Source organism: Callospermophilus lateralis, chromosome 17, assembly GCF_048772815.1.
Source record: "Callospermophilus lateralis isolate mCalLat2 chromosome 17, mCalLat2.hap1, whole genome shotgun sequence".
In the NCBI taxonomy this organism is placed as follows: domain Eukaryota; kingdom Metazoa; phylum Chordata; class Mammalia; order Rodentia; family Sciuridae; genus Callospermophilus; species Callospermophilus lateralis.
In genome coordinates this window covers 64,109,538-64,586,229 of record NC_135321.1, presented here as the reverse complement: position 1 = coordinate 64,586,229, position 476,692 = coordinate 64,109,538, and the positions used below count along the sequence as shown (strand labels likewise).

The following is a 476,692-nucleotide window of genomic DNA, read 5'->3' as shown; positions in this document are numbered from 1 at the left end:
ACCTATTATACATGCATGGAGTGTATATGTAGCTTCCCATTCTTGTTGAACATGAGGTAGAGTTTCACTGGTCATGTATTTATATATGAATATAGAAAAGTTATGTCCGATTCATTCCACTGTCTTTCTTATTCCCAGCCCCTATCCCTTTGCTTCATTTCCCTTGACTAATCCAGTGAACTTCTATTTTTCTGTCTCCACCTTATTGTGTGTTAGCATTGTTATATGAGAGAACATGTGGCCTTTGGTTTTTTTGGGGATTAGCTTATTTCACTTAACATGATAGTCTCCAGTTCCATCCATTTACCAACAAATGCCATAATTTCATTCTTCTTTAATGGCTAAATAATATTCCATTGTGTATATACAATTGTATATACAATGTACCATAATTTCTTTATCCACTAATCTGTTGAAGGATACCTAAGCTGGTTCCTTAGCTTAGCTATTGTAAATTGAGCTGCTGTACACATTGATGTGGCTGCATCACTATAGTATGCTGTTGTTAAATCCTTTGGGTGTATGCCAAGGAGTGGGATAGCTGGGTCAAATGGTGGTTCCATTCCAAGTTTTATCCCCAGCATTTTTTTATTTTTTGAGACAGGTATCACTAAATTGCCCGGACTGTCCTGGAACTTGTGATCCTCCTGCCTCAGCCTACCCAGTTGCTGGGATAAGAGAAGTATGCCACTGTACCCAGCACTTCTAGTATAGACTTAATCCCAGGGTGAATTGTAAATGTTAAAGTCAGTAATGTCCACCTCACAGACAGAACTGGGAGGTGGGAACAGGACTGTGCACAAGGTGTTTTAGCAGAAGTGCCATGTCGCAGGTGAGGGCCTTTGGACACAGTTACAGAGATGGAGCTGGACCTTTAGGCCCCACACTTGGGAACGACGGGGAGGGAGAAGGGTCAGCAGAAGGAGGAGTCAACCACTTGTAGGCCAAGACAGCAGGGGTCTTAGGTCAAAGGTGAGAGTGGGAAGGTCCCTTGGCTGACAGGTGGAACTCAGTCACAGGTGTGGCCCAGGTGGTGCAACTCTCAGGCCAGGCACCTCTCTGCCCCTGAGCAGGACCTGAGTCCACCACAACCAGAGGCATTCAGGGGCACGTTGGCGAGGACCCCAGAGCACACACAGCTCAGGCTGCAGCTTATAGATAGTGTAGATGTTATGAGTCAAAAGTGAACCCACCGTCACCATGTCACCCTTTGTAGATGGTAAAAGCAACAATAAGTATTTAAGGATTATCTATTGATTGACTCACTATAAATCTTAAAGTTTATTAAGGTCTTTGGAAATCATATGTCAAACAACATACCACAGAGAATGATTACTATTGGTATTACAAAATTTGTTAGAATTCTTCAATTTAGTTGAGCACGATGTTACATTGTTTTAAATTTAAAACTTTACATCAAAGTAATATTAGCTTATTTGCTTAGAAAATCAACATAAGAAGTTAAGGAAGACCAGATTTTCTAGATTAGCCAAGATAAAGCAAACTCAGGTACAAGTTGAGAATAAGAATAGTGATGGCCAGAAACTGGGGGGAAGGGGAGGGTGGGAGAAGGGGCAGAGTCGTTGGATACACTGTTATTGATTGTTTGGGAGGAGGAGGAGGATCTTTTGGTCCATGGTAGAGCAGGGTGAATATAGTTTTCAATAGAGCATTGCATGTCCCAAAATAGGAGAGAAATCTGAACAAACACATCATAAACAAGTGATAAAAGTCTAAGGTGATGGGAACACTGTACCCTGTTGATCACATGACTGATCAAAACATAACATTGTAGCTTGTAAATAGTGTGAGTATTATGAGTCAATCAAAAATTGAAAAGTAAAAATATATAGTTACATTATATTTCACATAAATAAAATCAAGAAAAAGCTTATTAGCTGTTTTAAACCAAACTTCTCTAATTAAGCACTTTGTGTTAACTTAGTTTCTTATAGAAAAAAAATGCTAAGAAGTAGTAGTTTTTTCTTTAAAAAGCCTGAGATTGAAAATATGAGTTCAGTTGTGAATCTTCTGGCAGTTCTGAGGGTGCCAAACTCACCAGGCACGTGTCGCCTTCTATGTGCCAGGGAGACAGAGGCTCCTTTTCTGCAATGAAATAACTGAAGTTATTAGTAGGCTCCACATAAGAAAATACCTCAGACAGACACACGAGAGCCGAGGCTCTTCTCAGTCAGGCACTCGCGGACCACAGCACCTCGACCCTCACTCCACCACCTCAGCCACAGGCCAGTGCAGAGGCCCAGCCCCTCACCATCCAGGTCCTAAAACCCGTTCTCCTTCCATGAGGTCCTTGGATGGGGCACAACTCACAGACGGAAGGAAAAGAGCAAGCCAGGTTTTCTGTCCTCTGTGACCCAGCATAGACGGAGCCCTCCTGGCCCATGGATGGAAACCCAGTGAGTGAATGGAAAGGCCTGCCCACGGTCATTCATGGTGGATGGAAAGGCCTGCCCATGGTCATGGTGGATAGAAAGGCCTTCCCATGGTCAGTCATGGAGGATGGAAAGGCCTGGCCACGGTCAGTCATGGTGGCTGCCACAGTGAGTCATGTATGGTCCCAAACTAGAACCAGACCAGTGCTGGCCCAAACCAGAAGCCAACCTGGATTCACAGCCAGGAGTCAGAGGGGAAAGCTGTTGAGATCTGGGAATCCAGGATTTCAAAAAAGACAGCAGCATTTGAATGTTGTCACCACAAAGAAATGACAAATGCTGAGGTCAAGGGTGGGTAAAAGCCCTGACTTGTTTACCACGCCATGTGTACGTCTCGCTGCTTGTAAGTTTGTAACACTGTTCTGTGTCAATTAAAAACAGGAGTCCCCTGAGGCTGGGGCTGGGGCTGAGTGGCAGAGCACTTGCCTAGCAGGGATGAGGCCCTGGGCTCGATCCTCAGTACCACATAAAAATAAATAAACAAAACACAGATGTTGTATCCATTTACAACTAAAAAACAATTTTTTTTTTTAAAAGAGTCCCTGTCTCTGTGCCCACTAGGCACACTCTGGGCAAATGGAATCCATTGGCTCTGCAGTGGGGAGCTCCAAAACTATCCAACTAATCTGCAAATAGATAAAACATAACTTTCCTCCAAATATAGAGTAAAGATGTCACCAGCTTATTGAAAGGTTAACAAGAGAGCCAGAGCAGACGGAAGCTGGTCACTTTCGAGACACCTTTCTGGTGAGCCAAGCCGTAAGAGAAAGTCATCCCAGTCTCCTCCAGGTGGGACACGGCTGAGGTCCTTGGCTATAGCCCTCTGCAGGGGACTGATGATATCCCTGACCACAGACAGAACCAGGAGGCCCACACAGTCCCTCTGGGCAGCCAGCTGCTAACCAGTCCTGGTCCTCGGAAGCCCGTGGGCATTCTGAGGTTGGAATCTGATGTGTGCAGAGCCATCAGCCCAGGGAGCCTGTGGCCATCACATCAGGGACGCTGGCCCGGTTAGCCTCTGTCAGCGGGTCCACGGAGGTCTTCCCTCCTTTCCTTCAATGTTATGTAGGAAAAAGAATTCCATTTTTCTTCCCCAGAGATCATTGTTTTCAACCAGGGCAGAGGGTTTTGCTTTGTTTGCATAGCAAAATGTTACTGAAATGTTCACTCTAAATTAAAAGCGACCGTGTAATTTCTACAAACAACCAGTTTCCCTCAGCTTGGTTTATTTCACCACAAGCAGCATCACAATATCATGATGTCCTGATGTGATTCTCAAAACTCCTGTGACGTGGCTGATGACGGGTTTCCGCCTGCTCTCCGCCCAGCTGGAGTCCCCACCCCATCAGCCTGGGTCACCACAGAATCCAAGGCCCCTCTCTAGGTGCCCTCCTCCTGGGATTTCTAGGCTGCTCGCTTTCTATTCTTTGGTTCTTCAAGGCAACAGAGTTGCAGGTTTTCTGTCTGAGTTCTTGCCACCTCCACTTCGCCTGGACGGGGCCCCGGGGAGGGACCCTGGGATCTGAAGCATTCCCCTTCTCCCTGTGAAGAGGGACATCTCACCAAAACCTCTGAGGATAGAATTCCTTCTACTTTTAAAAATCTTTTTTTTTTTTTTTTTTTTTTTTAGTTACTTTCTTCTCTGTGTGTATGACCCGTGCCACCTTCTCAGTTTATTATGGCGACCCTTCCTTGCTCGGTTCTCCCTGTCCCCCTTACCCTCTCCGCCAACATCAGCCTTGGGGGAGGGGCACTTACATCTCACAAGGACTTGGACTCAAAGGTCTTTATTTGGTTGGTTTGTGAAACGGCAGAGCCGACCTCATTGTGACTTTTTATAGAGAAAGGGGCAGAACCTCTGAGAAGCTGAGCCACCAGCCTGGGGTGACGGGGTGGAACTGAGAGCACCGGAGTTCAGACAGTTCTCAGTCTGTATTCGAGGTGTCACTACACGTACCAGAATACAGGGACTTTCAGAAACCTGTCAATTGGGCTTTGACAAGGCATTTTTCCAAGTCCCTGTTGGTCCCTGGTGCTGGGGATGGAACCCAGGGCCTGGCACAGGCCGGGCAAGCACCCCACCCCTGAGCCCCATCTGCAGCTCTTTTTAGTTTTCATTTTGAGACTGGCTCCCACTAAGTTGCTGAGGCTGCCTTCGAATTTGCCATCCTCCTGCTCAGCCTCCCGAATGGCTGGGATCACAGACGTGTGCCACCATGCCTGGCCGCCTGCGTCTCTTAACACGGGGACACAATTTGAGAAACACGTTGCTAGATGATTTCACCACTGTGCCAGCACTTGGGTAAACTCAGACGGTTCTGTTCTCCTTTGTTTGGAGTATAATGATTACCTCCCGGACTGGACTATGTAAAAGGACACTGATTTTAATGCCAGCTCTAAATTTTAGCATCTGTTAATTAGAGTTTGTTAACTGTCACAGATGAGGCTGTCGGACAAGCCACATAGAAGGACACAGACATGATGTTACAAAAACTCATACTTTTTAATAAATGTTAGAGACAGATATTTTTCCTCAGGTTTAGATAATTTGGTATCTGTCCCTGAAACTGTGGGGTGGATTCACAAGTAAAGAGCTTAGCCTTGGACCTGCTCCAGGGCCCAGGGTTGGTGGCCCATAGCACAGGGCCACTCCAAGTCCCCACTGGCTCAGTGGGCACAACAAAGAGCCTGTGCGTTGGGCACTTTGCACCCCTCCCTGTTAGCAGGTGCCCCACCCTCTCTGAGATCCACCCCCCTATTCTGCTCTGGCATGAGGCCTGTTGCCAACAAAATATTTGATACACTTTATTTTGTTAAGACACATAGGCAAAGGGGCTCTCTTAGAGAGTCCAGCTACACTTTAGGAAAAACGGGATATCATTATTCTGGGACCTGACACGGGGTCATTATTACTGATTTCTTTTTAGCATTTTTTGTTTGTTAGCTTTGACAGCTTTATTAACATATAACTGGTATTCAATCAGAGAATACGGACTGACTCTGTCCAGCCCCAGTGGAGAACCTTCCAAACAGCAGGAGAGTGCAGAGAGGTTTCCAACTCCATTCAGGGTGACAGGGGAGTGTCAACTGCTAAAGTGTTTTACATATGAAACTGATAATCTGCCAGGCGTGGAGCTCACCTGTCATCCCAGAAGCTCTGGAGGCTGAGGCAGGAGGATCCTAAGTTCAAAGTCAGCCTCAGCAGTTTGTTGAGGTCCTAAGCAATTTAGTGAGACCCTGTCTCAAAAAATTAAAAAATAAATGTCTATGGATGTGGCTTTGTGGTTAAACCTCTCAGGGTTCAATCCCTGGCACCAAAACAAAACCTGGATAAATTATTTTATGTATAAAATATTATAAATGCATATTACATATATATGGTTATTAAACTTCTTTTTAAATTTCTGCATGTACCAGAGTGAAGTAAATAAGTAATGAGGTTAAGATCGTTGCAATCAAGATTCTTTTGGGGACGGAGGAGATTGAACCCAGAGTTTCACACATGCTTAGTACATGCTCTGCTACTAAGGTGCAGATCCTGTAACCAAACATGGTCTGTTTTGTTTGGTGTCCTTGGGTGGGCACAAAGCAACCAAGATTGTATTTTTAATTTTTTTGATACTGGAGATTGAACCCAGGGCTGCTTTACTAGTGAACCAAATCCCCAGACCGTTTTAATTTTTACTTTGAGATAGGGTCTTGCTAAGTTACTTAGGGCCACACTAAATTGCTGAGGCTGGCCTCTAACTTGCTATCCTCCTATCTCAGCCTCTTGAGTGGCAAGTGCCACCGTGCCCAGCAGCAACCAAGACTTGAGAAGATAAAATGTTATGATAAAAGATAAAATCAAGATATTAAGTCTCTTTGAAGTTAAATTTATATTAGAGCTATTGACTTACACTCATGACTTAAAGAAATCCACATTTCTAGCTCTTTCCCCTGAAAATGCTCACAAGCAAATGTGACTCATGAACGATGGTATCTCTAGAAAACATAGGCCTGCACACAGTCCTGGCTGCTGTGTGTCTCCAATTATATGAAACAATGTAATTCAGAAAATAAAGACATGAAGCTGATGTTCACGAGTTGTCATATGGCGTCTACACTGCACAGATACTCCTGGATGCCTGTGATCACGACACATCAGTCAACATGAAGGAGCTTCAGCTCGCGTTTTGTTCCAGTGTTCATATGACTGACTAATGCCAGGTTCCCACTCCATTCTAGTTTACATGGGGGAACATGAACACGCCAATCTCTAATTACTAAGTAAAAATAAAAGCAGGAAGGTGAGTAATGGGAATAAAAGAGAAACATAAATATGGAATCATCACGTCAACAGCTGGAAACCCATTTGCTTTGGAGTCCACAACATATTCAAAAGTAAATTCCAGGGTTGGGCATCTGGCTCAGCGGTAGAGCACTCACCTAGCACAAGTGAGGCCCTGGGTTCGATCCTCAGCACCACATAAAAATAAATAAAGAAAGGTATTGTGTCCAACTACAAAATAAAATATTTTTTAAAAAAGTAAATTCCAAACTGGCTGAAAACTTTAGTGTAAAAACTTAAACCATAACATTAGAAGAAATTTTATTTTTATTTATTTTAATTTTTATTTGTTCTTTTTATTTATATGTAATAGTAGAATGTATTTTGGCATATTATACATACAAGGAGCATAATTTTCTATTCTTATGGTTGCATGTGTTATGGAATTATACTAGTCATGTAAGAAGAAAATTTAAAACCATTTCTCTTAGTTTGAATGTTTGCATAGGCGAGAACTTCTTAAACAGGAAAGTAAATCCAGAAGCCATAAAGAAAAAAAAATGTGTGTGTGTGTGTATATGTGTGTGCACATATACACACTTATACACACACATATATTTTGGTACCAGGGACTGAACTCAGGGGTGCTTAATAGCTAAGCCACAACCCCAGCCCTTTTTACTTATTTATTTTTAGTTGTAGATGAACACAATATCTTTATTTTTGTTTGTTTATTTTTATATGGTGCTGAAGATTGAACACAGGACCTCACGGGTGCGAAGCAAGTGCTCTACCTCTGAGCCACAACCCCAGCCTCCTTTCTAATTTTTATTTTGAGACAGAGTCTTGCTAAGTTGCTTAGAGTCTTGCTAAGTGGATGAGGCTGGCCTTGAACTTGTGATCCTCCTGCCTCAGTTTCCCAAGTTGCTGGAATTATAGGTGTGTACCACCACACCCAGCCAATAGGAATATATTTGTGTGTGTGTGTGTGTGTGTGTGAATGCACGTGCATGTGTGTGTATACTTATGCTGTACTAAATATGCATAAAATGTATCATTTTTATTCACTGTTAAGTTTAGCGCTGAGGAGCACTAGGTACCTTCGTAATGCTGCACAACCGTCACCACCATCTGACTCCAGAACTTTCCCATCTTCCTAGCAGGCCCAGTTTAACACCTAATGTTCACATTTGCACAGCCAAGATATCGTAAGCAAAGGCAAGAGATGAGAGAGTTGTTAAGAACTTTGGAGCACTTACTATTTCTACCCACAAAGCTCTGCTGTAAATCGACAGGAGAGACAGTGCAGTGGAGGAGGGGATGGTGTTCACACAATCTGAAGGTCAGGGGGCCTACTGCAAGGTGACGTCACAGTGAAGTGCCATTTTTTTGACCCATCCGACTGACAGAAGCCAAATTGAGTCACATCCCGCTGCTGCTGCAGTGTGAATTGCGATTTCAGGTGTGGGGAAGGCAGAGAGGCAAGAGGGAGATATTTTTCTTACTCATCAAATCAACAGAGATTAAAATGAGGCAGAGATCCTTACGTTGCTTGTAGGACTATGAGCCACTAAACTTTTGGGGAATATGATCTAAAAGTACTTGTTAACTATGAAAATCCTCTGAGCTAGCCATCATATTTAGGACTCTGTCCTATACAAGAGCATTCCTAGGTAGACATAACTATATGTAAGGAGGGCCACCTTATTGTCACAGCAAAAGTCCGACCGATGTCTACCATCCGGGCTGTACACATCAGGATGTGCCAGCTTATCCAGAGGAAACAGACAAAGAGCTCCAAAAAAACCAATGACTTAAAATGGCAAGCTTATTTTCTGCTCACACAATAGGAGCAAATGCAAGATTGTTGGGTCGCTGTGGTCATCAAACGCGCTCAGGAAGGTGGGGCTGAGAGGAACCCCTTAGATGGACCTTGATGCTCACCGCAATGGGGGAGCAGACATCCTGACCTGCACTTAACAAGGAAAGGCTTCACCTGGAATGGAAGCCCCTGATTGTGCCCCAGAGGGTAGCAGGAAAATCCATCCAGCTGTGTCATATTGAGTAGTCCTCATCAGCCGACAGCCTTCTGCACACAGAATTGCTTCTGCACCCAGAACTGTGTGGAAGGACGCATTGCTTCCATCAGGGTGACTGAGGACTGGGAGAGATTTTATGTAGTGGAAGATTGTGTCTTTGGGTAGTTACACTTGTAAACAGCCTATTGGCTTTTCTAATTTTAAATGGAAGTTATATAAAGACAATAATGTAAAAGTTAATAAAGGAAAATCCTTGACATTTCTAGATGAGGATCTTTTGGCCCTAAGGCCATATGAATTAATAAAATGGAATACTTAACTTCACAATGTGGTTGAAGGTTTTTTTTTCTAAAATTGGCTGCACCAGATCTGCCATCTCTTGTCCTGGTTTTCAGTGTAAACTCCACCCCCCGGCAAAGCAAAAGTGGGATGGATTTCTCCACACCTAGCTATGGCAAAGCAGGCCTATGCCAAGTATAGGAGTAGCCCTCAGCCTGCCTCAGCTCTGCCTCTATCCTTCCTTCCAGAAGCTGGGCACCAGGGGAAAGGAATGCAAATACCCTGAAACACCTGCCGAGACCCCCAGGCTGCTGCTGGAGAAGCCCCAGTGCCCTGGAGCCCACAGAGAACTGAGTGAGCTGGATGCTGGCCCCAGACACCCTGGCTGATGATCGGTGGGCAGAGGCTGCCACGCCGTTCAGACTTCCCCAAATTCCTGACCCACAAATATGGATGCAAAATAAAGTGGTCACTTGATGTCATCAAGTCTTAGGGCAGTTTGTTACGCAGCAATCATAAGCAAACTACACGTTGGCAGCCTTGGTTTCAAAAAAAGTCTCATCTGCTATTGTCTTACATGATTTATTTCCTTTTTATATAAAATGTTAATGTATTTTGCTTTTTTTTTAAAGCAAGTCTATCTCCATTTGTTGACAGACTTCAAATAAGCAATTTAAAATAGGATCCAAAAGATAGTTAAGTTTTATAATATTGATATTTATTTGGGGGGAAAAAACTATAACCACAGGCAACAATCTCCTTTTTTTTTTGCAAAATAAGCTGCAATGTCTCTTATTTTAGTAGGTAGTACCTTGTAATTGCTGGTCTTTATTATCCTTTTACATGTTTTAAACTTGGCCAGCAAAGCCTTCCTAACACTGCTGAAGAGACAATTTTCCTGCTTAGTTGGCAAAGTTTGCTCTCTGAATTAAAAAAAAAAAAAAAAATAGTGAGGGTTGTGTTCATTCTTGTCTCTCTCTCTCTCTCCCTCCTCTTTATCCTTACTCCTTCTTCTTTCCGCTTCCCCTCTACTCTCTTCTGTTTTCCCCCACAACCTGTCAATCATAGGTGTTTTGGGTAAGCAACAGGATTTGACTCTTGCTCTCTTGGGGAGGAAGGGAACTCCAGAGGCAGACACTGCACACTTCTTCTGGCTCAGCCCTCCCTTTTGATGAATTTGTCTTTCAGTACTTGTCACTTCCTTAAGCCCCTCACTTGAGCCCTGCTGAGCACCTTGGGTTCTGTGTTCTCCTGTTGAATGAGCAGAAGGGAACATTATAGGGAAGGAGATGGGGTTGATGAGCAGAAGGGAACATTATAGGAAAGGTTCGGGTGTTGCCCATAAATGGCCACCACAAATTCAATTTCATCAGGATTCTGTGTAGAAAAGAAGTCATTAAAAACTGACGATTGAACATACCCTAAAGCCAAGAAATCTCATTCTGATACAGACACTTAAGAAAGACTCTCACATTTGCGTACAAAGAGACATGAATAAGGATGTTCACTGCCTTAATGTTGTAAAACTGGGGGAAAAAAATGGAAATACCATAACATCTGGAAGGGGAGGACAGGTAAGTACATTGTGAGGTACTCGCACAGTGGGGCACTATTGCTAGTTAAATTAAAACTGAAACTACAGGTGTCAACTTGAGTGAGCTCTGATGAAGTCAAGGAGGGCAGAAAAGGTCGAATGCATACCTTGACAACCTTCAGGCAAAGTTGAGAAACATACAAAGCAATACCATATATATGGCTCAGGAGCATGTTCTGTGTTCTATGGCTCAGGAACATGTTCTATGCAGCGTAACTACAAGACTTGAGCAGCAAGAAATATGTTACTGTTGGGAGATGATTCTCCTTTGGTCTTTGCCGGCAGCATGTAGGGCTGCGCATCATGTGTCAGCACGTCTTACAAATGACTGATGCCCTTTGTTCTGGGCCATCTTTTGAAGGACGTGTGTATATACAGCAGACTTGGAAGATACAGATGGTGTCCCTTTGGGGAAAAGCCCAGCCATGCTGATTGTCCAGCATAAAAGACTTGAGTCCCAGAACTTTGGGCTGCTTTCCTGCAGCGCAGTCCCCTGTGCAGGTAGGTGTCCGCTGGAACCTCTTCACATCACCATGGGAATCGGAGCTCAGGATACTGGTGCAGAAATGCTGAGGCTGCTGTTGCTGTGGAAGAATTGTCTTTTGTCTCTGACCCAGGAATCGCGTGTCTTCTGCCAGCATCTAAGGAACAGCAACAGGCCAGCTTATTAGTTTAAAAGTGAGGTAAAAGTTCAGATTCTTTATTGCTCTTGGGAATTTCCTTCAAGGTAAGAGTTTTCTATAGCACTCTTTTCTACCTTGCCGCAGTCTGGCTGGGCACAAAATCACGAGCCACTCACAGCCTTGTAGATTCAAACAGCAATTCTTTATTCCCGATCTCACACCGACACTCTACAATCACGTTCTGGGGAAATCCACGTTCTCTGCCCAAATCCACTTCCTCTGCCTCCCAAAATACTCTCTGAATCCTGGGAGAACTCAAGGGGAACTCAGGCAGCAGGATACGCCCTATACCCAGCAGGAATAATCTTAAACCTGGAACCGCCCTAAACCCGGATCCGCCCTGGTCCTTGAGCAAGGTCACCTTACATGCAATATTACTGCAAAATGTCCTATTTTCACGAGTCCTTCCACTAAGCAACATGGGGTACGCTGGCAAGGAAATTGTCATACCTACTTGGCTAATGGCTCCCAGCATACCTCCATTTCCGTGATTCTGGAAGCTGCTTGCATTTCTCAGCTAGTCAGTCACGTCACACCTTCAGATCTCTCCTCTACCCCTCTCTTTCTCCACCATCACCTCTCCTCATAGGACTCTGAATCCTCTGCTTTTTCCTTAACAGGACACTTGTGATTACGTTGGACTCACCCAGATAATCCAGGATAATCTCATCTCAAACTCCCAAATTTGATCACAGCTGCAAAATTTCTTTTCCTATATAAAATAGCATATTCACAGATTGTGGGGATTGGGGCGTGGATGTCTTTGGGGGTCATTAATTGGCTCGCCAAACCAAGCAGGTGCTCATCCTACCACTCAGCAATCTCATGGTTGTCAGCCTTAGACTCTGATATTTATACAAAAATATATGTTCAAGGATGCTAACTGCAACACTCTGTATAGTAGTGGAAATTGGAAATAACTTGTTTTTGGCATAGTGTACTTGCTAACAGATAACTCTGAAGTCAAACATCTATTGAAATTCCAGCTCGGGCGTTTTCCAGCCGCGTGCCTTGAGAAGTTCACTGAAGTTCTCTGGTTTTCTCACCCCCTAAAGCACCGTCACAGTAATGCGCACATCATGCATTATTTTGTGGATTAAAGGACTTCAAGTGCTCACATAGTACATGGTGCACTGAAAGTGCTATGGGAGTGACTATTTTTATTACAGCACAGGAATATCTAAAAAATGAGATTTGTTCATTTAATGCCATTCTCTCCAGCAGTTAAAATGAACATCCTCACTCTCATCTGTGGAGACATCTCAAATATATTAAACTGAGTGAGTATAGAAAGATGCAATGATATATACTGTAGGATATTCTTTATGTAACTTTAAAAACACAAAGCAATAGTTCTGATTGTTTACGGATGTAATAATGGGCAATAAAAACGTAAGTGGGTTTAATACAATCTTCACAGTAATGTTTACTGTGAGGAAAGAAAAGAACTTCTGTTGCAGATATATCTATATCATATATATATATAATATATATTATATATATTATACATATATCATTCATATATATTCTTTTTGCAAATCTATCAATCCATCTATCTATTTCTATCTATTTGAGACAGAATCTTGCTCAGTTGCTTAGCACCTCATTTTTGCTGGGGCTGGCTTTGAACTCACGATCCTCCTGCCTCAGCCTCCCGAGTTGCTGGGATCATAGGCGTGCACCACCGTGCCCGGGAGCTGTATATTTTTTATCTCAGTTAGTTTATCCATTCATCCTGGCAGAACGCTTCCGACCCAATCCTTTTTAAGGATCCCTCCTCTCAACACTCATGCTTTGGGGATTAAGTTTGCAGCACACCAAATTCCTGGGACACATTCAAGCCATGGTAGAATCCAATCCCAGGTTCTCACCATGACCTTCAGACCCTAAAGGATCAGGTCCCCATCTGCCTCTCCACGTCATCCCTCTGTCCCCCCAGATCCTGTATGCCTGGCGCCCCCTGTGCCCGGGTGATCCTGCCTCAGCCTCTGTAGTCCCCTGCCAGAGTCCTTGTCCCTGAGTCCTGGCAGGGCCCGTCCTCCACCCAGTCTCTGCTTCCTGCCACCTGCTCTGCAGTGCTGCCACTGACCCCTCTCTAAAGCAGAAGTCCTGGTCTCTGCCCCACTGGCACTTCCGTTTTCTTCCAGCTCTACCTGAACGCATACATACGTGCTTATTTCCTGTTTGCCTGCTGGGACACATGTTCCATGAGGTCAAGGGTTTTGTCTGGTTTTGTTTGTTTTGGTTTGGTTTTTGCAGTGCCAGAAATTGAACCCAAGGACTGGTGCAGGCAAGACAAGTGCTCTACCACTGATTCACTGTGAATCCCCTAAAAAAGTTATCTGATACAAAATCACACTCAATTAATCTTTGTGGAAGAAATGCCTGAAGGCAAAGCAGAGAGTTCTCAGCCTTTCTGCCTTGAGCCTCCTGCTTACTTTTGTGTTCCTCATCTTCAACCTCTGGGAGGGGGTAAATCACCAGACCAGTCTCTACACATGCTTTATTCCCAGATGTGCACCTTTCCCGTGTTAGTCAGTTTTCTATTACTGTAACAAAATAACCTGAGATAATCAACTTAAAAAGTGGAAAGGTTTATTTTGGCTCACAGTTTTGGATGTTCAGTCCATGGTCAGTTGGTCCCATTCATTTTGGACCTATAGCAAGGCAATACATCAGTAGGGGAATGTAGAGGAGGAAGCCTGTTCATCTCATGACCAGAAATCAAAAGCAGAAAGAAAGAGACCAACATTCCATAATCTGTTTCCAGGGCAGGTCCCCAAGCTCTTAGTGGTTCTACCACCTCCCAGCAGTGCCATGCTGAGGCCCAGGCCTTGAACCCTGTGACTTTAGGGGACGTCTCAGATCCACACCATAGTCCCCCTTCTGCCACTCCAGATGTCCCCAGGGTTGGGGCATCTTGACACCTTGGCCTATGTATTCATGCACCCCTGGGTGCTTCTCTAAGTGACCCCCGTCCTTTTCCCACTCTTCAAGGATGCTCAAATCCTTGGGTCTTTGATGTGGGTGTGCGTTTTGCACTTTGTCTCTCCTCTCACCATTGAAGCAGGAGTTTTGAAAGGGAACATTGATCACAGGAGGCTAATCTGACCGCTCGACTGAAGGCCCAAGACCATTCTTGTCCCACAAAGTACTTTTTAAGAACCACGTATCATTGTCAAATTTGATTATTGAGGCAACAAATACGGCATGATAAATTGTGCGCCCAACAGAATAGCAGAATCACCAGGACCAACGTTGACATCACTGGACACACGCCTGGGTTTGGTAGAGATTGCTGAAGACCGTCCCTTGATTCATCACACCTGTGAGGCATAGATAAATACCTTGTTATTGGACTGCTCTTAAGTTGGCATTACATCTGTAACAGAAGCACTGGCTTCATCCCATGTCAGTCCATTTTCGGAGGTGGATAGATAAGAAATTAACAGTTTTATTTTAATGAATAAACTTTATTTTTTGAGCACTTTTGGGTTTGCAGAAAGATTCAGTGATAAGCACAGAGGATTCCCATAGGTCCTCTCACGGTCCCTCACCACACCTGGTCTCCTTGCGTTGGTGTGAGATGCTAAAGTTAGTAGACAGGCCAGCGCTGATACGGTATTACTAACTACCGACCGCAGTTGAGACTAGGTTCACTCGAGGTGTTGGCTATTCAATGGGTTTGGACAAGTGTATAACACCAAGTGTCCACCATTACAGTATTATGCAGGGCATTCCACCACCCCAAAGACCCTCTGCGCACTGCCAATTTGTCTGTCTTTCCCCAGCTCCTGGAAACCACTGTCTCCCTCCCTCCCTCCCTCCCTCCTTCCTTCCTTCCTTCTTCCTTCCATCCTTCCTTCCTTCCTTCCTTCCCTTCCTATCTCTACCATCCTCTATTTCCAGAATGTCATACAGCTGGAATAACACAGTATGTAGGGTTTTTGAGGCTGTCTCCTTCATTCAGTAACATGACTCAAGTTGCTCCCATCGCGGGTCACCATCATTTCTTTTTGTGGCTGAAGACCACTCCATTATTGGGGTGTGTTGTAGTTACTTTACCCCAGTCACCTACTGAAGGGCACCTTGGTTGCTTCCCGTTTGAGGCAATTATGAATAGAGCTACTGCAAACATTCACATGCATCGAGTGAATACCAAAGAGCATGACTGTTGGACCCTGTGGTTAACGTGGTCTTGGTTTTTTAAAATTGTTTTTTTAAGTTTCGTTTACTACTATTTTATACTTGTCCCCACCTTAGTTTTCAGGTCACTTCATCTCTACATTCTCCATATATTAAATAATACATTTTATCTTTTTATCTTAATATTTAAAAAAGGACATAAACACTGATTTTTTTTCAAGCTTACTCCAATTATATCTTTCTTTTTTTTTTTTTTGAGAAAAAGGAAAAGATGGTTTATTGCTTTGCTAGCAAAGAAGAAACACAGAGGACTCTTGTCCCCAAAGCTGTGAGTCTTCCAATTATATCTTTATGTTCTTGAGACTGTTACCAGGTCTGGGGGCTGAGATTGCAGTTCCTTTCCTTCAACCTCCTTTGGCCTCGTGATTTCCCGTAGATGAGTGTGTTCCGGGGACTGCAGTGTGTCCTTTCTTTTTGATAAGAACAGTTGGGCATATAGTTTCCACATAGTTTGGAAAACATTCTCTGGTACTCAGATATGCTGAGCTTGGAGTTTTATCACACCATCTGAACAGGAGTGTTGGGGACCAAAGTCTAGGCCCTGGGTTCTCTGTGAGTGCAGCCTATAGACAGGTGTGGTGAGCCCTGTGCTCCTGGGAGTGACAGAACTGGAAACCCTTTTAAAACACGAGTTCATATTGATATTTCTCATTGAACTTGAACTTTGCCAAGGTTTTCTTTATTTTGATGAGTACTAACATATTTTTAAGTTAAAATTAATCCCCTTTGAACACATATAGATTTTTTTTAAAAATCACCTCTCCAAGGTGAATTTTGAGAAGCCTCGTGTTGGTTAAGTAGCTTAGATCACCTTCTTAGAAGGTGCCTTTTTTTTTTCTCCAAGTCAACAGCCATTTATTTCCAAGACTGAGATCTTCAAAGCCAGTTTTTAAAGCTCAGTTAATTACAATGCATTTTCACAAATCACACAGTTCCAGCCACCGCTCATCGGCCAGAAGATTCCCGCCTGCGAAAGCAGAGGGTTTGGTTCACACGTGTTAAAACAGAACTGCTCACAGCCCGTGGCCATGATGGTCAACCAGAGTGGCCGTTCCAGTGAAGTCTCCCTGTCATTGGCCTCTCTTGGGGTCCATGGGAAGGACTTCATCTACAGGCACAGAAAGCCTTTTCATCTCTCTTCCTCCCGACTGAGGGCTGTCATCACTATGCCAGGCTGTGGGCAAGTCCCTGGCTGATGGGAAACCTTAGCTTCTTTGGAGGTGGAATGGGGCCCACTGTCACCCATGCTGTGACTTCCCCTGTCGCGAGGTCATGTTTCTCAGGATTGTGAGCCTCTGTTTAACTCTCATTTTCAATCTCTTTGTACATCTAGATCAAAAAACATTCGGGGAACATCTTTCTACTTCCACTGTGCAAAACTTTCTAGAAGCCCCTAAGGTTCCTGGTCAGCCCGATGGCAATGCCCCTGACATCTGGGGACCTCCTTCTTCTCTCTTTCACCTTCTGAATTGTATCACACCATCTAAACAGGAGGGTTCTGAATTGGTTTCCTCAGAAAAGCCAAGCCCCGGATGTTCAAGAAGCAAATCTTCACTTTTTGAAGGGGGTGGTTATCCTATTGTTGCTGAATTGACACCACCAGCCCCTTGGAGCCCCCCACTGCCCAGGGTGCAGGCTCCGTTGAACACAAGAGGTGGCTCTTGTTAGCGCACTTCTCTAGATGGAACCTCCTATTCAACGGCCAACGTTCAAACCTGAACTCAAGGTCTCCACTGCTGTCTATTCTTCCCTGGTAGCTCCAGGGAGTGAAATGCAGGGCAAGTCAGAGGCCTGGAGGGCATCCCGATGCCCCCTCTTGCCCATCTCATGCCGCCCCCCACCGCAGGGTGTTGGCCCTTCTCCCTACACGGCTCCCAGGTCTTCTTCCTGGATCCACCTCAGCTCTGCTCCCTTGGCCAGGACCCCAGACTCGGTGCCTGGCCCAGCACGACAGCTCCCTGTGGCGCTCTCAGGCACTCACTCTGCAAGCAGTCACCCTGCAGTCCAGGGTACTGGGGACTTGGAGTTGAGGCCACAGCAGCACAACTCAGGGCTCTGGTTTGCGGAGGGCAGAGATTGACAACAAGCATGTCCTTCTATGTCAGGCGGCCCTGGTGCTGGGCAGTGGACAGAGTAAAGGGCGGGGTGACGGGTTAAGACAGAGCCTTGTGCGTCCTGCTTATCTACGTTGGTCAGGGGGCCAAGGTGACGTCTGAGCACAGACCTGAGGCAGTGGAGGGTGGGGCAACACCGAGGCCTGTCAGGAAAGAGAACAGGACGGGAGCCCAGATGTCCACGTCCTCCCAAATTCAAATCTCAGAACCTAACTCCCAGTGTGGGTGCATGAGAGGTGGGCCCCTTGGGAAGCAATGAAGTCAGGAGGGCTCTGTCCTCACAATGCCATCAGACCCTCTTGAGAGGTTGTGGGGAGTGCTCTCGCCCTCCTGCCTGCTGAGGACACCTTGTTTGTCCCTTTGTCCTGTGAAGATGAGGCCAGAGGGCGCCATCCTGAGGCAGAGCAGCCTCATCAGACACTGTGTTTGCTGGTGCCTTGATCTTGGACTTTGCAGTCTCTAGAGCTGTGAGCAATACGTCTCTGTTTCTATAAATTATCCCATCTAAGGCATTTTGTCATGCCGCCCAAAGGAACCGAGACACTGCGGCCCATGCAAACTTTCCTACTAGGCCATTTTGACCTGGGTGGTCTTACAGGAGAAACTCCTTGCTCACCATGCTCTAAACTGGAATCTGGAAATGGCCAGTCAATACCTGTGGGCTTACCTGTACCTTGCAACTCAGTCTCCAAGGTCGCTAAGGTCTTACTTATACATGGCTGGGGCGGGTGGGAACAATCTTTCTGAACAAGCATTTGGTAATATGTATCAAGGACTCTGAAATATCCTTTGACACATTTATTCAACTTGTAGGAACCTCTTCCAAGGAAATAATTAGAGATTTTGATAAAAGATTTGAAAATTGTTTACACTGGTAAATAACATAATGCCTAACTATAGAGACGGAGCACGTAGGCAAATTATGCTATATCATGAAATACAGCACTATTTAGTATTTAAAATGTGTCAAAGAATTATTGATGATGTTAGCTAAAAACATATATCACATATGTGAAATTTTATTCCATATAAAGTCATCTCTGTTGAGGGGACTGTTATACAGTCATGGCCAGTGCTGGGTGTTACCCCTGTCCAAGAGGGTACCTGGGGAGGCCAAACATGCTGGACACGACTGGAGGGGGTGCTTACTGTCCCTGCCTGAGTACTCTTCCTTTCTGGTTGTAAAGACACTCTTTCCTCTGGGAGGCCCTATGTGGGATGGGATTGGGACTTGGTCTGGATGCATTAGACTACCCCGTCTCCTGCCCTGGTGACTGGATCTTGGGGAAGCGTGAGTCCTCTAAGGACCTTCCCACCAGGTTTCTTGGGAAGGAGGTGCTCTTTCATTGGGGTGCTAACCTTTCTGCAGAACAGGAGGCTGGAGCAACTGGAGGCCATTTGTGCCCCATAGAGAAGTGTCCACTGAGAATGAGCTCCTCCAATGGAGGACTTGGAGCAGGAATGCAGAGGAGGAGACAAAGGATGGAAACCTTCATTAAAAACCTGGCTCTGCCTACACGGTGGAGTGTTGACCCTGTTTTCTCCTGGCAGTGGCAAGGTTTGTGGTCTAGTTCCCAAGGCTTTGATACATTTTGATTTGACTTTTTTGCAGAGTGAAGTTGTACACCCTGCATAGGGGGTGGAATTCTTCCACATGTGGATATCCAGTGTCCCCAGCACTATTTGTTAAAAGGCTGTCTTTTCTTCAACGTGTATTTTTGGCACCTTTGTCAAGTATCTGATGGCTGTAAGTATGTGGGTTTGTCTCTGTGTCTTCCTTCTCTTCCACGGATCTTCATGTCTGTTTTGATGCCCATTACATGCTGGTTTGGCTCCTGTAGCTCTGTGGGATAATTTGAGACCAGGTATGGGATGCCTCCTGCACCACTTTTCGTGTTCAGAATTGCTTTGGCTATTCTGGGTCTCTTATTTTTTCTAGTCCTATGAAGAATATGGTATATACACAATGGAATCTTACTCAGCCATGAAGAAGAACGAAACAGTGGTGTTCGCCAGGTAATGGATGGAAATGGAGGAAAATCATGCTAGTGAAATAAGCCTGACACAGAAAGTTAAGGGTCAGTATTTTCTGTTATAATGTGGAAGCAGGAGCGAAATAAGGAAAAGAAGTTAGTGGAGTAGGGGATGGGATCTCAGAGAGATAAAAGGAGGATCAGTGGGGTCCAAGAAGGAGGGAGGAAAGAAGGAAGGGAGGGAAAGGGGAAGAAATGTGAACTTAGGACTGTGTTGTATGCATAGGTAAATGTACCAAAGGGAATGTCACTATATATATATATATATATATATATATATATATATATATATATATATGCCAATCAAAAATAAAGGAGAGGAAGGAAGATCAGTAGAGAAAAAAGTGGGAGGGAGCGGGGGGAGGGAAGGAGATTGAAATCAAATTCCTTGCATATATAATTTTGTCAGAAGGCATCCAAATACCATGTTGATTATAATGCTCTAATCAAAACCAACAAAAACACCTGCCTAAAGCCACACCCCAGCCTTGGAATTCACAAGCAGAGTGAGACAAGAAATTCCCTTTGCAGAGCCAGCTGGAGTTGCACTTTATCACGTGCAATAAAAAGCACCTGCTGAAAGGCTTGGGCTGCAGATGGTGGCCGTGGGCTCCCTGAGATTGGCGGCTGAAGTGGAGGAAGACAGGACGGGCTTGCGTGCACTGACTGCGTGTCCAGGAGGGTGACTGGCCTGATCTACACACTCCTGAGAGGGATCTGGTCAGCTGGAAGTGTCCAGGGAAGAGTGGCCAGAGTGACCAGAGGACTGAAGGAGACAGCTTATGGTGGGAAAAGGCTTGGCTGTCTGCTCAGAGAAGAGCGTATGTGTGCATTTGTGTGTATGTGTGTGCGTATGTGTATGTGTATCTGTATGTGTGCATGTGTATGTATATGTGAGTGTTTGTGTGTATGTGTATATGCATGTGTGTGTGTGTGTGTGTGTGCATTTGTGTGTATGTGTGTGTGTGAAGGGAAAGAGAGGAATGAGAGACGGGCCATCGAGAAGTGCAGGAGGAGCCCAGGCAGAGATCCACAGAGCTTATGTGTCAGAGCTGACGAATAAGGGCCATCTCTCCATAGACGGAGGGGGCAACACAGATTGGGTCCTGGGACCTTTAAGGAGCAGGCTTGGAAAGGCCTGAGTGTGGAAGGTGAGGGGTGGGGTTGGTAGGAGCGAGTGGTGGGCCCTTCTCAGAAAGGCCCTGGGGCGGGAAAGCAAACTCTTCTTAAAATGGCGGCTGTCACTTAGGATGGCCATCCAGGCGCGAAGCAAGGACTTTACGACTGGCTCTACTTCTCAGTGGGTTCTCTCTCCTTCCGTGGCCACGTGGACTGGAGGGAGGGTTGTGCTCAGAAGGCCACAGTAGAACGGGCCTTGGAACTTGGAACACACGTGGCTGTCTGGCTTTCCTGCGCCTGTCGTGGGTGAGGACTCTGTGATGCAGGAGAGGTGGGCCTCGACCTGAGACTTCACCCAGAGGAGTCAGGAGGCAGCCAGCAGGAACCGGGCCCTGCAGCACCCCCGCTTTCCTCGTCCACTCCATGGGAAACATAAGCCCAGGGCACTGGGACTTGGTCTGATTGGCAGCTGCATCCCCCAGGCCTGGCCTATTGAGGACCTCAGTAGTTATCCACCAGAGTGAAGAGTGGCCCTCTAAGAAGGGGCCATGGGAGCATCTGGTCTGCCTTCTCTCCATGAGGCCTCGGGGCTCAGAGAGGTGAACTGACCTGCCCAGGTTTGCACAGCTGCCTGATGGCAGAATTGAGAGTCCTGACTTGGTTTTCTCCTTTTTATTACTTTTATTAATTAGAACCTGCAGTGTCCAGGAGCCCAGTGTTGAAGGTGTGGTCCTCAGCTTGGTGCTGTTGGGAGGCAGTGGAAGCTCTCAAAGGCACCACCTAGTGGGAGATTTTAGGGCATTGGGAATTTGCTCTGGAAGGGGATTAGGGGACACCAGTCTCCTCCTCTCTCTGTTTCCTGGCTGCCATGAAACGAGAGTTTACTCTGCCATTTCCTCCCATCGTGATGCATTGCCTCACAATTGGCCCAGAAGAAATGGGGCCAACCAACCAATGATACCTCCAAAACTGTGTGGAAGTAAACCTTTCCTCTTTTTAAGTTGATTATCTCAGGCATTTTACTGCAGCAATGAAAAACTGAGCAACAGGGTCTTAAAAAGAATGAACAAGTTTTTAAAATGTTGTCTTCTGCATCTGATGTCTATTCATCAACACATCTGAATCTGGATCTTTCCCTTAGGAGAGACATTTTGGGGCTCTGGGAGTCAACAGACGTTGGTTTAAGAGCCTCCTGAATGTCTTTACACCCTGACCCTGGGGGGCTACTAGCTTGGGCCTTCAGACCATCTTCTTTTCCTTTGGGAAATGATGGAGGACAAAAAGGGAGGCCACACAGAATCGAACTATACCAGGCAAGATGAAGCACATTTGGCTGGGCCATGTTTTTGTCAGCTGACTTACTGTCCTGGCTTTCCAGCCCTGAGTAACAGATTACCACAGACCCACTGACCAGGGGTGACACCCCTGCTGGGCTCCTCTCTGTCCTGTAGGGCAGACGGCCCGTGTGCCGGGATCTGCACTGGCTCTTCCTGAGGCTGCAGTCGGGGTGTGTCCTGGGGCCGGAGTCTTGTCAGAAACTTGAGCCTTCTTCCAAGCTCACCTAAAGTCATGCCGTGTCACCTGGTCAACTTAATCAACTTAATCAACTTAAAAAGAGGAAAGTGGCAGCCGGGCACAGCTGCCTCTCACGCAGAGGGAGGGCAGGGCGGTACAGGTGCCAACCCAGAATCCTGCCACCACACGCATCTCACAAACACGTTTGGAGTTTCTTTCTCTCCCTCTCCTTTGCTCCCATGGGGGACTTGCTTGGTACTTCGATATGTGTACCCGTGAGGCTTGTGGAGTGACAGGACCCAGAAATGGCCTATGGGTCTCTCTGGCTTCTGATTGGTGACAATCCTGGGCCTGGAGGACTGCTCGGGGGGGGGGTGCCTGGGAGAAGCTAGGAGGGGAAGGGACTCATGGACATGCATCAATGGTCAGGAGCAGGAAAGGCTCTGCCCGAGAACACTGAACTTGCTGTCCCGCCCTGCCTCCTGGCAGAGCCTCCCCGTTGGTGGCAGATCCTGAGAAAAGGCCAAGCCAGTGGCATTACAAGTGGCCGCGTGGGATGCTTCTGGACCAAGAGACAGGTGGTGGCAAGCTGCTACATCTTGGGTGGCCGCATGGACAGTGACAAATGACATCACAGTGAAAGAGTGTGGGTCCACCCTGACATTCCCACATCCCAGGGGAGCCCCAAACTTGGGGAAGTGGCAGCCCCAAGACCGAGGTTAAGTTGCCCAGAGCTCTGCAGAATGGAAATTTAGGGTCAGAGATTACACCGACTTACAGAAAATACGGTTCTGTTTATATCTGGTTTGTGGGCCGGGGTTCATATTCCCCAAGTAAGAAGAATGTTCTAGCGTTCCAGGAAAAATGTGCTAATAAAGTGGAGTGGCAGGAAACCAAAGAGACCTGTGAGATGTATTCTCTGGCTTCTGAATCCTAGGCTTCCAGGAGAACTGTATATATAATACACACATGTATTCAGACATGTGTGTGCATATGTGTGCACGTGTTATGGGTCTGGTCTTAATAAACGCAATACTAAAACACACATATATATCAATGTTCTGGTTGAAAGTTTGTGTCTCTTCAAAATTCAGGTGAAAACTCAAGGCACGATGTGATGGTATTAAGAAGTGGTAGCTTTTAACCAAAGGTGATGGTGCACATCTATTATCCCAGATGTTTGGGAGGCTGAGGCAGGACGATCTCAAGTCTGAGGCCAGCCTGGGGAACTTAGTGAGACCCTGACTCAAAATAAAAAGTAAAATGACAGGCGATGTGGTTCAGTGGTAGAGCGCTTGCCTAGCATGAGTGAGGCACTGGGTTCCATCCCTGGCACCACATAAAAATAGAAACAAATAAAATAAAGGCATTGTGTCCATCTATAACTAAAAAATTAAAAAAAAATAGTTCTTGAGTCTTGTGATCAGAACTTGGACACAGAACTGGATGGACCTGGAAACACCTGGAGGTGGGTTGAGGCGAGAGGCTCACCTAGGACATGAGCTTTTCCAGAAAGTGAAGGGAGCTTCACCTTTTGTGTGTGAGGGGGAAGACTTGCAAAGTATTGGGTATATGGCAGAGTGGCTGTGTTAGCTCTCCATGACTTTGATAAATACCTTTGATGATCAGTTTAAAAGAAGGAAGGGTTTGTTTTGACTCATGGTTTCAGAGGTTCTGATCCCTGGTTGCACATCCAATGACCTAAATTCCTCCCCTAGGCCCCGCCTCCCCTAGGCCCCGCCTCCCCGGCCCCGCCTCCACCTCCAACAGCACCTTGGGCTGGGAACCTCGTTCCTGGGCCTTAGGGGATTTCAGGTCTCCACTATAGCACTGGATGCAGTTCCTCTTTGCTAGTCCCCTGAGACAGGTGGCCCTAGTGCAGAGTGACCTTGCCTTACTGTCTTCCTACTTGCAACGAATTCTCCTTGTACACACACACGCACACACTAGACATATAGAGTTCACTGATTTTAGGTGTGCAACTATTGCGTTTTCTATATGTACATACCCCTGCAACCACACCCAGACCAAAATACACCCCCAGTATTCTCCTTTGCCCTTTCTGTTTACTGTCCAGAGGATACCAGTGTCCTGACTTCTGTCACCATCAGTTGGCTTCCTCTGCTTTGGAACATCATACCGATATAACCACACGTAACTCTTCTTTTGCGCCTGTCTTCTGCCACTCAAGTTTCTGGGACATTGATCCATGTTGTGTATGCCAGCAGTTTAAAAATTTTAGAATAGTGGCATGGTCATCCCTTGAGTGAATGAACCAAAATCTGTTTATCCTTTATCCACAGATGGACACTGGGGTTGTTTCCAATTTTTCCTTCAGAATTTCAATGAACAAACTGGACACACACACCTTCCTCCTCGCAGTCGAGGGCCTCCTGCCCCCACTTCTCATTGCCCTCTGAAGAGTAGAATTGCTGCCTGTGGGAGTCCCGTAGCTCCCCCTCCTTGTTGATGCTTAGAATTGTCAGTCTTTTCCATTTTAGCCAGTGGGAGTGTTTTTCTGTGAGTTCTGTAATTTAGGGGTTTTGTTAAGTACCTTATTAAGTAGTTCTTTTTTTTTTTTTTTTTTTGGTACCAGGGATTGAACCCAGTGCTTAACCACTGAGCCACATCCCCAGCCCTTTTAATATTTTATTTAGAGGCAGGGTCTCACTGAATTGCTTAGGGCATTGCTAAGTTACTAAGCTGGCTTTGAACTCGTGATCCTCCTGCCTCAGCCTCCTGAGCTGCTGGGATTCCAGGCATGTGCCACCGTGCCTGGCTTCTATTTCGCTCATGTTTGATGGAACACTGTGGGAGATTGAGGGTGACATACTCTCTACAGATGACCAGTCTCCAGCCAAGACGGACATGCACAGGTGTGTGATCCTGTCAGGATTTGGTCAGAAAAATAGAACCTTGGTAAGACTGTATGGGCAGTTGTGGGCTGGCGAGTCATCTGTGGAAAGCCAAGGAAGGTTCTGGGACTGGCAAGTCTCAGCCATGGGAAGAAAGCCTGGTTGTGGCATGGGGAGAGGGCAGGGCAAACTGCACACCAAGGGCAAGCCGCAGGGACTCACCAAGCTGGACTGCTTTCTGCCCTTGGAATTCAATAAGCCAGGACCCACAGAGGGGCTGGGGACCTTCACACCCTGACCAGGATGCGGGGACACTGATGAGGTCGGCCTCGTGGGGACAAAGGGATCTCAAGCCAAGGAGAAGGGAGGGTTTCCTGGAGCCTGGAGCCCCACACGTCCGTCCCTGTAGAGCAGGATGGCTCCCGCTTGACTTTCCTCTCCCAAATTTCACAAATTTCTCTTGTGGTCACCCATGCTTCCTGGGACCCTACAGGAAAAGACTCCTGGGAAACAGGGATCCAGTCTGGCCAGCTGGGCACATCACAAAGTCCCCAGAGAACCTTCCTTGCTTGTAAGGAAGTGAAAAGAACGGAAACGTAGGGGGCATTTATTTGGGGTCAGATACTATGCTGATGCTTGTTGACTCACCGGCAATCTACGGGCTCGGAGAGGCCCAGAAAGAAAGGGCCCACAGGGAGGCCCGAGTGGTCACTGCAGAGGGAATGAACCCCGAGAGGCTCTGTCAGGATGTGGGTTAACTTGCGGGCAACCAGGTACCAGAGGAGGCAGAAGCTAGAACAGGACAGACGGATGAGACACGGGTGTCCAAGGGCCACTGGTGACCTTTTGAATGTTTATAAGTCATTTGAAAAGATATGTGTCATTGCTCTGGAGTTTTTCATCACTGATGTACAGTTAATAAATGTTACTGGGTTTAGATGATAATGTTTGAGGTAATAATTTGTCTTTTCTTTTTCCTTTACCCTTGTTCCTTCAAGAGAGAGCAGGTAACTATGTTTTTGGTTTTTGCCCAACGAAGAGTTTTGTAGCAAGGCAAAGAAGTTGTTCCAAACATTCCTCTTTCTGCCTTCTTTAATTTTTCTTTTTCTGGTACTGGGTACTGAGCCCAGGAGTTCTCTACCCTGCGTTGCATCCCCAGTTCTTTTCATTTTTTTTTTTTTTTCAAGAGAGGCTCATGGTAAATTGCTGAGGCTGATTTCAAACTTGCCATCCTCCTGCCTCAGCCTCCTGAGTAGCTGGGATCACAGGCACGTGCCAGTGCTTCTGGATGACTTTAGTCCTCATCCCAAAGAAGGAGGAATGCAGTTTGTGGGTCCTAGAGCATGAGAAGTAGCAGAATCCTGGGGAGTATATATATGGGCAGATGGCCAATGTTACAAAAGATCCCAGGAGACAGGAATTAGTGTTGTCTCCACTTTACAGATGAACACTGAGGCAAAATGGTGCCGGGAACAGGATGAGACGTACCCGTGGCATTGTGGAGGCACATCTCCTGGAGATGCTCATCCTTGGATTCTGATCCTGGGTATCTATCTAGACTGGAGGTCTCACTTTTCCAAGAACCAGAATTACTCACGATGTAAGTTTCTCCATCTTGTTTCCTCCTCTGATTCTTATTTAAATTAAAGGGTACAAAGAGTAGGATGGATCATTCTGGAAAGCTTAAGTTTCATCTAAATGTTATGTGTGTGATCCAAGTAGAGGAATTATGTCCTCTGACTCACATTTATCTTGTGGTCACTTTGGGCCCTCAGATTCATTTTTTTTTTTTCAACAACTGCTCATGTTTGCCTTTTTTATTTTTGTTTCCTTAGATGACTGGCTAGTAACCTTCCATGGACCAAGCATGGGCGGGGCATACCTGACATGAAATAAACCAATACATTTACGGTGAAAAAAACCCTTCACTTCCTATTCCTTGAAGCCAATTTTAGCTGATTTCTAACCAGTGAAGTAATATTTTACTTCAAAATATTGTTTACTCGTGTATCTCAATACCAGGCTCCACTCACTCAAAAAAAATCCTTGGAGCCTTTAGTGGGCTTTGGACTCTGTTCTTGTGTACTGGGGGTAGAGATTCGCTTCTAGACTGAGCAAAAGAAAGCTCTTGCTCTCCCGAGGTTCAGTCTGGGTTTGCGGATTGAATACCACAGGTTGCTAAAGGTCAGGAGAAAGTGGACATATAATTGTGGTGAATTTCACAGACAGAAAATGTATATCTCAAAAACTCTTCCACTGTCATTGTCTGTGCACGTGTGTGTGTGTGTGTGTCTGTGTGTGTGTGTATGAGAGAGAGAGAGAGTGTTTAGAAGAGCATGGGAGGGAACAGCTGAAATGCAAAACAAATACAGGGGTCCCAGAGTGGAAAATCCAGGGACCTTCCTCCCTTAGCTGTTCTAGAAATAGAAATAGAGGTCTGTGTTCTCAGTTAAAAACATGGAAGACAAGAAAAGGCAATTCGAGACTAAGATTCCTCTCAAATGGTAAAAGAGGTTATGATTTTAAAACGCAGCCTTCAATTTAAAGGAGTTAAATTATATACACTGAAATAGAAGAACAAGCTGTCTTGAGGATTTGGAAAAGCATTTTCTTCTTCCGTGTGTGTGGGGGGTGTATTTAGAAAGAAAGGCCTTTTTTCCTTCCACCCAAACAGGGCAAGAGCACAGTACCTCCAGCCCCATAGCATGAGAGCGACTGTCAGTGTAGTGTGCACTTGTGTACATAACATACAAACAAAGTATATGCTTACCAGGCTCAGATAATTAAGCACTTACCAACTCACTGCTCATTTTTTAAAAGTTTGCCCTAGCAGCCAGATCCACAGTTCCCCCACTAGTCTACATGCTTCTCCATTAGTTGGGGACCAGGGCATTCCCAAGGGGACCCGCGCAGTGCCTGGCAAAGAGCAGAAGCTGTCAGTTGCTTCGGGCTTTGCTCCACAGAACTGGATGTCAAAACTGCTGTAGGTAGGTGGCAGTGTGGTATGCTGGTTCAAAACCCAGCTTTAAATGTACCCAGTTAGCACTGTTAACCATCTCTTTGTGGTCTGGGAGCAAACCGTGAAATGGTTCATAGTCTCAACTTCTCATCTGTAAAACAGAGAATAGCTTCCACAGTTCTTTCAAAGATTAAAATAACCAGTGAAAAGAGCCTAGTACATGTTCTTAATCATGGTAGTTTTTATTACCTTACATATGAGCACTGACCAAATGAGAGTGATTATCACCACGGCTGATTAGACTAGCTGAAGACTGAGAGGAAATTGAACAAAGCCAACATTCCACTAACTGAAAGGTTACTGGTTCACTCATTTGTCATGGAACACTGAGGTAAACCTAGATTGAGGGTGGCATGCTCAGATTTCCAAAGACCCATTCCTCTTGTATTATGGAAGTATGCGCTGGTCAACTTTCTGGAGGGGGCCGGGGAAAGACTTGAAGATCCTTATCCCTTTAATGAGCTGCATCTTTGTTAAACCCAGCCTGAAAATCCAGGTAGTGTAGTACAACTGAGGGGGCTTTTGCTTTGGCACAGGGACTTCCTAATTTTGGCATAAGGGACTTCCTAATTTGTTCAAACACCAGTGTACCAGCGCGGTCATCTATCTCCATGAAACATGGTTGGGGTGGTCAGTGTCAATGCTTATACATCTGGAGAACAAAACGACGTGTTATCTGCACCCAAGTGGAGGTCAAATCCTGGCCTTCAAGGAGAAAGGGTCACAGCTTCAAGAGGAAAAATCCATCCGACCTCCAGTCCGAAGCCATTTCCCTTCAAGAGGGCGGGATCCTAAGAGGGCCCCCGAGTGGAGTCCAGCCCCGCGGGCTCACCGAGTATTGGCCTCATACTAGGTGTCCTGCGGTCCCTCTGCGTGTCTCCGAGCTGGTGCCCAAGTCCCGGGGCCGGTAGTAGGTGCACTGAACAGGCCAGCACCCCCTCCCGAGACTGTCCCCGCTCTGCAGACCGCCAGCCCGCTCCTCGGCGCCCCTGCCCACCTCCTCTCCGCGCCGCCTGGAGTTCCCGGTCCGGCCGGCGGTGGGCGCGCGCCCCGCGAGCCGGAGCCCTGCGCCGGAGGGCGGCCGGCCACCCCTCCGAGCCGGGGGTCCCGCGGCCTGGGCGCCCGCTCGCCTCCCCGCACGCAGCCGGCAGAGGTCGGTGCGGGCTGCGCGCCGCGGGGTCTGGGCGGGGACCCCTCCCCCGCCCCCGCGGCCTGGCCGCGCGCCGGGTCCCCGCCGCAGCGCGGGGAGGAGGAGGGCGCAGAGGCTGGCGGAGTTGGAGACAGACAGCCTCGGCGCGCACAGTTACGGCTGGAGGCCGGCGGCGGCGGGAGGCGGGCCTCTCCCCCGGCGACTGGAGGCGGGACACCTCCCCAGCGGCCCGGGCTCCGGCTCCCCTGCGCCCCCCGCCCGAGGCTGCACACCCGGCCCGGCGCGATCGGCTGGCCCTGCCCGCCCCGCGCGCCGCCGCGGCCGGCCGGGGATCCTCGGCGAGCCGGGGAGGAGCTGCCGCCGCCGCCGCCAGACAGGCTGCGAGTCCCTGGGAAAGTGAAAGGGGGGCGGGGAGCGCGGGGGCGGCCCGGGTGGAAGGTCCCCGGCTCTTAAAGAGACCCGGCGCGCCGCGCCGCGCTCCCCGCCGGCCCGCTGCGCACCCCCGCCGCGGCGGCCCGGCGCCCCTCCCCCGCAGCCCGCAGGCCCGGGTGGCCCCGCGAGCCGCACTGCGGGCGGTCTCCCGCCTCCGCTCCCGAGGGCCGGCCGCAGGTGAGTGCCGACCCGGGGTGGCCGCTGTGGTCGCTGCGGCTGGCTGAAGTTCACCGCCGCGTTGGGGCGGGAGGAGGGCGGCCGAGGGTGGCCGGGACTCCGGACAGGACGCTCCTGGACCGAGACGTCCGCAAGCCTGTGCCGTCTGCGGGGCCCGAGGGAGCGGCCCGCCGCCGCGATCCCTCCCTGCGGGGCGCGTCCCCCCGAGACCTGCGCGAGGTCCGTGAGGCTGTGTCACGGGTGGGCACCAGGGCGTCCCAGGCGCTGGCTGGGGGGCCAGTGTGCTCGGCTGCAAGAACCTCGTCCACCACACCCCGTGTCCCGCTGTTGCAGGACTCGGGTCCGCCCCGCCCGGAGGCCGGGATGGGCGCGGGGGTGGCTGCCCAAAGTGTCTGCACTCTTAGGCCTCTCTGTGAACCGCTGCAGGCAGGGGGACTGGAGGTCAGCAGGAAGCGGGAAGACCCGGCAGGACCTTGCCAGGGAGTTTGCGGGAAGGAAGTGGGGCGGGGGCGGGGGCGGGCCGCACCCCTCCCCGGGCTCCTGCACCCCGCGTCCCAGCACCCCGCGCTCCCGGCTCCCCAGCCCCTCGGACCCGCCTCAGCGGCGTCTCCCCGGGTCCCCCCGCGCGCGTTGACGTCGTCGCGGGGCCGCCCGGAGCTCCAGGCATTGGCTGGGAAGTCGATTGTCTTGGGCGGCTGCTTTACCCTTCGGCGGGGTCTCGAGTCCCGGAGGAAGCAGGCGTGTGTGGAATTCTCTCCGACCCTCGCGGCGGAATAAACAGGAAGCGAAGAGCACCCAGCCCGGCCCACACTCGCCTTTGTTGAGGGGTCTGCCCTGCACAGCCCTGAGGAGGCTGCCCCGGACCCCCGCCCGATGCGCCGCCTCGGGTGGGGCTGGGGGCGCGCCCTGTGAGCAGGTTGGTGGGAGTCGGTGGGCTCTGTTTAGGTCAGTCGCTAAGGTGGCGGGAAGACGTTGGCTTGTTTCGTAAACTTTTTTTTTTTTTTTTTTAATTGGTAAAGGAATGGGCTTCCCGGTGAAGGAGAGATTTCGGGACTGCAGGGACCCGTGGTGGGTGGGCGGCACCTGGAGAAGGCGCCTCCTTGAGCCCCTGGGCTCCCGGTCACCTGGAGAGCCACTGCCCTGGCGGTCAGGATGGCGAGAAACTCCCTGAAGCGAGTGGGGCTTCCTAGCTTCCTGCAGAGCGGAAGAATGATTGCTGAGCGGCACTGGCCACATAAACTAGCGTAATATTTTTGTTTTCCCCAAAGAATCTTTTAATTAGCTAGAATTGGATCATTTTGCTTTGCTTTGCTTTTCCTCTGTGTCTACTCCCTTCTTTTTCCCCTCTTCTAATTATTTTGGCATCTTCCCATCCCTGGACTCCTGAGTTAAGATTCAGTGCTGCTTTCTTGGGGTTGAATTGTGATACATACTTGTTGGTGGCCTACTATGTGCTAGGCATTGTCGGATGTGAGCTGAGATGGTGATCCCTAGAGCTACACTTCGTAAGTTATTTTAGGTAGAGGTGGATGGAGATGGTGAGTAGCATTGTCTTCTAAAAATAGGGGGCTGGGGGTGTAGCTCAGTGGTAGAAGCCTAGCTCATCCCCAGCGACACACACACACACACACACAAACACACCACAACATAGGGAACTATGGCTGGCATGGGGATGGATGCCTTCCCCCAGGAAAGGGGCTGGGAAACTCCCTTTCAAAACAGCCTTATGCACAAGTTTGACTGCTGGCCTGTCCCTCCCCTGGAGCTCCAGGACTGTGTATTGAATTCCCGGAAGGTTCTGTCAAGTGTGTGGATAATCTGCCAGTGCATCAGGTCACGCCTGCAGTTAGTCTTTTTCTAGTATTTAAATCGAGCTTCCTGTCATCTGTGAATCTGCCTTTGCACTCTGCACGGTTCTCTTCTTTGTGTTCAATAAAGGATCCTAGTATCAAATTTGAGTCATTACATACACAATGAGTAGACCCGAATGTGACCCACATGCACTTATTGGATGATAATATTTGGTTCCTGTCATCCCCATGAAATGGTATTTGATGGACCTTGCAAAGCAGTGCTTTTTAGAACATGGGGGTAAATTCCTCATGATTTTTGAAAGCTTAATTCTTTTAGGAGCTTCGCTTTGCTATTGACATTGAACATACTGTTAGGCATCAGGGCTGAAGCTGTAAATGCCAGTAAGGGGTTTGCTGTAACGGCATCATAGCTACCTTCCTCTCTTGTTTGAAAAGACTTCTCTAATTTCTCAACATTCTGCTGTTACCCTTGGAAGAGTTTGCTGTCCTTGGCCATGGTTCTAGTTCATGTAGATTTGTATTTATGTTGGAGAAGTCTCCTGCCAGCAGGTTTTTAGGGCTGTCTCTTGAATCCTCTTGGGGGCTTGGTTTGCATGACCACAATCCTGCAGTGGAACCCAGCCAGTGCCAGCTGCTTATTAAGGGATTTTGTGCCAATTTGTTGGCACATCATTTGAGATTCAACAGTCCTCTCCTCACCCTCCCCCACCAGAATATATACATACACATACAAATATTTATTTCCCCCCAACTGCTGACAGTGTTCTAAGAATAGTTTTCTTGCCTGGCACAGGGAGAGCGAGGACCCGTCTGCAGAGGTGTTTACAGTTTGGGGCTGTGCAGTAGGCTGGGTTGACTTAGCAGCCTGGCAGAGCAGACTTGTGGCTCATGGGGCACAGTCTGGTTTTTCTCTGGGCTGCTGGAGGGGTAACTGCCCAGCCTGACAAGGCATGAAAGAAAGGGGAGAGTGACTTTTGCTCTTGTGAGTAGTTTCTGGCTAGCCAGAAATAGAGCCCCCTCCGGATCCCTGTGCGTTTACCTTGCGAGAAGTCACCTGTGGTGGTGTATAGGAGGCACTCTCTGTGCCATCATGTAAAACCAAAGCCTCTTTGGGGCTCTGGGCAGGAGTGCAGATTGCCCAGATGTTCCCGGAAGCCCTTGGCTTGTTTCTTCTCTTCTTTCTTCTGCAGCTGGGCCTACGGAGTCTCCGTGCGGTGTCCATCCTTCATGGCAAGAATTAATACAAAAAAATTCATAGCTGTAAAAGAAGAGCAGACCCTTTTAAAAAAATATTTCTTTTTTTGATTGTAGGTGGACACAATATCTCCATTTCATTTTTATGCGGTGCCATTATTTTTTTGATGTCAAAATGGCCCTCCACTAACATGGGCTGTGTTAGTGGCAATTGTATCTTGATCTATATTATGATGTCCATGTAAAGTGAATCTTAAGTTTTAAAATAGGAATGTAAAAGTTCTGCCTACTTTGAAAATGTAGGCCACGAGACCTGCCACTTTTGGGGGGAAGATTTTTTTTTTTTTTGTGGCCATCGTTTGTTTCTTGTTAGGAAACTCAGAGCAAAAAAGCAAGCACCTGTACTCTTAATTGCTATAGAAATATTGGGTTTAGATTCCTAATTAATATCATTTTTCCCACTCTGACACAGGAAGACTTGAAAACAATGTCTGTGTTGTCGCATCTCTGTGTGATTTAAGTATGGATTGGTTCTTTGAATTCCCACTAAAAATGGTACTTTGGCCTTTTAAGCTGTTTTTCTGAGGACTTTTCTTTCCACCAAGCTGTTTTCCAGCTAGGTCTTGGAAATTACGAAGAACATAGCTATAATTTCTCCCTTGATTGGCAGCTGAGAGCTTTCCCGGACAAAAATAAGGCTGTACTGTGCCAAATGGTTGACTTTTCTAGAATAAAAACTCTAAAGGGTATGCAAAAAGTCCTCTGGTTAATATATTGGCATTCCCAGAACCCACTAAAACTCCGGCAGCCTGCCAGACTGCACTTAATGAGGACGCAGAGTCTGGCTCAAGTCCCCATGAGCAGAAGGGGGTGGGCGCTGGATGTCCACACCCTTTATTAATTTTTAATGACTGTACTTTTGTTTTGCAAATTTTGCTTAGTGCTCCCCTCACCACTGACCCCTGCTACAACAGACCCCCTCCCTATCTATTTAGATGTTCAAGGTTAAGAATCCTGCTGAGAGATCTCTTCTGTTTTCTTGGTTCTTTTGTTTTCTATTCCCCCACCTTTATTTTTGGAAAAGGAAGACAGGAAGGGAACACAGAGGATGGCAACTTTTTTTTTTTTTTTTTTTTTTTTTTTTTAATGATGCTTTATTGTCTGCTGGAAAAAGAGAAGCATTTATGAAACTTTAAGTTTGGCAGACAGTTTATATGACAGTGCAAGTTGGTGCTTGCCAAGCTCCAGACAGATTGTTAATGTTACATGACAGGGATAAATAAATTACTGCTGTCTGCAACAGCTAGCACTGCAAGTGCTCTGCAGCCCTGGCTGGCGGGCGCTGCTCCCGGGGCCTGGTGGCTGTGCAGCTGCAGGCAAGGTCTCTGCCTGCTGCCTAGAACGCTGGGACTTGGTTCGGAAATGAAAAGGGTGTGTCTCCTGCTTTTATTTTTGGCTGTGCTGCAGGGCTACAGAATCCACGTAGCAACTCCGAGTCCTTTTATTTGCTAGGCTGCTCCCAGGCCCCAGATCTTGTCCACACCCACATTCCTCCCATACACCAGGGAATATGGTACCTAGTCTTCTTCCCAGACCTACACTTTGTTCTGAGCTGCTCAGAGCCTGAGGTCCCACAGCCAAGTTCCAAACTGTTGACAGTTGTGTTCCTTCTGCAGGTGTACACACTGGGAACAAATTGTCTGCACCAGATAAGTGTGTGCTGCCCTGGGAGGAGGCTGGGTGGCACTCCTTGGGCATAATGTACTTTCATCGTGGGCAATTTGGAGACTCAGCTGGCAGAGTGACAGGTGTAATGAACTTAATGGTCGTGCTCCAGTTGTTAGTGGACACGCTGCTCATGTTACAAAGCCACCTCATATGTGGGGCCCCTGCCAAATGACTCGCTTTTCTCTTTGCAGACAGGACTCCGGGGCTGGCCTCTTGGAGTGGTACTAAGGTCAGGAATTGGGTGTTGTGAGCAACGTGTGTGTGACTTCTTTCCCCGGGTCCTAAAGGGACTGGAGATTGTCTGAGTGAGACTTCGGTGGGGAAAGACCCGAGCCATCCACCCTGGCCAGTCCTTCCTCCACACTGGGTGTGGCAGGGACTCTCTGGGTGTGCGTGGACTTCCTGCCTTGGGGTTTGCAGATGGAGGCTTGTGGTTCCTGTGTGCTGGCTGGCCACTGTTCTCCAGAAATGGGCTGGGCCTGCAGCTGGCAGGGGCACAACTAGGCATTGTTCCCATGGTCTGTGGCCCCAGGGCTGGCAACCTGTGCTGGCAACCGGGATTTCCATGGTTCAGGCTCATTGGTCTGTCCTAAGGAAAGAGCAGGAGAGCCCACAGAAGGAGGCCAGGCTGCTTTCTTCTGGCTCCTTGACCTCTGGCCAGACCTGCCTTAACCCAGGGCCCTTCATCAGCTCATAGCAACAGCGGTTCCCAACACAGAGGGCTGTTCACTGTGTGCCAGGCTGTGGCCTTAGTGCTGTACATCTAGTACAAATTTCATCCTCATAGCAGTTCTGTGACATAGATGGGCCTGCTGTCCCCATTGCACAGATACTAGGAAAGAAGTTGTCCCATGTCACACAGTGGCCTGTGACCACCCCCAGTAGTCTGGCTCCAGAGACTGGAGCTGCCTGAGGCTGGGCCCACGTCTGAAATTCTTCACCAGGACCACTCAGGAGCTAGTGAAGGAGGACAGTGACATTCCTCTCCCTGCCTCTGTACAGGACCCTGAGGGACTCTGGCCAGCCACACCCCAAGCTTGGCCTCTCGGCCCTGTGGTACACTTGCTCTGACCTCCTCTCTGCTCTCAGTTCTGCTCTCTGCTCTCTGCTCTCTGCCTGTCTTGCCCATGGCAGTTCTGCCACACAGGCCCTTGAAAGCCCCTCTGCTCTGTGTCCTGCAGGGTCTCTGGGTGGGTCTGCCAGAGTGTACGCCCATCTCCTAGGGGTGAAGCCGAGGCCTGCAGCAGCAGCTGTCTGCGTGGGGCTGAGGGGAGGCTGGGAAGTCCTCTCCTCAGGTGTCCCTTCATGCAGCAGGGTCCAGGTCATCCAGAGAACAAGACTGTGACTCGGTTGTTTGGAAAAAAAAAAATTGCATTTGATCTTGAAGATTCTCTCTTTGGCTTCATGACATAGAATCATTAGCCACACTTTGACATATACTTCCTGTGACACTGTCCATGGGGACTAAAGAGAGTTCCCAGGAGACACAAATGTAATTGTGCCTGGCAGGACAGACCTTCTGTTCCTTGAGAACCTTCCATGGCAACAGGGCAGAGAAAGAGCCCGTCACAGTCCTGAGCCCCAGCCCCAGCCCCAGCAGGAGTTTCCTTGGAATTGGTGGCTGGGATATGTGCTGTCTCCTGTATAAATACCCTCCATGGCAGGACGCTTTGGAACCTTTATGGCATTTGAGGCACACACCAGCTGGGAAGGGGGTGGGTGAGTTGTGGAGGAGATGGAGGCCACTCCTGTGACTGGCCTGGCCTGGGCTCTGTCTTTCCCGTCCATCTCCAAGCACAGTTGGCATCCAGGACTGGGGCCTGGCTTGGAGGGGCCACTCCCATTGGCACCTGCAGAAGAAATAGTTTTCTTTTCCTGATTATGTGCTTCCTGAAGATAATTAGGAAATACAAAGAGAAACAAAGAGGAGCCAGGCATGGTGGCCCTACCCACTTGTAATCCCAGCAGCTTGGGAGGCTGAGGCAGGAGGATCTTGAGCTCAAAGCCAGCCTTAGCAATGGCAAGGCACTAAGCAACTCAGTGAGGCCTAAATAACATACAAAATAGGACTGGGAGACGTGGCTCAGTGGTTGAAGTGCCCCTGAGTTCAATCCCTGGTACTCCTCCCAAAAAAGGGCTGGGGATATAGCTAGGTGGTAGAGCATCCCGGACTCAATTCCCAGTAACTAACTAACACACACACACACACACACACACACACACAGAGAGAGAGAGAAGAAAATAAAAGACTGAAATTACTACATTCTACTACCTCTATGGATGATCAGTGTAAACATTAAATTCTTTCCAGACTTATTGATTGATTAATTACAAAATCATATGTAGAATTTTATTGATTAATTTTGAATCATATATAGAATCTATATACTTTTTCTTTTTAAGTATTCTATCATGAACATTTTTCATGTGATTTCAATATTGTACCCAAATACTACTTCTGATCACTGTAGAATATCCTACTCTGGCTATATTGTGATTTTTTTTTTTTAAAAAGCAATTTCAGGACATTGAGACTACTGCTAGTTTTCTCTATTGTCAATAATACTACATTGAACTTTTAATAAATCATATTCTATTTGATTCCTAAAGGGAAGTTTGGTGTGAGAATTTTCCCCCGCCTTTTTTAAAAAAATATTTTTTTAGCTGTAGTCAGACACAATACCTTTGTTTTACTTATTTATTTTTATGTGGTGCTGAGGATCGAACCCAGAGCCTCACATGTGCTAGGCGAGTGCTCTACTGCTGAGCCACAACCCCAGCCCTTTCCCTACCTTTTTTAATTGGTGCATTATAGTCGTACACAATGGTGGAACTCATTGTTACGTATTTGCACATGTACATGATATACCAACATAATTTGGCCAATATGGGTGTGAGAACATTTTAGGGTCCTCCAAAAGTATTGCCATATTATTGGTTTTTGGGGCCCCGGGGATGGAGGCTACTTCCCCTCCCACAGACAGTGGGACGAATGTTATGGTGAAAATGCCTTGTGAACTTGGCATTGAAATGGTATGGTGCTTTCATTTCCCTTCCCATCCTTTTATTCTAAAAATCTGGGTTTGCATCATCTTGATCCTAGGTGGCGAGAGTTGCTGTTTGCTACAGTGTCGTTCAGGGCAAAGGCAGCTACGTTAATGGACCGTCATCAGGAGGTATAGGACCTTTGTGTTATTTTACATAGGAATTAAATTCTACTTAATAGATTAAGGGCAATAAACAGTCTGATGATAAACACACACACACACACACACACACACACACACAGAGTTTTATTTTCATTCTTTGGTGCTGAGTATTGAACCCAGAACCTCTCGAGTGCTACCATGGAGCTACTCCCAGCCCTATCTATATATATATTTGAAATTTCAGGATTTATGACTACAGATTGCTCTTGGTCTCTCCCCCACTGTCCTGACCTCCTGCCTGGGGCACACTTGGAGTCACAGTGGAGGAATGAGGGCCAGGACAGGGAACAGCTGGCTGCTGCCATATCCATGTGCTCCCTGACTCTGTCCCTTCTGAATGACCACTCTATGAGGCCGATAGGTCTGGTCTGCTTGTGGTCCCGCGCCCGAGCATGCAGATGGAAGATTGGGAGATGTGCCCATGGTTCACCCGACAGTGGACGCTCCTGCTGTAGGCCTGTGCCCTGGAGGGAGGCCCTGCCCTTTCTCTGCACATGCCCTCAAGTCTTCCCCTTGTAGCCAGGGCCTTGGCCCTTCCAGGGTTCAGGCCACTGTCAGCACCGCCTGGCCTCCTAAGTGATTGCCCCTAAAGCTGTAGAGATGACAACCAGTTTAGTAGGTGGCGATCAGCTAATCAAAGGCAGCCTTTCACGGAGAGGTTGGAAACAACTGGAGTGGAGACTGGAAACAACTGGAGCAGGATGCACCAGTGCCCCTCCGCCTGGTGGCACTTAGTGTGGTCATGTCCACAGGCACCTGCATCCTCTGGGTGGGGAGCCAAGTATGGTGTGGGGTGCTCATCTCAGCGTGGTGTGTGCTGTGTGGCACTCCCCTGCCCTGTGGGTGCGTGCTTGGGTGCTCCTCAGGCTGGCGTTGCCTGGTAGATATGAGCAGGGTTCATGACATGGGTGGACACGGTTCTCTGTCTGTGCACAGCCTTCACGGAGGTGCCCAGGGGAGTGAGTGCAGACATGCAGGGCAGAGGGCAGCTCAGCCGGTGGTGGTTTGCTCATGGAGATGTCATGCCCCGTCTCCCTGGCTCTGGGTGTCTGGTGTCTGGGTGTCTGGGTTCTTGCCATCTGCCTGGCCGCTTAGTCACCGCCTCGCCCTGTTCCAGGGACACACCTTCTCTCACCTGTGCCAGGCAGTGGGGATAGTGCCAAGGCCGTGCTGTTGGAGGCTGCTGGGGACCACTATGGGGTGGTGGCCTCCAGCTGGGTCCCTCCGTGTCTTCTAAAGGAGAGCACACTTATGCTGTGGTCCTTAGCAGGGTTCTGTTTCTGAAGCGAGGCAGTCGTATGGAGGGGCGGTACCTTCGGGAGCTGTGTGTGGTAGTGTGGAGGGTGCTGGAACGTTCACGAGTTTGAGTGTCTAGAAAATGCACCTTGTGTGTCTCCCCCTGTTATTGGTGGGCACATGTGACACTGCCAGGTTTTCACTTGGTTTGCCCTTTGCCAGGTGTCTTGCTCCCATACAGTGTCCCTGTGCTTCCCTTTGGACATTGCGCATGCAGAATCTACAGGGTGCAGGTGACATTGACAGTTGACTTGGTTGAGAGTTTGTTTTTGTTCTTCTCTGGCTATTCAGATAAATAGTGCACTTTTGTTGTTGTTGCTGGAGATTGAACCCAGGTGTACTCTACCACTAAGCTCCTTTCCCAGCCCTATCTTTTTAAAAAAAATTTTTTTTCTTTGTTAATTTTAACTTGTTATGTATGGCAACAGAATGCATTACAATTCATAGTACATACAGAGCACAATTTTTCATGTCTCTGGTTGTACACAAGTAGAGTCACACCATTCGTGTCTTCATACATGTACTTTGGGTAATGATGTCCACCTCATTCCCCTGTCTTTCCTACCCCGCCTTCCCTCCCTCCCCTTTTCTCTTTTGATGTATCTAAACACAAAAAAAACAACAAATAACCAAATCAATAAATGGGCCTAGGAACTGAACAGACATTTCTCAGAAGAGGATATAGAATCAATTAACAAATATATGAAAAAATGTTCATCATCTCTAGCAATTAAAGAAATGCAAATCAAAACTACTCTAAGATACCATCTCACTCCAGTCAGAATGGCAGCTATTAAGAATACAAATAACAATAAGTGTTGGCGAGGATGTGGGGGAAAAGGTACACTCATACATTGCTGGTGGGACTGCAAATTGGTGCAGCCAATATGGAAAGCAGTATGGAGGTTCCTTGGAAAACAGCATACTATAGGGATATAGCCACGTTAATGTTTATAGCAGCACAGTTCACAATAGCTAAACTGTGGAACCAACCTAGATGCCCTTCAGTAGATGAATGGATAAAGAAAATGTGGTATATATATATACACAATGAAATATTACTCAGCAATAAAGAGAATAAAATCATGGCATTTGCAGGAGTTGTAGAATATAATGCTAAGTGAAATTAGCCAAAAAACCAAATGCTGAATGTTTTCTCTGATTTAAGGCTGCTGATTCATAATGTGGTGGTTGGGGGCATGAGGATTAGATGAACTCCCAGCCCTATCTTATTTTGTAAGACAAGGCCTCACTAAGTTGCTGAGGCTGGTCTTGAACTTTCGATCCTCCTGCCTCAACCTCCTGAGTTGCTGGGATTACAGGTGTGTACCACCATGCAGGGCAGATGTTACATTTTTTTAAACCCTTAAAATCCTATTGAAATATAAGATTCGAATTTTTTACTTCTAAACTAGATAGAAGTAGACTGAGGTCTGGGGATTAAATTTTTAATTTTTTCTTGTAGTTGTAGATGGACAGAATGCCTTTATTTTATTTGTCTATTTTTATGTGGTGCTGAGGATGGAACCCAGTGCCTCACGCGTGCTAGACAAGTGCTTTGCCGCTGAGCTACAGCCCCAGCCCTAAAAATATTTTTTATATATCTGAAGAGGAATAAAAAAATAAAAAGCTCACATAGATTCACAACTGGCTATGCACAGTCAATTAGTCCAGGAAGATCATGGCATTTGTGTTCTGATAAAGTTGAACGTTAAATGGAGATGGAGTTTCATAATGGATCTCTTAGGGCACAGCTCAGGAGTGTGAGTCATGCCCTTTGATTGGGGTAACATGGTTTATTTGTTGGGCTTCTAAAATCTGGGCTCCAGGGAAAGGCCCTCTTCTGCTGACTGCATGGAGGAGGCTGCCCCCCGCCCAGTGACCCCCTGGGGAGGCCCCTTTGGGGCAGAGATGCGGCCTCTGTGGGCTCCTTTGCCCGGGCTGGTCCGTCTGTGTTTGGAAGGATTTTAGATGTGTTGCCTCCTGGTTGTCAGGAAGTCTTTGCCCTTGGGGACTGCTTTGATCTGCCACTCCTCGATGTCTCTCCTGGGCTCCTGGGCTCCGGTCCAGCTCTGTGAGGCTGAGTGACCTCGGGGAGATCCTGACTCTCTGCACCTTGGCTTGCTCTTTTCTAGAGTTAACTCTTTGCTCACCTCTTAGGATTATGAAGGATCAGGTAAGGTCACATGGATGCTCACCAGCTGGGAGGGGGCCAGCGCCATAGTCAGCGCTCAGTAGACGGAAGCTGTTATGTCAATGTATGTACTGCCAAGCTGGGTGCTGGGCAGGCGTGGTCGGAGACCCAGTGCCTGCCGTTGGGCATTTGGGGACTAAGGAGAAGATGGAAGGTGTGTATGAGAGGCAAGTAGCAAAGGACAGCACATGGAGAGCAGGTTTGCCATCAAGTCTTGGGCTGCGCGGTTGGTTCTAGAAAGCTTTGACAAGGAGGTCAGTGGGCCCGAAGGGTGGTGAGCTGCCCTGCCCTCGTCCCTCCCTGCCTCCTTTCTCTCCTCCTGGAACTCCCCAGATATCCAGCACTTGGCCCTGGGGCACAGAGATCAAAAGACTCAGCTCTCTCCCGACACTGGGTGAGGACGGTCGTGCCAGTTGCTCACTGGGGGGACGGACCCCAGCGAGGAGACGGAGGCAGAGCTCAGACTACTTTGGTCACAGAGGGAGATTTCAGGGAGAGGCTGCATGCTGTGGCCCACCCCCCAATTTGTGCATTGAAGTTTCATCCCCTCTTTGGTAGTACTAAGAGGTGGGGTCTTCAGGCCGTCCTTGGGTAGTGAGTGGGATTAGTGTCCTTAGAAAAGATGCCTGAGGGGTTGTTCACCTCTCCTGTCGGGGGACACAGAAGAGCCACCTGAGAGGAGAGGAAAGGGCTCCACCAGAGGCCCAGGTGGTTCTGGAGGAAGGAGGTCTTCCTGGGTGAGCGGCTGGGCACGGGAGGTCTGCACAGGACTTGTGAAAGGAGCAGCAGCAGGTAGATGTCTCAGAGGCAGGAAGGCTGGCTTCCCAGAGGGGACGACGGGATGAGGAGGTCTTGCTGGAAGGGCTGAGTAAGGACGGGGCACGTGTCTGGTGAACACTGGTTGTGACTAGCCTTTGTTTGATCATTGCTGTTCTCGTGCATCATGGATTGGACTGAAGTGGTAATTCTCCTGGACTTTCTTCCCCTCTTTGCTGAAAACCACATCAAGCTGTGAAGAAAATGGTGAAGAAAAGCAATCCTGTTAGAACACCTACAGCGTTAGCTTTCTGTTACTGTAACAAAGACCTGAGATAATCAACTTACAAAGAGAAAAGGTTTCTTCTTTTTCTTTTCTTTTTTTTCTCTCTCTCTCTCTCTTTTTTATTCATGTTTTTGGAAGTTTCCATCCAGGATGGATTAGTTCTGCTTTTTGGCCTGTGACGAGGCAGCATGTCCTAATGGGAGCGGGTGGCCAAGCAAAGTAGCTCACCTCATGGACAGGAAGCAAAAGAGGAAGAAGAAGGGGCTTGGGTTTTGCTGCCCCCTTCAGGGGCACATCCCAGTGACCCAGAGACCTCACGCTGGGTCCCACCTCCTAACGTTTCTGCCACTTCCAATGGTGACACCGAGGGTACCCAGCCTTTCACACACGGGTCTTTGGGGGACAGTTGAGCCTAACACCTTGGATCTGTTTTGAATCTCCCAGTTTGTCCTTGGAGATGCTCTTTAACACTTGCTTTCTGTTTCCGTTCCATAAAATGCGAAGGTTTCATACTCCTCGAAGTTCCCACCAGGAGCGGGGGTTATCCCTTTCACGTGGGGATAATAACGCCTTCTATTTGCAAAACATTCGTAACTTTTTAAAGCTTTTCACAGACAACGTCTAATTTCATGTTCCTTGGCTTTAAGGAACAAATAATTAATGAAAAGTACATAGAACTATAATTAATGGATTTATTTCTTCTCCTCCTCTCACGTGCCTGTTAGCTGAAGGTGGAATTCAGTTTGGAGTTTGTTATTTCAATGTGCAAAACCAAACTGGAAAGCCAAGTCCAATCCCTGACCAAGCCAGGCTGGGTTATTTTCAGAGAGCCACCAGGTCCAAGGCACAGCAGCTGGGTGGACAGGCAGGTATTCAGTTGGTGGAACTTTTGAGAGGTTAGGGTGAAGCACTAGAAGTTACCTTTGAAAGTATACACAGTTGAGACTAAAGAGGACAAACTGTGAAGTGCTCTCCTGGGGGCTAGGGAGAGGGAGATGCCCCTGCAGGGAGCTCGCACAGCCTCTTCCCTGATGCAGGAGGCTTCGCTAGGGAACCCTTCATGGCTTAGAAGGATGTTGGAAGGTTCTGCAGACATGAAGATCTGGTGGCCAGGGGACAGCCGTGACACCGCCCCTCTGTCTGGGTCCCCGACCCCAGGCCACATCCTTTCTTCTTACCATGGTTTTGGCTCTCCCCTGGTCCAGTTTGTTCAGCTGTGGGCGCAGGAGGACTTAAGTTCCTGGCCGTCCGGCCCCTCCTCCTGATGCCCGCGGGGCTTAATACTGGGTCCAGCGCCGCCTGAGCGCTGCTCCCTTCCTGCTGGACGCTGCACCCCCTGTTCCTGCTCAGCTGTTTACCGGTCGTGCGCGGCTCTGCCTCTTCCGCTTGGGTTGCCAAGTGTTTGGATCCCGTCTGGTGTTCCCAGGGAAGCGCTCCTGCCGCCGTTTTCTGCCCTCCGTCCTCCGCCGCCTTCCCAAGCGCGGCCTCAACGCACTCTCCCGACCTGCGCCCGTGGGAGCTGCGCACGCGCGAAGTGCGGCCGGAGCCCCAGGTCCTCAGGGGTTGGCACAGACCCTCCCCGTCCAGGCCCACCGCAAGGAGCACCGAGGCTGCAGCGTGCGCCCCTGTCCCTGCGGGGGCCCCTCGCAGCTCGTCCTCCAGGTCGTGGCTCCAGGGTTAGGTGGCAAATGAAGTGCTTTCTGAGCTCTGCCACTAATTACTTTGTGTGATCAATAAGTTCTAAGGGACGGCAGTGGAGGGGGTCTGCTTGCAGGGACACGCAGCGCTACTGGGTGTCCAGGGGGACACAGAAGTCTCCGTCTCTCTCAAACGGGTCTGCCCCAAAGAAACGGAGAGTGAAACGTGCCCCTGACCTTGGCCGGCGGCGAGGAGCTGAGATGTTCTCCACTGTGGGCTGGTCCCCTGGTACTCTGACCTGTAAGTTTGCTTGCTTCCTGTTAGTGGGGTATGGCGACACTTCAAGGGGTGCTGGGGGCGTGCTCCTGGGGTCCTCAGAGGGGACTGCCTGGCAGAGCCCTGGAGAGGGAGCAGGAGTGCTTGGAAAACTGTCTGGAGAGCAAGCACCATCCTGGCTGAGCTGTCCACTCTGGGACCTGTGTGTCATCGTCTGGTGTTGGCTTAGGACAGCATTTTCCAGGCAAAGATATCCTTGGGTATTTGGTCTCCGCTGTCTGTGAAATGGCTGGCCAAAGAAGGACTGGCCATGAGGTGAGCCGCAGAGCCAGGGGGAAGTGGGTCTCTCATGGAGGGTGGAGAGAGAGTTCTGCTGAGGACTGTGGACCCATCTGGAGAGCGTGGGGTGGAAGTATTTTGCAGGTGTAAAGACTGGCCAGGTGCTTCTGTTAGGGGTCTTGCCCTGGACTCTGTGTTCCAGGCTCTTACACCTCGCTGCCTGCTGGGCACTGTCACCCCAAGCCAGCATGTGTGAACAGAGCCCTCAGGCTGGGGGTGTATCTCAGGAGGAGCACTTGCCTAGAGATGCAAGGTCCTGGGATATGTCCCCAGCAACACACACACACACACACACACACTTACTCCCAACCAAAACCTTTATTAAAAAATTTTTTTATTCGTTCTTTTTAGCTATATGTGATAGTAGAATGTATTTTTTTTGGGGGGGGCTACTGGGGATTGAACTCAGGGGCACTCAACTACTGAGCCACATCCCCAGCCCTGTTTTGTATTTTATTTAGAGACAGGGTCTCACTGAGTTGCTTAGCATCTTGCTTTCGCCGAGGCTGGCTTTGAACTTAGAGTTGTCCTGTCTCAGCCTCCTAGAATGTATTCTGACATGTTATTCGTGGGTAGACTTCAACTTCCCATTCTTGTGGTTGTACATGAGGTGAAGTTACAATGGTAGTGTTTTCATTTATGAACCTCAAACCTTCTTGATGTCTCCTTGATCCACTGTCCCCTTAATTCCCCCATCTGCCCCTGATGTCCTTTGACCCCCTACCTGCCCTCTTCTGGCCCCTTGGTCCCTTCCCTCCTGTCCTTTACTCTCTCACTGTCCCACTGGTAGTCAGCTTTCCTGTCTGCCCAGATTCAGGTCACACATCTTGGACCTTCTTTAATTTCCACTCCCCACCCTCCACCACCCCCATGGAGTCTGTGAACAAATTCCATTGTTCTAGCCTTCAAAGTTCATCCCAAGTCCTGTCCTTTTTCCTGGTCACCACCCGTAGTGCTCCGTGTGTCTCTCTCCCTGAGTTTCCCTAGGCACCCCCTGGACCTCCTTCCTCTGCATCTCTGTGGTCCCAGCTGGACACAGCAGCAAGTGACCGTGGGAGCCCATGCTCCTGTGGATCCTGCACCCTGTGCCCCCTGGGTTTCAGGTCTGGCTGCCTCCCTCTGAGCTGCTCACCTGACTAGTCCCTGCTCACCCGACTAGTCCCTGCTCACTCTTGTGATTTCCCTGGGAGCTTGCAGGGGTGAGATCCTGGCTTCGTTCAGGCCCTGCTTAGGGGTCCCTCCTGGGGAGTCTTGGCCACACCTGTGCTGTTGTCCTTTGTTGTGTCCCATTGCAAGTGTTGGTAGTTGTCTTCCCTAGGAAGTGAGCTCTGAGGTCACCCTCTTGTCCCGGTTCTGCCCACCCCAGGAGCAGCCCAGACCGTTAGTTGAAATGCATGAATGACCATGGAAGCTGGGGCAGCCCTGCTGGGCAGGAGGATGGGCAGGTCTGCAGGACTGCCCTGGGCGCTCAGGGCAGAGCAGTCTGTGGGCTCCTCCCTTCTGCTGATTCTGGGTGCCTGCCAGCGCTGGGTGCAGGGCTCTCAGCAGAGCTGCTGGTGGGTCAGGTTAGGCCTCAGTGCAAACAGAAAGTCCTGCTGAAAGGGCTAAAGTACAGCTGCACAAGTGAAGCGGACGAGCCAGGGGAGGCCAGCCCTTCTCCGTGTCCCTCAGCTCTCACTACCCCACTTGTCCTCCATGTAGGTTTCTGTTCGCTTATATTAAATTCTTTTTTCTCCATAGCTCTGGGGATTGAACCCAGGGCCTTGTGCATGCTGTGCAGGCGCTCTACCACGGAGCCCCAGCCCCAGCCCTCCATGGAATTCTTATTTTACTATTTACCCCACAAAGAGAACTGCCTTCCAGAAGTCAGGAGAAGCCACTGTTTTCCAGACCGACTCTTGCTCTCTCTCAAATTTAACTTGCTGGCTAAATAAATCACAATGAATTGGATATTATTTACATGTTTAAGGCAAATTCATCAAGCTGGGAACGGCCATCAGGTTTATTAACGTTAGTAAAACCCTTGCTTGTAGACAAGAGGCATCTGCTGTGAACCTTAGCTTTCCTTCGCTCTTCTCTGTTCCCAGGATCAGGAAAAGCTCAAAGCAGAGGAAGTTATGGTCTTTGGGTCTTTTTTCCTGAGTTTTCAAAGTAGACTAAGTGAGCAGCAGTTACCCAGGAGTCTGGCTCCTTTTCCTCACATCTGAGCAGCCTTATATTCTGGAATTTCTTCTTTTCGAGTTTAGTTTTCTCGCCTTGCATTTAAAATCCATAAGGACTGTGAAACCAGCTACCTAGGAGAATGGGGGGCTGGGGAGGGGGATCCCCAGAAAGACAGATTCCCAAAGAGCAGCAGTTCATTTCCCCCGACGGTGTCGTCAGGCCACCAGCCACACTCACCCGGGGAGGTGAGCCTCAGACACAGGGACTTCTCCTCTGTCCATACAGAGGGCACAGCAGCCAGCCTGTCCCCAGGGGGGCCTGGGCAGCACTCCTCCCAGCTGAGCTGTGCTCCTTCTCTCTGCCAGGAACCTCTGCTTTGGACGACACAGACACACAGACCTCTACCTGGAAAAACAGACGAAGAAAACACATCCCAGCGAAATAGGTGTCTTGGGGTGCAGAGTTAGGGGCCATCTAAAAAAAGCCCGCCTTTTCACCTGTCCTATCATGGCCAAGGGTTTCTGTTTTCATGAGAAAATTCCTAGTGAACTGTATTAATGAAGGGTGTGGAATCAAAAGTTTCTGAAAAATTGTGCAAGACGATTAGATGTGTGTCTTTTTTGGCACTTTGGAAACAGAGAGGAAGTTGCCATGGGGACAGCAAGGCTGACTCTCCAGAGGGTGGTTCCATCTGGCCCGGCAGCGCTGCCCGAGCCCAGGCGGCGGACTGCACGGAGCACAATTTCTGATTCGTGGTGGAAACAGTTACATGCACAATCCTGACTCCGTCTTTCCCCCTTAAATCACCGTTCAGCATTGATGAAACCCCAGAACAACGGCCAACTCCTCTCTGCAGCCATGCTTGCTCCTCCACGAGCCGTGTGTGGCTTGGCACCCCATCTTGGTGTAATGGGGTCTGTCCTAAACCGTGTGTTCCGCGTCACACGCTCTGACAGTTGCAGGTGATCGTGGAAGTGCTGACACCTCTTGGAGGTGATGTTTCATGTGCCTCGGCCCCTTGAAGCCGTGGTCTCCCTTCATATGCTGGCTTGGAAGCGCATTATCAACTTAGAGACAGGGTTGTGACGTTCCATCCTAGGGGCCTGGTGGGGGATATGCTACAGGCCCATGACATTCAGCCCAATGTTTAAGAGAAGGAGAGAGAGAAAAAGCAGTGGACTTTCTCTTGCATCTCAGGTTATCTGTGGGGACTCTCTCTGGGACTAATGAGGTGGAGATATGACTTAGGGGTCCCTGAAGGCTGTTTCAGAATTGGGGAGCCTCCACTGAGGGAACTAGAAGAGCTGTGAGGGCCCACGTGTGGCCACTAGGCTCTGTGTAGCCTTAGGCCGGTCTGAGTCCTGGCGCCTCATCTCTGGGAAATGGCAGCGATGGTACTTGCCTGGCTTGAGGGTTACGTGACCGTGGCCATCAGGACGGTGCTGGAGTCTGCTTTGAAATAGGGGGACTGAGTGCATCTCCTTGTCCTGGCCTCTGGTAGGATCAGTAGGGTCCTGCTGTGTTCTGCCCATTTCCTCCATGGTTTGATTGGATGAGGCTCTACAAGCCACCACAGATGTGCTCTTGGCACCGTAGCTTCTAGCTCACGCACTTGGTGTCAAGTTTGCCTTGACCTGTGGGCCGGTGGACAGTGACCGTCATTCCTTCTGGCCTTGGACATGGGAGTGATGAGTTTGATCCTGGCTCCATGGCGATTCTTTTTAAAGGAAAAAGCAGTTGGTGGACATTCAGGGAACAGGGACTCTCCTTTCCTGCTCTGTCTCCAAGTCAGTATGTCCCCAGAACAACTCCAGGTCCATTCCCTCAGGGTGCACGATTGCATGACTGGTCTGTCCCAGGGGCCATAGTCACTCAGTATCTTCAGCTTCAGGTTCTCTTCCAGAAACTTCCTCATATGCTGCGACTCTTTTGCACTTCCCACGTGGTGTTACAATTCTTATGCCAGTGACTTTGCATTAGAATACAGCAGTCTTCTCAGCGACCACATTTAGGATTGTTTTCCTCATTAGATGAGCTTAGCATCATTATTTGCCTTCACTGTCTGGAAGTTACCATAATGTTTTATCACTCCTTGCTTTGATCACTTTCGCCTATACTTAGAATTCTTTCAAATATTTTAGAAACTTACTTACTACTCAGGAATCAACCTTGAAATGCTACTTTTGATATTTCTTTTCCATTTCTAAAGGATAGTTTTGCTGGATACTTCATGTGTTATTTCGTTGATCCATTCAACTCCTTTATGGGTTGGGAGATGTTACGGTCACTCTCATTTTACAGATAAGGAACTGAAGACCAGAGAATTTTAGCGACTTGTCTGAGGTCAAATGCTGTTAAAATTTTGTCTCTAGAATGGGTAGGGCCTGGTGCCCTCCGGGGTTTTCTGGGTCAGTGGCTCTCCTTCCCAGGGAGTCTCCACTCTGTGGGGCTGGTTGTAGAAGGAATCAGAAAGTGGAGCAAGGCTGCGCTCAGCCCATCCATACCCACCAAGCACGTGCTCTGGAAAGTCACCTCAAACCCCAGGAACTACTGGAAACTGCAAACTCTAAGAATAATGCCCCAAAGGTCTGCCCTTCCCAAGTCTAGGGGACACCACATCAACCTAGAGAGATGCAGGATCGATCTCTCTCTCTCTCTCTCTCTCTCTCTCCTTTTCTTTTCTTTTTTTAAAAATATGTTTTAAAGGTATACTGTATTAGAGATGTACATTTTTAAATACCAGGGCAACAGTTAAAAATAAAGTGCCATCGACACAAAAACGAATGGTGGGTGTCAAATAAAATACAAGAACACTCTCTATGAAAAGATAAGAAAAAGCACACAAATAAAGGAAATAGAAGACAAAGAGCAAAATGATTCATTTAACTTGGTTGTATCAATAATCCCATTAGACGCAAATAAAGTCTTTTCACTGAAATAGAAAAAAGACAACTAGCACAAAATTCGGCATGGATTGGGGATATAGCTTAGAGGTAAAGCACGTGCTTAGCACATGTGAGGCCCAAGGTTCAATCCTCAGCATCAAAAAAGGAAAATTGGCCAAAGGATTGAAATAGAGGTTTTTTCCAAAGCGGATGTACAAATGGTCAATAAGCCCATGAAAAGGTGCTCAACGGAATGAGCCTTCAGGGAACTGTGAAGCAAACGCATAACAGTGTATCACTTCACATCCACCAGGACAACTGTGATCTAAAAGACAGACGATGACAAGTGTCAGAATGTGGAGGCCCCTCAGGAGGCTGAGGCAGGAGGGTCCTGAGTTCAGAGCCAGGCTTAGCAATGGCAAGGCACTAAGCAACTCAGTGAGACCCTGTCTCTAAATAAAATACAAAATAGGCTGGGGATGTGGTTCAGTGGTTGAGTGTTCCTGAGTTCAATCTCTGGTACCAAAAAAACAAAAACAAAAACACCATGTGGAGGGATTGGAACCCTCATGTACTACTTGAAGAATTGTTTTTGTGGGGAGGGAGTTGTACTGGGAATTGAACCCAGAAGCACTTAACCATGACCTATATCACCAGCCCTCTTTATTTTTTAAGACCGGGTCTTGCTAAGTTGCTGAGGGTCTTGCTAAGGTGCTGAGGCTGGCCTTGAACTTGTTATCCTCCTTCCTCAACCTCCCAAGTCATTGGGATTACAGTTGTGCACCACTGAAGCCAGAACATTACTGATAGAATTATGAAGGCACTTTGGAAAACAATTTGGTAGGTCTTCCAAATGATGAACACGGAGCGCCGTGACCCAACAAGCCACTATTAGACATGTCAAAAACACATGTACACACAAAAACTCGTAGCTAATATTCACGGCAGCATTATTCTTAATAGCCAAAAAGCAGAAACAACCCAAATGTCTGTCAGCTGACGAATGGATAAACAAAATGTGACCTATCCACAAAATAGAATATCCTTCAGTAATAGAGAGGAGTGAAGTACTGATGCACCTACAATGTGAACCTCGAAAACATGAGGCTATGTGAAGGAGAACTGTCACCACCCAATGTCGCATTTGGTGTGATTCTGTTTATAGGAAGAGTTCAGAATAGGCAAATCCAGAGACAGAAAGTAGAATAATGGTTGCCAGAGGCTGGAAAGAGGCAGGAATGAAGAGTGTTGGCCAGTGGGCAAGGAGTTTCTTTTATATTGAACTACTACAAATACCTTTATTTTATTCATTTATTTTATTTATTTGATGCTGAGGATCGAACCAGCGCCTCTCGCATGCTAGGTGAGCCCTCTGCCACTGAGCCCCAGCCCCAACCCCAGCCCCAGCCCCAGCCCCAGCCCCAGGGGTTTCTTTTTGTCTCCTGTTTTTTGGGACAGGAACTGGAGACAGAACTTCCAGTGATTGGGCGTAGCTTAGTGTCAATAGAGGTAGAGCCACCTCTCAAAAGCATATATCACTGTGGGCTTGTCCATTCTGTATGACGGTGGTTCCTTTGCTCCACTGGAAGGATTTTAGACTAGCAGCATGTTTTTCGATTCCCAAACACCAGGCTCTCCTGGATGGAACCAAAGCTGCCTTTGTCTGGGCTGTCTGTTCACCCCAAAAGGAAGCCTTCTCTATCTTACTTTGCTTGCTGAATTTCTGCGATTAGCTCAATTTCTTTAGAGCAAATCATGAGTGAGGGAGAAGGTGTGCCAATGTGGCACTGTACATCCAACCCAGAGAGGCCAGTGTTGAGGAAGGGAGAGTGTGGGCTCCGGAGCCACCTGGGTTCACATATCTGTGGCCTGTGCATTCCTCAAGAGACTCCCTTAGATAATGCCGTAGTGGGTACTACTTGGATGGTAACCGTGCCTGTGTTTTAGGTGTGCAAATGCATGTTTATGGAGTGGATTCCTGGGCCAGTGTCACCCAGAAGCATCCTGCCCGCTCTCCGTCAGCCCTGGCCTCTGAGCTGGCTCGTGAAGGCTGCAGTTTCAGCTCAGAGCGTTGGCATGAAGATCGGGCTTGTAACTGGATTTGATGGAACATTTGTGTCCTTGGACCTCGATTGCTGGTGGGAGGGCTGGTCCTAGGGGAGAGGATACTGGAAATGTTAATGCAACTAATCCAATGAGATTAGCCTCCTGAGCTCAGGGATTTGAGGGAACAAAGGGTATTGAAGGGACCACTTAGAAGTTTACACAGACTTGCTCTCCCTTTTCACCTACGCCTTGTGGGGGATTTCAGTAGCTCCCAAATGAGCTTGCCTGAATGGCAGTGGCACCCTTTTAAATTCTAATTAGCTCGTGAATTAACTAGTATGAATTTTGATCAGTCAGAATGAATGACAGGTGCTAACAGTCTTCAAACTCCTGACAGCAGCGGTTGTCCCTGGGCCTGGAGAGACTTCAGATGGGCTCCGAAGGCTTCCCTGGATACGGGGTGCTCTGGGGCAGGAGGCAGGCGACCAGCTGTCCTAGGTGACCCTGGGAGGAGCAGGGCCTGAAGTCAGGGCTGGCTGGCCTCCAGCTGGGGCATCCGGTCGCAGGTACCCCTGGGATGTGCCCCAGCTGTTACCCCATGGAGCCAAGGCTGTGATGGTGGCTGTGCCTGTCAGACCTGTCTCACCTGGCTCCTGGGACAGCGTGTCTGGGTGCTTCTGGGAACGTCCTGCTGCTGAACTGGCCAGGGTAAACTTCCTCACACCACTTGTAGGGGGTCCTGAAGGGACTTCATAAGTATATGAGTGTTTCTTTGGCTTTGCGTTCATGGCCTTGGACATAGAAAATCACTGACAACTTAACAAATAGGCTAGACTTTGAAAAGATCCATCCCGGACCTGTTTCAATGCTGGAGTTAGGCACACGCAAGGCTGAGGTTCTTCGAGAAGAGTCTCAGGTTTCTATAGACAGAACATCCCAGGGTGTCCCCTGCCCTGCGTGGTCCTGCTGGCTGAACGACCAGCACCCTGTCCGGAAGGTGCTGTGCATCTGCAGGCCCAGTGCCCCTGGGGCCCCACGGATCTGGCCGTGGGAGTGACTTTCACAATGTCCTTCCCTCCTGTGTGCCTGTGCCCTGCCCAGGCCCTTCCTGGCTGCTGCCTCAGTTGTCCTGGGGGTGCTCTGGACTGGGAGCAGCTGCTACACCTCCCCCCGCCCTCCAGGCACTGCAGGACAGGGCAGTGCCTGTGTCCCGGGTGCTTCCTCAGAGTTTAGTCATGGCACACGTGTGTGTATGTGTGTGTGTGTGTGTGTGTGTGTGTGTCTGTCCCATTCCTTTCTGACTCTGAGTCTGTCTTCGCCCAGTGCGAGAACTGGGATGGGCCAGAGGTCCTGCCCATGGACACCAAAGCCTCAGCTGAAGTGACTTGAGTCTCATGGGACAGGTGTATCTGAGGGACCAACATGCCAGGCAGTCTTGGACTGTACCCACCTGCATATCGCAGGTGCCCAGTATGGCGCACACAGTCAGTCTTCAGTTTGCCAGGCAAGTGGGCAGATGAGGGGAGAAGGACAGATTGGGATATGGTCTCATGAGTTTTGCCTGAGGAACAATTGCCCCACTTCCGGCCACTAGAGTCTGTCGGGCACCTCACGTGTCACCTCCTGGCACCATCGTTGATGAGGTTCCAGAGCATGCCACGTTCATCCCTATTCCTAACGCCTGCCATGTGCGTCCCCAGCATGGTTTGTGTGCATCCAAAGATTCACCCAGAGAGACTGGCAGGGGTGGCTTTAGCGATTTTAATGTCTATCATTGCACTGAAAAATAACTGCTTTGAACCTTGGAGAACTGGGATGGGTCAGAGGTCCTGCCCACGGACATCAAAGCCTCGGCTGAAGTGGCTTGAGTCTCGTGGGACAGGTGTATTTGAGGGACCAACAGGAGCAGTGGGGGCAGCAGGTAAAGGCCCGAGGTCTTTGTGCCAAAAGCTGCTGTGGTAGCCTTGGTGGGCAGCCCTCGTCCTGATGGTGGGCTGGTGTCAGGGTGACCATTCCTACTTGGGCACTGCAGGGTCCCCCTTGGAGCAGAGCCCTGGGTGGCACCCATCCAGGATTCTCACCCCTCTTGCTCGAGGCCCGGGTTACAAAATGATGGTCACATCGTCTAGTGCCTCCAACAACTTTTTCTGTAATTAAAAATAAATGCTTTAGCGTTCATGTCTAGAGACTGTGAGGTGCTGCTGAGGTCACAGCAGGGTGGGTTCCTGGAGAAGTGGCCATCTGCAGGAGGCAGGACCGACTGTTGGAGTGGCCCCTGGCGTCTGGGCGGGTCACCTCTGGTGGGGAGTAGGGCTCAGGCTCTGGAGTTTGGAGTCTGCAGGTGTGAGATGAGCTCACACCAGTGTTGGAGCAGAGAAGGGTTCTGTGGGCTTCCCCGCTCCTTGGACTGCCTTGGTCCTGTTTATTTCTTTATGCCTCTCCATCCTCCTTCCAGAAGTGACTGGGAGACAGCTGTGAATGTGAATATATACATATATGAGTGCCAAGATAGTAATAGAACACTGAAGGTCTTAGGAAGAAGATAACACAGGCATCTCTCAGGGCTCGTTAAGCCAAGGAAGTGCGTGGATACGTCGACTTCTAGAATCCTGTATTTTCACAAGCTTGGCCTTCAGCATTTCAAGTTTCACCCAGAAGATTTCAGATAACCTCCAAACCAGTCTCCCGACTTCTTGCTTTGATATTTCACATTTCCTCCAGGGTTCAGGGGTAGAAATTTTAGGAAGCTGTGGAAGAGTGATTTCATTCCTCCTGGTGTTTGGTTTTAGGCCTGGGGCTGTGTGGGGGTGATTAGTGACATCTAATTAAGGTAAGGCAGGCAAGAGCTTTCTAGAATTTATTCCTCTTCAGAAAATATACCTTCAAGCACTTACTAATGATTTTCATTAAGAAATGGAATTTTGAGAACAATAATACAGAGTAATAATGTTTTACCCTTTAGTATACCATGGAGTCTGTAGAGTGAGTGGAAAAAGAGAAGAGAACCGAGTGCAGAAGTTGCACTGTCTGACTGAACCCTGGTGGATGTGGTCTCCAGTCGTCTATTAAGTGCCTCGGACAGCTTGGCCTCCTGCACAGCTCTGACCTCAGGTGGCCCACCTTCATCCCAGCTGCTGAGCAGTCAGACCTGGTCAGCTCTGCTGGTGGGGAGCTCCCTGGCCTGGCCCCTCCCCTGGACAGCTTGCTCTGATCTCCAGGGCTCCTGCCCTTGCCCCTGCCCTGTACCTTTGTCCCTGTGTCCCTTAGTTTGAGTGTCTCTGGGCTCTTTTATGGGAGAGCTCTGACTGGCTTTGTGTCTGAGCCTCCCAGCCAGCCCCCCCCCCCGCTTTCCTGGAGGGCACTTATGAGGTCACCTCCTCCAGGAACAGCAGGGTATGGGGGCAGGACCCCAGGAGACAGGAGGAGGGAAATGGAGCTGACCCTAGCCTCTGCAGCTTCTGGCTGTGAACCTTGGACACACTACTGACTTGTGTAGAGTGGACGCAACAACAGCTCTCAAGAATGTGGAGACAGCACTGGCGGCTTGGCCTCAGCACGCGGCCATCCCACCTCCCTGTCTCCTTCCCTCCCACCACTTTCTCCCTTCCCGTTACCTGTCTGCCACTTATTAAGTGCTTGTTAGACAGCTTTCCATCGCTGACAACATACCTGAGAAAGTCGACTAAAGGAGGAAGGGCCATTTTGGCTCACGGTTTCAATCCATGGTTACTGCCCAGTTGTTTTTCAGCCTGAGGCAAGGTAGAACATTGTGGTGGACAACCCTGGCTCAGGTGACCTAGAAAAAGTGACAATGAGACAGGCAACTAGGCCCCACCTCCCAGTTCCCCGTAGCCCTTTAAGGTACAAGTTCATCAGCGGGTTAATCCATCCAGGAGGTTGGAGCCCTTAGGTTCTGGCGGACTTCTAGAGGCCCTACCTCTGAACACCCTGCACTAGAAACGGAGGCTTTGACACAGGAGCCTTTGGGGACATTTCAGATCCAAACCGCAACAGTTGCTAAATATACGTTAATGTTAAGGCCTTTGCCTTTTGCTAGGACCTCAGTTTTTTTTTTTTCTTTCTATTTACCCAGGCCTTTCTTTTTGTTATTATAATGACTAATTAACCTTTAAACCTTCCTGTATTTATCTGTCTTTGGGGAGTGCCCTCCTGTTCCTGTCATAGCCATTTGTATTCACACCTGCAATGTTGCCACCAAGAGCTTTGGGCTTTCCTTCTCCCTTCCCCTAACACACACACACACACACACACACACACACACACACACACAGCAGGTCTTCTGAATGTGTCCATGTGACACTTGGGTGGAGCTTGTGGATTAATGGATCCCATGGTTGGGATTTTCTGTCTTTATGGTCAGGTGGGAACATTTGTTTAGATTAAATATTCGGGCAGTGTGTATCAAATGCCTCATCAGGAACTTGGTTTGACCCTCTGGGGAAATGGATGGGGCTCCTGGGTACCCGTGTCACCTGTTCTCTGCTGTTCCTTGGGCTGGTGCGTTCGCAGTCCTTTTCAAGGGCGCGTTGAGGGCCTCACTTCCGTGTCCCTCCCCCTCAAATGGAAGCAGTGAGTCCCCCTACGTGTGCCCCCGTCAGTGCTCTGGAGGAAACTTGGAGAAATGACGTGGGACGCGGGTATGTGTGACACGCATGAGCAGAGGAGGTCCTCATCTTCGGGACCCACGTGCTCCTGGACCTGGAAGAGCCCCAGGTGGGAGTGCCTGGCTCCTGGGGATGCGCTGGGGAGATTCAGGGTGAGTCAGGCCAGTGAGGGAGATGTTTTTATCCATGCATTGAATTTAAGTGATGCCGATTTGAGGAGTGGCCTAAAGTTTGTGTGAAGTTTATTCCGGCAGAAAATACCACTCCACCTAATTAATATTCATTCGGGTCTTGGCCAGCTTCCTATACTGGCTATTATGGTGATTGTCACTTTCCAAATGTAAACTAAGGCCAGTGATTAAGTGACATGCCCAAGTCAGTTGAGTACTGGGGCTTCCTCGGGTCCGTAGCTTTACATCTGACTCTTATTTTGCTGTGGCCCACATGTCCCTAAGGAATAAGAATGGCAAAGTTTCTCCAGCAGCGGGGAAATTAGACAACATCATCATTTCTGCTTCAGTGTGGATGCAGACAGGCGACGTTTCCCAGGTCACCCAGCACAGGGTGGCAGCTTCAGCTCCTGCAGTAAGCGAGGGGCAAAGGCTCTGCATGTGGCCTCTGTGACAGGCTGTTCTTCAGCCTCTCTTCCTCTTGCTCCAGGGTGATGACGCTTGCCTGTGGCTTGGAGGTTATGGGAAACCGGCGTGCCAAGTACCCGTGTGTGTCTCCGTGGAGTGGGGCTCAGGCTCAGAACACTGCGCCTCTTATTCCTCCTCTCTCCAGAGTCAGTCTCTGCCTGGAATTTGAAGGCAGGCACTGACAGATGTATAAGTAGATGCTCAAGAGCAAATTAAAAATGCATTGTTAAAAATGGATCCGATGTGTGAACAAAGATTGGCATGAAGGTTGGGTCCTTGTATTTTTAGAGGCTAATTAAAGTGCATGAACAATGATAAATTCAGATAACCCATATCATCTGAAATCACCATAAAGCATTACTGAGGAGCTAACTGCAGCCTGCAGACATTCGGGTGGTCTGCAGCCGGCCGTCCCTGTCTCCAGGCTCTACAGGCTTCTGACTATGTGGAGATGGCGCGTGCCCTCAGGACCTGGTGTGGCTGGGGGTCCTCAGCTGCCCTGGCACCTGGGAATGGGCATTTGGGTGCATTTTTGCAGTCCTGAGTTTGGACAGGCCCAAACCCATCAGGTTACCACTTACCAGTCACCCTGTGCCCCTTGGCTGTCTCCCATGGGAATCCATGGTCGGGTTTCCGTGCAGTGTTGGCTGCAGCTGAGGTGAGGGACAGTGGCCGATGGCGTGCTTGCTCCGAGACTGTGGATGGGTGTTCTCGGAGCTCAGGGCTGCCGGCATTTCCATCTCTCGGCCTGGCCATTGTGTGAAATGTGCCCTGGAGGGTGACTGGCCAGCTGCGAATGGACTGCAGCAGACTACAGAGTAGACAGTACACTATAACGAGAAGGTGATCTGTAGACATAGAATTCCCTGATTTTGTCAGTCCCTTGGAAAAGTGGCATCCAGAGATCAGAGTTCAAAACAGCACAGTATCTCCTGAATTCGTATTGCTTTTGCACCATCGTAAAGTTGAAAAATCACAGGTTGAACTGCAATAAGTCCGGGGCCAGCTGTAGTCGGGCAGGTAGATCCCAAAAGCAATAACAAGGGGTCTTTAAATGCTAGATTAATTTTATATCGGGTACTCTGTAATGCCTTTTCATCTACGACTTTTTTAAAAAAAATTTCCTAACAGAAAATGAATATTCATCATATTCAGATATAGTGATGGTGTGTTAAGAACAAAAATGATCCTGGGTAAACTGGAGGCCTCTGCGAGTCATAATTAGAAACATATTCAGTCTTACCAGACACTCTCTTGCATCCAAGCCGGCTAGCTTTTTAGGTGCCAGGAGGAGTAGGTATTTTGGGTTATATTTTCAACATGGCTGCAGGATTTTAAATCTGCATTCTTTCCCCCTTCTATCGCTAAGCCACTGCTTTTTAAATTTTTTTTTTTTTTTGAAATGACTGTAGAAGAGCTGCAAAGATGGTGCAGAGAGCCCCGTGCACCCTGCCCCGCCTTCCCTGACGCGAGTGACCCCGTGACCGTGGCACTCTCATAGTTGAGTGAGCTCCGGCACAGATTGCTGACCCCAGCCACAGACCTGATCTGGGTTTCACTCGTTTCTCTACTGATGTCCTCTTCCTGGTCTCAGGGCCAGTCTGGTCTACACGGTTGCATTTAAGTTGTCACTTTAAAAAAATTCTTTGTTAACTTTATATCGTAGTAAGACTTCAAACTCCATAAAAATAGTGACCACTCCAGTGAGTCCCAGTTGATCACCCACCCGTGACCGTGACCGTGGTCAACAAGCAGCTGATCTCACTTCTCGGTCCTCGCACGTGCAACCCCCAGCAGTGCCCTCTGTGCGCCTGTGTAGACCTGCAGCTGTAACTGCTCACATGCTTCCCTGTGTTTCTGGCCGCATCGTCTCTTCCTGGTAATGCTCTTAGGTTGTTGTCGTGAGCCCCTTTAAGTAATAGGATCTGATCTTTTCCTTGCTTTCTAGGAAAAATGCTCCGGTTGGTGCAGGGTGTGTGCCATTGGGTTCGTTGGAAAACTCACTCTGGATCCTCTGTTTATCTCCTGACCTAGTTCCTATTCAGCGGGACCCAATGTTTTAGAAAACCCTTCCAATTCCTTAGAGCTCCACTGCTCTGGAGATACGAGATTGGAAGGGCCAGACTACAGCCACGTCTTTCAGGAGGAAGACGGCCTTCTCTCCACATTCTGCTTTTCCAAGGGTCAGGGTCCCCGTCACCTCCTGGATGTCAACTGGGAGTCACTCACTGTCCTCCTTTCCCACACCAGAGCTTTCTGCCTTTGTGTCTCTGCTGGTTTCTGGCCGGTGCTGGCAAAGAGTTACCCCTGCAGATGTTGTTGGGAAGAAAGCATTGAATGAGTGAGGGAGTGGACGGGGGGATGGACAGATGGACTCTGGGTTCTGCGTTGAACGCCAGGGTGGACGGCTCCTCCTGGCATCCAGCGTTAAGCCCTTGGAATTATTTACATTTTAAGGAGCTGGTATCTTGAAGAACAATTGCTTACCCTGAATGTAGAATTCAATTTCTTGGTTGCTTCTGGTACTGGTCTTCAAAACTAGCGAGCGCTTCCGTGACAACTCAACCCCAGTGGCTAAAAGAAACAAATGGAAAAGAATGCCACTTGTGTGGCTCTGTGAAATAAGACTGTTAGCAGGGCAGTGGGTCCTCCTGTCAGTACCGGAATGGCCCCTTGCTGTACAAGAGGTTCTGAATGAAAGCTCGACGCTCCTTCCACTGCGCATGCTCTGCACAGGGCAGGCCCCAGCCCCCGTCCATCAGGTGGCCGACTACAGGTGGCACTAATGCACAAGGGTGGGCTGCTGGTGGCCGTTGGTTAGTATTCCTATAATTACAAGTAGAAGCAGTGAGAGGGACCATGGGGCAGCCCTGCAGCCGTGATGTTAGTGTGGGTAGGTCCCCAGTGCAGGGTCGGGCTTGGTGGGACTGCTGTGGGTATGGAGGACGAGGGGTCCGACCCTTGCAAGTGGAAGCCAGTGTGAGAGACTAAGATGCCACTGGTTTCTATGACAGCTGAGACCTCCTTGTGCAAAGCTTTGGAGACGGCTGCGTTTGCCATCGTCCCACCACACCCACAGCAGTTTCTGCACCGGATGTCTGGCTCTAAGGTCCCGTGCACATGCTCTTCCTCTCTTTATACTGCATCTTGGTGTTTGCTAGTTTTCCAAACCACTGGCTGCACTACGAGGCTTAGTGAGCAGATGGCATGAGATAGGCGCATGCTCGCCGAGAAGACGGGCCTGAGGGTCCAAGGTGCAGGCCTGCCTCCCTTCTCTCGCTCCTCCTCCCTAGTCTGAAGGGTTTTCTCTGCCAGCCTGGGCTGCAGATGCGTGACCAAGTTGTCTGGCCCTGGTCTCCAAGGATCCTGCTGTGGTGGACGCCTTCAGTCCTGCTGCACTGTCAGAAGCTGTGAGGCGACAGCAGAAGGGAGGGGACGGGCCGGGCCGAGTGTCAGACATCACACCTGCCCACAGGCTGCCAGCAGCTGTATGCTGGGAAAACGGGCAGCAGGAGCCTGACTGGGGCTCTCGCCTGGAGCCTACACGTGACAGGCAGTTGTCATGGGGGACGCCAGACACAGTTGGCTGTGCTCTGCCACGCAGGGCGCGAACAGGCTTAGGCTGCTTAGGAAAATGTGCCATGTACTCTCTCTCTTTTTTAGAGGCGTGATAGCAATCTAGGAAGAGTGGTATTTTAGGAGTTCCGTTTTCCTTCCCCTCTGACCCTCTGGCGGGACTTCCTGAGCCTGTTTGGTGGACGAACTCCAGGGGGGCTGGATGCTCTGTCCTGTGCCTGGTCGCACACCAGCAGCCAAGGCTGCCTGGATGGATGGGGTGCAGCTGTGAACTGGGGTTCATTTGTCACGGAGGCACAGGGTGTGCTCCCCTTTGAGTTCTGCACATGGGCAGCAGTGGGTGGGGGGACAGAAATGTGTTCAAAGAAAACAGGAGAGTTTGGAATTTGGAATCATCTTTTTCGTGTTCTCTTAAAGGCCTGATGGTCAGAACCGACCGTGCTTTGCTTTCTTTTGCTTCGAGGTGAGCACAAGCTCTCTCAAGAGATCAGGGCCTCGCTGAGCCCAGGGCTGCCCTCGCCCCTGTGCTCTCAGGTGTCACTGAACAGGAAACTCACTGGGGGGAGTTTCTGACAGCAAATCTCCATTAGGAGGACCGAGAGGCCTCTGGCAGCTTGCTTGCTGGGCATGGAGTGCGTGCTTGGCCCTGGAGACAAGGCCCTATCCTCGGGCTGGCTGTGAAGAGGTGGAAGGCTGTGGGGGGTTCCTAGGAGTCAGAGCTCTGATGGACCCAGGGAGACCTGCTGCTGGAGGGAGCTATGGAGCATAAGCCCGAGGCCCCAGGGAGGTGCAGGCGTGGGCGATGTCATGGCTTGGGGTCACCTGCGGAGGAAGGTGGTGGGGCTGCCACCTGACAGGAAACAGATGTCCCACAATGAAGATGGAGAGCCCTTCCTGGGCAGAGGGAGCTGCCCAAGCAGCTGGACAGGAGGGAGCATGTTGGGCCAGGGCTGCTGGGGTGAGGAGCCAGGGTCCTGTGGACAGTTAAAGGTTTTCTTTTCTGAAACCATGCTATGATTTGGATCCAGAGTGTCACCCAGAGGCCCCTGGGTCCCCCAGATGCCCCTATGTCAAAGGGTTGGTCCCCAGCTTGTGGCGCTATTGGAGATGGTGGAGCCCAGTGGAAGGAAGTTAGGTCGTTGGTGATAGCCCTTGACGGGGATGTGGGGACCCAGCTGCCTCCTGTCTCTCTCTCTTTGCTCCCCGGTCACCACAAGGGGAACAGTGCTCCTCTACCTTGTGCTCCCACATGATGTACTGTGCTGCCACAGGTCCAAAGCAACAGGGCCAAGTGAAGATAGACTGAGACCTCTGAAATCACAAGCCAAACGGACCTTCCTCCTTGTAGGTTGATCATCTCAGGCATTTTGTCAGTGACGGGAAGCTGCCTAGCACAGATCAAGTGGGACCCTATACGCCTTGAGAAGCCATTGGATTGTTTTAAGCAGGGGATGACAGGGTGGCTTTTCACTTGGCTGCTGTATGGAGACTGGGTGGGGTGGGTGTAGAAAAGGGCTGCCACTTCAGGTGCAGAGAGGATGGGTTCCCAGCTTATCTGGGGCACAGCTGAGCTTACAGCTCCAGTGAGCCGTAATTTTTGCCCTTGTAGGTAAATCCCATACATCTTCCCATTCATGACTGCTGTAGAACTGAGTGTGTTCCTGCTCTGACTAGGGTGAGCCTTAAGACACAGAAATGCCCACAGGTAAGAAGCATTAAAAAAAGAGAAACATTAAAAACACCCAGTTCTTTCCATTTACTAGAGCATCGAGACTGAAAAGCAATCATAAGATAAAATGATAGTAGTAGGAAATATTGAAAATTTGTTCCTGGTCCACGTGTAATAATGGGTTCTGTGAAACTAGGCTAGATTCATCCATCTTTGTCTCCTGATGCCCCGGGGACGGGCCTGGCGCTCCAAGTTGGTGTGGGATATTCACTGAATAGGTCCGTGAGCGATGGCTGAACCCGTGAGCAGTGAAGGAAGGGCAGACTACACCAGGCAGATGTGCCAGGCGCTGAGGCTGCAGGATGCAGATTTCAGTCTGCCTCTAGTTGCTCACACACCTGAGAAGTGCAGCTAGATGGCCGGTGCCGAGTTCTTCCCAGGTAATAAGGTTTGTTTTTGAGAGGCAGAAGGAGATGAGAAAAAACTCAACTCCAAATGGGGTTTGCTGGATAAGGGTCAGGGAGCGCTTCATTGAGAAGGCAGCATTTGAGCAGGAAGCCACCCACGTGGGTCCTTGGGGAGATTTCTAGGCTGGAGAAACTCTGCAAAGACTCTGAGCCAGAGCTCCCCTGGGGTGCTTGAGGTCAAGAGGCTAGAGAGGAACAGGGGACCAGAGGCCAGGTGTGGACGTGTGTGCATGCGTGAGTGTGTGCAGGTGTGTGAGGTCCTGTAGGGCCCAGCAGGGCTCAGAGTGGAATGGGAGGCCCTCCAGGCTTGGAGCAGAGCCGTGTCTTGCCTGAGGTTTCAGGAGGGGAAGGGTCTCTGGGGAACAGCCCACAGGGTAGGGGTGTGGGGAGGAGTGGGGGATGCCGTGGGGCTGCTGCGGTGTTAGTTCAGGGTGCTAAAGCTGGAAGGAGGAGCGGGAGGGTGAGGTGGGCCCTGGAAGATGAGGATGTGTTCAGGTTTCTGCCCCAGCACCTGGTGCTGTTGGATTTTATCAGAATGGGGAAGGTTAGGGGGGCAGCAGCTTTGATCATTGTCTTTGTTGTAAGGAGAGAATTTCTTCCTAGTGTCAGTATTATTCTGGCCTTTCTTCCATCATTGTCATCTTGTTCCTGTCTCACCCTTGTGCCTGCTAACCTTTTAGAAAACAATGTATCACTTATTTAGGACATCGGAAGTATTAATGGTTGTCCAGAAATCACATGAATTCCTTTTCAAGAAAGATTGTATCTAAAGCACTTTGATTCCCCAAGGGAAAGGGTGCTGTGTACATAAAAGATTTCTTTCTTTCTTTGGTTTTTTTTTTTTTTTTTTGTCCTGAGGATTGAACACAGGTGCACCTTACCACGGAACTGCATCCATAGCCCATTTTTATTTTGAGCCAGGGTCTTATTAAATTGCCAAGGCTGATTTTGAATTTGGGATCCTCCTGCCTCAGTTCTCCCAAAACACTGGGATTACAAGCATGCATCACTGTGTCCAGCTCACACAAGGTTTGAACGCACTATCGTTCTACTGAAAGTTAGAACAGAGATTATATATGTTGATAGAACACAGATCCATGAACTGCCCTGGATGCAGTGGGAAGTTTGCATGGATCCAAATCTGGTTCCCTTCTCTAAAAACATCCTCTTGATATTTGAGATGGCTCCTCTCCATGTTGGGAGTAGAAGTTGCTTTTCTTTTAAGTTAGGGTCCCTAAGCTGGGCATAGTCCCAACTGCTCTGGAGGCTGTGCTGGGAAAATCTCCTGAGCCTAGGAGTGTGGGCCAGCCTGCGCAACATAGTAAGTCCTTCTATCTTTAAAAAAAAATTAGGGTTCCTTTCCCAGCTGTATTATCCAAGTGCCCCTCCTGGGATCACAGATCAGCTGGAGCACAGATTGGAAATGTAGTCTAAGCCCAGGTCTGACCCCTGATCAAAACCCGCCTTTTAACAAGATCACCAGGGGATTTGAGTGCATTTTAGAGTTTGAGAAATAGTGGGTCAGTACGGTTTAAAGGGGTTCTGAAGATTTCTTGCCTTGGGTTCAGCATTTTACTAGGGCAGCTGGGTTTAAATCCATTGAACGTCAGCAGGTGTGAACAGCGCTGGATGCTTGGGTCGAGTTACAAGTCAACCTGTGGCATCTCCCGTGGTGTGGCACCCCATCCATGCTTTTTCAGAGAGCCCTTTGAAAATAAGACCTCATGCAAGCGGGTGTGTGTGCTGTTATGGAATCAGAGCCTCCCCCCTTCTCTGGGAGGGTCCCAAGCAGGGGTGAGGTGAGTGGAGGGGAAGCCCAGGTGGCTGGGCTCCGAGGAGCAGAGGAGCAGGTGCACGTGCAAGGGAGGGAGACTCACGTTGCGGAGACAGAGTGGCTGTTTGATGGAAGCGTGCACTTATTTGGAAAACATTGCCCAAAGATCTCAGAACTGTTTGTTGCCTTTTCCTTAAACATTTCTCTTGTCAGAGTGATGAGAAAATTGCCTGTGTGGGAACCGGAGAAGTGCAAATTTGTTAATACCTCCTTTGACAATGGTTTGCATCCAGGGCTGTTTATGAGCTGTCACAAATCATTTCCAGTTAGAATGTGCTGCCGCTCGGCGTCTGGGAGGGGGGTGTGTGTGTGTGCACGGCCTCGTGCTGCGGCTGGAGGGTCCTGGCCCACGTGCTGCCTGCCTGATTGTTAAAGAGTGAAAACGGCCTGCTTCCTGTGGGAAAGCTGTGGTTTGGAAGTCATCTCCCTTTTAATGAGCTTCATTTTGAGGCGCAAGTTTGATATTTCACCGTTCCTGGGATGGCACAAGAGAGGACTGCAGTGCCAGTCCTTTTGTTCTTTTATGATGTCTGCAGCCTCAGGGGGACGCTGTGAGTGGACCCGAGCTGTGGGTCGCCCCCCCCCACCCCCTCCAGCTGCCCGGTCCCCTTGCTGTGTGCTCCTGGCAGACCTGTGCCCTGTGGTCATCATATCTGGGGTTGGACGTGCAGCCTGTGGACTTGGACTGTGAAAAATTAATGGTCACAGATTGTTCAGGCTGCTTTGCGGCAGCAATTCTCAAGGAGGGGCGGTTTTACCTCTCAGGGGACATCGCTGGAGGTCTGGGGGCACTTTTGGTCGTCACGACTGGAAGGCAGGAGCTGCCCCTGGTGTCTAGGTCCAGGATGCTGCCAGACACCCTGCTGTGCCCAGCGCAGCCACAGCCAAGGCTCACCTAGTCCTGAATGTCCACTTGGCCGCGTTGAGAAGCCCCGGGCTGCAATAGCGGCAGTGGTGGTAGGTGGACGACGATGGGTAAAGGTCAGGGAACAGACAGCGGCCAGACGGAGGTTGAGAGGTGTCTCATTCCCAGCCTCAGCTTCTGTTCCTTTTTACCTACGGTTCAGAAAAGAAACTTCCTTCTCCCAAATCTATTTTTTTCCCCCAACTAAGACAAATGGCTGAAGATTGCTGAGTTCCACAACAGACAGGGACCTCTTCCCGCCAGCAGCCCTGCTACCCGCTCTGCTCCCAGATTGTTTGCTTGACAATGAACAAGCACGTGGCTAAGGGATGGTTGGAGTTTTTTTTTTTAAACTCCTGATCAGTCTTAATCAGTGAAGTTTATGAATTTTTTTTTTTTTTTTTGGTTAGCATTTAAGCAGAATCTGCTGATAAGGAGCAGTGGTTGGAAGTGCCCACAACCAGGTGTCATTTCATTGAAGATTTTTTCATCGTCACCAAATTGGCTACTTACTTACGTTTTGCTCTCATGATTTTAAAAATTCAAATTTCCTTGAACAAATGTATAGAAATGACTAGAGGGAGGTTCAGGGAGTGGTATAAGCTATCAAGTGTGAGCTGGAGAGTCCCTTAAGGAACTGCCTTCTGTTCTTTCACCAGGTCCCTTCAAGATTTTGAGATGTGACTGTGACGTACAGGCATTTGCAGTTGGTCAGTTTGTTCCTCGGTGTCTGGGCTGCTAATGTTTCTTGCTAGCTCAGCATTCGGGCAGTGGTGATCTCCCGTGGCATAGATTCACTTTTCCTAAGCTAGATAAGTGATGACGTTCCACTGAGGCAGAGAAAAAAGGAGGCTGAGACAGCTATCCTTCACCCTCTATGAAAGTTTCCCAGAAAACGACCTCTAGAGGGGCCTCATGGTTTTCATCAGGAAGGGTCAGGTGCTGTCCCTGCCCAGGGTGGTGGAAGACCCGGGTCAGAGGTGTAGCTGGCCATCTTGTGCACAGGTTGGATGCCAGGATGTTCCTGGAACATGCTGGTGCTGGCCATGCTTGCCCTCCTGGCCAGCCTCAAAGCACTTCTGAGAGAAGGGGACAGTACAGTTCTTGGTACCTCCTTATCTCTCACTGACTTTTGGTCATTGGCTTTTAAACACTGAGCCATGTCCCCAGCCCTTTTTATATTTTATTTAGAGACAAGGTCTCATTGAGTTTTTCAGTACCTCACTAAGTTGCTGAGGCTGGCTTTGCACTCGCCATCCTCCTGCCTCAGCCTCCCAAGTCACTGGGGTTACAGGTGTGTGCCACTGTGCCTGGCAAGGTGAAATGAACGTTAACACTAAGACATCCTACATTTGCACTAAGTGGGACAATGTCGTATGTCACTGTATGGTTTCGATTCATTTTTCCAGTTGTTTCTTTAGCCCGTTTCCAGATTTTTCTCTGACCTGTTTCCTTCTATGTATCTATCTGTCCTATGCACACGACTCACGGTCACTCTCTTGACAGTGTCCTTTTTCACAGCCACCCTGTGGCTTCCTTGAGAAGGGACAGACCGCCATGCTTCGCTGGATGTTTGATGGGGAGCCTCGCTTGGTGTGTGGTGGGCAGACCTGGTGTTCACTGGCCCCTGGAAGCCACCAGGAGGGAGGCAGGAGCCCGTGTAGGTTTGGAGAAGCCTCTTCTTGGCACAGTGGCTCTCTTGCACTCTGACTTTCTCCTCAGTCTGTACATTTGGGTTTTAGTCCCCTCTCCTTAGAGTGGATGGAACAGAATCCCTCAAGATTTCTTGGGAGGCATTGAGTGGAAATTTCACAGGGTAGGAGCTGGGGATGTGGCTCAGCGGTTGAGTGCGTGCCTAGCCTGCGAGAGGCCCTGGGTTCCATCCCCAGCACCATCAAATAGATGCATATATATATATATATATATTTAGTGTAGTAGGCAGTCATCACAGTTCAGTCACTTCCAATAGAGATGACTCTTATTTATTTTTTGAGCATTTCCTGAGAGCTCGTGGGGGATTTTTACTGAAGGTCACTGCTGTGAACTCTGCATTTTCATGGTAGGCAAGCAGCCCACGCGCCAAGGCGTTGGGAATGCCCTCTTGGTGCCGCGTGCTTCTTTCCGCCCACCCCGAGTGCCATCTCCTGGACGTGGGTGACCCTGCCCCTTCTCGGCTTTGCAGCAGCTCTGTTGAGGTCCCTCAGGTCTCTCTGTCTGAGAACCTGACTGGAAGATTTTCTTTCATGTACTGTCATAAATAACTTATGTGTATGAGAGAGCTTTGCAAATCTTTCTCTAATCTGTTTTGACAAATAGCTGAGTGGTAGTGATTTTACATGAACTTGGCAAAATTTGCTTGTATTTGGGGTGAATGGGGGCTCAGAACCACTGGTAGGAAATGACAGGATTCTAAAATGTAACATTTCTCTGATTCAGCCAATTATTTCCTTTTTCATGTTGCTTTATTTTCTGATGTTGCTATTTTTCTCCTACCGTTCCTTTCTTCCTTGCAGATGTGTGTCTTTCTAGAACCTTCCTTGTTTATTTTGACCTTCTGTCTGGTAGACATTCATATCAGTCCATTCTCGACTGTCTGGAACCCTGCAGCCCTGGACGGCACCCCCTGGGGGAGGAGGAGCTTGTCGCTGCCGAAGTCAGCCCATCCTGAGAGCAGAGAAGCTGCTAGAAACCTCGCTTGACACAGCTGAAAAGTGCCTCCCTAGGACCGTCCCTGGCCACGATTTAGCTGGGTAGACAGATACTTGATGCCCTGGTGCAGTCCTGGGTACTCAGGAGGGCTTTATACATGGCCATCCGAACCCCTCCTTCCACGTTGAGGGGTCCAGGTGGCTTCCCCCACTCCTCCCCTGGCACAGGACAGCCTCTCTCGTCCCTGTGTTCGTATAGTGGCAGGAGGTACCTCCAGAACTCAGCAACCAGGACCGACTCCCGGCGCAATGGGTGTTAACAAGAGATGAGCGCTGGCAGGCTAGCAACCGCGGCACCCCAGCTTGGCTCTGTGAGGAGCAGAACCCCCCCCCCCCCCACCCCGACATTCCATTTAGTGGTGGAAAAATAGACTACGGGGTTCTCGCTGTTCTCCTTGCTAGATGATGGATTTTCTTCATCTTGTTTACCAAGAAAGAATGTGGTTTCTGAGCCAAAGACCTTGATTCCTGGTTCCTGATGAACCATTTTTCACGTGCTCCAAGTCTCTTTCGTCGTCAGAAAGATAATTCTGAGGGACTGCTCTGCATGGTACCTGCCTGGGATGGAGCCACTTTCAACAAATGTCCGCACAGACCCCAGTTCAGTTCAAGTGGTGGGCTAAGCGTCTTTGCTGTTGCGTTTTGTATATCCAACCCCAGAAGTTCAGAGATTCCGGCAGCCCTGCCTCTGCCCCTCTGCTGTCTGGGGTGGACACCATATATTCATGTTGGGCAATGTCCCCACGAGCCCTCTGTCAGGTAGAAATAGTGTGAGTTGAAAACGCATTGAACACAACGCCTTAGCAGCACAGGGCAGAGGGTGCTGGTTGCTTCCTTTGTGATTCTGGGGCACCCTGGGGGTGGCGGAAGGGATCAGATCATGTGTTCCTAGTCTGGGAAAAGATCAGAATTCAAAATTTGAATACATATGGCTTTTGCACCACCGTCAAGTTTAAAGTTCTTAAGTGGAAACATCGTTAGTCTTCAATAGGTGAGGTCCTCTTAAACCCCAAAGCCAGGGCTCATCTGTGCTGATTAGATCCACTGAACTGCTGATGAGCCCACTTAGCCACTCAGCCTCATGGTGAGAAAGAGCCACTGTTGTTGGAAGGGGCAGAACTTCTATCCTGGAGAAGCTCCAAGGTTTATAGAGACATCTATGTTGAAGATTGCCCAACAGGCAGGGCTTGCCTGGCCACAGGTGTCACTCCAGGCCTGGACTAGTAGCTGCAACATGCCCAAGAGGGCGAGAGTAGTGGTTGGTTGCAGGGCCTGTGAGCAGAGACAGTGTGAGGAGATGGGACCCGGGGCATGGCAGGGCCCTTGTACACCGGGCTGAGTGTGCATGCCAGCCTTCTGAGTGCTGATGAGAACAGCCAGGGCTGCAGATAGAGACCAAGCCCCACCAGGCCACATCTCTCTGGAGGAGAGCAGTAGGAGAGCCTTCGCCGCTGAGCTGCTGTGTCCAAGGCCAAGTCCCAGTTCTGCCCCTTACCAGCTGTGTGATCTTGGATGCTTCGTCAAACACCCTGGGCCTTATTTCCACACCTGTAAAAGGAAGATGTTGGTCATAGTATCACCACCTCACACACCTCTTATAAAGATGGAAAGAACCAATAACACCACACGTTTGAAACACAGCCTGCCAACCTAAGAGTTTGTTATGGTCACAAGTTGGGGGTCAGTTCTTGGACCCAGGACTGTCTAGCTACATCACCCGGCTGAGTGCAGGTCCTTATTGGGCAATAGCCACACTTCAGCTTCCCATGTGCTAATTTCCTTTAATGAGGTACAGTCAGCCTGACTTTAGAATTTGGGGGGAAATTGTAGTGGAACCCCAGAGTCTGTATAAGGACAAATGCAGGTGCAGACAGGCTCAGGGAAGCATGTGTGCTGCCCCCTGCCCCCTGCTGCAGTCAGGTCCTGCTCTTCCTCTCCAGAACCTGGGTTGCTGTGGGCTGCTTGATGTGATTTCAAAGGCAGGAGGGATGAAGATGATTGTTAATGCTCCTGCATGGCCTAGCGGGGGACCTTCCAGGATGCAGCCCTGCTGGGCAGAGCTCCATGTTACTGGCCATCAAAACATGAGCTGGACAGGCGGTGCTTCCCAGTTCCCCTGAGTCACATCCTCAGAGTGGGCTGCTTGTTCAGAACGTCAGACACACCCGTAGTTAATGATAAGTTCGAAAACAGAGCCAGAGTGCATGCTTTGTGAAGAATCTGCCATGGTTCAGTGTACAGCATCCCTTTGTGAGTACAGCTAATTAAGTATTGGCCTTTTTTCCATAGATATCCTGAGCCCGGTAACCCTGGTAAACAGCATTGTTGGGCAGCACAGCCATCAACATGTGTTTTACATTAGTCGCTGTACTGTGCTTCCTTTCCTTTTGGAATCCTTCTGAGTGCTGAAGCATTGTTTATACTTTCCCCAGCAAATGGCTGTGCTTTGGATCATGAGAAGTCATTTTTTTTAACCTTCCTATTCTTCCCAGATTTTGAATCCCGATTGATTTCTGTTCATAAAGCTTTCCGAGATGCACTGCCGAGAAGAGTGGTTGAGGACTGTGTCTGAGAAGGCGCATGGGTGTATCTCACAGCCGTGATGTTTCATAAAAGCATTTAAAATGCAATCTTTTGAATCTGGAAGGTTTGGAGTTGGCTTAGGAACAGACTGAGTGTTTTAAGGTTGAGGCAGGCACTGGCGAATCGATCTGCGACTTACGTAAGAGCTCTTAGTTCTTTTACCTAATTTAAGGGCAAGTTGCCCAAGTCATGAAGCTGGACCCATTTGGACCCCGCCCGGCTCTCAGATCTCCACTTCACCAACTCCTGGGGTTTTACCTGCTGTGTATTTTTTCACACCACTCCTTTCCCCGTCCCCACAGCTGCTGCCTGAGATTCTTTACATTCTTTGCTTGGACGTTCTCGGCCATCTCTCTGCCTTGACTGCTTTTTCTCTTCCCTCTTGCAGGTCTGTCCCCCTTTCCCTGTGCAAACCTGAGTGTGGGTCAGGATGGCCCACGCACGAACTGCTTCACAGGCTGCTGCTCTGATGGGCAGGTGTGGAGCTAAGCCTGTTTGCATGTTCCTCAAGATCACAGAGGATGCTCATGCTCCTGGTCCAGGACCCACCCTGAGAACCGCCTTAGCGCCCTCACCTGCAAGGCTGGCCCATCCCTCTGGCTTTAGAAAGTGAAGGCTGGGCCTGTCTATGTGGCCCGGCCAGCCTCCCTGTCTCCTGTCCCCTCTCCCTCTGGCCCCCCATTTTTCTCCGTTTTTCTGACCCCCAGTGATCTGCAGCTTCCCGGTGACCTCCTACTGTCGGGTCCCCTGCCTGGAGCATGGCCTCCTTGGATGGGTGGCAAACCCCCGCTGGCTGAGATGGACACTTTCTGGGCTCCTTATCCTTTGTTGAAGTGTGTCACGGAAATGAAATCTTCCATGGCACCAGGAGCCTGCATGCACATCCCTTCATTTTTCTAGAGCAATTAAATAAATTTCATCTGCACTGACTCACAGAGAGGGGAGGTGGCTTCTTCTCCCCTGTGGGTGTGTGCCTAAGGACTCGCCACTCACTCGCTGCTGGCTTGGCGACTGGTCAGGGCTGCTGAAGTCATCTCCTGCAGGGGTGGCCCGCCAGCTTCAGCTCGGTTGTCCAGAACTTAGGCCTTGTGGAACCTCCTTCCTGTCTCTGGGGGAATCTTCGCTGTCTCTTGAATGGGGCCCCTTTTCTCCTCCAGCTCTGAAAACCGTCTCTGCTTCCCACATAGGTCTGTCTGAGCCAGGTTTGGAGCTCCAGTTGGTGTGTTTTAGGAATTATTCCAGGAGTTGGTTCTGATGCAGAGACCTGACCCCTCCGGAAGATTCTGACACAGAGGAGCAAAGATGGTGCTGGGCTGCCTAGCGGGATGAGCGTGACCAAGAGCAGTGCTGGGTCCTTGGACTTAGTTACCCCTAGCTGAGACAGAGAGTAGCACTTGCCTGGACTTTTCAAACAAAGACTTATTTGGGTCTCCTCCCTACTTTTCCCTTTGGACCCAGAAACACAGAAGGCCATTTTGCTGCAATTAGTTTTCATAGATCTCTGCTTCCCAGCTGTCAGGGTGTCCGGGGTGCCCGGAGCTCCTCCAGGTCAGGGAGTGTGCTCCTTGTCCTGCACACACAGCCTGGAGCCCAGCTTCACATGACGTGAGCCCATCAGCCTTGGGGACAAATGCATGCGACAGACAGGAAGGTGACAGACAGACTGGGGGCTTTTCTTTTCTTTCTGGCTTGATACTCCTGTGTCCAGAGGTGGGAGGATTCCAACAGTCTCTGGGGGCTGCTTTCTGAAGTTCTGGGCTCAGAGTGGGTGTGGCTGAAAGTGTCATTTTTTTTTTTTTAAATTGATGAACTGATCATCTTAGATTGAAGGACAGCTGCCAAAATGGCTTTCATATTTGACAGCAGCTTGTAATAGGTTTCACCTGGAGGAGAGGGAAACTGCTTCAGAGTGAGCCCAGCATCGCTGGCCCTGCCTGGCCCAGCCCTGAGGTCCTGCAGTCCAGGCCAAGCTCCTGGCAGACCCCTGGAGCCCTGCCCCCACCCTAGCTTTGGTGGCAAATCACTGACCCATAGACCGAAATGGATAGGATTGTGAGTGATACTAAGTGTTGCATTTTTCATGTTCTATTGAGATTAGAAATCATTTTTTAAAAAATTTTTTAGTTATAGATGGACACAACATCTTTATCCTGTTTATTTATTTTTGTGTGGTGCTGAGGATCGAACCCAGTGCCTCACACGTGTGAGGCAAGCTCTCTGCTACTGAACCACCACCCCAGCCTGAGATTAGAAACCTTTTATGTGAACTGAACCATAGGTCCGATTTCACATGGCATCTCTTGTGGTAATAACATTTTCTGAGTTCTGGCCTGGGTTTTGGTAAGGTGGTGGTGGCAAGGGGGAGGCTGGCATAAAATATTCTCATGCTGTCATTCTGAAAAATTAGCAGGCATGTTTGCAAAATGTGTTTTTGCTTGCAAGGACCAAATAATTAATTCCACTAGAAACATTTTCTCTAGGCAGCCATGCGTCAACTTTATATTTTTGCCATGCTCTTTTAACTTATAAGAGAAATGTTTGGGATGTCTGAAAACTCTGTTAAGATCTCCAGGATTGCTTGTGTGTGTGTGTGTGTGTGTGCACACACACATCCAGGCCTTTAGTGTTAGCGGTCACTGGAAGGGTGGTCCATCCTATTTATTTTAAACCCCACCTGCACCAGATTCACCTGTCACATGCTGTGGTGGAATTTGAAAAGGAGGATAGTTTTATCAGCACTGTGAAGTTTTCCAGGGGCATAGCCTGTTTGCTGATTTGCTTTCCAGTAACCTGTGCAGCGTTTGCAGGCCCGAGACTGGCTGTCTGTTTTTGCTCAGCCCCAGGCTTTTGGCCCCTGAACTCCGAGATGGACAAGGTTCTCTGTGGATGGCACGCGTAGCTCAGCTACGCTGGTTCATTCGCATCTTCTGCTTTTCTGGAAGGTTTAAGCCACAGATAGAAGCTTCATTCAGGTGGATTGATCAGGAACCAGCTTTGTCCAGCAGCTTTCCTGAGGATCTTTGGTAGAAACTTCCATGTGATGAGAACGGATGAAGTTGCATCACCCACTGTCCCTTCTGAGTGTTGGTTTACGATCATGTGGCAGACCAATGCATTCTTGTACCATTTTTTTTTTTAAAAATATTTATTTCTTTGAGTTGTACATAATACTTTTGTTTTTATTTATTTATTTTTATATGGTGCCGAGGACTGAACCCAGGGCCTTGAACGCGCTAGGTGAGCGTTCTACCGCTGAGCCACAACCCAGCCCTTACCTTTTTTGTATTTAAAAATTGTACTCTTGCGCTTTTGAGCAGGGCCCTTGTCTTTAGGGAGCTGGCCAGTCACCTTATGTGGTTGTAGTTTTGCTTCTCACAAAAATGCCAGTTGTTTGAATTTCTCAGCTGCTTGGATTCTGGCTCATGGAGGGCTGAATTTATCTCAGGATCTGAAATCACGGTGCTTATTGGTGTTTGAGTGCATCCCTGAGCTGACTCCTGAAGGCACGTAGAAAGGGAGCTATTTTAATGAGTCAGCAGATGCAAGATGTTTTGTGCTTTCCAGATAATTCTTCCACCTAGTGCTCAGCAGCTGACGCCTCCTCTCTTGCCTGGAGCTTGGTTTCCTGTTAGTGGAGTGTTGCTCTCCTGAGTCACTCCAGTGTCTCCCCCTTCGCCTTCCCTGTCCCTCACCTCTGCCACTGACTTCAGATTGAACTGCTCTCTTAAAAGCCACAGCAATGCACAAAATAGAACCCTCAAACGTCTGGAAGCATGCGGTATTATATTGTCAACCCATAAAAATTCTTAACAAAGTTAGTGGTTTGGATGGATTTTCATGAGAACTCTTTCAGCTAAAAGATAGTAAAACTATTACCTTAAAATAATCAAACTTTGGCTTTTAACAAGGCCATTGTTTGGCAGTGTCTACCTTTAAAAAAAAAAAAAAAACACAACTTTCCAGAAGTTGGAAGAGGAAGTGATTCTGAGACAAATAGTCACTTGAAAACTAAAGGCAGTAGATTTACCTTGACATTATTTGCCCACAATTGATTTCTTGCCTTCCAACTTTTTACCCCAAGTTCTGAATAAATTGCACCATGTGGAGAGCTAGAAGATTAGCTTCTCTCTCTCTCTGTCTCTCTCTCTCTCTTTCTCTCGAATTGGTTTTGCAGAAATGGAAATTTGGCAGCAAGTATGGAAACTAGCAAATCCGTTTACAGTGTCCTGGGCTTCCTGGTTTAATGAAACCCACAAGAATGAGGAAAGGAGGAGTGGTTTTGAGTAAGAGAAAGCTATCTTGGAGCAGGGCCTGTCTTTCCTGGGAGTTTGGTTTTACCCTTAGGAGCCCCCAGTACGTTGAGCAGCTCTCCAGGCCATAGCTGGTTAACGCTGGCCTCTGAGACGGGCAGGGCTTCCAAGAGTTATTTTTCTGATGGCCTCATGGAGAAGATGCTGGGGAGTCTGGTAAGAGGGGGCAGAATGAAGAGGGGCTTAATAATTTTTTAAAAAAAACCTATGACCCAGCCGTCCACTTGTGCAGAAGTGACAGTCTGTACGTGGATGTCGCACCCTGCACTTGGGCCCTAACGAGGCGGTTAGTGACAGTTTCTGAGACCTTGTTGTGTCCCACCCACACCCTGTGCGTATAACATGCCTGCTTTTTCATCCATCTGAATCGTTGGTGTCGGAGTTTCTCCAAAGGGCCAGGCTGTTGGCGGTTCACGCTTGCTCAGGTTTGGTTCCTGCACCAGGCCTGCTGCTTTCAAAGTTGGTGGCCTCTCCGTATTCTTCTTCTCCCTCCTCTTAGTGTCCCCTTGGGTGTTTTGCATGCCACTCTTCCCAGGTGGCTGGTTCTGTCTATGAACATCTCCATTAACATCTGACGGATGTTACCTTGATCAGATTTGAACACACTTGTAGGGGAGTTGGGCAGGTGCCTTGGTCTGCAGAGGAGTCAGGGCTGCCTAGCGCTTTGTTGTGGGATGCTGCAGGGCCCCCCATTTCCTGGGAGCCTGTGAGCTCAGGGCTCACGGCTGACCTGCAGAATGCAGCCAGCCTACTTTGGAGTGCAAAGCCATGCTTGTGCCAGGCCTGTTGGAATGACCGTTTACAAGTGTATCGAAGCAATGAAAGCCAAGGCAAAGACACTTTAGCAGTAGAATGTGTTTTCATTAAGTTATTTCAGAATATTGGATTCCAGGCTTTATTTGCAAAGTCCATGCACAGATAGTACAGACGGGGCGGGCTCTGTTTGGCTCCAGCAGAGAACACTGAGCTCCTCTGTGCTTTCCGGTTGGTTCCTGAGTCCTGCAGGCTGTGCTGGAAAGGATCACCCTTTAGGACATCCGGGAAGTTTTATTGGTAGCTGGAGCTTGCTCTTCTATGCAGGTCCAAACTCACTAGTTCCAAAATCATCTTTGTAGGTCAAAACCAACATTAGAAAAGTCATTTGCAATAAAAGATGGGATGTATTTCAGACAGTAAGGCTGAGTATTGTTTTCAGAGTCTTAAAAAGTTATACCTGGGATCTCTCTATGTGTGTATTTAAATACCATAACCCTATGTGTACGATGGATCTATATTTGTTTATTTATAATACGCATGTGTATGTTGTACAAAAGATGTTTGAAAGTACAAAGGGTCCAGGAGGACTTACAGAGTCTAGCTGGGTGTGGTGGTACATACCCGTAAACCCAGCAACTCAGGAGGCTGAGGCAGGAGGATGACAAGTTCAAGACCAGCCTCAGTAACTTATGGAGACCCTGTCTCAAAATAAAAAGGGATGGGGATGTGGCTCAGTTATTAAGTGCCCTTAGGTTCAATTCTCATTAGCAAACCCAAACCCAAACCAAAACCAAACAAAAAACCAAAACATGCCACAGTCCACATAATTCAGTGGAGAATGACCAAGTATCATGGATCTAGGGAATTCAGCACATGGAAACGGCTCTCTGTCGAAAGCTGGGCCTATATTCAATGCAAAATTTTAAGAGGTCAATAGAATAATAATGATAATAATTCCCAAGAACTAAGCACATTCATATTTGCTATCTCATTTATGCTTTACTTATTATAACTATTTGTTTTGATTGCTGTGCAGATCTGACTATAGGGTGGAACAGGGTTCAAGTCCCAGCCATGCCTCTTAATAGCCGTGTGACCTGGGCAAGCTACCTAAATTCTCTGGACTCTGGTTTTCTCGTTTGTAAGCTGAGGATAACAACATCCCCACAGGGCTGCTGTGAGCATCAGCTGAGCTGATATGTAAAGTGCCAGGGTGGGCCTTTGCTAAATGAGTGTTACCTTATTATTATAATTGTTTACATTATTATTATCTCCTGGGCATGAGGCAGAGGCCAATGTCTTGACCCATCTGTGTGACTAAGCCATGACCCTTCACCTCTGACTTCCCCGTGTCTTCCTTTCTCAGCCCAGTGGATGGGACTTGAGCTGGGTGTCTGAAGATGAGAGGTGATAAGGTGTGAAAGCTGGGGTCTTGAGCCTTGAGTTTTCTTCTGAAGCTGCTCTTCTGGGAACCCCTGCTATGGCAATGTCAAGGGTGATGCCCAGAATATTTTTAAAAACCCAGAAAACAGGAGACCTATGAAGTGCTCAAGCCAAATGCGCAGGAGGGCAGGAGGCCATTTGGCTTTAGGCAGATGCACGGCCTTTCCCTGATTGACAGACCTTGGTTGGAGGCTGCTGGAGCCTCCATTTCTGCCTCCATCCCATGCTGTCAGTCCAGCTCTGTGGACTAGGAAGTGTGTGGGAGCCAGGCGGAGTCTGTGCTTCCTGAGCTGGGCCAGAAGCCCCTGGAAGATGCCAGGTCTTGGGAGAGTCCAGCCTCTTCCCTGTCTGCTGGCAAAGGCCTAGCGCCAGGCCTCTGAGCTGAGGAAATGCTTTGCCAGAGCGGCCGCCCTGCTGTGTTCCCTCCCAGTGGGCACCACGGGAGGTTTCGCCCTTGCGTCTGCTTTGAAGAGGCCCTTTATTTCTATTTTGGGACAAGAAAACTTGATCTAAGCCAGACAGCTGACAGGCGGCGTCTGGCCCTGTGTCCTCTGGTTCCTCCTGGCTGGGCTGCATCTGCCAGGTGTGTCCCTTGAGCCCCAGGTGCCTGGATAGAGTGGCCGCCAAGGTTGGCTGGGAAACAGGTGACCAGACTCGAGGCCGTGGTGGGCTGGGCAGCTGGAGCTGTGGCCTCCTTGGTCCCTGGGTTGAGGTGGCCTTGCAGAGCAGGCCTGGGCTCTGCAGGAGGCCACCAGTCTACTTCCTGTTGTCAGGTGGCTCTGGCCACCTTGGCCGCTGGCACTCCACTGAGGTTGGACTCTGTGCACATGACAGAGCTTGTTGCTGGGACCTTGAGCCCCAGAGAAGACGCCCCATGATCAGTATCAGTTGGTTCTGAAGCCACGTGGCCAGTGAGAGAAGACGTCATGCGGGAGTGCTGGCCACCAGGATGCGACCAGCGCATCAGAACAAAGCCTGTGGCTCTGCAGGGGGAGTGACTATATAATGCACCTGTGCCTCTCCTGAGCGCAGGTGCAATGTCCCTGACGGGAACAGCAGGTGTTGCTGTGTCTGAGGGGGACGCAGGCCCACCTCCAGCCATCCTGAAATAATACCATTGAGCGAGAATGGTTTCTCCTTGGAAATCTCCTTCTGTAACACTAAACGTTCTGGAAACGGCCAGTTTTTTCCTGTCCCAAGTTACAATTTCCACGGAGCTGCCTCGGGTCCTGTCCCTAGGGCTGGCTGTGTTTTACATGGCCCTGCTTCACAGGGCCCATCCCCAGCTGGAGAGCGTCCCCATGCAGAGAAAGGAAGGAAGTCTGCAGCCAGCTTCCTCTTAACCCTTCTCAGGAACAAATTCTTCATTTACCCTCAAGAGGAAGTGAGAACGTTGTGAGGATGAAGAATAACAGCTCAGTGGCAGAGCACTTGCCTGGCACCGCTGAATAAGTGACATATGTGGCTCCCGTCCCTTTGGTGCCTGTGACCTCTGCCGTCACGCACCCATGGCCTGCTCACGTTCAGGAGTACCCCCACCCCCTCAGGTTGCCCTGCTTCACACGAGCTCACGGGTCCCAGCACGCCAGGGAGGTGTCATTCAGAGATGGTTGGGTTGGTGACCTGGTCCGAACCTGGAGGCTGCCCTTATCACTTTGGAAGGCACTTGTAGATCCTGAGATGCTTGCAGCAGCAGCAGGGTATGGCAGGAGGACGCAGCCAGCACTCTCTGTGAGCGGCTGTGCTGACCTGGTCCTCCACTGTCTCCAAGTGAACAGTTCTGCTGCCCTCATGTCCCAAGTGAAGGTGTGACATTCACACCCAGGCTGTGGTTTGAAGCCCTTGCTGGACTTTGCTTTGAGCTGTGTTATGTGAGACTGTGGAGAAGACTCACTGTCCGTAGAACAGGGGGAAAGAAGCTGTGGGGTGTCGGGTGGCGCTGTGACCTAGGGCTGATTCTCTGCCTGGGCTGGCTTCTTCTGCTGCGTGGGCTCCGGTTCCCTGCCTCACCCCGTCCAGGAGGATTCTGAGCTGTGGGCCACTGGCTGTTTTTCACAGTTAGAGATGGGCCTGAAGGAGTGCAGGTTATGCCGGGAGGAAGAGGTGAGTTTGTTGAAGTTCTCTGCCTCGAATTCCGGGACTGGTGTTTATAGTTTTTCTTGGCTTGGGTGTGAGAATCCTTCTGTCTGAGAAGCTGAGGATAAGGGGATAAACCTTGGAAATAATGTTCATGTTTATTAAGTGATTGGTGAAGGAATGGGCATGTAGAATAAGTTCCTGAATATGGATTTTGGGGGAATATAACAAAGTTTCCATAATGAATGAAGTTTTTATTTTGTACCTTCTAAGTAATTTAACTAATTTGAATATTTAAAAATATGCCTGTTATTAAAATCAGCCTTTTCAAAATCTAACACACAACTTTAGTCACAGTATTCTTTGTAATAAAAGCAATAATTTATCTCTTGAGGGTAGCAGAAACTGACTTTATTTAGACATTCTGCTTTTCTTTGATTATTATTTTTTTTTAACACATGGTATCAATATGTTGCTAAGGCTGGTCTCGAAATTGTTGGTTCAGGGGATCTTCCTGCCTCAGCCTTAGGAAAAGCTGGGACTACAGGTGTGCACCACCACACCTGGCTTCCAACTTTTATTTTAAACAGAGCTTAGATAAAAGTTTTAATTCAGAGAATTAAAAATCACCAATTTAATCATAAAAAACAAAATAAAATAAAGAATTTTTTAAAAAGATTGTCAGGAGGGCTGGGGTTGTAGCTCAGTGGTAGAGCATTTTCCTAGCATGTATAAGGCACTGGGTTTGATTCTCAGCACCACATAAAAATAAACAAACAAAACAAAGGTCTGTTGACAAATAAAATATATTAAAAAAAAAAAAAGATTGCCAGGAAGTCGCTTCAGAATTAGTGTCAGAATTAGAACCCGTTTGTTTGACCCACTCAGGACTTTTTCATTTTGGTTGAGAATGAAAGACTTATTGATACAAATGAAAAATTAAGAAGGAATCACAAATTCTTGCTCTGTAGATTTTTTAGGGAAGTTTTTGTTTTTAACCTTGAGCTGTTACATAGCTAAAATGCCAGAGAAGCAGCAAGGATATTTGGCCAAAGTTGTAACTACTGAGTGACATTTCTAAGCACAGACTGAGGCTCCCAGGTAGAATGAAGAGATGGGACCAGGGGGAGCTGTGCCTTCAGCCTCTGGGCTCGAGCAGGAGCTAAACATCTGTCAGTTTTTTTGAAATTTTCTTTGAAGGTACAAACTTGGCTAGAAGGACGGACCAATTCAGTTGCTGTGGCCTTATCATAGTGTATGGAGATCTGCAGATCATAATGCTTTCAGTTTGGCTCATTAAAAAAAAAAAAAAGGTAAAGGCTTCTCAGTGGTTCGCTTAGCAAAGTCTTGGGATGCCAGGATGAGGTGATGGGTTCTTGCTCACCAGGAGTGGGAAAAATGAAGTTGTACCTTTGATGCCTCAGGCAGCGAGGGCTGTTCTGATGTGCCGGTTATGTTTGCACTTAAGAGATACATATTTTACGTATCTCTCTATTACTAAACTAGATTTAGTGATTTTACATTGCTACATAGCAAATTGTCATGAGCCTAGAGGCCAAGTACAAGGATCATTCTTGCACAGTGTCCGTAGCTCAGGGGCTGTGTTCTCATCTGGAGGTTTGGGTGGGGAAGGATCCATTCCCAAGCTTATTCATGTTATTGGCAGAGTCAGCTTGCTTGTCTCTGTGGGGCTGAGATCCCTGTTTCCTTGCTGGCTGTCAGCTGGTGACTGCTGTCAGCTCTCAGAGATCCCTGCTCTCCTTGCCTCGTGGCCCCTTCACAGACAGGACCCTGTCTTGTTAGCTCCCTTCTTCAGAACCAGCAAGGGCACCTCACTGTAGTTACTGAGATGGATTCCTACACAGGGGAACCTGATCAAGGGAGTGGCACCTGTGCCATTTGTTGGTGAGAAACAAGTGACAAGTTACTCCTGTGCTCAAGGGAAGGGAATTATACAAGGGCACCATCCACTGTGGAGTCACATGGGATTCTGCCCTAACCAGGACGCTTGTGTCATTTCACTGACTTCTGTTCCCAAGAGATCACAGCGTTTGAGTCCCAGAAAGCTTTGGGAGAGGGATCCCTGTTCCTAAGTTTTGGAGAATCAGAAGTGCATGTTTTCTTCTCTCAGTGGAGAGAAGAAAGGAGGGGAGAAAGAAATGTCCAACTCCTCAAAGGAAGAAATACAAATGGCCAACAAATATACGAAAAAGTGTTCAACATCATTAGCAACTTGGCAAATGCAAATCAAAACTACCCTGAGATTTCATCTCACACCAGTCAGAATGGCAGCCATCAAGAACACAGATAATAACATGTGCTGGAGAGGATGTGGAGAAAGGGACACTTTGACACTCACTGTTGGTGGGACTAGGACATGGTAGATTAGGACAACCACCATGGAAATCAGTATGGAGGTTCTTCAGAAGGCCACCATATGGCCCAGCTGGACCACTCCTCAGTCTGTATCTTAAAGTATTAGAGTCAGCTTACTCCAGGGATACCTGCATACCCATGCTTATAGCAGCCCAACTCACAGTAGCCAAACTGTGGAACCCACTCAGGTGTCCATCAGAGAGGAATGGATAAAGAAACTGTGGTATGTATATACAATGGAGTTTTATTCAGTCATAAAGAAAAATGAAATTATGTCATTTGCAGGAAAATAGATGGAACTGGGGACCATTATGATAAAGGAAGTAAGTCAAACTCAGAAGGTCAAGGAGTCAAGTTTTCTTTCATACGTGGAAGTCAGAGAGGAGAAAGCAATGGGGGTAAAAATGGGAGTTCATAACCCACTTGAATCAAAGTGTGAAATATGATATTTCAAGAACTATGTAATGTTTTGAACAACCAACAATAAAAATTTAAAAAAAAATTGAAAGCTGGAAAAAAAAAAGAGAAAGCAAAAGAAGGTTGGGAGTGGGTCTTATGGGAATCAAAGAGAGATCAGTAGAGGAAAGGGATCAAGGGGTGGAAGGGGGCAAGGAGGGGGAAGTGCTGGGGAGTGATCATGGCCCAATTATGTTGTTACAGTGTATGCAGGTACGAATATGTAACCACAGATCACCTCAGTTACATACAACCAAAACGCATCAATAAAAAAAAGTGGGAAAAAAAAAGAGATGTCCCCACAGTAGTGACAGGGGGAGTTGTACAGACACAGGGAGGCACTGGCTCAGGTGTTGGGGTGGGCCTCTGTGGGACTCTCACGGGGCCCTTGAGCTAGGTGCAGTCATTTTTTTTATCTAGATGCCTTAGCATTGGCGGATCACTCGGGAGTGACATATGGCAGCACTGTGCTTTGAGGGACAAGCCTCCTGGAGGGGGCACGGCACATAAGCTAGACAGATGGCGGCTCATTCAGCCTTGGACAGGAGCATCCGACCCACTGGCAGGCCGGGTGCTGAGAGGCACTTGTGGTATCTGAGGCAGAGCTTTACCGAGTTTTCCTGAAGCTGCTTTGAAAGGTGCGTGGAGGTCTCCTGAGGAGGCACCGTGCTCAGCCTCCGAGGCCCTGTGTGCGTGGAGTCAGCTCACCATCTTGGGGCGAGGGGGCTGGCGACGGGTTGTATAGCCTGGACAAAATCTGCAGCACCCAGTGGAGGATGTATCAGAGGATGGGACAGAGGGCGGGCAGAGAGGCCAGAGCTTCAGGAGGGCATAGAAGCAGGCCGGGATTTCAGGGAGGAACCGACCGGAGCAGCTGGTCTTGCTCCCTGCAGGTCGGAGGTGGGGCGGGCCGGTTCCTGTTCCGTGTTCCCTGTTCCAGAGGTTCTGCTGAAATCCCCTCTTCCTTCCCTTTAATACTTGCTGCTTATCTTCACATTTTTATTTGCTTTATTTTGATATTTGTGCCTCTTGTTTTGACAGCCCTCAGACATTTTCTGGAAGTTGGTGTGTCTGGGGGTGGGTGTTCCAAGGGAAAGGAAGGACTGTGCCCTGACGGCCCTTCTTTTCCTTTCTGTAGTGCAAGCTCTGCACCTGCCAGCTCACGCCGCCGCCTCCAAGGACTGATACCTGTCTGCTCCTAGTGGTAAAGGTGAGTGGGGCTTCCAGCTCTTCTTTGTCTCAAAGACTGTCAACACCAGCCATTCTGAGATGGTCCCTTCCTGAGTTACTGCATTTGGTTTTATGTTGGTGTGCCTGTGTGTGTGTATATGCTGCTTTGTGTGTGTCGAGGGGGCTAAGTGGCTGGGACTTGGGGTGTCTTCAGCAGAGGCTTAGATGACACATATGTGTTTGAGTCACCTCTGATATCTTCAGGCCCAAACCCCATTCAGAGCCAGCCCCCTTGGGGGACAGCCAGGGGAGGTGCTGGAGGCTGCCAGGAGTGTCCCCGCCCTCTAGCCTGCCCACCTGCCCACCGTCCGCTTTTCCCCTTAGGCATGCCCCCCTCCCTTCCCTGTGCCTCTATTTTGTCAACTCTGAAGTGGCTTTAGTGAGTCTTGTCCTGCCTGATTGTCAGGCTTCACCTGATAGCAGGGAACATCAGTTGGGGACGCACTTGAGAATCTTGAGGAAGGGAGGAAGTTCTATGAAATACAAGGTGTAATTTTTTTCCCTAAATTTTTAATGTGCCAGGTGGTGTGCTCATTGCTTGTAACAAATTCCTTGCTAGAATGGAAAGTTTCTAAGGGCCAGTGGACCCCCAGCCCCGTCCCCTGTCCTCGCACCCACTGCATTGTGCTGAAGGACAGTGCCCACAGCAGGGAGCTCCAGGGAACTCGTCAAATGAAGGACATGGATGGAGGTGTGTTTGGAGGGGCTCAGCACACCCAGACCTTTGTATCTATGGCTGCTATTGGCAATAGATGACGGGGACTGGGGAGGGGTTTTAGGGTGCTTCTTCACCGAGGCACACAGGTGCTTGAATTTAAAGGGGCTTTTCACAACTTGGACCCTTCCTAGCATGGCAGGTGCTTAAGAGCGGGAGTCGCACAGTGGGCCATTGGCTGATTGAGTGCAGTGGGTTCCTGTCTACTGCTGCCTTGAGGGTTCCTGTGAGTTTCACTATCAGAGGTCTGAAAATATGGAGTGCAAGGCACCGGGACTCACGGGGCGTGATAAGCCTTCATTCATCTCCTGGGTGTTCAGGGACTGAAGAATGGTTCATCTGGCCCCTGAGATCCTAAAGGAGCAGCATGAGGCTTGAGAATTCCCATCTTTGCTGCCCTGTGAGAGCTGGTGAGCTGCACTAGGTTTCTTCTGTAACTTGGCACCTACCACCAGCTTTGAGTGGGAGGTGACTGCTCGACCCCACCAGGGCCTACAAACTGGGGGTGCAGCTCTGTTTGCATCCTTCATCCCAAATACAGCCCCCTTGAATTTACCCACCCCAAGCTGAAGCTGCCCCAAGTCGATGTTCACCAACCCTCCTAATGCACCCACTGGCCTATGCCCCGAAGGGCTGCCCAACTTGATTTGCAAAACTTTGGCAAAAGTAGAAATAATTCTTGAAAATTACATAAGTATCTGATTTTCCTCCTTATATGGGATTACCTCATTCTGTCAGCTATTTTAAGCAACTTTCAAAACTGGTAATGGAAAACTTTTTCTCAACTTGCAGTTGCTGAGTGTGGCTTTCAGGTTCGATTGAAAGCTGCGTTGCCCCACCCCCACCCCCACACCCAGAGAGGTCCGAGAGGGGAGGCTGTCTCTGCAGACCCGCATGCTGCTTCACGCATCACGGGTAATTTTCAAGCACAGACTTAGATTCCGAGGTGTCGTAAGAACTTTCACACCTCTAAAATAGGTCCTTACAGTTGACTGTCCTGGAATTTATATTCACTCTGTTACTTGTAAAGCTTGGTCCCTTAAGCAGCTCACAGCTGGGCCGTGAGACATTCCTAAGGGCTGAGGCAGTGGACAGGTGGCATTACGGCTCAGTGCTCTGCCTGTCTGGGAAGCCCTCGGAGGTCTGCGTTTTGCACAGACCCTCTTTCTCTACATGGATTCGTTTGAACTTGGCTTTGAACTGGGGGTGGGTCTGCATGTGTAGGGCGCTGTTAATGCGCTTCATCACTTGGGCCTCCTGGATGAGCTCAAGGCTTGCCCCTTGGCATGTGGCATTTGTAAAGTAGAGTCACAAGCCGCAGAATTTGGGTTGAATTCTCGCCTCGTGGATTTTATTCACTTTGTGACGCACACCAGGTTCTAGCTCTGAGTCTCAACTTTTTTGACTTTTAATGGGATGTTATTTATCTTGAAGAATTATTTAGTAGATGCCTGATTCAGCATTTTGGTACACAGTAGGTGGGAGGATTAGAGGAAAAGAGACAGAGGTGGCAATCCCTGTCCTCGATCAGCACAGGGAGAATTCCTGAAGAACTTCACAGGTGTCTTCCAAGTGCTGGGCGTGCTGGGGTGTAGCCTCTGGGATGCAGGCCAGGGAGTTGCTCCTGACCTCTCTTCACCCATTTCTCCTCTTGAGAGAATGGAACCTCAGCCTTGGATCTGCTTGGCTCTCAGCAGACGAGAGGATGCAGTTGGGGAGAATCCCACCTGTCTTGGTTCCCTTCAACGTCCTTGATAGACTGTGGGACATGGAGTCGTTGTGCGATTTGTGGTCCCAGTAGGGTGACCCTCGGCAGTTAACAGACAACCCTCTCCACTGCCATGTAGCCCTAGGACCCGACCTTCCTGTTCTTGCCTTAAATTTAAAACCTTTAGGGTAGAATCAAAGAAGAACAGTAGAACTGAGATAAGCGCTCATCACCTTTAAACGTGGGTTCCTGTTTTCTACTCTGGTAAATAAATTAATGCTTATTTTCACCAGATGTCGGTACAGAGTCATCTTTGGCATTGAAACCGACTAAACTGTGAAAAACGTGACCCAACAGAAATGGCTGGGTGTGGCACAGGGGCCTGGCTCCCAACTCTGGGAGTGAACTCTGCCTTCAGGTTAGGTTCCTCCAGAGCTGCACCAGGATGTCCTGTCTGCATGAGCAGCTGGACCGCAGCGGGTTGGAGCCTCTGCTGTCCTTCCAGGTTGTCATCAGAGAGGTGACCCCATGGCTGCCAGTGCCAGGAGTCCTGGTTCAAGGGTCTCTCTTAGCTTCTGGAAGTTTCTGGGTCCTGCAATCCTCATTCATCTCCAGTGCCTTCCTACCCCTTCCCGACCCTGCCTGAGTCCTTCATCTGTGCAGCACCAGGGAGTCAGGTCTGGAGCCCCAGCTCACCCTTCAGATTCAGGTTCAGAGTAGCATTGAGAAAAACAGAAGCCCAGCAAGGGCGTCACGAGCGCGGGTCGCCTCTATCTATGGGCTGGACTAGGAAAACGGGCATTGCAGGGAGGAGGGCCAGCAAGCGGGGACAGGCTTTCGGAAGAGGAGCTTCTTCCTTTTGTTGCTTCCCCCGTGGTCTGGGACCTGGGGGATTTTCTCTGTCTGTTTGGTGGTTTCTGTCTTCCTATTATTAGATTATATTATTTTCTCAAGTAGGTGTGCAGAGTCCTATCAGAAAAGCACCTTGAACATTCTGCTTTCAATTCCAGCGTGCTGGCAACTTCTTCAGTTGATACCTAGCACAGTATTGTTAAGCTGCTAAAAAGCTAGCAAATTTTCCACCTAAATTTTTGTGGGGGAGGTTGGGGTGGGGGCGTGGGGAAAAGAGTATAAAAATAAACCTTTCAGAGATTCTGGGTTGCTTGGTGGCGGGTGTATTTTTCCATGGTGCGGGAGGTTAGAAATAGCATTGCTTTTTATGGGATTCTCAGCAGCAGCTCGAGAATTTGGCTTCGTGGGTTGGGTCTATGTGTGTGGGTGAGGTGGCTTGTGCAGTGCTGTGGGGTGGGCAGTGCCAGGCAGCACACTCCAGCACCTTCTCCCTCTTCCTGCCTCCCTGCGCCCCGCTGGGTGTCACCCAGTGAATTGTGCTCAAGTGTAAAATGTGCTTTGCCAAGGTCAGGTTCTTCTGATGACTTGCCCGTGGCAGCCGATGCCAGTTGTAACAGACTGAGTCTCAGCAGTCCCTGCAAGTCATGTTGGTACATCTGCGTGGCAGTCGCCGGGAGGGCGTGTCCTTCGGGGATGCTGCAAGTCCGACTGGCCAGAGCTCTTGAGATGAGGGACGTGACCTTCTCCTGCAGACTTTATGTCATGGCTAGTCTTCTGGAAGGAGTCCTTATGGATTCTTGACATTTGTTGGAGTTATATAATTCTTCCAAATGGAGGCTGGTTACTGAGCTTTTCTCAAATTCAGTGCAGGAGGGAAATGGGAGGAGATGGGCATGGGGACGGCCACCGAGGCTTGTAACCCCAGGCAGCTCAGGGCATCTGTGAGTTCCCTGCAATCACGCTTGCTCCTGGGGAGAATGTCAGGGCTTTGATGGGATTCTCAGTAAGGTTTTGACCTCCCCAAAGGTCAAGAGCATTTGCAGTAGAGCATGAGATGCGAGGTTCGTTTGACTGGGAGAAATCTTCTTAGTGATGGTCAACTTGGAAGGGTAATGAGTGGAGCTCAGGGCCACATGGGCGGGATTGAAGAGGACAGGCCAGGGGAGGGGAGGGATTTGGTCACAGAGTGTGTGACCTGCAACACAAAGGGGACCGTTGGAAGTGTCAACTGGGCTTTTTCTGCCCAGGCTGTCTACTTCAACTTTATATAATATTTGTTTTTGTGTTGGCTGCGACTCCTGCCAAAGGCTGTTTGGTGATGCTTGGTTAACTTCGCAAGCTGAGTGGTTGGGAGAGGGCCTGCTGTGCTCGGGGCGTCTGGGGTCTGTCTGGGCTCAGCCTGACGTGTAATCAACAACTTCCTCCTTCTTTCCTGTGGTCTGGTTTGCAGTGGCTCTCCTTATTTTTTGCCTGTCTTTCTGGCACCTGGGGCTGTGCTAGAGCAATCGAGCTGTGCATGGGTTGGGGGACAGTGCAGAAGACCTCAGGCCAGTGCCTGTTGGCCTTCCTGCACACCCAGGCTCGGGGCTGCTTGGGTACCTTCTGTCTGAGTTGGCCAGTCACGCTCCAGAGGGGGATTTGCTGAGTGAGTGGACAGACAGGTCACAAGTACGAAGCATCCCAGCTGCCAGGTGCCCTGTCGGGGGACTGCCCTGGCTAAGAGTGGTGGTCCCTCTTTCTGGGCCACATAATCCACTTAGGAACAGAATAATTCTGTTGAATCCACAAATGTAGGTGGAAGAACAAGGAAGCCATGGCCACTTCTGTTGGTTTTCCAGAGCAGAATGTAAAGGGTACCTGTGGAGATGGGGCTTTGGGTAAGGAGGCTTTGTCCTAAAAGCTCTGTGGACCTGAGTCTGCATTGCCTATATATTTTTTTCCCTGCAGTGCTGTGGATGGAACCCAGGGCCTCGTGCATGCTAGGCAGGCGCTCTATCACGGAGCCACGCCCCCAGCCCCCTACTTTGGAAAAGTTCCAGAGCGGCTGCCTGTATTGCAGGTTCTGTGGTGTTGTGCTCACTTTCTTCCCGTGCCGTCGTGTGCTAGAATGAGGCTGCTTCCGGGTCTCATCTTTCTGGGCCTGGGCATAGGCATTTTCCCAGTGTGGTGCCTCTGCTAGCCTGGCCACAGGGTCACGTGCCCCATCACCTCCTGTCTGTGTAGCCCCACTGAGTTTAGAAAATTAAGAAGATGTGCTGATTCTTGAGTCATTTCAGAAAGAGTCATGCCACAGGCTCAGGTGCATTTGCCAAGTGGATTTTGGTACTTTCAAGGATGCGAGGGTGCTTTTGAGTCGCCCTTAAATGAGCTTATTACCACTTGGTATTGTGATATTTAAGTCGGTTACATCCATTTTCATCTTTAGTAGTTTTCAGGATTTCCCCCTACTTTTTTAGGGGATACTGGGGGTTGAGCTCAGGGGCACTCAACCACTGACCCACATCCCCAGCCCTATTCTGTATTTTATTTAGAGACAGGGTCTCACTGAGTTGCTTAGCTCCTTGAAGTTTCGGAGGCTGGCTTTGAACTCGCTATCCTCCTGCCTCAGCCTCCTGAACTGCTGGGGTTGCAGGCGTGTGCCACCGTGTCCGGCTCTGCCCTACCTTTTAAAAAGAGTTGTGGTAAAATATACCTAGCATGGTGGAACCTTGGCGCATCGCTGGTGGCAGTGGAATGATTCCGTGCGGTGGAAGACCACCTCGCTGCCATCCTTCATGGTAGAGTTCTGTGGCATTAGGAACAATCACACTGTGGTACAACGTGCCTGCCCCATGCAGAGCCTTCGGAGCACAGGGAGAGTCTCACACAGGTGAAAGTCAGCAGTGTGCTGGAGAAATAGCAAAGGGACCTGCAACCTTGGGAAGGAAGATGAGGTAGAAAGTTGAAAAAGCAGTGCCAAGCCGGGAAGTGTTTGAAGGCCCCCGCAGATCATCCTGTGGGGCGTGGAGCGCCTTGGGGGGCTCTTCAGGGCAGATGAGGTCATTATGTAATGTGTTCAGGGACCTGAGTCTGGTGGCTAAGGGTGGAGCTAGTGGAGGGGACCCTCAGGAGCGGGAAGGCCAGCCAGGAAGAAGAGCAAGGAGCTCGTTCCAGACCCCAGTGATTGGGCTCCAAATGAGCCGTCTCTACAGAGAAGAGGGCCTGCAGCGGAGTGGTGTCGGGTAGGCTGGCTGACCCGATGTGGAGCGTGAGGAGAGGCCGGGGTGGAGGAGCAGAGGCGGGCTCTGAAATGACTCTCTGGCCTCCGTCTTGGGTGAACGGGGAGCTGGCGTGAGCAGAGACAGCAGCGGAGAGACGGGGCTCGCAGTGTGTGAACGAGGGGTCTGGGCTGGAGGTGCCTTGGCTCAGCACATCTGAGGACACTGTGGGGAAGTGGCTGGGAATCCATTCGACAGCACTCTGAGCTAGAGAGGTCATGACTGAAAACGGAGATGTGGGGGTGTTATGGTGTAGATGAGGTGTCCCCCAAAAGCTCACGTGTGAGGCAAAGCAAGAAGGTTCTGGGAGAACTGATTGGGGTAGAGCCTTAACCTAATCAGTGTATTGATCTCTGATGGGATGAACTGGGTGGGGGCTGGAGGCAGGTGGGGTGTGGCTGCAGGAGGTGGGCATTGGGGCCTGGCCATGGGGTGTCTATTCTGTATCTGGAGAGTGGAGTCTCTCCACTTTCTGATCACCTTGTGAGCTGCTGTCCTCTGCCACCCTCTTCCTCCGTGATGTTCAGCCTCACATTGAGCCCCGAGGAGGGGAGTCTGCTGTCTATGGATGGAGGCTTCTGAAACCCTGAGCCCTCTGATAAATTTTCCTCCCCTAAAATTTTTCTGGTAGGATCTTTTAGTTCTAGTAGTGAAAAAGCTGATTGAAATGGGGGCAGTAATTAGCATAGGGCAAGATCACCCCAAGAATACAAAGCAAGTGTGAGAACAGGCAAAGGGGTGAAGTCTTGGTGTGCCTTGCTACATCGCATGTTCAGTAGGACACACTGGTGTGCGTGTGTGTGTGCGCGTGCATGCGCTACTAGAGATTGAACCCAGGGCATCCCCCTTGCTAGACGAGCGGCATCTCCAGTCCTTGTTATTCTTTGAGGCAGGGTCTTGCTAAGTTGCCCAGGCTGGCCTTGGATTTTTGATCCTCCTGCCTTGCCCTCCCTGGTAGCTGGATTACAGGGGTGTGCCACACACCTGAGCAGGTGTTTTTGCCTTAGTCCAGTCCTCTTTATTTTAGCATCACGATTATCTGTTGTGTTCAAGTTTCTCAGCTCAATGGTCAGCCCTAGAGCTTTGCCAAACTCTGGGGTGTCCCTTGCCCAGACCGTTTTCCATCTGTACCTGGAGGCCCTGGGACTGCTGCAGCCCACACTCACTCTTGGATGTGTCATTCAAAAAATAGTGACCTAATTGATGCACGCTGTGGTCCCCTTCAGTGTGTGCATGTGGCCAGTGCGCCCATCTGGTCCCCCCACCCAGCGTCTTGTTCTCTTCCCATAGCCACTTGCATTTTTAAGGAGACCTCGTGCAGTTGGAAGGGTTGCCCTGGTTGTTTTTAGGCCCTGGGGACACGCAGAGCCTCTACCGTCTTCCCAAGTGTGCTGGTAGGAGTGGGTGTCCACCTGTGTCTAGCGGGTGGGACCCCATATGGAGACATGCAGGGCGACTCCACACTTCACTTTAGAAGGGAGCGGGGCCTTCTGTGTGGGATCATCAACTCTTGGCTCAGGCACACTTGACACGTTCCCGCCTGGTGTCCTGACCACGATGCTGGGGCCCAGTGGCTCACAGCCTCTCCACCATTAGCCTCCCATCACGGGGGTCTAATTCTATTGCCATACAATACCGACCTCACATGGAGCCATGGGGTGAGTGCAGAGGGGAGCACTCCCTCCAGGACCCATTTGGTCATTAAGTGTTTATTTCAGGGGAAATGCTGGTAATTAATGGAAACTCCTTGCAGCTGGGAGTAATTAATGGAAGACCAATTACAGAAATATGACGAAATGGTTCTATACAGGGAAAAATGTTATAATCCTGTATCAAAGGAGGCAAAGAGATTAAGGCAAAATCTACCTAGTTACTGTGTAACTAGGTTCAGTACAATCATTTGGGTTTTTGGAAATTTCACATGGACATAGTAGTCATCAGAGAAGCACTGTCATTATCTCCCAAGCCTCTCTCTGGACCACAGGAAGAATCCTAACGATCACTCTCCGTTGCTGAAGATTTCCTTTGCAGCAGTTCTTGTGGTGATTTGTGAGGTTTTTAAGGTAATCAAACATAGAGCAGTTTTATACTTGTCCAGTTGAAAATAAGTAGAATGTCACCCAGAATAAAACGGGAAAATGCTGCATTCTCAATTCCAGATTAATAAAGTCATCTCTTTCTGGTCTTCTTCCATCAGTTTAGCCAAAATGACACTGATAAAGGTCTGTGCCGTATCTCTTTAAAGGAAAAGGGGTTATTGAAATTGAATTATTTATTTCACATCCAGTTGTTGATACTAACACTATCTCGGGTTTACAGCAAAGGAACATTTAGTTGATGATAGGGCCAGATACATAGCCTGGCTATTTCTGGATAGAAATATTGCTGAAATAATACAATTTTAATAACCAAAGCCAAAAAGGAAGTGTCCTGACAGGAGTCAGCACCGTATTGTGAAGGTAGGTGAACAGGGAGTTCCCTAGGAGCCACGGGCTACAGGGTGAGTCAGGGGCTGTGATACCACTCCCAGGAGCCTTGGAGATAGAGCACATCTCTTGCACTTTGGTAACACCCACAGTGGTTAGGACCTACTGATATGACTGCCCTACTTAGAAGCATTTAAAACACAACTTAAAAAAAAAAAAAGTGAACAAGTGCGAGCTTTGGCAGAGGCATTAAAACACCAGGGAGATAGCAGCCTCCACATCTTGGGGCATTTGGCAGCTGGGGTTCTGGAAGCACCGGTTAGGCCTCCCTAGGAACTGGGGCTCAGTTCTACTTAGCAGCGATTCAGGGACCCCGTTGCTTGGTATTTCCCACTTCTCTGTAGGGTCCCTGCACTAGACCTGTTTGTTAGCAATTATTTTCAATGTGCTCCGAGCGTGTATTGTGGTTTTCTGAATTCTAAAAATAAAGTAGTTCAGTTCTGGGGTGCACAGTGGTTGGCTTTTTAGGGACTTAAATCACATTGTAGTCATTTTCTCCTGTCTCCCTCTTATGAGGTGGATAATCTGAGGGAATGGAAGATTATATGAAGCTTGTCACATTACTTCTGATGACCTTTATGGCATTAGGGGTTAAAAGCCTTTTGTAGATTGCAGGGCCTAGACTTGTTTAAGGATTTGCAAATGTGTTAATGTAAGTAGAAGTTAGTATATATGGCTAGTTAGTTGTCTAATCACTTAACTTTAAACCTTCTTCGGGAGTGTCATCGGTCTTTAATTTACAGTTGAACAAAAAACGCTGAATCTGTCTTTTGGTCACTGTAGTAGAAAAAGCATGAATAAAACTATGATTAAGAATTGCTAGTTGGTACCAGGCACAGTGGGGCACACCTGTAATCCCAGCAGCTCTGAAGGCTGAGGCAGGAGGATTATGAATTTGAAGCCAGCCTCAGTAATTCACTGAGTCAATTAGTGACTCAATGAGACCCTGTCTCTAAATAAAATATAAAAAAGGATTGGGGATGAGGCTCAGAGGTTAAATTACCTCTGGGTTCAATCCTAATACCAAAAAAAAAAAAAAAAAAAAGCTAGTTTTAATTCTTTGCAAAGTGAAAGACATGGGTCACTGGTGACGTCACTTGGGGTCCATCTGTTCCTGTCTTAGAGATCTCTGCTCAACTGCAACCCCTGCTGTGCCCGGTGCTGAGCCTCTGGGACTGTCATGGAGAGGTGGAGTGTTGTGGAGAAGGATGGCTGACTTACAACTACCAGGTGTGATTCCTTTCTTGCCAGAGTCGGGTGCTTTAGCTTCTGGGGTGAAAGCTCACGTTCAAGGACAGGCTTTCAGGTAGCTGAAGAAGAATCACTGTATCTTGGCCTTCGGGGGATCATGGGCGAGGCATTCTGGATGTTCAGTGCAGGACAGCTGACTCTGCCTTCCCGTAGGGAGTGGGCTGTGCAGACCCATTGCCCGTTGTGTTATCTCACACCCTGATTGTGAGCCCAAGTGAAACTGAGCCCCAGGTGCTTAGGGGGCCTGATGGGTGCTTCCGAAAGCCCCCAGCTGCCAAGATGCTCAATTTCCACAGTGTTTCCGTTCTTCTACATGGGCAGACAGGGCTGGCTCAGGAGCTGGGTGATGTGGCATGGCCGCAGAAAGGCAGACCCTGGTGGTTGGTGCCTCCCTTCACTGGTGGACGTCCATTCTCTCCATGTTTCCATCAGACTGCATGACTTTGTTTCCCAGAGAGCTCCTGGGCCTGAGGTCTTGGTTTCCTGGTCCTTAAAATCAGGGTCTAGAGATTCCTTCTGGTTCATGGTTCTCCACAGAAAAGTGTTAACACTTTGGGTACCTTAAAAGTTTAGCTCGCAGTGAGCTAGCTTGCTTGCTTCCTTCCTTCCTTCCTTCTTTCTTTCTCCAAGGATTGAACCTCTGAGCCACATCCCAGCCTTTTTTTAAATTTTTTTACTTAGAGACAGGGTCTCACTGAGTTGCTGAGGCTGGCTTTGAAGTCATGATCCTCCTGCCTCAGCCTCCCGAGCTGCTGGGATTACAGGCATGCAGCACTGTGCCTGGCTTGTAGTAGGTTTAAAATTTGAAGCAACCTTCTCTACATTAATCTTTGTTTATATCCTGAGCATTCTCCAGCTATCTTAGCGCGTCTTAACTTTTTCAAGGCACAACAATCCTGAAACCATTCTAGCACTAAATTGTTCAATGTTTGCTCAGCCAGAAGAATTGATAGCTATTTAAGGTTTCCATTTATTTGTTTTCTTTGGTTGCCTGTTTTTCTTTTTTCATTTTCCAGACAAGTATTCTTTAAAAAATAATCTGGATGTGTTTCAGGAATTTTTTGGTATCTTAAATCCTGTGGTGAGAATGTGCACAGTTTCTTTTTTGTTAAGAAGCAACAGCAGGATATCTTGAAAGAATTTTGTTTTCCCCTTTCAGATGTGTGACCAACTCCTTAACTGTGGGCAGTAGCAAAACATTTGGTGAGATATAAAACTATACAACTCTCTAACATATTAATGAGACATAATCACTCTAAGAAGTTAGTATAGCAGAAAAATGGAAAGGCCTTTTATCTGTTAGTTAAAGTTCATCTAAACCAAACCTTTACCTCAGGGTGCAGACCACCTGGGGACTGTCCTTGCCAGCCCCATCGAGCAGATCTGGAGACCTTGCTTGCTTGGCACCTTGGCCTCCTGAGACAGCCGACCCACAGGCCTATTCACCATGTGTCACCCTTCTGTGGTGACACATGGGATTTTAATTTCCTGAGGCTAACTTAACTAGGAGAAAATTTCTGTTTACAGGCAATTAAAAAAAAAAAAAAAAGAAAAGAAACGAAACTGAAATAGACTGTCTATCAGGCTGGATGGAGTTTGGTCTGTGAGTCACAGCAGGGCAGCCCCTCGGAGGGCGTGGCCACGTCCTCTCCCCCGCCCGTGCCCCAGCCTGCTGGGTCCACTGATGTCTCTACACCCCTCCAATGGAGGCCCCATCTGTTGCGCTCCAGGAAACCAGATGATGAAGAATACGATCAGAACTCGGCTCCCTGTTGCCGAGAGGGTAGAAGGCCCCTCAGAAGGCCAACTGTTTTGTTTTTTTTTTTGCTTTTGTATATTAATCCACTCACTCATTCACTCATTCATTCAGGAAATAATAATTGAGTAATCATTGATTGAAACCATAAAATATGGTCCTGCTAGGCATAGTGGTACACACCTGTAAATCCAGTGACTCAGGGGGCTGAGGCAGGAGGATCGTGAGTTCAAAGCCAGACTCAGCAACTTAGTGAGGCCCCAAGCAACTCAGGGAGACCCTGTCTCAAAACAAAACATAAATTGGGCTGGGGATGTGACTCCGTGGTTAGGTGCCCCTGGGTCACAGGTTGGCTTCTATAGTTGGGGAAACGGAGTTGCTGGCGACAAGGATCATCTGTGAGCACAGAGCAGTGTTGACAGAGCTGAGAGGACTGGGCTGGGGGTGCCCTGTGCTGGCTGTCTCAGTGCAGGCTCAGCCCGCTGTCGCCCCCCACTGTGAAGCGCTGTGCAGTCTGGCCCTCTGAAGACTGGCCCTCTGCAGACAGGCCAGGTGAAAGCTCACCCCTCCAGAGTTTAGCAACTGTGTCTTTAACACTCAGGAGCAGTAAGGGTCTCGATGGAGGTAAAGGTGATTTATCTTTAAGTCCCCTGAATTTAACAAAGCAATGATTTTGAGGATTAAAATGTGTGCATTTGATTTTAATTGTGCTTTTTCTGCTTGAGACGGACTGGGTGTCCCAGCAGAGGCCACGGCACGGGAAATTTCCCATTCACTAGGGAGATATGGCCCCTAAATCTATTGGACCAACAGATGAGGTTTGAATCAATCAGATGAAATTTTGAAAAACACCTCAGTGAAACAAAAAATTCCCCTGAAGGCTACCAAAAAGAGGCAGTAGGCATTGCTTTTAGTGTATTCAGCCCTCAAACATTTGTTGGGTATCATTTGAGGACTGGGCTGGGTATCGAGGAAGCAATAGGGGAGTCAGAGACATTACCAGCTACTGGAATGGTGGAGTGGATGAGATATTGATAAAGTGTTTCCAAGGACCTGGTTTTTCTCTGGGCTGTTTGTCTGAGATGTTTTATTATTTTATTTATTTTTATGTGGTGCTGAGGATCGAACACAGGGCCTCACACGTGCTAGGCAAGCGTTCTACCACTGAGCCACAAGCCCAGCTCCTGTCTGGGATGTTTTTAAAGCATGTGACAGATAGCAGTGACACTGGGGTGCACCTTGATGTGAACATCTGTGCTAACCTGTGGGTCACGGGCTGACGATATTTCTGGATGTGCTTTGTACATTTTGTGAATTTGTGACCCACCCTCTGTTCCCCAAATGTTCTCCCACTAACTCAGATGACTATAGGTCAGAAACATTTGAGTTGTAAAATGTTTTCAGTGTTTAAAAGAATCTGGCCCTTCTCCCATCTTCAGGCTTTGGCCACCTGGACAGCAGCACATGAGATGTGACATCTCCAGTGCGTTGTGAGAGGAGAGAGGATGCCCTTGGTGTAAGGTTCCTCACGCCCAGTTTGCTCCAGAATTTCCAATGCAGATGTTGGAGCCTTTGCAGCTGGTGTCTCTTGGTGAAGAGGTGGAAGCATGTGGCAACTAAGGAGTGACTGAGTTTTGTGAGACATGGAGCCGGGGCTTCCTTGGTTTCTGCCATCTGCGTTGGAGTTAGCAGGACATTGGTTTTTGGTGGTCACCTGGAGGATTTGTTGTGCAGTTCACGAGGCAGGAGTAAGTGGCCTTCTGCCTGGTGGATGATTGACAGTTTTGAGAGCAGGACTGAGCTCCTGACTCCCATCTGTATTTCTGGGGAAGATCTAGGACTTTTCCATTGCATGGGGTGCTTGGGAAGGGAAGGATGACTGAGGCAGTTCAGGGCTGGCTCTGGTGAGGATGCTCCCGAGGCAGACTCTCTTTGGGTCTGGGACTTGGACACTGTGTCAGAGGAGTGCTGTGACCTTCATGTTGGCGTCTTAACTTTCGAGGTGGACATGTGATGAAAACGTAAACTGGAGCTGAGGGGTTCAGATCTTGGCCAAGTTACAGCTCTTTTGAGTCTCTACAGCACTGGAGCATGGGTTGGCATTCTTTGTAATCAGTTCTACGTCCCTCCTGTGGCCTCTGGGGCTGCACAGGTTAATTCAGTGTGTGCTGGGATGACGGTCCAGGAGATTAGACATCACTTCTAGGCTGCTATTGGGAAGCTTCTGCCACATGGACAGTCTAGCTGGTCTCCTGTGTTTGTGCTGCCTCTAAATCAGCAGTATCTGAGGTGAGGACTTCATGGTTTGTTTCCTCTCTACCGTCTCTGAACAGATACTGATACTAATTAATCAGGTTTAGATGCATGGAGCAGACACCTCTTTGTGTAGTCATGCAAATCTATGCAGACTATAAAGAAACAAGCAGGCTCTGCTGGCCTTGGAGCTGGACTAGAATGTTCTACCACACTGGCCCTTGCTGCTGTCACAGGAGGAGGGTGATGGGGAGAATGGCCGTCTATGGTTGACTTTTAGACTAAAGCATAACTTCAGTATACTTTTTCTTCTAAAAATGTCTGACTGCCTCCCTTGAAGTCTTAGATCAGCGTCACTTTCCCTCTCCATTTTTTCACTTCGCACGTGAATTTTCAGGTGGCGGTATTACCTCGTTAGTCATTGTCACTTCCACTGACACTCTTTGAAGCTACTTGCAAAATATATCTTTAAAGTTTTATTTTAAATTTAAATTTTGCCTTTCACCTTGCATCAAGTTCAAGAAAAACCACTGGTCGATAGCACTGTTTGAAGCCAGGAGTATCCCTTGTGACTCGGGAAACCTCAAAGTGGATTCCTTTGGGGCTGGGGTTGTGGCTCAGCGATAGAGCACTCATCTAGCACGTGCGAGGCCCTGACTTCGATCCTCAGCACCACATATAAATAAATAAATAAATAAAGATATTGTATCCAACTACAACTAAAAAATAAATATTAAAAAAATGGATTCCTCCCACCAACCCTTAAAACCCACCAACCAGTTGACTGGCGTGGCTACCAGTGCGGTTCTGCAGCGGATCAGGCACCTGGTTTACATCTCAGAGAATAAGAGAGGCCACAGGTGGAAGCTCAAGTTCTCTCACACTGACTACCACCACCATCCTGAACCCAGAGTCTCAAGCTAGGAATAGACAACACCATCAACTGGAAGAAAAGAAAACAGAGTTCTGAGAGACATTTTTTTTCTTTTTTTCTTTCTTTTTCTCTCTTCTCTCTCTCTTTTCAGCCATTCACCCAGTCTCCTCTACCCTTCCCCCTCGGGACTTTGCAACCTCAACATACGTGAAACCAAAAATTGTGCACGAAAAAGAGCTTTAACAACTGAATCACCAGAATAATATACTATAGAGGAATTGCATATGCCCCACCTCCCTTCCCACTTTTTATTCCTTTTCTTTTTTCTTGTATTTTCTTTTTCCCACTCTCTTTTTTTCTCTTCCTTTCCTTGTTATCTGTTTTCCTCCCTCTTACTCCCTCTATCCCCCTTGCAACCCCCTAAATTTTACTATTCATAAGTAGGGTAATCTTATAAATACAGATAGGAATTTGAATCTATACATTCTTCCATAAATTACCCATCTATTGGTTAGAGCTCTTCAAAGTTACTAAGTTAGATTAACCCCATGCCCTCACTCCTTTCCCCATAAACATAACATCCTACACCTGAAACCCAGTTTTCTTCAAGCTACCAGAAATGGTATGCCTTTCATGAAACTAATGACTATATTTGTAAACGATAATCGTAACCAACATTTGTAGACATAGAGTCTAGCTATAAATGTAGTAATAAGGAAAACGTGTGCTTAGAAGATGTACTATTGATATTGAGAACTGTTAATATTGTCTTTCTCCACAAAAGGGAGACTTTGCAACTATACAAGAGCAATATAAATATATAGGGGGAAAATTCAATAACACAACAGTTTCACCAAGCAGAAAGAAACGCGAGCAGTATGAAAAGACAAGGAAAGGAAGGACCACAAGCAATGCAGGTCAACTCAACTTTAGAAGAGGTAATATCTGCAGCAGATGGAATGTCAGATAAAGAATTCAGGATATATATGCTTCAGATGATCTGGAGTCTCAAGGAAGACATTAGACAGCAAAATCTTTAGACAATGAAAGATCACTTCGACAATGAATTACAAAAACAAATACAAAAACAAAAGATCAACTATACAGGGAGATAGAGGTTATAAAAAACAAACAAATAGAAATCCTAGAAATGCAGGAAGCAATAAACCAAATTAAAAACTCAAAGGAGAATACTACCAGCAGAGTAGAACACTTAGAAGGTAGAACATCAGACAATGAAGACAAAGTATTTCAACTTGAAAAGAACATAAACAGCTCAGAGAGACTCTTAAGAAACCATGAGCAGAACATCCAAGAAATATGGGATAACATAAAGAGACCAAACTTAAGAGTCATTGGGATACAGGAAAGTATAGAGGTCCAAACCAAAGGAATGAGCAATCTGTTCAATGAAATAATACGAGAAAACTTCCCAGACTTGAAGAATGAGACAGAATCCCAAATCCTAGAAGCCTACAGGACGCCGAATGTGCAAAATCATAAGAGATCCACACCTAGACACATTATAATGAAGATGCCCAACATACAGAATAAGGAGAGAATTTTAAAAGCTACAAGAGAAAGGAAGCAGATTTCATTTAGGGGTAAACCAATCAGGATAACAGCTGATCTTTCAACACAGACTCTGAAAGCTAGAAGATCCTGGAACAACATATTTCAAATGCTGAAAGAAAATGGGTTCCAACCAAGAATTGTGTATCCAGCGAAATTAAGCTTCAGGATGGAAGATGAAATTAAAACCTTCCACGATAAACAAAAGTTAAAAGAATTTGCAGCTAGAAAACCATCTCTTCAAAACATCCTCGGCAAAACATTACAGGAAGAGGAAATGGAAAATAACAATGAAAACCAACAGTGGGAGGTAGTACAGTAAAGGGAAAAAATAATCAAAGAGGAAAAACAAACCATGTTAAGTAACATAAATAAACAAATATGACCGGAAGAACAATCCATATCTCAATAATAACCCTAAATGTTAATGGCTTAAACTCACCAATTAAGAAACACAGGCTAGTAGAATGGATCAAAAAAAAAAAAAAAAGATCCAACAATATGCTGCCTACAAGGGATGCATTTGATAGAAAAAGACATACATAGACTGAAGGTGAAAGGTTGGGAAAAATCGTATCACTCATATGGACTTCGGAAACAAGCAGGAGTGTCCATACTCATATCAAATAAAATAGATTTCAAGCCAAAGTTAATCAAAAGGGATAAAGAGGGACACTACATACTGCTCAAGGGAGCCATACACCAACAAGACATAACAATCATAAATATATATGCCCCAAACAATGGTGCAGCTATGTTCATCAAACAAACTCTTCTCAAGTTCAAGAGTCTAATAGACCACCATACAATAATTATGGGAGACTTCAACACACCTCTCTCACCACTGGACAGATCTTCCAAACAAAAGTTGAATAAAGAAACTATAGAACTCAATAATACAATTAATAACCTAGACTTAATTGACATATATAGAATATACCACCCAACATCAAGCAGTTACACTTTTTTCTCAGCAGCACATGGGTCCTTCTCAAAAATAGATCATATATTATGTCACAGGGCAACTCTTAGACATTATAAAGGAGTAGAGATAATACCATGCATCTTGTCTGATCATAATGGAATGAAACTGGAAATCAACGATAAAAGAAGGAAGGAAAAATCATGCATCACTTGGAGAATGAACAATAGGTTACTGAATGATCAATGGGTTATAGAAGACTTCAAGGAGGAAATTTAAAAATTCTTAGAGATAAATGAAAACACAGACACAACATATCGGAATCTATGGGACACAATGAAAGCAGTTCTAAGAGGAAAATTCATTGCCTGGAGTTCATGCCTTAAAAAAAGAAAAAACCAACAAATAAATGATCTCACACTTCATCTCAAAATCCTAGAAAAAGAAGAGCAAAACAACAATGAAAACTACAGAACCCTAAAGAGAGAAATAGAAGAAGATCTTAGAAGATGGAAAAATATACCCTGTTCATGGATAGGCAGAACTAACATCATCAAAATGGCGATATTACCAAAAGTTCTCTATAGGTTTAATGCAATGCCAATCAAAATCCCAACGGCATTTCTTGTAGAAATAGATAAAGCAATCATGAAATTCATATGAAAAAAATAAAAGACCCAGAATAGCAAAAACAACTCTAAGCAGGAAGTGTGTATCAGGCAGTATAGCGATACCAGACTTCAAACTATATTACGGAGCAATAGTAACAAAAACAGCATGGTACTGGTACGAAAACAGGCGGGTGGACCAATGGTACAGAATAGAGGACACAGAGACCAATCCACAAAATTACAACTATCTTATATTTGATAAAGGGGCTAAAAGCATGCAATGGAGGAAGGATAGCATCTTCAACAAATGGTGCTGGGAAAACTGGAAATCCATATGCAACAAAATGAAACTGAATCCCTTTCTCTCGCCATGCACAAAAGTTAACTCAAAATGGATCAAGGAGCTTGATATCAAATCAGAGACACGGTGTCTGATAGAAGAAAAAGTTGGCTACGATTTACCTACTGTGGGGTTGGGCTCCAAATTCCTCAATAGGACACCCATAGCACAAGAGTTAATAACTAGAATCAACAAATGGGACTTACTTAAACTAAAAAGTTTTTTTCTCAGCAAGAGAAACAATAAGAGAGGTAAATAGGGAGCCTACATCCTGGGAACAAATCTTTACTCCTCACACTTCAGATAGAGCCCTAATATCCAGAGTATACAAAGAACTCAAAAAATTAAACTATAAGAAAACAAATCACCCAATCAACAAATGGGCCAAGGACCTGAACAGACACTTCTCAGAGGAGGACATACAATCAATCAATAAGTACATGAGAGAAATGCACAGCGGATGTGCACAGTCAGAGAAATGCAAATCAAAACCACCCTAAGATACCATCTCACTCCAGTAAGATTGGCAGCCATTATGAAGTCAAACAACAACAAGTGCTGGCGAGGATGTGGGGAAAAGGGTACACTTGTACATTGCTGGTGGGACTGCAAATGGGTGCAGCCAATTTGGAAAGCAGTATGGAGATTTCTTGGAAAGCTGGGAATGGAACCACCATTTGACCCAGCTATTCCCCTTCTCAGTCTATTCCCTAAAGACCTAAAAAGAGCATACTACAGGGACAGTGCTACATCGATGTTCATAGCAGCACAATTCACAATAGCAAGACTGTGGAACCAACCTAGATGCCCTTTAATAGATGAATGGATAAAAACAATGTGGCATTTATACACAATGGAGTATTACTCTGCATTAAAAAATGACAAAATCATGGAATTTGCAGGGAAATGGATGGCATTAGAGCAGATTATGGTAAGTGAAGCTAGCCAATCCCTAAAAAAACAAATGCCAAATGTCTTCTTTGATAGAAGGAGAGTAACTTAGAACAGAGTAGGGAGGAAGAGCATGAGAAGAAGATTAACATTAAACAGGGATGAGAGGTGGGAGGGAAAGGGAGAGAGAAGGGAAATTGCATGGAAATGGAAGGAGACCCTCAGGGGTATACAAAATTACATACAAGAGGAAGTGAGGGGAAAGGGAAAAAAAAACAAGGGGGAGAAATGAATTACAGTAGATGGGGTAGAGAGAGAAGAAGGGAGGGGGGATAGTAGAGGATAGGAAAGGCAGCAGAATACAACAGACACTAGTATGGCAATATGTAAGTCAGTGGATGTGTAACCAATGTGATTCTGCAATCTGAATACGGGGTAAAAATGGGAGTTCATAACCCACTTGAATCATAGTGTGAAATATGATATGTCAAGAGCTATGTAATGTTTTGAACAACCAACAATAAAAATTAAAAAAAAAAAAAGAAAAAAAATGGATTCCTTTGTACAGGCTCAGTCTCATGTGGGCCGGCCGAGTCCTGTCGTCCAAGCTCCGGGATAGGTAGCACTCTCCAAACTCATGCTAGAGCACTTCTGAGGTTGGAGTGAGAGGTTTGTCCCAGTGATGAACCTTCAGCCTCTGACCATTTCAGTGTAATTCTGTAACTAAGCCAAGGAATGTCATCTGTAGTTTGTGCCACAATGAAAGGGCTGGTGGCAGGCAAGGTGATGTCACTTTGCAACACCTGTAGGCTGGAAACACATGAGAAAGCAGACATAATGATGATAAACAGCCTGTTCTGAAAAGGGCTTCAAACCTGAATACGTTGCAAGAGATTTAGCCACCAGAAGGTTGAGTTCTTGAAACAGAGCTGTTATTCTAGAAGAGCAAGTTATATTTTCTTTAGAATCTGAAGGGACCAAAGCTGTCAAATGTAATCAAAACCCTTCAGTACAGGTGAGGGAGTAGAAGCCAGAGTGGTTAGTGAGCTACCTACAGTTTCCCTCTGGTAAGTTCAGTGGGCTGTGACGTGAGGACTCTCCCTTGCCACCTGGTGACCCTTCCCAAGCCCGTTCTGCACAGCGGATGTGCACAGGGGCTTGTAAGGCCAGTTGGCAGTGAGAGTCTTAAGGGTTGCTTGGGAAATCCTGTTTGCACACCTCTTGCTTCATAAGTGACGGTAGGGCAGCCTACCTGCTGGTTTGTAGAATGGTGAAAATGGTGGTTATCTTTGGAGTTTGTCTTGTGTGGCTAGTTGAGATTGTTAGTGGTGAAGCTGAGAGGTTGTCAACACTCGAGATGGACACAAAACTGAACTCCAGAATTAGAACGGGCTCAGGACGTGGCGTGGGAGTCGGCTGATCAAACTTTCAGGGACGTGTATAAATATTTTGTTTTTGCCCTGAAGGAAATTAATTGTGGAATCTTTGTTTGCAAACTTGAGAAATTTTAGCCGACAGATTTCCTAAGGGAAGTTGCTTAAACACAAATATCGACAGTACTGAGACCCCTGTTGGCATCTGGACTTTGTAGAAACTCTGGATATTTTCTCTTCTGCTTGGAATTTCCCGTGGCACCAAGTTTGCCTTTGACAGGCCAGCAGAGGCATATCCTTGCCTACTGTGCCCCATCCTGGGGGGCCACGCCACCCCTTGTGACTCGGGAAACCTCAAAGCGGATTCCTTTGTCCAGTTTCTGCTGTGGACTCACTGCCCCAGGGAGCCATGTGTGTGGAGGTCACACTGAGCCTGAACCCAGGGATGCCAGTGGCTCCGTGTGTGATAGCCCGGCTATGGACACAGGGCCTGGTGCCATCTTGTCACAGCTCGCCTGCACTGTGTGCGTCACCTGTGGTTACTAGTAACCCTTGACAGCCTCGCACATGCTGATGGCTTGTACGCGTAGGCTGAAGTAAAATGGATTTTAGGGTCAACAGAAAGACAGATACCTTGGTACACTTAGCAAGAAGTGCTCCCAAATCAAAGCGTGACTTTGAAACACAGGTTTGGTAAGATTTTGGCATCCTCGGTGTGTCAGGAGAGGCTTGGGTGTATTTTATACACAGACTGGGTGGCTTCAACAATAGCATTTTATTTTCTCATAGACTGGAGGGTCAAAGTCCAATGGAGGTGCTGTCAGGGCTGGCTGCTGGTGAGGCTGGTGGATGGCCACCTTCTCAGCTTGTCCTCCTGTGGCCTCCTTTGTGTGCACTTGTGGGGCTAGGACAACTCTGCGTTGGTATCTCTCCCTTTTCTTGTGAGGACCCCGGCCCTATTGGGTAGGGCCTTTTATGGTTTGGATATGAGGCATCCAGCTCCTGTGTTGATGCAGGATTGTTCAGAGGTGAAGTGACTGGGTTGTGACAGTTGGGACCTAAGCAGTGGGCCCTGTCTGAATGGACTGCCGGTGGTAACCGTGGGCAGGTGGGACGGAGCTGGAGGAGCTGGGTCACTGTGGGAGCCATTGAAGGGTGCGTCTTCCCTGTGACCTTCACCCCACTTCTCTCTATTTCCTGGCCCCACCATGAACTGAACAGCTTTCCTCCCCTGGACCCCTCTGCTATGATGTCCTGCCTCATGTCAGGCCCAGAGCAGGGGACTTAGCCCACCAGGGACTGAACCTCTGCTACCAGGAGCCCAAATAAACCATTTACTCCTAAGTTGTTCTGCCAGGTTATTTTGGTCACGGTGGTGAAAAACTGGCTAAGCAGGGCCCTACCTTGTGACTTCATGTCACCATAGTCACCTCCCTAGAGGGTTTTTCTCCAAATACAGTCCCACTGGAGCTTAGGATTTCAACGTCTGAGTTTTGGGGGGCACACTTCAGCTTATCCCAGGAGGCAGGGTGCAGAAGAAGGTAGCCCAACACCCGAGAGGCTCACCACATGAGGGTTCTCAGTCCTGCCACACATGCAGGCTGGTGCGGCTGTTCTGCCCTGGTTGTCACTCTGGGACCCTGGCAGGGAGGCTACCTCTCAGCGCGTGCCTCCAGGGTTTCTAAGAGAACACTGGAAAGCCTTGACCCAGCAGTTCAAGGGCCTGCCCAGACGTGAAGGGGGCTCTGCTCTCTGTGAGAGAGTGCTGGCCTTCCTTTCGTGGGGTGCCGGCCACTACTTAAAGTTCTCACCTGTGTGTTTGTTTTTCGTTGGCTTCATGGCGGGAAAGGAAATCACCACCCTCTTTTACAAGGGAGGTCCTGGATACCTGCTGGCTGTGGGACGCTGTTCACAGAAGGGTCTGCGTTGGAACTGAGGACCTTCCATGTGAAGGGGCTTCTGCATCTTGGAGGGGACCCTGCCCTCTGGTTCCTGAGGGTGTAGAGGAGGGCACTATGCCTTTGGGTGTTTTCTGGCCCCTTGGAGTGACACAGCCTTCTGTCTAGTGCCCTGTGTTACCTCTGAGAGGGCTGAGACAATTTAACCTCTTTACTGAGCTTCCAGGTGACACAGGGACCGGGTGGAAGAGACATGCCTGTTTGTTATCCAAACACCCTTTCCTGAGCTCCAGAGCCCTGAGGTTGGTGCCCACACTTGAAGTTCAATGTTGAAGTCTGCACTGGCCTATCTGTCATATCTAGGACAAGGAACAGGCCTTTCTTTGACTGTTCAGACAATAATGCATGTGGGGTAGGGCCAGGGTTTGGGCCACAGCTCCAAGTAGAGGTTGGAACTTGTCGTCATGAGCTGACTGGGGTGTAGTGGGTCTCTGGCCATACGGAGATGCCTCACCTCAGGGTGACAGGCCCGGCGCAGGGGGGAGGCCAGGAGGCTGTTTAGGGTGGTGTCCCTGGCCCTGTTCAGGGGCAGGACTGGTCTCAGGTGGGATGGTGCCAGGGGGAGGGGTCAGCTTTTAGAGGCAAGGGAGGCCTCGACATCTGTCCCTAGGAGACTGGCATTCTGCTCACGATAGAAACCCAGCGGCCCGTGGAGCCTGGGAACTCGGACGAAAATGCACTTAGACCAGAACAGCTCTAGGCTGTGGCTCCTGGATCAGGTCAGCCTTGGTGGGGACATGCCTCTGAGCCCGTGGGGTGCTGCACCTGGTTTAAGTCTGTCCTTCCTTAGTGAGGGATTATGGGAGGCCTGAACAGGTGGGAACGATGGTGAGGCCAGGTGTCACACTTTGGGAAGGCAGCCATTGGTAAGTCCTGGGTGGTCTGAACATGAGGGCTTCCAAATCCTCTATTCTTGAAATTCTGGGGGAACCTTTCATTGTATCATGCTCTGTGACTAGGCAGGAAAGCTAAACTGAGACTTGTGATTTTGTGTAGCTCGTGGGCATTTTATGTGACATTTGTAGTTTGGTTGAAGAGGGCTGGAGATTTGATTTCCTTTGGAATTGAGCATCATTTTTATAAATCGGCCCCTGGATAGTGGGGAGCTGCCACCTGCCCCTCAGCTGTACTCATCCCAGTTTTGGGGGTGACCGTGAATGGTGAATGTGAGGGAAGACCCTCTTTCTGCAACTGTCCTCTGTGTCTGTGAGTCCGAGTTGGGTACCACTGAGCCGGCAGCAGGAGTCCCTCCACTGCCCCAGGTCAGAGTGCTGATGCTGGTGGAGGAGACGGATTCTCTAGATTTCTTTAGTGACCTGGGGCCGTCTCACCTGGTCACCGCTGGCCCCAGCACTGGATGTCCCTGTCCGCCCTCTTCTCTCCCAAAAGAGCACCTAAATGTGCTCATGGATAGAAGCTGAAGCATTTGAATGAATCGGAGGCTTTAGTTCAACCCTAGAATAAAGGCTGTCATTATTTTAACAGCAACCCAAACCCCGCCGTCTTCAGCTACTCCGGGATGTGGACTGGCAATTAGTGCGCCATTGTGATTCCCTGCTGTCCCCGGTGTGGGCTCCTGGTTCCCTTGCAGCCCAGTTTGGGGTCTGGGCTGACTTCATTCGGAAATGTGATTTTTGTGGTGGCCTCCAAGACGCCATCAAGCGAGTCAGGGTTTTCTGTGGCCAGTTTGTCGAGCCTGGTGCTTGAAGCTCAGTGTTTTTGTTTCCGGCAGCTCCTGGGGGACAGAAGCAGCTTGTTAGGAGACAAACCGTGAAAAAAACTGTGTCAGGGAGGCAGGATGCTACCCGGGGAGCGGGACGTGTCAGGAGGACAGATGGACTTGGGGCAGGTTGAAGGAGACCCGGGGTTTTGCCGGGCTCAGTGTCATGGGTGGTAGGTGTGTCACCCAGGTGCTTGGCAGCCAAAGGCAGCCGAGTGCCTTTCATGGGTCTGTGCCTCCCCTGGGTTTGTGGAGGGCTGGTGAGGGGGTCCCGGGGCCCCTGCTCCCTCTGTGAGGCCCCCAGCTCACTCTCCAGCTGCAGAGGGACAAGAGGAGGATGTGCAGTCCCCGTTCTGTCTTGGAGGGCAGCGACCTGCCGCTGACGGTGACGTGGCAACTTGGCTGTGGTCCAGAAGGACAGGTTCTGGGTCCGTCCCTTTTGGAAGGTTTATTGGGCAGCCTTCCATGAGGAGACGGATCCTCTAGGTCTCTTCAGCGACCTGGGGCCATCTCACCCTGGCTGCTCAGTTGACCATACAGTGGCCAACAGGAGGGCATGAGTGCAGCTGAAGTCGGCTCGTGCCGGACTGCACGCCATCCAGGGGTCCCTGCCGGGCTGGCCCCTTGTCACCAGGTTCCCCTAGTGTCCTCTCATAGCCCCTGAGGGCAAGTGCGCTACCTTTGCCCCATGGAGACCTTGCTTTTAGTGAGTGAAGAGGGAGTTATTTTATGAGTGAGGTGAATCTTAAAGTAATCCTTCTGCCTCTTGCACCCCAAGAAGAGATAAGAAGCTGAAAATCCCCAAACAAACAAAAGACAACTCTTTTGAACAGGAAGTGCCTGTATCGTTGTAGGGGTCTCTTGAGAAAAGGAGTTAGAGAGAAACCATAGGTTCTGGTGGTAAAAGAAGCTGTCTGTGAGATACGACGAGAAGAAAGTGGCTAAGTGGCCTCTGCAGAGGCCAGGGAGCTGTGCTAAAACCTCGGCCTGAAGCTCCGTTAGTGCAGCATGGAGAGTCCTTTCTGGAAGTTTCCAGGCCCAGTGAGCAGCTGGAAGCTTTGGGCACCGTCTTGACCTGCACCAGTCTGACCCCATGCAGTGGTGGAGCGGGGTCCTTTGGGTCCGTGTTTGGGGGAAGTGGGTGGCCCTCTCTTTGTCCTGTGCTCCAGCATAGAGGCTCGTGCCAGGGTCTGTGAGTGCTTTTTAAAATTTTATTTATTCTAATTTGTTATATGTGATAGCAGAATACAATTCAATACCTATTACACAAAGAGAGTATAATTTTTCATGTCTCTGGTTGAACACAAAGTAGAGTCACATCATTTGTGTTTTAATACATGTGCTTTAATGATGTCCATCTCATTCCACTGTCCATCCTACCCCCATGTCCCTTCCCTTCCCCTCCCTCCCCTTTGTCTTATCTAGAGTTTTTTCCATGGGTGTTTTGAGGGTTTCACGCTCAGGACCAATCTTGGTCACTGTCATGGTTTGAATCTGGAATGTCCCCTAAGGACTCTTGTACTGAAACTCTTGGCCTCTAGGGCAGCAGTGTCCAGAGAAACGACCGAATCAGCAGGGCTTCGGCCTCCTCAGTGGGTTCTCTGTTGATGGCTGAACTAACTCCTGGGAGGTGGGACCTGGTTGGAGGAAGTGGGTCACCAGGGGAGTGCCCTGGAAGGGTTTATCTTGTCCCTGGACCCTTCCTCTCTCTCTCTCTCCTTCCCAGCCGCCATGACCCGGGACCCTTCTTCTCTCTCTCTCTCTCTCTCCTTCCTGCTGCCATGACCTGACAGCTTTCTTCTGCCATGATGTTCAGCCTCACTAAGGCCCAGAGCAATGGTGCTGGCCAACTATGACCTGAGACCTCTGAAACCAGGAGCCCAAATCCACCTGTGCCCTCCAGTGGTTTGTGTCAGGTGTATCTGTCGCGGTGGAGACAGGCACAGACCTCTGACCACCTGGAGGCCTGGCTCCTCTGGTCTCCTTGCATGATAGTTGGAGGTACGTGGTGGGTGAGGCGGGAAGAGGAGGAGGAGGAATTAGCGTTCAGGGAAGATCTCGGCAGCTCAGTTGGTGGGAACGGCCAGGGACCCGGGTGCTGAGTGCACATGGTGGATCTCCTGGTGCCGGGCCTGGCTTGGTCAGAGGGGCCTTGTGCTCAGGGCCAGGGCATAGGACTGGCTGACCACATGGAGTCCCACCTGTTTGTTCAGCACAGGCTACAGATGAGACCACCCGGAAAGGTGCCAGTGCAGAGGCCAGGAGCGGCGGATGACCCTGAGCCAGCCATCTGGCCTGATTAGACCCAGAGGCTCAGTCCCCCACCTCCACATCAGCACTTGCAGATTGTATCCAGCCCACTGAGGTCTAGGAAAAGGGTTTTTTTTGTTTCAGTTTCAAATTATATTCAAGAATAATTTCCATTTTCTGAACCACTTGGTCATGAAGTCGGACCTGAGGGGAGAGGACCGCTAGACCCAGTGTTGTGGGTGGGTACTAAGGACCTCGTAGGGACAGAGAAGGCTAGTGATCTGGGAGACAAAAGAACTGTCAGCTTGCTGACGTAGAGATGGGTAAGAAAGACAGATATCAGATTGTAGTTAGGAACTGTTAAGATTATTTTAATTGTACTGTCACATGGTTCGAAAGTGAAATCCATTATCCAAAGATGGTCATTCAAAAATCTGCTGTGCAGTCTCTCCTTTCAGTTATGTTATTTTCTGTGCCTTTCTAGAATTTCTTCATGTATTTTATAAACAAATTTGAAAATAGGTTACTAACTGTGACTGCCTTCCATTTACTAAAAACATCATATCCATTTTCCTGCGCCATGTTGTAAGTATTTAATAGGTCTTGACAGTCCTTCCACATGGGCACTAGAAGGTTCCTTACCTTTCACTCCCCCTCCCCCCTTCTTCCTTGTTCATAATTGTCTGGTGTCCCATTTAATTTATGTTCCATAGTTGATTTAAACAGTCTTCTATTGATGAACATTTGATTTATTTGCATATTTGGCTTTTATAAGCAGAATACTATGAATCACATATTGCATTTCACATAATTTCAATTCATAAACATGCAAAAGCACCTTTAGATAAATTCCCAGAACCCGGAGTTATCAAGTCCAGAGTACGTGCTGCTACAGCTCAGGTTGATGTTACCAAGCGGCCCCTCCCTGGGCTCAGCACCACCAGGGTGCGCTGGTGTGAGTGTGGGGCCTGTTCCTTTTTCCTATCCTCTCCCATGGACGTTGTGACTCCATCTTGGAGTCTTATCAGCCAGACGGGTGGAATGTGGTATCTGAGTGTGGCTTTAATCTGCAGGCCTCTGCTTATGAAGGAGGTGGTGCACCTTTTGTGTGATAAGGGCTATTTGAGTTTGTGGATTGTTGAACTTTTTCCCTACGGACTTCCAGAAACACTCTATCAGGGAAATAGACTTTTGATAAAACTTGCAAATACTGTTTCAAGGTCTTAGTTTCTGTTTTGGGGATCTTTTAATTTGTTTTCCCATTTGCCTTTTAACTTTGATTTTTGCCAGTCGAACGTCAATCTTTGCTTTGTGGCCTCTGAATTTTGAGTCATAGGAGGGAATTTCCAACACGGCTGTAGAATCAAACTGTTGCTTAAGATTCAGTTGGATTTCTGTTTCCTAGATTTTGGATACAGCTGGAAAAGGAAAACCAATCCAGATTATTCAAATTACACTAGATTATCATTTTCATGTACGTTTCTTTGGTCCTTTCTTCTTTGCTTGAAACAACAAGATGCACTTACTACTTTTTCCACGTTCCATAACTGAAAGAGGCTTGCCATCACCACCTAAAGGAGGAACTGAGTGCGTGTTCTCAGTGGGCTATGAGTCTACTCGGAGGCCTGGGAGTGGCGTTGTGGCCCTGCTCCCTCATGCGCATCCTGGTGTGGACTGTGGACTGTCCTGGGAGAGATCTTCAGTTTCCTGGGACGTGCACAGTTCTCAGAGTGCCCCTGAGTGCGTCAGAATGCGGGTAGTGAATGCCCATCCAGTGACCGTGGGAGGTCATGACTCAGATGAGGATGACTTGGTCACTGAAAGTCAAATCACAAACAGATGCTCTTCTGTGCTTCTGGTTCCAATTTCTCTGGCAAGTAGTTATTAGAGGTGCCGAGCCTCGTGCTCATTACTCACAGAATCGTTTTGCTCTGTGTGTTTTTCCAAGGGCTCGGGCACTGGTCTGAGGGGAGAGGTTCTGCGGAGCTGGTCCCCTGTGGGCTCTACAGCACTCTGTGTTTATTTATTTTCCAGCCACGCAGTGCAGATGAGCACGCCAGGGCTTTACCCTGCTCCCTCTTACTCCCTCTCCCCCACTGTTTCTTCCCTTATCACTTCTTCAAGGTGAAGCTGATAAAGCTCAGGATGGACAGCTTTGCTCAGGACGGTGCCCAGGAAGCAACAAATTCTGGGAGCTCAGTGGAGCAAGAGATGCTAGTGACCATATGGGGCCCAGTGGTCAGAGGGAGGCTCCAGAGCGAGGTCCTGGTGTTATGGTTTGGACCTGAAATGTCCCCCAGAGTCTTGTGTGTCAAGAGGTGGGGCTTTGGGGACATGACCTGCTCACAAGGGCTCTGACATTCCCAGTGGATTGGTCCACAGGTGACTGGATGAACTGCGGGAAGGGGGCCTGGTTGGGGGAAGCTGGTCACTGGCCGCGTGTGGTTATCTTCTCTCTGGCCCCTTGTCTCTCTGTCCTTCCCAGCTCCCATGAGTGAGCATCTTTCCTTGATGTTTCTGCCCTGGAGCAGCTGTGGGCCATGCGCTGACTCCTCCAAAGCCGAGCCCAGATGAGTCTTTCCTTCTCCAAGTTGTTCTTGTCAGGTATTTGGTCACAGCTATAATAAGCTGAGATATACCTGGTAACCGCGAAGAGGATGGGCGGGTTTGCCAGTGGGCCAGATGCTTTGGAAAGGCCACGTAGGCTGGAGACCAAGGGATGCTCATTGGATGAGGAACTCCAGAGGGTGTTGGAGAGTCTGCCAGGGCCATTTCAGATGCCTGGCTGTGGGCTGAGAGGGGAGCATTTTGCTCGGTTTCGAGAGGCAGCATTGATTGGAGCGGCTGAGCCACGGGGAACCACTGTTCATTCAAAGGCTGTGTGCCCATGGATGTCCTAGTAAGCTAAGACAAAGTTGTCCTTGTATCTGCTAGTGTGGCATTCAATTCCCTTGTGGAATTACCTCAGCCAGTTGTAACACGTGGACTTTCAAGACAGTACTTTCTGGTTGACAGCTACCAGGACAGCCAGGAGTGGCCTGGTGGTGGCGGTGGTGGTGGATGGAGTGTACTGAGGCCACGTGACCTCCATCTGCAGGGTCCTTCTCCAGAGAACCCATGGCTGCACCTAAGGCTGTTGATAGAATCCTTCAATCCCTCAACGCATCAGGACAAATGACAGACCTCGATGGGTGGTCAGCAGAAGGTTAGTGCTGGTAATCGGGGGCCTGGGGTTCCCTGCTTCTTTAATATCAGAACCCCAAGGGGAGCCGTTGGTAGGCCTGCTTGGGCTTGTCGTCTGATAACTGCCCTTGGAGTAGCGATAGACAGAATTGTGGTTGAGACAAAGCCAGCACACATCCTCGTCCCCAGAGACTTTGCAGTATGACCTGCACAGAGAGGCCAGTGGCACTGGTGTGTGGTGGCTGAGGAAGTTGGGTGGCCTTGTTGTTGCCAGAGGGAGGACGGCGTGGAGGAGGTGGCCGACTGGCAGCTCCTCTCCCCTGCGCAAGCCCTTTTCTTCATCTGGCCTTGACCTCTGTTCCCTCCTTGATTGAGCTCCAGGTTTCTGAACGTTATGTGCTGTTTCCACCTGGAGTAACAGCTTCCAGGTGGGCTGGGGTCTTCCGTTCGGTTTTATGTTTGGTCACGTTTTGGTTTGACCATTTGCAGTGGGATAGCCTGAGAAGTATTTATTTTTACCCATAAATTAACATATTTACTTTTCCTTATTTTGAAATTTTATTTTGGAAGATTTTGCAGCGTCCAGACGTTGATTAAGGGCATGATTTAGTATGTTGGCAAATTATGGGTTCTAGAACCAGAGCATTCCTGTGGCTGTAGGCGAGTTTTTCTTTTCCTTTTTTTCTTTAACTCATGGAGCCCAATTATGAACCTTTTTTGAGCGGTGGGGAGGACAATACCTGTGTCCTTCAAAGGGCTGTGCTGGAGATAAGGTTGAATTAAAAGCTCCGACTGTTACTGGGGAGGACAGAGCTATTTGATATGAAAATCAGTCCACCCACCCATTCAGCTGTTGTCAACCCGAGTTTACTGGGGGCTTCCTGAATGCCAGGGCATGTAACAGGTGGGACACACATATGCAGATTCCATGCCACCCTCACAGAGCCACCAGGGAGACTTCAGCCTTTGTGAGGAGCAACACAGGCACACAGGCTTCTGCACCCTGCCCACAGCTCCGTCCAGCATGAGAGAGAGAGCTTCATGGGTCCTGATGACAGCCCTGGTGGCTTTCATCAGTCTTTCGGGGACCGTTGCTCTTTCTGGCTGTAGGTGGCATTGCGCACTGGAACCCAGCAGAGGAAACTTTCACTCCAGTGCAGCCTTAGCGTGCCAGCCGCTGGGTGATGCTTCCTCCTGGTTGGTCATTACAGGTGTTCTCGAGAGATTTCAAAATGGAATTTCTAGAAGTCTTCAGAGGTTGACAATGTTGGGGACAGGAAGAACTGGCAGTGCTTCTCATTTCCCTGCTGTCCTCTGCAGGGGACGGGGTACATGAGCCTGGTATGAGGAAATGAGGCTCCTAGGTCTGACTGCTGGAAGGGGCCTGTGTTCTCATGTCACTTTAGAAAAATCCCTTGGGTCTTCATGCAGGCTCCCTGTTGGCTCATCTGGAAAATAAAAATCCATAGGAATAGTTATGGACTTAATCAAAGGAAAGCATCATTCAAACAAAACAAAAAGCACATCAGTTTAAGCTGGGCCTGATGGCACACTCCTGTAGCCCCAGCAACTCGGGAGGCTGAGGCAGGAGGATCACTTAGATCCACAAGTTCAAGACCAGCCTAGGCAATGTAGCAAAACCCCTGTCTCAAAAAACACCAAGTTTTTTGAGTTTAAGGTTAAAGATAATACTGCACAATTTTCCTCATAGAATTTTATGAATGACATCCTTAAGAATCATCGTTGTAAAATCACTTGGGAAAACTCTTCCTCGGTTGCATTATACATCTTTTCTGATGTTTACTGACCCCATCCTGACTTTAAAAAGATGGCAGTAAGCCCCTGCAGTAGCACACGCCTGTAATCGCAGCTGCTTAGGAGGCTGAGACAGGAGGATGGCAAATTCAAAGCCAGCCTCAGCAATTTGGCAAGGCCCTGAGCAACTCAGTGAGACCCTCTCTCAAAATAAAAAAAACAAAACACGCTGGGATGTGGCTCAGTAGTTAAGCACCGCTGGGTTCAATCCTAATAATAATAATAATAATAATAATACCACCACCAACAACAACAATAACAACAGATGGCAATGAACTGCTTGGATTAGCACCTGGTCTAGCTCCTTCCCACAGCAGGGACAGTGGATTCCCCAGCTCTGCCTGTGTGACCAACAGGTCCCTGCTGCAGAGTCTGCTGGCATGCTGCATCCTGGGTGCTCCTGTTCCTTAGCCAGGTATGACGAGCAGAGCCACAGCTTCAGGAGCCTTCAGACTGCCCTTGGACAGGCCTTCCAAGCTGGGGCTGCTTTCATCTCCACTGCGAACCTGGTTTCCCTGAGGGAAAGAGTTATTCAAAGCCAGCCTCCCCCCACCAGGACGGGCACATGAGTCTCTTTGGCACTTGGGTGTGCCTTGCATTTGATCAGGAACACTTTGCCCCTGTCGATGGACTGCGTCTTAATTATTCTCAGCTGTTTTCTTTGCTGGTGGTTTTCCTCCGGTAAGTTTCGAGGACTTTGAGGACAGTGACCATCTGTGCCTTTGCTCCCCTTTCCCACAGAACCTGTGCCACGTGCAAATCCAGCACAGCCTCCCTTGCAAGCCCACATGCTCAGTGGGTGGCCTGCTGGTCTCCTTGACTAAGTGACATTTTAGTGTTTGGATGAAGGAGAATGTTTTCTTTTTTGCAGTTTATGCATTTTGAAGTTGGAATGTGAGAGAAATGGGAGAAAGCGTCATTATGCTACTGTGAAGTAGGTGCCACCCAAATACATTTTGCCACCAGTCTCAGCACATGCTTTGATGACAGCACTTGAGAGATTGAGCACAAAGTCACTACTTAAGTGTCTTTTTTTTCCTTCTTCTTCCATCTTTTTAGGACTAGGTGAAGAAGTAACATCTTTAAATCCTTCTGGTAATGAATTTGGGAATCAGTGGGCTTGAGGGGATATGTCTTTACCCAATTTGTGGTGGTTTTGGCGTATTTCTCTTCTGCTAAGAGATAGACTAGAAAGGAAACTTTGGGCTTGGGATGTAGCTCTGTGGGAGAGCATGTTCTTAGCATGTGCAAGGCCCTGGGTTCCATCCTAGACACCCACCCACCCACACACACACACACACACACACATATAGGAGACTTTCAAACAGACTATTTTGACCTCAGTAGGATATTTTAAAATTATAGGTAGCAGTGTGCTGTTTCCCGGAAACGTTTTAATGAATATTTTTATATTGTTAAACTGTGATCAAATGATTTGTTTAAAAAGTGATTTAATTTTTTAACTTTTTAAATGACACAGCTGCTACTCTTAATTATATATATATGTGTGTGTGTGTGTGTGTGTGTGTGTGTGTGTATGTGTGTGTAAGGAATAAAAACGACAACTATATTTTGAAAATTAATATTATGTAAAAATCACATGTTGATTGAACAGGTCATCAGCTAGAACGAGGCACTGGTCCTCATTGGCTGGGTGTGCTCTGTCCCTCAGCTCTCTGCCTCTTGTAACTGCTTTGGCCCTGGAAGGACCTCTCCCATGGCCTCCGAGAACCTCTCCCTCTCTCTGGCAATGCCGTGGGCACACTGGTGTGCAGGTGGAGTCACAACCTTGCATGTCTGTATGGCAGGCTGAGGTCCACCTCCTGGGTGAGCAGGAATCCCAGCTGGTATGGAGGTCTCCCTCGGGAAACACCCGGCCAAGAGCTTACTGGATTCCAGATCCTTTTAACTAACGCTACCCTGCTGTAGGGCACCTCTGTCGGCCTTGCCCAAGATCCCACCTTGCCATCAGGTCTCTGTCCCTGTGGGCCCTGGTGGAAACCTGGATTGAGCCTGACATTTCTTGGGTCCCAGTGAAGCCTTCTCGGTGCAGCCAGCAGGACAGAGGGATGCAGATGGGCCAGTGGTGACAGTGTGCTCCCAGTGTCATAGGAAGGTGGCAGCAGCCACATAACTCTTGGGAGGCCCTCTGACGAAGGAGAGCCTCTGTCCCAGACAGCTGTGTGGCACTGAGCACATGAAGCCGGTTGGAACCTTGGGCTGGAGGGATGAACATCAGTCCTTCAAATGGCTCCCCACGGTGTGAGGGTGCTTCTGGGGCAGGAGAGGGAGCAGTGCCCAGCAGGCCTGGTCACTAGTGGAACTTTCTCTGCCATCTGTGCAGCCTCTGCTTTTGAGAAGACTCCGGTGGAACATGCTGGAAAAGCCCAGGCTTGAAAACCAGAGGAAACAGGCTTAAGTTTGTGTGTTTGCTAGAAAATGTCCTAATCTGCCCATTAATAGTAGAAAGGGTAAATTTGGCAAATCTTAGAACACAGTTGTTACGTACCTCATGGGTTAAGGCATTTTTGTTAAATGCAATAGTACTAAAGCCAGTTGCCATATAATATGCATCGACTACTCAGTATGTTATGTACAGTATGAAGGACATATTGTCTGGGGTCAAAAATACCCTATTTTTTAGAAGAATATATGTTTGTTTTTATGTTACAAGTAAGAGAGGATAATATAAAGTTATTTTATTTGATCTGGGATCCATTCTGATTGTTTTTTTGAGGGAAAGATTTAGTGTTTTTAATATTGTTTATAGTTATAATTAAAATTATGTGAATCTCTCTTGTACCCCAGTTGTTTGAGCGTTCCTCTTTCTTTCTTCCTCCCCCCTTCCCTCCTTCTTTTTTGATACCAGGGATTGAACCTGGAGTTGTTTAACCACTGAGCCACACCCCCAGCCCTTTTTATATTTTATTTTGGGACAGGGTTATTACTAAGTTGCTCAGGGCCTTGTTAAGTTGCTGAGCCTGGCTTTGAACCTGTGATCCTCCTGCTTCAGCCTCCCAAGCCACTGAATTACAGGTGTGCACCACCACACCCAGCAAGGGTTCCTTCTTGTTGGTGAGTGAGTGATAGAGAGTGGGAGGCAGGGTGACCCTAAATCCTGAAAAAAGGGCACAGAGGGGCTTCTTTATCAGGTGAGCATTTCAATGTGGACCACCTGAAAGGCAACAGATGGTCACACAGGTAACTGCGTGTACATTGCTATACTGTCCTGAAGGGGTAGATAGTTAGCTGCTCGAGAAGCTGGGTTTACTTTGGGAATCAGCTTGAATGCCTGGGGTCTCTCCCCTGAAGCTGAAGTCACACCTGCTATCAGAATCACAGGTGGGGCTTGGAGGGGGGTTCTTCAAGCTTGGGGCAGAAACACTGCCCTGTGCTTGACTTGGGCTGGTGCATCGGTCATCAGGGTGGGTGACAGTAAGTTGTCTGGGTCTGGTTGCATGGCTAGTGACTGGGAATGTGAGCAGCCTGGCTCAGAAGGAAGACTTTCCCATGAGACCAAACAGGTTGGGCCCACTGTGGGCAATCATGCATAGAGAGGCACTGAGAAGTGGGAGTTGGCAGAGACAAGCCGGTCTGAGCCCAGGAAATGTTTGCCATCACCACAGGAGCAGAGGAGTGTATGTTGTGTATGGGCAAAATTCTGATGGATATTTGGGGGGTGGGACTGGATGTTGCTTATCTGGGCTGTTAAATCAGCTGCTATTTAATGAAGTGTCTTTAAGGACTTTTTGAGCAGCTTCTAACAAAATAGAGAAGTTAGTTGGATAGCACAGAGGCTCCAGAGATAAAAGCAAGAGGCTAACTTACCTTAAAGGGATTCTGCTGTTTGTGAAAGTGGAGTAGCTTGAGAACAATTTTTTTTTTCACAAAAGAGATCTATCAAAGCTGAATTTGTAAATTGCCAAGCAGGTTGGCACTTACTTGTAATCCCAGGAATTCAGGAGGCTGAGACAGGAGGATTGCAGGTTCAAGACCAGCTTCAGCAACTTAGCAAGAATCTGTCTTAAAATAAAAAGGGCTGGGGAAGGAGCTCAGATTGAAGCCCTGACTTCAATCCCCAGTACAAAAAGCAAAAACAAAACAAAACAAAACAAAAAACTAAAAACAAACAAACAAACAAACAAAAAAAGCTGGACCAAGAAAAAAAAAAATTGGTGGCAGGGGTTGGGGGACAATGGACCAGGATCTTGAAGGAGAAGGGAAACCTACTGGTCAAACCTGATGTTCAATGCTTTTCCTTTTGGGGAATTTGCTGGTTCACAAGAGACTTGGGGTGGATAGGCAAAGAAACCCTGCAGAAATGGCATCCCCAAACCTGGGGCCGTGAGTGGAGCTTGTCACATCTTGTGGAGCAGGGAGACAGGGCTTGAGGTGACAGCTGTGAAGGCAGAGTGGGCATGGGAGACCAAGACCCTGAGGAGGGGGCAAGACTGTTAAGGGGAGCCCCGTGACCACTCTGTTACTGCCTCCAAGGTACTCGCTGAAGAAAAGAGAACATTATCCTTCAGGCTGAGAACTGGCAGTGTGGGGGATCAGCAGTAGCCAAAATAGGAATTCAAGGCCTGGTAAGCATCTCAGGTTTTCTGTTAGGGCCTGGTCCCAAACTGAGATAAGAGTACATTTGAAATAGGGCAGCCTTCGTGAAGGACTGAAACTCAGCCTTGAACCAGTTTAATTCAAAGCAGATTACATTAATCTGTCCTTGCTCCAACTGCTTGCCAAAACCAAAAATAAACCTTGTGTGGGATGATAACATCAGCCAGAGCCTCAAATTGTTTTGTTAATTTTTGATACACCATGTCTGGCATTCCATAAAAAATTAACAGGTATGCAAGGAAATGGGGTTTAATGATTGAAAGAAGAAGAAAGCGAGTAAAAACCAATCAAGGGACCAGGAACAGGTGATCTAGATGTTGGAATAACTAGATACAGATTTAAAAAGCCCCAGTCATTAATAAATTCAAGAAAGTCGATGAAGAATGGGAAATTTGAACAAGTAAAATGGAATGGATTTTAAAAAAAAGGATTTCTTGGGCTGGGGATATGGCTCAAGCAGTAGCGCTCTTGCCTGGCGTGCGTGTGACCCGGGTTCGATCCTCAGCACCACATACAAACAAAGATGTTGTGTCCGCCGAAAACTAAAATAAATATAAAAAAATTTCTCTCTCTCTCTTTAAAAAAAAAGGATTTATGAGAATGAAAAATAAAAGAAATGAAGAATGTGAAGTAGGTGATTTTGATAGCAGATTGGAAAATAGATGATTATTGAACTCTTCAGTGTAGGTCCATAGGAAACATCAGAGTGAGGCACACAGAGAAAAAAAAATGTTACTGTAAGTAACAACCGAGGAACTCGGAGAGACTGGGACAGAAGCATTTTTTGAAGGGGCATTGGCGAAGAATGGTCCAAGTTAAGACTTTAATTCAGAGTTTCAGACTTTACAAACTCGCGAAACATGACAAATGCAAATAAAACCACACCTGCCGCCACACTGTAAAGCCAGAGCAGAAAGAGAAAAATGTTAAAAAGCAGCCGGAGGAAAAAACGGTGGTCAAGCAGCAACTCCATGGCCGACAGCTGATTTTTTAACAAAATAATAGAAATCGGAAGATGATGAAATGACAATTTTAAAACAACAGAAGATAGTGACTGTCTATCTAGAATTCTCTACAGTCTCTTCTCAGTGGAAAGATGTTGAAAAATGAAGGTGACTGAAGGCCATTTTCAGACAAAGAAAAGCAGAGAGAACTTGTCACCAAAAAGGAAAAACTTAGTATTCTTTAGACAGTCGGAAAAAATGGTCCTAGGTGGGAGCATGGAAATGTAGGAGGGAGTGAAGGTAGCAGGACAGTAGAGATGTGGATGATCCTAAGGGGATGTTGGCAGCATGACAATCAGAACATCTTGTAGGATTCTACCTAGACAGAATCACACTGTCGTAAGAAGAGCATTGCAGGGAGGCCCGGGTGCAGGTCCTTCCATTGTTAGAGAAGTTGTCAGAGCAATAATTTGTTGGAATATACACTGTCATCTCCAGAGTAACCCCTAAGTAATAGTAATGTGTAATTCATGTGGCAACGAAGGGGAGATTGAAATGACAAGGAGTATTTGACGAATCCACAAGAAAGTAAGAAAGGAGAGGGAACAAAACAGGTGGATTGAATAGAAAGAAAATAGCGACATGGCCAGTTTCCACTGCAACATGACGTCCATAAAACACAACCAGCCTGTTCCATTTCATGGACAAGGATCGGCAAACTGGATGGTTAGAGCAGGCTTCTTAGGGTTGTCGTGGTTTGGATATGAGGTGTCCCTCAAAAGCTCCTGTGAACTCATTCCTTAGAGGAAGGAATACAGACACAGAGGGCTGGAAGTGAAGGAATGGGAGAGAGACACACGCAGACCTGCCAAGCTCGAGGAGGCCGGGATAGTGCTCTGCCAGCATCAGGTACAGTAGGCTCAAGGCAGAGAGCATCACTGCAGACAGACTCTTCACAGGGGCCAAGGAGCCGTTCCTGGGGAAGGCAGGTCCTAGGAAGGCAGCCATGAAGGGATGGGGCTGCCTCTTCACACCCCTGAAATGCTCAGGGAGTTTCATAAGTGGACTCCCAACTTCCTCCACCCCTAGGCATGGCGCACACCTCCCCAGAAGCTTGGATGAAAGCTGTTTGGCTGCTCAGCTACTTGGATGGTTTTCCTTTTTTAAAAAAGAACGACTGTTTTGCATTTGTCTGAATTCATTTTGATGGATTTGCAAATAGCATTTATACTAAGAGGCATCTGTCACTTAAAAAATTAACAGTTGAAGTCGGGTGTGGTGGCTCAAACCTGTAGTCCTCCCTGCGCAGGAGGGTGGGGCAGGAGGACCACTTGAGCCCAAGCTGCAGACCATCCTGGGCAACACAGGGAGACTCCGTCTCAAAAAAAAAATTAGCAGTTGTAATTGGTCATCTTCCATCTTTTCAACAAATTGCACAACAATGAGGAGTGTGTTGTATAATTGGTGGTGTGCCTGTGTGTTTCTGTGGTGCCACCGTTAGACCTCACGATGTGTCGAAGTGTATTCATTGAATATGGACAATGTTCAAGAAAGGCGGTTGAGTTAAGAAAGTTACGGAACAGCTTGTACCCTGTGATCCCACTTGAGTTAAAAATGTACAGACTTACATTCATGCAGAAAGACGTTTGGAAGAATACACCAAAATATATGTAATGTTGTTGGAGCGATGGGATAATGGGTGATTTTATCCTATGGGTATTTTTTTTTTCTTCAATGAACATTTATTGCTTATATAATACAAATAAAAGCTATTTAAGAGGCAAAAAAAAAAAAATTCTCATCATATGATACTAGCTATTTCTACCAGAGGAATCTGTGCCTTCTTTTAATCTTGATCCATATCCAATTGAATTTCACATGGCGTTTAATATCCTTCTCTGAATGTCATTTCGAGTAGAATTTTCTATATTCCTGGGTAGCGGAGTGTCTGCTATTTTGAGTGATTTGGCCCATTTCTGTGTCGTTCCTGGCTTTTCCTGTGTCCATTTAAATGAGGTGTTGTTCCTTCAGCGTGGTCGTCAGTGCTGGGAAGGTTGTGTGCTGTGGGAGCCGTCCCTCAGATGGGCACAGCTCACCTGGGGCACCCCCATTTTGCAGATACCATTCCCTGGAGCTTTAGTTCATGGTGATTTTTTCTTTTTTTACTGGGGATTGAACCAGGGGCACTTTGTCACTGAGCCACAACCCCAGTCCTTTCCATTTTTTGTTTGAGACAGAGTCTCGCTAAGTTGTCCAGGCTGGCCTCCACCTTGTTATCCTCCTGCCTCAGCCTCCTGAGTCACTGGGCTTACAGGCATGCACCACTGTACCTGGCTAATTCACGATGAATCCTGGCTGAATGCTGCCCGTGTAGTCTACACTTTCCTGTCCTTTTTCTTCATCTGGGTTTAAAATGGTGCTGGATGATGGTGGGAACCTTCATGGTGGCTTTAGTACAGCATTAGATATTCCAGGGATTCCAAAGACGGCGTCTGGAGGGAAGGGGCATCTTCAGGTGTCTGTCTGGGCTGCCCGCATGCTGCAGAGGTGGAGCTCATTCTGAATGCAAATGATGGAGAGCACTGGCAAGTCACTTCCTTTGCATTTAATAGTTTTATTGATTAACAACAGTCTGCCCTGGCCTGGAGTTCACCTACCCTGGCTTGGAACTGCGGGAGGCTCTCGTGTTCCACTTGGCCTTCAAGCTGAAAGTGAGGAAGGCTAAGGATTAATAGGGAACAATCAATACTTGCACTATGAACTCACACCTGTTGCGTCTTGGTGAACTCGGAGCTCGCGGATCTGTAATGTAGAGGCTGTTCAGAGTGAGAGGTCATTCGCTGGGTAAGGCATTGTTTAACGATGCCACTGCCGTTCTTACTCTTTATAAACCCTTTATCCTGGTTAAACACTTTATAGGTATTGATTAATTTACTCCTCCTCTCAGTGACACCAGCTTTCGTTGTGTTTACAAACGAAAACACTGTTGTCTGCAGTTTATAAAGCATGGATTGATTGGTTCTCATCACGCACAGCAGTTCTGTGCAGTAGCCACGGGGGGTCCTGTCACCCTGGTTTATTGACAAGAAGCAGGTGTGCAGAGGTGGATGGCTGGCCCTCGGTCGCCAGCTGCTGGGCAGGAGGTGGAGGCAGCCCCTGAGCTTTTTTTTTTTTTTTTTTTTTTGGTTTGTGGGTCCCTTCTTCACATTTCCCACCTGCTGCTTGGGCTTTGGCAGCTTTACAAGTCAACGGAAGCGGGATTTGAACTCTCTCCCTGCAGGGAAGCCAAGTTCACGTTCATCAGTCTTTTTTTTGTTGTTGTTGTTGGTTTTCTTGTATTGAGGATTGAAGCCCTGGCATCACACATGCCAGGCAAGCACTGAACTACATTCCTGGCCCTTTTAAACAGTTATTTTGCAGTAGAGCTTTGCTCAGTCGCCCAGGCTAGCCTCCACCTGTGATCCCCCGGCCTCGGCCTCCTCAGTAGCTGGGATTACAGGTGTGCCGGCTTCATTAGTCATTTGAGGCACTTGTTAAATTCAATTTGTTTCTCTCTAAATGTTCTTGTTTCCCCTCCTCCTCTATGTTTCTTTACCTTTAATTTATAACCACTGATACTGGTTTTCTATTTTAGTGACAGATATTCTCCTTTTTTTTTTTGTCTTATGGTACTTGAGATTGGACCCAGGGGTGCTCTATAACTGTCACATCCTCAGTCCTTTTTATTTTTCTTTTGAGGCAGGGTCTTGCTAGGTTGCTGAGGCTGGCCTCCCAAGTTGCCATCCTCTTGCCTCAGCCTCCAGACTCACTGGGATTACAGGTGTAGCCACCATGCCTGACAGAAATTCTTTTAACTAAACTTATTTTGTATTATTTAACTGACAGAAAAAAAAATGATAAGCAAATAATACAGATAGACTGTGGTTGTGGCAAAAATGCAGAGGGCATTGAAGTGACTGAAATTTTGGAAACCTCACGTCATCGTATGCATTTTAGATATGATTGTCTTCTAGGTCTGAGAACTGCAGGGTTTAATGCTTGGGTCCTGAGACATTGCCTCAGGGTCACTGTGTCTAATTTTTATAATGATTTTACTTATAATAGAAGAGTTCTTGATGGAGACCCTCAAATGGAAGAAGGTTGAAGCCCTAGGGCAGATTCGCAGACCACAAACATCTTGACTTTGAGTTGGGAACTGTGGCACCTACAGAAACCATAATTACTCCTGATGCTGTCCTGAGATTTCAGCCTTAGGGTGCGGTGACATTTATTGCGTATCTTTCTAGAAATCCGACTGCAGTCCTGCATGTTGCTGTTTACAAGAGGGGATGCCGGGACTTTGATGGCAAAAGAGTCATCCCCAGCCCCTTGGCTGCCCCTCTGACGGTCACCTCTGCCTTCTGTTGGTGTAATTAGGTGGGATGTCTAGGAAGCCCTGTGCCCACGCCGTCTCCTGCCTCTTCTTTACTTCCGCTTTCCTGCTGCCTCTGGCCTAGGGGGAGCCTTGTGGGAGGACTGCAGAGCCCTTCTGCATTCTAGGTAGGAGCTTGCTTTCCCTCCTGCCTCAGCCTCAGAACTGCTGCAGGACCAGGGCTCCTGACAGCTTGGGGCAGTTCCCTAGGATGGGTGAGGTCCATCAGACAGGTGGTGGTGCCCCTGACTCTGCTGGATTCTTCCAGTAACAGAGAACTTAAGAAAGCAGCAGAATCCTGTTTCTGGGCAGCCTCCATGTTGGATACCTTTATGTGGAGGTGACAGATATCTGCATGGGGGGGAGTGGGTATCGGGGATTGAACCGAGGGGGGCACTTAACCACTTTAACCACTGAGCCACGTGCCCAGCCCCTTTTTATTTTGAGATAAGAAAATGGGTCTTGCAAAGTTGCTTAGGGCCGTGCTAAGGTGCTGAGGCTGGCTTTGAACTCACGATCCTCCTGCCTCAGCCTCCTGAGTCACTGGGATGACAGGCGTGCGCGCCACACTCAGCTAAGTGTCTGCATTTGGCTCCAGATGAGCTCAGAGCCAGCTCCAGGAGTTCTGCTGCTGTAGGTGACGGGGCCTGAGGAGGCTAAGCAACGGGGAGAAGCAGGGGGACTCTGGGCTTGAGGAGGCTCTTCCTTGACCTCAGGATTTCCGTCGACATGGTATGAGTGCCCAGGACATCAAGCAGACCTCGTTCAAGTTCAACTCAGGAATTGAAGCCTACCAGGAATGTGGCGGGCTCCCTCCCAGATGGGCACCTCCAGGAAGGAGCTCCTCTGGTCCTGGACACACCCAGCCTTGCCTGTGTCCTCGAGTGACCTGGTTTCTATGAATCAGTGGGGGAGGTGCCCTGCAGCTGGTGAGGTCACGGACTGAGTGAGCCGGCCAGAGCTCAGGGTGGAGAGCACGACTTGAGACACGTGGCTTTGCAACGTCTTTCTCATAGTGAACTTTCGTCCCCTGCCTTCCCTACCTGTTCCAAAGGTGAGCGAGCAGTGGCTAGTTAAATACCATCCAGGGCATCCTGCAGGCCCTGAGAGATGGAGCCCCATTTTCTCACCTGGCCCAGGAGACTGTTCACTGAGGACAGGGTTTGTTTTCTACCCTGCACCTGAGGATTTGCTGCTGCCCATGAAGCCCTTCATCATTTGGTTTCTGAGTCATTACCTGTGACTTCAGATGCAGCAGCAGCCATTTTCAAAACCTATTTCTAGGCTTATAGCCATGTGATGTCTTAAAATCGTGGTTTATTTGAGTTTTTGTGACTATTTAATTGTTCTCTTTTGTAACCTGTTAATTTCCCCCAAATTTTAACTGGTGGTTTATAGCTCTGAGTTAGTTTCTTTGTGTCCCCCCTTTTCCATACAATTTTACAACTGTCAGATGTGGGTCATTATAATGGCAATGTTCTTCTAAAAATAATATTAAGGATCAACACAAAAACTTAAAATCATTGTGAAGATAACAGTAGAAAACCAGTGTTGTTATATTTCAAAGTTTTTTAAAAAAAGTCTGGCTGTGCTTGTTCTTTTAGTAAAAGTCAGAAAATATTAATTCACAAGATAGAAAACTTTATCTGGAAATTGCTGTGTTCTTTGGCACTAACCTCAGTTTCCTCATCTGCAAAAGGAGAGAGCGTCCATGTGTTTTACAAGGCCATATGTGGTTGAATGACAGTAGGTGCTTACAGAGAATGCGGCAGACAGGTGCTAAGGGAAAGGTAGGTTTTATTATTACTGCCATTAACGTACCACTTCCTTCACCTCTGGTTCTCCTTTATCAGGGATCCTCCTCATGGGCTGTCTAGAAAGTTGTTGCTTTCTATGACTGCCATCTCTTGGGCCGGTCATTCCATGCACAGCTGTATTTCCAGGACTCCTGAGTAGCTGGCCCCTGGTCTTCTGAGCAAACATCAGTGACAGTAGCAGTGACGGTGATGGAAGCCTGTCCTTAGCCTCCTGCAAGGTTGGACCTGTCAACTCTCAGCATGGCTGTGTGAGCCTGGTCTCTGCGGTGCAGCAGCTGACCCTTCATTGGTAACAGGGGTTTGTGCCACTGAAGGACAGGGTGCCATGGACATTAGGGAAGGAACCTCAAGCCATGGCCAGGCAGCAGCATCACCCTGTGGAACCAAGAACACTGGACAAGGACTGTTGAGAAAACTCACTGAGAGTCCTGCTCGGGGCAGGTCTGCAAAACCAGAATCAGATTCAAGGAAATTGGAAGGCAGGGGTAGAGACGACGTGGGGATTTTAGAGAGGTGCCTGCATTTGTTCCCAAAGATAGAGGGACATGAGCTCATATTTTTAAAATAAGGGAGTGGCCACTGAATTATGAGAAACTGCAGGTGGGGGGCACCAGGTCTCCTGAGAGGGTTCAGGGGCCCCAGGAACAGAGCATGGAGAGAGGGGGGTGTTCTGGGGCTCTCTGGGTTCCAGTGTGAGGATGGGACATCACTGTGCTTTCTAGTGTTGTCCTTACTCATTTAGAAGTGGGGAATGGACATTTATTGAACATCTACTTGGTATTAGGCATGAATTAGGATGGTCTTATATGAGCTGCACGAGAATTGTGAAATGTATTGCGCATTTTTTTTTTTCCTCTGGGGATCAAAACTGGAGCCTTGTGTATGCTAGGCAAGCTCTCCACCGCTGAGCTTCACCCCAGGTCTTTATATTTCATTTCGAGGCAGGATCTCAGTAACTTTTCCAGGGTGGCCTAAAGCCTGCAATCCTTCTGCTTCAGCCTCCTGAGTCGCTGGGATCAAACACAGGTTTCACCACTGAACCTGGCTTACCTTCAATTTCCAAAATATGCCTTTTGGGCAGGTGGCTTAAAGCATATGAAAAGGTTTATTGAAAAATTTTCCTACTATCTGTGGTCCTCATTTATACAGTTTTCCCACTCTCCAATATTCAATCACTTTTATTATTTTCTTATATACACTTTCCAAAGTTTTAAGCATGTATGATCACATATGAAAATATATTATTATTTACTATTTATGCCCAGGCTGTAGATTCTGGGTACATTATCTTACATCTTGCTTTGTTTCCTTCATAGTTTGTCTTGGGAATTCCCCAGTGTCAGTTTTCAGGGAGTGGGCTAGTGTTTTTTTTTCTTGTTGTTGTTGTTTTGTTTTTGTTTTTTAAGCTGTATAGCTTGACTGGACTGAACAGATCTACCAGGTATTTTCTTCAATGTCAATAAATAGATATTTGTGTTGTTTCCCGTCACTTTGTATGACTGATCCAGGGATAAATATCCTTATATGTGCCTATTTTACACATATGATCATACATTTGTAGGATGAATTCCCAGAAATGAAGCTGCTGGGTTAAGGGGTTTGCATTTGCAATTCTGAGTGGTTATTGCCAGTGTTCCTCCTGGCGATGGGGCCAATGAATACACCCATCAGCATATACCAGGGTCCTGTTTCGCTGCAACTTGACCAACAGAGTATATTGTCAACATTTTTCTAGATTTCTGCCAATTTACTAGGTAAGAAAATATCCTATAGTCATTTTAATTTGCATTTCTTTTATTATTGGTGAAACCGAATATGTTCTCCCATATTGTATCTGAGTTGTTTGTATTCATTTCTTTGTATCTCTTCATTCTCCTCTCCTACTTTCCTGTCGGATCATCTTTTGGATCATGCTGTTAAATCTATCAACCTTTCCTTTTGCAATTTCTGGATTTATAGTTATAGTTAGGAGGCTATTCCAAAGTTAAAAAGGAATTCTCCTCTATGTTTCTATTGTTACTTTTAGGACTTAAAAATAAAAACCAGGGTATTTTGATTTGCATTTCCCTAATTGCTATCAGTGATGAACATTTTTTCATATATTTGTTAATTGATTGTATGTCACCTTCTGAGAAGTGTCTGTTCAGGTCCTTGGCCCATTTATTGATTGGGTTATTTATTTATTTATTTATTTGGTGCTTAGCTTTTTGAGTTCTCTATATACTCTAGAGATTAGTGCTCTATCTGAAATGTGAGGGGTAAAGATTTGCTCCCAAGATGCAGGCTCTCTATTCACCTTACAGATTGTTTCTTTTGCTGAGAAGAAACTTTTTAGTTTGAATCCATTCCATTTATTGATTCTTGAATTTAATTCTTGCACCATAGGAGTCTTATTAAGGAAGCTGGGGCCTAATTCCACATGATGGAGACTAGGGCTTACTTTTTCTTCTATTAGACACAGGGTCTTAATTCCTAGGTTCTTGATCCACTTTGAGTTTTGTGCATGGATTTAATGGGATTTAAGAGATAGGGATTTAATTTCATTTTGTTGTATATGGATTTCCAGTTTTCCCAGCACCATTTGTTGAAGAGGCTAACTTTTCTGCAATGCATATTTTTGGCACCTTTGTCTAATATAAGATAACTGTAATTTTGTGGATTAGTCTCTGTATCCTCTATTCTGTACCATTGGTTTACCAGTCTGTTTGGTGCCAATACCATGCTGTTATTGTTGCTATTGCTCTGTAGTATAGTTTAAGGTCTGGTCTAGTGATGCCACCTGCTTCACTCTTCCTGCTAAGGATTGCTTTAGCTATTCTGGGTCTCTTATTTTTCCAGATGAATTTCATGACTGCTTTTTCTATTTCTATGAGGAATCTCACTCGAGTCAGAATGGCAGCTATTATGAAGACAAAACAATAATAAGTGTTGGCGAGGATGTGGGGGGAAAGGCACACCAACTGTAAATTGGTGCAGCCAATATGGAAAGCAGTATGGAGATTCCTTGGAAAATTGGGAATGGAACCACCATTTGACCCAGCTGTCCCTCTCCTCCGTCTATACTCAAAGGACTCAAAAACAGCATACCACAGGGACACAGCCACATCAATGTTTACAGCAGCACAGTTCACAATAGCTAAGTAGTAGAACCAACCTAGATGCCCTTCAGTAGATGAATGGATAAAAATATGTGGCATATATACACAATGGAATATTACTCAGCAATAAAAGAGAATAAAATCATGGTGTTTGCAGGTAAATAGATGGAGTTGGAGGAGATAATGCTAAGTGAAGTTAGCCAATCCCCCCCCCCAAAAAAAAAACAAATGCCAAATGTTTTCTCTGATATAAGGAGGCTGATTCATAGTAGGGTAGGAAAGAGGAGCATGGGAGGGTTAGACAAACTCTAGATAGGGAAGAGGGGTGGGAGGGGAAAGGAGGGGGCATGGGGTTAGAAATGATGGTGGAATGTGATGGACATCATTATCCAAAGTACTTGTATGAAGACACGAATTGCTGTGAACATACTTTATATAGAAACAGAGATATGAAAAATTTGTGCTCTGTATGTGTAATATGAATTATAATGCATTCTGCTGTCATATATAAATAAAAAAATTAATAAAAACCAGGATTGGGGCTGTAGCTCCGTGGTAGAGTGCTTGCCTAGCATGTGTGAGGCACTGGGTTAGGAATCTTAGCACCACTTATAAATAAATAAATGTCCATTAACAACTAAAAAAAATATTAAGAAAAAAATAAAAACCAAACACAATGTTTGCATCCTTTATCCAGGTGGAATTTATCCTCTGATGTGTTGTTGATCTAGCTGTGTTTTCCCAGAGACTTACCCAGTTCTGACATCACTTGTTGCCTGATCTTTTACCCCTGATTGGAAGTGCCACTCTTATCCTGCACTAGTTCCCCATTTGCATTTGGGCCCCTTGTTGGACTCCACTGTCCTATCTTCCTATTCTTTCAATTATTATTCTTTTAAATGATTTATTAATTATTAATGCTTTTTATATTCATTTATATCTAATATGATTTTTCATTCTTCTCCATGATTTTTTTTTGGTTTTACTTCTTTTGTTAATTTTTCCATTTTAGTTATAGAATTAAGCTTCTCTAGTTTTAAAAAATGTGGTATTTTTATTCAGAGCATGAAAAGTGTGTACCTTTGGGAGACTCAACATCCTCCTGGTGTTGAATCTTCCTGTCTCCGATCATGATACATCTTCCCACTGGTTAAGTGTTCCTTGGTGTCCAGCCTGGTTTTAAAGTTTTCTGCAGAAAACTTTACAAATTGCATTAGCATTTATTCCTGGAAACTTGATCTTTTTTTTAGGAGCTACTGTAACTAGCTCTCATTTACATTGTGCAATAACATTATTTGCAGAGAGCCATTATTGTACCCCTCTTTTCCATTATGAGGAAGTCTCCAGTCTTTTCTGAATCTGTTATCTGGCTACGCCGGCTAGTACCTCCAGTGGAGTTGAAGCAAGGGTCTCTCCGTGTCTTTTCGGGCCTTTCATCTGGTGCTTCTCTATGAAGCCTGGTCAGGATAATTAATGACAATGAATTTCTGATCTTGAGCTGTATTTACGCTTCCTAATTAAAGCGCCCGATCCCGCTGCTCTCTTGTTGATGCTGGGCTTGCCTGCGCTGCGATTGGATTCTGTACTGAATGTCCTGAGCACACAGCTGACCTTTTTCTTCCCCTCTCTCAGGCTTCAGTATCAGTGTTACATTGCTGCTTCTAAAGAATCACATATTTTTGTTTTCCGCTCTTCTGGGAAAGCATAAAAATGGCTTTGGGATTTCTGGCCACAGTTGATGACCTCCGTGGAACCGGCTCGGTGCTCCTTGAGGGGTGACTCTTTGAAGATTTTTTTTTTCTGTGAAATTCTGTCAGTTCAGGTAGCTTTGATAGGATGTTTTGGTGCTGTAAATTGTATTTTCCTAGAAACTTTTCATCTCATCCAGAATTTAAAATGTATTTGTATGAAGTGGAACAAAATAGTCCTTTATGGATTGAATTGAAAGAAAAAAAAATGACTTTATTTTTTGGAACAGTTTTAAGTTTTCAGCAAAATTCCCCAGAGGCTACAGAGATTTCCCCAGGTGCCCCCTGCCCAGGTCCCCCTCCCCTGCCCTTTGCGCCACAGTGGGACACTGTTTAAAATAGACGAGCCTGCACTGAAATCATGACCCAAAGTGCACAGTTTACTTTGGGGTTCACTTTGGGTGCTGTGCAGTCTATGGGTCTGGACAAGTGTGTAAGGACGTGTCTTCAGCAGTATAGTGTCACACAGAGTCATTTCACTACCCTAAACCCCTCTGTCCCTCCTGTTGATCTCTCCATCTCCTCAACCTCCACCAGTAACTGACTATTTTACAGTCTTCAGAACTTCCTTTTTTCCAGAATATCATCTGTCTGGAGGCGTTGAGGCCTGGGGTCTTATCAGATTGGCTTCTTCGAACTAGTGACATGCATTTAAAGTTCCTCCAGGTCCGGCTCGAAAGCTCATTTCTTTTTAATGCTGAATACTATTCCCTTGTCCAGACACAGGACAGTTCCATCTCTTCATTCTCTACCAAAGTGCATCTTGGTTGCTCCCAAGTATTTTGGTAAATGTGAATAAAGCCGCCCTAGGTGTCCAGGTGCAGGGCTTTTTGGGGGCATAGTTTTTCAGTTCTTTTTGGTACATGCCAAGACGTCTGACTGCTGGGTCATAGGGTGAGTGTGTGGTTGGTCTTTTAAGACACTGTCCAACCGCCTTCCAGAGTGTATGTTCATCTCCTATGCCCCAGCAGGCAGGAGAGTGCCTCACCAGAGTGTCATGTTCTGGATTGTGGCTGTGCTAATAAGTGCCTGGTGGTATCTCTTTGTTATTTTAATTTGCATTTTCCCCATGACAGTGCTCTGGGGTGTATCTTTTCACTTGCGTATTTGCCACCTATGTATCTCCTTTGATGAGGTATCTTTTAAGAACTTTGGATTATTTTTCAATTGGTTTGTTTCCTTATTGTTGAGTTTTCAGGGTTCTTCCCGTGTTCTGGGTACAGTGTTTTAGCACAGTCTCTTGATGGGGCCTGCCTTCTCGTTCTCTTGGGTTTGTCTTTTGCATAAGTCTTCAATTTTAATGAAGTTCAGCTTATCAGTTGTTTCTTTCATGGGTTATTTTTAAAAATTTATTTATTTATTCTGATTAGGTCTATATGACAGCTGAATGCATTTTGATTCATTGTGCACAATTGCAGCACAACTTTTCACTTCTCTGGTTGTACACGATGTAGCGTCACACCATCTGTGCAGTCACACATGTACCTAGGGTAATGATGTCCGTCTCATTCCACCATCTTTCCTGACCTCGTGTCTCCTCCGCACCCTCCCTTCCCTTTGCCCAATCACAGTTCCTCCATTTTCCCATGGGTTATGTTTTTGGTGTTGAATCCACACAGCCGTTGCCATGCCTAGGGGTCATCTAGATGTTTTTCTAGGAGTTTTATTGTGTTTTACATCCAGGCCTGTGATCCATTTGGAGTTCAGTTTTGTAAAGAGTGTAACACCGGTGTCTGGATTTATTTATTTATCGTGTGTGTGTGTGTGTGTGTGTGTGTGTGTGTGTGTATCCAGCTGTTCCAGCACCACCTGTTGGAAAGTCTTCGTCTCCTCCGTTGTGTTGCCCGTGTCCCCGGTAGGTGAAGTTGGCCTCTGGTGCTGTTCTGTTTTTGTATTCTTTTGTCAACGTGGCACTGTCTGGAAGTTAGGCGGTGTGCCAACCCTCTTACTTTGTTCTCCTTCAACAAAGGACTCTTTTGAATATTTTTCCTCTAAGTGTAAACTTTAGAATCAATTTGTTGATATCCACAAAGTAACTTGCTGGGGTCTTGATTGGAATTCTTGTTTTTTCAAAGAATTTTTTTTGGGGGGGGGGGCGGTGCTGGGGATTTAACCCAGGGCCTGGCATGTGCTGGGTGAGTGCTCTGCTCTCTCACTGAGCTGCACACCCAAACTTCCCCTTTGATTTCTTTCTTTCTTTTTTTTAATATTTATTTTTTAGTTGTAGTTGCACATAATACTTTTATTTTATTTATTTTTATGTGGTGCTGAGGATTGCACCCAGGGCCTGGCATGTGCTAGGTGTGTGCTCTATCCCTGAGCCCCCAGCCCCAGTCCTCCCCCTTTGATTTCTTTAATCAGCATTTTGTGTTTTTCTTTGAAAAGGTTTGTACATGTTTTGTTACATTTACATCAGAGTGTTTCAGTTTTTGGAGGTGCTACTGTAAATGAGTTGTGTTTAAATTTTCCCACTGCTCTTATTTATTGCTAGTAGGTAGGAAAGACTGACTTTTGTGTATGGATTTTGTATCCTGCAACCTTGCTATATTAGTTCCAGCATTCTGTTGATTCTTCTGGATTTTCTGTAATCTTGTTATCTGCAAACAAAGTCAGTTTTATTTCTTCCTAATCAGTACACTTTTATTTCCTTTTCTTGTCTTATTGCATTAGCTAGGATTTACAGTATGTTGAAAATAAGTGGTGAGAGGGACATTTTTGCCTATTTTTTTTTTTTATCTTAGCAGGAAATATTCTAGTTTTTCATCACTAAGTATAATGTTTACTACAGTTTTTTTGTAGATGTTCTTTACTGAGTTGAGAATGTTCCCCTCTATTCCTAGTCTGCTGAGACTGGGTTGAATTTCGCTTCATGGCTTCATCTGAAATTTTTTAAATTGGTGAATTTAACTTATTTACATTATTGCTATGACAGTCTTGTTTTGTCACGTTTTATGTTTTTATTAAGTCTTTTTCATTATGCATCTTATAAGTTACTTACACTTAAATGTTTTATGCAGGTTTTGTCCATGCTATCTGATATTATTTTACTTATTTGTTCTTTTTAGTTACAGATTACAGCAGAATCCATTTTGATATACTTATACAAGCATGGAATACATCTTATTCTAGTTAGAGTCCCATTCTTAGGGACGTACATGATGGTGGGATTTACTGTGCTGTTTTTATATACATATGTGGGGAAATTATGACAGATTCATTGCACTGTCTTTCCTATTCCTCTTTCCCTCAAACTCTTAGTATGGAACCTATTTTTAGTTTATGTTTGGTTTGTGATGTTTGTGAATACATTTTTTTTCTAGCAAACTTTCTCATGATAACTTTATGAATTACCTTGACTTCTCCAGTTTGTTGGTGGAAGCTGCTGGCACAATTGGTGATGGCTGGCACACGTCTCTTCCTCGTCCCTCTCCTGCATGAGGGGGAGCAGCTTGCGGTAGCTTGCGGCATTTCCTTCACACTGTCAGATATGTCTCTACATAGGCTACTTTTCCCATTCACCTTTGAATAATGATGAGGTGGTGCTGGGGATTGAACCCAGGGCCTCACTTGCCAAGCACACGTTCCACCACTGCGCCGCCCCCAAGACTGGCTGGCTGCATTGTGGGTTTGCAGCCTCTAGGGACGAGGTGTCAGGAATGTTACTCTGTCTCCCCGTCTTTGGTCCCTGTCTCTCATTGCCCTGATTTTTGCTGGTTGTTTAGTTTCTATATTGATGTGCACTATTACACTTAGACTTGGTTTATTACTTTGATCATTTCATTGGCTTTCATCTTAGTTTTACAGTTACATGAATTCAATTTCTAGTTCTTTTGCCTTCATCTCCCTGTCTCTTGAAGTCATTGAGACCAGAGTCTCTGACAATAGTCCTGTGTTAGTCTGTGGCTTTTGTACATGAAAGAGTGCCTGTGGGATACGAAATCTTCGACTTATGCTTTATTTGTTTAGTATTTTAAGTATTTTGAGGACGTGCTCCAATGATTCATGGTATGCTGTGTTACTGTGAAGAAGTACGGGTTCTGCTTACTGTAGTTCCCTCTATCAGAGGCCTGGATTTCGTTTTTCCACTTGTTAAGGTGTCCAAGGAGCTGTTCCTTAGTTTTTTTTTAAATTTTTTTTTTTAAAGAGAGAGAGAGAGAGAATTTTAATATTTATTTATTTATTTATTTATTTAGTTTTCGGCGGACACAACATCTTTGTATGTGGTGCTGAGGATCGAACTCGGGCCGCATGCATGCCAGGCGAGCTCGCTACTACTTGAGCCACATCCCCAGCCCCTGTTCCTTATTTTTAAAGGCAGACTTTTATGAGTCTGGTTTTACCAGGATAGTTCTGGTTGTGGACTGTTTGGGTCAGTTCTCTTTGTCACTGAGGTAATGCCTTAATACAGGGCTCCAGTGTGCCCTATTGAAAGATTTAGGGCTTCTTTTATTATGGAACTTTTTCTTGAATAATGTCTCTCTATATTTGTTTCTTGCCATTGTTTTTACTTTTTAGGGGTTCCAAATATGCATTTTTATTTTGAATCTCATTGCTCTTCTTCAAAATCTGTCATTTTTCTTCCTGATCCTTTCTAATCCTTTAGTTCTTCCCCCGCCCCCAATCCACATCACCACCTCTTCTTTGGTTTCCTGCAATATCTCTTCTAACTTGTGCTCATTTCAAACTTACCTTCTTTTCTGTAATATTTTTTCCCCCTCAAAATAGTTTTTTTTTTTTCTGATTTCTTCTGGCTCCTGTTCTACTTTTCCCCTTTTCTCACTGTGTCTTCTGGTGTTCCTTATATTTGTGCTTTATTTCTTCTTCCTCCCTTCTCTTTTCCATCCTTCCCTGTGACTGCCTCTTCAAGTTTAAAAGTTTTAATGGCAAATTACTGGTTCATTTTCTTGCTAGTAACGTTTTAGGGAGTCTTCTTTGTCTATGGGTATATTTTATGGCGTTCTCCCACTTTCTTTTTTTCCATAGGAGAGCTTTTTATGGCTTTTCCCATTCCCTTCTTATTACTCACTTGGATGGAGTTGGATTTTCCAAGGCCAGCTCTCCTCGAGGTGGTGCGGTGTGGAGCTTTCCCGAGAGCTTTCCGGCCTTACAACCCAGAGCCTCTCTCTGTGCTCCATCAGAGATGTGCTGTTTCCCACAAACGTGGCTCATTGGGGAGGATTTTTGGGGTATCGTTTTACCTCTTTGGATTCTCTGAATGTGCAGGGCCTGCAGGACCTCTGCCCTGGCTCTGCTCAGACCAGGGCTCACAGCGGTTGTGGCAGACTCCGGATGCCACTGGTGTCCTTCAGCACGCGAGCCCCTTCCCTCCTCGGTGCCTCTCTTCTCTGCCCCTCCGTGCGGCTTCTGCCCGAGCACAGCTACCTCTGGCCGTCCATCCAGGTAGTTGGAATTCTCTCAATTCTATCCATCTTCCAGTTTCATGGAAAATCAAGTTTGAAAATTCAATGAGACCTTTTCGTCGTCAGTTTGCTTTTTTTTTTTTTTTTTTTTTATATATGGAGGAGAAGGAAAAAGCCGTTCGTCCATCTTTACAGATGAGCAAAGTAGTTTTACAAAGATCCAATTTTGTGATCCTGCCATCCACCAAGAGACAGAGCGGGACTTCAAAACTGAGTGCAAAGCTCCATCACTGTACCATGGTCTTTTTTCAGTACTGGGCACAGTAGTTCCGTTATACAACCAAAGCGACCCCAGTCTTGTTGGGCATTTGGGGACTTCATCATCCTCCAAAGCCTTGTCTCTGCTCGATCTCCTTCCTTCTCTCTGCCCCTCTCTCCCTCCTCCGCGCTTTATTCCTTCTGTGACCAGAAAAGGGATCTGTGGGTGGGACGAGACTCTCTATTCTCATCTCTTGTCCTTCTTGCAACTTCTGTGACTGTGATTGGCATTTCGCGTCCTCTGCCATCTTTCCTTTCTGCCCCCCCTTGGGTTTTCGTTTTTAGACTGGCACCTGCTGACGTGTGTCCTCCCTTTGTTTTATTTAAGGGGTCCTCACGACAGACATCCTAGGGAGGTGAGAGGAGAGTGGGGAGAACCGGATCTCTTCCCCCTTCCGCTCTGGTTTCACACATTGATAGCAGTTGCGCTTCCAGAAACAGATCTAAAAACAGCACCTGCCGCTCTGGACTGTGACAGCGGATCCCAGCCCCGAGCCGAGCTGTGCCCTTCCTCAGTGCCGCGTTGGTGGATTTGTTTGTGAATGTTTCTGAGAGTGTAAAGGTTACTGTCACGCATATGTTTACTCTGTGGAGATAAGGTTCTGGTGAAAATAGAATTGAACTGGGCCGTGTTCTCCATCTTTGCATTTCTGTGAAGAACACAGTGCAGTTTCCAAGAATTGTTGGTGGATGTTCCTCTGAACGTAAAAAACAAGGCTCAGTGGCCAACACTTGGCATTGCTGGAGGGCGCACCTGGGAGCCTGGTTTGTGCGTCTGTGATGGTTTCAGCTGAGGGACAGGCCGGGAGGAGGGAGATGTCGGTGTTTTAGCATGATGCTCTCCTGCCAAGAGGACAGCCGTGAGTCGGGGGCGTGTTTTGTTTTAGGTTTGCCCTCTTGGGGTAGAGGAGGGAGGAGGTTACCTCTTTGCTGAAATTCATGAAACAGTTTACATTTCTCTTTTTGCTTCATTTGTGATATCTGTGATGTGCAATTTGAGCAAAGTGGTAGACTATTTGGGTAGGAAAGGGCAAAGTGTTGGTAATTTTACTTCCCACAATTTAGGGACTGCCTTTTCTTGTGGTTTGAGAAGGGTATTCACTTATTAAAAAGATTGGCTTTGCAAAAAGTAATGTGTTGTGTGGTGAACACATTATCTCTTAGGTCTTTTTTTCCTTCTGTATGTGTATTAAGCTTTGTGTTCTTTTCAGAGGTAAAAGTAAAATCTTAGTGTAAATACATGAATGAAACCAAAATAGGAACAGTCTGATGGGGCAATGGTAATGTCCTCTTTTTTAAAGTTATAGATAAAATGATCTTTTTATTTGAAATGGTAATAAAAGATCATGAAGAACATTTTGAAAAGAGAAAATCAACAGTTTTAAAAAGGAAATAAAAATCACTCAGTCTTACTTCCCAGTACTTTTGTTTTTGGTGGGGGGTTGTGCCAGGAATTGAACCCAGAGGTGCTTTACCACTGAGCAAGCCCCCATTTCCTACTGAACCCAGAGGTCTTTGCCACTGAGCTTCACCCCAATTTTTTTTTTTTTTAGCAGGGTCTTGCTAAAGTTGCTGAGGCTGGCCTTGAACTTGTGATCGTCGTGCTTCAGCCTCCTAAAAGTAGCTGGGATCACGGGCATGTGCCACCGTGCCTGGGAGTAGCTTTTCACTTTTTTGATAATGTCTTTGTATATTCAAAAGTTCTTGATTTTGATGAAGTACAAATTTCCTGTTTTTTTTTTTTTTTTTTTGGTGGTCTCTGCTTTTGGTGTCATATCCAAGAATTCATTGCCATGTCATTGTTGAGAAGCTTTTCTTCTTAGAGTTTTTATAGTTTTAGCCCTTATGTTTAGATTTTTATCCATTTTGAGTTATTTTTGTATAAGATGCAAGCGTCCAGCTTGATTGTTTTGCATGTGGGTGTCCAGTTTTCTCAACTTATATGTTGAATAGACTGTTTTTCACTCATTGAAGGGTCTTGGTACCCTTGTAAAAAACCATCTGATCATATGTGCAGGGTTTCATTTCCAGGTCCCTGTTTTACTCCATTGTATGTCTGTCTGTCCTTATTAGTATCGTGCTGCTTTGATTATTATAGACGTGAAGCAAGTTTAGAAATTGGAAAATTGAGTCTTCCAACTTTGTTCTTCCTTTCAAGTTTTTTGTTTTGTTTTGTTTAAGGATCTCTTGATGTTCCATATGAATTTGAAAATGGATTTATCAGAGTTTTGATAGGGAATATATTGAATTTGTAGGTCATATTTTATTGTATTGACATCTTAGCCATCTTCAGTATTCCAGTCCATGAGTCAATAGAATGTCTTTCCATTTATTGAAACAGATTATTAATTTTTAAAGCATTGAAGCAATGTTTTTGGTTTCCAGTATACCGGTCTTTTTAACGTTTTATGTAAAGCATAATATTAAATATATTTGAATCACCATGTGATATTTCAATATGTGTATACATTATGTAATGTTCAAATCATTAAACCTTTGTGTAATGTTTAAGTTCAACACTTATTAGTTTTTATGGTAAAAACATTTAAAATATTTTCTTCTAGACTTTTGAAACATATGGTACATTATCTTATCTGTAGTTACCCTACTTACTGTGTAATGGCTCTGAAGAGCTCTGGCCCAGTACCAATGATTGACTTTTCACCATTCTTCCTTGTGCATTTGTCTGTCCAGCCTCTGGTAACCACAGCTCACGTGTGAGTGAGATCATGCAGTATGTACTGTCCTGTGTCTGGCTTACTTCAGTTCACATAAAGATCCTCAGTTCCATTCATGTTGTTGTGAATAATAAGGTTTCACTTTCGTAGCTGATTAAGATTCTACCATGCATGATTCTTCTGCACACTCCTTAATTAAGTTTATCTGTAACTATTTTATTCTTTCTTATGCTATCATAAATGGAATTGTTCTCTGAATTTCTTTCTGGGTTGCTCATTGTTAGTTCATACCAGTACATGGATGTTTATATGTTGATTTTGTTCCTTGCAACTTTGGTGAACTTATTAGTTCTAATAGTTTTGGTGTGCATGCATCTGTGTGTGTAAAACGTTTATGATTTTCTACATTTAATATTATGTCAGATGTGAACAGAAATAGTTTTACCTCTTCCTTTCCTATTTGTATTCTTTTTATCTGTCTTTCTTGCCTGATTGCCCTCTGTAGGATTTCCAGTATTATGTTGAGTAGAAGTGGCAAAAATGGGCTTTCTTGTTCTGCTCTTCATCTTAGAGAAGTAGTTCTCAGTCCTTCACCTTTGAGTGTGATGTTACTTGTAGGGTTTTTATAGATAATCTTTAGAACGTTGAGGCAATTTCCTTCTGTTTTTGGTTTGTTGAATGGGTGTTGAATTTTGCCAGGTAATTTTCCTGCATCAATTGAGACAATCGTGGTTTTTTCCCTCACATTTGTTCTGTTAATAGGATATATTTATTGATTCTATGTGTTGAACCTCCTTTAATTCCAGCAATGAATCCCCCTTGTTCATGTTGTATAATCCTTTTAACATGCTGCTGAATTTGATGTACTATTACAGTCAAGTTCTACTTAACGATGTTTTGGTCAGGGATGGGCTGCAAATACGATGGTGTTGGCTTAAGATTCTATTGCTTATGACATCGTACTATCTTAGTTTGTGAAAGAACATTCTATGGTTTGCACCAAAATTACCTAATAGTGCATTCTGAGAACACATCCCCATCATAAATGGCACGCGACTGTATTTTGATGGAGGTTTTGTATCAACTATTCATAAGGTCATTTGTTTTTAATTTATAGTTTTCTTATAATGTATTCTTTTGACTTTGGCATCAGATGATACTATTTTTTTTAAGAGTTTGAGAAGAATTGGTGTTGATCTTTTTAAAAAGGCTTGGTGAGATTCACCAATGAAAACACTTGGTCCTTGGTTTCCTTTTGTGAGAGGTTTTGCATGCTGATTCGGCCTTCTTCCTACTTATAGGTCTACTCAGATTTTCTGTTTCTTCATGATTCAGCCTTAGTAGGTTGTGTGTCTCTAGGAATTTGTCCTTTTCATCGAGGTGGAAAATTTGTTGGCATAAAATTGTTTCTGATACTTTTAATTCAAGTAAAATGAGTAGTAATGTCTCCACATTCAATTCTGATTTTCTTACTCTAGCTAAATGCTTAACAACTTTTCGGATCTTTTAAAAAATTATTTTTTCTCTCATTTTTCTAGACTGTTTTATTTTTGTTCTATTCCAATTTTTGTTCTTTTCTTTCTTCTTCTAGTCTTGAGTTTCATTTGTTCTTTCTCTAGCTCCTTGGGATACACAGTTAGGGTGTTAATTTGAGATCCTTCTCTTTCTTTTTCTTCTTCATCTATCTCTTTGTCCTCTTCTGCTTCCTCTCCTACTTCTCCCCTTCCCCTCCTTCAGCTTAAGAGATAACGGTCTCACTGTGTTGCCCACACTGGCCTCAAGCTCCTGGGGTCAAGCGGTCCTCCTGCCTTGGTCTCAGCCACCAGCTGCTGCGCTGCACCTAGTGCTGATCCACCCCGTGCCCCTACCACATGCCACTGCTCTCCATACACTGTAAACTATGAAAGCAAGCTCACACCTAATTGTGTGGCTGTGAGAGTCCACGAGAGAAGTCTCTATATTTTAAATATCACAGCAAGGAGAAAACAGAATCTTTCTATGATTTAGGTGGCAATATTTCTTTTCTGTAAAGTATTTGTTGGTTATATCTTTCCTCATTAAAAGTTTTCTCATGATTACATATATTTTTTATGAATTCTTCCAATTTATTGTTTTTAAAATTTTTTTTCTCATTCCTTTCCTCTTCTGTTCTTTCTTTCTTTCCTCATTTTTCTTCTGTCTCCCTTCCCTCACACATTTTTTCCTTTCTCTTTCTTCTTCTCATATATGTTAGTATTAAGTTATTGTCATTGATGTTTAACTTTTCAACCTACTATATTATTTCTCACCCACTTTTTTCATTATTTAGAAGAATGGTATAAATTATTAGCAATAAATTTTTAAATGTCCATATTATGATTTGTTCTGAAATTACCACTATCCCTGGTGTTACTGTCTCCTCTCAAAGTGGTGCTGATGATTGAACTTAAGCACCTCAGTTATGCTGACAATAAGACATGACCCCAGACCAGGGCTTACAGTAAGAGATAAGTGCTCATTAAAAGACCCTCCCAGAATAGAAGAAGAGGAATCCATTGTAACAGATGGACAAACAACATAGGATATCAGAAAATGTGAGGAAATAAACCAATAAGATGTCTTCAAAAGTTTTTAATCCCCCAATAACTGAACCCACAGACTTTGAAATGGATGAAATGCCAGACAAGCAATTACAAAAGTTGGTTATTAAAATGATCAACAAATTAAAAGGAGAGCTAAGGAATGAACGAAGGAAGGAAATGCAAGATATAAAAGAGCATTTCCATAAAGAGATAGAAATGGTGAAAAAGAACCAAACATAAATGTTGGAAGCAAAAGACACAATAAATCAAATATGAAACTCAGTTGAATGCCTCTCCAATAGATTAGATCAAGTAGAAGACAAAGTTTCAGAGCTTGAAGTGAGGTGGATACCTTTGAACATTCAGACGGTATTAAAGAAAAAAATGAGAAACTATGATCAGGATATAGAAAAACTCTGGGACAACTATTAGAGATCAAACTTAAGGTTCATAGGTGTTGGGGACAGAGCAGAGATACAGGCTAATGACATTGATAGCCTATTCAGTGAAATAATAGAGGCAAATACCCAAGCCCTGGGAATAAGATGGACATCTAGTTATTGGATACATTTAAAATCCCAAGTAGACAAGACCTGAGAAGAACCTCTCTGTGACACATTATAATTAAAATGCCAAAAATTCATAATAAAAAAATTAAAAGTTGTAATAGAGAAATGCTGGTCACATTCAAAGGAAAACCAGTTAGAATAACAGCAGCTTGATTACAAGAAACCCAGAAGGAGGACTTGGTCTGTCAAGCCCTGAAAGAAAATAGTGACAACCAAGGTTGTTGTATCTAGCAAAACCATCCTTCACAATCAAAGAAGAAGTTAAAACCTTCCACAATAAGCCAATTTAAAGGAATTCATGACTACTAAGCCAGCATTGCAGAAAATACTTAAAGGAATCCCACACAGAGAAGAAGAGAAGAGCAACCAAGAGCTTGGGAAGGAATAAATCTTAATTCTTCAATTAAACGACATAGACCTGACAGGTTAGATTTAAAAATAAGACCCAACTATATATTCCCTGCAAAAACCACATCTCACAGGTAAAGAAATTCACAGGTTGCAAATAAATGGGTGGAAAATGATACTTCATACAAATGGAACCCATAAGCAAGCAGGAGTAGCTGTTCTTATATCTGCCAAACAAATTTTAAGCCAAAATTAGAAGATCCAAACAATTTCAGTACACATTGGTAAAGGGGACAATCCAAAGAGAATATATAATTATAGTAAATGTTTATGCCTGAAAGATTGGTACAATGAGTTGTACCAAGCAAATACTACTCCACATAAAGATGCAGACAGGCCCCAGTACTATAATACTGAGTGATTTTAATGCCTCTCTCGCTAATAGATAAGTCATCCAGACATAAAACCAGCAAAGGTACCACAAAGTTAAAACATACTATACGTTAATTGAACTTAATGAGTATATACAGATTATTTCACCCAACAACAGCTGAATGCACTTTCTTTTCAGCTGCTCATTGAACTTTCTCCAAAATAGATTATATATTAGGCCACAAAGCAGGTCTTAACAAATGTAGAAAATTTGAAATAATTTCTTGGAATCTTATCATATCATAATGGAATGAAATTAGAAATCGACAGCAAGAAAAACTAGAGAAATGATGTAAATACATGGAGAATGACCATTAAACTTTTGAATCACAAGTGGCTCATCAAAGAAATGAGAGGAGAAACTTTAAAATGTTTAGAATCAAGTGAGAATGGAAATACAAGATGCCAAAATATCTCGGAGACAGTGAAGGCAGTTTTAAGAGGAAAGATTATAGCTCTGAGCTCCTATATAAAAAGGTTAGTTCTTTCAGCATAAAAGACTCCTCAAGTAGTACTCCTCTAGTACATCCAACGCCTGTGCTTCTTTAGCGACAGTGTCCACCACTTTATTTTTTCCCTTAGGTTCCTGTTTTCCTGTGTTTTGTTTTGTTTTTGTGTTTGTTTTGAGGGTTCTTTTTATTTTTATTTTGTTGTTGTTGTTGTTGTTATGGCGTGTGCTTTTGTAATGAACATTTTAGGTATTTGAAAAAAAAAAAATAGCTACCTTCCCTTGTATTTCTGGAGTGGCTCTGTGCTGGGGAAGACCCCACTGCTTGGCTGGGCTTTGAAATCAGTCCCTGGGGAGGATCAGGTCCTTCTACTCCTGATTTTGGTGATGTGCCTTGCCGGGCCTGTGTGCATGATTTTCAATTCCCCTGTACACCTGCCGTTTTAAAATCTTCCTGAGTCTCTCTCTGGCAGACAGGCCAAATATTCCATTGTGTTCCTCTGCCCATGACCTCCTGCCCCTGGTGTCTGGGGGTCTGTAGTTTTGCTGTGGTTGTCAGTGCTGTTTCCTGTGGTTTTTCCTAGCCTGGGATCTGAGCTGGGCTGCTGACTGAGACTCCAGCAGCCCTCAGACATGTTAATGTTGCAAATTAGGTCCGGTCTGCTTCCTGCTGAGGGAGGGAGGCTGGACTGCTGACCAGGAAGGGGATGGGGCAGAGGTAAATGGAGAGGCCACAACATCACCTCAGCCCGCACCAGTGCGTGTCATTGCTCCATGGAATCCCGCACGGTCAGGCCGTCCCCCTGCTCAGGTTCATGTTTGATACCCCAGAGATGGGTCAGAGGTAGGGACTCCAGTGGCCAGGAGTCTTAGCATTAAGTCACCAGGAGAAACTCAGGGATAGAGAGGACTCCATCCTGTAGACAAAGGCCCTCAAGTGAGTGGAGAGGCTCTCTCAGGAGGAGGAGAGTGCGGCTGTGCACTGTTGGAGATGATCCCCTGGGAGCCTGTGGGCGAAGGTACAGGGGGTCAAGGTCCCCTGCAGTCGGTGGCAGGTAGTTTCTGAAGGTTGAAGTTGTCCAGCGATGAGATGGTCTGCTTTTTGAGTCAGGACTTTCCCTGTTTGCTTAAGGGAAAGCCAAGCTGTTTTGTGAGCTGCCAGGTCCAGTACTCTGCTGATCCACTTGCTGGGTAACCACTGCAAAAATGGAACCAACATTTTTTTTTAATGACAGATAAACATGATTTTGAACTCAGTTTGGGGAAATTTAACAGGTGATGACTGATATGAAGGCTGGTTTTTGCTCACTTGGCAGTGACAGCTGCCTCAGGCCCACCGTGATACAGGCCCACTGCGTCGACCAGAAAGGGTCCCAATTCCTCACCCTGCTTTGCCCTCAGGTGACACTGGCCTTGGCTTGTGTGTTTCAGAGGGTTCCCTCCAACCCACAGGTCTGTGGCCAGGCACGGCTGGAAGCTGATTATTGTTATTCCTGGCTATCTTTGGCTTTTGAAATAAGTAAAGTTTTCTCAACTTTTGGTGGAGCAGAGGATGGGAGCTCTAAGTGGGCCCTGGAAGGGAGAGATGTTAAGCCTCAAGTTGCACTAGGTCTTGGGGAACAGTCCCTCTCCAGTGATGGTCAGGTTCTACCACTTCAGGGCTCAGCCAAACTCCTGGCCACCCAGGACCCAGGCCCTTAGCTTCTTGCTGGTTGTCTCTTGTTATCAGTGGAGGAAAAAAAAATCACACCTCTAAGGCACTTTGGAGGCACGTTTATTTTAGGGTCAGACTGAGAATAGGGTCCTGTGGAGGGTCTCTTCTGCCCTTGGGAAGTGGTAACCCAACGGGGGTATAGCAAGGTAACACCAGTGAGGACACGCACGTGCTGCATTGTATCCAGTGAGGACATCAACAGTGTCCACCAGTGATGATCCTGCCTAGGTTCCCTTCTCAGTGCTGCCTTGGGCCTTGCCTGGTAGGTCTCGTCCTTCCATTGTGGTGTCAGTACTGAAGAGCGTCAGTGTGACAAAACGTCCCTGAGATTTGGGGGTTGAGCCATTTCCAGGTTATCCATGAATGGTCACATTGGTGAGTGTGGGTTTTCCCATTTCAGTCTTCAAATGCATTGGCCGTTGTCATTTATTTGCTTTAAAAATCTCCAATATTTTTCAACAAGGTAAAATGTGAGATGCAGGCGTGCTGGGCTTTCTTACATAAGGCCTCTCGCCTGGGGGAACTGAGTCAAGGCAGGTGGACGCACACGGCTCCTTCACCAGGCAAGCCTGAGTGACGGGAAGGTCCCTTCCTGGCCCCGGGAGAATTTCTGTATTTTTATGTCCCACTTTTCCCCCTTGGATCTCCATTGATCTCCCCAGTGTCCTGTTTTTCCTCAGAGGAGGGGACGTGGGGATAGGAGCATAAAAACCCCACCATGTTTTACATTGAGAATGGCCTTTGAGGTTTGCACCAAGTACTTGTGAGTTGAAGGCTCATATAAGCATCAGCTTGCAGCGGAGGGAGTGGAGTTAGCGGCACACATTTAGTGTCCTGAGCACCAAAGCAGCACCCTCTGCAAGAGCCTGTGGCTCGCTGAGAAGTCCCCCCATGTGGTCACAGGATCCTCACTCTGTCATTTACTCCAAGTACGCTTCAGAATGCCTGTCCCCATTTTTCTGTCACCTATACGTGTATGATATACTGAAGTTTGGGGTGGTGATGATTTCGAGGAAAGGGGAGACGTCAGGTTTGGAGAGCAGTAGACGCAGGTTTCCTTACAGAGACCCCAGGAACTTGTTGCACCTCCCTCTGGGTGGTGGTTGCGTGGCTTGACCCCACCCCCACCCCAGCCGAGACGGCCAGTTCCACTGCAGCCCTGAGCCAGGTTTGCGCTGTCCCATCTGCTGGAAGGTCAGAACGTCACCCTGCTGGGTCTGTCCGTGCAGGTTCCCTGGCAGTTGAGTGAGGTCATCTGAGGAGGTCCAGATGCCTCCCTGTGGACCTCATCCCTGTCAGGTGTCGTGGTCACAGGTGAGGCTGCCTGGTCCATGCAGGGCTTTGCGGCAGGATGAGGGCTGTGGGCTGCGTGGTGGCTCCCCTCCAGGGCCTGTGTTCCTCTCCTGGGTGCTGTCTGCTGGGCTCTGCCCGCAGCCAGTCTGAGCAGGTTCCCCGCAGACTCAGGCTCAGATATGGACAGATAGCTGGTGGAGCTAATGACCTGGAGCGGCCACTGAGGATGGGGCTGGGCTGGGGCTGGGGCTCAGGGGCAGAGCACTTGCCTAGCACGTGTGAGGCACTGGGTTCTATTCTCAGCACCACATAAAAATATGAAAAATAAAGGTCCACGGACAACTAAAAAATATTAAAAAAAAAAAAAATGAAAGCTCCTGGGTGCCGCTGTCTGGCTGTGAAACCTCTGAGCCCCCAGGCTGCAGCTGGGTGACCTTTCCATGGAGGTCTCCTTGCTCCAGGTGTGATCCCGATGTTTCTAGCTGGATCTTCACAGAAACAGACACACATTTTTGAAGCCAAGTTGAATAAAACAGGTAGAAAATTAGAAGGGTTACAACAGCCGAAGATAGTTTGCTGGATCTAAGAGTATGGAAAGCAGTTTACCAGGAGTAAGGAGGGAAGGCCAAGGTGACACATCCAGTTGTCCTTGAGCGTGGCTTGTATGTACTTGGATTATGGGCAGGAAGGTTCCTTCGGACTCTGATTATGCAGATTGCAAGAGAGGGAGGTGGATCCTAGCTGTGAGCTTGGTGGGCACTTCAGGCCTCTGTGGAAGAGCTTAAGTGGAAAACTACTTTTTTTTCTTCTTTGCTTAAGGTACGAGAGCCTGACTCGTCTTTTGCTAATCATGTGTCTAACCAGCGCTGTGTGATGTAGTTATCAGGTTACTCATCAAAATGCCAACTGGCAGCCAGGGCTGGAGAATAATAGGAATGGGGGCAGGAGGGCGTTTGCTGACAGCTGCACTCTGCTTCCCTTAATGAAAATCTCCAGGACCGCACCCGAGGAAAAGGAGACTGGGAATTAACATGCAGGTTTCTCAAGTGCATGTGTGTATGTTTTAATTATCCCAGCGCCCAAAAGAGCTTTGTCTAAACAGAGCGGAGCCTGTCATGCACCGTGTCAGGCTGAGTCTGGGAGTCAGCTCTGAGAACAGCTTTGCATTCTTAACTACTGCACGTTGTCTTTGAATTAGTGATGGCTTATGACCTTGGCGTTCAGGAACTGTTTTGACAGCTGACGATGATAATGCTAGTTCTCATTTCCATGATAAAATATGTAGTGTCAGGAGCAGTACTGTAATAAAAATAAAATAAATATTGGTTGTGGTCTCAGAGGTGCCTTAAGTCTTTATACTTAGTCTCATTTTAAAAAATGTGAAACATTTTAATTGCCAAATTACCAGGCGCTCCTCGGTGGAGTGGTAATACAGCGCAACCCTTGGTATCTTGCAATGCCTTGTCCTTGTCACAAGTCTACAGACAATTCCAGATACTGTGCACAGTCTTTGCTGCCATCTCTACTAGACTTGGTCTTGACATCAGAGATTCTACATTAGCAGACATGACTGCTATTGTGAACTTTAAAGATTGGTCTCAAGTATACTGTGGATATGTAGATGTTTTGTTCCAAAGGAAAAGTGTCATTAGCATAGAATGAGTTTTAATATATATTGAATGAAAACTTTTTATAACAGTATCTGTAATATGATTTTTTTCCCCAGTTTTTTACAAAAACATGCCTAATCATCTGATCTGCAAGATACTTGCCACTAATATTGGGTAACTTTGGCAGTGAGGGTTATAATGTTGGTTAGTTCATTTATCTCTATTTCCATTCTTTTTCACAGTTATCATAACTGCCTCTTAAAAATGTTCTCTAGTGACAGATATTATTTGAGTTCTTGAGTAGGGGCACATGTCATGCAAGTAGAAAGTGACTTTTAAAATCCTCTGTGGGAGCACTTTATTCTGTTTCCTGCACATGTGAAGATGGTAGAGATGAACTCGGTGATGCTTCGAGTAGTGTATGCCCGGGAGTCTTTCAGTCCTTCCTTATGAGAGAAAGAAGGAAGGCAGGAAGGGAGGGGCAACCAGCCCAGCAGGCAGAAGTGATAAACTAAGGGTTGACAGTGTTGCTGGGGTCGGGCTGGAGCACCGGTGTGGATCTGAGCCCAAGGCCTATGTGCTCCAGGTTTGGTCCTCCGCGTGGTGCTGTTGCAAGGTGGTGGAACCTTTAAGAGATGGGACCTAATAGTAAGTTTTAGGTCACTGGGTCACGACCTTGAAGGGGATTGTGGGAAGCTGGTCTTCTCCCCTCTCCATCTCTGTTTTCTGGCCGCCATGAGTGGAGCAGTTTGCTGTACCTCGCACTCTTCACCACGTTGCGCGGCCCTCACCACAGGCCCAACGCATGGAGCTCATCAGTCATGCACTGACACCTCTGAAACCATGAGGCACCATAAACCTGCCTTTTGTAAAAGTTGATTATCTCAGGTATCTTGTCACAGTCGTGAGAGCTGACTACACTGGGTGTGCAAAGTGCTATGAGGGCGTGGAGCAAGGAGCCCACAGGACAGTGTCCTTGTCCATAAGCAACTTAACAGCTTAGCTGAGAGATAGGAAAGGATCCTGAGGACCAAACAGTGGCCTGCTGCTGAATTGTCCAGTCCGTGGAGAGCTGTGCAGTTTGTGTGAAGCAACCTTGCCCACCCCGCACTCCTACGAGCATTGGCCAGCATCATGTAGCCTGTGCGTGAGTTCCCTCCGTGACATTTGCCTTTTCTGATAGTACCTACTTGTGTCCCCATGTGGAGAAATGTCCTAAGAGTAAATGATCTTGATACTGAACGTCAATCCTGTAAAAGCCCATTAGAGCGATGTCATTTCAGTCAGAGGGGTGCTGTCTCAAAGTCACCAGGATTTTCTAGTTGGGTCTGACCTTTTTTTTTTTTTTTTTTTTCAAATGAGCATCCTATAGACATAATTTGAAACTTAAAGTAAATATTTGTTTCTGTAAGTCTTGAACTCACAACATTGTGTGCACATCCCACCGTCAGCAGACGTTCTGGAATAGGCCCTGATTGCTTCTCAACTCATCTGGAGCCTGGTTTCTTCCCGGCATTGTTTTCTATTAATGGCACGACTCAGAGTCATGTCGAAAATTCGGCTAAAACGAAGTATTTGATCCTTTGAAGATTTGTATTTCTTTACCCCTGGCTTGACCAGGGTAGGATATAAGCTCTTATTAAAGATCAGGATCTGGAATATATTTGTTTGATGTTGAAAACTTCAACAGAAAAAAAAATCCTTCTGAATAAATATGAGAGTGGTCTGATCTTTATCTTCTGAATTCGTTCACTTAATGTCTCTCATAGTGAAGCAAAGCACACACACACACACACACACACAAAAAAAAAAAAAAAAAAAAAAAAAAAACCCAACAAAATTTGTAACTTCCTGCTTCCTGTAGCAAAAATCTGTGGGGTTCAAGTTCCATTTTTAAGGCAGAATCAATGGCCGTTGCTCCTAGTTCCTGACGCTCTGAAAAGGCTTTGGGGGCATGTGGGTCATGGCTGATCTTCATGACCGGCATCAGGGTGGTCTTTGTAGGGTGTGTCCCTGAGGCTGCCATGGCAACAGGACTCTGAGTGAGGAGCAGAGTGGCTTAGCCGGATGTGGTCTCTGTGTCTGTCAAATTATCTCAGAGGCGGAAAGAGTTTCTTGCTTACCAGCTGCAGTCCTGTCTGATGGCTGAATTCCTCCCCAGCACCTGACAGCAGCCGTGGTGGTGGGTGCTTACCGTGTCACGAGGCAGCCCATTTCAGATTTGCCTGATTTTTAATTATTGAAGAGCCCAGGAGTTCCTGCACGTGAGTGAAAACCCACGTGCCCACACTTCACGCTCGGGTCCTAGCCGTGGCCATTGGAGCCACCAAGAGTGAGAATACTCCGGCTCTGCCCACGCAGGTCCTCCAGGAACGAGAAGGCAGCATCATGACCCCCAGTCCCCACCAACCTGGGGAAATGGGAATCTTAGATAAGCTGCTCAGAAGCGGGCAGGAGCTCTGTGGGTTTGGGAAATGGCTGTCGTAGGGACCTGAGTCGAGGTCAACCATCAGGCTGGACGGTCATGTTGTAAAGGGCTCTGGTGTTCATGCCCAGGAATTGCCCCCCGCCCCACAGGTGCAGGGACCCCAGTCCTGGCCAGAGGTGTTTTAGGGACTCGTGGGTTGAAGGATGTGGGGGATGGGAGTGCAGGGACTGGGGTGGCCACGCCTGTTTGAGTCCAAGAGTACAAGAAGAGGAGGTGCTGGTCTGGGAGGAAGGATCCCTTTATGGTGTAGTAAAATTGGGTGTATTGGGGGGCTCTGCACTTAAGACTGTAGACCGTGGCTAGAAATTAAGGATTTGGAGCTCAGGGAAGGGATCCTGCCCAAAGTTATAGGTTTGGGGTCATTAGGACATAGGTGGCTGTCAAGATGGGTCTGTAGACAGAGACGATGGCAGGCCTGACTGTGGGACTTTGGGACATGAGTGCTCGGGGCCAGGCTCAGAAGGAAGAGGGAACAAAAGAGAGGAAGAGCAGACCTGTCAGGCGGCCACCTGGAGAGGGTGAGGGCCCTGCTGGGTGCCAGGTCTCTTCTGGATGTCTGCACGGTGCTTGCCTGCTTTCTTGTCATCTGTCCTGCTTCTCCACGCCCTTGCTCCTGGGCCTGGACACCAGGTTCTTTGGGAACACCTGCAGCTGCAGAAGGTGCCCCTGGACAAGGCCTGTTTGAACTTTGTGTGGACAGTAGGTCCCCAGCGTCGTCTCATCTTGCTTCTCTTCCATCCACTTTGGAGCTAGACGCTACTTTGCGAGATGATCAGCTCTGACTCTCTCACTACCCGAGGAAACTGGACACTGGAAAAGCCAATTAGGCCCAGGGAGGGCAGCGGGAGCCCAGGCCTTGAAGAACTCAGTGCCCGCCGCTCCGACTAGCCAGGCGTCACCTCTTCTTACCACTTTTTTTTTCTTATTATTATTTATTTTATTTTGTTTTCTATGGTGCTGGGGATGGAACCCAGAGCCTTCAGCTTACCAGGAATCCACTCTGCCACTGAGATGTCTCTTCACCCTTTCTGACCAGAGTCTGTTCACCTGGCAGAGCTGGGACTTCCTGTGGGTGGTGGTCATTTATTCTATAAACAAGGTCCTGTTGGTTGTTGGTTACTGTAGTGCTGGGTCCAGCTGCCCAGCTGCTGCGTGGACACAGTGGCCAGGCCCAGGCAGGGAAGGGTCCTTTCCCTCATTCGTCTATGATGGGGAGGTCTCGAGGATGCGCAGCCCTGGCCCTGCCCCCCTGGCTTTCAGGTGAGCAGGGCTACTCCAAGTTGCATTTTGTCTCCATCTAACCTGGCAGCCATCGCAGAGCCTCTCTGACTCTGGGCTTACCTGTCTGTGAAGGAGAGAATTACCTGACCCTGGGAAAAGACCAGCTTCATAGCTGGGTGTGGTGGTGCACATCTCTCATCCCAGCAGTTTGGGAGGCTGAGGCAGGGGAATCACAAGTTCAAAACCAGCTTCAGCAACTTAACGAGGCCCTAAGCAACTCAGTGAAACTCTGTCTCAAAAGAAAATGTAAAAAGGGCAGGGATGTAGCTAAGTGGCTAAGTGCCCCTGGGTTCCACCCCTGGTATCAAAACCAAACAAACAAAAGACACCCAGCCTCATAATAGATGTGAATCAGTATTATATAGAGAAATGCATACCCGTGACATGTGTCCACCCTGATATGGTAGTGTGCAAAAAAATCGGGTAAAGGGCTTGGGTTGTGGCTCAGCAATATAGTGCTCGCCTAGCATGTGTGAGGCCCTGGGTTCGATCCTCAGCACCACATAAAAATAAATAAACAAAATAAAGGTATTGTATACAGCTAAAAAATAAATATTAAAAAAAAGAAAAAATCAGGTACATAGCCACGCTCCTTGAAAAACTCTGTCTCTTTAAGCCTGAAGTGCTACGATTGGGAAATGCTAAGAGGGGCTAATAAGATTTCCAGAGTGCTTCAGACCTCTGTGGGCAAAGCCACTACAGAATGCATTGTTTCCTGACTTGGACAAATTTATGCATTGAGTTAGAAATGATAATATGTGTATGTATATGTATGTATGTATACACACACACAAATATATGTATGTAAATAATGTATCCTATATGTGTACAATTATATATAATATAATGCACACAGATGTGTGATATATACCATATACAGTACACATTATTTGTGTATAATGTATATCTCAGAGATAAGCTCACCTGTTATTTGTAATAGTCCTCATGAAGCAAATCCCTCTCTCAGCTGACTGCGGCCCCTGGAGCTGTCTGCTGTCCTTTCTGTCCACCAGCCTGGCTAGTGTTGTGATTTCTGCCTAGAGGGCAGCGGGTGGTGGAGAAGGAGGGACATGTTTTCTTTCTTTCTTTTTTTTTTTGCCTGAGGAAGTTCAGTTGGCGTGCATGCTTATCAACTGAGTGGACATCGAGGTGAAGAACGAGAGGACCATGGCTGTCTACAGGATGAGGAGGCCCAGCCCTCCTAGGCAGAGGGCAGTGACCTCAGGAGCGGTGGACGCTGTTCTCCTTCCATCTTTGCTCTTTCAGGGACTGCTTCTGGTGTACTTGTTTCTGGTGTTGGGGGCGCAGGAACCCCATGCACTCCCTGCCCTTGGAGAGCTCCCCAGCCTGGTGCAGATGGATAAGGGAATGATGCTAAGAGACAGGTGTCCCAAGGCTGTGCCAGCGGAGCCTGCGGGGCCCGTGGCCCAGGCTGGCTGTGGGTGGGCAGTTGCTACTTTGGGCACTGCAGACCTCCTGGGCACTCTCAGATGGCTGCAGCGTGAGGTTTGCACTGGGAGTGGAGGGGGGCACTGGACCATGGGAGGCCACAAGTGCTTGAGCCGCATCCTAGCTGCAGTGGGGGCCATGGAAGAAGCCAGACAGAGCAGCAGCTGTCTCGGATCTGCATTTTTGAGAGTGCCTCTGTGCCACCACACCTAGATAAATGCTGATCACCTCTTAGGACATAGTGAAAATGAACGTCAGGCTCTTTAGGTAAATATTCTTTCCTCAAGTGCCCTCTCTTTTGATGACAGACTTCTGGTAGACACTGCTTGGGCTTACTCTGTCCCACGGGCCCCCTCCCCTGTCTTCCACTTCATCTCCAAATCCGAGGTCACCGGATTTGGTCAGCCCACCTGACCGCTGCCCCGCCACACCTGCCAGCTGGAGTGGGTTCTGGGGAGGTTTGAGCACCAGTCGCTGGAGTACATCTCCATTAGTGTGGAGTGGTTGGTGTATCTTTAATACTCAGCCAATGCACTAATTAAATTCCTGGTTGCAAATGGCCCTTCACGCAGGGAGCTGTGCTGATGGCATAGCATTTCTCAGTAAGAAGTGGATTTTATATCCTGACCATAATTCACAGTAAGAAATAAACGTTGCATTGTGACCAGGTTCATAGGCGCTGCTACACGTGTGTATGTCACTCTAGGGAGGTCTCCCAAGGAGTTTGGTTTTGGCTCGCTTTGTTAATTTTGCAGCTTAGTAATGAGTTACCATTCCAAAGTTTGAAAACCCTTGTCCTGTGGGATCTCATGGCCCTGGGTACAAGCGACGTGGCTCGTGGTCTCCACTCCTGCGCTGGGTGGGCACACAGGGAGACGGCCAGGGATGTACGTGGGAGCTGGGCCTCGTGTGATGCTGTGGTTTCAGAGTCGCTCTCCCTTTGTCTGTGTTTGAGCCGACTCTGCTGCCGTCCTCAGTGGTTCCAGTGTGACCCCCGCTCTGAGAAGGGCGACGCTCTGAGAGCCTGCCCGTGTGGCCTCAGGTGAATCTCCGTAGCTGAGAGACCCACCCGAGAGAGGCAGGTTTTATCATCACAGCTTTAGACGTGCATTACACTGTGCTCCTTCCACTTCCCGCTCTGCCAGAGGGGCCACAAGCCTTTCCCGACATCAGGCCTTTCACGCCAGGCAATGCTGCCTTCCCGTTTCTCCATCTCTACCTTTTCTCTCCAGAAAATGCAACCGAGATTTTCAGACTAAGCCATTGGATCCAGGAAGGTTTCCTCCTTGGTAAGGAGTTCAGTAGGCAGGAAGGCTCAGGGAGGCCGCGAGGCAATGGGAGGTAGGACCTCACAGTGGCTGCAGAGAAGCGCCCTTCCTGCAGAGGTAGCTCCAGAGATGGCTGCTCATCTCATCTCACATTGATGTGCCAGTGACCCAGAGAGCCAGGTCACAGAAAGCAGCTGTGACCTCCCACGGGAGCTGCCGTGCTCACATCCAGTTGCCGCCACACCCCTAGTCACAGATGTGACTCACCTCTGCCGTGGCACTCCGAGCTGTCATGCTCTCCTACATAAGCACTGTGTGTGGTCCCAGGCACACCTTCCACCACGAAGGCTGCACTTATCCAAACCCGGAGTCAGGGAACGGCTAAATGATGGGCAGGCATCTTTTTACCAGTGCATGTTTTTATCAGCGAGGAAAGATTCATTATAGGATTTCTTTAAAGTGCAAAAATTTCTCTATCATTAGATTTATCCCAGTTTTATGCTCTGAGTTTGAGGCCCAGATGTGCATAACTACTGGAGATATCTGAGCCGGGATTTCTTCTTATGGAGGATAGTACGTTGAAGTGGATAATACCTAAAGAGCATTTCCTGTTTCCAAATTCTGTAATTCTATTCAAATATGAACAATTTATTTGTTCACCATGTAGTTCATTGCACTTTTACGTATTGCTGAATTCAGTGCGTATCGCCATGTGCATTTGCTGGGGGCACTTACCTCAGGAATTCTAGCGAGCACACTCATTTATATGCTTGGCCTTCATAGCGTAGACCTGGAGAATTTCTTCTTTGCCATAATCTCATTGGGATAGACATCAGGGATGGTGTTTTTCTTTTTTCTTTTTTCTTTTTTTTTTTTTTTTATCTACCTCTCAGGAAGAAGGGGGAACTGGTTGGTCAGCAGAATCCTTGATATCTTTGTGTTAGTGCTGAATACTAAGCTCAATTCTAAAGGGAAATGCAAATCAAGTCTTGCCCTTGGAACTATTAGAATGAAGTGAAAGAGACAAGATGTTTGTAAAAAAACACAGAGAACACATAAGAAATGATTACAGTGCGTTAATTTGTTGCAGCTGAGCAGAGCTGGTAGGTAGGTGTTGGGAAATGTTGAGCATTTGGGGTGTTGTGAGTCCAGGGGTTCCTCAGGCGCAACTGAAAACAGAATGAGACTGAATTGAAGAGGGTTTTTCCTGCCTTTCTCTGGAGTCCTGGAGTCGAAGTTGAATAAGACATTTCCCCCAAATAAGGAAATCCTTGTGTGCTCAAGTCGACTGGCGGGCAGACTATGGCCTGTGGTCCACCTGCTGGCCAGGGCTTGTTTGTATTGATAAAGTTTTATTGAACATGGCCGCACCTGTGGGCTTACGTGCTGTTTGTCATGGCTGCTTTGAGGCCATCCTGACAACATAGGGGAGCAGGGACGGAGACTGCATGGCCTTGTGCAAAGCCACCCGCCATCTGGCTCACCGTGGGAAGCTGGCCGACTCAGCTGTGGTTGCTCCTCGTGTTACACAAAGTACACACGTGCACGCCGTAAATACCAACAATGGATTTTTCTGCCTGGAGTCTCATAGACTAGCAGATTTTAGTGGTCTGGGTGTGAGCAGGCCTCTGCATTTATTCCCAATCATTTTTATCATTTTTGATGGAGCACTTAACAGCTCCCCTCCTTTACCATCATCTGCCACAGCCATTTACTTCATCATTGTTTGTGTGGGTGTGTGTGTGTGTGCGCGCGCGTGCATGCATATGTCTTTCACTCACTCTGGCTTGTGTGCTTTGGGAACCTCAAAATAACAGAATCGCAATATTTTAAACAAAGTTTGTGTGTGATGTTTTCCATGCATGTTTAAATATCTGTCTGTGTATTTTTGCTTCAGTGCAATGAAGAGGGTGAGACCCAGGCTCAGTGCTTCCTTTAGCTGCCCGTGGTACAGCGCTGTGCAGACACACTCAGCTCGCTCTGCTTCTTGTGTGCTGACTAATCAAATAATTGATTTTTTTCTCCTTCCACATTTTTAGAATCAGATTTTTTTTTTCAAGAAAGCTTATGACATGGCTTCGTGATTTATAGTTGAAATCTTTGTTCTTACTGTAACTTTCAAAGATTCATGTGCTTTTTGAATGAGGTATACAGTGTATTTAGTGAAACAAACTGAAATAGCTTGCCTTTTCTATATCCGCAAAATGGAGATTTCTTAAAATAGCAAATCAGTAACTTGTTTTTGAATAAAATGCCAGCATTTAACGTGGTTTAAAATCATTTTATGGTTCACTATGGAAATAAATATTACCTTTCTATTACCCTGCATATTTTTAACTAAAACATGGAAATCATGTTGATACTTTACAATTTTTTCTTTCTTTTTTTTTTTTTTTAGAATTTTAGAATTTTCTTTTAGAATTTCTTTTGGGGATTTTAAGACTACCTAAATTATTATTTTTTTTTTGTCATAAATACCCAAGATTCCTCCAAAGTGTCTCTATTTTCTTTAAAATGACACGTGGACAGTGGCATTCTTCTATGTCCATAGTTGTGGATATTTTCTACACGTTTTGCACATTTCCCATCACTAGTTTGATCCTCAGATGAGTGGAATTTGCTGTTACTTTTCTCAGAGAGATCAGCTTTGGAGGAAGTAATCACATCTACCTGTTGATTACACATGGATTTTGAACATTGTTAGCTTTTGAACCTCCTGGATATCTTACCTCACGAAGGTGGAGGAAACACTTAAAGGAGGGTCATCTGAAGCATTATGTGAATGCCCTTACGCCAAACCAGTCTTCTTCAGAGCCTGTCATGGGTAGTGGACTAGCAATTGGAGGTAGGAACTAGCTGCTACTGCAGAGATGACTATCATCCTCATCTTTGGTTTCTAAAGAAGGTGCAAGACTCAAATCACTGGACTCTAGAATCTTGCTACTTGAATGTGGTCCATGGACCAGCAGAATCAGCATCCCTGGGTGCTGGTTAGAATGCAGAACCTCAGGCCCTGCTCCAGACCTGCTGGACCCCAATCTGCAGTTCACCAAAATCCCCACAGAATTTTGCTCAGATGCTAAACTTTGAGAAGCTTCTGTCTAGATCATCAGGTTCCCAGAATGGTCCTGCCTGAGAGTCACTTTTGGAGCTCATGAAACACTACTCAGTTCTGGTCCCAGCCCTCAGAAATATTGATTCCGAAGGTCTGGGGTGATTCTGTCTCCCAGCCAGGTGTGGGACCAGCTGGTCTGAAGTGGATCCTCTCAACTTGGCTGAAAGGACATTCAAGAAATGAATTGCTGGGTGAGAGGTCCACAGCTGGCTTCGAGCACTTGGTCCAGCCTGCTGTGAGCCTTGCTTTCCCTGAGACTCCATCCCAGGGTGGACTTTTCATTCCTCAAGAGCCCACAGAGGCCCGTGGGCTGCTGGGACCGGTGTGCTGCCCGCCACTCCAGCTGGGGAGGACGGAGGTTTTCAGCAGTCTGGCTACGCAGCCTCCCTTCCTTTCTTTTCCGGTTCCCATGGAAACAGATGGTGGGGAAAACTGGGCATGGTGCTATCTTTACCCTGTTTTTGGCGATCGGAGGTCTGTTTCCATGGGAACTGCAAGGGGAAGGGATGGTCGTGGAGTAGCTAGACTGCTTCTAGATCTCAATGGCAGCCTCCATCTTCACGACAAACCCTCTTCGCCCAAGCTTACCCCGGGCCAGGGGTCCTTGCAGCTGGGGCTGTGGCCATGACTCATGCATCCGGGGAGGTGGGCCGAGGAGGAGGAGAAAAGAGGGAGCTCTGAAAGTATCTCTGTAGATGCCAATGATTCCCTTTCCCTCCAGGAAGCCATTTTTAGGTGTTGGTAGAAGTTACTTAAGTGCCATCTTTAGCTATTATTTCTTGTATGGTTTTATTGAACATAATAACATGTTTTCACTCAAAGGAAGGGTGGAGATGAGTCACTTGACTGGGAGTGTGTTCTCGGTGGGGAATCCCTCACAGTGAGTCACCCCGCCTGGATCAGTGCGTGGCTCTGTGCGCCGGGTGGGAGGAGGCCTCCTGGGGGAAGTGGAGGCCTGGTCAGCATGAGCAGGGGGAGGCTCGACGGAGGTGGGGGGGCTTGGGTCAGTGGTCAGGGAAAAGCAGAGCCCACCCGGTGCTGACCTACGTAAGCGATTATTTGAAGAGGAAAAAATTAAATTCTGCTCTAAATGGACCTAAGATCTAACTCCTTGGGGTTTTGGCCATGGAGTGGAGTTCACTAGGATGGGTCATGAAGTCCTTTTTTCCCTTGACTGCCCCTAACTTGTCCCTTTTAGCGTGGCTAGCCAACAGCAAGCCCGGTGCTCCTCCTCAGGGTCTGACAATGGCAGGCAGTGGCTCCTTGGCCGTTCCCGTATTCCCCTCACTGCCTCAGCCACTTACGCAGGGGGCCATTAGGTGTCGGAGCCACACGTGTGCCTTGGGTCCTGTCTTGTCACCAGGGCCTTCCCCATTTTAGGGAGGACGGGTGTGAGGCTCAGACAGTCGCTGGCACATGCCTGAGAAGGGCGAGGTGAGCAGCTCAGAGCTGGCCATCTGGCCCCGTGCTCCTCCCCAAGGCTGTGGGGTCACCCCAGTGCCAAGGGGACCTGAAGGGCCCCTCTGTCTGATGGAGCCCCTCTGGCAGGGGCTGCCCCCGTGTCCCCACCACCATCTCCTCCAGCCAGCCCCTTGCTCTCGGTGCTAGTCTTGTGTGTTTAAATATGTGTTCTCTCCTGTTTCCCATGTTTTCATGGATATGTATTTTTTTTTAAGATCAAACGGATGCCGGTGGTGTTGGTGATTCTGGGGGGATGTTTGGGATGTTTGGGGACACGGGGAGAGCATTGGTGACAAGCAGCAATGGTCCACTTCCCCATGGGGACGGAAGTCAGGGGCTCATCTCTGTCACTCCAGGGACTGCATTTGCTTTGCCAGCCAGTGAGAAGGAGGTGGTGGGAGGAGGGTGGTGTCCATGGGCGTAGGGTCTCCTTGCTGCTCCTGCCCCTCCATCCTGGCCTCTCCCTGAAGGCCTCTGCTGAGGTCAGCACTGTGGGGTGGGAATAAGGTAGGTCTGCTCCTACTTGTGGACTCCACAGGGAAAGGGAATAAATAAGGCCGATTAGAAAGGGAAAAGGGAAGCTTTAAAGAAGAAATGGCTTCAACATGGGGGAAGTGGGCTTCAGGTTGGATGGTGAGCTCTGACCCTGGGAGGCGGCATGAGTGGTGCTTGCAGGTCAGATCTGGTGGTCCTCGTTAGCTCTCGCTGCGAGAGCCTGTGCTTTTCCTTAGCCGGGTCTCGGGAATCCTTTCACCTCCGTCTGACGATGGACGATGAAACGGACCCTCACTGCGGTATATGCCGATCCCTTTTGCTGGTTGGGTCCATGATTCACAATGGGGTTGCTCCTGTAGCTGCTGCAGCTCAGCGACGCAGCCAGCCCCGGCCTCGCTCTGACCACCAGGCTCTGCATCCAAGGAGGGCCTGTCTCTCCATCCCTGCCTGGGCTGCTGTGGGGACTCTCCATGGACAACCCTCATTGGCTTTTGCGGTGTAAGAGCACATACCGAGGCCTTTGTTACCGAGGCAGCAGAAATGAGCTCTTTCTGCTTGGCTGGAGGCCTCCAGAACACCTGGGACGGGGTCTTTGTGGCCCCTGCAGTTGAATGCCAGTAGCCATCCATGCCCCTGAGTTCTCTGCCCCTCCACAGCTGCTCTGCAGGACAGATGCACTTTCCAAGCCCCGCCCCGTCTAGCCTTCCAGAAGAGCCAGACTGTCTCGTTTCCTTCTGTGTATGTGGAGTCAGGGCTGTGTGTCCGGTGGCCCTGTGTGCCGGGGCCACTCACGGATGCTGCCTCCTCGTCATGCATAGCTGCCACCAAGGGCTCGTTTGTCATGCAGTTGCAGCTGGTGGCCTCAGCTGGGGGGCCAGCCTCACACAGGACCATCATTTCGTGTCATGTCCTTCAGACATCAGCTGAGATGGTCACTTCTTTGGATTTCCGTGGTCAGATTGAGTTGCTTCTCCAGCTCTGACTGCCTGGACCCAGTGACTTGATCCCAGCACTCACTGTGCCTCAGAGGGCAGCTTTGCCCATGGACTTCCAAGCTGTTCTGGGAAGGCTGCTGCGGAGGTTGTCATTTGATTCTTCAAGTCCGCGTCTCTCACTGATGGTTGCAGAAAGCCTGATCTTCTGAGGATGGTGCATAATTAATCACAGGTCACTTCTGGTTCCAGTCAGTGAGACAACACTGTGCAGAGAGGTCGAGCAGAGACAGCAGTTTCAAGAGGACCCGGACTGGGACTGGGGCTACTCCTCAGGCAGTGGGAAGCTCCTCTTGTCTCCAGAGGGGGGCACAACCTCGCCCAGCTTTGTCTTTGTGGGCATCGGGCAGCGAGGAGTGTGCCCGAGGGCATGTTAGTGAACACCCAAGATCTGCGAGTGGGTGTATGGGAGTGGCCTCCAGCTGTACCCACACTGGACTGAGCAGTGGCCTCTGTCGACCACTGGTCAGAGCCGGTCAGGCCCAGAGTCAGGAGGCATCCATCAGGGCTCACTGCTGCTGCCCATGGCCCTTCTCCCACCTGCCCCAGACAGCGTGGACTTGTCCTTTGGAAATACCTGAGATGAATATTATCGGACTATTTCTATCCATCACCCACCGCAGACCGGATGTTGAGTGGTGAAAATTATAAAGTGGAAAGTTACTTTTTTTTTTTTTTCCTGAAGGAATATATTTCTCAAAAAACGAGTGTGAGCAAACAAGGACAGTTGAGGTGTTCCCTGACGTTTGGATGAAGAGGCGGATGTGGAGCTGGTCGGGAGCTTTATAAACAAGGAGCACCTAGGAAACCCTTGCTCAGGCCAGCTGCTCAAATCGGGCACTTGCTCCTTCCCACAGGGAGCCTTGGCTGTGGTTCTGTTGGCCAGTTATTATTAGCGTTCAAGGGCTGCCTGTTCCGCTCCGGCACCTCTTGGAGTGTGGAGGAGCGCGGCACCCACCCGCTCAGGGCTTGGCACTGAGTCACCCTGGGGAAGTGCATCCAAAGGTCACCCGACTGGTCTGGCCCATCGCTGACACCTGATGGGGCTGGGACTTGCGCAGAGGTGGCTTCAGGAGAGATGGGCACCTCCGCCTGGAGGTGCCAGCCTGATGGGAGGTGGCAGCTTAGAGCCCTGAAACGCCCTGCGTCCTGGCCACGCGAAGCCCGTGCTTGGCCACCTTGGAGTTTCCCTCTGGAGCTTCATGAAGGCTTGAGACTCGCCAGCACTTCACAAAGGTGACAGACCAACAGACGAGGCGGGAGCAAGGCAGCCCGGACCTGCACACGGGCTCCCCGACCAGGAGGTGAACGCCGGTCACCTGTCCCTGTTCCTCTCTGTCGCTGCCTTTAAAAGTTGGTATTTCAGTTTGAAAACATGAAAAAAGATCGGATACCAAGGGATATCAGAGGCTCTCATTTCCTTTTAAGGGCAAATTTCTTTTTTGTCGTTTTTTCCTTCTACCACATTTTGTACCAAATACCACACCCACGCGTTTCCTCTAATTCTGTATTCTTTACCCTGTTTCTCCCTGTTGTTAATTTTAGCTGACATGGAATGATTCTGAGCTTTGATTTTTATCTATGGAGAACTTTTTTTATTTTTGAAAATCAAGACAAATCAACTGGGGACCCATGAGATAAATACCATGCTTCTATCCAGTTAGGTCACAGAGGACCTGGAGGCGGGGAGCGGTTTAGGGCGGATTCTCAGACGTGACTAGAGGTCTCTGCTGGGGTGAGCTGTCATGACCAGCAGCTGTGGCCTCCTTCGCACTTCCCAGGGTTTTTATGTGTTCTTCCCTAAATGCACAAGAGCTCCATGGGCCTCCAGGTGTCCTGGTTACTTCTGTTCTATAGCAGAGGACACCAAGGCTCAGAGAGCATCAGTAACCACGAAACTCACACACAGCCCTGAAGGGGGCAAGGGAGAGGGGACCGACTTGGGCCTGGACTCTGGTTGCCTGGCCCCTTGGTGTGGGAAGCGCTCACTGGAGTGTGTTTTGAGTGGTGTAGGGATGGGCGCTGCCTGTCCCCAGACCCCGTGGGGGGGAGCTTCCTGGGGAGTTTGAGTGCCCCATGGCCACTGGCCTCCTTGTGTCAGTGCCCTGGTACTTGGTGCAGCTGATGCAGGATAGAGGCAGTAGATGGAGGAGGGGACCCCGTTGAGGTCATCTACGGTTCAGTTCATGGGCTCCTCTGTCCTCCAGTCCCATGGTCAGGGCCAAGGAGACTCAGGGAAAGGTGGAAACTCCTCCACAGATAGATGAGGCACAAGAATCCAGGTAACGGGTAACGAGAGGACAGAGGTTAGTTTGCTTACTGCTGTCCCCGGCTCCTCAGATAACGTGGGCTGTCCCACATATTCCTGCCGAAGTGCAGAACGAGAAGATGAAGCTGGTGTCCTGCAGGCCACCGGGCAGGGAGTGCTGTGGGAGGCACGGGTGTCCCCAGGAAGCCCACTGCGAGCTGACAGCAAGGAGTGGCTTGGCAAACTGGGCGGAACTTGTCTCCCAGAACAGCTCCCTGGTCCCTCTTCTCTTCCCCTCCACTGAGGAATGCCACAGTGCTCCCTGCCCTTCCTGGCTGCACACCCTCAGCCCCGGGGGACTCCGCCCTGCGGGACTCCCTTCTCTTCCACCTGTCATGCCCATTTTAAGCCAATTTTATCTGAAGAGAAGTAGGTGGGGGGAGCCCCTCACCATGTTGGTCTGGCCAGGGGTGGAACTGAAAGGGGGCGGGGTGACTGGGTCCTGAGCAGCCACCTTGGCCCAGCGGACACCCACGACCGAGGTATCTGGGGTGCTCGGGCCAGGCGTGGTGGATGCACTTCCACCTGAGGTGATGGTCTGCCTGCAAGGCTTGGCCCTTTTCCTTTCTTGTGTCCACTTGGGATTGTGGGACGGCCCCGATTGGGACTTGGGCAGTGAGGATCATTTCATTGTGTTCATCAGCTTTATGTTGCCGTGACCAACATACTGGACAAGAACACTGTGGAGGTGGAGAGTTTATTTTGAGCTTACAGTCCCAGTTGAAGAGATGTAGTCCATGACCGACTGACGCCATTGCTTTGGGCCCAAGGTGGGCAGACCATCCTGGCAGAAGGGCATGGCAGAGGGAAGCTACCCTGCTCTTGGCATCAAGGAAGCAGAGAGAGGGGAAGGGGCTGCAGGGAAGGTGCACCCTGCCAGAGCAGTGTCCAGTGACCCCCTCCTCAGCCTGCCCACCTGCCCACAGTTACCACATTAGTGCATTCAGGCTAGGATGGTCCCATAGGTTGTAGCTCCATGTGGAATCATTTCACCTCCAATGTCAACATAGAAGCTGTTGGGGGACACCTCATATCCAGAGCATAACGTCAGTGCTCCCCGATTCCCAGTGAATCAGGAGGTGTGCGCTGTGCCCCTCTCCAGCCCAGCGGGCCCCTCCCTCACTGAGCCAGCTTCTTCCTTTGGCTGATTCAGTCTGGATCCAGATGCCTGGCTCTGGTCCTGGCTCTGGACCACACCACTTACCTTTGTTGTGTTTCCTCTCCTCCCGATATCTCCTCCTCCTGGAATGAAAGGATTGGGTAGATGACCCTCTGGACTTCCTTCCCTCCTGGATCCTTAGGGATGCCCTCAGAACAGTGATCCTGTTTGTTTTGGGGAGACTCTTTTCCACCTTGGATGTGAGCTGAGCACCACAGTCGGTCCTTTATCAAGATTGGGTTTGCCAAGGTGATGCTCTGATATAATTGCTGCTCTCCCTGTTTGCATCCATCTGGGTCTTTGAGTCACATGCTGTGGGATTTGCTCTAGGTCTCTGAACTGCGGACCTAAAGCAGGGGCTTCCTTATGCTGAAAAGTTAGCCCAAGCCCATCGACTAGCTGGGATGGCTTTGAGAGCGGACCACAGAAGCTACCTGTTGTTTGTACCCCCAGATCCAAGAATGGAGAAGTAGCAGGAAGTGCCAGCACTCCCAACTCAGTGTCCCCTGGGGCAGGCAGCCCATGCCTCGGGACAAATCTGAGTCTGTGTCCAGGCAGCTCTGCTGTGTACCGTCCTCCTCAGGCATGACTGTCCTGCCTCCCATGGCCAGGCTCACAGCATGGGAATGTGCAGATTGGAAGGACCTGGTGGTTTCACTTCCTCCAGTTACAAATAAGGAAATGAGATCCTGAGCAGGTCAGCCTGGACAGGTCAAGTGGCTCCCACCTCCCATACGTGGGGTGGGAGGCCGGCAGGTCTCTCTGCCCATGGCTGCCTTGAGGGCAGGGGTCTTGGTTCTTGTTTTTTTGGTTTGCTTTTTTTTTTTTTTCTGTTAGGAAATCTTGGGGCAGACTGGCTCAGCTGTGTGTCCAACAGGGCAGAAGAACAGGGCATTGTGGAGAGGGTGCTGATTCTCCACCAGGGCGCCCCTGATTCCAGCAAGTGGGAAGCCGATCCTTGGGCCGCTTTCCCCCACTTTCTCCCATCTCACTGAAAGCCCTTTGCCCCTTGGAACTGCACCGAGCCAGCAGTGGGTGGAGATGGCACAGTAGGTCGGGCAGCTCGGATCTCCGACGGGCTTCTTTTCAAGTCCTGCAAGAGTTTGTCAAGGTTCGGAGCCACCTCTTCATTTCTCGGTGCTTCTTTCTCCCTGGCACTTTCCTGGTGGGTAGAGGAGAGGAGATCGGCAGGCGCAGGCCGGGGCCTGGGCTCTCAGTCCCTGTGGCCTGGAGCCGGCTGGCAGTCTAGCCGTCACCTAGGTGACAGACACTCTGCCTGCCAAACAGTCTGTCCCCAGTGAGAGGAAATAAAATACGAAACTGCAGTGTTGGTTCTCGGTGCGCTACAGTTCTTTTTTTAATGTTATGTGATTTTAAAAAAAGGTGTTTCACTTCTCCTTGGGGCTTTGGCCTCTGGGCCCGGGTGCCCCTCGCACAGGGCTGTTTTGACAGGGTGGCTTTGATGAACTGTGATGTGAACACTGCCAAGTGTTTGTTCCTGAACGATTCCTGGGGGGGACTGCATTTCCTATAAGTTTTCACAAACAACTAGTAACACCAACATATCCTACAACTTCTCTGCTCGGGTTTTGGGAGGGTTGGTGTTTTTAGGAAGGTCCCTTCCTGTGGGGGCGTTTTTCTGTGTGATGTGCTCTATTTCCTTAGTAACTGTTGCTCTGTTATGGGAGGGACTTAATGACATTTTTCGAGTGCAATATTGAATTAATTTATTTCCTGGTTGGTCCTGCCCATCTTCCCAGTATAAATGGGACATCTGTGCGTGTGTGTGGGTGGGTGTGTGAGTGAGTGTGAGTGTGTGGAGGGGACAGAGTGATGGCAGGGGCCCTGCTGTAGAGGGAGGGCCCTTGACTGCGTGGCTCAGGCTGCCTTTGACCTGGGTAAGTCACCTCCCTCTCCCTTTTTCTTTTTTTCTTCTTTTCCTGATTTGAGCATCCTCGGCCATTGGGGTCTGAGACTCGGAAGTCTGGGGGACAGTGGTGAGAGGGCCAGAGGCCCGGCATGGGTCCCGCTTCTCCTGCACACTAGCTGCTGGGCTTTCCTATTTAACCTGGCTGGGTAGAGCCTGCTCTCTGCTGTTTGGGGAGATTTACATGGATGGCCTCTAACAGCCCTCCCTGGACAGAGGGGACCTCCAGTGAAATGTGAGCCCATGGGGTCATGGCTCAGTCCCTGTCTCATCTCAACTATCAGGGGGAGCGGGATCAGAGCCACCCGGAGCTGAGGAGCAGCCTCTGGCCCTGGGGAGCACCACTTGCTGGCTCAGGGCTCGGGTGGGTTTACCTTGTGTGTTGGCTGAGCCTCGCTCTGTACCTGCTTCTGCCCTTCTTCAGGGCACACTGAGCAGGACATGAGACCTGTCTTCATGAGCACTCCAGGTACCAGGCAGCTGGGTCCTGGCTCCAGACCTAGGACCTTGTCCTGGTGGCACTTATGGTCCAAGGGAGAGGGGGTGAGGGTGACCCAGACACCCGTAGGGACCTACACCTGTGGAAAGTAGTGGGAAGCCGAACAGACTGCAGGCTGGGGGACCATCAGGGACCCTCTCTTGGGAGGGCCTTTGGAGCACTTGAGTGGCAAGTCACAAGCAGGAGGCACATGGAGCAGAGCCGAGGAGACACAGGGGCGTCAGCATGCCGGGTCCCACCTTTCCGCCTTTTCCATTTCTAGCACGTGCTCCCAGGATGCCTCGCCTGGCTGTGGTGATGGTCAGTTGGCTCCTGAGCTGTGGAAGCAGATGCGCTGTGACAACAGGGCCTGCCACCTCTGCTGACGGGGCCGCCTGGTGGAGCTGTCTCTGGGTCCCCGTCACCCCCATCTCTGCCCAGCCTGTGGGTCACACTCACTGGACATGCCGGTCTCCGTCCCTCCTGGATGGTTGGGGTTGGGGGTCTTGTCACTGAGAAGCAGTTCCAGGTCCCAAACCTCCTGTGGGCTGTCTTGGTTGTTTCGATGAGATAACTGATTGTTAAAGAAACGAGGCAGTTTAAATTCTTCAGTGGAACAAAATAAATAAAAGTCCCGTAATAAAACAACCACAACCAAAACCTCCCCAGAGTGCCATTTTCTTTCTGGAGTTTGGAAAAAGAAAACAAAGTTTGGTATTTGGAGCACCAAAAGAATTATATAGAAAAGGACAGAGAAAAAACAAGACTTTTTAGGTAAGGGGGCCTTTGTTTTAATCTGACAGGATAAATTCTGTTTTCTAAAATTAATGACTATAGTGTACTACATTAGTGTACTTAAAAAGTTGGTGTAGGCAGGAGTGGTGGTGCACACAGGTAATCCCAGCTACTCGGGAGGCTGAGGCATGAGATTGCAAGTTAGAGGCCAGCCTCAGCAACTTAGCAAGACCCTGTCTCAAAATGAAAAATAAAAAGGGGAGTGTAGTAGGGGTAGAGAGCCCCTTGGTTCAATCCCCAGTCCAAAACAAACGAATAAAAAAATTGGTGGGGGACTTGGGGCTGCCGGTGCCTGGCTTATTTCACTTAGCATGTGTCCTCCAAATTCCTCTGTATTTAATAAATGACAGAATTTCTTTTTATGTGGCTGGATAATATTGCCTTGAGTATATATTCCACATTTTCTTTGCCCATCCATCCATCCATGGATTCTGTACCTTGGCTATTGTGCATAAATCCCCAAATGAACACGAGAGTACAGGTGTCTCGTTAACATATTGATTTAATTTCCTTTGGATACCTACCCAGAAGTGGGATTGCTGGATCCCGCTAGTTTTTTTTTTTTTTTTCAAGTTTGTTGAAGATTTCCTTAGTGTCTGTACTAACGGCCCTCCCCACCAACGGTGTATGACAGTTCCCTGTTCTCTGCCTCCTCAGCTGCTGTGCTTTATCCTTTGTTATTGGGGAGGGGGGAGGATATCTCATTGTGGTTTTGATTGGCATTTCCTTGATGATGAGTAACGTCGAGCATTTTCACATCTGCTTGGCTGTTTGTAAATCTCACTCTTAGAAAGGTCTGTTCATGCCATTTGCCCACTTCTCGGTCTGATTACTTGTGGGTTTTCTTTTCTTTTTTCTCTTTACTTGTTCTAATTCCTTGTGTATCCTGGGTGTCAATCCATCATCACAGGCACGGTTGACAGATACTTTCTCCCAGTCTCCAGGTGGCCTCTCCACTGTTGGTAGATTCCTTTGTGGGACAGATGCCTTCTAGTTTGATATAATCCTGTTGGTGAACTTTGGCTTTTGTTGACTATGCTTTTAGGATCATATTTAAAAATATTTTCCCAGACCAATGTCCTGAAGTGTTTCTCCTGTGTTTTCGTCTATGAGTTTCTTAGTTTTGGGTCTCATATTTAATCACTTGATCCATTTCAAATTTGTTTTGTTTATGGCCAGAGACGAGGGTCTAGTTTCGTTTTTCTGTGCCTGGCGATCCAGCTGCCCCAGTATTGTTTATGGAAGAGATTATGCTTTCTCTGATGTGTGTGGTTGGTGCTGTCATTGTAGATCTATTGCTCATGAATTCATGGATTTATTTCTGGGTTCTTTATTCTCTTGCCTTGTTCTGTGTGTCTATTTGTATGACACTACCATGCTGTTTGGCTCACTGTAGCTTTGTAGTATGTTTTGAGGTCAGGTACTGAGATGCCTCCATGTTTATTTGTTTGCTCATGATTGTTTTGCAGTTGGATTTGGCATCTTTTGTGATTCCATATGAATTTTAGGATTTTTTTTCTATTTCTGTGAAGATTCATGATGTTTTGATGGGAATCACATTGAATTGATAAATCACATTGGGTAATGCAGATCTTTTGATAATATTAGTTCTTCCAATCCATAAACACGGGATTTTTTTTTAGTGTACTCTTCAATATTTTTCATCAGGGCTTTTTAATTTTCATTGTAGAGATCATTCACCTTCTGTTTTTCATTTATCCATATATTATTTTTTTTGTAGCCACTGTGAATAGGAATATTCCTTTTCAGTAAGTTTGTTCTTGGTGTATAAAAATAGTGCTGGTTTTTACATGTTGATTTTATACACTGCAATTGTGCTAAATTTGTTTTTCAATTCTAATAGTTTTGAGTGGCATCTTTAGGTTTTTCTATATATATGAGAATCATTATGTGCAAACAGGGATGACTTGACTTTGTTTCCAATTTGGCCACCCCTTATTTCTTTCTCCTGTCCTACCTCTCTGGAAAAGACTTTCAACAACACCATGTTGAGTAAGAGTAGAGAAGGTGGACATCCTTGTATCATTTCTGATCTTAGAGGAAAAGTTTGCAGCTTTTCTCCATTCAGTGTGATGTTGTCTGTGGCCCTGTGTATCCTGTATGTGTTGAGGTATGTTCCTTCTATAATTTGTTGACAGTTTTTATCATGCAGGGATGTTGAATTTTATGCAAGGCCTTTTCTGTTGAGATTATTATGTGGTTTCTGTCCTTCATTCTGTCGATGTGGTGTATTGTGTTTATTGATTGGTGTATGGTGAATCATCCTTGTATCCCTGGGATAAATCCCACTTGATCATGGTGTAAGAGTCACTTGGAGAAACTGCTCAATCCAACTGCTGGGTTTCCCTTCCTGGAGCACTTATGCCAGTGGATATGAACCAAAGATCCCACCTCTTTTTAAAAAATTTTACAATTTGTTCTTTTTAGATATCCTTAACAGTATAGTGTATTTTGACATACACACATGGCCTATAACATTCTAATTAGAATTCCGTTCTTGAGGTTGTACACGATGTGGAGTTTTACTGTTGTGTAGTCACATGTGAACATAGAAAAGTTTTGTTCAACAAAAGTTTTGTTGCATTCTACTTACTGTCTTTCCTATTCCCATTTCCCCTCCCTTCCCTTTATTCCCCTTTGTCTAATCCACTGAATGTTTATTGTTCCCTCCCTACATTGTGTGTTAACATCTGCGTATCAGAGAGAACATCTTGCCTTTGGTTATTTGGGATTGGCTTATTTCACTTAGCATGATATTCTTCATATCCATTCACTTACTGGCAGATGCCATAATTCCATTCTTCTTTATAGCCAAGCAATATTCAATTGTGTATATATACCACCTTATCTTTACCCATTCTTCTGTTGAAGGGCACCTAGGTTGGTTCCATAGCTTAGATATAAACATTGATGTGGCTGCATCATTGTAGTATGTGATTTTAAGTCCTTTTGGTATAAACCAAGAAGTGGGATAACTGAGTCAAATGGAGGTTCCATTCCAAGTTTTCTGAGGAATCTTCATACTGCTTTCCAAAGTGGTTGTACCAATTTGTAGCCCATCAGCAATATATGACTAAACCAAAGATCTCACTTCTAAGACCTCAGGAACCAGCTTGGGAGATGAATTTCTTCTTATGGGTGCACATGAACTCTCAGTAACTTGGGAAGGATATTTGAGCATTGTGCTCTTCATAGCTGTGGAGGGGTGGAATCTGTAATATTCTGGTGGTAATGGGGAAGTCTTCTGTGTTAGTTGGCTTTCTGTCACTGTGACAAAATACTTGAGGAAAAACAACTTAAAGGATTGGCTCATAGTTTTAGAAGTTTTAGTCCCAAGTTGACTGGCTCTATTGCTTTGGTCCTGAGGTGAGGCAGAATATCATGGTGGTGGGAGCATGTGGCAGAGAAGGTGACACCTTACCTTGTGGTAACCAGGAAGCAAAAAGAGAAAGGCAGGGGCCAGGGTCAAGATATATCCCCTAGTGACCTACTTCCTCCAAGATGGCCCCACTTCCTGTTGTCCCCACCACCTCCCAGTAGTTTGATTATGAATCCATAATCCACTGGTGAGGTCAGAGCCTTCATGGCCCAATCACTTCCCAGGAGCCCCGCCTCTGAACACTGCTGTACTGGGGACCAAGCCCTGAGCACATGAGCCTTCAGGGGACATCCAGATCCAAACCATGACACCCCCCTCCAGTCCCTCACTGTCCCTGGGAAGCTCCCCAGTGCCCACAAGAGGACTGTGGGTGTGGCTCTGGGTGGCTTTTCCTTTGGTCTTCTGTGGGTCTGTTAACCCTAATGGTTTCCCAGGTGCCCTAGAAAGTGACCTCTTTCTTTTTACTTTCAGAAAGGACAGAGGTGAAGCCCAGGGAGCAGCAGATCAGGACAGGCCGGGCTCCCCTGGAGAGCTGAGCCTGTGGACGATGCTGGCCACGGCACAGCTGCGCAGGCCTTCGCTTTGAGGTGGGAGGCAGGCCTCCGCGGGACAGCTTCTCCACGCCGGTCACCATGGCTTCGACACTCTGGCTGGACGGCTGACAGTATCGTGCGCCCCGCACGCCGCTGGACTGCGTGCAGTCTGCACCGCCCGCTCGCAGGGCGTGGGAGCAGGGCTGGTGGGCATCAGATGCTCCCAAACGCTGGACCGGCGGAGCGATGGACTCGGACAGGCTAAGATGGAAGTGACCTGAGGCCTCGCCGGGCGGTTTCCTTGCGACAGGACAGCTTAAGAGTCAGAACACAGGCTTGTCTGGGGAGCAGTATGCAGGAAGCTGGTTTTCAGGCCACAAATGCTTTCACAGGTGAGAACCCTTCCCACGGAGTCAGCGGCTTCCTGGGGACTTTTACTTGGTAGCTGAGACCTTCCCAGCTGCATGAAGGCTGCTTGGGGACCGAGGGTGACGGAATGATAATTTGTTTGCTGTCTCTCACTCAGTAGGCACTTGGACAAAGCGTGGACATCTCTGAGTATGATTGTGTGGAATGCATGGCGGTCTTGTAGAGGTCCTCCATCCCCTTCTCCAAGAAAGTGTGTCACCTGCAGAGTGACGTATAGGGGATGGAGCTAGGAAAACTCTCCCAAGAGAAAAGCTAATTGGTGCTGAGCAGCCCCTCCCCCTGCACCTCCGGTTTCCTTCCTCTGGTGTGTTTGTGTGCTCATGGCCACCAAGGTGGTGGGGCGACTTGGCAGGGCTCAGCTGCCGTCTGCATCTCTCTCCTGTAAATGAGCTCGGGGAGGAGCTGGACATCACAATTGAATGTTGATTTGCCCCCTGGCTGCCAGTTTGCACATTTTGCAGGGAACCACTGGGTCTGGCTGGTGCCCAGAGCCATGGACTGAGACACAGAGGCCTTTGAATTTGGATCCTGGCTCTTTGTCTGATTCACTTAACATCCCAGGAAGCCACTTAATCCTTTGGGCCTCTGAGTCTGAATTTACACCCTGGGGACTGAGAAGTTAAGGGAGCCTCAAGGAATCCAAGGAGATTTTTTTTTCCCAGCTTTTATTTTTATTTAAAAGAAAAGATGCTAGGAAAAGACTACATTCTCCGTCATGAGACTCCTAAAAGATGTTAACTTTTCACATTTTGTAAAGAGAGCAGGCCAGGTTGTTGGGGTGCCTGGAGAGAAGGGCTGAGGCTCAGGCGTGGGGACCATGTGGATCTGGATTGGAACTGCTTTTCCACTGGCTTGATCTCTGCCCTAGCAGGTCCTCCAGCTCCTTCCATTTTCCTCTGATCGTTTGTGAGTGGATAGGCAGCCCTCTGGCTACACCGCTCCCAGGAGGGCTGGGCGTCCTCATGAGCGTCCAGCTCAGCTCCCCTGATGTGGAGTCTCGAAGCATGGAGTCCGGTTGCCTGGCCTGAGTCTGCTGCTCCGTGCCCTCACTGTGGGCATGTGGCTCAACTCTAGAGACTTCTCAGTATCCCCTCTGTGGCCTGGGGGCCTCACGGTTGCAGTGAGGACGATGTCCAAGGATGCGTGGCCCAGTGAAATTACGATCAGCAGCTGTTGTAAAGTAGAAACGGTACAGAGCAAACCTGAGGCCTCTAGATCCATCTTCGGACGTCCAGGCTAGACTCACTTAGCATGTACCCTTGAGCTGCCTTGGCCTCCTGAGCTGCTGCTGGGTGGACCCTCCTCCCCTGCAGGTGGAGCGCTGTGCCCTGCCGCACCTCTGTGAAATGGCCAGCTGTACCCCTCAACCTCTCCACTCCCAGGAGGTAGCCCAGAGGACAGGCCTCTAGAAGGTGCCTATAAGGAGGTTCTTGAAGGCAGTTCTGAGAAACAGAGGAAACAAGAAAAGGAAGAGCAGATGGGACGAGAAGAACCTGAGGAAGAGCAGCCCAGGCCCAGGAAGAGCCTCCCGCTGTCCTCACTGCCCTGAGGGTCCAAAGGCTCCTATCTGCCGTCTCTTTGCTGGCTCCTGAGGCTCTTGCCATGTGGTCCTCACCCTCTGGAGCCTGGCGCTGGGTTGCTGTAGCTCACAGTTGGCCACATGAGGTCCTCACCAGTCCTTGGGGTGCTTTCCGGCCCTCTGCCCCACAGGAAAGGAATCCCAGGCTAATATGAAGCTCTGTTTGAAATAATCAGAATCCTCAGGTTCTGCCTAGAGATAGGACAATGCCTCTCTCATAGGAAGGCCCGTGTGAGTGACAGCTGTCATTGTAATTATCACTGAGGCCAGCCTTGGAACCCCCCCATCTCTGCTCTGGGCCAACCTCTTGCCACCCCACCCAGCTCACACTTTTTTATTGCTTGGCCCAATAGGTCCTATCTTATCAGACGTGAGTCACCTACTGAAACTTAAACTGAGCAACGAATATACCATTTATGGGAACTTCTGAAATAGATGTTTTTAGAGTTTTATTCTTTTGAGAAAAGTAGTAAGTGAATTACTAGAGCATTTGAAAATATATGTATTTCCATATAGATATGTATGAACATACCTGTAAAGGATGTGTAAGTGTAGGTTATGATTTCCAACCTACTATGATGCCTGTTTGTCAGTTTCGTGGCAAGATTCACGGAGTTGAAATTTGGGACGTAGCAGGTGAACTCATAGTTTTCCCAAGAGCTCCACTTCCCATCGTTGAGTCTCTTCCTAGTGGTGTCCGCCTGCGTGAGTGACAATAACCGTAGCAAAGATCTCAGAGAGCCTGCAGCCTGCTGGGTAGCAGGCCTTGGCTGCGTGTCCTTGGTCATTCCTCATGACTCTGAGGATAGTGTGGCTGGGCTGTGGAGCGCACTGGTGTAGCCACAGTTTGGATGTTGCCAGTGGCCTTTCCAGCCCCAGCCCTGTGGGTGTCCTCATCTGGGCTCCCGGGGGAATTGTGCTGCTGCCTAGGCTTTACCCTCAGAGATTGGGATTTAATTAGTCTCAGCATCACCTGGACCTGCTGAGTCAGGGCCTTTATCCTAACAAGATCCCAGGTGCTTGGTGCACATTGAATTGGGGAAGCCCTGAGAGCCAGCGGCACCGCAGGACGAGGATCTGAGCTTCCCTGTCTCCTAGGATAAACCACCTGGCCTTTAGAGGCGGGTCCCTATGAGCTCGGCTCACTGGTTGAGCTCCTGTGTTCTCTGTTGTTCACGTAGTTTGCACAAGGGACCTGTGGTGCGGGATGACAGGGCTGTTCCTCCCTGCCTGAGCAGCAGAGTGAAGCTGTAGTCCCTGAAGACCAGCTGGTTTTCTCTTCTTATGTTTGTTGATTGAGGTCTTATCCCAGGACAACCGAGCATTCCAAATGTTTTGGGGATTGAAGAGATAGTGGTTTTGTTTATTTTCTGGGGGTAATGGGAAAGGAATCTTGCCTTAAATGTTCTGACCCCGGTTGAGGCATTTATTGTTGTCTTCATATCTTGTTTGGGGACATGGCCAAAGTTACTATGTAATTAACCATATCTCCACTAACAAGAAATTTGTCACGTGATGGTTTATGTACCGATTCTCTTTGGAGGTAGAGGCTCAGGAGGCTGCAATTTTAAACTTTTGCATAGGATCCTTTTATGTAGGTGCATTTTAAACTTGCATGCAGGAGCAAAACGGTCAGGTCTACAGATGGGAACTTCACTAACGCCATGATTGGACTTCCGACGGGATCAGTTCATCCTAACTTACAGGCTGCGCTGAAATCCATTTCTTTGTGTGTCCCTTTCACAGCAGGTGAGCTCAGAATCAATGCTTTGTCCCATGTGGCTGAGATGGAGCCACCTCGCCCGGCTTACAGTGCTCCCTGCAAAGCGCTCCTGTAGAGGCTGCCCAAGGACCTTGTGTCTCGCAGACCTTGCTAACATGCCTGACGGTGGAGCGACTGAGAGCTCAAGTGTCCAAGTTCAATTCTTATCCATCCAGGCCATCTTGCTGCCTGGCTGTGGTGACAGAGGTCTGCGTTAAAAAGCAAACTCCTGGTACCCCTGGGCCGTGGAAACGGGACCCCTCTCAGGCTGGTGCTGTCAGGTCTCCCTCTCAAACACCCACAGAGATTTGCCTGAGACTGCATGTGCTTCCCCGGGCCTGGGAAAGCGTCCCGCCCGGGCTGGCACTGCACGTGTTCCTGAGGTCGCTGGTTTGTGATCCTGGCTCCTCTCTGCCTCCATGCTGCCCTTGTATACCACAGAGGTTTGTCATAATTTTCTGAGGCTCTTTGAATCATTTCAATATTGGGGGAGCACAAAACAAAACAGGCAAATGGATCAAATGCCTATAGAATTGATCTGGGTCTTCCCCACGCAAAGGGCAGTCAGATCTGTTAATAAATGAAGGTACTCCATCATTAAGGGAGGAGAGCGTTGAATTCTTAGTCTTTAGTACCTGAGAGAGCTGTTTTGTGGATTCTGGTGATGAGATTTTCTTAGCCACGAAGGACCAAAGAGGAAGAACTATTGCACTGACTGGTTGGGTGTCTGGGTCCCCAGGAACCTCAGGTGGGTAGATGTGGTCTACTAGAGGTTGGCCAGCCCTCCATGAGTACAGGAGTGGATTGCTCCAGGCTTCTGGTCCTGCCTGCCACCCAGGCCTCAGGTTCTGACTCACCACTGTGGTCTTCAAGGTCACGCCTTGGGCTGACTCATGAATGACCCAACCCACATTTTCCCCAAAGCTGCCTGAACTATAGGAGAGATCAAAAGCCGGTTTGCAATAAAATGGGCAAAGGGTGGATTTGTGGCTGAATTAAACCTGTTTCTTTACTATAGAACTTTCCAGAGTATCTTGCATGGGGTTATGTAATGGGAAGGTCTCATGGGCAGCGTTTCCCCAATCACAAGACCTTAAATGCCTTTGGAAAGAGCACAGAGCATGGGCTCTCCATAGAAGCTTGCTCTCGAGGAGCTTCTGTCCCGCGGCCCCGGGCAGCCATCCCCAGCAGACCTGCTCCGAGTGGGCAATGCTTTACAGAGCTCGGGGAGAAGCCTGTGAGGAGATTGTCTTCCTTCCCCCTTCCTCTCAAGTCCCACCAACAGCTTTAAGGTGTGGCTTTTATTAGAACTTTCTCCTGTGCCCAAACCTGTGGATCCTTCCTGCTGCCTAAGAAAGGTCCAGACTCCTCTGCCTGGAGATCAGTGCCCACCTGTGGTGTTAATCACCCTTCCTTCTCTTGCTGTGACCAAAGTTCCAGACCAAGCAGACCCCCATCCATCCCAAAGCAGTCTCTGCGTCTTTCCATCTGCCTCTCCATCTTCAGGATTCATCGGGTTCGTGAGCTCCTTTGTACAGTGCATGGGAGAAAAATCTTCCCTCTTGCAACTTAGTGGATGCAGACACGGATCAGGGCTTTTTGTGAAATCTTGACTGCTCTTGCTAGACAGAGTTAGGACAGCCCTCAGAGCCTGCTGAGGTGGGTGCTTGGCTTCCAGGCTGCACTGGGTAGACAGGCTGTTTACAGGCCACCTGCCACCGGGGCCTCAGTTAGGAACCCGGGTTTAATCAATGATGTTGCTTCTGTGTGTAAATAATACATAATTTATGTCATTATTCCAAACGAGCTGAAAACTCCTCTCTGTTTTCTTCCTTGTAAACTATTCTGCTCTGTTCCCAGGTGTTTCCCGCTGTGCCTAATGTCATCTTCCTTTACAGAGGCACCGCAGAGGCCTCCTGTCAGGAGCCTACGCACCCATTTTAAATGATGACCAGAGTTAATTTCCATGTTCCTTGAAACTCTATTTATTTTAGGGTTACTTAAGTATGTACAACATAAAGATTGTTATAAATGCTTTGTTCTTATAGCGTTAAATAGCTAAGACATTATAATAAATTAAACATAAAAATCGCAAAGTAGGAAACATTCCATTTGGTATTGAATCCGACAGCTTGAGTTGGTTTTTCTGGAACCTTCCATCCCCAGCCCTTTCTGGGGGAGACTTAAAGTGAGAGAGGTTATGTGCTGTGGACATTTGGGTTTTGTACACAGTCCTGGATGTTGTGGGTGCTGGACTTACCATCAGGGTAGGTGTCGCTGTGGTTTAAGGTGAATCTCCTGTCACTGAACATCCAGGGTCCAAATGGCCTACAGGTCTCATGAGGTTCTTGGGAAAATGTCAGCTTTGTCCATCTTACTTCCGACACCTGGACATCACTGTCACCCCCGAAACGGAGCCATTTGGCTCTGAAGAAATCAGGTTCTGCGGAAGCAGGCAGCTGCTTCCCACATGTGGCTTCTGGTAGTTTCTCTCTGGCTCCCAGGCCATGCTCATGCGGGTATGCGGATGTTGCCAGAACCCTTCATCTTGGATCCCTTCCTGCCGGTTGTGGCAGGATCAGCCCAGAGACCAGAGGGGACATGGCCTCGGGAAGCAGCCAGTCCTGGCTGATCCCTTGCCCTGCAGTTCCTGCTCTGATGTCCACAACTAGCCGACCTCGATGAAGCGTGCTTTCAGGACACTACGATAGGTATAAGAGGAGGGTTTGTGTAAAGAATGAGGGAAACCATGGGTGAAGTGACAAGACAGAGCCTGGCATACAGCTAGTGCTCAATAAATGTTCTTGCCCTTCTTTCCTCACACCTTCAAGAGGTTGACGACATATAATGGCCTTGGAAAAATCAGGGGTTTCATCCCCTGCCTCTGAGGGACCGGGGGAGGGCAGTGATCTCTGTGTCACTAAGAGGCTTGTCTCACGAGTGTGCGCTCACTGTGACTGCGCCCGTAGCTGGGGTGGCTCCGATGGCCTTGTGTGCTGCCCGTGGGTGTCTCCAGCACATGGCTTCCTCTCTTGCTCACTGTCTCCTCTCTGAAAGGTCTCTGTCTCTGTGCTTGAGTCGTCCCTCCCACCTGTGCCGAGCTGGCCCTGGGACGACGGCTTCTTCTCTAGAATCCCGTGTGGCCAGCACAGATCTCGGGGGCTCAAGTTGGCACCAGGCCTCTGCTTATTTCAGGACACCATGTTTAAATGCAAAATCCCCCAAATGGGGTGCTGATAGAAACAAGAGAACATGTGGGTGGGGGTCGTGGTCCCAGGAAGCATCTTAAGCTACTCTAGTGAACAGGCCGACATGGACTCGTCCCTCTCTCAGCTAACTTGGGGGTTAGTAAAATATTTCAGGAGTGGTGTAAGAAAGACATCGCTTGGTTCAAGATTTGTAAGGGATGATGATAATAAAACAGTATATATCCTAACGGCAATGCCATGATACCGTAATTGGATCTTTGGTTCTCTATTGGTACAATTTTGAGACTGTACAGAAGAAAATACGTCAGTTCAAGTTTTGGGTGCAAAACTGCATTTCAGAAAATGTCTTCAAGAAGCCAGTGTAGGGGATGGCCTGCTAGCCCCAGGGAGAGGAGAGAGGAGGGGCCTGCACCCTCACACTGGGAGTCTCTTCCTCCCCAGGCTCCTCAGCCTCTGCCAGCCCTGGGGGAAGACCAGCCTCCGCTGCGGGTGGTTTGTCTGGCTTCCTAAGAATACCACACCAAGGTCAGTGCTTCAGAATCTCGCCATCTGTTTCCTGTTATCTAGTTGGCCCAGCCCGGAGGAACGGGATCCTGTGCTGGGGACTCACTGGAGAGCCCCAACACCCAGCCGCCCAGACGGTGTGCGGCCTCGAGGGGCCCCTTTCTCTCAGGAGCAGGAGGGAAGCCATGCCAGCCTTATCATCAACACATAGTTTTGGTTTTTTTTTTTTTTTTTGTGATAAACTTTCAGAGAACTCAAGGTGTTTCCCACACCCTTTTGGAATGAGGCCGCCATTGATCTCGGCTTAGACCATTTCACAGAGCTGCTGTCTGCTCTGCCAAGTGCCATCCTGGAACGGCCCTGGAGGTGAGGGCATCGTCCCAGGCTTGTGGGTCAGAATGACACAAGTCCAGAGAGGCCCGACTCTGGGCCCAGGTGACTCGCTGGTGGCAGCAGGGTCAGGATCCCAATGCAGTACAGTCTCTGATGGAGCACGGGTCTTGGCGTCTCCCACTGAGATGTGGGGTCAGGGAGAACAGCCATGGGCCATTTCCTTCCAGAATCTAGGACAGCGCATGAGGGTTGCAGGAAGTAGAAGCCCAAACTGAACTTGAACTTGAAGCTTTTGTCTGATAGTGTTGTACTCTGTATTCTAACCCGGAAAGCAGACTTTGCCCATCTGTCTCAGGCATTTTCCTCCTCCTGGTTTTAGAACACTGAGGCGTGGCAGCAACAAGGGGCACGCTGGTGTGAGCCTGCTCAGTGCCACAGAACTGGACGCCAGAGCTGGTTAACATGGTGCAATTTATGCTCGGTATATTTTGTGGCAATAAAAACAATTTTGCAAAAAAGAGAAGTGGACTAATACCATTGACTTCAGAATGCTCAGATTGGGCCGTAGTCTTGGTGGACAGAAGGGGGGCAGCAAGATGGTGGGTGGAGGGAAGTCTCGTTGTGCTGGGGAAGAGTAGAGCCCGGCCCTCGGGGCTGTTGGGAAGGCGGTGGGTGGCCCTCCACCAACAGCTTGACATGCTCGACTGGCACTCCGCTGTGTCGCTTGGTTGCTTGCATTGAGGAGAGGCCCCGTGTGCGTGGGCCGCTGTCAGCCCGCACAGCCCCTGCACTTCTGGTCTGGACATGTGTCCCACTCGGCAAGGCCAAAGCCCATGACCTTCCCGCCCTCCCCAGAGGCCACTGATCACTCATCTGCTATTCCTGGGGACTCACTTCCCTACAGAACATTGGTCAGTGTTGCTTCCGGCCTCAAATATGCTTGTGAAAAGAGATGGTAAACGTAGTTCCCCTGCTCTTGGTGTTTGTGAAGGTAAGTCTGGGGCCCTCTTGCTGTGTTGGTGAGTGGCGCAGACTGGCATCCCAGATGACTCTTAGCCAGCGTGGCCCAGAATTTGGTTGTCCTTCAGGAGCGGGTAGCAGTGGAGGTGGAGATGCTGGGGATGTGCGTGGAAGCCAGGAAGCCCCGGAAGCCCCCTCATGGGAAGCACAGGAGTGGGGCGGGGGCTGCACGGTTCTGGGGTCTCCTCTGGTCATTGTGGGTTCTGTTGTGATTTGGCAGATGCATTGCCTCCCTGGCTGTCCTGTGTGGCCTGTCGAGAAAGAGGAGACTGGCATAGAGAAGGTGCCCACGTAGCTGTGAGAGAGACGGCTGTGACCTCCCCAAGAGTGTCCAGCCTGATGGGGGCCGGAGCTGACATTCCAGAAACATCACAGACAAAGGACAGCTGCTGTTAAACTAACAAACAAAAAACCCAGACCCCAGGTGGTACAGGACTTTCCTTGCTGGCTCAGCAGACCCCCATTTCCTATACCTGGTACGTCTCTTGTGTAACGTCGTTGGAGTTCTTTCTTGTCCCTAAACGTGGTTCTAGCTGGACCCGCCTCTGCCCCACTGAATGGCTGCGGGTGCCCTGGATCTGTGGCTGAGGCCCCCTGAACTGCTCTCCGTCCTTGGACTCTTCGGCCCAGCTTCCTTGGGTGTGTGTTGAAGGCAGCTGTCCTGTGTCGGCCTGGCCCCGGGGGCTGCCTGGATGTGGGGTTTAGCAGTCGGTAGTGTGCGGGAGGGATCCCGCAGCAGACTTCTGGGAGCAGAGCCCTGCCTCATACCCTTCTGGCCACTTGGTGCACACTGAGACCTCTGGGTGCCTCCTGTCCTGTCCACCCTGAGCCTCCAACCCCGGGGGACTGCTCGCCCTCAGGAGTGTGCCATGGATGAGCTGTTCCTGAAGAGGGGAAGACCAGCCCCCATGGGTGTGTGAACCTGCGTTATCACTAGCACTAGACCCAGGCCAGCTCCCTGCAGGGTAGGGGAAGACTTTTAAAATGTACACTTGACATTTCAAATACGTCACTTTACAGATTCAAGAGGAGAGCAACACTTAAGGTCTCTATGGCAAGTCCTCAGATAGGACGTCTGTGCCATCTCTGCCTCTGCAGAAGGAACTCGGTCACGAGTCCTCCCTGTGGCCCTAGCTTCCTCCCTTCTGGGTTACCCTACTTCCTCCTCATATGTCCTACTGCGGGATCTAGCCCCTTCCTCCCAGAGCAGCCGAGGACGCATGAACCCCCTGGTCACGGGTCCGTCTGCGTGTGGGTCAAGGTGGGTGGGCTCCAGGGAGCTCTGCCCTTTGGGGTCTCTTAGCCAGTGTGATCCAAAGCTGTCCTGTGTTCTCCTGAGTCTCCTGTTCTCCCGGGGGTCCCTCATGCATACTTACCTACTCACTCGCCCCTGGGGGACCCACATATTTGGTTTCTTGGAGGCACTGAAGCCTGTCCAGGTACCCTGGCCCAAGATTCTGCTGCTGCCCATTATCATGGCCTCCTCTCATTCCTTCTGGCTTCCTGCCCAGGCCCAGAGCCCACCAGCACGTAAGGGTTGGAGCCTGTCACTGTGCCTTCCTGAGCAGGGGCCGTGTGCTCCAGGTAGGTGTACAGAGGCTGTAGGAGTGTCACAGGTAAACTTGGTTCTTTTAACCTGGGCCACAAAGTGGCTTTGTCTTTAGCCTCTCTGCATGGAAGCAGCTGGGATGTATTCTTTTGGATGATAATGGAAGCCAAGGGAGGGGTGTATTTACCCAAAGAGGGTGCACAGCCTGACCAGGAGGCTTGCGACAGTGCTGTATAGACAGTGTGTTGAAGGACAGGGTGGACACGTGCTCCGAGGCTGAAGTCTGGAGAGCTTTCCCAGCAGACAGGCAGACGGGGTGGAAGGGGACTCAGGGACCGGCATGGGTGCCCAGGCCCTAAAGTCAGGTGTGCCGTCATGGCTCCCCCAACCCTGCTGGCTGCCTCCTGGAGGGTCAGTGTTACCTCAGCGGAGGTCTGACTTCACTGACTCGAGCTGTGGGCTTTCCTGATTCTGCTGGGGTTTGGAGCAGATAAGGAGTGTGTCCCCGGTGGCTGTGTACGCTTGAGATAGTAGATGGCCCATTCGGGGAGGCTGGGTGGTGCTAATGCGGTTCTGGTCCCAAAGAGCCAGGTCTGGAGGGGGCTGGGGCTGGGTCAGCTGTGCTGCCACCCCCAACCCTCCATGCTGTAGATGGACGTCAAAGGGGCCACTCTGTGGGCAACCATATTAAAAGAGAAGACATTGTGGTAATTGTCACTAGTGGGAATTCAGGAACATGGCTGTGGTGTGGAGTGTGGTAGTGTAGGCGGCTAGCCTTTCCTCAAGTGCTTCTTGTCTAGCTGTCAGACTGGTCCTGTTGATTCTCATAAGACTACAACATGAAGCCATTGACAGGTGTGCCCACCCCTGGGCTGGGGCCTGGACTCTGCTAAGTGGCCTTGCTCCAAGAAATGGGCCTTGATATCCAAATCAGCTTTAAGGTGCTCTATACATTTTGCCTCCAGAGAGAGAGAGGACAGGTTTGCTTAAGTGCATGTGGCCTCTGATTTTGGACTGCCTGAGTTCACACCCCGGCTCTGCCCTATCAGCCTGTGTGGCGTGGAGTGAACAACTTCATCTCCCTGGACCCTGCTTTTATCTATAACAGGGTAAAAATGATAATAGAGTTTAGAAGGTTGTTGGGGGAAAAATACACAAATTCATGCCAATAAATCGCCCAGGACTGTGCCGACACGTGGTGAGCATTGACAAGCACCTGCTGTTGCTCCACAGATGCCTGCTGCTCGAAGCAGGACTATGGCCCCATGCTGTTTGTAGCCATCGACTACAAAGGATACAGTTGGCTCCAGGGGCACATTTGCTGCCTCTGAAGACCTCAATCCACGCCTGCAGGTCCATAGGAGGCATCCCCTTTGCTGATGGCCTCTGAGGCTGTTTCCAAGAGGACTTTCTTAAAGGTTTTCAGTGATGATGGTCTAAGTGGAATTCACGATCATATGCTCTCTGGCTCATTCGTCAATGTTCTACAACAGCAAACAAGCCTCTCGTTCTTGTGTGCACCTCCTAAGTGGACCCTGATGGTCCCACTGATGTGTGGTTCTGCAGGTATCAATCAAGCTTTTGGCTCAGGAGGCTGAGGCAGGAGGATCTCAAGTTCAAAGCCAGTCTCAGCAAAATAAAAGCAAGGTACTAAGCAACGCAGTAGACCCTGTCTCTAAATAAAATACAGAACAGGGCTGGGGATGTGGCTCAGTGGTCCAGTGCCCTTGAGTTCAATCCCTGGTATCCCCCTCAAAAAAGATTGACCTTATCCACAGCTAGTATCTTTATTACATACATGTCATTTAGATCCAGTTTCTTTTTTGATACACTGTGTAACAAAGCAGAAGTTGTTACACAGTGTAGCATACATGGTAGTAAACAGTTTGGATTTGTATCCTTCCTGCTCTTCTTCACCTGTGATGATTTTGCTTGGTGTAAAGAAAGAATATTCTAGCCCATCTGCACTGATGCTCTTTACTGACTTTTCTTTTTTCTTTTTGTTATTGGATTGAACTCAGGGGCACTTAACCATGGAGCCGCATCCCCAGCTTGTTTTATTTTTCATTTTGAGACAAGGTCTCAATAAGTTGCTGAGGCTGGCCTTGAACTTGTGATCCTCCCGCCTCAGGCTCCCAAGCTGCTGGGATCACAGGCCTGCACCATGGCGCCTAGCTGACTTTTGTTGATATTTTATGCAAGGCACTAAGCTAAGTGCAGTGAAATGACTTTCCAAACATTTCACTTAAAGGCAAGATGTAATTTACTTGGATGGAAAGCTTCTTCAGGGCCATGTCCTTGTCATATATGTTTGCATAATTATTATTTTAGCATAAGGGAAAATAGGGAAGCATGTGAGATGTGATTTTATTTCTGCCTATGAAATGTGCCACGGAGTTGCTTTTTAATCCTCCATGTGTCCCTTTAAGATCCTGGAGGCCTGAAGGGATTTCTGTTTCTAGTAGGAAGTCGGCTTGGGTCAGAGTCCAGGGGTGAAGGTCCTGGGATGGAGCCTCCACCTGAGCCTCTGTGTAGCTAGCCCCGTTCACAGGTAAGCGGGCAAGATTTTGGGAAGGTAACGGGAAAGAGACACCCCAGGATGGGGACAGACTTGATGGCCGCAGCCCATGGCTGGAAAGGAAACAGGCTTACCCAGCTCCAGCTGCACATGTGTGTTCAGTGAGCCCGCCAGGATGGGGAGCTGGTGTGGCCGCCCATGTCCCTGTGCTCGCTCCTCCTCTGGAAGCACGTGGACCAGGAGAAAGCCTTATTTTATGTAAGGATGAAGGAGGAGTGGACACGGTTTATTTATGGGTCTCTAGGTCCACTCCGAGACTCATTTCTTTGACAGCTGTTTATTGAACACTCACTGTATAGCAGGTGTAGTGGTGGTTTTGGGGACACAGGGATAAATAAGGGACAGCTTATGTCTGTGTCCATGAAATTTACACGAGGGCCGGGGAGGTGGATGATAAAGATGTAAACCTAGAGATCATGCTATTTCACACAGCAGTCGAGCCTCATTGAAGACAGAGGAGGGGACAGAGAGGAGGGAGGGCTGAGTGCCAGGTGGGGGAGAGCTTGGGGTTGAACAGGGCTGGGGTTTGACGTGTGGCAGGACATCAGTCCAAGTGGTCATGTGCTCAGCAGTGGGCTGGGCAGGGGGCAGTCACTCTGCTTTTGTTCTTTCCAAAGGGAGGGAGAATCTTGGTAAATAGCTATAAATGTTAGCTACTCCTGTTTGCTCTATATTATGTCTTTTTTTGAATGGTTGCTTTTCAAAACGTCGTCCACCAGAAGGGCTCCTCTATTCAAGGTCACTTGGATTTCTATATTTTCTGGCACTTGGCAATCACATGGTACCCACGTGTTGGTCTCTACGTGAGAGGAACAGCTGTGAGTGGCTGAGCAAGCTATCACTGTCACTGAGAACTGTGAGACACAGGGGCCTCTAAGGGGCTCCCTGCTGTCTTCCCCTGGCTCCCCATGATGGGCCCCCCAGGCCTGGGGGAGCCTTCGTTTCTCCTCAGCCCTTGAGGGATGTGGGGGAGATGAAGACATCTGCTCAGTCGTTGACGTGCAGGCTGCAGTTATGTGGGGCCAGACACCTGGAGCCTGGATCTGCTTTCAGGCCTGGGTCTCCTCACCTGGACCAACCTGGGTCTCCTCACCTGCACCAACCTGTTCCCCAGGATGCATGGCTTGTGCAGGTGTTCCCGAGTCTGTTGGTCACCCTGATGTGCTGTGTCTCTTCCCACTTGAGGACATCTGAGGCCCTTCACATTTTCAGCATTAATTACTGCCTTTGGAAATGATGTGAACCCCCAAACCTGCCTCTTCCCTTTTCCAACCTTCTCTCCAAGCTCCTGGCCCTGGGGTCCTGGTGGCTTATACCTTCCTGAACGTCTTGCGCTGAAGTCAGCTACAGCCTCTGGCCCCTTCTGCACCACCCAAGGTCCCCTGAGTTCCTGCTTCTGTACAAACATCCCGTGTGCAGAAACCTTCTGCTCAGCATGAGTCGTTGCCTGGTAGCTAAATCCTGAATGACAGGATTTTATCTCTCGTAACATGAATAATTTGTATAATCTAGATATGTTACGAAAACACATTTTTTGGCACTGCAGGATTTTTTTTTCATTAAAAAGAGATCTATGAAAAATGTAAAAGTCTAGATTTTTAGGTGAAAAACATTGCCACTTTTGGGATGCTAAATCTGAATCTATTCCTGTGACAAGAAGTCACAGAAGTTTCCAGTTATATAGCTATTCAGAATACTTTGCTTATTCCTCAGCAAAGAGCTAGAAAGGAAGTAGAACCCTCATTCCCAGCAAGTGCAAGGAACTGGGGTCTGCCTACAACTCAGTGACAGGCAGATGTAACTGCATCTCCAAATTCACAACCATGACATGTCTCACTGTGTATTTGGATCTCTTTTGTTTCCTTCATCATCATTATTTTGTCCTTTTGTGTATTAAAAATACTTTGCAGACAGTTTTTAGACAGTAATTAGAGGCGTAAATCGAGCACACAAGATGCCAAATGTTTGTGATGATCTGGGGACTCTTTCTTACCTTGGATTCTAACTCAGCCAACCCAGAGATTCTTGGCGAATGGATGAATGTGAACGAGGACGGAAACCGCTAATCATAGTGTCTTGGGCTTTTATCAGAATTTGGAAGAAGCGAGGAAATGCATGCTTATCTGATTTACAGATGACAGGAGGTTAGAGGGATTGCTCACTCGTTGGCTTGCGCAATGCACTGAGAAAGATAGCAGCATTCAAATAGGCAAACCAGTCCCCAGACGGCACGTGGCTGAAGGAGAATGGCACGTCCTGTGATGAAATTAAAATGATGTTTGAAAGAGTATTTCCTGCCTTCGAGAAATTCTTATAGTGTATTTTTAAGCTAAAAAAAAGTAGGTCATGGAATAATATGAAGATGATTCATATTCAAAGAACAGTCTGTATAGATGGATAGAATAATATTAAAGGTGGATTTTGCTTTCTTGTATTTGCTTATCTGTATCTTCCACATTTTCTTTTTTAAAGTAAAAATGAAAATGTTTTATTAAAATAATGGGTCCATAGTAACTGTTCTTTTGTGGTATAAAAAGAACCAGTGGCGTGCCGGTTCTGGCCTGGTGTGTCGGGACCAAGACTTCTTACTGCTTGTGAGGTCTCATGCTCTGCTTTGGCCTTGGAATGGAGAAAGGTGCGTGTTGGCAGTCTTTCTCGATGTGGCGGGGTGGCCTTGGGGCAGTTCCTTCGCCTCTCTGGGCCTCAGTTTCTCTTTGGAATCAGGGATTCAGGTGACCTCCAAGACCACCTTCTGAACTGTGTGATGTGATGTCTTTGTGTCCCTGGGCTGTGACCTTCTTTACTTGTCTTTCAGCAGCCGCCGTCTTAGTACCTTGCAGAACTTTCACAGGACCAGGAGTTTTGATAGGACCTCAGGTGTAAAGGAGAGCATTCAGCTCCGGCCTGATACGTTTTATCTTTTTTTTTTTTTTTTTTTTTTTGAGAGAGAGAGAGAGAGAGAGAGAAAGAGAGAGAGAGAGAATTTTAATATTTATTTTTTAGTTTTCGGCGGACACAACATCTTTGTTTGTATGTGGTGCTGAGGATCAAACCTGGGCCGCATGCATGCCAGGCGAGCGCGCTACTGCTTGAGCCACATCCCCAGCCCACGTTTTATCATTAACAAGGGGGACATGGAGGGACAGTGACCCTAGAGCAGGTTTTTTCCTGTCTGAGTTGCTGAGGATGACTTTGTGTGGCCAGAGGCAGGAGGAGGATGTTCCGGTGAAGCCGAGCAAGGGCATCTAGACACGCTCTGTCCAGGTGACGGCGATGCCTGGGTCAGAGGAGCTGGCCAGGGGCCGAGGGATGTGGAGGTGAAGAGCCTCACCCCATGGCTGCTGTGTCCGGGGAAATGACTGCTACCTCTCCTAAGTGTATTTTTAAAAAGGGCCAATTATTTCAAACACTGTTATTTCTAGTGTCCTATGGGGTCGAGGGGTGCGCTGGGGACAGGGGTCCTTCCAGAACATATTTGGTATGTACTTTAACACCCTGAACTTGACCCCGCGGGTCAGGGTGCATGCTGCCTCGCAGGCTGCTCTCCTTGTCACATCCTTCTGCATACCCAGTGCTCCTACTGCTTCCCAAGGCAGGTGGCCAGGTGTGTGCAGGATGCCATGGACAGGATGGTGTGCAGCCACACCCAGCTTGTAGCCCCATGACTCTGTGACCTGTGCTTCCACAGCAGGCTGAGATCACATGAGCACACTTGGTGACCCTCCCCATTAGCACAGCTGAGTTCCGGATGCTGTGCCTGGCCCAGATGTGGCTGCATGGAGCTGGGGAGGATTACAGAAAGGGAAAACTCCTAACTCTTTTCATGGGAACTGATGCCAAGGAAGATTTTCCTCCAAGCAAGTATGCCTTCGTGGTGATTTCAGATTTGTGTTAAGATGTTTTTAAAGTAATTGTACAGATTCAGGACTTATGTTAATGTCCATTTCTTTGTCTAGGATACTTCCAAAATCCACACAAAGAATCGAAATCACACGTCTAGCATGTTAGCTTTAAAGTAATAAAAGAAAACTTCATGTGATAGTACCTCATGAAGAGTTATTGATAGAAAAGCAGATGTGACCCAGTGACCTCCATGATTTTCTTTCACAGATGTACCATCTGTCCCTGGTACCTGGGAACCTCTGTGAAAGGTCATGGATGTCCTAACCAGGGTTGCAGATTTGTTTTTGATGTACAGGTGTAATAGTGATGAACAAATGCAGTGTTATTGGCTACCACTTAATTATTTATATGCCTTGAGTTGGTGCTGTGCTCAGCACTTCATAGAAAGTCTTTCTTTGTTTCTTTCTTTATTTTTGTACCAGGGATTGAACCCCGTAGTGCTCAACAACTGAGCCACATACCCAGCTCTTTATATATTATTTATACACAGTGTCTTGCTAAGTTGCTTAGAGCCTCACTAAGTTACTAAGGCTGGCTTTGAACTTGAGATCCTCCTGCCTCAGCCTCCAGAGCGGCTGGGATTATAGGCATGCACTACTGCTCCCAGCCATTGAAGCATCTTTTTAAAAGTTAAAAAAAAAATTAAGTATCTTATTTAGTCTTCACAGCACCTTTAAGAAAAAGGTATAAATCCATTTGATAATGCAAAAACCTAGGACTTAAAGAGACAGTTGTTTGATGGCAGATTTGGAATTTGTACCCAGGTTATTTGACACCAAACCTGCGCCGTTAACTAGACTGTGAGATCTCCTGGAACCCTAAGTTCACAAGGGAGGATGTAAACGGGCAAGTTCACTGCCAGTGTCTTTAAATATAACACTGGGCACGATGATTTGATGTCAGCCACAGCCGTTTTCTATATCCCATGTCAGAAAAGTGGGCGGGAAAGTCACTTGGAGCAAGAGAACCCGCGCGCAGGCCCACGAGCATTTTCATGATTGAAGCGTTTTCCCTGCTGACAAGTTCTAGAGCGCACAGTCCTGGCCTGCAGTGACCCAGGAGAGTGAGGAGGAGCTGTGGAGGGAGCAGCCCCAGGGCCCCGGCCCCTCCTGTCTCTGCCCTCCACACACACGGCCCTTCACTATGGGAGACGGTTCCTCCCTAGGTCTGCCTTGGACTGAGCAAAGAGTTCTTGGTGGTCTTGCTGTGTGACTTTTGAAGCATCAATTTCGCATTTCTTTGTGGTAGGTCAAGTCACCTTTCACCAGTGGATGTCAGTGTGTGGCCTAACAGAGCCACCTCCCCACACCAGCCTCGCCTCGCAGCCTCGGCTGGGCCTTTGTGTGGGACATCCCAGCTGCTCGCTTGGCGGATGACACCTGGTGGGCCACCCCCGGGCTTTGGCACCTTCCAGCTCCAGGCCTGGGTCTGGACGGGGAAGGGTGCTGAGGGACTCAGGGCTGGATTTTGAAGTCCTTTGGGTTTCTGGCAATGACGGTGTCCTGCAGAGGAGAGGCAGAGGATCTGTGTTTATTAAGAAGTGATGTGATGACGATGGTGTGTGCCGTGTCATGCAGAACCTCTGGGCGACGGTTCGGGGGGACAGGTCCTCTGCGCCCCGTGGCTGGCATGGAACGCACGATGGTTTTGCTTCCTGGGGAAGTGCTTCCCCGTCCTGCTGGACCCGCTTGCTCTGAAATTCCCCGACATGCTTCATCTTTCTCCTGCCTCTGAAGGGGCAGACGGGAGTGGGGCGGGCCGGGCCCTGGGAACCCCAACAAGGTGGGCCCAGCCGAGCTGAGGTCCTCCTGGCGCTGAGTGGGGGCCAGCCCCACCCAGCAGCACCCCGTGGCTCCTCACTGTAGGGTTTCCCTGTACTGGTCCTTACCTGCTCTGTGTGAGAGGAGGGAGCCGCCAGGGGCCCCCCAGGCCTATGGGATACAGTGCGCATCCTTGGAGGCCGTCTGTCCATGAGCAGAAGTAGGACAGCCAGGGTGTGGCAGTCTGGTGGTGTGGCAGGGGAAGGTGGATTTGAGTCCTTGACCTTTGGAGACCAGACACTGATTCAGCAATAAAATAAAATGACTGTTTATGAAGGCCGTTGGAGGCCAGGCCTGGTGGCCTCTGCTTCTTCATCTGTCCCCGTAAATCAGCAGAGTCTGATGCTAGGCAGGAGCATAATAATCAAGGCACCTGGTGACCAGGTGGTGGGGACCCCAAGACTCTTCTGATTTGTTTTCCTTTGTGGAGAGTTCTGGGTGACATGAGGTTACATTTGGAAGAGCACCGGCTGTCCCCGCCTTGTCTGGTCTGTGGGAACATCATCATGCCTTCTTGCTGGAGGCCACATGCTCAACCCAGAAAGGCCACCAGAATCGATGCATCAGATTCTCTGATCCACTTGCTATTAGAGGCAGATAAACAATCCAGCTGGTAGGAGAATGTGGCTTCCGCCTCACATAATAGTGGGTTAATTGGGAGCAGTGTGATATCTTGAATGAACTTTGCGCAGTGATGTGAATCACCTACAGTGCAGGAACCCTGTGTTCGCAGTGGATGCCGTCACCCCTCAAGTCACTTCCATGTGTTCACCACCATTTCTACTTCGTACCCAGAGTGCCAGGGCACTGACACCGTGTGGGAGCTAGACCATGCAAGGTTTTCACCTTTGGTGGAGAGGCCATTCGGAGCTCCAAGACCCTCTTCTGAGCTGAGTGGGAGGAACGCGGCTGGCTCTCCAGGAGGGATGACCTGTGAGTTGACGGGGCGGTGGCCGCCTCTCTGCGCCTCATAGAACTGATCTTCCCACTCCCTGCCATGGCTTCCAGTCATATATCTGTGTGCTTCTTACTAATGTCTGTCTCCACGAGTTTCTAAGGGCAGAGACAAGTCCCCCTGTACTGATGGTACCCCAAGAGCTCCAGCATCTCCCATGAAATGGGGCTCCAGAAATATTGACCAAATAAGTGAATGAGTGGACTTCTTTGGGGGTAATTGGGCAGTGCCTATAAAAACATGAAGGCATGAAACGTGATTCTGGGAAAGTATTTTTTTTAAGTATTTCTTTTAGTTGTAGATGGACACAATACCTTTATTTATTTATTATGTGGTGCTGAGGATTGAACCCAGTGCCCCACATGTGCTAGGCAGATGCTTTACCACTGAGCCCCAGCCCCAGTCCCGGTTTCCGCATCTTCAAAGCTGGAGTAGGACTCATTAGTGTTCAGCTCTTACTTGTGTTTTCTATTTCTTGTTGATACATAGAATAGCGTCTTATATCACCTTAAATTCAACTAAATATGGCATGTTCAGAGAACAGAGTCGGTGAGGTGTGACCCCATTGGAAAACGGTCGGGGAAAGGCACCTGACTGGCAGCAGCGTCTGCGTAGACTTGGGAGGGCCTTAGACGGCTGCTCCCGCTTTCCTCTTTCTTTTCTCTTCTGTTCTTCCTTCCTTCTTCAGATTTTAAAAGTTGATCTTGGTTTTCTGTTCTGTGAATATGAATTCCTTTTTTTAAGCAGAAGGTAGCTTATCATCCCTGGATGGAGTGGTTGTGGTGGGCAGAGGGAGCTCCGAGGTGTGGGGTTCACAGCCCCCCAGCCCCCACGCAGGTCTGCCTGTGATGAGCTGGGTTCCACCTGCCCTCCACTTTGCTTTTCCAACATGAGGGAATCACCCGCGGGGAGTGACTGGCCAGCAGCTCAGCCGGGACATGCCCCCTGGGCAAGGGCAGTGGGGAAGGCAAAGTCATGTGGGTCCCCTGGGATGCTGTGCTACACTCTGGATTGTCCTCAAGGGACCTCAACTCACTGTCCACAGTTCTTCACCCGATCGTTTGTGGTTACCCTGCTTATAGATTATTAAATAACCTGGCCTCTTAGTGATCGCTAATACACATAGGAAGACTTTAAGCTAGGATAGGTCAAGTTATTATTGTATTATATCTCAGAGGAAACTTGCTTTTTTGGGGGGGGGCACTGGAGAGTGAAATCAGGGGCACTTAATCACTGTGTCACATCCCCAGCCCTTTTTATGTTTTGTCTTGAGACAGGGTCCTGCAGAGTTGCTTAGGGCCTCACTAAATTGCTGAGGATGGGTTTGAATTTGCGGTCCTCCTACCTCAGCTTCCCAAGTTGCTGGGATTACAGGCATGCTCCACCATGCCCAGAGGAACTTGCAGACTTAATATCTGCAATCAGTATTGCATCATTTAATTCTAGAACATTCACAAGTTTTGCATTTTATATTATAGCATGAACACTGCTACACTAATTCTTTTTTATATTTATTTTTTAGTTTACTTGGACACAATTCTTTCATTTTATTTATTTATTTTTATGTGGTGCTGAGGATTGAACCCAGGGCCCAGCATGTGGTGCCAGGCGAGTGCTCTACTGCTGAGCCACAACCCCAGCCCCCTACACTAATTCTTAATGGACTGTTTCAGCCCTAGGTTTGGGACTGTGGGTCTTGCATCAGAATAAAGCATCGTGGTGCAGGAGAAGGAAAAGCTGTCTTGCAGAATGGTTCCAGTTAATCCATGTAGAGGAACTGGGGAAAATAGGAAATCACCATTAGAACACCCTGTAATTGCTGTAGGTAAGATCTGTTAGTCAGTGAAAGTCAGGAAGACACAGGATATTAGCATAGTCTAAATTATCTCCTCAAACATAAATCTTTATTAATTACAAAAAGAAGATGGTGAGCTAACAGTGAAGGAGACCTGGAGACACCAACCGTGCATGGTTCGTATCAGCTGTAATAAATGGGGCTGGGGATGTGGCTCAAGCAGTAGTGCGCTCGCCTGGCGTGCACGGTGCTCTGGGTTCCATCCTAAGCACCACATAAAGTTAAAAAAAAAAAAATGAAGATGTTGTGTCTACCGAAAACTGAAAAATAAATATTAAAAAATTCTCTCTCTCTCTTTAAAAATAAATAAATAAATAAATAAATAAATAAAATAGCTGTTGTTGCCCTGGATGTGACACCAGGAAGGGTCCCTGACCCCGGGGTATCCTTCCCAGGAATGTGTGGTCCTAGTCTGATCTGGATGAAACTGCACAGGCCCAAATTGAAGGGCATCCTACAAAATACCCGACTGGGGCTTTTCAAAAGTGTCAAGGCCTGAAACACACAGCACAGAGGATCCCAGGAGATGGAACCACCCAGTGCAATGTGGGCCCTAGATTGGGTTCCAGGACAGAGAAAGGACCTCAGTGAGAGAAACTGGTGGGCTCCAAACAATGCCAGGAGCTTGGGGGACAGCACCCTGCCAGGGTCAAACTCTTGTTTTGATCCTTGAGCCAGGGCTGGCAGAGGATGGCGCTGGGGTGGGGTGAAGGGTAGAGAGACTCTGGTATTTTTGCTGCTCTTCCCAAAGTCTAAAATTGTCTCAGAATGAGAAGTTAAAGAACACTCTGGGTATACATGGGTTAATATCATCAGTAATAAATAAAATCACCTTTTGCGATTTGGGGATATCATGCCCATTTTGCTACAGTTCATGGGTCACACTGAACCTCTGTCCACTCATAGGTGGCACGTAGTGCACAGGGACTGCTAACCACAGACGGTGGTTCACGTTGGGCTTGGAAGTACACTGTGTCTGGGTCACTTCCTCCCCTCAGTCAGGTCTGCTTTGTGATTACCTTAAACTCTCAAGCGAGACCAAACAGTCTGGGTGCCTGGACACAGTCACAAAACTCTGACAAACTGAAAGTTCTTCTTCCAAAAGACTAGGTTCTAGTGGGCTGCTTTTAGTTAGTGGGTTGTGGAGATTTGGCACAGAATGCAGAGAGACATGTTGGTAGAGTTCTGCGGCCACCCCTCTGGGTGGAGTTCGAGGAGCGCTTTCTGATGGCTATGGAAGATGGCAGGAGTTACCGTAGCAGCTCTCTATTGAGTCCTCAAAAGCAGAACCATCCATTTTAGTCCTCTGGTTCATAGATCTGCCATAAGAAGTGTTTAGTAAGAAAAAAAAAATTTGCTAAACCAACATGTTACTACTCCTAGATAAAGGGCAGATTTTTCTTGTGCTGTCATAAGCCAGCGAGGAGTGTGTTTTGGTTGAAATCTCCACATACTCTCAAGTTCACGTTGGCTCAGGGCAGTTCTGACCCTTGGCAGCAGCAGGTCAGTGATATGACTCTGCCTCCCCCACTGCCTGGTCTGCTGCTCCCCCCTGCAGACCCCCACTCTGGCCACGTCCCACTGCCCGCTGCTTCCAGACCATGGCATGACCTTTACACTCTCTGCTTTGTTATTTCCTGCCCTTAAATATCCTCATCTTCAGGACTCAGGTCAGAAATATTTCCTCTGATCATAAGGACTCCATATTTCTCCATTACATTGCAGGTTACGGTGGTGTTTCTGTCTGAATGAATGCAGTTCATATTCGCCGTCCCCTTCCTTCATGCACCATTGATTGGGCGCCTGCCATGGGTTGGGCACCTGAGGAACTGGAGAGACAGCCACAGGAGGAGAGGCAACGGCCCTGGCTCTGGGGTCTCCACCAAGTAGAACAGGCAGACTGACTTAGCTCTGTAGCCGTGGTTGAGATGAAGGACCTATTTACCTACTTCCATTTCTGGGTCTGGCTCTCTGAGGACGTGGGTTTTGTCTTTCTTATTTTTGTAGCCCTGGGTTATAGGAAAGCATCCAGCAGGTTGTAGGCACTTAGGGGACTGATTTGTGCCTATGGAGGATCACTTTGCTCCCAAAAGCTTCTCAAATGTTTTTTTTATTTTAATTTTTTTAGTTATGAGCTGAACTAATCAAGCCAAGCCTTGCTGATTTCCCACCTTTGTCTCTGGCACATGGAAAAGGTGGTACGGGGGCCAGGGCAGGACCATCCAGGACTGGGCATCACTCGGGACCTGCTGTACAAGCCACAGACACTGCCAAGGAGAGGGACCCCTCCTGGCCCTCACCATCTGGTGGTTTTAGCTCAGGTCAAGCCTTGGGCAGTGCATTGGGTCACCGGACTGTGCCCTGGCCACAGGGCCTCTCTGGTAGAGAAGGAAGGAGGTTTCGACGCTAGCTAAGCAAATAGAATTGTAAATGTCCGATACCCACTGAATGCAGTTGGCTGGTGATTCACAAATTCCAGCTGTTTTGTGTTCATGTTATAGCGAATTGGGATCCAGTTGATGAAGCTTCTACAGGAGTTTGTATCACTGTATATTTTAGATGTGCATCAAGTTCTTTGTAGACTGAATCACTCCTTTTAACTCTCTCTAGTGTGATCGATTGAGGCCTCAGGTCTGTGAAGAGACACTTGAAATAATTTTCCATGAACACTGTCCTTAACAGAAAATCACATGGTTACATGTAATTTGGGAAAAGGACTAGCGTTTTTGATTGAGTTACTTTTAAGAAAGTACTTTTTTCTAGATCTGGGAATTTCTGCTCAATCAATCAGCCAAAAAAAAATATCTCTAGACATCCAGTGTTTGCTGGGTCCTGAAGTGTAATGATTTGTATTATTTAGTAAGTATTTCCAAGAAATATTGTCTCTTAATATAAAAAAAATATAGTTGGCATGTGAAAAAAATCACTGTGAAAATAGTTTAAAAAGCCTTTCTAGCCTCATTCACAGTTTTCTCGTCTGTGGGAATCAGGTGGACGGTGTGGCCCTGGAGGTGGGTGGGGCGTTTCTCCTCGAAGCAGAGGCACAGCATGGTGGGCCTCTTTAGCTCTGCACCTCCCCCAGGAGGCCCCAGCCCAATCCCTGTTGTAGTGATGGATAGCTGACTACCACACTTGGCGCCATTGCTTTGGGCAAGTCGTGTGACCATCTTGCAGGACAGGGTTGTTGATACCCACCCCGTTTGATGGAGTGGGCATGCAGGTGGTTTAGTGTCCTGTGCCAAAGTGTATCACTACTGTCACCAAGAGGCCAGAGGACAAGCGGGATTCAGATCCTGAAGTGTGTTGGCTGTCTGCTGTGGAATTTGGATTTTACGGAGGGGGATCACGTTTCAATTTCCTGAGCACAGAGCATGATTTATGGGAGGATATGGTCAGCACCCCTTCTGAAGGTGGCTTTGTTATTTGCTGTGGAGGAAACTCCCTCAGACATCACACATCTCTTCTGTCCCCTCTTTGATTCTGAGATTGAACCCAGGGGTGTTCTGCCACTGAGCTATGTCCCCAGCCTTTTTTATTTTATTTTATTTTTTTGGTTTAAGGGATTGAACTCAGGGGCACTCAACCACTGAGCCACACCCCCAGCTCTGTGTTTTATTTTATTTAGACACAGGGTCTCATTGAGTTGCTTAGGGCCTCGCCATTGCTGAGGCTGGCTTTTGAACCTCATGATCCTCCTCCTGCCTCAGCCTCCTGAGCTGCTGAGATTGCAGGCAGGCACCACCATACCTGGACCTTTTTATTCTTATTTTGAGACTGGGCCTCACAAAGTTGCTGAGGTTGGCCTCCTTTGTGCCATCCTTCTGCCTCAGCCTCTCGAGTAGCTAGGGGTACAGGCGTGTGCCACTACACCTGGCCAGACACTCTTTACACAAAGGGAAGTACAAAAACTTGGCAAAACCTAGGAAAGAGCCTTTGGGGGATCACCTTTGCTCCTGTTTTCACCTGTGACCATGGATCACTGAAATTTGCCTTGTTTGAACCAGAGATGAGATAACGGGGGGCCTGCCTTGCATGGACCAGTACAGAGCTCTGCATTACCAGAAATGCCTGCCTACGCCTCTCCGATGCCACATCACATAATGTTGAATGATACAAATAGAGTGTGTCCAGGTTCCTGACCCCCCGAGAAATACCTGGCACTTGCATTTGCTCCTTAAGACACACAGTGGGCTCGAGGGGTGACCATTCTCAGGTCAGTTTGCCTCTCATCAGTTGCCTGTCCCAAGCTCTCTCTGTTCCCTGCCCACCGTGTTTCCTTCCAGGGACTGGGTTGCAGTCCTCCTGGGCTCTCCAGGGTTGAGGGTGAGTGGGCCGCCGTGCTTGCTCCTGTCTGTCTCTGGGCCGCTTTGTCCCCAGGGTGGGTGATCTCTGGCGTTGGACTCTGGATTGACCAACCAGGTCAGGCAGGTGAGGGGCGGGTGAAGAGATGGGGCTGATGGGGCTCTGATTCTTTGTGATGGAGGGGATCAGGGGAAAGATAAAGCAGGACCAGAAGCAGAGGGCACGGCCAGGAGGCAGGGCCAGGGGTCCTGTGGCTACCAGCGGGACCTGAGTGGGAAGTTGATAGCCAGTGCGCCAATGAATGCCGAGCGGAGTGCTGGGAAGATCTCCAGGGACCTTCTGGTTGAGCAGTCTCCAGCGTTCCTTCTGAGCAAGGACAGCAAGGTCCTGAGAATGTCCAGGGAACCGGAGGCCTGAGCCTGTGGGACTCTGGGCTCTGCCCCACAGGGCTGTCTGCGTGGTGGCCCGTCACCCCCAGCCTCCCCCTGCTGTGGTTTTTGAGCAGCTCCCAGGAAGCTGGGCCCCTCAGGCAGTTCTGTAGGTGACACTCGGGATTGTCCTGCATCCTCCGGCCAGAGCAGGATGTCCCTGGGCCTCTTCAGCTCTTTCTGGACTGTGTGGACAGGCTCTTCCCAGTGCTGTCACCTTTGGAAACCCTGGTTTTGTTTCCAGTTTCCCTTCCCAACAACCACAGTTGCTTGGTTTGTCAGTCTGCGGTTTCACCTGCACTCAGGGGTGAGGTCAGTGGGCTCATTATCATGTCCCTGCTGTGAAGACTGACCTCATCAAGGAACCGCTGTCTAATTCTAGGACAGATGCCTATGTCTCCTGGCACCACCCCGAGAAATACACTGGAGTATTTGAGCCTGTGTCTAGCAATACAGAATTCATTCACTCATTCATTCAACAAAATTTTATTGGCTTTTTGGAAAAATGTTCTTTACTATAGCAAAAAAGAAACAAAAGAAAGCTATGCTAGATACTATGGGGGAAAAGATATGAATAACATGAGGTTAATCCCTTAAAATTCTTAATAAAGGTAAAACCCAAATTTGTTATAATAGAAGGTGTTATTAATAATCATCATTTACCAGTACATAGTACTTTCTATGCCACACTATTTTTGTGCTATTTATATTATTTCAATGAATCCTCATAGCAGCTGTATGAGGTAGATAATTTCTATTTTCTTTTTGTAGCTAAGAGAATTGAAACTCGGAGAAGTTAAGTGACTTGTCCTAGGTTGCACAACCAGCAAGTAGTAGAGCCATGCTTCAAACTCTGGGGAGTCTTGCAATAATCTCCACTCTTAACACTGTGCTGCTGAAGTCAAATGTCATATTAGAAAATTAGGGAAGATGATTATTAATGGAGAATGGCTTGCATCTTGAAATTCCATAATTCATGTCTCAGCATAGAAAGGATCAACCAGGCCAAGATCTGAAAGTTAGAAAAATACATATTCTAAAAGACATTTTTGCATACATTGTTTCCTTATCTCTCAAGTTTACCCACTGTGATTCCCAAGATTTGCACAGAAATTCACTGCAAAAGTCAGGTGTCCAGGAAAACCAGTTGATTTGTTCTGCTTTGGTGTGGTGGCCTAAACCCACCTCTTCATTTATTTGCAAATAACGTGATGATTTGATGGCTTGATGCATTTCAAACCACATAATCATGCTGCTATTACAGTGACCTAGAGATGTTGGTATTCCTTGTTGCTCAAATAACTTATTGTTGGGAATTGTGTCTGTGTGTGTGTGTGTGTGTGTGTGTGTGTGTGTGAGAGAGAGAGAGAGAGAGAGAGAGAGAGAGAGAGAGAGAGAGAGATTCCTTTTATCTACTTTCTTGCTATGATTTTACCATATGTCAACTCCTGACAACCCCTGGTACAGGTCTGTGTTGGTAGATTGCAACCAGCCACTGAGGGAGAAGGGACCTGGGGACTAAAGGCATCCCAGTTCTGTGGCTCACCTCCTGTGAAGGTGTGGACGGTGTGGGAAGTGGGGCTTCCTGGTGTTCAGGAGTGCTGGCTCCATGTGGCCTGCTCCCTAGATGCGCTCTCAGCTGACAGCCTGACCCTGGCGTGGGGGAATCCCACATGCCTGAAGCAGGCTCCTTGGGGCTTCTCCCTCCTGGGCCCCTGGTCCACCATGCCCACCTGCCACTACCTCAAGGGCTCATCTGCTTTCCACACCAGCCCTGCCTGCACACTGGCCCTCAGGGGCGGACACTGTCTGTCTTTGTCACAGGCCTCACACAGTTCCGGGCCTGTGTCCCTGTCCGCCTTACCTCTGAGATCTGGAGAGGCATGCCCCTGGGTCTGGCTGAGCCAGCCTCTTCCGGAGCATTCTTTCTGCCTGAAGGGCCTTTATAACTGCTTCTCCCACCCCTTCCCTGGAGCCATCTCCTGCCCTACCTCTTCTGGCTTCTGGGTCTTTGTCCTGAGTGGGCACTCTCCTCAGGTCTTATGTGTCCAGCCTTCAAGCAATTGTACTTTAGTACATTGATGTTGAGATGCGTTGATCGCCGTGGGTGTGCCAAGGTTCAGGTTTTGTCATAGCTGATGAACAAACCCTGGAGCTCTGGGTTGCAGGCTCTGCTTGCAGCAGGCAGTTTGGTTTCAGAAGCACTCCTCTCTCCCGCCGACATTCATTCCTAAGTACCCACGGGGTGCTTCCAAGAGACCGAGTGCCAAGCCAGCACGCGCTCCTCCCACCCCAGGAAGCTCCAGCCCTGCCACTTTGAGATGTCCATCAGGGGTTCAAATCCAGCAAATAGAAATAAATGGTTGGATTCGATGGTGGCTTGATTCTAGATCCTGAAAAGCCTCTTCCTATTGCTCTTATCACCCATGATGAGGGTTGCAGGAAGTGCTTCAGCTGGAACGCATTTTGTGCCTTTGGAGACAACCTCGAGACTGTGTCTACACAATCATTAGGGTCTGGAGGGGTCCTTCATTTTCTTAATTGTACTTTGCTGCATTTTATTGGGAACACTATGTGCTGTAATGGCATTTGGGGATCCACTTGGGTGTTGGACAAGGACCTCTACATAGACACAGCACAAATGTATATTTATTAGGGTTGTCATTTTACAACATACCGTACAGTATAAATTATGACCCAAATAGGAAACAATTAGTTTGGAAATCATTCAGCCAAAGTTTGGGATCATGATTTGGCCAAAAGTTAGACGCAGGTGTTTTCGTTCTTCACGCGAATTACGTAGTTACCCTCCAAAGACTCCCGTGTGCGGATGCTGCTGCCTGCATCCTGAGGCGTGTGCACTGCGGCACGGAGAAGCTCAGTACTGGCCCCAGGTCGCACAGGCAGTATGTGGTCGCACTGGCACCTGGACCCGGCGGTCTCATTCTGGTGCCACAGTGTTCCAGCGTCTCCCTTCTTTAGACCTGACATCTCTCAACCCTGAACTGAGGGAGGTGGTGACGTAGCCTTTAGGGTCTCTTCCCACCAGGTGTCCTGGGATCTCTGAGCCATCCTCTGGTGGGAGACGGGACTCACTCTGTCCCCGTGCTCACAGAAGCCCCCCGGCAGCCATTGAGCTGGTCCGTTCCCTGCAGGGCGTGCGTATGCCTGGGTCGTGGGCAACATGCTGTGGATGGGGGACGCTGCACCGTTCTGCCTACACCTTGGAGGAGAAGCTGTGGGCCCCGGGTCAGCTGGTGAACCACCCTGAGTGATTTGTGATGAGAGAAAACGGCACCTGCAATCTTGAGGAGCTTTATCAAGGGGGGAACTTGGGACACAGCCTTGCAGAGCTCAGGACATCTGCTTGCCATCTGAGCAATTCACGGGCCTGAAGGACACAGGTCTGAGTCGAAGGTACACTCTGAGCAAGGGCACTTGAGGCTGGCGGTGGGTGGTGTGAACGTGCGGAGGCAGCGGCCGTTGCCTGTAAGAAAGAAGCAAACTGCAGCATATAAGATCCTTGGTTGCAGGGGAAACACTGCTCCTGCGCTTGGATAAAGGTCACCCTCGAGGTCCCTGCTACTGCCCTGAAACCTCACCCTAAGACACGCCAGCAGCCAGGGTGAGGTTTATAGGAAGGAAATCACAAGGATCATAGAAACTAAGATGCTGTCACCGCCAACACAAGGTGTCCTCACTAACAGCAGCTAGCGCCTACGGAGGCCTCCCTGTGTCCAGGCAAACCCTGGCTGTGTTGTCACCTTGTCTCCCCACATGGCCTCTGGGAGCCCCAGGTTTTCGTGTCCAGAGACACCCACAGTAAAACCTTGCCTTCCTGCCAGGCTATAGCCCCCGAGGCCCAGACTCCACTGCCTCCTAAGCATGGCTGAGGCTGAGGAATGCTGTGAACACTCTCGAGAGAGAGGCCTGGACCCTGTGGCCGACTTTTGTTATATCCACTGACGCCGGAAGGCACCTCAGTACCTGATGTCCCTGGTGCACCAGGAACTCACTGCAGCTGGGTGGGGTCCGCGGTCAGCAGGACACCCTCATCTGAGAAGCCACCCAGGTGCAGTGGTGAGATGGGGGACTTCCTCGGTGCCCTTCCCACTCGACAGAGAAAAGCACACCCCTGTTATTGAGTAAAAGAAGCCCAAACATTTCTGCGTCCAGCACCACAGACTGACCCTTAGGTCTCTGTGAGGGGAGGAGGAACCGCAGGATGGAATCCAGGTAACCAGGTTGGAACCTCGCTGTGCTGGGTGTTTGAGGGCTTGGGCTCCTGGGTGTCCACGCAGCTGAGGCTTCTCTTGACTCATTTCCAGATCCCTGGTGTCCTGGTGAGCCACGCAGCTTCTGTGATGGAAAGAGCGCGTGCTCTCCAGTAACCAGAGGCCAGAGGCGATGGAGAGGGCATGTGCTCTGGGGTGTGGGCTGTGCTGGTCAGTGATGGCCCATAGCCCTGGGGGCGTCCAGACCTTTTGCTTTATGTCATTAATATTGCCATCATCACAGTGAGTCACGGCTTCTATAGGATTCTGAGGTTGTTCAGCTTTGGTGGATGGCGGGGAGTTTCTGCTTCTAAAGAGACCTGGGAAAAGCCCCATTCATTGCCTCCCCGTTGGGCTGTGCTTTTAGCCTTTTCCACGAACCAGGAGGGCACGACTGTGAGCGTGGCCGCCACTCCTCTGTCTGCACTTGGACTTCCCACAAAGGTCCGAGGCGGCTGCTCCCCGTGCGTGCCCCGGAGACTCAGGGAAAGTCCAGTACACGCGGTTCCTGCTCAGGTGCCCTTCATTTCACCGAGAACACACATGCATTGACATCTGAGAATCCCTGGGTATAAACTGTGTGTAATTTTCACTTTGTGCAAAACACACGTATGCTTACGTTTTCTGTTAGTGTTTGGTTGGCTCCTAATTTGTCCCTGCAGGGGCAAGGGGAAGGATATTCTAGTTTGTACAACTTACGCAGCTTTTAGAGCCTCAATTAACAAAGGCAAACAGGCCGTCTGGTGCAAGATGGAACCAGCGGTGTGGACCACGTGTGGCATGGTCTTTAGCTTGTGCGTCTGTGTGGACCTCTGGGGTAAAGGCACAGATATCAGGTGCAAGCAAAAAGACAAAGCTCCATCCTGAAGTGCGTGGACTTCTCTCCCCGCCTAATGCTTTTGGTTCAATTTACATCAAAGCAGTTATTAATAAGCTACTCTGCTAGACAGTGAGGACGCGAAGATTATGACGTGTTCTGGGCTCAAGAGCCCTCACCACCCGACTCGACAGACAAATAAAGTAACGGTAGCCTGGTGATAGGCGGTACAGCGGGGGATGCTCGGGTTGCCATGGGAATAGAGAAGTGGTTGTACTGGATTCTGGCTGAAGATGGGAATGTGGGGAAGGCGTCATAGTGGCCGTGTAAAATTCCCCGTGTTCAGGACAACTTTCTTCCTGGTGATTAGAAACAGCAAACAAAAAAGAAGTTAATTGTATGATTTAGTGCCAGGTGGGAACTGCTACAGGAAGAAATAAAGTGAGGAACACAGACCTAGACGTGGAGGTGGAGAGGGTTACCTTTCTAAATAGAATATTTTGTTATACAAATATAGGGAAAAGTCACTTTGATTTGTATTTTTAATGAATCCTAATGTGCATTTTAGGTCTCAGATTCTATGCTACATTTGTCTCATTTATGCCATTTTTATTGATTTTTTTTCATGAATTTTTTTCACAGAAATGTTATTTACAAAGTTGTCCAGACGGCCATGAAATATGATTGAAACTCTGTCCATCAGGGCAGCCCCTCCCTCCAGTAAGCGTGGCAGGTTGGAGTTGGAGAGGAGGAAGCCAGAAACCTCAGAGCCCCATTCAAAGGTGTGACCGGACCAGTTCCTTCTCTCTTTATGGAGGACTGAGCAAGTTCGCATGGGCTGTTTGCAGGGTTGAGGCTGAAGTGAGGGTGGGCGTTCAGAACACTGAAGTGGTGTTCTGCTCAGGCACGGCTGACGTTGGCAGATGCACATCACCCTTGCCCTGGCCTCCAGTGGGGAGTCCCTGGCACTCCTGGATGGCTCCTGGGCTGTCCACTGCTGCTGGGCAGATGAGGCCTTACTGGAAGGTATCCGTGGAGTTTGGAGTCTGTCTGTCAGAGGCAGAGGGTGGGGGTAGAAGGGAAGGCCAGGGGACGGTCAGATTGCCCTCTAAGAGGGCCAGATGGTGGAGCACAGTGACCCAGTGGGAAGAGATCTGGCCGGTAAGACCAGAGTCACAGGACGAACAGAGCTCTGGTGCTGGTCTTTAGGTCACCCTGGACAATGGAGGGAGCTCCCAGCGGGATGTGCCGGGGTGGGAGGGGGTGGGGAATTGAGCTGACAGACAGGTCCACTGTCAGCTTGGGGAGGTAAGAGTTTTGTCAGTGTCCCATTATCACCAGCTGGCCGGGCTGGCCATGTGAGCTGGGTTCAAAGGCGCTGGCTGTATCAATAACTCAGAAAACCGAAGAAACCATGCAGCACTTGAATATAAGTTTCTAAGGCAGAATGGCTCGGCTCGGCTCAGTGATGCCAGGGGTCAGCTCCAGCTCTGGAAGGAGCAAGAGAGCGAGCACACCCGACATCTACTTATTGGGGGAAAGACATTTGAGAAAGTTCCACCCAAAAAAGGCAAGGATTGGGTTTCAGGGGGTTGCCCATCCCCATTGGATAATGCCCAGGTAGGGCTAGATGCAGGCTCTGTTGCCGAGCCAGGGTGAAGGCCACTTGCCCTGCACAGCTTTCGAATGCATGCCAGACCCCCCACCCCCACCCCCTGGCACGGCAAGGCTGGGGAGAGCAAGCTCAGCCCAGGGGTGACAGGTGCTCCCCACGTTCCATTGAGGAGATGGTTTTAAGACCCTGGTCCTGGCTGTTGGTAAAATCAGGTCTCTTTAGTCTGTTGAAATATTCCCTTTGGTTATTGGGGAAGTAGGCAAAGGAACTCAGGAAAGCCTGAAGTGGTCCTTGGTTCTGTGTAGAGGTTTTTTGTGCCTGAAAGGGGGATGAATGTTCAGGACAAAATATATTTTGTCTTTTTTAAAAAATATATTCTTTCAGTTGTAGATGGACACAGTACCTTTGTTTTATTTGTTTATTTTTTTTTATTTTTTTTTATTGGTTATTCAAAACATTACAAAGATTGCAGAATCACATCGGTTACACATCCACATTTTTACATAATACCATATTAGTAACTGTTGTATTCTGCTACCTTTCCTATCCTCTACTATCCCCCCTCCCCTCCCCTCCCATCTTCTCTCTCTACCCCATCTACTGTAATTCATTTCTCTCCTTATTTTTTTCCCATTTCCCTCACAACCTCTTATATGTAATTTTGAATAACAATGAGGGTCTCCTTCCATTTCCATGCAATTTCCCTTTTCTCTCTCTTTCCCTCCCACCTCATGACTCTGTTTAATGTTAATCTTTTCCTCCTGCTCTTCCTCCCTGCTCTGTTCTTAGTTGCTCTCATTATATCAAAGAAGACATTTGGCATTTGTTTTTTAGGGATTGGCTAGCTTCACTTAGCATAATCTGCTGTAATGCCATCCATTTCCCTGCAAATTCCATGATTTTGTCATTTCTTAGTGCTGCATAGTGCTCCATTGTGTATAAATGCCACATTTTTTTTATCCATTCATCTATTGAGGGGCATCGGGGTTGGTTCCACAGTCTAGCTATTGTGAATTGTGCTGCTATGAATATTTGTTTATTTTTTATGTGGTGCTGAGGATCGAACCCAGGGCCTCACATGTGCCAGGCAAGCGCTCTGCCACTGAGCCCCAGCCCCAGCCCTGTATTTTCTCTCTGTGAATCCTGGAATTCTAGCCCGACTTGGGTTGTTGGAAATAGGTGATTGGTCCCTAGAGCAGCTGGAACTGGAATACCAGGTTAGGGGTCCCCACATCTGTCCTGCCCAAGGCCACAGGGTTCTAGGTTGGTGTGGAGCTGGGCCTTCTGCGTGCCTCTCCCTCTGAAGTGGGGCATGGGACAGAAGGCATGGCTGTGGTTTCTCCCCCATGTGGGTCCCTGGCCTGGAAGTCGGTTGGTTGTGGAAACTGAAGACCATGCTGTGAGGTCCCCCGAGGGACAGTTCAGCTCACCAACAGGCTCTCCGTGTTTGGGGTGGGGGTGCTCCCCTGCAGCAGAACACCTGCTGTCCTCTTGAAGGGGGCAGAGATGCCCTTTTGGAGTCCCAGTGTGGTGGCCAGAGGACCCCGAGCACAGTGTTGATAGAGCTGGTGGGTGGCTCAGTGAGGCAGCATTTTGATTCTGTGGAGGTCTCAGAAGGAACGTGTTTTCAAAACAGGAAATCCCATCAAGGATGGGTGACAGGTAGGAAACGGGCAGGTGGGAGCTCAGGGCCCACCCCCCAGTTCCTGGTGCTGGCAGCTGGGGGGAGCTGCTGGCTGTCTGCTGAACTCTTGAGCAGCCCAGCGCTGCAGCCAGACAGCAGGTTCTCCCCACAGCACAGGGCCGCGGGCTATGAGGACAGAGCGCTGTGACTTAGGAACTCAGCCAGATATCTGGAAGGGACAGATGGAAAGGACTAAATATTTATGACACTGAGGACTAGAGAGGAAACAGTTCCGTATGAAGACCGCAGGCAATTAAGAAAAAAATAAAACACTATTTGTCCAATATTTTTAACTAGCTATTTGCCTTAAAAATCTTGTTTTGATTTGCTAATTGTTTATTTTTTGCTTTATTTCCTTCCTTAGTCTCCTTCCTACCTCATTTTCTGTAAGCATATTTATGTATGTATATATACATAGATAGGCCGACAGACAGAAAGACAGACCCCTAGTAAAGATATTTGTTCTTCTTGCAAAGGGACACCAGTAGCTAACTCCTATAATAACCTCATAATAGGCTTTTACTTTGTCATTGACTTATTTAACATGTATTAATCCAATGCTTATTATGTATCCCAGGCCAGAGTCTGGGAATTCATCATTAACACCAGGCAGACAAAACTCCGTACCCTCATGTGGTTTAAGTTCTAATGGAGAAAAAATGATAAGCAACATTAGGTGCGTGTTTAAAGTTAGGTGGAAATAAGAGAAATAGAGAAATACAGCAGGAACCGAGGCTAGGAAGGGCCACCTGCCTGGGTGTGTAAGGTCCCATCCACACTCGGTGTAGAATTCGGTGTGGAGGGGAGAGCTGATCTGGTTTCCATTTCAGTGGGAACATTCTGACCGCTATCTTGACCAGCCTCTGGTGGAAGGGAGAAGAAGGGCGACTAGTCAGAGACCCCTGAAATCAGATGGCTGGCTGTGGACTAGGATTCCTGTAGTGAAATGGTGAGAGGGGCTGGTTTCCAGATGCATTTGGAAGTTAGAGCCAACAGAATTTTTTTGGTGGTTTGGAGTGTAAGAGAAAGGGTTAAAAATGGCTCCAGTGATTTCTCTGTTCTCAGACGATGTTTCTGAGATAGAGAAGACTAATAGTGGAACAAATTTGGGTGGGGAAAATGCGATATTTGTATTTGGGTTTTTTTGGGTTGTTATTTTGGTTTTGGTACCTGGGACTGAACCCAGGGGCATTTAACCACTGAGCCACATTATCCCCTGCCCTTTTAAAAATATTCTATTTAGAGACAGGTTCTTGCTAAGTTGCTTAGGGCCTCACTAAATTGCTGAGGCTGGCTTTGAACTTGGGATCCTCCTGCCTTAGCCTCCCAAGCTGCTGGGATGACAGGGGTGCGCCACCTCACCCAGCTTGAGGTTTTGGTTTTGGATATGGAAGTCAAGCTGGCTGTTAGGTGTTCCCCGTGGAGGTTCTGAGCAGGTGTTTGGAAGACTCTGGTGCCTAGGAGAGCTAGAGAGGTCCAGTGTAAATGTGGAGGTGGGGGACAGCCTGCTGCTGGATCCCAGGAATGAGGACATGCAGACAAGACAAGAGGACCTAGGGTGAGCCTGGGCGCTCCCAAGGTGAGAAGGCAGGAGAGGAGAGGGACTAAGAGGGAGGGCACCCAGCAGAGAAGCTCAGACCAAGGGAGAGGTGGGGAGTGACGGCTGCGTCAACTGTAATCTGGGGAAAGAGGCCTTCATGGACCACAGCGTCGCAGAGGTGGTTGATGCAGTGATGGGGCCAGAGCCCCATTGGAGTTTGTTTAGTGGAGAATTAGAACTTAGAAACAGAGAGTAAAGATATCCTGTTTGAGGTTCTGAGCCGCAGGAATGGAGAAATGGGGGTCCGGGGCCACGGGCAGTTTTTTAGATGGGAAAACCATAGCATGTTTGTGTGCTGAAGAGGAGGACCCATGGAGATGGCATTGATATTGATATTGCTCATATGTGTCAAAATGCCCAGAGTTCAGGCATCAGTTTGTAAAAATCACTTGGAATTTGGATGACCTTTAGAGCAACTAAAAGCAGGCAACGGAGGCCGGGGAGGAACTCAGTGGCAGGGCTCTTGCCTAGCATGCTGGAGGCCCTGGGTTCAATTCCCAGGACTGCAAAAAGTGAAAACGAACACACAAACCTAAAAGCACTTAAAGAAAATGAAGCTATAAAAAGGCTTTCAGAGGTCTTTTTTTTTTTCAGCAGATGTCTTTTACTTCCCCTAGGAAGTATTAAAAACCGCTTATTTAATGCAAGCACCTCACTGTACCAGTAAGGATCTAGAGATTAGGATTCTTGCCTGAGGATAAGCCAAATATTTAACATACAGCTGGAAAGCAGCCCGTTTCCTGGGTCTGGGATGGCGGTCTGTCTTCTGTCCCTTGGTGCCTGAGGCCCAGAGCAGAGCAGGACTTGGTAATTGAGGGCTGCACCGAGACTAGGGAAAGAGCCCAAACTTTGCTGGATTGAAGAGCAATGCCCTTCCCCCCATGGTCCTTGCCTTGGGGTGCAGGTCTCTGCTGTAAACACCTGTGCGCCTCTGCATGGGTCCACCAGACGGTGTGGTGGTCCCCATACACACTGCCAATGCATGTGGAAAGGACATCTTTTAGGGGACAACTCAGAGCTCTCATTGGGCTTTCTCATTTATGCCGTGTCCTCTGCCGAGCAAACCGGTGAGGGGGTTATGCAAGGTTGACCTGGTGAATACGTACTCGGCGCTTTGCTTCCAGTTCCTGTTACATCCAAACACATTCATATGTGACCTGGAGATTGAGAGCACCAAAGGTCCTCAGTGGGCAGTGTCAGCCTGCAAGAATCCAAGGTAGCACACCCAGGAGACGGCTCCTGCCCTGTTTATTATACAGACCAGGGTGCTGGCTACATGGGTGGTTTTTTGTTTCACTTTTGCATCGTTGGAGATTGAACCCAGGGCCTCACACAGGGCAGGCGAGTCCTCCCTCTGAGGCACAGGCCGGCTACACGTGTGTTTGTCCTTTGCACACATGCACTGAGCTGTACTTTCCCATGCTCGTGCACACTCATGTGCTGGCTCAAGTTGTATGCTATTTGTTTAAATGTCAGGGTGTTTCCATCCTTGATCATGAAGTCTTTTAGTGCCTCTTGTCCAGCAGCTTGCAGGCCCCACAGGCCTGTCCTGGCTGCCTTGAGGCCCCCTTAGGCAATATCCTTGCAAGTTGGATCCCTAGTACTCCCCTCTGGCCTCAAATGAAGGAGAAGTAACTGTGGAACAGCCTTTATCCTCGCAGGACTCGAGTAAGGGGCTGGGGTAAGGGGCTCGCGTAAGGGGCTCGGGTAAGGGGCTGGGGTTTCTGTTTGGATGATGCCACAGGAAGTTAGGCACTTTATTAGTGTCTTTAAAATGATGGATTTAGAATTCTACAAACATCTGGTATTCACAGGAATTCCATTCCTTAAAGTGTTTTCCTCTTAATTTTTTGTAGTTATATAAGACCATACATAAAATTCATAAGATATTTCCAAGTTTTCAGGACCCCAGCACCCAGAGACAGCCACTGATTTCACGTTAGCCCCATGATTTCAGACCGTTTCCCGTGTGTCCTGTAGGTATCAACATGCCCTCTTGTTCCTCAAAGAGTCTTCAAGTTGATTCTTAGCTACTTTCTCTTGTGCTGTATACCGTTCAGAGTAAGAAGTTAATGAGAAAACCTCCTCAGATTTTATATACAGAAAACTGAACTCATTCATTCGTTGGGTTTTAAATATGGGGCGAAAATGGTGTTTCCTGCTGCTTTGAATCCTAAATGGACTTTTACTGGCTTTTAAAAAGACCAATGGCACTGGGCACAGTGGACCTGTGATCCTAGCAACTGGGGAGGCTGAGGCAGGAGGATTGCAAGTGTGAGGACATCTTCGGCGACTTAGCGAGACCCTAAAAATCACGGAGGGGTGTGGTAGGGATATCTCAGAGGTAGAATGCTCCTGGGTTCAATCCCCCACATCACAAAAAAAGGAAAAGAGAAAAGTTGAAATCTCTGATGGAGAGTTGGGCAAGTTTCTCAAGCTGCTCTGAAGGGCAACTGCAGGAGGAGAACCCCGAGGGCACTTTGACCTGTTGAGAGCACATTGTGCGTTTTTCACTTGCTTTTCTGAGATGTTTGAGAAGCATCAAGATAATCCTTTCGGGCCCAGAATGGGACTGACATTCTATATTATAAAATAGATTCAGTTTGAAAAAAATTCTCATTTCTGCCTTGGGTGGGAGGCTCTTCCGGGCATCCCATGCCCTTTCGTCCCATTAGGTCGTTCTTTCTGAGGGGCAGCGATGGTTCGACGTACACCACTCAATAGAAGATACACATTAAGTGCTTGTGAGGTAACTCAGTTGATTACACAGGATGTAAACCTTCAAATTAAATTCCCCTTGTTCCCAGTTGATGACCAGGAACGTCGGCCTTGTCTTTGAGTGAGGTCAGAGCATCCTTAGCCAAGAGGCTGCCTTCACGTAGCCTTGGCAGGGTGAGAAGGGAGGCTGGGTGATGCCCGGGGAGGTGTGAGGTTCCAGTTCCCAGACAATTGGTGCAGGCAGCGGGCTGGATGCGGGGTCCCCCAGGTCGCTCAGCATGTGCTCCTTGCATTCAAAAACGTGAAAGCAGAATGTGTTTATGATGCTCCCATACTGACCAAAGCTGACCCGGAGGAAGAATCACCTGAGCACCCATCCCTTCCTAGGTGATTAGCCGAATCCTGACTCCGTGCATGCTGTTCTTTTGTAGAAACCACTCCAGTATTCCAACAGCCCCGGAGGCTCATGCAGGGAGCACGGAGCGGGAGTCCTCTTCATCTGTGATGAATCAGCATCTGAGACAGCCTCCCCTTGTTGCACAGGGGGACAGGTCCTCCATGCTGTGGGCGCAGGAGAGGTCTGCTCCTGTTTAACTGGGATGCCCACTGCTCCGGGCCAGCAAGGGCTCCTGACCAGGCCTCGGGTTTTCATGTGGCAGCCAGGCCTGATTTGTAGGAGTACCGCTTAGTGACCAGTCACTAGAGCCATCTTCAGCCACAGTGTTTTTTTTCTTCCCTTTTCCCTGCATTTCTTGGTGTGTGTGTGTGTGTGTGTGTGTGTGTGTGTGTGTTTCCCTCATTGTTTTTCATCTTTATCGAACTTTATTTTTGCTATGGGAAATCGTGTACCTTGTAGAGCAGTGGGTGGTATGGATTTTTATATAAATCAATAACAATATTGTTGTCCTCTTTATACGTGGGTGATGACAGAATGAGGAATGCCAATTTTAGAACGAGGTTCTTTCCTCGCTTACCCCTACCCAGCGCCCCTGTGCTATTCACGGTGCCAGTGCTCTGGGAAGGCCCCCTTTGCAGAGAACGTCTCAGACTCAAATGTCAGACGCGACAGAGCCAGAATCACTGTCGGCTCCCAGGTTTAAGAATGGTAGAAGTGTGAACTAAATGAGTCACTGTTGCTGTATGAATTTTAGCAGAAATAACTAACATAGACTACTTTGCCAATTCACAAAAAAGGCTGACTTTACAGCTGAGATGTGATGCTGCGTATAGGTCCGTATTTTGTGACAGAGATTGTATCTGTGAAAGCTACGGCTTTAGAAGAGTTTAGGAAAAATGGAGCACAACTTTTTTGTTGTTTTGTTATTATTATTATTATTATTATTTGCCTTTGACTTCACAGAATGTTGACTCCACCAAGTGGATTAGATTTAGTCTCTATGAGGTGAATTTGTTCTGCAAGCCAAGATTAAACATTTATCTTCAAATCCTAAGATTAGGTTTAGAATATTCGGATTGTTCATCTACTGGTCCTCAGGAATTTCAAAAATAGAGCTTTTTTTGTTTATAAGTTTAGAATTCACAGAGAACACTAGGATATCCTACTTCTGTCCTGGTTTCAAGACTCATAAAATTCCTTGTTTCTTCAAGGGTAACACAATTTTAGGAAACCTTCTTAATTGTTCTTTCCTGTTCTCTTCTCTCCCAGGGCTTGCCTCACGTGGTTAATATTAGTTTGTGCATGACCAGAAGGACGTTCAGGACAAGCAGACTTTTCTCTCAATTTGATGGAAGTCTTGGGTTCTCTGTCCATGACAGGGAACCTGGTTTCCACGTGGGGTGGGTCAGGGGTTCTGAGATGTGCTTCTGCATCTGTGAGGTGGGGGGTGGACCAGCGGATCTCTGGGGCCCTCTCGGCTCTGATCCTGAGGCCCTCTGAGGTAGTTCCAAGACCCTGAAAGATTCTTCAGAAGCTGTGTGTCGAAATGTACAGAAGCTAAAGAAGACCCCAGATTTGGAGAGAATTCTGTTTTAACTAGGAGAACATGCAGTGATTCTCAAATCCGTTGTCGATTCTGGCAGTTTTTATAAGAAGTCAAATAGGAAATTATGGCAGAAAGCAATGTTGTTTTCTTCTTTCACTAATTCCTGGCTATTTTTTTTTTAAAAAAAGAAGGAGAACTTTTTAAACATTGCAAATGGTTTTAGTAAGCTTATGGCTTCTGAAGGAAACTTGGCTCCCGAGTTGCTCATTCTGTGTTCTGTTCCAATGCTATGCTTCTGATGTCACCCTAACTTTGTCCCCCAGGGTTTCTTGTGAGTAACAATCCTTAGTATCCCTCAATGTCTGGATCGGTGGAAGTATTCAGTAGGTTCCATAAGGAATGGACAAACTATTATAAAAATATCTTCTTTGTTTTCCTATCTTCTTTCTCTGACTTGCGTTTTACTCTGTTGAGGAGGGTTGCTGTTCTGGTGTGTCCAAATGTGGTGTAGGGGTCAAACTGCATTGGCACCAGCTTCTGAAGTATCTCGTTGACAGAACAGAGCCACAGCAACCAGGCCCTCTCCCCTCAATACCTGCCTATATTTTAAGAGGTTGGTTTTGAGTTTTACTTTTTATAAATTAGCAATATCATCTGATCATTCTATTAAAATATGCTTAGCTATAGAAGGGACTTTATAAATGAGTTGCCACCTTCTTGGTGGTCAGCGGTTCTCAGTCTTGGCTGCCCATAGGAACCCACCTCAGGAGTTGTAGAAAGCTCTGCTGCCCAGGCTGCCCCTGGGCCAGTGAGAACAGAGGCCTGGCTAGCACCGGGCATGGGTCGTATTAAAGGAGGCCCTGGAAATGCCCTGGCAGCTCAGGGAAGAGCCTTTCTTTGTAGGGTTATTGACTTGCTGGAAATATCACAATGACCTACTTATTAGAGGACCCACATGCACTGGGCTTTTCGGTAGCAAAGTATGGTGGAGATGGCCTTCATAAGTCAGGGTCCAACTGGAAACCTGCCTCTACCAACACCAGTTTTTTTTTTTAATTATTACGATTGATTCATAATAGTCATACATACCATTAGGATTTATTTTGTTAACACGTGTTTTGTTAATGTGGACAGCTGTTTTACCATGGTCTGCAATTTCAGTTCCATTCCAACTTTTGCATTCATCTTTAACACGTAATAGCCTCATCACGATTTCTAGTATTTTCTGTGTCAAATCAAGAAGTTTACTATATCCAGATTTCCAACCCAGTCAGTTTGATTCAGCTGGCCATGTGATGAAAAGACGTTTCAGTTTGACGTTGGGCTCATGACTCACCTTTGAGAAGATTTAGTTTTTGTGAATTTGAAAGTTAATGGGTTGATGTGGGTATTGCTGTTATCCAAGAAGGGAGAGTGAACGTGACTCAAGCCTTTCTCCTTAAGGAATCAGGCTGTCTGAGCCCGTCACTGTGTGCCGTGTCTGTGGCGAGTCTCCCGCATTTGTGAAATGTTGGGAAACTGAGGCAGCATGGTGGGGTGGGCAGAAGGGAGTAGGGTGGAAATAGCAATATCGGCCCTAAGTACTTCATGGGGTTCTTCTGAGACTCAGATAACTCACAAAGACATCGTTCACTGAGTCCCCATCTCAGGCTGGGTGGCAGATATGAAAGTGGCCTGGGAAGGAGCTAGCAGATGAATTAGTCCCTGTTCACATTTACAAACAGTGCACAGTGCAGACTCTTTCAACTCTGCATTTCCAGGTCTCAGGACCTAGCATATGACATAGAAGGGGCTAAGTATCGATTATGTGAATGAATCAATCACATAATTCATTTCCTCAGAAACATGTTGTTAGTCTAGACTTGTCTTCCTTGGAACAAGTTGAAATGAGTGTAGCGTGGAAACAGGTTCATTTCCCTATTGGTTTAAAATTCCACGTGACCTTGGTGATCTGGCCTCTGCTCCTTTCAGACCACAGAGATGGTCATTTAAAATTCCCCGTGACCTTGAACTTGGTGGTCTGGTCTCTGCTCCTTTCAGACCACAGAGATGGTCATTTAAAATTCCCCGTGACCTTGAACTTGGTGGTCTGGTCTCTGCTCCTTTCAGACCACAGAGATGGTCAACGTCTGAGTTAGAGTTTAATTCGTTCATGTTGGTATACCCCGTTTTCCCAGTCATCATTTAGCAATGCTGAGAGTATCTGTCTTGGGCTAATGTCCTCTTCATGTTTGGTATTAATCTGAAGTCCGGTATTTCTTTTGGAAAGGAAGATAAAATTCTTTCCTGGACATTCGTTTCTTCCCCCATTAAGTTAAAAAAGATCACTTCATCAGTGTGATTCTGAGCAGCCGGGTTGCACCTGTCTAGCTCATGGGGCAGCCGATTTGGCTTGAGCACACTTTCACCATGGGACCTGTCACTCAGCACTGTCCTCTGGCCTGGGTGGTACAGCCGGCCATGAGCCTGTGGATGGGCGTTTGGGCTGCATTCATCTGTTATTCTAAATGAGGTCGGAGCTCTGCATGGTCTCTTTTTATGCACTCTTTCAGAATGTGAGCAAATGGCAGGTTTTAATTCCCCCTCTCATGCATGTTCCCAGAAACACAGCAAAGACCTGAGTTCTGTCTCTTAGGACAGGCGAGGGGCTGTCCTCTTTGCTGGCTGCAGTTAGCCCCTTGGGGATAAATAGACTTGGCTGGCGCAGCCCCGCACGTGCTCAGCAGGGCTGGGAGAGGCCTAGCCATGCTGATACCCAGTCTTTTATTGGAATAATGGAATGTTAGAGTTGAAATGACCTTGGACTTGGTCCAGATTTGCTGCCCTTAAACCAGACAGAGAAAACCAAGGCCTGGGGAGCTGAAGTGGTTGTGACAGTTGGTGTCAGCGGGGGACCCAGGGCTCTTGCTGAGGTTCTTTCCATCAGCATCTATGGCGGGATGTCCTGTGTGATTCCCACCAACCTCTGTGGGTACTCCCAGGAGAAAATTCCCAGTCAGATGCAAGGTGATTTGCAGCACGGGATCCACGTGGATGTTTACGTGACCGATTGTATATCATGCTGTAATTTCCTCTGTTCTTAGTTGCTCTAGGTGACAGTAATGTGCTGGGCTTGCAAATTTATTTTAAAGTCCTGCTAACGTGAATTCCATCTTAAAATGTTGATTTGTACAGATTTCAGAGGTCTGAACCCCAAGCCTAGCACATGCTAGGAAAGAACCCTCCCACTAAGCTACATCCTCCACCTTTTTTGTTTTATTTTGAGTCAGGGTTTTGCTAAGTCCCCCAGGCTGACCTTGGACTGACCTCAGCCTCCCTAGTGGCTGGGATTACAGGTATATATCATCATACCTGCTTCATACTATTTTTATAATTCATCAACGTGGCCCTTGACACAGATGCTTCTGAGGTAGCAGAGAGCACATATAATTTGCCTGTGTTTCACATCATAAAACCAATGCTACCTCTGCTGCCAGTAAAGCTGATTTTGCTTGGCATGAGATGCATGTACACCAGAGAGGTTTCAATATTTTTTTCCAGACTTTCACCACAACAAAATGGCAGTTTGGAAATAAAATTCATGGGCCCCCTTTAGTCAAATAGGAACTCCTGAGTTCTGCTGGAGACCCTGCCACTGCTGGGGGGCTTCCCCTGTCCTTGAAGGTATGGAAAATTGATTGACAATGGTGTTTTCAGGTGGAACCACAGAACCCATTTGCAGGCAGAGCAGGTTGTGGAGAGGGAGGGCGTCCAGGGGCTGCTCAGGTTTGGGTAGTGCCAGGGCAGCTCAGAGCTCCTGTGCCATGCGGGGGGCCTGACCCTGTGTGTTTTACCTCCTTACTTGGAGGTGAGGTGCCTTCCCTAAGTTCAGTGTCCTGGGACATCCAGATGGAGAGCCCAATGGCAATAGCAGCTCCAGAGCACCCAGCTTGTACTGATTCTTCATGCTTTCTATTGTACTTTTTCAGACTGCAAATTCACCTGCACCAGCGGTAAATGCTTATATCTTGGTTCGCTGGTCTGTAACCAACAGAACGACTGTGGGGACAACAGTGATGAAGAAAACTGTCTGCTGGTGACCGAGCATCCACCTCCGGGCATCTTCAACTGTAAGTAACTCTACTCACCTTAGTGCCGTGGTGTCTGGTTGTGGTTTTGAAGTGGACAGGAGCTGGGGTCACTGGGGAATGAAAGGGATGCTGATTTTCTGGCTAAGGAAAGAGACTTGTGTTTTCCCAAAGGAAACGTGTTCTTTCTGTTAAGAGAGAGAGAGGGCTGAAGACCCAGCCTGTTCCCAGAAGTGGTTGGTGGCGCCGTGCTTTGGAACGGGTCTTGGTAGCTCCTGGGAGAAGGGCTGACCCATCCCTCGGAGTCACGTGTTGGCTGAGTGTTCTTCATGTTGGTGTCGAGAGATTTTTATTTAGAACGCATCACTTCAGAAGCAATTTTAAATAAGGCAAGAAGGCCACGCAGAGGGTCTATAACGAATCAAGAAAGTAGAAAAATGGACACGAGACTCTTCAAGGCTGCATTCACGTGTGTTTCTGTTGTGTGACGCCTTCGCATGGGAGAGGCCCAGAGGTGGAGGCTGTGAACATTTCTTGAGCTTGAAAAGGTGATATTGGCGTTCAAATTCATCGATTTCTGATCTCATGACTTTTAGGATGGGGAAGGGGCTAGAATTCAGTTAAACCCTACTGTTTCTCTCCGAGGAAAAGGAGCTTGGCTCCCTACGTGTCCTTGGGTTGTCTGAGAACCTCAGGTTGGGAGAACTGGCCCTCCTGTGCTTTGGATAAGTGTCCCCAGAGGCCCAGGCGTGGTCCCTGGTGTGGTGCTCCTGGGAGGCGGGGGACCTCTAAGAGGAGGGGCCTCGTGGGTGGACCTCCAGTCCTGGCAGTGGGGCTCTACCCTGTGGACCCACCATGATGCGCTGCCCCACTGCTGGCCCCAAAGCAAGGGCCCCAGCCAGCCATGGGCTGAACCTCTGAAGATGTGGGCACGCCCTTCCCTTCTTTGCAGGTGGCTCATGTCATGTATTTGTAACAGCAATGGCACGCGGACTAGCCCAGCCCCTTGGTGGGGTCTCACTGAGGTCATTTCAGGGTGCTTTCAGCTACTCACCCCAGTTCTACTGGCATTATTTGGAGGAGTTATATTTAAAATTTTGTGTTGGGGAAATTAGACTACATAAATATCAATGCTACAAATGTGAGAAGAGTGGGTGAGGATATAAGAAAAGAAACCAGTTACTCTCTTCCTACTGCCACCTTGTGTTGGGAGAAAGCTATGTGTACCCCAATATAAAAAGGTCTGTGCTAGTAGACTTTAAGTCTGCTGCTTATGCTTGCTCAGTTCAAGAGCTGGGGTGTACCATTGTCTCAAGAGCCTCCGCGGGTGTCCATTTGCCAGTTCTCACACCGAGTGCTCACCAAGTCCCCTCTGCACACCGCCAGGTCAGCTCTCCAAGCCCAGGATTGACTGTGTGCTTTCTTGGCATTGGGCTAGGTTCTCCTCAGGTTGTTTGGTTCCGAAGCCTTTGCATGACCCAGCTGGCCTCCCTCACGGGCCTGTGGCCTCGGGCTCTCTCCAGGTCTGGCTGGCCTTGGTGCACTTGTTGGGTGGTGTCCTGCTGAGAGAAGGGGAACCAACACAGGGAGGGACCTGGGAGGACTGTCACAGGGCATAGAAGTGGGGCTGAGAGCAGGGTGGGGTAGCCCCTGAGGGTGGGAAGGTGCTTGCAGGAAGGCCAAGGGCACGGGAGGACTTCTTCTTATCCTGGGAAGACATTCATGAGCCCACAACCCAACAGTACAGTTGGGGAGGTGCTTGCTCCAGGCTAGACCCCGGCCCCTCCCAGCAGTTAGACAGGTTATGCTGTCTCTTGTGCCCTGTCCCCTGCTCTGCACAGTGGGGCCACAAGCATGGTGGTTGTGGCACTGCATGGGACAAGGCACATGAAACACACAGAACAGGCCTTGAAGGGCTGAGCAGTTGAGGTGGGTCAGCTGGGCTCCACAGGCGTCTTACAGAAGAGCCACGTAGAAGTGCTTTCTTAATTTATTTTCTCCAGGCCTGAGTGACAAGGGTCATGAGCGTGATAATCTGTGAGGGGCATCACCGCCATGTGGGGCAGGCCTTCCTTCCATAGCCGAGGTTCTGTGTGAATGAAGGCAGAGGGTGGTGGGCTTGGCCTGGACCCTGGAGCTGCCCACCACCCCTGTCTCAGATGCTCTCCTTCACGTCCGGTCCTTCGACGAGGTCTTCCTGTCACTTTTAACCCTTTGCTCTTCTAGTTCCTTCTCTCCCCACGGGTTCCCTGCCTCCCTCTTCCCCTTTCTCGTCCGTATTCCTCTCTGGTTCTTTTCCATTCATTATACAAATGTGCACACTTCCATTCTAAGCGGCGGCCCCCTAAGTGGCTCCATCTGGCCCTAAGGGAGGGGTCTTAGATCCGGTTGGCAGTGGTAGCTCTACGCCTCAGAAACCACTGACCATGTCTTGTTAGCCAAGATGGGGGATTTCTTGCAGGGAAGGACCCTGGCTGTCTTCTGCTGACCGGGGGGAGGGACAAACCCCTTCAAAGCTGAGTGTTTGTATCTGTGGGATGGGATGATTCCTGCCAGGTAAGGCTGCCGTGAGGGTCTATGGGAAGCCCACGAGGGGGTGGTGGAACCTCATGTCATCATTGTGATGTGAGTCATCCAGTTTTGGGGACCTGGATCACTGTGACCTGTGTCACTGTCCTCGACGTCAGGGCCACTCTACACATGTACTGGGAGTTTCCAGGTTTCCTAGTGGGTGCTCCTCCGAGGCTCTGGGTGCTTCCCACCCATTCTGTTCCTAAGAAGTGTGCCAGCTGGCCGTGACCTGGCCAGCGGCTGCCCCACGCTTCTTTCCCAGAGCAAGGTGGACAGTTGCCACTTGGAAGGACACTTGCTCTGAGCTTAGTGTAGCTGGCCTGTCCTTTAGGTCAGGAACTTTTGGCGAGGTTGTCACTGCCCCATTCTTGCTGATGCTCCCTTTAGGTAGACACACAGTTCTGTCACCTGGAAAACCTGCAGGGTGGTCCAATCTGGAAGGGAGATGCACCCTCTCCCTGCACCCTGCCCAGAAGGAATCTAGTCTAACAAGGAGCACTGGGCTTCCCCTGAGTGGCTGGGAATGCATCTTGGAGGTGCTCCACTGAGTGAGTTTTACTAGATGACCCCTTTTTAACTGGACCATCTACCAATGCATTCTTTTAAATTGGACCCTCTATGGGTGCATTTCCTACACAGATGGACAGTGTCCCTTTCATGGAGCATAACTGTGCTAATAAGATTCTCCTGATCTTGTGTCCCCACGTGTGTGTGCCTAATCTCAGCTTGAGACCCACTAAGCGCCAGCCCTGTCCCCGCATGCGGCCCCACTTCCACTCTGACAAGGTGAAAGAAACTGTCACAAACCAGGAAAAAACAAACTGCAGGCACCGTGTGCATTGGTGGGAGAGGAACTGCTTGCTGAAAGAAGACGGTGGTTCGTAGAAGAGCTACCGCAGATGATAAAAAACTTCAATTCTGCTTAAAGAAGTTAGGAGTAAACAACATCTCTGGTGTTGAAGACGGGAATATGTTTACAGACCAAGGAACAGCGGTCCACCTTAACAACCCTCAAGCCCAGGCGTCTGTGGCAGCAAACACTTTCACCAGTACAGGCCACGCTGAGACAGAGCCACCGACCCAAGTGCTGCCCGATACCTTGAAGGAGCCGTGCAAGCTCTGACCAGTTTAAGGAGACTGGCTGAACCCTGCCCACACAATCTGTGGATGGAAAGGCACCACTTGCTACTGGAAAGGACCATAATGAACTTTTAGATCTTGTGGGAAATTTTGATGAGGCTTCTAAGGAATGGGGCAAACTGAAGTGACCAACTTCTGAAAACAATAAACTCATATTGGTCATGAGTCACATATACACATACAGTAACAATGTCTGTTTCATTCTACTCTCTTTCCTATCCCACATCCCCTCCCCTCCCTCCCTTCACTTCCCTCTACCTAATCTAAGGTAATGCTGTTCTTCTCTGGTGCCCTGCTCCCCTTATTGTGAATTAGCATCCGCATGTTAGAGAAGACATTCTGCCTTTGGTTTTTTGGGATTGACTTATTTAACTCAGCATGATATTCTCCAACTCCATCTAATTTACTGGCAAATGCCATAATTTCACTCATCTTTAAAGCTGAGTAATATTCCATTGAGTGTGTATATATATATATATATATATATATATATATATATATATATATATATATATACCACTTTTTTATCCATTTATCTATTGAAGGACACCTAGGTTAGTTCCATAGTTTAGCTATTGTGAATTGAGCTGCTATAAACATTGACATGGTTGCATTACTGTAGTATGCTGATTTTAAGTCCTTTGGATATAAACCAAGAAGTGGGATAGTTGGGTCAAATGGTGGTTCCAGTCCCAGTTCTTTAAGAACTCTCCACACTGCTTTCCACAGTGGTTGCACTAATTTGCAGTCCCACCAGCAATGTATGAGTGTGCCTTTCCCCCCACATCCTCACCAACATTTATTTTTGCCTGTAGTTTTGATTGCCATTCTGACAGGAGTGAGGTGAAATCTTAGAGTAGTTTTGATTTGCATTTCTTTAATTGATAGAGATGTTGAACACTTTTTCATATATTTGTTGATCGATTGTATTTCTTCTTTGGTGAAGTGTCTGTCTGTTCAGTTCCTTAGCCCATTTATTGATAGGGTTATTTGTTTTTTTGGTGTTAAGTTTTTTGAGTTCTTTATATATTCTAGAGATTAATGCTTTATCAGAGGTGCATGTGGTAAAGATTTCCTCCCACTCTGTAAGCGCTCTCCTCACGTTATTGACGGTTTCCTTTGCTGAGAGGAAACTTTTTAATTTGAATCTATCCCATTTATTGATTCTTGATTTTACTTCTTGTGCTTTAGAGGTCTTGCTAAGGAATTCAGATTCTAGACCAATGTGGTGAATATCTGGGTCTATTTTTTCTTCTATTAGGCACAGGGTCTCTGTTCTAGTGTCTAAGTCTTTGATCCACTTTGAGTTGAGTTTTGTGCAGGGTGAGAGATAGAGGTTTAATTTCATTTTGCTACATATGGATTTCCAGTTTTGCCAGCACCATTTGTTGAAGAGGCTGTCTTTTCTCCAGTGAATGTTTTTTTGGCACCCTTGTCTAGTATGAGATAACCGTATTTATGTGGGTTTGTCTATGTGTCCTCTATTCTGTACCATTGGTCTACAAATCTGTTTTGGTGCCAATACCATGCTGCTTTTTACTATTGCTCTGTAGTATAGTTTGAGGTCTGGTATTGTGATGCCTCCTGCTTCACTTTTCTTCCTAAGGTTGCTTTAACTATTCTGTGTCTCTTATTTTTCTAAATAAATTTAATGATTGCTTTTTCTATTTCTATGAAGAATGTCATTGGGATTTTAATAGGAATTGCATTGAATCTGAATAACGTTTTTGGTACTGTGGCCCTTTTGACAATATTAATTTTGCCTACCCAGGAGCATGGGAGATCTTTCCATCTTCTGAGGTTTTCTTCAATTTCTTTCTTTAGTATTTTGTAGTTTTCATTGTAGAGGACTTTCATCTCGTTTGTTAGATTGATTCCCAGGTATTTTATTTTTTGAGGCTATTGTGAATGGAGTAGTTTTTCTAATTTCTCTTTCAGTGAATTCATCACTAATATATAGGACTGTGTTTGATTTATGGGTGTTGATTTTTATATCCTGCTACTTTGCTGAATTCATTTATTAGTTCTAGAAGTTTTCAGGTGGAATTTTTTGGATCTTCTAGATACAGAATCATGTCATCAGCAAATAGTGATAGTTTGAATTCTTCTTTACCTATTTGTATCCCTTTAATTTCTTTCTTTTGTCTAATTGCTCTGGCTAGAGTTTCAAAGATGGTGTTGAATAGAAGTGGTGAAAGAGGACCCTTGTCTTGTTCCAGTTTTTAGAGGGAATGCTTTCAATTTTTCTCCATTTAGGATGATGTTGGCCTTGGGTTTGGCACATAGAGCTTTTATAATGTTGAGGTATGTTCCTACTATCCCTAGTTTTTCTAGAGTTTTGAACATGAAGGTGAGCTGTGTTTTGTTAGATGCTTTTTCTGCATCTATGAGATGGTCGTATGATTCTTGTTTTTAAGTCTATTAATATGATGAATTACGTTTATTGATTTCTGTATGTTGAATCAACCCTGCATCCCTGGGATGAACCCCACCTGATCATGGTGCACTATCTTTTTAATGTTTTCATATGTGATTTGCCAGAATTTTACTGAGAATTTTTGCATCTATGTTCATCAGGGATATTGGTCTGAAGTTTTCTTTCCTTGATGTGTCTTTGTCTGGTTTTGGTATCAGGGTGATATTAGCCTCATAGAATGAGTTTGGAAGGGTTCCCTCCTTTTCTATTTCATGGAATACTTTGAGGAATATTGGCATTAATTCTTCTTTGAAAGTCTTGTAGAACTCGGCTGAGAATCCATCTGGTCCTGGGCTTTTCTTGGTTGGTAGGCTTTTGATGGTGTTTTCTATTTTATTACTTGAAATTGATGTGTTTAAATCATGTATGACCTCCTCATTCTGTTTGTGTAGGTCACATGTCTCTGGAAATTTGTCAATGTCTTCGATATTTTCTATTTTATTGGAACATAAATTTTCAAAATAGTTTCTAATTATCCTCTGTTTTTCAGATGTGTCTGTTGTGATATTTCCTTCTTCATCTTGTAATTTAGTAATTTGAGTTTTCTCTCTTTTTCTCTTTTTTAGCATGGCCAGGGGTTTATCTATTTTATTTATTTTTTCAAAGAACCAACTTTTTTTAAAATTGTTGATTTAATTTTTTATTTTAATTTTTTGATTTTAATTGTTGATTTTAACTTTTTGGTTGCTGATAGATCTTTATTTTTTTATTTATATGTGGTGCTGAGAATCAAACCCAGGGCCTCACACTTGCTAGGCAAGTGCACTACCACTGAACCCCAGCCCCAGCTCCTAGAACCAATTTTTTGTTCTGTCAAATATTTTTTTCTTTTGTTTAGATTTCATTGATTTCAGCTCTGATTTTCATTATTTCCTGTCTTCTATTGCTTTTGATGTTGATTTGTTCTTCTTTTTCTAGGGCTTTTTTAGAAATTGTTTTGTTTGTGGATCTGATAAAATCTAGTTCTCTAATATTTTTAAGCCCAAGCCCCTTGGACACTGCAGCTCTTTTTAGTTTTTGCTTATACACAATTTATTTTTTGCAGCTAATTAAGCTGAAGAAGTCTGGGAATAAAGTTTGAAACCAAGGTTAATATAGTTCTAGTTAAAAAACAAAATCTCCTTCCTCTCCTCCTCAAAGAAGTACTGCAGTTCTTGTCTTAGAATGCTGTGCTCTGGAGGGACCAGCAGTGCCTCATTCTTGCTTAAGAACAGGGTCGCCCTGTTGACCTGCTCTCTGCCCACCTGAAGGAGATGTTTGCTGTTGACATTCGAGTGCACCCAGGTGGAAGCAAGGTGGAATCCTCTGGAGTCCCAGTGAGCTAGGGTCACTTTATGTCCCTGCCATTGTTTTTGGGTGAGCATCCAGGCTGAGGCTCTTGGTGGTCTCTGTCTTGTTTGATATTTGCTGAAGTTCGGCATGAATTCAGGTTAGAAATAAAACATTACTGCATTACCCCCAGTAACAGCTGAGGTCCTTGCAGTAGACGTCAGTCGCCTTTCCTGTTAGTTTCTGGACACTAGACGGAGGCGCGTCTGATTCCATCTGCCCCTCTCTGCCAGCTGTGGTCAGGTAGCCGCCGAGCGGGGCGGTTGTGTTTTGCTGCAAGACTCAAAGGGCCTTGCACAGTCGTGGAGGGCGAGGCTGGCTTTGATCTCCACAGGAAGAGCTTGGTGGTGTGCATCTTTCTGTGGAAGGGAGAATAAGCCATTAGGCTAAAATCCTGGCTTTTCTCACATCTTGTCTTATGTCTGCTTTATCAGAATATCGTTCTCCTGAGCCCTCAACAGCCTCATTATGGGGAATGATGGAAACAGAGGCTGCCGTCAGGGTGCCGGAGTCAAGTTGGGGATCTCAAACCTGCACCAGCAGAGATAACTTCGGGGGACCCATGGGAGAGGGTGTGTGTGGCTCTGGAGTGTAGGGTCACTTTGGTTGGACTCTCAATTGCCGCTGTGGTGGCTTCTGGGGAAGGTGTACCGGATGGTGAGAGGCGGGGTCTGTTGGGCAGGGACAGGATGGCAGCGCAGCTAGTGAGTGAGGTGTCCTGAGATAGGAGCAGGGCTTCCTGACGTCGCAGGTGGGGCTGCTGGGGCTGAGGAGCCTGAGGAAGAGCTGAAATGGGCGCAGAGAGGAGCCTGCGTGTGCCACAGCCTCTGCCTGTGCATCTGCCAAGCTGGGGAGACTGCTGTGGGCATGGCCCTGGGCTCTGCTCCGTGAGCCTAAAGTCCTCACTCTGCCCAGCTGGGAGTGTCCTGTTGTATTCTCTTCCACAGCTGGAGATAATTTTGCTGCTATGCCAGGGTGCACCCAGAGCCTTCTGCATGCTCTGCTGACCCTGGGTGACATCCTATCTCAGATCCCCTGGCCATATCATGGAGGGGGTGGTAGAGCAGGTTCCTTTGACTTCCCAGAGGCCAGGGTCTCTGCACTGTGGAAAGAGCTGTGTGCCCTGGAAGTCTTGGCAAGAGCAGCCCTTCCTCCACCAACTTCTGCAAAGGAATTGCTGCCACGGGACCTCGCAAGGAAGCCCCGGAGGTGACAGGAAGCCAGCTGTCGTTGGAATGGTTTCTCTTTCAGCTTCAGTGGAATTTTCAATTAGTGGAGAAGGTTCTATTGGGGGAAAGGGGGCTGGAGCGGCTCCCACCCCGCTGGAGGCTGCAGTCACTCCTTTCCCTCTAGGTGGCCTCATAAAGCTTAGTCTCTGAGCCAGATGAACTGGAGCTGGTGACGAGCTCCAACGGAGTCAGGAGTTGAGCTTCAGAACTTTTTCAGAAACTTTTTGTCTTTTGCCTCTGAGGCCATTTTGGGTCATAATAATTAAATAAGATCATTTAATCCAACATATGAAAATCTGAGCTGATTGCCTGTCCTCCCCAAACCAGCCCTTTCCATTTCCCTCAGTATTTCCCACCCCCCCCCCCGAAGGGACTGTGTTCAAATCACCAGCCACTTTTGAGCACCAAGCCATAACTACCCTCTATTCACCGCAGCCCCCACCTCCCCGAAAAGCTTGTTTGCAAACCCTGAGGCCAGGCTCCTAGCAGCCCAGCCAGGGCTCACCGCCTTCATTGTCCTCGGTCACTCTCTCAGGAAGCACGAACAGCGATTCCCTAACGCCACCCAGAACCTATTAGAGTGCCCGTCTCCCCAGCTGTCTCAGGAATGTGTCTTGATTTGTTCTGTTGGCAGCATCTGACGGATGGATCAGCTCTCTTTCCATGCCTGCCTCTCCCCATTTGTCCCCAACTCTTCTCCTCCTCTCCTCCGACCCTGGTGATCTTTGTGGGGAGGGTCTGGATTCATTCTGGAGACGTCCCATACTCTGGACTTGGCAGGCTGCTCACCCACAGAGTCCCTAAGCCTGCTCCTCTGGCCCCTGTGATTCCCGGGAGGGAGAACCCGAGGGCTGCGGAGGTTCAGGTGTGCCCTTGGGGAGCCTGTGGGGCCCCTTCTGTGGTGCCGTTGTCTTCTGCCAGTGGGCTCCTGGGGTCTGGTTGTCTTTCTGTGATGGGGTCATTCATTATGGGCTATGGAAATCATAACCTGACTCTCTCCTTTGTTTCCCGTTAAATAGTGGGGACACTTCTGTAAAGAGAAGCTCCCATCCACTCTTGGGCCACCCGGAAGCCAATATTATATGGGATGAGCTCATTTAGGAATGAGAAGTTCCTGGAATCCCAGTAGCTCAGGAGGCTGAGGCAGAGGGTCACGAGTTCAAAGCCACCTCAGCAACTTAGCGAGGCACTAAGCAACTCAGTGAGACCCTGTCTCAAAAAAATCTAAAGGGCTGGGATGTGGCTCAGTGGAGAAGTGCACCTGGATCCAATCTCCAGTGCAAAAAAATGTATGAGAAGTTCCCCTGTGGCCCTGTGGCTCTTCAGAGGTGACCCAGGAGATTTTATTTGTGTCACTTGGAAGAGCTGAGGTGACTTTGATGTGTGCTGAGAAGTCCCTCTGCTCCATGTGGAAACCCACCACAGGTTCCTTTCTAGGACTTGGGCAGAGGCTGAACTCTAGGGGAGCCCCATCTGTCCCCTCGGGAGCCCTGAGCCCTCCCCCCCTTCCCTCCCTCCCCCACTTCGCAGCCTCCCTTGAACCTCAGCTTGGCCCTGGCCCTCGTCCTACCTGCTGACCTGTAGCTTCCTAAGGAGCTGCCGCCCTCTGCAGAACCCACTTCTTGACCCTTTTGAGACTGTGCTCCCTTGGGAGGCAGGATCCTCACCTGATGGTCCCTCGCCCCCTCCACGCCCCCTTGGCCATACCTCCCACTCCCAGGCCTTGACCTCGGTGTCTCCAGACACCACACAGTGTCACAGCCACTAACAATTTCTGTCTCCAGCCCAGGCTGATGGATCCAACTTCTCAGAAGCCCCTAATGAGCCCCTCAAACTCCCAGCATCTGACATTTAACTGTTTTGCTATTTTCTGTCTCGCTGTTCTGACCATCTGCAGTGATGTGGTCTCCCCTCTGGACCCTACCTCATAACTAGAAATTCACTTCTGCTACCAGGAGCTCTGTAGCTGCTTGTGCCCCTGGAAAGACAGTGCCTGTCCTGCCTGGTATCACGTGGGGAGAGGCATAATTCCCGCGGGCATTGAGGCTGTCCTTGTGTGAGCGCTGACCACACATGGTGGACGCTTGGGAAGTGTCCTTCCTCTGCTGCTCCAGCCTCCTTGCCTGGCCTTCTCAGTGTCCTGTAAGGTGCTGCCGAGCCCCAGGGTCCTGCTGCCACATGTGGCTAATGCACTGTGAGGGGTGCGGTCCTGCCAGTATCTGCGGGGCATGACTACTGCTTTAGAACACTCAGACCTGAACAGAAGATGGAAGCCTTTGGTCTGCGTGGCCTCCTACCCGCTAATGGATGTGGGCGCTACAAGTATCTACATGATCCCGGCCAAAGAAAGAGAAGACATAAGGTCTCTCCCCCAAAGTGCCCTTTGAATGGGCACTTGGTAACCACGACACCCAAACTGACCAAAGTGTAATCCTGCTGCGTTGAAACTATTCCGGAACCAGCAATAGGGTAGGCTTTGTGCTTTGTAATGGGCTGAGGGTCCCTGGCCCAGCAACCCTAGAGGGACCAGCCTTGGCTTCTAGATACGCTCATGCTGACAAATGAAGGATGGTTCATGTCCAGCCAGGGTATGACGCTTCCTACTGAGCCCTGGAGAAGTGTGAGTGTGTGTGTGTGTGTGTGTGTGTATCTGCGTGGTGTGCACCTGAGTGTGTGGGTATGGGTATGCTGTGTACTTGAGTGTGTGTGGGTCTGTGTGTGTGCCTGCACAAAGTGTGTAGGTGTTGGAGAGTGTGGTGCACATGGGTGTGTGCAGGAATGTGCAGGAGTGTTTGTGCAGCCTCAGGTGCCAGTCGGTTCTGGCTGAATGGGTCCCCATTTCATGGCTTGCACCCTTGCTCGGTAGGTTTCATAGAGCTCTGGGAACGCATTTCCTGTACATGTGCTGTGACAGCGTAATGAATGCTGACTTTCCTGTGGACACATTGTGACGGTATCACATGATGACATTTCCTGTGGACACTGTGGCAGTGTCAGGAATGGTGACATTTCCTGTGGACACACTGTAACATAGTTTTTTGAGCAATGACATCTCCTGTAGATGCTGTAACAGCATCACAAATGGTGACATTCCCTGTGGACCTGTTGTGACAGACAGTATTATGAATGGCGATACTTCCTATGGATGCTGTGACAGTGTCACGAACAGTGACATTTCCTATGGATGCTGTGACAGATAGCATCAGGAATAGGATGTTCTGGTGGATGCTGTGACAGTGTCATGAATGGTGATGTTTCCTGTGTACACTGTGACAGTGTTGTGAACGGTGATGTTTCTTGTGGATGATGTGACAGACAGTGGCATAAACAATGATGATTCCTGTGGATGCTGTGACAGTGTCGTGAACAGTGATGATTCCTGTGGATGCAGTGACACAGTGTCGTGAAAAGTGATGTTTCCTGTGGACGCAGTGACAGACAGTGTTCATGAACAGTGATGTTTCCTGTGGACGCAGTGACAGATAGTGTCATAAACAATGATGATTCCTGTGGATGCTGTGACAGTGTTGTGAAGGGGGTTGTTTCCTGTGGATACAGCGACAGACAGTGTTGTGAACAGTGATGTTTCCTGTGGACGCAGTGACAGACAGTGTTCATGAACAGTGATGTTTCCTGTGGACGCAGTGACAGATAGTGTCATAAACAATGATGATTCCTGTGGATGCTGTGACAGTGTTGTGAAGGGGGTTGTTTCCTGTGGATACAGCGACAGACAGTGTTGTGAACAGTGATGTTTCCTGTGGACGCAGTGACAGACAGTGTCATGAACAGTGATGTTTCCTGTGGATGCTGTGACAGTGTTGTGAAGGGGGTTGTTTCCTGTGGATACAGTGACAGTGTTGTGAAGGGGGTTGTTTCCTGTGGATACAGTGACAGACAGTGTTGTGAACAGTGATGTTTCCTGTGGACACAGTGGACAGTGTTGTGAGGGTGATGTTTCCTATGGATGCTGTGACAGTGTTGTGAAGGGTGCTATTTCCTGTGGACACCGTGACAGATAGCGGCAGGAACGCTGACAAGGTGGGGTTGTGGTTCAAACCACACCCTAGACTGTCGTGCCCTGGGCTCTGCTGCTAGTCGTCAGTCACTGTGGCTGTAGGCAAGTTGCTCAACTCTTTGGACCTTGCCTTTCTCATTATAAACTGAGGGGGGTATAGTTATGGTGTCTCCCTCAAACAGTGGTTCTGAGGGCTTAATGAGATCTGCAGGTCAAGCAGCTAGACCAGCGCCTGGCACCCAGCAACTCCTCAGTACATCTGGGGGGGCCTGGCGCGGGCTTACCACTCAGCAGGTCTTGTCTATCTGACATCCGCAGACCCCAGTGAGGTGAGGTGAGGTGGGAGCTGCCTTTGCCTTCACACGCTTCACCTCCCGCGTCTCTCACACCAGCCTAGGCAGGTTTCATAGGCGTGTGGTGCTCAGAGAGGGCAGGATATTCACTCAGTCACACAGCGGAACATGCTGCTCCGAGGTCTTGAGCTCAGATGTGGTTTTGTTCCTCCTTTTGGATTTTTCCCCTGTCACAGTGTGTTTCTAGTAAGAAGGGGATCAACTTACCAGTTCTTGGAAGGTCATAGAATTGGGGAGTGGAAATCAAGCAGTCTCCTATTCTGAAGGGCCATAGACCTGGGTGCTCCAAGAACAATGATGTACGTGATAATTTTTAATCCCCCACGTGTAGATTATGAGAATCTTGGTTTCATGCTGGATTTTGAAATGGATTGGGAAAAATTAACCCAGGAGTCCCAGGTGTTTGGGGTCACTGTTTTCAGTGGGTTCCTTGGGGCTTCCCTGATGGACAAGGTGACCCTCCTTGGACCCTAGTTACATGCCTGGGGAGCCAGTGCCCTCCCTCATGGTGGGCGACTCAGCTGCCCCTGGTGGGCCAGCTCTGTCTGCCCTTCACCTGTGGGCACCCAGAGCCCACCTTGACCAGGCAAGAGCTTTCAGCCCTAGGCCCCTGACATCCCCTGGCCTGTGTAAGTCGTGGCCTGCCGGACTCTTGCAGCTGCACCAGTGGAGGGGTGGGCAGAGCCTCAGGATCCCCCCAGGGGGAGGGCAAGATCTTACAGCTTGTTACCCATTTCTCCTGGTGTGGTGGGGCTGGGGATGCTCCAAGCTCCCGTAGGCCTAATGCTTAATTCTGGCTTACCTTGATCAAGGCCAACAGCAGAGGCCACTTACAGTGCGTCCAGCTGTTCTGCAGAGCAGTGTGTATTGACAAAGCTGCTCCCCTGCCCCCTTTTCAACTTGAAAAAAGAAAAAAAACAAAAAACAAAAAACCATGATCCAAGATGGTATTTTAAACACGGTGAGGAGGAGGATGGGCATCCCTGGCCGGCCTGGGGACCCTGCGGGATCAGGTTGCAGCAGGTTGTCACTGGCAACAAGCTCCCACCTGGGGGAGTTTGTGGGGTGGGGGAGCCAGGAGGAGGGAGGGAGGTCTTTGGTCTGTGCCTTTGTTTCTCCAAGATGGTTTCTGATCAATTAAAATCTTGCAGGGTCTTGAGCAGTAATTCTGCCTTTTCAAATAAACAAAGGCAGAGAACAAATGGGAGGGAAAGTTTTAATAAACCGTAGGCCTCATTTCCTCCTGCTGTGACACTAAATTTACTCAGATAAAAACAACCTCTTTAGATTTACATTTTGATTCCGTGACTGCTTTCATGTGTGTGGGGCTGTCCCACTTTGGGTGAAATTTATCCACTTCTTTAAATATTTAGTAGTCTAGCGTGGATGTTAATGAAAGTCTGGTGGTGCTATTTTGAGAATTGCAACAATGATAGTAATTTTCAGTATCAGATTCCTGCTTCGCAAAGGGAAAGAGGGATGGGAGGAGGAGGAGGGAAAAATGGTTTCAGTTCTAATAGAGTTTGCCATCCGCTGGGCCGTGCCAGACAGATGGGTCATGAATACTGTCTAGACGCTCTCTGCCTGAGCGAAGCCCTGGTCTCTAAGGACACGCAATGAGACGCCGGCTTAAGTAACTGGGGAAAGTCAGGGCAAGCTCTCCTGTAATCAATGCCGCTCCTGCTTCCTGGGGGAGCGGGGGGCTGGCGGGGCTGGTGTGCATGCGGGGAGGGGTGTTAAGAGAAAGGGCCTCCGTTGCTGATCAATTTTAGTGCAAACTTGACAATTATTAGGCATTAGGGAGAACGGGAAGGGACAGTCGCGGTATGATAACGCTATTGATTTAAACTGTGCTCCTGCTCGGAATGCAGAATGATCTGACTCAGCCACCGTCCTCAAAGGCCAGGGGAGAGCTGTGGTGAAAAGCAGGACATCATTGGTGTCATGAAACCCAGAACGCAGGCTGTTGGGTGACCTGCGTTAACGGTGTGCATTGAAGAACCCAGGACGGCTCCCGTGGAAACCATCAGTCCTGACTGATCATTTCCTAGGGTTTAGTCTCGTAATTTGGAAGGGTTCAGAGTCTCGCTGGGCTGGATTTCTCTTCTTAGGAATCTCTGAGAACTTTCCAAAGCCGGGTCCCATGGTGGGCGGCTCTACCCTGGTGCTGGAGGACATTAAGTAAAAATCTCCTAAGCGCCCTGCTCGACTGTATGATCAGGACGGCTCTTCTGCTCTTGTCTCCTGGGGACCAGGAATGGGGTCACCTGGTGCCAGAAGCCAGCTTCCATTCACAGTGACTCTCAGTGTGGATGTGAAGGTGGCTGGGGAGGGGACATTGCAACCAGGATGAGGCTGGGCAAGGGTAGCGTGCCACCAAGGGTATGGATGTGACTCAGCTTGCCTGCCCCTACGTGGGAAGGCACCTCTTTGCTTGGCTTGGTGGTCCTGGGCCACACATTGGCTGTGAAAATGACCCAAAGGGGTATTCAGTCAAGCTCGGAAGGGATCACCTAGGGGTAGTCACCGAAACGAAGCGGAAGATCAAGGCCATCTTGTGATGTGTCGGGTTATGCAGAGGTGGAGCGACCCTGGGGGTGGGCGCTCTGTGGAACCCACCCAGGCTGGCAGCTGTGAGTCATGTCTCAGTGGGGATGCCAGCATAGGGTGTGGGATTATCTAAAATAGATAATTTTAAATAATATAGTAGATAGATAAAGTAGATGTATATGTGTGTCCTTCCAGCACACAGCAGGCAGCCAGTGTAGAGGAATCACGCCTGACGTTTCAGGAGCTCACCGTCATGCCAGCAAACACGCCTGTCCTCCTTCCAGATGGCCCTTCTCAGAAGTGCCCCTGTGGTTGTCCAGGGGGAATGGCTGCCCCTCAGAGAGACTTCTTTCCTTAAACCCTCCCTGTGGTCTCTGTTGGGCTCCACTGGGCTCTCAGCTCAAGGCATAAGCCACCCGCCCTTGAGATGACCTATCCAGTGGGAACGAACATGGCAGTGCAAGGGGTGTGGGGCCATGGCCACGCTTACCCTGCCTGGGTGCTAGGGGCCATGTCGGTGAGGACTGAGCACTTCTTGGCTCTGTCACTTGTGATAAGAGGAGCATCACATGCCTTTGCCCATTTCAGAGACCACAGAGGTTTACTCTGGTGACTCCTGGATCATTCCTGTGCCTACAAATTGGGAGAAAAAGGAACTTGAATTGAACCTCTGGCCCTTCATCCTTCTACCCTGGGCAAGGGCAGTGTGCCACCAAGGGTATGGATGTGACTCAGCTTGCCTGCTTCTACATGGGAAGGCACCCTTTGGAAGGGAGGGTGGCTCCCGATTGGGGTGAAAGTGTGGCGGGGGCCTCTGCTGGCAGGTTAGACGCCTGGGTTTGAAGCCGGTGGCAGGTTCAGGTTCAGTAGCAGCTCTGTTGTGGGCGCATGACCGGGTCTGTCAAGGAAGACTGCTCACCTGCCTGCGGTTGACCTGCACCTGTGTCTTTGACTTCATGCGTTTTCCCACAGAAGGGCAGCCAAGGAGGACGCACCCCTCAGAGAGACCCTCCCCCCTCCCCTTCCCTGTGGTTAGAAGACGGAAGTGTCCACTGTGGCTGTCCCAGAGAGAGAGGGCACATGGAACCCAAATTGTAAATGCCAGTCTGACCTCAGAGGACCAGGAGAGTCTCCACCTGTTGGACCTAATAGTGCATCCTGCCAGCCCTGTCGGGAGCAGTGGCCACCTGCCTTCCAGCCTCTTCCACCCCGCCCTAGGACACAGAACCTGAGAAGATCCAGTCTCTCGGTGCCCCTGTGTGGGACAGAGGGACATCTCCAGGAGCCTGGGTACCAAGGGAAGGCATCATCCTGGACGGTGCGGGTGTCTGGAGGATACTCTGCTCCTGGGCAGCCTGGCGGGAGTGTGGACGTGATGGGAGAACAGAACCCAGAGAGTTGAAATAACTTTTCCAAGTCCAGAAAACGTAGTCTTTGGTGGAGACCCCAACATGTGTGCTTCTTAGTCTGTCCAGCAAAGTGCCACAAGCCGGGTGGCTTAAGGACCTTAGAAATTTAATGCTCACAGATCTGGGGGCTGGAGTTCTGAGGTCCAGGTGCTGCCAGAGTTAGTGTCTGGTGAGGGCACACTTTCTGGCTCACGGTCCACACCCCTTGATTGTCCTCATGTGGCTGCAGAATCAACGAAGCTCTGTGGTGTCCCTTTTATGGGGACATTATCTCATTCATGAGGGCTTTGCTCTGATGACCTGGGGTTAGGATCGTAACATATGAATTTGGAGGGGCACAGAGGCCAGTTCTCTTTCCCTGACACTATCTTGTCAGGTCAGGTGGTGACAGAGAGAGACAAGAAGTAGAGAAGGGGGTCACCTGGAGGTCAGGTGACCTCTAGTAAGAGTGGCATGTCCCCCCCAGGGCAGAGACAGGGACATAGCTGGAAGGTTATCTGAGGTTGCAGCCCAGCACGTTGGGCAGGGTGGCGCCTGTTCCATAGGGTTTGAAATTAGTCCTGTGGCCACATTGGAAGATGAATCAGTTAGAGTGTGCCCTGGCTTGGAGGTGTCCCCTGTGTGGGGCCCACTGTGACATCGGGTGTCATGTTGAAGGCTCTGGGTGTGTGATGGGAGGGAGGGAGGGAGGGACTAATGGAGGAAGGGAGGGTGGGTTTGCGGTTATTCCAGGGGGGTGACGTCTCAGGGTGGTGGCTGCCACTAGAGGAGGAAGACCCCCCTCGAAGGGCTGAATTGGATGAGCTCAGCACAGAGGGGGAGAAGCCTCCTCCTCAGGGCTTAGGCAGAGCACAGAGGTGGGCAGGTGGGGACACTGGGCTGAGATGGCCTCCTGATGGGAAGGTAGTTGACATCTTCTGCCGGGAGCCGGCCTGTGCTGCGGCGTGAGGAAGCAATGCCCGTTGGCGGAGTCCAGTCACAGCAGTCGACATTGTGTATTCTGCAACCTGCAAGAGCTTCTCACAGGTCTGAGCTTGTGCCTCAGCAGCTCCGCTGGGTTGAGGGTGAGCTAAGCGCTTTGCTGGAATCATCTCATTTAACGGTCGGGACAGCTGGATGTGATGGGAACACACAGCATCCCTCCTTACCTTTACGGAAATCGGCAGCAGTCTGGGCTGTGGCTGTGAGTGAAGGCTGCCCACCACCTCCTGGGACAGCCAGAGGCAGAGGAGACCCCAGGGCTCATTAGGGACACCAAGCCCTCGACCCTGCCAGGAATGTCCGTCCTAAGGTGCAGATTTCCAGGGGGAGGGAAGGGGATGGAGATAAGCTGTTTCCCAGGTCTGCTTTCTGGCCAGAGGGGTGCACTGAGGGGCTGGGCATGCCGGGAGCAGGCAGGCCCTGGGATGCTTCCCCAGTGCAGATGCAACTGCTGCGGCACAGCCAGAGTCAGACGCGAAGAAAGGGGCAGGGTTCAGCTCTCTTGCCTTTTGAGAAGACATGACGGGAAGCTTTGCTTTGCTTTGCTTCTGTCTGTGGGCCCATTTGCACCCACATGCACAGTGGAAATCAGGAGGCTGTGAGTCACCTTAGTGCCCTTCGTGAACTTGGGATGTGCGGTTCAGAAGGGGTGGGATCCGCAACAATGCTTTTCTTGGAATTGGAGCACTGAGATTTATTTGCATCCTAGGTCACATTGGATGTATGGGTTCCTCGTTTCACAAGAATGAGCTAAAATAAAGATTCAGCATCTCTGTTCTCTCTGCGGTGACCTTGGTTCATTAACACCTCGGGCCGAGGTTTTCTCAGTCTGCTGGCAAGGAAGGCAGTTTTGATCCCTATGTTCCCATGTGCCTCAAAAAAGCTCTCTGAACCAGTGACTTGACTTCTGTTAATAACTTTAATGAGATAAATATTGAATGCAACACTTAGCCAAGAGAGGTGTTTCTTTGTAAATAATGTGATTATTTCAAGGTTTTTCACGAGAGGCATTCATCGGGGCACAAACTACCTACCAGGGTCTGCAAAACCCAGAGCCTCCCCGGCGTGGCGGCCCATCCATTCTTTACAGCTTGCCTGAGCTCCATCTGCCTTCCCACAGCCCTGCTCACTCCCTTTCAACCCTGTCCCCAATATTGCTGTGTAATCTGTTCACAGGGGACAATAATGACGCAATGTGTGAATCCAGAGTCTGGCACCTCGTAGCACCTTGATAGAAATAGAAAGCTGTGATCGCAGCATTAAAATATGCTAACAGGCTGCAGGGCTAATGGGCACCGCGTCTACGCTGCAGATGTTCATTCTGGGGCTGCTGCAGAGCCCGGGGACTGGACGGAGGCCGTGCTCCTCGCATCCCCAGTGTTGTGGCTGGTTTTGTTCAGTGTGGTGGTGTTCTCCAGAGAAAATCCTACCTCCTTTCTAAAGTTGATGAGCTGCTTTTCTGGATTGTGATGATGTATGAGCCCCCCTGACAGCCCGGTGTCTGTGCAGAGGAGAAATGTTAGCAACAATGATAAAATGCAGTTGTTTGATTAAAATAAATTGGATTTTATACAGTCTGTGGTTAATGTTTATTTAGAAGGAGTTTTCAAGCAATAGAACGAGATTTCCAATGTGTTGTATAAATGCGTCAAAGAATTCCACAATATCAAATTTAGAGGAAATGCATTTTAATACATTGCATTAAACTACAAATAGTAAGGACTTTTGAATTTCTGGCCTACAGTTTTGTCCTGCATATGCTTCCTGGCCATGTGGACAAGCAGCTCCCTCCTCTTGATATTCTCTATTCTTACTAGTAGCCAGGCACCCACCCCTTATTTGCTGTTCTCACTTTGCAGAAATCAGGCAGGTGAAACCCATACTCAGGGTGAGCAGCCGGCCAGATGCCACCTGCTGCTCCAGGGCTGGAGGCATGTGTCCATGCTAAAGGATGACTGTTCAAAGAGGGTGATAGCAGGACGTGGTTGGCCCAGACTGGGAGCCCACTTAAGCCATGGATCCAGGCAGCTGGCACAGGTGAAGTGGGCAAGAGCCTGGCTTCGTCCAGAGTGTGCCAAGCAGCAGAGAGATGCTGCTCCTGTGACGGACACTGCTGTGCTGCCTGCTTTGTGTAGCCTTTGGACATCGCATGTGCCTGAACCTGCAGGAGCAGCCTGTGGTTGTGAGATGTACACTGGGTTGGATACCTGCAGCAGGAATGGGGGGTGGGTCCTGGAAGGTGCTCAGTCTGTGTTGAGTGGGTGGATGTGACCTTTGCAGTTCAGTAACCCCTGTGCTGGGTATGGTTGCCTCCAGCAGAGGCTGGTGTCAGGAAACCTGTGTGCACCTGAGCCAGGGCCTGTGCAAGGGAGTGACTGCAGGTGGGCGGGGCCAGGAGCAGCTCTGCAGAGGGGAAGGATGCTGAGGCGCACCCTGGCACCAGGACCCAGGGTTTCCCAGGCTTGGTGGGCATGCAGGCACTGAGGCAGGAAGCCTGGGGTTTCCAAGCAAATGTTAGAGACCTGAAAAAAATGATACCGTCCCCAAATAGAAAACTGTCAAATTGAAATGCACACATTTAATTAAATGTTGATTAAATGTAATGGCCATCTTCTGGTTAGCTCCAGTTCTTTGTCACACAGGGGATGTGGGTGCTTTTTACTGGATTTAAATGGCCTTAAATGGCCTTGAGAAGCAGTAGCAAGAAGGGACTGGAGCCTGGGGTGGCACCTACTCCTGCTGGGCAGGTGGAGACATACAGGGGCATCAGCATGTCCCACGACCGGGTCACCTCTCTGAGGTGTGCCCTCGTTACTTGGTCTGGAGGTGGGGGGTTCAGTTGCTTGTGACACATGCTTCAGGCAGGAAAATAGAGTGGGGACAGCCTCACCCCAACCTGTGGCTGGGGCACAGCATGTGTCAGTCTTTTCCTGCCCTAATAGTCTGTTTCTTTTTTCTTTTTTTCCTCGTTTTGTGGTGCTGGGGATTGAACCCAGGGCCTTGTGCATGCGAGGCAAGCTCTCTACCAACTGAGCCACATCCACAGCCCCAGTGTTCTGTTTCTTGTTCAGAGCCCTGGCTCCCAGTGCATCCTGGTGCTCATGGCTCCCTCCTCCACTCTCTGCTCCTCCCCCATGGCTCCTCCAGTAGCTGTGGGTGAGGAGCCCCCCAGGGAGGAGGCGGCCAGCAGGGCACTTGGATCAGTGCAGTTCTCAGTGGATTGCTTTCCTTTCTCTTTGCATTGTGTTTCATATCACTCTGTTTCCTTCAAGCCTCACCATGGTGAATTTTAATTATTTGTTTAATTACGTCTCTCCTATTAGATTATGAGGAAAACCCTCCAGAGGGGAGGGACTATGTTTTTTTCCCCATATTTTTTATCAGTGCATTAAAGTTGTGCATAATGCTCGGGTTTGTTGTTACATTTTTGTACATGCACACAATGTAACGAGAGAGTTTGGCCAATATCACTCCCCAGCACTTCCCCTATCAAGGAGGGACTGTGTTTCCTTCATTTTGGACCCCCAATGCCCAGCACAAAGCTTGCTGCATAGTAGGCACTTAATGTGTGATTATTTCAACAACATTTATGATGTGTGAGTGTGTGTGAGTGTGTGCACATGAGTACACAGTTATGTTGTGCTTAGCGATAGGGACATGTTCTAAGAAATGTGTCACTAGGTCTTTGTCATTGTGTGGACCTCTTGGTGTGTGCTTATCTTGACCTAGATGATATAGCCTTCATATACCTCGGCTGTGTGGTATGTACCTCCTAGGTGCGGTCTATGGTCCACCAAAATGTCGTCACACGGCATGTGATTGGACATACAAATTGGTCATATACGTCTGCATTTATTGTAATTTTACTGTCTCAAAGAATTGCACACAAATGGGAAAACAGGAGCATTTTTGCAGACTGAGCCAATGTACCCCATAAGCATAAGTCTGGGTCCTAGTCCTAAGCTAATGGATCCTGATAAACTGTAGGGCAGCAGAACTGTGACTTCTTTAAATTCCGGGACTGACCAGGCTATCTGAAGCTGCTCTGTCCCTCTTTGCCTTCTTCCTTGCCTCCCAAGATTCACGTCCCCCTGTCTGTCCTGGTCCAGCTCTGGTGTTCCCACATAAGCTTCTATAGTGCCCTCTGCTACAGGATGAGCTCTTGGCCGTCCTTGGAGGACCCCCTTCCTGGGCAGGGTGCTTATCCTGTGTTCATCCCACCGCCCCGCCTGGTGGTGAGGCGGGAGCTTCGCCCTGGGGGTCTTGTGTCCTGCACAGCACCATGAGCACCACGACACTCGGTCAGTGTCTGTCCAAGGAGCAAGTAGGTGGAGCAGATTGGAAGACGGTATCCAGCCGTGGTGTTTGTCATCGGTGCACGTTGTAACCATGCCTCTGCTTTCCTTAGTGGGAAGAGTGGCAGAGCCTCTCATTGCTTTGTTGAGAGTGTGTAACCGTGAGTCCTCCACTGGACAGCAACGACAGTGCCCAGATGTGAAGGTCCGGGGTGTAGGAAGCGAGAGGAGGAGCTGGTCCTGAGGCAGGAACAGGGGAGCAAAGCCATGCAGTGGTGCTGACTCTGCGGGATGTGGCATTCAAATGCCACTTGTGCAAGATAAATTTAGCAGCTAGAAGGAAAGCTGCACTTTGCCTTAGAAGTGCCATTTATGAGCACCGTGGAGCAAGGCTGAGCTTCCTGGCTGTGGCTGAGGACGGAGCACGAGTCTTTCCTGTGCGTGCAGCAGTTCTTCCAGCGTCATCCTGGGCTTCTTGCCTGAGGGCGTGAGAACCTGAGAGGAGCCTGCAGGCAGTTGACACCAGGCACTGCTGTTGCTCCTCATAGTATGCATGGTGTCGCAGGCCTTTCATGGCCAGAGAGGTCCGCGTCTTAGTCCTTGTATCCTAGAAAAATGTCACCTCACCTCGCCAAAGGGACTTCACAGGTCTGAGTAAGGTTAAGCTCCTTGAAGTACAGAAGTGACCCTGAAGTGTCCAGGCTGGGCCCCACACATGTATCCTCAGAATAGACCCTTCGTCCTGTTCTCAGAGGGAGGCCCCAGACTTGTGATGTGGAGAGTACTCAACCCACCACTGCTGACTTTGAAGGAAGGGACGGAAGCCATGGAATGTGGGCGGCATCTAGCAGATGGGAAAGCCCGAGAATCCATCCCCACTCTGGGAGCAGCCTGGCCTGCCAGCTCCTAGCGTGCAGCCCAGGGAGGCTCATGTTGGACCTCTGACCTCCAGAACAATGAGCTATTAAATTGGTGTTTTCAGCCACTAATTTTGTGAGAGTTTGTTACAGCAGCAATAGGAAACTGATCTTGCCTACAAAAAGATCATTTTTAAATAAAGAGCAACCTTCTGGTTCTGTGTGTTCTCAGGTGGTGTTTACACTTTATGAGGGATAGCTATAGAACATTTATGCTGGCTGCAGACCTCTCAGTTTAGAGGTGAATAAACATTCCCTGAGCTTCCGCCTTAAGTCACACACAAGATGCAGCTTTGACACCTGCTCAGTGCCACTCAGCAAGCTTCCTGGGTCATTTCCCTGCATGATGTCCTAGGGCCCCTGCTGAAGAGGAATACAAAGGGGAGGTGCTTTGCAGAGAATGTACTGGAAGAATAGTGTATTTGAGAGCACTGATTAACTGGTGTTATTGTCCTAAGTTGATCATTTCAGAGCAATCCACGAGAGGGGATCCCTGCCATGTGACCCATGCCATATGTGTCCCTGACTTTATGTTATTTTTTAATTTGCTACTTGATTTGGTGCTGAGTAGAAAAAAAGAAAGAAAGTGCTGCATAATACTCCATTGTGTATAGATGCCACATTTTTTTTATCCATAAACGGAAGGAAACCCTCATCGTTATACGAAATCACATATATGAGGTTGTGAGGGGAAAGGGGGGCGGGAAGGGAGAGAACTGAACAACAACAGATGAGGTAGAGAGGGAAGATGGGAGGGGAGGGGAGGGGGGATAGTAGGGGATAGGAAAGGCAGCAGAATACAACAGTCACTAATATGGCATTATGTAAACATTGTGAATGTGTAATTGATGTGATTCTGCAATTTGTATTTGGGGTAAAAATGGAAGTGCATAACTCACTTGAATCAAATGTATGAAAGATGAAAAAAAGAAAATAAAAAAAAAAGAAAAAAGAAAGAAAGGACATATATGTGTCTTAGGAGTAGATGCTGCTGTTGAGAGGCAACAAAAAAAGAGGCTCAGCGATCAGAGAATTTAAGGCAGAGGATTCATGGATTCTGATGTTTTAGAACATGGGCCCCTTTTTCATAAAAGATTTTGGACCCCCAAATGGTAATCCTCATTATATGTGTGCTTAATTATTTAAAAGTTATATATATGCACTATTATAAATTTTATATGTACAGAATCAAAGGATTACCAAAGAATGAGACAAAAATCAAATCATTTCTATGCTTTCTTCCTGTGCCAAGCCGGCCACCCTACTGGGGGGGCCCCCCGCTCCTACCAGATAGCCCTTCTCTAAAGACAGGTGGGTGGCCTGCCTCTGGGTGCCCGAGACCCTTGCTCAATGTCTGTTGGCATTAGCGTTGGCACTGCTCACAGCAAGTGACGGGCACCCCTGTGTCTTCTCGAGTGGCCTGGGTTGATTGTCAGGAGGACGGGGCAGTAGGACCAGGAAGCAAGGCTTTGTGAGTGGAACACACTGTCACCTGAACACAGAAGGAGGCCTGGTGGACTGTGGAGCTGCAACGGGAGAGGCCTGGACAAGTGTCCAAATGTTAAGCTAGGTGAAAGGTGATGTGACAACCCAAACCATGCAGTCAGCAGGGGGGTGGTTTTCTGGTTAAGAAGCCAAGTTTGATAGAAGATAAGGTGAATTTAGCTGTGACAATGGGGCAGTCAGTGGATGGAAGAAGGACTCTGGGAGCTACATAATTAGGGTTTGTCTTCTTTACCTGACTGATGCAGAGTCTTTCCATGCTCAAGCCTTGAAGACTCCCCAAGAAAGGAAGGTGTCAGCACAGCAGAGAGATGGCCCAGAAGGCCAGGGCAGCTCAGTTGTGGTGGCTGTGAGGGGCGGAGCAGGGACAGTAAAGACATAGTCCAGAAAAGCCCCAAGCAGAGCTATAATGGAAGAGCCAAAGGTGTTTGGCCTGTTGGCAGAAAGCACTTTGCTGCCTGGACTTCATGAGTATGATAGCGCCCTCAAGGGAGATGTTAGTGGGAGCCTGGACACTTTGGTGGCATTGCTATACCAGCCTTCCTGCGCTCTTAAGGGAGGGCTGACCGGCAAGTCTAGACCACCAGTGCCAGGAACTGTGGATGGATTTGGAGGGAAGTGGAGCCGTGTCCCTGTTCATGGCTGCTGCAGACACCCATGGCTGAGAGTCTCTGCACAACAGTTGGGAGATCCCACAGCACATGGGCTTCCAGATTCAGGTATGTAGGGAGCAGACCTCCTCCTGGGCCACATCCCCCGTGAGCCTCTTGAGCATCTTGGGCGTCTCCTTCTCCACGGCCCTCTGTTTCCACTCACTTCCATCACCTTCCTCAGGGGCACCCTGCTCATCAGACCCACTCCAGCTGTGTGGTGGCCAGAGCCCACGGCGTCCCTTAGAAACAAGGCTGGTAAAGAGGGTGGGGTTCACTCCCTCTGCTGCCCGTGGACGTCAGAGCTCCATTCCGTTATTTTTATGGTTAAACAGGCTTAAAAACAGTTGTTAACACATATTGTCATCTCCCAACTTGTCATCTTTTGGAGTTGGTGATGAATACCTCCTGCCTTCCAGTGGCTTTATTTTATAGCCTGCCGTGTCCACCCGCTCACATGATTCTGATCCTTATTCTGAATCCCAAGTGACTGACTGCAGGTACTCCCACGGGCACCTCGTGCTTCAGGAGATCCGGCCCTGCCTGGAGCCCCCTCCCGGCAGGCTGTGTTTCAGGCCCTCTTGACGACCCCCCCACCCCACCCCCATCTTTGCAGCAGATGTAACAGCTAAGAAATACGTACTGCAGAACATGAGAAGAGGACCCAAGATTTCTTTTTTAAAAATGTGTTTCTTAACTTGTTCTCTGGCACAATTTCTGCATTTATGGATAGTACTGCTCAGCCTTTCATGAAATTTCTGCCTCTTACATGTGGAAAAAACAGAGGCTATTTTAAATTATAAAGGAAAGCTTTAATCTAGTCCAAGAAATGGGGGAAATAGGCTTCTTTTCTCGCTTTCAGCCCCATTTCCCTACCTAATGTTAAATATGGCTATTTCTTCCAATTTAGAGGGTTTTCTTTGTGGAATATGAATGAGCTATTTACTGGTTAACAAAAAGACAAGCCTTTCAAGTACAAATGGAGCTTTGGAGATCTCTCAATTTGAAAGACTAATCTCTGCATAAACACAACTGTTTCTCCATATTGCTGGGAACACTCCATCTATCTGTTTGGCCACATTTTCTATTATGGTTTTTATAAAAGGAAACTATGGCTAATAGCTCAGCGGAGAAGTCTCTGGGCACAGTAGCAATGAGAGCGTGTTTACATTGCCTTAAACTGTGTTGATGAATGAAGAACAGTAATTTCCTATAGAAATCGCTCTAATCTGATAAATAAAATTAGACATGGCATATTTTCACCTCCCCACGCTCATCTGAGCTCACGCCAACCAGTAATCTCATTTTGGTGTTTTGGTTTTACTTAGGAAATGTCTGGTTATGCCTGTTGCCCGTCAGGCTCACAAGCCTTTTACTGAGTCTCCCTTTTCTTGATGTAAATGAATGACATCAGCAGCACTGTCTGCTCTGTGGAATATTCCAGAGGCCACTGTGTCCAGCATCTCCCATCAGAAAGTACACCTGGATGTAGAAACTGTCCCTCTCAGAAATACCCTCTGGGGCTGCTGGGACCTGACCACTTTGAGTTTCACGTCCCTCTGGAGGGGCTTTGGGGACTTTCCTTCCCTTCAGGCTGCACCCCCACCCCCATGGTTTTGGACAGAACCGGATGAGTGGCTCCGTGGCTCGCCAGACTGAGCAGGAACACGAGGCCGTGTGCTCCATATTCATGTGCATCTGCCCCTCATGGCGACATGCTAATTGGCTGGCCAGTGCACAAGAGGAGGCAGAGCCGTTTCCTGTGGCTTCCACCCTGCTTCCTGTCCGCCACTAGGGGAGAGGGCGAAGGAAGCACTGGCTGAAGGAGGCTTTGCTCAGCCCAAGATGGTAGCCCCTCCCTAGGAAGCTCCCCGCCAAGGTCTGTGTAGCTATTAATAAGTACGGTGCTGCCTTGTAATTTAAATCAGGTGGCCTTTAACCTGCATAATATCTGGTGTTTAAAAACCCGAGGCTGGCTTTGAACTCGTGATCCTCCTGTCTCTTTGAGCGCCCGTGGTTGGGTAGGCTGCTCTTGGGGTGGCTCAGGTGCTGAAGTTGCCGTCTCCTGCTGCATCTTCCAGGTATCCTGGAGGTCGGAGGAGTGGGTTCACACCCTGTGCCTATGTGGGGTGTTAGAGGTGAAAGGACAATGAAGCTCTTGTAGATTGTTACAGAGCCGTACAGCTCCAGGCAGTTAGCCTGCAGGAGTTATGGGCAGTGCTTGGTCCTGAATATTTGCAGCCATCAAAAAGAGGGAAGGGGATGAAACTGACAGAGGGAGGGTAGTTGGAGCATTGGATTTCGGAACACTGCTCATTCATCCTTTGGCAGAGTCTGCAACCTTGCTGTGGTTCAAGAGGGCAGCCTTTGGCCCCATTTTTGTCCTCGTTCATTGGCAGCACCTAAAACCAGGCTAATTTTGGCATCAGGGTCATATTGGTTGGTGCAGAACACGGAGCCAAAGGAAGATGGGGTTTCCTGGTTAGGCTTGCGGTTTGGCAGGGGGTCACTGTGGGGAAGACACTGAGTCCGTTCAGGACAATTGTTTCCTCTTGACTGAAAGTGATTTCTCTATCTCAGCAAGCTGAGCTGTTGTGAGCTGTACTGTGGAAATCTCAGCATCTTTGGTCTCTCTACTCCCTGTCTTGCCTGCTTTTTCCCAGATCACTGTCACAAACTTCCCTACAATACATTTTATCTCTTTTGCTTATTCCGCCCCCCCCCCCCACTCAGAATGTTACTCTAGTGGGGTAGGGATGACTGACGTTTTCTTTTGTTTTGTTGTTTCCAAGGATTGAACCCAGGGGCACTCAACCACTGAGCCACATCCTCATCCCTTTTAATATTTTATTTAGAGACATTGTCTTGCTTAGTTGCTAGGGTGTCACTAAGTTGCTGACGCTGGCTTTGAACTCATTATCCTCCTGTCTCAATCTCTCCATCAGCTGGGATTATAGGCATGCGCCTAGTGTGCCTCTAATACTTTGAATAATGCCCAGGAGCAAAATAAATGTATGTTGAATGAAGTAATCAACAAATCTTTAAAGTAGTGCTCAGAATAGTTTTTGTGTAGTAATATAGTTTTCAACTAATTATTTTTTAAAGATAATAGATTGTGGTTCAACATAAAAATCAAACAAAATTTAAAATGACAGAAAAACACCTATGTGATCATCTCAGTATACCCAGAAAAGACTTTTGACCAAATCCAGCTTTCTTTCACTATAGAAACACTAGGAATAGAAAGGAACTTCCTCAATGACATAAAGGGACTTGTATTTGTCTAGGCTGCTATAACAAAATGCCATAGTCCTGGAGGCTTATGAACAACAGAGGTTTATTTTCAGGAGGCTGGAAATCCAAGATCAAAGTTGTTAGATTTGCTGTCCAGTAAGGGCCTGAGTCCTAGTTTATAGGCAATGCTTTCTCATCATTGCCTTCCGTACATGGTAGAAGGACTAGTTAGATGTCTTGAGTCTTTTTTTAAAAAATAAGGACACTAATCCCATTCATGAGGTCTCTGCCCTAATCTCATTCAAAGCCCCCTCCCCCTTTCTACATTTACATTTGGAATTAGGTTTCAACATATGAATTTTGGGGAACCCAAATATTCAGTATGTAGCAGAGCATGTATGGGAACCCTAAAGCTAATACCATGCTCAAAGACTGCAGGCTTTCACCCTAAGATCAGGAGCAAGACAAGGGGGTTCAGGTTCACCACTGATACTCTACACTGTGCCAGGAGTTGTTCCAGCCGGGGCACCTAGACAAGAAAAAGAAATACAAGGCATCCAGTTTGCAAAGAAAGACAGAAAACTATATCTATTCACAGATGACATGAACTTTTATACAGAAAATATCAAAAAATCCACAGAAATCTACTGAACTAATAAATTAATTTAGTAAAGTTGCTGGGAACAAGATCAACACATAAGAATCAAGAGTGTTTATGTGCAAGGTTGGGGGGTGGGGGGGGCTGGGGTTGTGGCTCAGAGGTAGAGCATTCACCTCGCATGTGCAAGACCCTGGGTTCGATCCTCAGCACCACATAAAAATATGTCCAACTAAAACTAAAAAAAATTTTAAAAAAATTTAAAGAGTATTTACTAAAAAGTAAGTTAAGAAAGTCATTCCACTTGAAATAGCATCTAAAAGAATAAAATACCTACAGATAAATTTAATCCAGGAGGAAAAATTTGTACCCTGAAAACTATAGAACATTATTGAAAGAAATTTTGAGGAAGACCTAGTGGAGAGATTCCACATTCATAGGTGAGAAGACTTCCTATGGCTAAAATGTCATTATTCCCTAGTGATCAACAGATCCAATTTAATTCAGTCCCTATCAAAATTCTAACAGCCATGTGTATGCATGGAAATATAAAATTGGTCCTCAAATTCATAAGGCGCCCCAGATGGCCAAAAGTTTTTTGAAAAAGAACAAAGTTGAAGGACTCATGCTTCCTAAAACGTACAAGGTACAGTAATCAAAACAGTGTGGTATGGCCATAAGGATAGATACACAAACAGATGGAATTGAGAAATAGAACATCCATATGGGTGTGGCCAGTTAATTATTGACAAGGACACCAAGTTCTTTCAATGAGAAATATAGTTTTTTCAATAAGTGGTGCTGAAACAGTTGAATTTCCATATAAAAAAAACTGATATTGGACCTCTATCTTGCCGGAGTATGGCTGGGCACAAAATCATGAGCCACTCAAGCAGGAACAAACTTTATTCCCAAAACTCCCGCAAATGCCACGCTTGCGGGACACCACACCAACAGGAAATCCCTCCTCCGGAAATCCCTCCAACCGCACTTCCCCAACCAATGGGAACTTTCCGGGAGTCCCCCTGAGAGCTCCAAAGTAGCAGGCCAAAGGGGTCAGCAGGGGTCTAATATCCAATTGAATGCACACCTTAACATAATCATTATCATCTCAATGGCTTGCTGGTCACCTTTCAACCAAAAATGCCATGAGTCATTCCTACTGGGCTATGACTCTTAGCACTATCTCACATTACATAAAAAATTGACTCAAAGTGGGCCAATGACTTAAATATGACATTCAAACCCATAAAACTCTTAGAAGACAGCATGAGGGTAAGTCTCCATGGCAGTGGATTCTTAGATATGACACCAAGAGTGTGAGCAGCAAAAGAAAAATATAGGTAAATTGAATCTATCCAGATTGAAAATTTCTGTTCTTTCAAAGACATTAAGAAAATGAAACGTTCCTATAGGCTGGGAAAAATATTTATAAATCATATATTCTGTAAAGGTTTCAAACCCAGAATCCTATAAAGAACTACTAAAACCAGATAGCAAAACGATGACCCAGCTAAAAAATGGGCAAAGCAATTGAGTAGATGTTTCTCCAAAGAAGATATGCAGATGGATCCTAAGCTTGAATAAAGATACTCAGTGTCTTTGGTCGTTTGAGAAATGCAAATCAAAACCTCCATGAATACTACTGCATACGCACTAGAGGAGCTACATTAAAAACATCTGAAGGGCTGGGGTTGTGGCTCAGAGGTAGAATACTTAGCAAGTGGGAGGCATTGGGTTCTATGCAATAAAATAAAGGTCCATTGACAACTAAAAAACTATTAAAACAAAAATCTGAAAATATGAGCCTGGACAAGAATGTAGAGAAATTGAAACCTTTGTTCATTGCTGGTAGGATTATAAAAGGGCGCAGCTACTGGGGAAAACAGTTGGATGGTTATTTGAAGAGCTAAGCATAGAATTATCATATGACCTAGAAATTCCACTTCTAGGTATATATCCAAAAGAATTGAAAACAAAGTCTAGAACAGGGATTTGTAAAGGCTGGAAATAACCCGAATGCCTGTCAGATAAAGAAATGATACATCCATGCAATGAAATACTATGAGCCTCAATAAGGAGAGAAGTTCTAGTACATACCACACGTGGATGAACCTCGGAAAACGTTTTGCCAAGTGAAAGAAGCTGTGAGGACAAATATTGTACGATTCCACTCGTGGAATATCTCAAACAGAAGAATTCATAGACAGAATGTAGATTAGAAGTTACTAGGAGCTAGGTAGGGGTGGAGGTGGGGTTGGGAATCGGGGCTTGTTTCTTGAGGGTCACCAAGTGGTGCTTGGAGTGGTAATGATCGCACAATAGTGTGAATATAATTCATGCCATTGAAGTGTACACTGACAATGGTTAAAATGGCAAGTTTATTATTATTGTTGTTATTATTTTGCTACCAGGGATTAAACCCAGGGGGCACTTAACCACTGAGCCACATCCCCAGCCCTTTTTATATATATATATATTTTTTTTAGAGACAGGATCTTGCTAAATATCTTAGGGCCTCACTAAATTGCTGAGGCTGGCTTTGAACTCACAGTCTTCTCAAGCCTCTGGGATTACAGGTGTGTGCCCCTGCACCTGGCAAAATTGATTATCTTTTACCACAATAAAGAAAAAAAACAGTGGAGTGGAACTATTTGGAATGGAATTAAAATATGTTAAGTTGTATCCTTCTCCAGACGAATGCCCAGAGATCTGGGGGTCAGAGGAGACTGTGTAATTGACTTCCTCTGAGATGACTGTGTCTCACGTGAAAATGATACCGCAGAATCCTTGACGTCCAGCGCAGTCCATGTGAAGATCTTCCCCAGTCTCTAATAAGGCTGCAGAAATGCCTGAGAGTCCCCTGGCTTTCTCCAGAGTTACCTCTTCATAGAGAAGTGTGTCTCCACCCTCCAGTTTAACCTCTCACCAGTGGTTATATTTTAGGAAGAAATAAACTTTCCAGCACTTTGTAAGGATGGCTAGAAAGTGATGTGTCAGGTGGAGCTGCAACACCCCCTCCTCAGCAGGCTCCCTCCCCAGCCCAGGGCTTGGACCTGGTCCTCGTGGTGTAGGATTTGAATGTGTGCCACAGCAAAGGTGCCCATCCTGGAACCTGGCTGTGAGCTCCATGAGGTGTGCATGAGTCTCCTTGCCCCTTGTGGCGGGAGGTCTGGAAATGCCTGGTGAATACGCTGGGTCACCTCAGCACCCCAGCCTAGGCTGCTCTGTGCAGGTTGCTTTTTGAGAACATGCTTTGGAAAGAGAGGGGTCAAGAATGCAGTGCTCCATTCCATCAACAGCACTGCCTTTCTTGTTCTGGTGTAGGAAGTTGGGCTTATCCTTACCATCCTGGTGCAGAGTGTCGGGTGCCAGGGGTGCCTGAGATTGTTTCCTGCTCCCCCAGATCAAGGCCTGGCTTCTTGGCTGCATGCAGGACCTTCCTTCTCCTCAGTACTCTGTCCTGCTCTCAACCCCCAGGATCTTGGGCAACCCAGTTCTTAGTAAGCCCGTAACTGTGGTATTGAAGCCACCATAATTTCTCCCTCTTCTCTGCTGGCCTTTGCAGACAGTTAAGGCTGCCCTCACCTCTCCAGGCCTGGGATGGCCAGGTTAAAAGAGGCTTGATTGCAAATGCTTGTTGGAAATTTGTGAAATAGTAAACTTGAAGTTGTTCTTTCCTAAGTCCTATAGATACTGTGAATGGTGTTATGATTAATAGGTGGCACTCTCGGTGTGTCCCAGTGATTGACTGGTTGTATCTCTGACTTTTTTTAAAATTAGAACAAGGCAATTCAACTTTATTTTTTTATTTATATAGGACAGTGGAATACATTACAATTCTTATTACCCATATGGAGCACAATTTTTCATATCTCTGGTTGTATACAAAGTATATTCACACCAATTCGTGTCTTCATACTTGTATTTCGGATAATAATGTTCATCACATTCCAGCATCATTTCTAACCCCATGCCATCTCCCTTTCCTTGGCACCCCTCTGTCCTATCTAGAGTTCGTCTAATCCTCCCATGTTCCCCCTTCCTACCCCAGTATGAATGAGCCTCCTTATATCAGAGAAAACATTTGGCATATGTTTTTGGGACTGGCTAACTTCACTTAGCATTATTTTTTTCTAACTTCATCCATTTACTTGCAAATGCCATGATTTTATTCTCTTTTATTGCTGAGTAATATTCCATTGTGTATGTATGCCACATTTTTTTTATCCATTCATTTATTGAAGGGCATCTATGTTGGTTCCACAGTTTAGCTATGGTGAATTGTGCTGCTATAAATATTGATGTGGCTGTGTCCCCAATAGAAAAAGCAATCATGAGATTCATCTGGAAAAATAAGAGACCCAGAATAGCTAAAGCAATCCTTAGCAAGAAGAATGAAGCAGGTGGCATCACAATACCAGACCTTAAACTATACTACAGAGCAATAGTAACAAAAACAGCATGGTATTGGCACCAAAACAGACTGGTAGACCAGTGGCACAGAATAGAGGACACAGAGACTAATCCACAAAAGTTCAATTATCTTGTATTAGACAAAGTTGCCAAAAACATGCATTAGAGAAAAGAAAGCCTATTTAACAAGTGGTTTCGGGAAAAGTGGGAATCCATATGCAACAAAATGAAATTAAATCCCTAGCTCTCACCATGCACAAAACTTAATTCAAAATGAATCAAGGAACTAGGAATAAAACTAGAGACCCTGTGTCTAAGAGAAGAAAAAGTGGGCCCTAATCTCCATCATGCGGGAATAGGCCCCAACTTCCTTAATAAGACTCCTTTGGTATAGGAATTAAAATCAAGAATCAATAAATGGGATGGATTCAAACTAAAAAGTTTCTTCTCAGCAAAAGAAATAATCTGTGAGGTGAATAGATAGCCTACATCTTGGGAGCAAATCTTTACCTCTCACACATCAGATAGAACTTAATCACTAGGATATATAGAGAACTTAAAAAGCTAAGTACCGCCCCCCACACACATACACACAAAATTACCAAATCAATAAATGGACCAAGGACATGAACAGACACTTCTTAGGAGAGGATTTACAAGCAATCAATCCTCAAATATATGAAAAAATGTTCATCATCACTAGCAATTAGAGAAATGCAAATCAAAACCAGTCTAAGATTTCATCTCACTCCAGTCGGAATGGCAGCCATTATGAAGACAAACAACAATAAGAGTTGGCGAAGATGTGGGGGAAAAGGCACACTCATACACTGCTGGTAGGACTGCATATTGGTGCAACCAATATGGAAAGCAGTATGGAGATTCCTTGGGAAACTGGGAATGGAACCACCATTTGACCCAACTATCCCTCTCCTCGGTCTACGCCCAAAGGATGTATCTCTGAATTTTCTAACTGGTTTGTCCTGTTGGAGCCCAATCCTGTCTTGTCCTCTTCAAGACCATCTGATGCCTTAGACTGTGGATGGCCCTTTCTAGCTACAGACAGCCCAGGTGGGCCATCCTGAATGACCTAGGACCGGGATCTGGTTGGAGCTTTGTGAAGTTATCGAGCCCTTCCTCTGCTGTGGCCCTCCCACCTGTGTCTTCCAAGGGACCCTTCTCACAGATGGTGGATGAGGTGATTTTGTGGAACCCTTGGGTCAGTCCTTTGCGGTAAGCATGGCCTTTACCATTAGGAAGGAACGCAGTGCTGTGTTCTCTAACTGGAGAGAAGGAGGGATGAAGAGGCCGGGTTCTCCAACTTTCTGAGCATCACCTCACGCTCTCCTCTGAGATCCAGAAGCTCTGGGGTGTTTCAAGGGTTTGCATTTCTTGCAAGTTGGCAGAAGATGATGCTGATGTTGCTGGTTCAGCGAAGAAGCACATGCCTAGAGCACTGGAGAACCCTGGGAACCCGAGAGCGTCATGGGGGTGGGGCCCGTGGCGGCCAGGAGGAGTGCCAGAGAGGACGTCCACCACCCTGCCCGGCCTGGGACAGCCCCCGAGGATTCGGGTAAACTAGGTTCCTCTCAGGCTACCCTGATCCCTCACTGAGGATGGACCTTTTACTTGAAGGACAGTGTGGCTGGGTTTTTTTTAGTCTTCCATAGAGTCATTGACACTATAGAAAAAAATTGCTCAATAATTAATGCCTCATTGTTTCCAGAGAAGACATGCATGTCATAAAGGAGAGGCCTGAGAGAAGGAAGCTCAGATCATAAAAATACAGACTGTGACCTTCTGTGTAGAGAAACTGGATCCTTGGTTTTAGGCAGGACTCCGTTCAGGTGAGTTTGTCTTCACTACTGAAATCAAAGACACCCACCTACCAGCACCACTTATGAGGATGGAGGGTGAGAGAGACCAGGCCGGAGGGCAGGGCTGCTCCCTGTCCACCCTGTCCATCCAGGCGATGGCCAGGCTGAAGTGGCACTTCCTCCTGCACCTGCCACTATTGGGAGAACTGCCTTCCGAAGGCCGAGGAACCCAGTCAGGCCCTTGTCCCCGAGATCCCGGTGCCACAGTGCTCATTGAAACCTGGAAATGAGACCGCCCTGCCTTCCTCCTTTTCACTCAGGCACTCGAAGGGGACGGCCATCCAGCCAGGAGATAAAAGAAGTCATTTAGGCCTCGCTTTCAGATAAAAGACTTGAGCTTCATGAAATGTTCCGGCATAACAGTGTCGCTCTGTTCTGTCTTCAAGACACATTAGAATGTGAACAAAGGGGCGGCACCGTGGAGACTGCCGGGCGACCCTGCACGGGCAGCGAGCCAAGTCTGAGGATCTGGGTGTCCTCCGGGCTCGTGAGGAGCCCTCCCGACCAGCTCCTCTGTCCTCTTCCTCTTCCTGCGCCCACCCTCTCTGTTCTCTTACCTTAATTCGCTCCTTCCTGGCCTTAAAAGGCGGCAGATAGGTTATGGAGAGACAGTTTAAAGCCAAGTTCAATAAAACAGTCTTGTTTATGAGTCACCTAGGTCCCTGGTTACCGCAGTGCAGAATTTTGTATTATCTCACGAATAATCTTGCTCTACCAACTTGTTACAACCGTGTTGTCAATAGACGGAAAGGGGCTGGTCCCTAAGTTCACACTTGAGCCCAAATGTGTCCCTTTTCCTTTGTTAGTGTGGAGAAGACACTGTGTGCTTGTCTTTCACAAACTTCCAAAGATAGTGTTAATTTTTAATTTACTCATAGTCTCGGTATGCCATTATCATTCTCTGAACAGTGTTTGTTTGTAGAAGTCAACATTAATTAAGCTTTGCAACTGAAATGGAAATACTTTATGGGAGTATGGAGAACTCCCCTCCCCTGCCAGCACGTCAGGTGGGTTTAGACACTCATGGCAGAACAGAGTTCACCGAAAAGCAAACCCAATTATAGCTGGAAGATCGGATACCAGGTGAGTTGTGTTTGCTTTAAAACAGAGCCATGAAAAACGTGTCTTCATTTTGCTTTGGTTAAAATCCTGCCAAGGGGAAGAAGGTGACCTCACCAGGCTTTTCAGGCTCTCTGGATTCTCTTGCTGTTGGTCGTGGGCATTGACCCTGCAGCCTGGGTGTTTCTGAGTGAATTGCATGTTGCAAGCAGGTTAAAAATCCTAAAGGTGTTTGATTCCTTGGTTCTGTCTGGCTCAAGATTTCCTGGTTGGGGTTAGCAAGGACTCAGGCTGCCCTGGGGAGGTGGCTAGCAAAGGGCTCCAGATGGTGGGTGGGCTGAGGATTGCTCTGGAGTTAACTCATAGTCTGGCAAGAATAGGGGTTGTTTGCATCTGGGGTGAAGGTGGATCATGGGTCAGAGACAAGTGCCGTGGTGTGCAGAAGCTGCAGTTCAGGGCCTGAAATTGCCTGCTCTGGGTCTGGTATGGCTCCCCCAGGTGTTGGAAAGCCCCCAGGTATGCTTTAGCCTGGTCGAGTGTCGACTTGAGGACTAAGGGAAGCAGATCAGATCAGCCAATTTTAGAATGTGGACACGGGTTTGCTGTTCTTGGTCTGTGCTTGGCACTTTCCTAATTAGACCTTTGAGGCCAGGCAGCGCTTCTCTCTCCCAGTATAAGGAGCAGCAAGCTAGCAGCTGCTGCGGCTGATGTCCCAAGTGCCATAGCTTGATATGCATGGACTCCCGTTCCCCTACTTAAAACACATGAGGTCTTGTGAATATCCAACACACCCTGGCCCCTTCCCTCCAGGACTTCCAGCCTCGTCAGAAATGGCATGAATGCATATGAAACAGTTAGCTCTCAGTATGCAGCAGAGGATATGGCAGTAAATTGGGTGGTTCTGATAATAAAAGCCACATTCACCAAGGAGTCAAGGAAAATGGTGTAGAATGGTGAGTTGTGAGCGGAAGGGAGAAAATAGACCTTGTAGGGGAACAAGGTAACTTGAACAAAGGTCAAGAGATGGAAATGAAAATGGTATGTTCATGGAGACATAGGAGACTGGTCTCATTAGAATGCAGTGTTTGTTAGGGAAAGCTAAGGTATAAATCGGATTAATCCAGGGGACCAGACTGAGGGTTTTAAAATCTTCAGCAGAACTAACACTGATATGGATGGCACGTGGACGTCTCGGTCTCCATGGGCTGCCGATTCCGTAGGGAAGGGGGTGTGCTTTGTATGTGAGAGGTTGCAAATTAGCAATCATGGCCACATCTGGTCCAGACGTGTTTGTTTTGGTGTGTATTCTGTTGTCCCACAGCGTCTTAAAAATTATGAGTAAATTTCCAACTTTAAAAATAAATTATGAGACTTCCTGTTAAAGATTCAGTCAAATTTTTCTCAAACAATGAGAAGGTGCGGTAACATCTTTCTGGTGGTCTTGGGGGTTCCAGTGGCAGCTGACTCTGTCCCCTGGACCCCCACAGCCCTCCTGTCTCCCCCACTCAGAGGCCAACATTCTCTGAAGATCTCGTAGGGTCGCCATGCTGTTTTCTCACACTGAGCCCACTCTGCCCACTGACTTACCTGCTGGACACCCTGGCCATGATTCTGCCTGCCCTAGGTAGAGAGTCCCCCGCAGATATTTGCTTGGGCTAATATTGAACGAGGGAGTGGAGTGAGATGGTAATATTTAAATTAGATTAGATTATGCTTGCTTGGTATCAGAAAGAGTTCTCTAGTGACATTTTTTTCCTTATCCTTTTTGATGTCTCAAGAAAAGTTGCTTAAGTCAGTTGTTATAAGTGTGTTTGAATTTGGCCCCACAACGGAGATTAAACTTGTGTTAAGGAATAGTTTACTAATTTTGCTGGAATTTTTTGAGGTACCGAATAGAGATAGGAATACCAGGAATAAGAAACCCTGACTGGACCTCGGTTTTCCCCAAAGGGGAACTTCTCCTGTGCCTCTCTTTGTCTCTCAGCAAGACGTCATGGTGCCAGACTCCCACTCCTCAGTCCTTCCTTCCCTGGGTACACCTGTTTGTTGAGGGGGCCCCTGGACAGAAGAACAAGAAAAGAGTCCCCTGTGGGTAGGAAGCGCAGGCCTGCTGTGTGTTCATGGAGACATAGGAGATTGGTCTCCACACCCACTCATCAGAGCCCATAGCAAGCACAGCGCCCCCCCCCCCGCCCCCTTCATTTCGTGAAATACTTGTGATATTTTACTTCAGTAGCTGCAGAAAGCCAAGAGCCTAAATAAAGCCCAGCTGTGCAGTGGAGTGGCTTGGAGGTAGATCTTTAGGAACAAATAGGAACATTTTCAAAGGCTCGGGCTATGGGTTATGGAAAGAAGACTCTAGGCATCTTCTGATCCAGCCCTATCTTTTCATAGCTGAGAAAATTGCAGTCTAGAAGGTAAAACTGGGAGCCCAGGGGCTGTCTAACCATTGACATGATATAGCTGTTCTTCTACCCACAACCCTCATTTATCCACCACCCTTTTGGGAGGTGCTGGGGATGAAACCCAAGACCTTGCACATACTAGGCAAATGCCCTGCCACTGAGCCACATCCCCAGCTCCTCACTGCTTCTTTTAATGGCAGTATCCACATTTAGGAAGGAGACCGCAGGTGTAACAGAGGCCCTTGGCTCACGCCCATCCTACCGGGCAGTGGAGGACATCCTCCCTATAGTTGTAGCCGAGGACTCCGGCTGCAGGACAAACCCAGCAGGCACATCCCTTTGGTTGGGGGAACCGCAGCCTTTGGTGCCTGGCTCTGAACACCCATCTCAGATCAGTTAAGGGCACCAAAGACTCTCTCTTCATTCATCTGCCCAGTGATTCCTTTGCTCCCCATCGTGTGTGATCTGGACCAAGCTCTGATATAGAGGAGGGCACATTACAGACATCAGGAGTGACAAGACAAATGTACCTGTCTCTGGAAACTGTCCCTTCTTCACTGTCTCTGTTTGAGCGTGCAGCCTCTTCCTCTCTCCCCCAGACCCAGTTGAGCTCCTGCGGCACTGGCGCAAGGGGTGGGGGAGGGTTGTCAGCAATGCCCTGCTGCAGTGTGGCCTGTACTTGAACACAGTGGCTGGGCCTGTGAGATGTGCTGCCCTTGCTGGCCAGCGTTTCCAACTGCCGTCCCCCCACCAGTGCCTGTTTGCCTTCAGTCCATTCTGAACATTAATTAAGGTCTGATTTGAAAACACAGTTCACCTGCAATTCCTGCTTGACTCCACATCACTTCCCAGATTCAGGACCCTCTGCAGTGTAGCCCACCCTCAAACCCCCAGCCACCCCAGGCTCCTCTGCGACAGCTGCCAGATTCCTTGCACTGAGCTCTCGTTCTCTGCTCTTCTGCCCTCGTCCACTCTGCTCAGCGCCTACTCTCACCTTTAAGGCTTTGCTTAGATGCTTTCTGTGAAGCATCACACCAGGCCCAGGCTCACGTGTTCCCCACAAAGTCCTCAAGGCACATTATGCCCCAGCTGGACAGTGTTCTTGACATGGTGCCAGACACAGTAGATTCTCAGCTCGTGCTTCTTGGGTAAGTCCACAGGTCACAAAGGGACACTAGGCTCAACAAGAGTATTCTAAAGGCTCACAGGTACCATAGAGTAAGTGGGCCATTTAAAAGGGGACACTGCTGATGTTATCTAAAAGGTAACCTCATTAATATAGCGTTAATTTTCAAGCAGGAGAGGCTGGGCACTGATGTTAAACTCCTTTGCCTGGTAAGCTGTCTGGGCCTTCAGAACACTTCTAGAGAAGGATGTTCTACAGCAGCACATGGTGACGTGGACCTGTGAACATACATCTGAGTGGCCAGCCAAGGTTGCACACAGTCCCTGTCCTCTGACAGCTGGGCCCTTACCACCCTGAGCTTTTGTGATTATGGAAGGTTCCTTGTAATGTCAACCATTCCCTCTGATTTTGCCCTTTTAGAAATAGAAACTTGGATTCCTGAGTCTTAGGAGATAAGCAAGATTGGGAGGAAGCAAAGAATCCCTCCTCTTCTAAGCAGCCCAGGTTCTGATTGGGATGTGGTCAGACATAGCTCACAGGGGCTTGGAGTCAGCCAGGAGGTAGGAGAAGGGAAGAAAGAGAGGGGAACTTGGAGGTGCTCAGAGGCTTTGGAGAGCATTTCTGCATTGCTAGCCGATGCTGCGTGTTTGGGGGCTAAGAGATGGGTGCCAATCGAAGCACAGGAAATGTAAGTGAACTGAAGTAGGCATTAAACCAGGTTACTTTCTTGAAGAGTGGAGCTCATAATACAATGTTGGGATTTAGAAAACAAAGCAATTCCTAACCAAGAAACCCTGAATACTTGTCCCAACAAGCTTTGCTTTTGGCTTCTTCATCTTAAGGAAAATAATCTCTCATGATAAGATGGTGATACAGTCTTGCCTTTAGAATAACTCACGGTGAAACACTAAGTTAAAACACATAAGCGCTGACGTGGCTCTTGTCACCGTGTCCCCTGGGTTCAGTTGACCATAACACAGGAAAACAAAGTGTCTCCTCGAGCCAGGTGCACTGTGGTGAGGGTCTGCACTCAGGGGCCACATTCAGTGTTCTTGCTGTGGCAGTTGATTTCTGTTTTAAATGAATCCAATATGTAAGTGTGTGTTCATAATTTGGAGAATTGAAATTGGCTTTCTTATTCTCATTAGAGAATTATTTAATTGCTTCAGCTGAGGAGGGGATCATGTTGTAACAGCAAATCATATAAAACTATTAAAATATCTTAAATCTCCGGCACCACAAAATTTTTAAAAATATAATATTGTATGAAGATTCAGTTACTCTGAACTTGGCAAAATGTCAGAATAAGCAAATAAGAAGTCAAAAGCTCCAATAAGTATAAAAAATCCAAATAAGCATTTATAGCAAGGTTGCAGGATATGTGGCTGATATACAATGACTTTCCAATATACCAAGATTGAGCAAGTGGAATTTGAAATGAAAAGGGTAAAACTGTTGACATTTGCTTATGTAGTCAATAAAATAGACTTAACACAATATATAAATGAGAAAAATTCCAAAACTCTGATGAAAGAACTGAAAGAACTAAAAAATTCCAAACTCTGATGAAAGAACTGAAAGAACTAAATTCCATGTTCATGGATAGGAATACTCATGATTGCTGAAACGTCAGTTCTTCCCAAATCCACCCGTGCAATCACTGTAATCCCAACAAAATGACAGCAAGTTATTTCATGGATACTGACAAACTGATTCTAAAGTTTATATAGAGATACAAAAGACTCAATGTAGCCAACACAGAATTGAAGGACAAAACGGAATTGGAGGACTGATACTGCCTGACTTCAAGACTACAGTAATCAAGGCAGTGTGGAGTACTGACAGAAAAAATAGACAAATAGATAAGTGAAACCTAACAGAAAGCCCAGAAATAGACCCACATAAATATAATCAGCTGATCTTTGACAGGATGAAGGCAATTACAATGGATAAAAGATGGTCTTTTCAATCAATGGTGCTGGAACAACTGAACATCCACAAACAGACAAAAGAATTGAGACACAGGCTTGTACCTTTCATGAAAATTAACTCAAAATCCTTCACAGACCTAAATGTAGAACACAAAACTGCCAAACTCCTAGAAGACAGGAGGACATCTAGATAACCTTGGGTTTAGTAATAACTTTTTATATATAATACCAAAGAAATGATCCATGAAAAAAGTAATTGATATGTTAGATTTCATTACAATTAAAATTTTATGCTCTGTGAAAGACACTTATTAAGTCAATGAAAAGACAAGCTGCAGACCTGGAGAAAATATTTTCAAAGATATATCTGATAGTGGAATTTTACCTAGAACATACAAAGAACTGTTAAAACTCAACAATAAAAAAAAACTGATTAAAAATGGCCAATGACCTTCACCAACACCTCACCAGAGAAAATATGCAGGGGGAAAATGAGCATTTGCAAAGATGCTGACTGTCGTGTGTCTTCAGGGAAATGAGGGAGGAGTGGGCAGTTAGGTTGTAATCCTGGGAGTCCTGAACAAGGGCTCCAGTCTGGCAGATCAGGAAATGCCTCCCTGAGGGACTGACATGAAGCTGGGACAGGACAGTGAGTAAGTTCGCTGGTGCAGAGTGGCCCCCGGGAGGTCTGTGGATGAGGAGAGCAGGGCCATGCTCCTGGGGGGTGGGGTGGGGAGTGGAGGAGAGTTACAGTGACCAAGAAGAAGGTGGTGGTGGGCCTGCTGGACTTGGGGTGATGAGAAGCTCTCCGAGGCCAAGGGAGGAGGGTGAGAGTCTGTGGCTGAGCTGGAGGAGTGGAGACAGGTGGGCACAGAGAGGTCCAGGCTGCGTTTCAGGAGGAGGACAGTGGGGACTGTGACTGTGATTGAGGCTGGAGGCCTGTCAAGAAGGGCCAGTATCTGGGGTCACTGAAGGAAGAACTGCCAAACTGACCCACCCGCAGGCTCCTGCTGCCCCCCATGGACTCCGGCAGTCCCCCAATCTCCTGCTCCTTCTCCTCACACTTGCTCAGCCTGCAGCAGGTGAGGCTCTGGAGGAGGCCAGGCAGCTCTGCCAGGAGGAGCCCCCACAGTGACCGCACCATGTCCTTGTCCTTCATAAACACCCTTCTTCCACCTTCCCTAGAACAGATTCCTGTTGGCCACATGGATATCGGCAGTTCTTTGGCTTGGCAAAAATCACCACTCTCGCTGAATAATCAGGGACACTTTGTAAGTGGCTGGACATTTTAATTCTCTCCACCTCCCCTCAAACACAAAAATAGAAATCCAGTGTCGAGTGGCCTGAATGAAGAAGCACAGAGAGGCTGAGCAGGGTGCCAGGTGTCCTGTGGTGACTGTGGCCACTCTGAGGCTGGTTGGTGGGGAGCTCTTCTGTGTGCAGAGGGGACAGCTCCTGTAGGTGATCAGCAATGAGGATGCCACCAGGATTTCTGCAGCATCTGCTGGGCTTGCTGGGCAGCCAAGGTGATGAAGGGCATGTCACTATCTCCCGTGGGGACAGAGATAATTAGCCTGGGCACGGGCTGCTGTAATTGACTCTCAGATCCCAGTGGAAGCATGCACCTGAGCCCGCAAGACCCAAGGGACAAGTTGCAACTCTCAGGGTCTCAGAAAGGAGGAGACCTGAGCCTGAGAACTCCATGGAGCCTAATGAGTCACCTAATGAGGCAGTGGTTAAAGCAAGAAAGGAGGGAGAGGAGGCTGGAGAGGAGGCTAGAAGAGGCTGCGGAAGAGAAGATAGAGGAGGCTAGAAAGACTGGGGAGGAGGCTAGAGAGGCTTGAGCAGAAACAGAAAACATCTCTTGGCCGGTTCTGCACAAGGATTCAAACATCCAAGGTGGTGAACAGGGTGGAAAGCCAGGCCCTGGGTCCAAGGCTCTGTCCTGGGGAGGAAGGCTGGACACTGATGTGTTTCAAAGGCAAGACACCTGGTGATGGGAAGCGGAGGGAGGAGGTAGTGCCTTTCGTGTTAGAGGGCCATGTTTGGAGGTGCCCTTCAGAAGTTTATCTGTTTTCAAAAGGCAAATTACTCTCCCCAAGTTCTAAAACTCCCTAGAGCCCTTCAAACAATGAGGACTGCTATTTCTAATTTCAGTTACCCCCCCTTGCCCCTCAAGGAGTGAGGGGTTCTCTGCCATTCAGATCACTGGATAGAAATTGCAAAGCTTCAGGGTCTTCTGGATGCTTCTCAATGGCTCAGGTTTTAGTTTCTTTTTAAATAATGAGAATCAGCACTTTTTGCCATTGCTAGTAAACACTGTATGGAATGGCCCGTAAATGGCTGTGCCTAATTAGACCAAGCCCTACTTCCAGGTTTGTGTGTGTGTGTATTGACCTATATATGTCTATTTTAAGACTGACTAGTTCTGAGAGAGGTTTCAAAGCTCCTTGTGTCTTTCCTGAGGCGTCATAAGTATGTCTGTGTATCATGGAAAGCAATCTTTGCCACAAGGGCTAATGTATTAAAGAATTGGCTGGTGAAGCAGGGTGGGTGAGGCAGGGAGTAGACAGGATGGCAGAGAGGGAAGAGAGCAGCCTTTTCCAGAGAAAAAGACCTATCAAGAGATCAGTGAAAGAAAACTAGTTAAATATCAGTTTTGGGGAAACTGAGAAATCTGGACCTTTTTTTTTTTTTTTTTTTTTTTGGTACGGGGAATTGAACCCAGGGGCACTTAAACACTGAGCCACATCCACAGCCATTTTTGGTATTATATTTAGAGACAGAGTCTCCCTGAGTTGCTTAGGGCTTTGCTAAGTTGCTGAGGCTGGCTTTGAATTCCTGATCCTCGTGCCTCAGCCTCCTGAGCTGCTGAGATGAATCTGGACTTTAAATTTTGCCTTTGAGTTGAAAGGTGGGTTTGGAGAGAGATCTAGAAGTTGATAATACAATAGCATGCAAGCCCTGTATGAAGTCTTCAGATGAAAGCATCATTCATTCATTCATTCATTAAACAAATATTTAGCACCTAGTGTGTGCCAAATAGACAGTACCTTCCCTCATGGAGTTTATACTCTAATTCAGGGAGAGTTTATTTATCACATTAAACTAAATGAATTAATTACGTGGTGTTCTAGAGGGTAGTGAATGCTTTGGAAAAAATAGAGAAGGGGGTTCAGAAGTGTCAAAGTGTTCCAGTTTTAAATAGGTGGTGAGGGAAAGCTTCACTGAGGATATGGCATTTGCATGATGATCCAAAAGATCAGAGAGGAGTAACTTATGGGCCTGTAGAGAAAGGATCCAGTCTTTCAAAGGCCCTGGAACAGAGCCTGCCTGATACAGTTGAGGAAAATCACAGGATGGTGAGGGGCCAGTTCATGTAGGGTTCCCTAGACCACTCAAAGAGGAGTTTTATTCTGAAATGAGGAGGCACCAGCGGTTCTGAATAGAGATGAGATATGCTCTGACCTGTGTTGAAAAAGATCTGAGTGGCTTCTGTTTTGAGCATGGAGTATCTAGGGCAGGGGTGGGAATAGAGCATCTAGCTGTGAGGCCACAGCAACAATGGAAGCAGGAAGCAGTGATAGTGCAGGGACCTGCAGGGTGGTAGCTGTGGAGAGGTAAGTGCTGCTGTATGCTGAGCGTCAGGTCACAGGATTTTCTGCTGATCGGAGGTGGTGATGAGACAGAAGGGGAGGCAGTAAGTGGCTCATCTGAGGGCCCTTGAACCTCAGCACACCTCTCTGGACTCATCTCCCCTTGGAGAGATGGTGCTGAGTCTCGGGCTTCCTGGCTTAAGTCCAGCAGACCATCCTTGACACTCTGCTGTGGTTAAGGGCTGTCTTGTTGTGTTCTTGGCCCCATGGTCAGGAAGAGGTGGATGAGACTCCCTTATTGAGCATTTGCTAAATACCGAGGGTATCATGTTTAATCTTCCTGGTCTCTGTGAGATAACATCTCCATTTTACAAATGAGAAAATTGGGACCCAGAGAAATGAGACCATTTGCTGAAACCACACAGACTTGACCTCGTTGGAGGGACAGGTTCCTTCTCTGGGTCTACCCACAGCCCTCCGGCACCATCTGTTCTGTAGCCTTTCCTTCTAGTTCTGGGAAGGTCTCTCTGGCCTCACCAGGTACCTGTCCTCCAGTAGTGGGCCTAGACTTGGGACAGTTTTAGAAAAGAAATTCTAAACAATGGTTTTTATGTTATCTATGGAAGATACTAAAATCGCTTTCTCACTGATGAACATTCTTAAGAACTTTTTCCTCTCCCAGCTATTAGATTTGGAAGGCTATAACCCCACCACTGAGAGGGTCTCTAATACACACATTCAACACAGGTGCCTCTATCTTTGATTTTATAAATGAATGTCAGCTAATCTGATGTTGAGTGGGAGGTTTGGTTAGTGGACTTAGAGATCCTTGGTAGTTATACAAATACCAGCCTTGGATACAGCAGTGTAATTAGATGTATTTTAACATTTATGGTAAAGAATCATTCTAAATATTAGAATTTTTACCTCTGCAGCTCTTTGAGAACTCTAGAAAACATATTATCCAGAGGTGGTGCTCTACAGACACACCACTCACATATAGGGGGCATATTCTTCCACAAACATATATCTGGTACCTACTGGGCACCTGCGATTTGCTAGAACTTTGCAAGGCGTCGGACATCCAAAGATGAAAAGACAGGGCCTACTTGAAGGACGTCCATTGGCTGGGGGCGGGGCGGGGGGGGGGCAGGCAAGGTCATGAGAACAGGGCGCCGAATGGCTGGTGGGAAGGGCTCTGAGAACAGAAAGCTCATTGGCTGGTGGGAAGGTCCTGAGAACAGGAAGCCCATTGGCTATTGGGAAAGGCCATGGGAACAGGACGCTCATTGGCTGGTGGAAAGGCCATGGGAACTGGCAAAAAGCATGGCGTCCCTGGGCTGTGTGCCAGCCATAGTGAGGTCTTGTTCTGCTGTCTGATCTGTTTGGGAGGGTGAAGGGTGCGTACTGGAGCGGGTGACAGAGCTTCCGCAGAGGGTGAGCACCACCTGAGTGGCCTGGAAGCCTCTTCACTTCCTCCTCCATGGCCGGAACCCGGTCCTGTAAGAACTCCGAGAGCCGTCTACACAGAGAACGGTGGGCACGGGCTGCACCTGCCATCGCTCCCCAGGCTGGCCCAACTTCTCTCTAGTGGTCCTGGGGATTTGCCTGGCTGTGTGTTTTTCTAGCTACCGGCATCTGGGCCTTGGCCTCCACAGACCCACGTCTCCTGGAAGCCCCCACAGCGTGTGCCCTATGCACACCCTCTCAAAGCTGACCAGAGCTCCTTCGCGGAGGACTCCCTTTGCTCATCTTGCTATGTTTGCTGGGTGTCCAAGGCAGGGCTGGGACTCGGCAGTCAGTGCTCGGAGCTGCCCCGTTGGCTTCCTCCGACCTCACTGTGTCTCTGGTGTGAGGCAGCATTTAGCAGTAGAATCATGGATCTGGGAGTCAGGCAGACCCGAGGTAGACTCTGAGCAGTCCTGGCTGGGAAGCTTGCACAGGCCTTAGCTGCTCCCTGGGGACTCCTTGTGGGGATGGTAGCTGCATGCTGTTACACAGATGAGGGACACATCAGCGATCTCAGTTCTGGTGGTACAGAAATGACAGTGGTGGCTGTTCTTGTGCTGGTCGTCATTGCTGCCACCACCACTGTGAACCCACTGTGGAATAGAGAGGCAGCCTGACTTGGTGGCAGTGGACACCTGCCCACCCACTGCTTTCTCTCAGCTCATGTACCTGGGTGCTGCAATTTTAGTAATTTAATAATGTTCCCCATGTGTCAGGTGGGACCCAGTTCTGCTTGTTTCTATTTGTACATTAAGACACCAGGATAAATAAGTTATACCCCCACAAAAACTAACAACAGGAAGTGTCAACTGTGTTTGAAAATGAAAATTAAGATGAGCCATATTAATTGCTTTCTGTAAGTTTCCTTTTCCTTTCTTTTCTTTTTGATTAGTTTTATACTAAGGCAGAAACTGCCTCTACTGAAATAGCCACAGATGACTGATGATTACTTGTGGTTCTGGAAGGTATTCAGTGTTTGGAAATATAAAGAACTAAGAAGCAATCTTAGAAGCTGGATTTGAACACTGTTATTTGCTCTCCAAATGCAAATCAGTAGGGACTTCAGAAACCATCCTGAGGACACAGCTACTAAATACAAACCTTACTTCTCCCGGTTCCTCAATGCTGTTTGCAGGGTGGGTGCATTGCAGATATGATTCCCTGGGATATGTGTTATTTTAGGTGATTTTTCTTGTGTTAAGATTATTTTACTACATATTTATTTTTAGCTTATGACTTCTCCATTTATTGGAGTAAAACAATTTTCTTTCTGCCGAGTTGGGATGTTCCAGCTTGGCTAATTGTGAATACAAATAGCAAGTTATGATTTAAAGCCACGTGGAAAGGTTACTGATGGATTTTGTCACATGCATGGACAACTCATAAATCATCCAGGAGAAGAGAATCTGATAATGTGTAACCAGAGGCGTCCAACACTCTTTGTATCAGAGAGAAAGAAAAATGGCATAGAGAGAGCTAAAAGAGTGCCTTGTACACATCTTCTCTCTGGTTATAAAAGAGAGGTTCTTTTAAACAGTGAAATCAAGGAAAGAGCACATTTTTAATTTTAAAAGAATTTTGAAATTCTTTTTTTTTAAATTTTTAGTTGTACATGACAGTAGAATGTATTTTTGCAGACTATACATACATAAAACATAACTTATTTGAGTACGTTCTCACTCTTGTGGTCAACATGATGTGGAGTTACCCTGATTGTTTTTATACAAATCCAAGGCTAGGGAAGTTAGGACCAATTAATTCTGCACTCAACCTTTGGTTTGAGGGGATTGGTTTATTTCATTTAGAAAGATATTCTCTAATTCCATCCATTTACCTGCAAATGCCAAAATTTCATTCTTCTTTATGGCTGATTAAAATTCTTATTGAATTGTGGTAAATTTTTTACACCCTTAAAACACCCAAGCTAAATGCCACTGAATTGTTAACTTGAAAATGATTAATTTGATATTAATGCAAGTTTTACCTTAAAAAAAAAATAAGAATGGAGAGGGGATGTGCCCAGCTGCCCACAGAGCTCCTTGAGTTGTATCTACATTGAAAGGGGAGGAGGGAGCTCCTGGGCCACATGGTTTCCCATAGTGCCACGCAGCAGCCTCTGCCTTTCTGGCAGGCCTGAGGAAGTAGCACGCTGTGCCTTTAATTTTCCTTCCCTTGAAGACTAGTGAACAGTCCCTTTTCATGTTTATCCATCATTTACATTTTTGCAATTCTATTTTAAACAGGGATCTTTTATTCCTTAAAAAAAATTTATATGCTGAAGAGGATGATCCTTTCTTATTCATTCCCCAACTTGTGCCTTCCTACCCTGACCACCCTCTCCAGCAGCAGACAAGGCCCGCCAGGGACGAGCCCAGCTGGACCAGACTGGCCTTTTCTGTCTCTGGCTGCGGGAATGCTCAGCCCTTGCCCCTTGGTCAGAGATGCCATCCGGAGGACTTAGGAAGGCTGAGGGTCCAAGGAGTCTTCTGGACTCCCTGGCGGTGTCACCTGGCAAAGGCAGGAGGAGCCGCAGCTGCCTGGCCAGGACAGAAACGCCACAGCCTTCATAAGAGGTGAGGATGCCCTTGGCTTCATTTCTCCCTGCTGCCTGGGCTGAGACCCTTCCCCTTGCTCAGGCTCCTCATCAGGGTGTTTTGTGTCCGTGACCAGATGTTAGTTTCTTCTTTCGCTAATCCACTGAATCTTGCCAAATTCCTCTGCTATCTTCAGTGTTTTCCACAGAACACCTAAGAACCAGCTCCTGCCTTCATGAAGCCAGAATGTAAACACAGAAATACAGGCGACCACAGGTTGGTGAAGAGGAGGCAGGGCTGGGGACGGAGGGCAGAGGCAGGGGAGGTGGGGAAGACCTAGCTAAACCACGGGAGGACGCATGTGGCCCTAACGTGGCCAGGCACCCAGGTGCCAGCTGCGACACGATGGATTCCCAGCAGAGGCGGAACTGTGTCATCGTGATAGCCTTTAACCAGTACCCGGGTCAGAGTCCTTTCCTAGGTGTCAGAGAACTTTCCAAATGTAAACATCCCTGGTGTCTGACTGTTCCTGTGACGTGAGTGCTGTGCAGGAACCTAGGGAAGAGGAGGATGGGGGATTTTGTGCAGGGATGAAGGACAGTGACTGAAAAATGAACAAACGTCACACGTGTCTCTTTTTCTTCTATAAATAACTCATGATACAAGTACATAAAATTCAAGTCTCTGCTTGGAAGATGTCACAGCCCAGCTGGCTGGGCAAAATAACCGGGGGGTGACGCATGACTTGTGTACATTGTTGCAGCAGGAATGGAAGCCGTTTATTGTAGGACAGGAGTGATATTTATACATTTTACACAGCTTATCTAATTAGCATAAAATAGATACAGCAGTCAACCAATAAGGAATCTCCACACTTAATGGCTTGCTTTTGTTACTTCACAAACCACTCCCTCTGGCATTTTGCCAGGCACCATGCAGACTTGTTTACAGACTCTAACATTTCTTGGCAAAATACCAGGTGCCATCCTGACTTGTTTACAGACCTTAACAGCAAGAGACCGGGAGTGCAGACTTACCCTAAATCTCTAGAATGGTCACTATTAAAATTAGGTGCATTCTTCATAGACCGGCCGACAGCTGTCTGCAGCACTCTTGTCTGCACCTGCTGCTCCTGGCCAGTGGCTCATGATGGACACAAAGCTCATGCTCCAGTGCTGCCCTTGACCCACTGACATGTGGTGGCCGTAGACCCTTCAGCTTTGTTTATGACCTCATCCACATGCGCATGGAATGGTAGCAAGAGAATCGCATTGGAAGTGAACATTTCTGCAGCTTCTGTATCCTTTTTGTGTTTTTTATCTCAACCTCTCAAAGCCCAAGTTAAAAATCTTACTTGGGAGAATTCGGTTTATAAAGCAGCAGGTTATGTGTGCTTTTCTATATGTATATCCTACATCAATTAAAATCTTTGAAATTATAGCCTAAGGTCCTCTCCAGTCTTACCTCAACTTTTGGTTTATAAAAGTTTCCAGGGAAAGTTTTTTCTTTTTAATGGTGCTTTTCAGAAAGCAAAAGGGACTATTAAGAGAGCAAGCAGTGCACTTGGCCATGTCCTGACAGGCATGGCCTTTGCCACAGGAGAGCATTGAGCTGTGCAGGCTGGCAGGAGCAGCCTTGAGGCCCAGCACCCGTGTGGACCAGCTGCCCAGCGTGAGGGCCGCAGGGCCTTTGTGGAAGGAGTGTCCGGGCAGGGGCAGGGCTGAATGCCTCCTCAGACCCCTCTTCTGAGCCATCCTGAGTACAAGCCCCTCCCAGGACCAAGACAGACTCCCAAGACAGACTCGCCTGGCAAAGCTTTCTCTCCAGAGAAGGGAACTGTGGGTTTGGGTCCTTTGCCTCACCATGGAGTTTGCCGGATGTGGGCTGTGCCAGGTCTGCAGTTCTTGGCTCTATGGGGCAGAGCAGCAGGAGGCAAGCGGCTTCCTATGCTGCACCCCCCTTGAAGTCTTCTGCCTCCTCTTTTAACGACCACGTTCTGTTTGTCGACTGACCCTCTCAGATGTAGACTATTAGCAGTGGAGTGGCCCACTGTGCCCAAGGGATTTGGTGGGGCACAGTGGGTGGCCAGCCTCTCCATGGCAGGTGGGACCAGTCAGTCCAGCCCACCCTGAAGGAGAAGGCAGCGACACTCACTGCACCCACTAGAGGCCTCGCCGGGAATGCTGAGGGCGGAGGTGAACTGCTTTTCTATCATGGCACCTTGTTAACCACGCCTGCCTGAAGGCAGCTGGGGTGACATTGCAAGAATTATTATTATTATTATTCTCCATAGCTGATCATCTCTGGAGCCCGAGTCTCCTTGACTAATTCTCCGTGATCACATGGTGACTCTCCGTCACTGGCTGTCGCCGAGTACATCCACGACACCCAGTCTGCAGTTCAGCACTTGTGTGCACACGTCCACTTTAAAGACAGAGAGATGCAGGGAGAGATGCCCTAGACAGGCACATTTAGAACTAAGTGACAATAAGTTTGACTTTTTTTTTTTTTTTTGTGATACTTTATACTTAAAATGATGGATAGCTGGTACTAATGGACCCAATTTGTGTCTGTTTCCTCTAAAGATTCTATGTGGTGCTGGTAATTGTAATTTAGTAACCCATGCTGAAGATGCTAATGTTTAATTTTATAGCAGAAGTGACATTGATTGGAGCAAGGATGTTTGCCTGTGACAGTAGTAAAGTTAATGTCAGGCAAGACTTAAGCCCAGTGTACAAAGAACAAGGCCAGAACGAGGGACTAGAGAACACATCTCCTGTTGCTCAAGCCAGTATTTCCATCAGGTGACAGTGGGTAGTGCCATGTGAGGCCAGAGCTTTGTGTGGCGGGGCTGTGGGCTCATGGCATTTTCAGAACATCACAGAGAGGCTTGCGTGCGTTACCGTGAGGACTCGTAGATGTGTTTTTTCATCAGACGTGGATGGCTGCTACGCCTACTTTATTGTATGTAGTGCTGTAGGGCTGTGGCTTCTGGGTAGAGAGGTGAGGTGTAATTCATGCTGTTTTCACAGGGTCCTTGCTCCTCACGCACTGACCACCACAGTTAGCAGAGGTGGACAAGCAGCGAGGCAGAAGTTGAAGGCACAGCCAGTTCTTCAAGACCTGTAGCACCATGAGGTCATGTGTGGCCAAGGCAAGGGACCCCTTGAATGGTCAGGAAGGAGTGAGGCGTGACACTGTCAGGACTCAGAAATAAAATGTACGTGCAAACGGCCTGCTGCCTGGGCTCTTTCCACCCACCCACATTTTTTTTTTATTGTTTGTTGTTATTATTTGTACTGGGGATTGAATCTAGGAGCGCTTAACCACTGAGCCACGTTTCCTGTATTTGGAAGACAGCTAACTGCAAACATTACCTAGCAACACAAAGAGCTGGAGTCAGTTGGGGGGAAGAAGCAGGATGGTTATTAATCGTGCTGGGATGATGCACTGTGGTTTAAAAATGGAAAAGGAAGGCACAGATTAAATATTGACATTGACTGTGTTCCAACTGTGTTACCTTTGGTGTGTCTCACACAAAAGCATATATTCACTGAAAGGGAAAAAGAATCTTCATTTTCTTCTTCTGTTTAAAAAAAATAAAAATAAGGGAAAAAAAACAGCTTCATGTGGTTCATTTCCAGCATGGTCTCAGTTGAAGAGCTTAGGAACTAGAATCTGTAAAAGCTTTGCTCTGGGCAATTTCATGATGAGGTGTGTCCACTGAAATTCTATCTTAAAGGACTTCTCTCCAGTCTCACCTCTGTGTTTCATGAAACAGCTAAAATGCATCTTCTCTCATAGCAGATTTTCACGTGACTGTTATATAGGACATGTGCATCAAGTTACATTCACAGTGGGAAGTTGAAGAAAATGTGTAACTGTAAAAAGTTTGAGGGTCCCCCACTGTCTCCCAGGATACAGATTTTATCAATGAATTATTAAGCAAGTGTTAAGCAAGTCTTTAAAAATGATAACTTTAAAAGTAATTCTGTGTTGTCCTTCAAGGGCACTTTTTCCTGTTATTCCAAAAGTGAGAGTGACCTGAGTGGGCTAATCTTCAGTTCAAGGTACAAATCAACTGTGTTCCACTGGACCTGGGGGCTCTGCCCCCAGCTTGGCAGGCAGGGTGGCTCCTGAGGTCTTCTTTGGCAGAGCCGTCTCTGGTTCCCAGATGACCTTGGAATGGAAGCGTGTGGCCATTCAGGAGGGTTCAGATGGCGGGATCTGGGGGAAGACTGAGAATCCCAGTGAACCTCTGTGAACATGGAGCTTTGTCATAGCAATGAAATTAAGAATCATTTGTTCTGAAGGCCTCATTTCATCTACTGGGGACACTTTCCATTCTAGTGTTAGAGAGGCGGATGTCGGGGGAGGGGGGAGTATTGAAAAGGGAACTGAACACAGCCTCTTGTCCTGTAGTTCTCCTAAAGGTGGGTCACCATGAGGCCGTGAAGCCACCCGCTGCGTTGTCATTTTCTGTACCTCTGGCCAGGAGGCAGCTATGGTCCTGTCCCCTACAGAGTCTGGTTATTTGCCTTTTAGGAGAAATACAAGGGCAGTATTTTTCTCCCATTTTTTTCCCCAAAGTATAAATAAGATGGTTCTCCTGAAAGAAGTGTTACCAATGGTGTGGCTGAGGAAAAGGAGAGGAAATACATCCAGGGTGCGTTAGTGTTCCCTCAGTTGCTTCTCAGAACTGGCCAGTAACTTTTAGAGTAGCTAAAGATGGGCCAGGAATAGGTTCATTAAATCACAGCCTCCAGAACAGGAAGGACCTCTTGTACTTGGGCAGTTGGGTTATGAATTTTGTGTTGAAATGACAAGCAGAACTCAGAGGGAGTCCAGGCCCACCTAGATCCCGTGGTGGAACTGTAGATACTGCTGTCCCACAGAAGTCCCTGCCACGTGAGCTTGGGGGTCCCCAGCCACCTGCCAGCTGCAAGCCTCCTTGAGACACTTCTTCCTGTTGAGTTTTCACCCTGTACCCCCACATCCCTTTTAAAATTCCATAACCAACCTCCACTCTCCTGTGTGCCTGCCACCCTTCTGGCCTCCCTCCCTGGCCTGGAAGAGATGGGGCTGTGCCGGGAGGAACAGGAAGAGTTCTCACGCACAGGCTGGGCACCAGCTGTTCCCCATCCTACCAGTGAGCACCCAGGAGGAAATGAGCTGGTGGCAGCTTTGAAGATTTAGGTTAAGCATAAGGAAATGAATCCTGAGTCCTGAAGACTGTCAGGAACTGGAGGAGATTGTTAGGGAAGATTGTGGAATATGTTCCTCTGGAAAACACACACACACACACACACACACACACACACACACACACACACACCCCTTAACAGCGAGGGCCCCCTTGCTGCCCAGAATTTCAGTGGGTCTTGCTTGAAGTCAGGAAGCAAACCGGATGACCCCATCTTCCTCCTGATTCTATTAAAAGATTTTTCAGGGGATGAGGTTTCTACAGTCAGTAGCACAGTCTAATGCTTAACAAATCTTTTGTTGAAGATTTTAATACCATCTTTTCATCTGACCTAAATCTTTCCTGTGGAAGTTAAGCCACGTCCCCTGTGGAGATGAAGAATAGGAGATCAAAATTCAACCTTTAAAGCATCCAGTTAAATTTAGAGCATCTGGAGTTAGGAAGACCCAAGAATTGGGCACTGAACTGGGTCATATCATCCGACGGTTTCAGAGAGGAGCACATCACAGAAATCTGACCTTTGGATTTGATTTTGGAGTCGAAGTCCCTCAGACTTGAGGTTAATAAAGGCATTGGGAGGAGGGAGGAGAAGGGTGCAATTTCAGGGTTTGTGGCAGTTACCACAAAACCACGGCATTAATGTCAACCAAACTTAAAACCACATAGTATAAAATGTCATGCTTGCATGTTGATGTGTCCCAGAAAATCTCGAGGGAGCCTGCTTCACATCTAGGACCTCAGTGGGCTGTAAGATAACCGAGCGGCACAGGGTTAGAACCTCCCCATTAATAATCTTTAGAGATTCTGTTTTTATTAGTTTAACAGAACATAAAAAATGTGCACATATTCAGGAAATGCAGTAAGATGAATTAATGTGTTTTAAAGCTATAATGTTCAATTAATTAGTAATTTCCATCCAGTCTGTTGCCTGACTCATAATGGGCATTTTCCAGTCTAAATAAAGTTTAGACTGCAGCTCTTGGGAATTTTATTTAGCTTCTTTTTATTTCAACAAAAGAGGATTCTCATGGCATCTTAAGAGGGATGATACCACATATTTTTAATGCTTCTTGATTATTACCATGTTTTCAGTATCAGTCTGCTGAGTTCTGTGAGAAGGCACAAGTGGCTTTTGTGTCATAGTATCAGGTCAAAACATTTATGGAAGCCCTGATTTTCTTTACATGACCCAAGTTCCCCTCTTTCAGGAAGAAATAAGCTGACTTTTGAAAACCACAGCTGCAGTGAGAAATGTCCGTGGGGTGAGGGGACAGCTGCCCCAGCAGGAGGAAGCCAGGCTGAATGTGACCTGGAGGAAATGTCGCTGACCACATGCCTCACCCAGCTGTGGGCAGTCACCACGCTGCCTGTCCTTTTGGGCTCTCGGGTGTCCTTCCAGTATTACTCTGGGGATAAGCAGCCGTGTCCCTGTCCTCTCTGCTAACAACAGAGGGCTCTGCCAGGGCCTTGCTTCCTTCCCTCCACATGTCTGGAGTGCCATCAACCTGGTTCACAGGGACTTCTGGCTTTGGACTTAAAAGCATGTATTTGGTGTAGTCAGGTTGTCCAAGACATGAAAGTAGGAAATGTTAAGGATAACTTGCATCTCGTTGGACCTTTTAAGACAATATTTACTGTCCTTTTGGAGTCACTGTATGGGACGCTGCCAGCCACCAACTGGGGTGGCTTGGCCCTAACCGAGGCTCTGGGACAGCATCCTCTAGATTCTCTCCTCCTCCTCTCACTGTTGGCTCCCGATCTCACCCTTAGAGCACCTTCTTCCCTGTGCGGCCGAGCGGGCTGGTGGCTACCTCTGTCCCATGCAGGATGGTTCTGGCTTCAGCTGTGATTCAGGCTGTCCCCACAGTGGGAAGACTCTACCTTGGCCTCATAGTTCTCTGCCCCTTCCTGCAGCAATGCTGGGGGTGGGTGGGGGACAGAGATCAACTTGGTGACAGTTGTGACAGTGTGACTCCCCATTAGGTGGTGCTTTGAGAACCTTCCTGAAGCTCACCATTCAGTCCCAGAAAGACATCCTGTCTTTTTAACTGAATGGAGGCTGATGTCAGAGGCCTCGGCTGATAACAACAGGGAGAATCTAAATGAAAGGAAAGAAGCCTTAAGCGCTTCTGTGAGCGCCTCTGTGAGATGACCTGCTGCTGCGGGGACAGCGGCTGCTAACAGTAACCACAGAGACGAGCTCGTCCTGGGAACGCCCGAGACCCGGTGCGCATTGGCACCGCAGCGCCTGCAATTTGTGAGGCCACAGAACAGGTCATCAAAAATAGATGGCACAGCAAATTTAGAATCTTTTTTTTTTTTATTTTTTTTTCTTTTAGAAGGGAGGAAAACCATTGGCAATCTGACCAGGGAAATTGCACATTTCCAAATGTTCTAACTATGGAGGTAGCTGAAGGGGACTGCATCCCACCTGCCTGCTACCCCTCAACCCACTCTCACTGACTGATGTGGGGGGGGGGGGAATGGGAGCCGTTCCAGACTGACAGCCACCTGGGCAGGGGGGTGCAGGGGCCTCTGCAGCTGAGGGATTGCGGAGGCTGGGGCTGCAGCTGGCATGTTGGAAAGTTGGGGGCCAGAGCGTGGAGCAAGCCCCTCACCCCACTCTTGCTTAACACAATTTCAGCAAAAATCCTGCCTTTCCCCTCTTCGATCTTAAACAGGTACGAAGGCTATGTATTAATATTAATGAGCATAATAACAATAATAAAACTGGCAGCAGCATCAAATGAATGTGGTCTCCTGCAGTAGAAATATTTACCCGATGTGTCCTGCCAGCGAGAGAGATTTTGGCATTAAACCTAGACATTACCTCATCCCCCTGGGCAGACAGCCGATTGCAGTGCTAAGCAAGTCTGAAGACATAAAGAGCTCAGCACCTGCCTGAGGAGCTGCGCAGCCCCAACCCTGGCTGGCAGCGGTTTCCTTGAGCGTGTCTGTCTGTCTGTCTGTCTGTGTCTCGCCCTTAGTTCCTTTCTTTCTCTTGCCAGCACTCCACAGTCTGTCATTGTCTATTTCAAACTGTTGCTGCTTTTTTTTTTTTTTTTAATCTTGAAGGGCACTTTGTCAGGAGGCTGCCAGCCAGGTGGGTGGGTGGGTGTCAATGCTCAGAGCTGGAAGGTCAGAGCCAGAGGACTGTGGAGTGCTGGGTGTTCCCACGACGCCCCCGTACTCACCCCCCCACCCCCCCCACCCCACCCCCGCCACGAGGGAGCTGGCAAAGGTGACAGGTTTCTTGGTTTGGCTTACTTCATGGTAAATACAAGACACATTCTTTAGTGAGGGCGGTTTTATGTCAAAATGTTTAGCAAAGTAAATAATATCATCAAACATTTGAAATTGTGTTGAAATGTGTTTTTATACTTTTAACCTAAACCAACTTTTTCTTTTCCTTTTTCTCTTTTTTCATGTGTGTGTGTGTGTGTATGTGTGTGTGTGTGTGTGTGCTTGTGTGTGTGTGTGTTGCTGGTGTTTGGATGCTAAGCTTTGCATACACTGAGCTCTCTGCTAAGCTACACCCTAGGCCTATAACATTTACAATCTCTACTCTCCTGGCCTCAAACCTCTGTGGAATTGGTGCTACCCACGTTCTGGAGAAGCACAGGAGACAAGTCCACGTTAGAGAGTGAAATCTTTGGGTGATATTGCAAGTATCCATTGCAAGTATCCAGAGGCCTTCAGTTAGCACTAAAGTACCAAATATCCATTCCATAGTTTTCCCAGATAGCCTTCTGATGTCGCACCTTCTCTGATGTCCAGCTCAACTTATGTTTCTATAGCTCTTGACTCAAAGTTATGTATCACATGGGTTTTGGTGTTATTACTACTGAGTGACTTCGTGTTATCACTTGGGGTCTGTCTGTAAAATCCTGCCCTAGAGTAAACAGACCTTGTGTGGCACCCAAGTGACCAGCTTTTAGGACTGTGTCCAGCTCATAGGACTGAGTCCAGATGTTATAGTGAGTTTTTTCTAAAATGCTCTTATTTGGATTTACATTTTACTAATTCTTTCACATCCCACCACTGCATACTAATTATTGGTGTGTGCATTACCAAAGTTTTGTGTAAGAGGTTCATACTAGCTATTGTGTCATTAAAAAGTTTTTAGAAAAATACTATTAAGCACAGAGTCGACAGGTATTCAGGGTGGCTATCCAGTGAATTCCTGATTATATGTTGCCTCTGTCTAGAAGAAAAGATTATTTATATATGGGAAGAAACATGGTAGCTCCCAGCTGGTGGCTGATGGCCTAGGGCTGCTTCTCACATCTGCCCAGCTGGCTTGGGCTGTGACGCTGCCAGCCCACAGGTTTGACACCAAAGAGGCTCTTCCCGCTGGTGTCACTGGGCCAAGGCTGTGAAGGCGAGTTGTCCAGGCAGCACTTGGGACGGACCCTCTGCTTGTCCTTGGCCATCCTCTGGGAGCTCGGCTGGACTGTGTGGCCCTCCACAGAGCAGCCTCACTGCAGGTGGCCACAGGCTGTGAGCTCTTCTCAGCAGAAGCTCACCACAGACTCAAACCATCCCATAGGTACTGAATCCAGATGGTCCTGGTCATCCTGTCGCAGAAACCACATGATGTAGTGGGAAGAATTGGGAGACGCAGTGCTCGAGAAGGAAGCGCAGCAGAGCGCAGGCTTCCCGTCAGGATCACGTGATTGTGATCACACAAATGAGGGATGCTGACCGTATTCCATGGAATTTTAACTTTTGATTGTGCATGAATTGCATCTCTTGTGGTTTATCTATGGCTACTATCAATTGATGATATATGATAAAATGTTTAAAATTTATAGAACTGAAAGTACTTAGCACCAAGGGAAATTTTAAAACTTAGTACTAAGAACTAGAGTACTTTTTAAATTTTCTCTCCCCCACTCTTCCCCCACCCCCGTCTGCATGTGTGTGTGTGTGTATATATATATATATATATACATACATAGAGAGAGAGAGAGAGAGAGAGAGATTTGTTGTTGTTGTTTAATGTCTCTCCATGATATTTTCCCCTCAGTGAGGTGCAGGAAAGCCCTAAGTACCATTATAAATGGTACCATGGAAAGTGCAACACTTTGTACTATGGTGGCTGATGTACCTCTGTCCTGTACGGTCTTTGAAAGTCCTTTTCTGCAGATGTTGGCGGCTGTCCAGCAGGTAACACGTCCACCACCGCACCAGGCTAGAACACGGGGTGGTGTGCAGGAAGGTGCCCTTCTCCTAAGTCACAGAACCTGGAGACCAAACAGGATTGAGACTTTAAAATAACATTTTGTGCTTTTCTCATCTAAATATCAGATAAGAGGAAAAATCTGAAAAGGAAATAGGGGGAAGGACCGAAGGGGCTTCTTTGCTCTGACACAGACCTGCTGGTCAGGTTAAAGCAGCTCAGTGTAAAATGGAAGAACCGCAGGCACAGGAGACGTGAGTGTGAGAAGGCCACAGAGAAAGCAGACCACCAAAGCCCGCTCACACTTTGAAGGAGGTCTTTCGGAAGTGAGCCCTGTCTTCCTCGGGAGGGCTCACAGGCTCTTCATCAGCACAAAGCAAGGAAGGAAGGGCCTGGATGGAAAGAATATCCATTGTCTTCAAATGAACAGTTGCAAACTCTAGCGGGAACTATGTGACGTAGAGTGCTTCTGTCTTTCTAGAACACATCTTCTCCCTTCCGCAGAAGACAGGAGTGTAGGTGTGATTGGCTGGCCACTGGCGGGCAGGCCCCTGCTTGCCATTGCTGTTGGTGATCAATTCTGACTCGGAAATAGCCACCTTAGTAAGAGGGTCCTCTATCCAGAGGACACGGGACAGGCTCCAAAGATGTGGGCAGAGAGTGCGACGTGGAGTTGGGGTGAGCTGGCTTTGGTTGCAGCTCTGCGTGTGGCTTGGACAACTCTCTTAGTCCCCCTCTTAGGGTTGTCATGACATCCTGTAGCACAATCCCTGGCACACTGGGGACTCCCAGAGGTAGTGATTGCTTCTGAATAAATACACATGAAATGGTCTCTTAGTTCCTTGAGGCCATAGGAACTGGCTCCCCGTAAGCTGAGCCTTCTGTCAACACTAAGAAGAAGGGGATTTTAAAGTTAATCCCAACAGGGACAGAACACACTGAGAGAACTTTGTCCTTGATGCCGTGGACCACATGACATTAATCTGGAACTCATGGTACTCACTTGCACAGTGATATGGGACCATGACAATGGCCCTGTGCTGTGAACCAGCAAAGCAATCTTCATGGTGGGAAAAATTACAATGACCTTTGAACTTTTTTTTTTTTTTTGTCAAAACATTTAAAAATTTTCTGTTTGTTTTACTCAGCTTTTTTACCACTGTGACTGGAAGACCTGACAAGAACAATTAGAGAAGGAAACCTTTATCTGGGGCTCAAGTTTTAGAGGTCTCAGGCCACAGATGGCCAACTCCATAGCTATGGACCCAAGGTGAGGCAGAACATCATGGTAGGAGGGTGTAGAGGAGGGTGTAGAGGAAGTAGAGAGAGAGAAAGAGAGAGCTTCACTCACCGCGAACAAAATATGCACCCCAAAAGCATGATCCCAATGACCTACATCCTCCAGAAACATCCCATCGCCTATAGTTACCACCCAGTTAACTGGGGCTTGAGCCACAGATTAGGTTACAACCCTAATCATTTCACCTCTGAATCCTCCTACCATGTCTCACATGAACTTTTGGGGGACACTTCGTATCTAAACCATAAATATAAATAGACAAGAAAATGATTATATATTATAAGGGTATAAGAAAATGACAAATAGTAAAACTAATGTTTGTTTAGCATATAGTAATTTAAAGCATTAGAGATGTTGAGAATTAAATTATTTTTCTCACGTGTTTATTTGTTCACCAGCAGCATGTCCCCATTGTCACAGCCAGTCTCCTCCTCTCGGTCATGAGCTCACCTCCAGTGGTGGCACATCAGGAGCCTTTCAGATAGCAGCAGGGCCACTGTCCCACAGTCTCTTCTCTTCTGTAACTCCATCTACAGTGGATTCAGACGTCACTTCCACCATTACTACTTCTTTTGTTTCTTTGCCGCACTGTTCGTCTTTGGGGGCCAGTTCCTCCTCTGCTTACTTATCTTTATAAGAACATCCTGGATATCTAGCCCTGGGAGACGGGAAGCAACCCAGCGACACGCTTGGCTGTCTGTATATGAATGATTGCTGCACAGTGACCCATCAGACTTTGAAAGCAATGACCTGGTTGGTCACCAGTCCCGATGCTCCTCTGTTACTTTCCTACTGGGCTGTGGGCTAAAGAGCTACCTGTCTGCATTTGGGGCACTTGCTGTTCATATTCTATAGTAACTAAAATTTGAACCATGCTGCTCAGGTTCAGGTGTTGTTTAACTGAATGATGGTAACTGGGCTGGGGAAATAGTTCATGAGTGGAGGAGTTGCCTAGTACGCCTGAGGCCCTGGTTCCATCCCCAGCAACACACACACACACACACACACACACACACACACACACACCAAGGTAGTCATTGAAATATTTTCATATCTGAACTGGAAAAAGCCAGGATAACCTATACATAATTGGATCTTGAACAGAAAAGGCAATGGGTTTTCATGGGGATGGGCATTTGACCAGTTTTCACCCAGTGACTTTCTGACACTTTCCACCCTCTTTGGGCGTCAGTTTCCTCTTCTGGATATAGGCTTCACAAGATAACTGTACAGAGTCTTTCCACCTCTGAACCTTTTTGACTCCCTGATGTAGGGAGGGGTCCTCTAGAGGGAGTTCCCAGAGGGAGTCAAGGAGATGGTTAAAGAGCTGAGGATACGAGGAGAGCTCCAGACGACTGACTGTCTCGGCACACTCCCGGTGCTGGACAGCTGGTGTCAGCCCACTGCAGGTGATGGACACTCCCTCTCCCCTGCAGAGAACAGGAGCAGGAAGGCGTAACCTAAAGGTCAGGGGAGACAGCGTCTGCAGCAATCACTGGATTAGTGCAGTCTGTTGAGGAATCAGGGGAGAGCTTAAAAAAACAAGAATGGAAAGAAGTGTCAAGATGGGGCCGAGGGGATCCTTTCATCTGCTTGGGAAACAAATGGAATTAGTTCAGCTCTTTCAACTCACACACTGAGGTTGGGGAGGTGGAAGTGGCTTTGGAGAGCAAGATCCTTTGAACCCAGACAGGTTCACCCTTGGAAATGGACTTGGGAGGCTGGTTTGTGAGGATACGTTGAGTGCAGAGGCGGAAGGAAGAGGAGGGGACTGCTCAAGCCCAGAGGCCTCTTCTCCACTGAGTTTTAATCCTGTTTCTGATAAGGGAAAGCCAGATACGCACAAAAATAATTCCACAGGTTACTATTTGACTACAAAATGGGCATGCTCTTTGGAAGTTATGGGAAAAGGAGATATATGGCATGAATGCACTGACCTTTTTCTCATGGCGGGGGAGAACTTCCTTGGGGACTAAGTTGGAAATTAGGGGACAGAAAAAATAGCGACTGGTTTCAATCCCTGGTGGGAAACCTGCGGCTGCAGCTTTTTTTGGTGGAGGAGCCAGATTGGGAAGGGTGGGCTCTGAAGAATGAAAGCCGTCAGCTTGAAACAGAGCAAAGACCTAAACTCCTCTTTATTTGCACAACTTAATCTCTCAAATCAGGCTGTATTAAGAAGTGTCCCAAGAAGTCTGTTTTTATTGTCATTGGCACTGGGCAGAATGTTCCAGGCACCACAAAGATGTCAAACATCTGCACACGCCTTATGTTTTTAGAGACTGGTCTCTGTGTGTAGAAATTTTAGTTTACAACAATGAGTGCTCATCTTGCTTAAGATTGGGTAAAGATGGCTTTGGAAGAGAAAATGTAATGTTTTGTTTTTTAAATGTTGTTTCCTTCCTGTTCTTTTGATGGTTGTTTCTAGGTCTAGGATGGATATAGGCTTCACAAGAAAATGTGACCGTATCTCAGCTGGCCCTTTTTCGCTCCCCCCTCCCCCCGGCCCCTCAGCTGCTTGGCTTATGTGGCACAAAATACCTGACTAAAATAAGAAATCTCGACCCCATCCGTGGTACACCAGTGATCCTACCAGGTCCCTACATACTTAGTAGTCACTTACTCAACTGTCATCATGCTTCCGTGGGGACAACTTTGTAAGAAAATATTCTGAAGAAGGCTGTTCCGTGTGGGATTTCTAGTGTGCTTACCAAGAGCTTCTGTGGTGAAGTTTGGGGCTCACTGTGTTGGCGCTGGGCTCCTCCTGTATGTGTGTTATGTCCCTGACCCGCTTGTCTTTTGTACGCTAGATTCATATTTCCTTAGATCATGGACTAATTTTATGGAGTTCATAGTTGCTATGTCAAATCGACTTGATTGCTCCTTTCTGGAATAGGGTTAGAAAATTAATGACCCCTGCATTAATGACTCTGATTGAGAAAACTGGAGATTGATTTTTTTTTCCTAGTGTTCTGCCTCCTCCTACTTCTAGTTAGCCAGAACTGCATTTTGGGCTTAAATTAATTTAAAATTCTCCATCTACTTTGAAGATGGAAGATAATTAGGTTCATATACTAGCCTGGGTATTATTAGTCAAATTCCCGTTGGCTCTAAGATGGTGAGGTGTCAAATGTTGCTTGAAAATAAGTTTGAAAACATAAATTACCACAAACACTGGTAAGTAAAATTCTTGTGGCCTGTTTTATCCATTACGCTGGGGAAAATTGTCTGGCTCTGTCACTGATTTTTGGACTTGGGACCAGAGGCTTGTGCTCTGAGTCAGGCGATGCGTGTGGTGGGCCACACCGAGTAGAGACCCTAGTGCCCACAGGGGTTCCTTCAGACTAACGAGGCCCTGAACTGCACAGAGGGGCCTGCCCAGGACACATGCTCCGTGGACACGTGTGGCTGGATGAACAGTTCTTTCCAGCCCGTCCTTCACCGCCGCTGCCCTTTGCTGGTTGGAATTCCCTGGGCGGCAGGGCTGCTCCTGTTTCTGCTCAGTCCTCGGTGTCATCTCTGTACCTTGCCTGTCCACAGGCCTGTGTGTCGCCTGGTACCAGACTCAGTAATCTGAGTGGCCCGAGCTTCTGAAATCATTTAGACGGCCGCAGCCCCAGGCACATTTTCCATTTTGCCAGTGTTGGCTAAACACAGATGTTTTTGTCAGTGGGCAACGTGGGGTTTTTGTGTGTTTTTTTGCCATACTTAAATAGTTAAGAAGTAATTAAATTACATGCTTTTTCCCCATCTTTCAGTATGGAAAATTCAAACTTAGGGCCTTCAGCTCTTCCTCTTGGGGAGTCTGGGGAATCCAGGTGTGTGCTGGCGGGTCAGGCCCTGACAGACGTCCACCCCCACCTCTGTGGCTCTCCTCTGTCCAGGGCACTTCTCTCTTTTCTGTAAACTAAGAACAAAAAAAGGTTCTTTTCTAAGAACTTTTGCTGATTTTTTTTTTTTTTTCTATACGGAATCACCAGGGCCCTAGGCCTTGGAGATATGTTGGGCTTTGATTCCGCAGGAGCGCGTTAGAGGCTGTCGACCAAGGTAGAAGTATAAAAGGCAGATCCTAACCTGGCACACGTTAGCCTATCCTACAGAGGAAGCATAAAGACCATTGAGAGATCCAGGTGATGGAAACTGTGATTGAAAGTCAGAACTTGGAGGAAATTGCAGACACACAGGTCGGGAATTCTCAGCAGATGGTAATCAGGGCCATAGCATCCTTACAGAGCAGTGAGGAACTGGGGAGATGGGAGGAGGCCAGTTCAAATAGTCCCAACATCATGGCTCTTACCAGCACACTGTTTAAGATTCCACTGCTTTCTAAAGGGAAGTTGGAGACACTAGGAATTGTTACTGCTATATTTCATTTGCTGTATTTCAAATTTGTTACATAGTTTAACATTTGTATAAACTTCTAGTAAACCATACCTAGTTCTCATTCTGAAATATAAATCCACTTATTTTTGAAGTATCCATAAGAAGCTTTGGGGTGCCAAAGTCCTGGGTTGAATTCTGACTTCTGTGAATGGCGTGTGTGACCTTGGAATTGTACTTAGTTTCTCTTAACCTCATCTGTGCAGTAAGATGCTAAACCGATTTTGCAGAATTGCTGTGGGAATTAAACGAATGCAAATAAGTCACCTAGCACAGTAGTGTATTTAATTAGAGACTCAACAAATATTCATTCCTTTCCCTTCCTCCCTCCCTTTATGAAGTTCAGAGTCAAATAGCCATTCTTACAGAATTAAACAGATATCTGAATCAGGTGGGCCTTGCTCACAGACGAGTCAAGATTCCAGGGCCTTGCAGAGGCAGGAGGCTGTGGAATCTCTAACTGGGGTGCTGTGGAAACCCTAACGTGGTGCTGCTTGTTACACAGTCTTAAGACCATTCACATTCAGTGTCTGTGTCTATGTTTATATTTATTTGAAGAAGCTGTAGGTCTCTTGGGACTTTAAATTCTACCCGGACAGCTGCATGCCTGAGCTCATTCCAGAGTCAGTCTTAAGTGGTGCAGCTAAATGATCTAAACTCATGCAGAGCCCTGAGTATAACCCAACCCCACATTGCTGCCTCAGCCTCTGCTAATGTCCTAGTAAGCAGGTGAGAGCTTCAGGGTCACTCCAGTCCACCCCATGAGGCCATTTATAGGTGAACCAGATGCGAAGGCTCCTCTGAGCAGTGGAAGACAACATTGCTCTGTCATGTAATTGAAGGGCATGTTAGCCAAAACCCCAACCAACCCTTGGCCCTCATTTCCATATTACCCCCCATGGCCTACGCACTGAAGATATTCTGGTGGGTGGCTGTTTTTCTTTCTTAGCATTTTTGCTATATTTAAGTAGTTAGGAAGTAATTAAATAACATAAGTGTTAAAGGGTCAGCTGTTAGAGAGAAAGGCATGTCAACCATGGGACATGCCCGCCCCTGCAATTACACTGGTTTTAAATAAACCAAAGCCCTTGGTGAGCTGCCTCTGGGCACGAGAGAAGGAAAGATGAGTAGTTTCCACTTTGGTTTTTGTAAGGCTTCCAAATATACAGCAAGGGACTGAAGGCAGACAGGGTTCCAGGCCCAGGAGTTGGGGCCATTCCTACACTTCAGTTGGTCACTGTGAACGCTGAGTTTATCTCAGAAGCCTGCCCCAGTGATTGGACACGTGACTTAACACAAACCCGAAAACACATGGACACCAAGGCAGATTAGCAAGTGTTAAATGTCAGACAAAGCAGACAGTTAATCAGATGTCCAGGTAAATCTGATGCCCGGACCATGATGCGTAGCACTGATAGAAGGGCCTCTCGTGCTTTACCTGAAATCTCAGTGGACTCAGGCATTCAGACGTTTGAGTTTGAGTTTGTCATTTAACAATGGTTTCCTCTTTGTTTTATTATTTTTTTAGGACCTAAGAAAAAAATATCAGACAATGATGTAAGATGGCTGTAAGGCCAAAATACATTTAAATTAAGATCACTACTTAAGGCAGTCATTCGTATTTTATGAGAACCATTTCTTAAGCAAGCTGAAATATTTTGTTTCCTGAAAGTCTGCATATTTAAGAAAAAAGAATTGTGGGTCTTGGGACCTATGTCAATTTATTTCCATTTCTCCCTTCTTTCCTGCCCCTAAAATTGAAGGTAGAAAAAGGGAAGGTTTTGCAAAAACATGTTACAAAAGCATACTTCTAATAAGGTTGAGTCTTCACAGAAGCCCCTATTGTAGCAGCAAAACCGTGAAGGACCCTTCTTCCCATGCTCTGCAGAGGATCTCACCTTCTACAGGAAGCTCCAAATCTTGGTACTCCTGTGGACACACCCATCTCTGTCTGTTGACCTCAGTATCTAGAGCTGAGGAGGCATGATATCGAGGAGGTGGGCACCTCTCCTCTGAGGCTGGGGTCAAGTGTGGTTGCTGTAGAAATCTGAGGGTTCCGTGGCAGCAAGACTTCACAGACACATACACAGAGCTGGTTCTTTATCATTAGGGTGCGTCCTAAATTGTTTGTTCCTAAAACCCAACAGAGTAGCCCTTCAAGTAGACGCTATTTTTGACTCAGGGATCAGTGTCTCAGAGCATCAGTGCATGTTAATCCTAAAAAGTTTTATAAACTTGGGATAAAGTTATATAAGATATGTCTGAATTGTTACTCTAGAACATGGTGAGCTCTTCATCAGGGTTCCTAACAACACCTTCTTCGAAGGGAGGCAGCCAGATAGCAGCCCGTGGTCCAGAGGCAGCCTGCATCCCTTTAAAAGTGCTTTATCAGTACTGAGTAGATACAAGTAAGAATTTGTAGGGTGAGTGGGGTATTGAGAATCATCAGGATCCAGTGGATGCCTTTGTTGCCTTTACCAAAGAACGTTGTCATTGTCCTCATACCTCATGACTGCCTGTCTGTGTATGTGTTCTTAAAATTTTTTTTGTTTTGTTTTGTATATTTTCGAACTTAATATGAGGATCCATGATATTTGTATTCTTCTTTAGCCTGTTTTATTCTTCAGCCATGTTCCTGACATTCATTCATATTGTTATATGTATGATTTCTACCTTAAAAATATGCCACAAGGTACATATTCATTCTCCTATTGGTAGATGTTTGAATTACTTTAAATAGTCTTTAAATATTTAATTTTGTAAACAGTGCCACCATGACTTTTCTTGGTAAGATCTTTGGTGCCTGCGTGCTAGACTTTCACTCGGGCATCTACTTACAAAAGATACTGCAGGGTCATGAGATAGGTCATAAGAAGGCCAAATTGTTTTCCAAAATGATTGTGTCAGTTTACACTCTTACCAATAGTATTTGTGTTGAATTGTTTCCCGTCCTTACCAACATTTGATTGTGAAACTTCAATTTTTGTCAGACCAGTAAATGAGAAGTAAAATCTCATTGTAGCTTTAGTTTGTATTAGCTTGATATATTTATTGGCTTTTCTGATTTTTCTTCTGTGAAAAGCCTCTAAGTTTTTGATCTATTTTCTTTTGGGTTGTTTGTGTCAAGAACTGTGAAGCATCTGGAATTTTATCCTACTTGAAAGCTAACAGTTCAGCCCGCCATGGTTTTATGGGTGTTGGCAGAAGACATGAGATTCCTGGACTAGAGACAAAGGCCTTTGTTACAGAGTAAAACACAACATGAATACAGGCATATTTAATTCTCCTGGCCCCGAAGTCCCACTAGGGTACAGATGGGCCCAGTGAATACCTGTGTAGCCAGTGGGTTGAATTATTAGACTCTGAGCTTAGGGAACCCGACTCTTTTATAATGGGAAGTAAACATGACTGATTTTTGTTCTGGAGGGAGATAATATCTTTAGTATGCTGAAGTAAACAAACTAGACCTTTGCTTTAGAGAGAGACGCAGTATTGGCTATTTGCTCTATCGACATCTTTGAAGTAATAATCCAGAATTAAGTAAGGCCACTGCCTCTGCTTACAAGATATGCAGAGACACGAGACCCATGGAAAATTGTCTTTCAATAATATCCATCTCTTTTTTGCTACACCAACTTGGCTTCTGGTGAATTTGACCATGTGTTCACATCCTGACTATCTCAAAGGCTGGAACCCAAACCATACACACTCAATCAGTGCGAATATCAACAGGATGAGGCCAACCTACAGTACTAACCAACCTTGCCTCCTCACCCCGACTCAGATCCCAAACTGAGCCAGCTGAGAAATCCCTCCAACCATCAAAATCTATCTTAGAAGGACAGATGGCTTTTCCTTACATTTTTCTATTGACCTTTCTACTTGGCCTGGGGCACTAATCTGGGTGTAACAAGATGTTTTAGTGATTGCATAGACTACATGGAGGAATTCCAGGGTAAGTCTGTCATCTGCACTAATCTTGGCCAATGAATTGAGGCTGACCCAAAGACAAGGTGATCTAGTTGATGACTAAGTTCAGAAACAAGTTTTTCTTTGCTCATTGGATGGCTTCCCTTCTAGGTTCATCTGCCTGCACATAAAATGCACATAAAATAATGAATCAGTTTTCCCTCCAAGGAGCTCCCTGATAGAGCCAGCCTCACTTCATTTTGGAGTGAGTTCCGCAGTTGCTTGAGAATCACATGATCTTCTGGTGGTAGACCTTTGAAGTGTGTCTCATGACCACTTCTAGATGCAAGTCCCTGTGTTTGGGGGAGGGTGGCAAGTAGATGCCTGGCTTTCACACAGGAGTGTGGTCCTGCTGGAACACCTGGAACCCTGGGAAGGAAGTGTTGTTCACAGTGGTTGAACAGGGAGAGCTTTTCTCTCAGGCCGCCTTTACAGTCTTTATATGATATCTTCTTCTCCCAATATGTCCAGTCATGGATTTTTTTTCCCCTCCCCACTCTCTTCTTCTCCTATTTGGTATTTTGTTAGATTCCTACTGTACTCTGAATATTGGTGCCTTTCAGTGGTTCTAGAAAATTCTTAGCCATTACCTCTCCAAATATTGTCTGTCCAGTTCTTATTCTTTCCTCATGATTAATTATAAGTTAAACCTTCTCATTTCCTCCTCCATGTCTCTCATGTGTTTCCCATCCTTTGTTTTTAGAGGCTGGATAATTTCTTCTAGCGGTTAATTCATTCCTGACCTGTGTTTAATGCATTATTAAATCATCTAGTAGCTTTTTTATTTCGGTTATTGTATTTTTCACTTTAGAAATCTTACTTTTCAAATTGGATCGGTCATTTTTAAAACTGCGACCTGCTCTTTATACAAAGATTCCATTCCCTTCTTTTCTTTTTAAGATGGCAGGCATTCTTGATTTCATCTTTCCTATCTAGTGTTTTCCACATCTGAAGATTTTGTCATTCTCATTCAGGTTTCTGGGCCTCTGCTGGATCTCACTCAGAGTGAAATTGTTTGTTGTTCAATTTTTAATTTTTTCGTGTGAGTTTATTTTTCTGTGGGGTTCCTGGCCCAGGCTGAAGGTGTGCTCCTCCAGGAGCCTATGCATTTATGCCCACAGATGCCTTGAACACCCTAAGCTTTGGGCCATGTCTATTATTGGCCTGAGTGTTTTTGACCCACCAGAGAAGGCTGATGGTTATCGATTCCCATGGGAGGAGATGGTTTTCCCCATCTGCTCAAGAGTCAGTAATTTTTCCTTGAAGGCCACCGAAGTGGGCTGGGCACTGGGGGTGGATTTGAATCTCGGTCACCAGCATCCTGAGGGCATGATCTTTCTGGAGATTCCACCTCGTCCAGCAGCAGTGCTAGCCCCTGGATCCCATAGGGAAGAGCATGTCACAGTGGACGCTCAGATTCATCACTTGGTTAAACATTTTCAAGGTGGAAACCCCCAGTGCTTCTGAGTTCCTGCTTTTGCTTAGCTTTTGGCTTCTAGATGTTCCCTTCTCTTACTTTTGTTTTAGAGATTGTTTATCTTATTCAGTGCTTCAGCTGCTTCTAGCAGAGGGTTGCTGTGGCGATCTCTATCACGGTGTTGCCAGAAATGGAAATTCTCACCTCTCCGGTAACACCTGGAGCCGTCCTCTGGATTCTCCCTGGTGCTCTGGAGAAAGCCTGGGTTCCCCTCTTCCCTTGCCTACTTTGGGGTTTTCTTCTTTTGATTAAAGGCAAGGGGTCTTAGCCTCTTCTAGAAGGATTTTATAGCTTTCAAAAAGTTATCAGAAATAAAATTTTCTGCCATACTTTGTATTATCTCTGGTAAATGCCCCAAAGTACTATGATTTTCCAGTTCATATTGATTTTTAATCTTTGTGAGCTCCAAATTGTTCTATGAGTAGTTTTATAACCAAGTCCTATTGTTCAAAATAGATATTCTATGTGCAGAATCTTTAAATTGTACTTAGAACTTACCAGGTAAAATTGTACAGGTAAAATTTAAAATGTACTTAGAACTTACCAGGTAAAATTGGCACTAGCTACACATGCATTTAAGTGATGAGTACACATGGAAAAGAGAGAAGAGGCATGGGATTGTGTTTGAAAACAAAGAATAGTTGTTGATCATGAGCATCCTCTAAGGGCCCTATAACTTACCAGGTTTTCATAACACCCTTATCAGAGATGTGGGCAATGAAACACATGACTGGCAATTCCTCGGAAGAATTAGTGAGGATGAGTCTAATTTTCTAACCTGTCTTGTTGGAGTCAGCTATCTACTAATGCTATCTTCCAGCATCACCAGAAAGTGACCCAGAGAAACACCAACCTTGCATGGCACTGGGGTATGAAAGAACTGCTGTCATCTCAGTAGCCCGAGACTCACTTTCACTAAGCTGCATTTCACATATGTGTCGTGTTCCATTTGCTGGTATATAAATAGCTCTGTCTTGATATGGAAGTTCCATACTCATGCAGAGTGGGGGAATGCTGTGTCCACAGCTCAGCTGCCCAGGAAGTCCATGCAGGAAATGCTGAGGGGCAGGTGTCCTTTAGGGTGGGTCACCCAGAGGAAGACCTTAAAACTGCCCTCACCTGGAACTTCACGTGACACTGAAAAGACAAGGAAGTTGTTCAGAGAACGAGGGGGGTGGAGTTGGTGGTGGGAAATGTACACCAACGAGCCACCTGCTGGCCCCACCACTTGTGTTCATGTCCTTCTGGAGGACTTGTCCTTCACGTCAGCCTGTGGAGGAGCCAGAAGGCCAGTCCGCCTTGTTCAGTAAGTTGGGCTCCATACCTATCAACCTGTGGAATCTTTCCTTTTATATATATATTTTTAAAAATGTAGTGCATTATGGTTATACTTAACAGTGGGGTTTGTTCTGACATATTAACCATAATACAGTTTTCTCCATTTCAGTTCCCAGTACATCCGCTCGCCCCCCTCCCCCACCACTGAGCCCTTCCAGTGGACTTCTTTGTATTTATTGATTGATTTTTATTTATTATTGATTGATCGATTGATTCTTTCTGATTTTTGAAAAAGACCTATCGGCGACTTGAAGGACGTGCACAATCCACAGTCTGCAGTTTGTGAAAGATGCAGTTCTAACCAGCTGTCTTATTGTCTATGACTGATGCAGCTGGCCTTTCAGATCATGAGGGCATTGAGACCTAGGGCTTTCTGGGTCATGATCTACTTGAACGTGAGGAGAAAACTAATCTGAGTGTCAACAATCTGCCCTGACCCATTGAGGAGATCTCATGGTGTGTCATTTAAGTCAAACATGGGGTGACCATTCAGTTGTCTTCTGTCCTCACCAACCATCTTCCTTACTTCACTTAACCTGCCTTTAACGGACACTGCTGTCCCTACGGACAGGCGCCTTGACCCCTTCTGTACGTGTTCAGGTTGCAGTGTGTCTGCCGCAGTTGGACAGTGAGTGTGGCTGTGTGCTTTCTGAACCTCCTAAATGGTATTGTTCTATGACTTAACTATGAATGTGTGTTTGCAAAATTTGATTGAGAAGATTAATTATCTTCTTGTTAAGCGTATTTACATGATTAGACTGTTTTGTAATTCGATTCAGGTATAAAAATTGCCCTGTTGTGGAAGATTTTCTCGAGTCATTTAAGAGCTTTTAGTGCTTGTTTTCAATAGATATGGGGCACCGTGAAACAAGCCTGGAGACCTCCAATTATGACAGTTTGTCTTGATGTCCTCTGTGAGCCCCCTGTGCTGGATATAGCGCCACTGGTTCCAATTGGGAGGTGGTCCCAGAGCCACAGATCACATTCATCCTTCACCTGGGTTCTGCTTTACCCTGAGAATGGCGTGACGAGGAAGGTGATGGCTTCTGATCTGGAACCAAGTGATCCGGGACCCATTCAGGGAATGGGTGACTACAGCCTCCTGAGTTTTCTCTCAGCCCTGTTGCTTACTTGCTCTGTGTTTTAGCATCTAAAAAAATTACCTTAAAATTTTAGCACAAGAATGAGAACTTTGGAAAAAATTAAATTATAAGCTACTAGTAGGCATTTCTGGAAATGCAACTTGAAATCTAGTAGCTATCTGTGTCCTTTCAGGCTGGAGAGTAATCAGCTCCAATGCTTGGTTTTGTTTGCACTGGGAAGTCATTGAATTTGGAGTGCCCAGGACTCCTGTCTGTGCTTGGGGTGACACCATTAGTTCTTTCAGGTAAGGATGAGGTCCTTTACCCGAAGCTCTTGGGAAAGCAGAGCTCAGGAGCTAACAAACCTCAGTTGGTGATTATATTTCTTTGCATGATTTTCCCCCTAAGCAGCTTTATTGAAACAGGAAAATATTTCCAGTCTGCTTTGGTATCCCCGCCTGCTCTGTTTTTCCACAGTGGCTGCGGTAGCCTGAGTTCCTGCTGTCTGGAGGAGCTGTACAAATCTCTAACCAGCTTTTTGGATTCCCTCACTGTGATCTAGAATGAAGGGACCTCCATTTCCAGTGCCAAGAAGCCCCTCAAAAATGGAACTTAGCTAGGTGCAGTGGTGCACACCTGTCATCCCGGCGACTCTGGAGGCTGAGGCAGGAAGATTCGAGTTAAAAGCCAGCCTCAGCAACTTAGGGAGGCCCTAAGCAACTAAGGGAGACTTGGAAATAAACAAAATAAACCAATAAAAGGCCTGGGGATGTGGCTCAGTGGTTGAGCACCCCCGGGTTCAATCCCTGGTACCAGAAGGAAAAAAAAAATGGAACATTATCCAGAAATGATTCTAGAAAAGCTTCAATTGTTTACATTTGTGTAGTGTTACACTGTAACACTAATTGTTTAAATATGCTCAACAGTGTGCCTTTTACTCTTATTTCCCCCAGATCCTTAGAGATTGGCATGTCTGCATGGGATAGTCTTAAGGGCTTAATTCCACTTAAAAAGAACTATACATATGAGACCTGGTTTTGGAGATGTGACTAACTCACTAAGCTTCATGTCGTGGAACGTGGTGCCTGCTTGAAAAACTCAACAGTCCTTATCGATGTCATTCAAGCAGACGCTGCTTACACACTGCAGAAGAGGAAACAGAACAATATGTTGCTGGCCCCCAAAGCCGTGCCTGAATCTTTGATTTGTGTTCTTCTTCTCCTTCTCCTTCTCCCCCTTAAAAAAAAAATCTGGTCCAAATGCATTTTTATTCCTTTAAGTGAATCAAACACTTAAAAACTGAGTGTTGGAGAAGCTTTGCGGGGGGGGGGGATTTTAGTAAACAATTCATTGATAGCTTGTTCATAATGATATTTTAGTGTTATTTTAAATAGATATTCTAGGATGTAAATATGTACTTATTGCATTTATCAGGTGTTTAAAGTAGATGAGGCTCACCTGTCCGTCCAGCCTCCTGCCTCCAATTTCCCTCTTCTGTCACTCCAGCTGGTCAGGAAATAGGGGTGCTGTATACCTTCCTGGTGACAGCAGAGAGTGGCTGTGCATTCTTTGGGTCTCCCTGTTTTTATAGCCATTTCTTTCTGGTACTTTCTTGGAATGCTAGGCAGATTTCTGTGGTAGTTCCCATGAGTCCTACTTTCTGGTGTGCATATGACAGTCCCCTCTCTTAAAGGCAGATAGGACCTGGGGACACAATAGGACAGGCACTCCAATAATGAGGTTCCTTTTAGTTGGCAAAGGTGAAGGGATCTGGCAGATGTGGTTAGGATTCCCAGTGAAACAGGAGATTATCCTGGATGGGCCAGGTCTAATCAGGTGAGTCCCTAGAAGAGAGGTGCAGCAGCCTGCCCCGCCCACATTGCTATCTCTGCTGGCCTGAGAGAAGCTAGGTGCCCTGTTGAGAAGGGAGTGGCCATGCAGCAAGAGTAGGGGATCCTGGGTCCTGCCACAGCAAGGAACCGAGGTCTGCCAACAGCATGGATGGGTGTGAAAGAGGACCCTGAGCCCTAGAGGAGAAGTCAGCCTGACCAACCCCGGGTTTCCAGCCCGTGGGACTCTGAGCTGGCTTGACTCTGACCTGGGGAGCTGGGGCTGATCGATGGCTGGTACTTGCAGCTGTGGCACCGGGTTCTCCAGAGCAGCTCCCTGGGAGATGCTCCTGCCCGTGTCTGGACAGAGGTGCGTGTGCTCCAGCGCCATCCCCTGGTGCCTGGCTGACCCTGCACCAAGACCTTTCCTGGTGGGATGCCATTGCTTTTCCAGGCAGATTGTGTGGGATGGATTTGAACTCACTTCAGCAGTCCTCTCTGGTGACATACACCCTCTGCTTTGGCAGACTCTGGGGACCTCCCGCCCCCTCCCACACAGTGGCAGCTACTTTCCTTGCTACCTCTAACCCGCCAGACAGCGGGTTCCGGGTGGGAATCAGGTGATGGTCCACTGAGCCCCCCGCCTTCCTGTAAGCTTTAAGGGTGGTGCTGAGAGAGGGGGAAGTGCCTTCTGCCCTGTCCCTGGAGAGGGGCCAGTGCCACCCACAGCAGAGCTCTCTAGGCCCCAGGACCCCTGGGTCACCTCCCTCTGGTGTCCCTCCTCTCTGCCCTCAGGATTGGAGTGAGCCTGGGCACACCACGGGGGCTGTCTGAACACCCCAGTGGCCCTTCTGTGCTCAGCATGCAGAGAGTGGAGGTCTGATCATGGTCCAGTACTGGCCGCTGTTTTTATTTCATGCTTTCTTTTGAAAATGCACACTGGATCAGTGCCCTTTGTTGACGTGTTATATTTATTGCTTCCGGAGGCTTCTTTTGAAACTTAACAATTTCACATTCTGTTACACCTGTTTAATTTTTGCTAGATAAAAGGAACACTTTAGGAATTTTTTTTAAATGAAGTTAATGAAATAAAGACAAATTTTTTGATCTGGGACATTGAAGAAAAAAAAATAAGCTGAGTATTTATTATCCATAGAGTCTGAAATAGATCCCAACTGTCTGTCCTCCTATTGCTGGAGAAGGAAGGTGCCACCTGTATCTGTCAGTTAGAACCTCTGATGCTGCGTAACAGCTCCTCCTAAGCTCAGTGGCCCGAAATGGTAACCGCCAATCATCCTCACCAAACACCACCCTGCGTGCGTCTTTCCTCGCAGCCCTGTTCCTGCAGCAGAAGCCGCGACAGTTGGGTCGTGTGCAGTGAGCTGTGCCCAGCTCCCACTCTAAGAGCCGTGATGTGGGGCCCCCAGAACTGAAGCCCAACATTCCTCCCAGGTCAGAACTAAGCTCACCCTTTTATTCTCAGCTTCTGAAGCTTTAAGTGAGACTTGATCTTCTTGATCTTAAAAAGAATTAAAATGCCAATTAAGTTGGCTTGTGTCACTATCTATCCTACCCCAGTTCTAAATTAAGGCTGCCCTAGTTAAAGCTGCTTATCCTTAGTGTGCCGGGTGTTAGTGGAGCTTAATTACAATCCCTGTGATCGGTCTGGGTGTGTGCCTTGGCCTGCGCGTGTGCAAACCCTTGAGCAGGCACAGACACACGTGGGGTCAGGTCTGGATTCACAGAACTTAATTCACTTAGAAAACTGGTTTGGTGACAGAGTAGAGCGGTGTCAGGGAGTTGACAGACCTGCGTCTTGCATCCTGACTCTTCTACTCGCTGTTGTTTGACCTTCAACAAATTCTTAACATTGGACAGGTTGAGTTGTTTCCATGGCAAAAAGAAGATGCTAACATCAATCTCTCTGTTTCACTGGGAGAATGAGGTGTGTTGTGTTCTGAACCCCAGCCCGTAAGCGGTGCTCAGGGAGCTGGTTGCCCTGTCCCTCCAGTCTGTCCTTCAGATGTTAAACGTGTTAGAGTCAGCCTCTGGCTTTCAGACCACAGAGCTCCCTCTGGATCTTGGTAACTCTGGACACCTGGAGCACCAGCTGTATTCCCATCTACTCCATTGTGCAGAAATTTTACTGATGTCATTGGAAACGTGCATGTCTCAGGTGGCAGGAATCCCCCTGCAAGACTGCATTGCGTCTAGGAGGGTCTTGAAGTCTGCAGGGTGACCCTGCAAGAGACCCCTCCTCATTTGGCTGGAGGAACTCTGGAAGAGGAAACTGAGCAGGAGCCCAGAGGCTGGGGGATCAGAAACCCAGCCTCACTGAGCCCGGGTACCTGGAAAAAACGAGGCCTTGAAAGTAACAAAGCAAAGACCTGTTTTCCCTGCCTGTGATTAATGCTGTGACCACACTAGTGGAGCAGAGGACAGGAGGAGAGAGCAGGGCTGTGGATTTGGGCACTAGTACAAGATGGCAGAGCCCAAGTAGCCACCAGGGCTTGGCAGAAATTCTCAAGCAGGACTCAGAGGAGCAGGAGGTCCTGTACCAGCAAGAGGGGGTACAAAGCCCTGGAAATCTCTTGTGTGATATTTTATTCCATTTGATATTGGAGTAAAATACTCTCACATATTTTGGTGTGCTTCCCAGGGTTGTCCCCATGTGCTCACAATCATGGTCATTCTGTTCCGCTCCTGCAGGACAGCCCAGCTCTCCCCTGCATCCCTGAGCTCTGCAGCCTCCTGCCAATTGGGCCTCGATACTCTGTCTGATTTGGACTCCCATCTGGGGTCCTTCCCTGCCCCTGCAGACCCTCAGCCCCACATTGCTGTGACCCAATCAGGGAAAACCAAGACCCTGGCCCCCCAGACTATGACAGTGTTTACTACAGGACCATGTACTAGGTATCGGCTGTCATCGCCCCCTGCACCTCGTCACTGTTTCTCCAGAGAGCACCTTGCCCCTCCTATGCATGTTAACGGAGCCTGCACGTTTGGAGCAGTTTTTTCCATTTCATAACACTTTTAAGATATTGAACATGCTGGGGGGCTGGGGTTGTGACTCAGTGGTAGAGCACTTGCCTGGCATGTGCCAGTTCCTGGGTTTGATCCTCAGCACCACATAAAAATAAATAAAGGTATTTATTGTGTCCAACCACAACTAAAAATAAATATTTAAAAAAATATATTGAACATGCTTGAAATCTCAGAGACTGAACTGCAGTTTGGGAATTTTACTTTATTTCCTTTTGAAGGTAGGGAGGCTTATTTCCTGTGGGATTTTTATGGTGCTGTTATAAGCAAATGCTCCCAGAGGAAGCGTATGAAATCTATTCTCTGAAGGTTTATTTCTCCTCCCCGTTGAATGGACAGCATCTCTGGAGCCTTCGGTATTTCTGCAGGAGCCTAGGAGGCCCCTCTTGCCAATGAGCCTGTAAGTGACTTCTTGAGCTGCACGTTTCAGGAAAAGCATCCCAGATAAGCTGGGCAGATGCTGAAGTGTATGGAAGGGATTTTCATAATATTGGAAAACACATTGTGCACTTCAAACAGGCTTATGTGCATGAGAAGGCGGAAGAGAGACACGTCTGCAGGGGGATGTGGAGTTAGCCAGAGCAGTAAAGCCAAAAGAGAAGGAGTCCCAAAGAGGATGAGTCCCAGGCAAAGGGAAACCTCTCCTATATTCTGCATCCATGAAATGACTTGTGATGGAGTGAATCACACTTAACTAGATAATAGAGAAAAATTTCCCCGTCGTCCTGTGCATTCATTACGCTTTTTTGTGTATTCTTTGTGTGTACGTGTGTGCATATTCCTTCCAATCAGAACAAAAATAAGATGTCAATTTTACATGATGAATGATATACAGGGCACTTTCCATATATTACTGTTTCATCTTTACCAGATCCTTGAAGGGTTTTATCCATTTTCATATGAGTGATCTGAGCCTTAGACCGGGCAGGAGTCTTGCTCAGATATAATGTGGGCAAACAGGAGACCCAGTCTGCACTAAGACTTCCGAGCCCTGAGTATGCACTTCCGCTCCCCTCCCCTCCTCTTCCCTTCCTCCCTCCCCTTCCCATCCTGACCTGGAGTCACTGGTCTCTCTTTGGAAGGGTTTTGGTCATGCCTGTTATTTTTACATTTGTGTTACCTGTGAAAAGCGTCCCTGCCATTTGCAGCAGCCCTTAGCAAGGAAAACACACCTGGAGATAATGCCAGTGGGGGGAGTGGGGTGGCCTCTGTGCCCTGTGCAGCTTCCCTGGTAAGACACCATTAAGTTTGATGACTGATATTTTAACTCAGCTCAATGGAGAGGGCTCTGAAGCAGGGAGGCCGAATACATGAGTTTAATGGTGCTCAGAAAGTGCCAGTTCCACAGACACTTGGGGACAACCAGTGTGGATCAGCCTTGGAGAGTAGTGCACAAGAAGATGTCTTAATATGGCCTATAGGGTCAGCACTCGGCATGCAAGTTTGTCCTGAGGTTAGACTGCGCCTCTTGCGTGCAGGCAGGACGCCTGATGGTATCCCGTCCATCTGGCCCCTGGGGAGAGGGGGCCACTCACAGATTGGCCACTAGCTGAGAGAGGCTGCTGCCCACTTGCCTCTCAGGGAGGCCCTCTTCCCTGGCCAGAACACCAAAGCTTTGGGAGGACATGCAGCGAACGACACCTGGGCAGAACTGAAGTCGTCATTGCCGTTGGGTGGAAACAGCACTAATGGCATCATTTGGTCCCTTAAGTAGGTGCTGTGGACTCAGACCCCACTGCATAGCCCGTGGCAGTGAGTGGGAGGACACCATGATGCTCCTCATCGTTGCCTCAAAAACATTTTTATATTAGTAACTTGTTTAAAGGAGGCCCATTCTCCCCTCCTTTTCTGGATCCCATACCAAGACCTGGCTCCTGGTCAGCCCCAGGAGAGCCGCTCCCCAGCAGCCTGCAGGGTCTCCTCTCACCATGGTCCTCTGGCTGCTCACCAATCTCCTGGAGGATTGGTGGTGACCAGGCTGCAGGCCTGGCTACTAGGGAAGAAGCACAAAGAGGGCCTGGGGAGAGGTGGGGGAGGATCACAAGGAGCAGAGGAGGAAGCAGTACCACCAGCAGGCCTGTGTGGTCTGGCCTGGCAGGTGAAGGGACAGAGAGCCCGTTCGGCCCGGCCTCACCCACTCCCGAAGCTTAGCCTACCCCTGCCCGGCCCGGGGCCCTGGCCCTGCAGCTGCCTTGTGCTTTGTGTTGGTGTGGCATGCCAGGCCGGCTTTCTCTCTACCTTGGTGGCTCTTGTAGGTCAGTAGGCTGGGGCACTTCCTCACAGCGTCCAGGGGCCTGCCTGCCTGCCCTCTGCCCAAAGAGGCACTTCCATACCTGGCCTGTGCACCTCATTGCTTTAGTTGCCCAGGGCAACGAGCCTGGGCTTTTCTGCAGGAACCTGGCAGCGAATGCTCACGAGTGGCTGCTCTTCCCTCCTCTGTGTCTGAAGGGAAAGCAAGCTGCTCTGAGCTGGCACCTGTGGGGCACTGTGCGTGTGCCACCCGCTGCAGATGGCACCCAGTTTGTCCTCACCACAGCTCCACTCGGAGCACTGACTTTAGTATTATCTTTTTAAAACCTTCTTTTCAAAGGTTTAAAGGGTAAATAATATAATTTACCCAGGGTAACATATAAACAGCTGGATTATGACATATTCAAAAGAATAATTTGCTCAGCTGGGTGCAGTGGCACACGCCTGTAATCCCAGCAGCTCAGGAGGTCGAGGCAGGAGGATCACTAGTTCAAAGCCAGCCACAGCAGTTTAGCCAAGCCCCCAGCAACTTAGGAAGACCCTGCCTCAAAATAAGAAAAAGAAAGGGCTGGGGATGAGGCTCAGTGGTTGAGCGCCCCTGGGCTCAATCCCCGGTACAGAAAAAAAAAAAAAGAAAAGAAAAAGAAAATAACAGTTTGCTCAGAACTGGCTTTTGTTCTTCAGTCTGATTCTGCAGTGAAATCATGATGCCCACTGTATGCCTGCCGGCTCTGTGTACCAGTGCTTCCCCAACTGTAGTGTGTCTGAGTCCCAGGGCATTTGGGGAAGATGCAGATTCTGAATTTGAGGTCAAGAGTGAAGCCTGAGAGTCTGTCTTTCTAACAAGCTTCTTGGAGTCGCACCAGCTGCTGGGCTGTGGACCACACATTGAGCAGCAAGGTTAGGTCCTTGGCCATTTTCCTGGCTTTACAGTGTTCTGAGTTATAGGCAGGTGGAGAGAAGGGGCCCAGCTGAGGTCAGTAAGGATGATGGGACATCCACTTAGCATCACTACTTGAAATCCTTGAAAATATGGAAGGGAAGGACGTGTAGGGAGGACCTTGCTAAAGGCCACACGGCCTGATCCTGGCTCTGGGCAGACCAGGGGTCGCCTCCACCTCCCCTCACTTGGCAGCCCTGGCCCTCCAGGTGCCCAGCACTGGCCAGATGCCCACTGTGCCACAGTGGTGACCTTTCAGGAAGAACTAAATGGTCAGGGAGATTCAAGGCTCCCTTTGATTTATTTCTCCCATGTTCCAAATAGAAAGGCTTTCCGAGGATGGCCTGTGACAGTACTAATGGGTGGCGATGACTGCAAGCTCTGTGGAATGCCAGTTCCTTTCAAAAGGAGGTCATCCACGTGTGGGAAAAGATAAAATGCATATTGAGACTTTGGCAGCCTCAAAGGCAGGCTGTAGCCGCGCAGGACTTTCAGAAAGCCCCGTAGGACGCTGGGCTGCCGTGGAGTTCAGAGCATGAGGCCCGAGTAAATAATCCATGCCTTTATAAGGAGCCTGTCAAGTCGCTTTGTGAAGTGGGCTTTTCATATTCCGTGTGGACATGCCAAGAAACGGGAATGGAGCTGCCGGTTCCTTCCGTGTGAAAAACAGAGAGAGAAAACCTAAGCTTTGGATCAATAGAAATCCCTCTCTGAATATTGGCAGGACACTTGAATGTCCACATGCGTGGAAGACAGCTCACTGATGTCATTAAACCTGCACTTCATCCACATCTGTCATCCACATACATCGTGTCCTGCCGCATCATGGTATCTGCAGAGACGAACCGTGGCAGCCTCCCACCGAGACAGAAGAGATTCCATTTTGAAGTCCTGTCGTCCTTGGATAACGTTTTCTTTCATGAAAGTGATATGCTTATCTCTTTAGTGGGAAGCTTTTCTATTTTGAAATAGCTTAGGTAATTTAAGGTGACGAGGTGATATTTCAGGGTGAACCTCATCCTCAAATGTGTGTCATTAAGACTCCAAGTTCTAGAGAGAAACAAATTGCCTGATCATAAATTTCACATTTTAGTCGGAAAGAATGAAATTTGCCTCCTGGCTGTGATTCTGGCCATGGATCTCCAGGCTCCTTGAAGGATGATTTGTGAAAAGTCACCAAGCTGCTGCAGTGTTTAAAAAAAAAGAAAGAAAGAAAGAAAGAAAAAGGAAAGAAAAGAAAATCAATACAGCTAGGCTAAAATGCTGTGTGTAGCTGCAGACTTTTAAAATTGAGAAGGAACACATGTCTCTCTGGTTTTCTCCCAGCAGAAAAACAACATTGGAATCTAAATGATGTCCCTCTTCTTTTTAGCTTTTTTTTTTTTTTTTTTGAGTCCTGTGGCCATTTAGTGAACAGTCTTAGCTTCTGAAATAGTTGAGGTGTTTCTGGAACATTCTAAGACTTTGGACAAGGAGGAACATGATTCTGGCAGTGTTGTATATTCTTGAGCACAGTGTCCTTCCAGTATGAGTCCAGAATTCTCCTGGCCAAGATCAGTGGAATCTCTAGCTGCAGCGAGACACATTGACCCCAAAATGATCTCCACATGATCCAGAGGCAGGAGGCCACCAGGACCCCTCTGTTGGCTCAGGGTGGGGCTGCACCTGCCCTGTGCCGACCTGAGAGCTTCCATTCCCTGGCTGTACAAATCATGGGCTCTTAGCTGAGGTTTGGCAGCAAGTATAATGTGCATGGACCTGCCCGGGGCCCAGGGTGGACCCCCCGCCCCCCACACAGAGGGGAAAAGGATCCCCAATCCCTGGAATCTCTTAGCTGAGTTGGGAGGAAGAGGAAGGTGCATAAGGGTGGCCTTTGGTGAGCAGCATAGATAGAAATTTCCAGAGATTGGGCTTGGAATAGAGTTTAGTTCCCTCTTAACACAGTGGTTCTCGTTAATTTCATCTTTTGGCTGAACTGTGCCACCTGCAGGCCTGGGCCACTGACCCGCCGTTTCTTCCCTGTGAGAGCATGCAATTGTTATTTCTCAACTCCAGGGCCTGCCTTGGGCTCACAACAAGCCCACTCTTGGGGCAATGACATGTCAGTGAAGGTCAGGCAAGGGCACAGGATTGCATCAGTTCCAACTTAGGATCAGGCCTTCTATTTGATGTTCCTTCAATGCAAAGACTCTTCAATACTGAGATTGCTGTGTGGCTATCCTACCTGAATGCCAGTCTTACAGCCTAATAATCCCACTTTATAACCACACTGTAATGGAGAAAGGTTGTATCGAGGGAAGAGAAAAATGTGACTGTCCAAGTTAGGAGAAAGGCAGAATTCCTGGGAACTAGTGGTCTCCTCTTTGGGCCAGAACCTCGCTGGGCCTCCTTCAGCAGGAGGAAATAATCTGGAGCTGCACGTCTTTGCTTTGAGGGGTTTGCAGCAGTGCAACAGCCTGAGACGTGTGAGGTGAAGGGGAGATGGAGGCACTGCAGCATCGGAGGCTGACACCCCAGGGCAGAGGGGAGCTGGCCTCCCTCTGCTAGTGGGAAGGTCTGGAGGACCTTTGGAAAGAAACACCTCCTTTGCCACTTAGTGTTTTGCTGTGCCAAGCTGCACATTGCCCTGTTCCCCTCGCCGCTCCCTGATTTGGGCAGAGTGCTGTAGCCTGTCCTGTGGTGGTGTCACTTTGAAGAGCAGAGAACAAGGGCAATGTGTGGGGCAGAGTGACAGGTTCAGGGAGGTGGGAACAAGGGCAGGGGGCTGGGGCGATGCTCAGTGGGAGCAGTGAATCACAGCTGAGGACCTGAGTGCCTGGATTGTGACCGGTCCACCAGCCGAGGGATGGGGGCCCACACTGTATAATTCCAGTGTGAAGCAGGGTGCTGGGGAGAGACCACCAAGGTGGCCGACTTTGGGATGGTAGAGCATTCCTCCCTCTGAGAAGTACATGCCTATCGATTTAAATTTGAGTCTGAAGCTTCTGCTGTAGGCTTCTGTCTGGATTAAATGTGGCATTAAATTGATAATCAGGAAACAGATCTGCCAGTTACTGACTGGGTGATCTGAGTTTATTTCCAAGCAGGTTGAGCTGAATTGTTACTCCAGGGACTATGGAATTGGGGAAAAAGGAAAAACGGGCACAGTTTGATTCCCTGTCTTCTGTGTTTCCTGAAGAAGTCTGAAGGGCTGGGAGACGGTGGGTGGCGTCAGAAAGGAGGCCTTTGTGTAAAGACCAAACAGCCCAGGCAACTAGATGACCTCTGTAATCAGTCTAATCTCACCCCAGTCTTTTGATATTTATCTTATCTGTGGTTTTAAGTACAAGGAGAAGAATCCACCACCTCCGACTTGGCAGACAGAGGCAGGATCATCTGTGTAATCATTTTTAATAGCTGGAGTGCTTGTAAAATATTTAGGATTGCTAGCCCCTAGGGCGGAAGCCCTCTGACACCTTCCTGCTCCTACTGTCTAGTGGCATACCTTGCTTTAGGCCACACTTGAGTCCCCAAACTGGCACCAGGAGACCCCATGCTGGGCAGGGGCTGCAGGAGGAGCCTTTGACCAGGCGCTGGAGACTCCCTGTCAAGGCTGCTGTGAAGTAAGATCAGGAGGAAAGCAGAAGTGGACCTCACGTGGCCCTAGGTAGTGTGCAGCACTGACTTTGGTTACTAGCATCTATTAATTTGTCCATTGTTTTCCATTCATGAGTTCACCATGTTTTCCAGACACCTACTGTGTGTCAGAGGATAAGGGAACAAGACAGGTGGCATTCCCGACCCTCACAGCAGTAATTGTTCTGTGATGGGCTCCAGATCAATATGGGGCAGGGGCTCTCGTCTGAATACACAGGGCACATTAATCTGCACAAAGGTATTTTTCTTGCTACAACTGATTTTTCAGGCTGACAACCTTATCCCTTGGATATATTTCCAGTCCTCAACTGTTATCAAACTTTTGACTGTTAACTCCCCTGCTTACATTACAAAAAAAAAGGGGGGATAAAATAACATTGAAATTGGCAGATCTTGAGCGTGTAGAATGTTTTAGGGGTAAAGGGCTGAGTGGCGAAGAAAGTTTAAACAGATTAACGGATTTGTTAATAGGTTGTGATCTCAGTTTTTTTATCTTCTTCGCGTACACCAGTGCATTTTCCACGAAGCCTGTCAAAAATTCAGTTTCCAATATTTGGGTTTAACTTGAATATTAATTTTATTTATGAATGGCACCCCAGAAAATACATGATTACAAAGTGCATTGACTTTGAGTGGCCAGAAAGCAACTGCCTTCCTGTTTGTGTTCAGTTAAACCCAGCAGAACAATCTTCAGGGGTGTCTCTTGGCAGGCAGGGCTGCTGCCTTCTGGGGCTTCCTGTTAACTCTGTGTGGCCAAGTCTCCTGTGTCTCAGCTGCTATCACTCCTGGGGGGTTTATATTTTGCCACCTCTTTGGGTTTTAGAGACTGGTATTTCAAGGCAGTTCATATCTGTACTTCCCTGTAACCTTCTCTTTCCCTTTAATGTGGCATCCACATGAATACATCAACACTTTTTAAATTAGAGGGTAATTAGCTTCCTGCACAACCTGGGTATGTTTAGTATTTGGGCTTCTTGGAGATGCTCTGCATGTGTCAAAATTTTATTTTCAGAAAGCTGGTTAAATTTTTAATGAGACCTGTCGTTGAATCACCCTGTAAACAAAAACTTTTTTATTGTAAGCAGAAATGTTGGTTACACTTTAAATGAATGAAGCACTTTGCTGACTTTCCTTTGTAGTTTGGAGGCACATACCTTAGAACAGGAAGGCTTCAAGAACAAGGTGTAGAAAGCATTTCTGTCTCTCCTAAATGATAGCGGGAATGTGCTAGTAGCTAGAGGTTAGGCTAACGTCTGATCCCACCTCTGTCTGGCTGCATGACGTGGGCCCAAGGGGGACACACAGGACCCATGGGTGAGACCCTGGGGAATTTTAACTTTGAGCGTGCAGGCCCAGTGGAGGGGATGCTAGACGTGCTGGATTCTCGTTCCTTTTAGGTATGTGTAAGCTAGCTACTTTAAAGAGGAAAGGGAGACAGAGGGACCAACATAAACCTGGGGCGAGGGCTGCGAAACCAACCTCTGCTCTGTGAGAATAAAAGGTCCCACAACCCGTGATTCACACCAGGGGGCCCAAGAGTACTGGAGGAGCACCAAGGGACCAGAAGGTGAGCCAGGAAGGAGGGACTCACTCACTCTCCAGGCTCTCTGACATGGGACCCACATGGATAGCGTGGGATCATCTCCTTAGGGCAAGATCTTTAGCCAAATTACTTCTGCAAACTGGCTTTTCCTAAATAGAGCCAAGTGTCCTCAGATTCCAGGGATTAGGATGTGGATAGCATTAGGGACACGATCGTTCCCACCATAGCTTGTTTGCGCTATTGAGAAAAGTAGGTCATGGTGAGCTGGAGTGTCACTGAGGGGAGACTTCATTAAACAATCCCTAGATGAAAGATGTCGTGCATAAGCCCAGGAAGGATCAGGGAAAGGTTCAGACGGACAGATCCATGAGAGTCTGTTAGTAAAAGGATGAATCAGCCAGAGTCAAGGGAAGTACTGCACGGATGACTAGGAAATGCCTGTTTCCTAACATCTGTCTTCCATGTTTTGAGGAACCGTGGGCTCAGTTCTTTGGTTTATATTATCTTCTCTTAAACTGCCTACAAGGAAGTCAAAATAAACAGAGAAGACTTAAGGATTTCATTTGTCTGATGTGCAGCTAACTTGAGCATACTCACAGTTTGTATTTTTTTCTGCCTGGCTGTGGAACGTCTTTTTGTATCTTTTATTGAGGTATAATTAATAAACAGTAAAGCTTACTCATTTTTTGTATACAGCTTAGTGAATATTGGTCATGATCTACAGTCAAGTCATCTATATCACAATCAAGTTTTAGAACAATCTCATCACCTGGAAAGTTTACCTGGTGAACATTTGTTCTCAGTGCTCAACCTTGACCCCAGGGTCCAGACCACCTCTGATCTGCTTTCTGTTACACTCCTTCTTGCTTTTCTATAATATAATAAGAATCAGAGAATACATTATGTAATCCTCTTAAAATGTTTTACTTTCATTTAGTATAATATTTTGAGATCCATTCAAATAATGGGATGTTTGAGTAGTTCATTCCATTTTATTGCTGAGTAGTGATCTGTGGTATGGATGGGTGATAATTTGGTTATCCATTCTAATTGCTTATCCATTTTAATTGTTTCTTGTTTGGGGCTAAGATGACTATACTCCTGTAAGTATTTACTGTGGGATTATATTCTTATTTCTCTGTGTTAAATACCAAAGATTTGAACAGCCAGATCATATGGTAAGTGTATGTTTAACTTAAAAGATAATGCCATGAGGGCTGGAGATGTGGCTCAAGCCGTAATGTGCTCACCTGGCATGCGCGGGGCGCTGGGTTCGATCCTCAGCACCACATAAAAAATAATATAAAGATGTTGTGTCCACCGAAAACTGAAAAATAAATATTAAAAAATTCTCTCTCTCTCTCTTAAAAAAAAAAAAGAAAAGAAAAAGATAATGCCATGATTTTCACACTGGCAGTGCCATTTTGTATTCTAATCAATGAAGAATGAGGGTTCCAGTTGCTTCACATCCTCACCAACACTTGCTATTGTCTTTTTTACCTTTAGTCATCTTGGTAGTTGTATAGTGTTGTTTTAATATGCATTTCTCTGATGTCTAGTGATATTGAGTATTTCTCTTTGTGTTTGTTGATTATTTATATATTTACTTTTGTGAATATTTATGTTTTTATTTTTGGTTCAAATTTTCTGCTCATGTTTTATTGGGTTGTTTTGTCTTTTTATTGTTTTGTAAGAAACCTATGTGTATTCTGGATATAAACCTTTGTTTTAGATATAAATATAGCAAATGCTTTCTCCAGGTCTCTGATTTGCTTCTTGTTTTCTCAACTGTTTTAAAGGGCAAGAGATTTAAAATTTTGTGAGGTCCATTTTATAATTTTTCTTACATAATTTCTGGGTTTTGTGTCCTATTGAAGAAACATTTGCCAAATCTAATATCATGAAGATTTTCTCCTGTATTTTCTTTTATAGGTTTAGTAGTTTTAACATCTCTTTAGTTCTATGATTCTGTCAGGTTAGTTTTGCAGCATGGTGTGAGTTCATGGTCAAGTTCCCTTTCCATAAAGACACTGCAGTCCCAGCCTCACTTGAGGAAGGGATATTTTTCTCCCATTGACTAACCATGGCACCTTTGTTGAAAATTAATGGGCCCTATATGATTGGGTTTGTTTTTGGAGTTTCTGTACTGTTCCACTGAACTCTGTATTTTTCCTTATGCTAATATTGCACTCTCTTGATTATTGTAGATTTATAAGAACTCTTAAATTAGGTAGTGTAAATGTTCTAGCCATATCCTGTGTCAAGACGTTTGACTTTAGGTCCTTTCTTTGCCATATAAAATTTTAAATTTAATTTGTCAGTTTGTTCAAAAAAGCATGCTATGATTTTAATTGCAGTTTTACATAATTTAAAGATTAATTTAAAGAAAATTGCCATCTTAATAACATTGAATCTTCCAATCAATTAACTTTTTTCTCTTCATATACTAAGATCTTCTTTGGTTTTCTTTTGCAAAATTTCTTAATTTTCAGTGTACATTTTCTATATACCTTTCATTAATTAAGGCTAGTTAATGCTCTTACAAATGGAAGTTTTTAGAAATTTTCATTTCTAAGTTATTATTGTTAAAGAAATACAATTAATTTTCGTGCATCAATCTTGTGTCCTAGGACTTTGCTAGATTCATATATTTCTTGTAGCAGCTCTTTTTGTGGATTCTCTAGGGCTTTTTTTCTGCACAAAGTTACATCTTCTGCACTTTTACTTTTTTGTTTCCAACCCTTATGCTTTCAGTTTCTTTTCTTGCTTTACAGCATTGGCCAGAACCATTAGTACAAAGTTGAGTAAAAGTGGTTAAAACCAGGACATCATTGCCTTGTTTCCTGTTACTAGCAATTTGCCTTTTGTAGTTGTTTTTAATCAGATCGGAGAAGTTCCCTTTTATTCCTACTCTTCTTGGAGTCTTTTTAAAAATCATGAATTAATGTTGAAATTTGCCAAATACTTTTTATGCATCTATTGAAATGATCAGATGTTTTTTTAAAAAAATTCTAGAATATAGGGGTTGAGGGATGGGGAAAGGTTGGTCAGTGAGGTTCCAGTGTTCTGGTGCAGTGTAGACTGATGATGGTAACGTACTGTGTATTTCAAAAACACCAGAAGAAATGAGTTTGAGTGTTCTCACCATAAGGAAGTGATACATGTTTGAGGAGATAGATACTTTTATTCTTATTTGAATATGATGCAGCATATACTTATACAGATATCACCTGGCACCCCATAAACATGTACAATTTTATGTGTCAATTATTCTATAATTTGATGGATTATATTGATTGAATTTTAGATATCAAACTAATCTTCCATTCTTGGGATAAAACCAAATTGGCCATGATGCATTATCCTTTTTCTACATTGCCGTGTCTGTCTGCTAAAGTTTTGCCAAGGATTTTTGCATTTGGTTTTAAAGAGATACTGGCCTGTTATCTTCCCCTTTTGCGATGTGTTTATCTGTTTTGGCCTCAGGGTAATTAATATTGGCTCCATAAAATGACTTGAGAGGTGGTCCCTTCTCCTCTGTTTTCTGAAATAATTTGGGTAAGAGTGGTCCTATTTCCTGTTTAGATACTTGTTAGAATTCATCAGAGAAGCCATCTGGGCCCTTGTGTGCATGTGTGTGTGTGTGTGTGTGTGTGTGTGTGTGTGTGTGTGTGATTTGATTGACTTAGGTTCCTTCAATTTTTCTGTACCTCATTGTATTCATTAGTATAATTTATGTCTTCCAATAAATTTGTCCATTTTCATCTAAGTTGTCAAAATTGTTCATAATATTCTTTCATGTCCTTTAGCATCTGTAGGATTGGCAGTGGTGCTTCGTCTTTTGTTCTTGATTTTGGTGATTTGTGTCTGCTGTTTTCTTCTCTAGTCTAGCGAGAGCCTTATCTGTTTTATTGATCTTGTTGAATAACCAGCTTTTCCCTTCATTGATTTTCTCCCTTACTTTTCTGTTTTTTTTTTTTTTATTATTATTTGTGTTCCTATATTTATTGTTGCTTTCCATTTACTTTCTTTGGAGTTACTTTTTTGTTCTACTTTCTTAAGGTGGGAATTCAGATAATTGATTTTACATCTTCTCTAATACAGTGATTTGAAGATCAAGACATCTCTAAATGTTTTACTTGCATCCCACAAATTTTGAACTAATCCAAAGGATTTTCTAATTTCCTCTTTGATGTGTGCATCTCTTAGAAAAGGACTGTTTAACTTCCAAATATCTGGGAGTTACCTAGTTATCTTGATACTGTTACTTTTTAAACTTAATTCTGTTGTGTTCCAATATTAGGCTTCATATGATTTCAGTCTTTGCCTTTATAAGTTCTGGGAGTCAGGTGATGTTTCTCCGCTCTTTTATAAACGTCTCTGTTGACTTAAAAAAAAATATCATCGTCATCATCATCATTAGTTTAGAGATCAGCTTGTGAGCTGAATCCACCCCACTGCCTTTTAAGATAAAGTTTTGTTGGAATGAGGCCACCCCTCCTCTAATACATCGCTGTGGCCGCTCTCCTGCAGTAGTGTTGCCATTGGCTTGGAAGAAGCAGTTGGCTGTCGCCCGTCAGGTCATTCTGGCCCCTGTTGAGAGGGGGAACTAGACCCTCTCTCTGGGTTTTCCGTTTCTCCCTCTGGTTTCCTCCAGTTTGCTCTGTGTGTTTCGATGCTCTGTCTTTAGATGCATGATCATTTGATTGCTCTGTCCTGGTGAAGTCCCCTTTCACTAGTGAAACTTTCGGTAGTGAAACTAACTGTTTTGTCCCTGGTGATACTTTTCCTGGAGTGTGAGGACTTCTTTTTAATTAATGGGTGTGGTCCATTACAGTTCCATAAATCTGTTGGAATGATTGGCCCACACCTTCTCATCTCTCCTCTCTGAAGAATTCATGAAAAGTTGTTTTGTTTCCTATTCCAGAGAACTCTACTCTCAGTGACTGGCCTAGTAATACACCTGCCTCCATGGAGCTATTTCTTAAAGCTGATAAAAGAATTAGATGGGGTAGAGGCTGGGCATGGTGGCACACACCTTTAATCCCAGTGACTTTTGGGAAGCTGAGGCAGGAGGATGATCAAGCCAGCTTCAGCAATTTATCAAGGTCCTAAGCAACTCAGTGAGACCCTGTCTCTAAAAAAGTATAAAGAAGGGCTAGGGATGTGGCTCAGTGGTTGAGTGTCCCTGAGTTCAATCTCTTGTACCCCACCCCGCAAAAAAAGAATTAGATGGGATATAGAGAAAAGTAAAATGTGCCTCATGGAAATGTAGACAAGGCTCTGCCTGGAAATGGGGAGCCAAGGCAGCAGACTGGTCAGGTGCAAAGTGCCACACTCACCAACTTGCTGCAGGACACCTGATCTCCTGACCTTGCAATCCTACATCAAGGGATTGAGCCTCTATGGCTCTGGCCATAGTGTCGATCCTGGGTTTCCTTATCTGTAAAATGGGTATAATAACACCTTTATACCTATCTCATGTCAAAATCCCGTGTGGATAGTTCTCATGTCATAAAGGTCGTTGTGAGAGTAAGTGCGTGTGGGAGGGGAAGACAGCTTTCCTTCCACAGTCTCATTTGGATGAGACAAGCATCATTTACGTTTGTGATTTTTCTGCCTCTTTCATTGTCACTGCCAAGAGCCTTCTTTAGGGACATTTGGCCCTGGTTAGGGTTTGAGCCTTTAGAGTTTATCTTCTTAACAAAATATTTGAAGGAATGCTGACTAATCTTTTTTATTTGTCCCTGGGAGGGACATTTAGGCCAGTATTCTTGTACCTCTTTGGTCTTTCATGAGAAATTCCATTTCCTTTGGTGTAGCTTTTGATTTTGGTTTTAATATCCTTCTCCTTATTACAAGGAAAAAAAGACAAGTGGCTTTGTCCAGCTCTTCTTTTCTCCAGCAGAGTGATCCCCCTGGCAGGCCTGCGGGTGTGATAAAAGCTTGTAGGGACATCACCTATGACTTCCCAGCAACACCTTATTCTGAGGACACTAGGGAGATTAGGGGCCAAGGAGGGAGCGTGGAGCCCCTGACTGAAGGAGCAGCAGGACCCTCGGTGTGGAGCAGCCGTGGGCTTGCTCAACAATCCTGGTAGTAGGTGGGATTTATGAGCGCTATTTTTCTGTCGCTAAAAGTAGTTCAATTTCATTTGGTTTTATTTACATAGAAAACAAGCTGTTCAAGGGCAGCCCAAGAATTCGAAGAAGCTAATATTCTATTTTGCCAATAGGAAAAACAGATGCGAGCTCTTGGCTTTAGGTCCTTTGCTACAGAAATCTCGTGGTGGGTGTTGCAGACAGAGAGATGACTTCCGCCTGTCTAAATACAGTCAGTCACCCCTGCCCCCCACACGTCTGTATCCATCACTGTTGGATAATATTTGTGTTTTCTTCTTTTCCTAAACGGGATTTACAGATGAAACAGGGAGCATCGTAGCTGTGTTTGGGTGGGAGGGAAGAAGTCCCCTTACAAGTGGAGGGGACTGACTTAAGGATCGAGCTTGTGTCTTTGGTCACTTGGCTCAGCGTTAAGTACCTTCGACAGGCACAGAATTCATCATGACTCTTACCTCAGAAAAGAAACTCCTAGTGCATGAAAAGGAATTTATACCCAGTGTCGCTGAGGGGAGGGAGAGGTGCCTAGCTGGGAGACAGATGCCCTGAGGCAGGACCAGGTAGTGGCTGCCCTGGGCTCGCTATGGCCCACAGGGTCCTTGGAAGCCACTGTCAGGTCCTAGGACAGCTCTGGAGACCCTGGAGTCCCTAGGAGAGTGGGGCAGACTGAGCATTAGGTACCAACATGCTGATGCTCCTTCTGGCTCAAGAACAAGGAAATGAGTAAGAAATATGGTCCCAGAATACACAACCCACTCCCAGTGGCAATTGGGTAAAACAAGGTGTTTTGTTTGTTTTTGCAACAAATCTTTCCAATTTATCTGTGTCTGTCTCTTATTAAAAATACAAGTTTTTTTTTTAAAAAAAATTGGTAAGAGATATGGGCCAAGAAATTGAGATAAAAGTAGATTTGTATCTAAAATGGACACGAAGTCAATGATTTGGTGTTCGTAAGGGTGGTTTGCAGATGTCTGCAGTTGTCAAGTCAAGGGCAGGGCCAAGGGAAACAGGAAGCTGTGGGACTCATATTTTTTCTGGAAGAAATAGGCATTCCAAATGTGTCCTCTAGAGATCTTCTTCTTCTTCAGACACGTTCATAACCAGCAGAGTTTCTGAAAGGTATTCCATCCTGGTTGAGAGCGGGAGATGTGTTTATGCTGCGGGTTGTTAGGTTTATTTACAGCCTTTCCAGGGTGCAGTGGGGGTTCTGCGCTGGTTATTTATTAGTCTACCTCAACAGCTGCTGACTGCACGTAAAGAAAATAATCTGTCCGGCGCGATTCACAGGAACATTGTGAATCGCTTCAGATTATAATGAGCCACAGGGAAGGTAATTTGAAGGAAACGCCACCCATGTTGTAAGTTACACCATGTCAGGAGAAAGATCTGGTGTGAGATACACAGATAATCGGTGTCTGCTGATGATGGTTTTTAAGATGGAAAACTCTTGTGGTGTCCCCCAAAGCACTTTTGTTTCATTTCTTACTTTTGGGGTCGTTGAGTGGTTTGGCTGCGCTGGTCCTTTGTACTTTGTGGATATTTCCAAGTGGGGACCAAGCAGAGCCATGCTTGGCCCCTTCTCTGTGGGCAAGGCCAGCTGTCCATGAGTTTGGTGGGAAATTTGAGTGTTTAGTCTCACAGAGGCCTTCCTGTTCCTGTCTCTGTGACAGTTTCCAGTGCTACAGCGCGGCCCCATCAGAAGGCAAGTAGCTGATGCCTGTCCTACACCTCCACAGCAGTCTGCGTCAGCCAGGCCGGCCTCCCGCCAGTGTGTAAGTTAGTGCTGCCATCTTGGAAGATGCTGGGGAGAATAGAACAAAATGTAAAAGTGCACACCATTCTGCTTAGCATTTAGACCAATGCACGAAGATAAATATTCAAGGATGCTCATTGCAATGGTGAAAATGTGCTCCTCTGAAGTTGTCCATCACAATACCGAGACCTTGGATTTGCACTAGCCAACGCCAATAACAGGGACTTGGTTGAAGATATTACAGCAAGAGACACAGCACTCGTTACTGAGCGAGGCAAAGGCAGTGAGAACCGTGGATCTCCTGTGTGAAGGGGGATGTGCACACTTGTGCGCCTGCACAGATGACACCCAGGCCAATGGGAAGAGGGGAAGAACACCCAGGAAGAATACCCAGGCCAGTGGGAAGAGGGGTCCTCAAGGGTAATGGTGCTTCCAGGTCCCCTCTTGAGATGTGAGCTTATTGAGACTAGAGCTGGTGTTTCCTGTTACAGTGTCCAGAAGTCTGAATATGACGGCTAGCCGTCATATTGTGAATCGCTTCAGATTATAATGAGCCATAGGGATGATGCTTCAGGACATTATTCCCTACCCAAATGCTTGGAAACACTCTCTAACCCTGTACTACCTTTGGATCTCACCTGGTGTGAGAAGTTTAGCACCTTGAAAAAAGATGGCTTTGAACTCCAGTTATACTTACCCAACAGCAGTCAGGTTCTGTTCATGGAGCCGTTATGAACTTGACATTGGGGACTTGGTTAGTGGTTTAAAAAGTCATACCTGTGCCGTTTCCTCTGTCTGGTGCACTGTGTCTACTTGAATGTGATCCCTGTCTGTCCTGGTTAAAGCCATCCTTGACTCTCCAGGCAGAACTGGTTTCTCCTCAAAGCATTGCCTAGATTCCTGTCCTGAGCACCCGCAGTTGTCCTTTTGGTTTACATATGAGCCTTACCCACCCTCCTAGGCTCCACCACAGGTGGGTGGCCTTTTGGTCCTCCGTGTTTTTTAAATAAATCCTTGCTCTGGTGCTTTCTTCCCTGCCAAGGAGGGCTATTTAAAAAAAAAAAAAAAACAGGGATTGAACCCAGGGGCACTTAACCACTGAGCCACATCCCCAGCCCTTTTTTTGTATTTTATTTAGAGACGGGGTCTGGCTGAATTGCTTAGGCCCTCGCAAAGTTGCTGAGGCTGGCATTGAACTCGAGATCCTCCTGCTCCAGACTCTGGAGCCACTGGGATTACAGGTGTGCGCCACAGTGCCTGGCCACAGAGGGCTATTTTGAGCTCAGAGCTGCTGGATCTGTTGAGAAGAGAGCAAAGATTCCCTGCCTCCCCTTTACTGCTCCCCCTCGAGTCCTGGCCTTGTCCTTCCCATGTTGCTCAGTTGGTCATCCAGGTGCCGAGGGGAATCACCTTTGGATAAGCCTGGTCAGAATGGTCACAGCGGCTGCCAGTATAGCCTTGGGTGTGACATCATTGCCAGTCTGGGGCAGAGCTGGCTTGTGGAGGTGTCTTCCCTGTGCTGGGATGGGGGGGCGGGGGACACTGTTCATTGCAAGACAATTTAGGGACCACCCATTTAAATTTCTTCAGGATACACTGAACGGGGTTCCTGTTGCATCCTACCAACTAAATCTAAATCCTCCCTGGGACCCTGTCAGGTGTGGTAACAAGCACACAGATGAGCAATCCTACTTTTGTGCCCTTTAACACCTTCCTGGGACATCCACCAAATAGGGCTGGAACTGAAGGGCTTAAGCTCTTGCTCCTAAAATTATCTTCATCCCGTATCTGCAGCCTTCTCCTGCCAGCACCCACACCAGCAGATGCCAGCCTCCGGGGTGCTGAGTCGTCTGAATGCTGAGACCCTCTGGCTCTTTCTTTTGCAGTTTTGCCCCAGGGCGTTGACCTTTGTTTACGGGAGGGTATTCTGGCTGAGAACAAGGGACATGGAAGTGTCTAATTTAAAGGTCTATCAAGTTTTAGAACCCTGAACGGAGGTTTAACAAATTGCAAAAGGATTTTTCAAATGGAGAGAATTCGCACTGATGCTTTATTGTTAAAAGTAGCATCTCATCTGTTGATTAGCATTTACAGATTTTCTTGCACGTCTTCGTCTTGATCCTTCCATCACACATTAGGTGTTGGGTAGAGGAGTGGAGTTTGCTGCCCATGGATTTTGTCCTGCATCTTCTTGTGCCCTCGGGGACGTCAATCTTCCTGAACTCATTTCTTTATAAGATCCCTTCCTTGGGGCTGGGGATGTGGCTCAAGTGGTAGCGCGCTTGCCTGGCATGCGTGCGGCCCGGGTTCGATCCTCAGCACCACGTACAAACAAAGATGTTGTGTCCACCAAGTACTAAAAAAAAAAAAAAAAAAAATGTTAAAAAATTCTCTCTCTCTCTCACTCTTTCTTTAAAAAAAAAAAAAAAAAAGATCCCTTCCTCCACCTCAACAGAGCTTCTGGAAGGGGGAATTGAGGAAGTGTTCAGGGGCCAGCTCAGGCCCTGGCGGGCAGTGGGACCCCCCTGACGGGCACTCTGGGCTTGCACTGGGCTTGCGCTCTGAGCACGTGTGTGCACACTCAGCCTGACTCACTGTGAAACAGGCTGACATTCATCCCCTTCTAGACCTGACTCTGCCGTAAGTGACTGGGCCTGCTCGGGAACTAAGCTGCTCTTTAAAAATTACTTTCAGAGGCAAAATTGGGAAATCTCAGTGAAAATGTGATTTTCTTCCCCCTAGGCTCTGCTCTGCCTTGGGGCTGTTTTCCTGGAGTGTTATTTCCTAATCAGGGTGCCACAGTGGGCCAGAGACATTTTTAGGGTGCCAGGGACTCCAACTGTTGATTTTGTTAATAGGGTAAACAAACCTTCTTTGACACCATAAATAGCAGAGGCTGAGCTTCCTGCCCCACCTCCTGAGCAGGGAAGGTATTTGAAGCTGGAAGGAATTGAGCCCTGAGCTAAATACTATTACAAATCCAAAAAGAAAACAAAGACGTGTTTTATGGGGACAGAAAACTGTGCCATCATCCCGGCAGTGGGCACAGAGCTTGGTCTACCTGGAGTGGCTTTTGGAGGGAATTGATGGTTGATAATGGTGGCCTACATGGGGTGCCGGGGTGCAGGAGTAGAGTCGTGTAGTTTCAGAGCAATGAGGGGAGACATTATGTAAGTCCACTGGAAGCTCACAGAACCAAACCTGGGCCCCATGGACATCTCAGCTCAGGTCTGAACACACCAGTGGTGTTTCAGAGGATGGAGAAGAGCCATCCTCATAGAGTGAGATTCTGAGGCCCCGCCGAAGTTTGGCTCCACAGCCTCAGACGCAGCCTCTGACACAGGCTGTGGCTCCCCGAGGCCTGCAGAGTATGCACGGGGTGATGAGGGGCATTTGTGTGGGTCTTCCTATGGGCTTCTCTGTGCTTTCCAAATTTCCTGTGATGACCAGGCATTACTTTTGTAATTAAAGGAATTATTACACAAAACATTATTTATACTTTATTTATTTATTGGTACTGGGATTGAACCCAGGGACACTTAACCACGTGCCCACATCCCCCGCCCTTTTTTTATTTTTATTTTTTGTTTCGAGAGACGGCCTCTCTAAGGTACTATGGCTGAGCCTCCCAAGCCCCTGGGATCACAGGCATGCACTGCCACTCAGGCCATGATCTATACTTTCATAGAAGGTAAATAGCCATCATTTGAAGTCAGTGTGGGGGGTTTAAGGACCAGACAATTCAGATTTTATCAGAAAGGTTCCTTGGAAGGTCCTTTGCTGAGAGGACAGGCAGCAGTATGCCCTTCTCCTGATGGGCCTGGCCAGCTGCTCCATGTGGACCCCTTGGGAGCTGCTGATGGGACATAAAGGAGGGTGGGTCCAGGAGACCAGAGCTCTCTCCTTTCTGACTTTGCTCCCCAGGACTCTCCCACCATAGTGATGAGCTGCCCACTGGCCTTGCAGTTCAAGTCAGGTGCCTGGAACCTCAGGGTTCTGGGTTATGCATAAAGCAGAGGGAGCACCCCTTGGAACCCTTGTTCTAATGTCCAGATCACATGTAGATGAATCCTTTGGCAGAGCCAAAATGTATGCAGAACCCTCAGTTGAAGTACTGGAAAATTACAAATAAGATTAAATGTTAAGCTGCAGATGAGGAACTCTTCAGTGACCCCCCAACCCCTGGTGGGACAGTTGTTCTGTACAATCTTATCCTATCCCTGTTGGGATTTGCTGTTGGCTTTCTTTCTGGAGTGATGTGGTTAGGACCAGAAGTAACTTTGGTTATTCTTTTACATGATCTCTGCTGTGGCCAGTTGTGAGTAATGATGTTTATTAACTAAAAAATGAGTCATCGTGTGGGTGGAAGAGGGCGGGAAAGCTACGGGAGATGTCATGGGGCCAGGAAAGCTAAATGATGACGCTGGGTCTGCTTAAGGCCCAGGTGACAGTGATTTTGAGCCATTAAGAGGTGATACGTGCACATGTTTCTTTTTTTCTTTTTTTTTTTTAGAGTGAGAGTGAGAAAGAGAGAGTTTTTTAATACTTATTTTATTTTAGTTATTGGCGGACACAACATCTTTGTATGTGGTGCTGAGGATCGAACCCTGGCCGCATGCATGCCAGGGCGAGCGCACTACCGCTTGAGCCACATCCCCAGCCCCCGTGCACATGTTTCTTGAAAGGCAGGGGAAGCCCATGGAGCAGCACTGGTGTTGGGAAGAATCCAGCCGGTGAGTTGGTTGGCTCCATCTGGGAAGTCACAGAGCAATCATCTGAAAGCAGAGCTGAGAGGGAGTGATCTCGTAGCATCCTCTGTAACTGTAGGATCTCAAGCCGGGGTCTCCCCCTTTCTGGAGTTCAGTTCCCCTGGCCTGTGAAGTGAGAGCTTTGGAGTCTGTGCCTGGAAGCTTCCAGGATCAGGGCTCATGGGCCAGCCTCTGCCATTGGGGGAGGGTTGTGAAAGTCAGTGGAGGTTGATACACACAGGTGGAAGGATGGGTGTAGTCAACCTTGATCTGACTTTGCAGCTCATCAGGTGAGAGAAGGGAGGTCAGTGACAAAGCCCTGCAGAGAAACATCACAGACATACACCCTCCCTCCCACACACTCCCCCACACACCTGAAATAGCTCAACAACAAATGACTGGAGATGGTGGCTTTGTTTGTTTATGTTTTGGTGCTGGCACTGAACCTGGGACCCTGTGCATGCTAGGCAGGTGCCGTGCCAGCCAGCTACAGTCCCAGTGCCTGGAGGTGGAGATGGCAATTTTTTTTTTAATACCACAATTTCCACTGCCATTGGATGTACCTGAATAATGCTGGTGGTTTACTTGCATGCTGGCACAGCCCCCAAGGGAGGCGTGTCCTCCCACTGTCCATAGGTCAGTGTGGTAGGCGCTTCCTAGGTGCTCAGGAGGCCCATGTTCCCCACCCCACACTGCATGCTTGGCTTAGCGAGGTGCATGCTAAAGCCACTGCTTTCCTACAGGGGACCTGCTTGCTGCTAGGCTGTGGCTCTTGGCAGGCAGAACCCACTGGCCTGAAGAGATGGTTCCACTGCGTTGCCCTTGATGGAACCAGCCCCTTCTCTTTTATTTATGCCACTTCAAAAGAAAGATTTGCAGTTCTGGTTGGAGCAGTGAGGCTGTGCAGCTGTGGTCCCCTTTTGCCATCTTGAAATCTATCGATGCTGGATAAGAGCTCAGTGGGCCCAGATGCTGGTGTCTATAGTTCCTACACGGGCAAGAACTCTGCATCTTTCTTGGTGAATCAGCTTTCCCTCGCAGACTTTCTTTCAGTTAAATCATCCTAGGAGGCAAAGAGGGAGAAAATGTAGCACTTGGTCCTTACTTGAGTGGCATGCCTTTGGATCACGAGATTCCTTATATCTTATAGGATGGAGGATTCTGAGCATCTTTAGAAGCTAAAACGATGTGGAAAGTTAGCTTTCTGCACAAGCCACTTGAGAATGAGAACCCTGTCTTCACCGGTTGGAAATCTGTCCATGTCTAGCAGAGTGGGCTCGCTTTTCATTCGTACCTAGTAAATAGCAACATCTCAAAGTGGGGCTGTCTTAATGATCTCATGCACCCTGAAGCCACTTCTTGAGTCTCCTACCCCCGAGAAGCAAGCAGCTGCTCAGCCCCACCAATCCCGACAGGGTTGCGTTTCACTTGCGTCACACATCGATGCTAATGTGCACCTCACGCAGACACAGTTGCACACCACACGGAGCAGGGGGGGCTGGCTGGGATGACATTATGATGTTTCAGACAAGCTGTATAAAGATGAGAAATGTTTGCATCCAGGCGCAGAGGGAGCCACCATGCAAGCCTCTAATTTGCTAAGCTCCCTGCTGGCAGTTTTTAACGCCCTGTTGATTTTATTAAACATTCTTAATAAGAAGTTGGAGTTTTGTTTGGGCTAAAACCATAATGGAAACAGCTGCCTTCCTTTCTCAGCGACAGTGAGGGTGCACGTGGCTAGAGCAACGTGGGCTGGTGGAGATGGTCCTGGTCACAGGCCCTGGGGCAGTGTCTAGAAGGCCCTGGGGGACACCCCAGTCGGGGCACTTGGGGGCAAGGAGTTCTTGAGTGTAAGGTTCAAAAAAAACCCAAATGGTTCTATCAAATTTATTTTACTCACTAGGCATTTAAATAGAAGAACAAAACTGTAATTGTGTTTTAAATATCTGAAGAAAGGGAACTAAACTGAGTAGCTGAGCAGTGAACCATTAAAGGCTGCAGCTGTGACCAGGAACAGACGAGGGGCCAGGGTTCTGGGGAAAGAGCAGAGGAAGAAACACAGAGAATAGAAGGAGTTAAAATTAGCCCTGCTCCGCCTGTGCTTCAGACCAGCAGTGCCCGGGGCAGCTAAGGCGGTCTTATTTTAGTCTGTGGAATTTCAAAGCTTTTAGCTTTTGGTCTTCTTGCTTCCTGGTTTTCTTTCTCCCCCTGCAGCAGAATGGTCAAGAAGGCGATGGTGCCGTCGAACATAACCAGGTTCAAATTCAGCCGCCTCCACCGCAGAACTTGGATACGTGACCTCATTCCTCTGAAGTGCATTTATTCTTTATACATTAGAGATGGTCATCCGGTGGTGTGGGTCATCTGAACCACTGCCACCAGCCAGCCCGCTTACTGTAGTTCCGCAGACTTTTTTGTTTTTAATTTTGGAATGTTGGCCACCAACCGCCCTCCCAGCCTCCACCGGCCTGGGAGAAATTAGTCACGGTTGTCTCTGCAAGGAGCTTGAGAACTTATTACTATAATAATTAATAACACAAGTTAGTGCCATGAAAAAGGTTCCAACACAATGTGGTAGCGGTTTTGGAGGGAGAATAAGGAGTGGCTTGAGGGCACACAGGAGATACAGAGCCAGAGCAGAGACACGCGTGGGATGGAAGAGGGACATGGTGGCCCTCCATATCGGTTAACTCCTGTAATAAGGGGAAGGCTAGATTAAGGAAAATCCTCAACCGATTGGTGTTCCCCGACCGTGATGGTTAGAAACAAAACTCTTGAACCCGTCCTGGGCCTGTGGAGATATTTAACCCAGGAACGACACAGGGCTTGGAATAATCAGAGTGCTGCGGTGTGGAGAATGGCTGGGATCTCTGGGCCTGTGGACAAGGCCCTGGTCACGAGAAAGGAGGTGTTCCTGGTGGTGGTGACAAGGACAGTGCCGGGTGTGAGCCCTTGCTGATGTCAGGATAGTGCAGCATGGAGCCATGCTCTGTCGCCTGCTGAAGTCATAGTGACCACACGAGGATACAGCCGACACCAAGTTGAGAACAGAGACGCAGGAACTTGCTGTTGGGCCAGGTGCTGGAGAGTGGCACAGTGGTCGGGCTGAGTCCCACCTGCTGCTGCATCTGCTCAGACCCGAGGTGTTGGAGAATCCTGTGAAGAGTGTTTGTGTTTTGGTGCTGGCATTGAACCTGGGACCCTGTGCATGGTCTCCGCCCACCCTCTGCATGACACTTTCCTCCTCCCTGCTTAGGGAGCAGCTGCGGATGTCACAGAGTCCTAGTGAGGCCTGCCACACTTCACTTTTTCCACCGTGCTCACATTTTATGCCACCTAACCTTGTCACAGATGGGTTTGGAGGGATGGGGAATGAGCCCTAGACTTGGATTTATGGGTCTGTGAAAATGTATCTCAATTCCTTTCCTGAGGCTGCACCCCTGTGCAGCTTCCTTCCCCCGGCCCCTGCCTGGTTCCTTGTGTCGTTGGGCTTGTTCCCTTGATTGGTGGCCAAGCGCTTATCTCTCTCCCACCACTTCCTGACCACGGTGCTGGCTGTCCAGGTGGCTCTTAGAGGACCTTTGCTCTCTTTTCTTCCTTCCCCGTTGCATCCCAACTTCAGACAATGTTATCCTTCTAGAAGGTGCGGAAAAGGCAACAGAACCTAATATTGGGTCCGTTTCAACTGTTTTTGGCTGTCCTGATGGAGAATGCACATGTGCAGTTATTTAATGTGTTTAGGTTTGGAGCTGCCTGTGGGATTTCTTTGCCTGGATTTATTTCTCTTTTGTTAAGAAAAAATTCAGCATTTGCTGTGTTAAAAAAGGACCTGGCATTAGGTTGAAAGTAACCAACAAGCAGTCACTATGTTTGGTTCATTTACTTTATGATTTCGCTTAGATAAGACTGCACCTATCCTCTTTTTATTTTCAAGGAAGGATTTGAAAAAATGATATAATAGGTTAGTGTTTTGTTATTATGTGTTTTTAGTAAGTGTGACATTCTAGTTGGGACTCAATATGTGCAGATCTGGAGCAGCGTTAAAATTGTTTACGGGTGGGAAGTAGATGGAAATAAAAAAAAAATTTAAAGCTTGTGATTCGTCCAGTATCACTTAGCAACATCAATATTTTTGTCTACAAATAAAGGTCTCCTGTTGGGTGCATGTTGAAAATATTTTCCTGCTTGTGTGTTTGTGACCTTGTGTACACATTATCTAAAGCAGAAGGCTCGTTTTGACTGTTGCTGGGTTTACAGTACTTAATTTGGGTGTCTAGACACTGGTTATAGTGACAGAGAAATGTCTGAAGATGCGAGACGAGATTTTAAAAAATGGCGTTCTTAAAATATGTCTGCACACTGCCCTGGAACACAGAAATAAATTAAATTACAGAGCTCGAAAAATCCTAAATTAAAAGGATTTGTTTCTTCTAAAATAATTATTTGCATGATGTGAACATCAGTTTTGTTTTTTTTTTTCTCATCAGGAGTTGAAACATTATGTTCCCCAAGCCGTGCCAAGAACAGGGGGTGATTCCCATTAATAGCCTGGAACTTAATGAATCTTGGGTTCTTTGGTACCTTCATTATCTAGATCTTTACCGGCCCAGACACCCTGGCACACCTCCATCGTCCCTGCTGATGGTCATGACCTTCAGCTAGAGATAACGGTGGTCTTGGCCCAGATCTTGGCCCACAGCATCCCGCAGTGTTCAGGTGGATGCTGTGCGCGTCCTCTGGGTGTTAATGAGGGAAGCAGTCAGAGCTGGTCTCCTCTGTGCTGCCTGAGACCTGGGGGCAGATTTAGGTGGCTGAAAGAGCCCTTTGTAAGGTTGGACCAGGGCTGTCATTTCTGGAGCAGGCAGGGAGCAAGCCTCACCGTCCTCGGCCGTCCCTCTCAGTGTCTGTCCAGCCCGGTTTTCACTCTATGCCTCATTTCTCCTAACCATTCCTAGTCACAGAGCTTCTGGAATTTTATCCCATCACCCACTTATTGTCTACTATGTGTTCAAATAGATAATATAGCAATTTTATTTTTCTCTCCATCCCTGGCACACAGTAGGTGCTCTACAAATATTATCAATCAATAATTCGCAGGCAATGCAGGCATCACAAACGTCTTGCATTTTACCTGTTTGCTCAAGGTCAGTTGCTTCATTACAAATAAGGCCAAAGGAGCCCATCGTGATAGTGTGTATGACTCAGAATGTAACTGATGAGTTGTCTTTATGTGTTTTCCTAATAAGTCAGGGGAGTCCAAGATCATGAAATAAAATCATTATATGTTCTAGTGATATTATGTGAAGTGTTTAATTCAAAATGTGACTTTAAATGGGGCCTTCTCTGTTAACCTTCCACCTCCACATGCATAGGTGTCATCTGGAAAGACTGGTGTGTGGGACATGGAGCCGCCATCTGCAGAGGCCAAATACATACAGCTACTTATTTTTTTGCTGCAATGACCTACTAATAAATAATACCTTGAATAATATTATTTATTTTAAGGAAAACTCATATTCAAGAACATTGTAGCAGAACTTATGTGTTAAGTACTTGAGCGAGTGATTTCCACTTGTGCTGGTTTCAAGTGGTGACCAGGACTTCAAGGAGATCTGCTGTGGGAGGGAGCCCATCTCCGCACTCCCCAGGTATGCTGGTGACTGTGCTAGTGACGTGTTTCCAAAGAAGCATGCAAAGGGCAAGGTTCAGCTCCACGGAGAGAAGCCTGACGAACACTGCCGTGCCAGCGTTGGAGGTCACCGTCCACTGGGATGAGTGACATTGCTGCTCACCATGTCATGTTGATAAGATGTGACAAAACCACACTTTAGCTTTGTACACTTCCTCTCTCCAACCCCTAACTTTCGTCTAATGGTGCGAGGGGAAAAAAAAAATCAGACAAATCCCAACAGAAGGGAATTCTGAGAAAATGCCAACCAAGGTCATCAACACTATCAAGGTCATCAAAAATAAAGAAAGTCACCGCTGAAAGGAGCCTGAGGAGATGAGATGCCTAAATGTAATGACGTGTCCCCGAATGGGGTCCCGGGACAGAGAAAGGACAGGAAGCAAAAACTGGGGAAATAGAAATAAACCTCGGACTTTGGTTAAACCTGTTTAAAAAGGTGATCCGCAAGGAGAAAGGCTGGTGCACGGTGGAGTCATGTGGCTCAACACTGCAGCTCTCCATGTTTGGAATACAAAATCTTAAGTCCAATTGCAGGTCTGACCAAAGTAACGTTAGTCCCAGTGTGCCTGTCTCCCCCCGAATCCCTCTCCTCTTCCTGGGTTTAGAAGCTATTCTGTGGATTAATTCCGATGACCTATCTTAATGCCTTCCTACCTGTGAAATTTGATATTAGGTAAATTATCGGTTTTCAGATTGTTATTTTTATTTGATAGGGGCTAGAAGACAGGAAACTACATGTTTTTAAATTTTCTTGTGTAACTCTATAAGGTAAGGGGTGCAGTCTTCGTTACCCTAGAGTGTGAAGAAAGGCAGCTCAGTTGTTTTTTTTTAGTTGAAAAATTATAGTCTATCCTTTTAGGTAATCCAGGTGTGTCTCCAAGAAGTTCACAGTAATCAGACAAAGACACAGAATCATAGGCTGAAAGGAGCTTATAGAGGACATAATTGGATGGTCTTATTTTATAGAGAGAGAAAAATTGGGACTTAGATTATAATGCAGAGCTTGTTTGAGAGTTGCATCATTTTCTAAGAAGGTGGAAAGGAGTTTCTTGTGTGTGAATTATTCTTACATTCTTTTAAAACAGCTTCATTAGTGTCTTCCTAGTTAGCTCGTTATTATAGAGAAAATACGAGTCCCTGTTGAGCCCTGGACCTCTTGTCCTTCTAGGACGAGACAGATGATGGCCCTGGCGTGCCTGGGTTCTTGCCCTAACTAGTCAGAGTCACTGAGATCTACAATTTGCACATGCATCCGTTGGATAAATAAACCCCATCTTTTTTAGCTCCAGTGTCTGTTGTTTTCTAGAATCATCAGGTCTTCAAACTTGCTTTGCCTATGAATTATTTGTTAATTACTTTGACTTTCTGAGACTGCGTGGCCTGCATTTTCCCAGTGATCAGGGAACAACATGTTTCCCGGGACAGAGCTTACCTTCTCTGTGATCAGCCACTGTGGTTTCTAAATGTCATTAGCAGCCCACAGGGCCCCACTGGAATGGCTACTTTTAAGTTAGCAGAAATTGTTGAAGTATGAACTCTGCTTTCAAGAGCCTCGCGATCCGGCAAAGCCACGCGATTGCCCACAGCATGGAAGTCCCTTCAGTCGTGGGAATTTCACGGATGGGAATTAAGTAGCTGCACTGGGAGAGCAAGACAGGGTACCTGGCTCTGCCTGAAGCCAGAGTCTTTTTTATTATTATTATGATTCTAATTTGTTATATATGACAGCAGAATGCATTTCAATTCATATTACACATATAGAGCCCAATTTTTCACGTCTCTGGTTGTAGACAAAGTAGAGTCACACCATTTGTGTCTTTGTACATGTACTTGGGTAATAATGTCCATCTCATTCCACCCTCTTTCCTACCCCCATTCCCCCTCATTTCCCCTCCCTCCCCTTTGCTCTATCTAAAGTTCATCTATTCCTCCCATGCTCCCCCTATCCCCATTATATATCAGCATCCTATATCAGAGAAAACATTCAGCATTTTTTTTTTGGATTAAGCCAGGGTCTTTTTAAAAATAAACAAACGAATGAATTATGAGCACAGATCAAATGGCCATGTAGATAAAGAAGGGAGAAATAACTTCTGACTTAGAGACCAAGGAAAGTCTCCTGAAACAGTGGCACGGAAGCCCTGTATTTTTGTGGGGGAGGTGAGAGGATACTTGCTCACAGCATTGGAGTCTCAATCAAGAGGCGCTTGACCACTGAGCTACATCCCTAGCCCTCTTTATTTTTTATTTCAATACAGGGTCTCACTAAGTTTTTAAGTGTCCTGCCGAATTGCTGAGCCTGGCTTTGAACTTGCGATCCTCCTGCCTCAGCCTCCTGACTTGCTGGGATGACTGGTGTGCACCACGGTCCCTGACTAAACCCCTGTAGCATAAGGGTGCACAGGTTTCTGAGGGTGGAGGAATTTCAAATGGTAAACAATGAAATGCCAGCAGGAAATGTTGGAATGCTTTTGGAAAAGCCCGTCATGGGGGACTGCTGCTGCTGGTCCTCTCCTGAGTGTCCTACCGTATCACAGGATCTGTGACTTGTGACCTGACCCAAGTAGGTCTGTCAGGTTTCTTCACTCTGGTTACTCCTTCCCCTGGGTCTGCAGAGAACCATCCTTTGAAGGGTGATGAATATCTATTAATCAGTGCATTGTGATGACAACCAAGCACGGACATTCCAGACTTTTCATCAGCCTTAAGAAAATAATAAACAAACTCTAGACGCCACCTATACTTTGAAAAAGATCCTAATCTAAACTTGACCTTCTTGGGCTAGGGATTTGGCTCAAGTGGTAGCGCGCTCGCCTGGCATGCATGCGGCCCGGGTTCGATCCTCAGCACCACATACAAACAAAGATGTTGTGTCCGCCAAGAACTAAAAAATAAATAAGTAAATAAAACCTCTTTAAAAAAAAGATAAACTTGACCTTCTCAAAAACTCAGACCTAAAGTTGGTTTTCTTTAGACAATGCTTTTTATAGGGAGACCAAAACTTATTAAGAAGTGAGCTAAACATTTAAAATACGTAGCATCTGGAATTTAATAATCACTTTGTAAGTGTAAACTATCATTGTCGTCATCGTCATTACTTGGATAGTTAAGTAAAAACCCAATAGCTAATTCCAATAGGACCAAAATCTTGATGGCTAATTTCATATTTCACTTTGACTTTGAACTAGAAAAAAAGAAAGCTATGGAACAGAAATAAATCTAATCATTTCTCAAGGTACAAGGAAATTTCACATATTGAAATACAATGAATGGTTTTGCAAACTTTGATTGGCACTTTAAAAGGCATTGGAGTGGTGTGTTCTGGGAAACTGCCTATTGATTGCAGTGTTGTCAGTTCCTAAGCAACCATTGCCAAATTTATCTTCATGTCACACAACTTATGTGTTTATCCAAGCTGGTTGAAATTCTTGCCCTTGTTCAAAAATAGACCGGGGTGGATACTGAGTGGGACTGCACCGCGGGAACTGCATCCAGACATACTTTCCAGCAGGTGTCACTCTGGCAGAAGAAAAGAAGTCATGATGGGTTCCAAAGAGGAGGAAGTCCCATCTTGAGAGTGGCCCAGGCAACACATGGGTCTCAGGTGCACAGAGGCCCCACGGCCACCACCTCAGCACCTCCGATCTTCCCCCTTCCCTGACAATCAGGGCCAGGTTGACAGGAGCGCTCTTGAAACACACTGTTCTGGACCCTGCACCTTGGCCCCGTAGACACCCGCTTACTCATAAAGCATTAAAACAGTAACAAAATGGAAAGTGATACTTATGGAGAGAAAGCCTGAATAACTGGCCAGGCTAGATGGGCTCGGGGGAACAGGGTCTTACTTCTGGGTAGATCAGGTACTTATATGGCTCCAATAACCACTGCTTCCTGCAAAATCCCCATGGGAACTTCAGCTGTGTCTGGGTAATATTCCCCAGCAGTTACTGTTCCCTTAGAAATGCAAAATAATGTTAGTATTAGTTCAATATAACTGATAGAAATATATATGGAGGCCATCCACGAATTACTGATGAGTACTTCTGCCACTGTCACTTTCTATTACCTGGTGTAATCACTGGAAAAGACTGCAGGAGAGCCTTGGGTTCCCCACAGAGCAGGACCCCCAGCCACAGGCTTCCAGGGGACACGATGGTCAGAGGCCCCTCCTGTGGGTGATTGCCGTCCTTCCCAGGACTGTCTGTCTTGCTGGTTTGCAGGAACGTCCATGTGTTTCTGTCACTAGATGCATCGCTGCGCCCACCCCAGAATGCAGCAGCACCCAGCACTTGTGGGACCTGCGTTGAGTGGCACTTCAGCTAAAAGGCAGTAAGTAGTGAGTCCAGATGGGTGGTTGCTGGTTGTTAGTGACCGTACAGGTAGCACTTTCTCTTCACAGCATCCGCAGGGCTACTTCCTCACAGGGTCTCTGTGATGTCACCCGCGGCTCTGTCACTCGTCCCCCTTGCCAACCAACAAGCAAAGGTGATATGTGGCAGAGACCTGGAAAGTGGTATCTACCTTGACAGTATCTGTGGAAATGGTCTAGACACATAAGCCAGATTGTTTTCATAATGTATCAATTATGTAGAAAACCCAATCCACTAAAAAGATAATAGGATTATTAGTCTCTATGTGCCTCAAATTGAGAATTATGCATATGTATACATACATATATATATACTTATATATATGCATGCATGTGTGTATGTATATTTGCATAATTTTGTGTGTGCAGATGTGAGTGTGTGTGTGTGTGTGTGTGTGTGTGTGGTGTATACATATGCATTTGGCTATTGTTTTCTCAAAGTCTGGAGGCCAAGATTACACTGCTACACAGTCAGCAAACTGAGGTTAAACAGCAGCTCTGCAAATGACTTTCCCAGTGACCTTGACTAAATCCTTGACTTCCTCTCTCCGGACCTTGGCTTCCGGGGCTTCCTGCAGTGCAAGAACTGGCTTGAGATCTGGGAGGCCTCTTCCTGTTCAGAGTCTGCATGTTTGGGCACCTCTGTCTGGTGCCTTCTAACAGGAGGTACTGGTCTTCTCTTGGAGATATCATAATCTACAAGAAGCCCTGGTCAAAGTCTTTGGGTCCCTTTGACTTTCCCTCTGCTGGGTACTTTTTAGCTTTAGGTTCACTGTTAGGAGAAAAAGTGGATCTCCTCAGTTACTGTTGGCTTTTGATTTTTCTTCCTAAAAATGCACATTGTTCAAATCAAATAGAGGAACCAGAGAAGTTTTTTTTTTCAGGGACTCAAAGCCCTCAGTGGGTGAAGTGATTTCAAGAGCGTCCCTGCTTGGGCAGGAGTATTGGCACAGCCTGCGATAGCCCCTGAACGCCGCAGGTGACACAGCTGAAAGACCCCATGTGACAACCCAGATCACCAGGCGCCTGTCAGGCTGCTGACTTCTCTCTGTGGCTTCTGAGCAGGTGTTAGGATGTGATAGGTAACTGGGCACCACCCAGGAACCGGAGTGACCTTGGGCTTTCTCTTTCACTCTCAGCCTTCATGAGGAGGACAGTAACTAAAGCACACTGGTTTCGATTTTAGCATCCAGGGTTTAAGAAGCTGCCACTCTTGCTGAATGAGCCTGGTCCTGAGTCTGCCATATGCCACCCTTGTAACCTCAGAAGACTCTCCTAAGAGCTGTGGCTCTCACTTTCCTCACTGTGGCTCTGTCACCTGACCTCGGGGTGTGCAGAGCCTCTCTATTCACAGATCTTACAGCCTCAGGGCACATCCCTCCACGGGGGACCCCACAGTACAGAACACAGTGGTGGAAAAGTTGGATGCTTTTAAGATTTTGATTTGAAATAGACAGGTACAATTATTTTGAGGAGCAATATATGATAATTATTTTTATTTTTTCCCTTTGAAAATGGGCTGCTGTTAATAAAGCCTACATCCTTTTCCCTTTTTTAGCGGGTTAGCAATTTACTTTGTCCTCATATCATTGAACTTTTGGAATTTTCTCAATGAGAAACTGGCACACACTCTGAAACTCCTTAAGATCTTGCACTCCTAATTAGATTTTTGAGCACCATTTTATATGGGAGTAAATGAGATAATGAAGAGATATTTCAAGAAAGAAGTATATGGGAAAATAAATGGTTTCTGCTCTGTGATTAAACACTGCAGCTGATGACTTTGATGAGCAGCCGTTTGTGGGAAGTGTGCTTCATCATCACGAGTGTGTCCTGATTACAATTCAAGAAAAACGTTCAGAGGAAGCAAGAATGGGGTGGTGCTCCTTCCCAGAAAGCACCCTGGAGCTCACCTCCTTCCATGTAGGACTTCCACCCGTGTCCTTTGGACTCCTGAGGTGTCCACCTTTGACCCAGCCTGCAGAGGGCTCTCTATGAAGCTGAACCCAATTTAGAAGAAGTTGAACCTAAAGTTGTTCCGATTGTCGAATGCTCCAGGGATCAGAAGTAATCATTGTTTTGTTTATATTAGAGAAAACCTAAAACAAAACCCAACGATGAGTAATAATTTTAAAAATGATTTTTAAAAATGTCCAGTAAGGTCGTGTCGTTCTTTAGCTTTTCTCAGTCCTGGGCGCTGGAGACCTTCCCCTCTGGGGTGGTGGAGTGGGACCCTTGTGGCCAGGGCAGTTAAGATGTGTGCCTGTGAGCAAGCTGAATGTCCTCAGGTTTCTGTTTCCTCATCTGTAATTCAGTGACCACTGAACCTACTCTAGGGGTAGCTGCTTGTTGTGAGAGTAGATGCTGCACCTGCTGGGGGACCCTGAACCCTGCGACCCTCTGGGCCTGCTTGAGGCTGTGGCTCCCAGCCAGCTCTGCTGACCTGAATCCACAGGCCTCATTTCTTCACCCACCGCTGAATGAGGCTCTTCACTTTCAAATTGGTCATCAATGAATTTCTTTAAATTATTTTATTTTAAAATACTTAATTGGCCAATAAAGATTGCATTCATCCAGGGTGTACAGCAAGATTTGATGTCGCATCATGGGTATCAGAATCCAGTTAGCATCCACCGTCACCTGGGCTGCAGAGACCAGGCTCCCCAGAACCTGTTCATCTTGGAAGTGAAAGTTTGTATCTTTTTACTAAGACCTCCCCAAACGCACAGCTCCTGGCAGCCCCCTTGCTGCTCTCTGTTTCTGTGATTTTGACTTCTTTGGGGTCCATATACAATTCAGTGAAGGCCACTGGCAGGGCATTGCTGAGCAGGTGTGGTGACTGGGTCCGGAGTGGGCACAGCCCCCTCCCTCCCCAAGGATCCCTCTGCGTCCCCGGCTGTGCCCTCGCATGTGAAGTGGGGAAGTGGCACAGGGACTTCTGGAAACATCGAGCTGCCAAGTTTCCTCTGCTGCAGGCTTAAAATAGACCTGACTGAGAAAGGAAGGTAGAACTTGAACCAACTGTTACCCTCTATATGGAGACTGTTTTGCTTCATCTCCCGTAGCTAGTAGAGGTTTTTTTTTTTTTTGGTTAGGAAAGAAACTTAACCCCCTGTTTTCCATTTCTATTTGGAGACAGACCTGATGGTTGACCACAAATGCACCTGAAAGAAATGCACTATTTCTTCTCACTCTCTATTTTATAGTAAAATATATTTTCATCTTTGGGGATAATTAACCTCTTTGGTTCAGGGAGAACAAGGCTGCTTCGGGGGAGCAGGAGTGTGTTCACAACACCCAATTAGTCTTTTCTTTTCCATGTGCTATATTTTTTCTTTTCTTTTTAAATTTTTTTTTAAATTGGTGCATTATAATTATACATAGTAGTGGGATTCATTATGCCATATTTGTACATGCACAGAACATAATTTGATCAATCACATTCCCATCCAATTAATCTTCAGCAGAAACCCATAGTCTTTTTTTAGACTGGTGGTTAGATCCAGTTTGGTTTTGGATAGGCAGTGGGGTCAGAGAGCCCTTTCGGGTTCCCCAGAGGAAGCTCTTTCCAGCTGCACCTGCGGATGCCAGAAGAGGAGGCGGGTGGACTGGTGCTTGGACCAGCTAAGGAGTGACTGTGAGAGTCCCGACTCCCAAATCTGTTCACACAGAGATGATTTTCTCGGTTGGGTGGGGTGAGGAAGACTGGGCGAGGGAGCTGGTCCTCATTTGCAGAAGGTAAATCCACAGAGCAGAATGAACATTTTCGGTGGCTTTTCCTGCATTTCTCGAGCCCACCTGAGAAACCCAGGGCACGGAGCTTCCTTACGTGACATCTCAGCAGTCGCGATGTTGGGACATCAGCAGGGACAGAGGATCTCGACTCCTGTGCTCATGGTCAGAAGGGTCCTTAGTTCTGCGTCGGTAAACACCCAAGTGCTGATCAGACGCCAGGCCCCAGGGGATATTCGAAAGCCACACATCAGTCTGTGGCCTTGAGGATCTTGAAGCAGGTGGCCTTAGGGGACCCCTCAGTGATTTCCTGAGCTACAGCTTAATCCCCTGTGGCACGGTCATAATTGGACCATTTTCAATCTACCATATTCCCCGACTTGCTTGTGATGGGTTTGGATGATAATTAGAGAAATTTTGTGTCCCATATTTCCCCTGCCTGGAATGGGATTCTGGACTAGAGAGTGGCAGCTGTTCAAGTGACCCTCGTCAGAAACAAGCCTAAGTTGTTCTGTGTGACAGCAAGTCACACATCTCTGGCAGTATCCCTATGTGTGTCTGGGTGCCTGTCCTGGCTTGTGCAGGGACGTCCACTCCTATTGGCTTCCCATCAGACATCAGTATATTCAGCGCTGGGACAGCCTGCCTGGCCTGCATGCATGAGTTTGTGTTTTTGTAAATGTAAACAGATCATTTATATCTTCCCTTTTTTTTCCTAAATAAAAAATAAATAAATAAAGGCTTCGTGTAGCCCAAGTGTGGAGATGTGGCGGTAAGGGGTGCTACCCAGGACCCCAGGGCCTCCCCTCGGCTCCTTCCCCTCCCTCTCCTCAGCATCCCCAGCTACCTCCTGACTCACAGGTAGCTGGAAACTGTCTTTCTTTCCCACAGTGGTGGCCCTCCCAGCTGTCACCTTGCCTGTAGCTCCAGGGATGGTTGAAGTCCAGGTGCACCTCACCCCCCACCTGGACAATTTCAATTTGACTCTCCTGCCCTCTCTGAAGACCCCTGGCTCTCTGTGCCCCTCCCTGCCCTGTCCCAGAAGATAGCACATGGAAAGTGAAGCTGAGCCGCAGGGGCCTGCCTGTGGAGCTGCCCTGGGGACCAAGAGGCCCATGGCCCTACCCTGGAACACAGAGCATCGTATCCTTCGTGCCTGTCTCTGAAAAGTAGAGGTGATGAAGTCCCATCACAACTTGAACTCAAAACCGCAACGTAAAATAAAGCCAGGCCACCAAAGCAATAGGTCTTCCGTGGTTAGAGAGCCTCATAAGACATGGCTATGTCCCAGAGGGTTTTGTAAAATTCACTGCGTGGTCTTTTAGGTTTACCAGCTGTCTGTCAAAGTTAGGTGGATGAAGGGCATCCAGGAGTGGGGCTCAGGCCATGGCTGGAGAGGATGTCTACCATATTCTAACTGCCCTATGACAGGCCTGTGCCCTGGGGGGGCCCAAGCATGGAAGGGAACGGAGGTGTCCCTGTGCCAAGCTGGGCGGACACCTGGCAGTGCTGCTGTGACAGTAGCCTGAGGATGCAGGACAAAGGGGACCTGCTGGTCCCAGGGCCAAGGCTGCCACCACGGGGGTGAGGGAAGAAACAGCCCCTTGCAGCAGCAGGTCTGTGGCACCAGCAGGAGCCACCCTGCCTTCATGGCTGGACCACAGCTGCGCCCAGGCCTGGGGAGGGACCCAGCCCAGCTGCACTGAGACCCTCCTCCTGTCCTCCTCTCTCAAACCAGTCAATAAGCAGAACGCACACAGCGGGACAGCACCCTTCCTGGCAGAGGGGGAGAAGTGGCCACCCACTCACAGCAGGGCTCTGTGCCTACACCTTATTTCATAGGAGCAGGGACAATGTCACCATTTCCATTTCTGTAGCTTCTGGGACAAAGCTCCTCCTCACTGTTAGGGCCACACCTGCGGGATGGAGCTTCGAGGGCTTGTGTCAGAGTTGGAAGAACACAGTGACCTTGTGAGTGACCTTGGAAACCAGTCTGATGCTGCTCTTCGGCAGGTCAGCCCATCTTCTTGGACAGCTGGGCAAACCCAGGCCCTGACATCCTTGTGGGACCTGCATCTTCTCAAGGGGATGCAGAGATACGCTCTCCAGGCCCTGCTCCTGGGAGTGGGCTGGGTAGGAAGGGGCCAGTGTCCCAGGCTGTCACAGTTAATCCCTTTGGTGGGAGTGAAAACAGGGCCAAAGGCCATGAGGCTGAGACCTCAGTCCCAGGCCAGAGACCAAGGGGAGCAGGCACAGGTAGGTAGGCGGGCCGCGCCCGGGCTCCTTTCTTCCCTGTCCCCTTCGGGCCAAGGCACCCTGGAGTGTGGACACCAACCCTCGCCATCTGCTCAGTACATGGCTTCACATTTTCACCTGTTTTCAATAGAACAGGGAGGGTGCCGGTCACGATTGTCCCATATTAAGTGACCAGAGGCGAGTCTCTGCACAGTGGAGATAACTAATGCAGTGTCACGTCGTGGTCTTGGGGCTCTCTGTACTTAGATTTGTTGATCATCTGCTGTGTGCTGAGTACCATGCTGGAGCCTTAATCAGTTCCGCGTCCCTCTGAGGAGTGTGGCTTGGAGCGGATGGGAACACCACACCGAGGCCCGGCAGCATCGCAGAACCCGAGTCAGCCAGTCCCACTCTCTGGAGGGTAGTGACCTGTGGTGCCTCTTGGAGCTGATCCTGTTTCACTGACCCTCTTCATTGAGTTGCTATCTGGTTTGTCTTGGTCCATATTCATCCTTTCAAGGTTCACCTTCTTGAGCCAAGATGGGTACCTTTGTGGGTACAGTAAGCCTTCAACGATGTCACTTAGGCAAATAGACCCAGGGAGAAGAAATATAAACCTGGTGTATTCCTGCCTGGCTTGAGATCCCTGAGTAGAAGAACTGAGAGCAGAGAAGAGTCCTCTTTACCTGCAGGGGCTTCATGGGGCCAGGAACTCTGATAGCAAATATTGCTCAATTTCTTAATTACTAAGCCCTGGACCTATGCCCTCAGCGTCTCCACAGCTCTTGTGTCCAGAAACACTGCCACCATCCCTCACTGCAGCATTCTGAGGAATGCACACTTCTGTAGAAGACCCACCTGCCTAGGTAAAGATGAAAACCCTCGGATTGTTTGCAGCATTTAAAAATTCAGTGTTGGACTTCTGTGAAGATTTGACTCTTGGACCAAACCAAGAGTTTTCTCTCTGCTTCTCTTTCTCTTTTCCTGGGATGCAATGAAACTTCCCCTGATGGTTGCAATCATCTTACAAATTAAGATAGGGATGTTGGTTAAGTAGAGAAAGTTCTCCCTTTAACAGAGAACTAGGAGAACCTTTCGGCCCAAACTGTTAGAATATTTTCTTATTTAAAAAATAGAACAACAAGCCCAATACATCTACCACTCTCCACCATATTGCCACACCTGGCCATGCTGTCCCATTCTAGTTAAGAAGGGAAAGTGGAATTAGAACCAGGCAAGTTCACGCTGCATCAGAACAAATGGTTTTTGTGTGGCTGAGAGCTCGTGTGTTGTTAGAACAGAGGTCAGGTGGGTCTAGGTATAGGTCTAGGTCTCATGTCTAACTGCCTCTTACCTTAGATGAGATATTTAAATTTACATCCTAACTAAGCTTGTGTTTCTAGTAAGCACATCAAACCTAGTCGGCTTGGGTGTCATGAGGGCACGGCCCCAGTTTCTGCCTTCAGGGTGCCTAGGCTGCCTAGTGGCCCCATAGGCCCTGCACCCCTGTGTAATACGGTTCTGTTTGTGGGGATTCAGTATGAGAACACACCCAGAATGACTCTTTTTCCATGGATTGACATGAGCAAATTCATAATTTGGAAAAAATGATTCTAAGAAGGTCAGGGAGGTCCTGAGAGTGATCCAATATCGTCACTGATACTCGTCTAGGATGATGTTGTACTTCCAAGAAGCCAGGATCATAGGAGCTGAGAAGCGCCCTCTTCCCTCTTCCTGCCCTTGGCCCCTCCACCACAAGTCTGAGACCCAGAACTTCCTTCCCACCCTCCCATGACTGTCCTGTCCTCCTGCAGGCTCAGGGGCTCCGAGTAGGAGCTGGGATGGAAACTCACTCCCAGAGCTCAGCTCTCCAGGGATAAATCTCTGTACTCTTATTTCTGAAGAAGAAAAGTTTTTCAGTTGCAGGATAAGTCAGTAACAAAGGAATTTGGGGAATCAAACTAATTCATAAGTTGGGTGCTGTTTTTCTTTACCTTGGTTGAAAAGGAATTTCTTTGTCTTTCAAGGAAGAAAATCTTTTTAAAAAAAACTCTGTAGTGCCAATGATCAGCATTACTTTGGGCTAATTTGCCTTTTGATATAAACTGATAATTTTCCCCAAAATTTGGTTTAATTGCTGTTACATGTCTCTTGAAAGATTAAGATATTCATTATTTGTTTATTATTTACAAGGGAGAGAAGACAGCTGTGTCTCCATCACAATTAAGCTGCTTGGCTTAGGGATTCTTTGGCCGGGGGTGATATTCTTTTGGGGTGATATTTTGCTGGTGGTTTTCTTTCCTTCTTTTTAAACCATCAGATCTTTGCAGGACAGACCTTTCCAATCTAAGAGAAGCAAAGATAGAAGATACTGATAGAAAAGGAAATTTTCATTTGTGTAGCACACTGACCCTCGTACTTTGTGTTGTACTACAAAGAATTACAGGCCCGTGGCCCGTCTGGGAGGGTCTGAACAACAGCAGGTGGGAAGCCCATTTCCTGTGTGTCGGCCCTTCAGGGCCAAGAGGGAGCCCAGACACACTGGTGCAGGTGGACAGCCATTAGAAGCAGGAGAGGGGCAAAGACTGCAGTGAGAACAGCGAGGTCACAGCACCCCCAGGGCTCCCTGAACACCTTCCTGCCTGACCCGAGGAGAGGAAAGACAGGAGTGGGCAGCTGGGACACAGCGTGCTCGTGGCCAGACGACTCCTTCATCAGTTGCTTAACGGGTGGGAAAATGCCATGACAGCCGTAGCTCTGATACCTTTAAAGGGCATGCTCTTGACTTTGTGCACCGAGAGGTAGGCAGGAGCCCTGATTGCCTAGGAGATCAGCGGGTGTCCCAGCCAGGCTAAGCTCCACCCTGGGACGGCACCGTCTCGATGCAGAGGTAGTCTGTCTTCTCTCTCCTTCCACCTCGTGTCCCCAGCAACACAGATTCTCACTGAGAATTTGAAAAGCAAACGTTTTTATTTGAGGGATGTAAGTGTGCTATGATCACTGAAGCGCTGACTCAGCCCTTGAGTCAAAATCTAGGACTAAGTTCAAATGCGGCTGCTCTTTCCTTGTAGTTCCCGCTGCCTCCAAAAACCCTGTGCAAGACCTGTGAGGTTGGACTTGGCCTCTTATTGTGCTTTTTTTTTTTTTTTTTTTTTGGAGGTGGGTAGCAGGGATCAATCATAGGGCCTCACCCATGCCAGGCAGGTGCTTATTAGGTGCCTCCTCAGCCCTGAGACCCCTTAGTGCCTTACAGTTTCTGCTGTCTCCATCCATGGGACACTGGGAGCAGAGATTTCTAAGAAGCAAGGCCCCTTGGATACCACACTGCCTCCTCTGGCAGCCAATGAGATGAAGACTTGGACTCATCAGGGTCAGAGAAAAGTGTTCTACTTTGGGCAGAGTGAGATTGCCTGATGCAATTCACATGCCAGTGTTGCTCAGAATTCTGAAAAAAAAAAAAGTGGAGCAATTATTCATAAGCTATTTTAATTAATCATTGCTAACCTGGGTGAAGAGTATTTGAGGTCAGACCTGCATTTTAAGTGTGTTGGGGGTAGTGAGAGAGAATTAGCTACAAGGGCTTTCCTGATGGGTTTTTAACAACAGAAGTCAGGCCTTCTGTTAGAGGGGTCTTCCCTCTGGCTGACCTCTCAGCTGGCCTTCATTCTCGGGTTGCTGAAATCTTACCAGTGATAGTGATCCAAATGCAAATGACAGTGCTCTGGCTTGGAATGGAAAGAGAGACTAGTTTATAAACCAAGAGAACCCTTTACCTCCTCACTCATTTTTATGTTGGTCTTGGAAAACTTTAGGATCCTTTATTCCTTGTCAAGAGGTCCCTAAATCTTTTGTTTTTCCTTTAGTTGTCAATGAGCCTTTTTTAAAAAAACTTATTTATATGCAGTGCTGAGAATTGAACCCAGTGCCTCACACATGCTAGGTAGGTGCTCTACCACTGAACTGCAACCCCAGACCTCCCTAAATCTTTTATCATGATTTAGTGCACGTTAAGAAACCCCATCTGGACATGGCACTCCTATAATCCCAGAGGCTGGGGAGGCTGAGGCAGGATGGTCGTGAGTTCAAAGCCAGCTTCAGCAACTTAGCAAGGCTTAATGAGACCCTGTCTCAAAATAAAAAATAAAAAGAGCTAAGGATGTGTCTCAGTGGTTAAGCACTCCTGGGTTCCATCCCTGGTACAAAAAAACGAAATAAACAAGAACCCAGAAGGGATCCATCAGTGAGAGGATGGTAGATTTGCTTTGAGTTACCTTGTGATTCCTAAATGGTACCTCTTGCCAACATTTCCCAGTGCCCACAGCTCACCCTTTTGTAGTTAACATAGGACCGCTGAATCCTGGAAACCAGCAGGTAGGGTTTGAATAGCTTGCTTGACCCATCTTGTGTCCATAAGTGGTTATTTGGACATAAACCCCCTAATGGAATGGGCTATTTCCCAGTGTCAGGGATGAGCGTCTCCGCTGAAGGACTTCCATTCTATTCTAATTGTAGGAGCACTGACGGCAGAGAATATCCCAGAGCTTGGCTGAGCCTGAGTCACACGTGACCTCTGTGTGGATGGAGGGACTCCCTCTTGCACCCCCTGCATGTTGTTGGGTATCAGGAAACTGCAGCGTTTATTTGGGAAGGAATTGTTACTCCAATTTCTATCCCCCCCCTTTTCTTTCTTACTTCTTTATTTATTTTTTATTTTTTGGTGCTGGGGATGGAACCCAGGGCCTCCTCATGCTGGGCAAGTGCTCTACTACCGAGCCACGTCCCCAGCCCAGGAATTGTTGCTCCAAAAGGTTTGTTTCACGGTGATTCTCCTGTACGAATTCTCATATTTTAAAGAAATCTTAGATGAGTATGGGCTCAACGAGTCAGAGGTAACTGGAACAAGTCAAGAAAATGTACATGGGGCATAAGCAAAGAAGTATCAGGTTAGAATTCACTTTCTGTTAGATCAGGGAGGAGAGCAATAGTGTTTTGGCACAATTATAGTCAGAGAAGCAAACTCAGAAAACTACCAGGGGTAGAGAGACGGACATCAGATTTAATTTTTGCTGTTCAGAGCCTTTTCAGACAGTGGAGAGGAAAGCACAGGCTTAGACCTTCCACAGGGAATAGAAGTCAGGTGCTCATGGGGGATGCACATCTTACGCTCCCATCTCTGCAGTCCTTGGTCAGGGATGTCTTGAAAGAGAGGCTGTGCCTTTAAAAGGTTGGTCTCTAACCAGAGTGAGCTTTGTGGGCCTTATGGATGGCTCAGATGAAGTCCCTTTAAGCTGTTGAGTTGTTGATGACCTGGTGTGAGTCTGTGTCTTTTGCCATTGTAAATGCTCACTTCTCCTCTTCGATGACGGAGAAAGGGGTAGCATGACCTGGATTGTAAAGGTCCGTCTAACTAGTGTCCAGCTTAAAGATGGCTGCTCTACGGTCTTTTACTTTTTATCTGTAACTTGGTTTCTTTGTGTCTGCATTAAAAAGTCCACTAGGAAAACAGAAGACCATGGCAGGGCTACAGTTCTGGGGCAGAGGCCACCAAGGTGGCACTTCTGCACTGTCCTTGGCCCCCATGGACCAGCCACTTTCTCCCTGTCCACAGCATTCAATGCAGACTCCGGTTCAGATTTTGGTAACATTGTGACTCTTCAGCTGGCACATCTTCCCCACCATGACACTGTCTCCTTTGGGACGGGAACCATGTCCTGCACCTGGTATCTAAGAAGGACGTCAGAATTGGGGGGTGACATGACTCCCTGGATGCTGTGTCTCAGGCTCACTTTCTTTGCTGCCCAAGACTTCCCCTCTCGGAGGTTGCTGGAGCCCTGACAGGAGCGTGAGCCCTAAGCACACCATCTCCCTCGGTTGGTCCCCTGCAGCGCCACAACTTAGAAGGGATATCCCAGGGTGGCGGGTGTTCTCAGAACAGTCTTACGGATTCCTGGAAAGCTCTAGAAACAGCTTCCTGTTCTCTTGAACCAGGCTCTGCCCTGTTCCGCCCTGTTCCACACAGCAGCCACAGGGGGAAATAGATCAGAGCTGGCAACGGTGTTACTGATGGGAATATTGGCATGGAAGCCCTTCTTGCTTTTAAAGACTCCTTTAATACAGGCTATTTTAGGGGACATGACTTGACATTTTTTTTTCTTTTTCTTTTTTTCCTTTCTTCAGCCAAGTCACTGATTATACTTAAAAAACAGCAACAGCAAACAAGCAAAACAAAGATCTCAGAAATACAAAGAAGTTTAAAGGAAGGGTCATTGCACTGGAGAGGAAATTCTGTCTTCTAGAAGTTGCTACAGGTGTCCGTGGAGTAGCCTCCTTGCCCTGTTCCTTGTCTGGTCTATGGCCCATCATTTATATTTGCCAACTCTCCTTCGGAATGTCCTGGTTTTCCTGATGTTAGGCCTGTTGGTTAGGATCCGTAGCTGTCTGACCTACCTCCTGAGCTCCTCACCTCTTCCCCCTCCTCTTGCTCAGCAGAAGGTGGTTGCTGCCTGTGTCCGGCACTCTTCTGTCCCTGGGAGCCTTCAGGTCTGTTGGATGAGGCCACAGTTGTCCAGTAGAGTCAAGTCACTGTTCAGAGCAGTGGAGGGTGGAGCATTAATGGGACTGTGGTGGCGACTGTGGTGGGGGGGGGGGGGTCCTGGGAGGAAGGGCAGCTGCAGGGGTGTCCTGAGTTCTCCCTGTGCAAGCCGCGGGCTCACGGTCTGGGGGACCTGGCTTTGGGGGAAGATGTTACAACATGTAGATTTTTGTGGAAAGAAATCCTTACCATAAGTTTTAAAAAACACTGTGGGGTGTCTTGACCTGACCCTTAGAAAGTAAAGTTCTCAGTGTTTAATTTCCTGGTGGTGTTTTCTGTTTTCATTTCTCTTTGTGGTATAGCTTTTTTTTTTTTTTTAAAGCATCTGAATTTACATGAGACTAGTTTCAGCAAGTTTCAGCTGGTCCTATTTGATGCGATAGTAAACACAAACAGAGGTCGGGGTGGGAAAGTCAACCCTCGGGCGTGCTGCTCCATGCCTGCATTGCCTGGGAAGAAATCTGATTACTTTGGGAAACGAGACTAATATTTCAGTGGTTGTGTAATGGCCAAAAAAAAAAAGGAGGTCTGCCCACCAGTGTTTGAGCCGAGAGCATTGAGGTTTTGCTACTGGGCTGCTGCGGTCCCGAGAGTCTCCGGGAGTGGCTTGTGTTGAAATTTGCTTGCAGGCTGCTGGGAGAAGTCTGGAGGTGCCCGTGACATACCTCTGCTTCCCTGAGGCCAGGCTTTGTGAATGCAGTGATGTTGGAAAGGCAGGCACCGGGAGTTATCACTCCATTGGTTATAATTAGAAAAAAGAACCTGTAAGTAAAATCCTAAGAGAAAACAAGAGGCATGGAGAGGCTTTTATGCTCAAAAAACAACATGTGACTTCCTTCTTGGTGACGGTGAGGGAAAAGTACAGGGGACCGAGCCGCATAGCATCTTGGCCTTGCCCAACTCCTCTTTGATGAATAAGTGGAATCTTATTAAGGAAAACATCGTCTGCATTATCGACTGCAAATTGGTTTGCTGGAGGCTCAGTCTAACGTGGTTTGGCTACATGAGGCCTGCCCCTTAAGAAAAAACAAAATTGGGTTGCCCACAAATGGACTCTGGCTTTCAAGATGGAAATAGCACCAACGACATAGCACACTTTTATCCTGAAATTCTCCCTGGCTCTGGAGCCATGGACAGGCTTTCCTCTTGTAACCTCTAGAACTCAGCCAGAGTGGTTGTTTTTAAGCTGTGTGTACTCTCCACACCCCAGGGAGGCTTGGCCTGGGAGTAAGGCGCTGGCCTCTCTGCCTCCTATGATGGGAGAGGAGTGGGGAGAACTGAACTCCAAAAGCCAAAGCTTCTTGACCTCAGGAAATCTGATGCAGGCCAAAGAACTTCATCCCAGAAAAAATGGCCGAGAAACCAAGTCTCACCTTTGCAGGCTTCCGTGGAGTCACAGTTAGAAGCACCTGCGACAGACTCAACAGGGGCTGTTTTGCCCTTTGCACAATTGATTGCTCCGACTCTCTGAAGAATGGCGGCCTTACTATTATGTTTTCTAATTGTAACAACTGGAGCACCTTGAAGTTTTCCCTAAAACGAGATTGACCAATCTGGGCTCCTAATTGTCTTGTGAGCGGAGAGTGATTTCCTGTGACCCTCTTGACCATGGCTATTGTCATCATCCTCATTGATGTCATTGGAACCACCATCTTCTTAAGTGTCCCGCTCTAAGTGGTAGTTGGAGCAAATATGGGGCTAGATGCCAGAGAATGAGCCCCAGGGGCCCTGTGTAGGAGAGAAGAAAGTCGAAGCCTTGGCCTTCAAAGGAGGAAGATGCCCTCCCAACCCAGAGAAGGACAGTGCCACTCTGTGGTCTGCGGGCTTATTAACTACTGTAACTTATTTAGCTTGGAGCAACGTTTTTGTTTTAGTGCTTGGGATGGGACCCAGGGCCTCGTGCATGCTGGGGAGGTGCTCCTCTGCTGAGCCACAACCCAGCCTAGGTTTTGTTTTTCAATGAGATGGAAAGCAACCTGAAACTGAAAGAGGATAAGTGAAATGAGAACAAACTAAAAACAGACCATAGAAACACAATGACCCACTTAGGGTGTCCAAAGCTTTTATTTTCTTTCTTTTTTTTTTTAATATTTTTTAATTGTTGTCAATGGACGCTTATTTTTTTCTTTTTTGTGTCAAAGATTACAGTGGACCACAAGTTGTCCTGAGTTAGTAAGATGATACTATTTATTTAAATATATTAATAATTTGTAAGCATGGGAAATATCCCAAAATCCTTATAAAAGGAAATGATTGATTATCATTACAGTCATTTGACTTTTGTACCTTGTTATTATCAAATAACAATCGAATTATGTCACCTGCATTTTTAGGTAGCAGCTCATTGCACATGGAACGTGTTTAGGAAGCCAGCTCCTTTTAAATAGGAGATTACTTCCTCCCTGCTCCCTGAGCCTAACGCTCTCTAACTTACACCAGGTGGCTGACCTCTTCCTTCTAGAAGGGAGTCCCTCATGGGAGGCTCCTTGTGGTAGCTAAGGAGTATCTCCTGGCTGGTGATTGCTGTGAACAGGAAGCGCCAATCTAGCTCAAGAGTTCCTAGGTTTGTCCTGAATTTCAGGCTTCAGCTGGTGGAGACATGCTAACATAGGTCTTAGTTTCCTAGGTAAAGTCACCAAAGATTCTATGTCAGTAGAGGTGAAATACTCCCTTTGCTTACAGCATTTCAGTTACATATGATCAAAGTGACTTTTGTGGGTATCCTGGACACCACCCCACAAACTGTGTTTTTTTTTTTAATGGGAAGAATAGCTCCCAGTTCTAAGTAGCTGCCTCTCATTAGAACGTCCGGAACACTGTCTGTTCCTCACCTGGGGTCCTGTGTGTGCATGTGGTACCCATGTCCCTGTGGGGCCCCGGCTGCTGCCAGGGACCGGGAGCTTCAAGTCCCCTAGGCCTCTCCTCTGTCCCTTCTCTTCCTTCCTCTGGCTCACCACATATTAGCTGTGAGTGACTCTCTGTTTTTATGGTCTGTGCTCACACATTTCTCACATCCACTGACATGTCTCTCGGGACTCCTACTCAGCCCCCTTGGTTTCTGCTCACCCCATGCACATGGGCAGCCCTGCTGCAAAAGCCGACAGCCTGGACTTTCACCTCCTGAGCCCGAGGCACACCATGGGGGACCTGGTGCCCTGACCTCCTTCCCCTCCAGCCAGCTGGCCCCACTGGCACTGCTGTCTTGGGCCCCGCCTCAGCCCCTTGGCTGATCTGCATCCTTCCCCCCTCAGCAGTCTTCTCGAAGGGCCAGCCTTCCCGTCAGGGCCTCTCCTTGGTCTCCCTGGAGCTGAATCCCCCAGGGTCAGGGACTGCCTCACTCTTCTCCGATCTCCAGCCTATGTGGTGTCAGGTGCCACTCAGCGAGCACTGGTGGCTGTCGAGGGGGGCATCCTCGAGTTAGCGTGACCGACAAGAGCATCCCTCCCTGCTGGACTCTTCTGGAGTGTGAGGGGGACTAGCACTGGTGCCACGGCTGACAGAGGTACAGGGTAACTGTCCTAGTCCCTGGATTTTTCCCAGGACTGACCAGCAGTTACCCATCTCTTGCTTTGTTCTGAGGCAGGGCTTTGGGCCTCATAATAATCACAGAACTAGATTCTGTATTTTCCTGCTTTGGGGAGCCATAAAAATATCTTTGGACTCTAGCTCTCTCTTTAAGCAAGCTTTTAACAAAGAGGAAAGCAGCGCTGCTGAATTGCTACAAGCCCATCTTTTCTAACTAGGTTTTCGGCTCTTGGTTTTGCAGTTCGATGCCCCTGAGGTTGCCGGTTGCCTGGGAGCGACCTGCATCTGTGTTTTGGGTAATGCTTTTCCTCTGGTAGGTTTTTCTTATAATGCGGTCTCCACCGAGGCCTGCCTCTCATTTCCTGTCTCCCTTCTAGACTGTCTGGAGATGGTCTTGTGTATTTCCAACAGCCACCACGAGCCGCTTGCATCCTGTCTGCCAGGGGTAGACTCTGCTAAATTCTTTGGAGTCTTGTCTTGAGGGACATGAACCAGGGACTCACCGTTATAAAAAGGAGATGGAGACCATCCAGCTGCAGAGCTGCTTCTCAGCAGGGGCTTCTGTTTTGCCTGCCGCTCATTTTCTCCTCATTCTCTTCTGAAGTCTGTCCAGCAGTCTGAACCTGGTCATTTAGTTCTGGGATTTCTACTGACTCCTAAACCTTACCAGTGGTTAAAAATACCAACTGCAGTCCCGTCTCAGTGAGCGGATGTGGAGACAGGGGCTGAGGACTCAGCACACAGCTGGAGCTAGGTGTTCTGATCTGATCTGATTGCAGTGGCTTTGCTCGTGAAGATTCTGTATGTGCACATACATGTGTCTATGTGCATGCATGCGTGTGTGTGTGTGTGTGTGTGTGTGTGTCTGGTGAGGGGTGGGCAGGAGGTATATTGCTGCATTTGGTGTGCTAGGGCTATTTTACACAATGCACCTATCATACCTCCTGTGATCTATTCCACACTGGGGAACTCTGAAATGAGCATGGCCTCTGCGGTCTCTAAACCTAGCCTCTAGGCTGACACTAGCTGGCCTTGCTTCTTTTGCCAAGCAGCATCATCCTGCTCAGCACCAGTGTTTGCATCTGAAAATGGGCACAACAGTTCCTGCCAGAGATGGGAAAAGCAGAATTCTTGCAGCACTGAGCACAGGGCCTGGCACGGAAGCTTTGGGTGATGCCAGTTCCCTCAGCATTGAGCTTCCTGCAGGGCAGGAGGCCTGGGGAAGAGGGGCACTGCGTGTTTCTGTCATTTCTGGGCTGGCACTGGGCTGAGTGCAAGCAGTGGTGTGGGCATCGTTGATTAGAGAATGGCACCAAGACTATGCTTAGGATGTGGATTGCCCTGGAGATAGTGTGTTACTTCAAAGCTGAATGTAACCCCCTCAGGGTGCGGGTCCTGAGGCCAGCAGGCAGGCCCGGCTGAGCAGGAGGAGGAGGCTGGCCCTTGGCTGATGTGGGACACTGCTCTGCCTTGTCCACTGTGTTGTGGAGTGGGTGTGGCGAGGCCTACTGTGTGACCATAGGTGGGTCTCAATGCCTGCAACCCACCATGCCCAGGAGCAAGGCAGACAGTGGGTATGGCCTGCATCCTGGCCCTCACCAGCCCCAGGGCTCTGCTCCTGGGTCCCACCCCCCAGGTGGCTTCCCATCATCTCAGCTTTCTCCTTAGCTGGGCCTAATGCATCTTCATTCTGAGGAGCTCTCTGGCTTATATTGTTCTTTCACGTGATTTGGTCTGTACCATATGTGAGTGAATCATGGCTCTCACTTTCAGGTTTATTAGCTGACCTGAGTGGGCTAGTTGCTATCCAAAAACTGGCAGCTTTTTTTGATTTAGTCACAGAATCATATAAATACATATAATTTAAGATCCTAGTATTTCTTTTGTATTATCTAATTTTTTTTCTTAAATCAACTCTATGAAATAAATAGGTCAGATATTCTTAGCCTGAGTTTGCAGACATGACAATGTGAGGTGCAGAAGGGGTAGCTGCCTGGCTTAGGGACACCCAGCCTGGGTGGCAGGCTGGACCTGGTCTCCTGGTTGCCATGTGTTTGGTGATGGCCTATTGAGATGGTGACCTCTGTGGAGGACGAGACTTGTGCACTACCTGTGAGATGCTTAGACTCTAACTAGCAGTGCCAGATGCATGGAATTGGAGACTGAAATAAGTTGCAAAGAAAGAAATTTTCTTAGAGTTCTAAAGAGAAAGAAAATAGTTTGGCCCCAAAGATGTTGAAGGGAACATAGTTTTACCACTTTGGAGTGAGAAATGACCTATAAGAGAGATTGCCATTGGCCTGAAGAGGTGCTCTCACACAGGAAGTTGGATGGCCTGGCTACTTATCCATTCACTTGATGGTTGAAGGTCACCTAGCACATGGTCACCTCCCACCAGGACTGGGGACAGCCGTGACCTAGGACGTCGTCCAGTGGGTCATGCCCTGTCTCAGGCTCTGTCTTTGGCCCTCTCTGGGGACCTCTCTCAATTCCACACCCTTGGTGTACCACTGGGCTTTGTGCACGTGAGGCTGACAATGGGGGGTCTTGCAACCTTGATGGCCACTCCTGCTCCACCCCCCCCTTGCCCACTCAGTGCCATTGCCACACTGGCTCTGCCTGCTTCTCTACCCGTCCTGGGTCGCTCCCGGCTTCTGCTCTCCCAGGAGCACTGTCCCAGCCTCTCAGCCCAGGCCTCTCCTCCTCTCATCCACAGAGGCCAGGTGAGCCCGGGCCAGCCAAAGCCCCAGTTGGGTCACATGACCTCATTCCCTTCAGTATCTCCCCAGACTCACGGATAACAGGCAGGATGGGAGTCTGTCTCCACCTTTGGTCTCTGTCCTAACGGGCATGTCAAATCACTCGAGTTGTCCCAGACTTTGATCTTTGTCATCTCTAAGGCTTTGTTTCATGTTAGTCTCTTTAGAATCCTGTCCCCTCTCCCCTCTCTCTTTCATCTGGATAATTATCAGATCCCAGCAACATGGGAGGCTGAAGCAGGAGGATCACAAGTTCCAGGCCAGCCTCAGCAGCATATCGAGACCCTCAGCAACTCGGTGAGACCTTGTCTCAAAATAAAACATAAAAAGGGCTGGAGATGTGGCTCAGTGGTTAAGCATCGCTGGGTTCAATCCCCAGTACCAAAAAATCAAAAACCCTCAGGTAAATGGCTGCCTCCTCCAGGAAGCCTTCTTCCCAGCCCTGTCTTCCTCCCACTGTGGCCAGATCTGTGTCACCGTTCCTGCCAATTATCCGTCTATAACTCACTCCCTCTTCCTCCCCAAGCCATTCCAGGCCTCTCTGAAAACAGGAAATTGTCCATCCTGACTGGCACGGTGCCCAATCTGAAGATTTAATAAATGTTTAGATTGTTGAATGACTAGGTGGCAGGATGCCTGCAAAATTCATCTTTCCTTCCTTGCACCTATCCCTGTTGGCACTGGGCAAATAATTCCACATCACCGCTTCTTTTAATCATGGTTAATCTTAGGGCACATTGAAAACAGCGAATGGAGAGGGGAAGAAAGTGAAGTTGTCTGGAGATAATCCTGCCGTGAGGCGTGCAGGGTCTGTCGCCTGGTGCACCGTGGGACCAGGATAAATCAGAATTGTGTGTCCAAATCCCTCCGAGCTTTTCTTCCAAATGCAGTGATTAACTTCCGCCGTAAACTTCCTCTTGTCGGGGCTGCAGGCTTTGTGCAGGGGGCTGACGGCGCTCAGCTCTGCTGCCCACATGGGCGATTAGGTTGTCCTTATCCTTTGGTTCCACTGCCTGGTGAAATACTAGATAACGAGGAAAGAGCTTATCTGACGCACGTCTGAACTGACAAATATGGCAGCCTTTCGGGGGGAGGGGGGAGGCAAATGCAGATGGGGCCCTTCCCTGGCTGGAATAGGAATGAGTCTTGTCTGGCCCCGTTGCCGATGGTCAAATGCACTCCACGCGATTTCCATAGCACCCAGACAGCCTGAGGACCTGACATCTACCTGTCTAGTCAATACATCAGCCTGGCAGGAGAGAGAGCAGGAGTTTGTCACTCGGGTTCATTTCTAATGCATCAGAAACAAATCTGTGACCAGCCCTCTTTATTCTGGCATGAAAACTGTAAGCTCCATTAATTTATTATCTTTGGTAATAAATAACAGGGCCTTCTGGGCTTTTTCTTTTTTTAAAAAAAAGAATTATTCCATTTTTTTTTTTTTTTTAAAGAGATCTTTTCTTTTTAAGCCTTTAAAATCGAGGTGGAGAAAGAGGAGAAGAAATGGATTATGCCTGACCACAGGGATTAGCAGCCTGCTCTGGCTGAAGGATGTCCACACTTATTAATGCACTAATGAGCAAGAAGGGTCATTTTGATGATTAGTAATTTTGGCAACAATAACTTCTGCCCCAGATCTGATTAAGCCTCCGCGCGGACTTCCTCTCCAGGAGATTATCTTTGGAAAGCACATTCGTTTCCCTCCCCCTCCAAAGCCCATTAGGAAAATGAAAGCATTTAATTTTAGTGATGAATTTTACTGATGCAGACAACTACTCTCCCATATTTTCTCCAAATGTAAGCACACTTGCTGCATAAACCCAAATATTGGTTACTTAATACAAACTACTCTTACGTTATATGGAGGTGGCTGGTGTCTGGTAGTAGGTTATAGAATTATGAGCCCTATGTTGGAAGAAAATATCTTCATATAGAGGTAAGCTGGGAATCAAACAGGGGAACTGAAAGCTAGCTGCCTCTGCGAACTTCTTTCCTCCCAAATGAATCTGTTCAGCAAAACCTCAGGTTTCTCCAGCTTCTTCAAGAAACATCAAAATACATTATAATCGACCAGCGAGCTAATGCCAGACAGCTAGTGAAGTGGAGAGAATGTGAGTTGAAAGTGTGGCCAATTCCTCGAGCCTATCCTGACTGCCCTTAGGACCTGAGAATATACCTAGGGAAGAGGAGAGGCTGAGTGACAGCTAGCGAGCCTTGTCATCCTGCTGGCCAAATGAAGTCCGATTATGATAGTGGAGTTCTCACTGTAAGGGAAGCCTGGATCCCTGGAAAAAAACACACACACATACATACACACACACACACACACATACACACACACCTCGAGGATCTAACTTTTAGAAGTTAATCTCAAAACAGTCTGGATGCCTTAAAAATCAGGGTGGGTCAATATGCATCTGTGTCCTTGCAGCACTGTGGTGTATCTGCACAGGTCTCATCAATACTTCAGCTTTAATAACAGTATAAAAGATTGCAAGACCAGAGTCATGCAAATGAGAGACCCAGAGGACTCAAATGGGCTTGCAAAGTTGGTGATGTCAAAATATTATGAACCTGTTCACTTCCTTCTTGGAGATTTCCTGTCCTGAGACACCCTCACCTCCATAGGCAGCAGCACTTAAACTCATTCAGGGCTCTATACAGCCTCGTAAGCTGACTCCCATCCTGGAGCTTCTAATTCACCAAACCAGAGGTCTAACAGGCTCCTGGGTGGGGCTGAGGCTGATGGTCTAGGAGCCACACTTTGAGAACCCTGGCCCCAAATCATCGCATTCCAGAATTCTGAATGTCGGTCTCACTGTTCTTTATTTAGCAAATATTATTGAGCCCTTTGCAGGTGCCAGGCGCTGTACTAGATGCAAGGAGTATGAGAACCACAGGGTCCTGCCTGTGACTGGGAGCTGCCAGCTGGTCAGCATCCCTCACAGAAGGACCACCATCACCAGCAACCCTCCTGCAGGACCGCTAGATCCTAGTGGATGCTTGGCGTCATGGGGTGGCATGGGTCAAGACACAGAATGTGCAATAATTACTTCCTTTTCTTAAAGGCCCTTTCCCAGGGCCAGGAAACCTCCATGATGGCAGGTTTTGCACGGTATCGTCTGTCTTGGATGGTCTATGCCCAAGCCAACATTTAGCGACTGTTGTTGGTTATCGAGCTCATTCATTGCCCTGTTGACTCAAATTGCATATTTTGTCTATAGACTTACCTTTATAAAAGGCATCTACCAAAAAGGTGGGGGTCACTGTACTCCTTGAAAGTTCAATCCCAAGACCAGTCTAAATGATAGTAGCTGAACTTGAATCTCTTTCACGTGAGGAAGGTGGCTGTTCTCAGAGTTTCTCTATGTGAGACTCGAGGGATGCCTCGTCAGCATCCAGAGCCTCTTTACCAAGGTGCGTTGGTTTCTAGGTTCCTGTACAGGATGTGGTGGCAGCGACATCTGCCTGTGGACACATTTTCTTGCAGGAATGATTTCCTTGCCCACCCCCCACCCCCGCACCCCAGAACTTGTGAGAATACTGTGAATACTGTGAAGAGACAGATTCGTCCCTGCCAAGGCCACCTCCCAGGTGACATTGACACTAGAACCATGTGGCCCTGTGTGGGGAACAGCCTGTGGCCTCTCACCCCCTCACCCCGGCAGGGGCTTTTCCCCCCTTCTCCTTCACATCTTTTCATTTTGATCTTCTCTGCTCAGAAGAGAAGTATGTTTTCCATCGGAGTTTTATAGATAAAATAATAGTCTTCAGAAGCTGGAAAATGGGACTATTTATTGATTTCTTCATTTTCTGGATCTGTTTGAAATTGCATCTTTTGTATTTTGAGTAAGATATTAAAATTAAATACATAGATAGGACTTCAAGAAAAATGTATTTTGAAACGTACCATCCAAACGATGCACTGTTTTAAAATTTCTGTTTCCTCCCTTGCCCTTAGAAATTGTGAAGGAGAAGCGCAGCCTGTCGGATTATGACCTCACCAAGTAAAGGAACAAAAAGTGCCTCCTCCCCCCCACTGCAGCCTCTCGATGTTTTCTTTCTCAGCAGCTTTGGTTCCTGTACCCACCGCTGGGTCCTGCTACCTCCGCTCCTGGGGCTGAGCGCTGCCATGCTGACCACACGGCCGGCGAGCTGCGCCTGACCCTGTTTGGGGAATGGCTGCCCCGTCCAAGGCCTGTCAGCATCTGTTCTGCTTCTGGAGCTTTCGATCCGCCATTTGCTCACGCAGGAAGCTCAGCTGCATCACCCATCTCCCTGTGGTCTGGTTCTTTTGTGGTCAGTCCCTGCCTCCAGAATCTTGTAATCTGTTTAAAATAATCTGTGGCGGCAGAAGGCAGGTGACACAATAGTTTGCTGCCCCTGCAGGCTGCGTTGTTCTGCTAGGAACTTTGTCCATGCGTGTGGTGGCTCCTGAGAGATACCAGGGGACAAACAGGGCCAACTCCTCTTTATCCAGGTGATCTAGATGGAATTTGTAGAAATTTATTTCTTATTTCTTTTCTTTTCCCTATTTTTTTTTTTGTCCTGGATTCTGAACCCAGAACCCTGCATGTGAACCCAGAGTCCTATTGAGTTCAAACCCCAGCCCTTTCTCTGTCATTTTGCTGAGACTGGCCCTGAACTTGTGATCCTCCTGCCTCAGCCTCCTGAGTTGCTGGAATCCCAGGTGGGCACCACCCCACTAGCCTCCTAGTTCTTATTTCTCAATCAGAGTTTCTCCTACCATCAGTTTGGGGCTTACCAACAGCCTAGCTTCTTGTCATGCCCTTCTTGGGGATAAGTGGTGGCACTGTGGCCATGTCCCCTCCCACACCTACCCCAGAGGTCCAGGGGGTTGAGCCAAGGTAGTCGGCAGAGGGAAGACCATGGGCTGTCGCTGTAGCTGGTTCTAGCTTTGCCTGGGTCAGTCTCTACCCCAGAGTAGGGTCACTCCATCCAGCGGCACTTCAGGCACAAACTGGCATTCCAGGCATTGATGAGCTTCGTGTCTGTGATGGAGTGCTCAGAATTCACACCACCCGGCAGCATCCACCCTTCCCAAAGGCCTCCTCTGCCACAACACCCTCCTGACCACCACAGAACCCCATCCCTTGTCTTCTTATGGTCGACAGTGTTCATACTCTCCGCACAGCTTCACCCACAACCAGACGCTGGCTGACGAGGCCCCTCTCGTGTGGAGGGCAGGATGGCTTCCAGCTGGTCCCTGGCCCAGCCAGCTCTGTCCATGTCCAGCAGACCTGGAGATGCTCTATAAGCACAAGAGCACTTGCTGGCCCATGCCCTGGAGACTCAGGCTGAGCTTAGGTTTTTACATTTATAAGCCATGTTCCATTTAAAAGTTATTTGCATTAATTAAAAAAAAATAAATCCAGGGGTCTCATCATTGTTAAGTGGAGCAAAGGAAACAGAGCAGAGTGAATTGGAGACCTGGGGGTGACACTTACCCGCTCACTGGGATTCAGGGTGCTGCTTGTGTTTAGATGTTTCTCTGAGTATAAGTAAAAAGCAGCAGATGATCCTCACCCCGTAACTGCGTCTGGGTTCATTGCTTCTGATCAGATTGTCGTGGGCAGCTTTGTTTCTCTTGAACAGTTGAAGTCCTAAGATGAAAGAGCCCAACTCTGGGCTCACTGTAGAATTCTATTTCTTTTCCTCTGTTAAATACTGACATCTAATTAATAGAAGAGATTTCCCTAAGAATATGAAAAGTATCATTTTTGTTTAAACCGAAGACTTTCATTTTGGAAACTGGTTTGCTGCCAAGCACTTTTTGAGTTTCACATTTAATATCACTGGACAGGTAGAGAGGGAATGGAGAGGGTAACCAGTAGGCTTCTTTGGTTTTCGTTTCTTCCTGATGTCAGCTGTACCCTGAAGGGAGATATTCCGTAGGGCTGTGTGTGTCTGCCTGAATGCCTGTCTGCCTGTCTGTTTGTACAAAGAGAGAAGATAGAATATTTAACAAACAAACAAACAAAAACCCAGCAGTCCTCCAGCTTAAGAGCAGCTGTGCACCCGACTGACACCTGAATCACTTGAGGACCTTCGAGGCAGGCAGCCGGAGATGAGGCCTAGCAGCGCCTGTGCTGAACCTCAAGTTAAGGATCCACAGCCAGTCGAGAACACCGCACCAAAGAATAAATACAGGTCCAATGCGAGGCTTGTGAGCCGTGGAGTCAGTATAGCATGAAGCCATCCCTCATAGGTGAGGCCAGTGAGATGCAACCCTGTCATTCTGTGGCTCTTGCCACATGTGTTCTCCTCAATCTCACAGCACCCCAGGGCAGGTAGGGGCAATCCAGTCATTTGTATAGGTGCAGAGAACAAGGCTCAGGAGGTTTACTGACTAAGCCAGCCCCACGATTTGCAGGTAACAGCTCAGATCCCAGCTTAGGTCTTCCAACCGCAGACACCGGCCCAGTCCTCAGACAGCCAGAGTTGTGCATGTGTCTCAGTCTTTTAAATCATCATCCTAAATCTTAAAAAGACCTTCATTAGTGTGTGTTTGTTGTATTCCCAATGTGAAAAGACTGATTTGCCTTGCTTAATAGGGAGATGAAATGTTTAAACCATTGGTTACTTGTAGAGCTGGTGGCTTTTGAACTTTTTAAACCTGACGCACCGTGAGAAATACACCTTCATCATAACTCAGCACAAACACAAACTTATACATGTGAAATCAAAATGGAAATTCCTTACAATACCTGTTTCTTCTTATATGCACTCAGATATTTCTGTTCTCTTGTTTTTTAAAAGCTGATTAATAGATTGACAGCCCTAATGGGTTGGGGCTCATGCAGTAGAAAATACCATAAAGTTTCCTCTTTACTCTCTGATGGCCAGGAAAAGAGGGAGACATGATTAGCAGAGCAAATGACTTTTTAAAAATACAACCATAAGAAAAGATCCATCACAGGCCAAAGAATTAGAGCGGAAAGTAATGAAATAGAGAAAAATCTACAAAACATAATTTGCTTCTTTGAAAAGATTGAGTTTGACAAACCTTTAGTAGACAAAGGGAACAAAAGAGAACACAGAGCTCAGAAATGAAAGAGGGGACTTTAATACTGTTCTTAGCAGGCTCAGAGGGTTATGATGGGATACCATGGACAATCTATAGGCCAGCCAATTAGAGAGCTTAGATGAACAAATCCCAGAAAGGCACCGACTACTGAAATGAAATCAAGAAGAATAGAAAATCCAAATGGATTTACAACTGTCAACTGAGTTCAATCCCTGGTACCAAAAAAAAAAAAAAAAAGAGCGAGAGAGAGAGAGAGAGAGGAGAGAGGGAGAGAGAGGAGAGAGAGAGAGAGAGAGAGAGAGAGAGAGAGAGAGAGAGAGAGAGAAATTGAAACAGTTACTTTAAAACTTCCCGCAAAGAAGAGCTCAGGCCCTCAGGATTCACACTTCAGGAAGAGTGGATCCGAATTCTTCACCAGTCCTTCCAAAAACTAAAAGGAACTTCTTCCTGACTCATTCTGCTGTCACTGTGAGTTCAGTTGGTGAGCGATCCTCAGCGGTGTCTTCAAACTCAGGTTTCTCTTGTTCCCTCCCTAAAGGGATGCTTCTTCACAGCTACATATATATTATGATGGCCTGCAAGGGGCGGAGCCCCAGATGCGCCCCCCATCCAAGTGCCTTTCCCCTCACCCAAGCCCAGGGTCCCACCCCTGCTGCGCCCCAGAGCACCAGCCACTTTTCAAGTCACAGTCCACAGCACCCTACGTGCTCTTTCAGGGAAGGAATTTCCTTGTGACTTCTCTGGCTCATGGATTTTTTAAAATGTGTGTGTTATTTCCTGCTGATTTGCAAGTTTTCTCAAATCCTTTCTGTCTTGATTTCTCATTTCCTTCGATTTGATTGTGAAAGTTGTCAAAATCAAAATGGAGTCATTTTTGTCAAGCCCTCACCAGAAACAGGTACGTAGACTCACCCGGGATACCAGGAAGGAGGGGATCTCATGCATGAGGGATAGCAGGAGCTTGTCAGAAAAGATGCTGCCAGAACCACAGCCTCACACAAAAAATACTTTTGCAAAGACAGCTGCCCGGCAGCTGTCTGTCTAGTGCTGGACTGATTGCCAGCAAACTTGCTGTTAATTCCTGTGGCCAAGGATTGTCATCTCAAATATCCTATGTCATCTCCCGGTCTCACCTTTGCAGACTTCCCTCTGTCCCGGCCTCCTTGAATATGCTCACAGTTTACAATGGCACCTGCTTATGCTGTTGTAATGTCCTGCTATTTCCAAGTGAATATCTCCGGTTGTTATGTAGACAAACACAATGATAGAACATGCTTTGTATGATTTCAGTCCTCCTAGATTTATTCAGACATGATTTCCGTCTTTGAGAAAGCTCCATGAGTACTTGAGGTGACTTCATAGTCTATGGCTGAAAATGATATTGTTCTGTAGATGTCTGTTAGGCTGATCTGGCTTATAATTTTGGTTAAGTTTTCTATTTCCTTGTTGAACCCATGCCTTGTTATTTTTATCCACTATTGAATTTTGGGTATTGAACTATCCAATTATTATTCTGAACTGGTCTATTTTTCTTTTCAATTCTGACTGTTTGTTTCTGTGTTTGGGGCTTTGTTGTTGGGTGTATATATGTTTACAATTGTTATATCTTCCTGGTGAAATGGTCTTTTCATCATTGTTAAGTGTTCCTCTTTGTAGCCAGTAACAGTTTTTCTTTGTTCTAAACTCTGTGTGGGCTAATATTAATATAACCACACCGGTCTTCATATTGTTGTTTATCTATCTCTCCATTCTTTTACTTTAAACTTATTTCTATCTTTAAATCTAAAATGTGTTTCCTGTGTATGGCAGATACTTGAATCTTGTTTTCCTATCCAGTCTGCAAATCTCTGCTTTTGGATCAGATTGTTTGATCTATTCACATTGGATGTTATTGATATTATTTGATTTACTTATTTAATATAAGTAAATAAAAGTAAATTTGCCATTCTACTTTTCATTTATGATGTTTCATATTTTTTTCTTCTTGTTTCATTTGCATCAACTGGATATTTTCTAGTTTAACAATTTAATTATCTTAATGATTTTTTTTCTAGTTTTTAAAATGTTATTTTCTTAGTAGCTGTTTTGGGGCTTAACCTTTACATCTTATCAGAATCTAAGATTTGTCCTTGTATAATGCTGTTTGTTGTTGTTTTTGTGGTGCTAGGGACTGAAACTAGGGCTTGGCATGTGTTAAGCAAATGCTGTAGCATTGAGCTACATCTCCAGCCCATCCCTACCTTAATTCTGGTGTTATATAAAAAAATTGTATTCAAATACCCCTCTATTCTTTCTGTGTTGTTATTGTATGTAATACCTCCACATGTTACAAAACCAACAAGACATTGTTATAATTACTACTTTATGTCATTTTATGGCTTTTTAAAAAGAAGCTGAGGGAAAAAAGGAGAGCAGAGTCTGTATTTTTAGCTTTTTCTATATTCACCTTCTGGTTTACCTTCTCTGGGTCTGTGTGTTCCTGTTAATTTGCGTTACCATCTGGTGTCTTTCCCTCTGTCCCATACAGCTTTTCTCCCAGCCACCTCTTTTGTTCTGTTACTGTGAAATATATCACAGTTAAATGTTATAGGGCCAATCATACAATTGTGTGTTTATACATTGTTTTATATAATTGCTTTCTAAGTCAGTTAAAAAAAGAAAGTAGGAGAAATATGCATTTTACTACCATAAAATTACATAATCACCATTACTAAATCTCTGTTCATGGAAGTTGCATTACTATCACTTGCTTCCAACATAAAGAATTTCCTTTAGTATTTCTTGAGTGAGCCCACCAGCAACAAATTCTGTTTTTTGTTTATCTAGGAATACCTTTATTTCATCTTCACTTTTTGTTTGTTTGTTTGTTCGTTTTTGCAGGGCTAGGAATAGAATCCAGGGCTTCATGCATGCTAGGCTTGTGCTTAGTCATTGCCAGCCCTGTGTGTATGTAGCACACAAATACACACAGGTAGTTTTGCTGGGTATAAAATTCTTAGATGGCTCTTTTTAAAAACTTTTTGTTAAAGCACATTGAGTGTGTCATACCATTGCCTTCCGGCCTTCATTGTTTCTGATGAGAAGTTGACCATACATCTTATTGGGCTCCCTATGGATGATGTATCCTTGTGTTTTATAATTTGACCTTTAACCTTTTTACTATCATGTGCCTGCCTGTTGATCTTTTTGCATTTATCTCACTTAGAGACTATTGATATTCCTGAGTGTAATCTGGGACATTTTCAGCTATTATTTCTTTGGATTATTTTTCTGCTTATTTTCCTCTCTCCTTTCCTGTGGTATTCCTGTACATTGGCATGCTTAATGATGTCCCACATTTATCTCAGGCTCTTCTTATTTTTTTTCCATTTTTCTCTGTTATTCAGAGTGCATCGTATCGATCAATCTGTACATTCACAAAACCTATCATCTGCCAGTTCAAATCTACTATTTGGCTTGTCTAGTGAATTTTTTCATTTGATCATTGTATTCTTGACACCAGACTTTCCATCTGTTTCCTCCTTTCTTCTCTCCTTCTCTCTCTCTCTCTCTCTCTCTCTCTCTCTCTCTCCCTATAATTTCTGTCTCTTCGTTGATATTTTTCCAGTTGATGCAACATTGTCATCATGCCTTGCTTTGCTTCTTTAATAGTTTCTTTCTTTTCTTTCTTTTTTTCTTTTTTTTTTTTTTTTTTTTGAGCCCATACTTAATGACTGCTCTCAAGTCTTTGTTAAATCTGACACCGGGATCCTCTCACAGGTATTTCTCTTGCCCATTTTATTTCTGGCCTTGGGGATACACTTTTTGTGTTTCTTTGTCTCACATTTACTTTGTTGAAACTGGACATTTTAATAATGGCATATTAATCTGGATTCTGACTCTTCCCAGGGCCCATTGTTGCTCCCTTGTTTTGTGTAGTGGCTTGATGGACTGCCTCTGGGCTGTCTTTATCATACACTGTGAAGCCTCTGACACCACTCCTCAGGGATTTTAGCAGGGCTACCTGGGATAGCCTCTTTCCCTCCTATTTCTGTTAAGCTGTCTGCCTTGGTCGCTGTTGCACTCAGATGCTGTCTTCCGCTAACTGCTGACTGGTTGCTTTATTGTTTCCCTCTCTGCCTAGGGCATATGTTACTACTGAGTCTGTTTCAATTAAATTTGGTCCCCTTTGCAGGGGTAGTTTTGAGGCTAGCCTTGAGATTTGTTCAGACCTCAGAGGGCTTTTCTTTTTAAGTTTTTTCATTTGTTCTTTTTAGTTATATGACAGTCAACTATATTTTGACTTATAATAAATACATGGAGTATAATGTCCCATCCTTGTGATGGTACATGATGTGAGTTACCCTGGTCATGTTTTCACTGATGAACATAGGAAGGTTATGTCAGGTTCATTCTGCTGTCTTTCCTATTACCATTCCCCCTCACTTTTTTTCATTCCTCTTTATCTAATTCAATGAACTTCTATTTTTCCCTCCCTCGCCCCCTTACCGTGTGTTAGCATCTGCATATTAGAGAAAACATTCTGCCTTTGTTTTTTGGGGATTGGCTTATTTCACTTAGCATGATAGTCTCCACATTCATCCATTTACTGGAAAATGCTATAATTTCATTCTTCTTTATGGGTGAGTAATAGTCTATTGTGTATATGTACCACATTTTCTTTATCCATTCATCTGTTAAGGGCATCTAAGTTGTTTCTATAGTTCAGTTATTGTGAATTGGGCTACTATAAACATTGATGTGGCTGCGTCACTATAATATACTGATTTTAAATCCTTTAGTTGTCTATGAGGAGTAGGGTAGTTGGGTCAAATGTTGGCTCCATTCCAAGTTTTCTGAGGAACCTCCATACTGCTTTCCACAGTGGTTGTACCAATTTGAAGTCCCATCAGCAATGTATGATGTACCTTTTCTCCACATTCTCAACGATATTTATTGTTATGCCTATTCTTGGTAATTGCCATTCTGACTGGAGTGAGGTGGGATCTCCGTGTCCTTTTAATTTGCGTTTCTCAGCTTTGCTTGTCTCTTTCTCTCATTCTCTGTAACACTGCTGACCTGCAGTTAAACGTGTTGCTGTCTTGGAGCTACCAGCCTCCTCTCAATTGCTTGCTACCAAAATCACTCCTGTTTTTGCTTGTGCTTCCCCATATGCTATTCTAAATATATGCAGTTCCTTTGAGGGCAGTTTGCAGCTCTCTGTCCTCACAGTCCATCTCTCCCCCTGGGAAGAATCTCTTGAGTCACTGTTCCAGAGCTGGGGTGGGGAAATCCACTGCTTCTCTGAGTGGCCTCACCATTGGCTATATGAGGCAGACACTGGGCAGGAACGGGAGCGCCTGGTCTTCTCTGCCGGCTTCTCCTGCGGTAGAGCTGCCCTGTGAGCAAACTGAGGCGAGGGCAGATGGGTCCCTGCTGCTCAGACTGCCATGCCTGCTGTATACCTTCTTCCCTAAGACTGGGGGCGGGGACAAGAGGGAAGAGCAGGGAAGCCTCTTGACAGTAGTCACCTGTAATCTACCTCCAAACAGAGCCTGCCGACACCTGGCCCTCCCGTGAGATGCCAAGCCCTCCCTGGGATCTGGGGGACAAGGAACCTGGTTTTGTCCACAGCCACCCAGAGTGGAGCTTGCATCCTGCTGACCTGCAAGGGAGAGGAGGATGGAATGTGGCTCCCGTGCCCCAGATGCCCTCTGTTCTTATGGATATTTAGCAGATTTTCTTAAATAAATGTTTATTAATCTGCTATGCCCCTTTGGAAAGTTTTCAGAGACGTTGAATGATTTCTTTCTTATGATTTTCACCAGTATGGCTGTTTTCCTGGGGAGAGGGTGTGTAGAATGCCTCACCCCACTGTTCTGCAAGTATATCCTCCTGTATTCCTTTACAATTATGTTCAGTTTTAAACACAATATGTATATAGATAGATCATGATTTCTTTACATTAAAACTGAATTATACGGCAAATATTTCTTTTTAAGTTAGCAAAAGAAAGTCTTCTTTATGAAGAAGAATGAACATTATAGGTAGTATTGACATTTAACTTTATTAGATTTTTAATTAAAATTTAACGTTACTATATATATTTATGTTTTTTCTATTTTGGCATCTGGGTTTGAACCCAGGAGCATTTAAACACTGAGCCACATCCCCAGCCCTTTTTTTATATTTTATTTAGAGACAGGGTCTCAATGAGTTCGTTAGTGCCTCACTAAATTGCTGAGGCTGGCCTTGAACTTGCAATCCTCCTGCCTCACCCTCCTGAGCTTTTGGGATTACAGGTGTGTACCATCATGCCTGGCTACTATATAATTTTTAATAATATACCTACCTAAAGGATGGCTATATTTAGAATCTCTAGCATAGAAGATCTGTGATTTCATTGATGTTCCTTAGATTTATTTATTTATTGGGGGGAGCAGTACTAGTGTGCAAATCCAAAGGCACTTTAAACACTGAGGCACTTTTTATTTTTTATTTTGAGACAGGATCTTGCTACATTTCCAAGGCTATCCTTGAACTTGTGATCCTTCTGCCTGAGTAGCTAGAAGAATTTTAGGAGTGCACCACCATGCCCAGCTAGAAGTTATATTTTTTAAAAAATGAATTAAATCCCAGTTAAAAATCTGTACTAGATAAGCATCAGCATGTGTGGAATACAGGGAGATGGGAGTGTACAGACTCAGACTCTCCGTCTGAGGGGACATCTAAGCATCTGCAAGACTGGGTCACTTGGCAGGGCAGGGCCACTGGTGCCCGGGTCTCCCAGTGAACATCAGACACCAGGATGGGAGCTAGTGCTGGACTGTTCCAGGTGTGACAGCCGAGGGTGTCTGTTGCCCCAGATTAGGAGTCATCACATGAGGCCGGAGAGGGTCTCCATTTGCTGTGTCACCAAGAAGGACATGTAGCAGAGGCCCCCTCAGCTGGGATGCCTGCCTCCTGGAGGAGGAGTGAGGAGAGGCTGGCTTAGAGATTTGTCTCTAGGGCACATTACAGGGAAGAATTTATGGAAGCATTTGCTATTTCCATTTCTGACATTCTAATTTTTAAAAAATTATTTCTATAACCTGTTTTAGAAGACTACTCCCTTGTGAAATCTCTGGAATTTTTATTTTATTGTTGTTTCTTTGACCTTTTTTTTTTTTTCAGTACCAGAGTTTAAATGCAGGGGCTCTTCCACTCCCACTGAGCTATGCCCCCCAGGCCTTTTTATTTTTTCATTTTGAGACAGGGTCCTGCTAAGCTGCCAAGGCTGGCCTTGAACTTGCCATCTCCTGTCTCAGCCTCTGGAGTGGCTACGGTCACAGGTGTGCACCGCCACTCTTGCTGAGAATAACAGACATGATTAAGGGCACTTTAAACTCAAACAGAAAGGTTCCTGAAGTTAAACTTAAACAAAAAAACCTGACTGACATCATATCGCATCTGCAAGTGACCTTTTGGTTCTGATATTTTGCCGGTTCACCAATAAGATCTTGAAGCCATCAATCCCTCCAGGTGCCCTGTGATTTCGTTTTCGGTGTATGGGCCAGTGAGTCCCTACATGGACAGGGCATTTTGAGTCAGAAAAGAAAAAGAAAAGGTTGTGGACTTAATGAAGGAGAGCAGTGGGGAAGTCTGCCTTCTCATGGTGTTGTTTCCTTTTGTTCTGAAAACTCTGATTTTGATAAATATTCAAGTTTATTTTTATCTACCCTCTTGTGCAACTGAGTGAGTCTCCCCTGAGGCACAGAGACTTCCTTCCCTAATGGCAGAGACAAATGGCCTCCATGCCCTCCTTGAGCCCTGGTCTCCAAGAAGTCATTTGTCCCTTGGGTCTTTTAAATAAGACTTGTAGATTAAACCCCTTCTAGAAATAGGCTTTAGCTCAGGGGTCTGCCTTGGACCTGACACATTTAGCCTGATGTAGTTGTCAGGGACAGATTCTGGGGCCAGATTTCCTCGTTCCAAGTGCCACCATTGACACTTAGTAGCTGTGTGACTTTGGACAAGGTATTAAGATTAACTTCTCTGGGCCTCAGGTCTTCCATCTGTGAGACTGGAAAGACAACTAGTACTTACTCCATGGTCGTGGCAAATATTAAATGGCTTTTCAAGTGAGTTGAAGGGCTTTGAATGCTGGCTGGCATGGAGTGAGTCTAATTGTGAAGCTGTGATTGTTCTCTTCGGGGTTAAGTGCTTCTCTTCCATGCTCACGGGACCCAATTCCTTGGTGCATCCACTTGTTCTGGCTGAGCGCAGTGCTGGGTGCTGCACCCAGTTGTACAGGTGGCTTCAGTCGCTTGCACTCGGGATATAAGTGAGAGATTTCAGGGGCAAGGACGGTTCCTGGCTTGCTTTTGAGCTCCCAGCTGATCTCAGTGAGTCGCACACAGTAGGTGCCCCAGGTTTGCTGTAGCAGCTCTGTGCTGATGTAAATGAGGACTGACTTCGTGCTGGAAGTTTGGGAGGACCTGACCCCAGAGAGCAGTGAAATCTTGTTTTTAAAGCATCTGTGCTGGGCTAGTTTCACAGTGGGGTTATAGAGCCGTATGTAGGGGGTGGTTTTAGATTCACTGGGTTGAGGGCCTGTGATTTCCCTAGTGTTTGCCTTACTATATGATCTGATGCAGTAACTGAAACTCTGGAACATGCCCTGAGTTATTTCAACTTTAGAAGAAACCCATACTTTGGCCAAAGCTGCAGGGTGTCTTGGGCACATCCTGGACACATTCTGGAACTTATAAGGGAGACCAAGAGGGGTTCCAGACATGAGAGCCCATGCCTTGCCCCCAGGTTCAGAGGGTCCAGGAAACACTGGTGTTAGCTGAAAGCCATGTCCCTAAAAGCTGTGAGAGAACGACCACACAGTAGTCCAGCACATTAGCATCATAGCACGTACCTTCTGTGTTACCACGTGTGTTTGCGTGTGCCAGACGTGTCCAAGAATGCATGACGTTGGCCTGACTATGGTGCTAGTGAAAGTGGGATGACCATCTCTCAAGAAACAATCCAAGTTTTTTCTTGGTACCAGGGATTGAACCCAGGAGTGCGTAGCCACTGAGCCACATCCCCAACCCTTTTTATGTTTTATTTTGAGATAAGGTCTTGCTGAGTTGCTGAGGGTCTCAAGAAGTTGTTGAGGCTGGCCTTGAACTTGCAATCCTCCTGCCTCAGCCTCCCAAGCCACTGGGATCACAGGCGTGCGCCACTGTGCCTGGAGCAATCTTAAGTTTTTATGGTGTTAAGGACTAAGAACTAGAGTAGCAATGCCTAGGACCTGAGTTACAAACATCTGGAGCCTCGTGGTCTGTGTCCTACCCTGAAATGGGATGAATCATGAAGGGATCAAGTCTTCCAGTGTTTGGATAAAGTGGAGAAATGGACCATGTTTGAAAAGCAAAAATAAAAATTTCCTGAACAACACACCAAGTATTGCAAATATTAAAATATTCAGTGTGTTTTCATATTCACACAGAGTGTGTGTGTGTGTGTTTCACCTGAAACGTGTGGGGGTGGGGGCACACCTTTTCTTCCACCCCTTTAAAGGGGCCCTCCCCTTGATGATGCCCTCAGCCTCACAAACATGCCATCAGTAAGCCTCGTTGGTAGAGAAGCCTCGTGGGGCGTGCCAGCAGCTGCCACGCATGGGCTGTGCAAAGCTGCTTCCAGAACTCTCAAGGGCGAGGACTCCGCTCTCCTGGCACGTGACCCTCTCAGGGAGGCAGGGGTGGGGGACGTGGAGAGAGCAAGGCCAGGCTCCTAGGAACAGAGCAGGACACCGTCATAGTTCTGCCTGTAAAGAAGCGTCTGCTCCTGGCCCTGGAGTTTCCCAGAGGGCTCCACTGGAATGCTCTCTTGCATGTGTTGTCCTGAAGTCCTCAGGGGCTTTGGGAATTTTTTATGAAGAAGGTCAAATTCCTAGAAGTTGCATCCCAACAGCAGATCTCTGTTAGCACAGCCACTTGGCTTTCCTATTCTCGTGGCCCCTGACAACGCCTGTCAACTGCCGGTGCTCCTAAAGGTGCTGGAGGGTGAGGAACACCCATTAGCACAGGTGGGAGGAGATGGGACGCACCTGCCCTGTGGTTCCGGGTTGTGCCCTTGGCCAGGAGGGGGCGCTGTGCTCTTCACACACCCTCACTCGCATGCTGAGTACCACCCTTATAATCATTGTTGAATAGCAACCACCAGCAGCAGGAGGCCTGGGTTCTGTTCCCACTTCCTCACTGCAGTGTGGACAAGTCACAGCTTCTCCACCTTCCAGGCTTCTTCACCTGCTCCGTGTGAGGAGTCTGGAATCTGAGTTTCTGAAACTCTGAGGTGCACGTGAGCTGACCTGGGATCTCCTTAACTCGCAGGCTCCAGCTCAGGAGGTCTGGGCGGAGCACTCTGGGCCACGCCAGTGCTGCTGGTCCTTAGGCCACCCTCTGAGTACTGAGCATTGAATACGTCCTTCATCCTCCCGAGCACTGTGGTGTAGACATTCTCAGTCTAATTTTACAGCTATACTTTATAGTGTTCCAGCCCCGTCAAGTTAGGTGGCAAGACTAGAAGCCAGACCGTGTCCAAGTGGCCCCTGAATTTAGCCACTGTTACTGCCCTCCCTCCTCCTCCGAGGTTTGGGAGACTAACTGCAGTTTTCAAAGGTGTGTGATCCTCTTGGTGGGAGTAGCTTAGCCATCAGGAAAACCTGTACCACCATCAACATAGAATAACATGTAATTCTTTTTTTCCCCTTTAGAAGAAAAAAAAAATGCCATCGTGGCGTAGATAATGTGTAAGATCAACTCTAAAACCAGTTAATACAGGGAGTACCACTGCAGATTAGGAAGTTATTAAATAAGGCTCTTTAATAAACTTTCAATCCACCTTGTTGGCTTGCCGGGTCCATAGAGTCGCACTCTTTTGAATTCGCAGGCCACACTAAGGCCGGTTGGAAGCACATGCGAAGCATTTATATCTCTCCATAAAGGCTTCTCTGTGTTGCGATTTTTAAAGCACTAAAGATACATTACTAAATTATTCCATGCTATAGGTTAATGTCCACAAATATCAAACTATGCTGTTTGGGGTCTGTGGGAACACAGAGTTTGTGTTCTTTCCAAGTCCTCATTCATGACTGCAAGCATAACAAACTTGCTTAAAATGTACTGTTTTGTTTTCTAAAGGCCAAATTCCAGAGCTTAATTTTTATGTGGAAAATTTCATCTCAGAGCAAAATTTTATAGCATAGCCATAAACCTCAAAGAATGGGAATGTGTAGAGGACAGAGCCATCGATTCTTAACAGGGGTCACATTATCAGACATTGGAGACACATAAAGTGGTCCCGGGAGCTGTGGCAATGTGGAGATGTCCACGCTCCATCATGATTGGCAACTTAACACATCCCCTTAGTTCCCCAGAGAAACTGGGCATCAGGCTAAAAAAAAAAAATTAAATTAAAAAAATCAAAGTAAGTCCTTATCGGTCCACTGAAACCCTTGGGTTAATTTCGGGGGACTTCACGCTATTGACTGTTGGCTCAGTCTGAGTTCACTGCGGGTGGGAGCTTCCCAACTCCTGCCCTCTCTTGCCACTGCTTGACTTGGACAAAACACTCACCTTCAGAGCCTCAGTCCTGTCACCTCTAAGGTGAGAACAAGAAAATGTGCCCCATGGGTTGGTGTGCAGATGAAAGATCCAGTGCTTGCAAGATCCTGGAACGCAGAAGTCAACCTCCCTAAAGGTCTGCAAAAACCGGCCTTCTGATGCATGACCATTGAAAGGTTTTTCTAACTCTTCAAATGCTCTTCCTCTATGAGAACATCTTGTGCGGGAGCGCGGCACTCGTCGAGGGCTGGGTGCAGAGGGAGGGAGAGGCCAGGTGGGACCCAGAGCCCAGGATGATGAAATCAAGGATAGCGCCAGTCTCAATGCTGCCTGGGTCATATAAGAAAGAGAGAGAGGCAGGTCTAGTGGAGCACCCCTTTGTCCCCAAATGAACTGAGGGCCCTGATTGTTTCCCTCCCAGCCTTGGAGCTGGTAGCCCAGCAGCTGTCCTGTGCTGCCCCTGTTGGCCATTCAGGGCACCAAGGCTCCAGCAGCCTCAGCTGGTCCCATTCTGATCCTGGCTGGAAGCCAGTCCTTTGAGCCTGTTGGGTCCTTTAAATAAGCAATGAGCTGCGGATGGAGCCTGAGCCCAGTCAGGCCCCCCAGACAGCTTCTCTGGGGAAGGACTTTGCAGGTCCAGTGCTCCTCCTCTTAAGGGTCATAAATGGTTAGTAAACATTGGTCAGGTAGATGAAGGAACCAAAGGCCCTTCTAGGCAGTGTCCCCCTGCTGGTGAAGGCAGAGGCTCTCACTGCTAGCAAACCCCTGTGCAAATGTCCATCTCAGGTGACCCCACCCAGCACCCTTTCCCAGGCCTCTGCTGTATACAGGGGAGCCTCATAAAGCTCCGAGACACTGTTAGCCCACAGTAGTAAAATTGGTCAGCCCACCAGGGAGCTTGCCCTTTTAAAGATGTAGTTTCAATGTCCCCCACACCCCTGAGCTGTGCGAGCTGCTGGGTTCTCTGAATGGAGGGCAAAGAAATACCGGCACCTGTCCGTTAAAAAGCCCAGTGGTTCTCATACTGTGGCGGCCAGCCGGAGCGAGGTGTGTGTTGGAGTCTGAACCCCTGCATCGTGGCTTGGCCTTGGAGCCTTCTTCCTGAAGCATCCCTTTCAGGTGGTGCTCAGAAAGGGAGGAGACCCACCTGGAGAAGGAGCCCACCCCTCGGTGCCCGTGGCAGAGGGACGCTGTGCCGGTTGGGCCAGGCAGTGTGGTGCGCACCTCTGGACTCAAGCCAAGCCAGGGGTGCCCGTGGACACGTGGGCAGCAAGGGTGCAGGGCCACCCACTGGAATGCGAGGCAGCTGCTGGGGAGGGTATGTGTACTTGTGTGTGTGCATGTGGCAAGGCGTGTGGAGCGGTTTAAAGCTAGACTTTCATCCATGAAGCCAAAAGTTCTACACATGAAGCAGTGAGAACATTCCACCAAATGGACATGGTACTTAATTAAGATGGGCTCCCAGGATCAAAATGCTCAGTGATGGCCAGTCATGGCAGCGAAAAGCCTGTTGGTTTCCAGAATGCACAATGTCCTCACTGTGAGCAACGTCAGCCCCAGAGCAGCCTCCTACCATCTGTCTCCAAGTGCAGGTACGTCCACTTGCCGAGGGGCAGAAGAGAATGTTAGAGAACAGGCCTGTGTGTGGGTCATGCCATCTGACACCTGGACTGCCATCCTCAGCCGGCCAGGACCCCCTGGGCTCCAGGGACCAGGGAGAGCATGAGACCTAGCAGGCCCTGCTTGAAGTGGAAACCGTTTCCCCAGCTCTTTTGGAAGCTGGCTTTTCTCTTGAGGAGCCTTCTTTGTGCTGGGGGTGGCTCTCCAGCCAACTCCTGAGCACTCTCCTTGTCCACCCAGAAGTGTGACTGAGAAAACGTTGGGAGAAGAACTGGGGAGGGGGCTGCATTTTTAATCTGGAAATTGCTCAAGAACCATTGCACTGTTTTGATTCACCAGTACAACTGTAGACAGCTATTCATGTTCTTGTTGAAATTCTCCTGTTTCTTTCTTTTTTATCTCAAGGATCGAACCCAGGGGTGCTTAACCATTGAGCCAGATCCCTAGCCCTTTGTATATCTTACTTTGAGACAAGGTCTCGCTAGGTGTGATGGTGCACGCCTGTAATCCCAGCGGCTCCCGAGACTGAGGCAGAAGGATCTTGAGTTCAAAGCTGCCTCAGCAACTGTCTCTAAATAAGATGTTAAAAAAAGGGCTGGGGATGTGGCTCAGTGGTTAAAGCCTCTGGGTTCAATCCCTACTACTTCCCCCAAAGAAAGAGACAAGGACTCACTAAGTTGCTTAGGGCCTTGCTAAGTTGCTGAGGCTGATCTTGAACTTGCACTCCTCCTGCCCCAGCCTCCCAAGCCACTGAGACTGCAGGTGTGTATCACCATGCCTGGCAACCTGTTCATTTTAGCTATGTAAACCCCTGAAAAAGTCTCCTTGGTGACTCTCCTGTCTCTTTCCTGCCCTGCTCCCAATTGTTAGGACAGAGTGAGTGATGTCTTCTGGCCACCTGAGGACCCAGTGGTGACATCAATGCCTGGCCCTTGCTGTCATGCCTCCCGGTGACGCGCCCAGGCAACAGCAGGATGGCTGCTGACGTCACTGTCCTCGTTTCTAATGCTGGTAGTAACCAACAGAGTTTAGTTTTGCTTTGACAACTCCTCCTACAGCCAAAACTATTGTTACAGCCCACATGCCATCCCTATTTGCCCTAAATAAGGAAAAACAAAGGCTATTCTGGGCTCGGAGCAGAGCTCGGCTGGGGTTATTTGCAGTGCTACCGTGGCATGCTGCCCCTGCACTGTGGCTGCCCTGTGATTTTTCCCCCCAAACTGCAACAGACACGCAGCCTGTCCTGAAGTCTCCTTGCACAGCCGGCGCCTCAGGGTGCATGGGAGGTGCTTTACGCACGTGTGAAACAAACCGTTCAGACCTGGGAGAAAGTCTGTGCCTCGGTGCCTCTGCAGAATGAGCCGGAGAAAGCACTACCTGAACATCTCTGCCCTCCTGTTGGCATCGCCCTCTCCCATCACCTGCGATTTGTCTTCCTTTTTCTAATTTCAGAACCTTATGAACTAAAACTGCATAGTGAGAAGGAGAGTCCTGACTTTAAAGAACCCTCTGTGTCTGTGTGCAGGGCATACATTGGGAGGGAGTGACGAGGGGGAGGGGAGAGGCTGTTTCCTGCTGTGGTTATGACATCGCCAGGCGCTGGTCTCCAGCTCCGTGGCTGTGCTAGGAGAGCTGGGGAGAGCTGCTGCCATCCGTTAGACTCTGGGGACAGGCGAGTCCAGGGAGCACAGCCTGCAGCCCCGAGAGCTCTGGGAGCTGGATCGCATCAGACACGCACGCAAGGCTGACGTCCCTGCTGCCGGGTGTGCTGCCTCGGTAAGCACCCTCTCCATTTTTTCAGCTCGGAGAGCTTCCAGCAGAGATGAAGGAAACTCGCCCTGTGTTTAGATTTGCAGATTTCCCTCTATCTGCCTGGTTTGGTTTGATATTTGCCTGTTAAAAAGATCATTGAACTCGATAGAACAAGACGAACCGTCTGGCTGCGTCGTGCTCGCCTGTGTGTGTGTGTGCCGAGTCTGGGTGTGAGGCTGAATCTGAGAGACACAGACTAATCACTGGTACATGCTGCTGTCAACAACACCAGGTCTCCACATGGGAGACCCTGGACTTGTTCTCTGCTCAGTGACACTGCTGGCTTCCTGCGCAGAGCTCCTGATTTCTGTTGATGGCAGTTGATAATTGGTAGCCACAGTCTGCGGTCGGAGCCACAGCATTCAAGTCTAGCACCTGGGCTGGGCCCCGCTGATACAGTAGAGAGAGTGAGAGAGACAGAAACACACACACACACACACACACACACACACACACACACCCACTCACACACTCTCCCACACCCCACACCGGCTATAACTGTAGCTCTGAGCTGCCTGGAGAGGAGATTGCTGAAGCTGAGGGATGCTTTGAACTTGGGGGACTGCGTCACAGTTGGACCCCCCCTTGCAGAGGACCTGATTATGTCCAGTGACCACCTGAACAACAGCACACTGAAGGAGTCTCAGTTTAAAGACCTGTTCTTTCAAAAAGGTACATTTGCAAAGGCAGCTCTGGGCGATGCATGCTTGGTGGCTCTGTGGTGGCTCTTCCTGAAGTTGGGTCTGAGGACAGAGTGGAGGAGAGCACAAGTCCTCAAGAAGTTTTTCTCTGCCTCTGAGGGGTCTGTCAACTCGGAACCTTCTTCTGGGGCCGGGAGGGGGGACTCTCTTGGGAAGAGGCATTTCAGGCTTTCTCATCTTCTTTGGAGTCTGCGGTTAGCTTGTTCCTGTTGGAGGTGTTTTGCATAATTACTCAGGTTTGTTGTTGGGAGTTGTGTGTGTTTTTTCAAATTCTCTGTCCATGAGACTGAAACCTCCCCTGGAAATCCTCTTACTCATTGATGGGCACTTTTTTTTTAATTTTTCCACCCTGAGTGGTTAGAGACAGTGTTTAAAGATGTCTCTGTCTCTCAGGACGTGATCTGTTCATTGGATAGTCTTTCAGGTCATCAAGGTAGTTACAGCAGACATTAGGGAAGAGAACTGTGACTCCGAGGGTGACAGACAGCCAGAGAAAGGGAGAGGCAGACAGACAGACGGCTGGGCAGGAAGCACCCTAAAGTCACTGCTCTGGTTGTGAAGAAGGAGGTTCCACGTGCAGCTGTATCCTTCTGATACTTTCCTAAATTAATAACGTGGAGGTGGGGTGAGGGTGGATTTTAAATGAATCCTATAGGGGAATCATGGTTTCAGGGATGTATTTTTTTTTTCCATTTATAGCACAGCAGGAGGATAGACTTTTAAAAGGTTTGTAATTGCTCTTACTCCTCTGCTGTTTTTTTTTTTTTTTCTTTTCTCCCCCAGAAAACCCTGTCAGTCATCTTTGATTGGAACATGTTTAGGTAAATTTCTTTCTAAAGAGATTCAGAAAACTCTAGATTCTAAAATCCGTGGTGAAGGGGCTGATGTCTCGGACAGATGCTTGGGCCTTAGGTGTTTGGCCACCTGGATGGACTCAGAGACTGCATTCTAGGAATTCCTTAGCCTGTCTAGTTCTACTTCTTGCTGACTGCCCCCAGCCTGCCAGTGCCATCAGGGGCCCCTGGCTGGGACTGGATTCAGGTGATATGTCTGGGCCACACCTGGCCCTGCACTTTTAATTTCTCCACCTCCAGATCTGTGTCTCTTCTAATTTCATTTTCATACAAACCGTCTTGTGTAAATATAATGAATATAAATAGGAGCATATAAGCAGGTAACTTATAGCAACCATGAGCCTCTGTTTTCAGCAACAGTTCACACCTCCTGAGTAGGACTCTTGGTAATTGGTACAAAATATGAAAACCTTGGGCAAAGCTCCAGCAACGTGGAAACCATTAGTGAGTGTTTGGCAGGATGTGGTTCTATGCTGGATGCTGTTCGGGCGAGTGGGGCCATTGAAGCCCCTTCTTTGTCAACTTCCAAATCTCCCGCACCAACTTTGTGCCAGGACACTATGGAAGAAAGAGCTAGAGATCCTCCCAGGGGTCACTCTGTGGGAGAGGAAGACCAGAAAATGGGCACTGTCAAGACAGCAGCATTGGTGCACTAGGTTTTAGTGTGTGCAGGCGGATGGCCCACCATCAAGGGGGTGGAGAAGAGCTTATCAAGGAAGATACAGCCAACAGGTAGCACCAACTCTGGGTATTTCTGTGGGTCTCCCCTCCCCGCTTTCTTTTGTTCTACTGATTGTAAGAAAAATTGGTGTAAGTCAGTCTACCTCCAGGGAAATGCAATTCAGAAGAGTCCTCTGAACTTCCAGCTGTGCAGTCCTTCTCCTAGCACAGGCTGGACATCCCCCTCAGCTCTGGTGTTTAATGAGTGTGAATTTTCATTCAACCATTAAAATCTCCAAGAGTATTTTTATACTAACAGTTCACAAACTTGAGGCAATTATAGTCTAAGTAGATTCCAACTCCTGCCCCCATCCGTCTTCCTGCCACCACCGCCGCCTGGTCTCTGTAGGATTTTGGAAAGAATTTACCAGCCTTTAGGAACATTCAGCACTTTAAAAGTGTCATGGAGCCATAAATAAAGAGCAAGACACCCCCAAGGCTGTCATCTTATCACCACACCCGTCTCTGCCGAGCAGGACACAGACAGGAAGGAGAGGCAGACAGAAGATCACTGTGCAGGAAGCAGAGCAGGCCAGCCAGATGCGGGTGGGTCAGCTGCGAGGCCTGAGCTGGGGTAGGAGAACTTGTGTGGCAGGGGCTCCCCGGGGGGTGACATGCTAGCCACGGCCTCTGTCCTCCCAGGGGATTGCAGCCCTTTTGGCAGGGGGTGTTGTTGGTAATCCTGGGAGGCGGACCAGTGGCCAGCCCCACTGGTGACATAACTATGTTCTGTGTTGAAACTTTTCCAAATGCTGCGAAGGTGTTTACTTGGCCTGCTGGAAGGAAGGACAAATGAGGGACCCAGGCTCCCCTGGGCACGCATAACACATCTGGAGCTGAGAAATAATGAAGCATTCAGGAACCAGGGCGCCCCCAGAGACTGCCGTGTGAATGGGGGAGGACCCAGCGGCAGGTGGTGCCAGGCGCCCCACAGTGGAAACGGGTGCTATATTGGGATCTGAGGTGGTACAACCACCCTGCCCCAGACTCCTGTAAAAATAGTAGGGACGCTCATGCCTCTAGTATGATTCAGCTGGTTCCCACTGACCCGGGGACTAGACCCGCAGCCTCCTCGCACCTTCTTCTCTTCCTGTAACTCTCCCCTCTGCAGCTTGGGATTTCTTGGAGATGTTTCTATAAAAACAGGACTGCCATCATCACTGCTGTCACCGTCACTGCTTTACAGTAATAAAATAAGGTGCCTCGGTGACTTCCTGTAAGCTTTGGACCAGATTCGTCATGCAGTGCCTGTGTTTGAATGGCCGTGACTCACCCATTATGGCACCATGAACTCTGACCCCACAAGGGGAGGGACATGGCAACCTGACTTTGGCCTGTTCTGTGATGTTCTTCTGTTGACACCCATAGCTACTGAAGGCAAGGAAAACGGACCGGACCGGTGGGGTGTGTTCAGAATCCACACTAGCACATGAAGTTTTGGAAATCCCAAAGCATCCTGTTATTTTCTTAGGATCCTGCTATTCCTGTGGGCTAGGAAAAATGTCTTAACAGAATTCATCCTCTTCACCGCCCCCTTACCTAGCCCACCCTCCAGAACCAAAACCAAACCCACCGGCATCTCTCCTCTCCATGTCCCCACGCATGTGCCCACCCCACCACGTCCCTGCCCGCGGAGGCCCTTAGAATTCTCCCGTGTGGAATGAGCAGAAAGATGTGTGGGGGCTGCTCACATCCCTGGTGGGCCTGCAGGAGTGCAGGGAGAGGCCATCCCAACACCAGCAGGATGGGCACGAGGAGTGCCACAGGAACCCGGCCTGCTGCCGCTACGCTCAGTGATTAGGACGGAAGCCTTGGGTACCGGGCATCCCCAGGGTCCTCTTGTCTGCAGGAAGAGCTGCCTCTCACATCTGGGCTGAGTGCTGTGGTAGCTCAGGCTCGACTATCTCCCCAGGGTGCCAGTTGGGCCACTTGCCTTGGCCCAGGGACCTCGGGGACCTTATTTCTGCTTCCATAAGCCTCTGAGCATACCTGGGGCCTGGTCCTTGCCCAGTAGAGCCTGTGAACCGCAAGGTTGCTGAGCATCTTGTGTGCCACAGCCACGGCTGCAGCTGCTGTGACATCCTTGTGCATGATGCTCCAGGGCCACGGCTCAGATACTGCATCTCAGCCCAGCAGGGCTGGTTCCGCTAGTGCGATGGGTGTGTGAGAAAATTGGAGACTCTCAATCTAAGGAAGAGCCATCCACTCTGAAAGAAAGATAGTCTGTAAAGAGAGTATTTCTACATACGGTTTCACACATCTGAGATCTTTCTCCCCCTCACTTGAGTTTTAAAATAATAGATGATCTTCCAGACATACAGCATGTTCTGTGCTGTCTTCAACCAAAAGAAAAGTAAAATTCAGAGCAAATAGATTTAGATATAAAAATACAAACTACAGAAGTCCTAGAAGAAAACATAGTTTTAGAATATTGAAGACAACTTCAAACAGGAAGCTTAGAAGCCATAAAGGAAAAAGACAGAATATATTCAATGTCATGACAATTTATGTCACGTGCAAGTAAAACTAACATAGACGAATATGATTATGATAAAGGAAAAGACAAATTAACATAACTATAGGAAAAGATTGGAAATTACTGGTAATTGGAGAGATACAAATTGAAACAAGGTATGTATTTTTTGTCTGTCAGATTGGTATAGATTAAAAGGGCAAGTCTCCTGCGATGACAAGGGCGTGGGAACATGCCCTCTTCCTGCAAGAACATTACCCAGTGTAGCCTTTGCATATGGAGGTTTTTAGAAGCCACAGGACAAACCGTGATAAAATTTAAGATAAAATTCCTTTGTGTGTGTGTGTGTGTGTGTGTGTGTGTGTATTGGTACTGGGGATTGAACCCAGGGGTGCTCTACCATCTACCACTGATCTACATCCCCAGCCCTTTTTATTTTTTATTTTGAGATAGGGTCTAAGTTGCTGAGCCTGGCCTCAAACGTGATCCTCTTGTCTCAGCCTCCCAAGTTGCTGGGATTACAGCCCTATGCTATCCTGCCTGGCGAAATTCCACTTATAAGGAATCTTTCTGTGGGCATATTGACAAATGCGTACTATCAAACACATGTGCACACCCACACATGCACACTCTTCTTCTGGTCATAAGAAGAAGGAAAAACAGCAGACCCCTAAGCAGCGGCCAGCTGGAGAGTATAACTCGCATGGAAGTGTGTTCTGCAATGGACAACGTCCTTCAAGAACAAGGTTGATTTACCTGTGTTCTTGTTTAGAGACATCTGTGATGGATTAAGTGGGAAAAACAGAGCAATACATTGCACAGCGATCCCAGTAATTAAAAAGCAGCAGCCGGGGCTGGGGCGTGTCAGTGGTGGATACTAGCCTAGCAGGCAGTGAGGCCCCTGTCTGTTCCAGCTCGGTGGACAGGGCAGGCACCGGATTCAGTAGTGTGTACTCCATATTGTTTGAATTTGCAAGACGTTTAGTTATTTTTATAACAAAAATCCTTTTCACAGGAGACACAATTAGACAAGTAATGCTCACAGAATTAAGGAAACGAAATTTGTGATCTGCTCTGCATAGCTTTCCATGTTCAAGGAAAGATGGCCTAGGAAGATGTCCTCTGGGTACAGTGTTGACCCTGAGGCCTGTGTGTGGGACCCCTGGTGGTCACCCTCACATTCCTCTCTGTGTCCACAGAGTAGTGAAACTATCTTGAGAAAAGAGACCCCCTGTGACCCTGGGGCACGCTTTACCCTGAAAGGCAGCTTGTGAATCTCCTGCTACTTACCTGTCCATGAGGAGCTGTTAAACCAGATGTGGTGGGGGTTCCATCTGTCCCCGTGTCCATGGCTCTGGCCTGATCAGTGTGAGCACCCACCTCATAACTAGCTCATTGCTGGTGCCATCACCTGCAGGTTGGAGGCTGGCCCTTGACGTAGACCCCAGGGCTCCTCGCAGGTATCCTTGTTGTCCTGTGTGGCCAGTGTAGCTCTCTGTCCATCAGCGGTGGCTGTCCTCGGGGGAGCCCACCCCCGGCCACATGCCCGAGCTCCTGCTCTGGGCCCAGGTGTGCTCCAGTCATTGATCAGTCAACCTCACTTCAGAGCCACTGCCAGGTGCCACCAGGTGCCAGACACCAGGAGCACAGAGTCAGTAACAGGAGCTCGTTGTCACACTTTCACAAAAAGCAGGCAGAAAACACACGAAGCTGTGCCTTGTGTCAGAAGAGGTGAAGGGGGTGCAGACAGGCAGCTGGGGAGTCATGTGGAGCATGGGGGTGGGGTCCTGAGAGACACAGGGTCAAGGCCAGGCATCCCAGACCTGAGAAGGCACGTGCCAAGGACAGGAGTCCTGGACACAGTGTGTCTAAGTCAGCAAACATGTCACGGTTCCCACAGCCTGTGGGCATAGAGTCCCTTGACATGAGGACCCCAGCTGCAGTGGTCCCCAGCCCTGCTCTCTGCAGGCAATCTCAGTCTTTTCCAGAAGGTGCCCACCATGAAAATTTCTAGTAAACCCTGGACCTTTAGAGGAACATAAATTGAGGAGATTCCTCCCTTTAGGAAAGAGCACTCGGGCAGGCTCCGGGGCTGATCTCTGCACCAGGCCTCAGGGGTTGTCCAGAGCAAAGGCAGGCACTCAGCGGGGTGAGGAGCCTGGCCCTGGGCATTGACTGCCGGTCCCCAGAGCCACTCTGGGCATTGCCTTCTGGGCCTCCTTGAGTCACCTGAGTCCAGCGGAAAGAGCTGAACTCCTTGTGGCCTTTCACTGGCAGCGAGGGTGCCCTGGCCTGTGTCCTGGGCCTCAGCGGCTCCCCATGCAGCACGTCTGCAACTCTCAGCTCCCAGCTCTTCTCTGGGGTGCATGCAACACCGGCCTGGCTCCTAGAGAAAGGTGGAGGGTGTCATCTGGCAGGATGGGTTTCAGCTTCCAAGGGCAGGTGGGTGATCAGGTGACTGCTCAGCACCAGGGGGTGGCCATGTAGCCTGCCATGGCAAGCTCTTGGGCTGGCTGTGGACTCTCCCCTGACCACAGGGCAGTCATCAGCAGCAGCTCTGGAGCCAACAGGACAACTTTGTTAAGGGCCCCTCAGGAGATTGCAAAGGCAAAGGCTGGGAACAGTGTTTGGCAGCACCTTGGGCTGCTGTAAAGAGCCCCGTCTCAGGGTATCCTCAAGACAAGAAAGCCAGTCTGGAGGTGATCTTGGGCAGCGGGCCTGCACCTAGCCTTGGTGTAGCTGGAGCTCAGGCTTCAGCGTTCCCCCAGCCCCAGGCGTGACCTGCAGCCCAGTCATGTGCCAGCTTGGCCACTGCGCTCATTTTCTTCTTCTTCAAGTGGGGTCGTGTTCTCTGTCTGCTGTGGTCGTACGGGGCCCTCGCTGCCTGGCCATGGTGCTAACTGCCCAGGCCAGGTCCCCTGCAGGGCGGAGGCTCACGCTGTCCTCTTCTCCCGCAGCGGAGCTGGAGTTCGCCCAGATCATCATCATCGTCGTGGTGGTCACGGTGATGGTCGTGGTCATCGTCTGCCTGCTGAATCACTACAAGGTCTCTACGCGGTCCTTCATCAACCGCCCGAGCCAGAGCAGGAGGCAGGAGGACGGGCTGCAGCCGGTGAGTGTGGCCTGGGCTGCCCCAGGGTTCCGCTGGTACCTTCTTGGGCTCCAGAAGTCAAGTGGGTCAGCCTTTCACATCAGCTGCTGTGGTTCGGGGAGGTTGAGGACGTAGGGAAAAGCACGTACATCCTAAGTGTTCAGCACCCATTTCACAAAGAGACATGACAGTCCCCCAGAAACCCGCTCTGGTCCCTCCCAGGCTGCCCACTGCCTGGAAGCGGTCTGTGGCACAGGCTCGTCCAGCCAGTTCTTGAACCCTGCATCCCCTGGGAGCCCTGCAGGGGGCGCTGCTCTCCCTTGGCATTAGATTGGGGTAGTTAGGTTGAAATCTGCTCTTCAACTTGGCCGGGGAGGCTTGGTCTGGTGATGCTCCTGTGTCACGAGATGTGCCAGTGAGGCTTGGGCGTGGGTCAGTGGAGGAGACAGGTGCGGCGGTGGAGAGCAGGTGCCAGCTCAGGTGAGGGTGATGTGCTGCTCAAAAGCAGCCAGGTGAGCTCGGCTGTAATTAGGGTTTGAGCCCTAATTAAAGTTTTCTTGCCCTGGGAACCTTCCTCCCTTGGTAAAGCAGTAATGTCCAGCTCACCTGCTCTGTGGACAGACCTGGGAGACCAGGAGCTCTAGAACTTTCCATTCTGGGCCTGTTTCACAGTTTGTGATCCCAATGGCTCTCAGCGAGAGGCTTGGGGATGGAGAATGTAGACCGGTGTGGAGTCTTGGTGGGCGCAGGAGGCGGAATCCCCGTGGTACTCAGCCTCTGTTGTTTTCTGAGGCAGGAGGTATGTTTTAGGGCCATATGATAACTGCCTCCTATGGTGACTTAGGGAGTCTGTTGAGGGTGTGAGGTACAGCCGTCCCATTGAGTATCCTGGAGTGACATCTGGGCCCAGAGTCCCTGGGGCCCCTTGGGACTGCAGGATCCTGCTTCATTAGGGCCACAGAGTCACCCAGGAGCCGATGGCTTGGCCGTCCCCATGGGTGGAGGTAAGGTGTGCCTGTGTGCCAGGTCAGGTAGAGGGCAGAGGTGGGTACACTGGTTCACCCTCCCACCTCCATTGCCACTGGATGGGCAGAGATGGGCAGAGATGGCATTCATTCCTATCAGCCCCTGCCCCGCCTCCTGAAACCTCACCTGCTCCCCCTTAGTCTTCCTGGTCCCCAGCCTCGCCCACCAGGCCCCTCTAACCCTGTTTGGTTGCTTCCTCAAACCATGGCTTGTCATGTGTACCTACAGGACTGTGCTGTCTGCACTCACTGAGTGCCCTGGTGCCCCAGGACCACTGTGTTATCCAAAGAAGAGAACCAATTGTTCTGAGCATAAAATACACACAATGCTCCTGAGTCTAGAGGGAGCAGGAAGAGAATCTCATCACAACAGCGATTTGAGAACCACAGAAAGATCAGCCATCTCCTCCTTCCCTTAGTAAAAGGACTGTGAATGTCAGCCAGGTGGTGGCCATACTACAGCTGTCCCCCATATACTGACCACCAGCAGCAAGCCAGAGGCCAGTTTTTAAAAGGCAGGCAGCAGAACTCCAATGTGTTTTTGCTTGGAAAGGGTCTTCTGTTTCATTTGGAGCTGTGTTCCCATAAACCCTCTCTAAAACTCATGGGCACCTGGGGCAGGGGACACTGACTAACTAACCAGTAGGACCTCCCTCTCTGGAAACTGGAAAGGTGATTCAGTGACTTTTGGGGCCTTCCAGTCTGTCTACTGGGCAGCAAGTGAAGTCAGTCACTAGCTAGTAAATGGTGTCCCCAGAAATCTTCATCCTGGAGCTCCATCCTGTCAGCAGGCATCTGGAAGCTGTGCCCCGAGAGCTGGGTTCGGGCACAGAGCTGGGCCCGTGCAGGGGCAGCCCACACAACAAGGCCTTTGATTCCTGAGCACCGCGCTCTCCTTCCCTTTCTCTGAGTGACCCAGAGCTGGGTGCTGCCCTCAAGGCTGGTATGTTCCCTCTCAATGAATTGCAATAGTGGGTCCCCACACAGCCTGGCAGGGGGCTCTGCTTAGTGCCTCATAAAACTGAGGTGCATTTCCACCATGACCAGGGTGCATGGGTTCCCGACCTCAGCCCTGAGTCCTGGCTGGGACTGTCAGCCTAGCTTAGGGTTCCACCAAAGGGAAGAGCACCCACTAGGGAGAAGCAAACCTTCCTCTGTCCTGCACATACCCAAGTCCCTGTTCCTAGGCCCTGACAGTCCCTCACAGAAGCCCTCTCCCAGAGGAGGTGTGCCCTCCCCCTCCAGGCCTCCTGTCCCCTGACTGCCTATTTCTCCCTGGTTATTTTTAAGAACGGCGTACCCTTCCTCCAGTATCAGGACAGCAGTTGGTTAGTTCATACTAGTGATTCTCAACCAGGGGTGGTTTCACCTCCCTAGGGACATTGGACAGTAATGCTAGGCCAGGTTGTCACAACTGGGGGTTGCGGTTCCACAGGGAAGATCTAAATATTCTGCAGTGGCCAGGGAGGCCCCACCCAAGGGGCCCCTGAAGCGAATAGTGCTGTGTCTGCCCCTCAGGTTGCCCAGGAGCCGTGCTGGTGGACAAGGGCGTACGGTGGAGGGCTGGGCTGGGGCCCTGCCTTGGGAATGATTGCCACCTACCTCTGTTGGTCCAGGCACTCTCCAAACACCCACCAGAGCCCAGAGGACACCTCCCCCATCACCCCTGCAGGGTCCACCCGCCATTGTCTCGGTCTTCCTAGGGGATGCTGGGGATCTTGCCAGCCACTTGAGCTTGTGGGTGAGCTATGTGTCAGGAAGTATCTGGGACTGGCCCGACACCTGTTGCCTCCTCTACCCTGGTGCCCAGGCCTGGTTGCCAGTTTTCAAGTTGCCCTTCCAGGTTGCTTTCTCAGCACCACAAAGTGCTGGCCTGTGTCCACCACCCTCCCTGGAGGAGCTAGCAGGAGCTGGGCAGGGGCATGGCTGGGCTGTCACAGCAAGGCAGGAAGGGCTCTGCTCCCACTGACCACATGTGGGCAGGCCTCCCAGGCTCCCCCTCGGGTGTGCCAGTCTGTGCCCCTTGGGACTGGTGAGGACGCGGGTGTGTGCAGTGTGCTCTGTCCACAGCCCTGGGAGCTGCTGAAGCCCTCCCTGTCAGTGGGCTTCTAAGTCCCAGGCTTTCCTCCCCTGAGTCCTGTGGAGCAGGTGGCTCCAGGGCCCTGCTAGCAGGCAGCCTGTGGGTGCAGGGCGCCCCTGCAGGCCTCTCTGTGGGGACCGGCTCATCACTGCCTTGCAGCGAACACCTCGTATCTGGGGTCTTTGGCTCTTGTGAGTTCTCGTGAGCACATAGGTAAAAAACATATTTGTTTAAAACTGGTTGCAGAAACCTCACTACCCCCTTCTCATTAATGGGCTTCCCACTTTGACCAAAACGCCAGACTGAGGTTGATAAAATAGACCTCAGTCACCCTGAGGGTCCTTGGTGCTGGGGAGAGTCAGTGGCTCTCTGTGGGTCCTTCCTGTAGGGGCACACAACATGGCTCAGCTCCCCAGGGACCACGCGGTTGCCACAGAGCAGGCACTCTGTCCCGGACTCTCAGCCCCTGCTTTCTTGATGGGCACCTCCTGTCCTGGTCCCTTCACTGTGTCTGCATCCATGTGTAAGAAAGGAAGGACCACAGAGGGCATCTGTGTCCCCCAGGGCCACTCGGCCTTCGCCCCCAGTGTTTCTGACACATGTGTTCCAGGGAAGCTTGAGGATGGTTGATCCTGGCCCTGAATTTGGTTGAAGCAGCCATTTCTGAATGAAAATGAAAAATAGCCACCTAGGCTCAAATTAAATTGCAAGAAAAGTAAAAGCTTCAGTGAGGCCAACCACAGCGAGCGGGTTCGTGATCTGCATCTCCAGTCCTTCCTGAGGCAGCCCTGCATGCGTCAGGGCCTGAGAGACCTGGCCCTGGGAGATAGCGGGTGGACAGAGGTGGCTGGCCATCCACTGAGGAGCAGAAGGGCAGGGACTTTCACTAAGTTTGGACACATGCAGTTATAGATTCTCAGCCATTTTTGACCTGAAAAAACAGGGATTTCAATTATGCCTGGCATTTCTTCCTTATCAGCTTCTGCAGGAATTAAATCAGATGTGAAAATCCAGCTCCCTGGGCCTCCCCGAGGAGACCCTTCTTCAGGCCAATTCTGTAGGAGACACAGGCCCAACAGGAGGAAGGAGGACATTTCTTCTGTCTCCCTGGCTGTTGGACAGGAGGACCAGGACTTTGTGGTTGTTCCCTCTGTTGATGCAGAAACTTGTGTTCCTCAGATCCAAAGTGCCCTGCAGCGGGCAGGTTGACACCCAAAGACGGCCCCTGCAGGAGCTGCAGAGATGGCCTGGAACGTGGTCAGTGTGTGTCCTTTGCCCCCCCCCCCCAGAGAATTCTGACAAAACCAGAATCAACTTTTTTAAAAATTGGGAGATGAGACATAGAAATCGGAATTGGCATCTTCTCTGCTTCTCAGTGAAACGGTCACTGAGAAGCCAGGCCTCTGCTTGCCCGTGGCTGTACCCTGTTGCTCTCTGTGGATCCTCAGAGCTGGGGGACTGTCACTGTCACTAGTGTAATAGTCATGTTTTTAAGAAAATATTCCAGGGCACTTAGACCTCAGCCACAGGGTAAAAGCTAAAATAGAAAAGAGTACTGGTTTCCAGAAAAATGGAGGAGAACGTTCTTGTGGAAGTGAAAAACCATTCTTCCTAGTTTAGGGGTGCAGACGTGGGGGGGGTCAACAGGATGCAGAATGTCCTGCGCCTGGCCTGACACGGTCACCTGTGGCCCCCACAGCCCCCCACCTCTGTGGCTAGAGCCTGTGGCTGAGAGGGAAGAGGTAGCAGTGGGCTCTGCAGCCATCTGTAGCTCAGCCTGGGGAGCAGGGGTGGCCAGAGGAGGCAGTATGGGTATGTGGCTAGTGGTCAGAACACCTCTGTGCTCAGGAACCTGCCATGCTAGGCTCAGAACTCGCTGTGGGAGGGACCTCCCCAGGGAGACTAGATGTGGCGGCTGCCTTTTTTGGCCTAGTCCACACACTCCTTCCAGATCTTCCCTAAGCAGACACTCCATGGGTGTGTGAGAGGCCTGCAGGCCCAATCCTGGGGTCCAGCAAGGGGACAGAGAATGGAGGGTCGCACCTCTGCTCTTGCTCTGACTGAAGTGTGCCTTTTCTCATCTTTACCTGCTTCAGACTTTAGAAAAGAATTTATAAAATGATAGAAATTAATTATTTTCAGTAAAGTTAAAATAAATGAACTAAATGTCCACTTAATGGCAGCCCCACTTATGACATCCTAGACTACAGAATAGTGCTGTCTGCAGGGTGAAGAGGTGGCAGGGCAGTTTCCCTGTTATGGAGACAGGTTCCAGTGACACCTTGAGACCAGATGTGTCTGGTGTCGACCTCCAGGGACCATTATCTATTTCTGAGTGCCAGGTGGATGGCCCGGGCAGCTCGGTACCTGGCTGGACCCTCCCAGCACCAGCCTCTGACAGCCAGCCACACTGTTTCTCTCCAGGCCTGAGTGAGGGCGTTTGTGTGGTCAAGCATAGGCGATAGATGACCATGACAGCACATTGAGAAGGTCTCCGTCAAGTTGGAGGAACGGGAGGCCAAGGTGGTAGGCGGAAGTGGGTAGAATGCTGGACCTTCGCCATTGCCCAGCAGATTCTGATTGGAACAGAAGCAGGTAGACTTGTTAACAGCCAAGCATGTCTGTAAAGCCACGTGAGGAGCGCCAACGTCTACTGATGTCCCTACTCTCAGAGCACTGTGGGGAGTACCACAAGAGCCTGCAGGTCTTTAAAAGAAATCCAGATGGATTGATCTGATGGCAGATCTTCCTTCTCCCTGTTTGTCCACTGAGGCTAGATGTGAGCTTTGGCACTGCCCACAGTCCAGTTAGGGTAAGTCATGTGGCAATGTGAGTGACGAAGCCGGGTGTCATCATTGGTACTAAGCTAAATAAGACTCAGGAAAATGGATGTCCAAGTCAAAAATTGATGCTCTAGAAGGATTGACCCCCAGCAAACTGATGCTGCTCTGGGAGAGGGTGTGGACCAAGGGTCCCTGAGCTGTGCAGCTACAACTTTCATGGTGAAGACGCATGCATGTATTGCTTTAATACATATATATATATATATGTATTTTTTTGTGGTGCTGAGGATCAAATCCAGGGCTTGCACATGCTAAGCATGTGTTCTACTGCTGAGCCACACCCCCAGCTCACATGCGCCCCTTTTACAATTAGAAAAATGCTCATAGGAACGGGTGCTGAAAGCAATTCCAGCAAAGTCCTGACACTGGTAGACCCCAGAGTAACTCATTTGATCTTGGTTTGTGCTGCAGAAAAAGAAGCCAATGTAATATTTTTTAAAATAAAATTTAAGAAAAAAATTACACAAAAACTTACAGTAACCTTTTAAATATCTAGGCCATTAGCATTTATAATCTAATGGTAAAGTTCATTTTTTTACTTAGTTGGTGTGGTTTTGTTCTGAAAACAAAATACAAATTTCTCCCAGTGATTCTATTTCTGGGTGCCCTGGCTGGGGGGACTCCACAGGGCTGGGTCCTGGCTGCAAATTAATCCCCTGCCAGTCCTGTGGCTGCTGGGTGAAGCACTCGCCCCTGTACCTGGCCTCCCTCTCTCAAGGTAACAGGTGAGGACCAGCACCAGGTGTTGCCTGGCTTAGGCTGGTAGTGTGTGACCCCACCTTTTCCTGCTGCTCTGAGCCCCCGACTCCCAGCTGCCTTCTCTTGTGGTCTAATTGCTCCACCACTACCACACTGCCAGAGGCACCTTGTAGCTGCTTTTCCTCCCTAAGCTATTGTATTATTCTAGAAATAGAAAGGATTCCCTTTCTTTTCTTCCCAACAGAGCTTCCTGGATGATTTGTCTTTTCTCTAAAGGGACGTGCCCTAGATTGAGCAGAGTTAGGAGGGAATCGTTGAGTCTCAGGAAGAAGTCTGATGATGGATTCCCGGGAAGGAAGAGTCTGTGAGCGCAGGGTGCCAGCTAGAGGTCTTGGCTTTCCACCTGAGCTGTTACCGCCACCTAGAGTTGGAAAGCACAGAGCCAGGGAAGCATTTGGCTGGCGGAGGGGTGGAAGGGGAGAAGGTGTGCTGGGCATCCAGAGATGGGCTCTGCCTCTTAAGGTAAATTCTTACCCTGCGATGTGGGGGGGGGGGATAGATCTGCAAGTCTGGGAGGTCCCGGGGTTCATTGACTCAGTGGGAGGAGCCCTCGAATAGAAGCCCAAACATCCAGAAGTCAGCCTTGCTTTGCCACAAACAGTCCCTGTCACCTACAGCAAGTAGTAGACCTTCTCTGAAACTCAGTTCCCTTCCATCTAATATGAGGGATAAGTGGTTTAGATCAGAAGATTTCAAACTGGTCTTGACCATGAAGAATAGTAAGAAATATATTTTACACAATTGCCAAGCCTCATCTACTCAACCATGTTTCACCAAATAAAACCTTCAAATGGAGTACACAGATCGTGTCTAGTCTGTTCCATTGTTTTGGAAACTGGCTGTGACTCACTGAAATTGATTTTCCAGTTTTCTAAGAGACTAAAAAACACAGTTTGATAAAGTACTGTAGCAGGCATTCTCCACAGTGTTTCCAGATCCCAGATCCAGTGACTCGTGTCATTGCCGCACATGGAAAGGAACATATCTCTGAAGCATAAGCCCAGGGAAGACCAGGGCCTGGGGTAGCCGCATTCATGGTCACAGTGCACATGGACCTAAGGCAGGAGGCTGTGCCATGTCATGACCACAGGCCACTCTCCTCTTGTATAAAACATGGTACACTTGGGTGAAAAGTGACCCAGGAGATACAGAAATGAAGAGGATTACAGGAGAAGACCATGAATCACTGTATGCAAATGAACAGATACTGCAGTGAAATGGATGAGTTCCTAGAAACACCTAGAAACACCATGCCAAACTGCTCATGAAGACATAGGAGATCTGAATAGATCTTTAACTAGTAAGGAGATTGAATAGTAATCAAAGGCCTCTCAATAAAGGAAAGCCCTGGACTAGTCGGCTTCACTGGTGAGTTCTACCAGACAATTAAAGAATTGACACCAGTTCTTTCAGACCCTTCCTACTCATTCTGTGAGGCCAAGAAAGTCAGATGAAGACACATAGTCACACAAAGAAAACTATAAACCTGTATCCCTTGATTATTGATGCAGAAATCATCAATGAAATACTAGCAAATGAGATTCAGTAACACATTAAAGGTAGTATTTAAGCCAAGTATGGTGTGCATGTCTTCTGTGATCCCAGATACGTGGGAGGCTAAGGCAAGAGGATCACAAATATGAGGCCAGCCTAGGCATTTAATGAGACCCTGTCTCAAACTTCTTAAAAAATTTTATTTTTAAAGTGTTTGGAATGTAACTTAATGGTAGAGTGCTTACCTAGCATGCCCAAGGCCTTGGGTTCCATCACCAGTACTGGGGGTAGAAAAGTAGGATTTATCTCTGGAATGCAAGGATGGTTCAACATACAAAAACCAATTAATGTTTTATAGCACATTAACAGAAAGAAGGGGAGGAAAACTCATGGTTCTCTCTCTCTCTCTCTCTCTCTCTCTCTCTCTCTCTCTCTCTCTCTCTCTCTCCCCCCCCCCCCTTCTAATACAGAAGTATTTGACAAAATTCAACAGTCTTTCATGATAAAAACACACAAAGTTGGATAGAAGGAAATTAACCCAACATCATCAGGTCCATCTATGAAAAAACCAAGCTCACATCATACTTAGTAGTAAAAGGCTGAAAACTTTTGCTCTATGATTAGGAACAAGACAAGGCTGCCTTCTTTTACAATTTTAAACATAATATTTATTAGAAATCCTAGCCAGGGGCTGGGCACTGTGGCACACACCTGTAATCCCAGCAGTTTAGGGGACTGAGGCAGGAGGATCAAGAGTTCAAAGCCAGCCTCAGCAAAAGCTAGGTGCTAAGCAACTCAGTGAGACCCTGTTTCTAAATAAAATACAAAATAGGACTGGGGAAGGTGGCTCAGTGGTTGAGTGCCCCTGAGTTCAATCCCTGGTACAAAAAAAAAAAAAGAGTCCTAGCCAGGGCAGTTAGAAAAAATAATAAAGTAAAGGTATTCTAAATGAAAAGGAAGAATAATATCTCTTCTAGTAGATGGCCTAGTCTTATGTGTAGAAAACCTGAACACACAGAGGCACACCAACACATACACACACACACACACACACACACACACACACACAGATAATAAATGAATTCAACCAAGTAGTAGGATACAAAATCAATGTGTGCAGGTGTATTTCTTTATATTAACAATGAACAATCTCTAATAAGTAAATTAAGAAAAGAATTCAATTTATAATACCATCAGAAATATTAAAATGTGGACTGTGGAAGTAGCTCCATAATAGAGTGCTTGTCTAGCATGCATGAGGTCCTGGATTTGATCCCAGCACTACAAAAAGCAATAAACAAAAAATTCTTAAAAATGCTTAGAAATAAAATTAACAGAGGGGGCTAAAGACTATAAACTGAATTAAATAAAAAAGACACAGATAAATGAGAAAACATCCCATATTCATGGATTGGTGGTGGTACTGTCAGTTAAGCCCAGGGATGTTCTACTACTGAGCTACATCTCCAGCTTTTTTCTGGGTGTTGTTGTTATTATTGGTGTTTTAGTCTTGAAACAGGATCTTCCTAAGTTGCCTGGACTGGGTTGGAACTTGCCATCCTTCTACCCCCATCTCCTAAGTAGCTAGGTGTACAGGTGTGTACCGCTGCACCTGGATGTGGATTGGACCTTTTCTGGGGGGGTAGGGGGTAATCAGGGTTTGAACTCAGGGGCACTCAACCACTGAGCCACCTCCCCAGCCCTATTTTGTATTTTATGTAGAGACAGAGTCTCACTGGGTTGGTGGCAATTCGCCATTGCTGAGGCTGGCTTTAAACTTGCAATCCTCCTACCTCAGCCTCCTGAGCTCTGGGATAACAGGTGTGTGCCTCCACGCCTGGCTACATTGGATCTTAATATTGTTAAGATGTCAGTATTACCCAAAGCAATCTACAACTCAATGATGCTTTTTGAAAGAATAAAAAAATCTACTCTAAAATCCATATGTTATCTCCAAACCCTGAATAATCAAAATAATTCTGAAAAAGAAAAAGTTGGAGGTCTTACAATTCCTGGTTTAAAAACGTGTGTGCTACAGAGCGGTAGTGTGGTCCTGGTATAAAGACAGATACGGACCAGTGGAATAGAGTAGAAGCTCACATACATGGTCAAGTGGTTTTTTGAGACGGGTACCAAGGTCACTCAGTGGGGAAAGGGTGGGCTTTTCAGAACTGGTGCTAGGGAACCTGGGTATCCACATGCCAGAGAATGATGTTGACGCCTTCGAGCATACATAAAAATTGACTCAAAATGGATCAAAATCTAACCCTAAGCGCTAAAACTAAAATCTACCTTAGCCTGGAGTCTGTGACCAAGCACCATGGAAGGGTTGGCTTTGAAGAGTAGACATGTATTTCCCGCAGCTCTGCAGGCTGGAGGTCAGAGGTCACAGTGCAGTATATCTGGGTCCTGGGGACGCCCCCGGGGTTGCAGACTGTGGACTTCTCCTGCATCCTCAGTGGTGGGAAGGGCTTGCCAGCTCTCTGGCCTCTTCTTACCAGGCCACTAGGCCCACCCACGGGGACCCCAACCCTCCCATCCTAGTCACCTCCCAAAGACTCCACCTCCAAATAGCATCACATTGGTAGTACTTCCCTCCTGCCACCCCCAAAATATGTCAAGTGGAAACAAATCAGCCATTGTGCTCCAGATCTGGAAATGACACGTCTCGATTAAGGTGTAATGAAGATGATCCTTTGCAAGATCAGGGGCTTTTTTCTCTTTTTGTGGCTGTTTAGTGGGGAGTTTCCCTATTGGAATGGCTTCTCGCAGGCCATCCAGAAGGAAGGAAATAAGGACCCAGCTCCTCCAATGTAAAGATGTGTTGAACTCACATCTTCAGCCTCATCGTCTGAGGCTGCCCTGGGCCTCTTTCCACAGATGCAGGGAGAAATTATGCTCACTCAGGAGAGCCTTCCTTTCTGTTCTCCTTCTCCCCTCCTCCTTCTTATGAACCCAGGGGTATTCTACCTTCGAACTACATCTCTAGCTGTTTTTGTTTTGCTTGAGATAGGGTCTCACTGAGTTGCAAGGCTGAGCCTCAAACTTGAGATCCTCCTGCCTCAGCCTCCAGAGTCACTGAGATTACAGACCTAAGCCATAGTCAAGCCTTTTGATGAACAGCCAGGCTTTGAAGTGGTCCAGGACTTGAGTCCTCATGTCTGTGCTCCCCAGGGCTGCTCAGTGAGGCAAGTTCTAGAGTCAAACCAGAGGGGCCAGAGCTCTGGACTTCATGATTCCATGAAGACAGATACACACACACACACACACACACACACACACACGCATACAGGCACATGCACACAGGCACACACAGACACACACACAGAGACACACACACACAGAGACACACACACATGCACGGTTGTAGATAGTGTGTATCTTTTGTAGTAGTGTATGGGACCTATATGCCTAGAAGAATCATATTCTCATCTTCCTCAGAGACGGTCAAGCCTGAGTGACCGTGTGGTCTCATTAAGCAGAAGGATGAATAACCGTGGATTCCTTCATAATGAAGATATCATTGCAGAAGAGCATCCAGGGGAAAATCAAAGCTCATCACAGACTTGAATGCTATAAAATCACTGTATTTCCCCCTGTCCACTGCTGAGGTTTACAATTGTGGCAACTTCCTCTGAGGCAGCTAATTTCCAGGCTGGACCAAGGTGGCCAGAGCTCAGACGTCCTCCTGCAACCGCTGGCTTTTGTTCTGTGGCGTCCAGGGATTTGGCATCCAGGAGTCTCGGTGGGCAGCCTTAAGGAAAAGAGCCTGAAGAGCCGCTGCTGGGGCCGTGTGTGGCTAGTTCCCTGCCTGAGGAGGAGCTCCTGGAGAGCTCTAGAGGGAGCAGCGAGCGGCCCTGTCTCCCCGCCTTCCTGCTCAAAACACCACCTTTGGAATATTTGAAAATAATAAGAACAATTTAAGGAACTTGCTATTTTAAAAGGCATGACTTCAGAGAGAGGACAGGAAATGATCCTCTCTAATTGTGCATAAAAACAGCTGGTAACCACTGTGCCCATCACAGCAGCCATTTACTGAGCATCACACCAAGGCGCTCGTGCAGGGATTTTCATATATGGTGTTTGAGCCTCTTGACAGGCTCCTTCCACAAATAAGGAAACCGAGGCTTGGAGAAGCCAAGAGCTCACAGACAGGAAGCTGGGGGACAGGAGTCTGGCTTCCCATGCCCCCTCCACACCTGGGCCCAACGTTGTTATCACCCACCTGGGTAACATGAAATTGCCCTCGGACAACTGGTGGTTACCTTGTCTGTTAATGGCTTTGTTCCAGGGGGAATATTAGAGAATCAGGAACGTGCTTGCTTGTAGGGCACTGCACATAGGACGGCACCCTGAGGCTAGCTCCCTCCGCTGGAGCCCCCTGCCCCAGGACTGGGTGCCCTCTTGTAAGCTTCCTGGAGCAGGTGTCCTGCCCAGACACACGATGCACAGCTCAAGGAGCCAGTGCAGAGACTGTGTAAGACGTGAGCCATTTGAGTATAGTGCCCCTTAGCAAACAGACCAGAGTTGATTCAAAGTGATCCCAGAGGAGGGTCCCTCCGACCCACTCACATTCTGGAATGTTTCCTGAAGTGGAATGAGGGGTCAGGGTGCCAGCAGGAGCCCTGGGAGTTGTAGAGACACCTGACTGTCTCTCAACTGACCCCCACCCCAAGGAAGGTGCAGCAGGAACACCTGGTGGGCTTGCGTGACCTGGTCTCAGGTGCCGCCTTGTGAGGGATCCAGGTCCTCGGCAAGGACGTCCCTAGTAGTGGTGTAAGGAAGTAGCACGGGAACAGAGTATCCTGCTTCCCTTTCTTGGTGGGTGTCCTGTGAGGAATGATCCTGCAAAAGAGGGGAGGCATTGAAACCTCTGTAAGATGCGTGGTGACATTCTGTTCTTGTCGCATTCTGTGAACTCCTCAAGCTACTGTGGGGCAGCGATGGGAGGGGAGCCGCGCAGCCCAGCCAGAGCGCCCACTTTCCTCCTTCAGATCCCTGCTGGCTCTCCGAGGAGTGCCAAGGAGTGCGGCCATTCCAGCAGGTGCCAGCTGTGGGGGGAAGCCCTTCTCCCTGGCATTTGGAGATGAAGAAACCAAGGTGACTGGACAAGGGGACCCCATCGTCGTATCCAGCAATCCTCGGTTTCTCAACTGGTGCGAGGCCCTCGATCACGGGGCACAGCGCCAGGTCACTCCTTGACGGCATGAAGGGTGAGCACAACCCGCAGCTCCATCAACCACCCTAGGGTGACTTTGCCCATGGAGCATGTGACCGCTGTGAGGGAGTGACCAGAGACTAGAGTGAGCACCAGGTGACGATCAGGGTGGGGGGAATCCAGCTCTGGTCGCTCTCAGGTCTGGGTTCTGTGCCCAGTGGCATTGGGCCCAGGAGTGGAGTGACAGCTTCTCTGACTGTTGGCCCATCATGGTCCCCACGGCAGGTCTCTGTGCCGCAGGGTGAAAGGGCTGGGAAGGAGTTCTGCGAGAGCAAGTGAACAGGCAGAGGGCCGTTGTCAGCAAGCAGTTAAGTAAATTCTGAGTTATGTAGTTGCTAAAATAGAAGTGATGGCGTCGTTTTTTTTTCGATCTTGCCTCAGTGAAGCTGGGGACAGCACTGGTGGAGGGTGGCGCCTGGGCCTGCTGCAGACGATGACATGGCCGGAGCTGAAGATGCTCCTGCTCAGCTTCCAGCTGGGAAAGCGTTCGAAATCAGAAAATTGCTTAAGTATCAGGGGGATGGGATGATGGAGGCACTTCCTCACATGGAGATTTAATGTCACTTTTGTATTATTCCTGCAAAAACAAGAGCTAGACAGGAGGAGTTCCGCCCACCAGGTCACCCCTGCCCGCAGACGTGAAGTGACATTCCAGAAAGGAGGGGCCTGAACGCCTCTTCCCCGTTGGTCCCCCTCCTCCTGCTCTAGGATCTGCTCTCTGGCTTTAGGGACCTCAGAGCAGGACACTTGTTTTCTCCCAAGCTAGCAAGTGTGTAGGGAAGAGCTGTGCACTTGCTTTGAGCAACAGGAGCAGACGAGACACTGATACTGGCGTGTGTGGGACACGTGTGTGCCCTGGCCCTCTCCCTACCTGGCCATAGTGGCTTGGTCAAGAGCAGCCGTGGGGACATGAGACATGGCTGGGAGATGGCAGGCCACAGCCACACCGGCCCCTTGCACCCCTCTTCTAGTCTCAGGAACTCTGAGGGACCAGGTGACAAGCGAGAGCTCTGGTGGTTTCCCCATAGCTGGCCAGAGCCTCTCCTGCGAGCTGCAGAGCCAGGCCCTGGGTGCGGTGTGGGAAGAGGGGCCCATGGTGGGAAGGGTTCACACACCTTCCCGTGTGTGAATATTCTGCTGAGGCTCTCCTGGGAGAGAGCAGGCTTTTCCCAAGTTTAAGAAGGAATTGGTTGCTTGTATAGCAATTTGAATTCATTGCACATTACCATGCGTCAAGCGCAGGGCTCCTGCTTTTTAAAAATTGCTCCCAGAGCTCCTTCCAGAAGACCCCAGGGCAGGACGAGTCCCTGTGGATTGGCTCACCTATGATGGCCGTTGTAAGGAAAAACATGCACATGTCTGTGTAATTTTTTTAAGTTCACATTTAGAGGAAAAGATGAAGCAAGCATGACAAGACACAACAGCTGCCAGTTCTGGGGACTGTGAGTTTCCTAAAGAGAAGGAAAGTCATCACTGTCAGGGAAACTGTGGCAGCTGCAGAGACGGGAAGAGAAGCAGGCTGGGCCTCCCCCTGGCGGGACAAAGGAGGCAGCCCTGGGATCCCTGTGGCCATCAGGGCCCTGGATGGGGGCAGGGAAGGAGAGCTCTCTGGAGGTGAACACAGGACTGGCTTCGGGGCTGAGGGCTGGCCACATGGCAGAGCAAGGGTGTGGGGAGGAGCCAGCGAACTCCACAGTCAGGAGACTTGGGAGCCCCAGGCCTGGTGGCTGTGGGGAGGGCCGGGGGACAATGCTAGTGAGAGGGAGGCCTGGACAGGGCCCCCAGGCTCCGCAATGGCAGCAGAGTGCAGGTGAGGCTCCCACGAGAAGCAGGGAGGTGACCAGGGAGATTGCTCATGAACAGTGGGACGGGGGAGGGAGCTCATGCCAGGGGGCTCAGAGCAAGCCAGTGCCCAGGGGACCTGGAGCCCTTGTGGGCCTTTGCTGGTTCTGCCAATGTCTAGGGCGATGAAGCCACTGGGGATGAGGACTGTCATCTTGAGACAACAGAAGCCTTGATTTGGGGGACTCCTGGTGGCCTTGTTTCTGGCCATCAGAGGGCACCAGGCTTCATTCTGCCCTGTGTGCTATTGACTGGTCCGTTAGAGTACAACACTGAGGTCCCTGGAAAAGAAGAGCTCTGGGAGGAGCAGTGACAGTGGCCCATAGGCAGGTTGGCAGTGGGAGCCCCAGACATTTCAGGAGGACTCTGTGAGCTGATTTCAGCACCAGAGTCACCACCGCAATCTGGAATCCAGTGCCATCTTTGACAGGGGTCGGGTGGGGGAGCAAGAGCTGAGGGCTGGCGCCAGCCACTTCACTGCAAGGTCACCACTTGATTCAAGTTTGGTCCCTCACCTGTCACCACGCCAGAGCTGTCATGGCCCATTACGTAACTTTATAGTCAGACCCTTAAGCCCACGCTTCCTCTAAACACAGCTGGGTTGGTTTGTATTTTTGCTGCTGATTCCGAATGGCCTGGAGTATCTTAGGAACGGTTGTGTGTGTTGGACAAACACCCTGTTTAGCAAGGAGGAGGTATTTATACTAGAACGGATGCTGGCCACAGAAAAGAACAGCGTGGCCTTGCGTCTGAGGGGCTGGGGCGTTTGACTGTGGAGGTCTTTACTTAGGGACATTTTTGGGCTCTGGGGAGACTGAGTGATCTCTAAAGGTCAAGTATACATATTCCTGGGAATCCAAAAATACAGGCTTCTGTAGCAGTAACAGACAGCTTAGGGCTGTAGCTGAGAGCCCAGCTGGCCCTCCAAGTAACCAAAACCTGGGCCCAAGGACTCTGTGAGAGAATGTTCATGGTGTTAGAAGTGACTCTCGCTTGCTGCTCGTCAGCCTCACCAAACACTTTTGAAGGAAACACATGAAACAACTATATGTTCATTTATACCTGTGAATATACCTGTGGGAAATAAAATCAACGGGGACATTCGAGGGGCACTCAGGCTTTGGGAATGGGTTTTGTGCTGAGTGCCCCGGCATGTGAGCATACGGGCTGGGGCAGCCTCCGCCTGCGTAGTTACCCACACTCCCCAAATCCAGGCAGCGGCTGAACAGGGTTCCATGGTCGTTCTGAAGCACATGAGTGTAGAGATTCAGTAATAGACTTCAAATCTGCTCCACATCCACTGTGGCCAGGAACTAACACGTCTGCTAACTCTTCCTATTGTCCCAACCCTCCATTTGGGTGTGAGGGGTACGAAGGACCAGTTCTTTCTTACTCCAGTTCTAGACAGGTTGACTACTGTCCAAGGAGCCAGAGGACCCCCTTTCAGTAAGTTGTGTTTCAGGTTGTTGGGTGCTGCTGCCACTGGGGTGAGACTAATGGTTCTCTTCTGTTTCTTGTTCCTTGCTTCTCTCCCCTCCCACCTCCAGGAAGGGTGCCTGTGGCCTTCAGGCAGCTCGGTGCCACGGCCAGGGGCCTCTGAGGTAAGGGGTGGCAGAAGGGGTGGAGGGAGAGTCACAGCCACAGTCTGGGGTTAAGACATGGCCTATAACTTTGGTTAAGAAGGAGAGGAGATTTCCCCTGGAATCTTCTAGGGCGTTATTTATGCTGGTCTAACTTGCAAAGAGCAGGAATCCCTTATCTTTGCATGATCCTCGAAAGCCCAGTGATGTGGCTTGGCAGGTGTGGGCAGTTATACATGTCAAATAATGATGTGGTCCCCCATCATCAAGTTTAATTTTAAAACATGATTTTTTTTCTTTTAAGTTAAAAATAATGGTGTGAGAGAAACCAGTGACTATATTTGTGTCTATACATATATATGTATGTATTAATATATGAGTACACATATAGACATGCACATACTTGTGCCTGGAAGATCTGTCTCCTTGAAGAAATTTTGATGGTGGAATAAACAAGAGGATTTTGTAAGATGTACACTACCTGGATTTATTTTTTTGGGAAAAACTATATAATCATATTTACTTTGAATATAAAACACTTTTCATATTAGTGGCTAAAAGCCATATAGGAAACGTATATCCAGAATCCAAATAACTGGGAAAGTCTAGAAATTGAAAGAAAAAAGGTCACTTTCCCAGTTTTTACAAAAAATATTAAGACCATTCAACTGGCTGGCAGGGGCTGGCAGGGACCTGAGAAAGCTGGTGGCCTGTCCTGTCTCGTAGCTCAAAGCCACCAAGGCCTGGACAAGGTCCTAAGCCAACTGCAGGGCGCTCTTTGCTCCTTTCCTGTTCAGCACCCTCTTGGGGTTACTGCTGGGTCCCATTTGAACCCTTGAAACTGTAGCCCCAACCTGCACAATTAACTGTTCACCCAGATTCCCAGCCAGCTGTGGCTCTCCATTGCACAACTGTCCCAAATACACTGTAGCTTGGCAAAGAGAGTGGCCTAAGTCATTAGGGATAGGACAGCTATCTTTGGTTCCTGGAAGTCTTCTCCTGTCTTGCCTGGGAGGGTGGGGAGAGGATGGCCAAGGGGTGAGAACATTCTACCCTGATCTCTTTGTGCTGAGAGCATCTTCAGGCCTCTCCTCTTTTCCTTCCAGATCATGTACGCCCCTCGTGCCAGGGACAGGTTTACTGCCCCGTCCTTTATCCAGAGGGATCGGTTCAGTCGCTTCCAGCCCACCTACCCCTATGTGCAGCACGAGATTGACCTCCCTCCCACCATCTCCCTGTCGGACGGGGAAGAGCCGCCTCCTTACCAGGGGCCCTGCACCCTGCAGCTCCGGGACCCTGAACAGCAGATGGAACTCAACCGAGAGTCTGTGAGGGCCCCGCCCAACCGAACCATATTTGACAGTGATTTGATAGACATTTCCCTGTACAACGGGGGCCCCTGCCCGCCCAGCAGCAACTCGGGCATCAGCGCGACCACCTGCAGCAGTAACGGAAGGATGGAGGGGCCGCCCCCCACCTACAGCGAGGTGATGGGCCACTACCCAGGCGCCTCCTTCTTCCATCACCAGCACAGCAACACACATGGCGGCAGCAGACTGCAGTTTCAGCAGAACAATTCAGAGAGCACAATAGTCCCCATCAAGGGCAAAGACAGGAAGCCCGGGAACCTGGTCTGACCCCTCCACGCGCACTTGAATCAAGGAGAGGAACCGAGGAGGGGAAGAGGCTGCGCCACCCTACGGCGCACGCTGTTGTCCGGTTTCACGTGGTACAACTAAGTAAAACCAAATGTGCAAACACGGTCTTTGTTTCTGATTCCTTTCAGGGGAGTTGCATGCGAAGGAGACTGAGACAATGCGGACTTCCATCCGGTCTGACCGCCAACGGTGTTGATTTGGGGGCAGGGTGGGGTTGGGGGAAGATTTTGGCAAAGGGTGGGCAGGGAAACAGAGAAGGGATGCTTTGAAGATATCATGAAATAAGAACCACAGAGGTATTTGATTTATTTAATTCCGAAAGGAGACTTCATAGATTAAATGAGGCCAGAATGGCTTGTTTTGTAACTAATTGAATAAAGAAGGAAGCGTTATGATATATTATCATGGGGAAGAATCAGTCCTGTGGCTTTTTCTCCCAAGGTGTGGAACTTTTATTTTGTTCTAAAAATATGAAGCAAAATTTCTGTTTTGTGTGCCAAGTGGAGAAGTTAGATGAATGCAAGGAGCTATTCTTTGTTGAGATGGTGTGTTTCCAAAGTTGCACTATTGATGTTTAAAATATAAATGAGGGAACTGTTTTGCGTGAACTTCTGTATGTTGCTTGTCTTTTCCCTGTGGGTGGTTATTAGGCCCGAAGAACAGCCTAGAGTGATCCCAGAATCATACAAGAAAGTGTATTTGGGGATGTAGCCTAATATTTACCAAATTCTGTACATCAGCCCAGTGCTGCTTGCTGCAGGAGTTTGTATCCTACCTGGTGCATCACTGAGGCACCAGGAGACGCTGGGATGGAAGATAGGAAATACTAAGTTCCGGCATTTCTGGCTTATTTGAATTACTCTGCTAGTTTTAGGCTGCATACTTTATTAAAAATGAGCAAATGCATTTATGTATCCAGTATCGTGCAGTGCCGCCCTTGCCCACCAGCAGTGTAGTTCCTCCAGTAATTTAGATTTTTTTTTCACTGTAGCATGAAATATATTCAGATACATTTTTTTTTGCAATAAATTGTTTAAAATGCAAGGTGGTTATTTTGCATACTGCTGAAATATGTGACTCTCAGTGTGTCCCATTGCCTCTCCCCTTTCCCAGGTAGCTCAGTTCAGTTCTGCAAGGCCGGTCAGTTCACCCAGAGGCTCCCAGCGGCCACCTGCATACAGCTTGCCCAGCACTTGCTGTGTGAGCCATGCTGGCAGAGGTCCTTGGAACTGATAGAAGGGCACCTTGTCTACCAGTCATGGTAACAAGCCATTGAATTTCACAAGCGTCACATGGAATTCAGCCTGCAGACCTGCCTAAACTCCCACAGGGATTCCACCTTCCCTGCCCCCAGCAGCCTCCCTGTTGATGGCAAGGACCAGGGGGTCCAGAGGGTCAGTTAGAGGACAGAGGCAGGTGGGGGTGTGACTGTAATAGCACAGGACAAAAAGCACAACCCGCAGTTAAGATGCAACCAGAAAACTGATTCTATGTATTGTCTTAGTTTTAATATTCCTAACATTTGCAAACATTCATTCTCACAGATAAAAAACAAAACAGAAAAACTTTCTTCTGCAGTTGTAAGCACTGGCTTTGTCACAGCAGCAGCTGGTCAGGTTAACATGTTCTGCACCAGGCGAAGGACTTATCTGCAGTGGCCAGTCTGCTTTCCACTAGGCCTCTCTGGCCTCTGCACATAACAAGACCAATGGAATGGTGACCTGTGACTACCAGCTATGTGGCTTGAACGTCAAGTTGTGTGTGTGTGTGTGTGTGTGTGTGTCACTGTATTCTTGGAGGCAATTCCTCAGACACTGTCTCTGTGTAGCTTGCAAGCCCTTGTCCTGTCTGATTCCAATCTGCTGCTTGCTTCTGCTGCTTCCTCAGTAGGTAAGTTGCTGCATTTGTTTTGAGGTTTGGACCTTCCCTTAGATGGATACATTTCACATAGTAACATCCATAGAACTAGGAGGAGAGAGACAGATGGCCAGCAGTTGTCAGCTCATACCCAGGACCCTGCCTGGGAGGACTGCGTTTGAGGGTTGCAGTGGAAATTCAGAGGTTGGCTTCAGTCTCATTCCAAAGACCTTCTTTCTGAAGGCCTCTATCAAGCAGGGAGAAACCAGCCCTCAGGGCAGGGGTAGTCTTGGGGCCAGAGATGGCCCTTTTCATGACTCTGGAGGCTTCCTGAAAGGTCCCTCACTCCCTGGGTGTCACACCTGTGTTTGAGAGAAGCTGGGTCCATGACACAAAGGTGAGGAGACACTCATCCAGAATGGGATCTCACTGGTGGGGACTTGGTATGGCTGGATGATCAGTCAGGTGTCCCCTGAGACACAGGTGAGATCAGCTCACGGGTTCATCATTCCAAATCTTGCCTGAAGTTCTAGAAAAGCCAGTAAATCCACCTATTAGCTCCACCTCAGATGGCTTCATGAGTCTTACTTTCCTACCTGCTACAGGAAAGGGCTAAGGCCTGAGACTTGTAAATTCTTTAGTAGCCTCGCAAGTGTAAGGACATTCTGTAGATGTCGATAATACTGGCAAAACACTCATTTAATTCAAGTAGCTGTAATCATCCTTCAAAAGAGGAGTCCCCCACCCTTCAGGTACCCTAGAGAATTGCCTTGTAAGTTAATCAGTTGTTGCAAAGACACAAACATAGTAAAGCTTGACTTTGAAAGGTCTTTGAGGCTGGGCCTCAGTAATGAATTAGTTTAAAAGCCAAGGTCATAAATTGGATTAATAGTCAATTTCCCTTGACACAGGGAGGAGATTTAGATCAGTAGCTCTTCTGAAGGTTGTGGCCTCCCAGCTCATGAGGTGTTGAACGAGCAGTGTTTATGGTGATGCAGGCCAAGCCCATGTGCTGGTGAAACCAGTGATTCAGGGTCTGAAAGGTCTATAATCATGGATTATTCCCACAGAACACTGCAACAGTTAGAGAGTGAAACTCCTAGGCATACCACTGAGACTTTTGTCCCTTGTCATTGGGATTTCCGGGAGTTCTAAACCTAAGCCCTGCTGAACCCCACCTGTAGGAACTGTCTTATGTCTTACCTCTGCTTGTTCAGAAACAATAGCATTTTCCAAATACCAAGCAATCTTTAAGCAAGAGATTGTGAAACAAATCACACATTTAAAAAGTTGATGGCTGGATTATCAGTTAGGTGTCCTCTGAGACGCAGGTGAGAAGATCAGCTCATGACTTCATCATTCCAAATTTTGCCTGCAATTCTAGAAAACCTAGTGAATTTACCCATTAGCTCCACCATTAGCTGGGGGCATGGCATGGCATGGCTCAGGATAGTGGGCTTGCCTAGCATGGGCAAGAACTGGCTTCCATCCCCACCAGTGCGGAAAATTAATGAGTTAACTAGCTGATCTATTTTTCATGTTCATAATTGATTGATAAAACAGTTTGACAAGCATGCTCTCTGTCCTTCCACACACCCCTGCCCATCATAACACACCAGCCCAGGAAAAATCTCAAGGTAGCCGAGAACAGATGTACCATGAGGATACACTGCTTACTACTGGAGCTCAAACTTGAGTGAGCAAATGCAAGCCCACCGTAACCTGGGAGGTCTCAGAGCAGCAATGGCACTGGGTCCCCAGATAACTGTTTTCTGAACTTGATCTTCACCTTTATCTTTCTAAGAATGAGAGGGGTTCAAAAGGAAGGACCTTCAGAAAGCTCTGATCTAGAGGACTCCACTCTGACCCCTGCCTTCCCCTCAGAGCCAGTAGACCCTCCATGGTCCATCCAACAGTTCTTTCAGAGAGGCTCCTGGGTAGAGGACTTAAAAAAATACACTCAGTCCACATACTTTTTTTTTCTGTACTGGAGATTGAACCTAGGGGTGCTTTACCACTAAGCCACATCACCAGCCCATTTTTAAAAATTTAGAGACAAGGTCTTGCTGTGTGCTTAGGGCCTTGGTAAGTTGCTGAGGCTGGCTTTGAACTTGTATGTACTTGTTAATAGATACAGAGGGCAGCCCCACATGGCAGTAGTCACCCACAGTCTCCTGTCACCTCTGCTGATGCTACTGGGGAAGCATGGCCACCGAGTGTGCTGTGCTGGTGCTTGCTGAGTGTAACTCTCTTGCACACTATCACACTTTCATAAAATCCCCAAACCTCTGCAGTGTGAGTGAAGGGATGTGAGGATACTTGCTTTCTGCTATCTTTTTGCTTTTCTTGTCTAAGTGACTGAAGCCAATGCTTGGAGCCAAGCCCAAGCCCAGGTCTCATGAGCACAGCCCCCTGATCCTCTTATTCACACTGCAGTAGAAGGCCATGCCTTCAGCCTGCTTAGGGAAAAGGACACTGCTGGGTGACAAGGTGGCAAGGAGGGCAGCATCCTTTTCTCAGCTTGAGAACAGTAGTTATCAGTGGCCCACACAGTCACCAATCATGAAACTGCCTGGTGCTTGCTTTGGAGGCACATATACTTAAGTTGGAATGCTGAAAATTGGCATGGCCCCTGAGCAAGGACAACATGCCCATCTGTGAAGCGGTCTGTATTAGAAAAAGAAAAAAAGGAACTCTGACTGCACCCAGGTCACAAGTGAGTTCTCAGCGGCAGGTTAGAGGCTGTCAGCTGTCCCGAGACCAGAGATGTGCCCTCCTAGCCTTCGGCAGCACATAGGTGTTAGGATTCAAGACGTCATTTAATGCCTAAAGCTCTTGCTTAGTGCAGGTTGATGTTAGTGCCAGGGTTAGACACTTGCTGCTGCCCCTGATCCTGAGTTGTGCACGGCAGAGGCTTGGTCCGGCAGAGGCTTGATCCGGCGTGGGGACATCTTGCTGAGAATGCAGCGCCTTCTTCCCCTGGCTTTTGCGCCAAGCATTTGAGCTGGGCAGAGTAGTGTGCACGTGTGACACCCTGTCATCTCCAGCTCTGCATGTCTCTAAGCAGTCAAGGTGCCTCCCGTCTGGCTCTAGCAGATGCAGCAACCCAGCCCTGCTCCTGCGCTCCACGCCCCGACCTTTGTTGTGCCTCACTCAAAATGGTGCTTCTTCAGTTGTCTGTCTTCTCTTACGTTTTTATTTGTAAGGTGCTGTATATAAGTTGAATATATTATGCACATATCCTACCCAATGGGTAGAACAAAAATTGTTAATACTGTACAATAATGTATAGATGGTACCAATTTTAACAGAAATGGCATAGAATTTGTGAATGCCTATGTGCTTGGTCCTCTTTTGTAAGGAAATTTGCAAATGGATGCATACAGATAAAGTCTATGTAGTTTATTTTCCTATTAAATACCAATATTATAACACAAGGGAAAGAAGTCTGAACAAACAAGCGACAGCTTATGACCAGCGTATATATAGCAATTGAGTTGCATCTTTGCTGTGAAAACACTTTGGAAAATATTTTTTTAAAAGTCGCACAGCTTTATGGTTGCTACTAGATGCTTCTTATTTTAGTCACTTTAGAAACGCTCAGCTGGACAAGCGTTAGTTATATCTGAGTCAGAAAAAAATGACTTCAACTTGCTTTGTGAGCAGACATTACCTGGTGGTACGTGAAGGGCTTGGGCCTCAGTGAGAAGCGCAGGGTTTTGTCATGTCAGAGTGACGGGCCGGCCTGCAGCAGAGGACTCTGTTGGGCTTTGGGGCATTTGTGACCATGTGTGTCCAGAGTTTCTCTGTGCCCTTTCCTCTTGTGAACTGAAGCTGTGGAGCCAGTGAAGAGGGGGTTTTGTAGGGAGAGAGCACCTCAGGAAAAACCAACCCGTGTGGTGGACCCCAGTCTCAGGAACAGTGTGTGCCATAGGTTAGCATCAGAAAATCAGCGTCAGCCAACCAGGCCAGGATGCTCGAGCCATCCCTGCGGTTGTCCTATGTCAGTCCTGACCCAAAATGCCAGCGGGGTTTCTGGGTAGAGGTTATAATTCCAGTTGCACATGAAGTCATGCCTCTTTCAGCTCAGTTTTCAGTGTCTCCCTGTCACCTGTTTTTCTTCAGAGAGTCTATTTTTTTTTTTTTTTCAAATAAAAGGTCTGTATCACCGTGTCCATAGAAACCACTGCTAAATGTTGGCGTGGGCATCAAGTGTTGTCCAGCAGGGCACTTCACACAGTTCTGCCCATCTGATTCATGATCCCAGTCTGTTCTGTCACTGGAATAGTCTAATAGTCTAATAGAGTCCATATTTTTAATTTGCTTTGATGTTACTTTTGAAAGTCACAATACAATCATCCTTCTACCTTCCAGAAAATGTCACTACTGGTTATCCTTAATCCAAACACCTCTACAATGCAAATCTCAAATGCTGGGGGATTAGGATTAGGTTGGCCTTCCTTTAGCGCATTCTGAAAGTGCCATGAACAAGTGCCCATCTGTGTTGGGTCCCAGGAGGCAGTATCACTGGCACCTGCAGGGTACACTGGGACCAGCATCGAGATTCAGAAACGAAGCTGCCACCCTGGGTCTGGCATATGTGAGAATGTTCTGGACACGTCTGTAGAGGTACCAACTTGTGCAGCCACAGCATTGCTTTCTTTCTGCAGACCCAACTGAGGCCGAGACCTTCAAGTCCATGATACTGGTTCCATTTAACATGCTTGTTGTTGTATCACTGTGTTATTTTCATGGCTTTCAAAATTCATTGTCATTGTATTCTTGTCTAGTTTAAAGCTGTTTAAAATATATAATATTATTCACAGCATTTAGTTCATTTAATTTTTATAACAAAGCAATCTACTAAAAAAGTACAGCTGTATTTGAACTTTTCAATCTTTGTGAGCTATGATAATCAGAAGTCATTAAAGTCCTTTTTTAAAACAACCATTTGTGCTTAATTTTCAACATACCTCCCAGGTGCAGAGAGATCCCTGACTCTCCCGTATCCACCTCCTTCACCTGAACACTGGGGATTAGTCCTTAAGCCCAAGATCTGTAATAGCAAGGCTCTTAAAAAAAGATGTTCTTCTGCGAAGTGCTGTGTGTCATTTTTGAAATCAGGTTTTTCTGCTCATTCTTAATGCTGTGGTCAAACCATAGCACAGAATCATTAAAAAAAAACAATCAGTGACATACATTTGTCCCATGGTTTGTCTGTTTATCTTTCAGTCATAACAAATGTGTAAACTGACATGTTTAGGACCTCTCACAGAAACACTTCTTATTTCATGGTGCTGGTGCTGGGGAAGGAGCCTGGGGCCTCCGCAGGCCAGGCAGGTGCTCTACCACTGAGTGGAGCCTGGGCCCAGAGAAGCACTTCTGATGGTCCCCAGCTCAGGCTCCTCTCAGCTTGTCACTCTTGACCAAATGACAAGTGTGCCAGAAACAACTCTGGTCAGGTCACTTCACAAGATTCTCTTCTCATTCTGAGTCCTGCACAGAGCACTCAGAGAGGGTTCCTGGGGCCGGGGTGCGGGGGGCTGCCAAGAGAACGGTGGACCCACAGGGAACTGTGGATGGCTGTCACACAGAGAGCAAAGGAGACTCGGCCTGAATGGGAATTAAGGTTTCTGACGAGAGCTGTTCAGCAATGGGACAAACTGCCTCAGCAGGTTTAGATTCCTCAGCACTGCAGGGCTTCACAGGCCACAGTCTGCACTGAGATGGGAATGTTCTAAGGTCTACATAAGCATGTGGATTCCAGACGAGGAGGCTGTGAATGCACAAAACCCTACACAACCTACAAGTTCATCACAAGTGAACTTAGCATGGCTACAAGACAATTCATTATTGCCTTTTTATGTACTTATAATGAACAAATAGAAACTAGAATTTAAAAAATACTATCAAGGTAGTTATGGGCCTGAAATCCCACTTATAACATCCATTTTTTATTCTGAATCAATTTCCTTTTGGAAAGCCAAGCAGGTGGCACATGCCTGTAATCCCAAGAGACAAGGGAGTGAGACCTTGTCTCAAAAAAAAAAAAAAAAAAAAAAAAAAAAAGCAGAAAAAGGGAGGTAGCTCAGTGGTAAAGTGCACCTGGGCTTAGTTCCCAGTGTCACCCTCCAAAATATTTTGGAAAAGAGATTAGAAAAGAGTCCTGAGAAGAAACAAGAGTGGTAAGAATAGATTTTTTTTTTTGGTGACCACCAACCACACTATGCTTGGCGATAAATTAGGTAAGCTCTTGGTGCAGCAGCTCAGGAGGGAACTACAGACCCCCAGACCTGTTCACACTGGCGCCAGCATGAACCTTCCTCCAGAAGAAAGTTCTATATGGAAAGAATGGGGGCTTAGGACTAGGTCTCAACCTGATGGTCACCCTAGGGCCCTCCTGTCACAATTGAGAAGCAGGCCCCTCCCTCCCCTCTGCTAGTAGGTATGCTGTCAGTCTGGGAGTGGCTTGGTGTCTTGCCTCAAAGCTAAGGTCCCATAAAGGATCTGGGAGCCACTCCCAAAGGACAACTAGAGAATTGTAAGAGGTGTTGCTAGGCTGGGTTCTCTGGTCAGCTGTCTTGACATGCCACATAGCCATGCCCTTGCAGGACAGGAGACTGGGACTCCACTCCCATCATCCAGTGTGGCCCTTGAGGGGTTCCCTTCTTCCCAGGCACCCTGAATGAGAACTGGGCAAGTTCTGAAGACTCTGGGAAAGGCCCCAAGGCAGAAAACCAGAACCAACCCATGCAGCCTCCACCACAGGTCATGCTGGAGTGCTCACAAGGCCAGGCGGGGGCACTGAGTATCCACTTTCTCTGTGGCTTTCTGGTCAAGCTCAGGGCCTAACAGCAGCACCCTCTCCTTGACAAGTTTAAACTGCCCTGGGCTTGCTTATCCTCCAAGCCTAGCGACCCGGGGGATCCTCCACTGGACCCCAGTGCTGCCTGCCCCAAACTCCTCTCAGTTGTGAAGCTAAGCAATTCCTGGCTCTTTCTGATCAATTTATTTTACTCATGAGCTTGTTTTTGAAATAAGGAGAGCTGCTACCTGTCTGGTATGCCAAATTCACCAGGAATCACACTGCCAGGCTGCCCTGTTCTGGTGCTGATACTCTGGAACCTTTCAGAGTCCAGAGTGGCTCTGGAATAAAACGCAATTCTGCCTGTGATGATGCACACAAAACACTTGATAATGAGCCTGTGACTTAGAACATCATGATTAGATTTCCCTCATTACACTGTTTTGATCTGTTTGGTTTAAATGAATTCTAATTGAAATGCATACTTAAAAACTGCAGCCCCAAAGTAAAACCTCTACATTTGTTAATTCGGGTTTAATGCCATGTTTCTGTCAAGACATTAGCTTTTGCCCTAATAATGCAAACCTCGTTCACCCGACTTTACATTCTCACTTTCAAAAAAATGTCAGAAGTGTGAAAGTTCCAGTTTTAATCATTTGAACACAGCATAGCTGCGATTAAAAATACACTTTTAGAAGGCCTCACCAGAGCATACATTTTTTTTAAAAGCTAAAAACTCCACAGTTGTATCAGAGGTTCTTATATAATTTAACCTGCCAACAAAATCTTTTCAAAGTTGTATTTGTTTCCACTGTTAGCAGTTATCTGTAAGCACAGAAAGTTCTAGCAATCTACATTAGCAAATTGAGCAAACACGTTCTGAAGTCCAGACACAAAGGCCCTACCTCACCCCCAGGTCCACCCAGCCTCTGCCTGATGCCCACCTGCTGGGAACCCAGGCTTCTTTAGGTAAGCTGAGGCTGCACTTGCCATGCCCTGTCTTTGGCTTGGGTCTCTTGTCAGGTGAGGGGCCACCTGGACATTTCCCACATGCAGTTAAAGGCAATACAGGCCTTGGGACCTGCAAGCCAGGGTGGGTTTACATGAGCTTCACCTAAAGTGACTGATGATCCTGACAGGGATGGTTTTAAGTCTTGTCTATAAACCAGGCATAACAGCAGTCACCTCCACCACTATTGTATTATAATGGGAAGATACACAACCGGCCCACGGCTGCCTCAGGATGACTGCTGTTACTGCTCAACGTTTCATGTTCCAGATTTAATTTAAAACAACATTTTCCCCAAATACAGCAGACTTGGAAACTGCAGTAGGCCTGCCCAGTGCTTCACTGCTGCCCCTGCAGAGACGGGCAGTGCTGCTTTTGTCCCAGCAATGAGAACCCTAGAAAGCTTAGGACATTCAACACTAAGGGAGAGACTGTCACCAGGTTCCAAACTTCCTTCCCATAGGTTTCAAATACACCTCCTTCTTACCTTAAGATTTCAGATATACAATATGGAGGGTTGGGTTTTGTTTTCATCTTTAATGAAGCACATTGGGGCGGGTGGAATTTCTTAGTCTTAGTAATGTAAGGTTAAAATCCAAAAAGGTTTGGGGAGAACAAAAGGTTCAAACTAGCTTTCCTATTCACACTGCTGGCCCCCACCTGTTCCTGCTCCTGTTTTTCTCCTCCTTCTGGATTTCTTTTATGATGGGTTTGGGGAGATACTCTTGACCTGGCTGTTTCTGGACATTCTCTCCTTGCCCAGTTTAGGTCTGAGGTGACCTCTGGAGGTGATCTCCTTCCTGCCCGTTACCTGCCTCCTCCTTGCTCCTATCCTATGGGAACACTGGCCTCTGGAATGGGACCCACAGCATCTAGTCCCGCCTTGCTGATGACCTGGCTCCTACCCTCAGCGAGCAGGCATCTTCTACATTTCTCATGGACATTTTTTCCCCAGCTGGTCTCCCTCTGTGTTTCAGCCAGGAGCTAAAGACAAGGGACAGAAGAGGCTGCAATCCCCTGCACCCTTAGTGTCCATGTGGAGGGCACAACCCACCAGGTCTGCCACTTGCTGCTCGGCCATGAAGAGCGTGGGCTTATCAGTTGCACACGAGGGGCAGAGGCCTCAGAGGCAGCACAGCAGCCCAACTGGGCGGGTCTGGTATCACTGTCCAGCAGTGCACAGGGCACAGTTTTACCATGCTGCATCCCACTCCATGTCAGGGCTGTCATAGTGGGAGATGCGCCTGGTGCCGTTTCCCTCCTCACTGACTGCAGGAAGAACGCTGAACAGGACATCTGCGCTCTTGGCCAAGGTCTGGTATGCAACACGGTGCAAGTTTTAATTTCACTGGACTTGAGATGGCAACGCCTATATTTTAGTGAAATCTAATAATTCTTAAGAATATTCTGAATTTCTCAGCATTAAAATTTTCCATAAATACCAGCTTCCAGTGTTCAGATGCTCTAGTGATTGGCAGCAATTAAATGGAAAATTCCAATCTGAGCTGGCTCCAAATTCACCACAGATGCAGGCTCTGACATCATGACTGGTGTTCAGCCCTGGGCACAGGGCAAGGGAGCAGTGGAGAACTCACTGTGAACCAAGGGGGCAACAGGGCATGTGCTGCGCTCACACCCTCCTTAGGTGTGGGAAATATTTAACCTTGTTTAGATGTATAAAAACAGCTACCTAACCACTTTGTTGAGGTCAGGCTCACCCAGATGGTGACAGGTGACAGCATGGCTTGCCCTTGTGATGTCCCACTCCATACTCCTTCCCAGGCTAAAGGGAAAATGGAGCTTTATGTTTCCTTCCTGGAGTTAGAAACTGAGGTCACCAGTGGTGACACTCTTCCTGTGGCTTTGAAGACAGAGAAGAGATTGAAAAGAACCTAAAGTAATGAAGTGAAAGCCAGAAGAAAGGTACCAGAAGAGAGAAGATATGGAATATTAATGAATCGGCCCAAGTTCTATTTCCTAAAGCACCCACAAGTCCCAGAGAGTGGCCTAGCTTTCCTGCATGCCGGGCAACGAGGTGATTGTCAAACTGGAATTAGAGTGGTGGCACATGGCTGTAATCCCAGCAGCTCGGGAGGCTGAGGCAGAAGGATTGTGGGTTCAAAGCCAGCCTCAGCAATGACAAGGCACCAAGCAACTCAGTGAGACTCTGTCCCTAAAGAAAGTACAAAATAGGGCTGGATGTGGCTCAGGGGCCGAGTGCACCTGAGTTCAATCTCCAGGATCCCCAAAGAGAAAACAAAAAAAAACTGGAAGTAAATATTTGCACTTCAGGCTCTCTGTGCCTCTTTTTCCTACTAAAAGTAAGGCCCTCAATGCCCAATTCCAGTCCTCTAGACCTGTGGTTTGAGTAGTAACTGAGAAACAAAACTATTAACATAAAATTAAAAGGTGCATTAGGTTCCACAGGCATACTTGTTTAGGAACATTTTCAACCTTTGTTGGGGGGACAGAGTCATGTCTCTTATTTCTGGACCAAAAAGAGTGAGGAATGCAAATTATGTGCCACCATATCCTGCCTCTGCTTTAATAGAGGGGTAAAAAGTGCATGTTGATGGGGCACCAGAGCAACAAAGCTCTGTCACCCCATCCCACGCCATAGCAGAGGACTCTCAGTGACAGATTCTCACACCCATTGCCTGAGAGAATCAGAGTAGCCGTTGCTCTTAAAGCAAGTCATATATTATAAGTGTCCAAAGAAAATATTGATTTCAATTCAATACAATTCAAATTAGTAAAAATATGCTTCCCTCATAGTATCTCAAATCTAGTACTCAGAAGTGCAAACAAGGTAAAAGCTGAAATACGTGTGTACACAGAAAATGCTGCATTTCCTTTGTAAAAAAGAAAAAGCAAAAAAGAATCTGAGGTTGGTTTTAAGGAGTTACAGATCTAATTAGTATAAGGGAAGATACAGAACTGCCATTATTTCATATGCCATGCTTTATGAAATTGTCAAAATGGAGTAAAAGGTTAGCTTTCACTATTGTATTTGATTAAAAAGTGAAGGAAATGTTCTTTAAGTAACAAGGGTGAAGCCGAGTTCTTGCTCTAGGAGCTGAGTGACAGCACCAGTTACTGGCAGAGGAGTGTCCCTGTGTTCCTCAGGAATGGGCCGAGTCCACAGAAGCACTGGGGCCCCGAGGCTATCCTGCCACCGCCACTTGCACATACACCTGCACCAGGCCTTAGAGGCACCTACCACATGCACCTGTTTTCCAAACATAATTTCCTAGCATTGAAGTTGGTTAAGGTTCAGAATAGAAGATGTGAATGAAGGGAGAGCAAGGAGCAACAGAAAGGCTGCCTCAGTAATGGACATTTCTTGATGTGACAGTTTCAAAGGTTGGTTTTGCTCTTATTCTTGAATAAAACTAAGTCTCTCACCTAATGTATTTTTAATTTTAATTATTTAATTATTATTAATTTGTTAAGCAAACCCTTTCTGCCCATTTTACATACTACCTCCCAGTGAGTGTGGACTGGCACATCAGGCGCAGGCTGCTCGGCCTCTCTCGGCTCAAGAAGCCATAGGTGAATGAATCCAAAGCATAAGGCCCACTGCAAATGAAAGAGGCTCGTTATACACAATGCAAGGTATATTTTACACATTAGATAATTTAACTTGGCACATTACTATGATCTGCTGGCAAGTGGAGACCTCTCTCTCTGTTTCCCTCTGCCACACTTTTCCACCATGATGTTCTGCCTCACGGAGCCCTGAGGTACTAAGTCAACTATCAACAAATACTGCCAACTCAATATACTAAAGGGCCCCTCTCTCTAAGCTCTCTGTAGCCTTAAGGAGAAATTAAGAATATGCTGGCAACAACATTTTTATCACTTCATCATGATGCTAAATAATGACCACAGAACTTCCCAAATCTTCAGAGATTTTTTTTTTTTTTTAACCACATACCTTCAAAGCATGCCTAAGCAGTATCTGACTTTCTGCATCTCGATAAACACAATTATGAAACTGGACTGCTGACAAAACTCAAATAGACTTAATAAAAGATACCTACTCAGGAAAAGCAAATTTTAGTCTCAAAATCATCAATAACATCTAATAAACCCAACTTATCCTTATAATTAATATACCCTGTAAATTGTGAAAGGTAAAAGGAAACTATCTTAGGAAAAAGAATTCCATGTAACATCAATTTTAACCCAGTGAAACTCTAAGATTCACTCAAGTGGATAAAAAGAAACAAGAAATTTGTTACTATCTTAGTGTTTCATATCCCAGTTGTTTTACAGACATGCTCACATGTGTAACCAAATTTAAATCTGACACTGTGCCATCAACATGAGGCAGCCCACTGCACCCCGCACCAGCAAAGTAGAGGCACCACTGTGCCTGCGCCACTTCCCAACCCAAGAAGATTCTAACCACACAGCATAGTCCCTGAGGGACTTCCTACAGAGCAATCTGAGGTATCAAACGCAACATTTTTGCCCTTTGAACTCTTTCTTTTTTTTTTTTAATGTTTTTCTTTAGTTGAAGATGGATACAATGACTTTATTTATTTATTTTTATGTAGTGCTTATGATCGAACCCAGTGCCTCACACATGCTAGGCAAGCGCTCTACCACTGAGCTATAGTCCCAGCCCTGAACTATTTTCTAAACTTTAATTTGATAGGAAAATCCTGCCAAACAGTAGGGATTGTGCAGGATAGCCATGAGGCAATCTCTGACGTTCTCTTGCAACGGCCTCTGAAAGGGCCATTTCCTCCTCTGCAACTGAAGTAGAAGTTGTTAGTATAAGAGAAAACACACACATACCCAAGTACACCCCCAATCATAGTTTCTGACAACCACTGGATTTCATTCTAAGCCAAGAGTTTAATGATAGTGATAGATTCGCTATAAAACAATCAAGTAGAACACTAAAGCAAGGGTATTTTCCTTCAATGTGAGAGAAAGCAGCAGCCACAACTGTAAGATTCACTCCATATGAAATCAACACCAACTCTGAGACTGGATACTGGGAGGTCCCACTACCTTTCTGGGAGGAGGCCCCTCTGGCCCAGGGGCAGTGCTGTCCCCAGAGTATCCTGGTCCCACCTGTGGTCTCACAAATCTCTCCCTGCTTGGAATCATGAGCCTGAGATGTTATTGAAGAAGATCTGATTTCAACCATAAACTTAATAAAACCTTCAATTCTCCTTGAAAGATTAGGTAAAGACGATAGGAAGTGATTCACTGGAAAGTGATATTCTAAGTGACCACAACCAATATCCAATTTTGAAAAAGCATTTTGGCTGTAAAATTGCTTTAAAAAAGTGATTTTGACAAGCTTTGGGTAAAAAATCATCTCGAAAGGGTTCATTTTTCACTTATATGTAACCAATTCATCTTATTTACATATAGGATTCAATTTTTATTCCATTTTCTTCACATAGGATTATATTTTTAACTAGTAAGTAAACTTTAGATCTTTTTCACAGAAAGACTAATACCCTCCTATTCACAGGTGCAAGTCTGTCTCCACAGAGAACTGAATATAGTTAAAACCTTAATGAATAACACGAAGACTAAGCCCCAGTATCAGCACTCTGCCTACGGGCCACGGTTATTCAAGAAGTCAATGGTCTGGTCTGCACACACTGGAGAACATGAAGCAGAGAGATCCCGAAGACCCAGGAAGAGAACCCTGGATTCTAAAACAGTAGCCACTGCTTCCTTCTGCCACTGATATACAATTCCTATACTAGGCTCATTTCTTCCTCTTAAACACTGATTTTTGTAGGATATTTAACTTTAAAAAGGTATCTTAATTCTTTAACCCTCAGAGAACTGGTCTACTTAAGCAACTAATCAAAAAATAATCAGAAGCTTGTTATCTTTGCCCAAAGTCTTCAGAGGGTTAAAGTGCAGGAACTTTCTATAATTTGTTATACAAGGCACCCTATTCCACTTTTTTCTTAAAAGAAACTTTTTCTTTGGTTTCATGTAGTTTTTCAGTGAGTCTGTCCTTGGTCTCTTCCATTTTCTCTGTGATGAGCTCCTTGGTCTCTTCCATCCTGTCTTGTAGATACTCCTTGACAGGGGGTGGTGTGGACATGTATCCATGACTGCGCAAATACTTCACGGTAAAGGAGGTTCCTCCCAAGGTCACGGTGTAGCGCGCAGGTGTTGCAATCTTAAGAAAAAAGCCAACAGGCAGATCAACACATGATTATGACTATGAATAAAATTAAGTTGAAATTTACATTCCTGGTAATAACCATTGTACAAATAATTCATTGCTTCACAAGAGTAATGTAGCAACATTCTATAATCTTTTCTATCCTAACAAGGGATGCTTCTTATGTGAACTCACTTTACCAACGTTTGTCCCTCTACAACCTAACCCATGACTTAAAGAATTACTGCAGTCCATAACACTGATGCCCTTACCTTCACACTAGTGGGCCTGGGGGGCATGTTCACCTGGAAATCAGAAAAAGGGCTTGGTGCCCCAAACAATAACAAAGGCACACCTGCTTATATGCTCCCAACCCGGTCAACTTCTTCAGTGATGGATTGGAGTGAGGGCCAAAGGTTTCCCTGCTGGATTTAGTCTCACTCCACATCCTGCTCCTTGCTCCTTTGACTCTTCCAGGCTGAATGCTACTTTCTCCTCACAATTCACCTAAGGCCTAGAAGTCTAGCCAGGAGATTCCGTGAGGTCACAGAGATTTAAAGACTGTAACCAAACAGGAGATGAATCGGCTGAAGGGACTCACCCAGGCAAAGGGGCTGCCATCACATGTGGATCCAGCTGCAGGAGAGCTGCTCGAACTCTCTCTGCCCCTGCCCTGGCTCTGGCAGGCTCCCACATGGCCTCCCCACCACCCACTTGCATCAGCTCCCAAACTTCTAGGAAACCAAACCCACTGTCAAGTATAACCAACCCCAGCTCAGCCTGACCCCCCCCACGGCAGCTCCTCTGTGCATCTTGCACAGAGTGCCAGGACCACCCCACTGGCTTCCTGTCAGCTTGTGGATGCCTATTGTACACTTGTGTTTGAGCACAGCATGACAATACACAGTCCTCAGACCTTCCCTTTCTTCTCCTTTCTCATCCCTATGCTGACTTGTCCACTTTCATATCTTTAGTGCCATCTGTACAATGAGAATTCCTAAATTTTCATCCCCAGACTGAACCTCTTCTATGAATTCTAGTATATTCTACTCATTTCCACTTGCATATCGACTTGATCCCAAAACTTAATATTCAAAACTCACCTGTGGACCTCAACTGTCCATCCAGACCTGATCCTCTCAGTCTTTTCCATCACAGTTGCTGAGGCCAAAAACCAAGGAGATAGCTTAGACCACACAACCCCTTTCTCTTATGTAAGTTGCATCCAAACAATTCGAAAAACCAATTAGCTCCTTCAAAATACATCCAGAATCCATCTATTTCTGACAGCCTCTCCTTCCACCACAGGTACATGGCCACCGGAACTCCAGCCTAGCCACTGCACCAGCTTCACGCCAGCTCCCTCTGCCTCCACCCTGCTCTTGCCTATTGGCATGGCAGTCCAAGTGATTTTGCTGAAACAGAGATCAAGTGCTTAAACTTGCCCAATAACTTTCCATGCCCTTAGAGACAAAGCTGAAGTCCTCACAATAGTGCCCAAGTGCCTACAGTGAGTGACTGATCTGGCTCTCTCATCTCTCTCACACTCACTCATTCCAGGCACAATGGCTTCCCACTAGCCTCCAAACACCCCCAGTCTCTATAGTCTCAGTACTTGGCCCTTGTGGTTTCCTCTGCTTGGAACACTTCTCCCTTGGAGCTGCCTGACCACGCTCTGAACTTCTCAGTGGCACCTTCCCTCTACAATTGCACCCTTGCCTCTGAAAACACACACATACATATATCACATACTCCATTCATGGTTAATTCTTTCTTCTTAGCACTTACCACCATCTAAATGCTGCACACACTGTGTGTCTACATTTTTAACTTAATCTTTCTCGTCTCTCCAAATGCTTCCCCAGTCTATCCCCACACAATTGAAGTCTATGCTCCGCACAGACAGGTATTTTGTGCTGTTCTATTTAACTGGTGTTTGCCTAATACCTAGGATGGCACTTGGTTCAGAGCAGGGGCTGGTGAGTCTGACCCATGAAACTATAGGTGCATTTAATGAGCAAGAGGGAGCTCAGTTGTTCACCCAGCCACCTTCCTCGCCTTGGCCACACGCCATTTTGGGGCTTTGACTGGAGGAAGCAAGACATCTCTGCCTGTTGTCCTTTTTTGGGAAACTGTGCGTTACAGAAAACACTCAGGAAAGTCCTCTCATTTCCCCAGCCCACACCACTGCACTGGTCAGTCTTTGCTTCCTAAACCCAGGCCAAGCACGGTTCTGCCTACAAAATGCAGTCTCAGGAATAGTAAAAACAAAGAGAATGAAGATATAATCCTGAATTCCTTGAAGCTCATAATCAAATAAAGAAAACAAGCACTTAAAAAGAAAACCTCACAGAGACTGACATGAACTTAAAGAGAGGATACAGGTGCCTGGGACAAGGAACAAAGAGGATCAGGGAAATAGCTTAAATTGTCATCATGCTAGTTTGGTATATTAAGGCTAAATTATACCCATGTAATTAGAAACTTGACAATTTATGAATTTAATACATCTTAATGTAGAAAAACGCTAGCAATTAAGCTTTAGCCCTCAAGTCATTATTATAAAAGGAAATCTAAAATTTCAGAGGACTCTAATAAGGATGACAGAATGAAACAATGCTATTTTTGAATAATACTATAAATTCTAATTCTAGGCATTTTTATACAATAGAAGTAAAATAACATCTAATTTCCAAACATTTTTTACCTGTTTTCTTCCCTGAGGTAGAAGCATCACAGAACCTCATAAGATTTTGTGAACTAAACAAAATGAGATTAATTTGGCTAAATGTCACAATTTACAAGGAGCCTTTCCTTCCAAAATAAAGACCTGTGTGAGTAGAAACTAGAGTCACAATGTTGTCTGAATCCAGAGCAGTTATAGATCATTCATGTGTAAAAGGACATCTGACAAATCTAAGAAAAGTTCATCACATAAAACATTTTCAATTAAACTTCACTATTTCATTTACTAAGAAAAGGTGAGCTACATTACAAGAGATGAATTACTGTAAACAGGAGGCTACATGCTGACTCCTGCTAACACGTCAGGTGGCCTATGGAGCTCTGATGAAGGAAAGACAAAGTGTCAACAGGGGAACTACCCAGAAAGCCCTGAAAACACACAGCCGCCCAGTGGCCTACCACAGCAGGTCACAGTCCAGCTTTTCTTAAGGCACTTCTCCTAGAGCCATCATTTTATTTGTACTTGGAAACTGTATGACTTGAGTTATTCATCAGACACGTAAAGGATGAAATACAACTTAAGTCACAAGAACTATGAAGAGCTGACAGGCAGTCTCGCAGGGAGGGATGCTGTCCGCCGTGGCACCCACCTTGAACATGGCATATGCCGTCAGGGCATTTCCACTCTGGGAGTTTTTCAGGATGTTCACGACGCTGTCAGGCAGCCCGAGGAACTCCAGAAAAGGAATGACATTCACTCCTCTATGAAGAAGCACAAGGAAGTTATACATAAAAAGCCTTCAGAGATTATCTGAAAACACACAACCACAAATTTACCATAATTTGTTTATAAATTTTGTTTAAAAGCTAATTCTGCATTATTAAGCACTTCTAAGACAACATCTTATTCAAAACACAATGTACAGTAGCCACACAAGCCTCTGAGTAGTGCCATGTCTCACCATCTAAACACAGATGTCCTAATTAGCATATTTAGCAATAGAAGCATTTATTAGAGCAAAATCAATAGCTTCAAGCAAATTAAGAGGCGGCTCAGAGTCGTTTACCTGATCTTTGTTTCCTCCCCCCAAATATTACTTCTTTACAATGACCCAACTCACATTTCAAGACATAAGATTTTTACCTTTAACACTTCATGTCAAGTCTATACCATTATCATAAGAGCAAAGAATATTTTAATATCACTTATTGTGCTATTACACAGAGAATAAATGATTCTGTGGGTTTGTGGAAACTCAATTATTCTAAAAAGATGATTCTGTTCTAAGACCTGAAAGGCAGGTAAAGAACAATTACTACACACTGCAATGAATTCTTGGAGGGGAGGGGGAGACGGGCCTCCATGCTGAGCTGGCGAGCCCCAGCATGGGCATTTTTCAGTTTCCTGACTACACTTGCCCTTGTCCTCCCACTCTCTCAGTGCACAGGTTTTGCAGACACTACAAACCTCCACCCCAAATCAGAACAAGGGCATTCACCTGTGTAAACTTAACGTAATCATCACCTTTAGCAAATTTAGCACACACAATAGTATATGGTAAGTGAATACAAAATCTACATTAAAATTCCTTAAATTGTCCCAGTCATCCTATTTTCCCTTGTTCTAGTCTCCTTCCTCCTGGACATGTTTCCAGGATTTCTTTCTTGGCACTGGTAACGTGAAGCAGGCAGCTGGCTGCAGGTATGGCACTGCTCAATTTGGGTTTCAGTGATTGTTTTCTCATAACTGGCCTCAAGTTGATATCTCCCCTAGGACATTGATAGGTGGAGCTGTGTCCAGCTGAAGCGTCACTGCAAGGGGGACATAACGTCCCTCTATCCCACTCTTGGTGTTTCTGAGCTTTCCTCTTGGTTAAGGAGGGCCCCAGATGGCTACTCTATGACTGTGTCTTACCCTCTTTCATCAAAAAAGGGAATTGCCTGACCCTTATCATGGTCATTATAAATTTCTTTTTTTAATATTAAAGAATAATTTGATGAACTAGAGAAAAGGTGTAGCTCTTTCGTGATTTCACCAATGATACTAAGTGACCAGGGAATATTCTCAGTAGACACTGCTGATGGACATCAAAGAAGGACCATTAAAATTACCTATTATAAAAAAATAAAAGGAAATCTGAACACTGGAAAGAACATTTGGAGGTAAATTTTAAAATCAACTCTTAAGCCTTAAGTTCAATCTGATTTTGTCTATCTGCACCTTTAATTCTTTTCCAAATCTCTTTCTAGATAGTAATAATACCCTGTTGTGGTTTGGATGTAAAATGTTTCCCAAAGACGCAGGTGCTGGATCTTAAAGGCTGGGTCTCCAGGGCAGCAGTGTTCAGAGGTGGGTGGGGATTTAAGAAAGTGATTACATCGTGAGGACTCTGACCTCATCAGTGGATCAATCCATTGACCAATTAATAATGTGATTACATTAGTGGGAGGTGAAACCTAGCTGGAGTAGGGCCTTACGAATGTGCCCCTGGGGACTACGATTGTCCCTCCTTGCTCTCTACTTTGTGGCTGCCACGAGCTGAACAACCCTCTTTTGTCACTCCGTCCCACCATGCTTCCACCTTGGAGCCAGGCCCTAACTGAAACCTCTGAAGCCATGAGCTAAAATAAACCTTCCCTGCTCTACGCAGATCTGCTTAGTAAGTGCCATAGCTGTAAAAAAGCTACCACACATTCCACTAAGGTAAGGTCTGCCTCTAGAGCTGACTTTTGTATATGGATCTAACCAAGTCACTAGAGTAGCTATGTGGTAACATCCTGCCATAACAAGCTACTTTTATTCTTCTATCACCCACCAATACATTATGAAATTATTTAATTATTTCCTAGTTTCCATTTAAACCCATTGTATAAAATTTATACATTTAACATCATAAAATGAAGGAAAAAATATACAATTGGCAAAAAAAAAAAAAAAAAACCCAAGTGATTAAAAAAACTTCTTTATCATAAAAATGAGATAACAAACTCACACACCTTGCATAAGGTATAACATTGCAGGCTACTGATAAGGAAATAAGCACATGGTTAATGAGGGTCCAAGTCAAACAGGAATGCCCACTGTCACCTTCTACTCTGAAGCTCCCACAGCCTGGCAGCTCTACAGGTGGCTCAAAAGATGCACAGGTCAAAGCACATTCACTGCCCGGAGAGAGTACAGTACACATCAGCCTGGATCCTGGCTGAGTGTGCATCTGCACCTTCAGGAACCAGAAAGAGCCCCCAGATACAGGCTTCTAAAGGCAGGGGTAACACTGTCACTACTGGGCCATGTGTGATCAGAAGAACTCTTCTGCTGGTCAGAGGACACAGGCAGCAACAAAGCTCAACACAAAATATAATCTTTTACTTTAGCTGCTCCTAAAATAAAGTATTTCAAAAGCCTCAGAACTTTCTAACTAAATATGTGTTCTCTGGTGCCTAGAAAGGCAGCATGCTGGCTGCTGAGTAACTGAGACAAACCTGGTCAGTAATGCTGCCTGATGGCAGATGCTCATCCTTCCAGCCACCAATCTTTTAATACTAAGTAACAACCATACAACAGACATTTTTCCAGTTGGGGGTGTGTGGGGACTTCCTAAAATATAGCTAGCCTCTTGGTGGCTGGATTAAAAAAAACTGTATTTAATACAATTAACTTCTATTTTGCAATAAAATAATCTCTCAGTGAAAGATAATCTGCAATTTGAACATACCCTAATTTTTAAAAATTTCATCAATGAGTTCTATTTTCTAATTATTACTTTCGATTAAGTCTTCACTTAAAACACATCAATCTTTATTTTGAAGTCTATATATCTAGTAAAAACACTAAGGAGGATGGTTCTGGAGGCATCGGATCCCGTGTCCTGTTACTTAGCCAGGATCCTGGGTTCCATTACTCAGCCAGGGGAGGTTGTACCAGAACTGAGCCAGGAGTCCCGGCTGGCAGCACTGCTGGCTAAGGCATACAGTTATGAAGTGGTCAGTTTGACCACCATGGTTAGACAGAAGTCTTCTGCAGAAAAAGAGGAGAAGGGATGAAGCTAAGAGGGTGTATTTCATAAGAGATGACAGAATCATCCCCCACAACTGCCTCACCTGAAGAAATCTTAAGCAGCTGCAATAAAATAATTATTTTTATTAGCCCAAATGAGGATCTTGTATCCAATTAATTAAAACCTTAGGTTTTCTCCCTCTAAGGCCAGAAGGAACAAACAAGTATCAAAACTTCTTTCAAAAGATTCTTAGTGGCTCAAGAAAAAAATTCACTGTGTAGAATCATGTGGGACTGAATGCCTATAATAACCTTTATTTAAAAATGGTATGAATTTTATGTTCTGCCAAAAACCTAAGGGCAGTTTTGAAGAGTTCTATAAATATTAAACATGTTCAGAAGAGAACACCGTCAATTATACAAGGTAAAGAAAGCCCATCCTTTCAGAACTGGTGCTAAGAGGCATCTGGAACCCCATGTTTCCTAATAAGCAGACTCCATTCCACCATCTTGGGAGGCAGTACGCTTTGCCAAGGGCAGCTTCGCATTCGCAGCCACTGTGTCTCATTACTGCCTCAACACCAAGCCATGAAGTAAAACAGAATGCTGAAAGCCAGTGGACTCTGGGAAGGGTAAAGTAATTCTAAGCACATCAAGAGAGCTGAATGAAGCGGCAAAGCCACCTCTCTGGCTCCCGAGGCCAGGCACATGGCCCTGCCAGGACATGAGCGCTGGTGGCTTATGCACCACCAGCCATAGCACCACAAACACACCTTACCATTAAGGAACTGTGTTTAACTTAAAGAATGACGGACTTAGAGATTTTGTGTTCTACAAAACTGGGAGGAAGCCATGCCTTCCAGATTCACTTCTGATCACAAGATGCCCTTCCCTGACACTTACTTGGGTGAGTAATGTCAGAGCCCAAGTCTGTCAGTGGTTCCATTTTTTGCATAAACAACAAATAGTAGACAGGCTTTGGAATTTCCCACCAAAACCACACATCCAAGAAGACAGGTATCTTTCCAGATTTTTAAACACTGTAAGGAACTAATAGTGTTACCAAATTTCTGAGACTGGTACTTTACTTCTGGACTCTGATATGTGTGCAGATGACGTCAGCACAGCAGTGAGGAGCCTGACTGGGGTTTCTGTCCAGGTTCTACCTCTGGAGTTACTGGTTTCATTCATAAAAAGGAAAGAATTTCACTACTTATATCATTAAATCACCATAAGAATTAAATGAGATGATGCAGAAAATATAGCAAAATGCCTGTGCGCAGAAAGCAAACATTAGTCACTCTTAGTAAAATGTGAAAAACAGCTACAAAAAGCAATTAGCTTCTATCAATGAAAGACACTAAAGCATTAAAAATATACATTTAAGACTAAAAGTAAGATGACCATTCTAATAAATTAGTGAAGGGCAGTCAATCAAGCAAAACTTACTTTATGGCTGCATAATAAAATGTTCCAAACCAAATACCAGAAGTTATTAGATGCACAGGAATCAAAACTTTCCCATATTGCCTAAATGTTCTCTTAAATCGCTGATAAAGACTAATAGATTTGTCTTGTAAAGGATCAAGTTCTTCCTTTTTTTCTGAAGGAGTCCCTTTGCCTGTGGCACTGGACGACAAAACCCTCTTGGACAAAACCACCTGCTCCCACTGTCCTTGGCGAAGGACCCCCTGTCGGGGTATCTGAGTACCCGATGACTTCCTCTCCTTTGCAAGGCACTGGGCAGCAGGTAAGTGGAGCCATTGCTTTTGAGGATCTTCAACCCAAACTACTTTAGATTCAGTGTTATTCAAAAGTAATGGTCCCTTTAAGTTCTGGCGGTGTCCAAAGAGACCAGTTTTCTGTGGTTCCAAGCATGTCCTGTGTGCCAGCCGAGACACAGTCCGTGGTAGATTCCATTGCATTTTTGAATGATGGTGATGGATTTCAGCTTCGTACAGAGGCTAAACTTAAAAAAAAAAAAAAAAAAAAGTAGATTATACATAGGCTTACATTTTAAACCAACCCATATTAAACCATTAATAGTAAATTAATCATTAACTATTAGAAAGTAAAAGGACAAAAACTGCTACCCATAGGAATTTATATTATGGTATAGTTTTAAGGCACTGTGATTTTAAAATGTCATTAAAAGATATCCTTTAAGTACAGTCAACCAGTCCAGCAGCCATCATGGAGGGGAATGTTCACAGGCTCTCTTACAACTTTGGTAAGGCTACTGTTGTTGAAGTCCTTCAAGAAAAGAAGCAGTGTAGCACAAGACCTGGGTCTGAAGGTTTTAGATACATAATGCCATGCAATTCCCTTTCAGACTTTTAAGCCCAAGTACACTGGTTAAATGAGGACATGGTTTTCTGCTTTTGGAATTGGGGATTGAATCCAGGGTACTCTGTCACTGAGCTACATCCCCAGCCATTTTTATTTTGAGACAGAATCTCACTAAGTTACTTAAGGCCTTGCTAAGTCACTGAGGCTGGCCTCAAACTTGTGATCCTTTAGTCTCAGCCTCCTGAGCCACTGGGATTACAGGTGTATGACAATGGGCAGGGCTTTCACAGCATAGTTACAGGAATTGTGCAATTTCTGGTGTGAAAGAGTATCTGTAAACCAATAAGCATCACACAAGTCGGTTATCATCATACATGTTAAGGTTGCTGAAGAGTTGATCAGAGCCACTACTCCATGATCCCTTCAGACTAAGTTACATTAAGTTGTAAATCACCTATGTTATTCGATGGTGAGAAGAGAGTCTGGTGTTGTGCCTCCCTGTCCCCCACTCCTTCAATATATTAAGGGTGGAGAGGGAAAAGAACAGCAATATCTTGACATTTCATTTGGTATCAGTGCAGAATTAAGATTGACAAGATAAATGAAAAGCAGGATGTGAAGGCACATGCCTATAATCACAGCAACTCGGGAGGCAGAGGCAGTCTAGCCTCAGTTCCAGTCTAGCCTCAGCAACTTGGCAAGACCCTGTCTCAAAGTAAATTACCAAAAAATTTTAAAAGAGGCCTGAGGATGCAGTAGAATATCCCTGGGTTCAATACCCAGCTCTGCAAAAAAAAAAAAAAAAAAAAAAAAGGAAAAAAAGAGACACCTTTAGATATCAAAACCTGCACCCCACACCTATTCCACCCCCAGCCAGAAAGGCAGTAAAATGTAGTTTTAGAAGCTTGTGGACTTTGGAGTAACAGAGCCAACCAAGTTAGCAGTACTACTGAGCAGATTACTATCCCTTTCCAGGGTAGATGGAATTAAAGGAGCCCTTACTATCAGGAAGTCAGCCCCTGCCTCTAATCTCCACCTCACCCTATCCTGCCCACCTTCCTACTTTACTTCTGGCATGTTTAGAAGAGGTGATTGCATTTTAAAATTGTATAATAAACAGTAAGATTTAACTAGCACCCCAATGAATACAGACACCTCATTTTGCACAAAGATTCATCGTCTGGGGCACACAGTTGACTGGGAAAGCAAGAACTGTTAAATAAAAACTTTCATTAATAAAGTCTCCACTTATAAGATTAATTCTCTGACTTATTTCCTCCATAATTAATAATTAACATCAGTTTCTATCAGACTCTCACAGATACAAATGAGTCGTGAAGTGAAACTACAAATCTTGCAAAATAAATGGGCTCCCAGGAAGCCTTCAGAAGTGATACTGGTGACCGCTGTACTCAAAATCAAAGTCAGTGACAAATAAAAGAGAATCTGATGCATCAGACCCATTAACACCAAATAGAAAGAAGAGCTGCAGTGATAACAAATACCAAAGAACCCAGAAAGTCAATAATAAAAAGGATGAAGCCCTTGGTTAAGTTTACAAACCAACAGTGTCATTATTGCTGTGGAAGCTGAACATGGGCACGGGCGATCTTGCTGTGCTTTCCAACAAACTGTATTTCCACCTGCATTTATATACCTATACCATGCCTGTGCCAAAGAGGAAGAGAACACCTGTTACTGATCCTAAGCCTTAGCTCAGCTGGACTCATTATCTAAAATTAGTGAAAAATAGTTTCATTTTTCATTACAAAACTCCTTCCAAACACTGTACTTTAAATTTCTGGTCTTTAGTTCTTTCTCTAGTACCACTGTCTTCTAATAGGTCCTGGCCATGGCTTAGAGGGGCTTTTATTTTGAGACAGAATCTCACTAAGTTACTTAAGGCCTTGCTAAAGGTTATTTTTCTCTTAAGCTTGCTTCTTTTTTTATTTTAAATTTATCCTTTATAGTTATAGTTGGACACAATAACTTTATTATTATTTATCTATTATTTTTATGTGTTGCTGAGGATCGAACAAAGGGCCTTGCACATGCAAGGCTCTCTACTGCTGAGCCATAATCCCAGCCCCAAGCCTGCTTCTTTTATAGGGCAGTATTCCAGGAGTTGGAATTCCGAGAAGTATAACTGTCAGGAAACTAGAGATTGTGTGTTTGTATGTGCGAACAAAATAAATAAAAAGCAATTTTAAAGAGCCTCTTTCCAAGCTTCCATTTGCAGCCTTTCCTCTGGTTTTCCCAACTGTCCCCTCCCAATTTTAAAAAGTATTTTTAACCTCTCCCTTTCTTATAGCCTATTTTTAAAAAATTGCTTTACTGAGATATAATTCACCTTTCCAAGGAGCAGAAATCAGTGAATTGTAGTCCATTCTGGAAAACCAGCTTCTACCTCAGAGCAAAGCCTGTCCAAGGAAGGGGGCGTGACCCTTGTCCTTGGAAAGCCCCACAGAGCACTCCTAGGCACATACCCACCCTGCTGAGTTGTTTATCTCCAGGAGAGATCTGCTGGCCAGGTGTCCCTGACTCAGTCAGGCTAGGTGGGGATGCATAGCAACCCCCTAGCAGCCACCAATCAGCATCCCAGGAAAATACCTGGGATACCAGATGACCCTCCCAGTAGTTTAGCACATACTCCCCTAAACCAATCAGTTCAAACGACTCCTCCTCTTGTACTAGCCAATCACCCCTACCCAACTTGTTCCCACCAGTGACTGTGCTAATCATGTTTTAGAGTTGTTTTACGATTTTCACAAGGTGTGTGATAATTTTTCTAAGAGAAGCTATGATGTATGTGAAGTCCCTGCCTTCCCTAAAAAGTGTATAAAACTGCTGCAAACCCTGGGCTTGGGGCCTCTCAGCGTCACAAGTTGCTGTGTGCACCTGGAGGACGGAGCTAGCTCGCAATAAACACCTCTTTGCTGCTTACATCGATCTTGGTCTCTGGTGATCTTTTGGGGGTCCTGAATTCGAGCAAAACAATTCATACCTGTATAACTATCACCACAATCAAAGTTCAAAACATTTTCATTACCCAAGAAGGAAACTAAAACCATCAGCACTCACTTGCCATTCACCCATTCCCCTTCAGGTAACCAGATGAAATAAGAAGACATGGCTGCTCTTTTCCCTCTTCACCCCTGGGGGTAGGTGGGGGTACAACATCAGGCTCTCTTCTCACCGTCTAATAACAAGTATGACTTAATGTCACTTAGTCTGAAGGGATCATGGAGTGGTGGCTCTGACCAACTCTTTAGCAACCTTACACATATGATGATGCCCGACTTGTGTGACACCCATTAGTTTACAGAAGCTCTTTCACACCATTTGTTTACTTTGGACATTTCATATAAAAGGAACCACGGAATGTGGTCTTCTGTGGCTGGCTTTTCGTTTCTCATACTGTTTTCAAGTTCACCCCTCTACTACCTCTTGGGCTAAGATTTACCTCTCTTCTTTAGGAAACCTCTAGGCCAATGGATTCCAAACCTGGAATCAGATCATGGGAAGAAGACAGCCTGGTGGGGAGAGGAGTGGCTTTAAAATACACATTCCTGGGCACCATCTGGACCTAATAAATAAAAATCTCCAGGAGCCAACTCACACCTGACAATGTGAATTTGTACATCATTTCTCTCGGTTCAGAACTGGTTTGAGGGCCAGAGATGGCACGATGGCAATGTTTTCTATCCATCTGCTACTACACTGGAAGTAGTTCAGTATCATTGACTTGGAGGAGATAAAAGGTCTACTCTGTTGTAGAGCAAAATAAGAAAACTCAGACTGTTGTACCCTCTACTCCCCACTCACTCACAGCACGTGCGAGCCTGGCCTTCAGTGGACTCTCCAGCCTGAGGTCCTCCAATTCACTTCTGACACCATCTACCTGAAGAAACTGTCAGATCTTATGGGTTGAAGTCCCAGAAACCGCCACCACTTCAGATGCCAATTCCAAGTCCTAGCCACCCATACTTCTGACTAACCAGCTGTAAACCCAGGTTCCCACAACCCTCTTCCTGGGTTAGAATTATTTTCCGGGACAGTTCATAAAATTCAGGAAAGAGTTTGGCAGTTTATTATAAAGGATACATTTAGATAGATGAGTAGAGGGAAGCAGAGTGGGAGAGGGCACACAGAGTTCCAGTGCCTTCCCTGGGCCTGCGGGGTCTCCCAGCACTACCATGCATTCAGCAACCCAGAAACTCATCAAATCTGAAGAGTATTTAAAGGAGCATGTTTTCCTGCTCCTACACCTTCCCAGAGGAAGAGGGTGGGGCTGAAATTTCAAACAATCTACTTGGTTCTATCATCTCTAGGTTGCCAACAAGTGGAATGGCCCATCCAGAAGCTCATTAGCATAAATCAGACTTATCAAAGGGGCTCATTATAAATAACAGAAGATATTCCTACCACTCTGAAAATCCCAGGAATTTTGACTCTAGATAGGAACTAGGGATAAGGACCAAACATATTTCTATTATACCACAATTGTCAAGCCTTGGGAAAACATTACAAACTTATTAAAAAAAAAAAATACAGCTGAAGCTAGGTGTGGGAGCGCGCGCGCGCGCACACACACACACACACACAGACACAGACACACGCCTGTGACCCCTGCAACTTGGGAGGCTTAGGAAGAGGATCACAAGTTTGAGGACAGCCTCAGCAACTTAGCAAGACGTGTCTCAAAAAATTAAAATGATATAGCTCAGTGGCAAAGTGCCCCAAGTTTAATCTCTGTACCAACCAACGAACAAATGAACAAACAACCCCCCGCAAACCCCAAAATACACTTGACACAATGAAGGAAGAGATCAAATAAAATCATATAAAATTCCCAATTAAACACAGAGAAGGCAGGAAAAATGAACAGCAAAGATGCAATGGAAAGGAAAATTTACAAATCTGATAGCTATGATTCCAAAAGTGCAATAATACTGTAATCTTGACTCCCTGCGGGCCTCCTTCCTGAACATTCCAGTCTGCACCACCCTCCCTTCCTGGAGGCCTAAGCCCAGTTCTTCTGTCTAGTTGTCCTTTGATTCTCATCCTGTGTGTGGCTGGAGCTCCTGAAGTTGTTAATAAATTTGTTACTCCCCCACCCCCGTTTGCATATCCTTGGTTATACACAGGTTAAAACTGCCAAAACTGCAGGGGCAAAAAGTAAACTTAGATCTTTCCTACATGGCCAAGTCCCCTAACAAGTTATTTTTGGCTAGCATAAGGAAATCCCTTCTTTTAACATTTACAAGGAAAGTAACTTTGAAACCACCAATTTGCTTTAATTTTATTTATGCTTTTCTGTCTATATAACCAACCTCCTCTATTCAACTCATGGGAACATTCATTCTAAAGGCCAATCAGTACATTTAAACAGAATTTTTTTTTGTTAACATAATGATAATGTAAAGAAGACATAACAATTGTAAATACATATACACCTAACAAGATTCAAAACAAATGAAATGAAAACTGATACAACTGAAAGGAGAAATAGGCAAATCCACTATTAGAGATTTCAACACCCTTGTCAGTCACTAGTACACAGTGCAGACAGAAATCAGTAAGGAGACAGCTGAATTAAACACCAATAATCAACTCATCTAATTGGCACTTATGGAATATTCCATGCAACAACAGCAAAATACACAGAGCAATAATATCCTATTCTGGGACACAGAATACATGTTAAGAAAATCAGAAGAACAGGATGTGGTGGTGCATGCCTATAATCTCAGTGCCTTGGGAGACTGAGGCAGGAGGATCCCAAGTTCAAGGCCAGCCTCAGGAAATTAGGGAGGCCCTAAGCAACTTAGTGAAACCCAGTCTCAGATTTTAAAAAATGGGCAGGGGATGTGGCTCAGTGGTAAAATGCCCCAGGTTCAATTCCCATTACCAAAGAAATTTAAAAGAAAAGAAATCAGAAATCATACAATGTTCTCAAAATACTATGAAATTGAACTAGAAATCTTAACAGAGACAGCTGGAATTGACTCCCCCCACCTTAAATATCTGGAAATTAAAAGCGCACATTTATCAATAATCAACAAAGTCTAAAAAAAAAGTTTAAAAATATTTTGAAGTAAATGAAAATTCCTTAGCTCTGAATGCACATATTAGAAAAGAAGTTAAGATCTCAACTCCACAAAATTCCTCCTTAGGAAACTAGAGAAAGAGGAGAGAAAGCAGGGCTGGGGTGAGGCTCAGTATTACAGCATGTGCCTCCTGTAGCTGTTAGGTAGGAATTCAGGGATGCCAAGGTGGCAGAGACAGGGATAAGAAAGATGCCACTGAAGGGTGGGACAAGGAGAGGAGTCATGTCCCTGTTTAGGATAAGTCCCATTACCATGACAAATCCAGTCACTGAGGACTTATTACCATGACAACCCCCCCCCACACCACACACAGACAGGATATTTTAAAAATGACCAATGGGGGTAAAGTGGGCAATATTCTAATTAGGAAATTGGAAAATATTCTAACCAGATACCATAAGGTAACAAATGTGAGCAAATGGGGTAGGCTACAATCTGGTATGTACAGAACGCTTCTGGGCTCAGCATATAAGAGACTAATTTCTTTTTTTTTTTTTTTTAAGAGAGAGTGTGAGGGAGGGAGGGAGGGAGGGAGAGAGGGAGAGAGGGAGGGAGAGAGAGAGAGAGAGAGAGAGAGAGAGAGAGAGAGAGAGAGAAGTTTTTTTTTAGTTATTGGCAGACACAACATCTTTGTTTGTACGTGGTGCTGAGGATCGAACCCGGGCCACACGCATGCCAGGCGAGCGCGCTACCGCTTGAGCCACATCCCCAGCCCAAGAGACTAATTTCTATACATCAGGGTTGTAAACCCCTCTCTCTTGATCACTCCCTTCTACCTTATGGAGTGCTACCTTCACTTTCAATAAGTCTGCACTTTGCCTCTTACTATGGTGAGTTTTGCTCAGTTCTTTGTTGGGGATGTCAAGGACCTGGACCTCAACTGGACACACCAACAAAAACATTGTCAGGCCCCACCCAAGTTCCATCCCAAGAATGCACAAGCACGCACATACATACATACATACACACACACACACACACACACACACACACACAGAATAATTTAAAAAACAAACAACAAACAAACAAAAAAACCAATAACAATGAGAATCAGAGCAGAAATGAATGAAAATTAAAAGAGGAAAATAACAAAATCAAACCCTAGTTCTTTGGGGAAAAAAATGCACAAAATTTATCTATCTCTAGTCAAGTTATGAGAGGACAACACATCACCAATATTAGAAAGAATATCATAATAGTATACTGATTCGATAAAGATTAAAAAGGTAATAAAGAAAGAAATAGTCTTTTTTTTTTTTTTTCCAGTGCTGGTGCTAGGGACTGAACCCATGCTGGGCAAGTGCTCTACCATCAAGCCACATCCTCAGCCCCAAACTTTAAATTTATGCTACATATTTGATAACTTAGATGCAATGATCTCAATCATTAAAAGACTGAAATTATCAAAACTCACACAAGGAGAAATAAAAGGCCTAAGCAGCCCTATATTTATTCAAAATATTGAACTAGTAATTAATTTTAGGGAGGGGTACTGGGGATTGAATCCAGAGTCACTTTACCAATAAGCCACATCCCCAGATCATTTTGGTTCTTGCCAAATTGCTTGGGGACTCACTAAGTTGCTGAGTCTGGCCTTGAACTTGCAATCCTCCAGCCTCAGCCTCCCAAGTGGCAGGAATTACAGGCTTGTGTCACCACACCTGGAAATAATTAACTTTTTAAAAAAGCAGCAGGCTCAGGTTTTACCAGTGAATTCTATCAAATATGCAAGAAATAATATCAACTCTTTATTATCTCTTTCAAAAAAATGGAGGCAGAGGAAAGACTTCCTAGCCCCTTCTGTGGGACCAGCCTTACTCCAAAAGCATTTCCAGAGAGGGGACCATAACTGAGGACAAGAGGGGTCCCTGACATAGGTGACAGAAAAGAATTTCAGTGTGTACCAGTTAGAAATACAGAAATTTATTTAGTAAAGCAGATCCACCTTTTCAAGGGAGATATGGGCCATCAAGAGTGAAACACTTTGGAGTTCCTCAGGTTCTTCTTTTAAAGAAAACTTGGTGAGGTGGACTAAAAATTTAACAGCAAAAGACTATTCATTTTCTTTCTTAGGACTGGAACAAGGCAGGGAAAAATGACCCCTCTTACCACTCCCACTGAACTATTAGTAGTTCAAGTTCTAGTTAGTCCAACAAGGCAAGAAAAAAGACGTATAGGCCTGGGAGGGAAACCACCTCAGCTGAGAGGACAATGCAAGTCTCAGGAGGTACCTGTGCTTCCGACTACCAATGGGGTTCTCACCCAACGCTCTGCAAGGATGGTTCACAGAACTGAGAAACATGTTTACAGGACATGGGTGGTCAGATGAAGAGGCAGGAGAGTCCTGAGAGGAGCTTTTCCCCCTAGGAGCTGGGTGTATCATGTGGACACTTTGACCAACCAGGAAGTTTATCAATCCTCATCTTCAGAAGCCTTCCCACAGTGTAATCTCTAGCCTCCTCTTCACCTTTTCCTGAAGTTGGTGGGTGGAGCTGAAAGCTCCAATCCTCTGATCAACTCTTTCTGGCCATTTGCCCCATCCAGAAGCTATCTAGGGTCATTTCATTAGCATTAATTCAGGTATGCTCTGGGAGACTTATTATGAATACCAAGAAGACATTTCTGTCCCTCGGAAATACCAAGGGTTCTGATGAGCACTTCATGAAAACCACATATTATGTCAAAGGATGTTCCTATCACAATTATTACTCAGGAAATTACAAGGGATTTAGGATCTCTGTGTTATGAACCCAGAAGGCAAAATATACACACCCAGCCCTAAACACTGGGGATCTACCAACTATGACTGGAAAATTTTAAGAAAAATCAAAATTCCATTTGTACTGAAAGTGAAAAAACTTTCCCCTAAACAATACAGTATAACAACTATTTACATAACATTTACATTGTATTCAGTATTAAAAGTAACCTAGAGATATGGGAAGATCCTTATGTGGGAGGACATGTGTAGGTTATATGCAAATACTGTACCATTTCATACAGGGGACTTGAGCAACTGCAGTTCTAGTTATCTGCAGAGGTCCTGGCTGGTAATCGTTCCCTGGGTGGAAACAAGTGGTCACTGTGTTTCTTATTATAATCATATACCATATGATTTCAGTGAAATAACTTTCTGGAAAAGGCAAAAATGTACTTAGTAAGAAGATGGCTGCCAGGGGACCCAGGATAGGGAAGGAGGAATGAATGGGTGGTGCATGGGGCATTTTTAGGGTGGTGAATTTCTCTATGCTATAAAGGTAGATACATGCCATTCTACGGTTGTCAAAACCCATAGAATGTATAACACAAAGAGTGAGCCCTAATGGAAAACCTGGACTTTGGTTAATAGTCAATACTGATTCACTGATTGCCAAATTTCAACTGATTTTAGTATAAACTTATCCTGCAGTGCAGGTGTGAGAAAGGGAGAAATATAAAGCTCAATAGGTTGAAATGGTGAAAGGCAGGAGGGACTTCTCTTGACTACATGAATTCTTTCATGTTATTAAACAATTCTTAAACAGATGAAGAATTTCCTAAGATGTATTTCCTTCCATATATTACTTAATCACATTGTGACTGCTGTTTTAAGTCAAATTCAGTCTGCGGCTTAGAAAATGTAAAGGCATGCAAGTTTCTTCATAATACTCACTGGGCTCTTAATTTTCTAAGAGTTCCATTAGTGATATGGATGGCTTCAATTTAATTTCTCTTATATAATCCATCTCCTTCAATCTGTTCTGCTTTTGAGGCTTTCTAGTATCAGAATTGAGCCATATAAACAAGGTAGGTTGAGGACTACTGTTAAATCCTTAATCTTCAGAAAAAGGTCAAATTATGCCCCCTAGTGAATTTCTATGGAATTTCACTACATTTATTGATAACTTGGCAACCCTTAGATCTATGTCAACTTTTTAAAACATTGATGATTTTTCCAAAATTACTGGTTAAAAATACTCATTTACAAGATGTTTACATCTTTATCTCTTTTCAGAGAATCAAAGTTCCTACATCAAGCCATGGTGGTCTGTGATGGGACCAGAATCCACAAGGTCTTACCTCCACCCTCTTCCTTCCCCCTCTGGCAGGTGGAAATAAGAATGGAGGCTTTGCCATCTGGAAGACCTGAGCTCTAACCCTTGCTTTGTTTTTTCCTCACCCTTAAAGTGAAGTTAATGTCACTTTTATCATGATATTTATGATGATTAAATGAATAAAGCATAAAAGTGTCTAGCACTTACAATAACAATTTTATTTTTAGCTTCCCTTCTTCAACTTCTCATCCACTGACCTGGTCAATGAAGCCCATATTCTTCCTCAATCCAGTCTTTTGCACTAATCTACATGGGGACCCCATGCAAGTCCTAGAGTAAAGGAAAAGACTCTTTCCCCTTCTTTGCTTTCACACCCAACACAGAACACCTCTGTAACCAAAAGTACACACTTTTCCTCACACACCAAGCATACCTCCAGAGGTCACTGATGGGTGTTCCTAGTTCAATTCTGACACTACCTACCTCAAGCTAGTCAGGCCTCACAGGCTAAAAGATGAGTCCTGCGAAAGTACTCCTCACTTTGGAGCTGTCAGGCCAGCTATAATTTTTTTTTTTTTTTACCCTCTCGGCGGCACCTCCATGTGTTCAGCAACCCAGAATTTCATCGGGGATCTTGCTGAAAACATTTTAAAGAGCTTAACTCCAGGCCTGCTCTCTTGCAGAGATGAAAATTCCAGCTCTCAAATCCTGTACTTGCTCAGCTTTTCTAAAGAGCAGCTCCTTCCACAGGGCCCCACCCAGTCACTTCATCAGCATGAACACAGGTGTTCAGGGATTCATTATGAATACCAAAAGACATCCCCACTCCTACCAATCACATTGTGACTGCTGTTTTAAGTAAAATTCAGTCTGCAGCTTGGAAAATGTAAAGGCATGCATTTACTCCAAAGGTTTAGGGGCTTCATAACAGAAACCAGGCACAAAATCTAAATATATTTCATATGACACTAGTCCTAGCTTCTCCAGTGGTCAGTTCACTCTCTGGTCATGACCTTGCATCATTTGACACTGCTTTGCAAATGAAATCATAAAAACAACGCATGGGAAGAACTTAACAAGGATTCGGCTAATAAATAATTAGATGAGATGATTTCCCTCATCCCTTTAAAAGTGAATCAAGTTGTTATTGACCATATTTTCTTCATACATTTCCACTATTATGCTTTGTTCTATTCTTTCAACTGCCCTCATCACTGGCTTCTTCCCTTTAATGTGGGGACTGGGCCTCAAAAAATAGGCTGTTCTGTGGTTATGGGCCCAATCTCTCTCCTTCCTTTACCAGCCAAGGGTCTTAAGACAGCTTCCTCTGTTCCACTTATACTGCTTTCCCATTGAACTGCTCATATTAAGGCCATGCACGAGCCACACAGTTACCCATAATTATACCCGCTTCCAGTCTGTTCAAGTGCTCACAAGACTCTCATTTCTGACTCAAGTTCCCTTTTGATCTTTTTAGCACAGCTTCTTTCCCAGTCTCATCCATAGGCTTATTTTTCTACTAAATATAAAAGGGGCTCTCTCCTTACTCTACACAACTAACTGGGCAATGGCCTTCACAACCACCAATGCATATTTCCTTTCCAGACATGTTTCTGACTCCCAGCATCCATATATCAGACTAGACAAGGACTTCAAAGTAGTACCGTAGAGAGGCAAATTAGAGAAAAATGCACAAGAATGAAGAGGAACAGTCAAGAATGGAAAAAAAAAAATGACAGATATTCAAGAGATCTTATGTTGCCAAAAATGAAATTAGAAAAATGTAAATAAAAATAATACCCGTGAAAAATACCTGAGATAACAAAAGCAACAGGTTCAATATGTTTTAAAGTAAAATAAAATGTGTTGCATGAGAAAGTTTCAATTACATAAAAACTGCATCCTATTAGCATACAGTCAGGAATAAACAGCTAACCCTCACAGACATAACAGTCATGCTGAACTCAGACTTGAATGCCTTACTACGAATCGGAAAACAACACAACAACAGGATGATAACTCAAGAATCTGAAAAGTGTGTGACCTAAGAATCATAAAAAAATTTGGAGAGAGTGTCAAGATGGCCAGGTAGAGGTGCCTAGCACTTCTTTCCTCCTCCAAAATGAACCAGAACAACAAATAAACAGGTGCATTTCAGGTTTAGAGATATGGAATCAAGCAAGACATCACACAGAGACACAGAGACATCACACAGGCATAAACAATGGTATCAATTTTAAAAAGTCAATGAGATTCAAGAAAATACAGAATGACTATTTCAAAAAATTAGTAAAATAATTCACAGGATGAAAGGGAAATTTATAAAGTAAATTTGTAAAATAAAGATCATGACAAACAATCAAATAAAAATCTTAGCGGTGAAGAACTTAGTAAGTCAAAAATATAGTTGGAAGTTTCAACAACGATGAGATAAAACAGAAGGAATCATATCTGAATATGAAGATAGAACTTACAGAAATATCCCAGATCAAAACAAACAAACAAAAAAACAAAAGAAAGAAAGAATAGTCTAACTCATATCATATACCTTTTCTGACCACAATGGAATAAAACTAGGAATCAACCAGAAAAATAACTTTAGAAATTATACAAATACACAGATACTAGACAACATACTTTTGAACATACCATGGGTCACTGAAGAAATTAAAAATTTCTTAAAACAAATGAAAATAGAAATACAATACACCAAAATCTATGGGATACACCAAAAGCAGGAGTAAGAGGAAATTTTATAGCATTATGTGCCTACATTAACAAAACAAAACAACAGAAGGATTTAAAATAAATGATTCAGTATTCTCAAGGGCCTAGCAAAGAACAAATTAGGACCAAATTTAATAGAAGGAAAGAATCATCATCAAAGATCAGATCAGAAAAAGTCAAAACAAAGATTTGTTAAACAAAGAAAAAAAGAGAAGATGCAAATAAACAAAATCAGAGATAAAAAGAAAAAGACATCGATACCACAAGAAAACAAAGGACCAGTAGGGGCTATTCCGAACAACGATATGACCAAACTAGAAAACCCAGCAGAAATGGGTAAACTTCTGGACATATAACCTACCAAAACTGAACAATGCAGACATAGAAAACTTAAAACAGACCAACGAGTAATGAGATTAAATCAGCAATAAAACAACTCTGAAAAAAAGAGAAGCCCAGAATCAGATGGCTTTACTGCTAAACTCTACCAAAGTTTTAAAGGAAGGACAAACATCGTTTGTTCTTACTATTCCAAAAAACTGAAAGGGAAGAGAAACTCTTCTAAACTCAGTTTGCAATATTAGCAAATTGATATTAAAATCAGACAAAGTCACAACAAAAAAAGAAATCTATAGAGCAAATATCCCTGATGATCATAGATACCAACATTCTTAAAAAAAAAAAAATAGTAAGTCAAAAACATTACACACCTTGATTCAGTAGGACTAGCCACAGGGATGCAAGGATGGCCAACATTTCAGATCCATAGAGTAATACAACATATCAAAATAATGAAGGGTAAAAATAATAAGATCATTTCAACAGAGCAGGGAAAGCATCTGATCAAATCCAACATCCCTCCATAATAAAAACCATAAAGAAATTAAGTATAGAAGGATCATACCTTAGGCTGAGATGCTGCTCAGTGGTAGAGCATGTGCAAGGTCCTGGGGTTCTAGTCCCAGCACAAAAAAATGAAAAAAAGAAAAATCCTACTTCAACATAACATACTAAATATGCATTTCCTCTAAGAAAACAAGAAAGGGATGTTCAATCTCACTGCTCTTATTTAATTTGCTGGAAGTTTTAACCAGAACAATCAGGTAAGAGAAAAAAAATTAAAGTATACAAATAGAAATGTCCACACTACCCCCCAAACTTTTCAGATTCAAAATAATTCCCATCAGAATACTAAGGATATTCTCCACAGAATTAGAAATCACAATCTTAAAATTCATACAGAAGCACAAATGACCCCAAATAGTAAAAGAATCACAAGCAAAAATAATAAAGCCGGGGAATATAACAATATCCAATTTCAGGACATACTACAGAGGTACAGCCATCAAAACAGCACGGTACAAAAACAGACAGAGACCAATGTAACTAAAAAAGATCCCAGAAATAAACCAGGCATCCACAGTCAACTGATTCTTGATAAAAGTGTCAAAGATATAAATTTGAGAAAGGACAGACACCCTTTTCTTAATTGGTGCTGGGAAAACTGGAAATCCATTCTCAGAAGATTCAAACTTGACACCAACTCTCATCACACACAAAAAATCAACTCAAACGGGAGAGACCTAAAGGTAAGACCTAAAATTAGGAACCTCAAGACACCATATAGGAAGTGATTTTTCTGGACAAGATTCCCAAAGTATGGGCAACAAAAATAGATAAATTAGTTTTTAACAAACTTAAAAGTTTCTACACAGCAAAAGAAACAATCAACAGTGAACAGAAATACTGTAGAATGGGAGATTATCTCTGTAAACTATTTATCTGATAAAGAATGTATAAGGAACTCAAAAGACTTAACAAAAAAAGTCAAATAATATGATTTTTAAAAATGGGCAAATGATTGGAATAAACATTTCTTGGCAGAAGTCAGACATATGGCCAACATATATATGAAAAAATGTTCAACATCATTACCTAACAGTTATTTCCATCCTATGGTCTGTGTTCTGAATTTCATGGTCAAACACAAAATTGCACAGAATTATTAGAAATAAAAATAATTTATATTTTCTTAGTGGAAAAAAAAGATTTAAAAAAGCTCTAGCATTTTTAAGACCTAACTAGCATGAAACATTACATGGTTTAGTCTCATTATGAACATCTTCTATTTCCTACGCTGGCTAAATTTCAGATCATGCAATCTGTACAATAAGATGAAACCTAGTAAGGTATGTGCTGTCCTTGTTTCTATGGTGGCTAAATGCTTAAGACAAAAACTTTTCATAAATAATTTGGAGCAGCTCTTTTCAACAGGCCTTTGGGAAATAATGGAATTGTTCTACATCTGCTCTGTACAATAAGTCAGCTGCAAGCTACAAACACATAAAAAATTAAATGGAAATAAATTTAGCCAAGAAAATGAAGAAACTCTATAATTAAAATAATAAGATACCAATGAAAGAAATTGAAGATACACAAAAAAATGAAAAGACCTGCCATGTTCATGAATAGCCACAGGTGGCTATTCAATACCTAGAATGTGACTAATGTGACTAAAGCACAAATTTTCAATTTTATTTTTTAAAATTTCCTTAAATTACAATAGCCACAGACAGCTAGAGAGACTTCCACACAGTGTTAACTGAACTGCTTGGTTAATCTCTATGATGGGTAGTAAGTATTCGTTGCCTACTAAGTATCCCTACCTCTCTCTCCAGAAGCTCCATTTTACTCAGGCAGCTAAGCTCCTCCCCCAGCTCCAGAGTTGGTTCGGATTAAAAATCCAAGCTCATAGTATTGCTCTGGTGACTTCTATTGGTTCAGGAATAGGCACATGACCTAGGGCAGTCTAAAGACCTGGGAGGGTACCTATGTTCTATGGTGTGGAGACCTAATTCTCTCTCTCTCCACAGCTGGGGATGAACAGGGAAATAAGTGGATTCTGGGGCTTCCAGTAGCCACTCTATATACCTTGAAGACAGCGAGGTGCTGAACTACACAGAGTCTGCTCCCCTTTAAATTCCTTGTTCCTGTGAGTTTATTGCTGGAGCCAATTCCAGTCCAGCTTCAGTTACTTGCAGCTTTCAGATGAAGCCAGGTGGGTAGACAGCTATCATCTTGTACTCTTGAGGCTCTCCAGAACACATCAAATTGCCTTTTCTCACATTGTACGAGCAAACCTGACTGTATGAAGTCTTTCATACATGAACTGTCAAAGGATCATCTGAAACTTGAAATCAGTGCTATTCACAACCATGTTTTGAACCTCACCATGCTTGTCTATATTTTCTGTAGAATTCTTTCAGTTTGAATGCACTTTGCACTTAACAATGCTGGTCAACTGTGTGACAGATACACTGCAAAGAAAAAGAATACAGAAAACAACTAGAAATCTACCATGCCAACTCTGCCTAAAAGATAAGGTACAGTGAGGTAAGATGAAGATATGTTTTGTGCTACAAAGAACAAAAAAACATGTTCCAGTGAGCCATTTGGTAATACAAAGGTTAATCAACCTGCATGAAAATTGGAAGGGCCCAAGGCATAATATCAAGTTAAAAAAGTGTAACACGAACTGGGTGCGGTGATACACATCTGTAATCCCAGAGATTTGAGAGGCTGAGGCAGGAGGATTTCAAGTTCAAAGCCAGCTTCAGCAACTTAGTGAGGCCTTAAGCAACTTAACAAGACTTATAGAAAAAGAGCTGGGGATATGGTTCAGTGGTTAAGCACCCCTGGGTTCAATTCCTGGCACCAATAAATAAATAAATAAATAAAGTGTAATAAATTCATGAAATAGACAAGTAGAAGACGGTGAAACAATTCTTTAAAGTAGGAATGGGGCTTTGTAGAAGCTTCAAGCTATGAAAGCTGTTGTAGCTTTATAATTCATTATAAGAGTTATTTTGAAAAGGAACCATAATTGGAATTTCCATTTTTTCCCTCCAAATACCCTGGCTTCTCAGTTTCATGACCTCTTTTCCTGCCCTTCAATGACCTCACCCTGTACCTCACCTTAGCCACCCTACTCCAGTTTATACATTTACCATGTCACTGTCAATACTATACCCACGGAGATCTCCTTCTTCTTAACTACCACCTCTTACATTTCTACCTTATTTCTTCTGATCCTAACTTCACCCCTCCTGGGCCCTTCCATCTATTAATCCCACCATCATTTCACCACTTCAGGCCCTCTTTATGACTTCCTTTTCCTCTTCACCCAGCTTAGACCCAATGTTTCTACTAGTGAATTATTATACTAATAAATAATGGTTTTCTTAGTGCACTACTACTATTATTAGCTGCTATGACAAAATACCATAGACTGGGTGTCTTTAAAAACAGACATTTATTTCTCACAGTTCTGGAGGCTAAAAGTTCAAAACCAAGATGCTGGCAAATTAGGTTCCCAGTGAAGGTCCTCTTCTATGTATACAGAAAGCAACTGTCTGGCTGTGCCCTCACAGGGCAGAAGGAGGAAGCAGAGAGAGTATGTCCACTTTCCTTAATAAAGACACTAATCCCATCACAGGGTCTCACCCTTATGACCTCATCTAAACCTAATTACCTTTGAAAGCCCTACTTCCTAACACCAACATTCCATTCATAACAAACTCTATCATTTACAATTACTTTCTGTACACACCCCAACTTCCCTCTGCTCTTCAGCACAGTAGTTAAGCTAAATCTACTTCTGTCAAAACCATCTGCTATATGAAACATGAAAACATGCATGAAAATGCAAGAATTTACTTGATAGAGAAAATCAGATCTATGTACATTAAACCAAAAAAGTGCATATGAGAAACTACATTTATTTTACAATAAGTGAACCACAATAGAATCTGTTTCATGGTATAGCTTTCAAGAAAAGGAAATGGTAACCTCTTTTTTTGGATTAACTGGTTATGCCAGTATTTACTTGTATAAAGCATATCTCAGAAAATGTGATTTAATCCTCACAGTCCCAGAAGTCATGTTGTAATAAAAAGCTCTCGTATTCTGGGTTCAATTTTAAAATATATTATTAAAAAATTTTGTATTTGACATAGATCTGCTTTGTTTTATGAGGTATGCCACACAATTGTATATTGTAAAATCTTATGCCTGACAGCTATTTGGCAAACACTGCACCACAAGCTCATCACTGTTTATCTAATTTTTCTTCTTTTAACAAATGACCCCAATTACCATGCAGCCTACTTATGAGCTCAAACTATTAAAAGAACTTTGGATTTCAAATGGTAAAGAAGAGCCACTACGATCCACATTTATGTTAAAAACCAATGACACCAAATACATATCATATTTTATCCAATTTATCTCATCTAATAAGTTACAAAGGCAATTTAGAAATACAGGAAACCTTGAATGCATTAGGCTGTCTTCAAAACAACTTTTGTAACAGGACTCCACTTGCCACTGGCGTTTGCAGGCTCTGAACTAACCACCACCCACTCCCAACCCCTCTTACTTTCTGCTGCCCTTTCTCTCAGTCATTCTTCAGCCATTGCTATGCATGTTCAAGGCCCAGCTACCCTTTCATCCACGGAAGCTGTGGACCACTGCAACCACCACTAATTACCAGAGGAAATAAACACAGGACCTAAAAGTACATAAAAAAATGCCTCAGACTTTTCACTATTCAAATTGTTGCCCTGGTTTACCTGAATTCATAAAATCACTGTTTTTTCATCTGTATCAAGACAAAAAATTTTATAGCCACATTCAAAGACATAGACCAGTGACCTTATATGGCACCTCAGCAGTGGTTTAAGTTGGGAAAAGAGAAACTAGAAACTGATAGTTCTGTGCTAAGCTCTCTACATTCATTCATTCTGCGTAAAGATTCCATGAGGAAATTAAGAGATGTGACTACTTAGTCCAGGACCCCATGCCTACCAAGTTGAATCAGGATCTGAAAACATGCTACCCACCTGTGCTCTTGACCCCCGAAAGGCACTATTCATTTTTCTAGTTAGGGTGCATGATAAGTTGGTGGCCCATGGTTAAGCGTCCAGTTTCTATTAAGCCCAGTCAGTAGCAAGCCAAAAGCGGTTTCTCAAAAAACAGAAGTCATTTATAGAGGATGGCAAAGTTTTGTTACAAAATTTTAAGGATCTATGTACTGGTTTACCTATAGTAACCTGCCAAAGACTCAAACCAGCATTTCAACCTGCCACCAATGCTTCCAGCACAGTGGCATCTGTGGGACCATAAGGTCCCAGTGTGGCAGAGCAGCCTGCAAAGCAGCCTGAACCTATTGCAGAACACTCTTTTGTTTTGAGCCCACTCAAAACTAGTAGCTTCTTGGTTCACTCCATAAATGGGCTGGAGAAACACAACCAAATGAGTAAGTTATCACTTCTAAAATCCAAAGAGGCCCTGTAGACCTTACTGCTGTTTTTCTTCTGTAGATAGGGACATGCTTTATATCAATGGAAATTTTATATCAACTAGAAATTTCACTGAGATGGAAGCTCCTGAATTTAAGGGTTTATTTCCTGCCATTTGACATGTACGTGTTTTACCAGCAAGTTCTATGTATGCAGAGTGGGGATGTTTTTTTCTGGTATATTTGTTACTTCTTGCTCACCAGGTCCAATCAGTCTCATGGCATATAATGTGCCAGTGTGATGCCTTGTGGAAGGGAAAGCTGGCCAGGGTCTGCATTAGTTTGCTGGAGATGCCATAACAGAGGTCATAAGCTAAGTGGCTTAAACTTATGTTGCAACAACTGGAATTTATTATCTCCAGTTCTAAAGGTCAGAAGTCCAAGGTCAAGGAGTCCTTAGGGTTGGTTCCCTCTAGGGGCTGTAAGGAAGAATCTGTTTCATGCTCTCTCCTCTTGCTTCTGATTATTTGCTGGCAATCTTTGGCATTCCTTGGCTGGCAGAAATATCACTCCAATTTCTGTCTTCACTTTTACAAGGCAATTCCCCTGTGTACTTGTTTGTGCCCAAATTTCCCTTTTATAAGTACACCAGTTGCACTGGATTAAGGCCCACACTACTCCAGTATGATGACCTCATTTTAACTAATTACATCTGCAACAATGTTATTCCCAAATAAAGTTACATTCTGAAACACTGAGGGCTCAGATTTCAATATATGAATCTTAAAGGGACACAATTCAACCAGTAACAAGGTCCTTGTGGTCTAAATTACAACAGAGCTGGAAAGTTGATATGCCCTGAGGTAGGACAGCGAAAGTGAATTTCTGGCTTTACTAGATAAAAACAAACTGCCTTTGGTGGTCTTTAATAACAGATACTAAGAGCATTTGGCAGATCAATACCTGCATGCCAGTTACTAGGACATAAGTTAATTTGGTCAAGCAATGAAATGACATCTGGAACAGCAGTTGTAATTGGTCACCACCCCATTAAACTTATGTAATTCACTGCTATTTTCCAAGTTCAATCTGTTTTTTGTGTAGACCAAATAGGTGAACTGAATCAGAAATGGCAGAAATGACATCTGCTGCATCCTTCAAGTACACTAATCTCTGCAATCCTTTGGGGAAAGATAGCCTGATTCAAATTATGCCCCTTCCATCATTATTCCATGCCCTTGACATCTATTTCCGAACATATTCCCATGCACATTTTAGGAAAATAGCACATCTTATGAATCGCACTCTTCAGCTCATTCTTCAGGACCTGCTGGACTTAATTCTAATTATAGTTCTAGAAGCAAAGGGGTGGTAGGGGTAGGCACTGAGGAGAACAAGCAGTGTCTTAGCAAAGCAACTACCCCCAAGGGAGGTCATCACGGGTTCTTCAGGTCAAACAGGATTACCTTGTTAAGCAGAGGTGGAAGGACTGAGAAAAAGACTGAGCAGAATTTAGGGTCTTAATATCCTAGTTTCATCAGGATTTTCTCTTATGTCCCTTTCAAATTGTGGGGACCCCACTCCTTTTCAATCAATGTCATTTTAACAGCATACACCCCATGAAGTTGAAAATTCTATTTGGATTCTATTCAGCCACTTTGGGTTTGGATTTTAGCAATCTCAGCTCTGTAGCTACTGGAGAGAGCAGTTTCTTTAGAGCAAGCATGTTCAGGTCATTTATGAGCTAGGAAAATAAAATCCTGAGCTTGTCCTTTTCTTCCCCTACTTTTTCCAGTACAGTTAGGAACAACCAGCTAACCTTATCATACTCATTAATTTGATAAAAACATCCTAAGATATCGAATATACGATCAATTAGACTCTTGCCTTCCATAATCATTTGAATAAGAGTACCAGTGGAGATTCTGCATATTTCTATAGCCATAAAATGTCACACAATATTGTGTCCTCCTGACCATTGGAAATACTCATTAGATCCTTGGAATATAATGACAGTAGAGAATCAATTTCAGAAACCACAGAACAAGTTCAGAAACATCCTCAAGATTTTCTAGTACCTCTTAGTATCAACTGGAATCAGGCTTTTCCAGAAATATAAATAAAAAGAAAAACATACAGATGTAGATGCAAAAATTAAGTACCAATAACTATATTTAGATTGAGGGCAATCACCTTAAATTCAACAGTTACTTACATCTTCAAAATACTATCACAGCAACACCTAGATAAGTATTTCATTAAATAGCCGAGCTAGACTGACATCAAATTAATCAATACATATAGTAAACTTACAGATTTCTCAACTAAATATCACTTTCCACTGTAAAAAAGAAAAAAAAAAAGCTTTAAACAAGAATATTTTACCTGCTTCAAAAGTTTAATATAGTGTATGAACACTATATTAAACAAAAGACGAGGAACACTCCTTGTTCTATACTATCTGGTGAAACAAACCTGTCATAAACAACTTTCTTTCCTGCCTCCACAGAACACCACCATTCTTAGGAAGCTCTAACACTATATCTTCATTCTAAAAGCAGTTTTTATGTTTTCAATATATTATCTTCAACTCTACAACAGAAATCACACATTAAAATTGTATCTCTGAGAAAAGTGCTCTCACTTTGTTATAAATGTCTTGAAGTAAATTCCATGTGAAGATTCATTTATTCAATAAGCATCTACTTTGTGCCAGGTACTGTTCAAGGAACTTGAGTTAATCACTGAACAAAATAATGATCCCTGTCTTGGCAGAGCTCATATTCTAGCAAGACAACATCCTTATCCAGCTATTTTTCTCTCTGATCATAGTAACCAAAGTGTTAAGTATCGGAAGCATTCCTCTGAAAATTCATTTGCCATATATGGCCTTTGAGCAGACACTATTTCATTAATGGTAGAGATTCTAGTCTCTGCAGCTTGAGTCCACTACTCACAGGTACATGACTTGGCAAAGTAACTTCATCCTCATCTATAATACAACGATAATCATAACTCTACTGGATTGCAGAAGAACTGAATGAGCACAAATGTGCAAAGTGCTTAGTTTGGCACACAGAGGTTATTAAAGCATTATCTATTACTTTCATTCAATTTCCAGAGAACCAGAGATTAGGTTACTCAGGCAATAATAGGGGAAAATAACATCAATGGTAACTTGTAAAACATTTTTATCTGGCCTATTTACTCTCTTTCACCATTAAGAATTCTTTCTCTCTTTTCAATTGGTTTTACATCATATCTAGTTACGTTTTACAAAAGCTAAAAAATGTGATCTTTACATATCCCATGGTATAGTGTCAACTGATCCTGAAGTCTGCAGGTATTTAATCTAATGAGAAAAAAAAATTTAAGGTCAAAATTACATTCACTTTCTCAAAACTTATAACAGCAATTATTTCAAAAAACCCAAATCAAAACATTAGAAGGAGCAAATGCCCACTTCTAATGTTTGAATAGGTAAAAAGCACTCTTAATCTCTAGGACCTATACCTTTGCGGTTGCCAATATTCATAAACTCAAAGGCTAATTCTTAATCCAGCTAATTACACATAATAAAAAAATACAAGGACAGTCCTCCAAAATTGATAGCTCTTCCTATTTATTAAAAATGGGTCTCTTTCTTGGTTCAAAGTTTACAAAGGGTCAACAGGTTACCTGGGAAGGGCTAACACCCACAATTTATCAGTGATCAGCCTGGGAGGCACATGCTGCGAATATAGCTCTCTCCAAAGCCAAGTCCATTAATTAATATCACTGTACCAAAACCAATAAGATAGCCTAGTAAAACACATATCCATGACCGATTTTAAAGGAATCAATTTTGGTAAAGCCTAATCCTAGATGGATTCTAAATTCACTCTTTGCCCTCTTTAGGCGGGAGGTGTGGCTCAGCAATGGTAATACGAACACGCATCAACAACTCTGTTCATTCACAGGCACAGTTCCGACCCCAATCTCGGGGCGAATGCCCAGAACCAGGGCTTCAGTACAGTAGGCGCCTCCCGATTGCCCAGTGGAAATCCAGGGTGATGGTCAAAGACCGCGCGTCGCCTCCTCCCGCCACCAGCCCAAGCCAAAGTCCAGCCGATCCAGAACAGAGCGCAAGGGGTTCCTCCAGCACCTATGGGCCGCCTGGGAACCTGACAGCGGAGCGGGGCCTACGCGGAGGAAGGTCCCAAGTACCGCGGGACGAGACGACCTGCTCGTCCCTAAGCAGAGGACGCTGCACGGCGGACGCCTCTGGGCCGCCCTCCCACCCGCTCCCAAGAAGGTAACAGCAGGGGGCCCGGGTTCCGAAGCGGGCTGGAAAGGGTTCACCGCCGCCAGGCAGAGGTGACCCCACGGCGCGGGACGGCGGGCGCGGACCACCCCGCCCAGCCCGCGGAGAGGCACGCGCCAGCCAGCTGCCGGGTCCGTGCCCGCGCTGAAGGTGCCCTCCGGGGCCCTCCTGCGGCCCCACGGGGCTGGGGCCCAGGCTACCTCACGACCGGAGCCGCCGCTCCCGCTGCACACCCCGACCACAGCTCCTCGGAGGCCGTGGGGGTCCTCGGCCGAGCCACTTGACGCGGGTCAGGCCGGCGTACCCGCGGCGCTCCGGCGGACACTCGGCCCCACGCCCCCGGCCGCCAGCCGCGCCCACCACCAATGCGCTCGGCCTGCCGCGCCGAGGTGCTTCTCTGCACGCTGCCGCGCGCGGCACGTCGGGACTCGTAGTTCCGGCGCGGAGGAGGCGCGCTCCCAGACGGGACGTCCTGACACGTGACCTCGCGCCCCCGGAAGTGACGTAACAAGACTCGCGTGGCGCGGTGCCGCCGTTTCCGCAAACAGAATCGTGGGTGGCTGTGTGGGTGAGTGTGGCCGGCGGAGCGGCGGCCGCCCGGTACTGTTTTGTCGTTAGCCTGTCGGCTGGAGGAGGCAGCAGAAAGAGCGCGCCGACTCCAGGCCGGGCTCGCCTCGCACGAGCCGTGCGCCTCCCGCACCGGCCGCGCGGAGCCCCCGGCGCTCCGCAGAGTGGGTGCTGCTCGGGGCGTGCGGGCGGGCGGGCGGGCTGGCTATGGCTCCTCCGCAGCGCGCGGGCCCGCGCGACCGTCGCAGAGCCGTACAGCGCGCGCCTGGGGCGGGCCCGGCGTGAGGTCCGGAGCGGGCTCGTTTTGCCCGAGCGGCGCCACAGAAGCAGGAATCCAGGTCCAGCCTTAGGCCTCGCGGGTGACGTAAGGGGATCGCGGCTGGGGAGGCCCTTCTGTGGCAGCCCTTCTGTGGCGTGGTCTCGCGCCCTGGCTTGACAGGCGACCTGGCGTCCGGGTGTTGAACTGGTCCCGGGAGGTGTAGGCCGGCGGCGGAGCCGGCTCCGGAGGCGTGGTCCACAGCCTCGCTCGGCACCCCGCGCTTCCCGTGCGTCGCCCCGGGGTCTGCGGCCCGCGGCTGCTGGGGTTCTGGGGCCAGCTCGAGTCGGTTTGGAGAGTGCGCCTGTGAGATTCTGGGGTGCAGCCTCCACCGTGGGCAGGCCCGTGCCAGCGAAGCCCTGAGTCAGTTGACGCCCGGTTTTGAGTGTCCTTATCCAATACTGTAGGCCTCCTGGGTGCTATGCCCTCTGTTCTGGGGGATTATGTAGCGCATGTGTGGAAAGATTGCCCGGTGTAAATACAGTCCATGCTGAAGTTCCAGTGCTAATTTTAGGCGATAATTGCAGCGGAAGATGATAAACCAGAGTGTTTTATTTGAATGTAAAATCTTTTTCTTTGTAAGAAATAAATGAATGAGGAGAAATAGAAATCTGATAATTCGGAGGCCAGTTTTCCTAGATAATCATTTTAAATAGTCTGCAAATTACTTTTCTGGTTGATCCCCCTCCTCCCCCCAATCAGTTCTTCCTGCTTGACATCTTTTGGTACTGGTAACAAAATACCTTCCTTACCCAACCAGTGAAAGTTAATGTTCCTTGAAATCCATCTGGGTCTCATAGTGACTCTTTTTTTTTTTTTTTGGAGAGAGAGAGAGAGAATGAGAGAATTTTTTTTTTTATATTTATTTTTTTTAGTATTTGGCGGACACAACATCTTTGTATGTGGTGCTGAGGATCAAACCCTGGCCCCACGGATGCCAGGCGTGCATGCTACCGCTTGAGCCACATCCCCAGCCCTCATAGTGACTCTCATATCTATTCCCTTAAGCAACTTGACATTCTTTTTCTTTGTGCACAAGGCAAAAAAAAAATCCCTCTTCATAATTTCCAGGCTCTGAATTTAATCTATATGTAATGGATCTCGCATTTTCTTTTTTTTTGGTTGAACTTTTGCTTTCCCTTTTTTACTTCCTTTGAATAATACTGTTTAACAGTTTAATAGTAGTATGTATGTAGTAAGTTTCTTGAACACATAATTCACATAGAGCTCCTCTGCAATAGGAAAGCAGTAAATTTACTAACTTAATAAGCAAACCACCATAATAATTCCTGTCCAAAAGATATTTCAGTTCTATCCCTCGCCCTTTCGTAGGCCAAAGAACATATTTGAAAAAAACTTACTGGTTATTAAACTGCAGGCTGATCTTGAAACTTGTCTAGAGCCATTTCAACTCTCCTCACTTTTCACCTAATTGGAATGCCCATTATGAAATAAGTACTTCAGTAGTTCTTGCTATTCAATTCCTTTTTCTCTTCTTGATTCACTTAGCCCCTTAAACCAGAAGAGATATCTAACAGTTCCCTTTATTAAGTAGTTTATCCAAAGGATTTAATAAGTGTTTACATTCTATCAATTTTAGTTTAAAAAAATTACTACACGTGAATTGGGAAAAGAGTAATATTTGTGCTTAGTTTTTGGTTAACCACGGTTGCTTACTAATAAAGTGTGTGCTTCTGTTGGGTACTGCAAAAAAACTTGGGATTTGGGAATTAGGATGCTCCACCTTATTTTGTATATCCTTGCTTCTTTTGTAAATTTTAATGCCCATAGTGACTTTTATGAATAATTACAGAAATTCATACCTAATTCACATATATTAACATTTTGCAATATTCTCTCTACAGTGAGATAATAAAATTAAATGACCAGCCTCTATTTAAAATTGTTTGAGTTTGGGCGTTAGTGTTTGTAAATAACTTAAAATTCTTGCCATTCTAGTGTTGGTTCATGAAGTTTTATCATCGATTCAAATAATCAAGAATAGAAAATTCTGCAAAAGCTGAGGAATATTAAAAAATGGCTCTTGAACAGGCAAAAACATCAGTAAATTCTGAAACAGAGACTTCATTCAGTATTGATGAAACCACAACAGCTTCTGGGACTGGGTTTTCTGTAAAGACTTCTGTCTGTGGGCAAGTAGACACACCAAAGAAGAGAAAAGAATTTGAAGATGATCTTGTAGAGGAAAGTTCCAGATATGAGGAAGACAGTCCATCCAAGAAAAGAAAACTTGATGTTGAAATTGTCCCAGAGGAAAAAGGTTCTGGTGATGTTGAAGATGTTTCAAGGAAAAGGAAACTGGAAACTGATGATCTGAAAGATGAACCTTCTACTGGAGATGGCACTCAGAAAAAGAGAAAAGTAGAACTTGAGGATGTTCCTGAAAGACAGAAGGTATGTGAAATGGGTTTTATTTGTGGTAGAATATGTTAGCTGGAAATGTGGAGCAGATGTGAATTAACGCTGGTTGTTAAATAATCTTTATAAGTTAAGAATATTCTAGTTTTACTAAATGTGGCTTTAAGACACAATAGGCTTTTAATTATTAGCATTTAATTTTTGTTAGAGTGAACTTGAATCACATGAGGTAATTTTTATGTTATTTCAGAATTCTTACCAGAAACTTGAAGGCCATTGTTTTTTAAAAAAGAGAAGAATATATGAGGTCCACATGATTTATTTACCTATTTCCCTTTTCATTGGATATTCATGCTTTTGGTGTCTGAGGTAATTAAGATGGTCACTTAAAGTGACAAATTTCAAAATCATACTCTGCTCTACATTCCTTTATTGATGTAATTAAACTACATTTATCTCCAACTTCTTTTTGAGGCTCTGGCGCCACCACTTTAATTAATAGCCATCTTTGTCTATGAACTACGGCCACACCAAACTTCTCACTAGTCTAGTTTAAATACAATTGATGAAATTTCCCTGATATTTGCCAGGGAAATTGGGGAGCAAAGGATAGCAAATCATTTACAGTATTGGAAAGTTGAGACAGAATCTGGAGTTGGAGAGAAATGTAAAGGAGCAAAATTTTGGCCATTGTCCCTAAAGAGGCAGGCCACGCTTTTCATGTTGATGTTCTTGAAACAAAGGGAAGCTTGTATTTTATATGTAGTTTTTCAGACATTTACTGGTATTTTTTTTTTTCCCCAAATGAAATTTTACCCTTAAACCCCACATGTAAGGTAGATAAAAGATGAGGATAAGGAAGGTGGGAGAATCTGAAGCCCTTTACCCACTACGGAATTTTTATATAATGCCTAGTGTCTTTATAGAATGCAGATTGAAAATTGTTGATTTAGATTAATAGTATATAGTGGGGGTCACTGACACTGAGCATAGCCTACTATTTTTTAATCTCTTTAAACATTACCTTATGTTTAATCCTCATAACAATTTTATAATAATATAACAAATGTAATAGCTTGTTTCTGTTTTATTCTCTTGTAGGAACACAATAGATTGGTTTTATTAAGATATTGTCATTAAAATTATACAGCTGAAAAACCAATATAAAAATTTTAAACCTAGATTGTATTTCATAGGGAATAGGGGAGAACACACCTTGGGTCTGGTGATGATTAGTGGCATTTACATGGATAATGCCTTTGCTTAGTAAGGTTTACTTCAGTAATTGTGTTTTTTCTTCCGTAAGTCAGATATTCTGAGGTGATTGGGTTTTATGTTGCTATTGTTGGGATTTTTTTGTTGTTGTTGTTATTGTTGTTTTTAAACCATGTTCTGAACCTTGAACCTTAATTTTCTTTCTTCTATTTTCAGAACTTGGAAGGAGGACACAGCTCAACAGTAGCTGCCCACTATAATGAGCTTAAGGAAGTTGGTTTGGACAAGCGTAGTCAAAGTCGTATTTTTTACCTAAGAAACTTTAATAATTGGATTAAAAGTGTGCTTATAGGTATGGTTGGTTTTTTCCTTTTAGTATGGAGGCTGTTTAAAATTTTATTCAATTATTTTGCAGTGCTGGGAATTGAACCCAGGGCCTTGAGCTTGCTAGGAAAGGGTTCTATCACTGAGCTATATCCCCAGCCCTAGCTTTCCTCTTTATTTTTTCCCTTCCCATTGTTAACCATATTTCAAACTACTGGCTTTTTAATTCTTATTCATTCAGTGATCAAAACCTTGACTTTATAAAGCTGGAGCAAAACAGACGTTTGAGATAAATCTTTTTCCTATTTACTTTCTTTTTCTCTTTTTTTCATTTTGGTACCAGGAATTGACCAAACCCAGAGATGTTTAACCACTGAGCTATATTCCAGCCCTTTTAAAAAATTTTTGTGTCAGGGTCTTACTAAATTGCTGAGGGCCTTGCTAAATCGCTGAGGCTGGCTTTGGATTTGCCATCCTCCTGTATTAGCTTCCCAAACCACTGGGATTATAGGTGTGCACCACCTTGCATGGCTCCTATATACTTTTGATTGATTGCCTAGGGTATTAATTGATGTTAAGTTGATCAGACTTTTTCAAAAAGCAGTGTGCTACTTTCTACTTAGAATTAAGGTGGTCTAGTACTATTAAGTGGTTATTTGGCTCTAATAGTTGTTGAGCATTGGCCTGTTGCTGCATTGGTTACACTAAGTAAAGAAAATGGGCCGAGTCATGAGATTTGTTATTAGGTTTGTTTTTTAATCTCTGGTCCTTTAGTGAGTTGGCATTGATGGTCCATTGAACTTTGGCAAGGGGGGAGGGGTTGGATGATTTCTTAGAAGAAATAAAGTTTACTTTGAGGATTAATAAAAACATCAAACTTTTTGAAACCAACATTTTATCTATGGAAACTTACCTTTGAAATTAAAATGGAAGAGAGTGGACAAAATATAATTCAGAATATAATTATAATTAATGGGTAGACCTATGGTACACGAGTTTAGAGAGTATTTGAAGGCTGGTGTGTTTTGAAGCTTTTCAAAAGGGTTATTTTGTTGTATTTTTTTAGCCAGTTTAAGCAAAAGCAAGAATGCATTCTTAATATATTAAAATGAATAAAGTGCTAATTATGAGTATTTTCTACTGGTTTTGATGATAACTTAATAGTTTTCAAAGAAAAAAAAAATCATCTATTCTGAGAAGCATTAGGAGTAGGAATTAACTAGGCTAATTTCAAATCATTTTTCTTTGTCATTTTTTATTTTTAACATTAAATAACATTTTCTTATTACATTATAGAAATGTAAATGAGTGTCTGCTTCTCTGAGTTTTTTTTTTTTTTTTTTTAAGGCTAACATTGTGGCATTTTCAGCCTCTTTTTTTTTTTTTTTTTTTTTAGTTTTTCTGTCCTGGGGAAAGAACCCAGGGCCTTGTATATGCTTAGCAAGTGCTCCACCATTGAGCTACATAACCAGCCCAAAGTATTGGACTCAGCCTCTATTCTTTAGGCTCTGACCTAGTCCTAATTTCTTTTCAGATGTTTTTGTCTTAATTATCCTCATTGAAGCAGGTAACTTACTGGATATTTTTTTTTAACAATGTATCATTTAACCATGTATTTTTTTTCATCCAATAAATATTTTGAGCCCATATTTGCCACATTTTATTTACATTATTTTTATAATTAGGAAACGCAGCAATTCTTTCAAAGAGCTCTTTGTGGTCCACACCTGTCTTGCTTGTAATGCAGTCAGTATGATCTGTGCCAAGCTCCCTTTCGGTGTTTCGTTTATCTCCTAACCACATTCTTTATCATTCATTTTTTGCTTTTGTAGTGCTTATAGCTTAGTAATAGTTCTTGAATGTGATAAAGTTTTATTTTTTTTGAAAATAATGTTTCATGGTAATTTTCCTCTTAGCCTTACTATGTAGAAATAGATTTTATAATTATTTATTAACTCTTTCTGGTTGTTTTCATGATATTTTTTTAAGATTCATGACAAAATTAAATATGGAACACTTGTGCTTCTCTCACATTTACTTTCAGATCTTATAGACATTGAAAGGCAGAAGTATTTGTATAGAATGTTAACAATCCATTAACTGAGATTGCTCTACTTGGTTATTAATTTGGGCACCTATGATTTTTATTTGTTGGCTATTAATGTATTTCAGTAGATAAGGGTGTTTAAAGATTCTGATGATCTGAAAATTAAAAAGTGAATAGAGTTTTTCAACAAGTTTTTGTTTTTCTTTTAGTGGTAAGCCTGATTGCTTTTATGTGAATCAGAAACTATTAGTCAATGTGTAATTGAACACCTAAAAACAGAAAGCTAAAAAGAATGAATAGTTATTTTCTCTTATTGCATCTTCTTGTATAAATTAGAATTTGAAACGTTTACTGTTTGATGTTGACTCAGATTCTAAAAGTAACCTTCAAAAAGCTGCCTTAACTATCTGAAGTGCCAGTCTTCAGATATAGATCAAGTTAGTTAATTCTTGGTCATATTTTGAACTGTTAAGTTACAGATAACTAAGTAAATGAAGTGTAATAATTTATATTACATATTAGACATTGGTAGATTATTAAGTAACAGTTTATGCTTCAGTAAAAGTTAAGAAAAGATCATTTATTATGCCTGATTTCTCTCTTAGGGGAATTTTTGGAAAAGGTACGACAGAGGAAAAATCGTGATATCACTGTTTTGGACCTGGGATGTGGTAAAGGTGGAGATTTGCTAAAGTGGAGAAAGGGAAGAATTAGCAAGCTCATTTGTACTGGTGAGTTAACCATTTAGTCTAGGAAGGAATGGCCAGTGATCAGTCTTATCAGTCAGGGGAATGGGCAATTTGAAAGATCTCTTTATTAGCAAGAGCTAAAACATCTTTAGGTAAGGTGTCTAGGGGCTAGGTATGAGAAGGATGTTTTCAAAAATTAATTGTAAGACTTTTCTGATGATTTTGTAATAGATAGTGAGCCTGTGATAACTTGTTCTTCCCCAAAGGAAGGAAGCTATCAAAGATAATAGTCATGTCTACAGGACAAATTTGCAAAGATCTCCACTGGCCAAGGTAGAAATTTGAACATCAAAAACAACAGTGACTCAGCTTGTCAAATGAAAAAGACTCATGTTCATCTTAAAGGTTGCTGAGAGATTTATATTTTGTAACTCAGTACTTTAGAGGAAGGAATAAAACGTTTTTCTTACCTCTTCCCTACCTGAACAGTATTTCAGGGAAACCAGATGGTTGAAAGAGGAAATTTCTTTATTGAAAAATCATAATAAAGAGAGGACAAATGATAGAGTTAGAAAATCATAGAGTCTAGGCCACAATCTTAACAAGATGCTTAGCCATTCAGTGAAAGGGTAATAGGAACTTAACTGTTAAGTTCCTCTCCTAGCACCTGGGCCCATGGTCAATCTGACCCTGCGGTGAGCCAGGCAGACGCCACACTCCTTGTGATGTGAGGAGTCAGAGGAAGGAGAGCAGCATCTCCTGCAGTTTGCCTGAGAAGCAGCTCTCCAAGGTTTTGGTTTGGTGAGCCCTGTATACTTTAAAAATTATTGAGGACTCTAGAATGCTTTTGTGTATGTGGTTCTAGCTGTAGATTAATATTTATGGTTTTAGAAATAAAACAGTTTTAAAGTGTTTTGATTCATTAAAATAAACTTCATGAGAAGACTGGTATTTTTCTTTACATTTTTGCTAGCCCTTAAAGACTGGAATAATAGCAGACAGCTAGACTTGTGGTAGTGTCTGTAGTCGATGTTTTATGTTATTTTAGTTGATACATAGTTATAAAATGAAAAAAATATTTTAATTGCCTTTTCAGATAATTGTGGATATTCATCTTTGATTCTATATCAAAACTCAACAAGTGGTAGTTCCTTAAAGGTTTATTATAACGTGGAAACTCTTACCTTATTGATGAGTTCTCCATACTAGGTTCCACATTCTGCATGGTTTTGTAATATTTGGGAAATTCTGTTAAGTTATGCAGTTCTAAGTGTTGTCACCAAGAAATCACATTTGTTTAATATCACCATTGATGAGAAAAGCCCTAAGTATTAGGAAGCTGCTTACCAGTGGTGGCCAGTACAGCTTTTTCAGAATTTTAATTTTTGCTTAAAAGTCAAATTTTATCTTTGGCAACAAATACTATCCATTGTTGTTTTGGAGTGACACTTAATTTTCAAGAATCTATCTCTCTAAGATACTCAAGTCTGAATAATTATTTTTTTTTTTAACCCGTCATTTTTTCACATCAGAATTACTTTCTGTAAGAAAAGTGGCCAGTGTGCTCACAACTCAGAACAAGTCACAGTACCCTGTTCTGTAAGGCAACTGGCAACACTTGGTTATATGACAAAACCAAGTTTTGTTACTTCCCATTTCATCACACACAATATTAAAAGACATGTATTTAAGAACCAAGATTTAATAAAATTATGTTTTAGTGACTTATCAAGGACATTAAGCGAACTGGCTTTTTCCAGTTGGTTCATAGTGGTGAAGAGTATGTGAAGTGTTGCCCGTGGCATTTGGTGCTGCTGCTTTTTATTGATGATGAAGTGCTTGTATCATAACCTAGATCCTTTTGAGAAATAATGCGGAGTTTTGCACTGGGACAAAGAATTTTAAATGAAATAGAACCTCTTGCTGATACCAAGGCTGGATTTCACACAAAGTTTATCAGTTGAGATTGTTGTCTAGATTTTTGCCATTCTGTGTTGATGGTCTCTAACACTCTTCTGCCTTTCCAGATATTGCTGATATTTCTGTCAAACAGTGTCAGCAGCGGTACGAGGACATGAAAAATCGTCGTGATGAATATATTTTTAATGCAGAATTTATAACTGCTGACTGTTCAAAGGTACAGGGTTTTTGTTTTTGTTCTTGTTTTCCATGCAATGCATTTATTAAAATGTGTTTTGAAACATTAAAAATTTTAGGACATTTTCAGTTTCATCTAGAAATTCTATTATGATAAATTCCCTTCAGTAACCCATTGAGTACTTCTGGGAATTTTTTTTGCTTTTAATAATTTGAGTTGTTGAAATTACTTTGTTGCCTTTTGATTTTGGCGATCTATTTTCTAGTATAGTCACCCCTTGGTAGCCAAGTGGGGTTTAGATTCTAGGACCCACAGATACCAAAATTCACAGATGCTTCAGTCCCTTATATAAAATGCGGCGGAGAGGTGCACAGTATTTGCAAATAACCTATTCACATACTCCCACATACTTGAAATATCTTTAGATCACTCACAATACCTAATATAATGTAAAAAATATGTAGATGGTTCTTAAACTGTATTGTTAAGGGACTAATGACAGGGAGAAAAGTATATAGATTCAATGTGTTGTGGGGCAGGTCGCTCAGAAAACACACCAAGTCCCAGTTTTGTCCAAATTGAAGAGTCTTTATTTAGCTGGCCAGCCAGCGACTGCTCCCCAGAGGACCCATAGCTGTCTCTGCAAGGAACAGCCCCAAGCCTGAGCATTTTAAGTTATTTAAAGGCAAAAACCACATCCAGGTTGACGTAGCTGTAAGCAAGCAGGTACAGAAGCTGGATTGGGCAGTTAGTGAGGCAATGCAGTGGGTACATTGGTATTTCCCACAGGACTTTCCAGGTTGGCATAGCAGCAAGCAAACAGAAGGGAAGTGGGTCAAAATGACCCTAGTTGAGTACAAGTTAGAGAATGGTTACTAACGTCTAGACAATCAATCTCTGACAGGGTATATCACCCAAGAAAAATGGAAAGAGAAGAGAACAATTTTTTTGTTACATTTTGTGTTGCCAAGTATATTATGCTAGGTAACTGTAAATGGGTACAGAGGTGGGACTTTCCCATGGGAGAAGCATTTCTTACATGATATGGAGTCTCAAGGTAAAATGGAGTCTGTTTGGTCATTACCCATATGACCTGGCCTATAACAAATGTGTTTTTTTTTTTTTCCAACCCATGGTTGGTTGAATCCATTGGTGTAGAACATGAAGCTGGGATGGGCTATTTAAGTAGAATTGAACCTGGTATATTTTCTTTATTTTGTAATTTATTAGTTTCCCAGCATAGCAGAATCTTTTTGTTTTTTCCATCTTCCACCTTTTTTGTGTGTGTGTATGTGGTGCTGGGGATTGAACCCAGGGCCTTGTGCATGTGAGGCAAGCACTCTAACAAATGAGTTATTTCCCCAGCCCACTTCCACCTGTTTTGAAATTTCTGAACTATTTAAGATTGAAGAGTTGTAGAGGTACTTGAGCAGTGAAGATCCACTGTGAAATTGGTGCTGCTTGTCGGACTTTGTTAGCTCATTTAAACATTAGGTGGCTTTAATCACTGTACACATTTTGTTTATATTTTTGGAAGTAAGAAAGAAATGTAGTAAACACTTGTATTTATTTAAGATTCCAAAGGTCAGGTTTTTCTCCTTTTTTAACCCAAGTTGTTATTGAATGTCATTTTACTTTAGCTGTCAAGTAAAGCCAAATGAAGGGATTAATTTTTAAGAGTCATATTTGATTTTTTTTTTCCTGGTTCCGGGGATTGGACTCAGGGGACACTTGACCACTGAACCACATCCCCAGTCTTATTTAGAGACAGGGTCTCACTGGGTTGCTTAGCATCTCGCTTTTTGCTGAGGCTGACTTGAGATCCTCCTGCCTCAACCTCCCGAGCCACTGGGATTGTAGGCATGCACCATCAGCACCCGGCTTGATTGACTTTTAATGTGATTTTAGGCTTACATTTTTTAAAAAATATTTATTTTTTAGTTGTAATTGGACACAATACCTTTATTTACTTCTTTTTATGTGGTGCTGAGAATTGAACCCAGGGCCTTGCACGTGCTAGACGAGCACTCGACTGCTGAGCTACAACCCCAACACCAAGGCCTACATTTTTAAATTATTCTGAAAATGGGAAGCAAGTTAGTCTTTTAAACTAGAATGGAAGAATGATTTCTTTTAAGGTTTTTATATATAACAAGGAAAAAAACAGTTTGAAGACTTTGAACAAAGATTAGTTGGCAGGGCATATTTTAAGAATCCTAAATTCTGGGAATTAATTTAGGTAAAGTTTTTAATCTATGCTGTTATTTCAAAACCTTAACCCATTTAATTTGTTTCAGGAACTTTTGGCTGACAAATTTCGTGACCCAGAAGTGCGCTTTGACATCTGTAGTTGTCAGTTTGTCTGTCATTACTCATTTGAGTCCTCTGAGCAGGCCGACATGATGCTCAGAAATGCCTGTGAGAGACTCGGTCCTGGAGGTTATTTTATTGGTACAACTCCTAACAGCTTTGAGCTGATGTAAGCACTTTTAACTACTTTGAGTTTATAGAATATTTAACATTAAGCTTACAGAATTAAGTAGCACATTTTGATCACAAATAAAATTTATACAAATATGCCATTTAGTTTTACAAATGCTTACCACTTTGATAATGATTTTGAGTAGATGCTCAAAGATGAATTTTTAAAAATCTTATGTGTAAGTTGGAGACTTGACGTACATTAAGCCAGAGGTTATAGTTGTAGGCAGACTCCCCAGTCAGCTGCTGAGGCCCAAAGACTTAGCCCAGCTGTCACAAAAGTGACACTTTCTAGCTTAATTTTATTAGTGAGACTGTTAATGGTCTTATAGTATGCTGATTCTTAAAAGTAGCTTGAATCCAGTTACAGAGTCAATCAAGTGTCTTTTGCCATTGCATCATATAGCTTTTCAAATACATAATCTGGTTTAAATAATTTATACTGATCACAATTTTAATATTTTTGTTGGGGTTGGGGAATAACTCTTTTAGAAGACGCCTTGAAGCTTCAGAAACAGAATCATTTGGAAATGAAATCTATACTGTGAAGTTTGAGAAGAAAGGACATTATCCCTTATTTGGCTGCAAATATGACTTCAACTTGGAAGGTGTTGTGGATGTTCCTGAATTCTTGGTCTATTTTCCATTGCTAACTGAGTAAGAATGTCATTTATCTGTTACTGTTCTTTTTATGTCTTATGAGTAAAAGGGGAAGAAAAACCAATATTGCTACTTATCCTCTATTTTAAATGGGGTCCAAAGGAAAGGTCTAGCCATGTATACAAGATGGTAGCCTCAGATCCAGGATTGGTTCCCTAGGCTTCCTATAGCCCAAATTTTCTTTTAGTCCTGTAGTTATTTAAGAAAAAGAGCCAGTTGCTTTCACCTTGTAACAGAAAATAGCTGACTTTACAGTTAACAAAAAGAATTCTTTAAGCAACTGCTTGTAATTTTGCTAGTATAAAATGAGTTTTATTAAATCAAAAGTCCTTCTTTTGAATGAGCTGTGTATCAAAGTCTTGCATTTTAGTATAGTTTTGCAATTGCCTGTATCTTACCAGCAATGTTGATAATAAAATCCTGATTCAGAAGTGTATTCCCCCATGAGCCTGAATTCCCAAGAGTCCTGGCAAATTGTAGATTGTAGGAATAGTTGTGATGCTGGGCTCTATCAGGTAAAGCTTTGAGGCCCTCTCATATGTCTTGATATTGGTGATTTCCCTGGTGGGGAGAAGATAAGATCCACTTAAATGGAGCCCATGTGACAGCTGACCAAACTCAGTTCCCTACTTTTTGAAAATAAAAATCTGTTAAATATCAACTGAGAAAAGTAAGTTTTATTGTCTGCTTAGTTTTGCTTGGTAATTGTTTAAATTGGGACTCAAGTTAGTTTTTAAAATTATGGTTATAAGGTTTTCAGGAGTTTATAATATGTACAAGTTCTATACAATGGTATAAGAAGGTCAAGTAACATTATGACTAGACATGAGGAAAATTCTATGTATGATTTTATAAATATTAGCTATTTATAACATTTTTTAAATTCTTAAGATTTAGTTAGCTTTGGAGAAATTTACCACTCTTCAAACTTTATAGAAGAAGAAATAAAACAGTTTTATTCTTCATAAGTGCTACACAAACTTACCAGTCTACCTGCTGCCTAATAATTATAAGTTGCCTAATTGGATAAACTTATGAATCACAGTACTCAGTTTTGATATCTAATTTTTAATTAATTTATTCAAACAGGTACTTAATGAGACAGTCTGAAAATGATAGTAGTTTTAAGATGCCCTTTTCCAATAAAAACCTGAATAAAAATATAAATAGCTTTTACTGCAAAACCCGTTCAGGTTATCCAAATTTGGTTCCTTGTAATTGGGATATTTTTAGGTATAAAACCTGGTTTCCTTTCTAAAGACTTTCTTTGAAGATTGATAGAATCAGAGACTTATCTTTGCTCATGCTGACTTTCCAAGAAGGGCTAATTAAGATAACAGAGGGGCCTCAGTTACCTGTCTGCTGTTCCCTCACACTCAAGCCCTCCCACCTGCCTTATGAGGGTTTTCCCTTTCCTCTCTCTCTCCTTTTTCCCCTTTTTTGATGGTACTGGGATTGAATCCAGGACCTCCTGCATGCTAGGTAAGCACTCTTCTACTGAGCTGTCCCCAGCCCTTTTTATTTGCATCAGAGCTTGCTAAGTTGCATAGGCTGGAGTCAAATTTGTGATCCTCCTGCCTCAGCCTTCTGAGTAGCTAGGATTACAGATATGCACCACTATGCCCAGCTTCCCCTCTCCTCCTTTCCTGCTCCTTAAAATCATTAAGACTCTTATTGTTGTCAACACATACATAATTTTTATAAACTTTGCAGATAGAGTGGAGAAAACAAACCCATGGTGTAATAGGAGACACTTGAGGATTTCAAGAAGACACCTGTGAAGGAGTGCTAAGTCAGGGTATGAAGGATAAATGGACAGTTGAAGGCAGGAAGAGTGGGAAAGCTTGGCTAGTGCCATGAACTGAAGGAAAGCCACTGTGACTGGATCATAGGGAATCAGGGCCCAGCCACTCGAGAGATGGCAGATCCCTTTATAAATGAGTACCTCAGAAGCCATGTTCAGAGCTTTCAAATTGTGTCCCAAGTACACTGGAGTTCAGTGAAGGAGGCTAAAGACGGTAGTGATATGACCAAGGTTATCTTTTTGAAAACTTATTTGGTTCTATTGAGAGAGGATAAAACTGGAAATAGGAGATGAGTAAAATGGTTTCTGGACTGAAACAGCGAAATGATGATGATTGGTGCAGGATGGTGGCAAGTGAAGGGGTAGGACGTGGGCACTAAAGGTAAAATAGAGAGGACTCGGTCAAGTACAAGCGTAGTCCGTGTAGGAGACTGAGACATGGATCTACTGCAGTAGCAGAGATTGGCAGAAAAGCAGCCATGAGGTTCAGCCTTGGATATGAGAAGTTCAAGGACATGACACACGGGGGAGGAGTATCTGATAAGCAATGGAGTAATGGAATATGACTGGAGAGAGCAAGCCTCAGACAGCTTTCAGCATGCTGGGTAGTCAGGGCAAGCAAGAGAGGCTCTGAGCCACACTCTCTCAAACCCTTGAAACTTAGAAGTCAGGTTAAAAGAACCTATAAACTAAAAAGAAGCAGTCCAAGATATGTGTTAAAGTTAATAGTGCATCCTGCCAGAGAGATGAGAGTGAGTCTTTTAAGAAGGCAGTTGGCAGCTGTTTTCAATGCAGCCATAGTGTATCAACCAAAATAAAATGAAATTGGTAAAAAAGTATTCCCTGCAGTCCCTGAGAAGTTATTCTTTCTTTCATTTCCTGACTGACTTTTTAGGAAACAGAAGCTACTCACTAGGATTTAGAATGCATGTCTTTGTTGATGGGGTTATCAGTATGTCAACGATTCAGTTTTTTATTTTTAACTCTTATAAATTTATGATAGAAATAATCACTTTTAGAGTTAAGCCCTGATGTCACTGTTTTCACTGCAAAAGTAAGCTGCTGAGGAACATTTTGAAAGCCTTTTTATTAATCTTTTTTGGACAGAATGGCAAAGAAGTACAATATGAAACTAGTCTACAAAAAAACGTTTCTGGAATTCTATGAAGAAAAAATTAAGAACAATGAAAATAAAATGCTATTAAAACGAATGCAGGCCCTGGAGGTAAGTGTTTAGAAAAGATAAAAAAAATTCCAGATGTGGTGAACTTGTTTGACTGCTCTTGAGATACTTTCTTTCTTGTTTTTTTTTTTTTTCAAGAGTTAAGAAGTCAATTTTATTGCACAGGTTTAGAATACATGCATGAGTGAGTTCGTATATGTAAAACATACAGATTGTATATCTAAATTAAACTTCTATATATAATAGGATTGCATTTATTTTAAAACCATATCTTAGTATGAAATAATATCAGTATTGAATTACACAAAGTATTGCATTTTTAGTAAATCATATTAGTTGTCATAGTGACAATTCAGAAATAAATAAAGATTTAATTTTAAGCATTAGAGTCTCTTGCTGGGAATTTTCTTGATCTTGAGCATTATTGTTGATTTTCCTTTCAAAAGTTGGCATTTTTTTGTTTTGTTTGACTTCAAGTGATTAGTGGACATTTCCATCTCTCTAATAGGGAACATGAAATGTTTAGGACTTCAAAGTTTTTTTTTTTTTTTTTTTAATTAATTTTTATTGTTGGTTGTTCAAAATATTACATAGTTCTTGATATATCATATTTCACACTTTGATTCAAGTGGGATATGAACTCCCATTTTTACCCCGTATACAGATTGCAGAATCACATCAGTTGCACATCCATTGATTTACATATTGCCATACTAGTGTCTGTTGTATTCTGCCGCCTTTCCTATCCTCTTGAGATACTTTCAAGTCTGTTTAGATACTAGTTAGATGTGTCATATGTTATATTTATATTACACAGATTGTCATAACTGCTCGGGACTGTTCAGCTCCTAGGACAAAGCTTGATACAGAAACTTTCCATGATGGGTACTAAGTAAAAGGAATGAATGATGCTGTTATCAAATTCAGTGCACTGTTTTACAGTAGTCTCAGGACAGTTGGCATGGGGGACTGGATATTTCTTTGTGGTGAGATGCTGTTCTGGGCACCCTCGGGTGTTCAGCAGCATTCCTGGCTCTATTCACTAGATGCCTGCCAATAGTACTCCTGGGCTCCAGTATCAGACACAGGCAAATATCCCCTGGCAGGTAAAATTACCCACGGATGAAAAGGGTTTCTTTACAACACTGCCCTGTGATTACATCAGTATTTCAGAACCTTCCTGGCCAAAGTGTAAGATAAGCTCACACCATTTGTAATTTTGATCTTTGGTAACTATTTAGCAAGACTTTAGTCTGTTATGCTATTGTTGCTGGGACTCTTGTCCTCTTAATAAAGCAGTGAAGGAGTCTACAAACTATAAACAGTCATTGATTGCATTTCTTTTTTTCCTTTATCAAGCAGTGTTTAATTGGACAGATCTCAACTATTCAGTGAGATGCTTATTGTTAACCAGGATCACAGACCAGAAGTATACTTAAAGTGACATTAAAGTTCAGAGAGTTCATTGAATTCAGAATATTCTTTTAATTACTTGAAGCATACTTCATCTTATTCTCATAATGACCCTATAAAGTAATAAAAGCAGTCACCTTTCCCCCTTTTTCTGTACTCTTTTCCACATTTTTTACTGGTGCGTTATAGTTGTACATAACAATGGGATTTGTTGTGACATATTTGTACACATATATGTCATATATGAATGTAATTTAGCCAGTATTACTTCCCTCCTTCTTCCCTCACTCCTACTCCTTGGTTCCTTTCTTCTACTGATTTCCCTTTGATTTTCCTGCCATCTGCCCCCACCTTACTTTTCACATCTTTTGAATGGGCAACCCAAGGCCCAAAGAGGAAAAATTAGTTGTTCAAGTTCACATAGCTATTAGCTTTTATATTTTGTTTACTGTTATAGGGAGTAGTCAAAAGTCTTATGTTGAAGTTGCATCCATGCCCACAAGATGAAGCGAGAAGATTTTCTATAAGTCTTAAGTGGTCTTTTGCAACCCAATGTCAATTAAATGTTCATTAGTTATGTTTCCTGTATTTTAGAATTAGGATTTTTTTTGTTTGTGCTGTATTCAGAGCAGGAGCTTATTTCGTTTGTCTTGATGGAGAGGAGAAAACTGGAAATTCTGCATCTTACGTCCCCACATGCTTTATGCCTTTAGCACACTGCACTTACTGACAAGCTCTGCATGCACAATGGTCAGTTATTTATGCTTAGCACACTAGTGATGAATTCATTTGTGTAACTTATTTAAAATGTACTTAGAAGATGGGGTATGAGATACCAAGGATTTATGTTGTGTTAAGCACTTATACACACAAGCAAAGAATTTAGAATGATGTGAGAGTACTAGCCGTCTTGAAAATGAAGTCATGAAGGGAAAAGGCTGAGAAGCACGAGAGCTATGGATGCTCAAGCAAGTAGTAATAAATGTCATATTTCTTTAGCACATTTTTCTCCATTTTTCCTTCTCCCCTGTGCTGCCTTAAAAATGTGATCTATCACCATGGCTCTCTGGAACATAAGCAATGATAGCACACAGCTTGGAAAAGTCCTTTAGTTTTTTCCTACTTCTTGACCAAGTCTCTTGCGATGGCCTCTAAATGACTTGGAGGAGCAGCCAGGACCTGATAAGAAGATGTTACTTGGGTAGCATTATGGAGAATGGTTTGGAGGTGCATTGAGACCAGAAGTGGAAAGAACAGTTAACTTTAGTCTAAGAGATTTAAATTTGATATTTGCCATAAAAGTCTTTTTTTTTTTTTTTTAATATTTATTTAGTTCTCGGGCGACACAATATCTTTGTATGTGGTGCTGAGGATCGAACCCGGGCCGCACGCACGCCAGGCGAGCGCACTACCGTTTGAGCCACATCCCCAGCCCAGCCATAAAAGTCTTACCTTTTTGAACTTGCACCTTCTGTTTTGTTTTTTGGTGGTACTGGGTATTAACGCAGAAGTGCTTTACCACTGAACTACATCCTTGACATTTTTGGGGGGCAGGGGGGATGGGGACAGGGTCTCACTAAGTTGCTGAGATAGGACTTGCAATCTTCCTAGTTCAGCCTCCTGAGTCCATGGGATTATAGACACATGCTACTGTTTCTAGCCACATGTTTTACTATCCTAAACAAGGGCTTCTGTTGACTTGAATTTTTTATATGTATTATTTCTAATTGCTGTTGCATTGCCATCATGTTAACATTTAGCTCTTTTGGTAATACCTCTTCTAAGCTTTGTATTCTAAGAGAAGAAATCTCTGAGTGGCTGTTAAGGAGATGCAGTTTGTGTGTGCCACTAAATGGTCCTGGGTTGTAATTAAATTATATAGTTTGTTCCAGCCATGAATATTCCAATATTGTGATAAAAATTGGCCATAATAACTGCTTTAAGAGAGGATTCCTTCCATTTTAGTCAGCTTTTCATTGCTGTGACCTAAAGACCTGACAAGAACAACTTAGAGGAGGAAAAGTTTATTTGGGGCTCATGGTTCCAGAGATTCAGTCCACGGTCAGCCAGCTCCATAGCTCTGGGCCCAAGGTAAGGCAAACATCATTGTGGAGGAGCATGACAGAGCAAAGCTGCTCAGGACATGACAACCAGGAAGTTGAGAGAATTCCACTCACCAGGGAAAAAATATAAACCCCAAAGTCACAACCCCAGTGACCTATTCCCTAGCCACACCCTACTGCCTACAGTTACCACCCAGTTAATCTATGTCAGTGGATTAGTCCATTGATTGGGCTACAACTCATAAACTAATCATTTTATCTCTGATCATTCTCACACATGATCTTTTAGTGGCCACCTCATAACACTTCCCCACCTTTTTTCCCCTCCATATTTCAGAAATGTGTGTAGTTTATAATCCTGAAGTAGCACTTTTGGATTACTCCTATTATTTTATTGCAGTGATTTACTGTGTTCTGAATTGTAAATGTCAATGTGATATCTTCAGTTAAAATTTAATGTTCCCTTAGCCTTATCCTGCAAATGAGAATTCCAAGCTCATCTCTGAGAAGGTGGATGACTATGAACATGCAGCAGAGTACGTGAAGAACAGTCACGTAAGGTTACCTTTGGTAAGGGTTCATTTTTTGAAGTATTTTCTAGGAAATGGAAAAATCATACATTAAGATGTGTGTACATGGAAACTTGGGAAACCCACTTGTTTACAGTACTGGGTTCAGTGAGTTACAACTCGAATGTACCATAGTATGCCTCCCCTAACTTATAAGGACTTTGGTGCCACAGAATATAGAATCAAACTTATTTAGGTGAATTGAGCATGGAGTGCTATGTCTGAGACAGTAGAGATGGGGAAAGTTACAGGCACAGTCTGCAGGTTGCCCTGCTTCCCTAGGTGCTGCTGACTCAGCAGTGCTCTGGCTGGAATGGGGGAAGGACATCCTCATTCTCAACTCATTTTTGTGGACGATCCTCTTTTTAACTTGTGAACATAACTGTACCATGGTGGTGTCTGCTGTGGAAGCTATAATCGTCATGATGGCATGCTTCTCTGGTATCCTGGAATATTGTTTCCATTCATTGCTTCTTCGGAATTGAATTAGGTCCTAGAGCTGCCACTAGCAGCGCTTGTTGGATGAGTGTATAGCAGCACATGTTTTTAGACTGAAATGTTTAATGTTTTGATAACTAAACATAATTTCTTTTGTGTGGTCTGTACTTTCTTTTATAGTTCTTTTGGAAGACAGAAAAATATTCTTCAAGTGCTCTTTGATGTTATAAGATGGACTTTAAATTTTTTTCATTTTTAAAGTAAAAAAAATTAAATACTTTAGATACATTCACCCTTTTTGGTGGGAGACACAAGTGGTGAAGAGATGTTTTTAAAAATTAATCTCAGGCTTGGGACATAGCTCAGTGGCAGAGTGCTTATTATCTAGAATGTGATATGCCATGGGATCAATGCCTAGTACAGCCGTGGTGGTGGGGGAAGCTAACTCTTATTGGTTTCTTTTATGTGCTCAGGTCATGATACTTTTCAGTAATTTGTGCATATGCTTACAGGAAAGTTGGGAGGGTGGGTGGCCTCTTAGTCCACTACTGAAAAATCAGTGTATGTTTACTTCCATGTTATATCTAAAATTGTCTTTCTTTTTTAATTTTAGGGAACCTTAAGTAAATCAGAATGGGAAGCTACAAGTGAGTACATCATCAAAGCTGGTTAACTGATAATTACAGATTATTTGAAAGGATCATTAAAAGTGGAAAATTTTAGAATTTTTCTGACACAGTTGAGGTGCTGTGTATTGATGTTTAAAACAGCACAAAAATTACATGTGTCTTTGTGTATGTCCCATCCACTGTTCTTGCACAACTGTGGAATAACTAGAGAAAATATATGCAGGCTGCTGCCAAGCCCTAACTTTTTCTAGCATACATAGACATTTTTCACTGCCTCCTTATAACTAAACAGCTGTCTCTATTTGGGGTCTTTACCTCAAAATATTTTTTGGCTTAGATGTCACGTCAGTGTATTTTATTTAGTTCTGGCCATTCCAATGATGGCAGTGAAGTCATGGTACTAGAACCTTTAGTGAAGCCATAGTGGGCCGGGGATCTTGGGATGAGTATGGATGGGAAACAGGCTTGGCAGGAAGGCATGCTGAAGTGCGGCCCTGTCTTCAGAGGAGAATCCAGGGGTCTGGCAGGTCTCTGAAGCAAGGCATTTCTTCAGCAGATGGAGAGAACCAGACAGTCATGGCAGTGGCCATAGTTACACCCAGGGGTCCTTGCAGTGGCAGTAGTTGGACAGGGTATGGACTTGACAGGGCTGCACTACAGAAGGATCATATGAAGGAGGGGACCAGCCCTTATAAGCCATCTGGCAGCTAAGTCTTTTGGCCTGCCTATGCGTGCTAGACAGCTTGTGTCCTTTGTCAGCAGGGTTGTATGGTGGTTGATCACTGACTGTTTCCTGCTCATGCATCTGGCTGTGGCAGCCACATTTCATTTCAACTGAAAGAAATGCAAAGCTAATAAATAAGGAACAGCAGAGTAGTGTGACCAAGGTAGAGTTTTATGAAGACAGGTATATCTTCCTGTGCAGGTTCCAGAGTCAGCTTAATTTACATGGATGGCCTTTGTCCTGACTTGCTGTTGAGTGTCTAGTGCCCTGAACATCCCTCGTGGGGATGTTTTCAGGATTTGTCACCTTTTTGAGTATTTTTGCCCTACAGTCTATTGGTATTTTATTAGAAGATGTAATAAGTTTGGACTTCAGTGTAGTGCAGATCAGGGAATCAGATTCATTTAGCTGCCTTTGAGTGATCACTTGTCAAAGCAAGATATCTTATTTAAGCAAGTTCTCTTGGAAATAAATGCATGCAGAAATGTTGCTGTTGGGGACAGTTAAATAGTACCCTAAATATCCTTCCTGGGCCCTACAACACAATTAGGTAATTGGATGAATTTGAATGTGTCATATTGTTTATATTCCTTTATATTTTCTCTGACTAGTTTTAAATTATGCCCCTTTTTTATATCTTCATGTTGTTTTTGAGTCTTTTTAAACAGAAAATTTAGATTTCCATTGCCACTAGTGTTTATTGTAATGTAATTATTCTGTCTAAATACTTTGTTTCAAGTAAAAAGATTTGAGTTATAAGATGTTTTGATTTTAGTTTTCTTTGCTATTATACTTTTAGTTTTTCTTGCCCTAAATGGTTTTTAGGGCTTTTAGAGCTGTTGAATTGATTTCCCCGTGGAATTTGGTATTGTTACTGTACCAGGTTGATTTTTTTTTTAAGCAAATGGAAATGATCTCATCTCTGCCTAAATATGACTCAGATAATAGAAGAAACTGAAAAACTAATGAAGTTTTTCTTCTTCAAATGCCAGCCTAAGAATTTTCACCAGATTATGAATTGGACTGAGATTTGTTTATCCTGTGGATGAGAAAAAAGTAAACTATTAATATTTTTTATTTTTCTTTAGGTATTTACTTGGTTTTTGCCTTTGAGAAGCAGCAGTGAGCACTTATGCAGTGGCCCCGAAGCAATTCTCCACCCTACACAGATTTGAACAATCCATCTCATAGATCTGACAGCTCTCTTGTTTATTTTAATTATAAATTAATTGTAAATGTACAGAATGCTGCCGGAAACTCCAGTGTGTAAATTCAGCATTTGCTGTCTGTGACAGATTAACTTGGTGTGTATAGGTAAGAATGAATTGGGACCTTTGTCTTTAAAAATCTATTTTCAGGTAATGTTCTAAGAATTCCATTTGCCTGTACTGTCTTAGCTTATAAAAACGATAACACGACTTGTTGAAGCAGCTGAATTCTTCACAGTGCTGAGTTGTCGAGTGTTGTTTACATGTCATACTTGCTGCAGCTGCGTGGTGGAGAGGGCACATTCTGGATTACCAGTGTGGGCTCATTTCCATGTTTTGTTACATATTAGTTTTCAAGATTAAATGGATTTCTTTCTGTACATTTGAATGCAAGTGTTCAATATATGTTGCTAAAGTTATAAATTTAAAACTTGATTTTAGATAGTCATAAAAGTTTCCTAGCTAGAATTTTTATCAACTGCATTTTGATATGAATAATTATTTGTTAATATGTTGCAATTCTGAAACTGTTTAGAACATTTTAGATAGCAACATAGAGTTATTTTGGAATTTTAATTTCCTACAGTAGCATTAATATATCCCAGTTGTCAAAATTGTAATTAGACGTTTACCTTTCTTCATTGAACAGTGATGCCATAACTAATTTTTCTCAAGATTTATTTAGTGAAAGTCCCTTTCTTGTAAGCCTGTTGGAAATTTTTTCAGATTTGTATATGTAACTGCAACAGGCACATAGGACTGTAGAGGAAGTAGATGCTTTAGACTTCAGATTAATCCTCACTTATGTTAGATCCAGGTTCCCACGCAGAAGTAAGCAATTTCAGAGCCATTGTAATTGTCATTAAAATTGTCATTTGTATAATTGACTACTCTTCCAAAACATGCGTATATGAACTGTTGTCCTTATGTTATGCCAGCATTCAGGAAACTTGCCAGTGTTTGGATGAACTGAGAAACATTAAGATCAAAGTAGAGCAATTGTGTATTCTTTTTTAAATGGTTTATTTAAAGCATGGCTTACAAAGACATTACTTTCTATAATTATCTACAGTACTTGTTTTAGAAACATAGATTTTAATTGGTTTATATGTTGCTCATGGTGTTAGAGTAGCAAGCTTTTTAGCAAGAGTTTCCTTCCTTATTTCTATTCCTTCTGCAATCTGTCAGTTTTACAAAAATTAAGTCTTTTTGCCTTGGTGGTAGCTTGCCTTACATCACTTGGAAAACTAGCATTACTGTATCTGGCTGGAGACCACTATTGGCCAGCAGAGGTTTGGTAATTGTGCTAGGGAGGTGTGGGAGGAGCACACTGTGCTCTTATTTAGGCAATCACCCTTCTCCCATGAGCTTTGTGTGCTGCTGTGCTTTACCTGTTCTTCCACTCCCCTACCTCTCCTTGCCACAGTTAAGTGTCTGGACAGTGACTGAGGATGATCCTTTAGGGGAAGGACTGGAAAAGGCACCCTGTTCATCATTACCCATCACCAGAGGAGAAAGCTGGAACATCCCATAGTCTGAATGGTTGATTCAAGACATATCCAATGAGAGGGGCCTGATTTTTCCCTTTTGGGCCAGGAAGAGCCCATTGAGGTAGGCAGTTCATGGGAGTGGCTCCAGGGTACTCAGAGACCTGCTCAGTAGTTATCCTCCAAGAATGAAATTAGAAATGAAGATCAGATCAGTTACTTAGGAAAGACACAACCTGAGAAGTAGATAATCAATGGCCACATTGTGGTGCTACCAAGAACACTAACATTGAATTCTTTGAGCCTAGAATCTACTCAGGGATAGATGGTGGCCACAGTGTTCAGGGAGGGGAGCTAGTAAATTCCAGCAGTTTCAGCCACACCTCTGGCATTCTCATTTGCAGCGGGTGGCAGATCTGACTTGGCATAGTGATCTGGGCCTTTTTGTGCCTGAGTCCACTGTGTTTCCCAAGAAAACTTTAGCCTGGCTTCAGTGGGAAAAGGCATTGAGTAGAGGCTTTCGCTTAATGTTAATGAGTGTGTAATGACTGAAAGGTTCATGGTCAGTACAGTGGGTTCCTTGGCCCACTCCTTCACCCCATGTTGGAAGTCTAGGAAGTGTGATCACTGCCGGACTTCACGTGTTAGATGATCAGAGCAGCAGGTGTGAGTGAAGCAAGCACCTGGTGAGGTAGGGTGCAGTACTCTGATTTGCATTCAGGTTTCCCTTTTTTTTTTTCTTTCTTTTTTGTGGTGCTGTGAGGCAAGCACTCTGCCAACTGAGCTATTTCCCTAGCCCTCAGGTTTCCTTTTGATGAAGATGCAGCTTCTTGTGTAGGCCTACCCACAGGTTCAGAGTGGCAATGTGACTCCTCTGGTGGTTTTGTTTCACAAGCTGACTTTCCCTCATCTACCTCAGGCTTTGTACGTAGGTCATCTTGAGCCAGTCACTGCAAAGGTCTCTAGGCTTGCAAAGTAGAGGCCATATCCAGGGGCCTGGACCCTGGAATAAAAGTTGTACCAAAATGCCTGTGATGTTTAGGCCCTGGTGGTCATATTACACCGTGGGTCTGATGGCACCACCTCGCTAGCTGCTGTTACATCAAATACTATGCATCTGAGAAATGTTTTATGTCCCTCCCTCTGATAGCAATGGTCCTGATTCTTTGACATTTGAATGCAGTGGCTGCATGTTTACTTAGTAGTAGATCCATGTGGGACTGGGCCGGGGATTGTCAGCTTTTCTGCCCTGCTGTGTTTTACGGTTTCTCTCTGTTCCATTTAGTCCTGACGCATATACCTGTATGCTTCTCTGCAGGATTGAGACATAAGATACCTGGAAATGTGCCCTAAAGTTTGGCTGTGGGGACTCTTGGGTGAACCCCAAGCCCTTTACTCTCTAGACTCACCCTGGATCATCCTTCCTTGGGGAGAGCATACCTTAGACAAAACCAAAGTTGACAGCTCACATTTATGAATCTCCTACCTTGTGTCAGTTGCTTTTCTAAATGTTTTACATATGGTAATTCATTTTGATCCTAACAACAACTCTTCATCGTGTGAGCACCATTATTTTCCTTTCAGTGAGAAAATTGGGTTAGAGAGGATACAGATTTGCCCAAAACAGAGGCAGCAATTTATCACCCCATCCAAGATGTGCCTGCAGTCCACTTGCATGTCACAAGCCTCCAAGGGTGTGGTCCAGATGATCCTCGCCCATTCACTACCTGAAGCCTGAGGTGTTAGCTGTTGGGGCTCCACCATTTGGGCTCAAAACTTACTTAATTGCATGTTTCCTGAGAAGAGCATTGGTTCCTGAAGGAGAGGCTTGTGGAGAGAGGTAGAGAGCATGCTCCAGTACTTGAACATGCTAGCAAGGAGGAAAGCTGGGCTTGGACTCACAGGGTGAGACTTGCTGCCAGCAGCGAGACCTGCAGGTCTCTGTGTTGGGGAGCGCTGCTCCTCACACCACCTGCGAGGCAACACAAGTAGTGGACCTTGGCTGAGCAGAGAATGCAAGGGAACATGTCTGCGGTCTGAGCAGAGGAGCCAAGCAGAGGCAGATGGTTTTGTTCTCACTTTTTATTGAAGGAGGACATCTATACAGACCTCAGTGACACTTCACTAGCAGAATACATACATGCACTCACACCCAGGTTCCTCTCAGGCTTTCTTCTGACCACTGTCCCCCCTACCCTCCTCATGATAACCACTATCTAGCTAGAAGAGCATAGACTAGTTTTGTCTTGTTTGAAATGTTATGTGAATGGAATTGAACATTATGCATTCTTTGTATCTGGCTTCTTTCACTCAACAGTATGTGAATTTTTTGTTGTAAGTATTTGTACATGGTTCATTCTCACAGTTGTATAGTATTCCATTGTGTGAATAAACCGCATATTATTTATCTGATGAATGTTTGGTTCATTTGCACCTTTGGAACTGTTGGTACTTCCCTGATTATTCTAGCACATGAATTATTGTGCACATAGTTTTATAGTTCTGCCGTAGAGTAGAACTGTAGGGCCACAGTACATGTATCATGTTCACCTTTATTGACTACTGCCAGCTTTCCAGAGTTGCAGTTGTCCCATAGTCTCACCAACTATGGTGTGGGTCTTTTTCACTTTATCCTTATGGGTGTGCAGTGGCATCTTGTGGCTTCAGATTTTGTTGCACTGATTGTTAATGAGATTGAGCACTTTCCATAGACTATTATATTGGCCCTGGATTGTCCTTGTGTGAAAGTGCCCATTTTTCTGTTGCATTGATTGTCTTTTAACTTTGACATGTTGGTTTAAATGTATCTCTTCTGGACACAAGTCTTGTTGAATGCATTGTATTGCATGAATATATTTGGTGAAAAAAAATGTTCTGCATTTTAATGGAGAACAGTTTCCTCATGTTCTCCTTCATAGTGAGCATGTTCTGAATAAGCAGCGTTCCATCTACTCCAAGGTCATGACGGTGCTCTACTATGTTTTTTTCTTTTCTTTTTTATCTTTCACATTTAAATCTGAAATTTGCTGAATTGATTTGTGTTAATAATGAGAGGTAGGGTTTAAGGAAGAAATGTTACCTTATGGATTTCCAGCTATGCAGTGTTATTTATTGAGAAAAACTGTCCCTTCCTCACTGTGTCGATTTCACGATTGTCCTGTGTAGGATCCTGGCGGACCTATTTCTGGGCTCTCTTCTACCCACTGGCCAACTTGTTGATCCTCGAAACTGTGCCCACTGTTATAATCTCTGCATCCTCATGATGGCTCTTGATGTCAGCTGGCCTGAGGCCTTTATAGTGCTTCTTTTCCCTGGTTATTCTTGACTTTCTATATTTCCTTATGATTTTTGTTTTGTTTTGAGATGGGATCTCACTGTGTTCAACTGGGCTCAAGCGATCCTCTTGCTTCAGTGTCTAATAGCTAAGACTATAGAAATGTGCCACCACACTGAGATCAAAGTAATTTGTGTGTATGTGGAGATGGGGGGTACTGGGAATTGAAACCAAGACCTCATGCATGCTGGCCAAGTGTTCTACCACTGTTCTATATATCAAACTCCTTAAGAATTTGGAAATCACCTTATAAACAGGACAGTCTTTTTTCCCCTCTGTAGTCATCAACCTGCCTTTACAGTTTTTGCCAAATAATTAAGTGATTTATTCCTCTTCTTATTGAGACATCCCTAAGGAGCTCCTAGCAGCACATTAGTGAGCAGGACTTAACAGGTGCAAATCCACAGGCACTTATGAAATGTAGCCATCTTTTACCTTCAGAGACCATGGCTTCTCAAACTTAGGGTGGATTCCTATACCATCACCAGCATTCAGTAGATGTCTTTGATTATCCTTTAGAGACAGTTTACCTGGCTTTGCAAAAACAACCACTTGATGAGTGGTTAATAAGTGGTTTGGCCATTTAGCTTAAAGGTCAGGTGTCTACAGGTGTTAATCCTCTAGGAAGAGCAGTAGGGCAGCTGTGCTGTGGAGTGACTTGCATTTCATTTTTCCCTCCCGAAACTTTGTCTTATTTATCACTTTATTAATTTCCTCAAGGGTGGCAATCACATAAGTAGAAAGGCGTTTCTAAGAGGAGCTTTGCTAGTGATAAAACAAGGCCACCACTGCAACCTGAGTGTATAGCTCTTCCCACCTTTTGCTCTTCATGTGGTATCTTTCCACCGCTCCTAAGTAAGCCAGTGTGATGAAAGTAGTGGTAGCTAATGTCACCATCACTTGCATTAACTTTTTAGCCTTTCCAACAATCTTACAAAGTAGCTATTATCATCTTGGTACTGATGAGAAAACCAAGGTTCAGAAGTTGAATTGCCTAAGCTCACAGAATGAGTGTTGATGCCGACTTCCATCCAGACCCAGAAGGCCTGACCTCACTGTGTTGCTTGTGTTGACTGTCCGCTGTCATCTGAGCCCTCAGAAACCTTTAGGAATCAGTCTTGCACCAGTTTTGCCAGGGCTTATTTGAAAGTGAAGCCCTTAAGCCAGCAGCTGGATGAAGACAGAGTCAGAAAGCACAGGTGTTGAGACCTCTGGTGAGCTGCTCCCAGTTTGTAAGGAGGCTTTCCTAGGAGGACTTGCATTTGCACTGGATCCTGAACTTCAAAGGGCATGGCAGGATTTTTTTTTTTTTAATTATATGGTCAGTTTTCTAAAAGGAAACTTCCCAAATTTTTCTTTTTTAAACTTTTAAACATGTATAGAAACCTACAGCCTTCCAAATTCCTCCTTTTTTAAAAGTTTTGATCATCTTATATATGGCAAAATAATGTTATGTTTATTTTAGATCAACATATTAATAAAGTTTTATTACAAAGGTCATTAATATCATTTCTATATAGATGGGTGAATTTTTCTAGCTTTTTCTCATTTACTAATTGAAACAACTTTATTAAAATATTAGCATAATTTATTAAATATATTTTAAGATGTGTTGATATAACCTTAGAATGAATGGCAATTCAAAATTTGTCCACACATACTCCCCAAACATACAAACAAGAAGAGTAAATAAAAACCACTTATGGGGCTGGTGCTGTGGCTGAGCAGTAGAGTGCAGAGCATGTGCAAAGTGCTGGCTTCGATCCTCGGCACCATATAAAAATAAATTATTTAAATAAATAAAACTATAAAAAATTAAATAGTATTTTTTAAAAAAAACCCACTTATAGCCCATGCATGTAACTTAACTAGGAAACAGGGAACCCTATAACCCACAGTTTCTGTGAAATAGTTGGTGATGGGGGAAAGCTTAATAGATGTAGTTCCAGGGCACAATGTCAGCAGTTTAGTAGGAAGGAGACAGCAGAGAAACAGGGCAGTAATAAAATTACCATCGGAAACCTGTTGAGAGGAATACTGGAAACAATTATGGTTGTGGACTCAAAGATAGCTATCACTTGGTGAGCCCAGTAAGCAGGCCAGAATGCAAAATGATCACTGGTAAGTTTTAGATAGGGTCAATGCTATGAAGAAAATAGGATGGTGTAATAAAGGAATTATTAGAGGTGCAATATAAAGTAAATGAGATTGTCAGAAAAGACCTCAAGAAGGGGATGTTAGAGCTCAGACCAGAATGATAAGGTAGAAGAATCCCAATCTAGGAGACTAGTACATTCAGACTCTTAGAGCAAGCCTGCAATAACAGGAAGAGTTAAATTGAGTGAAGTGATGAAGGTTACATAATGAATGCATGGATATGCACAGGACCAGTTGATGTAAGGTCCTGTGGGTGGTAGAAGAAAGCCAGTTGTTTCTTAGTCACTGGAGGGGCTGGGCATGTGGCTCAGTGGTGGAGAGCAGCCTTTGCATTCACAAGGGCCTAGTTGGGTCCCCAGTGCTAAATGACAAAACAAAACCCCCACAAAGTCCATGGAAAGCCACAGGAGTATGTTCACATAATATTCTCTAGGACAGACCATAAAGTAGGTCATCCAAAAATGTTGATAAATTGAAAAGGATTAAAGTCATACACAGTGTTTTTCATACTATAAGAGCATCATTAAGTCAGAGGTAACAACAGAAGGAAATCCACAAATATTTGGATGTTAAAGTACACTTTGAATAAGCCATGAGTCAAAGGAGAAATCACAAAGAAAATCAAAGTAATTTCAGCTGTATGAAATGAAAACATCAAAATACATGGATGAAGCTCAAGAAGTACTGAAGAAGGAAATTTATAGCTATAAACACATCTTTGTTCCCCTCCATCCCAGTTTTTCATCCCATGGTTTCATTTACTGGCAATCAACTGCATTGGAAAATTTGAGAACTAATTCAGAAATAAGTTGCATGCCATTCTGAGTAGTGCCACTGAATCTCTTGTTGTCAAATGTTGCCTTGCCTGGGATGTGAATCATCCCTTTCCCCATTGAACCTGTGCTGATAGACACTTAGCCAACTGTGTTGTCAGGTTGACTACCACAGTCACAGTGCTTGTTTTCAAGTCCTTGTGTTTCTTGATGCTGGCCCCAAAGTACAAGAGCAGTGATGCTGACAGTTCTGATATGCTAAAGAGAAGCCATAAAGTGCTCCTTTTAAGTAAATAGGTGAAAGTAGAATTCATTTTGAGAGAGAGACCATATTGACTTTATTAACTTTCACTAAAGCATAATGTTAAAATTGCTCTACCTCACCACTACTTTTTTTTTAAATCTGTCTGTGTCTGATTTATGAATTAAAGTAGCACAGATGTGTTTGCATAGGAAACAATATAGAACAGGCCACCTGTGGCTTCAGGCCTTCACTGGGGATCTTGGGATGTATCCCCTGTGAACAAGAGGGTACTGCTGTCTCAGAAACTAAGAAAAAGGGACTGCAAACCAATAACAAACTTCCTAACTAAATCCAGAATAAGAAGGAAGAAAATAATAAAGTGAAGATCAGTGAAATAAAATCTTAGCTCCTATAGATAAACAAAAGTTTTAGCTGGATTGACCAAATAAAGAACACAAATAACCAAAATGAAAAGACTAATTCACTGCCAAGTTTACAAAAATTAAGGAACTATAAGAAGATAATATAAACATTCATAGCAACAAGACATTTTAGATAAGATGGGCCCATTTTTGCAAAAAAAAAAAAAAGATTAAATAAAAGTGTCTAAGATTTATTTAAGACAAATTAGAGCCTGGGATACAGTTCAGTTGGTAGGGTGCTTTCCTTGCATACACAAGGCCATGGGTTCAATCCCCAGCACCACGAAGAATTAGAAAATCTTAGTAGTTAAGAAAATAAATTAGTACTTAGAAACTTCATCATGAGAAACCCAGGCCCAGATGGCTCCATGGTGTTTTCTGTTAAAGATTTAAAGAAATAATACCAATCTTTCACAGACTCTCCCAGAAAAATAGAGAGCACTGCCTAACATGTCCTATGAGGCCGATATTTTTCTGATCAAAACCAAACAAAAATATCCTAAGAACACTATATGCCAACATCTCTTAGTAATAAAGATGTAAAAATCCTCAAGAAAGAAAAAATAGCAAACAGAACCAGCAGCATATAAAGAGAATTACACACTGGTCATGTAGGATTTATGGCAGTAATAATGAAAGGATGATTCTACATCTGGAAATCAATACATATAATGTACCTTATTGATAGAATAAAGGAAAAAACCACATGATCATCTCACTCCATGAAGCGTCTTGCAAAATCCACCCCTTTGTGGTAAACTTTCAACAATCATAAGGTAGAATAGAAGGGAACTTTTGGTCTGTTGAGAAGGCGTCTGTAAAGACCTGCAGCTAACATCATACCTAAAGATGGAAGATAATGCAGGGAGTAAGGCAGGCTGTCCACTCTCACCACTTCTGTTTAAATTGCAGTGGATAATAAGAGGCTTCCCAATCAGTGTGCAAAAAAGCATTTGTATTTCTACTGGCAACAAACAAAGTGAAATTAAGAAAAAGTTAGTTGATAATAAATGCACTTAAGTAAATGTAACAAAGGATGTGAAGCTTATGCACTGAAAACTACAAAATATTGCTGAGGATAATAATGATCTTAATAAATGGATACTCCATATTCTTGCATTGGAACACTCAAAATTGTTAACATGTCTGTTCGCCCCAAAGTGATCTATGTCTACAACCCAACCCCTAAATAAATTCTAGTACTTTTTTTTTTTTCCCTAACCACAATTTTTTCCCCAGAAATTAACAAGCTAAGATTTAGTATATTATTGCCAAGGACACCCAGCATAGTCAAAACAATTTTTACAAAGAACAAGTTGGAAAATTTCTTTATTTGAAAGTTTATGTAGTTTTACAGAAAGATAACGAATGTGGTATTAACATCCACACAGATCAAGGGGATGGAATGTAGAGTACCAAAGTAAGCCTTTAGATTTAGTCTGTTGATCTCAGGAAATGTTCCAGAGACATACAGGGGGAGGCTGATGTTTTTGACAAATGATGGGACAATTTTAAACATTACCTTGCACCATATGCAAAAAGCAATTCAGAGTGAATTTAAGACCTAACATAAGAACTGAGACTGTAACTGCTAGAAGAAAACAGGACAGAACCTTCCTGACCTTAGGTTAGTCAAAGATTTGATCTATGGACTGGGGTTGTGGCAATTGCCTCACATTTGTGAGGCATTGGGTTCAATCCTCAGTAACACATTAAAAAAAAAAAAAATAAAAGATTGTGTCCAAAAAAAATTTTGACCTAACCAAGAGATTCAATAAAAAATATGAAAGCAAAAGGTCCATTAAAAATTAGACCTCATCAAATGGAAATGTTTCAGAAGACACCACTAAGAACCCAAATAGACAATCCACAGCATGTGCAGTTATCTGCAAATCGCATCTCTATGACAAAGACTCATAGATTCCTTAAAACTTAAAATTCAACAATGAGGAAATGGTTTATAAATGGGCAAACTTTTTGAGTAAATGTTTTATAAAAGGAAATAGATGGTTTCAAAGCACAGAAGATGATCAACATCATTAATGACTCAGAAATTCAAATTTAAAACCACAATACAGGGGCTGGGGATGTGACTCAAGCGGTAGCGCGCTCGCCTGGCATGCGTGCGGCCCAGGTTCGATCCTCGGCACCACATACAAAGATGTTGTGTCCGCTGAGAACTAAAAAATAAATATTAAAAAATTCTCTCTCTCTCTCTCTCTCTCTAAAAAAAAATAAAACCACAACACAAAAATGATGTCATTTTTCACCCACTGGCATGGTATAATCGAGATAAGCATAACAGTGTAGGGGATGATGGAGAAAAGGGAGTTCTCATGCATTACTGCTGGAATGTAAAATAGTGTGGCTATTTCGGAAACCCAGTCTGACACTTTCTTAAAATGTTAAAGACAAACCTATCAGATGATGCAGCAATTCTATTATCTACCCAAAAGAAATGAATACATACCTATACAAAGACTTGTACATGGATGTTCACAGCTTATGATTCATAATAGCTAAAATGTGGAAACAATCCGTGTCTTATCAAATGGCCAATTGAAAAGCAAAATGAGGTATTACTCAGCAATGAAAAGGAACATTGTTATCCCTGCTACATGGATGAACCTTAAAATCATTCTAAATGAAGAAAGTTAAATTAAAAAAGAATATATATTGTATGATGCCATGTACATGTAAATGTCTGGAAAAGGCAAGCAGAGGTGTTATGGTTTGGATATGGACTTCTCAAAAAGGTTCATGTATAGAAGGATTAGTCCCTAATGCAGCAGTGTTCAGAGTTGGGACTGTTAGGGTTTGATCAAAGCCCTCATGATCAGTTGATGAATTCATAACTGAATGAACTACTGGGCAGTGGTAGAAACTTCAGGAGGTAGGTCCTAGTTAGAGAGGCTAGATCATATTAGAAGGGTATATTTTGTTCTTGGCCCTATTCTTGTTCACTCTCTGTGCTTCAGCTTCCGTGAGGTGAAGAGTTGTCTTCCAACACACCCTTCCACCATGATGGGCCCAGAAAAAAATGAGCCAGCCAACATAGACTATAACCTCTGAAACCATGAGCCAAAGTAAACCCCCCTCTAAGATGATCTTCTCAGGTATTTTGTTACAGCAATGAAAATCTAACAAAAGAGGTA

General features: G+C 46.4%; 3 protein-coding genes, 2 non-coding genes and 1 pseudogene across 18 annotated transcripts; 4 read left to right on the top strand and 2 right to left on the bottom strand.

Moving 5' to 3' along the window:
• Positions 1–29,307: 29,307 nt before the first annotated feature.
• On the top strand, positions 29,308–400,052 carry Ldlrad4 (low density lipoprotein receptor class A domain containing 4). Of its 6 annotated transcripts, none has more exons than XM_076837229.1 (7): positions 29,308–29,332; positions 83,322–83,393; positions 172,254–172,707; positions 217,161–217,301; positions 375,416–375,570; positions 392,358–392,411; positions 393,497–400,052. In XM_076837229.1, exons 3-7 carry the CDS (start codon positions 172,668–172,670, stop codon positions 394,025–394,027), a joined length of 921 nt encoding a protein of 306 aa, XP_076693344.1. In that variant the 5' UTR covers positions 29,308–29,332; positions 83,322–83,393; positions 172,254–172,667; the 3' UTR covers positions 394,028–400,052. The 6 variants fall into 6 exon arrangements, with proteins under 6 accessions (XP_076693344.1, XP_076693342.1, XP_076693345.1 ...); XM_076837227.1 differs by lacking the exon at positions 29,308–29,332 and adding an exon at positions 29,802–29,938; XM_076837228.1 differs by lacking the exon at positions 29,308–29,332 and adding an exon at positions 30,524–30,846.
• On the top strand, positions 220,590–221,098 carry LOC143382970 (transcription factor BTF3 pseudogene; annotated as a pseudogene).
• On the bottom strand, positions 238,287–238,360 carry Trnaa-cgc (transfer RNA alanine (anticodon CGC)). The gene has a single exon. It is a non-coding gene; the product is annotated as a tRNA-Ala (tRNA).
• LOC143383057 (U6 spliceosomal RNA) lies at positions 398,481–398,582 on the top strand. The gene has a single exon (XR_013089102.1). It is a non-coding gene; the product is annotated as a U6 spliceosomal RNA (small nuclear RNA).
• An 8,513-nt stretch (positions 400,053–408,565) lies between the features above and the next one.
• On the bottom strand, positions 408,566–442,726 carry Fam210a (family with sequence similarity 210 member A). 3 transcript variants are annotated; one of them, XM_076837233.1, is made up of 4 exons: positions 442,514–442,726; positions 418,002–418,521; positions 413,206–413,317; positions 408,566–409,885 (listed from the first exon to the last, which is right to left on the bottom strand). In XM_076837233.1, exons 2-4 carry the CDS (start codon positions 418,475–418,477, stop codon positions 409,652–409,654), a joined length of 822 nt encoding a protein of 273 aa, XP_076693348.1. In that variant the 5' UTR covers positions 418,478–418,521; positions 442,514–442,726; the 3' UTR covers positions 408,566–409,651. The 3 variants fall into 3 exon arrangements, with proteins under 3 accessions (XP_076693348.1, XP_076693349.1, XP_076693350.1); XM_076837234.1 differs by having other exon boundaries at positions 418,002–418,516; XM_076837235.1 differs by lacking the exon at positions 442,514–442,726 and adding an exon at positions 421,192–421,214 and having other exon boundaries at positions 418,002–418,516.
• Positions 442,212–469,019, top strand: Rnmt (RNA guanine-7 methyltransferase). 7 transcript variants are annotated; one of them, XR_013089073.1, is made up of 12 exons: positions 442,825–442,881; positions 445,156–445,611; positions 447,007–447,142; positions 449,767–449,892; positions 451,878–451,987; positions 454,246–454,427; positions 454,922–455,086; positions 458,001–458,118; positions 462,021–462,122; positions 463,173–463,206; positions 465,001–467,410; positions 467,527–469,019. XR_013089073.1 is itself a non-coding variant. In XM_076837221.1 (11 exons), the coding sequence occupies exons 2-11, from the start codon at positions 445,234–445,236 to the stop codon at positions 465,036–465,038; spliced, it is 1,389 nt and encodes a 462-aa protein (XP_076693336.1). In that variant the 5' UTR covers positions 442,212–442,304; positions 445,156–445,233; the 3' UTR covers positions 465,039–469,019. The 7 variants fall into 7 exon arrangements, 6 of the variants coding, with proteins under 6 accessions (XP_076693336.1, XP_076693338.1, XP_076693334.1 ...); XM_076837221.1 differs by lacking the exon at positions 442,825–442,881 and adding an exon at positions 442,212–442,304 and having other exon boundaries at positions 465,001–469,019; XM_076837223.1 differs by having other exon boundaries at positions 462,021–462,107; positions 465,001–469,019.
• The last annotated feature ends 7,673 nt before the right edge of the window (positions 469,020–476,692 follow it).

Excerpts from the sequence above, each read along its gene's own strand:
- Ldlrad4 (XM_076837229.1), top strand. The coding sequence starts at position 172,668 with ATGCAGGAAGCTGGTTTTCAGGCCACAAATGCTTTCACAG. Across the intron at positions 217,302-375,415 it reads ACCTCCGGGCATCTTCAACT|CGGAGCTGGAGTTCGCCCAG; the intron begins GTAAGTAACTCT and ends CTTCTCCCGCAG. Across the intron at positions 375,571-392,357 it reads AGGAGGACGGGCTGCAGCCG|GAAGGGTGCCTGTGGCCTTC; the intron begins GTGAGTGTGGCC and ends TCCCACCTCCAG.
- Fam210a (XM_076837233.1), bottom strand. The coding sequence starts at position 418,477 with ATGCAATGGAATCTACCACGGACTGTGTCTCGGCTGGCACACAGGACA. Across the intron at positions 413,318-418,001 it reads TTTTATTATGCAGCCATAAA|AGGAGTGAATGTCATTCCTT; the intron begins GTAAGTTTTGCT and ends GCTTCTTCATAG. Across the intron at positions 409,886-413,205 it reads CGGCATATGCCATGTTCAAG|ATTGCAACACCTGCGCGCTA; the intron begins GTGGGTGCCACG and ends TTTTTTCTTAAG.
- Rnmt (XM_076837221.1), top strand. The coding sequence starts at position 445,234 with ATGGCTCTTGAACAGGCAAAAACATCAGTAAATTCTGAAACAGAGACT. Across the intron at positions 447,143-449,766 it reads GATTAAAAGTGTGCTTATAG|GGGAATTTTTGGAAAAGGTA; the intron begins GTATGGTTGGTT and ends TTTCTCTCTTAG. Across the intron at positions 455,087-458,000 it reads TATTTTCCATTGCTAACTGA|AATGGCAAAGAAGTACAATA; the intron begins GTAAGAATGTCA and ends TTTTTTGGACAG.